The sequence below is a fragment of the Dipodomys spectabilis genome, unplaced genomic scaffold, assembly GCF_019054845.1.
Source record: "Dipodomys spectabilis isolate Male_0828 unplaced genomic scaffold, ASM1905484v1 ptg000039l, whole genome shotgun sequence".
In the NCBI taxonomy this organism is placed as follows: Eukaryota; Metazoa; Chordata; class Mammalia; order Rodentia; family Heteromyidae; genus Dipodomys; species Dipodomys spectabilis.
Genome location: NW_024870716.1, coordinates 4,734,671 through 5,285,000, shown reverse-complemented (window position 1 = coordinate 5,285,000; position 550,330 = coordinate 4,734,671). Strand labels below are relative to the sequence as shown.

At 39.9% G+C, this 550,330-nt stretch overlaps 4 protein-coding genes, 1 long non-coding RNA gene and 1 pseudogene across 6 annotated transcripts; 4 read left to right on the top strand and 2 right to left on the bottom strand.

Annotated features, from left to right (window-relative positions):
• Positions 1–3,397: 3,397 nt before the first annotated feature.
• Positions 3,398–20,995, bottom strand: Pus7l (pseudouridine synthase 7 like). Of its 2 annotated transcripts, XM_042677580.1 has the most exons (9): positions 20,949–20,995; positions 14,995–15,920; positions 14,566–14,725; positions 12,471–12,663; positions 8,930–9,028; positions 6,387–6,468; positions 5,441–5,718; positions 4,324–4,377; positions 3,398–3,730 (listed from the first exon to the last, which is right to left on the bottom strand). In XM_042677580.1, the coding sequence occupies exons 2-9, from the start codon at positions 15,902–15,904 to the stop codon at positions 3,404–3,406; spliced, it is 2,103 nt and encodes a 700-aa protein (XP_042533514.1). In that variant the 5' UTR covers positions 15,905–15,920; positions 20,949–20,995; the 3' UTR covers positions 3,398–3,403. The 2 variants fall into 2 exon arrangements, with proteins under 2 accessions (XP_042533514.1, XP_042533515.1); XM_042677581.1 differs by lacking the exons at positions 4,324–4,377; positions 20,949–20,995 and having other exon boundaries at positions 14,995–16,043.
• A 342-nt stretch (positions 20,996–21,337) lies between these two features.
• On the top strand, positions 21,338–39,368 carry Irak4 (interleukin 1 receptor associated kinase 4). The gene is made up of 12 exons (XM_042677426.1): positions 21,338–21,408; positions 24,623–24,792; positions 25,566–25,711; positions 26,183–26,365; positions 27,217–27,377; positions 28,744–28,808; positions 30,027–30,141; positions 31,127–31,236; positions 33,532–33,715; positions 35,717–35,779; positions 38,580–38,738; positions 39,085–39,368. Exons 2-12 carry the CDS (start codon positions 24,632–24,634, stop codon positions 39,118–39,120), a joined length of 1,383 nt encoding a protein of 460 aa, XP_042533360.1. The 5' UTR covers positions 21,338–21,408; positions 24,623–24,631; the 3' UTR covers positions 39,121–39,368.
• A 330-nt stretch (positions 39,369–39,698) lies between these two features.
• Positions 39,699–40,577, top strand: LOC122106146. Its single transcript, XR_006147130.1, has 2 exons — positions 39,699–39,736; positions 39,824–40,577. It is a non-coding gene; the product is annotated as an uncharacterized LOC122106146 (long non-coding RNA).
• An 11,256-nt stretch (positions 40,578–51,833) lies between these two features.
• Positions 51,834–65,315, bottom strand: Twf1 (twinfilin actin binding protein 1). The gene is made up of 9 exons (XM_042677427.1): positions 65,209–65,315; positions 63,211–63,288; positions 61,014–61,192; positions 59,858–59,953; positions 58,285–58,389; positions 56,568–56,693; positions 55,893–56,043; positions 55,606–55,727; positions 51,834–53,868 (listed from the first exon to the last, which is right to left on the bottom strand). The coding sequence occupies exons 1-9, from the start codon at positions 65,231–65,233 to the stop codon at positions 53,701–53,703; spliced, it is 1,050 nt and encodes a 349-aa protein (XP_042533361.1). The 5' UTR covers positions 65,234–65,315; the 3' UTR covers positions 51,834–53,700.
• A 24,333-nt stretch (positions 65,316–89,648) lies between these two features.
• Tmem117 (transmembrane protein 117) lies at positions 89,649–469,187 on the top strand. Its single transcript, XM_042677617.1, has 8 exons — positions 89,649–89,707; positions 101,702–102,006; positions 151,084–151,216; positions 279,388–279,487; positions 335,859–335,956; positions 382,700–382,859; positions 450,915–451,044; positions 468,131–469,187. Exons 2-8 carry the CDS (start codon positions 101,730–101,732, stop codon positions 468,775–468,777), a joined length of 1,545 nt encoding a protein of 514 aa, XP_042533551.1. The 5' UTR covers positions 89,649–89,707; positions 101,702–101,729; the 3' UTR covers positions 468,778–469,187.
• Positions 469,188–523,528: 54,341 nt separating this feature from the next.
• Positions 523,529–524,318, top strand: LOC122106372 (annotated as a pseudogene).
• The last annotated feature ends 26,012 nt before the right edge of the window (positions 524,319–550,330 follow it).

The window sequence follows — 550,330 nt, the reverse complement described above, 5'->3', positions numbered from 1 at the left end:
AAGTTGCAGGGCTCAGCCATGTGCAAGAAAACTCAAACAAGAGGTCAAGGGCCTGACTTCAAGCCCCAGTACTGGCACATGCACATTCACACACACACACACACACACACACACATTTTTAAACAGTTCAGAAGTACTCACAGAAAAAGTTTTTTCCTATTACCCTACACCTTCCTCCAACCTCTTTTTGATCAGTGTTTGCTGAAGTAGACTCTAGATAGTTCTCAAACTTAAACCCTAACTTAAACCCACTACTAAATTCCCATATTTAGAAACAATTATTTCTCCTTTCGAGGTGTGTGTGTGTCTGTGTGTGTGTGTGTGTGTACGTATGTGTGAACCCTCTAAAATGTAAACTTAATATAAACTTAATCTGGGCACTGTTGGCTCATGCCTGTAATCCTACCTACTCAGAAGGCTGAGATGGCTGAGATCTGAGGATTATGGTTCAAAACCAGCTGTAACTGTAACAGGAAGGTCTATGAAACTCATCTCCAAGTAACCAAGGAAAACTGAAACTGAGGTATGTTTCAAGTTGTAGTGCCAGCCATGGGCAAAAAGGCTAAGGAAGAGTAATAAGGACTTAAGTTCAAGTCCCAGTACAGGCACAAACAATAATAAACCAAAGCACATGCTTATGAATTGATGACATGTCCCACATAAATGGAAAACACAGGTCACCAATTCTATCACAGTATATTAATAAAGTCCCCAGGCTGGGAAAAAATCATGACAAATACTATTATTATATAAACTGATTTTCCACATGAACGGTATCCATAGTGACTTGGAATAAATTTAGTGATCCTTTCTTTATACATGGGTAAACTAGTAAGTAAATAAATATATCTACAATTACAGTGCCATCTACAGGCAAAGAAAGTAAATGTGTGGTAGCATGTAATGCTTTTTGTATTTTCTAATGGCTACTTTACATTTAAAGGCAAACTAAATTTGATCACTTAAAAGTTGTGACTGAAAATCACAAATTAACTGATTATATTTGCAAGACACAATTTAACTTATGAAGTATTGCTAAAACATATTTTATACATTTTATTTTTACTACTACTGAATAAAGCCTCTCTCATTCCACAAATACCTTAAAATTGTGAAGGTAATTTAAAAAAAAAAAACCAATGGTAATACTGTAATATCTCAATGTTAGGTTTTTGAGACTGGTATATTGCTAAAGTATACAATGACCAAAAAAATAAAGTGTGTGCTATATGTGTTTTACATATATATATAATGTAATATATACATATACATATGTATATATAATTCCAAATGTGCTGAGCACCAGTGGCTCACAGCTATAATCTTAGCTCATCAGGAGGCTGAGATCTGAGGATTACATTTCAAAGTCAACCCAGGCAGGAAAGTTTGAGAGGCCCTTATCATCAAAAGACTGAAGTGGAGCTGTGCCTCAAGCGGTAGACTGCTAGCCTTAAACCTAAAAGCTCAAGGACAGCAACTAAACTCTGAGTTCAAGCCCAGGACTAGCTCATATACTAATAGAATTTATCATGATATTACTAGCAATGAGAAGATGCTCAGATCAGATTTTTGCAAGAAGTATATATTGGTCATCTCACCCCACTCTAAATTTAATTGATATAAACTGCTTACGATGGTTTATGATATGGGATAGTTTAACAAACATTTTCCAAATGCGCAAATGTTTCCTTCCTCTAGCAACTTGAGATGTGGATAACCCTACTGTCACTTACTAAGTTGATATTACCTTGATTCTTAAAAAGAATCAATAATATGTCCAAAGTCACAGGAATATATTTAAGATGGAGTCTGAATACAGTTGTGCCTATCTCTAGAAGCTGAGGTTAAGATAACAGCAAAAAGACACCAATGAAAGCAAAAAGACACCAATGAAAGCAAAAAGCCAGGGGATCAACAGACATCAAAATATAAAAAAAATGTATGAAAAAATCTGGTTTCAAGCTTTATCAAAGATTATTTATCAGACGTGGGAAACTTTCTGCTTGTGGGCCCTGCTGTAAGGCACTCAAAATTTGCCACAGATACATAATACTTCTTGTAGGCTGCCCACAACCCGTCTGCCTATATTAGTAATTTTGTCTGGTCATGGGCATTCCTGATGTCTCATAAAGGAGTAATAACTAACTCTTCTGAGATAGCTATCATGAGAAGGAATGGTATTTCCCATGTATATTGCTTTGATCAATTATTTCAAAACTGGGAAAGGATGACAAGAATAATTGGCACACTGTTCATTTCTTTCCCACCAACCATGCGTTTAGGGTCACTCCGTTTCACTTTCTAAGCAAAGGGCGAGAAGATATGAACCAAGGTTGCATCAATTGCCTTACCTTTTACTTTTCATTAGCCTATGTTCCTAGTAGTTTAAAAAGATATGCTGCACACCAGTAGCTCATGTCTGTAAAACTAGCCATGCGAAGAGAGCTGGGGATCAAAGCTCAAAGCCAGGCTGATCAGGAAAGTCCATGAGATTCTTATATATACTTAATCAGCAAAAGGCTAAAAGTGGAGCTGTGGTTCAAGTGGTAAAGGGCCAGTCTTGAGTGAAAAAACTGTGGGAAAGAGCCCAGTATACACACACACACACACACACACACACACACACACACACACACACACACACACACACACACACACACACGTCTAAACGCTATGCTACAGAATGAAAGCCATTGAAAGAACACGAAGTTTGGAGTCATACAGATCTTAAATTCACACCATCAGACTTGCTGCATATCCCTAAAACTTTAAAACATCAAATCCCAATTTATTCGGATGTTATAAAAATTAAAAAGAAGCTGGTGACTCATGTCTGTAATCCTAGCTACTCAGGAAGCTAAGATCTGAGGATTGTGATTCAAAGACAGTAGGACAGGAAAATCCATGAGACTCTTATCTCCAATTAACCACCAGAAAACTGGAAGTGGCTCTATGGCTCAAGTGGTACAGCACTTGCCTTGAGCTGAAGAGCTGAGGGATAGCACCCAGGCCCAGCATTCAAGTCCTACTGCTGACAAAAAAATAAAATAAAATGAGATAATTACAAAGCTCAAGAAATATTAGCTCCTCCTCTGGCCAGGAGTGACACATGTAAGCCAAGTGTCCATGGCTCAGGCCTGTAATCCTAACTATACAGAAGGCTGAGATGTGAGATGCAAAGCCAATCTGGTTAAAAAAGAAGGAAAAAAAATGTCCATGAGACTTGTATCTCCAATCAACCAGCAAAAAGTCAGAAGTAGAGCTGTGGCTCAATAGGTAGAGTGCCAGCCTTGAGCATGAAAGCTACTGGACAGCTTCCACACCCTGAGTTCAAGCCCCAGTACTGGCATACAGGAAAAAAAAAAACCCTGACATGTGTATGATGATACGGAAGGTATCCACTTTAAACATCATGCTTCATTATCTCCCTCAGGCACACTGTAGCATAACATGAAGCATCAAGATCAAAGGAGATGACAAGGGAGAAGTTTGCTGCATGGATGTGAGACCCTTCCAGTTCCTCAGCAGTGTCATGATCTCCAGAAAGCTGGTGTGTTAGCTTGTGAGGCCATTTGAGAATCTGTCGGTAGCATCCTGGTATGTTCAGTTTGAGAGTCGGTACTTTAAAACGACATGTCTGTAGCCCATCTCGGCTAAGTATTTCCTGGTACCACTGCCCTACTTTATTCTTTGGGTATAAAATGTTGTATCCAAGAACTGGCAGAACTACCTGGGAATGAAGAGGGAAAAAAGAAACAATAACAACAATATACATATGAAACAGCCTTCGTTAGAATATATAATTATATGTTACTTCTATGACTGAGACCTAGATCTGTAAAACATCAGTCTCAGGACCTAAACATTATAGGCAGACTAAAATATTCTTTGAATACCACACTATGATACCTTTAACACTGCCTGGTAATGAAAATAGCTAATGGAAATAAAGAACTCAGCTGGACATTGGTGGCTCATAGCTATAATCCTAGCGACTCAGGAGACTGAAATCTGAGGTCCCAAATGGAAGCAACCCGGGAAAAAAAATCTGTGAGACTCTTATCTCCTATTAACAGACAAAAAGCCAGAAGATGGAACTGTGGCTCAAGTGGTAGAGCTCTACTCTAGAGCAAAAAAGCTAAGTTTAAACCCCAGTACCCAAATTTAAAAAAAGAAGAGTTAATAAAAATGTATAGAATTATAAACTGAATGTGTGTGTAAATAAATAAGTTAATTTAGAAATAACTTAAAAGCAGGAAGTGTGTCAGGATTTTATCTTTGGTGGACAATGTTTGTCCTTAGTAATTTATACGAAAAATTTACCTGGTGCATTGCATATGTATTAGCTGATTCCTCTTCCTTAGTCACCAGGTGAACCTAATTTTAAAAAACATGATGAAAATATGAATGGTTGCCAAATGTTTTACACGACTGCAATTTTCCCTAACTCTGCTGGGTATAATTTGATTCTTATACTGAATATGCATATATGAAAACAAGATCTTTTCCTAATAGCCTGTCTCTGGAGACAATTAGCTTCTAATACAAATTAGAACAGTTCTTACTGCCTTATATACTGATTGCTAAAGCTGGAAAACAAAGAGAATGGGAAGCTGCTCTGAGACAATACTGTTATTGCAGACTTTTTTTTTTTGTCACTGGTGTGGGGCTTGAACTCAGGGCCTGGGCTATGTCTAAGCTTTTGTGCTCAAAGCTAGTAAGCTTCACTTCTAGCTTTTGTGGTGGTTAATTGGAGATAAAAGCCTCAGACTTGTCTGTCCAGATTAGCTTCAAACTGTGATCCTCAAATTTCAGCTTCCGGAGTAGCTAGGATGACAGGAGTAAGCCACTGACATTTGGCTTCTTATCTCAGTCTTACCATCTTCTCCTAACCTACAAAGGATTTTTTCCTATTTATTTACGTATTTATTTATTATCTTTTTTTAGTGTGTGTGTGTGCACACACATATGCATGTGTGTGTGCACACACATATGCATGTGTGTGTGTGTGTGTGTGTGTGTGTGTGTGTGTGTGTGTGTGTGTGTGTGTGTGTGTGTGTGTGTGTGTGTGTATGCCAGTTACTGGACCTTGAGTTCAGGGCCTTGATCTCTTGCTTGGCTTTTTTGTTCAGGCCTGGTGTTCTACCACTTAAGCCAAAGCTCTATATCTTTTATATTTTATTTGTAAGAAGGGTGTTTGACGTGTTACTTGTATGATTGTTTTAAGAAGTGTTGTTTTTTTTTTAAAGGAAGCTTTGCTGTCTTTATGTCTTTCATTCTGTAGCATTGACCAATCTGAGCTAAGTTCAATTGTCAGCAGATAAGCATAATAGAAATAAAGAGATAAATTAATAATGTTTTAATGTGTTCCCCAAATTAGAGCTTCTGAAAATGACTGCTCCTCATGCTACCTCCACACCCATGGTCAGATGGTACTTACTTTACTACTGGAGAAATGGTCATCAACGTCTTCCTCCAAACACACCAGATCACCCTCCACTACCTTGCATCCGTAGGTGGCAAGTCTGTAAGATGCTGCCTCATTCCAAATCTTGCTGCTATAGGCATGGACATAAAATATGCGCATGGAGTGGGGAAAAGAGAACCAGGCCTGAGTACATCCCTCCTCTGTCATGCCAAAACGATGTAGGGACTCCAGCAGTGCCCTTTCTCGAACTTTGAACTCGGGCATCAATGACAGTGTACCCTTTGCGTCCTCTGAAATGAAGAGCAAATCAGATCTCAGTCACTCATAAAGGTCTTTCTTTTGCTGACAAAACAAAAGGCAATCATACTAAGAACAAGCTGCTCAGAGCTCAGCAATATCAGTTAAATCTAGTTACACCTCTTAAAACATTTGTGTGTGTATGTGTGCGCATGTGTGTGTGTGTGCACACACGCTTGTACTGGGGCTTAAACTCAGGGTCAGGGTGCTGTCCCTTAGCTTTTAAGCTCCAGGCTGGCACTCTACCACTTGAGCCACAGCTCCACTTCTGGCTTTTTGGTAGTGACTGGAGATAAACATGTCATGGATATTCTGGCCTACGCAGGCTTTGAACCACGATCTTCAGATTTTAACCTCCTGCGTAGCTAGAATCACAGGAATGAGCTACCAATGCTCATGCCTGTGGCAATGGATTTTGACCAAAGAAAACCAAAAAACTATTTCTTTCCTCTCCTCTAATCCCAAGGAGTAATTACAACAGATCAAATTCCCAGAGAGCTGGCAAAAAAAAGTAGCACTATCATGTAATAAAATAATTCAAAATAAAATAATTATTACAATGGATTTCTTTACACACTCTGAGCAATAATGCTTTCCTGCTGTCCTAACATTTAGAGTATGCATCCCTATTGCTATACACGGAGTAGAAAGCTTTACATACCAGTTTGAAGAAAATATTTCTTTGCCTTGTTTACAGGATCATCCAAGTCTTCTGGTGTAAGAAATAATTTTATTGCTTTCATCTTGCAAAACCAAGCAAGCAAACATGTTAAAGAAAACGTTAAATTATATTTGTGTGTGTATGTGTGTATGAGAGAGAGAGCGAGAGATAGAGAGGGAGAGAGAATCCCAGGACTTGAACTCAAGGACTGAGTGCTATCCCTAATTTTTTTTGCTCAAAGTTAGTGTTCTACCACTTGAGCCACAGCTCTGCTTCCACCTTTTGGTGGTTCATTAGTGCCCAGGCTAACTTTAAACTGTGGTCCATAGATCTTAGCCTCCTAAGTAGCTAGGATTAAGAAATGAGCCACTAGCACCCAGCCAAATTACATTACCACCCCCCGCCCCCATCGTTGGGGCTTGAACTCTGGGACTAGGCACTGTCCCTCAGCTCTTCAGCTCAAGGCTAGTGCTCTACCACTTGAGCCACAGCGCCCACTTCTGGCTTTTTCTGTGTATGTGGTGCTGAGGAATCAAACCCAGGGCCTCAAGCATGTGAGGCAAGCACTCTACCACTGAGTTACCTTCCCAGCCCTTCCTTCCTTCCTTCCTTCCTTCCTTCCTTCCTTCCTTCCTTCCTTCCTTCCTTCCTTCCTTCCTTCCTTCCTTCCTTCCTTCCTTCCTTCCTTCCTTCCTTCCTTCCTTCCTTCCTTCCTTCCTTCCTTCCTTCCTTCCTTCCTTCCTTCCTTCCTTCCTTCCTTCCTTTGCCTAAAAGGCTACCTTCAAAGACAAGGCATTCAATTAATGATATATGATGTTTGATCTGCTCTTCAGACTTTCAAGAATTAAACAATATTTCACATAGAAATAAACCTTATGTACAAAATGAATATTTAGTTTTAAAATGTCACAGATGGGTAAAAGTACCTCCTCTCTAACCACTTCTCTGAATGTACTTCCACTATTCTTCAATTGAAACATGAATACAATTGGACTTTCCTCTTGGGGCTAGCTTTCAACTAGGATGCTCAGATCTCAGCCTCTTGAGTAGCAGAGATTATACAACTGAGTCACTCGCACCTGGCTATAATTGTAATTTATAGTATTCAGAGTTGACCAACATGCACAACAAAAAGTAAGAATAGGGCAATGAAACAAACCATTGTTTTCATTTATATTCTCAGATCCCTGAATTCTTTTCTCTTAAAAATTGTTGCTACGTCAGGTGCCGATGGCTCACTCTACTCAGGAGGCTAAGATGTAAGGATCACAGTTCAAAGCCAACCTGGGCAGGAAAGTCTGTGAGACTCTTATTTCCAGTTAATCTCCAAAAAGCTTACGGTGAGGCTGTAGTTTAAGTGATAGAGCGCTAGCCTTGAGCAAAATAGCTCAGGGACAGCTCCTAGGCCCTGAGTTCAAGCCCCTGGACTCACACACACACACACACAGGTGCACACACACTTGCCTGCATGAAAAGTATAAACAGTACTCAGGCCCTGAGTTCAAGCCCCAGTACTGGGACACACAGACACAGACACAGACACAGATACACACACACACACACACACACACACACACACACACACACACATGTATATGGACATATTCACACACAAATACTTTTCTGTGTGTTTGTGTGCCAATTTTGGGGCTTGAGATTTGGGCTTAAGAGCTGTCTCTTAGTCTTCTTCCTCAAGACTAGCACTCTATCACTTGGGCCAGAGCTCTACTTCTGGCTTTTTTGGTAGATAACTGGAGACAAGAGTTAGGAGTCTGCCCAGGCTGGCTTTGAAACTCCATCCTCAAGATCTCAGCCTCCTGAATAGTTAAGATTACAGGTAGGAGCCACTGGTGCCAGGCCACAGACATACTTTTAAATGTAACTTATTTGTGATGTATATTTGTAGCTTCATTTGAGACTAGTCAAATTTTGTTTTCAAATTTGCCACTGCCCTCTAAACTTGGGTTGATTCTATCTCTTATATGATTTAATACCTGATTTCTATAGGATATGCTACCTCCAAGTCTTACATTCAGTTCACAGGGGATTTAGAAAATGTTGATTCAGGGCTGAGAAGGTGGCTCAGTGGTGGAGCGCTTGCCTTACATGCATGAGGCCCTGGGTTTGATTCCTCAGCACCACATAAGCAAAAAGAAAAAAGCCAGAAGTGGCGCTGTGGCTCAAGCAGTAGAGCGCTAGCCTTGAGCTGAAGAGCTGAGGGACAGCGCCCAGGCCTAGAGTTCAGGCCCCACAACTGGACCCCCCCCCCAAAAAAAAAAAAACGTTGATTCATTCTATGTCAAGCTTTCAAGTAAGTATTAAACATGGGGCATGCATATAATCTGCTTTTCTGCACATGATACCAAGATTATAGTTGCTTAATAAATGTTCAATATGTATTTGGGGCATATGCATGTATATGTGTGTGAATATGCATTTATTTGCTTAGGATAAGAGAACTAGGGGCTGGCTTAAATAAGAAGTAAAAATGACTAAAAAGATAAGATTATATCTATAATATACCATTAATTTAAAATCCATACCATTTCACTCTTCAGCAAAGCTAATCCAATTTGATCTGTGTGAACTTTCCTTCCCTTTCCAAATCTCTGTGGTCCATAGTAATTCACAAAGCCTTTACTCTATGAATAGAAAATAATTAAGAAGTCATTAATAAGAATTAAATAAGAGTTTATCTAAATGGTATCAAAAATGTGATTGGGGTTGAAGGCATGGCTCAGGTGGTACAGCACCAGTCAAAAAGCAAAAACATCAGATAATGAATTTGAGTTCTGGTCTTAGATTTAAAAAGAAAAAGGAAAAAAACATCAAATATTTCTCTTCGTATTTCCTACAAAAATTCTTGTAATCAGGCATTTGTACAGAGACCAAATAGTCTGAGAAATACTACATAAACAGAAAAGAACACACAATTAGAAGTTAGCACGTAATTATGCCCATAACCCTGGCTATTCAGGAGGCTAAGATCTGAGGATCAACAGTTGAAAGCCAGCAAGGTAGAAAAGTCCATGAGATTCTTCATATGTAGAAGCTAGATCTAAAATATAACTGGACATGATGACCTATCCAGGACTCTAGACATTCATACACAGACCAAAGAAGGATATACTTGGGGAGAAATCCAAAGGTGTAACTTCTCTACATTTCAAGTACTATCTATGGAAATGAACTCCAGGAAATAGAAACAGGGCCTTTTACTGGTTTTGTTGTTGTTGTTGTTTTAAGTCTACAAGATTCTTACCTCCAACTAACCAGTAAATAGGCTAAAAGTGGAGGTGTAGCTCAAGGGATATCACCATGTCCTGAGTTCAACACAAACACACACACACACACACACACACACACACACACACACACACACACACTGAGTTAGCACATAAAACTATTGAAGAAAGCTTTAAAAACATGTCAACTTTCTATTCACATGACTGAGAAGGTTCCTGGGATATACCAGACAAGTTGTAAACACAGGAAGATTGAGTGGTCTCCCAGTACCTGGATTTGATCTCTGCTCTAAAGTGCTTTCTCATTTTGAGACTCTTCTGCCATCAGGAAATGGGGGGAAAAGAAACAGACTTCTTTTCCAAGTCACTAAAAATCCTGGCTTCTTTATATAGTCATATATTCTTCAGTCTCTCTTGGTTCTTACAGCCTGCATGAAGCTGCAACAGAACTTGCATGCCAGGGCAGCAACTCAGATTTGCCTCTTGATAGAAGTGAATTTTGATGCAAGTATACTTTTTGATACAAGTGATATAAGGGAATTCTAAGGTCATGCTTTGAAACTGCTCTATTTTTCATTCAGAGGAGAGAACGAACTTACTATTGCAACTTGTAAAGAGACTCATGGAAGACAATCTTCTACATGCACATTATGAGAAATGTACACATATCTTTACACAATCATTACTAAACTCCAACCCAAGGACTACTAAATAAAATATGCTAAGACACTATCACAATACAGGACAAAGGGAATTGTATCTTTACAGAAAAATTAGATAGATTTTTGCAGATAGATGAAACACTTTAATTAATTAATTCTCCCATGTATTTTGAGTTATTTCAAATTTAAAATAAAATGTCAGATAACTTAGAATAACTAGAATTTTATCTATCCCTCCAAACTACTTACATATACCAAACGATTCACAACTATTAATGCTATAACTCTAAAGAAAACTCAAAAGACATCTCATTTTCAAAGCTACTTGACTCCCTTCCTTCATCATGGGAATTGAACTAGCTAAAGATTTTTTTTTTTCATTTTTGGTGGTTTTGGGGTTTAAATTCAGGGCCTCTCTTTTGTTACACAGTCCTACCATCATGTAAGTCACACCCCAGCCCTAAGACAAAGATTATCTCTTTTAAGAACTTCTTTAACTATTAAGTAGTAGAACAAGGGGTTTTAACTCAACATGTGTGTGTGTGTGTGTGTGTGTGTGTGTGTATGAGTGTGTGTGCGTGTTTGTGCCAGTCCTGGGAACCATCCCTGAGCTTTTTTTTGCTCAAGGCTAGCATTCTATCACTTGAGCCACAGCTTCATTTCTGGCTTTTTTTGGTATTGGAGGTAAGTCTCACTGACTTTCCTTCCTGGGCTGACTTCAAACCACAATCCTCAGATCTGAGCATCCTGAGTAGCTAGGATTGCAGGCATGAGCCACCAGTACCTAGCAACATAACTACTTTTATAAGTACAATGCATCATGATCAGTGTGTCACCCCTTTTCAGCATTCTCCTCCATATCTCCCAACCCTACCCATCCCCTCAGCTTACCTAGTTCCATGTTCACATACGTACATTGAATATTATGACCAAATAAGCTAAGATTATTTATAATGATCATTTCATAATAGGCAGGTGGAGCCTCATAAATACCGATGCAAAACTGGTAACGAATGCAATCCAAATTCAGAGAAACACACTCCATCTTCAAAGAGATATTATTTTCAGAACCATTTCACAAGAGTGGAGGGTATAAAATTTTTAGATAGATGAGTCATAAAAGAAAGATAAAAGAGTATACAGAGCATATGATTTCAGGCATTGAAATATACATAGGTTAAAATGCTGAATTTAAAAGGTCTTTGGCTGGAAGACAGTTCTTTAACCGTAAGCCACAAAAACGCCCAGCTTTGTTTGTTTTCCTATTAGAGAGGTATAAAATTGGGTAAAAAAGATGGTGTGGTCAGGAACTTGGCTCCGATCCTCTCCACGCTGGCTCCAGGGCAGAATCACTTAGCAAGCTATTTAAAAATAGCCATGCCAAAGCCACAGCCTCAAACGTTCTAAATTGATTTCGAAGGAGAAATTGACTGCCGACATTTTTTAAAAGCTCCTCAAATTGAGAATTACTAGTCTGCATCCGGGTTTGGCAAATGACTCCAGCCCACCAAGTCCTATTTGGCTCAACACTCATTTCTGCAAATAAACTTTTACTGGAACACAGCCCTGCTCATTTATCTGTGTATTGTCTACAGCCATTTTGACACAATGGCAGTTGATTCATTCCAACATAAACCATATGCCAGCAAAACCAAAAATATTTATTATTGGCCCCTTGTAGAAAATCTTGCTGACCCTCTAGTTTAGATGAACAGACTGGGACTATGATTATATAAACACACTTGAATGCTTGGCAGATGTCACTTAGAAACCTAAGTCATCTTTGCGTGTGTGTGCCAGTACTGAGGCTTGAACTCAAGACCTGGGTACGAGCCCTAGCCTTGAGTTTTTTCAAAGGCTGGCACTGTATCAACTTGAACCATAGCTTCATTTCTGGCTTTGTGTGGTTCATTGGAGATAAGAGTTGAATCTCTGAATCTCAGCCTGCTGAGTAGCTAGGATGATAGGCATGAGCCACAATGTATGTTTGGTCTTAATACAAAAGCATGTTAAGAAAAAAAAAACAGAAAATGTCAAATGGCCCTCCTTATTATATTATTATTATTATTATTATACATGCAGATAAAAAGATACAAAAGGAAAAATATTTCCTTTCTTTCCACAATGCAGAGAGGGACTATAAAGATTTTCCTGTAATACTGTATGTATTTTCTTACCTTAACATTTTCTATTGCCTCCAAAATTCTCTCTCTCAAATTTGCAGAATCATTGATTTGATTTTTTAAATCTCTGATGACAATATCAAAGTGATTTCCCTTGAGCTGACCAAGTCTAAGGGCATTGCCTACAGATCGAATATTAAACACATTCATCCTTTTCTTTTCCATTTCTTTCTCCACACTTTTCAACCTAGAAGTGATAAATCACACAGGCTCAATTAAATCTTTCATCTAAAAATTAACACAAGGCTTTAAATGATTTAAATGATAGTTGCCAGGCAGCCCCTCCGATCAAAAATACAATATTTTTAATATTCCAGTCTTAATGTTATTGCAAATATTCACACTTAGACGATTATACTTATTTAAAGAGTTATTTTAAGAACTTGAATAATGTTGTGTGTGTGTGTGTGTGTGTGTGTGTGTGTGTGTGTGTGTAAAGTATACTTATAGGGTCATTATACTTAAAGGGTTAATATAGGGTTATTATAGAATTATAGAGTTGTTTTGGGAACTTGAAAACATATATATTATATAATACACACACACACACACACACACACACACACACACACACACACACACACACACACACACACACCAATGTAGGCCTTCTGGCTTATTAGTTCAAGTGATCCAGAAGTTCTGATCTATCTGTCATAACTCTGCTCCTTGCTGTCTCAGTCAAAAATTGAAAAAATAAAAAGTATTGTTTTTAAAACCCACTGGCACTAGAGAATTTATTCTTATTCAATTTACTCTTATTCGATTTATTTTTCTTATTGGGGGGGAGGGGTAATGGGCCTCGTGCTTGCTAGGCAGGTGCTCTACCACTTGAGACACACTCCAAATCCCTCACTCAAACTTTTAATTTTTCCCCAGCATCTAAGAAGTGAATTTTTCCTTTAGAATGGTAAAAAATATGTTAAACAATTGACTTACCTAAAGGAAGGTTAAATGTGAGTACTTTACATTTATCAGGGGTATATTTTAAATCTAAGAGTCCACAAAAATAAAGGCATAAAAGCATCATAGCAATTAGGAAAAATAACTTACAATACACTTTCCAGAATATAAATGCGTATTAGAATATAGTATAGAGGTTTAGAAACAATTTGGAGAATTTAAAAATCCCCCACTTCTCAGTTTCTATCCTAAAACATCTTCTTTTTTTTTTTTGTCACTCATGGGGCTTGAACTCTGAGCCTGGGGTGCGATCCCTGAGCTCTTCAGCTCAAGGCAAACACTCTACCACTTGAGCCACAGCGCCACTTCTGGTTTTCTGGTGTTTAACTGGAGATAAGAGTCGCACGCACTTTTCTGTCCAGCCTGGCTTTGAATCTCGATTCTCTTAGCTCAGCGTCCTGAGTAGCTAGGATTACAGGTGTGAGCCACAGGCACTAAGCTCCTCATCTCTCCATCTCCCTCTCTCTCTCTGTCTCTCTCTCTCTCTATATATATATATATTTTTTTTTTTTTTTTTTTTTTTTTTTTTTTGGTTGTGGGGCCTGAACTCTGGGCCTGGGCGCTGTCCCTGAGCTCTTCAGCTCAAGGCTAGTGCTCTTGAGCCACAGTGCTACTTCTGGCTTTTTCTGTTTATATGGTATTGAGGAATTGAACCCAGGGCCTCAGGCATGCAAAGCAAGCACTCTACCACTGAGCCACCTTCCCAGCCCATCCTCCTATATCTTTATGTAAATTTAAAACATAAAATTACTTATGAAGAAGACAATCACATTACTAATGTAGAATGTATTGCTTGGTCTATAACCAACTGATTGACAAATTATACTCTCAATATCATTCTGGGTTTTAAATCTATTTATCTGATGCAATATGAAAGTAAACTCACATTTGTAATCCCACCTACTTAGGAGGCCAAGAGTACCACAGTTCAAAGCCTGTGTAGGCAAGAAAAATGGGATTCTTATCTCCAGTAAATCATCAAAAAGCTGGAAGTGGAATGGCTCAAGTAATCGAGCTCCAGCCTTGAGCACAAAAGCCCAGACCTTGAGTTCAAACTACACACACACACACACACACACACACACACACACTTAAACTTCTGTCTTATAAACCAATAACTTATTACCTTTCTGGATTCACTTTTTTAACCACCACTGACTGATAGGTGACAGCTTTCTTATCTTTAAGGCCTGCATAGCTAAAATCCGAAGGAATCACTCCAAGTTTCATGGCTAAAAAACCAAGTGCTTCAAACATTTCCAGGTTTTCCTTTCGTAGAGTAAAAGCTGAAACAAAAGTAATTCTGAATTACAAAAGGGGCAGTTTCCATTTCTAGCACACTAGCAGATTATGATAAAGGATCAAGTCTGTAACTCAAAATATTTGCATCAAACATTTTCATCAAAATACAAATATACAAAATATACAAATATACAAAATACAAAATCACCATTATAGATTTCAACTGTCATTTAAAAAATACTGATAACTCCTTGGAGGCTTCACACTGTTTCTCACATTTATCTAAAGAAATGATAATGATTTATTAAATTACCTGTATATACAACTTTCCTTTCTTGGCCTTGAAGAGGTCTTTTTCCAGGTGTGTGCATCTTCTCCCGAAATCTTACAGTTATCACATTTCCATTATTCCCACTCTTGAAATTTCCTTCAGGAAACGACTTGGTTTCTACCAGATTCCCAAATTTCTTGTTGACAAAATGATGCACAGCTTTTCTGTGATCTTTGTTTGTATCAGGTTTAAACGTGAATTTCGAATTTTCTTTCTTTGCATCCAAGTACTTAAAAAAGTCAAATGCTTCCTCTTCAGACACCAAATGACAGAGTTCTTTACACTCAAGATTAGGTTTTACAACAATCTCACTGTTTTTACCGACAGTGATTAAGAAAGGAAATTTCTGCCTGACAGCACTGTGCACGGCAGCCCTGTGGTTTTTCTCAAGGAATTTGCCCAATGACAATTCAGGAGTTGCTTCCACTGACTCCCCTTTCAAATTCCACTGTTCTTTTATCTCTAGGGCAAATTGACTCAATTGTTCATTAGTTTTCTCATCCAAAAAACAACTTAATAAATCAGTTTTTCCTTCTTCCCAATTGGAAATCCCACCAGTGGTACTGTCTTCTTTTTCTGAATCAGACTGAAGTTTGTGATCACCTTGGGAGCACCTAGCCAAACCAATAACTTCTTGATTATTTCCATCATCAAAGGTTCCATTTTGAAAATCAAGTTTAGGCTTCTTGGCGATATTATCTGGCTCAGGTGGTATTTTACTAACTTCCGGAAAAGGTTCATCAATAGCCTTATTAGCTAACTGCCCCTGTCCATCAATCTCAATGACAATAAAGTCACTTGGTGAGTTCTTTATAGTACCTTGAAATCCAACATGATCATTAATGAAACATAGACTACTAAACCTGATTCTATAATCTGCATCTTCTTCCATTCTTGAGTAAGAAAGCCTACAAAAGAAATAAAGTCATCAGGAAAGTTGTGGATAACCAAAAGGGAATTGCCTCACAAGATTTCTCTGGTCCTGCCTCCTTTTCTATTGTTAAGTCCCATTCAATGACATTAATAACCTATCCTATGACTATATGTAATGTGTACTTGACTCTCCTATAATAAGCAGAGTTTACAAACAATTTCATATTTAACTAATGGTTTTTTTGTTGTTGTTAGTTTTATTTTTTCTGCAGGTCCCATGGCATAAACTCAGAACCTAGGCACTGTCCTTGAGGGTTTTTTTGTTTTTGTTTTTTGCTCGACTAGTGTTCTACCAATTGATCCACAGCTCCACTTGTTTTGTTGTTTTTCTGTGGGGGGGGGGGGATGAGGAGTTGGTGGTTAATTGGAGATGAGGGTCTCACAGCCTTTTTTGCCCAGGCTGGCTTCAAGCCACAGTCCTCAGATCTCAGCCTATTGAATAGCTAGGGTTACAGGTGTGAACCAGTGGCATCCAGCATTACCTACTGTTTTTAACCTTGATTTTTCACTTATTACAGGATTCTGTCTACATCAGCTACATCCCTATACCTGAATATTCTTAGACATCATGAAGTCTTCCAGTTCCTATTTCTTTGTCTAGCCCATAGTTCATTCTCTATGTGGCATTCAGAATATCGTCAAATATTAGGATTAAAATGGGTCAGCTTCAGTGTACCTTTAAAGTAGTATTTGGAAGCTGAGTGCTGGTGGCTCACACAATCCTAGACACTCAAAGGGTTGAGATCTGATGATCAGGGTTCAAAGACAGCTCAAGCAGAAAAGTCTGTGAGACTCTTGTCTTCAGTAAACTGAAGAAAGCCAGAAATGGAGGTGTAGCCAACGCAGTAGAGTACTAGCCTAGAGAAGCGACAGTCAAGAATGCAAGGCCCTGAGTTCAAACCCCAGTGCTGCCATCAAAAATTTGTATGACCTTTATAATAATACTAAAATAAATAAGAAAACAAAAGTAAATAAATAGTCATTGTAGGCCCACAAAGAAAAGTCCAGAACATAGATGTGTTTTACAATGATTTGTCTAATCTCATTCCTACAGCCTAAAATTCCTAGCTAATTCTACAGAGATTATGGTTAGATTTTTATATATTAGACATTCAGACATGAGAAGAACAAGAAGACTAGACGAAAGAGTCGAAATGGATAACGAGAAGTGAAGATCTCCATATCAACTTTAAAGGTAAGCTTAAGTTAGTCTTGGAGCTTCATTAAGCCTTCTGCAAAGCTCCCAGGAGGACAGATTCAATATTCTGAGGCTGATCCAGAGATTTTTCTGCAGCTTCACTGGCATTTGTAGGAGCAACAGACATGTGCAATTCCATGTGGCGCTGTGGGAAAGATGAACTGTTCCTGGAGCCTAAGTGGCTCTCTGTGTGTTATACATGCCGTCCAGCAAATTAGCTATACCTTTTTAGGTTTGGGGATTTTGTTGTTTTGTTTTGTTTTTTTGCCAGTCCAGAGAGCCTGGGCTGTCCCTGAGCTTCTTTTGCTCAAGGCTAGCACTCTACAACTCTAGCCACAGTGTCACTTCAGGCTTTATTCTGTTCGTGTGGTACTAAGGAATTGAACCTGGGCCTTCATGCACGCTAGGCAAGTACTGTACCACTAAGCCACATCATCTCGACCTTTATCTTGTTTCTACTAACCTGAACCAATTTAGAAAATGCCCCTCTCCCCAATCCTTCCCACTGTGCCATATAGAGACTATATACACATTCTGTATGTCCGACTTCTTTAGGAGATATAAAATAACATATTAATTTCCTTTAATTGCTTAAACTCCTACAGTTGCCTCTATTTTCTACCCTAATTGCTTTTTCCAAACTATTTCTTCTTCCTCCTCCTCCTCTTCTTCTTCCTTCTTCTCCTCTGCTTTTCTTCCCTTCTTGTTCTCGTCACCTCCCCCTCTTCCTCCCCTTCCTTCCTTCTCTTTCTTTCTTCCTTTCCTTTCCTTTCTTCTTTTCATCCTTTCCTTTCTTTCTGTTCTTTCCTTAAAAGTCCTGATTCCTTTGGGACTCATGCTACCGGGCTTTATCATCTGCTAGCACTATCTCGCTGTGATTCCTAGATAACTGTTCATTTGCTAATGAGTTCTGGCTCACCATCTTCCTTTCCAACACAATTTATTTTGTAGTCACCCGTGCAGATCATCTGCTTAAGGTCCTGGTCCCTCAATTCCTCACTTTTATCCTTTACTTTCCATCCTCATTTTGGTCATCCACTTTAATGGTTTTAATGTTGACTTTTCCATTATCAAAAATTGCCCTGATCACTCTCATTGTCCTTTTATTGCTACTGTAATCCAAAAACCAGGGGGTGGGGGGATGCGCATCAGGGGAGGGTAATAGAACCCAGGGCCCTGTGCATACCAAACAGACATTATACCACTGAGCTACATTCCTGTACCCGAATATTCTTAGACATCAGAAAGTCTTCTAATACCTGTTTCTAATACCCATGTTCATTCTCCATGTAGCATTCAGAATATTCCTTTAAAAAGTAAACCAAGATGAATGGAAAGGAAGAATAAGCCAATATAGTCATCACATTCGAAGTATATATGTGAAAATAGAAGCCAGTAACTTGATGGAAAGGGTGTGGTTGGAATAAATGAGGGAGAATGATGGAAGGGGTGACCTTGATCGAGTGGCACTGTACTCATAAACTGACAGGATGGACCTGGGCATTGGTGGCTCACACCTGAAATCCTAGTGATTCAGGAAGCTGAGATCTGAGGTTTCTGATTAAAGCCGGATCAGGCAGGAAAGTCTGTGAAACTCTTATCTCCAATCAACCAGCCAGAAATAAATAAAGCTGGAAGTGAAGCTGTGCACTGTGGCTCAAGTGGCAAAGCATTGGCTTTAAGTGAAATAAAAGCTAAAGGAGGGTATCTTGGCCCTGAGTTCAAGCCCCAGTACTGCCATAAATTAATTATCACATAAAAAGTAAACCATCAAGTTTACATTTCTAAACCTTCAAGTTACATTTATAATAAAGCCTCAATTATATACTCTAGCTTCCAAAGACACTTTGATTCTGGACCCTGTCTTTTGCCTTCTGCCTTTATTCTTTTATCCTCTATACTCATCACTCTGACCTTCAAAACCTTCACACCATTTCTGCTGTTCAGTTGCTCCTTCCTTAACCATATGGCTGCACCTCTTAGGATTCACGTTCGCAGAGGTTTCCTCTGTCCAATAACCTGTAAGAATCTCCAAATCATTTCTTCCATAAACCGTCTGATTTTCTGAGTAGCAAATCTAGCTAATGTGTTTCTCATTCATTGTCTATCTCTCCCAACCTAATGTCAACTCCCTGTTAACAGGAAATGTATATTCTTTATTCACTACTGAAAAAGTCACATTTAGAATCATTTCAAACACTTATTAGGTCCATAACCAATACTGTTAAGTAAACAAAACAACCATTACAAAATAAGAGCTCTAAGAGTAGAAGGAGGGGATATTGATCAAGTTGCACTGCACTCATAATCTGACTTGTTGAACTGAAATCCACTTAAAATAATTCTTGTACAACTACTTAAAATAATGAGTGAATGGATAAATAAATAAATAAATAAATACAATAAAGAAAGCCATTGCATCTGGGGGAAAAAAAAGGAAGAATAAACAGAAAGAAAGAAGGGATCGCTTTTGCCTAGAATAATCAGGAAGGCAAGCCAGGGACTAGTGGTTTATGCCTGTAATCCTAGATACTCAGGAGGCCGAGATCTAAGGATGATGTTTTGAAGCTAGGCAGGAAGGTTCATGAAACTCTTACTTTCATTTAACTACAAAAAAGCTGCAAGTGTAGCTGTGGCTCAAGTGGTAGAGCGCCAACCTTGTCCTGAGTTCAAGACTCAGGAAAAAAAAATTAAAAAAAAAAAGAAAATCAGGAAGGCAGATGGCAAGTACCAATCATTTAAGTCCTTGATTCAAGAGAGAGAAAATAGAGGATATCTTAAGTAATTAATGTACAAACAAAATATGCAATGTGGTTTATAAGAATAGAGAGTTCACAGGGCAGTAGGGGTAGGGAATTGGTACAATGATGGAAAACACAGCTGGGTTAAAACGATGAATGGTACCCAATGCCCAGCTAATGACTTCAACCCTGTTTCACTATCAATGGACCACTGGAGGTGTGTGTTTGAGAGAGACACAATCCAAAAAGACAGGTGTTCTAACAAGTCTCTGATGGAATGGTGCAGCTTGCACCTTGCGGGTGATGGAAAACAAAGTAATGGAGGCCCCAGCTGTTTGGCACAGACCTTTGAAGAATAATGGCATTTTCTTTCTGCAAAACCAAAAAGGAGGGGGGTGGCCAAAAGCATTCTCAGCTAATGAAACAAGCATACTTGGGGAGAATGTGTGGATAGGGGAACTTGGCATGGTGTGTGTATGTGTGTGTGTGTGTGTGTGTGTGTAAAGGTTTAGGCTAGCTATTTAGGAGGCTGGCACTGGAGGATCACAGTTCGAAGCCAGCTTCGCATGGTGTGTGTGTGTGTGTGTGTGTGTGTGTGTGTGTGTGTGAAGGGTTAGGCTAGCTGTTTAGGAGGCTGGCACTGGAGGATCATAGTTTGAAGCCAGCTTCGCATGGTGTGTGTGTGTATGTGTGTGTGAAGGGTTAAGCTAGCTGTTTGGGAGGCTGGCACTGGAGGATCACAGTTCGAAGCCGGCTTCGGGCAGGGACCGTCCCTGAGCCTCGACTCTCCACTGATCACCCAAAGGTCGGGCGTGGAGGTGCGGCTCCGGGGGGGGAGTGCCAGCTGCGGGAGGGGGGGGGGACCCCTAGAAGCCTCGGACAGGTGCCCGCGGCTCTCCGCGCCAGCCGCCGCCGCGCCAGCCCACACCCGCGGGCTGCAGATCGAAAGCCTCTTCCCATCCAGAACCGTCCCGACACCAGGCCTCACGCTGCCTCTCCGCCCTCTGACCCCGCGTGTCACCCCTCCCGGTGCGATCGGAGCCCGCACCTGGCGCCCGCCCTACCTCCGGGCCAGGGGAGCGCCTCCGCCAAGCACCACGCCGGCCGCGGGTGTGCGCGCATGTCCGGAAGAAGTAACGATTTTTCTGCCTCCGACTGGGACCTACTTAAAGGGGCAGGCAGGCACAAGGGGAGCTTCTCGAGGTGTGGGGCCGCTGGGGGGCGCGTGTAGTAATCGAATGAGGAGACAGGGAGGGGCCGGGTGGGGCGGGACGGGGGCGTGGCGGGTGAGGAGGGACAAGGGGGAGGGAACAAGGAGGATCTAGAGAGCGATTGGGAGGAGTGGGCGTGGTGGGTGGATCGGGGCGGGGCTAAATGGATCATGAAGCCAATCGGGAGGCGGAACGTGCTAGGGAGGGCGCGGAGAGGCGGGCCTTTCCCGTTGGTTCCGCCCCGCGCTTCCGGGTGTTGGTGTCTTCCGTGGTGGTCTTGGAGCCCGCGGCCCAGGCGGGCTCACGCGCGCAGGTAAGGGGTCCCGAGCGTGTTCATTCCCCGCACCGGCGATCTGCCGAGCCCCAGGCCCCCTCTGCCCCGGGGTCGTCGCGCGACCCCCTGCAGAACGCAGATCGTCCGTCTGAGGGTCCGAGGGAGCGAAGTTAGGACGTGGGTGCGGGGGACTGGGCTCCATCCGCGTCGGTGGGCCGGCCCAGCGGCCTCTCGGGAGGCTGCGCTCGGAGAATCACGGTTCGAAGCCAGCCCTGGCAGGACAGTCCTTGAGCCTCTTCTCTGCAGTTAACCACCCAAAAGCTGCAAGTGGCGCTGTGGCTCGACTGGCAGAGCGCCAAAGAAGCTCAGGGACAGCCACCAGACTTGAGTTCAAGCCCTGGCACCGGCCCACACAGAAACCACCATTGGTGGGACTTGGGGGATGAACCTTAGGCGTGAAGGGGAGTCAGTGGGCCCCACCTGGGGCTCGGGCGGACCTGCCCCTGGGGGGCTCCTCAGCTCCCTGGAGGGGGTATGTTTCTGAAAGGAAAGCACTTTTCTTGAACACCAGAACCTGGGAGCTTGGCAGCCAGAGAGGAGACTGTTGGACCAAAAGCTTGGGAAAGCGAGGAAGCAACTTTAGCCATCTGGAATGGACAACAAATGTGCCCCCCACCCCACACACTCACCCGGATTCTTCTCCCTCGCCAGAAGGAATCTTTGAAGATCTATTTGTTTAAAAAGTTCAACTTTTTTAAAAATCTTAATTCTTTTGTGTTTGCCAGGCGCGGGTGGTTAGCACCTGGTAATCCTAGCTACTCAGGAGGCTGGGATCTGAAGAAGATCGTAGTTCAAAGCCAACCTGAGTAGGGAGGTCCTTGATACTCCCCCCAATTAATAAGCAAAAAGCTGGAAAGGGAGCTATGTAGCTCAAGTGGTAGATAGCCTACCTTGAGTGAAAAAGATAAGGGACCGTGCCCAAGCACCCCGTGTTCAAGTCCCAGTACAGGCACACACACACACACACACACACACACACACACACACACACACACACACACCAAATATTCCTGTACTCCTGTTTTAATGCTAACTCATTGGAAGTTTGCTCTCCTGATTTTCCAGGCTAGAGTTTCTCTTTCCACAGTCTTCATTGATCTAAATACTTAGGAAATCTGTTCATGTTAAAAAGACTTAGTCCCATCTTTCCAGTCTCCACATCAGCACAGAGGATTCTGTTGGCAGTACCTTAGAAAACATCCAATGTCCCAGGACTTTTGCACCTTCTCCCTACTATGCTCTGGTCCAAGCCTCTGGTGCCTCTCACCTGGATTATTAGTGTACCTTTCTAATTAGTCTCTTACTGCTTCTCTTCCTTAGTCTAGCATCCTCTCCAAAGTGTCCTTTTTTTTTCATTCCATTTTGTGTCATATAGCTTGCTCTAGAACTCATTCATTTGGCTATTGCTTGTCTTCCTCTATTAGAATAGAAGCTCCATGAGTTTATATCTTTTTTTCCCCGAATTTTTCTAATGCCTTATGTCTAGGGACCCAGATTACAATTTAGCACAAAGTAGACACCCAGTAATATGGGAGTGAGTGAATGATGTTACATATTTTAGTGTGTTTAGGCATTTTAAAAATTATTTAAAAATTTTAAATATATATTTAATTTATAGCACATCAACACATATACTCACTGAAAAAAGTCTCTGGAAGGTATCAGCTTTTTTACATAAAAAGGATGTTGAGATACTCAAAACCACATATTGATGGTCATCTGGCATATTTTACAGAGAATGAATAGAAATGAGCAATATATTTTAAAAAGTAATATATTTAAAATGTCTTGCTTGACAAAATAAGACTACCAAAAAGTTTATTATATTCTCAGATCTCATTTTGTAACATACTAGTTCTCCAGTATTCTGGAAGCTAAGCTTAAAAATAACTGCACATTTGTTTAAAGAAAAGTCTGCCAGAAAATAATAATTTCAATTTTTGATCACCTATTACATGACAAAATGAGGCTTTATTACACTTGGTGATTTGCTAGCCATGGGTGGCTCACACCTGTTATCTTAGCTACTCAGGAAGCTGAGAACTAAGGATCATGGCTCAAAGCTTGCCTGGGTAAGTAAGGAAAGTTTGTGAGATTCTTAATCTCCAGTTAACCAGCAAAAAAGATAGAAGTGGAGCTGTGGCTCAAGTGGCAGAGTATTAGCCTTGAGCAAAAACAGCTCAGGGGCAGCACCCAGGCCCCAGGAATAACCAAGACAGACAAAAAAAAATGGTCATCTTAATTATTTCAGAATTTTTTTTGGGGGGGGGTTCCGGTCGTGGGGCCTGAACTCTGGGCCTGGGCGCTGTCCCTCAGCTCTTCAGCTCAAGGCTAGCGCTCTACCACTTGAGCCACGGTGCCACTTCTGGCTTTTTTCTTTTTGCTTATGTGGTGCTGAGGAATCAAACCCAGGGCCTCAGGCATGCAAGGCAAGCGCTCTACCACTGAGCCACCTTCCCAGCCCTATTTCAGAATTCTTAGATATTAGAATCACCATTTTTCTCCCCGATCAGAGTGCTAAGGAGGTACAGTCTTAAAGCTTTAGTGATTGTTGTGACCAAAGTATTTTGACCTCTTCTCTGGGGCACCATAGTATGTCTGTTTGAGAAGAGACATATGATTGGGAACTCATTTGGTTTCATAAGCTGACACTGACTTTATTATATTTCTCAATTTCCACCTGAATTATGTTAGGTTGGTTCATGCCTATAATCCTAGCTACCTAGGAGGCTGAGATCTGAGGATCATGGTTTGAAGCCAGCCTGGGCAGGAAAGTCAGTGAGACAGTTATCTCCAATGAACTTCTCAGGAAGCTGGAAGGGAATCAATGGCTCAAGTAGAGTGCTATATAGCCTTGAGGGGGAAAAAAAAAGCTGAAGGACAACACCCAGCCAGAGTTCAAGCCCCTGTCCACCCATACACCAGCATCAGAACAAAGTCCTTCAGTGTGAGTTGATATTTACAGACGAGGAAAGAAAGCAAATTCAGAGGACAATTAGATGAAGTTAAATTTGAATGTCTTAGGAAACCAAGTAGTTGGCTTTGGAGTGTTTGTTGTTGTTGTTGTTGTTGTTGTTTAGGGTATAATGAGTTGCCAGCATTTCATACAATACAGCAAATATTGATCTATCAGTTTGCAGATGTCATCTCTGAAACCACTGTAAAATTTAACAGAGAATTCCTCGTATTTCAGGAGTGGAAGATGAACAAACCCATAACCCCATCAACATATGTGCGGAACTTGAACGTTGGACTAATTAGGAAGCTGTCAGATTTTATGGACCCTCAAGAAGGATGGAAGAAATTAGCAGTTGCCATTAAAAAGCCATCTGGTGATGAAAGATACAATCAGTTTCACATCAGGTAACACTCAACGTTCTTTTTAAAATGTTTACATCATGGGAATGATAAGGTGTAAATAACTGTCTAATATTGAAGTGAAGTCTAAAAACAACCTCTGTATTATGAAGAGACAGTATGAGCCTTTTATGGTTTTCTTTTGGGGATGGTTTCGTTAGTTGGTTGGTTGATTAGTTGGGTGTGTTATGTGTGTGCATGTTGGTCCTCAGGCTAAAACTCAGGGTCTAGAAGCTATCCGTGAGCTTTTTTGCTCAAGACTAGTGCTCTACCACATGAGCCACAGCTCCATTTCCAGATTTTTTTTTCTGGTTAATTGAAAATGAAACCCTTTCCTGCTTGGAATGACTTTGAACCATAATCCTCAGATCTCAGCCTCCTGAGAAGCTAGGTTTATAGGCATGAACCACAGGTACCTGGCCTGGTTTCTATTTTTCTTTGCAGTTTTTGCTCTATTCCCCATGTACGTGTGTGTGTGTGTGTGTGTGTGTGTGTGTGTGTGTGTGTGTGTGTGTTTACTGGGACTTGAACTCAGGGCTCTGCACTCTTGCTTGTCTTTTTCACTCCAGGCTAGTGTTCTGCTATTTGAGTCACACCTCTACTTTCTGTTATTATCTCTGTCTTCTGCTCTTGCCTATCTCCTATCTCGTTAATTCTTGCAGGTTATCTTGCTGTCTCTTTCCTTTAATCCCACGGATGATGCCGTGAGTTAAACTGGAGCAGAGGGGATTAATTCCTGTTTTCATGTGCTAATTTTATTTCTTTTTATTTGTTTTAAGGAGATTCGAGGCATTACTTCAAAGTGGGAAAAGTCCCACATCTGAATTACTGTTTGACTGGGGTACCACAAATTGCACTGTTGGAGAACTTGTGGATCTTTTGGTCCAAAATGAGTTTTTTGCTCCTGCAAGTCTTTTATTGCCAGGTAACTGGGTATGAGCAAGGTATCAATAGAGTAGAAGGATAAAAGCAAGAGTAAAAGCGTGTGTGTGTGTGTGTGTGTGTGTGTGTGTGTGTGTGTGTGTGTGTGTGTGTGTGTGTGAGAGAGAGAGAGAGAGAGAGAGAAGACAGGGAGAAAGTGTATTCTGGGGCTTGAACTCAGGGTCTGGATACTGTCCCTAAGCTGTTCTGCTAAAGGCTGACACTCTACTACCTGAGCTATAACTACACTTTTGGCTTTTGGTGTTTAATTGGAGATAAGACTCTCGCAGACTTTCATGCCAGGGTTGGCTTTGAACTGCGATCCTCAGATCTCAGTCCCTGGGTAGCTGAGCTTACAGATGTGAGCCACCAGCACTCAGCTTGAAACAATTCATGTTCTTACCTTTTCTCTAAACAAACCTGAAACATGAGTCTCTTTCATTCTTTTCAGCTTGCATTTTATTCTATTTTGCAGATGCTATTCCCAAAGCTGATAATATTCTCCATCCTAAAGAAGCAATAACAGTTCCACAGAAACAGATGCCTTTCTATGAAAAAGAAAAAATATCTGTGATACCTTTGCAAAATTTTGAACAAAACTATGTGCCACCGGACTCCACAAATTCAGTGAATGAGAATGTAGAAGTCAGTGACATACGTAAGTAGCATTTTCTTTCTTTCCTTTAAAATTTTCAATATGTTAATTTCCTAATTATCATCCTTACCTGTTTATTCCAAGTAAGTAGCCTTTTTAGTCTTTTCCATGAGTGAATTCGTTATGAACACAAATCACTGCTTTAAAGTAAATCTGTCCTGCTTGTGAAGCAACCAGGGGCATTAACAGGACTGATTTGTGGGGGTTTCCTTCTAATTTATTAAGCACCTTTTTCATTCCATTAATCAGGGAGTTATCTGTGACTACAGGCAGCAGGACATGCAAATATGCTGAGAAAGAAATAAGTAGTTTTAAAAAATGCTAACCGGAAAAAAAAATGCTCACTGGGCACCAGTGGCTGATAACTGTAATTCTAGTTACTCAGGAGGCTGAGATTCTAAGGATCACAGTTCGAAGCCAGCTCAGGAAGAAAAATCCATTGAGACTCCTACCTCTGGTTAATCACCTAAGAGCTGGAAGTGGAACTGTGGCTCAAGTAGTAGAGTGCAAGGCTTGAGCAAAAAAGCTCAGAGATAGCACCTCGTCCATGAGTTCAAGCCCCAGGATTGGTACACATATACACACAAACACAAATGCAATTGTAGAGATTGGACTTTATCCAATTTTATATATGTGTGTGTGTATAATTTGGATATATATGTGTAAATAGTTTGTGAATTTGATATATATATAAACTATCCAAATTTGTGATTTATGTGGATAAAATGTATTATATGTGTGTACGTACATATTGACATATATTTTGTACATGTATCTTCAAATTGAGAAAATACAGAATTGATACCAATTTGATTTTTACGTAAGCCCATTTTTTTGCATTTTTGACATTATAGGTTTTCATAATTTTTCATTTTATGAACTGAAGAGCGTCACAAATGATTTTGATGAACGCCCCATTTCTATGGGTGGCAGTAAAATGGGTGAGGGAGGATTCGGAGTTGTGTATAAAGGTTATGTGAACAACACAGCGGTAGCAGTGAAAAGGCTTGCAGCGGTAAGTTCTATCTTCAGAAGTGAAAGACTGAAGGAAGAGCTGCTTCCTAGGGTTCCATGCAATAAACTTTATATTAACCTTCACAAAGGTTATTAATGAACTTCATGAAGTTTGTTACTGAGGTCTATGTTTTATTTAAATACATGCTCTCTAAACTGGTAGTTCTTAACATTTAAAACTCCGATGATCTTTTGAGACTTACGAACTTCATGCCTGAGAGTAACAGTTGTACACATATACATATGATCACACATTTAATTTAGAAATATTCACTAAATCAAGTGGGAAAGCCCTATTCCATATAGTACTTTATACAGCATCAAGATTGAAATGGTGTTGGGTGCCAGTGGCTCACACTTGTAATCTTCGCTACTCAGGAGTCTGGGATCTGAGGATCATAAAGTCCACGGGAACCTTATCTCCAATTAACCAGCAAAACACCAGAAGTAGAACTATGGTTCAAGTGGTAAGGGACATTACACAGACCCTGAGTCCACACACCAGTATTGTCACACACAAAATAGATTAAATGGTAAAATACTAAAAGTATTTTGTATATATGTATAGATATAGGTACACACACGTACACTTGTTTACATTGATTTTCCCATTTAAAAACAAAGCTTAGAAAATACACATGAAGAAGAAAGTATTGAAAATTTTCTTGTCTATGCCCTTTGTTCTCATTTCTATTGCAGTGTTCACTTTTTATTTAGTTACATGTTATATTTTAAATGTGGGGCTATATCCAGAAAAATCTCAAAAGTTCCATATGGTTATAGTATAGGCACTTGTGTATTACAAATGTTTTTGCAGGTTTTATTTTGTCCTTGCATTCAGATTTGCTTATATTTTCTATTAAACAGTATTTTCAAAGTTTCTATGCAATGTAGTTATAATTCAAAGAGATTTTTTTTCTATTCACTAACAAACTCTGGACCTTGAGCAACTCACTAATACTTCTAGATACCAATTGTTCTATAAAATGAGAAAATAGCCTTGTTTCTGTTGTGTATGTGTCTGTGTGTGTCTCCTGGTACTGAGGCTTGAAGTTCAAGTTCTCATGTTCTCAGTTTTTTCACTCAAGGCTGGTGCTCTACCACTTGAGCTACACTTCTGTTTTCAACTTTTTTACTGGCTAATTAGGAATAAGAGAGTATCAGGGACTTTCCTGCCTGTCTGCCTTCAAACTGTGATCCTCACATCTCAGGCTCCTGAGTAGGACAGATTAAAGTTGTGAGCCACTGGCACCCAGCTTTCTTTACTATTTCAATGAGAACAAATCAGCCAATTATCTCATGAGCCTCCTTTTATCTTTAAGAGCCATGGGGTTATTGCAATGTACTACATTGTATTTTCTTTTCAGATGGTTGACATTAGTACTGAAGAACTGAAACAACAATTTGACCAGGAAATAAAGGTCATGGCAAAGTAAGTGCTAATGTGGCAGTGTGATAGAGAGGAAAAGCACAAAGCAATTATAAAGAACCTGGTTTCTTAACCAAAATATGTCATCAACTGTAGATATTTGCAAATACAGCATAAAAATTACTATATACTGTGCTCTTCAGTTCTATAACCAGATTAAGCCGCAGTCAATATTTTAAATCACAACAAAGTTACCTGGAATTTCAGCTATTCCAACATCCTGGTATTTTGCTCCCAGAATTCATGAGAGACCAATTGTGGAAATACCTTAGAAAGACTCCTGTAATCCTAGCTTCTCAGGAGACTGGAATCTAAGGATTGCACTTTGAAGCCAGCCCAGACATAAAAGTCTGTGAGACTCTTAGCTTCAATTAACCACTGAAAAGCAGGAAGTAGAATTGTGGCTCAAGTGGTAGCACACTAGCTTTGAGCAAAAAAAAGCTAAGGAACAGTGCCCAGGCTCCAAGTTTAAGCCCCAGGACTGGCACCAAAAACAAAAAACCTGTTTATAGAATAAGAGACCCTTAGGTAAGTTAGTATTCATAAAAGAACTGAGGCTTTCTGTTTCTGGTTTGGAATACAAATATTCACTTTGACAGGCAAAGATGTTTAGAAGTATTACAAAGTTTCAACAAGCTTCTTGAAATCTATTTTATGCTGTCATTGAAAGTGGAGCTGAACACAGGTAAGAATCAGCCTACTCTTTAGTCAAACTGTTTCCCATCCTGGTGATCTGGATTATTGACCATTGACCATAAAATAGAGAATCTTGCTTCTAATGTCAATCAGTATTACTGAAAAGAGAACTTAGTTACAGAAAAATATTAGTTTATATTGGGGCTGGGAAGTTGGCTCAGTGGTAGAGCGCTTGCCTTGCATGCCTGAGGCGCTGGGTTCAATTCCTCAGCACCACATAAGAAAAAAGAAAAAAGCCGGAAGTGGCGCTGAGGCTCAAGTGGTAGAGTGCTAGCCTTGAGCTGAAGAGCTGAGGGACAGCGCCCAGGCCCAGAGTTCAGGCCCACAACTGGACCCAAAAAAAAAAAAAAGAAAAGAAAAATATTAGCTTACAATAAACATATACAAACATAAACATGAATTATAAAGAATATGTAACATATTTTCTTTGATCTGATTTTCTGTAAATACTCTCAGTTGAATAACTTCTTCCACTGAATGCATCACTGTCTATTATAATTTTGCATAGAAAACCATTTGTTGCAGGTGTCAGCATGAGAACTTAGTAGAATTGCTTGGATTCTCCAGTGAAGGTGATGACCTCTGCTTGGTATATGTTTACATGCCCAACGGTTCATTGCTAGACAGACTATCATGTTTGGTAAGATATCTATTATTCAAGGTTGCCGGGACTTCTGCTTCTAGTTTGGAATGCAAATATTCACTTTCTGACAGGATCATTTAAGCTATGTTAAACTTAATATTTTTCCTGCTCTGTATAAATATATGTAGTTAAAGCCCAGTGCTGTGGTTTGTGCATGTGATACTAGCTACTCAGGAGATCTGAGGATCATGGTTCTAAGCCAGCCCAGGCAGAGAAATCTAAGAGACTCCTATCTCGAATTAAGTAGCAAAAGGCTAGAAGTAGAGGTGTGGCTCAAGTGGTATAACACCAGCATTGAATAGAAAAAGCAAAGGGAGTACGTAAGGCCTTCCCTTCTAATCCCAGTCCCAACTCACACAAAATAAAATATATGCGTGTATGTGTGTACATATATATATACAAGTATGTATATGCCTACATGTATTTATATATATATATACATACAAATGCATCTATAGTTATGTCAGTTCTTAGATGGTAATTTAAAACAAAATTATCCATCAAGGATAGACATTGAAGATGCCTTTACATGTATTTTATCTTCAAGTAAGAAATGCTAAGCCCCATTTGATCTTATTTAGAGATCATTTTTTAACAACCTAAAAAATTATAATCCTGAATTCTTTTTTTTTTTTTTGTCCATTGTGGGGCTTGAACTCTGGGCCTGGGCGCTGTCCCTCAGCTCTTCAGCTCAAGGAGAGCGCTCCACCGCTTGAGCCACAGCGCCTCTTCCGGTTTCCCAGTGGTTTATTGGAGATAAGAGTCTCACAGACTTTTCCTGCCCACGCTGGCTTTGAACCATGATCCTCAGATCTCAGCCTCCTGAGTAGCTAGGATTACAGGCATGAGCCACTGGTGCCCAGCTATAATCCTGAATTCTTGGTGATACAATTTTCAGTGGCTGCCTAGCAAATTAGTCTTTTGTATATTTCCTACATATGTGTTATTCTCCTTTTTTCAAATTGGTGTGTCTCTTCCTAAGGATGGCACTGCACCACTTTCCTGGCACTTGAGATGCAAGATTGCTCAGGGGGCAGCTAATGGTATCCGTTTTTTACACGACAACCACCACATTCATAGAGATATTAAAAGGTAAACATTAATATGAAAAAGCTTCTGGAAAGCCATCTTTGAAGAATCACTTGCTCTCTTTTTGTTCACTGTTGACATGCAGGTCTCAACCTAGAGGGCTAGGTGATTTTTCCCCCTCACTCCATGAAGGAAGTCTTCCCACTAAACAGTTCTCCTCTCCTTTATGCCAAACCCAGTGGCCTATTTCCAGTATTCACTCTATTTGACATTTTTTTTCTTTTTGTGGAACCATGTCACTCCATTTCTTTTGACCACATTCACCTTATGGAAATTAGATTGACTTCTTGGTTCTAAGATCACTATTCTATTTTTACTCACCTTCGTCCTTCATGAGTATGTTTCTCTTTATTTCTCTTTATAATTATTATCTTTAAGTAGTTGTACAAAGGAGTTGCTACTTAACAAAGCAGTGTATAAATATGTCTGGATCAGTGTCACCGCTTTCAACATTCTCACCCATCCCTCCCCTACCCACCTTTTCCCTCACTCTTCTTAATTTTGTAGGATATGCCTTAGATTCTTGTCTGTGTTTTCCCCACCTCTTCTCCCCTTCATTTTTCTACCCTTGGCCCTCAACTCCCCACTTCTTTCAAATACCTGCTTCCTGATGTTTTATTTTGTTGAACTTTGATTTGGGCTTTGTAAGGATTTACACTACTTGAGATCTCTTTTGAAGCTACTGTATTTCAGTTAATACATTTCATACACTTGAATACCACCCAGTGATATAAAGGAAAACATGGATCCTCTGTCTCTCTGGGCCTGGCTTAACTTCACTTAACATAATTTTTCTCCAAGTCTTTCCATCTCTTTACAGATGGTACAATGTCAGTTCCCTTTATTCTTATGTATTTATCTAGTTAAATATTTTCCTGCTGGGGCCTAGGCACTGCACATGATTTAATTAACGAAAAGTAGCATATGTCAAATTTAGCACTGATCAATCACAAAATCGTAGTCAAATTTTGGTATCTAATGTTGTAGTTAATATAAATATAAAGAAGGTTTCCCAAGAGAGTTATGCCGAGACCAAGAGAGTGTGCAGGAAATAAGGGAGTATATTTGAAGGAAGCTATAGAAAGAAGATGGATGGAAAGAGGAACAGTCCAAGCAGAAGGAACCACATTTGTAAGAATGGTGTCAGGAGAGAGGATGGATGCATAATGAATTAGGGGAAGTGAGGTAAATTCAGTATGACTGCATGAGTAAGACAGATGAGAAAATCAAAAAAGTATGCAAGAAATCAAGTCCTGTGGTTCCTGGTAGACCCAGGCAAACATTTTACTTTGATCATAAGTATAAGGAGATACCATAGAAAATTATAATAAGAATTCAGCATGATGGCCAGGCACCAGCATTACACACCTGTAATGCTTGCTACTCAAGAGGCTAAGATTGAAGGAGGAGCAAAGTTCGGAGCCAGCCCATGCAAGAAAGTCTGTGAGAGTCATATCTCCAGTGAACCAGCAAAATACCAGAAGGGAAGCTGTCATTCAAGTGGTAGGACACCAACCTTAACAAAATAACTAAGGGATAGCACCTAGGCCCTGAGTTCAAGCCCCAGTATCAGCATCAAAAAATGAAAAAGAAAGAAAAAAGATATAGCCTTAATTTTGCCAGGATTTCAGGTAACCTAATACAAACGAATGGCTTCAAGAAATGAATGCTTGCTGTACTTGAGTTTGTAAATGAATGACTGATGTACTTGAATTTGTAAATGAATGATTGATGTACTTGAGTTTGTAAATGAATGATTGATGTACTCTGGTTTGTAAATGAATTGAGAGGTGTTAGGAATGGAATGAGGAAAAATACTTTTTAACTTGTTTCAAACCCAGATACAGAAGGACAGATGTGGCATGTTGTCCCTCACTGGTAGAAAGGTATGAGTTAATCTTATGGAAGAACCTTTGGAAGGGAAGCATGTTTACCTCAGACTAGGAAGAGGGAGGGGAGCAGAATCAGAAAGAAGTTCAATAGGGCACCAAAACAAAGTGGAAGAATTCAGAATCTTCCTCAGGACAGTAGGGTAGGGATACATGACAATAATCTGTTATATATTATCTTCAAAATGACTAAAGATTACAAAATTCCAAGCACATAAAAATGTGCTTAAAGAGGGAAATGCTATTAGCATGCGTGCTAATATATATGTGTGTGTATACATATGTGTATATATGTGTGTGCACAGATATGTATGTTCATTCAGTCATATCTAAACATATGTATCTAAACAACTGTGACTTTCTTGGGAAGAAAAACACTGCTTTCTCCAAATTTGACTATTTTTTCCAGTGCAAATATCTTGCTAGATAAAGACTTTACTGCCAAAATATCTGACTTTGGCCTTGCACGTGCCTCTGAGAAGTTTTCCCAGACAGTCGTGACTAGCAGAATTGTGGGCACAACAGCGTACATGGCACCTGAGGCACTGCGAGGAGAAATAACTCCCAAATCTGACATATACAGCTTCGGTGTGGTAAGTTACACACAAGAATCATTCTTCCACAGCTGTGAAATTGAAAGAGTATTTTAACATGCCTGTCTTGCTTAGTTGGCTTGCATAAAGATATAAACTATGCACATTAACCTGCATCATAGTTGATTTTCTAAATTACTGTGAGAAGTTATTTCCTTGCCATGAATTATGCTGGAGCTTAAATTAAGTCAGTGTGCAAGTCAGTGTCATATAATATGGACTTTCATCTCCCACTTTTTGGCATTGTCTGATCTAATAGTCTGTTCCGTGTGTGTGTGTGTGTGTGTGTGTGTGTGTGTGTGTGTACCAGTACTGAGGTTTGAACTCAGGGCCTGAGCACCCCACCCCCCCACCTCAGCTTTTTCTGTTCAAGGGTAGTGCTCTACACTTGAACCACAGCTCCACTTCTGGGTTTGTGGTGGTTAATTGGAGGAAAGAGTCTCATATTCTTTCTTGCCCAGGCTAGTTTCCACGATCCTCAGATCATGGATGAAATCCTCAGATGTTAGCCTCCTGAATAGCTAGGACTACAGATGTGAGCCAACAATCTCTGGCTTCCTAATAATTTTTAAGACAGAGTAGAGGGTATAGAATGAGTTGTCAGAGAAACTAGGTTGGTCTTTCTTCTGTCTTTTTTGTGTGTGTGTGTGTGAAAATACCATTCAGAGGGGTTACAATTACATGGGCAAGATAATGAGTACATTTCTTATCAAGCATTGTTACCTCCTCCTTTGTTTCCCCTTCCCATCCCTTCCCATCTCCTCCAACCCCCTCACCCTCTCCCCCCTCACCCTCCTGTTCCTAGGCCAAAGTTGTAAAGTTTGTTTTTCGACATAACATCTTGTACATCTCATTGTTGCAATGGGTCCACCTGTATCCCTATTAAACAATTTGTTTTTTCCCTTCCCTTCCGCACATTATACCAACATCAAATACAGTGAAAACGGGTTATACCGTGGGGGAAGGTCATACAAAGCAACAAAGACATATCTTACAAATATGTTAGAAACCATAGCAAGAAAGAAAAAAACATTTGAGTCCTTATCTTGGGGTTCATTTCACCTAACAACAACTTATCTGACCTTTTCTGCTTGACTCAGACATACACTAGATATTGCAAATAAGGGAAACCCTGGGACCTATGTTTCTTTGGGCCTGGCTAACTTCACTTAATATAATTTTTTCCAAGTCTTTCCATTTCCTAACAAATGGGGCAATGATCATTCTTTCTGATGGAGGCATAGAATTCCATTGTGTATATATACCATATTTTCTTGATCCATTCATCTACTGAGGGGCATCTGGGTTGGTTCCATATCTGAGCTATGGTAAATAATGCTGCAATAAACATAGCTGTGCTGGTAGCTTTAGTATGGTCTTATTTGTGATCATCTGTCTTTTTCAAATATATTTCTTAGATGAAAATGTAGCTTCATGGCACTTAAGACATAGGATTGTAAAATAGTCCTAATATTTATAAAGTACTATTCTCCAAAGAAAATGCTTGTGAAGAATCCCCTGACACTCCTGTACTCAAGCTGCTCAGGAGGCCGAGTTCTGAGTATCATGACCCAAAGCCAGTCCAGGCAGGAAAGTCCATGAGACTCTTATCTCCAATTAGCTACCAGAATGCCAGAAGTGAGGTATGGTGGTGTGGCTTAAGTGGTAGGGCACCAACCTTGATGGAAAAAGTTCAAGTACAGAACCCAGGCCTTGAGTTCAAGTCCCAGTACACTCACACACTCACACACACACACAGCCTCTAAAAGAAATGGATAGAAATGGATAGATATGGAAGTTCCCAGACACACGTTTGGTAGAGCTAGTTTTTTTGTTTTTTTTTAACAAGTTGTCAATAGAAAAAAATGGTCATGGCTAACATGGACTCAAAGCATTCATGAAGGAAAAGAGATGAGAAATGCCATGTTCATCAATCAGATCCATATTCCTTCTATTATATTGTCTTCCTGTTATACTAATGGATCTTTTTGGTCTTCATAGGTTTTACTAGAAATAATAACTGGACTTCCAGCTGTGGATGAACATCGCGAACCTCAGTTATTAGTAAGTGATACATTTGTTTTCTTTTCAGTCCTTTCCTCTTTGCATTTATAGTCTAAAATGTATAAAATTATATTTGGCACCTAGAAATTGCATTTTCTATGGGCAGTGTTTTCTCTGGCACTATATAATGGCATAGGGAAAGGATATTAAATATTTCTAGGAAGTGGCGCTGTGGCTCAGGTTGTAGAGTGCTAGCCTTGAGCTGAAGAGCTCAGGGACAGCTCCCAGGCCCAGAATTCAAGTCCCATGACCGACAAAAAAAGATAAAAGTCAATATTTCCAATTGAAGCTCTGCCATGAGTTAGGGGCTGGTGGCTCCTACCTTTAATCCTAGCTTTTCAGAAGGCTGAGATCGGAGGATCATGGTATAAAATGGGCCTAGGCAGGAAAGTCTGTGACACTCTTATCTCCAGTTAGCTACCCAAAAGCCTTTTAAGTGAAGGGATGGCTCAAGTGGTAGAGCACCAGCACTCAGAAGAGAGGTGGAGCTTGAAGGGTGCTATCTACAGGAAGAAATCTCTGCTGGCTGAAGGACTACTTAGAAGTTGTATAGCTGGGCACCCTGGCTCACACCTGTAACCCAAGCTTCTCAGGAGGCTGAGATCTGAGGATCACAATTAGAAGCCAACCCAAGCAGGAGACCCTTATCTCCAACAAACTGCCAAAAAGACAAAGTGGAGCTGTGGCTTACATGTTAGAGTGCTAGCCTTAAGCAAAAAAGCTCAAGGACAACACCCAGACCAGCATAACATAAACAAAAAACAAACATAGGAGTTTGAGGTTGTAGCTCAGTGGTAGAACTTTTGCCTAGTTTGTAGGAGGCCCTGAGTTGGACCCCTAAATCTGCAAAATAAAAACAAAAATAAACGACGCAGGAGAACCAGGAAGAAGATAGCAGAAGTCTCAGAGATGAAGACAAGATGCTACCATTTTGTTTCACCAAGTTGTAGCTTATATTTTTTCAAGACCCACCTGTATAAAGATCTGGATTTTCCGTCCCATTTCCTAAGATAGACATGCCCTTCAGAGTATATGAAAGCCTGAAACTGACTTGAGTAAGGATGAGGTACAAAAAAAAAGAAGCATCTCTCTCCACAGATAATACTCTCATACATTTGAAAGATTTGACTGTGGTATGAGTATAAAGTAATATGGTTTTTAATATAAATAAAGCTAAGATCCTTCAGGACACCTTTATATTACTAGATTGTGCCATGGTCTAAGCACTCTTTAAATTCACCTTTAAATTTCAACTCATAAATAATTGTTTCCATCATTGTATTCGTTTCCTTAAAAAAAAAATAGCTCCCATTAAAAAAAAAAATCCCAAAGTCAAGGCACTGGTGTCTCACGCCTATAACCTTAGCTACTCAGGAGGCTGCGATCTGATGATCACAGTTCAAAGCCAGCCCGGGCAGACAAATCTATCAGACTTTTATCTCCAGTTAAGCCAGCAAAAAGAAACAGAACTGGCATTGTGTTTCAAGTGATAGAGTACTCATTGTGAGTGAGAAAGCCAAGCAAGAATGTGAGGCCCTGAGTTCAATCATCAGCACACACAGAAGATCAGATTGCCATGGAGAATGTGGGTTGAGGTGACCGAAGTGATTCTCTCAAGCTCTGGAGACCAGAAATCTCAAGTTAAGATGCCAGGAAGGCCCATCCCCTATTCAAATCCAGGGGAGAACCCTTCCTTCCCTCCTCTGGATTCTGGTGGTTTTAGGTGGAATTCTTTCTTTTGTGGCCCATCATAACAGTCTCTGCCTTCCTGTCACATGGTCTTCACTGTGTCTTCTTCCTTTTTTTTTTGTCTGATATGAAGACATTTATCCTAGGATTTACAATGCACCTGGATAATCCAGGATGCGTCCATCCCAGGATATGCAGCTATAACTATGAAGATGTTTCCTTCCAGATTAGGTGACATTCGGACATCCCAGTAATTAGGACACAGATATATATTTCTAAAGCCACCATTCAACCCAGTGTACTACCTTCTCCTACCCTTCTCTCCCAATTCATCTTGTCTGTGTGTGTGTGTGTGTGTGTGTGTGTGTGTGTGTATGTGTCAGTGTAGGCCTGGGCACTGTCCCTAAACTCCTTCTTGCTCAAAGCTAGTGCTCTGCTACTTGAGCCATAGTATCACTTCCACCTTTTTTCTGTGATTAATTTGAGATAAGAGTTTCACAGACTTTCCTGCCCAGGCTGGTTTTGAACTGTGGTCCTCAGATCTGAACCTCCTGAGCAGCTAGGATTACAGGCATGAGCGCCAGCACCTAGCTAGTTCATTGCTCTTTTATCCTGCCTTGTCACTTTGTTTCTCCTCTTTTCTTCTTTGAATCAGCAATCTGAGTACTTACAAGGAAACTTTTCAGGTGCAGGGAGGGGATCTGGGTCCAGAAGTTGGAATGGCACCATCAAAAGTACATCAAGAAGCACATCCCTGGGCTAGCAGCCCAGGGAACATCATTCATGTGAGCCGTTAGCTAATGGCATAAATGCAAAAGCCACAAGGCAAATGGTTGAAAAATATAGGGGTATAAACCATATATATGTGTGTGTATAAATATATATGCATATATATGCATATATACATATATACAAATGTATATACATATATGTATGTGTTTCTATAGTAAAATTTGTTTTGTATGTCTTCAATTCTTAATAAGGTAATAAAAAGTAGATAGTGAGAAGGAAATATATCTTATCACAAAGTACTTGAAATAATTAAAATGTATGTCCTGTTCTTTTACTGTCATTTGAAACTCCTAACGAAGTTTTAATGCTCATTTTAAAGCTAGATATTAAGGAAGAAATCGAAGATGAAGAGAAGACAATTGGAGACTATGTTGACACAAAGATGAGTGACACTGACCCCTCTTCCATTGAGACCATGTACACTGCCGCCAGTCTGTGTCTGCATGAAAAGAAAAACAAGAGGCCAGACATTAAGAAGGTTTGAATTTCTTGTAGTTACTGGGTGTGTAGCTCACGTCTGTAATCCTAGCTACTCTGAGGAAACCGGCCTTGACAGGAAGGTCCATGAGACTCTTATCTCTAATTAACCAGAAAAAAAAGCCCAGAAGTAGATCTGTGGCCCAAGTGATAGAGTGCCAACCTTGAGCAAGAAAAAGCCCAACTGAGAGCAGGAAGTCCTGAGTCCCAGCATCAGTGCTGGTACTGGTATGAAAATTAATCAATAAAAACTGAGGGGGGAGGGGCTCATCATTTTTCCCAGGGGTTCATTTTAAGCCCAGTGTATAATGTTCTTTTATTTGTTCTGTTTCTTTCCACAAAAAAAGGTTCAACAACTGCTACAAGAGACGACAGCTTCTTAAAACCATCGGAATAAGCTCTTGGATTTTTTTTTTTTTATGAACAGCACTCTGACCTATTTTTACAACTGTTTTTATTTCCTTAATGTTCTTAGCAAAATGCAGCAATTCTTCAATTGCTCATCCTGCAACATAACCAGTGAAAGAAGCTGTAGCATATAGAGACCTAGGCATGTCCACCTCTGTGCCCACAATAAGGCCTGAAATATCTCCTTCAAACAGCACCAAACACAGTTAGAAAACACAAAGAACACTGGGCTAGAGGAGGGAAAGACCCAAGCTTGAAACCAGGTGGATCCTATTCATCTGCTACAAAGCTTTGATCAGACTCTGCTGCTTTCAGCCTTTAGATTTATTTCCCCCTTTTAGCATTGGACTAATATCTCCTGTACCTCCCTAATGAACAGTCATGAAAACCAAATGATGCAAAATATATACAAGCACTTTGTACATAGTAAAGATACATTGAAAGTTTATGGACCTTGCCAGGCTCTGGTGGCTCATACCTATAATCTTAAGATACTTCAGAGAGTGAGATCTGAGGATCACGGTTAGGAAAATCCATAAGACTCTTAACTCCAATTAACCACCAAAAAAGTATGGAAGCAGAGCAAAAAAGGTAAGGGACAGTATCCTACTTCAAGCTCCAATACCAGCACATACCCCTCAAAAAATTTATGGATGCACTAACGAAATCTTTTTGCAGTCATTTATAGGATCATGTTCACAATATACTAATTTTAATAATCATGTACCACAAGATATCCACAAATGATAAACCCATGGATGGCTATTATTATATCACCTGACAAGAGTGAAAAGATTTTGCACATACAATACGGGCCCTGATCAGCCGACTTTGGGTATCATAATTGAGGAATTCTCTAACCGAAGTTAGAGAACTTGCTCCTATGAGCCCTGAAGAAGTTAGTAGCTGTCGTGAGAGACCTCATTGTCTAAAATGTAAGAACAATCTCTAGAAGGCAAGAGCTGCCATCGAGCCATCAGTCAGCAAATGGGACCATATTTGTACAGCCACAAAGAACTACATTCCACCAAAATCCTGCAAGAACGTGGAAGAGTACTGCAACGTTGAGATAATGTCCCAGCCCTGGTGACACCTAGATTGCTGCTTTGGTAGATCTTCAGGGTGCGGATCCATTAGAGGTGGGGCTGGATATCAAGTTGCATAAAGCTATTGAATTTGTAGTCATTTATCACCACAGTAGAAAATGAATACAGAGGCTCCTGTCATGATTCTCTTGTGCTAATCCCAGCATCTGCTGCCCATGGTCCAGGGTGTGTGGAAATTTTAGACTAATTACACAAGGGGTGTAGTGTGTACTGGTTTTCACTGGATTTCTTATTTCATCAGGCCCCAGTTCTTGTAGTTTATATTATTTGTTTTATTATGGACAGAGTGTCAGTAATAGTTATAAATTTATTTTTTATGACCTTTATCTATTTTTCTTTTTTTTTCTTTTAACCAGTACCAGAGTTTGAACTCAGGACCTTGTGCTTACTTGCTCATCTGGTGCTCTACTATTTGAGTCATGCCACCAGCCCTTAACTCTTTCCTCTATATTTAAAATTCTTACTTGATGTTACTGGAAAATGCATAACTTGGGATGTACAGAAAGAAGGGTTTACTTAAACATAAAAAACTGCCTGGTAGCCAGGCACTGGTGACTTAGGCCTGTAATCCTAGCTACCCAGGAAGCTGAGATCTGAAGCCAGCCTGGGAAGAAAAGTCTGTGAGATTCCTATCTAATTAACCATCAAAATGCCAGACTGGAGGCATGGCTCAAGTGGTAGAGCTTCAGCCTTGAATGCTTGTTACTAGAACAATAACAAAAAAAATTAATTGATCAAAAATGGCTATTCATGGAAGGAATGCCTACTGTCTATAGTTCTTCAGTCACCCAGAATAAGAACACATAAAGTAAACTGTAGCACAGGATGGGCGGCTCCTGTAATATATGGCTTAGCTCTTCCTAAATGCTCTTCTGAGAAACACACAGAATGTCTTTATCAGGACACTTTTACGAATTATGTAAGCAAAAAGAAACATCTGCTAATTGAAAAGTTTTTTTGTTTTTTTTTTGGGGGTCTGGTCATGGGGCCAGAACTCTGGGCCTGGGCGCTGTCCCTCAGCTCTTCAGCTCAAGGCTAGTGCTCTACCACTTGAGCCACAGCGCCACTTCCGGCTTTTTTCTTTTTTTCTTTTTTCTTTTTTTTCTTTCTGCTTATGTGGTGCTGAGGAATCGAACCCAGGGCCTCATGCATGCAAGGCAAGCGCTCTACCACTGAGCCACCTTCCCAGCCCCTTCTTTTTTTCTTATGTGGTACTGAGGAATCGAACCCAGGGCCTCTGGCATGCAAGGCATGCGCTCTACCACTGAGCCACCTTCCCAGGCCCCTAATTGAAAAGTATAAAGGAGAACAAGTAAAATGGCTTAGTCCAAATTATTCACAACAAAAACACATAATTTGAGGCAAAGTATGATTTATAACACTGATAATTATAAATATAACTGATCATTTAATTTTAAATTTGATCATATATTTCTTGAAATAAAATCTTACATGTAAGGAGCCCATAGCTCACACCTATAACCACAGCTACTTTGGAGACTGAGATGTGGGAATTTCAGTTTGAAGCTAGCCTGAGCAGGAAGATTTATAAGACTCTTAATCTCTGATTAAACAACAAAAAGACAGAAGTAGAAATGTAGCTCAACTGGTAGAGCACCAGCCTTAAGCACTTTCAGCTTTTTCATTCAGCTCAAGGCTCATGCTCTACTACTTGAGCCACAGCTCCACTTCCAGCTTTTTGCTGGTTAATTGAAGACCAGAGTCATGTGGACTTGTCTTCCTGAGCTAGATTTGAACCCTGATCCTCAGAACTCAGCCTTTTCAATAAATAGAGTTACAGGTTTGAGCCCAAGCACCTAGGTTGCTCTGTCCATTTTTGACCCTGCAGCCTTATAAAATAGCCATAGAGCTCTGCTAATGATATGAAGTTTGCACTATTCCACTGTAAGAATGGGCTCAGATAAGAAAAGCTTTTTAATAATCTAAATTCTATTCTCAGAAAGTCAGTATGGAAGCAAGAGTAATGAATTTTCAAAACTAATGCTACAATTTCATTCCTGTGTTCATATTAAGAAAAAAAATTAAGCCAGATGCCAGTGGCTCATGCCTATAATCCTAGCTACTCAAGAGGCTGTGTGTATACATGTGTATGTACACACACACACATACACATATATACACATACATACACACACGTCCCCAAGGAAGATATATAAATGACCCACAAGCACCTGAAAAGATACTCAACATTACTAGTTATCAGAGAAAGGCAAATCAAAGCCACAGTGAGATACCACTTTATCACTTTATACCCATTAGAACTACTATAATGAGTTAAAAAACAAAAACTCAAATAGAAAGTATGTCTGTGTGGATATAGAGAAATTAGAGCCCTTATTCCATTGCAGCTGATTTGGAAAACGGTTTGGACGTTCCCTTAAAAAGAAAAAGAGAATTGCCATACGACACAACATCTGAGTGCAGTGCCATATGATACTGTGTTTTGGATAGACACACCTGGAGCTGTACCCAAAACAACTGAAAACTCACACACACACACACACAAATGCTCGTGCAGGCTTGCTCATAGCACCTTCCAAAAGTAGCATATGTTCCCAGGAACATACAGTGGCCCCCAACTGTTGAGTTCATCTCATGATTTCTATGCAGAAAGTCTGTGCTGCTATTTTCCCCTTTTTAATTTTCCTTTTTAATTAGCATATAATTAAATCGCGCATAATACAGGGTTTCCACACAGAAAAGTTTCATGCACAAAAGTATTTTGATCATATTTACCTCCTCTGTTCTTTCCCCACCGCTCACCTTTCCACTTTGCCTTTCCTATTAACCTTCGTGGTAATCCAATTTTATTTTTATGCTCTTGGCTTTTTTATTTTATTTTCCTCTTGCTTCCATAAATGCGGGAAGCCATGTTATACTAGTCTTTGTGAGACTGGCTTACTTCACTTAACATGATGTTTTCCAGTTCCACCCATTTTCCACCCAAGTATAGAATTCTCATCTGCTTAATGGCTGAGTAAAACTCCATTGTGAAGCCAGGCAACAGTGGCTCTCGCTTGTAATCCTAGCTACTCAGGAGGCAGAGATTTGAGGATTCTGGTTCAAGCCAGCCTGAGCAGAAAAGTCTGTGAGAGTCTAGATTTTTACCTTCAATTAATCACCTACAAGCCTCAGCTGTGGCTCAAGCAGTAGAGCACTAATCCTTGAGCTCAAAAGTTCAGGGGCAGCACCCCAAAAAAACTAAAACAAACAAAAAAAAATCATGTATTTATACCTCTTTCTTTATCCATTCACCTTTCAATTGGTATCTAGGCTAACCCACAATTTATGAACAGTGCCATCATCATCTGAGTGTGTAGGTGTCTACACGGTAACTTGATTTAGAGTTGGGGCAGAGAATTATATACCCAGAAGTGGCATGATTAGATCACATAACAGTTCCGTTTTTAATTTTTTGAGGAACCTCCATACGGATTACCAAAGGGACTGAACGAATTTGCATTCCCACCAGCATCTGCAATTATTTAGTTCCTTGTTGATGATCCTAGACCAGCAGTTTGCTAGTTAAGTGGAAATGAAGTCTCAGAGACTTTTTTTGCATGGACTGGTCTTGAACCTCAGCCCTGTAGGTCTCAGCCTTCCAAGTAGGTAGGTGTAAGCTACTAGCACATGGGTTTTTCATGTTCCATTACATTAATATCAACCCTGAGCTTTATTATTTTGTTCTACCTGCCGCTTTGGAGTTTTGATTATCCTTATTTTTCTATGAGCTTGAGGTGCATCATTAAATTGCTTGAGAATGCCTTGATTTTTTAATGTAGATAGTCACAGATATAAAATTCCCCCTTTCATTGTATTTCAGAGATTTTCTGTATATACATACTTTTTTGTTACTTCTTGAATGTTTTTTGTTTGTTGGTTGGTTTGTTTTTGGGTCCGGTCATAGGGCCTGAACTCTGGGCCTGGGCGCTGTCCCTCAGCTCTTCAGCTCAAGGCTAGCGCTCTACCACTTGAGCCACAGCGCCACTTCCGGCTTTTTTCTTTTTTGCTTATGTGGTGCTGAGGAATCGAACCCAGGGCCTCATGCGTGCAAGGCAAGCACTCTACCACTGAGCCACCTTCCCAACCCCTTCTTGAATGTTTTTATTCATTTACCTTGTCCATGAGCCCTGATAATGTGTCTTCTACTTGATCTCATCTGTTTTGAATGTTTCATCTGATTTTTTGCTTATTATATTTCACTTCTAAATTTTGATTTGATTTTTTTCATGATTTCTATATTTTTATTGAATTCTTTAGAATCCCACACTGTTTTTTTTTCTTTTTTAATTCAGCAATTTATTTATATTTGCTTTGAATACATGCCTCTTCAATTTTGTCAATTACTGTTCTAAGAATTTTTGGGGTTTTGTTTTTGGTGGATCCTAGTGCTTGAACTCTGGGCCTGGGCTCTGTCTCTGAGCTTTTTTGCTCAAGGCTAGCCTCTACCACTTTGAATCACAGCACCACTCCCAGTTTTCTGGTGGTTAATTGGAGATAAAAGTCTCATAAACTTTCCTGCCTGGGCTGGCTTTGAACTAGGATCCTCAAATCTCAGCCTCCTGAGTAGCTAGAATTACAGGTTTGAGACACTGGTCCCTGGCTCTAAGAATTCTTTTGGCTTTCGTACACTTCACTATTTTTGGATTCTATTCTATTCTATGGGATTGTTGATTATTTTCAAGAGTTAATGTTGTCTTATACTTTAATATTTCCTTTGTTTCTGTGCTGAGGTTTTCTACATCTAAGAACAGGTCATTGGTTGGATGTGTTAATTACTTACGGTTTTTAGTTGACGTTTTCTTAGTGTTCAGGCAGGACGGGGTAGTGTCAGAGCTGTGCAGTTTCTCCACACTGGACTGGGTACATGGCTCAATGCCAGATTCTCCTATTTACTCAGAGCATTAATCTAACTGGAGTCTGGTTTCCAGTGTATGAGTGTTGTGTGCTGAATGTGCTGAGGGTGGGGTTGGTGAAGGTTCAGGTAATCCACTGCATGGCCACTTTCACGTAGAAGCTTCTCTTTGTGCATTGGTAGCCACTGATGGCTACAAGAGCTTTATAGCAGGTGCGGTGGCTCATGCCTATAATCCTAGCTACTTGAAACACTGAGATAAGAGGATCTTGGTTCAAAGCCAGCCTAGGCAGGAAAGGTCATGAGTGTCTGAGCTAATTAACTACCAAAAAGCTGTAAGTGGCTCAAGTGTTAGAGTGCTAGCCGTGCAAGGAAAAGAAACGCTCAGGGGCAGTGCAAGCCTCATGACACAAAATACACACACACACACACACACACACACACACACACACACATTTTTATAGCCTGTAGGTTGGTTCCCACTTGCTTATAGGACTCCTAGCTTGTATTTGTACAAAGAAAAAGCTCCCAAGCCTACAGATGTCCTGGGGAGAAGCAGAACACTTGGTTCTGAACTGAAAGGGGAGAACCAATGTAGCCCAGCCCTCAACCTGCTGGCCTCAGCTGCTAACCACCCTGTGGGAAGGCAGAGGCTGAGGAAATTGAATGAGCTGCGAGGCAGGAGCCCAGAGCTCTCAGTCCTGGTTGGGAGCAAGGAAGGAGACAGCTCTGGAAGCTCAGTCCTGTTCCTGCAGTGAATCCTCAGGCTTGGGGTCACCCCTTGCTGGAGTTCAGGAGGACTAACCACCGAGCCCTCACTGCCTTGCTCTCTCATAGCTACACTTCTCAGTGAGGCCACATCAGACTCTCCCCTTCCCCTTTTCTTTCATGCCTCCCATCTGGATGCTGGGGCAAGGTGGCCTTATTTTCAGGTCCTCAGAATAGCTCAAGTCTCAACAGGCCTCTTCTCAAGAGGGACCCTGGCTATAACTCTCCAACATACAATGGCTCACTCACTTCTCCAGCATACGATAGCTCGCTTCTTGAACACTAGCCTGCCACCCAGGATGGGTCACAGACTGCCCCAGGCCAAGTCCCTCCATTGAATGTAAGGCCTTCAGGAAGCAGGACCTTATCCTGCAGCTCGGTGCACCAGCCTGATGTCAACAGCTTTGCCTGGCTTGTTTTGGGGAGATGGTGTTGGTCTCCTGGGAAGCCAGTCTGGGAGCTGTGGACTGTTTCCTACTATTTTCTGCGTTGCTCACTTGGTGCTTTTCAGTTGTCCCCTCACCTCTTTTACAGTCCCAAGTGTGCTGCTTCTCTTTGGTATACAGCCTCTCCTTTGTTACTCTGTGTTTTCTTCTCATCCATGGATCACATAGCTAAATGGCTAATCTGCCATTTACCTCCACCTCATTCTCTTTTATTTTATTACTACTGTTGCTCAGATGCCTTCAAACAGAGGTGTTCTCTGGGGGACAATTGATCTGATTGCTCTGTTGTCAAAGAAGCTGAAGACTTGGCTGCCTCTCTTGAAGATTACTTTTTTTTTTAACCTAAGACCAGGACTCAAACTTGATATCCAACACTTTCATTCATTGGCTGGCACTCTACCACCCGGGCCATGCCTCCAACCCCTGAAGATTATTACATTTTTTTTCCTTGGCTCCTGATTTTCCTTCTGCATTTCAATTGCTCAGGTTTGTTTGTTTGTTTAATGTTTATTCCTCCACCCTTTGTATTATGGTTTTACCCTAGGTACTCTTCTTTCTAAACATATCTTGTCCAGTTATAGAAGTTTAAACATCCACAAAAAATTTACTAGGCTTTTCTTCTTATCTTCAACTACCAGGCCCCGGTGTGCTTTCCTCTTAACTGTATCAAACTGGTTGGCATTTCAAGAACTTTTTCCACTTGCAATGCCCTTACCTCCCTTGGCCACCTAGAAAACGCATCATTTCTTTAAGATTTGGTGCACACTCCTATACCACTTATGTCTGATTCCTTGGTTAGAAACAGGCATTTCTCCCATGTTTCCCAGTAGCCTCATATCAATACTAAATAGGCATGTGTATGTAAGCTTTTATGTATTTATTTGTCGGTCATGGGACTTGACTGACCCTGAGCTCAAGGCTAGAACTCGAGCACTTGGAGTGGCACTCGCATACTTTGAGCCACACCTCCATTTCAGGTTTCTGAGTGATTAATTAGAGAGAAGAAATTCACAGGTTTTCTTGGCCTGGCTGACTTCAAACCACGATGTCAGCCTCATAAGTAGCTAGGATGACATGTGTGAACCACTGGCGCCCAGCAAAGCTTATAGTTTTTAAAGCTATTTATTTTATTGTGGTTTTGTGGGAGGGGGGTGCGTGCACACGTGCAAGTATGCATGTGTGCCTGTGCCTGTGCCTGTCCTGGGGCTTGAACTCAGGACCTCGGCCCTGTCCCTGAGCCTTGTTGTTCAAGGCCAGCACTCTACCATTCAAGTCACACCTTGACTTCTGGTTTTCTGGTGGTTAATTGGAGATAAGAGTCTCATGAACTTTGCTACCTGGGCTGGCTTCAACTGGGATCCTCAAATCTCAGCCTCCTGAGTAGCTAGGATTACACACATGAGTCACAAGCACCCTAGTGGCTCATTGTTTTGAATTATGAACACTGTTGAAAGTGCTTTAACTTACTCCTAACAACCTTAAGAATTTGGTGGCATTATCCCATTTCACGAAGAAATTGAAGCAAGTAACTTGCCCAAGATCACACAACAGCTAATTGCCATGCAGAGATTCGCAGGTATCTGACATCCTATAACCTTCACACTACACCAGATTTGTCATTGTATTGATTATCACCTTCTCTGTCTCTACCATGTGTTGAGCGCCTTCTGTGGTTTTATACACATGCATATAAAATGTAAACAATCTATTCTTTTCCTTGTTGAAAAAAATTAGGCATCAACTAATTTACTTCTCTCTCACATTCATTGGGTCAGATTGTAACTTTCCACTATTTCTCTATTTCTGTCCTTTGTAATATGGCTTTGTAATTCTTCCCATTAAGAGATGAAATTTATTTCCCCGGATGTGTTTCAATGGCTCAAGTCTACAATCCTAGCTATTCAGGAAGCTGAGTTCTGAGGATTATGATACAAACCCAGCCAGGGCAGGAAAGTCTGTAAGACTCTTCTTATCTCCAATTAACCACCAGAAAGCTGGAAGTGGGGCTGTAGTTCAAGTGAAGTTGTGGTTCAAGTGGTAGAGTGGTAGTCTTGAGCAAAAACAGCTTAAGGGTAGCACCCAGGCCCTGGGATCAAACTGCAGGACTGACACAAACACAAAAAATATTTCCCTAACCATTAGATCTGGGCTGGCCTTGTAAATGTGCTTTAGTAGAGAGATGGCAGTAAAAGTTATATTTCCATCTCAAGGCTAGGCCTCATTCGTCACCCTCTCCCTCTTTGCTCTCTCCGGCTACTATCATGAACACAAGCCAGGGCTAACATGCTGCCACTGAAAAACCATGGACAACATACTTCTGAGTTGTAGTTACCCTCAATCAACTTGCTGGATCACCATTCCTGCACAAAGAACTAGACTTGTGAGAAATGACACTTATTTCTAAATACATTGGGTGGGTAGTTTGTTATGCATTAGTATGTGCATGGTTGCAATACAGAATTGATTCAGTCATATTTTCACCCACATACATATCCCAAGTTTTTTTATCAATACAGTTTACTAATAGGAAACTAAGAAATTAGCTTTCTTTCATAACTTTGCCTTTTTCCCCATTAAGAATCCAAAGTTCAAGTCAGGTGCCAGTGGCTTGCTACTCAGGAGGCCTAATTCTGAGGATCAAGATTCAAAGCCAGCCCAGGAAGAAAAGTCCATTAACTCTTATCTCCAATTAACTAGCAAAAACCCAGAAGTGGATGTGTGGCTCAAGTGGTAAAGCACCAGAGTTGAGCAGAAAAGCCAGCCAGAACATGAAGCCCTGAGTTCAAGTCCAAGTATCTCACACACACACACACGTTCACTAAGCAACTGTGCTGAGTCCTGGCTGCAGATAGCAGTGTAGTACTGGGCAGGTATGCAGGCTGCCTCTAATCTTGTGTGTGTGTGTGTGTGTGTGTGTGTGTGTGTGTGTGTGTGTGTGTGTGTGTGTGTGTGTGTGTGTGTGTGTGTGTGTGTGTTGTGAGGCTTGAACTCTGGGCTTGGGCACTATCCCTCAGCTCTTCAGCTCAAGGCTAGCACTCTACCACTTGAGCTACAGCGCCACTTCTGGTTTTCTAGTAGTTTATTGAAGAATCTCACAGACTTTCCTGCCCTGGATGGCTTTGAACTGTGATCCTCAGATGTCAGCCTCCTAAGTAGCTAGGATTATAGGGGTGATCCACCGGGTGCTAGGCTTGCCTCTAATCTTTTCGGAACACAGACTTGGTTGAGTGAGAGCCCCCACTAGAAGACATTTGATGCCAGGGAATTGTTTATTCTTGGAATTTTGTGCAGTAGACACCATGGCTTTTCTAGGACAAGAAGCTCTATCAGTGTTGGTGAGGTTTGCTGTGCCCAGAAATGTAGTCATGGAGGCTAGTTACATCCTCTAGTACATCCTCCACTACCGGCTTTGTGTGCATTGTGCAGCTGTTCTTCATGGAAAGGTAAACTTCATCCATTCATTCACTCATGTACAGTGTCCTGTGTCACAGAAATTTCTAGATGCTGAGGATGAAGCAGTAAAATACAATTCCTTTTCTTCATTGAGATAGTACATAGATTATACAATGTCTGTTATGGTTTGGATCTGCAGCATCCTCAAAGCTCATGAATCAAGGGCTTAATCCCTGAGTTATCAGCACCCACAGGGGTGCCTCTGGTAGGTGAGTCGGTCGTGAAAGGTCTTAACTTCATCAATGGATTGTCCCTATTCTTAGGGGGATAGGCTAGTTATATAATAGCTTAGTTAAAAAACTGAACTCTGGCTGGGTGCCGGTGGCTCACGCTTATAATCCTAGCTACTTAAGCTACTCAGGAGGCTGAGATCTGAAGATCTTGGTTCAAGCTAGCCTAGGCAGGAAAGTCTATGAGACTCTTATCTCCAATAAATTACTCAGAAAACCGGAAGTGGCATTGTGGCTTCAACGGTAGAGCACTGGCCTTGAGCTGAAGCGCTAAGGGATAGTGCCCAGGCCTGGAGTCAAGCCCCACGACTGACCCCCCTCCCCCCCCACAAAAAAAAAAAAAAAGAGCTCTGAGCTGGGTGCTGGTGGCTTACACCTGTAGTCCTAGCTATTCAAGAGACTGAAATGAAGATCCTGGTTCAAAGCCAGCAAGGTCAGAGAAGTCTGAGATGCTCATCTCCAATTAAGCACCAAAAAGCCAGAAGCGGTGCTATGGCACTGGTGGTAAAGAGTATGAGCCTTTAATGGAAAAACTCAGGGACAGAGACCAGGCCCTAAGTTCAAGTTCCAGGTCCTACACAAAAACAAAACAAAGCAAAAACCCTGAACTCTGGCTGATGGCAAGTCCCAAGATGAGCAGTGTGGGGCCAACACATGACCTCATGTTCTGCCTCACAAGCCTAGCAGAACCTAGAGATCATGGAGTGAAACCTCCAAAACCATAAGCCCAAGCATTTTTTAAGTTGATTTCTCTCTGGCACTTTGCTACAGTGATGCAAAGCTGTGTTATGAGAAAATAAATTAAGGCAAGAGAGAACCAAAGGGATTGGAAGTTCAGGGAGATAAGACACTTGAGCAGAGCATTGCAGTGAGGAAAACAGACAGCCAATGATGAGTTAGTGATATTCTTGCTGGAAAAGCACACATTTCCCACGGCCATGCTTGGTTGGCTCCAGGGAGAAAGCAGCCAATGAGCCACAGCTAAATGATCAAGGTTGGTAGCAAGCCATGCCCCAAGTGATGGGAGTACATCACAGTAAGGCTAGATTGGGGGAGTGGGGGGGGGGGGGGGGAGAAAAAGGAACTACTCCTAGTCAAGGGTAAACAGGAAACTATTCGTGGAACTGATTCCTAGGTCCACTCACGCATCAAGTGTCTCTGAATGAAGCCCCAAGTATGTGTTTGTTTTCAGTTCTGGAATCTGAACTGTTTGTTTGCTAATAGATGCTCTAATACCGTAGCCATGCCTCCAGCCTCAGGAGCAGCATTTTACACTGCTACCCTTATAATGTATGGCTGAACAAGCAAAGAAAATGGGAGATGTACACTGAACTATCTGTAATGTGTACCTCAGGTTTTAGAGTTCACATTTTTTAAGTTTTAAAAGTTAGTTCTAAGGTACTTTCTCCACCTTTTGTAAAATTGCCATCAAGATCTTTTCTATGTGATATTGAGCTGCATGCAGGTAGGAATGTAGCTAACAATTCTGGAGGGTAAATAGCACCTCTACGAAGTAGGGTCAGACAGTCTGATCACTCACTGTACAGGAATGTTTCTATCACGGTAGGAACTAAGTGACTTGTGGCATTTTTACTATGGCTACAATAGTGGGTAAATTCTTATGTACAATCAGCACTGAACAGTCACAACTGTTCTCTCTTACTGAGGCTTCAAACCTCTTAAAATCCTTTCTGGACTTAGGTAGGCCAATTAACGAATAGATAAATGGAATTTCTAACCCATGAATCACACAATTATCCAAACATTTAAAAAGCTGTACTAGAAATCCAACACAGAATAGAACACAACTTAAAGAGAAAAAATTTTATTGCGATATAAAATGCACTTATAAAATGTCCACAGAAGGCATGTAATTTTTCACTGCTATATAAATTTATTGGGAATGTTATTCACATCTAGTGTCACCTAAAACATCCTGTAAACAATGAGTTATCCTCTAAAACAAATGCAGAAGTGATTCTTCAGAAATCATTGCATTAAATAATAATTAGTAAGATTATATAATCATATCTATATTCTGGAATGTCCATTTACTGTCATGTAGTGTAGAATTTAAGAGTGTAATTGCACATGGAGATACAGAAAAACGTTTACTGCTGACATCCTCTTTATATTCATGACAGGTCCTGTTCTTCCTGACTGCAACGGACCACTTTAACTACAGTCTCAAACAGAACCCCAGGCCTCTCATTGCAATAATTGGTGGGTATGTGTTTCTATTTGTGCACCTAAGGAACTTTATAAAGTATATCTTTAGTAAACAAGTGCAACATCATTGTCAACTATTTTGCAAGTTTAAATATTATACTCTAATTATTTTGTAAACAAGCAAAAACCACACAAATATTCTTAATTCTATTTTTTTAATCTGCCAACCCATAATTATCCTTATATCCTTTACTTGAACACACACTGAATTTCTGAAAGGTATGTCTTCTACCTTAAGTGATAAGGTTTAGCGAAGAATGCTTCATATTTTACACTATGAAATGTGCATTTCTGATACTTTTTATGCATCATGAAGTTTAAGTCAAGAAATCCCAAATTCTGCATACCCACAGTTCCTTTCAAAAGCTTTTCAAGATTATGGCTCTGCTGCAGGTTAACCAATTAAATATGATGTATTCCAGCTCCCTCTATTTCAAGTATCAAAGGCTCAAAATCTCTCTAGGTTCTAAATGAAAATGCAAAAGCTTTAGAAGACAGTTAAATGCATTTTTAAATGAGATATTAACTCAAACAACATTCTTAAGCTAAGTTAGGCTATTCAGTACTAGGACTTTAAACAATTTAAATTTGAGTATTTGTAGCACAAGGATAAAAGAACATGATTTGTCTATAAACCCATGGTTTTGAAAAGGAAAACTTTTTAGTCTTGTTTCCTTTTCAATGATCACTCATTTGAATTTCAGTCTGAACATGAGCACTGTGGGCCTCACTGCACTTACAATGAAATGATTTTCTTGGAAAAACTTTTTTTTTTAAGCACTGGAAAGAGATTCACCAAGGCAGTCTGTCAGAAATCCTTCAGTAGAGTAAGTATCTGGTACCCTATAGTTTCAGAGTGAGCTACTCTGAAATTTTAATGCCATTAAAAAACCAAGAAAGTTAAAATAGAAAAGACTGGTATGATTATTTCTCCAAGATGCAGACACAGTCCAGGTTTGACAGCACAGCTTCTCAGAGTAAGCAACTTTCCACTTCTTCCTAGGCACATACATTTCCAGCTTAGAAAGTAATCTAACCTGGTCCTTAGCATATTCATCAAGGTGAGTATTTCAAAAAAGCAAACAAAAAGAACCTCAGATGTTGCACTAAATAATAGTATTTCCTACTTTAAGACATCAAGACTTTCTGGAAATGGCCCAACTATATAAAATGTTCAGAATTATTTGTGTGAAATCAACACTCAATGAAAAAGGTGTGACAAAAACTAAACAATGCTGTGTTAAAACCTCTCCCAGCTTGAACTCAAAAATAGAAATCATGAGTCTCCCATAACATTTTATAAACACACACAAGTGAAAAGTGCTATTTTTCAAAAAGTACAATTTTCTTCCCTACCGTATATCAACATGGAATGATTTCAGTTCTCCTGTATACTAAAAGTGGACTTTAAAAAATAACTAGTATTGCGATGTTGAACAGACCGATTTTAATCAGTGGCTTCCGTTTCGGCTGGACCCCTAATCAGTCTTCGGATTCCTCTTTTCCCTGCAGGACCTTTCGGTTTTGCAAAGCTTTGCTTATGTGCATGCTGCTTGGGATGCACTTCCTCGTAAAGGAAGTCTGCAGTCAATTCATCTCCATTGTCTATCTCAATCTGTAAAAAAGGAAATTAGTCATGTGATACAATATAAAAAAACGTAATAATCAAAATGCCATGCAAGCAACAAGCCAGTGTTCAGATATGAGTGCTTATGCACACACACACAAGAAAACCAGGGCCGTGTATGTAAACTACTTCAGGTTTTCAAAGCAATGCAAAATAGCTGCCTAAATATATAATCAGCCCTGTTCATTTTCTTTCCTGTTCCCTCTTACTGATCCTAGTTAAGTAATGGTGCTAAGTAAAAGCTCATATTATAATATTGGGTGGTTGTGCTTTTGGTTCATGATCTATTCAAGAAACATATATGGCTCTATTCATTGAGCCACTTAGGATCACTCTGGAACAGATGAGGGCAAACTCAAAACTAAAATCAAGAACAGGTAACACAGAACCTGTGTGACCTGGCAAAGTATAAACTGTGTCTTGATCCACCTTTGCTGTGGAAGGTCCAACCATTCAGGACCTTAAAAAGATCAAAGGAGCCACCTGCCCATTATCCTATCTATTTAGGAGGCTGGGATCTGAGGATCACAATTGGAAGCCAACCCAGACTGGCAAGTCCATGAGATTTAAACTACTCAAAAAAAAAAAAAAGCCAGAAGTGGAGCTGTGGCTCAAATGGTATAGGACTAGCCTTGGGCAAAAAGAAGCTTAGGGACAATACTCAGGCCCCAGGACTGGCACCAAAAAAAAGAAAAAGATCAAAGTATTCAAGACCTAAAACCACACCACTGGTAGCTTATAAAAGACTTATGTTTTAAGAGGTGAAAAGCTAAAACATAAACCAAAACATATCTTTCCTTCTGCTTTATCTGCATTTAAGAAAACAAAGGTAAGAAAATTTGTAGTTGAGTTCCCACAATCCAAATGGGAATTCCATTTTATACCCATTCCCTATTTCCCCAATAACTGGCAATGTGCAATCCTCCCAGGACCCATGGATATAAATGGAGTGTGGTCCTTTTCAGTAAGAAGTCTAGTCACAGTAACAGGATGTAGCTCTAGCAGCACTGTGGGACAGAAGGTGGCAGAGGCCCAGGAAAGCTGCATCTCACAGTACTGTAGCCCTGAGTCAGAGGTGGCTCCTGAGCACTTGAATGTGATTCAGATGACTCAGAAACTAAACGCTGGTGTCTCTCTGTTTCTCCTTGAGAGCACCACACTGTTAAGAGTGTGCTCCTTCCTTTCTGCTTGTCTACTTATTCAATAAAGTCTGCCAAGTCTTCTGGCCAAAAAAACAAAGAACAACTAAACATTAAATTTTATCTAAACATAGCCACATGTGAGCTGTAGCCACCATTTACACAGTGCCGATCAATAGAGAGAGGAGGAATGTGACAGGTCGTTTCTAGGCTTGTAAAGGAGATTCTAAGGACTTAGGAAGAACATAAACAAGTATTTTTCATTTATAAATGTCACATCTTATGGTACATGGAAATGACAAGAAAAATCTGGTGAGAAGTGATGGTTTTAAAACCCACGTCAGCTGGGCAGCAAAGTTCATGCCTGTCTCAGGAGGACAAGCTCTGAGGATAACAGTTCAAAGCCTGCCCAGACAGCAAAGTCCATGTGACTCATGTCCAATTAACCAGCGAAAAGCTGGAAGTGGAGCTGTGGTTCAAGTGGTAGAATGCTAGCCTTGAGTGTAGAAATTATGGGACAGTGCTTAGGCTCTGAGTTCAAGCTCCAGAATGAATGAATGAAAGAATGAGCAGAACCTAAGTCTACCTTTCTGATTACATCCATCTGCAGTTGTCGCTCTACAATTTCTAGTAGAGGGCTCTTGCAGCTTGAGTACAGCATCCGTTCTCTTATACTGCATGTGTATCCAGGCATTGAATAAATAAAAACTGTAAGGTGAAAGAGTACGTACAGTTAGCAGTTCATGAATTAAAGCAAGTATACAAACCTTATAAAACTGCAACTAAGCCCTCTAGGTAAGAAATGCTTCAGTATATGGTACTGAATACCAGCCAGCCAACTGAAAGTGCTGTGAAAAACAATGTACCACATACCTATGGACTCCAAGTAGTCTCCTTCGTGTGAATGTTTATATAGGAAGAAATGGTAGCGTGCCGAATGCTTGGGAATCCTCTTTGGCAAATCTTTCAGTTCTGTACTTGTGGTGTTGGCCAAAATTATAATTTCGTTTTTTATGTCTATTTCCTAGCCAAAAAAAAAAAATACATATATATATATATATATATATATATATATATATATTGGTTAAAACAGTTAGTTACAATTTTATAATAAAAAAATTAGAAGACAAGAAGGGACACCATCCTGGATTAATCTTGACTTTTTTATTTTATAATGACATATACAGCTTTTGTGCTAGTCCTGGGGTTTGAACTCAGGGCCTAGGTGCTGTCACTCGACCTTTTTGCTCAAGGCTAGTGCTCTACCACTTGGGACACACCTCTACTTTTTGCCTTTTGGTAGTTAACTGGAAATAAAGAGGAGTTTCATAGACTTTCTTGCCCTGGCTGGCTTCAAACCTTCATCCTGAGATCTTAGCCTCCTGAGTAGATAGGCATGAGCCACTAATGCCCAGCACATTTGTGATCTTTTAAGAAACGAACAAAATAATTAGAGGCATTTTTAAAAATTTAAAGCCCATGAAAATCAGAATTTATACAAGCTGTAAACCACTGAAGAGAACAGACTTTTCATTCTCCATCTCTTACCAACTGCACATAGTTGAGCTGTCGGTTGCTCAGTTTTTCCAAAGCCTGGAAAGCTTCTTGAGAAATAGGAAAGGCTACTCCTTGTAGTGTTTGATGCTTCGTGTCCACGCCCACGTCAGTCTGTACCTGAGTATGACAGACACAATTTGCTGGTAAAACTTCACATTCACCAATGTCCTATGGTAAAAATAAGAGCACCCATCCTACACCAAAGACCACCATTCAACTGCTTCCCAACCTGTAACTGAGAATTCAAACACTATACACTTAGAGAGCAATTTACTTTGCCTGTTGTGCTGCTAGCACTTTGTTGACATGCAAGGTGCACAATCTATCGTTATGAAAATGCTGGGAGGGATGAAGGAGTGTGCAGATTTAGCAAGGCTCTGGAGGTTCTGTTCAGTTGGTTTGCCACAGTTCCAATGAACTGCACAAACTCTTACAGTGTCATCTATGACCCCTTCAAGTCCTGTACAAAATTTTACTGGACAGAATTTGTGAATAACAAAACACAGTATGTGTAAGAAACTACATTTTTTCGCTTGGACATAAAAATGCAACACAAACACCATGCACTGAGTTGAAAGGAGGACAAACAGTACACAAAGACACAACACAGCTCAACAAATTGTACAACTGCAGAAGTTCCAGACTGAGAGCTTTCTTATACTAAGAACGGAGTGCATGTGGCCCAGAAGAAAGCTTTCAATGCACATCCATGGTTAAAGTCTTTATGCTGATACATGGTAGCTAGTACAGGCGCTCATTTGCAGTGTCACATGGAAAGTCAAATAGAAATTCTACGTTTGTAAATAAAATGAATGGAGATTCTACAGCATGATATTGGATAATGAAAACATCATAAAATATATGCAAGTGCATACCCCAATATGATCCTCTGGGTTCTGATTGCAAGGAATAAAACAAACTATCAAACTTGTAAAAAAAAAAAAAAATCACATCAAAAGCCCTACCAAATAACTTGAGTTAATACGATAGATCCTTGGCTACCAATTTGGTATGAAACATTTTAATCATTTTCCAGACTCTTTCCTATTAGTCTGTTACTGAGGCCAGTGAATAACCATCTCAGCTACTTGTTCTTTTCTGTAAAATAGCAGTAGAAATACCGTAGTTATGCCAACATCCACTAGGATGCGTCAGAAAGCAATATATTAAGAATACAATGAATTATAATTATAATATGGCTGAGATTGACTGACTCAAACTAAGAACACAATGAATTATAATATGGCTGAGATTGACTGACTCAAACCTGCTCAACAAGTCCTCAAATAACAATCCTCTATCCAAGTTCACAGACTTGTACAGAGCTCTTAGAAATACTCAGCTCTCTACAGAATTTAGGCGATTCTCATCAGACATCACTATTCTCCGAAGTAGCACAAAATCTGCTCTAGGCAGCCTTACTAGAAAGAAAACTGCAATAGAGAACACACACTTTCCCATTTCCACAGTATCCAAAGTACAGTGTTTCTAACAAAAAGACTTAAGTGTTCTGACATATATGTTTTGGAGGAAAACTACTAAGACATTGGTAAGAAGTGTACTACTACTTTTTAGCTTTGTCTTTCTGAGAACACACTGAACACAGACAGCCAATGGAACACCTTTATTCCTAGTTACTCCTATTAAGTGAAAATATGGTACTGTCAAATACTTAAAGCATTACAAGCATTTCAAAGTTGTAATTTACCTCGTTAATTTTAATCTGCCTTAATTCTTCCTCAGCTGCAGTCAAGGGCGCTGGGGAAGACTGGGACAGCAGATATTTTTTGTAACCATGTAATGATACATCTTCCTGTAAGCACAGAAATGGACTATTAACTACCTCTACAAAGAAAACAAGTTATTTAGAAAGAAAAAAATGCTAATTTAATTGAAATTTTTTAAATAAAAAAGTAGCATTAGGCCAGACGTCAGTGGCTTACACCTATAATCCTAGCAACTCAGGAGGCTGAGATCTGAAGATCATGCATTGAAGCGACTCGGATCTCCAGATAACCATCAAAATGCCAGCCTTGAACAAAAAAGCTCAGGGACAGCATCCAGGCTCTGAGTTCAAGCCCCAGGACCAGCACACACACAAAGATAGCATTTTGAAAGATTCAGATTGTGTGTACGTGCGTGTGCATGCGCCAGGCCTGGGGCTTGAACTCTGGGGCTTAAACATGATCCCTGAGCTTCCCCCCCTTCCCACCCCACCATAAGCTAGTGCTCTACAATAAGAGCCACAGCTCCACTTCCAGCTTAGTTTCAAACATTTCTATGGGGAATATTTACTCTTAAGTTTTATAATTACTGAAATCTTTGGTACGAGTTCGGTAGTGGTGATGTGAGCCAATAATCAGTCTAGTCATGCTTCAAGTCCACAGGACAACTTTAAGTATTTTCTTGGGGAAAACTGTCTTTCAGTTCTGTAACAATTAACAGTTACATTCTGAATTCTGGATTTAAACTAACACCTAATTTCTCTGTACTTATTCAGAGAACATCATTAGAGTTTGTATATATATAAAAAAAAGACATTTTCTTATCTACTATTTGTGGTTTGGAAGACTGAGACTTAGGGAACGGAGAAAGCAGCCAGCACAGTACACAATTAATGAAGTACAAACTGCACATTTCCCTGTCTGCTAAATTACATTACTTTCTGAAGCAGGAAACCTCTGAACAAGTAAACAAAAGCCTGCTGACAAACATAATTCAATCTTCTCAGTCTGTGTGCATATTCACTAATATATGTAATTACCATGCAAATGGTTTAGAAAGGTAGGAATTTTCCACAGCACATATTCTCATTGTCTAATAAATATACACACAAATGAATTGTTATATATGTACTCAGTGTTAACTTCCATATCTTTTGAAGTATAACAGTACTTTCTCTTTTATTCTTACTTTTTTTTTAAGCTACTGGTTTTTATGTATTGATTTTATTTATTTATTTTTGGGGGGGTCCAGTTGTGGGGCCTAAACTCTGGGCCTGCGCGCTGTCCCTCAGCTCTTTCAGCTCAAGGCTAGCACTCTACCACTTGAGCCACAGTGCCACTTCCGGCTTTTTTCTTTTTGCTTATGTGGTGCTGAGGAATCGAACCCAGGGCCTCATGCATGCAAGGCAAGTGTTCTACCACTGAGCCACCTTCCCAGTCCTGTTCTTACTTTTATAGATTCAACCATCTGAATTCATAACAATTCCCCACCACTGAGTTCTTTAACAATTTTTTCACAACATATTAAATTTACATAAAAATATGAACTTTGAGCACCTTTACTGTTCCAAATACTTCATCTTTAATGTGGCCACCTCCAAATTCTTTTTTCAGAGTTGCTCTTGTTGCTGCATACAACATTTTTTGACGAACCTATTCATTTACCAAAATTTTTGTGTAAGTTTATGGATAAGAATATCATTACAAAAACAGCATATTCTAAATGTATTAAAAAAAATCTTTAAACAAATTAAAACTAGTGATAAAGTTGAAGCTCAGATGCTAAGAATGAGAATAAGCATTATAATGAGCATCTAAGCCAACAATGACTACCAAGGTAGATTACAAATTATGTCACATCTTATCAAGTGGAAAAAAATCACAAAATGTTAACAAAAAAATTCTAAATTTTCAAAGCAAGAGTTCTAAGAATACAAAGTGAGTTAAAAAGTTTTTAAAAGTAAGAGGAGAAAAATGACATGAAATAACTTTGATAGCAGAATCTTCCTCGAAGCTATCTCAGATATTATTAAGAGTCAAATATTCATGGCTTACTGATGGCATATACCATCCTATGTGGTACACAGGGATGACAAAGATCTAACACATACTTCTCCTATTAAAGATCTACTATCTACAGAAAGCTACTAAAAATAATTTCATAATCCTGAACAGTGAAATCCCAAACCTTTTTCCAGAGAGGATGTGGAGAACTAAAGGAGACAGAATAATCTTTTAAGAAGGCCATCTAAATAGCTTTAAAAAAATATTTTTTATAACAAACTTAAAATTTGGATAATATTCACATGTTAATTTTATCTTGTTTCATTTGGTCAATCCACTATCAACCTTCCTAAAATATTTGTACATAAGCCTATAATGTGAATGACAGCCATTAATAATGCATGAATATTAACAAAAATTAAAATTATAAACAATAAGTTCTCAGCAGTATTACAATGATCACTGTCAGGGCAAAGTAGTTAGCTTTATAGTTAATTATAATTACCAGACTTAATAATACTTGTGATTTCAAGGGAGAGTCTTCTGAATCTAAGTGTATTGCTCCTGATTCCACATTATCAGCACAAGGATCTCCCCAATCATCATTCCTTATAGGGTAAATGACCTTTTAATGTTTAGCCTTGAAATATTTTTTAAAAAAATATCTTGAGCATTTACTGTTAAATTTCACTACAAAACAACTACTTACATGAGAATGATCTGGAGACCATGCAATGAATATCCATTCATATCCCTGCGCATTCTGAGAATCTAACCTGAACAACAGGTAGCACGGCTGCTTGTCCTCCAACAGGGGCAAGACAAAGGAATCATAATCCTTTTCCCAGGAATCTTCAGGCTGACTACAAGATCCAACGACAAGTTGCTCTATGAAAAGAAAATTTTAACCTGATATATACATGGTTGGAAATACGAAATGGCAGAATAATGTAGACTAGAAAATATATTTCTTCTCCAATGATCATCACTCACATCAACAAGATGAAAGACAAAAGTCCCAACACATGAAATTATTATGATATGAAACACAGTTAAAAACAGCAATGAACAGCATGCTGTTTTAGATAAATACTTATGTGATACAAGAAATGAAACTGAAAAATGATCACAATCGTTGAGATGAACAACAGGCAGTTAGATTCCATTTTTCAAAAGATCAACGCTGTAAAGTACTAGCAAAATATAAATAATTACACTACCACTCAAAACTATAATTTCTGAAATTAATAAGATTTAGCTCTTAGAAGAGATATTCAGTTGAACCACATTTAGTGCCTACTTGACTATAATGCTATAGATTTAAACATATGCCTACAAACATAAATTACAATGGTCACTTCACAAGTGTAACTTAACAAAATGAAGTGAAATGGTGACACATATGGACAGGGGATGTGTGTGTGTGTCTGTGTGTATCTGTGTGTCTGTGAAAGAGAGAGTTTGACTGAAGCACTTTTCAGGGACAGTAAGAACTGGAAAAAGCCTCAAGTTCCATCATTAAGAAAATGAACAATATGTGGCACAGACAAAAACATTCAAAGTTGTTCAAAAAATATATTGTTATATAAGAAAAACACTAAAATTTCAAAAGGCTTAAAAGCAAATAATGGCTATCAAGGCAAAGTGCATAAATGCTGTCACATTTTTTCAAGTATAAAACCACAATTTTTTTCCTCATTTTTCAAAGTATGAGTTATAGGAAGATCAAGTTATTTCAAAATTACATTTAAAATAGTTTATCATTTACTACTTAAGGAGAGATGCAGGTATTTATTATTTTTCATTCTTTGAAATTTCCTTTTTTAACTTTCTTCCTCTAAATAAACTAGAAAGTGATTTCAAAAATAGTGATGTGCTGCTAGTTAGCGACACTACCTGTTCTATTTTAATTACTTAACTAGTCACTTAGGGGGGCTGGGAAGGTGGCTCAGTGGTAGAGCGCTTGCCTTGCATGCCTGAGGCCCTGGGTTCGATTCCTCAGCACCACATAAGCAAAAAGAAAAAAAGCCAGAAGTGGCGCTGTGGCTCAAGTGGTAAAGCGCTAGCCTTGAGCTGAAGAGCTGAGGGACAGTGCCCAGACTCAGAGTTCAGGCCCCACGACCGGACCCCTCCCTGCCCCCCAAAAAAGAAAAAAAACAAAAAAACAAAAAATAACTAGTCACTTAGGAAGTGATGACACTAAACATTTTAGCTCAATATTGCTAAAACATGCTGCTTTACTGTATCTTTAACTTTATTCTCATTGAATGTTCAAAGTGCTGTCGATTTTAGAAACTATTCTCATTTTTAATACATAAACAGAAAGTGGAGAACAAATTAGATCTACTTCCAATTTATGGAAGAATAATTTATGTTTTCAGAGTAAATAAATATGTCAAGGTATTTAAGATATATGAGGCCAGTAGACTATTTTATATTTTAACACATTCTATGTGTGATCAAGTCAGCCTACCAGCAATTGTTCAAATTCAAATCTGACTTTCAGAATTACTTTTAAAGAGTTAATTTATACCTTGGTTAGATTCTTATAACTTTTTCCAAACTTAGAAAGACCATGTCTGTACTATAGAACGTTGCTGAACTAAATAACTTCTTTTTAATAACCACCTGTTCACTGCTTCCAGAAATGGATGCACTGACATTAGAAGCAGACTGTGTTGCAGTAACCAAGTCACAAATATTAAGAGGAAATACAAACACAAAAAAATCCTGTGCTACAGAATTCAAGAAGAGGAAGGGCTCTTAGAGACGTGATGTGAGCAATCTGTTACTTTAAGGCAAGCTTTGAAGCTTTTTCACATTAATAGTTCAAATTACTGACAACACTTAGCAATTTAATACCCAATAATTTAAGGACATGCGGTATTTTTTAAATGTTAACTAACCATTTTCAATAGATATTTTCAGAAGTCTGTATTTCCCGTTTCTGGCTCTGGCAAAGATCTCTTTAACATCTTCACTTGCTGTGGAAAAAAGATAAGGATAAAGCTCTTTTTTAAAAAAAATTTCTTCTCTATATGGAAAAAATTACAAAACAAAGAAAAATATCTGCATCATATAACATCTTGTTACCAGTATTATAAAACTTAAAAGGCATAAATTAACAGGCATATAAATGTAAGCAAGACATATAGTTATGAATATATTCTTAAAGTAGATGAGCTTCAATGTTTTTAGCTAGGTAATTCTGTAACTGAACACTGGAGTGAATATATCGAAGTAACTCAATCCAGCAAGGAGCAAATTACAATGAAAAATAATAATTAGAATCGTGAAAAACTTTTATTCATATTTGTTAAACAAGAAATGTTGAAAACTTGCTTTCCTCCCCTTCTAATTCAATTTTAGGCTTGTGAAACTGCTTCAAATTATTTTCTGCATTTGTGCATTAAAAACAACAGTATCAGATACTCTCTTCTGATTAAAAAAGATGCCGATAACATACACTAGGATCTTATAAATTCTAGTTTTTTTCTTATTTGTACTTTTCAACAAGCCAGAGTAAACTCGCTGATTATATTCATTTCATATCTGAACTCTGGTGTATCTATTAGAACCTCAATTTCGTTCCTGATCTTATGCTTGGGTTGTTTAGAGTTGCTCATAACTATCACTAATACAAACAGTGCTGCCCATAAGGCTCAATCATCAAATTCCAACTTTATATACTTAAATGTCAAAATCAACTCGGCTATGTAAAACAATAGTTTTAGACCTGAGACTATGTTTGTGTATGGGTGTGCACGCGCATGCACAAGCAGTGAGGGCGTGTGGGATGGTGTCAGAGACCCTTAAAAATAAAACACACGATTAAGTGTTGCTGGGACATTGTTTGACTAACACCAACCAAGTAGGGCTTAAGTTTACTTTGGAACTCGTTCCGTGAGCATGAGTAAACCCCCGGATATGTTATTCCATTTTGATGTGGTGGGGGCTTCCAGGCTGCTTATTTGCAAGCCAGACATAATGGAGGTTAAAGGTCTGGCGCTGGTATCTCTGGGCTACTCAAGAGACGAAGATCTGAGTTCAAAGCCAGCCCGGGCCATGAGACTCGCAGGAGACTCTTATGTCCAATTAACCAGGAAAAACAAAAAAAAAAACAAAAAAAAAAAACTGGAAGTGGTAGAGCGCTAGCCCTGACCAGAACAGACTTAAGGGAAGGGGGCAGCACCCGGGTCCTAAGGTCAAGCCTCAGCCCAGCACGGGCACGCGGCAGGTGGAAGACACCCAGCGCACTCCGGGCACATTCGACTTGCGTGCGCGGGCTGACTGCGTGCCACCGCACACCGATCGGACTTCAGCTCCCCGAAAAAAAGGGAAAAAGCAAAGGTCCCAGCGTGGCTTCGGCCACTCGGGATCTCTCCGAGGCTCGCCTTTCCTTGGGGGAGAGAAAACGCGGCCACGAGTTTGAGGGAACCCCCCCCCCTCACCCCCACGAACGTGAGGACGACCGCGGCGCGCTTCTCATGGAGAACCCCAACTCGGCGATCGGCTCCGCTCGGGTGCAGAGCAGAAGTCACCCCGGGCCGGGACAGCGATCCGCCTTCCACATCCCCACACCCGCCCCCCCCCAAGCTCGGCCCCGGCGGCCCCGAGTCCCGCAGCAGCCGGACGCCGGCCCGGGGCCCCCGCGGGCACGCCCCCCTCGCCCCGGCGGCCCTCCGTTCCACCCCGGGGTGCGGGTCGATCGGTTACGTGGCGGGCGGCGGCCGGGGACGGGGTGGGGGGGTGGACGCAGGCCGGGAGAGCCCGGGGGGTGGGGGGGGGGCGGGAAAGAAATCGAGCCTGGAGGAGCTCGGAGGCCTGCTCGTGCGACGTGCCCCGCGGCCCACCCGGAGCCTCCCGGGGCCCTTTCCCCAGCGGGTGCCCCGGGGCGCCGTTACCTTGGATGCCGGTCTGGTGGGACATGGCGGCGGCCGCGGGCTCCGGCGCCGAGTGCAGCGAGCGGCCCCGGCCGGCGGCTCCAGGAAGTGGCGGCTCCTTCACTGTGGCCTGGCGCGTCATCCGCACGCGACCCGCGGCGGCCCCGCCCCTCCCCGCGAGGCCCGTCGCGTCGCGGGAGCGCCCTGCTGGCCACGCCCCCGCCGCGCTTCCGGCCGAGTTTCAGGGCCACGCCTCCTCCGCTCTCAAGTGCTGCGCGCGGCCCTGGGTCTCTTTCCATCCCACCGGGGAAGAAGTAGCGCAGAGGCCTCTGGGTAGTGATGTGCCTCTGTGTCTGACCTCTAGTGACCCTCCACAGCCTGGCTCAGCAAAGGGTTGCTCAAAACAAAAATGCCCCTTTTCACGAAGACTACCGTGCATCAGCCTGAAAAGTGGGTACACACTCCTGGGTCTCCTTCCTGTCACCCCTACAGTACATACTAAGAAAAGGCAGGAAGGCTCAGATGGCTCCCGCCTGTAATCCTAACTACTCAGGAGGCTGCGATCTGAGACTCAGGGTTCGAAGCCAGACCAGGCAGGATAGTCTGGGAACTTTCAGCCTAAAAGATGAGCACCTGCTTCTTCTTGGGTTTCCTTTCCTTATAAAGAAAAGGTCGCCACACTAGGCTACTACTGCTCACTGCTGGAAGCTGAACTAGCACTCCAGTTCCTGAGTCCGATCCCAGCACTACCTAAAAAGAAAAGCCACACCTGCAGGCCACGCAAACAAACACACAGACAGAAACGTGTAGAGTGATTTCCATCATTTCCTCCCACAATTTAAATCAGCATTTATTTATCTTTCTTAATTAGGGCAAGTTTTAAATATGATCTCTCCCTGTAATCCAATCTGGCCCCAGCCTGACCTCAAATGCGGGATCTTCCTACCTCATCCTCCTTTGGGCTAAAATTACATGCTTTTACCACCGTGCCCAGCTACTTTAAGTCATCTTAAAGTGTTACATTGGGGAATGTGTTTTTTTTCGGGGGGGGGGAGGGTGCGGTAATGGGGCTTGAACTCTGGGCCTGGGCGCTGTCCCTCAGCTTTTCAGCTCAAGGCTAGCATTCGACCACTTGAGCCACAGCACCACTTCCGGCTTTTTTCTTTTTGCTTATGTGGTGCTGAGGAATCGAACCCAGGGCCTCAGGCATGCAAGGCAAGTACTCTACCACTGAGCGACCTTCCCAGCCCCGGGTTATCTTAATAGAGAAAATATTTTCTCTTTGTTCTGTAGAGGCAGCCTTTGTGTGAAAAGATTTAGCTACTTTGAGTATTGTTCTGCGGTCAGTTCTACCATTGAAGCTCTAATAGTACTTTGGTGTAGGTTGGCCTTTTTTTTCAACCAAATACTTATTTATACTTCACTTGAATAAACTGACATGATCAAAGCAGGTATTGGTTAAAATCCTTTTTCATTTTTCTGCTTTGATAAACATGCATTCCAAAAAGTAATTTTGCATTTATCTTTGTACAGATTTCCTACTATGTGTAGATCGAGAGCTAGATATTGATTTGTTTTGTTTTGTTTGGTCTCCAGCAGTAGCAGGAGTTACATGTCATTAAAAACACTTCCATAAGCTACAGAGGGAAGTGGCCATACACAACACAGATTTGTGTGTGTGTGTGTGTGTGTGTGTGTGTGTGTGTGTGTGTGTGTGTGTGTGTGTGTTTGTCCAGATACTGGGACTTAAACTCAGGCCTGGGTGCAGTCCCTGAGCTTTATTGTTCAAGGCTGGTGTTCTAACACTTGAGCTACAGGTCCACTTCCAGCTTTTTGTTGGTTAATTGGGAGATAAGCGTCTCATACTTTCCTGCCCAGGCTGGCTTTAAACTGTGATTCTCAGATCTCAGCCTCCTAAGTAACAAGGATCACAGGCATGATCCTAGCCTTGGCTTGGGTCTTTTGTGTGTGTGTGGGGGGGGGGGGGGATTGAGCCTGATATGGATAAATACACAAAATCACAATCTGCTAACATACAAATCTGAACAGGTTCAGATCCACAGTAAAGTACAAATGAACAAACGCATTCACGATGACAATATGGTTTTAATTATTAGTGATTCTACAGACAAGTGTTTTTCTTCACAAGAACCACAGCAAACAAAATTGCTATATTCTGTTACTTTTTATTTCAACTGTCTCCCAAACAGATCTTCATATTCAGGAAGAGGCAAAATTTTCATGAGTTTGAGAACTCTTGGATTGGGGAATGTGTAGGGAGGTGTTTCATTCTGATGGAGTTATACCTCACCTCATGGTTCATCTTGCTTTACCAGTTTTGCCTGCCCTGTTCAGCACAGGGAAAATTGCAGAGTTCACTGGCTTTTTATTTTTTGGTTGATTCATATCCTGGTGACTAGGAAAATTTTTGCTTAAGGCAGTTGGCAGTGTTTAAAAGTGGTAATAAGAAAAAAATAACATTCCCATAATTCATAGTCCTACTTAGACAGGCCTGCTGCATGCTCAGCCTGAACACGAGGAGAATGCAGTTACAGTGGGACCATCCTAGCATGTTCCAGAAAATGTTTTTAGACTCTTACTTTCTTTCTTTATTTAGCCAATTTAATAGTTTGACTTAAAAGTTACAAGGACCTTGGATGCATTGCTCTGCTGCCACAATAAATAATTTCTGATTTTTTTTTCCTCAACCATTCTGCCTATAGTTATTGAACATTTGCCAGAGCTACTCCAAAAATAATACCTGTATAGGAAAATTTGAGCACCTACATAATACTCTTTGGCAGATAGAAAGAAATAGTACCAAATTTTTATCTGTTAATTTCAAGAGATTTGGAAATGGAGGCATAGACAGAGGAAAGCAGTAGGTTTCAAGTCTAGGACAGGTGTTTATGAGAGACAAACCATTTTCATATAATATATGAAGGGCTCAAGTAGTACAAATTGAGAGACTCTTGAGTTCAAGTCCTGGTCCCAGAAAAAAAAAAAAAGCCTTAAGAAAATGTATGCAAATAAAAAAATGTAAGTGGAATTACAGTGGAATCTCAGGGAAGTTGATGTATTAGTTTCCTCATTCGCTCTCTATCCTCTCTTAATTTCTCTCTCTCTCAATCTCTCTTCCTCTCTTCCTTTCTCCCCTTCTCTCTGTCTCTCAGTCTCTCTCTTCCTTCTTTTTCAATCTCTTCTCTCTTCCCCCGACAAACCTCTCTGCTATTTAGTCAAAATGGCAAAATATGGCCAGCCTATGTATCACAAATGGACAGGCACAACTCAAGCTACATGCAGGATTAAATAGCTTTTATAAGTCCAAGTTCCAAATTCCTCAGGCAAAGCTTATGATTGACTTTGCTTGGTTTAAGCATCAAGTCAGCACTGGCTAAGCTAGTGGCTTTACTCGGGCCTCCTTGCCCATGATTACAAGGCAATGGATTCAGGTACCAGTGGTTCCAAGCCTGTAATCCTAGCTACTCAGGAGGTTGTGATCTGGGGAACTGCAGTTCTGAGCCAACCCAGGCAGAAAAATCCACAAAACTCGTACTCCAATTGGCAAGCAAATAGCCAGAAACAGGAGTATGTCTTAAGTTGTAGAGTGCTAGCCTTGAGCAAGCAAACAAAAATCCTATGAGGAATCATCTATTTTTCTCCTCTCTTCTCTAAATTAAAAACTTATTAGAAGAGAATCATTTCTTCTGTAACTTGTGAAATGATTATATTCTAAAGTGCTACACTGTTTGTTTTAGGGATTTCTATAGAAGAAACCCCAGTATGGAAAGATTAAAAGCCAAAAGTTATATGGTCATAAACGAAGTTATTTAACCTCTCTGAGCTTCATACACCAATACTGCTGTCATATAGTTATCTGGGAATCAAGCACATGCCCAATTTTGCCAGGCTTCATATCCACAAGTAGCATGATGGTCAACGTAATTCATTATAATACAGTATAATTCAACTTCAGTAATGTTTCTTAATGAACAGAAGCAAATCAAGGTAGACTGAATTTCTAAACATCCAGACCAATTATCCAAAGTTGATTTCTTATACAGGTTCACAAAACTACAATATCATTATTAACTGTAGAGTTTTGGGTCACATACACATAGGTTTACAAAGCATCAAATAATCATTTTGTAAAATAGAAAGAAAAACCTTCTTGGAACTTGGGGCCAGTGGTTCAAACCTATAATCAGGAAGATGACACCTGAGGATCATGGTTTTAAGCCAGCCTGGACATGAAAGTCTGTGAGACTTTTTCTTTTTCTTTTTGTCGGTTGTGGGGCTTGAACTTTGGGCCTGGGGCGCTGTCCCTGAGCTCTTCAGCTCAAGGTGAGTGCTCTACCACTTGAGCCACAGTGCCACTTCCAGTTTTTCAGGTGGTTAATTGGAGATAAGAGTTTCATGGACTTTCCTGTCTAGGCTGGCTTTGAACTGCAATCCTCAGATCTCAGCCTTCTGAGTAGCCAAGATTACAGGCCACCAGCACTTGGCAAGTCTGTGAGACGCTTATCTCTAATTAACCAGCAAAAAAGCTGAGCAGTGGAGCTGTGTTTCAAGTGGTAGAGTGCTACCCTTGAACAAAAGAAGCTCAGGGACGGTGGCCAGGCCCTGAGTTCAAGTCCCAGTAAAAAGGAAAAAAATAAAAGCAAGCAAGCAAACAAACAAAAAACTTCCTTGGGTCAAAAAAAATGAATATTAAGCATTTAGCCACATGTCTTGGCTGATATTAACTTTTATTATATGCATGTAATTATAGCCCTGGACAATGCACAATAACACCCTGGCTACACTACTAAAACTTTTAGCAAAATAAAAAATACAATGGAAGATTTCTTCTTTCTAGCTGGACTCTGTGCTGTCTCAGTGAGTCACCCAGGAAACAGAACAAGCACCTTGGTGGAAAGATTGGTTTCAAGCAAATAGTATCTCTTTATTATTCTCCCAAGTGAAAGAATCCAAATAATGATACAATGAAAGAACCAGAGAACATTTTGGTTCAAAGGAGTTGCTGATAATGATTTTTAAAATGCATAGTAGAATCTATGTGAAAGAAAGCACAAAGCAACAGAGTTTCAATGCATGATTGTCCGTGGGATTTTCACTGACTTGGAGAAGTATTGTAGCAACTGCCTCATATCTGATACCTCTCCTGTGGGCTAGGATGGTTAAAAGGGCTAAGAGGAATATTCATACCCCATATGAAGCATCCGATGCTTTGTCTTTGTCTTTCCTGGTGATGCTAATGAACATAGGAGACAAACTCTCCTAAATAGTATATAATGGAGGACCACTTTATTATTTTTTTTTTGCCAGTCCTGGGTCTTGAACTCTGAGCCTAAGCACTGTCCCTGAGCTTTTCTGACTTAAGGCTAGCATCTACTAACTTGAGTGTGAGCCACTGATGCTCAGCTTAAAGTATCACATTTTAATGTCCTTTTCATCATTTTATACTCACAAAAGACGCTGATATTTCCACATTAGAAGAATTTTGGGCTGCAATCTGAAATCTATTTGAGAGACAGTAAAAAAAAAAAAAAAGGATTGTGTGTGTGTGTGTGTGTGTGTGTGTGTGTGTGTGTGTGTGTGTGTGTATCTGTGTCTGCATGTGTGCACATGCAGGTCCTGAGGCTTGAACTCAGGGCCTGAGTACTATCTGTAAGTCTTTTTGACTCAAGGGTAGTGCTCTAACACTTGAGCCACAAATCCAATTCTGGCTTTTTGGTGGTTAATTGGAGATAAGAATCTCATGGACTTTCCTGCCATAGCTGGCTTTGAACCAAGATCCTCAGATCTCAGCTTTCTAAGTAGCTAGGATTAGAGGCACGAGCCACAGGTGTCTAACTTAAGACTTACTTTAATGAGATGTACAAGTCGCTATGTGGAAAAACAAACTTTACAACTTTGGTGGGGGCAGGGAGGAGGATTGTGTGGGAGGACAGGGGGGGAGGATGGGATGGGATGGGAAGGGGAAACAAAGGAGGAGGCTACAATGCTTGATAAGAAATGTACTCATTATCTTGCCCATGTAATTCTAACCCCTCTGTACAGTATTTTCACAATAAAAATAAAATTAAAATTAAAGAAAAGACTTTACATTCAAGAACATAATTTCTATTCTGCCTGAGCCATTATGATAAAATATATTTTGTATGTGACGTATTTTGTTTTATCTAAACTTACATATGAATAATCCTTAACAAACAATTCTCATAGAGTGAGAACTTGCACAATAGGTTTATAAAATGGGAGATGCTGTTTTATACAAATCCATTTACTTCCTGAATTTTAAATTGCAATTCATGAAAATTTGAAAACAGAGACACACATATTGTTTGAAAAGCGAAATTGAAATTAGTTGGTATTCTACATGCAAAGAAGTATCCTCTAACTTTGTTAAACAGAAAAGCAAAGCAGTCTAGATCTGAAAATACTCCTTTGCACAAATGCAGATGTATGAGCATGGCTCACAAGATGTAGAACTTTCTATATATAGAAAGTTGGTATTCAAAGTTGGTGCTTTACCACTTGAACCACAGCTCCATATCTGGCTTTTTACTGGCTAGCTGTAATTGTTTCTCAGACTTTTCTGCCTGGACTGGCTTCCAACCACAATCCTCAGATCTCAGCCTCCTGAGTAGCTAGGGTTATGTTACCTCTTCTTGTTTACTTTCTCTTCTGCTGTAGTTAGTACATTGTACCACAACTCATGTCATCTTGGATTTACTACATCAAGAGGAAAGTCAGAGGTATTTTTATATAATACTGAAAAAAAGAAGTCTAATGCCCAGCTTAAGACTTACTTTACATTCACAAGTTAATCGTTCTTCCTGAAACTTCTCATTTCTGCCTCCTGGTCCCTCATCAGCCATTCCACTAGACAATTCCCATCATTTTTTTATACCAGTTAACTCTGATGCTAAAACTAGGCTGGTTTGAGTTTCTCATTAAGAAGCTGCATCTGCCAGGTACCAGCAGCTCAGACCTATCATGCTAGCTACTCAGGAGTCTGAGATCTGAGGATCATGACTCAAAGCCAGCCTAGCCATAAAAGTCCAAGAGATTCTTATCTCCAAGTATCTCCAATTAACCCAGCAAAAAGCTGGAAGTGGAGATGTGGCTTCAGTGGTAAGATGCCAAATTTGCACAAAAGAACCAAGCAAAAGCATGAGGGGGGGGGGAGGAGGAGGAGGGGGAGGAGGGGGAGGAGGGGGAGGAGGAGGAGGAGGGGGAGGAGGGGGAGGAGGGGGGGGGAGGAGGAGGAGGAGGAGGAGGAGGAGGAGGAGGAGGAGGAGGAGGAGGAGGAGGAGGAGGAGGAGGAGGAGGAGGAGGAGGAGGAGGAGGAGGAGGAGGAGGAGGAGGAGGAGGAGGAGGAGGAGGAGGAAGAGGAAGAAGAAACTATGCCTGCCACACTGATTCCTGACCCACATTTCTACTCGTTCTCACCATGGAGAGAGAGATTCTGTCCATGGTCCCCAGACTCACTAACCGAGTGGTTTACCCCATTTACTCTGAAAGTCATACAATGATCTGCCTTTTCCCTGATGCTTGGTAGTTTTCAGAACTGGTTTTTCCCTCTCCCCCTTCACCTGCTGATTTTCTTTCTTTTCTCTGAGATAACTTTAGCCTTTATTTATCTGGCCCTTTTGACGTGGCCAAACCACATGATTCTAGTCAGTCTGTTTTTCTTTTCAGGGTTCATTAAACACTCCTTTTTAAAGATACTCATTTCAAAGTTCTAACTTACTGGCTATTGTTTCTTCTTGAGGTTTTTTTTTTTTTTTGTCCCAGAACAATAGCTCAGCTCCAGTGAAATCCCAGCTCAAGTTCCCTGGCTCTAGCCAGACATTGCAATCCTCTTTAAACTTGCTCTTACTTGTTGATTGTTTTGTTTTTTGGTTTTTGGTTTGTTTTTTTTTTTTAGCTTCATCCCCTTCCTTTTCCCTCCCAATGGCTTTCCTTCCCTCCTTCCCTCTTTCCCTTCTTCTCTCACTCTTCCCCTCTCTCCTTATGTTCCTCTCTCTCCCTTTCACCCTCCTTTTCTCCTCTGTCAGTGTCCTGATATTTTTCCACTGAACTCTTCCGTCTCACTGACAGAGAAGGAAACAAGTGGGATAAAATCCCCAGTGGATTCTCAGGTGTATTCTTCTTGTCACAGCCTGTCTTAGTTATTTCTAATGGAGATGAAATACAGCTCTTTCTATTGTAGAGCTCAGGCTTGAAATAGAAAAGCATCTGAAATAAATAATGGGTAATGTTCATGAGAAAATACAGCTCCTGATGGGTTAAATTGCACTTTATGAATTTGAGTGTGGGAATGGGAAGCAGTATTTCCTGATGGGAAAAAAAACTAGAAGTCGCTTGGCCTAATCTCACTTCTATGACTGCTTTGTTGTATGATCCTGAATGAAAAAAAAGGCAAAAAGAGAGAGTACGAGGCATCAGAGATGCATACCTGTAACCTTAGCTACTCAGGAGGTTGAGATCTGAGGCTTGAGGTTCAAAGCCAACCACAGGGGAACATAAATCCAAGAGGGTCTTATCTCCAACTAAACAGCAAAAAGCCAGAAGTGACCACATGCTTATGGTTCATGCTTTGTAATCCTAGCTGCTCAGCAGCTGAGAGCCGAGGCTTGTAATTCAAAGCAAACCTGCGCAGGAAGTGCCATGAAATTCTTATCTCCAATTAACCACCAAAAAGCCAGAAGCAGAGCTGTGGCTCAAGTGGTAGAGTACCAGCCTTGAACTGAAAAAAGCTATGTGACAGCATCCAGGCACAGAGTTCAAGCCCCAGGATCAGCAAGCGTGTGCACGTGCATACCCACACCCACAACTCCCCCCCTACACACACATACACACAGGTAAAAAGGAGGAAAAAAGGGATCATAGTTGAAAGACCATCTCTGAGCAACACTTTGTCATCTTGACTAAGTTATTTCTTTCTATTCACCTCACTATTATCCTTCTCACATTATATTATTACATAGCATTTTTGTGATTTTTTCCCCTTTCTTGATTTCTTTGGATTGTATCTCCCCTAGATTGACCTAGATGCTGAGTGATCCGTTTGGGACTCTGCCTTTCTCTCCTGCCAACACAGCCATCCGGGCTTCACTGGTTCAGCAACCCTGCCAGGTAACTCGAAAGCCAATCTGGTAAAGTAATTCACAGAAAGGTACTTGTTCGCCGACTCATCAAACTTTCATTGTGCAACCCAGGTCTTGTACTAGATGTGAACTGTGTCATCAAAGTTCTGATACATTCACAATGTTTCGTGTAGCAATCGTGAGCTTTTGACTTCCAGTGCACTTGAGTTTAAATCCGATCATGTCAGTTGCAAGGTGTGTCACCCAGGATAAAAATTATCCAATCATTAAGAGTCTCCAATTCCTTACTTACAAAATGGCATCAATAGAGAAGAAGCATATGAGTGTTAAGGACACCTTTAGCTACATCCTGGTGGCTCACCCTGTCATTCTAGCCACTCAGGGGGGCTGAGATCTAAGGATTCTGGTTCAAAGCCAGCCCAGACAGGAAAATCCCTGAGACTATATATCCAACTAACCAACAAAAAGCCATGAATAGAGCTGTGGCTCAAGAAGACTTGTGCCAGAAGGCTTGAGTGCAAAAGCTAAGGTACAGTGCCTGAATTTAAGCCTCAGTACGGGCACAAAACCAAAACCAAGCCACCAAGCAACACACATTTTATACAGTAGAGCACTCAACGTTGATGTTAAATACACGGTGTCTATGATTATATTTCTCTTTCCTTTTTCCAAATAGGATTCGTGAGGACCTTTGATGCTGTCGCTTTAGATATAATTTGTCAGGGCTTTAACAATGAAATGTGTGAAATCCTGTGACTGTTTAGAGATATTTAGGGAGCCAGAGGAGATCCTTGTCCTGTCTCTGTTCCCTGCCAGTTGCCTCACTTGTGACCACAGAAGACCCGAGTATCAGCTGTCCAAGGAACTAAAGACAGAGGAGGGGTGTTATAAGGATACACGTAGCTACATTTCCAAATGAGGCAAACTGGCTACGAAATGCCAGGACACAGCCATTGCAGGTCGGAAAGGAAAAAAGTAGGTCACTTGGATTGGAGTTAAGGGTGTCAGATCGCATACAAGGTGAGAGCTCAAAGCCATCAACAGTAACCAACTGTGAAAATTGCTACAATCGACAGAAAGCAAAGGGCTGCCTTTCTACATGTGCTGGGTAGACAGAAGTGCTGGCTGTGCAATCATTTTTCTGCTTCCCTTGAACACACACTGAAAAACAAGCAAACCAAAAAAAAAAGACCCAACCCAACATCCGAAGAGGATGATGAATGGAGAGACTGGACAGCTTGGTTCTGTAAGAGAACAGAAAGGCAGAGTGAGAGAAAGTGGAAATTGAGATATGTTCTCCATTGCTTTTGTCACCTAAGTTTGAGTTGTACTGTTCAAATGTTTATGGATTATTTTTTTTGGTGCAAGTACTAGGGCTTGCACTGGAAGTAAATGTGCTCTCACTTGAGTTTTTCCACTCAATACTGGAAATAAGAGGCTCTGGGACTTTCCTGCCTGGGCTAGATTCAAAGCATGATCCTCAAATCTCAGTCTCCTGAGTAGCTAGGATTACAAGCATGAGTCATCAGCTCAATTTGTTTTTTAGTGTTGCTCATAAGGAAACCATTGAAAATATGATATACAAACAAACTATTTACAAGTGAAAAAAACTTCACTGAAGTAACTAGGAACAAAGCAAATGTATTGTATATTCTTCAAAGTCATTTCCCCAATAACCACTTTTTCCAGCTATGTTTCACCTCTTTTATTTTTTCTTTTTGTGCTGGTCCTGGGGCTTGAATTCAAGGCCTGAGCACTGTCCATGAGCTTTTTTGCTCAAGGCTAGCATTCTACTTCTTAAGCCACAGCTCCAATTCTGGCTCTTTGGCTGATTAGTTGTAGATAAAAGACAGACTTTCTTGCTTGGGCTGGCTTTGAACTTTGATCCTCACATCTCAGCCTCCTGAATAGCAAAGATTGTAGCGTGAGCCCGCTAAGTCCCACTGCATAATTTCCCATTCAGTTTGAGCTAATCAGTAGATTAACCCATTGTGACATTAGAGTCCTTCTGATTTACAGTGCCACCAGGTGGGGACCACGAGCCTTTTTCTGGAAGCAATACTGCCTATTCAAACCATAATATTGTTGAAGTTATTGAAAATAAGCTGCCCGGCATCCAAACCACCATGTGAGCCAAGAATTCATTTGTCTGATATCAGATATTCAATAATTTTATGCAAAATGGTCTGACTTAATTTCACACAAACTAAAGCCCGTGAAGAGTTTAAAATAAGGAGCAGGGAAGAAGGTATAATGGCCTGCAAGTGAGAAAATCCAAGGAGGCATGGTTAAAGGTGACAAAAGAATTTCATTAGTTGGTCTGCAACCCTGTCCTCAGAACTAGGAGCACCTGCAACCTCCAAGGGGGCAAGTTTTGTTTTTTTCCTATTTCTTCCTTCCCACAGGCCTCTTGGCTCCCTACAGGCCTCTCTGCAGACCTCTCCACTCTCCCTGGTCTTCTCTGCTCTCCACGGGGTCTCTCTCCTCTCCACAGGCCTCTGTGCCGGCCTCTGACAGCTCTCTGCAGGCCCCTACACTCTCTACAGGCCTCTGTGCAGGCTTCTTTCCCCTCCACACAGCCTCTCAGCATTCTACAGGCCTCTCTGCTCTTCACCGGCCTCTCCACTTCCCACAGTCCTCTGTGCAGGCCTCTGGGCTCTCTACAGGCCTCTCCACTCTTTATAGGCCTTTCTGCTTTCTCTTTAGAGGCCTTTCTGCAGGCCTCTAGGCTTTTCACAGGTCTCTTGGCCACTCTGCAGGCCACTCAGTTCTGCACAGGTCTCATTGCTGCATAGCCCTCTCCACCGGCATGGGCTTCCTGGGGCATCTCCTCTGGGGCCTCTCCACCTGCCCGGCTCTCCTCAAGCCCCAAGAAGCCCCTCAGTGCTCTGATCTGGGATAGTTCTTTAAAAAGGATTTAAAGTCATAATCAGTCTTGGTTTTTTTTTTTGCTGGTCATGGGGCTTGAACTCTGGGCCTGGGTACCATTCCTCAGCTCTTCAGCTCAAGGCTAGTGCTCTACCACGTGAGCCACAGTGCTACTTCTGGTTTTCTGAGTGGTTTATTGGTGATAAGAGTCTTATGGACTTTTCCAGCCTGGGCTGGCTTTGAACCTCAATCCTCAGATCTCAGCCTCCTGAATAGCTAGGATTACAGGCCTGAGTCACTGGTGCCTAGCCTCATAATCAGTTTTAAAATCTTGAATTGCAATCCCTTTGTACAATTACTTAAAAGAAGGTATAATTAAATTATGTAAGTTGGAGGTGTGGCTTAATAGTGCCACCCTTGAGTGAAAAGCCATGCCCCCCCCCCTGTTGATTTTTTAAAATTTATTTAGGCTCATTAATTGGAGAATCTCATGGAATTCTATCTGGTCTGGGTTGGATTTAAACCATGATTCTCAGATCTCAGTCCCCTGAATAGCTATGGTCACAGCACTAGCACCCAGCTGACGACAGCAACATTGGAATTCATAGCATGGCATGACAGAAAGAAGCTTTGGATTAAACTTGAGGGCAGTTGAGAAGCTCTTCCACTACTGAAAGCAGTAGAGATTATTTAAATATTTTAGAGTCAATGAACAAGAAACTTCATATCTTTTATTTTTCAGATCATAAATTATGTCAGTATATGAACCCAATTATCCTACAGTATTTTTAAAGAGATGTTGTATTAAATTAGCTGATTCAACTTAGCATCAGTGGAGAAAAAGAACAGTGTAATCCTCTTCTAAGCTCAGAATTAGTAAATCCTCTCATCATTCTCTACTTGTATAAAATTTACTGATATCAGCTGTATTAGTGCAAGCATAAAAGCTTTATCCTTTGAGGGGATTAGTTTTGTGAACTAAATTTAGAGCTACATCTCAGTTTGTCTCATGAATGATGATCCTATTTTTTTTAAAAAAAATACAGAAACAAACTGGGCGCCAGTGGTTCACCCCTGTAACTCTAATTACTCAGCTGAGATCTGAGGATTGTGGTTCAAAGCCAGCCTGGGCAGGACAGTCCGTGAGACTCTTATCTCCAGTAAACCACCAAAAAACTGGAAGTGGCACTGTGGCTCAAGTGGTAGAACGCTCATCTTGAGCTGAAGAGTGCAGGGACAGCACCCAAGCCCGGAGTTCAAGCCCCACGATTGACAAAAACAAAAACAAAAAACAAAGTCAAGAAAAGGCTACATGTCTACTTTTGACTGATCTTATTTGAAAATGTGTATTTAGCCTGGCAACAGTGGTAGCTCATGCCTATAAACCTAGCTACTCAAGAGGCTGAGCTGTAAGGATCATGGTTTGAAGCCAGCCAGCCACCTGAACCTGAAACTCTTAACTCCAACTCACCAGCAGAAAGTTGGAACTGGCTGAAGTAGTGAAGTGCCAGCCTTGAGAGAAAAAGCCAAGTAAGAGTACAAGGTCCCAAGTTCAAGCCCCAGTACTGACTCAAAGAGAAAAGAAAATGTCCATTTAGTCATTGTATTTGTATATATGCACACTTATTTGGCAAATAAAAACATGAGATGCATATAAACTGCTTTGTTAAATTGCAAAAAAAAAAATTCAACACACAACCTAAAATTAAGATAAGTAAGGGAAGGGGTGGGTTGGGAGGGGTGGATGAGAATGTTGAAAGGGGTGACATCGATGAAGATTTACTATATTCATAAACTGCTTTGTAGAACTACTTAAAGATAATAAAAATATTCCAAAGAAAGAAAAAACAAAAGCAAAACAAAACATATGGGATGGAAAGTTTCTTTCTCCAAGGTCTTTTTTTTTCTTTCCCATTGTGTGTGTGTGTGTGTGTGTGTGTGTGTGTGTGTGTGTGTGTGTGTGTGTGTGTGTGTGTTTGTGTGTGTGTGTATGCTGGTCCTGGGGTTCGGGGTTTGAACTCAGGACCTGGGCACTGTCTCTGAACTTTTTTTCTTCAAAACTAGTGCTCTACTACTTGAGTCACATTTCTACTTCCAGCCTCTTGCAGGTTAATAGGTGATAAGAGGCAAATGGACTTTCCTGTCCAGGCTAGCTTCTAAACTCAGTCCTCAGATCTTAGCTTCCTGAGTCACGGATTACAGGCATGAGTCACCAGTACTTGGCTCAAGGATGGCTTTCTGATGAATTAGTTCAAATATAAAGTGAACATTCATAGTGTTATTTTTTTTTAAAGGACTTTGCATTCCCCTCTTCCCCTATGTACACTTTAAAATTTTCAAGTAAAGTTATGCAAATAGCTTTTCACTTCTACCCATTTATGTATGATTAGCCCAAAGTGTCTGAGTGAATGAATATTAAAATTTCCTGTGGGAAATTGGAAGTACATAAATGTAAGTGCTGATAGCTTTTGCATTCCATTTTCTGGGAAATAAACGAGCTTTTAAAAACACATTTATAAGGAATTTATATCCATACCCTCATCCCCACTTTCCTTTTTCTATTTTCTTTCTTTCAAATTTTGTATGTTTTCTTAATCCTAGCAGTTTAATGGAGTAAGGAATAGAAATTTTAGTATCAATGATCTTTTAGGGGAATCACCTACCTTCATATTTGGTTTTTAACTTTGTTTTTTTTTTAGGGGGGAGGGAGAGTTTGGGGGGGAGTAACTGGAGACAAGAGTCTCATGGACTTTCCTGCCAGGCCTGGCTTTGAACTTGATACTCAAGATCTCAGCCTCCTGAGTCAATAGGATTACAGTCATGAGTCACCAGTGTTTAGTTCAAGGATGGGTTTCTGATGTAAAGTGAACATTCATAGTATTATTTTTTTAAGGACTTTGAATTTCCCCTCACCCCACCTCTGCCGTACACACTTTAAAATTTGCAGGTAAAGTTATGTAACTAGCTTTTTGTTTCTACCCATTTATGTATGATTAGTCCTAAGTGTCTAAGTGAGTATTAAAATTTCCTGTGGGAAATTGAAAGTACATACATCCAAGTGTGGAAAGCTTTCTCATTTCCTGGGCCAGGGAATGAGCTTTTAAAAACACATTTATAAGGAATCTGTATCCGTAGCTCACTTCCCTTTGTCTATTTTCTTTCTTTTATATTGTATATGTTTTCTTAATCCCAGCAGTTTAATTGAGTAAGAAATAGAAATTATGATATCAATGACATTTTAGGGAAATCACCTATCTTCATGTTTTGTTTCTAACTTTCTGTTTCTTTTTTTAGAGGTGGGAGAGTGTTGGGAGGGGGCTACTAGGAACAAGAGTCTCATGGACTTTCCTGCCAGGGCTGGCTTTGAACTGTGATACTCAGATCTCAGCCTCCTGAGTAACTGGGATGACAGGCGTGAGCTACCAAACCTAACTTTTTGTTTCCACTTTAACATTTGTTCTTTCAAATGGAAGTGACTCAGAGCACCTCATTGCTCTAGCCAGACAAATGTATTTTCTATAATTCTCTGTAATGTGCTCTACAAATTAGGAAGGTGAGATGAGCCAGAAAGTAAAGACAGAATGACAGGAGGAACATAAGCAAACTTACATTGAGATTACAAAGTCACTAAATATGTAGGGGTTGGGGAATTTGTTTGACTTTAGACCTAATAAGCCACTTTCTGTGAAGCCTTATAGACACTCTATGACAAGCTTTCACTTGCTTTCTTGCTTCTTAAAGAGGGGGAATAAAGAATACAAGCCTTAACCTGTATCTGAGTCTGGGTATTTATTGTAGGTTTTTCGGATTTTCAGTTCTAAAGCTTGATCGGTGACTATCTCCACTGTAAGATGAACTTTCCGATCTTGTTTCTCTGGCAGTATTGTGTTTCCCCTTATGATATTTCAGAAGGGTTATGGGTTAGCCAACAGCATTGATTTCCTGTATTATTCTGACTGCTAGGTGACTAAATGGATTACATGTCCTTAAAGCATGTGGTTCTACTGTAGGCTGATGATGAACTCCATGGAAGTGTTGAATCTGGTCCCTTTGATATAGAAAAATAACCTAAACTTAGCCAGGCACCAGTGGCTCACATCTGGAATCCTAGCTACTTGGGAGGCTTAGATCTGATGTTAGTAGTTCAAAGCCAGCCCAGGGAGAAAAAACATCTGTGATATTCTTATCTTTATCTTATCTTTACAGAAAGTGGAAGTGTGACTCAAGAGGTAAGACACTAGACGTGAGTGGAAAAAAATTAAGCAAGAAGCTCTGAGTACGAGCCCTTGTACTGGCACACACGTGAAAAAGATTTTAAGTAGAGTCCACAAGCTACAGAATAAGATGCTATCTCACAAAAGGAGAGAGGAGACACACACACACACATACAGAGAGAGAGAGAGAGACAGAGACAGAGAGAGGAAGAGAGAGAAAGGGACAGGAGACAGACACAGAGATAGAGAGAAAGGTAGATATTAAATAAAAGTCATGATGCAGAAGATCTGGTATTTTTCCATTAAAATTTGCTAAGTATTCATATTAGGCCAGTTCTTCACTGGAAGAAAACTTAAGGATTTATTAGGAAGGCATTAGAAGATGTGCTAGAATATACTAGATGTTTGCTTAATACTATTTCATTTCATCCTTCTTATGGTTCATACAATATATATTAGCAGCCCCAAATTTTAGACAAGACTATCTGTTTCAGAGGTGAAACATGGCCAGATTCACAGCATATGTAGCAAAGTAAGATTTGGATCCATGTCAGACTCCAATTCTAGCTTCTTTTCGTTGTTCTCATATTGACTTAAGGTAAAGATGAGAAAATTCAGGAAATGCCAACTTGTACTGTCTTGGCAGGTGCTGGAGATGGAACTCAGGGCATCAAGTTCTTGCTTAGCTCTTGGAACTCAAGAACACAATTCTGCTTCCTTTAGCAGCACTTCCACTTCAGGCTTTTTGCTGGTTAATTGGAGGTAAGACTCTCAGATTTGTCTGCCCTGGCTGGCTTTGAACCTCAATCCTTAGATCTCATCCCCCTGAGTAGGTAGGGTTACAGGAATGAGCCACTGACACCAAGCAATAACCACTATATTTTAAGTAATTTTGAAAATCATCTTCAAATACAGAGACTGAAATTGTATGAGTAAGATTCTCAAGAAAATTTCAGGTGCCGATAGAGAATTATGAAGTATTTCCCCTGCTAGTTCAAATGATAATTTTAGAAAGGAACTTTTTTTTTTGTCAGTCATGGGGCTTGAACTCTGGACTTGGGTGCTATCCCTTAGCTTTTCAGCTCAAGGCGAGCACTCTACCACTTGAGCCACAGCATCACTTCTGGTTTTTCCAGTGGTTTTATTGGAGATAAGAGACTCATGGACTTTCCTGCTCGGGCTGGCTTTGAACCGTGATCCTCAGATCTCAGCCTCCTGAGTAGCTAGGATTACAGGTGTGAGTCACCAGCGCCTGGCTTAGAAAGAAACTTTTTGTACCAACTTATTTATTTTAAGTGATGAATTGCTTAGGTTAATATACATATCACAAAAATAACAAAAATTATCTGTAAAAGTCTAGCACTTATTATTTTCAAAAAGAATGATGTAAAGCCTGTGGCTCACATCTGTAATCCTAGCTACTCAGGAGGCTGAGATCTGAGGATCAAGGTTTAAAGCCAACCAGGGCAGGAAAGTCTGTGAGACTAAAAGCCAGAAGTAGAGGTGTGGCTCATGTAGTAGAATACTAGTCTTCAGCACAAAAGCCTAAGCCCTGAATTCAAATCCCAGTACCAGCACAAAACAAGACAAAGAACCAAAAATCAAACAAGCAAACAAAAAAGAAGAGTGCATCCATTACTAATGTTTGTTTTGGAAGGGAAACAGAAAAGGCACAAAGAAAATCATGATTTGAGGGGAGGCAAACTTCTCAAATTCCCCTTGCTGAAGGTTGTGTCCATCTAAGTCACAGATTTTACCTGGAGCAGGGAACACCCATAATTCTTTCTACCTATGAATCTCCAACTTATTTATTTAGTCATTCATCCTATCATTCATTCATTCATTTTGTGTATGTGTGCCAGACTAATAAAGTTTGAACTTTATTAGCCTTGTGCTCTCCCTTAGCCTTTTTGCTCAAGGCTGGTGCTCTACCACTTGAGCCACAGCTCCATTTCTGGTTTCTTGCCAGTTAATTAGATTAAGAGTCTCACAGGCTTTTTTTTGTGCTGGGCTGGCTTTTCTTCATGATCCTCAGATCTCAGCCTTCTGAGCAGCTAGGATTCCAGGCATGAGCCACCAGCATCCAACATGAGTCTCCAATTTTAATGTGCATAGAAATCACCCTGTCATTAAAATAAAGATGACTGAATTTTGCCTGAAGGGCTCGTGATTCAGTAGGTGGGATTCTGGAATTTTCCTCCTAAACACCACCTTAGTTTACTGTAACACAGATGGTATGGAGACCACACTTGGAGAAACACTGACTCATAATGAATGCGGTTGGCTGGCACATCTCTTATTTTAGCCCTGGTTGCTTTGCCTGAGTTACGGTTCTATATATCCAATTGCCTGCTGGAAATCACCCTATCTAGCTACCTTGAATTTACTATTGTCTGCATCCAAATTTATCCTTTCCTTCAAAGCCCAAACACAGGCTTTCCATTCTGTTTTACTGAAATGTGTCATCATGTGAGTTGCTCAAGGCAATTCTGCGCTTGAGTTTTGCTGGGTGCACTCAGGGAACTCAGTATGTGACAACAGCGGAGTAGCTGCTTTCATCTCCAAGCCTTGTCGCGTCTACTTTGACTTTCTAACAAACCAGTACCCACAACTGCTTTTTTATTGAGGTTTGCAGTGGGCCAGGCATTGCATTTTTTTTGCACGAATTAATTCCATCTTTTCTTGGATCCTTGATGTAGTTTTTGGCATGTCCCCTGAGGCTAGGTCTGTTCCCCAAGCCTGTCATTGTCAGCCAAGACTTCTGCTTGAAAATACCTGATGGCATCTTATTTCCAAACGGAGACCATCCATACAGGGACCCCTAATCTCTGCTACTGTCTTCTACTTATGATTCCAGGGCTATGTGTGGTTGTCTAGACTCGTATTTGACATGTCTTCTTAGCTATTGTCAATCAACTTGCTGCTACCCTGAAACAATAGTGTGTAAGAGGCAGAAGGGAATTTAGAGATTGTCTCTTCCAATTTCCTTAGAAAGTAAGGCCTTGCCAGGCAACACTGGCTCATGTCTGTGATTCTCGCTACTCAAGAGGCTGAGATTGTGGTTCAAAGCCTGCCCAGGCAGGGAAGTCCAGGAGACTCTTACCTCCAATTAACCACCAAGAAGCCAGAAATGGAGAAAGATCTAAATGATGAAGTGAGTTACCAAGGGTTAGGGCACAGAGAATATTAGAGATGCACACAAAGCTTCTGTTTTCTCTGTAAGTCTAACTTGGGGCTGTGTCACCATCCCAGTGGAGTCACGTGGTACTGAGAGTTTTGTCTCTGTTGATCTTTTCTGCATCTGCCTACATCTAGAATAGTCCTTGAACAAATCAATCATTAATGGATACACCAAGATATGTTTGTTTGTTTTGTGCCATTTCTGGAGCTTGAACTCAGGGCCTAAGCACTGTCCATGAGCTCTTTTGCTCAAGGCTAGTACTCTACAACTTGAGCTACTGCTCCCCTTCTGGCTTTTTGGTGGTTAACTGGAGGTAAGAGTCTTACAGCCCTGGCTGGCTTTCAGTCAGGATCCTCAGATCTCAGCCTCCTCAGTAGCTAGGATTACAGGCATGAGCCACCAGGGCCCCACTTAGGACTGCTGCTTTTAAATGGTATGAGGGAAGTTTTGAGCTAACCTTCCCTTTCCTCCTAGTTTGGTTTCTTCTAAAATAAATGGTCTGTTTTCTGTATAAATTTGTTTCCAACAGCCCTCACACAAACAAGCTTAATAAGATTTAGCCCAAAATCTAATATAAATTTAATTTGAGAGAACATAAAAATCTACTGGCTTTCAAGTGCTCCTCACTTCACAGAATCAAAAGAGCCTGTGGCTCCACATATAATCCTAAAAGGAAAGAAAGGAAAAGAAAAGAAAAGAAAAGAGGGAGATGCTGGGCACTGGGTACAGGTAGCTCATGTCTGTAATCCTAGCCACTCAGGAGGGTGAGATCTGAGGTTCCAGTTCAAAGCCAGCCAAAGCAGAAAAGTCCATGAGACTTTTAACTCCAATTGACTCAGTATCTGCACACATACAAAATAGCAGTCCTCTTTCTATGGATGAGTTCATTCCAGGCAAGCACCTCAGCTGGGAAGGCCAGCACCAGTTGGCTCTTAGGGCCTCTGCATTCAGTGATGACTGTGAGGCAAAGAAGAACGTTCTAGAAGAGGAGGGAAAAGGACCTGATGGGAACAGTCAGCAGAATTACCTCTCTGTGTCATGAAGGGAGGACTCCCTTTCAAAGGATTGCTGCATTTCTTTTGGTGCCGGTACTAGGGCTTAAAATCAGGGTCTGGATGCTGTTCCTTAGCTTTGTTTTTTTCATACTCAAGGCTGGTGCCCTACCACCAAAGTGTGAAATGGTTCTTTAAAGAAACAGTGGGACATAGAGTATGTCAGAAAAGGAAGGGCTCTTTGGGCATTGGCTTCTCATGCCTGTCATCTTTGCTGCTCAAGAGACTGCTATCTGAGGATCATGGTTTGAAGCCTGCCCTGGCAGAAAAATGTGGAAAACGTTTATCTCCAGTGAACTACCAAAAAGTCAAAAGTAGAGCTGTGGTTCAAGTAGACCGCCTAGGCCCTGAGTTCAAGCCCTGGTATACGCACACAGGGAGAGGAAAGAGAGAGAGAGAAAGAGAAGGGAGGAGATGACTAATATTGATCATAACAATAAATACGATTTATGGACAATTTGCAGTGATGAGATTTGAACCCAGGGCCTTGTGTTTGGCAGGCAAGTACTCTATCTCTGAACTATCCTTCCAGCCCTCATGTATGGATAACCTAATATGTATCAGACCAAATTTTAATACCTCTAACAATATTTGAAGCACAGAGTACTCATGTACACAGAAAGTAATTTCATAAATATCATCTGTTTACTATTTGGCAGAAGAAGAATTCCACAGTGCAGGCTCTTGTTTTCCAAGGAGTTGATATGTGCCAAGAATCTTTTCACAAGCACAATTCAGGACAGAGGGCCTAAAATACAGCAGAGTACATGAGACTCAATGAAAATGGATCTTTGAAGGGAGGCCTGTGAAGGAACATTCCTGCTATAAAGCTCAAGACCCTAGCAGGGTGCTGGTGGCTCACACCTGTAATCCTAGCTACTCAGAAGGCTGAGATCTGAGCATCATGCTTCAAAGCCAGCCCAGGCAGGAAAGTCCCCGTGAGACTCTTCTCTCCAATTAACCACCAGAAAACCAAAGTGGCACTGTGGCTCACTTAGTAGAGGGCCTTGAGCTGAAGAGCTCAGGGACAGCATCTAGCCTAGGCCAAGAGTTCAAGCCCCATGACTGACCAAAAAAAAAAAAAAAATCATGACCCTTGATGTATCACAAGTTAATTATGGATCATGTTCAAATTTCTATTCTTGCCTCTTTGCCAAGAAAGAAATTATGCTGTTTATTCAGAGTGTGCAATTAGCATCATCCCAATTGACTTATTGGAGATTAAAGATAGATTTGCTTGGAGTCCATCAAATCATTGACCGAAGTGTCCCTATGTTGAACTGAGGAGGGGACAGATGCTTCCCGCTATGTTTTCCTCTTGCTTTAAAAAGGTCACTTAGGATACAATTTGGTCATCACTGTAGTTTCTACAAATCACTGACATGCATATTGGTCTTGTGTTTTTTTTTTCTTTTTAGGATACAGAATAATCCTAGCTATTCAGGAGGCTGAGATCTGAGGATCACAGTTTAAAGCCACCCTGGGCAGGAAAAGTCCATGAAACTCTTATATGCAATGAACTACCAAAAAAGCTGGAAGTGGAGCTGTGGCTTAAGTGGTAGAATGCTAACCTTGAGTGGAAAAAGCTATGTTAAAAGTATGAGACATAGAGTTCAAGCTCCAGTACAGGCACAAGAAATTAAAAAAAAAAAAAAGAATAAAAAGCAAGCTCTCCCCAAACAACAACAACAGCAATGCAACATAAGTGTAAAATGTACAAAGTGCCTGCATAGGTAAGTAAGTAAAATGTACAAAGTGCCAGCATAGGTAACAACTTATTTCTAGAAAACCTTATGAAGCATCACAAAAGGTAACTTAAGGGTTCCATAAAATGATTACAAACTATGACTACTAGGTAGATATATGTAGGCATCCTCAAAATTTTGCTAGAGAGATGGTGAAGTGGTTTGCAGTTTGGTAGTGACTTTGCTGTGCAGGCTTGCTACACGGCAAACTTGGGACTGGTCCTCTTCATCCCGTCTCAAGATCTGCAGACACCTTAGCTCCCTGTTACATCTCAAGTCTTGCCCCCTCCTTCCTCTCTCCCTCCTTCCTTCCCTCCTTCCTTCCTTCCTTTCTTCCTCTCTTTCTTTTGGTGCTGGTACTGGGATTTGTACTCAGAGTCGCATACGCTTGCTTTGCTTTTTCTCTCAAGACTGGTGCTTTATCGCTTGAGCCACAGCTCCATTTCCAACTTTTTCCTGGTTAAGTGGACATAAAAGTCTCATGGACCTTTCTCTCTGGGTTGGTTGTGAACCTCAGTCCTCAGATCTCAGTCTCCTCAGAAGCTAAGATTACAGACGTGAGCCTTTGGCACTAGGATTCAACTCATTTCTAAATCAGTAGTCCAGGAAAGGGCTGTCCTTCCTGAATTTGCCACTGTTGGCCTGTAAGAATTACTCAATTATTCTATTTGCCATTTCATCAAACAAACTAATTATCATTCCCATGAGCACAGACTATCCATGAAGTATCAACATGGCAGACAATTGTTTTCAGCACATTGCAAGCAACTGCTATGGATGTAGCAGTTGCTGTTGGAGCAACACACATAATTATATAATTACATATTATATAAACAATATATTATGTATACCAATATCTATTGTATAGAACATTAAATATACATCATATATACACACATAATTCAATGATCTATATAATATATACAATTGTACATATAATAAGATTATACTATGTATATATTTATCTATTATGCACAATTATATATAAGTGTATATATAATTATATACAATATACACATGATTATATTATATAATTACACATACAATTGCATATACTACATACACATATATACAATACATACTATTGCACATTATACTATCTTATATACAATTATATTAGTATACCATGTATAATATGTATCCACTCATATAGATAATAGTCTATATATTACATATTGTTTACACAATTATATATACAATATATGTAGTATACAGTATGCTATAATACAATTATATATATATATATATATATGACAGCAATAAAGTCAGATCAGGAAGAAAGGAATTCATCAAACAGCAGTCACAAGTTTTGCCTTGGGGAGCTGTAGAGAATCATGTCAGCACTACAGAATAATACGCCTTCTGGGCTTTAAAAGGGTTAACGATTCAGGGCTTGCGGTGTCTGTGTTTACACAGACATCACATCTGCATAATTCTGTGACTCCAGGTGTTGTGTACTTCTGTATGGTTTTGAACGTGCTTGTGTGACTGTGCTTGTGTAGGTGTGTGTGTGTGTGTGTGTGTGTGTGAGAGAGAGAGAGAGAGAGAGAGAGAGAGAGAGAGAGAGAGAGAGAGAGAGAGAGAGAGGCAGACAGACAGGCGGACAAGCTTGAAAGTAAGTATAAGACTCCTCCAGCGAGCTGCCTCTCTGCCCACCCCTCCCCTCCCCGGCCCCCCATCCTCGGGACCCCAGGACGGGGAAGATGCCCGGTGACCCCCCCCCCCCCCAAGAGGCTGCAGTAGAAAGTTTGCAGCTCTCTGAGGACCCTGGGCTGGGGGGGGGGGGGATCACCTCCCAGGCTCCCCGCGGGGTGGTGGGTGGGTGCTGAACTCTGCAGATTGCGCAGGAGGCCAGGACCCCGGGCTGAGACCCCGGCTCTCCAGGCCCTCCCCCTCCCCGCCCCCGGCCCCGGTACCCCAAGTCGCCCGGGGCCTGCAGCTGCGGCTCTGCAGAGGCGGGCCGGGCCGTGGGCCGTGGGCCCGGGCATCCGCGAGCGCTCGGGGAGGCCAGGCCTCCAGCTGCGGAGGCTGCCGCGCCGCTGGGGCGCGCGGTCACCTGCGCGCCGCCGCCGCCGCCGTCGCCCTTGCGCCGGGGGGCCGCGGGAGGGAGCGGTGCGCGGCGGGACCCGGCGCGGAGGGCGCCCGGCGTAGGCGGCGGCCGTGGGCCGACCCGGTATTTATAGCTCGGTGACAGCAGCAGAGGCAGCGGCGGCAGCGACACCGCCCGGCCCCGGCTCCCAGACAGGCCGCCGGCGCGCCCCGGGCTGCGCCCCCCTCTTCCCTCCCCCCGAGTCTCCGGCGCGCGGTTGGCCCCGAGCCCGCGCGCGCCACCCCCGCTGCGGTGAGTACGCGGACCCCGCGCCCCGCGCGCACCACCACCAGCGCCGCCGCCGGCCCCGGCCGCCCGCGGTCCCGCTGCCTCCCGCGGACGCGGAGCCCCGGCCCGGCCACCCCGTTCCGCAGGTCCCCAGGCGCCCTTCCTCCTTCCCTTCCCGGGGAGGGCATCCCAAGCGAAGGGCGGGCGGGCGGGCGGGGTGGGGGGTGTCGCGGGGCCGGGGGTAGGGGGGGGATCCGGATGCCCAGCCCCAGAGGGGCTCCAAGCCTGGCGCCCCAGACTCCCCAGAAACCCGCAAACTCCTGGGGTTCCAGGGCGGCGAGACTGGCGTGCAGCCTCAGACCTTGAAGTTTCTTCTGCTTCACTGACTCCTAGCCTAGGAGCCCGGAGGCAAAAGCCTTGGGTTTTGGTCTTTGGGTTTGGTTAATAAAATGAACAGGTTGCAGTTCTACGGGGAGTCTTTTAGAAAATAAAATGGTTTGGGACTATAAATAAAACTATGTTTGATAGATAGATAGATAGATTAGATAGATGATAGGTAGATAGATGATAGATACATAGATGATAGATAGAGATAAATAGATAGATGATAGATGATAGGTAGGTAGATAGATATATGATAGGTAGATAGATAGATGTTAGATAGATAGATAGATAGATAGACAGACAGATAGATGAAGATATTTTAAATGCCACAGGCGCACAAAGTGTGTTGGATCCCATGTGGTCACTTTGGGCTGCAATTACTCATTTCTACCCTTTGTGGAACAATGGTGTGTGTGTGTGTGTGTGTGTGTGTGTGTGTGTGTGTGTGTGTGTGTGTGTGTGTTGGGTGTAAACACCACGCGCCTCCTTTGGTATTTAAGCATGGATGTAAACCTCAGAAACCAAAGAGTAAAAAGTATGTGACATGTAAGGATGTACATTCCTTTCTGTCCCTCCCCTCCTCTCTAATGATAAAGTGATGCGGTGTCTGGATGGCCAGGAGGTATTTCTATAAAGCCTTATAGGATTTGATCTTTAGAAATGAGTTCTTTCAATTTATTGAATATGAGTGGAACCCTCGTGAAAAACGATTACTTTTGTAATCCTAGCTACTCAAGAGGCTGAGATCTGAGGATCTCAGTTGGAAGACAGTCTCAGAAGACAGGTGAGTCTCTTACCTCAGAGTCATCGGCAAAAAGCCAGATGTGGAGGTGTGGCTTGTGTGGTAGAGTGCTAGCCTTGAGCCAAGTGAGTGCTTGAGTTTGAGGGTTCAAGCCCCGGTACTGGCACAAAACAAACAGAAGAACTTCTTTTTTGTTGGTGTTATAAGGTATTGATTTTACAATGGATATACTTGTTTTTATTCTTCCAGCCTTTGTGGCTTAAAACCAATCAGGAATTCTTAATTTTCTTTCTCTTTTTTATGCTGTTCCTGGGGCTTGAACTCAGAGCCTGGATGCTGTTGTCCCTTACCTTTTTCACTCAAGCCTCATGCCCTATCGCTTAAGCCACAGCTCCACTTCCAGCTCTTGACATTCTTGACTCAGGCATTTGTTCCATCCTCCTCTCCATCTACTTTTTATGTTCAGAAACCAGTTTTAGGCTGTCCTACTCAGTGCGCTTGGTTAAGCTGCTAACCATTCAGAAATGAGTGCATTTTCTTTCATTCACTTAATGCTATTTTATTGGCGTTGCCTTTGGAGTATGACCCTAGCAGTCCATTCTCTTATATATAAATGCCAGTGAAAGGGAGCTTTATGTATTTTAAAAATAATTTATTTATGCTTTTATTTTTTCAACCTTGTAGCAAGGGACACATTCTGCCCCTTCACTGGAAAACTGATTGTCTGCAGGGCCTCTGGACCTATTGGATTTTGTTTTTAAAACATGTTTTGATTGTGGTTCCAAGGACTGCAGGATCAAAACAAGAAAAGAAAACAACTTAAAGGTTGAAGCAATGTGAAGCAAGAGGAAGTCCAGCGGATGATTTATCGATGTGATCTGCTAAATTAGCTAGGGGGCCATGGTTGCTATTCTGGTAGCCTGGCCAGGCCACTTACATTAGGTGAGTCTATTGATTGACTTAAAAGGTTGCTTTTTATTTCTAAGGCTGTGTGATCTTTTGGATTAGACTAGCAGTAATCATTCTGACTTCTGCAATTATGATTATCTCTATTTTGTACTTGGTTCTCTAAGATAATATGCCGTCATCTCACGTCTGTATTTTTATTTAGCAAGATAATGTACTAAAGCTAACCCTAACCTGAGGGCTAGTCCAGGTAAATATGTATGCATTTAGTTAATCTGCTTTTCTACCATTTCTCCCTGTACAGACTTGGATGTCCCTTTATTTGGAGTCTACTTTCTCTGGAATAGGATCTCAGTGGTTTTCTCTCACTTAAGACTGGTTTGTTAGCCAATCATGGCCCATACATCCATTTATTCATCTATTAGAAAATATTTATTGATAGGTATTAGATTGGAGTGGTCAGCTGCTCATTCCTTCTTTCCCAACGAAACTTATGGTATTTTATAATACTTCATACAGTTGGAAACAGTTGTAATATCTATTCTATCTTTCTTTTTCTTTCTTCCTCTCTCTCTCTCTCTTTCTCTCTCTCTCTCTCTCTCTCTTGCTCGCTTGCTTGCTCTCTCTCTATATTTTGTATCAGTATTGGGGCTGGAACTCAATACTTCAGTCTCACTTGGCTTTTTGCTCAAGACTGACACACTATTACTTGAGCCACATCTCCACTTCCAACTTTTTGCTGGTTCCTTAGGTATTTGAGTCTCATGGTTTTGTCTGCCCAGGTTAGCTTCAAACTGTGATCCTCAGACCTCAGCCCCCTGAGTACCTAGAATTATAGAGGTGAACCACCAGCACCTGACCTTTATTTTATTTTCCTCACTATCTAGATCATTTTTTCTCCAGACATTTGCTTGACTCTGCCCTTCTTTTATGTCTGTTTTCAACTATTCCTTTATAATGAGCCTTTCTCCAATTTCCCTCTCTCTTGACACATCCTGTTTAATATTTTTTGCTTTAATTTTCTTCATTTTCCAAAGTACTCTTTTTGATTAAGAATTTTTTTCTAATGTTTTTGTGCCAGTTCTGGGGCTTGAACTCAGGATCTGGGTGCTGTCCCTGAGCTGCTTTTGCTCAAGGCTAGTGTTCTACCACTTGAGCCTCAGCTCCACTTCTCACTTTTTTAGTAGTTTAGTGGTGACAAGAGTCTCATAGACTTTCCTGCCTAGGCTGGCTTTGAACTGAGATCCTCAGTTCTCGGCCTCCCGAGTACACTAGGATGACAGGCATTAGCCACTAGCACCTGGCTGTATTTGATTTTTGTCCTTTAAATAGTTTATTCCTCTCAAAGGAACTCTTTGTGCATAGAAACAAGGAATTTATTAGTAATCTTGTTATCTACAATCTGCCCTTTCTGGAAGAGACTCTTCAGTGTTTTTCTCTCATCTAAGGTGTGTCTATAACTGACTCATCATCCACATATCTGTTTGTTTTACTTATTCCTCCATCAGCAAATATATATGAGTACCTCAGCTAGGCTACTGCCTAGCAAAAAAGGCAGTTGATAAATATTGAACAAAGGGGTAAATGATGAAATTAAATCTGGATTTCACTGCTTGTTGTTCTCTCTCTCTCTCTTTCTCCTCCCTTCTCTCATGGTCTCTGTCTCTGTCTCTCTGTCTCTCTCTTTGTCTCTCTCTGTCTCTCTGTCTCTGTCTCTGTCTCTCTGTCTCTGTCTGTCTCTCTGTCTGTCTGTCTGTCTCTCTCTCTCTCTGCCAGTCCTGGGGCTTGAACTCAGGGCCTGGGTGCTGTTCCTTAAAGTTTTCCATGTGAAATTAGCACTCTAGCACTTGAGCCCCATTTCTGCTTCTGGTTTTTTTTGTGGTTAATTATAGATAAGAGCCTCATGGACTTACCTGCTTGGGCTAGCTTTGAATCATGATCCTCAGATTTCAGCCTCTAGAGCAGCTATAGACATAGGTCACTGGCACCTGGCTCAGTCTGACTTTTAGCTGACTTGTGGAAGATGGAGTCTAATAGACTTTTCTGACCAGGCACACATGGAAATGAGATTCTCTAAGTCTTAGTCTCCTGAGTAGACAGGATTACAGGCATGAGTCACTGGTACCCAGCCTACCTTTTTTTTTTCTGTTTAGTAGTAGTAGGGTTTGGACATTTGCCTTGTGCTACGCAGACATTTTACCATTTGAACCACTTCCTTTGATTATTTTTGGAATAGGATCTCCTATTTCTGCCCAGGATTCCCTGAATCTCCATCTTCCTATTGAAGCTTCCTGCATAGGTAAGATAACAGGTGTATACTAGAGGCCCAGCCTTTATTGGTTGAGATTGGGTTTCTCCAGCTTTTTACTTACACTGGCCTTGAACTTCAATCCTCTTGAACTCTGCCTTCTGAGTAGTTGTGATTACAGCTGTAAGCTACTACACTTGCCCTGGACTTCACAGTCTTTATGTATTACCATATCTCTCTTCTGATCTGAATCCCTTTATGCTTTCCTGTTCTCCACTTAGTGAAATACAGTCCAATACTGTTGTATAAAGTACTTTAACTGTCTCCAGATTACCCTTAATTCTCATTAGTTACCTCTAGGCACCCTGTGTTCCAGCCATATACAACTACTGATAGGGCCCTATATGGGTCCCAAGGACTTTTTCTGCGCCTTGGCTCATGGGCGGGTCCTTATATTGCTCCCACTTTCACCTTTGTAATTCTTTGAAATACTGGCTTATTAAATTTGTGTCATCCTGAGTATCTAGATTAATATTCATCTGTCTAGAGTTGGAAACTATTATGAAAGGCCAGTTGATCACCATGTCATCATCACAGCCATCATGTGAAAACGTGTAGGCTTCTAAGATACTGATGGTGAGATATATCCAATAATATATCCCCAATGAGAGGAAATGACATGGTGTAAGATGGACTTGAAAGATCACAAAGTGAGCATTAGTGGTGCACTGAGACAAGATGATCAGAAATCAAGTGCCGGGGGTATGGCTCAAGTGATAGAACACTTGACTAGCAAGCAAGAGGTCCTCAGTTCAAATCCCAGTACCTCCAAAAGAGAAACGAGTTTTCTTTTGCTGGGTGCTGGTGGGTCATGCCTACAATCTCAGCTAGTCAGAAGGCTGAGCGCTGACAGGATGGTTCAAAACCAGCCTGTGCAGAAAAATTCACGAGACACTTATCTCCAAGTAACCAGCAGAAAGCCAAAAGTGGAGCTGTGGCTTCAGTGGTATAGTGCTAGTCTTGAGTCTTTAGTGAAGAAGCTAAATGAGAGCACAAAGCTGAGTTTAAGTCCCAGTACACACACACACACACACACACACATACACCTCATTAATATAGAGTCTAGTGTCTAGTAAATACTAGCTTTTAATAACGATGATGATGATGATGATTGTTGCTAGAATGAGAAGAGGATGGATGGGGTAAATTGTTATTTGCCCAGCATTGCTATTGGCTGAGTCATCATTGCAGACTTGGGACTGGCTGTCCCAATCATCCTTTTTCTTCTCTTAATGCAAGGTGAATATCAGGTTGCTTTTATTTTTGTTATCTCATTAACCAATGAGGAGGCTAGTGGTGGTGGGGTGGTTCTCCTCTTAAGTGTACATCCAGTCAGTTCATCCAGTATGTATCTTGATTGTCTGTTATTAATCCAGCATTGTCCTAGCTATGCTCTGGCAGTAAATAGCCCCTTATTATCTCTCCCAGCAGCTAATAATCAAATAGTAAACATATAAGCAGATAATTTCACTCTGATGTAAAAGCACATTGCCAGCTATAGTCACAAGGTAGAATTTTTTTGTTTTGTTTTGTTTTTTGGGTCCAGTCGTGGGGCCTGAACTCTGGGCCTGGGCGCTGTCCCTCAGCTCTTCAGCTCAAGGCTAGTGCTCTACCACTTGAGCCACAGCGCCACTCCCGGCTTTTTTCTTTTTGCTTATGTGGCGCTGAGGAATCGAACCCAGGGCCTCAGGCATGCAAGGCAAAAGCTCTACCACTGATCCACCTTCCCAGCCCGGTATAATTTTTATTTTTAAAACATGAAAAGGTTTGCAAACTATGTGCCTTGTATAATACTGTTCTTTTGGAAACTACCATTCTAGATTATTGATAGGAGAGTCAAAAATGATCATTGTGTGTGTGTGTGTGTGTGTGTGTGTGTGTGTGTGTGTCTGTGCCTGCAAGCCCTGGGGCTTGAACTGAGGACCTCAGCACTGTCCCTGACCTTTTTACTCCAGGCTAGGGCTCTACCACTTGAGCCATAAGTTTACTTCTGGAGTTTTGGTGGTTAATTGGAGACAAGAGTCTCACAGACTTTCCTGCCCATGCTGGCTTTGAACTGCAACCCTCAGATCTCAGTTGCTGGGATTATAGGTGTGAGCGACTGGCTCCTGGCTCCAAATAATCATCTCTATCATAAATATGCTTTATATGGATTACAGAGGTTGAAGCAGTGGTGGTACTCTGGGTAATATCAGTGTATCTGAAGAACTGGAAACAGGGCCACAGAACAAGCTTCTGACAGCCTGTGTATGAAAGTTATCAAGTGGGAAAGCAAAGAGTTCATTCTGATGATTAAGTCTTTGAATTTTTGGTTTTCCCTACAAATGATCACTTCAACTTCTGGAGTATAAAGGAAAAATAAGTGATATTTGTGTGTATCATAAAATAAAATGGTAAGTGGTCAATATGAGGGTCCTGTGTTGATCTTCTGGTACCTAAATCATGAGTTGTTAGAATAGATAATGAACTGTGGCTAAGCGCCGGTGGCTCAGTAATCTTTGCTACACAGGAAGGTGAGATCTGGAGATTATGCTTTGAAGCCAACCCAGGCAGACAAATCCATGAGTCTCTTGTCTCCAGCTGGAGCAAAATGCCAGAAGTGGAATTGTGGCTCAAGTGTTAGAGAACCAGCCTTGATTGAAAAAGCCAAACAAGAATGAGGGTTTTGAGTTCACACTCTAGTACTGACATCAAAAAATAAGTAGATGATAGATATAGACAAAAGTAATGAAATATAAGCATGCAGGAAGTATCTTACCTGAAGAAACACTTTCAGTGGTGTGGTATCTTATAAAGCCTGAGGACTAGATATAGATCTGGATTCAAATTCTGACTTTTTCACTTGCTGGATATGAGAACAAAAGGGGCAAAAATTTATTTGTGGCTTTGTTGGCCAGATCTGTAATGTAGGAATGGGCAGCCACGTGCATAATTTTCCTGTGGAAATCCAATATAATTAATGGACTGGCATAGGCTTGTTGTGCAAGGCTACAGTTCTTTCTCCTGAAATTGCATAATGGCTGGAGAGATGTAGTTGTCTGCAAAACATTCTGAACATTCTCATTTTACTTGGGTGTGTGGATATTATATTGCCCACAAGGTAGGAGTCTGCAGTTAAAAAAAGCAACAAAGTAAGTGTTGGTCAGTTAGTCACAAAGCATTTGTTAAGGAAAGAAGCCAAGAACATCAGAGTTCCATCTTTTCAATCGTGTGTGTGTGTGTGTGTGTGTGTGTGTGTGTGTGTGTGTGTGTGTGTTTATAGCAAGAGGGGAGTTATGGCCTCCACACCAGAATTCTTCACTTGTACAAGAAGCAACCTAGTTACCTATTATGGCATCTTCATAAACTGTGCTAATGCATATGGAAAACTTCTTCAAGATTCTATCTATTTATTCACTCACTCTGTGCTGGTACTGGGACTTGAACTCAGGTCCTTAAGCTTTCCGTTGGCCTTTTCTGCTCAAGGCTGGTGCTCTACCACGTGAGCCCAATCTCAACTTCTGGCTTTTTGCTGGGTTAATTGGAGAGAAGAGCCTCATGGATTTGTCTTCCCAAGGCTGGCTTCAAATTGTGATCCTCAGATCCCAGCTTTCAGAGTGACTAGGATTACAGGCATGAGCTACCAGTGCCTGGCTTAAGGTTCATTGTACATTTCTGTGTGATGGTGGGCTTTGGACACTTTCAGAGATCTTGCATGAAACTGAGCAGACATGAGCGCCATTCCTGCATTCTTTCACATTAAATACTATGAAAACACATAACATTTTTATTTTACTTTTTAGGTCTTTACCAGTTAGACTGTTCCTAGGATTAGAACCACACATATAGGTCTCTTTTAATTTAGTGGGTGATGAGCCTCATGTCCAAAAACAAAAACAAAGAATATGAATCTTGCCAGGTGCAGTCACTCAGGCCTATAATCCTAGCTATTCAGGAGGCTGAGATCTGAGAATCATGGTTCAAAGCCAGTCCAGGCAGGAAAGTTCATGAGACTCTTTTTGGATTTTTTTTTTTTTTGCTAGTCATGGGGCTTGAATGCTGAGCCTGGGCACTATCCGTCAGCTCTTCAGCTCAAGGCTAGCACTATACCACTTGAGCCACTTGCAGTTTTCTGAGTGGTTTATTGGAGATAAGAGTCTCACGGAGTTTCCTGCCTGGGCTAGCTTTGAACTGTGATCCTCAGCCTCCTGAGTAGCTAGGATTATAGGCATGAGACACTGATGCCCAGCTCCTGAGACTCTTATTTCCAGTTAACCACCAGGAAACTGGAAGTGGAGCTGTGTGGCTTAAAGTGGTAGAGTACTAGCCTTGAGTGAAAAAGCTCAAGGACAGTGCCCACACCTTGAGTTCAACACGACCAACAACAACAAAGAGTAAGAATCTTGTGAAAGTTATCATACCTAGACAATCTGGGCTGCAGCTCTTGGGGAAGAGATAATTCAGTGTTGATCAAGTTTATAAGGAACTTGAAATTACCAAGAAGGTTTATGGAACCCAAGCCACAGTAACTATTGTATTTGTTTGGATTTTATTGCTAAGCCTTTTGCATGATAATATTGCTTTGTTAACTAGTTACAACAGAACTTCATTCACTTACACAGGAAATTTAATTGACATTCATCAGCCAAGAGTATTGGATTGGGATTTCTGAGCTGTGGAGAATATGCTCAGGTCTTCCATTGATTTAGAAGCACATCAGGTTTATGTTGCAACCTTCATACTTTGTCAGGTGTGAAATGTTTATCAATAGCCCCAAAGTGTTCAGGATTTGTGCAGTCTTTTCTTTTACTCGTTAATTAATTAATTAAATTATTCGATTGATTGATTTAGTGCCAGTCCTGGGGTCAGGATTTGGGCACTGTCCTTTTTTTTTTTCCACTCAAGGCTGGCACTGTACCATTTGAGCCATAGTTCCACTTCTGGCTTTTTAGGCTTTTTGCCTACCCTGGCTTCAAATCATGTTTTCCACATCTCAGCAGGGATGAAAGGCATGAGTTACTGGCATGTGGCTGAAGCCTTCATTTACTTACATATTTTTGACTATAGAAGTGCATACTAGCAGGGCTCAAATGGCTCAAGCCTGTCATCCTAGCTATTCAAGAAACCAGCCAGGGCAGGAAAGCTGGTAAGACTTTCATTAAACACCCAAAAAGCCAGAAGTGGTGCTGTGGCTCAAGTGGTAGAGTGCTAGCATTGAGCAAAAGAAGCTCAAGGACCGTGCTCAGGCCCTAAGCTCAAGCCCCTGGGACCTAAAAAAATAAAAAATTAAAAATGACATACTGTTGAGATCCAACACATGGCCTGGTATATTACGTGCTATGGGCTTTGCAAGCATCCCTATTGCTTTAGAGACTTCTAAAACAAAAAGTGAGAAAGAAGAAAAATGAATTTGCCGGGGACAGCCCAGTGATTTCCTTTATGATTTTTGTTCAAGATGCAAACAGAACTGGGTATTGGTGGTTCACAACTTGTAATTCCAGCTACCTAGGAGGCCGAGAGCTGAGATTTGCAGCTCAAACACATGTCGGTGAGATGTTTATCTCCAATTCACCAGCAAAAAGCCAGAATTCAAGGTGTTGGCTCAAATGGTAGAGCACCAGCCTTAAGCAGATGGAGATGGTGAAGCCTTGACTTCAAGCCCCAGAGCTGTTACACACACACACACACACACGCGCGCACACACACACACACACACACACACACACACACACACACACTTAGACACTTAGACAGGTATTATTACTGAAAAACTAAAACAGAGGTAGCTCAATCTGGGAGCTGGGTGGGTTCAGAAATGAACTGTAGGATCAGGGCTGGGAGGTGGAGGCAGATCTGGCATGTGGGTGGTGGAGTTTATGGGCTTTCTGCACAGACCATCCCCAAGAGAAAGGAGGGAGGGGCTGAGCAGACTTTGGACCCGCAAATTTTTGTTCAGGTTGGGATTTGCTGTTGTAGGCTTGGGGCACAGTTTGCTGTGTTTGAAATGTGCTTACTTACCACTGTCCAGATGGAACATTCTGGCTTTTTTTTTTTTTACCCTTTCTGGAAAAAGCTTACTTATCACCTTTGATCTGTGAAATCTTCCCCTCTTTTCCTCATCGCCCTAACGCGGAGTCGCTCAGTCTCTTCTGAAGAAAGCTTTCCAGCCATTCCATGAGACGTATTCCATGTTAGAATGGACTGAATATTTAACAGAAGTTCATACACATGTGTATGTATGTCAAGGCCTGTGGAAAAATAAAAAAGGTTTGGAAGTGTAGGCACCAAAGAAAGTGATCACAGATGTAAAGGGAGGAACATAGGTTCACAGGGATGTTTATTTGCTGTTGATATTTTACTGTGGTCAATACGTGTTCAATTTAATTTTCTATCATTTGGATTTATTTATTTATTCTTATGTATTTATTTTTATGGCCATACTAGGACTAGAACTCAGGGTCTTGTAGTCTCAAGTGGCTTCTTTACTCAAGGCTGGCACTTCTAGTACATGAGCCACAGATCTATTTCTGGGTTTTTGCTAGTTCATTGGAGAGAAGAGTCTCTTGGACTTTCCTTCTTGAGCTGGTTTTGAACAGGGGATCCTCAGATCTCAGCTTCCTAAGTACTTAGGATTACAGGTGTGAGTTACCAGCAGCTGGCCCATTTGAAATTTCTAATTCAATATTAGGATTGTGAGAGAATCTAAGAGAGCAAAGGCATTGCATTGGTCTTATACTTTTCCTCCCCTCCTTACATGCCATCAGAGTCAACCCAGTTTTGGATGGTGTTCTCCCCTCCTCTGTCCTCTTACTGGTTTTTTTTTTTTTTTTTGCTGGTCATGAGGCCTGAACTCTGGGCCTGGGCGTTGTCCCTCAGCTCTTCAGCTCAAGGCTAGTGCTCTACCACTTGAGCCACAGCGCCACTTCTGGCTTTTTCTGCTTATGTGGTGCTGAGGAATCGAACCCAGGGCCTCAAGCCAAGCACTCTACCACTGAGCCACCTTCCTAACCATGCTTTTTTTTTTTTTTTTTTTGCCAGTCCTGTGGCTTGAACTCTGGGCCTAGGCACTGTCCTTGAGCTCCTTATGCTCAAGGCTAGTGCTCTACCGCTTGAGCCACAGTGACACTTCTGGCTTTTTCTGTGATTTAATTGGAGATAATAGTCTCACAGACTTTCCTGCCCAGGCTGAGATCAAGTGTGAGCCACAGATGCTTGGCTTCTCTTACTGCTTTATTCTTTCCTAAATCCCCCATGATTGGATGGGCAGGAAAGAGACAATAATAAACCTTCCTCAATCGCAGACGACTTGGTGGCATAGATTAGAACAGGTATTATTATTTTGTTGTTGTCATTATTATTAATTATGTGCTGTTCTTGGGGCACGAACTCAGGACCTAGGTGCTATACCTCAAGGCTGGTGTTCTACCACGTGAGCCACATAGCTCCACTTCTGGCTTTTTTGGTGGTTCATTGGAGATAAGAGTTTCACCAACTTTCCTGCCTGGGCTGGTTTTGAACCACGATCTTCAGATCTCAGTTTCCCAAGTAGCTAGGTTTGCAGGAATGAGCCACCGGTGTCTGACAAGCACGGGCTTTTCCAGATATTTCCTTATGGAGTGGTTATGAATCTGAGCAGGCAGATGGAGGAGAGAGACTGCTCCATTTCCTGGCGTAACCTTGGATATCCTTTCTCCTGCAGGTAGACTCCAGCACTGAAGTTGTGAAGGATGGGTAAAGACTTCCGCTACTATTTCCAGCATCCCTGGTCTCGCATGATCGTGGCTTACTTGGTGATCTTCTTCAACTTCTTAATATTTGCGGAGGATCCTGTTTCTCACAGCCAAACCGAAGCCAATGTAATTGTTGTTGGGAACTGTTTTTCTTTCGTAACAAATAAATACCCTAGAGGAACTGCCTGGAGGATTCTCAAGGTGCTCCTATGGCTTCTTGCCATTCTCATAGGACTCATTGCTGGCAAATTTGTGTTCCATCAACGTTTGTTTGGTAAGTACCCATTGCCCATGGAATGAACTACTGCTAATTGTTGAAATTCTCTTCTCCAAGCAGAGCTTTCTGATTCCTTTTTTTCTTTCCCTTTTTCTTTTATTGCCAAGCTGTAAAGTTCATTTCCAACATAGTGTGCTGTGAATGTCGCCGTTGCATTGGTTTACCCTTTGTCCCTTGACTCACCATTTCTGTGATTTCCCCTTCCCTTCCTCAAATCAGATTAAACTTATATACAGGACAAAGGGTACCACAATCAAAAACATTGACAACAGGGGATAAACCAAAGGAAAAAAAAAAACAACAAGAAGAGAAAAAAGAAATAGCTACAAACAATACACGAAAATCCCCAAACCAAAACACAAAACACAAACCTCCTGTTTCCATATCTTGGAGTTCATTTTGATTAGCCACATTTTGTATGGTCATATGTTCATGAGCTTCCTGATTTCTAAAGGCCTGTTTAGGATATCTTCTAGTTTTTTTTACCACTCTTAATTTGTGATAGCATTGCTGTAACTAAATGCTTCAAGTATTCTTTTGCATGGTATACGTTTTCTACTATCATATGAGGCAAAATTGCAACTAAATTTCACGTGAAAAATGTTTTATTAAAAGCCAGGTACTAGGCTGGACACTGTGGCTCATGCCTCAAACCTAGAGACTCAAGAGGCTGAGATCTGAGAATCTAGGTTCAAAGCTAGCCTGAGCAGACAAGTCTATGAGATTATTATTTCCTATTGGTCACTAAAAAGTCTGAAGTGTAAGTGTGGTAGAATGACAGCCTTTAATGAAAAAGCTGATCAAGACTACAAGGCCCTGAGTTTGAGGATCACAGTTTGAAGACAGCCTGTGCAGGAAAGTCCATTTGACACTTTTTTGAAAAATTTTATTTTAGGGCTGGGAAGGTGGCTCAGTGGTAGAGTGCTTGCCTGGCATGCATGAGGCCCTGGGTTTGATCTCTCAGCACCACATAAACAGAAAAAGCTGGAAGTGGCGCTGTGGCTGAAGTGGTAGAGTGCTCGGTTTGAGCTGAAGAGCTGAGGGACAGCGCCTAGGCCCACAGTTCAGGCCCCACGACAGACCAAAATTTTTTTAATTGTAAAGAAGCTGTACAGAGGGGTTACAATTACACGAGCAAGGTAATGAGTACATTTCTTATCAAGCATTGTTGCCTCCTCCTTTGTTTTTCCCCTACCATCCCTTCCCTCCCACCTCCTCAACTACACTCCCTCCCACCCCCTTGTGCCTAAATCGTAAAGTTCTTTTTTCGACATAACGACATAACGTCTTGTACATCTCATTATTGCAATGGGTTAACTTGTATCACTATTTAAACAATTTGTTTTTTCCCTTCCCCTCCCCCAATTATACCAACATTAAATACAGTGAAAACAGGGGTTACCCGGGTGGGAGGGATATACAAAGCAACCAAGACATCACATGGTACCTTATAAATACGAGTACATTTCTTATCGAGCATTGTTACCCCTTCCTCCCTTATTCCTCCTGCCCCCAGCCTCCGCCAGCCCGTTGGACTCTTATCTCCAATATACAGCAACAAGCCAGAAGTAGAGGGATGGGTCAAGTGATAGCCTTGAGCCAAAAAATCTGAGGGACAGTGCAAGGCCCTGAGTTCAAGCCCCAGTGAAACACACACACACACATACACACACACACACACACACACACACACACACACACACACACACACACACACACACACACACACACCCTTGAATGATAGCGATTTGAATTGGTGAACAGTTTTTTCCACGAGAGAGTTCAGTCACCTGCGTTGAACTTGAGGTGATTCATGTGGTAGGGTACTGCTCAGATTTACTGTATTGATTAAACAAAACAAAGCAAAAAACAAACCAAAACAACCCACTATCGATCTGCTTGCCAGGAGGCTCTGGCTGGCCCTGGACAAAAGATGAGAGAAATAATGATCTGGAATAGTGGAACAAGGAAGGGTCTGAAGACTTAAAGGAAATAAAATTGGTGCATTGTGAATAAGGAAAGGGAAAAGATTGGTGTGTGTGTGTGTGTGTGTGTGTGTGTGTGTGTGTGTGTGTGTGTGTGTGTGTGTGTGTGTGTGTGGTTTATTGCCATATCATAAAAGAAATCCAGTGATTGGTTAATGGTAATTCCTAAGCAAGATGTGGCTGTTGAAGGATGGTGGCTAAGACAGGCCCAATGACCCAGAATATATGTAGGAATGCAGTGTTAGGTGATCTGTGCACCAGATACTGAACAAGCAGAAATCATACAGCTAGAAGTTAAGGATGCTAGGTGGTCGCTGGGAGAGAATCAGTTTCCCAAAATGGGTAAGGAGTGCTGAATTAACAGATATCCAAACAATAGATTCCATTATAATAGATATCCATCACAAGCAATGGTGGCTGGATGTGTTTATAACCCATTTAAAGTAAGAGGAAGATTCTCCGTGTAGCACGCTATGACAAATGGACCACTACTCAGGCTGGAGAAAGGGTATCTGTCCTTATTAAAGATGATTGAAGGAGTAACATTAATGAAAGTGCATTGTACGTTTAAACTAATACATTGAATTGAAACCTCTTTGTATGACTACTTAAGGATAATTTTTAAGATGACTATTGATGTAGGTAAGGTAATGTCATTAATAACAAAGGCTGGTTTCATTTTACTTTTTAAAACTTCCTTATTGTTATTGTAAAAGTGATGTACAGAGAGGTTACATAAGTCAGGAAAAGAGTACATTTCTTTTTGGACAGTGTCATGCCTTATCTCTCTCTCTCTCCCAATTTTTCCTTCCTGTCTCCACCCACAAGTTGCAGTTCATTTTCCACATAATATCTAGTGAGTACCACTGCTGCATTTGTTCACCCTTTATCCCTCCATTTCTGCGTCCCCCTTACCCTCCCAAAGACAGATAAATGAACAAACAAAAGGAAAAGAAAATAAAAACAGCAACCAGGAAAAAAACACTCTTGCTTGCATTTGCTGGAGTTCAGTTTGATAAATATTATTTTATATGGTCAGATGCGCATAGCTATTCTGCCTTTGTGACCCCTCCTAAGATCATCCTGCTTTAGCCTCTTTGTGTGAATGCCTAGAGACATGTGTAATTTATCATGTCCCCAGTGTGTTTTAAGCCAGACCCAAAGAAACATAGGTTGCATGGTTTTCCTCATTTGTGGTTACTAGAATGTGCCTATAAATCTATAAGTAAACACACTGGATGGTAAAAGAAAAAGGCTGGTTTTATTACTGTTATGTTTTGTCAGTTTATTCAGTTGCAAACTCCTACTTCTTATACTAAAAAATCACATTGCAATCATGGTTTGCATTTTAATTCTCCCGCTGGTATAAATGTTAACCTCGAAAAAGTATTGCAGATTTCTTATTTTCAGTACAAATTATTTTATTATCCTCTCTCTATATATAATGTATAACACTGTACATATACAGTCTATACATGTATAGATATGTATAGATATTGTGTGTGTGTGTGTGTGTGTGCACTGATACTGAAGCTTGAACTCAAGACCCATACACTATCTTGGAGTTTTTTCACTCAAGGCTGGTGCTCTACCACTTGAGCCACTTCCAGCTACTTCCGGCTACTTCCAGCTTTTTGGTGGTTAATTGGAGATAAGAGTCTCATGAACTTTCCTGACCAAGATGGCTTGAAACGTTGACCCTCAGATCTCAGCTTCCCGAGTACTAGAATTACAGGTATGAGACACCAGACCCTGGCTCTATTATTTCTCTCTCTCTCTCTCTCTCTCTCTCTCTCTCTCTCTCTCTCTCTCTCTCTCTCTCTCTCTCTCTCCCTCCTTTCCTCCCTCCCCTTTTTGGTTGCCCCTTCTGAGGTTTGAACTCAGGGCCTGGACACTTGAAATTTTCTGCTCAAGCCTAGTGCTCTACCACTTGGCCCATGGCTCAGATTTCCTATATTCATTTTAAATAGGCCTATATTTAAATCCAGTTCATACAAGCCTGTAGTAGGGGATGATGATGATGGTGATGATGGTGGTGATGATGGTGTATGTTTATTGAAAGAAATGTGACCGTCAATTATACTTACAGAGTTTTATGTTGAAACAGTGTTGAGATGGCTTATAAAATAACAAACATGAGTTTATGGCATCAAATAAACTGTTTCATTTTTTTTTTTTGGTGATCCTTCAATAGGATTCCAGTCATCATTATTAAGTAATATGGTACTATCCCTTTCATTTCCTAAACTCTTTAAGCTTTCCCTCATCTATTTGATTCTGTTTTATCTTCTTAATCTGCCAGGTGCAGCATCTGAAAATTCTTCTAAGCATTTTCCTTTTGCACATTTAGCCACGTACAGAAAATAACTGCTCATTGTTGCAGTAATACCTGTGTTTTCAGCTCTGCCTGAAGCCCCACAAGAGAGGAGATTATGATGCTGTTTTTTACCCTTCCACCCCCAGTGCCCCCAAGCGATGCTTGGCACAACAGTGTTCAATAAATTCCAATGAATAAATAAGTGCACATTTCTTTATCTTTTACATGTTGACTTTGCTTGCCTTTTTATTGTCAGCTACAGAAGAGCATTCATTTGTTCATTTATAAAATATGAGGGCAAGGCATTTAAAATCTGATTGAAGAGACAGGATACATAGGCATGAAAAATTAACTACTCTGATAATAGGAGGAAGTGCCTATCTGGTCCAGACCCTTCCTGGCCAGGAAGGTGGGAGGGGTGTTGGGGAGGGCCTTCCATGCTCATGGTAGAAGACACAGAGATTTCATGACAGAGATTGGGGCTCAGCTAGGTGGTGTTAGCAGAGGAGGTGAGGACAGCCCAGCTTTTTTGTTTTTGAGAGAGAGGGAAAGCTGAGGCTTATCTGGACTGAAGCCATGAGAGGTTTGTGTTAAGATAGAGCAGTAGAGAGTGGAAGGGTAGGTTGGATTTTAATTCTTTCACTCATTTGTGACCATCCTAGGGCTTGAAATCAGCTTTGTTTGCTCTCTTAGCATTGTTTGCTCAAGGCCGGCATTCTATCACTTGAGCCACAATTCTACATCCTGCTTTTTGCTGGTTATTTAGTGATAAGCATTTCATGGACTCTTCTGCCTGGCCAGAAGATCCTCATTTCTCAGCTTCTTGAGTTGCTAGGATTACAGGTGTGAGCCATGAGCACCCTGCTTGAATTTTATTTTTAAGCAAAGCTTGTGTGTGTGTGTGTGTGTGTGTGTGTGTGTGTGTGTGTGCACGCACACGTGTGTGTAGAAGGTTAGGAGAGGTAAACTGGAAGACTTGCTGTTCAATATTTTTTATATCATCTATCTATCTATCTATCTATCTATCTATCTATCTATCTATCTATCTGTCTGTCTATCTATCTATCTATCTATCTATCTATCGTTCCCATCCTTAGGCTTGAACTCAGGGTCTGGGTACTGTCCCTGAGCTTTTTAGCTCAAGGTTGGCATTCTAACACTTGAGCCACAGCTCTACTTCCGGCATTTTGGTAGTTAATTGGAGATCACAGACTTTTCTGCCCATGCTGGCTTAGAACTGCGATCCTCAGATCTCAGCCTTCTAAGTAGCTAGGGTGACAGGTGTGAGCCACTAGTACCCAGAGATATTTGGCATCTTGGCAGCGCGCTTTGGCATGTAATGATGAAAGGGAGTAGTAGTGTAGCTCAGTGGCAGAGGGCTTGCTTAGCTGTGAGGCGCAGACTCACACAGTGCAGTGCAGTGCAAACACAAAAACAACGGATTCAACTTGGTAGCCATTTATAAAGGACTTACCCTGTTACTTTAACAGTTATTTTAACAGAGAGGAGAGGAAGACGTGGCTGGAAATCCCCAGTACACAGCCAGGTCCCCACACCTGCGCACACCTGCCCACACCTGCCCATTAGGTGCCCTTATTCGTTGGCAATGTGGTTGTTGCCGTACATCCATTGGCACTAACGGGCCCTAGTGAAGCCCTCATTTTGGTATGATTGTCTGACTGCTATGGCTCCCCTAGGACAGAAGATACAAATACTGTAAGACGATACCTCCAGGCCCTAATAAACTACCTCCAGTTAAAGCCTTATAATTAAGCAATTATTAACTTTTCTAAGTACTTTTTATAGTACTTGATATGGATGAGTCATTCAGGGGCAAAGGGGCCCTTTCTTTTCTAGGCTCAATCATTGCTTCCACTTCCTCTTTTCTTCCTCTCCACCCCCACCCCCACCCCCAGCCTGCAGAATTGTCTGAGGAAGGCGTCTAGCCAGATGGAATTGTAACTGGTGGTTAGTTAGCCCTGCCCCCACCCACCCACCATGTACACAATGCCCAGGAAAGCCACTTCCATTTGCCAGGGCAGAGCTGCCCAGATAGCTGATTTAAACAGTACTTTCTAGAATAAGAAGAGTACTGGCTTCTTTGATCTCTTTAAAACCATGCTGAGTTCGGTGGTGGTGGCTCAGGACTGTAATCCTGGCTTCTCAGCAGGCTGAGAACTGAGGCTCATGGTTGAAAGCCAGCCTAAAAAAAAAGTCCATTAGACCAGTATCTCCAGTGATCACCAAGAAAGCTGGAAGTGGGGGGGGGGGAGATGGGGGGGAGGGTGTGTGTGGTGTGTGGGATCTAGGATAGAACACTAGCTTGAGTGAAAAAAAAAATGAGGCCCTAAGTTTGAATCCTAGTACCAGTACAAAACAAACAAACAAAGCACACTGAACAGGGTGACAGTGGCTCAAGCCTGTAATCCTAGCTACTCAGGGGGCTGAGATCTGAGTATCAAGGTTCAAAGCCAGCCCAGGCAGAAAAGTCCATGAGACTCTTATGTCCAGTTAACCACCAAAATGCCAGAAGTGGAGCTATGGCTCAAGTGATAGAGCACCAGCCTAGAGCAAAAAAAAAAGCTAAATGAGAGCTGGTAGACCAGAGTTCCAGCTCCAGTACTGACACAACAGCAACAATAACAACAATAATAAACATAAAACTGCCCCCTTCCTGCACTCATTGATAGAAGTGTTTATTTATTTGTTCTTTTAATGATAGAATAATTACTTCCAGCTGGAATGGGAGCATCATTTGAGAGGACACTAACATTTTTGTTCGTGCTTTGTTTTCTTCTTCCCTTTTATGAGTCCCTCTGTGGCATCATTTCTTGAAGGCATGAGTGAGAATATTACATTACATTGCATACCAGCAATGGTATGTCTGGGAGATTTTGGTTAGGAGGGTAAACAAACATGGTAGGTGGGAGGAAGTAGGTAAATTGCTGATATATGTTGCTGTTCAGGTTCTGGGAAGAAGAGGACAAAGAAAGACCAGACAAGACTTAGAGTTCTGCAGGGCTTAGATGATCATGAGGGGATTTTTTCACATAGACTCTGTTGCTTCATGGTGTTGGCCTGGCTTATGAGTATTGGTGCAGGAAAAACCGTTGTAGATTTTTTTTGTTGTTTGTTTTGTGCCAGAACTGGGGCTTGAATTCAGGGCCTGGTCACTAAACCTGATCTTTTATGCTCAAAGCTCATGCTCTACCACTTGAACCACACATCCACTTCAGCCTTTAGAGGGTTAATTGGAGGTAAGAGTTTCATGGACTTTACTTCCAGGGCGGGCTTTGAGCTATATAATCTTGAGATCTCTGCTCCCTGAGGAGATAGGATTACAGGCATGGGCCACCCGTGGCAAGCATAGTTGTGGTTGTGTGTGTGTGTGTGTGTGTGTGTGTGTGTATACTTGTCTTCCCCTGGCTGTGACCCAGGGGAAGACATTGTGGATGGGTAGGAGGAGTGTACAGGGTTGATTTGCTTGGCTTACAAGGTCACAAGGACAGCCGGCAGCATAATTAGAACATCAGCGAAGCCTCCCGATTCCCAGATAAGTGCTTTTCACACAGTTCCAGATGGCGGCTGGCAGCCAAGAGCCTCATCTGATTTAGGACTGGATGGGGCTGCGCCGCCCCCTACAGCTTTGTTCCACATTCCCTGTCCAGGGATCTTTCCTGGCATTGCCTCCTGTCTGACCCTAGCCTGTTCTTTGGCTTCAAGAAAGTCATTTAGAGGCTATGCACTCAGGAGCTACTCAGGAAGGATGCTGAGACCTGAGGATCTTAGTTTGAAGCCAGGATGGGCAGAAAAATCTGAGATAGTCTTCTAGAAGTGGAAGTGTGGCTCAAGTGGTAGGGCACCAGACCTGAGTGAAAAACTAAGAGACAGTGTTCAGGCCTGGAGCTCAAGCCCCAGGTCTCATCCTTTGCTCATTGTTCTTTCCGTGGCCTTTAGGACATCATGAAATGGAGAACGCAGCTGAGTTCGTAAGGAAGTGCTCTACACATTCAGGCTTGAGAGCAGGAGCTCCAATGTATTTTTCAGCAATCCAGGAAAGTTATCTTTCCCTTCCTCCATTCCTCCCTCCTTCCCTCCCTCCCTCCCTTCCTTCCTTCCTTCCTTCCTCCCTCCCTCCCTCCCTCCCTCCCTCCCTTCCTTCCTTCCTTCCTTCCTTCCTTCCTTCCTTCCTTCCTTCCTTCCTTCCTTCCTTCCTTCCCTCCCTCCCTCCTTTCCTCCCCCCCTCTCTCATTATCTATTTCTTTCCTGTGCTGGTAATGAGGCTTGAACTCAGGGCCTGGGCACACAGCAATCTTTTTCTAAAATTGGCAACTTAGACTCTCATTTCTCAGTTTGCTGAGAGAAAGAACTGTCCAATTCTGCTTATTCCTGATCCTAGAAACAACTAAGGAACAGGCCGATTTCATTTCTGGGCTTCAGCTGTGAATGTCCAGTGCCACTGCGTTTCTTTGGGGAAGCTTCATGTTGGTCTGATCTCACTCTTTTGGGTCATTCTTGTTGGCATTTCAACCCATTTGTAAAGCACAAGAGCTTCACATTAGATCTTGATGTTCTTCATTCTTTTTTAGTCAGTAAACACACACTAAGCACTTTCTAGGTTCTGGGGATCCAGCAGAGAAGCAAACAAAGCCCTTGCTGTAGTTTAGCTGATATTGTTGTGTGAGAAGACAAGTAATAAAGAAACAATGAACCATTGTTATGTGTTTGTTGGAGGGCAGCTCTGACTAAAATATGCAGGAGTCTAGGGAGGGACACACAGTTGTCCAGATTCCCTCTCTAATAAGATGACATTTGAAGCTGGGCACTGGTGGCTCACACCTGTAATCCTAGCTACTCAGGAGGCTGAGATCTGAGGATTGAAGTTCAAAGCCAGCCCAGTCAGGAAAGTCCAGGAGACTCTTATCTCCAGTTAGCCATCCAAAAGCCAGAAGTGGAGCTGTGTGGCTCAAATGGTAGAACACTATCCTTGAGTGAACAGCTCAGTGTTCAAGCCTTGAGTTCAAGTCCCAGAGCTGGCATAAAAATAGGTGACATTTGAATAAAATCCTAAAGAAGATGAAGGTATAAGCTCCGTATCTTTCTGGAAGAAAACATATGGAGGGGAAAGGCAAGCACAGAAACTCTAAGCAGTGGTGAGGAGCTGTGTACAGTAAGCACTAGAGAGGAGGAGGAGGAGGAGGAAGGGTGAGGTGGGCTGTATTGAAATCTTAAGACTTTTTCTTTTTATATACCTGTGCTAGGGCTTGAACTCAGAGCCTAGGTATTGTCCCTTAGCTTTTTCTCATAAGACTGGAGCTCCACCACTTGAGACCATAGCTCTACTTCCAGGTTTTTGTTGGCTAACTGGAGATGAGAGTCACAGACTTCTTTTGCGGCCAGGCTGGATTTGAACCATGATCCTCAGATCTCAGCCTCCTGAGTAGGTAGGATTACAGGTGTGAACCACCGGCACCCAGCTAATGATTAAACATCTAATGAGTGATTTTTCTTAACTGGTAAAGATGCTCAAAGGTATTTACCTTTGAATATGGCACTTGCTGCTTTAAACAAAAATAGAGTAATGACTAAGGCATCTGAAAGCACTCTGTCTTCAGACCCCCCTGCCGCCTGTCTACCGCAACGGCAGGTTCATCATTTTCCATTTTTGGCTCATTCCCCACACTGATCCAAGGACTGGCTCACAGATAGTATTGGCACAGGCTGTTGTGATGAGCACCGATACCATTCTAAAAATAAGTGAGAATAAGGATTTTTGCTTCTAACCATAGAAAACTTATGACTAAGGCATTGCAAATATTTGGCCCCATGTGGAAGTCAGTGACACAGCAGTTGTTGAAAAGTAGGGAACTGGCCAGGCACTGGTGGCTCATGCCTGTAATTCAAGCCACTCAGGAGGCTGAGATTGAGATTTGATGATTGATGTTTGAGGCCCACCCAGTTAGTTCAAGCCCCCATAGTGGTGAATGTGTGCATGCATGCGCGCGCGCGCACACACACAGAATGGAAAACCCTAAGTCATCAAATGCAATAATATATAAGAAGAGTTGGGCATAATGTTTTGGTAATCTTTCACTTGCCAATGCAAGTTTGAATGTTACTCTCTCCCAATTATTTTGGTTACAATAAAAACAGGCTTCTCAACTCTACCATTAAGTACTGTGTCATGCTTCATGCTATAGAAAAATACAGGTAGTCTTTAAATTTGTGGTGTGTGTGTGTGTGTGTGTGTGTGTGTGTGTGTGTGCTGGTAGTGGAGGCTTGAACTTCGGACCTGTATGCTATCCCTTAACTTTTGTTCAAGGCCGGTGCTCTTTCACTTGAGCCACACTTTCACTTCTGGCTTTTGGGTGGTTAATTAGAAATAAGAATGTGCTGGGCTTTCCTGCCTGGGCTGTCACCAGTGCCTGGCTCAGTGCCTGAATTGTTAATACTGTTAATAGCATTTTAAATGTGAGAGAGAAAAAAATCTAATTTTCCTTCCTTTTGGGTAGGCATCGCACAGTTGGAGCTGTCACATTTTACAAGTGTTTTGAAGTGTAGGGATTATTTAGAAAGATAATTATTTGTTTAAGAATTGACTTTAATAAAAAAAAATCTTTTGGTCTATGAGAGTAGGTTTATATTCTACAAATAATATCTGAAGTTCTGTTAACAGAATTTTTGTGTGATAGAAAAACATCTAGCTCATTAATATTCAGAGACTTGTAGCTCTGATGAAGCTTGTATGTAGTAACTGAAATGTAATACAAGTGTTTAGCTTTTATTACAGGCTCATGCCTATAATCCTAGCTATTTGGTAGGCTGTGATCTGAGGATCATAGTTTGAAGCCAGTCTAGGCAGGAGAATTGGGGAGACTCTTATTGCCAATTAACCACCCCCAAACCAAAAGTGGAGCTGCAGCTCAACTGGAATAGTGTTAGCTTTGAGCAAAAAAAGCTAAGGGGCAAAAGTACTCAAGAGGGATATGTGTGTGTGTGTGTGTGTGTGTGTGTGTGTGTGTGTGTGTGTGTGTGTGTGTGTGTGTGTGTACTGGCACTGGAACTTGACCTTAAGGTCTGGGGCCTGTCCTTCAGCTTTTCTATTCAAAGTTGATGCTTTAGCACTCAAGCCACACTTCACTTCTGGCTTCGTGCTGGTTTCATTGGAGGTAAGAGTCTCAGGACTTTCCAATCTCAGCTGGCTTTGAACCGGGCTCCTCAACTCTCAGCCTCTTGAGTAGCAAGGCTTATAGGCAAGATGACCTTTATAGTCATACATTATTTTATACCAGGTAATAGCGAAACTATTGGGATTTATTGATGTTCTCGGAGGTCATTATCCTCAGAAAGCTGTTGGGAATATGGTCAGCTCACATCTTTTCCTGGCTCACATCAAGTAATAATTTTCCTGTAGAAGAAACAGAGGGTAAAACAGCAACATATATCAATTTTGGAAATTGTTTTCAGAAATAATCCATATGTTTCTACTCGTAAGAAGAAAGAACAACTTTTGTAACAGTTAAAACCATAGAATCAATAAAGCTGGTTATCAGTAGAGTGTAGCTAAATGAGTGCTTTTCTTAACTCATTGATTATGGCCATTTCCACAGACCTTTTGTCTTTCAGAGAGAGAACAGTAGTGAAGGAAAGGGGGAAAATGGCCTTTGTGTGTCTTAGGAATCTGAAAACCTGACAGCACTGTATAGAAATTATTTTAATACAAGCATAGTTAGTAATTTAGTTTGGTAAAGTAAAATCGTCACTTTATTTCACAAGCTAAAGTTGGGCTCTGTACCAGTGGCTCATGCTGCTCATGCTCAAGTGTTAAAGCATCAACCTGGAGTAGAAAAGCTACGAGATAGTGCTCAGGTCTGAGTTCAAGCTCCACACACACACACACACACACACACACACACACACACACACACACACATACACATTGATTATTGCTCATGGGAAAAAAATTCTTGATCATTAAAAGACCTCAAGTAGAAATGGTGACAGAGTGGCTTCATATGGCAGGTGATCAATACGTAAACAGGTACCAGTGAAATATAGGAAATACTTAGTGATGGGAGTTTCAGAAAATCTCCACTGGTTCTTGATTAGTCGATAATAGGTTTGCATTAAATGGCTGATGCTAAACATCAATGCAGATAATTAGTCTGGGCATGGTGGCACATGCCTGTAATCCAGCTGCTGGGGAGGCAGAGGCAAGATCCTGAGTTTGAGGGAGGAGGATTGTGAGCTGAAGGCTAATCCAGTGAGACCCTGTCTCAAAAATAAAAGACAAACCCAAGGTGTGGAGGGTGTGGTGCAAGAGGTAGAAAGCTTGCCTAGCCAAGTTCAAGACTCTGTGTTCAATCCTTGGCGTTGATGGAAAAGAATCAAGGCCATTTCTATAACTTTGTGGTGCAATTTTTTTTTTTTAAATGCCAATCCTGGGGCTTGAACTCAGGGCCTGGGCTCTGTCCTTGAGCTTTTTCACTCAAAGCTAATGTTCTACCACTTGAGTCACAGCTCCCCTTCTGGTTTTCTGGCAGTTGATTGGAGATAAGAGTCTCAAGGACTTTCTTGCTCAGGCTGGTTTTGAACTGTGATCCTTAGATCTCAGCCTCCTGAGTAGTTAGGATTACAGGCGTGAGCCAGTGGTGCCTGGTATGCAAGCCCATTTGAAAATTCAGCTTATCTAACTCAACTCACTGTTAATTTGTCTGGGCTGCAGCTGGAGAAGTCTATCTGCAGGCTTTTCAATGCTATTGTGAATAATTAAAAGCGTGCTGGTACACAGACCCACCATGCTACAGAAGCTGCCCCGCCTCCCCCAGAAAGGCTTCCTTTACCTGGAAACCTCTTGATATTCCTTCGATTGAAAGTGATTCCAGCTGGCAAAAGAATAAAAAATAAAAAGGAAAGGAAAGAGAAGAAAAAGATAATTAAATGAAGGCTGTAATAGACCCTTTGGAAAGAAATTAAAACCAACACCGAAGAATGACTCATGTTTAAAAGCATAAATTGAGACTTCTTTCCAGGCATTACATTGTCTCTAGTATTTTTCACCCAGCATTTGTCCCCTTTCATCAGCTTTTAGTAGGACATGTTCTAAGCCCTCGTTTTCTCATTTATAAAATGAAGTACTAACCTGGGTACTGGTGGCTCTTGCATGTAATCCTAACTACTCAAGGGACTGAGATCTCAGGATGGCCGTTCAAAGCCAGCCCAGGCAGATAAATCAGTGAGATTCTAATCTCCAACTAATCAAGAAAGCCAGAAGGGGAGCGGTGCCTCAAGTGGTAGATTGATGGCAAGAACACAAAGCCCTGGGTTCAAGCCTCAGTACTGGCATGCAGACACACAGATACACAGACACACAGACACACAGACACACAGATACACAGATATACAGACACAGACACAGACACAGACACACACACAGACACACACACACACACACACACACACACGAAAAAATAAAAATAAAATAGGAATTTCTTCTTTTGAGTCCATATATAAATTGGCAAAGAACAAATTGTGGGATATGAAAGTCTTCATGAATTATATATTGGTGATCCATGCTAAGACAGTATTTTTTTTTTTAGTGAGGCTTTTACATTTTTATTACTTTCCAAAGTGTGGCTTTTTGTGGGGTTTCTTTTCTTTGTTTTTTGGTCTTATTTTCACAGCTTCTTGAACTATACGACTGAGCAAAATGACATGAAATCACCACATCCCATGGTTAGAGAACATGTCAAAAGTTTTGTTTCTAGCCAAGAGCCAATGGCTGATGTGTGTAATTCCAGCTACACAAGGGGCTGAGATCTGAGGATTGTGGGTTTGAAGCCAGTCAAGGCGGGGGGAGGAGGAGACTCTTATCTCCAATTAACCAGCAAAATGCAGAAGTAGAGGTGTAACTCAAGTGGTCGTGCATCAGCTGTGAGCAAGAAAAGCTCAGGGACAGTGCAGTACCTACGGCATGAGTTCAAGCCTCAAGACAGGCACGTGTACATGTGCGTGCACGCACACACACACACACACACACACACACACAGTATTGTTTCTATCGAATCTGAGTTGTTTTAGCTCTTAGTTTTCATGTGCAGAAAGGAGTCAGTCTGCCACTAGTGAGTTCATTTACAAAGTTTGCTTGCAAAACTCAATCACTGAGGTTTGCATATGTTTGAAGCAATTTGCTCAGCACCCCTTCATGGTGCCTTGATTCGGAGTGCCAGCGTCCTGAAGGCTCACCCAGGGAACCCAGAGAGATGTCTCTCCTTTGCCATTTTCCGTGGAGCCAGAGTGGTTTGACCTGTGGCCTTTCCAGCTTCTCAGTGTGATCACATTTCACTGATCTCCTAAATACGTCTAGTCAAAGAAACGAGGTTTTCTTTTAAACCTGGACTCCTGCTTGACTAGAAAACCAAAACCCATCCTACTCTGAGGACCTGATACCTTTGTAACAAATCAGTCTTTTCATTTTTGTTAAGGATTTTCTTTTTCTTTCTTAAAAAAAAAAAAAACAATTTGCAACTCCTTTTGTATGTTTGCTTCAAAGTCCAACTATAAACAAATGTAAAAACAATAAGGTCATTTATGGCTTTTTGATTTATGATTCAGAAGGTTTGGATCGAGGTGGTGGGATGATTGTTACAGCCACTTTATTTTTATGCTGATACTGGGACTTGAACCCAAGGCTTGGGCACTGTCCTTGAACATTTTATGCTCAAAGATAGTACTACTTGAGCCACAGCTCCACTTTCAGATTTTTGGTGGTTAATGGGAGAGAAGAGTCTCATGGGCTTTCTTGATCCAGCTGGCTTTGAACAGTGATCCTCAGATCTCAGTTTCCTGAGTAGTTAGGGTTACAGGGGTGAGCCTTGAGCTCTGGCTGATATATCCTCTTTCAGTATGTGTTCATTTTGCTATCACATGATATATACCATCTATGTATCTGTGCATGCAAGAATTCACTATTTTTGGTCTATTATCCTCTTCTCCATATTTTTTGCGTGGCTATCTTAGTAAGACAAGTATTAGTAAACAAGGCCAGGATTTATTTTATTTTATATTTCTAGGCTATTATTGAGTAAAAAGGTTAGTAACCCACTATATTCAAATATTATTGTTTCAACAAGCAAAGTAGTTGCCTTTATATACTATTTAGCTGAAAACATAACTGTGCATTGTCTAAATGTGTGCATTTTGCCATTTCATTGGCAAGCATAATTTTAAAAATTGCATTTTTTACATGTAACTATTATGTGGACCTAAGATATAAACTGACTGTTGGTTTTTGTAATAATAAATTGTTGGTGTGAAATAAGATACATTCAGTGCAGTAGCCATTAGCCAGCTATGTGTTTACTGAGCACTTGAAATGTGCTACAGATTTACAGTGTAGGACAGTGATACAAAGGCATTATAAGAACTGGGAATGTGGCTTAGTGCTAGAGTGTTTGCCTAGCATGCATGAAGCCCTAGATTCATTCCTCAGTACCATATAAACAGAAAAAGCTGGAGGTGGCACTATACCTCAAGTGGTAGAATGCTAGCCTTGAGCAAAAGCAGCTCAGGGACAGTGCCCAGGCCCTGAGTTCAAGGCCCAGGACTGGCCAAAACCAAAAAGACAACAAAGGCATTATAAAGTATTTTATACTTTGCTTGTTGAAACAATAATATTTGAATATAGTGGGTTAGATAAAATGTATTACCAAAACAAAATTTACCTTTTAAAACTTAAAATATAGTTACTAGGAAAGTTAAAATTACAGGTGTAATTTTAATTATACCTGTATTTTAATTGGGTGGCTTACACCTGTAGTCCTAACTGCTCGGGAAGCTGTGATTTGAGGATTGGAGTTTGAAGCTAGCCTCGGCAGAAAAGTCTTTGAGACTCCTATCTCCAATTAACCACCAAAAACCCAGAACTGGAATTGTGGCTCAAGTGATAGAGCTTTAGCCTTAAACAAAAAAGCTTAAGGACAGTGCCAATTCAAGACCCAGGACAGACAGACACACACACACACTCACATACACACACAAATTATGTGTGTATTTTCTTTAGATTTTTTTTTTTTTATTTCTATGGCACAATGCTACTCTAACTGGCTTTGGTGTGTATAGATTCTGGTTATATTTTTTGTACCAAATTACCTAACTTTAGTCTTGATTTTGGAGGCATTGCAAGAAGTTCTGCATTTCCTGGAAGCATTGGTTTTCACTGTCTCACATTTAGTAAATTAGAATCGCTTTAGAGTTTGTTCATCTGCCTAACAGATTTTAGAACAAGGTTTTGTATGTAGTTCAGATCAGCCTGCACATTGTGTATTCTAGCTGTCTGTGAGGAGGTTGTCTTCCTGGGGAAAGTGTGCCCTCTTGTGGAAGATACTGAACATTGCAGATCATTCAATGCTCAGCTGCAGATTTTTAAGATCCTGGAATCAATTCGCAAATAATGTACTTCTAAGGTTTTGAGGAACAATCACCTAAGACTAATGATAAAGCTATGCAATTCTCTATAGGGTCTTCAAAAACTAAGTTTAACCCAGTTCTGGGGCTTATTTTCTCAGTTCAGCAATGCTGAAGTAAGAGCCAGATGACTGAACGTTCTGGAATGTTCTGCAAAAATGCAAAGCTTCCCTATAAGCTTTTTACCTTTCCTCTGAAAGTTCCCAACTGAGATTTCTTTTATCTGTTATTGAAGAAGAATTCTGTAGTTTTATGCTTTTCTTCTATGAAACCTGAGAGTATTTAATACATACCAGTAAGCTTCATTGAAGCTTTTTAACTAATGTCAGTTATTTTGGAGACACACATTTTTTATAAAAGGAAACATAGCTGAAGAGCTCTGAATCATGAATTTATTGTTTCTTATATTTTTCTCGATATATATTGATATACATATTAAGACTGATTCGATCTCTCTTTCTCTGTGTCTCTTTTCCTCTCTCGTTGTGTGTGCTAATACTGGTGCTCAAGCTTAGGTAGGGCCTTGTGCTCTGCCTTGGCTTTTCCCCTCAAGGCTGGCACTCTGCTGCTTGAACCACAGCTCTACTCCTTGATTTTTGTTGGTTAATTGGAGATAAGCATCTCAGTGATTTCCATGATCCTCAGATCTCAGACTCCTGAGTAGCTAAGATTACAAGTGTAAGCCACGGGCACCTGGCTCAATTCAAATATTTTATTTTGTCATCACCTCTCATATTCAAAGATTGCTCAAAGCAACTATTGAACTACTGATACTGTAATACTGAGAGCAAAGTAGATTTCCCACGATTCAAAATTACATTAAGCCAGTTATTCAGAAAAATTAAGATCTGAGTCAACAACAAACCAGTCAGATCACTACAATTTTTACAAAGTATTTATTAACTTTATAGGCAGAGATAAGAAAAATAGGAGTAGTTACAAAGAAATGGATCGGTTAGATTTCATTTTAAGGAGGAAACCCTGGTCAACTCTCTTTAGAGCCCAACAAAAACATGAAGGAGCATGCTGATGATGAAAATATAGCCAGGCACTGGTGGCTCACGCCTGTAATCCTAGTTATATCAGGAGGCTGAGATCTGAGGATCATGACTCAAAAGCCAGCCTACACAGGAAAGTCTGTGAGATTCTTCTCTCTAATGATCCACCAAAAAGCCAGAAGTGGAGCTGTGGCTCAAGTGGTAGAACACCAGCCTTGAGCAAAAAATACTCAGGGACAGTGCCCTGGCCGAGTTCAAGCCCCAATATTGGCCACACACACACACACACACACACACACACACACACACACACACACACACACGTTTCATTTTTCTGAAAATATCATCATTGCTTACTAATTGAAATGCTTTTTATGAGTTTCTATGTGGTAATGGCCTTTTCGATTGGTGTGTTTGTACTGCATACTATCATTTTTTGTTATTTTTTTCAATGAAAGAAAAAAAAACATTCTAGTCTGCTTCTCCCATCACCCCCTGCTGAGATTTATAGTATTGGTGTTTGGCAACAATGGCTGTTTAAATTCTCTTGAGCATTTTCAGAAATGTATGCTTGGTGAATTCTAGTAGAATTTTGTAGCTGGGCACTGGTAGCTCATGCTAGCTACTCAGGTGGCTAAGATCTGAGGACCACAGTTCAAAGCCAGCCAGGGCAAGAAAGTCTGTGACATTCTTTCTCTCCAGTTAACCACCAAAAAGCTGAAAGAGGAGCTGTGGCTCAAGTGGTAGGGTGCTAGCTTCAAGAGAAAAAAAAGTTCAGACCCTGCCCCAGGACTGGCACCACATAGAGAGAGAGAGAGAGAGAGAGAGAGAGAGAGAGAGAGAGAGAGAGAGAGAGAGAGAGAGAGAGATTTGTAATGAGGGTTTAGACATTATCCTGCCCCCAAACAAGACAAAACAAAAGACAGCTAGATATTGTTTTGGTAGAGAAGCAGCCATTCAGGTGGAATCTTCCATCTTGACCATCTCCCATATTGCTATTCTACTCTCACTCTTTTTATTTTTTCCATTTGTGAAAGGGAGGCAGTGGGCCAAGACCCAAACCCAAACCAGAAAACAGCTCATGGATTAGTAGCTGTTGGTCTCTTGAGAGCCCGGTAGCCACCTGGCCTGCTTTCAGGAGAACAAGCGAGCTCTGTGTGTAGGGCCTTTGTGTGAGCTCCAGTGCCCCTGGCCTGGGAGAGGTGAGCCAGCGACACCTGACCCTTCACAAAGCCTAGGACCCAGTTCTCCTCCTGACGAGAATGGTAGAGATTTGGGCCTCGTCTGTTTTCAATGAGAGGTTAGGTTTCCAGTATCTGTTTCATTCTTTCCCAATGCAAGAAGCAGGTCAGCCTACTGCGTGAGACAGAGAGTCCAGTACTCAAGGCTTCCTAGGCGAAAATGATTGACATCTTGCACAGAGCTCTTTGCTGGAGAATTAGGATGAATGCTAGCCAGCAATAAAGAATGTACTTTTTCTCTCTGCTCTTTCCCCTCCGTGCATACAAATGGATGAAAACAAACGATCGCAGGCTGTTGAAACAGCATCATGAAAAATTAATCAGTAAGATGTCAACCTTTGTGGCAAATACAGGGATGTTCACAAGAAAGGAAACTCAGGATGCTTTTTTTTGGGGGCGGGGGAAGCAGTGCTGGCTGGTCCTGAGGCTTGAACTCAGAACCTGGGTGCTGTCCCTGAGCTTTTGTATTCAAGGCTTGTGTACTACCATGTAAGCCACAGCTCCACTTCTGGCCTTTTGATGCTTTATTGAAGAGTTTCATGGAGTTTCCAGTCCAGGCTGGCTTTAGACTGTGATCCTCAGATCTCAGCCTTCTGAGTAACTAGGATTACAGAGATCAGCCAGCAGTGTTCTGATCCATGACATGGTCTATAATATGTAATTCATATAAAAAGGAAATAACAATGAATGCAGAAATAAGAATTTATTTGCAGTGTTCTGTGTATGTGTGTGTGTATGAGAGAGAGAGAGAGAGGAGAGAGAGAGAGAGAGAGAGAGAGAGAGAGAGAGAGAGAGAGAGAGAGAGATGTCCTGGGGCTTGAACTCAAGGACTGGGCACTGTCCCTGAGCTTTTGTGTTTTTTTTTTTTTTTTTGGTTGGTCGTGGAGCCTGAACTCTGGGCCTGGGTGCTGTCCCTCAGCTCTTCAGCTCAAGGCTAGTGGTCTCACACTTGAGCCGCATGCCACTTCTGGCTTTTGCTGCTTATGTGGTGCTGCGGAATTGAACCCAGGGCCTCATGCATGCAAGGCAAGCACTCTACCACTGAGCCACCTTCCCAGCCCCTCCCTGAGCTTTTGTGCTTAAGCACTCTACCACTTTGAGGCACAGCTCAGTGTCTGACTTTTTTGGTGCTTCATTGGAGATAGTAGTCTTATCGACTTTCTTCCCTGAGATGGCTTTGAACCATGGTCCTTGGATTCTCTGGTTGGCAAGGTTCTGTTTTGAAGTAGTTATTGTTTTTTTTAATTGAAGTTTCATTCACTGTTTTCCTTTCGGATGTTAACAATTCCTTTTAGAATTTTTTATAGGAAGTTGGCTGTTTTCTGTACTTAGGTCTGGGCTCTTAATTTTGCCAGTGAAATTCCACCAACAGATCTTACCCCTGGCATTGTTAAAGTACCTTTGCTCTCCCAGTGCACAGAAAAAGAAAGTGAATCAGAAGATGTGACATTGCCCCAAAAGAGAGAAATGTACTCATTACTTGAATTGTACCTCATTCATTTAGGAAGTGTTTATTGAGCATCCACAATGCATCAGGGATGTAGTGGGAATGAGGGATACAATGATGACCCAAATAGATGGTCTCCTTGTCTTGAGATTTGATCTGTAAGAGAAAACAGACTTTCCAGAGAGAAACAAGTGATCATCAACTATGAAATAGCATGATGCAGGGTAAAATGGGGAAGAAAGACCAAAGTGGGGAGAGGTAGGGGTAGGGGAAGTCCTTTAGATGCAGTCTCCAGAAACGGCTTGTCTGAAGACAGACTAAAACAGTGGGAGAGGGTGGGCACCTGTGGCTCCTGCCTATAATCCCAGCTACTTAGGAGGCTGAGCTCTGAGGCTCACGGTTTGAAGTCAACCGGGGCAGAATTGTCTGTAAGATTCTGATCTCAGAAGAACCAACAAAGAGCTAGAAGTAGAGGTGTGGCTAACATGGCACTAAGCTACACAAGGCCCTGAGTTCAAGCCCCAGGACCAGCAAAAGAAAACACTTAGTACTTGCTTACCTCTAGCATTTATTTTCTACTCCAGATTTTCCATGAAAAAAAAAATTTCCTCTCTGCCATTTTGGAGGGACAGGTTTGAATTCAGACTTGTTAGATAGCCGTTCTATCACTTGAACAATACCATAGATGTTTCTTTTTCGCTTTGTTATTTTTTCAGATGGATCTCATATTTACGTCTCAGCTGGCCTGAATAGTGATTCTCTTTTTTATGCTTCCTGCAAAGCTGGGGAAACAGGTACATGCCAGACCATTGCCTAACTTTTTATTGGTTGAGATGGGGTCTGGTTAATTTTATACCCAGGCTGAGCATGAACTGGATTCTTTCCCATCTTACATCTTCCCATCTTACATTAGCTCAGATTACAGGCGTGAACCACTGTGCTTGGCCTTGTTAGCCATTTTATTTATTTATTCATTTATTTATTTAGCTAATCTAATGTTACACATTTTTCCAAACCTCCTTTTCTTGAATCCTTTCCTATTTTCTTCTTTGAAATTAACTTTCCTTAGCTATTGATGAATCTAAACTTAATGGGTTAAAATAACTGTGGTACATTGTTCATGGTTTTGTGGGTCAGAGATTCAGGAAGGGCTCAGCATTACAGTTCATCTGAGGTGTCGTGACCGGAAGTAACTGGGTCTGGAAGATCTCTTTTCAAGATGGCTTGGTCACTCCCAAGCTTGGCACCACAGAGCTTCATGGCTTTTCTCCTCCCCCACCTGGCACCAAATCCCTTCGGGGGATTTGGTTTCTCTTGGTATGACTGCCTCTTTTATTGAGGCCAAGGCTGCTAAGAGAGTAACTGGAAGCTACTGGTGGTCCTCCTAAAAATTCAGACTGGCCAAGAGCCAGTGGCTCACGCCTGTAATCCTAGCTATTTCGGAGACTGAGATCTGAGGGTTTAAAGCCATCTGGGGTAAGAAAACCTGTGAGAATCTTATCTCTAATTAAGTAGCAAAAAGCCAGAAGTGGAGGTGTGGCTCAAGTGGAAGAATGCCTTGAACGAAAAAGCTAAGGGACAGTGTTCAGGCCTGAAGTTCAAGCCCCAGGACTGGCACACACACTAATCAGCCTGGAACTGGTCTCCCATCATTTCCATGGTATTCTCTATGATATTAGTCACTGAAATCCAAGGAGTGGGGCTTTGCTCCTTGACAAGAGATTAGCATGGACACACAGGGAGGAGGAAGGCACCATTTTGGAGACAGTTCTCATACAATGCTACTTTATTAAATTTTCACTTTTTGTAAGTTTTACCTCCCTCCCTCCCTCCCTCCCTCCCTCCTTCTCTCTCTCTCTCTCTCCCTTCCTTCCTTCTTTCCTTCCTTTCTTCCTTCCTTTCTTCCTTCCTTCCTTCCTCCCGTGTATGTGTGTGTATATGTGTGTGTGTGAACTCAGGGCCTGGGCTCTATCCTTTACCTTTTTTTGCTCGAGAGTGGTGCTCTACCACTTGAGCCGCAGCTCACTTTCAGCCTTTGGTTGGTTACTTGGAGATAAGAGTCAAACTGACTTTCCTGCCCAGCTGGCTTTGAATTTCGGTCCTTAGAGCTCAGCCTCCTGAGGGACCAGTGTTACAGGGGTGAGTCACCAGCCTCCAGCTACTCAAATGATTTTGAACACTAGGTGAATTCTAATGGTCACTTCCAGGCGTCCTGGAAATAAATGCACGTTTGAAGGTTTGCCCTTCCCCCGCGGTGTTGAACTCTGCCTCAGCCTATGGTGTTTGCTGAGGGCCTTGATGACTGGGACTGCACCACACCCCTGCTGCAGGTGATTGGATAGGAAGATGCACCTGACCCAGCCATGCTGAACCAACTCATTGATCCACAGTGTCTCAGCTTCTCAGACTGTGTGTGACTATGTGAGTATGTGTATATGTGTGTGTGAATGGACACATACACTCACTTCCCCTCGCCACCATAGCTTTGACTTCTAACTTTCCTGGTTTATTTATTGACATCTGAAATTTAACAGGTAAAAATGGAATTCATCATCTCATCCCCACTACCCTTCCCTCAGTGAAGTTTATATAGATGCTGGATAAATGTTGCATATGTTTACTTAAAATATAATTTTATTACTAAGGTGTTGTACTGAGGGGTTACCATTTCGTAAGTCGGGTAATTGACTACATTTCTTTCCTTCACTTTCCCCCAGTTTCCCCTTTCCATCCCTGCCCACAAGTTGTTTGGGTGAATTCTTAAGTATTTATTCTTAATCCTATGTATCTGAGTTATTGAGACCTTTTTACTTTCTGTTAATAATATAATTTTTTCCTTAAAATATAATTACACAATTTGCTGGGTGCTAGTGGCTCATACCTGTAATCCTACTCAGGAGGCTGAGACATGAGAATTGCAGTTCAAAGCCAACCTGGGCAAGAAAGTTCATGGGACTCTTATCTCTAATAAACTACCAAAAAGACTGGAAGTGGAGCTGTAGTTCAAGTGGTAGAGCTCTAGTTCTGAGCAAAAGAAGCTCAGGGACAGAGCCCAGGCTGTAAATTTAAGCCCTTAGGCCTACCACAAAACAAACCAACCAACCAACCGACCTTTATTATATATTTCAGATACACTTTCTGGTATTTTCAATGTCAGTCTGGACTTTCAGATTGTATTATCATTAGTGATTAGTAATTGGGCATATCGGGGTAGCAATGAATATTACTAATGAATATAATGATAATGAATAAAAAGTAATGAATATAATTAAGTAGAGTCTATTTAGACTATATGTTTATGTCAGACCCAGATCTCGATGGGAGAGGCAAAGCTACTTTCTTCTTAGCTGTAATCCATTTTAGATATATGAGATACAGGGAAAAAAAAACAACTTTTTTTTAAAGTACCTTCTAGAGTCCCAGGAGTGAGATGATCTCATGGACCTAGAACAGTATCTAGCTCTTAAACCCGTTTCCATGGAGACAAGCACCGTGTGATGCTGGTGTTAAGTGACTTACTTCACCACGTCTCTACAGTAGTCAGTTGTACTCTAATACAGTGCTTCTCTTACATTCCGCTTTCCTTGAAATTCAACTCCTGAAGTGACTTGGTAACATTTCCAAGAGGGTCAGACCTGAAGGAGCTCAACACAAAGCAGGACTTGGCTTCACAGCGGTTGCCCAGGTAACCTGACTGAGGTGAGACCTTCCAGACCTCCGTCACTTTCATTGGATGGAGCTGCTGTCAATCAAGTATTGCTCCAATAGAGATGACGAACCTTCCTCTCCGCCCGCCCCCCCTCCCCCGCCCCCAGTCGCAAGGCCTGGGTGCCATCCCTGAGCTAGTTTTGCTCTACCATTTGAGCCACAGCGCCCAAACTTGCCGTTTTCTGGGTATTAATTGGAGATGAGCATCACAAAGCCTGTCCCAGCTGGCCTCACACTGCGATCCTCAGATCTCAGCCGCCTGAGTAGCTAGGATGACAGGCGTGAGCACCAGTGCCTGATTTTGACCAACCACTGTGGCATGATTAAAAAGATCTTGACAATGCCTTCGCCAAAAAAGCTGCCTTTTGTACTGTAGTAACCCGTGGGGTCCCCGATCACCAGCGTGGCCGCGTGGCCCGGCCTGCTGCAGGGGGCCGGGCATCGAGAGGCGAGCCTCACCGCTCCAGGGATAGAGCAGGGCTTTGAGAGGCTGACGTCACCGCCCACGGGGCGGGGCGCTGCGGGAGGGGCGGGGCATGCCGCTGAAAGGGCGTGGTGTGCCGCTGAAAGGGGCGTGGCGTGCTCCTGGAGGGGGTGGAGCGTCGAGCCCGACATGGTGAGCTGTCAGGAAGTGATTGGGCCCAGTGGGCAGCTTGGGGGAGGAGCATACATGGAAGTTGGAAAACCATGAGAAGGACCTTTAGGAAAACACCATTATGAGTGCGGAGTTAGCGTGGAGGGCCGGGAGGAGTAGGAGTGGAGGAGGGAGGGCGGGAGGGGGAAAGCCTACCCGAGCAGAGCAGGCCTGTGGAGGACAGGGCAGGCCTCGGGAGGACATTTGGGGCCTCCTCTGGAGGTCATTTGGGGCCTCCCCTGGAGGTCATTTGGGGCCTTCTCCAGAGGTCATTCGGGCCTCCTCTGGAGGTCATTTGGGGCCTTCTCCAGAGGTCATTCTGGGCCTCCCCTGAAGGTCATTTGGGGCCTTCTCCAGAGGTCATTCGGGGCCTCCTCGAGGGGCCATTTGGGGCCTTCCTCTAGAGAGGCCTGTAGAGGAGGAGGAAGGGAAGGAAGAGAAAAGCCTTCCCTTTGGAGCTCTGGAGGTCTGAGTTTGGAGGTTTGCAGACCAACTAATAAAGGTCAGGGGCTCAGGATTGCCTATTGGAGCCTTGGAGGTTTGGTGGTCAAGGCTGCTCTTGGTTGTGGGTATCTAACCCAGGACAAGGTAGTCTCAAGTCCCCTTTCTGGTGTAAAGAGTGTAAATAAACTTCTTTTGTCCACCTTTCACTGTCTGTGCCTCGATGGATTGTCTCGCTCTCCAGAGGTCATAAGTGTACCATTAAGAATGCAGCGCATGAATCCTCAATCCTGCTATAGCAAGTTTGGTTCTGAAGATGTTTAATTAGAAAACCCCAAATATTTCCCTTAGCTCCAAAGGTAGATATCCTTCAAATAATGAGCTTTGTAAGGTAGTCATTGTTGAATTATCTCGAGTTCAGTTCACTGAGTATCTTTTCTTTTTGTGCTTGTTCTGGGACTGGAACTCAGGGCCTAGGCTTTGTCACTTAAGCCTTTGCACTCACGCTGGTCCTCTGTCACCCGAGCCACAGCTCTACTTCTGGCTTTCGGCTGGTTAATTGAAGAATCTCATGGATTTTCCTGCCCTGGTTGCCTTCGAAACTCGATCCTCAGATCTCAGCCTTCGGAGTAGCTAGGGTTACAGCCATGCACCACCAGCATGTGTCTTAGGTCTTGAGAAAGAGTCAGATATGACAGTATTACCCTCACTGGAACAGAGCAGGCTTGGAGCTCTGGAAGTTAGAAGTGGACATTCCCTTGAGTTGGGGGAGGTTGGAGAATTGGATCCAGTGTGGAGAAAGGTTATAATTATAGATACTGGGGTGGGGGTGGGGGGTGAGGAAGCCATCTTGGAAGGTACCTTTTGGTATCCCGAGAGGTGATCAAATGGCTTTATCCGGACCCAGGCCCAGAGAGGAATGAGGTGAGACATAGTTACCACATCTACAGGATCAAATGGGACTTGGTTTCAAGAATCAGAGGAGAGAGGATGTCATTAAGACTTTGCCAAAGTGTCTGTTTACAAAGGCGGGCCCATTGCTAGGCTGACTTGATATCTAGGTCGCTAAAGTTCCAGTTTCCTGAGACTGGCTGAGATAAGACAGAAAACCATGGAAGCTGAAGGAGGGAGAGAAGGTGGGAGCCAAGAGGGCTCTGGTCTGAGGCAGATTGTGTTGGAATCACCCAAAGGTGACTATGAATGATTTAGAAGAAAGATGTATAGTAACTCAAAAGAGATAGCCCTAGATTTTCTTGCATGAGATCCCCAGGTTAGAGAACACCAAATGAAATGTTAAAGCAGTTGCCTGTAAACTAGGAAATAATACTTGAACATTATCTTAAAATCTGGGTCAGTGATGAAGAAACCCAAGTAGTTGCGCAAGGACCAAAGTATGACAGTAGTTTAAAATGGGGAAGAAGAAAAGAAAAATAGAGACAATCCCCAAATTCAACTAGTAAATTGTTTTGTCTAAATGATAGACCCAAACCTTGAAGAACCTTTATTATCTGCTGGATACCCTTCTCCTCTCCTTCCCTGCCCCCCTCCCACGCTGGGGGTGGGTTGGAGCCATGAGATGGGATGGAATTTTTTTTTTTTTTTTTTTGGTCCAGTCGTGGGGCCTGAACTCTGGGCCTGGGCGCTGTCCCTCAACTCTTCAGCTCAAGGCTAGCGCTCTACCACTTGAGCCACAGCGCCACTTCTGGCTTTTTTCCTTTTGCTTATGTGGTGCTGAGGAATCGAACCCAGGGCCTCAGGCATGCAAGGCAAGCACTCTACCACTGAGCCACGTTCCCAGCCCTGGGATGGAATTTTTAAACTGTGACATTAGTAACTTCATTCCTGCCAGTTTTAAGGACTCCTGAAATTTGATTTTTCTGGAGTCCAGTTACATTTAGAAAAATAATAAAATATTTAACAAACCACTTGGTGCTACTTGGTAGGTAATTTTCAAAGTTTCTTTCTCTCTCTGGCTTCCTTTCTCTTCCTCCCTCTCTCCCTCCCTCCCTCCCTCCCTCCCTCCCTCCCTCCCTCCCTTCCTTCCTTCCTTCCTTCCTTCCTTCCTTCCTTCCTTCCTTCCTTCCTTCCTTCCTTCCTTCCTTCCCTTCTCTCCCTCCTTTCTTCTTTTTTCTCTTCCTCTTCCTCTTTTTTCTTCTTACCTCTTCTTCCTTTTCCTTCTCTCCTTTCTCACCCTCCCTCTCTCCCCCCCCCCCCCCTCTGAAAGTGAATCCAATGAAATTGTGAAATGGAAAATCTGATCTCTCCAGTGCTGGGAATTACTCAATGGCTAGATGTCATTGGACCTTTTTTATTTTTTAAGAAATAGAGCATTGAGGATTGAAGGTCAATTGAACACAAGAGGAAATTACTGAATAGAGAATAAAGAGAAGGGGAAATTAGCTGAAATAAGGCCGAGTCATCCCATGCTTCTTATCCGAAAATATCATTGCACTGGAAAAAGTTAGATTTCCCCTGCATTGCATTAATACGCTGCATTCAGTTTCCTGTAAAATTGATTATAATGTCTGAAAAAAAGGCATCTACCTAACTTGGCTAGTGTTGTTTTCGATAAGGACAAGATGGAGGGTAGGTAAGAGGGAATATTTTGTAGTCTAAAATGAAGGCTGTGGGGGAACTCTTTATTAAAAAATGTGAAAACATTGTATCTGTCTGTCTGCCTGTGTGTGTGTGGAGAGAGAGAGAGACAGAGACAGAGACAGAGAGACAGAGACAGAAAGACAGAGAGGCAGAGAGGGGAGAGGGGAGGGGGAGGAGGGGGAGAGGGGGAGAGGGAGAAAGGAAAAGAGAGGGAGATTTATCTTCCTTTCTTGCCAGCAGGCTCTTTTTCTTGGGAATTATTGGAGCCAGAGAATATTTTTCCCTGCCGCTCAGCTCAGTCTGGACCCCTTCCAGGCCTGGCTATAGTCATCTGGTTACTTGACCTCTTGGCCCAGGAAGGCTGCCTGTTCTGGTCCTCCTCTCATTAAGAGTGGGCAGCAGGTGTCTGTCTGGGTCTCAGTGACTCTTTTAAGTTCTCAAATGCCATCGTTCTATTGGTTTCACCTTTCCTTTCCTTGATCTGAAACAAAGTCCAATTCTTTCCCTAGCCTTGCTATTGCTGGGGGTGATCACACCGTGAGAGGGTTGTGTGGGAATAGGAATCTGTGGGCCTTATGGCAAATGGGGTCATTTTGTGAAAACATTTGCGTTTTTCTAAGGTCAGAAGTCATCATCAGTGGGCATCTTTTTTTGTGTGTGTCAGTGGTGAAGCTTTAACTCTGGGTCTGGGCGCTGTCCCTGAGCTCTTCAGCTCAAGGTGAACGCCACTTCAGTTAGCATCTTCACAGTTGAAAAGAAATGGCTTTATTTCCTTGAATCCTGTAATAAAACTGTCTCCTTCCAGAGTGCATGAAAAGAAAGTCTATTTCTTCCCAGACAACTTTTGTATCTTTGCAATTCTTTTATGATATTCCCATCCTGAATTATGTTTTCATCTTTTGGAATGTCTAAGTGTAACCTGCATTAGGTGCCAATATTTTATAAAATACAATTCACCTTCCCTCCCTTTTTTTTTTGGTGCCAGTACTGGGGCTTGAATTCAGGGCCTCATCTTCTTGCTTGGCTTTTCACTTAAGGCTGGTACTTGATCACTTGAACCACACCTCACTTTTTTTCCTTTTTGCTGGTTAATTGGTGGTGAGCCTGATAGACTTTCCTGCTCAGGCTGGCTTTGAACTGCAGTCCTCCTATCTCAGCCTCCTGAGTAGCTAGGATTATAGATGTGAACTCCCAGCGACTGGCTTGCCTACTTTTTTTTTCCTCTCAATTTAGTTTTCTCTTTTTCTTCTTTCTTTCTTTTTTTTTTGGGAGGGGGGTCCAGTTGTGGGGTCTGAACTCTGGGCCTGGGCGCTGTCCCTCAGCTCTTCAGCTCAAGGCTAGTGCTCTACCACTTGAGCCACAGCGCCACTTCCGGCTTTTTTCTTATGTGCTGCTGAGGAATCAAACCCAGGGCCTCATGCCTGCAAGGCAAGCATTCTACCACTGAGCCACCTTCCCAGCCCCTTTAGTTTTTTTTTTTGTACATTATCTTTAAGTACTTGTACAAAGGTTTTTAAATTCAACATATGGGGTTATAAGTACAATACATCTTGATCAGTGTCAGCCCTTTTATCATTGCTCCCTAGCTTGGCTACTTGTGAACGACTGAGAAGTTGTTCATTTGACATCTGAATGGAAGAAACGTTGAAATCAGTGTGAAAACCCCGTGAATAAACAGTTTGTGTTTCTAAGTCCAAATGGCAACGCCAACTGTGCATGCAAGAGTGGCCTATAGATGTGATCTGGTCATTAGGTGACCAATGTCTTATCACCTGACAAAAGTCCCTTCCACTTCAGGCAAGTTACACATCTCTTAGCCTCCTTGTGTTAAACTACCCTGAGAATACTGGGGGGCTTATGATATAAACATTAGCACTGATTTTATTATTCACAGCCCTTGACTTCTCTCCAAGTCCTGTCACAAGGGAATTGCTTCCTAGATTCTAGTTCTCTCTCCCTCTCTCTCTCTCTCTCTCTCTCTCTCTCCCTCCCTCTCCCTCTCTCTCTCCTCTCTCCTCTGTGTGCCAATCCTGAGATTTGAACTCAGGACCTGGACACTGTCCCTGAGTTTCCTTGGCTCAAGGCTAGTGCTCTGCCCCTTGAGCCACAATTCCACTCCTGGCCTTTTTGGTGATTAATGGAGATAAGAGTCTCATAGACTTTCTTGCCTGGGCTGGCTTTGAATCATGCTCCTCCAATCGCAGCCTCCTGAGTCGCTAGGATTTACAGGCATGAGCCACTGGCTCTGACCAACTCTTTTGTATCAGTTGCTTGTTTTCCATAACCATGCCTTCCCAGGGTTCCTGCCTGCCTTCTCCCTCATCTTCAACCTATCAGAAGAAGAAGAAAAAGAACTATCCAACTCTGCTCCCAAGGGAACACCTTGACTGTTATACCAAGCAGTTTAATTCCTTTGTTCTTCCAGTTTTTTTTTCCCCAAATCCAAAGTAACATCTGCTCCAATGTTTGTGTATCAAATGTCTATTTTAGATGAGGACGGGTGGGCAAATATACTCATACTATTTAATGTAGACAGGTGGAAATGGAACCAGGTGACTTGAGGAAAGGGGTGGGGTTGGGGGAGATGGATGGAAGGGGCGACATCCATCAAAATGCGCTGTATTCACAAACTGACATGTTGAATTGAAATCCCCTTGTATTTGAGCAATATGTGTGAGATGAATTGGTAAACAGATGCCGAATGGAAGCCTTGTGGGGATAGAGATCTTTGTTGTGTTATCTACTACATCCTCAGCTTGGGTACGAGTTCCTGGTACATGCTAGCTACTTAGAAAACATCTGTACAGTGAATCAAAGAATGTGATTGCTTCACCCTTTGGTTAGTATCTATAAATAATTGATACTTTCATTGGCACTTTGTCATGTAATTTTCAATTCATGTATAGCCTTTACTTTCTACCCTCTAATAAAATGTATCCTCATTTTATATTCGCATCAATTCTTAACAGATTCTGTACAAGTTACTTCTCCGTCCATGCTTTTGGGTGATTTTAAAAGTCAGAGCCCTTCTCCAGAAAAAAATTGTTATTGGTGAGATTGTTTTGTCAGGTACTAGTGACTCACACCTGCCATCCTAGCTACTCAGGAAGTTGAGATCTGAGAATTATAGTTTGAAGCCAGACAAGTCTGTGAGGCCCTTATCTCCAATTAACGATCAAAAAGCTCTAAGTGGAAGTATGGCTCAAGTGGTACAGTACCACCTTGAGTGAAAAAGCTAAGGCACAATACCCAGGTCCTCTTCCTTCATATGCGTCCTCTGACAGGAATTGCAATGATCCTATGAAGTTAATGATTCTACCTTAGTGTTCTATGAGGAGCCAGAGGTCAGGTGAAGTTATGGAAGTGGCTCTTTGTCATCCTGATGGGTAAACCAGATGATTGAGTCTCAGTTTTCTCTGAGTTCTCATTCTTATGCATTATGAATAATAGAGTAATTTATGATTATCAAAGTATAATAGATTATTGTTTGCAAACTTCTTGGGTAAAATAAAATTGAGGTGCTTATCATGTTTACCTGGAGTTTTAAGGCAGTTATTTTCTTTAGATCTAATTTTTGATTTCTTTTGAAACATTTCTTTTTGTGTATGTGTATGTGTGCATGCCAGTACTGGAGTGCCACATCCAGTTTTCTGGTGGACTTTCCCGCCTGGACTGGCTTTGAACTGCAATCCTCTTATTTCAGCCTCCTGAGTAGTTAGGATGACAGGCATGAGCCACTCTTGAGATGTTTGCTGACACTATTGTATACATGATTCAGTAGGGCTGGCTGCAAAGAGCTGTGGTTATGGCTGTTCTAAGGGGACATTTTTTTTCTGTTCTTACCTGGAACATTTATTTTTTCTATATACACAGTGACAGTGCCCTTTTTCTGCATATTGGCACCATCTGGTCTTGTCCGATTAAAGTTGATGGTTATTTTTATGTTGTCAGCAACCATAATTTTGGTTCCATTTTTAGAACAGCTCTTGCAGAGATTTTTGAAGACTTTTTTTTTACCCTTTTCTTCTTGAACTTGTTAGGAAGTTCTTACCAAGGTTAACAGCCATGCTTCTCAGTGCCAACCTCATCCAAGAATTAATCACTGCCTTAAAGAAAAGATTGTTTCACCATGATAATCTTCTTGGACATCTTGGAATTGCTTGTAGCTGATTAGCTAATTAGAGGCTACTTTTGGTTTATTTTTTTTAAATAATAATGCTTTTATGACCTTAGAGTTTTTGTTGCTCCCTTCTCTTCCATGAAAGAATTCTTCTTTTATTTCTGGCATAGTTTACTTAGCATCTGTCTTCAAAGTTCTCTAATGTCATTCATGATACAGACCTACTTCCCTTCCCTGCCCTGCCCTGCCCTGCCCTGCCTTCCCTCCATTCCCTTCCCTCCCTCCCTCCCTCCCTCCCTTCCTCTCTTCCTTCTCTCCTTCCTTCCTTCCTTCCTTCCTTCTTTCTTTCTGTTCCTCTTCCTCCTCCTTCTTTTTCTTCTTCCTCTTCTTTCTTCCCTCTTCTTTCTTGTTTACTGTCGGTACTGGAGCTTGAACTCAAAGTCTGGGTATATCTCTCAGCATTGGTGCTGTACCACTTGAGCCATATCTCCACTTCCATATTTTTGCTGATTAATCAGGTACTGAATCTCACAGACTTTGAACCACATGTGATCTTCCAGGTCTCGGGCTCCTGAGTAGCTATAATTACAGATGTGAGCCACTATGGTCCAGGTTTAAATTTGCCTTTTAGTGTGTAATTCTGGGAGTAGCTCTTCTGTGCTTGGGATCCGTTGTTCTTTCTGTGAAAAGTTGAGTAAAACAACTCAGCCATATACTTGAGGTCTTGGCCAAGTGGACCATGGCCTGTCTCACCATCTCTTAGCCTAAGGCCCGTTTCTTAATTTTTTGTGCTGGTACTGGAGCTTGAACCCAGAACCTCACTGGCTAGTACTCTACCACTTGAGTCATACTTCCACTTTCTCCTTGTTGGTGATTAATTGGCAATAACCTCACAGACTTTTCTGGGTTGGCTTTGAATCATAGTTTTCAGATCTCAGCCTCCTGCACAGCTAAGAATACAGGCATGAGCCAATGGTTTTTAAAAACTTTATCATAGCTTCAGATTGATTCTCTTTAAATGTGGTGATCTTTCCTCATTTGTACTCTACTGTATTTCCTATTTTTCCCTCTGTGGCTCTGAATTGTTTCTATTTATTTATTTGTTTCTTGCTATGTCTAACCTGGAGCTTCAAAAGTGTCAATAAGACATTTACCAATAACCTTGGTAAGAAGGAATAGGTAAATAAAAGTTTTATTTTTCCTCCATCTCTTTCTTCTCTCTTTATTCCTTTCTTTCTGTATTCTTATACATTCTACGGGCCCTAACCAACAGTGGTCATATAATCATATTTGTTAGATTTATTTTTTATTATCTGTAAGTAGTTGTTCAAAGGGGTTTCAATTCTACATGTCAATTTATGAACACAATGCATCTTGAATTTGTCACCTCTTCCATTCTTCTCCTCCATCTCCCCCTCCCCCACCTCTTCCCTCAAGTCACTGGGTTCCATTTTCATTGAGTTTTTTTTTTTTTTGGGGGGGGGGGTCCGGTCGTAGGGCCTGAACTCTGGGCCTGGGCGCTGTCCCTCAGCTCTTCAGCTCAAGGCTAGTGCTCTACCACTTGAGCCACAGCGCCACTTCCGGCTTTTTTCTTTTTGCTTATGTGGTGCTGAGGAATGGAACCCAGGGCCTCAGGCATGCCAGGCAAGCGCTCTACCACTGAGCCACCTTCCCAGCCCCTTCATTGAGTTTTATGTCTGCATCCACCCACCCTTCATTTCTCCATTCCTTCACTGCCCTTCCCTTATACTCTACCCACTCCCAGACCAAACAGGGTTTAGCTTCCTGAGACATGTTAAACATTGTTCAACATTCTAAGTTGTCCATTAATTGTCCAAAGGAGTTCTTTGGACAGCTTGCAGATATCAGACTTAGTTGATTGGCATGTAGATCTGTATATGTTTCCATACATTTTTGTAATTTGGATCTAATTCCCATACTTAAGAGAAAACATGTAAACTTTGTTTCTCAGAGCCTGACTTACTTCACCCAATATGTTTTCATATTTATCAATTTCTTTGCAAATGATATAATATCATTCTTCCTGATGGATGAATAAATTTTTTTCTCTATCTCCTATCTCTATTGTCTATTATCTATCCTATCTATCCAATCTATCTATCTATCTATCTATCTATCTAACATTCACCTAATCTATTCATCTTTTGTAGGTCATGTGGGCTGTTTCTATAACTTGGCTGTGATAAATAGTGCAGCAATGAACATGAGTGTGTGTAATTACATTTTGTTTTAGTGTTATTGGCCTTTTTGTTTCTGTGAATATCACTTCCCCAACAAAATGTCAAGTTCCCAGAGGGGAGGAATGTTTTTGATATTTATTAGTGCAGTTAACCGTAGTCTTCACATAGACTCACTCCACATGCACGGAATCTATGCTGAGCCATCATTCTTTTTGTTCACCGACTCTCCATGTTCATTTGTTACTACTCCATCCCCCCTCTGTTTAGTGGCTTTCCTCTTGTTTGGGCCTAGATGTCTACTCAGGTGATCTTTCTTCCCAAAGTCTACTTGTAATCCTAAATGTTTTTTTTTCTCCAAATGAACTCTCCATGCAAATAGACCACCTGTTTGTAGGCAGGACTAGTAAATATGACAACAGGAAAATCTGTTCTGTTGGCTTTAACCAATGAGTTGACTATATTTCATAGCATTCTCTCTAGCATTCTCTCTCTGTCTCTCTCTCACACACACACTCACGCTCTCTCTCTGTATGTGTTATTAGAAGGGAAATGTATACAATAGGTTCCTGTTATAGGAAGAAATAAAAAAAATTGTAAAAGTTGATTCTTATCATTGTTTTCTTTTTGCTTCAACTTAGACATAATAAAAAACAAGACAGACATGATAATGGCCTCTTGAGAGTGGAAGCAAGGAGGAAATGCTATGGGAACTGGAATTAGCATATAGGCAAATCTAACCGTGTGTGTGTGTGTGTGTGTGTGTGTGTGTCTGCATGTGCACCAAAAGTGGTGTTGTGGGTCAAGTGGTAGGATGCTTGCCTTGAGCAAAAGAAGCTCAGAGACAGTTCCCAGGCCCTGAATTCAAGCCCTGTGACTGGCAAAAAAAGAAAAAAGAAAAAAAAAAGAATACTATTATGTCATTATCAGGGAAGTAGATGTACCCAAAACAAATCATGCTAAGTGAGGTAAGCCAAGCTCAGAGAGACAAACAGTGCATGTTTTCTCTAATGTGAGGAATATAGATCTAAAATACACAGGACATGATAAATTATATAGGACTTTTAGTCATTCACATACAATGAGACCAAAGAAGAATACACTTAGGGGAGGAACATAAAGGCACAATGTCTCTGTGACTCTGATCATGCAAAATAATATTTACCTAAAAGAACTCCAGCAAATGGGAAGAAGAGTTTTATTCCTTTGTTGTTATTTTTCCTTTCTTTTCTTTTTGGTCTTGTTTGTCCATTTGGGAGGGTTAAGAAGGGCGCAGAAATGGAAGGACAAAGGGTGAACAAATCCAGCAGTGGTGCTCACTAGACACGGTGAAAAATGAACTATACAACTTGTGGATGGGGACAGGAGGGAAAACCTAGGAGAGAGCGAGGGAAAGGGTGACATTGCTCAAAAAGACAGTACTCATTACCTGATTTATATAACTGTAACCCCACTGTATACCACCTTTATAATAACAGTAAAATATTTACAAAAATGATTTTTATGTAGTAGACATACAAGCTCCAAGGTTCCTGGTCGGGAGTTGAAGATTTCATAAATATGACACTTATCTTACTGTGTGTGTGTGTGTGTGTTTGTTTTTGTTTTTGGTCTGGTCATGGGGCCTGAACTCTGGGCCTGAGCGCTGTCCCTCAGCTCTTCAGCTCAAGACTAGCGCTCTACCACTTGAGCCACAGCACCACTTCCGGCTTTTTCTGCTTATGTGGTGCTGAGGAATCAAACCCAGGGCCTCAGGCATGCAAGGCGAGCACTGTACCGCTGATCCAACTTCCCAGCTCCTGTGTGTGTGTGTGTGTGTGTGTGTGTGTGTATGAACTGTGGTTATCATAGTTTGTCTTACATACTAATGATAAACGACAGAAATATCTAATCTGTTATAGTAGCAATATTCTTCACTACAAACTCATCCGAAATTATTTCCTGTAGGCACAGACAGATGATCATTTCTAAAGCTTATCAGATATGAGTTCAAATTAGCTTCTATTAGGAAAATTTTTCTGACTAATCTCTCTGAAGTTAGAGGTTTGCATAGTTTATTAAGGAAAGAATACCTGGTAAGATAATTTTCTGCCATAATGTCAATGGAATGGACTATAACATAAACCCATTTCATGTGGTATGGTTGTGTAGCAGCATTAAAGAAAGATGGTTCTTGGCCTTGAAAATATTGAGGGTTTTTCATGTCCTCATATACACAGAAAAAGAGATAAATGTCAGTATTATTCAAAAACATTTACTTCACAGAGATATTTGTGAAGTTCAGGAGATATTTGTGAAGTTTAATTCACAATACATAAATATTAAGTAATAACTACCAAATTTTAGAATCATATCTAAATAAATTGTTAAATAAATTAAATTAAGTAAGTTCTTTATTTCATAAAAAGCTAACCTTGGAACACAGTATCACTATATACATGTCCATTAAGTAAGAAGGAAATAAGGTAGGAGATTTGGAAGAAATAAGATTTCAAGCAAAAAACAGGGCTGGGAAGGTGGCTCAGTGGTAGAGTGCTTGCCTGGCATGCATGAGGCCCTGGGTTCGATTCCTCAGCACCACATAAGCAAAAAGAAAAAAGCTAGAAGTGGCGCTGTGGCTCAAGTGGTAGAGCGCTAGCCTTGAGCTGAAGAGCTGAGGGACAGTGCCCAGGCCCAGAGTTCAGGCTCCATGACTGGACCCAAAAAAAAAAAACATTTCAAGCAAAAAATGGTATTGGGATTCTTAGTATTTTAAAATTTTACTTCTGTCTTTTATAAGCTAGCTTCTTAAAAATATATTTTTATTGTAAAGATACTGTACAGAGGGGGTTACAGTTACATGAGTAAGGCAATGAGTACATTTCCTATGGAGCGTTATTACCCTCTCCTTGGTTTTTCCCCTACCATCCCTTCCCTCACAACCTCCCCAACTCCTCCCTCCTCCCTTCCCCCAAGTTGTAAGGTTTTCAACATACTGTCTTGTACATCTCATTGTTACAATGGGTCATCCTGTATCCTTACTCAGCATTTTCTTATTTCCCTTCCCCTCCCTAAATCAGAAAAATGTATATACAAGATGCAAGGCACTGGAATCAAATACAGTGACAACAGGGGTTATACCGTGGGGGAAGAACATATAAAAGAAACAAAAACAATCACATAGTATATTATGAGTACATTAAAAACAACAGCAATGAAGATAAAACCTCTTGTGTCCCTATCTTGGGGTTCATTTCGCTTAGCATCATCTTACATGGTCATATAGCTTTTGACCTTTTCTGCTTATCCTAGACATATACTAGTTATTGCAGATAAGAGAAACCATGGGACCTATGTTTCTTTGAGTCTGGCTTACTTCACTTAATATAATTTTTCCAAGTCTTTCCATTTCCTAAGAAAGATGTCATTCTTTCTGATGGAGGCACAGAATTCGATTTTGTATATATATATACATATATATATCATATTTTCTTGATCCATTCATCTACTGAGGGGCATCTGGGTTGGTTCCATATCTTAGCTATGGTAAATAATGCTGTGATAAATATAGTTGTGCTGGTAGCTTTAGTATGGCCTTGTTTGTGATCATTTGGGTAAATGCCCAGAAGTGGGATTCCTGGGTCATAGGGGAGCTCTATGTGGAGTCTTTTGAGGAACCTCCATTCTGCTTTCCACAGTGGTTGAACAAGTTTACACTCCCACCAACAGTGCAGTAGGGTTCCCTATTGGCCACATCCCCTCCAGCATCTGTTGTTATTAGAGTTCTTGATTATAGTCATTCTAACTGGGGTGAGATGGAATCTCAATGTTGTTTTGATTTGCATTTCTTTTATGGCTAGAGAAGTTGAGCATTTCTTCATGTGTCTATTGGCCATTCTTATTTCCTCTTTAGGGAAGTCTCTCTTTAAGTCTTTAGGCCACTTATTTATCGGACAGTTGTTTCTTTGAGGATTTGTTGTTGGGAGATTTAATTTTTTGAGTTCTAAGTATATTTTAGATATGAGACCCTTGTCCATGATATGGCTAGTGAAGATTTCCCAATCTGCGGGCTCTCTATGGATCTTGCTAGCTATGTCCTTTGCCATGCAGAAGCTCTGCAACTTCATGCAATCCCATTTGTCCAACCTTTCTTTGAGTTGCTGTGTTTCTGGGTCTTTATAAAGAAAATTTCGGCCTGTGCCAAGGAGCTCTAGAGTTTCTCCTATTCCTTTCTGTATGTCTTCAGGGTGTCTGCTTTTACTTTGAGGTCTTTGATCCATTTGGAGTTGATTCTGGTGCAGGGTGATATATAAGGATCTAGCTTTAGTTTTCTACAGGTGTTTAACCAATTTTGCCAGCACCATTTACTGAAGAGGCTCTCTTTCTTCTATTCTATTTTTTTAGCTCCCTTACCAAAGATTAGGTGGCTATAGGTCTGTGGGTTCATTTCTGGGTCTTCAGTTCTATTCCATTGGTTCTCGGGTCTGTTCTGTTCCAGTACTAAGCTATTTTGATTACTATGGCTTTGTAGTAGAGTTTGAAGTCTGGCTTGTTATTCCTCCTGCACTGTTGTTTCTGCTAAGGATTGTTTTTGCTATTCGGGGTCTTTTATTGTTCCATATGAATGTTTGGATTGCTTCTTCTATTTCCTGGAAGAATGAGGTTGTGATATTGATAGGTCTCACATTGAATTTGTAGATATCCTTTGGCAGTATTGCCATTTCCATGATGTTAATCCTCCCAATCCAGGAGCATGGGAGGTTTTTCCACTTCCTTAGTTCTGCTTTAATTTCCTTTTTCAGGTTTTTAAAGTTTTCACTTCTGTCTTGTAAATACTATTTGCTAGTTATTCACAGCATTGTATGTTTCCTTAAGTTGTTTTGCTTGTTTATTCTCTTTTTATATAAGACAAGTTACAAATCCCAAGAGCATAAGCCATAGCATTAAGCCATGTGCCAGTGGCTCATAATCCTAGCTATTCAGGAAAGTGAAGATCTGAGGATCAAGACTTGAAGCCAGCCTAGGCAGACAAATCTTTTTTTAATACAATTTTATTTTATTTTTTAACTTTATTATCAAGGTCGTGTGCAGAGGGGTTATAGTTACATAATAAGGTAATGAGCGTGTTTCTGTTGAATATTGTTACCACCCTCTCATTTTTCTCACCTTCTCCCCCCTCCCGCCATCAAGTTGTACAGATCATTTCCAACATATTGTCTTGTGAGTATCTCTGTTGCATTGGTTCACCTTTGTTTTTTGTCTCACCATTTTGTTGTTTCCCTTCCCTTCCGCAAATAAGATAAACATATATACAAGATACAGGGTACCAAAATAGAATACACAGTCAACAGGGGATAAAAGAAAGGGTTGGGGGAAGAAATCAAAGAAAAAAATGTGGTATATATACACAATGGAATTCTGTGCTTCCATCAGACAGAATGACATCGCCCCCTTCGTAAGAAAATGGAAAGACTTGGAAAAAAATCATATTAAGTGAAGTAAGCCAGACTGAAAGAAACATAGGCTCTATGGTTGCCTTCATTTGGAATAATTAGTATATGCTTAGGATAATCATAGCAAAGGCTCACAATAGCTCAATAGCTATGTACATATGACCATATAAGATGATGCTAATCAAAATGAACTCCAAGATATGGAAACTAGGCAGACAAATCTAAGAGACTCTTATCTCCAATTAACCAGCAAATATCTGACGGGGAGGAATCAAATGGTAAAACCCCAACCTTGAATGCAAAAGCTGAGCCAGGACAAGAAGCCCTGAGTTCCAGGCCAGTGGTGGCACAAAAATCATAGTTGAGTATTGGAAGCAATACTGCTTGAATGTTTAAAGCTGAAATAACACTAAGTGTTCAATTGTCATGCTGTGTATTTTTATTGAATTTGCAAAGAAACCTATCATGTAAAATATCTCCTGGGTCTATTATTTTACTGTTAATACAGGCATCACCATTCTGCCTAAAAGAGTATAGAGTCTGATAAGAAACCACAACATATTCTGGGAATTGCAGTAGAGATAAAAAGATGTCATTAGTGACATTTATTACAGAAAAGTCGACCTTTGCAATTATTTAATTATTTCAAGGCTTCCATGCTTTGAAGGTTATTTTCATTAAAGTTCTATGGCTCTGTCATCATAATGTCAAACATTCTTTTACGGTAAAATAATCATTCACCACAATGAAATTTAGGCTCTTACTTTTAGTTTGTGGTCTTTGAATTCTCTTCATAAATACTCTGAATCTTACCTGGGTGCCAGTGGCTCACACCTGTAATCCTAGCTACTCAGGAGGCTGAGATTTGAGGATCATGGTTCAAAGACAGCCCTGGTAGGAAAGTCCGTGAGACTCTTATCTTCAAATAACCACCAGAAAATTGGAAGTGGCGCTGTGGCTCAAGTGGTAGAGCGCTAGCCTTGAGCTGAAGAGCTGATGGACAGCGCCCAGGCCCAGAGTTCAGGCCCCACGACTGGACCCAAAAAAAAATAAAAATAAATTAAAAAAAACAACTTGCCTTAAAAAAATAAAAATCTCCTATGAAGATGTTGTCCCTGTAATCAGCCTGGGTAGGCCCAGAATTTTTTTTGCTTTATTTTATTTTGTGCCAGTCCTGGGGCTTGAACTCAGGGCCGGGGCGCTGTCTCTTAGGTTTTGTTTTTGTGGGTTTTTTCTTTTTCGCTCTGCTTTGGTTTTGCTCAAGGCTGATGCTTTACCACTTGAATCACAGCTCTGCTTTCACTTTTTTGCTCATTAATTGGAGATAAGTGCCACCTCGATGTTCTGCTCACGCTGGCTTTGAACTGTGATCCTCAGATCTCAGCCTTTTGAGAAGCTGGGATTACAGGCGTGAGCCTTTGAGTTATTTTCTTACTTTCCTTCTCCCTCCCCCCCCCCCCCCCCCCCCCCCCCCGCCATACCATATTTGGTCCTATATGTCATTGCATATGGAGCCTTGGGTTTCAGTTTTTTTTTTTTTTTGTATCTGGCTTAGTACACTATCTCAAAACCTGGACCATGTTTTTGTTTTGTTTTGTTTTTCCCATATGGTCTCTACGTAACAGTGAACCCCAGCAAAGCTCTTAAGGGGGAAAAAGCTGTATGTACTAAGTGGGGCTCATCTCTATGCATTTCCTTTATATTGAAGACTTTGGTGTTTCATGTCTTGGCTGCTTCTCCATGCTTTCAAGCAGCTGTTTTCATGACAGTGGATAATTCTGCTAGGTTTGCAGTTCTAGGCTGATGGTAATTTCCTGTCAGCGCTTTGAAGCACTGTCCTGTGACAACCATTATTACTGCTGGGAAGACTTTTATCAACCTAATTATTGTCCCTTCCACTGTCTGATTTTAAGATCTTTTCTTTGTCATTTAAGATAAGTGAGCCTGGTAATTACTGTCCTTTGGAGAGAGTAGCCTGGCTTCCATAGAGGCGGGGTGAGGAATCAGGCAGAATGGGGGCGGGGCCCAGCTGAAGAAACTGAGGTCTGTGGGGCAAGTTAAGAACATTGAGATCCCCCTCACCCCAGTCAGAATGGCTATAATCGAGAACTCTAATAACAACAGATGCTGGAGGGGATGTGGACAGAAGGGAATCCTACTGCATTGTTGGTGGGAGTGTAAACTTGTTCAACCACTTTGGAAAGTAGTTTGGAGGTTCCTCAAAAGACTCCACATAGAGTTCCCCTATGACCTAGCAATCCTACTTTTGGGCATTTACCCAAATGTTTACAAACAAGACCACACTAAAGCTACCAGCACAACTATGTTTATTACAGCATTATTTACCATAGCTAAGATATGGAACCAACCTAGATGCTCCTCAGTAGATGAACAGATCAAGAAAATGTGGTATATCTACACAATGGAATTCTATGCCTCCATCAGAAAGAATGACATTGCCCCATTTGTTAGGAAATGGAAAGACTTGGGAAAAATTATATTAAGTGAAGTAAGCCAAGCCCAAAGAAACATAGGTCCCATGGTTTCCCTTATTTGCAGTAACTAGTATATGTCTGAGACAAGCAGAAAAGGTCAGATAAGTTGATGTTAGGTGAAATGAACCCCAAGATAAGTATTCAAATGTTTTTTCTTTCTTGCGATTGTTTCTAACATATTTATAAGATGATTTCTTTGTTGCTTTGTATGTCCCTCCCCCATGGTATAACCCCTACTTTCATTTTTCATTGTAGTTGATGTTGGTATAATTTGTGGAGGGAAAAAACAAATCATTTAAATAGAGATTCAGGTGGACCCATTGCAACAATGAGATGTACAAGACGTTATGTCGAAAAACGAACTTTACAACTTGGGGGGGGGAGGGGGAGAGGGGAGGCGGGGAGGGGGGACCGCGGGTTGTGTGTTAGGAGGTGGGGGTGGGAGATGGGAAGGTGCAACAATGAGATGTACAAGTCTTTATGTCAAAAAACGAACTTTACAACTTTGGGGGGGGATAGAAGGTGGGGGGGGGGTGGGGGGGTGGCAGATGGGAAGGGATGGGAAGGGGAAAGAGAGGAGGCAACAATGCTTGATAAGAAGTGTACTCATTACCTTGCCCATGTAATTGTAACCCCTCTGTTCAATATTTTCACAAAAAAAAAAAAAAAGAAAAGTAGAACTTGGTAGGGAAGAATAGCAGAGTGGAGAGAATAGCACAACAATAAAACCCAGAAATCTGCAGCTTTTACTGTGTGTGTGCACGTGCACACATACACACACGCATGCCAGTACTGAGGCTTGAACTCAGGACTTGCATGCTGTCCCTGAGCTTTTTCTTTTCTTTCTTTTTTTTTTTTTTTGGGTCCGGTCATGGGGTCTGAACTCTGGGCCTGGGCGCTGTCCCTCAGCTCTTCAGCTCAAGGCTAGCACTCTACCACTGAGCAACAACGCCACTTCTGGCTTTTTTCTTTTTTTGCTTTTGTGGTGCTGAGGAATCGAACCCAGGGCCTCATGCATGCAAGGCAAGCGCTCTACCACTGAGCCACCTTCCCAGCCCCACCCTAAGCTTTTTAACTCAAGACTAGTGCACTACACTTGAGTCACAGCTCTGCTTCTGGAGTTTTGCTGGTTAATTGGAGATAAGAGCCTCATGGATTTTCCCGCCCAGGTTGGCTTTGAATTTAGGGTCCTCAGATCGCAGCCATCTGAGTAGCTAGGATTACAGGCGTGACCCACTAGTGCTCACTTGCAGCTTTCCCTCGCATCTTCAACGGAATTATGATCAGCACAGGTATGTCAGAAACCACCAAAGATTAGATAAAGAGCCTCTCCAAAGCAGCACCAAGAAAACCCTTGGAGTTCACCCAGGACAAAAGATCGTGTTCCTCCAGACAGAAAAGCCAAAACGTTCTGGTATAATAGAGTGGTCAGAAAGATGATAGTGGGACAAAATTGACCATGCTCCCATTTTCTTTTCTATCTGGAACATCTTTTGAATTCAGATTGTCAAAATATTTGTAGTATTATATGAAATTATATTTTAGCACTCACTGTTCTGAGTTTTCTGTTAAATTCAGTGACTAAAAATCATGTTATGAGTAAGCTCTGACTCCTATTTAGGAGTGATGACTATGCCCATCTTTAAAAAATTCTCTTTGCACAGTGAGATAAAAGTTTTTGATATTTGGTATTAATTGTAATGGAACAGAAGCAGAAATTTTATGATCTTATACCCATTACATAAAGCTATCTTTGTCTATCTAGAGCATCTTCCTTCTTAATGATATACTGGTTGTATTTGTTAAATCATTTTCTTTGTTAACATCCAAACTGTAGGATCATCTCTATTGAATTTACTTTTCTTTTCCTTCCTTCCTTCCTTCCTTCCTTCCTTCCTTCCTTCCTTCCTTCCTTCCTTCCTTCCTTCCTTCCTTCCTTCCTTCCTTCCTTCCTTCCTTTCTTTCTTTCTTTCTTTCTTTCTTTCTTTCTTTCTTTCTTTCTTTCTTTCTTTCTTTCTGCATGTATGCTGGTAATTGAACCTATGGCCTTTTGTACATTAAGAAAAGGTTCTAATGTGGCTTAGTGGTTGAGTGCTTGCCTAGCATGCATGGAGCCCTGGGTTTGATTCCTCTGTACCACATAAACAGAAAACGCCAGAAGTAGTGCTGTGGCTCAAGTGGTAGAGTACTAGCCTTGAGCAAAAAAAGCTCAGGGAAAGTGCTCAGGCTCTGAGGAGTTCAAGCCAGGACTGGCAAAGAAAGAAAGAAAAGAAAGAAAGAAAGAAAGAAAGAAAGAAAGAAAGAAAGGAAGGAAGGAAGGAAGGAAGGAAGGAAGGAAGGAAGGAAGGAAGAGGGAAGGAAAGGAGGGAAGAGAGAAAGGGAAGGAGGGATGGAGGGAGAGAGGGAGTGATGGAGGAAGGGAGGGAAAGAAGGAAGGAAAGAGAGACAGAAAAGAAGAAAGAAAGGAAGGAAGAAAGGAAGAAAGAAAGGGGAAAGAATAGGTTCTCCCACTGAATCAACATCCCTCATTCCACTTCTCTTACTTTTCTTATTTTTACTATGTCTTTATATTTCAATTAGCAAACTTTAGATGGATAAAATGTTTCTGTTATGGTGTTAAAACTATAAATGTGCACAATTTGTGAAGATGTCATCCATTTGTTTTAGTTAGGTTGGAAATGAATTTCAATTAATCTTCAAGTGCTGTGATCCAATTCCATTTTCTCTATTACATTCTTAGTCCAGCCATAGAGATAAGGCTTATATTTATTTAAGTTCTGATTTTTAAAAATGTTAAATATAGGCTGGCACTGGTAGCTCATACCTGTTATCCTAGCTATTTGGGGAACGGAGATATGAGGATAGTAGTTCGAAGCCAACTTAGGCAGGAAAATTTGTGAGACTCTTACCTTCAGTGTACCACCAAGAAGCCAAAAGGGGAGCTGTGGCTCAAGTGCTAGAGCTCCAGACTTGAGCAATAAAGCTGAGGGACAGCACCCAAGCCCTGAATACAAGCCCCAGTACTGGCACACGCGCAAAAGAAGGGGGTCACAACTGCTCCAAGGTTGCCTTCCAAGGCAGAAATGCTGTGTTTTCTCCCCGCATTTTCCTGGTAGCTCCCTGGTTCTTGGTTTGTCAGAGTTGTCAGTTAATGACAGCGCTCTTACACGCATTCTTACATCAGATGGGGTCACACATTGACTTAACCCTGAAGCAGCTTATGGGAAATATTAATCGTGTGATTTGACTCAACAGCTGGGTCATGCCCATACATTGCAGCCTCTTTATTGTGCTTTTCCAGTGAATTTCAAGCCATGTTAACCTGCCATTGTGTTCTGTTGACTCTAATGGCTGAGATTAGTGCCAGACAAGAAGTTTGGCCATGACAGCACAAATGGTGCTGTCACATTTCTCTTTTGTACTCACGTTGCATTCTTTCAGCCAGTGCACAATTAATCCACAGTGCTTTGTTTGCAAAGCACTTAAGCCGTTAGCATTAATATTGGATGCTTATTATTATTATGTTTATATTGACAAAATGCATTTTCAAATATTAAAAAATTGACAGTTCCTGTGGTACTTAGGAACCCTGAATTAAATACATCTTGCATTTAACTCATCTCTTGAATTAAATACATCTGAATTAAATATATATCATAACTAAATGGAACCTGAACAGATATCAAGATTTATTTATTTATTTTTGTCAATGTGGGACCTGAACTCTGGGCCTGGTTGCTGTCCCTCAGCTCTTCAGCTCAAGGCCCTACTGCTTATGCCACAGTGCCACTTCTGGCTTTTTCTGCTTGTGTGGTGCTGAGGAATCGAACCCAGGGCCTCATGCATGCGAGGCATGCACTCTACCACTGAGCTACCTTCCCAGCCCATATATCAAGAATTTAAAGTCCTTGAGTCTAAACTAAGGTCATATTTCCATTAAATACTCAAATATGGCTGACTCTGCCTCATCTACTGTTTGCTTGTGGCTGTGTCTTTGAAACCTATAACCTTCTCCTAGGTATATAATAGGAATACATGAATTTTTAAAATATTTATATTAAAACTATTTAACATTTATGTATGTATTATTGATTGTGGGACTTGAACTCAGAGTCTGGCTGCTGTCTCCAAGGCTAGGGCTCTACAAGCCACAGCTCTACTTCCTGTTTTCTGGTGATTCATTGGAGATATAAGTCTCCCAGTGTTTCCTGCCCAGGCTGGCTTTGAACCATGATCCTCAGAGCTGCGCCTCCAGAGTAGCTAGGATTACAGGCGTGAGCCACCGGCACTCGACTTTAGATTTATTTAATGAATACATAATCTTTATAGTTTGCTTTAAGGGTATTTATGTCCTATACTTAGAAGCATTCTGTAGTTCATATCTATTTAGTCTGATGTTACAGTTAATGTGTTATGTGAGGCTTGAAAATCCCTGGCTTGCCAGAATTATTGAATCAGCCAGTAGGTTCTCTAGTCTTGGCATTTTCCACACTAGTGTAATTTGTTTCAGTCACGTTTTCCACGTTTTCCTTTCAGTGAGGTGGCCATATTGCCTTGACTTTTATATTTACCATTTTAGACAATCCAGAAAACTGGGTGATGGAATATAGTCCACCATTTGATTTTTGCTCCATCTAACACTTTAGCTAATGTGGTATTTCTGTTAGCGTGGTACCAGTTCACATCTAAGGTGCTATTTTAGTAAGTGAGATAGAAGGAAAATTCTAGTTGTTAAATATTTTAAATTGTTATTATAAATGTGATGTACAGAGGGGTCACAGTTACATAAGTCAGGTAATGAGTACATTTCTTTTTGTACAGTGTTACTCCTTACTTGCTCTCTCTAGTTGTTACGTCTTAAAAATTTCTTTCTTTCTGTGCTTTGTAAACTATGTGAGAAATTCTGCCTGTCTGGAAGACAGATAATTTGAGGTTGGAAATAATATCTAATTCATAATGTCCATATGTTTTTTAAGAAAAGAATATCTTGCTGGGCACCAGTGGCTCACGCCTGTAATCCTAGCTACTCAGGAGGCTGAGATCTAAAGATCGCCATTCAAAGCCAGCCCCGGCAGGAAAGTCCGTGAGACTCTTATCTCCAATTAAACACCAGAAAACCAGAAATGGCACTGTGGCTCAAGTGGTTGAGTGCTTGCCTTGAGCTGAAGAGTTGAGGGACAGACAGCTCCCAGGCCCAGAGTTCAAACTCCATGACCAACCATCCCCCACCAAAAAAAGAATATCTCCTCTAATGAGATATTTTATAAGATTTCAGGTTTACCTTATTTGCTTGTGGCTTTTAAGTCTATATCATCTCCCTCACCATTATTTAAATATGCTTTTTCTGGAATAGACATGAGTAAAGTAGAGGAAATAGATCTTAGAAGAGGCTAAAGCTATCTGTCTTTACCATTTTCTGCTTTGTGTGTGTGTGTGTGTGTGTGTGCATGTGAGCCCACATGCATGCTGGTTCTGAGGTTGAACTCAGGGTTTTGTGTTCTTGCTTAACTTTTTCATTCAAGTCTGGTACTCTACCACTTGAATCATATTTTCACTCCTGGCGCTTTTCTGGTTAATTAGAGATAGGAGTCTCACAGACTTTCTTTTGCCTGGGCTGGCTTGGAGCTGTGATCCTCAGATCTCAGCTTCCTGAGTAGCTAGGATTATAGGCCTGAGTTACTGGCATCTAGTTTGTTGTTGTTAACCTTTGCTTTTCAAAATTCTAATGTCCATAAACCCAAACATTTCTCTGGATTAATTTGAATAGTGGTAAGCTGTACTTTTGGTGCTCATTCTATTTAATATTGAGTGACAGTCTCTCATGGCATTTGTTTGGGCCTTAGGGATTGGGATGAAGAGTGGAACTGTTTTGGGAGCCCCACACCAAGTTCCAAAGGCACACCAGACCCCTTCCCTCCTCTCAGTCTTTGTGCCCATGGTGATTTTAGCTATGCATAGGTGAATGCATGCCATCTGTGTGCTACATAACAGAAACTTGAGTTTTTCTCCCCATATCTTCAGTAACATAGGCAATTACTTCTTCTTTTAAGTGAAGTTGGCCTTGGTTTTCATCATCCACCTAGTATTAAAAATGGATGTCAAGGGGAGGGGGCAGACAAATGGAAAGAGGAAGGGGGGGGCTGCATGGAATCATAATATTCAATGTTCATATATGTGAAAATGAACCACATGTCTTTTTTTTTTTTTGGGTCCAGTCGTGGGGCCAAAACTCTGGGCCTGGGTGCTGTCCCTCAGCTCTTCAGCTCAAGGCTAGCGCTCTACCACTGGAGCCGCAGCGCCACTTCCGGCTTTTTTCTTTTTGCTTATGTGGTGCTGAGGAATTGAACCCAGGGCCTCAGGCATGCAAGGCAAATGCTCTACCACTGAGCCACCTTCCCAGCCCATGGAACCACATGTCTTGAGGGGAGAAGTGGGGTTCAGAGGGATTGGGGGGGAGAAAGACAAAAGGGGGTGACATGGATCAAGATGCATTGTGCTCACAAACTGACATATTGATTTGAAACCCCTTTGTTCAACTACTTAAAGATAATAAAATAGAAATTTGAAAATGGAATCCTAGCAGCAAAGACTCTATAAGGACTTTGTGCAGCTTTTTTTAGTACTTGCTTTGAGTAAGTTCAGTGTGAATGAAAAATACATTTAGAAGTAGATCATAAAAAGGCTGTCTTCTAATTCATGTTTCTTTCATGCCTTCATAATGAACCATTTGTTGGACATCAAACTTGTTCATCATTCCTATTTTCTCTAGGATAAGCTGTGATCTGAAAGTTGTCTTAAATTTTATTTATGATCATATATTTGCAAAAGAATTTATTTACAAAATGCAGTAAATAATGGTTTCACCCATCAGGCAGCCCTATGGTCATGACTTCGGAATAACAGTGCAGCAAATATAAATTGGCTGAAATGAAGCATGTTGTATAGGAATTTTGATTTGCTGTGTACATTGATTTCTCATATTATTTCTATTTCAGGTCAGCTGCTCAGGTTGAAAATGTTTCGAGAGGATCATGGGTCGTGGATGACAATGTTCTTCAGTACGATTCTCTTTCTGTTCATATTCTCTCATGTTTACAACACAATTCTTCTGATGGATGGCAGCATGGGGTAGGTCGCCTTTCCTTTGTCTGCGGTGTTTGTGTGCCATGTTTGGATGCCTTGGAATTTAACAAAAACTCCTTCGGTTTGTACTAGATTAAATCTCCTTTGCAAATATGCTACCCTAAAGAGGGATACATTTTTTTGTAGTTAATTCATTTAGAATCTTTTTAATTTCAAGGCATACGTGTTGTTATTTTTAACATGAAAAATTGTCTTTCTCTCTCTTTTCTCTTCTCTCTTTCTTTTTCTCTCTCTCTATCTGGACAGGATAAGTTATACAGCTCTCTAGACATTCACACAGTGAGACCAAAGGAGGATATTCATAGGAACAGATCACAAAGGCTCAATAGCTATGGGCATATGATCATATAAAATAATATCTTTTGAAATGAATTCCAAGAAATGGAAACAAGAGATAAAAAAAGAAAAGGAGGGGCTGGGAAGGTGGCTCAGTGGTAGAGCGCTTGCCTTGCATGCATGAGGTCCTGGGTTCAATTCCTCAGCACCACATAAGCAAAAAGAAAAAAGCCTGAAGTGGCGCTGTGGCTCAAGTGGTAGAGCGCTGAAGAGCTGAGGGACAGCGCCCAGGCTCAGAATTCAGGCCCCACGACTGGACCCAAAAAAAAAAAAAAAAAAGAAAAAGAGTCTCACAGACTTTTCTGCCCAAGCTGGCTTGGAATTAGACTCTTTAGAGCTCAGCCTCCTGAATAGCTAGGGTCATAGGCATGAGCCAGTGGTGCCTGACTGTTTCTTATTTTTAAATACTTTACTATGGGATAGCTTGAAGACTGGTACTAAATTATTATAATGATACAGGGTAGGACAACCAGAAAACTCACTAACTTGATTATATTCGTCTAATTTGTAGGGCAGAGCTATGATGAAGGTCTTCAGGTTTGCAATTTCATTGTTCAGTAACAGGTTAAATACAGGTGTTTGGTATTAGTAACCTTTATGCTTCTCTCTGGCTTTTGGAGGCAGGATCTTCCTATGTTACCAGGACTGGCCTTGACCTGAAGACACTCCATCCTCCTGCCTCAATTGCTTGGTTGACAGAGACATCTTCATTATAAACGAGTCACTAAAAATAACTGATTAAGAATTTTTCTTTTTTTGTCAGTCATGGGACTTGAACTCTGGGCCTGGGCGTTGTCCCTCAGCTCTTCAGCTCAAGGCTAGCACTCTACCACTGGAGCCACAGCACCACTTCTGAGAATTTTATTTATTTTTAAACTTATCTTTAATAATGGTACAAAGGGGTTTCAATTCAACACTTCAATGCTTGATTTACAATGCATCTTAATCAATGACACCTCTTGCATCATTGTTCTTAACTAGGTCATTTTAGTAGTCAGACATCCTGAATTCAATGCAGGATTATCTTTTATACTTATCAATTTACCATAGCACAAAGGTCATTATTAATAAAAACATGAAGGTGGGTCTTTTAGTATAGTTTCCCTTTAGTTTGTCTTCTGGAAGTTTTAAGGGAAGTATATTGGAAATCAGCTTAGTGTACGACATTAAGAAATAGAGCAGGAGCCTGGCACTGGTGGCTCATGCCTATAATCCTAGCTACTCAAGAGGCTGAGGTCTGAGGATCATGGTTCATAGTCAGCCCAGGCAGGAAAGGCCGAGAGACTCTTATCTCCAATAAACAACTCAGAAAACTGGAGGTGGCAGTGTGGCTCATGTGGTAGAGTGCTTGCCTTGAGCTGAAAAGCTGAAGGACAGCGCCCAGGCCCAGAGTTCAAGCCCCACAACCGACAAAAAAAAAAAGAAAGAATGAATGAAAGAAAGAAAGAGAGAAAGAAAGAATAAAAGAAGGAAAGAGAGAAAGAAATAAATCAGGGAACAATGATAAACCACCTTAGATATGTCATGTGTACTGCAACAGTTGCTAAGATTAGAAAAGATTAGAAAGCTAGATAAGATCCTTTTCTTTAACTATTAAGCTGGCTGAGATTGCCATCAGTTCTGTGGTATGCAATTGTTTTGATGTCATGTATAGATTCTGGCTGCGCCTACATCTTGATGTAGAGTGAAACCCATTTAAAATTGTGTGTTCTCCTCCACTAAAGGAGATGGATGGTAAAGGAAAAGCAGACATTTCACACGGCTTATACTTTAGTTTATATTAGCAAATACTAAAGACAAGAATGTGATTTGAGAACAAATGTTCAGGCTTTAGAAAGTTACTAAAACGCATTGTCTATAAGCATTTCTTGTACTCAAAATGATGTCATGAATTCTCAGTCTATCTTTATTTTATTTTATTTTACTTTATTTTTTGGTCGGTCATGGGCCTTGAACTCTGGGACTGAGCTCCGTCTTTCAGCTCTTCAGCTCAAGGCCAGCGCTCTACCACTTGAGCTACAGCTTATTTTATTTTTGGGTCTGCTTGCATTGGGGTTTGAACTCAGGGCCTGGGCACTGTCTCTTAGCTTTTTCACTCAAAGATGGTGAACCACAGCTCCACATCTGGCTTTTCTCTGTGTTACTAGAGATAAAAGTTTCATGGACTTGCTGCCTATGGCTTTGTATCGCAATCCTCAGCTCTCAGCTTCCTGAGTAGCTAGGAGCCACCTGTGCCTGGCCTGCCTCTTCTTTTTTAAAGGATGAGGTGAGGGATTTGATTTGGGGGCTTTGGGGACAGATCCTCAGCCACAGAGCAGGTGAGAAGGGACTGGGGAATGCCTGAAATCACTTAACAGAGTGAAAGGCCTCACTGGAAGATTTTGTACTCTCATAACACTGGGCAGAGCCAAGTATGGTGGTACAAGCCTGTAACCCTAGCCCTCAGGAAGTTGAGACAGGTGGATCATGACTTCCAGGCTAGAATGGGCTACACAGTGAGTTCCTACCACACACACACACAATTAAAAAGACAAATTGAGGCACGTGTTGGGTCCAGAAAGGGAGAGCTGACAGGATGGTTGCATTGTTTTGGTACCATTGAGCAAGATGCAGATCTACTCAAAAGATAACATGTTGAATTCACACTTCTTGGTTCCACTATGTAAATAGTAAAAGAAAAAGGGGGGAAAAAAAGAATGCTAGGTCAAAAAATGAAGTGGTTTTTGTTTATTTTCCTTTCATCCTACTGTCTGCTTACATTTTTTCTCTTGGGAGAGAGAAAAGGGGAGAAGGGCAAAGCCATGATCAGAATTAGAACGTTATGATGCATCCACCATTAAGCATTGGCTAGAAGAATGCCATACATGCAGGACTGAAGCTTTGAAAACGTAAGATGCTGATAAGAAAGCGCTATGAAACTACTTTCCTCCGTAGCAATTGCATTCGACTTGTTTAAAAACGATCCTAGGAAGGTGTTCACGCTTGTCTCAAGAGGCTGAGATCTGAGGATAACTGAATGCAGCACAAGCAGACAAACACACGAGACTCAGCAGCAAAAAGCTGGAAGCAGAGCTGTGGCTCAAATGGTAGAGTGCTCACCTTGAGTGAAAATAGCCAAGGGAGAGTGCCCAGGTATTCGAATCTCAGTACTGGCACATACAAAAAAGAATGATCCTAAATGAATTTTCTGATGCTTCCTGTGTTCAACTAGTAACTTGAAAGCCAGTCTATTTCGAAATTCTCTATTTGGTACAACGGAAGAAAGAGATGTTCCAGAGTCCAGGATGAAGCCTTTGCTGACTAGGAACGAAGCAGATCAGCTAAGTCTGGGAAGGGCTTCTACTTTTTGGATACTTCAAACACTTTTTGAAGTTGTCTTTCTGAAGACTCTCTGAGTGATGTAATTTTTATGGTATCCATAATATAAAGCTTTAATTTAATTTTACGTTTCTTGGTCTTCCCCTCCCTCCCTCCACACATGCCTCCCAACCCCAAAAGAAGAATACGTGCATAATGTAAGGGAATGAAAACTTGGGCAAATCCAAGCCAGTCCACTGTGGCTGCTGCTCCTAGGAAAACTCTGAAAACAGCCACTTGATGGCAGCAAAGGCAGGTTTTTCAGCTCTGTCTCGGTGACACACATTTTCTTTTTTAAGGATATTTTTTTTATTGTAAAGATGCTGTACAGAGGGGTTACAGTTACATGAGTAAGGTAGTGAATACATTTCCTCTTGAGCATTGTTACCTCCTCCTTTGTTTTTCCTTCCCTTCCCTCCCAGCCTCCCCACTTTCTCCTCCCCCTCCCCCCACCAAAGGCACTCTGATTTTTAACATAGTGTCTTGTACATCTCATCGTTACAGTGGGTCAGCCTGCATCCTTGTTTCAGCATTCCCTTGTCAAAAGCCCGTCTGGATACAAACAAGCCACAAAGAAGCAGACTATGGCAAGGCATACAAGGTTTTTATCAGGAATAGGCTTAGAAGGCTATGTAGAGACTCAAGCTCCCCCAAACAAGCTGAAAAACTCACTCTTTAGCTTTTTTTAAGGTTTTTTTTTTTTTTTAACGTTTGATTGTTGTTTGTTTCTTAGTGTTATTTTTTGGTTGTGTTCTTAGGATCTGCTCTTTTACTTAAATCTTCTATTTTTTCATTATTATTTAGTCCTTTCTTCCACTTTTCAATTTCCTAATTTTGTTTATTTTTCTTTTTTCCTCTCACTCCTTCCTCTTTGTTTCTCTCCACATTGTACTACTACTCCATCAGAGCTAACCTGTTTAGTTCTCTATACAAAATAAAGGCCTTCTATGTATGTAAACATAATAATTTCAGGAATTAGATTAATCAACTTTCCAATACTCTTTCAATAAAACCTTTTCTAATATCAGCAATTCTCCCAAATATACACACACATATATATAATTTCTTATTTTCATCTAGATTTTTAAGCTATTCCTTACATAATCTTTCTTCAAATTCTTTTCTACTTCTTATACTCTGAAACAAAGTCTCTATTCTCTTCCTTCTACACATACCTCTCTTCTTACCCCTCTACCATCATTATATCCAGTTTTTCTTCTTAAGTTAAACTTGTATCTCTTCAGTCTTAACCCTTCTCCTCTCCATTTTCTTCAGTCCATTGATCCACAACATTTTCTTTTGGTTAATTGTCCCTCTTCAGAGTGTCTGATGCTTGGTGTTGAAATACTTGTCTGTTTTGTTGATGATGAACTTTTGAGAGAAAGCCACACCGTAAACTGTATAATAAGCACTTTGGGTGGGGGAGGGGGGCCTTCTTTCTTCCCTTTTCTCTTCTTTCTTCCTCTCTTTTTCCTCTTCCTCTTCTCCTTCCCCTTCCATTCCCTTCCCTTGCCCTCCCTTTCCTTTCCCTCCCCCCTCTTCTCCCCTCCCCTTCTCTTTCATGCCAATACTGGGGCTTCAATTCAGGGCCCGAGCACTGTCCCTTAGCTTTATTTTTCAAGACTAATGCTCTACCACTTGAGCCCACAGCTCTCCTTCCAATGTTTGATGGTAAATTGGAGTTAAGAGTCTCTGGCTTTTCTGCTTGGGTTGACTTCAAACCTTGATCCTCAGATCTCAGCCTCCTGAGTAGCTAGGATGATAGTTGTGAGCCATCTGTGTCCAGCTCTCTTTTTGCATTTTTAAAATTTATTTTAGGAAATGAAAAGGCAATGATAAATGGTTCTGTAATACTGTTAAGCTATAAACTTTCTGTGTGGTCCAAACGGATATACTTGAAGTATAATATAATTATATTAAGTTAGTTCAATTATATTAAGGGTAAATAGACACACGGTTACTGGGGATCTGGGGCTCCCAACTGTCATCCTAGCTACTCCAGAGGCTGAAATCTGAGGGTCATGATTCAAAGGCAGCCTGTGCAGGAAAGTCCAGGAAACCCTTATCTCCAGTCAATCACCAAAAAAGCCAGAAGTGGAGGAGTGGCTCAAGTGGTAGATCACTAGCCTTGAGTTTAAGCTAAGAGACAGAGCCCAGGCCCTGAGTGTGAACTCCAGTACTAGAATTAAACAAACAAACATAAAAGCACACTATTATTTCCAAAGGTAAATAAGCCACTGCTTTCAGGTTGTACGAAGGCAGAGAGGGGTCCGGGGCTGGGTTCAGGAGCTGCTGTGTGGGGACTTTAGCCGTAAGCTGTCGTGAAGTCTGGAGGAACTCCACTTGGTGGCTAAAAAGCTTCATTGGGCTGTTAATATAAGGCTGAATGCAAATTGGGCTAGAGTGGTGCTTTAAATAATTTGTTGGCTTCACTCTTAATTAGGCTAAACATTGACTTGCTTGTACAACTAATTCACAATAATAGCGCCATTAATTACTGAGGCTTGCAGCAAGGGGCAAAGCAGGCTGCTGAGAAGGGGCTGATGGGAATGGGAAAGCAGTGGTTGGCTCCATGGGGTCAAGAGGCTGACACAATGGCCTGTAGGGACAGGGAGGGGAGGAGGGGAAGCGGGAAAGGGAGGAACAGGAGGGAGAGGGGGAGGAGGAGGAGGTCTGAGAAGGAGGAGGGAGAGGGAAGATGGTAATTGTGACTTAATTAGCCAGAGAAATTAGCAGTAGATTACATTTTGCTGTTTGCATCGGTTGGAAATTAGTTGGTTTTGAGAACATACAGGTCAAATAGCACAGCATATTAAAATGATCCCACCCACAATGCAGTATAAATGAATGAAGTTTTAACATATTGAGCCCGGCACCAGAGACTCTTTGTAATCCTATTATCCTAGCTACTCAGGGGGCTGAGATCTGAGGACCACCATTCTCAGTCAGTCCTGGAAGACAAATCTGAGAGATTCTTCTTATCTCTGATTAACCAGCCAAAAACTGGAAGCAGAACTGTGGCTCAAGCAGTAGAAAGCCAGCTTTGAGAAAAAAAAAAATAAAGCCAAGGAAAGAGCGTGAGGCCCTGCCTTCAAGCCATTACTGAGCCAAAAATAAAATAAAACATAATCAATGCTGTATCCTTGTAATTTTCTGAGGATGTGTGATTACCTGTCCAGAATCAGCGCTGATTTGACAAATATTTGATTAAATATTTTGTCGGCTAGTTACAACATTACGGATTCCCATCTAGGAAACAATACCTGGCTAATCACCTCATCTTACCTCTTCAACTGAGAGAAAATAACATGGAGCGATCAGACAGTTTCCTCGGCATTTTAGCAAAGTGTTGTTGTTCTAGCATTGTCATTCACTCATATCATTATTCTCCACCTTATCATTGGTATTAGTCTGCAGGAAATGCCTGCTTCTGAGATGGACAAGTTCAATTTAAGATTGCTAATTTTCTTTTTTAAAAAGTCTCAGTTCCCTCTAGCTTTGTTCTGGGTGGGAGGCAGGTGTAGAAGACAGCAGAATTCTTTCTCCTGATGTCCTTTAACTCCCTGAGCCTCAGTTTTCTCAAGTACACAGTGGCATATTTAGAAGCCGCCTTATGGCTGTGGTCACAATCCAAGAAGACGATGTCTGCAGAGCAATTGTGATGACTCCTGGCCAACCAGGAGCTCCTGGAAAATGCCAGTGGCCTTAGTTCCTTAAGTACTTTACTTCCCAATCCATGTCAGTTGCTGGCCAGGCACTTGTGGCCCACACCTGTAATTTTAGCTCCTCAGGAGACTAAGATCTCAGGATCGTGCTTCAAAGCCAGCCCTGGCAGGAAAGTCAGTGAGACGTTCATCGCCAATGAAACACCAAATAAGTTAGAAGTGGAGCTGTGGCTCAAGTGGTGGAGCACTGGCCTTAAGCATAAAAGCTCAGGGACAGTTCCCAGGTCTTGAGTTCAAGCCCCAGGACCAGCATGAATAAGAAAGCTAGCTGCTGTAATAATAAGTACTTTCTCATAGGTGCATGATCTATAACATGTAATATCATCTGTCTACCTATGTATCTATCTGTTTGGGGTGTTGGCAAGCTGCACAAATGCCCTACCACTGAATTGCATTCCCAGCCTGGAATAATTAAACACAACAAAATATTACTGTATTATTATTATTATGCAATTACAACATTTTTCTGAATTTCACACCAAAATACCCAAATAAATACTTGACACAAATAGGTCTCCAGCAATATGAGTTTCCTAAATCACAATGTATAATACTATAGGTATAAACATACTTGACTTTATAACATGAAGTTAGCATGATATATGTGAATCTGGCTTAAATGCTATTAGAGTTCATCATTATAAATGTGCATATATATTTCCTTATATTATTATTATTATTGTGCCAGTACTGGAACTTTAACTCAGGCCCTGTGCTTTTTCCTAGATTTTCCACTCAAGGCTGGTACTCTACCACTTGAGCCACAGCTCCACTTCCAGCTTTTTGCTGGTTAATTGGAATCAGAGTTTCTAGGACTTTACTGCCCTGGCTAGCTTAAAAATTAATTTTTAAGTAAAATTTAAGTAATTGTTCAAAGGGGTTTCAATTCAACATGTCAATTTATGAATTTATGAGTAGTGTCATCCTTCCATTGTTCCTCTCACCATTCAGTTTATTTATTTATTTTTTTGGTCGGTCGTGGGGACTGAACTCTGGGCCTGGGCGCTGTCCCTCAGCTCTTCAGCTCATGGCTAGTGCTCTACCACTTCGACCACAGTACCTCTTCCGGCTTTTGCTGCTTATGTGGTGCTGAGGAATCAAACCCAGGGCCTCATGCATGCGAGGCACGTGCTCTACCACTGAGCCACCTTCCCATCCCCCCATTCAGTTTATTTTTGATTAATGAAAAGAAAATACAGAATTCTAACAATAGTTCATTAAAGTGCAGGAGAGGAGATCTTATATTAAGTTTCTAAATAACTATTTGAAAGCTTTAGTGTTGAATGGAACAGGAAAATATAATGGAATTATGGATAGTACCCTTTTCATTAATTGCCAGGCAGTCTTTGCATGTATACAAGTATGTGTGTTTATTATCTGTGTGTGTGTGTGTTTGCCGGTATTGGAGTTTGAAACCAGGACTTCACTCTCTCATGTGACTTCAAAGGGGAAGCTCTTTCACTTGAGCCAATTCTGTGGCTGGCGTTCTGCTCTTCCATTTCTGACTTTTTTCTTGGTATTTTTTTTTTTTTATTGTACAAATACTGTACAGAGGGGTTACAATTGCATGAGCAAGGTAATGAGTACATTTCCTCTGGAGTATTGTTGCCTCTTCCTTTGTTTTTCCCCTACCATCCCTTCCCTCCCACCTCCACAAGTACCTGCCCCCAAGTTGTAAAGTTTGTTTTCAACATAGTGTTTGTACATTTCTTTGTTACAATGTATCCTTAGTTAAGCATTTTGTTTTTTTCCCTTCCCATCTCCGAATTAGAGTAGTGTATATACAAGATGCAGGGCACTGACATCAAATACAGTGAAAACATAACCCGTGGGAGAGGAACATACAAAGAAACAAAAAAAATCACATGGTACATTATAAATATCTTAGAAACAATAGCAAGAAAGAAACAAGATCTTTGTGTCCCTCTCTTGGGGTTCATTTCACTTAACACCATCTTATATGGTCCTATGTACATAGCTTTTCACCTTTTCTGCTTGTCCTACACATATACTAGTTATTACAAATAAGGGAGACCATGAGACCTATGTTTCTTTGGGCCTGGCTTGCTTAGCCAGCCTTTGAGAGCTGGAGGTGTGGCTCAAGTGGAAGAGTGGCTTCCTAGCAAGCATTTCTGACTTTTTGTTTTTTGGTTTTGTTTTGTTTTTTTGTTTTTTGTTTTTTTTTTTTTTTTGGTTCAGTCATGGGGCCTGAACTCTGGGCCTGGGCGCTGTCCCTCAGCTCTTCAGCTCAAGGCTAGTGCTTTGCCACTTGAGCCACAGTGCCACTTCAGGCTTTTTTTTTTTGTTTATGTGGTGCTGAAGAATCGAACCCAGGGCCTCATGCATGCAAGGCAAGCACTCTACCACTGAGCCACCTTCCCAGCTCACATTTCTGACTTTTTGCTAGTTAATTGGAGGTCAGTCTCACGGACTTTTCTGCTTGGGAAAGCTCTGAACAGCAGTCCCAATCCAGATCTCAGCCTCCCAGCTAGCAGCTAGCATTAAAGGTATGAATCACCAGCACCCAACAAACTGTCCACACTCCATATAATAATGAATATCTTAAAGTTCCATCTCAATTCCAACTTCCTAGAGAGAAGTGAGCAGGAAATGATTGCTTCTCAGATCTGGGAAATGGATGCACACTGTATATTTTGAGTTTCAAACCTTTCCAATAGCTATATAGTCTCAATTTAGCAAAATTAATAAGAAACAGCCTAGTACTGTCTGATAAAATGACATTTCTGTGACGAGTTATCACATTTGTGCTATATTAAGCAGATAGTTATTCATGAGAGAGGGTGGCAAAACAATGGAGCGTTGTATTGACAAAATACTTCATTATTCAGCTATTTTCTTGCTAGACTGACACATGATGCAGCACAGTTCTCACACTATTGTAACTCACACTATTGTAAGGAAGAATATCTTTTATACTTTGCTAGCAGGTCAGAAAGGAGATGGTGCATTTATCAAGGAGAGATTAAGTAAGCAACCCATTTCTTCCTAAGGAGAGACACAGAGTATTTGTTTCTTTCATTTTGCTCACTTTAGTCTCCTGGCAAGTAACTGCCAAGGACAAACAGACCCTCCATTGTGTGTGTGTGTGTGTGTGTGTGTGTGTGTGTGTGTGTGTGTTGGTACTGGGGGCTTGAACTCAAGGCTTGAGTACAGTCATTTAGCTTTTCTGCTCAAGGCTGGTGCTCTACCACTTGAGCCACACCTTCACTTCTGGCTTTTTTTTGGTAGTCAATTGAAGCTGTAAGAGTCTCATGGACTTTTCAATCCAAACTGGCTTTGAACTGTGATGCTCAGATCTCAGCCTCCTTAGTAGCTAGGATTAGAGACATGAGCCATCAATTCCTGGCTGACATTCTACTTTTAATTTGAGTCAGTTAATTGAATAAGTTAACATCAAAAGCCATGGAATTGCAAGACTTGCTAGAGTAAGATATTTGTAGTATTGATGTTATTTAGAACTGGAACACTGTAAGAGCTCATTTAATGAACATAGTAAATGAATACTCTTACCTAATTTTTAACCCACTGCTTTTCTTAACAATAAAAAAATCATTAAAATAAAAACAAATCATGAGAAATGTTGTATGTTTTGTGGCCTACAAAGCTCCACTTTTTCTCTCTAAAATACATGTTTTTAAAGATTTGGAGGCTGAACCAAGTACTGGTGATAATCCTAGCTACTCAGGAAGCTGAGAACTGAGGATTGTGGTTCAAAGCCAGCTTGGACAGAGAAATCTACAAGTTGTAGTTAGTCCTGTATATGTTATAAAGTTATATGTAGTTCTATATATTATATAAAGTTTTAAATATATACATATACGTATATATCATGTCTACTTAAAGTATACATATATTTAAAGTTATATATACATGTATATCTACATCTACATGTGTATATATAAAACTTTAAAGTGAACAGAATTTTATAGGATAGTTTGTAAAGGCCAGTAGACGTGATGTATCTCTTGGGATCATTTCAAGATAATATAGGGTTCAGCAGAAAGAAGAGATGAGTTAGAAAAATGTAGCTTCCTTTATAGTTTAAGTGTTTGGGGGAGATGGCTTTGATTACCATTTCATTATCTTATTTGAAAGTGAGGCAGCAGTAGGATTGGTGAAAATTCAATGACCTAAATTATAAACTAGTAAAGGACCTGGATATCTGCAGCTATTTGGTAAATTGTTTAACCCAGATCCTTTGAGCTTTGGAAAGGTCCTTACCAATCCACACTAACCATTTCTTCTTAAAAAGTGAGAACTGTTGACACTCAACCGTGTCCGCTTATGTCCAGGCTCCAGCTCACTGAAGAAGACAAAAGCATCTTTCAGATATGTGCCCTGGGCCCCAAACACCAAATAGAGCTTGAGGACAGATCTTTCTGAAGTCAAACTAGCATGTATCCAGAGCTGGCTCAAGAGGAAGGGAATGGTGCTATAGTCTCGTAGCTGGATGGTAAGTGGTTAAGGGATAATAGGTTTAAAGCAATGTTATCTGGGTGCTGGTGGCTCACACTTGTAATCCGATCTACTCTGAGATAGGAGGATCTGAGGATCACAGCTTGAAATCGGCCCAGGCAGGAAAATCCAAGGGACTCATCTCCAATTAACCATTAAAAAGCCACCGATGAGTGAATAAAGCCAGCTTTGAGTGAATAAAGCTTAGGGATAGCTCCCAGGTCTTGAATTCAAGCCCCAGTACACACACACACACACACACACACACACACACACACACACACACACACACACACACACCACACACACACACACACACACACACACACACACACACACACACACATACACACGGAGAGACTAGGAAAAATCCCAGGTTGTGGTTCAGGACTTAACTCCTGTCATTTGGGAATTAGCAACAAGATTGTGGGAAAGGTTTTCTTGGAGTGAATGAATGCATATTCTCATCCTTCCTCCTCAGTCTCCTAACAACATGAAGACATTTGCATTAAAAGCCATAGAATAAAGCAAAGAAAGGGATGACATTGTCCAAATTAAATAAAAAAAAATGTACCTGACTTACGAACTGGTGACCCCTCTGTACAACACCTTACTTATCACAATAAAATATTGGAAAACAATATTGGAAAAAGCCACAGAATGAGTGCCTCCTAGGTAGAGCATATAGAAAGAGTTGCATTAACAAAATCTTTCATGAATCAGCTATTTTTCTTGCTAGGCTACCATCAGCTGCTGAGCAATTCTGTGCCCTCTTCTCATTGTTGAATAAGGAATGAATTTTGGAAACCCTCATAATGTAGTCTAAAAAATAGGGGCTGGGAAGGTGGCTCAGTGGTAGAGTGCTTGCCTTGCATGCCTGAGGCCCTGGGTTCGATTCCCTAGAACCACATAAGCAAAAAGAAAAAAGCCGGAAGTGGTGCTGTGGCTCAAGTGGTAGAGTGCTAGCCTTGAGCTGAAGAGCTGAGGGACAGTGCCCAGGCCCAGAGTTCAGGCCCTACGACTGGACCAAAAAAAAAAAAATAATAATATGTACCAGTCAGGATGGGTTAGATTACACCTCAGTACAAATAATTGCAAAATTTCCAATGGATTACAGTATCAGTATCAAGGCTCATTCTGCATCTACTACATATCCATTACATCTTAATCATTGTGACACCTCTGCTTTGTGGGAGGAAAGCGTGGTGTTCAGGTTAATTAGACAATGGATTGATGTCCAATTCTTACTTATATCTTACTGTATCTACTATATCTACTTATATATCATATTGTATCTACTACATGTTCCTTCCTTCTCCTCCTTCTTTTCCTCCTCCTCATTCTCTTTTTCTCATTCTCTGTCTGTCTGTCTGTCTGTTTCGCTCTCTTTTATGTGGGTATTGGGGCTTGAACTCAGAGCCTTGAGCTGAGTTCACCTGATTGGTGATTTTGTTCAAGGCTGGTGCTCTACCACTTGACCTACCCCTCTAATTCCAGTTTTTTGCTGGTATATTAGAAATAAGAGTCTCTCAGATTTATCTGCCTGGGCTGGCATCAAATTGTGATCCTCAGATGTCAGCCTCCTGAGTGGTTAGGATTACAGGCGTGAACCACTGGCACCTGGTTCCTATGCATTGTGATTTGGTGCATACATCCACTCTAATTTGTTCTAAATTACTTTGAGTACCATTTTCATGTGCATGTGTTTTGCCACATGAGAAAAATCTCCAATTAGTTGTACAAAGGGGTACAATACAACATGTCCGTTTATGAGGACAATACATCTTGATCAATGTCACGCCTTCCATCCTTCTCTCCCAAAATAAATGAACTGAGTGAACTCAAGGAAGTGGTTCTGGCCAGGGTGAACTTTCTGAAGTTAGAGGGGAAAAAAGCGTGTATCTATCATAACTCAGAGGGATTATAAAATGCTTTGCCTTCTTATGTGTCTAAAAGTGAAATGAGTCTGGAACAGGGGGATTTTGATCACTTAGGATGGAAGATCCTGCCAAGGTTGAATTTATGCTATGCTCCCCCCGCGCCCCCCCCCCCCCCCCCGCACCCCCCCCCCTACCCCCGGTTGCCATGGCAACAGAGCTCCTTCCAGCCTAGTGATCTTTGGATATGAGTGGGATTACGAGTAAGGGTAGAGAAATCTGTGTGCAAGTTGCCTCTCTACCTCTGGGGGAGGTGAAGGTAAAGCATGAGATTAGGAAGGGAAGACTAGGTTTCTTTCTTTCTTTTTTTTTTTAAATCATTACAGGAAAAGCATGAAACTGACTATGAACTTGAAAGCTTCTGGCCATAGTACACAGCAGGTATGCTGTGGTTTTCCTGGTTTTGGCTGATGTCAGGGCAGGTAGGACATTAGAGCATTGCAGCTTGCATAGCCCCAAGGACTCTTCATTCACAGCCCAGGGGGAAAAATACAGGACTTGAAACTCAGGGCCTGTGTATATTGGCTTGTGTTGGGAGCCACTTGCTCTGTCTGAGAAGCCCTCACCTGCCCACAAGGGCTGAGGAGAGAGTCAGAACAGACTGGTCCATACTTTTTCTGTGAAACTGGTTGACTTTGTCTTTTTAAAAAATTATTATTATTTTGTGCCAGTTGGGGTTGGACCCAGAGCCTGAGGACTATCCCTTGAGTCACAGCTGCGCTTCTGGCTTTTTTTGGTGGTTCATGTACACAGGACCAGAGGAGAGAATGTTAAGTGAAATCAGCCCTAAGATAGGGATACAAGTGTTTTTTTTTCTTTCTTGCTATTGTTTCTAACGCATATACAATGTACCATGTGATTTTTTTTTTTGTTGCTTTGTATGTTCCTCCCCCACAGTATAAGCCCTGTTTTCACTGTATTTGATCTCTTTATATATACTTCTCTAATTTGGGGAGGGGAAGGGTAAAAACAAAATGTTTAAATAGGGATACAGGTTGACCCATTGTAACAATGAAATGTACAAGATACTATGTTGAAAACAAACTTTACAATTTAGGCGGGGGGGGGGGGGGGGGGGGGGGGGGGGGGGGGGGGGGGAGGGGGGTTGTAGTTGTGGAGGTGGGAGGGAAGGGAGGGTAGGGGAAAACCAAGGAAGAGGCAACAATGCTTGATAGGAAATGGACTCATTACCTTGCTCATGTAACTGTAACCCCTCAGTACAGTATTTTTACAATAAAAAAAAACTTTTTAAAAAAGAATCTCATGGACTTTTCTGCCTGCTTCCTGTTGATCACAGCTTCCAACTGTGATCCTCAGATCTCAGCCTCCTTAAGCTAGAATTATAGTGTGAGCCGCTGGTACAGGGCCAATGACTTTGTCTTTTGGTTTGTTTATTTTCTTGTTGCACTGGGATGTCTAACCCAGTGGCTTGCTCATGATAGGCAAGAGATTTTTTATCACTGAGCTACATCCCTAGACCATTATTTTTTCCTTTTGTGCTCTCATGAAACATATTTTGTGTTTGTAAACATCTGTTCAGATTATGTTCAATCTTCTGAGTTGTTTCTGCTTTTAATTAAATATATATTGAAGGCACATCACTGCTTGAAGGACTAAGATGCGGTGAAGAATCAGCACTTTAAGATTGCAATTTCTTTTTTTTTAAATATATTTTATTGTTATTATAGAGGCGATGTACAAAGTGAATACAGTTACATAAGTCAGGTAATGAGTGCACTTTCTTTTGAACAATGTTACCCATTCCCTCACTGTCTCCCAGTTTTTCCTTCCCATCCCCACCCCCAAGTTGTATAGTTCATTTTCCACATAGTGTCCAGTGAATACCATGGTTGTATTTGTTTACCATTTGTCCCTCCATTTCTGTGCTCCCCTCTCAAAGACAAAAGGAAAAGAAAACAAACAAAACATAAGGAAAAGAACCAAAACATCAGCAGCAACAACAAAACATCTCATTTCCATTTCTTGGAGTTCATTCCGTAAAATACTATTTTATGTGGTCATATGCACATAGCTATTGAGCCTTTGTGATCCACTCCTATGAATACCTTCCTTTGGTCTCAGTGTGTGAATGTCTCGTGACATGTACAATTGATCACGTCCCGATGTATTATTTTTAAACCATCCAATGTGTTTATTTGTAGATTTATAGGCACTATTTTCTCCTTTGCTCAATACTTCTCACTAGAAAAACAAGAGAAAAGATCATCCCTCCCCTACCTTCCATAGCTCATAAGCAAATCCTAATAAGACATGAAACATAATTAGAGAAAAAACACAACATACGTTACTGAAAACTAGGAGAGCTCTATGATTTATCATTCAAAGCAGGATGCTTTTGGAAAGGTAAAGCAATGTTGATAATGATAAAGTCATAGAAATTCAAGGATAGTCAGGTCTAAGTTAAAAGTGTGGTTCACACCTGTAATTCTAGCTACTCAGGAGACTAGGAGACTCTTATCTTCAATTAACCACCAAAAAGCAGAAGTGAAAGTGTGGCTCAAATAGCAGAGTACTAGTTGAGTGAAAAAGCTCAGAGACAACTCCCAGGTCCGGAGTTCAAGCTTCAGGATTGGCATACGTACAAACACACACCTCTGAAGGAGAGAATACAGATGAGGAAGGAAAACAGGTTACTTTGGAATGCCCTAGAAGGAAATCTTGGCATTGATGCACATTGAATATCTGTATGCTAAATATCCTCTAAATTATTTGAAATGAACTTTAGTTCTACTAGAAACCATTGGAGTGAATTTATTTTAGGATGAAAGAGTTGTTTCCAAGAAATAATTGGTATCATGCTAAACACGTAGGAAGGAAATGAGTTACGAGGCCAAAAATAATGTCACAGAAATCTATTTGTAGCGAAACCTCAGAAAACTACTTGGTGATTGACAGAAGAATTGTTAATTAAGGATGAACTGACCAATTTGACTGCAGTTTTCTGGGCCTATGACTCTAGGAAGCACATGAAAATGAGTCCTGTTTTGCTTAAGGCGCAAACCTATCAGTTCCCATATTTATATGTGTGTGTGTGTGTGTGTGTGTGTGTGTGTGTGTGTGTGTGTGTGTGTGTTTTTCATTCCAGATCTCACTAGAAGTGAAGACAGGTCCTGGAAATAAGCAAGGACCTACGCAGGAGCAGTCTCTGAGCTCTGAGGTAGCCCTGTAGAACTCCATTCCTGACTTCCCTGTGTAGCTTGAACCTAGATGCCCTCTTCCAAAGAGTAAATTTGAAGGCTGGGCACCAGTGGCTCGTGCCTATCATCCTAGCTATTCAGGAGGCTGAGATATGAAGATCCCAGTTTAAAGCCAGCAGGGCAAGAAAGTCCATGAGACTCTTATCTCCAATGAACTACTCAGACAAGCTGTAAGTGGGGCTGTGTCTCAAGTGGTAGAGTGCTAGCCTTCAGCAAAAGAAGCTCAGGAACAGCACCCAGACCCAGAGTTCCAGCCCAAGGACTGGCAAAAAAAAAAAAAAGAAAAGAAAAAAAGAGTAGCTTTGATAGCATTAACAGCTATCCTGAGCTTTGACTGGCTTTGAGTTTGATTGCACTTTTTCATTTTCTCTCTTTTTCTCTGTGACTGTCTCTTTCTCCTTCTGTCCCTCTCCTTCTATAGCAAGAGTTCTGTCTCTTTTTTCTGTCTCTGTTTCCTCTATCTCTCTGTCCTCTTTCCTCCTCTCTCTAGCTCTCTCTTCCTCTCTCCACGTCCTGCTCTCTCCCTGTCTCTGTCTCTGTATCTCTACCTCTCTCTATCGCTCTCCCCTTCTCTGCTTTTCTTTGTGTCTTTGTCTCCCTTTTCATCTGTTTCTCATTGTTTCTCTCTCTTCCTCTGATTCCCTCTCACCCTGTGTGCCTGTCTTTCTCTCTGTTTCTCTTTCTGCTTTTCCCTCCCTCTCTCTGTCTGCCTCTGTCTCTCTTTGTGCCTCTGTCTCTCTCTCCTTCGATCTGTCTCTGTCTCTATCTCTGCCCTAACTCTGGAGAAAGCCAGCAAGCACACGGGGCCGGCCTACAGAGAGGCATGAGGCCTCCCAGCTGTGTAAACAAGCGTGAACACACATCTTCCACACACCTTGGCCTGACCATAGCCTGACCCACCGGGTCATTGTGGATCACCATGTGTTAGACTCTGATACAGAGAACCCAGAGGAAAGCATGCTCAGATTCCTGACCCACACACACTGTGGGGTAATAAGCGTGTGCTCTTTTTAAACTGCTCTAGCATGATGAAACTGTGCAGATCACACACACACCTTTTCCACTGCTCCATTCTCTGCTCTAATTTTGCTCTCTGATCTGTGTTTCTCTGGATATCTTTTTCCATAATGATGTTGGGAAAGCTTCAAAGAAGTCTTATCAAACCAAAGCAAATAACTGACTGAAAATGGCATGGCAGGCAGACCTTGCAAACCAGCTTGATTCTTTTCAACAATATCAGGCATCATGACAAAGCAATTTGTCAAATTTCTTCCACAGAAGATTGTGTTTGGGGATGGATTCAAGCTCTATTTTCAATAAAGGGAAAAGTAATTGAGATATCACATATTAACTCTATGTGTGTGTGTGTGTGTGTGTGTGTGTGTGTGTGTGTGTTTGTGCACACGCACGCATGCACGCTTGTACTGGTCCTTCACTCAGAACCAGGGCACTGAAAATTCCTCCCTTAACTCTTTTCACTGAAGGCTGGCACTCTACCACTTGAGCCTAACCTCCACGTTTAGTTATGGGCTATTTAATTGGAGACAAGAAGTCTCATGGATTTTGCTGCTTGGTCTGGCTTTGAACTCAAATTTTCAGATTTTGCCCCCCTAAACAGCTAAGACTGTAGTCGTGAACCACTGGTTCTTTTTAATATAGCTGTATAATTCAGTCATTAGTTGCTATATCTATCTATTTATAGATCTCAATCTCAATATCTGTATTTATATATATATATATATATTTAGCGTTTGTTACAAAAAAATAAATATTTCAGCTTGAAAAATGGCAGAATTTGTTGTAAGGTTAAGTCCAGGCTCCTTCTCAGATTATTCTGACTGGGGCAGGTAACACCCTTTGTAGATAATTTTTATGACTGATTGATTGATTAATTGTGCCAGTCCTGGGGCTTGAACTCCAGGCCTGGGCACTGTCCCTGAGCTTTTTCCACTCAGGGTTGGTGCTTTATCACTTGAATCATGCTTCCTTCCACCTTTGACTTTTTGGTGGCTAATTGGAGATAGAAGTCTCCTAGACTTTGCTGCTCAGGCTGGCTTTGAACCCTGATTCCCAGATCTCAGCCTCCTGAGAAACTAGGATTACAGGTATGAGCCATGGCCACTCAGCCAATACAATGCATTTTTAAATTTAATTTTAATTAATTATTTAATTGTTCTATTTAGTTATTTATTTTTGTCAGTCCTAGGGCTTGACCGCAGGGCCTGGGTACTGCCCCTGGCCTTCTTTAGCTAAAAGGCTAGCACTCTACCACTTGAGACACAGCTCCATTTCTGGCTTTTTTGGTCTTTTATTAGAAATAGTCACATTCACATAGACTTTCCTGCCCAGGCTGGCTTTGAACCGTGATCCTCAAATCTTAGCCTCCTGAGTAGCTAGAATTATAGGCATGAGTCACTGGTGCTCAGCTCATACAATGCAATTGTTTGGAGTCATGAGCTTATAGGTGGTATATTACTTTAAATTAGGAATGCTGGTGTAATGGGCTTTCAGTTAGGCATGAGAAAGTACCTGCATTTAAAACTATTTTTGGACTTGGCAGTTTTTACTGCAATCTGCACATAGACAATAATTCGAAGGAGAATTATTTAACACTCTCTCATGAGTTTTGTTTGACACACAGAGATTTATATGTATCCTTTTAGTAGGAAATGAGTTGGAATTTTACTTCGGGAAGTAAGAATTATATTGCATGCGGAAATTTAAAAGGTACAATAAAACTATTTTAGTTGGCAGTGTCACAGCAGGACTAATCAAAGCAAGCACAGCAGAGACACACGGAGATCTTCTTTACTGTGCAGAATAAAGACAAAAATGCCCTTTGTTTTCAAGAGAAACAGAGACACTACTCTGTACAAATACAGATTAAAAAGTAAAAGAAAATATAGAAGAAAAATCTCATTGTGTAAGATGTCTATTGGTGTGCAGTGCAGATTTATCATTTCTTTAAAAATTAATTTAAAACTTACATCCCATCCTTATGTAATAATGCTTTGGAATTTCAGGCACTGGTGGCTTGTGCCTTTAAATCCTAGCTACTTGGGAGGCTGAAAATTGAGGGGTATACTTTGAAGCCAGCCCAGGCAGAAAATTCCTGATATTCTAATCTCCAGTTAGCCAGCAAAAAACACAAGTGGAGATGTGGTTCAAATGGTAGAGCACCAGCCTTGAATGTTAATCTAAGAGAGCATGCAAAGCCCTTGAGTTTAAGCCACAGTACTGGCAAACACACACACACACACACACACACACACACACACACACACACACACACACACACACACAAATCTGCTTTAGAAGTTTCCAGAACTCAATATGTTCGGTTGTCCAGAAGTTTTCTGTGTTCCTTCTCTCTCACTAAGAGTTCTTTGTTGTGCATCTTGCCCATGGCTTCTTTGTCAGGCTATGCAGGGAATACTTCACAATCTTTAGACTACTTGACCTATCCCTTTGCCACATAATACGTAGCACCATTTATTTTTTGTTTGTCTATTTACTTATCTTTAGTACAGAGTTTGAACTTTGGGCCTTGAGGTCTCTTAGCTTGTTTACTCAGCTGGGACTCTACCCACTTGAGCCATGACTCCAGTTCAGTGTTTTATTGGTCAATTAGAAATGGAGTCTTTTGGATAGTTCTGCCTAGGCTGGCTTTGAAACATGATCCTCCAAGTCTTGTCCTGCTGAGTAATTAGGATTACAGGTCTGAGTCACCAGTGCATGGCTTTATCACCATTCACATATTTCTTTTCTTTTTGTGTTTACCATTGAACATTTTATTAGCATACATAACTGTACAAAAGGGTTTCATTGTGATATTTACAAGTTACATAGAATGCACTTTCATCATATTTTCCCATCAGTGTTACCCTTTCCTAACTACCTTTCCTCGTCTCCACTTCTTTATTATTTTGTGTGCTGGTCCTGGGGCTTGAACTCAGGGCCTGGACACTCTCCCTGGGTGTTCGTGCTCAAGACTTGTGCTTTACCACTTGAGCCACAGCTCCACTTCTGCCCTTTTGATTCTTTATTGATGATAAAAGTCTCATGGCTTCCCTGCCTGAGCTGGCTTTGAACTGTAATCCTCAGATCTCAGTCTCCTGAGTAGTTAGGATTACAGGTGTGAGCTACAGATGCCTGCCATTTTTTTTGGGGGGGGGGGGTCCAATTGTGGAGCCTGAACTCTGGGCCTGGACGCTGTCCCTCAGCTCTTCAGCTCAAGGCTAGCGCTCTACCACTTGAGCCACAGCGCCACTTCTGGCTTTTTTTTTCTTTTTGCTTATGTGGTGCTGAGGAATTGAACCCAAGGCCTCATGCATGCAATGCAAGCGCTCTACCACTGAGCCACCTTCCCAGCCCCAACCTGCCATTTTTTTAAAATGAGGTTTTGGTGGGTTTCATTATACTGTTTTAACACACACATACATAGTCAATAAATATTCATATATACATATATATATATATGAATATTTATAATAGTCAACCCCTACCATCTATCCTTTTCCCCTCTCTCCACCCACATATAAATGAAAACATAGAAACTTTGTCATATCATCATTCTTGGCTTCTGGAAATGCTTGACTTCTTTGGCTCCTAGCTCCGTATGTTCTATCAACTCTCTGTATTCTGTCCTTTCAAGGTGCTCATTTTTGGTTTTCTTAAGGCCCTCATCAAACAAGCCTGTGTTTCCTTCTCTTACTCATCTCTCTCTTCCCCACCTATCCTGGACCTGGTATGGAAAATCACTATCATCTACTATTATCTCTATTGTCTACCCAAGGACTTTCATTCTGTCTCATTCTCCTTTCTTCCAAGCTTGCAGAAGATCACAAGGGCTCATTTGTTCTCTCTATTCCAGTGTCTCTTCATCCCATCTTCTTAAGCCTGTCTTTACTGCCGGTCATCTCTTCCCTGGATTGCTGCGAGCAGGTATCCTGCCTCACTAATTCTCTCCACACGGTGGCGCTTCTCAAACACTGCCATCCCTGCTTCCAGCTCTGTGGGGTGGGAATGTTCATGCACACTTTTCATGACAAAGTCCAAGTCCTTCTCATGTGAGAACAACCTTTCTCCCAGTGTGAGGTGCAACCTCACGGTGGTTCTCAGTTACATTTCCCCTAGAAGGCTTTACATAATATGAGCACAGGTTATTTAACACATTAATCATCATAATCATTAACCATTACGAATTCATTATGTCTGTGTAAAAAATGAAGGTCTGCCAGGCACCAGTGGCTCAGGCCTGTAATCCTAACTACTCAGGAGGCTGAGATTTAAGGATCATGGTTCGAAGCCAGCCTGGGCAGGAAAGTCCAGAAGACACTTATCTCCAAATAACCACCAAAAAAACCAGAATTGGAGTTGTGACTCAAGTGGTAGAGTGCAGCCTTGAGCAAAACAGCTGAGAGAAAATGCTGGGGCCCTGAGTTCAAGTCCCAGGAAGAGCATACACAACAATAATAACAACAACAACCGCCTAAGTTTTATGCAAAGTTTTGTCACTAGGAGGTTCTTTTAGTTTTATCAGTAAGACATTCTTTTCCTTACTTCTGAGCTCCTCTGATCTCAGCTCTCTTTACTGCTAACATGTCCACAAGCTCCCTTTCATTATTTAAGTCTTTTCTTGGAAATCAATTCCTCTGGGAAAAGAGTTCTAACAGTTTTAGGTTATGTCAAATGTTTCTTCTATGGGTTACCATAGCATTGTGTCTCACTCACCAACTGGTATGTGTTTGTTTGTGTGCAGGGTATAAGTTTAGGGCCTTTTACATGCTAAGTAAGCAGACTGCTATTGAAACATATCTCCAGTTCCCCCAATATTCTTTTTGATAAAAAAAATTTAAATTCTTATTATAAAGGTGATATACAGAGGGATTATAATGATATAAGTCAGGTAATGAGAACATTTCTTTTCTTTTTTTCTCTTTTATTTGTTGGTCAGGGGGCTTGGATTCAAGGCTTGGGCGCTGTCCTTAAGCTCTTTTGCTCAAGGCGAGTGCTCTACCACTTTGAACCACAACGCCACTTCTGGTTTTCTGGGGGTTAATTGGAGATAAGAGTCTCCTTCCCAGGCTGGCTTTGAACCATAATCCACAGATCTCAGCCTCCTGAGTAGCTAGAATTACAGGCATGAGCCATGGGTGCCTGGCTTGAACATTTCTTTTTGGACAATTTCTTCTTCCCTTCCTTCAGATTCTCCCAGTTCCTAACTGTTAAAAAATTGTTTTTGCTAGTACTGGGACTTGAACTCAAGACCTCACATTTGCTTGGTTTGCATACTGGGCTGGTGCTCTATCACTTGAGCTATGACTCCAACTGGTATACAGTATCACATGCATTTTCCTCCTGGCTCATTCTTCCAGGTCTCAGCCTCCTGAGCAGCCAGGATTACTGTCATGGGCTGCTGGCACCCAGCTTTCCCTAATACTATTTTGATGGAACCTATTTTTCATTGGAGTAAGAATATTTAACACAAGATCTGTCCACTTACACATATTAAATGGCCAGGTTGAATAATCATAGGTGCAGTATTATACAGCAGATCTCTGGAATTTGTGCATCTGTGTAACTTATACCCATTGATTTTTTAATTCTTATTTCCATCATACTCGCTTCAGCATGTTCAAATATTTAGACTCGTCGTGTGAGTGGAATCATGCTGTATTGTTCTTTGTATGACCAATTTATTTCTCTCAGCATAAATCTTTAATTGCACATCCTGTTGTCTTGTATGGAAGGATGTCCTCCCTCCCTCCCTCCCCTCCCTTTCTCCCTCCCTCCATCCTTCCCTCCCTTTCTCCTTCCTTTCTTCCTTCCTTCCTTCCCTCCTTCCCTCCCTCCTTCCTTCCCTCCTTCCTTCTTTCCTTCCCTCCTTCCTCTCTCTCTCTCTCTCATACTTGCTTGTTTCTTTTTCTTTTTGTGCCAGGCAGAGCTTAACTTTGGGATCTGAACACTACTTTTGAACTCTTTTGCTTAAGGCTGGCACTCCATCATATAAGCCTTAGCTCTTCTTAGGCCTTTTTGGTGGTTAATTGTAGATAAGAGTCTTATGAATTTTTCTTCTTGGGTTGGCTTTGAACTTCAATCCTCAGATTTCAGCCTCCTGAGTAGTTAGGATTACAGGTGTGGGTAGTTCCTGGCTCCATTTTCTTTTTAAGATTTAATAATTGTGCACTGTTTTTCTCCCCATTCATGTGTTGAAGTGGGTACTTACATTGTTTACATTTTTAATTTTTTAGCTCTGGTGAATGGTGCTACAATATAAGTACAGGTCTATTTTCTTTAAGTTGCAGATTGTTTTTCTTTTTTTATTATTTTTTATTTATTTTTATTGTGAAAATACTGTACAGAGGGGTTACAATTACATGGGCAAGATAATGAGTACATTTCTTATCAAGCATTGTAGCCTCCTCCTTTGTTTTCCCCTTCCCATCCCTTCCCATCCTCCCCCTCTCAGCCCCCAATCCTCCCCCCCCCCCCAACTGCTTTCACTGTATTTGATGTCGGTATAATTTGTGGAGGGGAAGGGAAAAACAAATCGTTTAAATAGGGATACAGGTGGACCCATTGCAACAATGAGATGTACAAGTCATTATGTTTTTCCTTCCATTATACGTATATAAGAATGAACAGTGTTGAAATCTTCTTCCTACCCCAAAAAATGAACAGAGTCAACATACTTCTTCTCATCATATCAGTGGCCATTTTACATTAAAAAAATTCCAAAGTTCCTATAGATTCACAATGACTCTGAGTAGCCAAAAACAATTTTGAGAAATATAGAAGCTGAAGGAATCACACTTCTGGATTTCAACACATATAACAAAGCTATCATAATTTTAAATATATATATTGCTGGCATTAAAATAAGCACATAAGCCAATGAAACAGAGCAAAGAGTCCAGAAAACTATGTTGAGCCACTGGCCCCAGCTGGAAAGTATGTTTGTAAAAGACTTATTCTATTTCTGAGTCCTTATTTCTCTAACATATTTAAAGAGTGCTTATAGCTGGGTGCAATTGGCCCATACTTGTAATTCTAGCTACTTAGGAGACAGATTTAAGATCACAGTTTGAAACAAGCTTAGGTAAGAAAGTCTGTGAAAACTTTGATTTCCAGTTATCTTCAATTTCTAGTAAAAGGTAGGAAATGGAGCTGTGGCTCAAGTGGTAGAGCACTACCCTTGAGCAAAAAATCTAAGGGGCAGTGCTTAGGCCCTATGTTCAAGCCTCAGTACAAGATAAAAAGTGCTTGTAATTAAGTACTTTTTAGATTGGTTGTTTCTCTTTAACATCTTATTTAATAGCAAAGGTGAAATGTAATTTATGAACATTGCTTTATCTTTTTTTTTTTTTGGTCGGTTGTGGGGCCTGAACTCTGGGCCTGGGCGCTGTCCCTCAGTTCTTCAGCTGAAGGCTAGCGTTCTACCACTTGACCCTCAGCTCCACTTTCGTTTTTTTCTGCTTATGTGGTGCTGAGGAATCGAACCCAGGGCCTCATGCGTGCAAGGCAAGCACTCTACCACTGAGCCACCTTCCCAGCCCCCCCATTGCTTTATCTTACCTGGCTCCAGATGTACATTTTCATTTTCTTCTGCTGCTATTATGTTGTGTTTAATGTAACCTGCTCAAATTTGTATGTCAAAACTAGTACTTTTTAGTAAAAGTCATAAAGATGACAATATGCCTTCTCCTATGTTTATGTTCTTACTAGATTTTTATGTATATTTATGTATATTTTTATGTAGATATTTATGTAGATATTCTATCTATTAGTGATACATAGAGCCATGGAGTATCTTCCACGTGTTAATCTTTACTTATGAAAATGGAATGAAATAGAATGCAATGAAGATGGAATGGGCCCAAAGGTCAGGGGGGAGCCTGATGCCAGTGGCTCACACCTGCAATCCTACTCAAGAGGCTGAGATCTGAGGATCATGGTTCAAAGCCAGACCTGGTAGATAAATCCAAGAGACACTTATGTCAAATTAAGCCACAAAAAGCCAGAAGTAACGTAGCTCAAATGGTAGAGTACCAGCCTTGATTTTTAAAAGCTAGGCAAGAGCACACGATCCAGAGTTCAAGCCTCAGTATTGTCACAAAAGAAGCAGCCAAATCCTCGACAAAGTGTTGGCTTTCAAATACTTTATAGCCAATAAATGTATGTCTAGCTCATGAATATCTTACCTTGAGGTACTCTTGTTCAACCTTGTAACTCATGTTTCTGTGACCCAGCTCTTTCTCAGCCTGGTTTTTGTCTTTAAGTTGTTGCCATGAAATCTATAACTGTGCTATGTTTTCTGTTACATTGTTCCTTTTATTAGTCTCAAAATCCTATTTTTTTTTATTGTATCAAAGGGTATGGTCAGGAAGATAAATTGGATTTGCTGTAGGAAAAAGTAGAATTAGTTCTCTGTGCCCTTGACTCTGTGTGTGTGTGTGTGTGTGTGTGTGTGTGTGTGTGTGTGTGTGTGTACTGGCTTTGTGGTCAGACTGCTTCCAATCCTGACTTGGCTGCTTTCTCAACTCTCTTGTCTTCAGCTATAATAATGGCAGGCAACACTCACCGGGACCTTCCAATTTGTGAGGTACTGCCTGACATGATTTATAGCTATCATTTTATTTCATGTTCACAGCATTCTCAGCAGGAGAGACTGGCCAGGCACAGAAGTTAAGTCATTTACACACACCTGTGCGTGAGCTGTGTGCCTCTCAGCAGAGGCAGAATTCAAATCCAGCTTTTCTGGCTCCAAAAAATCTACAGGCTCAGCCATGTGGAGATTTTTCCAGCTACAAAGTAAAAATAGTAGCCTGGGTACCAATAACTACCAAAAGCCAGAAGTGGTAGTGTTCCAGCCTTGAACAAAAGAGCTCAGGGAGATCACCCAGGTCCTAAGTTCAAGCCACAAGACTGGCACAATAAAAATAAAGGTCTACCAGAAAAAAATATAGCTCAGCTGTCACTTAACTTGAATGCATGAACCAGAAATGTTCAGAGTTGGGAGCTTCGGAGAATTTTCAATAGAACAGATTTGCATACAAACTTGCTGATGGAGCATCACTAACTTGAAAATATAAAATCTGAATTACTCCAAAACATGAAATCTTTGTGCAGTCCTTGTGCTTTAAAAGCTTTGCATTTTGGAATATATCAAAAAGCGGATTTTCAGATTAGAGACACCCAACCTGTGCAGTTTTTCCTAAGAATAGAGCTTGGTTTGGTAAAGTTTGGGAAGTTGTGCATTTGTTGTTTTTGTTGTTGTTCTTCTTCTTATTTTGGTGCCAGTCCTGGGACTTGAACTCAGGGCCTGGGTGCTGTCCCTGAGCCTCTTCACTCAAGGCTAAGCTTTGGAAGTCTGAACCATTTGGAATCACCAGTGTGGCATAAGTGTTAATAAAGAATTAATGTAATCATCAGTAGCATGGTTTTCCAAAATAACTTATTAGTACTCCACAATATCAGGACATTTTGACCAGAACTCAGCACATATTCTTCAGTGGCCATTGGCCATCTGTTCATTTGGAGGCTAGTCCATCCTGGTAATGACTTTCTTGACAATTTTATTTGAGGAACTAATAACCCTGAGGTTTCGCCTGGGAAACATCACTGTTTGTAAATAGCTGAAGAGCTATCCAGTGCAACTTGCAAGGGGTGAATTAGTGGTGGTGGTGGTGGTGTAGGCAGTCTGTGTGGCTGAATAATCCTCCATTGTGTATTTACACCACATTGCATAGCTTGGTTATTGTGAATTGTAGTGTGATAAATATGGCTCTGCTCCTATCTCTGTTGTAAAGACTCTCATTCCTTTGAATATAAGCCCAGGAGTGGTATAGCAAAAACTAATGATGGCTTTTTTTTTTTTTTTAAAGAAACTTCATACTAGTTTCCATAATGGGTACATTAATTTACAATTCCACCAACAGTGTTTCTTCCCCCTTCCCCCAACTTCTTGTTAGCTGTGCATTCTTCCAGCTATAGTTGAACATGCTTTAAAATGGCCTTATTCACTTTTGTCTATTGGTTCTGGCTTATTGACTGGACTCCACATTTCTTCCGCACACGGTGACACCATTCCAAAAGTATGGAGAGTTTCTTTCACTAAGAGGGCAAGCCCTAAGACATTAAGACACAAGCTTTGGCTTGTGTTCTGTTTGCTGATATCCCATTGGTCAGAGAAAGTCACATGGCCAAACCCACCATCCAGCAGGAGGACCAAGTGGAATGTTGGATTTGGGAAACTGTGATATATTAGGGCTTATTACCATAACCATCAATCACAGTTTGTACATAACTTTTACATATCTAATGCATTTGATTTTTTTGTTTTGGTTAAGAGAACATGAGGATTGACTCTATATGAAGAAAAAAAAAAGAGTGGTGTAGACCAGAAGGAATAGTATACACTGATAGCTTGTGATGTGTCAAGAATTTCACATATGTTATAATTATCTAACAATTTTATTTCCTTTTGTTGCATTCTTGCTTGGCTTTTTTTTTTCTCAAGGTTGTGCTCTACCACTGAGCCACACACAACTCCACTTCTGGCTTTTTTGGTAATTAGTTGGAGATAAGAATCTCATGGAATTTTCTGACCAGGTTGGCTTTGAATCACAATCCTCAGATCTCAGCTTCCAGAGTAGCTAGGATTATAGGTGTAAGTCACTGGCATCCTGCTTCTCAAATATATTTTTTTAAATGAAACACTACCATTGTTAACATTTTTTAAAAAAAAGTTATTTGTTATAATGCCTTCATTAGGAATAAGTATCCGAATAGAATGTAACAAAGAACTTAGTCACTTAGACTTTCAGTGTTTCTTCAGGGTAAGCTATGCTTCTTAAAAAAATGATATTGCTTATTTTTGTCCAAATATTACCTTCCTATAAACATAAAGCTTTCACTTTGTAATTTTCAATGTTTCATTGCAATTTTACTAGCACTTGGGCTTTAGTAGAATTCTGCTGTTTTTCTTGCAACAGAATGACTTTAAAATAACTTTGTAGCCCACACTTGTGAACACAGAAGATGATGGCTTAAAAAAAAAATCTGTAATATATAATACGCTCCTGAGAATTTCAAGCAACGATTTGAATTCTTTGCAGGCAATTTCTGGACATTTTTCCTCCATTGTTTTCTATCAAATGATTCCCAGTTTATTGATTTCTGATTCTTACTCATGTTGGGTAAGTATTAAAAATTTAATCTCCAAGGGCAAAGTTTCAAATAAAGCCATCATCCTACAACTTATTTGAGCTCCACACAAATTTGCTTTGGAAATGTGCCTGTTTTTGTTGATGTCTCCTTAAAAGTGTCTTTCTTCTCCAGCATTTAATGGAATACTTTCATTGCGCAAATAAAAGAAGACGTTTCGGTTGGTGAGCTGATTTTTAAAATGAGCATTCCATCTTGCATGATTGAAGAGAAATGAGATTACCAAAGAAAGAGTAATAGATTAGGACAGAATACTCTGCTTCTAACCTCCTCTGACACCAAATCAGAGTAACAAATGCTTTGATTTAAGCTCAGGGCATTACATCCAAACGATTGCTGACATCTCTTGGGCTCTTTATTGGTTTCTAAAAGGATCTGTCAATAAGGAAAATTTATGTTCTAATTTTATGGACCTTAGAATTCAAATCTTTCCCTAAGGTCATGATTTTCTTCCAGTTGCAAAGAAATGTTAGTAGATGCTGATAGGAAGAGATTTACTGCAGTGGGAAAGGTCAGGAGCTTGTTACCTGATTAAAACTCAGTGTAAGAGAGTACTCAAGGTGTATCTTTCAGAAAATCAGGAAAGGATTGGTGTACTTTCAGTGCCCTCTGGTGGTTTTTTGTTTGTTTGTTTCTGTTTATGCTGATCTTGGGCTTTGATCTCTGGGCCTAAGTACTCTCCCTAAGCTCCTTTTGCTCAAAGCTAGTGCTCTACCACTTGAGCCACAGCGCCACTTCTGGCTTTTTTGAGCTTTTTTTTTTTATAAGTTTTTTTTTTTTTTTATTGTGAAGGGGTTACAATTACATGAGCAAGGTAATGAGTACATTTCTTATTAAGAATATTGTGGCCTCCTCCTTTGTTTTTCCCCTACCATCCCTGCCCTCCTCCCATCTCCACAACTACACTTTCCACACACACCTCCTGCCTTGCGCCTAAATTGTAAAGGTTGTTTTTATACCGTGGGGGAGGGACATACAAAGCAACAACAAAATCACGTGGTACCTTGTAACTATGTTAGAAGCAATAGCAATGAAGAGAAAAACCACTTGTGTCTTTATCTTGGGGCTCATTTCACTTAACATCATTTTATCTGACCTTTTCTGCTTGTCTCAGACATATACTAGTTATTGCAAATAAGGGAAACCATGGGACCTATGTTTCTTTGGGCCTGGCTTACTTCACTTAATATAATTTTTTCCAAGTCTTTCCATTTCCTAACAAATGGGGCAATGTCATTCTTTCTGATGGAGGCATAGAGTTCCATTGTGTATATATACCACATTTTCTTGATCCATTCATCTACTGAGGGGCATCTGGGTTGCTTCCATATCTTAGCTGTGGTAAATAATGCTGCAATAAACATAGCTGTGCCGGTAGCTTTAGTGTGGTCTTGTTTGTGATCATTTGGGTAAATGCCCAAAAGTGGGATTGCTGGGTCATAGGGGAGCTCTATGTGGAGTCTTTTGAGGAACCTCCATACTAGTTTCCAAAGTGGTTGAACAAGTTTACACTCCCACCAACAATGCAGTAGGATTCCCTTCTGTCCACATCCCCTCCAGCATCTGTTGTTATTAGAGTTCTTGATTATAGCCATTCTAACTGGGGTGAGGTGGTATCTCAATGTTGTTTTGATTTGCATTTTTTTATGGCTGGAGAGGTTGAGCATGTCTTCATGTGTCTATTGGCCATCCTTCTTTCCTCTTCAGAGAAGTTTCTCTTTAACTCTTTACCCACTTATTTATCGGGCAGTTATTTCTTTGAGGATTTGTTGTTGGGGAATTTAATTTTTTTTTAAATTAGAGTCTCATAGACTTTTCTGTCCAGACTGGCTTCAAACTGTGATCCTCAGATCTCAGCTTCCTGAGCAGCTAGGATGGCAGGCGTGAGCCATGGGTGCCTAGCGTCCCCCTGGTTTTGACCACTCTGCTTTTATGTGTTCATGACAGGCCATTAGGAAGAATTCTCTTTTGTATAGTAATCTAACACACAAAACCAAATATAGTCTATAAAATGATCTATCTTTAATATGAACCATTATTGATATAAGCTATTCCTTTCCTCCTCCTCCTCTCCCTCCTCCTCCTCCTTCTCCTTCCTTCCTCTTCTTCTATTTTCTGAGTTCCATAGACCGCAGTGTGACTTGCTAACAGATATTAGATAAATGACTTACCCTTCCTACATCTCAGTGTCTTCTCTGAGTTTATAAGATTATTAGAAAACCAGGTGCTTGTAGTTCATGCCTGTAATCCTCACCACTCTGAAGGCAGATTGGGCAGAAAAATTTGTGAAACTCTATCTTTAATTAACCAGCAGAAAGCCAAAAGTGCAGGTGTGGTTCGAATGACAGAGCACCACCTTTTAGTGAACAATCAAAGAGTGAAATCATGGCCATGAGTTCAAGCCCAGTACCAGCACACACACACACACACACACACACACACACGCACGCACACACACACACACACACACACACACACACGAAGGAACAAAGCCCAACCAACTTATATTTTGTTGAGTAAGAGTCCACATTATTCATTACTTAAGTCTGCTTTATCTGCAAGTTATGTTTTTCTTGGCCTTTTCTGGGAAGCCCAAATCAGTATTATTCTGTATTTGTCAGAAAACATTTGAGTGTTTGAAGAAAGGGGAGAATGTTGTTTTCTACTGTATATTTAATACCTGCAGTTAATCATTCAAAACCACCCATTTCAATTTGTTAGGGCCATTGTAACAATATTCTAATTTCATATCAACTAAAATAATATATTCCTTTTGTGCTGAAGCACCTTCAGACTCTTAGCGTCAGTTTTAGGAAAGATGTTAATTTTTACAAAAAATAGGAAAACTGGAAATATTCTAATACAAACGCTTCCATTAGAGTGGGTGCCAGCCAGTGGCTCACGTCTGTAATCCTAGCTAAATGAGAAGCTGATCTGAGGCTTGCCCAGGCAAATAACTCCACAAAACTCTATCTCCAAAATAAGCAGCAAAAAGCCAGGTTGGAGATGTGATGAAAGCAGTAGAGAGAGTTAGAGGCTTGGAATTCAAACCTGGTACTTGAAAAGAAAAAAAGATGCTGCATGCCAATACATCTCTACAGAAGAGACATCTAAAGCTGGAGGCTGATGACTCATGCCTGTAATCCTTGCTATTTGGGAGACAGAGATCTGAGGATTGAGGTACAAAGCCAGCTTAGGCAGGAATGTCCATGATACTCTTCTCTCCAATTAACCACCAGAAAACCAGAAGTGACGCTGTGGCTCAAATGATAGAGTGCTGGCCTTGAGCAAAAAAGCTTAGGGACAACACCCAGGACCTGAGTTCAAGCCCCAGGACCAGCATACACATACAAGAAAAGGATAAAACTTTATTCCTCCTGACTTTATAGTCAGGGTTTCAGAGTGTAATCTGGGGCATATGCTGATATTATTCATGGCATGCTAGTCACAGTGCTTACTTCCAACCTCTTTGGATAGGAAGCTGGTTGACTGGCAGTTCTGAGCCTCAGCATTCTCTTCGTTTGTAGTTGGAATGTCATTCTGGTTTCAAAAGTATACGACCTCAAATTTCTCTTCTGCTACATTTCTTTTAACTGCACTTTAATTCTACCTTCTAGAGTTTATTCTTACCTCTGGCTGTTTCTTACCCCTAAGTTGAGACTGGGTAACATTTGAAAGCAGGTGTAGCATTTGGGTGCCGGAGATTTCAGTTCTGACATGCAAGACTAAATGGATGACTTCTTCTCATTTGAACACAGTTAATTTTTTTTTCTAGCAAATTCTCCTTTCTATTAGAGGATTCTGTACATACTTGTTTCTAGACTTTCGAAGATCTTGTTAGGGATATTAGCTCTGTAGAGCCTAACTTTCTATTCCCTCCAAATAATTTTAATGACTATTTTTATTTTATGAATTCCTGTTACCATTTTTTTGAAGACTTTATAGTCAAAATGATAATGTAGAATATCTAACTGGGGCCACACTTTCATTTATGGCTTTTTATTTGAATTTATCTGCCTGGCTTGTCTTTGAACCTCTGTCCTTAGATCTCAGCTTCCTGAGTAGCTAGGATCACAGGCGTGAGCCACTAGTGTTAGGTATTAGAAATAGATTTTGTAAAATTTCTAAGTCACTTTTACATACCTAAAATGAAACGTATTTGACAAAGTTAATGGCCATATTATATTCCAGCTCTTGTATAGCATTTCAGCCCTATTTCCACAATAAGAACATGCCCCATCATAGGTAGGATTTTAACCAGTACATAAATCAAGGCCAACACTTCCTAGTGTTAAAGTTGGTCTGCCTTAGTAAATGTTAATTATTAGAGAATTGATTATATATTTTAGGCTTGAACTCAGGACCTGGGTGCTCTCCCTTAGCTTTATTTACTCAAGGCTGCTGCTCTATCACTTGAGCCACAGCTCCATTTTTGCTGGTTTATTGGAGATGAGTCTCACAGACTTACCTGCTCAGACTGGCTCTGAACCATGATCCTCAGATCTCAGCCTCCTGAGTAGCTAGGATTGCAGGCATGAGCCAGGGGTGTTCAGCTTTTCCACATTTTTTTTTTCTTTTAAAATGCCACCGTGGGGCTTCTGCTTTCAATAAAATCGAGCTTGATCTAAAAGGAGTGAACATTGAGAAAGTCATCTTGTATTGAAATATTTTCATACCTCACTCCATAACATCTTTTGAATAGCTTATGATATCATAGTCTGCCCCTCTGCAGTGTATATATTGAATAGGATTCTGTGCCTCTTTAATTCATTAAGATTAATGAGGATTTAATGTACTGACTATTTCATCCAAAGATCTCAAAGCATCTCATTGGTCTCCATTAGCTCCTTATATTTTCGCAGTGTCCCTGTGAGGTAGTCGGTAAGGATTATTCCTTATTTTATAAATGAGGCACAAATGAAGCTGAGAGAGGCTTAAAAGACTGGCTCCAAATCCCAGAGCACATTAATGACAGAAAAGCAATAAAAGCATAGTCCCCCGATTGGAAAAGTGTTCAACCATGTCTCAGAATATACCCCGAATTCCATTTGAAGATACTACATTGTCCGTGATAATTAGAATGAGATTATACGACAGTGTGTTAGAAAATTAAAGTGGGCCTGGGAAAAATGTAATACAGTATCTTTCTCTCTGTTACACTTGGCTGGGGTTTGAGGGAAAGTGGGTGCCTTTACTCTATTTGAGTAGGAACTTCCTTTTTCCATGGTGGGCCTCGCCTCAGCACCAGGAGCCGCAAAAAGAGCATACAGTTTTGCCACTTGATGAAGGCTGGTGAGGATTTGTTTCTTTGCTTGTTGGGAATCTTCTCAAGCTCAAAGGTTTTGCTAACAAGTCTCAGAATCTGCCTCCTTCCTTCCTTCCTTCCTTCCTTCCTTCCTTCCTTCCTTCCTTCCTTCCTTCCTTCCTTCCTTCCTTCCTTCCTTCCTTCCTTCCTTCCTTCCTTTCTTTCTTTCCTTACTTATTTTGTGTGCCAGTCCCAGGGCTTGCACTCAAGGCCTAGGCACTGTCCCTTAGCCTTTTGCTCAAGGCTAGCACTTTACCACTTGAGCCACAGCTCCATTTCTGGCTTATGTGGGTGGTGGTGGGGGGGCTGGGCTGGGGGGGAGGGAGGGGTTAGTTAATTGGAGACTACAGTCTTAGGGTCCATTCTGTCCAGGCTGACTTTGAATCACCATCCTCAGATCTCAGCCTTCCGAGTCAATAGGATTGAAGGCATGCAATCTCAATTGGCTTTTAAAGTTTGAAGCCAGCCTCTGCAGGAAAGTCTGTGAGATTTTTATCTCCAGTTAACCACTTAAAAAAAAAAAAAAAAAAGGAAATGGAAGTGTGGCTCAAGTGGTAGAGTTCCAGTCTTAAGAGGAAAAGCCAAGGAATGGCCCTCAGGCACCGAGTTCAAACCTTTGTGTTAACGCACTCACACACATACACAGACACACACAAACACAAGGTATTATATCCCATTCAGTCCCACCATTGAGTACTTCTTTTTTACCTTGAGGTAAATCACCAAGATGTAGTAAAGCAGATACACACTTGTATTTCCTGGCTGCTATTATGTATTTTAACTTAATGGTGTGCTTTTTATGTTGACAGTTTTTTTTCCTGCTCGCTCTCATTTTCTTTGTTCTCCTTTCTCTGATCTTTTCCTCGCAACCTCTGCTTGATGTATTTTGATTCCTCACCACCACCCCCAGATTCTGTGAAATGCTGTGATAACTATGTGAAAATAATATGACTCAATTAAGCTCAAGGCAAATTACCTTGTGTCTAGTCTGGGAACTGCAAACAATCCACCATAATTTTATTATTAGACTTGCTTTGGAGGAATTATTTGTTCAGAGGCATTTGACAAACTGTACCAACTTGGTTCAGAATAAAAAAGTTGAGTGAATATAATATATATATATATATATATATATATATATAATATGAATTGAGATTTCCAATATAAATGAAGTTACTATGGAAAACCTTTTTTTGCTTTGGTTGTTATGAATTAATAGCTGCAAGAAGAGCACATTGAATAAAAGAGAAGAAGATGCAATAAAAAAAATTCAAGGGCTGGGAAAGTGGCTCAGTGGTAGAGTGCTTGACTTGCATACATGAGACCCTGGGTTCGATTCCTCAGCACCACATAAAGCAGAAAAAGCCACAAGTGGTCATGTGGATCTAGTTGTAGAGTGCTACTCTTGAGCTGAAAGAGCTGAGGGACAGTGCCCAGGCCCAGAGTTCAGGCTCCACAACTGGCAAAAATAAATAAATAAATACATAAATAAATAAATAAAAAATCAAAGTTTAAAAAAGATTATCTTGTCAGGTGTTGGTGGTTTTCCTCAGGAGAGTGAGATCTGAGGGTTGTGGTAAGCCAGCCCAGGCAGGACATTCTAGAAAACCAGTCAACCATCAAAAAGCCAGAAGTGAAGCTGTGGCTCCAATGGTTTAGAATTTTTGTTCAAGAGCACCAACCTTGAGCAAAAACCTGAGATGAGAGTGAGGATCTAAGTTCCAGAGCCAGTACCAGCACAAAAGAAATAAATAAAAATGAAAGACTATCTTAATACGTTAATGATTGCATCCACTCTAATGTCTTAGTTATAGATTTAAAAATGATTTAAGGGCTCACCTTTTATTGATTCCTCAAACAACATATTTCTATTATGTCATGGTTAAACAATTATTCATATTTCTTAGTATCAGGTAAAAGATTCTTGGTTCTATGATTTAGAGGCTCTTAAATAAATGCATATACTTACCTTATACAGTAATTGGGGGGAAAATAGCTTCTGCTTAGAGAATCTGTATTGAAATAAGAGTTCAAACCACCAGAGGGCACTGTAGACAAACTTTTGTAACAAGGATATTAAAAAATACAGATAGGAGGTAGAACTTGCCAGAGTTTAGTTGTACAGGAGTTTGTAATTACTTATAAGTGCCGATCCAAAAATTTGTTACTGCTTCATGACTTAGAATTTTTATAAGAGCAATAAAATAACCAGTATTTTCGTAAATCCCTAAGTTCTCAATCACTAATAGTCTGGTAAACATGAATTATAGTTGATTGTAGATGGCTTACATCTCTAATCCTAACTACTCAGGAGGCTGTGATCTGAGAATCATGATTTGAAGTCAACCTGGGCAGAAAACACAATGAGACTCTTATCTCCAATTTACCAGGAAAACCCCAGAAGTAGAAATGTTGCTCCAGCTTTGAGCAAAAAAGCCAATCAAAAGTTTGAGGCCCTGAGTTCAAGTCCCAGTAATGGAACAAAAATGAAACAAACACATGCATTATAACTTAGGTCTTTTTGTTTGCTGTATAAAAGTAAGCAACAGAGCTGGGAAGGTGGCTCAGTGGTAGAGTGCTTGCCTTGCATGCATGAGGCCCTGAGTTCGATTCTTCAGCACCACATAAGCAGAAAAAGCCAGAAGTGGCACTGTGGCTCAAGCTGAAGAGCTGAGGGACAGCACCCAGGCCCAGAGTTCAGGCCCCACGACTGACCAAAAAAAAAGTAAGCAATAATAGATACAACAAAATCTGTAATAAAACTATATAATCTATTCAGCGGCAAACTAGAATTAAAATATAAATATGCAGATTTGGTTCTGTTTTTAGTGGGCGACAGCAGGTTTAATCAGGGGTTCACAGGGCTGTCTCCCTCTAGAACACCTCATTTGCCTGACTGCATTCCTCCCTCCCTCCCTGTCTTCCTCTCTTTCTTTTACCCTCCCTCCCTCCCTCCCTTCCTCCTTTCTTTCCTCCTTTCCTTTCTCCTTTCCTCCCTAACTTCTTTTATGCCAGGACTGAAGCTTGAGCTCAGGGCTTCACATGCTCATTGTCTTTTTTCCTGAAGGACGGTGCTCTATCACTTAAGCCACGCCTTCAATTCAGCTTGTTGGTAGTTAATTGGACATACGGGTCTCATGGACTTTCCTGAATAGCACATCTTAGACCACATCCTTGGGGAATCAGCTGTGGCTGTTGTCTGGTCCACACTGTGGGGAATGACCCCAGGGTCCTTCATCTGCAAGGCTTCCCAGTGAACGTGTTGTGATTTCCCTGTTATCTTTCTTTTTTCCTTACAAGTTTGTGTTTTAAAGCAGCAACTCTGTCACATCACCAAGGAGATGGAAGAGGTATTATTAGTTGCTTTTGTTTTGGTGAGGGTATGAAAACTAATGTTTAGTAAAGATAGATTCGGATTTGTTCCTCTCACTAAGTACCACACACATGCTGTGTCCAGCTGAGCTTTTCACAGAAGGAGAGCACACATACAGGAAGCTGTGTGTGTGTGTGGGTGTGTGTGTGTGTTATTAACTTGGATAATAAATAATTGAAAGTAAAGGCTGGTATCATGATGCCATATCAAACTCTTCTCTTTTTTTTTTTTAGGGTAATGAGAAGACAGATGGTACTTTGTGTGTGTGTGTGTGTGTGTGTGTGTGTGTGTGTGTGTGTGTGTGTAGATGCCAAAAAAAAACCAAAGCAAATCTTATATAATTTCCAAAATCAAGGTTCAGATTCCATTGGCATTTCTTCTTAGCTCCCTTCTCTGGAGAGATGATTTGCATATTCTGAGTTTTTGTCATTAGATTTGCTGACGGCAGAGGGTGTTCAGTTGAAACCCGATCCTTCTGAGTAGGCCGTGAATGAGCATGTCAGAAGCCCGGAGCAAACCTGTCCAGTCCATTAGTAGTAAGAAATCAAATACACTGCTGTGTAACTGGGTAGTAGAAGCCACCTTCTTATTTATTTATTCATTTATTTATGTATTAGGCCAGTACAGGAACTTGAACTCAAAGCCAGAGAACTCTCCCATGGCTCTTTTGCTCTAGGTTGGTGTTTTCCTACCTGAGTCACAGCTCTGCTTCTGGCTTTTTGGTGATTCATTGTAGATAAGAGTCTCACTTTCTTCCCTAGGCTGGAGTGTGAACTGAGATCCTCAGATCTCAGCCTCCTGAGTAGCTTGGATTATAGGTGTGAACCACCAGCGTTTAACTTGAAAATACATTGCTATACACTTACATTAGTGTATCGTTTTAGGTAACATTATTAAAACAGAATGGGAAGCTCAATTTTAGGATGATAAAACAAGTTTTTTTTTCATGGTGTGTTTTGGCTAGACAAATGATAGCTAAAAAAAAAAAGAACAAAAAGCCCAAATTACAACTCTGACACATCATTTTTTAAACAGATCATTGAAACGAGGGGGTTTTGCTTTTTGAAGGTTCTTTTTTTAGCATCTGACAAGCACTTCTACCTACATAAGTCACATACTAATTAGTAATTAACGACTGTTATTTAATTAGACCCTCTAGTTGGTGCCACATGCATTAATCCCTGCTAATTTGTTATGTGAAGGCTGCTTTTGGAGACAAGGTTCTTCTGCTGGGTATCTTCCAGCTGTGTTGCAGCCAGGCTCAGGTTCAATCTTTTTCTGCTTTCTCTTGAATTTGGACAAGAATCGCAAACATGTAGAGGAAGGCGGTAGTCCTGGTTAGACAGCTAGATTTCTAACATAGTTACAAACTGTAGAAGTTAATTGCTCCTGACTGAATAAAGTAGGGCATTTATTTATTTATGTGTTTGTTTGTTTGTATCAGTGCTAGGGCTTGAACTCAGGGCCTTATATTTGGCTTTTTTTACTCAAGGCTGATGCTCTACCACTTGAGCCACATCTCCACTTTGGGCTTGTGCTAATTCATTGGAAATAAGAGTCTCACAGATTTTTCTACCTGAGCTGGCTTCAAACTATGGCCCTCAGACCTTCACTTCATAAGAATCCAGGTCTTCTTCTTCCCAGCGCTTTTATAAAACCTTTTAGTGAAATACATATAGTGGTTATATTAGGTGAAATACAGTAGTTGAGAGAATTTTAATTCAAAATGGCCACACGAATATAGAGATAGCTAACAATAAAATGTTACTTTTTTTAAAAGTTAGAAAATGAATTTGATGCACTATTTATTTCATTAGTTTTACATCTATGGGGCTTGCTACTATGAACCCCTCAGGCTGAGTTTTCAATCAAGAATAACAACTCCCAGGACCTCATAGACCATTTTATGGAGAGAGTACTCTCAATATTGAACTGGCCTCTCCAAGTAGCCCTTAGCGAGTAGGTTTCCTTGAAGCTCTAGGCAGAGGTCAGTAAGGAGATTTATATATCCAAATTGTCTGTGGAGTGTTTTGCTTGGTTGTGTTTTTTGTATGGTTGTTGCATGGATAGCAGCCTTTTCTTTTTTTGATTTCTTCTTTTGTTTACTGGGGCTTGAACTTAGTGCCTGAGTGCTGTCCCTTAGCTTTTTTGCTCAAGGCTGTTATTCTACCACTTGAGCCACAGCTCTACTTCTGACTTGCTGGTGGTTAATTGGGGATAAGAGTTTCTTAGACTTTCCTGCCCAGGCTGGATTACAGGTGTGAGCCACCAGCGCCAAGGCCAATGACTGGGTTTGGTCTTTGCTCGAGTCTGTGGTAGTCTTGGATTTTCAGTCTGGGCTTCCTTTCAGTATATATTTCTCCTCTCTCTTCCTCTTCTTTTTCATCTCCTTGACAAAAGAGGAAAAGTTTAATTTAAATGCTGACTTTCTTTCAGGTTTTATTTAGTGTCTGGCACTAGCAGCTCAGGCTTGTTATCCTAGCTACTCAAGAGGCTGAGATATGGGGATCACAGTTCAAAGCCAGCCCAGGCAGACAAATTTGTGAGCCTCTTACCTCCAATTAACCAGCAAAAAGCCAGAAGTGTGGCTCAAGTGGAAGAGTGTCAGTTTCGAGAGAAAAAGCCAAGTGAGAGAATGCACAGCTCTGAGCTTGAGCCTAGCACACATACACACACACACACACACACACACACACACACACACACGTCTCATGCTGTGTTTTATTACATGACAAAATTCCTGATTAATTTTCTTTCCTTTTATATTTACAAGTGCATTCATCAGTGCACATATGTGTAGATGTTAAACTATACAGTTAATGCCTTTTATACAACATACATGAGTGGAGGGTTTCCCTTGACATTCATAGCTAGTAACAGATGGAATTCTGTCTCTAGAAAGCTTTGGAAACATTTTATTAAAGGCTTTAAGAAGATGATTAATGCATTTTTCCAAATGTCTTTGATTTTTTTTTTCTCCTCATTGAGCATATGACAATCTCCAACTTCAGAAAATCCTCCTTTTTTTTCTTTTTTTGCTGAATGACAGGTGTGGTTGATGCTTTGTAATGAAATCTAGTTGCTGAAAGTATTCAGCAATACAAATTCTTCCTCTCAACTACCATTATGTAGTTCAGAGAATGTTTTAGCCAACTAAATGACATTCCTGATAATATTAAAAATGAAGGATATTAAAAATAAATGAAAGCCGGGCTCAAGTTGCTCATATCTGTAATCCTGGCTACTTAGGAGACTGAGATCTGAGGATCTCAACTCTAATCCAGCCCAGACAGAAAAGCCTGTGAGACTTTTACCTCCAGTGAACCAGCAGAAAGCCAAAAGTGGAGTTGTAGTTCAAGTAGTAGAGCTCTAGCTTTGAGTAAAAAAAGCTAAGAGAGAGTTCTCTGGCCCAGAGTTCAAGCCCCAGTACTGGTACAAATGAATGAATTAAAATAAAAACTTCCAGTATTAGATGCAATGAAAGAATTCTAGGTCTGTTTGGTCTAATGCAATAATCAATATATAATATTTGATAAAAGATTTGACTTAACTCTTTCTTTTTTTATTTTTTATTGTAAAGATACTATACAGAGGGTTACAGTTACATGAGTAAGGTAATGAGTATACTTCCTATTGAGCATTGTTACCCCCTCCTTTGTTTTCCCCCTACCATCCCCTCCCTACCTTCCCTGAGGTTCTTTTTTTTTTTTTAATTGTGATTAAGTGATTACATAATTTCCCGAATTTCACAGTATTGTGGAATAATGATGCTCATTTAAAGTCACAAGTTCATTCTAACTTTCCTGGAGCAAATTGCCTATCATAGTCTATAACATATAATGGTGTACACATATACACCATATATGTGATCAGCAGCATGGGGATATTTAGTAGTGGTTCGACTAGATGAGTGGGAGTTCTTTGTTTCTTAAGTCCTGTTAGTTTTGCAGCATCACCTAACATTTTGGATTTAGCATCCACTTATCAGGGAGACCATGTACCGTTTGTCTCTTTGCTCTTGGCTTACCTCACTCAACATGATTCCTTCTAGCTCCATCCATTTCCCTGCAAATGCCATTATTTTGTCGTTTCTAATGGACTTAACTCTTTCAATGAGAATAATTGGGTTCTCTGTTAGCAGTGTTGAAATACTATCATTTATAAAGTTGCTTTATGTCTTTATATAATCTTCTATAAATAAACATTCTTTTTTTGAGTTTCTTTTTTTAACTTTTAATTTTATTGTCAAGGTGATGTACAGAGGGGATACAGTTACATAAGGAAGGTAGTGAGCACATTTTTTGTCGAACTCCAAAAAAACAACAAACAAAAAAACCATGCAGAGGTGTTAAGATGCCTTTAGTACACTTGCAATTTTTTTTCTCTTGGCCAACTGCACAAAATATATAAAGCAGTAGCATGATATAGTAGAATGAAAAAATTCTTTTTTTTTTTTCTCTTTTGCACCTGTACTAGGGCTTGTACTTGGGGCCTGGGCTCTGTCCCTGAGTTTTTTGCTCAAGGCTAGTGCTCTACCACTTGAGCTGCAGTTCCACATCTGCCCTTTTGTTGGAAGTAAAAATCTTACAGACTTTCCTGACAATCTGGCTTTGAAATTTGGTCATCATATCTCAGCCTCCTGAGCAGCTAGGATTACAGGCGTGAGCCATGGACGATGCCCAGCAACCATTTTGAAATGAGAGAATTGTGAAATGTTCAGAAGGAATAATGCTTTAGAAGGAAGTTCCCTCACTAATCAAAATAATCCTCATGACTCCTGTAGATGGTTCTCTTCACATAGAAACTACAATTTTCATATACTCAAACTATAAACCTAGAATTCACCTACAGACATAGGGTCACCCTTCTAGTTCTAAATAATGGATTGCATTAATAAGGTCTGGCAATTAATAAAAAAAAAACTCTAGAGATAAAGTTGATTAATGATCACACTATAATTCAGTGGCTTCACCGTGATCACACATGTGTTTATTCATGTTTGACGGCAGAATACAGTTGTCCTATCAGCAAAACAAAAAGACTTTCTTCTTCCAGCTGTTGGCTGGAGGATGGAAGCCCTTTCCTGAACACTTGTTTGATGCAATGGGATCAGAACAGACAATGGACAGCTGTGGTTTTTTCCGTGTGCATCAGTGCATCAAGTGTAGTCAGCAGGGGAAGCATCAGCGCTGAGCACTGGTGGCTCACGCCTGTAATCCTAGCTTCTCAGGAGGCTGAGATCTGAGGACTGAGATTTGAGGCCACCAAGGGGAAGGAAAGTCTATGATACTCTTATCTCCAATTTACCAGCAAAAATCCAAAGTGGAGTTGTGGCTCAACTGGTAGAACACCAGCCTTGAGCACTGCTTAGGCCCTGCCTTCCAGCCCCAGCATTGGAACAATATTGAGAGGAGAGAGAAAGAGACAGAGAGAGACACACAGAGAGAATTGGCCTGGATCATTAGAAAGTGGCACCAGAGCCAATGCTGTTCAAATAAAGAGAACTCATTTGATATATCAATTTAGAGTCTATGTTGAATCACCGAAATGCATTTGATGAAGAAAGAAGTCAAATAAAAAATAAGGTGAGGGGGTGGGAAGGTGGCTCAGTGGTAGAGTACTTGCCCCGCATGCATGAGTCCCTGGGTTCTATTACTCAGCACCATGTAAACAGAAAAAGCCAGAAGTGGCGCTGTGACACTAGTATAGAGCATTAGCCTTGAGCTGAAGAGCTCAGGGACAGTGCCCAGGCCTAGAGTTCAAGACACATGACCGACAAAAAACAAACAAACAAAAAATAAAACAAAAAAAAAATAAGGTGACCTGGACAATATAGGGAATAAAAATCTGGTTGCTGTATGGACAGATGTGAAAGGTATTATTACCAGTATTCATTTCTGTGATGACAGCTCCAGAGCATGTCCAAGGATGAGAACATATCATTCAGAAACAACAGCAAAGGAAGTATTTAGGGCCTCTTAGTATGCTATAGATACTGTATTACACACTTTTGGGGAGGGAAGCAGTATATAAGTAAAGGAAGGAGGAAGAAAGAAGAGAGGAGACGGGGAAGAAAGGATAAAAACAAAAGCAAAGTCAAGGTAATGGTTACAATGACTGACAGTCAAATTTATCCAAATATTTTGTACTCTTTAAAAAATATTGTACCCTTGAATATATATTAACTATGTATGTTTAGGGCAGATATTTGCCCTTTATCTAATTTTTTTTTTTTTTTGTCAGTCATGGGGCTTGAACTCTGGGCCTGGGCGCTGCCCCTCAGCTCTTCAGCTCATGGCAAGTGCTCTACCACTTGAGCCACAGCGCCACTTCCAGTTGTCTGAGTGGATAAGAGTCTCATGGAGTTTCCTATCCAGGCTGGCTTTGATCCTCAGATCTCAGCCTCCTGAGTAGCTAGGAGTAGCCACCAATGCCCAGCTCTTCTCTAATCTTTTTAAAACTTTGTTTTTTATTATTATCTTTAAGTAGTTATACAAAGGGGTTTCAATTCAACATGTCAGCTCATGAACACAATACATCTCAATCATCATTCTTCCTCATACCTCTCAACCCCACCCCTCCCCTCAAGTTACCTGGTTCCATTTAAATAAACATATTATATATATATAATATATTGAATATTATGACTGCATTCACCTACTCTTCTGGTCTCCATTTATTGGTCTCCCTCCTCCTCCCTCCCCCAACACATTTCAGCTTCCTGGTATTCATTTTGTGAAACTGTAAATTCATTGCTCAAAAGAGTTATACAGTGTTGGAATCCTCTCCTGTGTACATTATACTTGGGTCAATTTGTTTGTGCATAGAGGCATGGGATCCTGTGCATGCTTATAATTTAGATCTAACTTCCGTAGATGAGAGAAAACATGCGTCCTCTGTCTCTTTGAGCCTGACTTACTTCACTGAACATCATTTTGCTTGGACTGGAAGCTAGATTTCCAGTTATAATGAAGGCAAGTAACCTAACTCTCTCTCTTTCTCTTTCTCTCATATACAGAAAGGAACGGTGAGTGTGGTACCTGACTTTTTAGTGAGTAAATTGGCTTCACAAGTCCTTAGTTTCTTCTTGTCTTGGATGGAGATAATAATTGTCTGGTTAGCACAGGAAATGAATGAAGTAGTGCCTTGAAAATGTTGATGTAAATTAAAGACTCAATTTTGCACAATCATAATAAGACAAGGAGACAGACATGAACAAATACAAGGGACTGCTGACCACTTGCCCAAGGCATCTACCACTGATTAAATTTTGTGCAGTACTGATTTCTATTTAAAAAGAAGTTACATAAATCCTAGATTCCCTTGCCTTTTAATAAAATTCATCATAATCAGGTTTTTTTTTCTAATGTGGAAGTATACAATGTTTAGTCTCAATTCATTTGGAATTTTAGGGAAATAAACTAGGTTGGGATATGCAGGATATGGAAAAAATGACTAAATGATACAATCTAATTTATCTCCCGTAACAATAGAAAACAAGAACTCAGAGAAAAATTCCTCTCACTTATGGCTGTATCCATGGGGGTTGTATGAATATTTAGGAACAGATAGTAATGAGATATCAGGACAATTTGTGAATTCAGATGTATTTTAGGGGAAAAAAATGTTACTAGCAGTCTGTTGGAATATCTTTAAAAAAAAAATCTGCTAAACTTGTATTAAAGAATCTCCTTCCTTGAGAGGAACATTTCTAGAGAAAATGTCTGTGGTTTCAATATACCAGATGGTATTTCAAGCCTTGTCAATTACGTATGTGATAAAATTCCAAATTTAGATTCATGACACAGCCATCACTGGTGACAAAGAGTTTGTGACATTCCGGTGCCATCCAGGGGCTGCTTCCTGGAAGGAACCCCTGGAGAAAATTTCAGGTAGCTCGAGTCACAGCCCTTTCCTTTCAAACATAGGTGGCCCTTGAGTGGTTAATACGAATTGATGAGGATCAGAGGGCTTTTTTTTTTTTTTTTTTTAAACCCTGTGAACAATAAAGCTTTCTGCCTGCTCTGTGTCTCTAGCTAGTGACCCTGTGATTATGTAGGTTACTACTTCTTGGGGTGTGATTCTTCTCACTCCAGGCAAACTAGACACTTCCTTGTGTGGCCTCGGCTAGTTCTTGGTAGTGGGTTTTTTCTAGCTGTGCAGCTGTGGAGGTATTATCTTGTTTGAACTATGTCCAGATGTCCAACGTAATTCCATCACCTATCCTGATTTTGTAGTCCTCATCCTCTGGTAGTTTGCTGTCATATCTCCCCCCCCCCCCCCCGACTATTCCCTGTAAAATTAGACTCTAATTAAAAGAAACCCAAACAAACCTGGGGACCCACATCGTGACCCAACCATAGGGTTTCCCACATGCCTTTGTGGCTTTTCTCTGGGTTTCCATGAGCTTCTGCTTCTGTGTCCTCAGGGAGAATGTCCCTTGACCTTTAGCTAACTGACTCCAACTAAAGCCTCTCCACTTGCTTCCGTTTTGTCTTATTTTAAAGCACTATGAGTTTTGTTTTAAAAAAATGTGTGTGTGTGTGTGTGTGTGTGTGTGTGTGTGTGTGTGCATGCGCGCGCCTGCATGCTGCTCCAATGATTTGAACTCAGGGCCTTGGCACTGTCCCTGAGCTTTTTCTGCTTAAGGCTAGTGCTCTACCACTTGAGCCACAACTCCACTTCTGCCTGCCTGCCTGCCTCCTTCCCTCCCGACCTTCCTTTCCTTCCTTCCTTCCTTCCTTCCTTGCTTCTATCCTTCCTTCCTTCCTTCCTTTTTCTTTTTTTAAAAAATCTTTATTCAGAAGGTGATGAGCAGGGGGGTTACAGTTACAAAGGTAAGGTAATGAGTACATTTGTTTTTTAAATACTGTTAACCCATCCCTCATTCTCTCCTGCTCACCCCTTCCTCCTCCCCTCTACCTCCCAAGTTGTAATGTTCATATACAACATAATATCAAGCTAGTAGCAATGTTGCATTAGTTCATCCTCTGTCCTGCTGTTTCTGTGATTTCCTTTCCCTTCCACAGATCCAGTAATCTTATATATAAGACACAAGGTACAGAAAACTAAGAGAGACAAAAAACAAAACCAAAACCCAAACCAAAACTACATACAGAACATAATAAGACCTTGTCTCCATATCTTGGAGTTCATGTTGATACACTTCATTATTATGATCCTATGCACTAAGCAATTGGATTATTGAAATCCCCTGTTAAGAATATCATAGACATATTCTAGTTCTTACAAATGAGGGCAACTATGGGACCTATGATTCTTTGGGTCTGGCTTACTTCACTTAATATAATTTTTTCAAGTCTTTCCATTTCCTTACAAAGGGGGCGGTGTCACTTCTGGCTTTTTGATGATTAATTTCAGATCAGAGTCTCATGGACTTACCTGCCCAGGCTGACCATGATCCTCAGATCTTATCCTCCTGAGTAGCTAGGATTATGGGCGTGAATCACAGGTACCAGGTATCTTTTTGGCAAACTCATTACAATTTACAACTACTTGTTATTCATTTCACTTGTTTCTCTATTTGTCTCTCTGTTATTGACATAAAATACCTTTACATTCCCAGATTTCTGAGTGGCAAATATATGTGTGTGTGTGTGTGTGTGTGTGTGTATTCAGTTATTTTCTTAACCTTTTGTGTGATCTAATTTAAAACTCAAAGGAAAGTTGTAAAAATAATATGGAGACTTCTCAATAGCTATACTTAGCAATGAATAACATTTAAATATCATATCTGTAAGCTGGCCACCAATGGCTCATGTCTGTCATCCTAACTATTCAGGAAGCTGAGATATGATGATGGAGGTTCAAAGCCAGCTTGCTCAGGAAAGTCCTTGAGACTTTTATCTGAAAAAAAAAGACTTTATCACCACAAAAGCCAGAAATAGAGGTATTTTTCAAATGACAGAGCACCAACCTTGAGTAAAAAAGGTTAATGGATAGAACCCAGGCCCTAAATTCAAGCCCTAGTACTGGCAAAAAGAAAAAAAAACATATTTGCAGTATTATTTTCTCTTTAATGTGTATATTCATCAATTATGTTTATACCCTTAAGTACTTGAGCTATGGTTTCTAAAAACAAAGAATATTCTTGTTCATAAACACCGGTACAAAGGTCAAGACACTTAACACTGATGCAGTATTCAATAGTCTACACATAAATTTTGATGATGATTGCATGAATTCTCATATCTGCCGCTGGATGCAATCTAGGACAGCATGTTACATTCAGTAATTTCATCTCTTCAGTCTCTTTTAACACACACACACACACACACACACACACACACACACACACACACACACACACACGAGGTATTCTTAGTGTGTGCTGATACTTGGGCTTAAACTCTGGGCCTCCTACTCTCTCTTAGTTTTTGCTCAAGGCAGTGCCCTACCTCTTTAATCACACCTCCACTTATGGCAATTTTGGTGCTTAATTAAAGGTAAAGTCTTACAGATTTTCCTGTCCAGGCTGGCTTAGCATCTCGATCCTCAGATCTCAGTCTCCTGAGTAGCTAGAATTACAGGCGTGAGCAACTGGTGCTAGGTCAGGAAAGATGTTTACATCTTAAAAAATTCTTCTACCACAAACATCTGGAAATGTTAAAGAAGCTACAAGTATCATGTTACCTTAGTGGCAGAAATAATGAAATACATACATACATATATGCACATAGAATAAATAAGTTCAGAATGTCCCACCTATGAGAGATTGAAAACAGAGCAGGGAGAAGCTCTCCTTGGATTTAATGGCTTCTCAGGGAAACCAGTAATGAGGCACAACTTCACATGGTGTATAACATTGTTAATATGTATCTATATATAAAATGTAATTGATAGAAAAGTATAAGTTAAATTAACCCAGATAGATTCAAACTAGTGCAAACTGACATAGAATGCAATTGAATCTATGATGCTTACTCTTCGAAGTCATGATAGAATTTTGCCAGGGCCTTTGTTTTTTGGTAGCTATGGTGAAATCATTCTTAGGACTCATTTCACTCAGAAAAATCCAACTGAAATCACAGTTCCCAGAAACCTAATATTCAAAAATGAGTGACTGTAATAGACAAATGAAGAAATGTTCAACATCTCTGGCCATAAAAGAAATGCGAATCAAAACTACATTGAGAATCCACCTCACCTCAGTTAGAATAGCCATTATCAAGAAATCTAATTACAACAAATACTGGTAAGGATGTGGCCAAAAGGGACTGATAACTATGCTGTTGGTGGGAATGTAAACTCGTTCAACCACTCTGGAAGGCAGTATGGAGGTTCTTCAAAAGACTACATAGAACTACCCTACGATCTAGCAATCCCATTCCTGGGCATTTAGCCAAATGAACACAAACAAGGCCACACTAAAGCCACTAGCACAACTATGTTCATTGCAGAATTATTTACTTTAGCTAAGATATGGAACCAACTCAGATGACCCTCAGTAGATGAATGGATCAAGAAAATGTGATATATGTGTGTGTGTGTGTTGGAGTTCTATGCTTCCATCAAAAAGAATGACATTGCCCCATTTGTAAGGAAATGGAGAGACTTGGAAAAAAAATCATTATTAAGTGAAGTAAGCCAGACCCAAAGCAACATAGACTCCATGGTTTCCCTTATTTTTAATAATTAGTATATGTCTTGGATAGCCCTAGCAGAGGATCACAATAGCTCAAAAGCTATGTACATATGACCATATAAAATGATGCTAATTGAAATGAACTCCAAGATATGGAAGCAAGAGATTTTTCTTTGTTGTTGTTGTTTTCTGTGTACTGTGTGAAGTGATTTCTTTCTTTTTTCTTCTTCTTTTTTTCCTCCTTTGGTTTACCCCCTATTGTTACTGTTTGTGATTGGTACCCTGTGTCTTGTATATACATTTATCTGATTTGGGAAAAGGAAGGGGAATGACAAAATGATGAGACAAAGGACAAGGGGTGAACCAATGCAACAAGCGATACTCACAAGACACTTGTTGGAAATGAATTTTACAACTTGGGAGAGGTGGTAGTTGGGGAGAGGGAAAGTGGGAGAAAATCGAGGGGGGGGTAACACTGTTCAGCAAGAAATGCTCTCATTATCTTATGTATGTAACTGTAACTACTCTGTTCATCACCTTGACAATAAAACTAAAGTAAAAAAAAAAATAAGTGGCTGTTTTACATTCTTAAAGGCCTTTCCTCTGAAGCTAGGTAATGCCGCGGGGTGGATCTTTTGGGGTTAGCTTCACTTGTTAGGTGCTCTGGTAAAACACGAATTGTGGGTGTGGCTGGGAGACACCGTGTTTCTAGTTGAGATTAGCATTTGAATCCATGGATTTAAGAAAGCAGATTGCCCTCTCTTGAGTGAGTGAGAGGTCTTTACCTTGAGTTGGTGGAAGTCTCAGAGATAATAAAAAGCAGATAAAGGAGGAATTTGTGTATCACTGTTTTTAATTAAATTAAATTAATTACAAAATGTTTAGGTGTGGGGCTTGAACTCAAGGCTTCACACTTTCACTTGTCTTTTCCCCTCCAAACTGGTACTCTACTATTTGAGCCACAGCTCCACTTCTGGCGTGTGTGTGTGTGTGTGTGTGTGTGTGTGTGTGTGTGTGTGTGTGTGTGTGTGTGTTTGCTTGTTTGATTATTGTATCAGCAATGGAAACTGTGGCCTTTGCATACTAGGTAATTCCTCCATCAGGGAGCTACCTCTCAGCTTTTGTGATGGTTAGTGCGAGATAAAAATCTAACCTGTTTCTGCCCAGGCTGGATTTGAACTTCTATCTTCAGATCTGTCCTGTCATCTCAGCTAGGATGAGAGGCAAGAGCCACCAGTACCCAGCTCATCATTGCTCTGTGTGTGTGTGTGTGTGTGTGGTGGTACTGGGATTTGAACTCAGGGCCTAGGTACTGTCCCTTAGCCTTTTGGCTCAAAGCTGGTGCTCTACCACTTGAGTCACAGCTCCATTTTCTGACTTTTGCTGATGAATTGGAGGAAAAAAAAGTCTTATGGACTTTCCTGCTCTGTCTGACTTCAAACTGGAATCCTCAGATCTCAGCTTTCTGCATAGCTAGGTGTGAGCCACTGGTGCCCTGCTCCTCATGGCTTTTTGCTTTGAGCTGTGACTGGGCTTGGTACCATCAGCTTCGCTGGGTCTTGGATCTTTGGACTTAAATTGAATTACAGTACTGGCTGACCTGGTCTCTAGTTCACAGATAGCAGTGTGGGAATTCTCAGCCTCTGTAATCTTGCAGACCAGTTCCTGAAATAAATCAGTGTGTGTGTATGTGTGTGTGTGTGCCCTATTGCTTCAATTTCGGTTGAGTTCCCTGACTAGTATAACAAGGATCACAAGGATACAACTAAGGAAACAATAAACTGTTTAACTATTTTGAGAAATCTGATGGTCTTATTTTTCTTATCTGTGAAGGAGTTGGCTATATGTATATTTACCAATAAATGTATTCACAGATTGTCTTTAGCCATTTACTATTATTGAGTGCTTACTGTATGCCTAATACTTGGCATTTGAAGATGATCATAGTTTCTGTGCATAAGAAAGTTAAGGTCTAGTGAGAGAAACAGTATTTCAAAAAACATAAAAACAAAAAGGCAGTAGTGGCTCACACTTATAAATCCTAGCTACTCAGGAGGCTGAGAACTGGGGATCGTAGTTCAAAGCCAGCAAGCGCTGGAAAGTCTGTGAGACTCATCTCCAATTCATCAGCAAAAGTCTGGAAATGGAGGTGTGGCTCAGTGGTAGAATAGTATCCTAGTATCTAAGGAACAACAAATACCCAAGCTCGTAGGTAAGTCTCAGTACCAACACACACACACACACACACACACACACACACACACACACACACACACACACACACACACAGAGAGAGCAAATAAAACACAGTATGATAGCCAACTCAATGTTTATGCAGAATGAGCTGAGAAGAAACGGGGAGTCTACCATACCATACTGATGTTAGTCTGTGGAATTCTTCCTGTCTAGTTTACCTTAAAACTTCTACTCACAACCAGATGCTCACACCTGTAATCGTAGATATTCAGGGGGCTGAGATCTGAGGATCATAATTTGAAGCCAGCCCTGGCAGAAAAGTTTGTAAGACTTTTATATGCAACTAACCTCCTAACAGCCAGAAGTGGTTGTGTGGGTCAAATGCTGGAGCTTCAGGCTTGAGGGGAAAGTGTAAGGAACAATGCTCAGGCCCTGAGTTCAAGCCCCAGCACTGGCACAATGAAAATAAATTACTCATTGGTATTTATCTTTATCTATTCTTAGAGTGAACTCTCTGCTTTCTTTCTTTAAAGTCTGTATGTTTTACTACTACCTGCCTTAGATTTTAGATAATCCTTTTTCATTAACCAGGCTAAAGCATTGAGGTCTCACACTTAAACTAGATAGTCTGTGCTAGATTAAAAAATTTGAGGCTGGGAATGTGGTTTAGTGCTAGTATGCCTAGCATGCATGAAACCCTAGGTTCAATTCGTCAGTACTACATAAAAAGGAAAAGCCTGAAGTGGCCCTGTGGCTCAAGTAGTAGAGTGCTAGCCTTGAGCAAAAGAAGCTTAGGGACAGTGCCCAGGCCCTGAGTTCAAACCCCAGGACTGTCAAAAAAAAATTATGCAAGTACACTCACCAGAAAGAGGGTGAGACCTTACATTTCCTGTTTCTGTCAATTAATTCTTGAAGGAAGGAGCTCCAATCTGGAGGGGAGAGGAAGGCAAATAGGAGACTGTGGAGGGATCTGATTTTCTTCATGTCTTTTTGGCAAATGGGAGGTATGGCAGGTGTTTTATGATGTGTCATAACCCATTTTCTCCCACGGAGTGTTTTCTAGCGCTTTCCTTTTTTGCGGTTTAGCTCTGTGCTGTTCCTCACAGGCGTTGGGACTCTAATAATAGAGTGGGAAGTTTCTAGATCATAGAGATCATAACAGCTCACAGGGTTTGTCATCTATCATTGCGGTAAGGAAGAGATCTCCTTGGCCAGAGCTGTTGTATACAACATCCTTTCTAAAATCAGTATGGGGATTATGAAATGTATCAGCCATAGAGAGTGGCATATGCAATATTTACTACCTTCTGCTTTCTCTTCTATTTTCATCACTTCTGGGTATATTTTAATTGCTATGTTATTTTTGCATTTTTGGAGCTTTATATAAATTGAACCATATTCACATTTGCACAGCTTTAAACCTTTTCTGAAACTTTCAGTGTTGCTCTTTGCTTTGATTCTTTTCTTTTTTTGGGGGGGGGGTGCTGCTTCTGAGATTTGAACTCAGGACCTGGCTGCTGTCCATTAGGTTTTTGGTTGTTGCTGTTGTTGATAATTTTTTAACTCAAGAATGGCACTCTACCACTTGAGCCACAACTCTATTTCTGGCTTTTTGCTGGTTAATTGAAAATAAGAGTCTCACAACTTTTCCTGTTTGGGCTGGCTTTGAACTGTGATTCTCAGATCTCAGCCTCCTAAGTAGCTAGGATTACAGGCATGAGCCACCTACCTATGCCTGTCTGCATGTATCTTCTGTGTAGTTGTACAAATTTGCACCCTGACTGTAGGCCACTTTCTTCTTTATTCATCTAATTTTGAAACCTTAAAAATTGTTACCAGACTTTTTAACATGATATCTCTCTGATATTTGTTTTTATGTTCCTGATTACAAAGGAAGTTGAATATCTTTTCATGTGTTTAATCTCAATCTTTTATATTCCTCTTCTGTAGAAAACATATGCAGAAGGGCTGGGAAGATGGCTCAGTGGTAGAGCGCTTGCCTTGCATGCATGAAGCCCTGGGTTCGATCCCTCGGCCCCACATAAGAAAAAAGAAAAAAGCCGGAAGTGACGCTGTGGCTCAAGTGGTAGAGTGCTAGCCTTGAGCTGAAGAGCTGAGGGACAGCACCCAGGCCCAGAGTTCAGGTCTCACGACTGGGACCACCCCCCCCCCCCAAAAAAAAGAAAAGAATACCAAAGAAAACATATGCAGGTCTATGGGTCATTTCCTTTTTTAATGAGCTCTTTTTTGTTGTTTCTTATGAAAATTTTAGGTGTTCCTTAAAAGCCATGGTTATTATTCTTCCCCCCCCCCAATTATGTGTGTTGTGAACATTTTCTCCAAATGGGCAGACATTTCAAACACACAAAAGTAGAGAAAACAATGTAATGAGTTCCATATCTGTCACCTCCTTCTCTGGCTGTCTTTTTATACTGTACTAACAACTCAGTACCTCTTACCCACACAAATGCCACCTGTGCCTTTAATAAGGCTGCTTTCCATCTGAAGGATTTTTCTTTGGATGAACAAATCTATCTGTCTGTCTGTCTATCGATCTATCCATCTCATTATTTTTGCTGGTCCCAGGGCTTAAACTTAGGGCCTGGGTGCTATCCCTAAGCTTTTTTTTTTTTGCTCAAGGTTGGTGCTTTACCTCTTGAGCCACTGCTTCACTTTTGGCTTTTCAGTGATAATTGGAGGTAAGAGTTCTATGGACTTTCCTGCCTGGGCTGGCTTTGAACTGAGATCCTTAGATGTTCGCCTCCTGAGTAGCTAGAATTACAGGTGTGAGTTACCAGTGGCTGGTGAAAAAAAATTTTGAAAAAAAATGTAGTTCAACTGAGATTTCATGGAAGTGCAAACTCGTAACTAGATAAGAGAGAAAACTGACCAAAAGTAAATGTGAAAGGGCTTTGCATTAAAAAAATATTTAGTTCAATTCATTCTTTAACCTAAGATCATGATGATATTGTTCTGGGTTTCCTTCTAAATGTGTTAAAGCTCTCTTTAGACACTAAATTTATTACTACCTTTCCCTTTCTGGAATATTTTAATTTTGCCACCTAGTGTTTAATGCAATGTTACCTAATGTTTCTTCTTCACACAAGGTGAGTGTGCACCATTCCAATTGGTGCACCAATAAATGGGTAATTTTTCCCATAAGGTTTCATAGATGCACTTTTTGGTAGATTTAGTTTTGGGATCACTGGTGTGCCAGCAAATGTTTAGCAATCATCTCTCTAATGGAATGGGAGAGGATTAATGATTTGTAGAGTTTGGGAATTTACATAAATTCTTCTATCAAGGCAAATTTCCAGTCAGTAATGTAACATCACTGAAGGTGGCACTAGGAAAAGGAAATATTGAATAGCTTCCTGTTGTATGTCTTCTCATTAAGTGGAGACATTAGTCACCAATGATCATGATTTCAGCCCTTATGTTGGGAAGAGTTTTGGAAAAGTTTGTTGTCATTGGAAAGGAACAAACAAGCAGTCATGCCTGGCAGATGGAGACTCAATTGTTCCTTAGGGTAGTTTCTGTCCCTTGTCATAAAGACGTTATTGATCAGGTCTGTCCTTCGCAGATTCCAAGGGCAATTCAAAATAATTGTGGAGAGAATGGCTTTGAGCAGAGGCACGTGCAGAGTAGATGCCAAAATTTCTTCCTATTTTTAGTTAATTTGTGAGTTCAGCTGAAGCAGTTTTTTTTTTTTAAGCACCTCTTGCAGAATTCACTTTACATTTCACCACCTTGCAAAAGAAACGCTTCCCCAGAGCATGATTTAATGATCAAGGCTCAGAGAGAGGGCTGTTTTATTTTATTTGACAATTTTACGGAAAAGTTAACTACAGTCAATATTTGGCCAGTGATGGGGACTGAGGGACAAATAAGGCAAAAACAATGAATAATTCACAGTTGGATGGAGATGTGTGAGGTGTGGGATTGGAAAGAAGGCAAGAATTTGGTTGACCATGAGATGGTTGGATAGCAAAGAATCAGATCTTGGTCTTCATGTGCCAGGCTGGTTTTTCTCCCTTCCCTCCCATCCCCTCCTCTTCCCTCCCTCCCTCCCTCCCTCCCTCTCTTCCTTCCCTTTCTTCCTTCCTTCCTGCCTGCCTGCCTGCCTGCCTGCCTGCCTGCCTGCCTGCCTGCCTTCCTTCCTTCCTTCCTTCCTTCTTATACTGGAGCTTAAACTCAGGACCTAGCTTTTTCTACTCTAGGCTGGAACTCTATCACTCAAGCCATACCTCTACTTCTGGCTTTTTAACCCGAGACAAGAGTCTCACAGACTTTTTTCCCTGAGCTGACTTTGAACTCTGAGCTTCAAATCTCAGTCTTGTGAATAGCTAGGATTACAGATGTGAGCTACTGGCACCTGGTTCAGACTGACTTTCAAAATAACAGAGTTTCTCCACATTAGAACTTTGAAGATAGTGGACAATGTCTAGGAGATAAGAAGTTTGTCTCTAGATGAGCTTCTTCCCTGATAAAATTCTCAACTTTGTTGTAGTATTCTCTCTCTCTCCATATGTTTGGGAGGGCGGCTAACATTGATGAGGAAAGCATATTTTGTGGCATTGTGCTTGCTAGTATATAATCTCAAAGAAAATTCCAGTGTGATGAATAAATCATTAGCTAGATGCTCTATTGGTAATGTAGTTCTATGGAGTGAGGTCTTAAATCATTTTTATCTGTTCCTTTTTTGTATGTGTGTCAATATTGGGACTTGAACTCAGGGCTCGAGTGCTGTCATTTAGCTTTTGTTTGTTTGTTTAAGGCTGGCACTCTATTATTTGAGCCACAGCTCTACTTCCAGCTTTTTGAACTTAATTGGAGATAAGAGTCCCAAGGGCCTTCCTGCCCCGGCTGCTTTCAGGTCACAATCCTCAGATCTCAGCCTTCTGAGTACATAGAATTATACAAGTGAGTCACCTGTGCACAGGTTATCTGTAACCTTTTTCCTCCCACAAAGAATGTCTTTTGTAGCAATAGAAACTGAAGATTTAATCTTGCTGACATCCCTGAAGTCTTTCAAGGACAGTCTCACTAGTGTCCTGGGAAGTTTAGAAGAGCGATGGAATGAATTCAGAACATTCAGATTGCAGTTCCCTTCTAAATGGAAATTTATGATTTCATTATTTCTAAGACTTCATTTATAATGGTCCTTGGGATTTGAGATAATTGAAGACAACAATAATAATCCTTTTATGTCTTACATTCTGTGGAGTCATTCATTTTAAAGAATCCTCAAGTGGGTCTGCATGTAAAACTCAGTGCGTTGTGTTTGGGAGTGGAGAAAGTATATACTCTGATGATCAAGATACAGATTCAAAACGTGTCAAATCCTACAGGGTGACAGAGGTGTTGGGAACCCTCCCCAGCGCATAGTTATGGTGACACTTGGTTCTAGATGGAGAGTAATAATAATAATGACAATAATGGTAACAGATACTATCTACATCTGTTCTAATGAGCAACAGAACCAAAGGCTGTGCTATGCCTCTTTATGAGACCTGTCAGACTGCTTTTCATTTCTCAAGAATAAATGAATAATAAAATATACTTGAAGCCTGGAGGTATATAATTAAAAATTATTGTAAAAGTAGGCTCTCACAGTAGTAACGCTGTAAGAGAAAAAATTTGCATTATGTGTTCCATCACTAAATATTTCCCCTCCTGTCAAGTGGAAAGTCGGGTGGCCATGTAAAGGCCTCTCTTTAGATGGGCCGCCATCAAGGTGGATAGCAAAGGAAATTATATCATTTTTGAAAAGTAGGTGAAGCCAGGTGCCGGTGGCTCACGCCTGTAATCCTAGCTACTCAGGAGGCTGAGATCTGAGGATCATGGTTCAAAGCCAGACTGGGAAGAAAGTCTGTGAGACTCTTATCTCCAATAAACCACTAGAAAAACGGAAGTGGTGTGGTAGCTCAAGTGGTAGAGCACTTGCCTTGAGCTGAAGAGTGCAGGGACAGCGCCCAAGCCCCATGACCGATCAAAAAAAAAAAAAAAAAAAGAAGAAAAGAAAAGAGGTTGAGCTAACAGGGAAGTCACTGTCTCGGGTCAGGGGCGCTGATTGAAAATGTAAAGCTGAATCCTTTGAAATGTGTGGAGCTGATGTACCTCATGTTCAGAATTACCACAGAAGCAAATACAATTGAGTATAGAATAGCAGCTTCAAAATGAATCACATGGGCTTAATCATCATTCTATCATTCATCGCTGTTTTGTTTTGTTTTCCTTTGGTGCTGATGCTGGGTATTAAACTCAGGATCTTGGCACTGTCCTTGACCTTCTTTTTTGCTCTGCCACTTTGACCACAGCTTGATGTCCAGCTCTCTGCTGGTTAATTAAAAATGTGAATCTCTCAGATTGCCTGGGTTGGCTTTGAACCTCCATCTTCAGATCTTAGTCTCCTGAATAGCTAGGATTATAGGTGTGAGTCAACAGAGCCAGTTGTCAACATGGCATTTCCTGTTTCCTATGGACAAGTCCCCATGAGCATGAATTAAGGGCACCATCTCTGCTCAGTGAGACCCATAGTCAAATACCAGCTCTACTGTGCTCCTCTGTCATGCGTGGTATGGATACGTGATTTCAATTTTCGAAAGCTTCTAATTCCTTACCAAATTCAAAAGTAATGATACTCATATGCATAGTGCATAGGGTTATCAAGGAGATAAACATGTGTTGCACATAATATAACTTAACAAGAACCAGCAATGTTGGCAAGTTCTAGGGAGCTAATTGTGTCTCTGAGTGATCATACTTCTTCAAAGATTCTAACTATGGTTGGGAGTTAGTTAGCAAGAGTATTTTTGCTTTTAAAACATGTATTTTTAACTTATCTTTTCAGTAGTCATAGGAATTTCCATTCAGCATGTCGATTTGAGCCCAGTGCATCTTGATCCATGTCATCTCTTCCATCTCTCCTGACTGCCCCCACCGCATCCTGTCTCTATTCCTTGACTAAATGAAAAGCAGATGCTAGGCTAACACTGAGTAGCACCCTCTGTGTAGGGCCAGCTTGCTCTGCATTCTGATGCCCTTGTATTCAGCACCGGGAACTGGATGTGGTATGCCTGCTACCTATCCATACAGACTCTTGCTCAGTCAGGATCACACCAGAGTTTCCAGTTTAATTTACCTGAGATGATTGTGTGTGCATGTGCATGCACGCACCAGTGCGCACCAATACTGCTACTTGAACTCAGGGCCTAGGTTCTGTCCCTTGCCTTTACCACGTGAGCCTCTACTTCTGGCTTTTTTTTAATTTTTAGTGATTAATTGGAGTTAAGCATCTCACAGACTTTCCTGCCCAGGTTGGCTTCGAACCACAATCCTCAGATCTCAGCCTACTGAGTAGCTAGGCATTCCTGAGGCACTTGGCTTCGCTGAGAGGATTCTATGTAATAGCAAATATGTTATTGCTAAAACATCTTTCTACCACAGTTTTGTTCATGAATAGCTATTTGGGAGCTGCTCTGTTTTATTTATTTCTATTCAATATTTAATTTGGAGAAAACCAACCATCTAGAGATATAGAGATAGAGATTTTTTTTTTCTTGAGTCATCATCCATATTATTGACTTTAGAAGCTAGGCAATTTCACCTGCTCACAAGAACACATTCTCCAAGTATCACAACAGCTAGTCAGTGTTCTAAGACTATGAGACATAGTCAAATCACCGTGACAAAATTGTAAACCTATATTTTATGGTACATGATCTTTCTATATCACAGGCAAAAGCCATTTCCCCAGGAATTCTCCAGAAAGGCCTCGGTAGGTAATATTAGTTGGGTCCGTTCTATGTCATGAATACCAATGCAATCATATTTTCCCTCTCAGATTTTTTTTGTATCTTTTTTTCTGCAAATGCCAATTCAAAGATCAACCAAACACGACTTGTTTTACAATATGTCTTCCTTCCACTCTTCCCAGCAGTTTACAAATTTCTTACAGTAGCCCAGCAAATATTGTCACGGTGATTTGAAGAAGTTACACAGGTATCTGAAAGGGGCTTTTGTCATTGGGAAAGGAAGGAGTTTCTGTAACCTGCATCTAATTATTGGGACACATTGTGGGCTAGGTATGAACCAGATCACATCTGAGCTCCATAAACTCCAGTGGATTCTACAGCTAAACTTCCTGCAGCATTTTCACTGTTGCCAGAGCATTTTGTTTATTATCCTCTGCAAACTGCAGACCATCGAACAAAAGGAAGAAGTAATATATCTTTAAATTTATTCCAAGGGCCTATGACCTTGAAATAAATTAGAGTAGCAAAGTAGGTTTGGAAATAGAGCCGTGGCTCAAGTGGTAAAGCACTAGCCTTGAGTGAAAAAGCTAAAGGACAGTACCCAGACATTGAGTTCAAGCTCCAGTACACACACACACACACACACACACACACACACACACACACACACACACAGTAGCTTACATACACCTACTTCCTTGCAACTTCATTCAAAGCAAACTCTAAGGGTTGGGGAACCTTTTTTTTTTTTTGTTGTTCAAATCCCAAGGGCCATTTCGATATTTGTGACATCATCTATGGGCCATATAAAATGATCAGTGCAGGCAAATGGGCTGTGGGCAGTGGATAAGAAGCAAATGAGAAAGTGTGTGCATCTGTTCTGTTAGGTATCAAATGATTTCATTGGTTTTATACAACTCTCAGGGCTGGATGTTTCTCATCTCTGCAAGACAAAGGCATTACATGGCAGCATTATATGCTGCTGATTTATAAATACAGTTTTTAGTTGTTGTTCAGGTGCTGAGACTTGGGTATTGTGCTTTAGTTTTTTTGCTCAAGCCTAGCACTCTTATCACTAGAGGCACGGCTCCACTTCTATCCAGCATTCTAGTGGTTAATTGGAGACTAGAGTCTTAGGGATTTGTCTGCTCAGGCTGGGTTTGAACTGTGGTTCTCAGATCTCAGCCCCTTGAGTAGTTAGGGTTATAGACATGAGCCACCAGCACCTGCTTATAGATTCTTCTTATTATCATATATTCATCATGCAAAGCAAGGAGTTTCATGTGTATTTCTATACATACTTATAATATACATTGATCAGTTCTCTTCTTCTGTTTCCTCTGTTTTATGTTCTTTCCTCCCTCCTCCTCTTCTCTTTCCCTTCCATTTCCCCAGGGTCCTCCGGGTTCTTTCATGACCTTGTTTGTTTTTGTTGTTGATTGCTGTTGTTTTCCTCTAGCTGTCATACATAAGAGGAAATATGCACTATTGGTCTTTATGAGGACTACCTTATTTCACTTAACATGATTATCTCCAGTTCCACCCATTGTTTTAGAAAATGGCACAACTTCATTCTTTTTAATGGCTGAGCAAAACTCCATTGTGTATATATACTACAATTTCTTTGTCTATCTATCCATTGATGGACACCTAAGCTGATAACATAATTTGGCTATTGTGAATAGTGCCATGATAAATTCTGATGCTCGGGAATTTCTATAACCTGATCTTGGACAGCATGTGCTTTATGATCATTAATTTTTACTATCCATCGTTATCCGGAGAAAAAGCACAATTCTGCCAACATTCCTACTGGCAAATATATTTTCATAGTTCAAGAGTAGGTGAGAACGTGACTTATTCTTTCCATTTGAGAAGGTCTTTGCTTTCAAATGTGTAAATGGATGATGAGATTCATTTTGTGAGTCATTTGCAAAGGCTTGCACCATTTTACCTTGTGTTGGTGTTGGAGAAATATGGTATGATTTTTGCTGTGTCAGCAAATCCCTCGATGACAGGCAAGAGCCCATACAGTGTATACAACCCCCTCCTCAATGGCATGCGGGTCCCACATGAGAATGTATAGTGAACTCATTAAAATTACATCAACAGGAAAGACAGAAGGCACCATGTATTTGACTATGACACTTCTATGTATTTCTTCTTGACCTGCCTATGGGCATGTCACTGTAAATTGTCCATGAGCATTGTAGTGACAGCTTTATGGACTAATGTGAGAGACCCAGCCTCTCAGTTGGCTAAATTGTGACAGCTTAAATGAGAAAAAAATCTAGAGAAAATAGCTTAGGAATAGCTGTATGACAAATTCTAGGCACAATTTATCCCAGATATCTTGAGAATGTGGAATAAAGAGAAGAAGAAGAAGAAGAAATGTATGATCATTGGATAATGTCCAAATAGGGGGAAATTCAAAGATCTTTAACCCTGGAGCTATTAAACATGCAGAGGTAATCTCCCTCTTCCAGAGCCTGGTGAACACAGGGGAAAGCAAGGCTGAGTCCAGCGACCAGTAACTGAGAGACCTCATCCGTTCAGAAAGCTTCCATCTCTTCTAGCTCTGTCCTTGTGGCCTTCCTATCAGACCATCTGAGGCATGTGAGAGCAGGAAGAAATGTGACCTCAAGCATGCCCTTTGGAGGGACACGTGTGGCAACAGAAGGAGAATTCCGGAAGAAGTGGCTGTTGTCTAACTTTTGATGGGATGCTTAAAGTTGGGGAAAGAGGGACTTGTGAGAGCAAAGGCTTTGTATCAGGGCTTACTAGGTCTTTCTAAGGTGTAATGGGAGGTGACTAAGATTTCAGAAGTCTCTCACCTGATAGTCTCAGTTGCCTTCAGACTTCATTCTATTCATTGAAAGAAGGTGGCTTGAAGTATGTGTGTGTGTGTGTGTGTGTGTGTGTGTGTGTGTGTGTGTGTGCGCGCGTGCGCGTGCTGGCTCTGAGGCTTGAACTCAGGGGCTGTTCCTTATCTTATTCAGCTCAAGGCTAGCCCTCTACCACTTAAGCCCCAGCTCCCCTTCCAGTTTATTTGGGGCTTAATTGGAGACAAGAATCTTGTGAAATCGTTGTTGTTGCTGTTGTCCTGGCTAGCTTCAAGCTCGGTTCTTCAAATTTCAGCCTCCTGAATAGCTAGGGTTACAGGTGTGAGCCATCAGTATCTGGTTGAGAAGGTTTTTGCGTTATTGGACTTACTAGAATAATGGTAGTATTCGTAGAGAAAAGTAAAATCTGGAGAGAAGCAAATTTCGGAGATAGGGATATTAATTTTAATTAATTAAATTTTGATGTCTGGAGATTGTAAGTGATGAGGAAGTCTGGAAGGCAGAGGAGTGAGGTTAGGGATGTGGGTTTATGTATTGAGGTCACTGACTTGCTGAGTTTTCTGAGAAGACAGGCAGAGACAGACATATCCACACCGAAATGGAGAGAAGTGGGGAAGGGGGAAGAAAAGGAAAAGGAGAAAGAGGAGAACGAAATCTAAAGACTTGATCAACATTGACATAAGCTCGTATTTAGCAGATAGGAGGAGGCAAAATGACTGAAACACATAATAAAGGAATGGTTAATAGGAGAAAGGAGATAATAAAACAGATTACCACATTTGATGATGGTGGCAGGGAACTTGGTCTTTTCCTACCAAGTTTGGTCACTGTACAGTACGTGTGTGTGTGTGTGTGTGTGTGTGTGTGCGCGTGCTGATTTTGGGGCTTGCACTCAAGGTCTTGTACTCTCACTTGTCTTTTTCATTCAAGGTTGGTGCTCTACCAACTGAACCATAGCTTTCTGGTGATTAACTGGAGATAAGAGTCTCATAGACTTTCCCACTTGAGCTGGCTTTGAACTTTGATCTTCAGCACTCAGCCTCCTGAGTAGCTAGGATGATAGATGTGAGCCACCGGTGCCCAGTTGGAAGGATGGGATTTTAAAGTCATTTATTAGAAGTGACTCTGTCAGTCCTAAGGAGATTCTCACCATATGTGTTCACCAAGGTAAAGTTAAGGACTTCCATTTGGAAGACTGTGTGTGGTCCCATTGAAAGGGCGACTGAGAAGCAATTTCCCAGAGGGACCTACATCTGGCTAGATGGGGAAAGAAAACCACGGAGAAAGGGAAGATTCCCTAAAAGCAGACATGTTGAAAAAAGTTAATTCTGGAGTCAAGTGTAAAGTTATGTAGGTCGATGCCAGAAGAAGTTTCTCCACAGCACTGTCAGAAGAGTGAGTCAGTTGACAGGATTTGTGATTTGTTTGAAAAAGTTTAAAGAGCATCTGCTTAAATATTCAAGTTTAAGTTAATTTGAACTAGCTATGTGCATTATTTATACATTACATACATATAGTGTTTTAAATGAGAAAATGGTTTGGAAGCTCGTGCTAATTTATTATTTCAATAAGGCTAGGGGATGTAATTAATTTGATTTAATTAAAAACAAATCTGTCATTCTGCCACTGACTTCTGCTAAAGTTTTTTTTTTTAATTGGGGGAGTATTTATTTATTTATTTTATTATCTTTAAGTAGTTGTACAAAAGGGGGTTTCAATGTCAACATTCCAATTTATAAGTATAATGCATCTTGATCAATGTCATCTGAAAGGGGCATTTAAAAGTGATTCTTGCCTCATGTTGATGATTCACACCCTTAATCCTAGCTGCTCAGGAGACTGAAATCTGAGGATCAAGGTTCAAAGCCAGCATGGGATAAAAATGTCCATGAGATTCTTATATCCAATTAACCACCAAAAAAGTTGGAAGTAGAGGTGTGACCAAAGTGGTAGAGTGCCAGCTTTGAGTGCAAGAGCTAAGAGACAGAACCTAGGCCCTGAGTTCAAACCCCAGAATGGCCTCCCCAACTCCCTCCAAAAAAGTGTTTTTTTGTTTGAAGCACTCCTGCTCTCTAAGTAGGCTGATAATGGCACTGATGGTATGATATTATTGGTGTTATCATTGCCACAGTATGATGGCATATGTCATCAGTATAATGACTCAAGTGATACATTTCATGAGAATTCTTTTTTTTTTAACAAAAGGTTTTCTCTCTGGAATCATGTAATTATCAATGTGCTATGCTGAACTACATTTTCTCTACTTGGTTTTAAGCACCAGGAAGCATATGCTTAATTTAATTCTCAGTGATAGTAGATCTTTTCTGGGAAGTTGTGGGTCAGAGAAAAAGGAGTCATAGACACACATGATGAACAACCATGAGATTCAATGTACAACACCAGGCCCATAATGAATTGTGTTATCTTGTATTCAGCAGCGTTAGAGTGAAATTTTACCTGGTAAACCACAGAAACCAGGGTTATAACCCAGAAATCCCAATTCTGGGCATTTACCCAAATGATTACAAACCAGCCCCCACAAAAGCCACCAGCACTAACCATGTTCATTGCTGTACTGTCTACCATAGCTAAGAATCAGCCCAGGTGCCCCTCAGTGGATGAATGGATCAAGAAAATGTGGTATATACACACAATGGAATTCTATGCTTCCATCAGAAAGAATGACATTGCCCCATTTGTAAGGAAATGGAAAGACTTGGAAAAAAATTATATTAAGCAATGTAAGCTAGAACCAAAGACATATAGGCTGCATGGTTTCTCTCATTTGTAATAATTAGAATGTGCCAGTCTGTGAGAAAACCTAATGGATAGTAAAAGGCAAATAATCACACTTGGACATGATTAATTAGGCAGCACCAAGTGAGAACACACAGTGAGAGCAAAGGAGGATATTCTTAGGAGAGGATCACAAGGGCTCAACAACTATGTGCATATGGTCATATAAAGTGATGCTTACTGAAATGATCTCCAAGAAATGGAAATAAGAGGTTTTATAATTGTACTTTTTGCAGTTATTTTTTTTCTTCCAGTTTATTCCCTTTTGTCACTGTTTTTTTATTTCTGTACCCTTTGTCTTGTAGATGAGTTTATCTGATTTAGGGAGGGGAAGGGAAAGCACAGAAACAGTAGGACAAAGAGTGATCCAATTCAGCAGTGATACTTACTAGAGGTTATGTTGGAAATTAACTATACAACTTGTGGAGGAGAGGGGTCAGTAGGGGAAAAAACTGGGAGAGAATGAGGGAGGGGTGACATTATTCAAAAAGAAATGTACTCATTACCTGACTTATGTAACTGTACCACTCTATATATCACCTGTACAATAAAATATCAATAAAGAACAGGGTTAGTCATTATGTGACGTGGTAGATATGCTCAGTTATCTGGTTCTAGTAGCTATTTCCTTATGTTTATCAAAACATCCTTTAGTTTGCTTAAACACATAACATTATAAACAATTGCCCTTTTATTGTGATTCTAGTAAAGGAACCTAATGAAAATTAGGATGTTCGTAAGCCAGCAGCAGTGGTGGCTCACTCCTGTAATCCCAGGTACTCAGGAGGTTGAGATCTGAGGATCATGGTTCAAAGCTAGCTTGGACAGGAATGTCCATGAGACGGTTATCTCCAATGAACCACCAAAAAGCCAGAAGTGGAGCTCAAGTGGTAGAATGTTAGGCTTGCGGGTGGGGATTCAGGGACAGTGTCCAGGCCCTGAGTTTAAGCCCTAGTACTTGAAAAGTATTCTTATATACTAGTAAACTATAACTTCAGGAAAGAGAAGTTGGGCCTATGTTTACCATTACCCTTAGCATCTACTATAGTTTCTGGAACACGTTTATAGTGTAACAAGTATTTCTTGGAAAAATTGGGAAAACAGTTCACAGACATATATGTGATTGTTGGTTGAGATTGTGTGTGGGTGCATGCACATGCATGTGCATGTGTGTGTGCTAGGGGCTTGAACTTATGGTCTTACCCTTCCCCTTGGCATTTTTACTCAAGGCTAGCACTCTATGACTTGAGTCATACCTTTACTTCTGGCTTTTTGCTTGACAATTGGATGTAAGAGTCTTTTTTGAATTTGTCTGCCTGGGCTGGCTTCAAACCTTAATCCTCAGGACTTATCCTCCCAAGTACTAGGCTCGGTTGAGATTTAAAAAAAAAGATTTCATATAAATTTGTTGTACAAGTGGGGTAGTTAGTTCATGGGGACATTCCATATATACAAATATCCCCCCATCATTCTCTTTTACCCCTGTCCTTTTATGTTCTTTTCTTTTCTTTTCTTTTTTCTTCTTCTTCTTCTTCTTCTTTTTTTTTTTTAAAGTGCTCATTCTGGCATGTAAACTCAGTGTCTGGGTGCTGTCCCTCAGCTTTTGTGCTTAGAGCTAGCAGCAAGTCTTTTGAGGCTTAGAATTTTTATTTGGCAAAAACAAAGCCTTACCAAATTACAAATTTTATGTTGTAGAAACCCATATAAATCAGTTGTGGGAGAGGCCTTTATAAAAGAAAATACTGAACTGATAAGCAGGAAAGGGCAAAGTCAATGTGGCCAGCAGCAGTGATGACACAGGAAAGAAATCCTACTGTGTGCAATTAGAACCAAGGTAGATGTCATGCAGCCAGGAGAGACAGATGTCTGCAGAGTTACCTTGCTCTGGGGCCCCTCTCTCCTCATTCATGAGGCTCTGGGACAAGATCACTGTGTCATCACGAATGAAGGAAGCCGTGAACAAGCTTTGATTTCCATTGTGTCTTGGAGACAGACCACGTGTGGAATCTGGCATGGTCTTGAGGAATGTGGAAAGGAGGTTTAAGGACCAGCCTTGGCTTTAGACAGGAAAGTGAGTGTGCAAGGTGTTCTCTGGAATGCTTGGAGAGTTGTTGACTTGCCTTATGTCTCAGGAAGACCGAATCACCAAGGGTAAATGTTTGGGGTTCTTGCTGACAGAGGCCAGTATTTGCTTGAAGAAGCCCTCATGCCCTTGGAGAATGCAGACTTTAGTTGGTTTACTAATTCACTGGGCTATTTGATGAACATTTTCTCCTTTGGGTCTCATAATGGCCCTTTGGGGGAGATCAGGAAGGAATGGGTAGTTAGTTCTGTTTTAGAAAAGAGAAAGTCGAGAACCCAAGGGGACATGACTGTCTCAGAGATATCTTAATAACAGGGCAGAGACGAGAACAGAATACCGCTAACTCATCCTTCATATCATGGCCCCAGCTTCAGAATCCCGTTGAATATCTGGGCTCTCTCTTGGGCAGAGTCATTACTACTTGCCATAAAGCAGAGGCTGGTGGAGATTTCCAGACAGGGATGACCTTGTGGCTTACTCTGGCCCCTAAGCTGAGCTACCCAGAGCTCATACAGAAAAGCCAAACAATGAGGAAACATGGGATTGGAGAGAAGAGACAGATTCATCCTTCAGCCTAGAGCACAGTGGAAGAGTTGCTAAAACTTTTCAGATAGAACATGATTATCTTAATTATCTACCTATCTTTTCTTTTTTTTTCTTTTCTTTTGTGTCAATCCATGATTATCTTAATTATCTATCTATCTTTTCTTTTTTTTTTCTTTTCTTTTGTGTCAATCCTGGGGCTTGAATTCAGGACCCTGGATTCCGTCCCCGAGCTTTTTATTTTTTTATGATATATTGTACAGTAAGTATATTTTCTTTAAAAAAATTATTGTCAAGGTGATGTACATAGGGGTTACAGTTACATAAGTAAGGTAGTGATTACATTTCTTGTCTAACTTTTTACCCCTTCCTTCATTTTTCTCCCTCTTTCCCTCCCCCCAACCCCTTCCCCAAGTTGTGCAGATCATTTCCAACATATTGTCTTGTGAGTATCACTGCTGTATAGGTTCCCCCTTTGTCCTTTGTCTCATTCCCTGAGCTTTTTAGCTACAGGCTGGCACTCTACCACTTGAGCCACAGTTCTACTTCTGGCTTACTTGCTGGTTAATTGGTGATCTTCCAGACTTTTCTGCCCACTTTTCAAATCTTGATCCTCACCTTGCAGCCTCTTGAGGAGCTGGGATTATAGGCATGAGTCACTGGTCCCTAGCATGAATGATTTAAAAAATATATATTTTGCACAAACAACGAAGACTCATCAGAAGATCTGGTTGACCGAAGAAAGTTTTCATTATCTGCTTTATAAATTGCACAGTGCTCAGGATAACAATAGCCTTTTGTCTAATCGTGTGGTTTTATATGTAAGTTGTGCTTAAAGCTGGATGCCCAAGTAATATGGAGAAGCAGAACAGCTGTGGTGGGTGCCAGCTGGGTGTTTTTCTGGTTTTTGTTTTCTCCTGTCTGCGTGCGCGCAGCTGGGGAGGTCTGCGCTGTTTTGTAGATCCATCTTCTGTCCAGGTGTGCACTCTCCCTTCCCTAGCACATGACGGATGCAGTTTTATCCCAGAGACCTTGGGACTACAATAATTAATGACCCCAGGCTCCTACTTGCCTTTGAAAACTGGTAATGCCTGAGGTTCAGACATAAAAAAAGCAAAGTGCAGAAAAAAAATGACAAGGAATAGAATTTTAGAATATTTGGGATGTGGAAATGCAAAGCACATTTAATCCTTACAACAGCATGTGGGAGATGTTTGCATTTCTGTTTTACAGATAGAGATATTGAAATTTAGGGACATGATTATATCACTTTTAATTTTTTGTGTGTGTGCCAGTACTGAGGCTTGAACTTAGGACGTCACTCTCTCTACCTTAGCCTTTTCTACATCTGGCTTTTTTACTGGCTAATTGTAGAGAAGAGCCTCATGAACTTTACTGCCCCGTTGACCTGGAAGTGTGATCCTCAGATCTCAGCCTCCTGAGTAGCTAGGGTTAGAAATATGAACCATTGATGCTTGGCCAAGAACTCCTAATTATAATCAGGAACCAATCACAAACTGAGATTTAAATATGTCTTTTACTTTCCCTCCTGTGAATGGCTGTGTCTTGCATATTCCAAGTTCTGGCAGAACTCTAAGGAAAGTCAGGGGGTGGGGCGGTGGGTAGTAAGTTTCTAGGAATCTGGCCTCAGGACTAAATTCACAGACACACTGTGTACATGTGGGATTTGTTATGGTCTGCCTCAAGTCAGTGGCTGCTTCTCAAAGTTGTATGTATTTAAAAGTCATTACAGAAATTGGGAGCTGGGGCTCATGCCTATTAATTCTAACTACTCAGGAGGCTGAGATCTGAGGACCAAGGTTCAAAGCCAGCTCTAATTAATAACCAAAAAGCCAGAGGCGGAACTGTGGCTCAAGCCACAGAACTTCAATCTTAAACAAAAAAGCTAAGGGACAGGGTGTAGGCCCCAAGTTTAAGCCCCAATTCTGGCACACAAGCACACACACACATCTACCAAAAAAAATCATGTAAGGAATGTCTTTTAAATTGTAGGTTCTTTGGCTTGGGTAAGATATTCTGTTTAAGCAGAGCTAGGGAAGAGTCTGGAAATCTATATTTTAGGAAGTACCCACCCACACTTTAATACAAATTTTCTGCTAATGCTTTGTTGTTGTTGTTGTTTTTTAAGATACATTACTGAGAATTGAAATGTAAGAGCCAGAACCACAGCAAGGATTTGAGAGGCTTCTGGCTTCACGTGCAGATGCTGGCAGGAGGCAGACAAAGCCTCCCCTCTCAATGGGGCTGGACTGGTGGTCGGCCAAGAAGACTTTTCCTGTTTATTACAACCCCACACTGAGCACTTAGAGACAATGCTGAAGAAGCAGAGCAACATCTTTCTAAATAATGATACAGAATTTTAAAAAAAGCAGAAAGTGGCCAGGCACCGGTGGTTAAGCTATCCTAGCTACACAAATGGCTGAGATCTGAGGTTCAAAGCCTGCCCTTGTAGGAAAGTCCATGTCGGAAGTGGAACATTGACTCAAAGAGTAAAGCACAGCCTTGAGCAGAGGAAGTGCAGGCCCTGAGGTCAAGCCCTAGGACTGGTACACCACACACACACACACACACACACACACACACACACACACACACACACACACACACACACACACACACACACACACACACACACACAGAATGGGAGGCACACTGCATGCTTTTTTTCCTTCTCCTCTTAACTTTGATCTATATATTTTCATTTCCTTCATCCAGCCAGCTAAACTACAAGTGATTCTCAGAGAATGCTAAAAATATCATCACTGGCACTGCAAACTTCCTATTCCCACAGCTCTCCTTCTTCCCAAATCCCCAGCACACACAGCTTTTGCCTTTTTCTGAGGTTCTGAGGGTCTGAGCCCTTTTAGTGATAGGTTCTTGCCTCTCTGGCCAAGTCCTTGAAACTCACCATGAGGTGACCATGAGGTCAAGCATTTCTGTCACGTCAAGGTCATTTGACCCTATGGGAACTCAGGCTGTACAGGGCTGCCTGTACGTGCTGGAATCTGAACCCAGGGCCTACCATTGAAGGGCGTCACCCCGCCCCCCAGCCTCCAAAGGATTTTGTGTCCAATAGGGTGCTCAACCGAATACAAAAAGAATAAAACATAAATATGTATAATTCCAATCTAACTTTCACATATGAGAGAAAATGTGTTCTCTCCCTCTCTAAGCCTGGCTTATTTCGCTTAACATCATTTTCCCCCAGGTCCATCCATTTCCTTGTAAAGGACATATTATTTTTCCTGACAAATGAATAAAATTTCATTGTATATATATATCATAAATATATGTATATATATTATACATATCTGTATAGGTACAGATGAATAAAATTTCATTGTATATATACATTTATATATAACTTGATATATATGTGTATATATATATCTATAGATATGGGTCTCTCTCTTTATATATATTTATATATATATATAATATCATAGTTCGTTTCATCTGTTCATCCATTGTAGGGCATTTGAGTTGTTTCCTTAACTTGGCTATGGTGAATAGGGAAGCAATGAACTTGGATGTGCAAATGTCTTTACTGTATCTTGACTTGTGATGCTATGGGTAGATGCCCAAGAATGGTATGGCAAGATCTGCATAGGCTAGTTCTCTGTTCAGTTTTTTAAGGACCCCCCCTCCCCCCACTAAACTACCTTCCACAGTGATTGTCCCGTATATGCAGGGGAAGATTCCAATGGTGGTCACTCTCTGAACAGCTAACTCACAGTTTAACAGCATGAGCATCAGGTAGCTGGAGCTTGTGTTGTGGCGGTGAGAGAGTGTTTAAGGGAGGGAAGCCAGACAGAGAGAGGAGGGGTGGGAGAATGCATTCATAATACTCAATGTGCATCTGTGAAAATGGAACCTGGTGACTTGAGGGGAGGGGTGGGTGGGAAGGTATGGGGAGAATGATGGGAGGGGTGACATGGGTCAGGACGCACTGTACTCCAGCTGACATGTGGCATTGAAACCCTTTTGTACAACTACCTAAAGACAATGCAAGTAAGTAAATACAAAAAGAAAAAAAAAAGAACAAAATAAAATCAACCACACCAAATATCTTTGTGGTCTGAATAGAAATACTTTCCTCTGAAAGTGAGCTCTGGCCCAAAGCCTCCGGAGTTCCAGAGCAACTGTACTTAGATGTCCATCCCAACATTTCAGCACAAGAGAATGGCGGGAAAGAAAACCATGGAGTCAGACTTGACCCCGAGATTGTCTTTGGGCATATTGTGTGAGTTTGGGGAAGAACTGGGGGTGCAGGGTGAGAGACATGGGTGAGGAGCAGGTCCCAGGGAAGGTGTGTCCCTGTCACTTATATCTGTGGTGGTTCTGGTCATGGTAAAAGGGAAGGATTGTTGGTCTGAGGGCCAGTTTTGCCAATTGTCACGAAGGATTTACTCATTGATTCTGTCTTTTCTGAACTCCCAAGGTGATTGGATGGGGAGAGTCTCACCAAAAAAGAAATGTTAAAAATATCAGAGATGGACAACATGGAGTTTTTTTAAGCCATCGTCTAGTGATCCGCTTTACTTCTTATCAGTGTTTATTGAGTGGCTATTGCTTGCCTGATGTTTTCTTGGCAGATAAAATAATTCAGCATTCAGGGAATTTATTTAGAAAACCACATTTACCCTCCAATCTCAGCCATTGGGAGGCCAAGATCAGAAGGAACACAGCTTGAGGTCAGCCAAAGCCAAAGTATTAGGAAGACCCTCCTCAACAAACAAGCTGAGCATGCAGACTTGCCTCTATAATCCCATCCCCACAAGAGGCACAGGTAGGAAGATGATCACAGGAACTTTTTTTTTCTGCTTGGGCAAAAAATGTGAGACCCTACCTGAAAAATAGCTATAGCCAAAAGAGCTGTATCAATTGATAGAGCACCTGCCTAGCAGTAGGAGGCCATGAGTTCAACCTTGAACACCACAGAAAGGTGTGTGTGTGTGTGTGTGTGTGTGTGTGTGTGTGTGTCCATGCGTGTGTGCACATGAAATAGAGATAGATAGATAGAAAGAGAATGCACAGAAATATAAATTTCTTTGGTTTCCATGGAAAACTTGTAAATTTGTTTCCTCATTCTGTAGGATAAGCTTTCAAAGGATATTAATCATAAAGAAATCATGTCTGAACATTCCCATGCCTGGAGAAAGCTGTGCATATCTAGATTCTACTAAAAAACAAATACCAGGGTGTTTGTTTTCACACTTACTGGGAGCTAGATGAAAGGCTGAAGAGGGAGAAGATGATGCTGTTATGATACTACAGAGGAGATGGGACTATCAATGGAGGTCTGCTTTGGAGGCTGAACCAGCCTGAGGTGGGGAAAGGAAAAAACAGAAAGATAGAGTGGGTAAATATGGCAGACATACATAATAATATAGATGGATGAAGACAGGAAAGACTGACTACCTACTGCTGAAAAGAAGGTACAGAGTGTCAAGAACAATAGGTTGGGAACCGGGCACTGGTGGCTGATGCCTGTAATCCTAGCTACTCAGAAGGCTGAGATCTGAGGATCACAGTTCAAAGTCAGCCTGGGCAGGAAAGTCTGTGGGACTCTTACCTCCAATTAATTTGCATTTATTTTATGGCCAGAGAGGTTGAGCATTTCTTCATGTGTCTATTGGCCATTCTTATTTCCTCTTCAGAGAAGTTTCTCTTTAAGTCTTTAGCCCACTTATTAATCAGGTGGTTGTTTCTTTGAGGATTTGTTGTTGGGGGATTTAATTATTTGAGTTCTAAGTGTATTTTAGTTATAAGACCCTTGTCGGTTGTATGGCTAGTGAAATCTTCTCCCAGTCTGTGGGCTTTCTATTGATCTTGCTAGCTATGTCCTTTGCCTTGCCGAAGCTCTGCAGTTTCAATTAACCACCTGAAAACTGGAAGTGTTGCTGTGGCTCAAGTGGTAGAGCACTAGCCTTGAGCTGAAGAGCTGAAGGTCAGTGCCCAGGCCCAGAGTTCAAACCCCAAGACTGACCAAAGAAAAAGAAAAGAAAAAAAAAGAGCAATAGGGAAGGTAAATGTGATCAAAGTACATTTTATGCAAATAAGAAAATATCACAATCAGTCACACTAGTGAGACTTTTTTGTTTTTAAAGCATGTATTCGCTATGTCAGTTATACCAAATTAAACCTGTAAAAAAAAACCCAACAAAAAATTACCATAGTTTAAAGAGCATGGCCATGCATGTCAACCCAACCATGGACAAGTTTTTATTAATCTGTGAACTTAGGACCTCCCCCTCCTCCTGCCACACACACACACTCTGTGCCAGACCCAGGGCTTGAACTCAGGCTCTGAGTACTCTGCTCAAGACTAGTGCTCTGTCACTTTGAACCACAACTTTATTTCTGGCTTTTTTTAAAAATTGGAGATAATATAGTCTCACAGACTTTCTTGTTTGGGCTGGCTTAGAACTACAATCCTCAAATCTCAGCCTTCTGAGGAGCTAGGAATACAGGCATGAGCCACTGGCCTCTCTTTTTTTTTTTATGATACACAGGTATACTTTTATTGCTGGTGTGTGTGTGTGTGTGTGTGTGTGTGTGTGTGATTAAGATAAAAGTCTCCTAGTCTCCTGAGTTTTCCTGCATGAGTTGGCTTTAAACTATGACCATAAGATCTCAGTTTTCCAAGTCAATAGGATTATAGGTGTGAGCCTCCCACTCCTGATTATTTCACTATCTTATTGCTTGCAGTTTATTATACTAGTACTGGGACTTGAACTCAGGACTTGGACTTTCTCTCTCTCTCTCTCTCCTTTTTCTTGAATCGCAATGTCTCTTCTGGCTTTTTTGCTGGTTGCAAATAAAGAGTCTCACAGATTTTTCTCTCCAGGCAGACTTCAAACCTCCATCCTCAGATCTCAGCCTCCCAAGTAGCTAGGATTACAGGCCTGAGCCATCAGTGCCTGCTTTAACACTATTTCCCAAGATTGAGTGAAGAATGTAATGCATCTGGCACACATTTAGTAACGGATAAAATTCAATTCGGATTATGACAGAGATTTTCCAACTGCCCTTGAGTTGGTGCAGACACAAATACGTCTTCATTTCAAAGCGGGGCGGGGCCGGGGTGGGGGGTGGGGGATGAGGTGCATGTCCATTCAGTCAGCAACAAGATGCTGGAGGCTAGAGCAGGGAAAGAGTGGGCTGGAGCTCTGCAGGGCCGGCCCTAACCGTGCTGCAGCAGGCATGGGTGTGTGTCCTTGCTGTCTTCTCATGCTGGCCCGCAGAGGCCCTCTTCCCTATTTTGAGGTGCAAAACAGATTGAGATCCCAAAACACAAATGGCTGAAGAAAAAAAGTAAACATTTCTTCATGTGTTTATTGGCCATTTTTACTAATGAGTTCCATTGCCCATTTATTGACTCTTTGTTGGGGGGGGATTAGTTATTGACTACTTAAATATTCGGAATATTAGGCCTTTGCCAGATGTTTAGTTGGCAAAGATCTCCTGTTTGGTAGGCTGAAGGCTGCTTTATTGCTTGCTTTCTTTCTTTCTTTCTTTCTTTCTTTCTTTCTTTCTTTCTTTCTTTCTTTCTTTCTTTCTTTCTTTCTTTCTTTCTTTCTTTCTTTCTTTCTTCTTTCCCTTCCTTCCTTCCTTCCTTCCTTCCTTGCTTCCTTCCTTCCTTCCTTCCTCCCTTCCTTCCTTCCTTCCTTCCTTCCTCCTCCTCCTCTTCTTCTTCTTCGTCACTATGTTTTTGCTGTGCAGAGATGTTTTAGCAGGATACAATCCCATTTATACATATAGATGAAAATAGGTACCGAGTTCTATGCAGATATGCACAAACAATTTGATGAAAGCATGATATGCATAAAGGAAGACTCCAGTGTTATAATTCTCATGAATGACTAATTTACAGTTTTAACAAAATGAGCACCAGGAAGCTGGAAGGTGTGTTGTCTGGAGAGGCGGAACAGACGAATGGACAGAGGAAGGGTGGGCAAATGCAATCACAATACTCAACTTACATATGTTAAAAAAGAGCTCAGTAACTTGAGGGGAGGGGTGCGGTTGGGGGAGATGGGGGAGAATGATGGGAGGGGTGACATGGATCAAGATGCATTGTGTTCATGAACTGACATGTTGAGTTGAAACACCTTTGTACAACCCCTTAAAGATTATAAGAAAAGAAAAAAGGGTAGATGGATAGTTTTGAAATGAAAAACTAAAGGCTGTATGATACTTCTCTCTTTTTTGTGTGCCAGTCCTGGAGCTTGAGCTCAGAGCCTGTGTACTGTTCCTGACCTTTTATGCTCAAGGTTACTGCTCTACCACTTGAGTCACAGCTCCACTCCACCTTTTTTGGGGTTTCATTGGAGATAACGAGCCTCAGAGGCTTTCCTGCCTGGGCTGGCTTTGAACCACAATCCCCAAGATAGGGTGCTTAAAGTCCTTGAGCCATTTTGGGAAGGAAAGTGAATCATAAATAATAGTGGCAGAGACTTTGAGTATTTAACTTCTGCAGATGTCATGTGCCTAATAGGGCTCAGGGGAAGTAAGTGTTAATGACATCTTTGTGAGCAGATAAGCACAATTCCTCTGTTGTCCATTTGATTTGGCAAAACCACCACCAATTAAATAAAAATTGGACCAAACCTCAGCTTATGTGGGATAGAGGGACCAATAACGTAGGAAATTATGTCAGCTTCACCTCAGACAAGACAATCATAACCTTTATCTTCCAAAATAGGAAACTTTTGAGAGTCAAAGAGCACTCCTTATTAGCAAAGGGACCAGGTGTCTCTTGCCTTGTACTGGCATATGGACGGTATGAGCAAACCTGATTATAGGTGTGTGTGTGTGTGTGTGTGTGTGTGTGTGTGTGTGTGTGTGTGTATGTGTGTGTGTGTGTGTGTGTGTGTGTGTTTCAGACTGATCCTTAAACTCAGGGTATTACACTTAGTAATTTCTCTCAAGACTGATGTTCAACCACTTGAGCCACAACTCCACTTTCAGCTTTTTTTTTTGCTGGAAGATTGATTTTTGAATTGGAGATAAGAGTCTCATGGACTTTCCTATTCAGGACTGGCTTTGAACTGTGATCCTCAGATCTCAGTCTCCTGAGTAGCTAGGATTACAGACATGAGCCACCAGTGCCATCATTTTATTGGTTAATATTAGAAAGGAATTCACAGCTCTTGCAAGACAATAAGCTTGCAAAAGCTTAGCTAGACCAATTCTTATAGCTAGACCAATTCTTAATGAAAAGTTAAAGTATTAAATTAAAAGGAAGAAATGAAGATTAATGTTTATTGACTGCTTGTTTAGTAGGAATTATAACTCTCAATCAGAGAGAGAAAGCTCAGACAGAGAGAGATGTAAATTCCTCAAGCATTCATTGCCAGTAAATAATAGAGAAAAATGAAGCTTTATTTCCCAATCTATCTGACTGGGGACTTAAGGAGGATAATTGTTGACAGTTTTGGCTAAAAAAGAAAGATGCCTAATAAATACGTTTAAGTAAAAATTACAACTATTGGAAAAAATTCAGAGTCTCAGAAACAGTAAGAACGCTGGGCTGGAGCTCAAGCATGAGGCCCTGTGTTCAAACCCCAGTACCCCTAAAGGAGTGAATGGACGAATTACAGAATAGAAACAGCAAGGGCATTTCAGAGGGAGGAATATATTTTTCAGCAGATGAGGTGAGTTTCAGAGGGAGAGGGAATGTGGAGAGGATGTATATGGGACTTTTCTGGAAGGTTGTGATCCCTTTTTCTTTTTTTTTTAAATTTTATTTTATTTTATTTGAGAACATACTGTACAGAGGGGTTACAATTACATGGGCAGGATAATGCATACATTTCTTACCAAGCATTGCAACCTCCTCCTTTGTTTACCCTTCACCTCCCTTCCCAGCCTCCCCACTCCCCCCCACCCAATTCTTCCCCCCCCCCCACACCGACATTGTAAAGCTGGTTTTGACATGACATTTTGTACTTCTCATTGTTGCAACAGGTCCACCTGAATCCTTAAACGACTTGTTTGTCCCCGTCTCCTCCACATGTTATACTGACATCAAATATAGTGAAAGCGGGGGTTACACTGTGGGGGAGGGACATACAAAGCAACAAAGAAATAATCTTATAAATGCGTTAGAAACACATGCATGAAAGAAACAAAAACATTAAAATACATATTTGAGGGTTCATTTTCCTAACATCACACTATCTGACTTTTTCCGCTTGACTCATACCTACACTAGATATTGCAAATAAGGGAAACCATGGGACCTACGTTTCTTTGGGCCTGGCTTACTTCACTTAATATAATTTTTTCCAAGCCTTTCCATTTCCTAACAAATGGGGAAATGTCATTCTTTCTGATGGAGGCATAGACTTCCATTGTGTATATATACCACATTTTCTTGATCCATTCATCTACTGAGGGGCATCTGGGTTGGTTCCATATCTTAGCTATGGTAAATAATGCTGCAATAAACATAGTTGTGCTGGTAGCTTTAGTGTGGTCTTGTTTGTAAACATTTGGGTAAATGCCCAAAAGTGGGATTGCTGGGTCATAGGGGAGTTCTATGTGAAGTCTTTTGAGGAACCTCCATACTGCTTTCCAAAGTGGTTGAACAAGTTTACATTCCCACCAATAATGAAGTAAGGTTCCTTTCTGTCCACATCCCCTCCAGCATCTGTTGTTGTAAGAGTTCTTGATTTTTGCTGTTCTAACTGGAGTGAGGTGATATCTCAATGTTGTTTTGATTTGCATTTCTTTTATGGCTAGGGATGTTGAACATTTCTTCATGTGTCTATTGGCCATCCTTCTTTCTTCTTCAGAGAAGCTTCTCTTTAAGTCTTTCGCCCACTTACTTATTGGGCAGTTGTTTCTTTGAGGATTTGTTGTTGGGTGGTTTAATTTTTTGAGTTCCAAGTATATTTTAGATATGAGACCCTTGTCCATTGTATGACTAGTAAAGATCTTCTCCCAATCCGTGGGCTTTCTATTGATCTTGCTAGCTATGTCATTTGCCCTGCAGAAGCTCTGCAACCTTATGCAATCCCATTCAATACCAAATTTCAAACTCTACTATAAAGCCATAGTAATCAAAACAGCTTGGTATTGGCATAAGAACAGACCTCAGGACCAATGGAATAGAATTGAAAACCCAGAAATGAACCTACAGACCTATAGCCATCTAATCTTCGATAAGGGAGCTAAAACAATAGCGTGGAAGACAGACAGCCTCTTCAGTAAATGGTGCTGGCAAAACTGGTTAACTACATGTAGAAAACTAAAGCTAGATCCTTATATATCACCCTGCACCAGAATCAACTCCAAATGGATCAAAGACCTTGAAGTCAAAGCAGACACTCTGAAAACATTACAGGATGGAATAGGAGAAACCCTGGGTCTCCTTGGCTCAGGCCGAAATTTTCTGAATAGAGACCCGGAAACACAACAAATCAAAGAAAGGTGATCCCTTTTTCTAGAATGCTTACAAACAGCAGTGTCCCTGACTGGAGATGTTTTAAGACAAATTTAGAAAGGGATAAAAGTAACATGCCTGCATGGAATGCATTGTATTTCCTAGTTCTTCACTTCAACATTCCAGGATCTAGTCCATTTTCTCAAAAGTTGAAGGTGTGTGTGTGTGTGTGTGTGTGTGTGTGTGTGTGTGTGTGTGTGTGTGTGTGTGTGTGTTGGTACTAGGGCTTGAACTCATGACCTGAATGCTGTCCTTCAGTGTTTTCACTCAAGGCTGGTGCTCTACTACTTGAGCCATGCCTTTATATCTGGCTTGTTTTTTTCTGATTAACTGGATATAAGAGTCTCAGGGATTTTCTTACCCAAGCTGGCTTTGAACTCAGCCTTCTGAGTAGCTAGGATTACAGGCATGAGTATAATCCACAGTATCAGTGTAGAGAACTTTTATTTAATGAGTATGTTTAGGAGACAATAGCTAGGGTGAAGGCAGCCTTGTTGTGGAAATGTGGTCTGATATGATGGGATGAAGAAGGCAAAGAGGATTTCTCTGGATTGACTTAGCAGGTCTGAGTTTTGGTGCCACAGTGTTGGTGAGAGCATAGCCCAGTGTTTGGACACCAACTGGGTGCAAGACCAGTTGATGGCAGTGGTAACGTTTCATCTTAGACACTCCCCTCTCCTCTCCTCTCCTCTCCTCTCTTCTGCTCCATCAGTGAGCCACCCCCCCCCCCAGGCCTACCTTTTGGGTTTTGAAGGATTTTAGGAGCCAAGATGCAAATGTAAACACTACCACTATCACCACCATCCTAATCAGACTTTACAGTAGAAAGAAAAGAAAGAAAAGGGCATATGCCAGCTGCATGGTTCCTCAGGCTCCAGATTTAGTGAGCATTCCCCTGCATTTATTGTTAAATAATTGGAATGGATGTTATGAGCAGTTTTTGGGGTACTTTAAAAGCCACTGAGGAAAGACTGAGTGCTGGTGGTTTGTGTCTGTAATCCTAGCTACCCAGGAGGTTGAGATCTGAGGATCCTGGTTCCAAGCCAGCCCAGGCACAAAAATCTGAGAGACTTTTATCTCCAATTAACTAGCAAAAGCTAGGAGTGGAGCTGTGGCTCAAGCAGTTGAGTGCCATCCATGAGTGGAAGAGCTAGGAAGAAAAGGACATCAGAGAAATATGCATTGTTGATAGAAATATTAAGACCTGTCTTGTAGTCAGATGATGTGGCTGATGATCTCAAAGCTACCTTGATGTATGGGTCTCTTTTTCTTTTTAAAAAAAATTATTGAAGAGAAGAGATGGGTTTCAGTTCTCTGTAAGAAAAATAGCAAGGAAGCAAATCTTAACTTGAACACCAAGGGAAAGAGGAACGCAATCTTTAATTAAAATGTTGGAATTCTTCTCTTTACAGCAACCATAGCAGTGTATTACTGCGTTGTTAGATTTTCATTTCTTGCTTACACTCAGCTCATGAAGTTGAAAGCTATTCAGTATGGAAGTGTGCTAGTCTGTTCGTGGTCCTACATTGATGTAGCACATTTAATAAGGCGAGCAAATCAGCATGTTTTTCCAATTAGCAAATACAGTTACATATTTGAATAATGACTGCCCACCAGAATATGTTAATTTGTGGTTTTGCATGGGTGAAATAGTTGTCTCTTTAGTAGTTGAACTTTGGTGTAATAGACACAGATGTTTGTGAGCAGTGACAGGTAAAGAATTCATCATGAAGCCCAGAGGTAGTGGCTCATACCTGCAATTCTAGCTATTCAGGAGGCCAAGATGTGAGTATCTTGGTTTGAAGCAAGAAAAGCCTAAGACTCTTCTCTCCAATTAATCAGTCAAAATCTGGAAGTGGAAATGTGGCTCAAGTGGTAGAGTGGCAGCCTTGAGTGAAAAAGCCAAGCAAAACTGCAAAGTCCTGAGTTCAAGTCCAACTACACCTCCCCACCCCATCTTCCCCGCCCCCCCCCCCCCCCCCCCCCCCCCCCGTCTCACATCAAACCACACCAAAACCAAAACTTATGGTGGGTTTACTGTAGCCTGTTGTAAGATGACTACCCCCAAAAGAGACAGGAAAAACAAACAAAACACTTAACTTACTCCAGGAACAGAAAAGACAGGTGTTCACCATTGATTTGACATTTAGTGCAATTAAAAAGAAAAGGCAAGCTAAAAAGCAGGTCATTCAGTCTGTCAAACCTGCCATGGAGAAGAAAGATGCCACTGAACAAGGACTTTGCCCAGGTGTTTTTATTCCTATCAGCTGGCACCTGAGGAACATGGCACTGTCTTACACACAGAGAGAAGCATATTACAACAAGCTCTCGGGACACGGGGTGGTGGCGGGTGGTGGGGGGGGGGGCTAACAAATACACGTGATCTGGGCTTGCTCAGCAGGGATGAAGCTTTAACATTTGGAACCTGCTGACTGCTGAAGGCAGGGAAAGGCTTCATTAGAACAGTTGTTCCAACATTTACATGGCCTTCCTAGCCTGTGTTTCCTGATGATGCTAATGTGAGGCTAGTCTTTCTGTGGGTTCGGCTTACTGCAATCAAGCCAAGAACATTGTTTTGAAGTTTTGCAGAATTGTAGAAAGACATTTCCCTTCCCTTCCCTTCCCTTCCCTTCCCTTCCCTTCCCTTCCCTTCCCTCCCCTCCCCTCCCCTCCCCTCCCCTCCCCTCCCCTCCCCTCCCTTCCCTTCCCTTCCCTTCCCCTCTCTTCCCTTCCCTTCCCCTCTCTTCCCTTCCCTTCCCTTCCCCTCCCTTCCTCTCCCTTCCCTTCCCTATCTTCAGAAAGACACTACTGAAAAATAAATTCACATAGGTTTATTGAGGTCTGATGATTCTTCAAGTGCCATCTCAAAATCTGTAACACTGTATTGCAAACACAAACCGCCTTTTTCATGCCATGAAAGCCCTCCCCTCTTTTTTGAGAAAAGTATTCTTTCTAAAAGACACTAATTGTATGTTATAAGCTAGGGTTTAAAAATTATAGTATGTAGCCCCAAACCCTCCTCTCATGTATTTTGGTGTAGTCCACGAGATAAAAGCAATTTCAACATTTTTAACCATGTAAGATTGAAATAAATCAGAAAAAGAATAACAACTCATGTGCTCATGAAAATTACAGACAGCTTATATTTTATGTAACTGAAATTTATGTAATGATATAATTGGCATACTATATTATCAATTATATAATTAAATGAAATTTTATATGAATGAAATTTCATGTATATAAAATTTATTGAATCATAGACACCTCATTTATTCATCTAATGTCTATTTTCTGTTATATATAGTTGTGCACAATGGCCATGCAAAGCCAAAAAATATTTATTATCTTGTCCTTTACAAGAATAAATGGCCAACTTCTTAAAAAATGTTATTTTCTATTCATACCAGTGTTGGTACTTGAACCCAGAGATTCATGCTCTCACTTGGCCTTTTTACTCAAGGCTGGCACTTTGACACTTGAGCCACAGTTCTACTTCAGGCTTTTTGTTGGTTCATTGGAGATAAGAGTCTCATACACCTGCCTGCCCAGGCTGATTTGGAACCACAACCCTCATATCTCAGTCTCCTGAGTAGCTAGAATTTAGCTGTGAGCCATCAGAGCCTGGTCTATGACTTTCTTTAGGCTTTTTAAAATCTAAATTCATCCTTCCTTCCTTCCTTCCTTCCTTCCTTCCTTCCTTCCTTCCTTCCTTCCTTCCTTCCTTCCTTCCTTCCTTCCTTCCTTCCTTCCTTCCTGCCTTCCTGCCTTCCTGCCTGCCTGCCTGCCTTCCTGCCTTCCTTTCCCTCTTTCCTTCTTTGGAACAGAGTCTCACTAATAGCTCAGGCTGGCTTTGAACTTGCAACTGTCCTGCTTCTGCCTCTCCAGTGTGGGAATTGCAGGCATGTGCTACATGCCTAGCTACATTTTTCTGACTTTCTTTTTTTTTTAATTGTGAAAATACCGTATAGAGGGGTTACAATTACACGGGCAAGGTTATGAGTACATTTCTTTTTCTTTTTTTGGGGGGTCCAGTCATGGGGCCTGAACTCTGGGCCTGGGCGCTGTCCCTCAGCTCTTCAGCTCAAGGCTAGCGCACTACCACTTGAGCCACAGCACCACTTCCGGCCTTTTTTTCTTTTTGCTTATGTGGTGCTGAGGAATCGAACCCAGGGCCTCAGGCATGCAAGGCAAGCGCTCTACCACTGAGCCACCTTCCCAGCCCATGAGTACATTTCTTATCAAGCATTGTTGCCTCCTCCTGTACAATTGTTTAAGAAAAATGTGATCTGACTTTTAGATGTGATGGTATAAGAAAAATGTGATCTCTGGTTAAAGGGAACTTTGTTTAATTTACTTCAGGACTGGTCTTACGAACACATCAGCTTCATTTTTAATTGACATAAGCATGAAATTACTATTCCCCTCCCCTTAAATATTTTTTGAATGAATGAATGAATAAATTTACAAAGTTGCAAAACATTAGTCTAAAGGAAGAATCTATGTTAACCAGGTTCTTTTGTTTACAGTTTAGTCTCATCTGTAGTTTTGAAGATCTTGTTTAATTGGGAATATTTGTCATGTTTCTGAAATAATCCATTACTAGAACTTTGAAGATGATACATTTGTGGGATCACACACTGTATTTGTGCATGATTTAACTCAGCCAGTAACAATCCTAATGAGGCCTGGGGTGTGCTCAATTTTCCCATTCCCAACCCATTCTTTATGGCTGCTCTGTGTCATGTGGTATTAAAAACACATGCAAATCTCTGAGATTATTCACGCTGACTGACAGGAGCACTTGTGATCTGTACTCATCCGTTTATACATACAGAAATTGATTTGTAGAGAATCAATAATGAGTTTGCCTTGGGAGGTAAATCTGAAATTCCTGCTGTAGAATGGCTGTTTTATGTTTCCTGTACACTCTTAAGTGTGAGGATTACATGACTACTAATTATAAATTTTTTTAAGGTTAATGATTCCCTGGGGGTTTCTTTTGAGGAGAGAAAAATGCTCCACATGTAAAATTTTTAAGTGAGTAAACAAATAAATCCCTAATCTTATCAAGCAGCTTTTTTTCCTTCTTTTTACCGGATCCCTTGTAAATTAGGAACATGATATCTCACTACGCAATTAATGAAATCACACTATCAGCATAATTTAATATCACACATACAATGATATGGGTCAGAGCCAGAATCACTACAAGAAAAAGTTGTATATGATTATTATCATGATTAACTAATATTATCATTAACTAATATTCTTAAATATTATTATTAACTACTAATGATAATAATAATTATTATTTTGGCTGATATTGGGGCTTACACTCACAACCTGAGTGTTGTCTCTTAGCTTTTTTACTCAAGAATGGTGCTCTACCATTGAGACACACCTCTGCTTTTGTCTTTTTGCTGGTTAATTGGAGATGAGAGTCTCATGGACTTTCCAGCTTGGCTGCCCTCGAAGCTTGATCCTCAGATTGCCAGAGTAGCTTGGATTATAGGTGTGAGCCACCAGTGCCTGTTTAAACATACATTTACCACATACTAAGATTGTAATTTCTCACTCAAAGAAACCAGTGCTTCAAAGAAAAATGGCAGATTTCAAGCTTAGGGCCAAACATGTGTAGGACAGTCCTGGAACATAGCCATTCCAGTTACCAAGGAAGCTGGCCAAGATCACCAGGGCTCATGTCAAAAATACTCAGGGGTCATACAGAAGGGGCTCCCTCCAGCCAAAGAAGAATTGAGCTTCAACAGAGTAGTAATTGCCATTGACTGAAATCCATCAGATATAAAATTCATGGGTTTTTGGTGGTGTTTTAAAGAACTAATGGGTCACGGTTATTATTACTAAGGATGATAATAGAAAACCAGTTCATTATCTTGAAAATTGATGTGTAAAAGAAGAGAATAATTTATCCTGCTTTTCCCATTTATTCTTCATCACTAGGGTATGGGGGGAGAGAGCGTCCTCTATAATAGGAAGAGTAGAATATGAGAATGTGAAGGGAATATATTTCAGTGAATAAATAGAAAATAGCTGGGCGCTGGTGGCTCACGCCTGTAATCCTAGCTACTCAGGAGCTGAGATCTCAGGATGGTGGTTTGAAACCAGCTCTAGCAGGAAAGTCTGTGAGACTCTTATCTCCAATAAACTACTCAGAAAAAAGCTGGAATTGGGGCTGTGGCTCAGGTGGTAGAGCGCCAGCCTTAAGCAAAAAGAAGCTCAGGGACAAGGCCCAGGCCCTGAGTTCAAGTCCCAGGACAAGCAAAAAAATAAAAGAAAAAAAGAAAAGATATGATAGATTAGAATATTCCAATTTAATACTTTAAAATAAGTAGACAGAACTCATTGACCACCAACATCTTTTAGAGAGAGGGGCGGGGAGACAGAGAGAGAATCCTTTAGAGAGTTCTCTCGATGAAACAAAACAATTCTACATTTATAATAAATGCTACTTATAATAAAAAGGTAGCTGGGATTTTGGGAGGCTTGCTATCTGTTTGTTTTTGACCTTGGCTATGAGTTTTAAGAGTTTCAACTTTTTTATGGGGGGGGGGCGGTCATGGGGCCTGAACTCTGGGCCTGGGTGCTGTCTCTCAGCTCTTCAGCTCAAGGCTAGCGCTCTACCACCTGAGCCACAGCGCCACTTCTGGCTTTTTTCTTTTTGCTTATGTGGTGCTGAGGAATCGAACCAAGGGCCTCAGGCATGCAAGGCAAGCACTCTAACACTGAGCCATCTTCCCAGCCCTTCAACTTTTAATAAACTGATAAAAGCTAAAAAAATACAACATAAAACAAGAAACATTTATCTCAGGTAGGTGCATCAGAAAATGCCACTGTCCTAGGTAAAGGGTATTTGAACCACAGTAAATTTTCAAAGAAATTTTCAGCTGTATCATTGAGATGTAAAGTAATTTCAACAAAATGACTGTATTGTCCATCTATAAAATAGAATAATTCTATTAAAATAATTTTAATGCCATATTAATATTTATAATTCTTGATATAAAACAAAAATGTATCTGTGTTACTTCTATGAATAGATTCTATGGTGGCATAAAAATTTGATTAAGTCAGAAAAAGCTTATAAAAGCATTTTAAGGGTCTATAACATAGTCCAAATTCAAGATTTTTATTTGAAATTAGAGGTATGTAAGACAATTAACAATGTAGACCATTTCAAGTGATCACTATGTGTGCATGCATGAATATTCTTTTCTTTTAAGTTTTTGCAGTACTGTAGCTTGAACTCAGGGTCTGGGCTCTGTCCCTGAGCCTCTCTATACTCAAGGCTAGCATTCTACCACTTGAGCCACAGTGCCACTTCTGGTTTTTTTTTTCTGTTTATGTGGTACTGAAGAATCAAACCCAGGACTTCATGCATGCTAGGCAAGCACCCTACCACTAAGCCATATTTTCAGCCCAATCTCTATATTCTTTACATATTGGATGTAGATATTATTTTCTCTATGTGTGTGTGTGTGTGTGTGTGTGTGTGTGTGTGTACACACATGCACACATGTAAGCTCGTTCTGGGGCTTAACCTCTGGGCCTGAGTGCTGTTCTTGAGCTTTTTTACTCAAGGTTAGCACTATCACTTGAACCACAGCTCCACTTTTGGCTTTTTTTTTTTGGTGGGTGATTAATTGGAGAGAAGAGTCTCATCCTGGCTGGCTTTGAACTGCAGTCTCCTGCCTTCTGAACAGCTGGAATTATAAACATGAGCTACTTCTGCCCAATTAGATATATTCTTCAATATTTTTTATAAACAAGATAGTAAATGCCACATTAGCTTTCCTTTTATTTTGGCAGCACTAGGATTAGAGCTCAGGGTCTTGTACTTTCTAGATTAAGCACTTCTGCTTCTTGAGCCACACCCAATCTGTGTTGCAAAATTCTTTTTATTTTATTTTATTTTATTTGAGAACATACTGTACAGAGGGGTTACAATTACATGGGCAGGATAATGCATACATTTCTTTTTTTTTTTTTTTAATTTTATTTTATTTTATTTGAGAACATACTGTACAGAGGGGTTACAATTACATGGGCAGGATAATGCATACATTTCTTACCAAGCATTGCAGCCTCCTCCTTTGTTTACCCTTCACCTCCCTTCCCAGCCTCCCCCCTCCCCCCCACCCAATCATACCCCCCCCCCCCACACCGACATTGTAAAGCTGGTTTTGACATGACATTTTGTACTTCTCATTGTTGCAACAGGTCCACCTGAATCCTTAAACGACTTGTTTGTCCCCATCTCCTCCACATGTTATACTGACATCAAATATAGTGAAAGCGGGGGTTACACTGTGGGGGAGGGACATACAAAGCAACAAAGAAATAATCTTATAAATGCGTTAGAAACACATGCATGAAAGAAACAAAAACATTAAAATACATATTTGAGGGTTCGTTTTCCTAACATCACATTCTCTGACTTTTTCCGCTTGACTCATACCTATACTAGATATTGCAAATAAGGGAAACCATGGGACCTATGTTTCTTTGGGCCTGGCTTACTTCACTTAATAAAATTTTTTCCAAGCCTTTCCATTTCCTAACAAATGGGGCAATGTCATTCTTTCTGATGGAGGCATAGAATTCCATTGTGTATATATACCACATTTTCTTGATCCATTCATCTACTGAGGGGCATCTGGGTTGGTTCCATATCTTAGCTATGGTAAATAATGCTGCAATAAACATAGTTGTGCTGGTAGCTTTAGTGTGGTCTTTTTTGTAAACATTAGGGTAAATGCCCAAAAGTGGGATTGCTGGGTCATAGGGGAGTTCTATGTGAAGTCTTTTGAGGAACCTCCATACTGCTTTCCAAAGTGGTTGAACAAGTTTACATTCCCACCAACAATGAAGTAAGGTTCCTTTCTGTCCACATCCCCTCCAGCATCTGTTGTTGTAAGAGTTCTTGATTTTTGCTGTTCTAACTGGAGTGAGGTGATATCTCAATGTTGTTTTGATTTGCATTTCTTTTATGGCTAGGGATGTGGAACATTTCTTCATGTGTCTATTGGCCATCCTTCTTTCTTCTTCAGAGAAGCTTCTCTTTAAGTCTTTCGCCCACTTACTTATTGGGCAGTTGTTTCTTTGAGGATTTGTTGTTGGGTGGTTTAATTTTTTGAGTTCCAAGTATATTTTAGATATGAGACCCTTGTCCGTTGTATGGCTAGTAAAGATCTTCTCCCAATCCATGGGCTTTCTATTGATCTTGCTAGCTATGTCATTTGCCCTGCAGAAGCTCTGCAACCTTATGCAATCCCATTTGTCCAACCTTTCTTTGATTTGTTGTGTTTCCGGGTCTCTATTCAGAAAATTTCGGCCTGAGCCAAGGAGACCCAGGGTTTCTCCTATTCCATCCTGTAATGTTTTCAGAGTGTCTGCTTTGACTTCAAGGTCTTTGATCCATTTGGAGTTGATTCTGGTGCAGGGTGATATATAAGGATCTAGCTTTAGTTTTCTACATGTAGTTAACCAGTTTTGCCAGCACCATTTACTGAAGAGGCTGTCTGTCTTCCATGCTATTGTTTTAGCTCCCTTATCAAAGATTAGATGGCTATAGGTCTGTAGGTTCATTTCTGGGTTTTCAATTCTATTCCATTGGTCCTGAGGTCTGTTCTTATGCCAATACCAAGCTGTTTTGATTACTATGGCTTTATAGTAGAGTTTGAAATTTGGTATTGATATTCCTCCAGCAGTGTTCTTTCCGTTGAGGAGCGTTTTTGCTATTCGGGGTCTTTTATTGTTCCATAACGCAATACCTATCAAAATTCCACCCTCATTCTGTGTTGCAAAATTCTCAAATGATAATTAAAATAAAAATGGGAAAAAGAAGAGACATGAAAATACTTTCTAGGAAGTAAAAGAAAAAAATCACAAATAATTATAGCCATAATAATTGTATCATGTCATTTTATGTATAAATTATTAAAGACATTGAAATAACCAGTTTAATTGGATATGGTTGAATGTGCCTATAATCCCAACACTTGAGAGGCTGGGTACCGTAGATGGAGAGTTGGAGGCCAGCCTGGGCTACATAGCCATACCCCATCTCAGTGAAAACCCACAAGAAGCTAGGCACTAGTCACTTATGCCCATAATCTTAGCTTCTCAGGAGGCTGAGATCCAAGAGGATGGTGATTTGGATCAGCCTACGCAGAGGAGCCTGCTAGACTCCATCTCAAAAGTAACCAGCAAAGCAGGGTTGGAGATATGGCTGATGTGGTAGGGCACCAACCTTGAGCAAGTATGTATGAGATCCTGAGTTCAAATTTCAGTACCACCCACAAACAAACAAGTAAATGTACTAGTTTATAAATCGAGTTTCACATCACAAATATTTTCCTGGTCCCGTATAGTATATAATAAATGGTAATGTCTACGTTTGTGTAAGTACAATTTGTGATGGATTTACCTAACACATCCTTGTTGTGCAGTAACACATGACGGTAAAAATTATTTAATGTGACACACCGGCAAATTATACAGAACAGCAAAATGATGACCAGTTCTGTCCAAAGTATGAGACAGAGGACGGCTTGTCAGCCTGCATTTCTACAGAGAAATAAATTAGTTTGATTTTTCAAAAGATATTTTCCCACTTCCGGGTACCATTGGCTCGTGCCTGTCATGCTAGCTACTCAGGAGGCTGAGATCTGAGGATTATGGTTCAAAGCCAGCCCAGGCAGGAGAGTCCATGAGATGCTTAATTAACTCCAATTAACTACCCAAAAGTAAGGTGTGGCTCAAGTCATAGAGTGCTAACCTTGAGCCAAAAAGATCCTGAGTTCAAGTTCCAGGACACCCCCATCCCCTACCTACACACAGGACTCTGGGTAGTCATAGGAATAAACATATCACAAACCCATAATTCTGTACACAGTTTTTCTAGACTCTTATAAGAGGCATGGTTGGCATAAACGTTCTGGAAATGAGCCACCTCGTCAGGTGTCACTGCCTAACTGAACACACTTAGCCTTTCTTAGGCTGAGTGGTGCCCCAAGCTAGACTGAAATAGCCAACAGCCCAGAGCAAAAATATCAAAAACCATTTGCCTGGGGGCTGGCCCTAGCATCTTTATCTCTGTGGAGGACCAAACTTTTTGTACTGTCTTTAAGCTTTAACCTTTGGGTATATCAAAATGACAGCACCTGTACTCCCTGTAAATCAAACGGGACAGGGTCTGAGTCCTTTCTTCAAATATTAAACATGAAGGAAATCTGGATCACACGCATAAGGGACACAGGTCTATGCTGGATAAGAGACTATAAATAACAGTGTTAAATGTTCTTTGAAATGAATGAAAAGGAAGGCTGAACTTAGAGAAGTGATATAAAAAACTCTGCAGTGATCTTTGCTTGACAGTGAACTGATCTAGTTGGATCAAACGACCATTTTATTAGAGTTAAAAATGGCAATATTTTTGTAAATTATGCCTTTTGTAGTTTATGTGTGTGCTGGTATTGGGACTTGAACCTGGGGCCACAGGCTTTTGCTTGGCTATTTTGCTCAAGGCTGGTGCTCTACCACTTGAGCCACAGCTCTGCTTCCAGGTGTGTGTATGTGTGTATGTGTGTGTGTGTGTGTGTGTGTGTGTGTGTGTGTGAGTGTGTGTGTGTTGTGTGTGTACACAGGTTAACTGGAGATAAGAGTCTCACATACTCTCCTGTCTAAGCTGGCTTTGAACTGCGATTCTCAGATCTCAGGCTTTTGAGAAGCTATTTACAGGCGTGAACCACTAGCGCTATGAAAAGTCATACATCCACTTCTGGCTTTTTGCTGTTAATTATAGATAAGTGTCTTACAGATTTGTTTGTGTAATGGCTGGCTTCAAAACAGGGATGCTCAGATCTCAGCCTCTTGAGTAGTGAGGATTAAAGGCATGAGCTACTGGTACCCAGTTACAAATAGTTCCTAATAATTACTTACAAGGAACTGTAGTTTTCCAACCTTATTCTAAAACATCGATTTTGATTAGCTATTTTCACCAATGCAATTGTAATTGACCATATTTACCATGTCATGACTTCTTTTCTTTTCTTTTTTTCATGTTTTAATCTGGTACTTCTGCGTGTAAGCTTCCTAAAGACAGTGTTGACGTTGTTTATATCCTGCATGTCAGTTTGGCTACACTAAGCAAGGCATGTATTTAGGCTTTCAAATATTCATGATCGACTTAAGCACTTTCTAAAGACAAGAAAAATACTGGATGCCTCTTTTCTTTTTTTGTTGGCCTTTCTGTTTATGCACTCATTCTTTTTTTTTTTTTCTTTTTTTTTTTAATTTTATTTTATTTTATTTGAGAACATACTGTACAGAGGGGTTACAATTACATGGGCAGAAAAATTATGCACTCATTCTTGATGTTGTGTTTATGTGCAGGGTTTTTATTTTGCTGAGTGCAGGCATCAGCTCATGCTGAGATCGTGTATTAGTTCTCTAGGTTAAGGTATTTATTAAAACAGATCAGGATAAATGCCTAATCTAAGTTTATCCTGGGCGAAAAATCTGATGAGTTATTTTGTTGACAGGATGATTATTGAGGCCTCCTTCTTAGCCTGTCAAGCTAGCACTCATTTCTTAAGAGCAGAGAACCATAGGTTGGCCTTCTGATAAAAAGCCTGCTGAGTTTCCCCTCCATTTAATAAAATAGAGTACACAGTGTAATTTGTACAACGTCAAACTTCAGAGAACAATTTATAATGATAATGATTCTGTTTGCAGCATGCCACTGAGGAACCGATGATAAAATGTCAGGTTTGACAATGTCTCCTGATCGACAGTAAGGTCAGAGAGGGGGCCTATTTCTTTTCTTGGCATCGCACAGTCAGTAGATACAATAGGAAGCAGAATGCAATCAACTTTGTATTCTTTTTAAAATTCAAAGCTTAGGAAAGGACAGTAGTCTAGATGTCATATTTATTCAGGAGAAGCTGAACTATCAAAACAGATACAATTGGAAATTGCCTGTTTGCGGCTTATTTTTCTGGAAGCCTGGAAGAAAAGTCTGATAAATGTAGTTGAGTCATCAGGTTTTATTTATGCTCTCTTGTAACCATCTATTTAGATATGTTAGCTCCTCGCTACAAATATTGCATCCATATCTTCTGGCGACATAGATGGGGATGAAGAGCATTAATTACAAGCTAGGAGATTTATAGAATTGATGACAGTGTGTTGGGGATGGGGAGGGAGAAGTCTTCAAAATAGGCATCAGTATGTGTTCACTGTAGCAAAGAATAGTTCTACCAATCTTAGTGAAGAATCTGACGTGTGCTGGTGACTTTCCTTTATATGAAACAACACAGAGCTAACTATAGAAGTAAGTCATTCTTTTAGCAGGGTGTGGGATGAAATGCTGAGCTTTGTGTAAGCATCTATTACACTCTGGATTCTTCATAAAGAAGAAGGTCAGGGAGTTTCTGAAAGTATATTTTTTCACCCACACCCTTCTGACAAAGTGTTGCTTTCAAAAAATAAAAGAAGCAAAGCAGAGAGCAGATGAACTCAGCACAGTGGTCTAAGCATGCAGCAGTGCTTTCCTAAGTGATGTACAGTGAGACTACACTTTGTTCAGGAGACACTTGGTGAAATGTGCTAGTACAGGCTTAGGTAGATGGCATCGTCTTAATTGCTGTTTAGGAAACAACCACAACATTTGAAATAGTGTCATCTCTTGTTTGTTTTGTGTGTGGTTAATTGGACATAATTATCTCATGAACTTTCCTGCCTGGACTGGCTTTGAACCACAGTCCTCAGATGTCAGCCTCCTGAGTAGCTAGGATTACAGGTATTAGTCACCAGTACTTGGCCTTCATATCTTTTAATCATTATCATTAACTCCTTTTTTTCCTTGAGTAGAGACCATCAGCTAAGGGGCAAAAAAGAGACAAAATTAGTCATTTTAATGCGGACTGAGCAACCATATAGATTCCTTTTAGCTACAGTTTTCTTATAGTACAAGAATAAATTCAGACTGGGTGCCAGTGGCTCATGTCTATAATCCTAGCTACTTAGGAAGCTGAGATTTAAGGATCGAGGTTTGAAGTCAGCCTGGGCAGGGAAGTCCATGAGACTCTTTTCTCTAATTAATCACAGAAAAAACCAGAAGTGATACTGTAGTTCAAGTGGTAGAGTACCAGCCTTGAGAGAAAGAAGCTCGGGGACTGTGTCCAGGCCCTGAGTTCAAGTCCCAGGACTAGCCAAAAAAAAAAAAAATGAAGTTGGAGGAAGTATAAACTGGTTTGCATATCTTGGTGCATGATTTACGAATTCTATGGTAAGTAGAGGAGTGATTTAGTAATGTTAATTTACCAACAGAGTCTATTAATCTATACACAGTGGCATTTAAAAAGCTTGTGAATGAGGAAAAAGAAAATCAAGCAAAATGAAAAGCCAAGCACTGGGAGCATCTAGTTTAGTGGTGACACTTATGATATATGATGGCCCTGGCTTGATACATGACTGTAATAAAGCATTGCCATTCAATTAGAGTAAGTTAACTTTCAAATTAATATTGTGCCTGCGCTTGATTCCATTTAAAGGGCGGCAGAGAGAGGAGAGGGTTTTGAGCCATTCACTATGCATTAGCTCGAATGACAGAGTATAAATCATCGTAAGTCGTGGGCTTCTACCCAGTTCTGATCTCTGTGTGGTGCTTGTCAATGTCAAACTTTAAAAATGTGCACCTCAATAAGAACAGCATGCATTTGGTAATTGGACAGAAGTGAGTAGAATGGATTGGTGGTTAAAGTCTAGCCCTTCGGAAATGTCTGGACACTTTTACCCACGAGTCTGCATTTATTAATAGTAATGATTCCTAAATTTTTATTTTGGCTGACTTTCTAATTATATAGAAAGTCCCAGAAGGAATGATGAAGGAAAGGCATCAGGGAAAAGTTTTTTTTTTAAATTGTCTTCGACATTTTCAGCACAAAGATCAAGACCAGATGGCTGATGAAAGAGCATAACTCAATCAATCAAAATATCCACTTTAATCTTTTCTTTCATGTCCAATATATTTAATTCTTCCCAGTTCTGGGAAGAAGATTCATTAGGAATTCCATTATTATTAAGCAAACCCACCTCAGTGGATATCTATGTCGATTTTTTTCTTCAAAATCCGTTCATTATTAATGAAGAAATAAAGCCAACTAGGGACATAACATCTGCATATTTGTATATAAATACAGGTGGAGAGAAAGAGTACCCAACTAAAAACTTATAAAAAAGAAAAAAGAATTAAAATTTTATCTCTGTTGTGTGCCAAGGACTCTGTTAGTAAATATTGTTTCTTAGAAAGAATTTCGTGGATTCTTCTAAGTTGGCTTTGACCCTTGGTCCTCAGATCTTAGTCTCATGAGTAGCTAGGATTACAGATGTGAGCCACCCATATTTGTTTTTTTTTTTTTTTTTTGCTATATTTCAAAAGAATAATGGATAAGCATAGTGGTTCATGACTATAATCCTAGCTACTCTAAATGTAGAGGAAAGAGAATTGCATGTTTGAGGCTAGGCTAAGCAAAGTTAACAAGACTTTAGATTAGGTAGTGAAATGCTTGCCTAGCAATCACAAAAGGTCTTTGGTTTAATGCCTAGTACTGCAAAAAAGGGGGAAAATCCTAGAATATTGGAGTTCTAATGAGGCAAACCCCAAATAATAAGGAATTGGATATGCTAACTACCCTGATTTGATGACTACACATTATACACACACACATTGAAATATCCCACTGTACCAAATAAAACTTTTGTCTAAATTTTATTTATTCCATCCTACTAAAAACACGCAGATCAAAGTTTAAAGAGATGGAAATGTTGACTACCCTGATTCAATCATTATGATACATTATATTAATTATTAATATATGTATTAGATAGTCACATTGTACCCCCATAATATATACCCCCATATATACAACTAAAGTAATACAAATTAACAGAAAAATGAAACAAATTAAAATTAAATGTGATTACTAGGAAATAAGGTAAAAACCTTACAGGTGTGTGAGCTACTACTGTGTTTGCATGGTGTGTGCATCTAGTTTAGTGGTGACCCTTATGATATATGATGGCCCGGCTTGATACACACCAGTCCTGGAGATTGAACTCAGGTGCTGTCCCTGAGCTTTTGTGCTCAAGGTTAGGCTTTTCCACTTGAGCCACAGCTCTACTTTCAGCGTTTTGGTGGTTAAATTGGAGACGAGAGTTTCATGGACTTTCCTGCCCAGGCTGGTTTCAAACTGTGATCCTCAGATCTCAGCCTCCTGAGTGGCTAGCATTACAGACATGAACCACTGGCTCCCAGCATTGCATAGCATTTTTAAGGAATTGAATCATCTATTTTTTTTCTGAGTCTGTGCTAACCCATTATAATTTAGAAACCCAAAAGTCTGTTTATTGTGAAAGAAGACTCTATTCAAACAAATATGGGGACTTGGGTTAGATGTGATGTTTATGTCTCTGTTTAAATATGGCCCTTTACAATGAGTTTTTTTTATTGTGAAAATATTGTACAGAGGGGTTACAATTACATGGGCAAGATAATGAGTACATTTCGTATCAAGCATTGTAGCCTCCTCCTTTGTTTCCCTTTCCCATCCCTTCCCAGCCTCCCCCACCCCACTCCCACCCTACAGTGAGTTTTAAACTCACTCTCCTGTGAGTTTATCTCTAAGGAATGAATCCTTTCTCAGTCTGCTGCCAAAGCCAAGCTTTTGAGTCATGAAGGCAAGGGTCAGATTTTGTGCTATCATGTCTCTTGAGTCTCTTGAGAAAAGGCAAGATGGACTCATTGATGCCAGAGATCTCTGAGCTATAGTTTTGTCTGTAGATGAATGAATTAAGAAAACGTGTGATATATATACATATATGAATTCTATGCTTCCATCAGAAAGAATGACACTACTCCAAATTAGAAAGACTTGGAAAATAATCATATTAAGTGAAGTAAGCCAGACCTAAAGAAATATAGATCCTATGGTTTCCCTTATAATGCAATAATTAGTATATGTCTAGGATAATCTTATAAGATGAGCAGAAAAGCTCAAAAGCTACGTACATATGACCAGATAAGATGGTGCTAAGCAAAATGAACCCGAAGATATGAACACAAAAGGTTTTTCTTTGTTGTTGTTTTTTCAATGCACTATGTGGTTTTCTTTTGTTTCTTTTGTATGTTCTTCCCCCTATTGTACATCCCCTGCTATCACTGTATTTGATTTTGGTACCCTGAATCTTTTTTTTGTTGTTGTTGTTGGTGGTGGTTGTGGAGCCTGAACTCTGGGCCTGGCGTTGTCTCTCAGCTCTTCAGCTCAAGGCTAGTGCTCTACCACTTAAGCCACAGCGCCACTTCTAGCTTTTTTCTGTGTCTGTGGTACTGAGGAATTGAACCCAGGTTCCCATACATGCAAGGCAAAGCACTCTACCACTGAGCCAATTTCCCAGCCCCTGTACCCTGCTTCTTGTATATACATTTATCTAATTTGGGGAGGGGAAGGTGAATAACAAAATGCTGAAACAAGGACGCAGGATGACCCATTGCTCACAAGACACTATGGTGGAAATGAACTTTACAACTTGGGGAGGGGGGAAGTGGGGGTGGCAGGGGAAGGAAGGGATAATGGGAGAACAGCAAAGAAGGGGGTAACAATGCTTGACAAGAAATGTACTCAATACCTTACTTATGTAACTGTAACCCCTCTGTATAGCATCTTTACAATATAATAAAAAAATAAATAAAAAAGATTTCTGGGGAAATAAGTCTTTGTCTGAAATACTGACCATGGAGAGATCTGACTCTTAAATCTGTGATTGAACAGGCATGTTTTTCCTTTTTGTTCTTCTAGTGGTTCTTTGTTTTACTCTCTGATCTCACCTTATGGCAGACAGCACCTGCCTCAGGTGTGGCTAGGAAAGCGTCAGTCTGTTATCTTACTGAAACCTTTCAAACTGTTCAGGGCACAGTCTTAAGATGTGTTCATTTGCTTTGAACATATGGCTCTAGTCCATCTGCTTGGAAATCCGTTGTGATGATTTGATAACTGGCAAAGATAACCTCGAGCTATCTAGCTACCTACTCATCGTGTGTGTGTGTGTGTGTGTGTGTGTGTGTGTGTGTGTGCATGCGTGTGCGCATGCATGCATATACACCAGTACTACTGAGCTTGAACTCAGGGCCTGGGCACTGCTCCTTAGCTTTTTCATCCAAGGCTGGCATTCTACCACTTGGGTCCGTTTCTGGATTTGGGGTGGTTAATTGGATATAGGAGCCTTACAGCTTTTGAACAGCAATCCTTAAATATCAGCTTCTTGAGTAGCTAAAATGATAAGCATGGGTCATTGCTACTTGGAATCAGGCTGTTGTAAAAAAGAAAAAAAAGAAAAACAAACTAAAGTTACTGCCTTTTTCTAGAGCTTTTTGAAAGCTTTTTATAAAGCTTTCCTAAAGAGCTCTTAAGTAGAACAACAGCTAATGAACAAAACCAGTCTTTTCCTGGTCAGCACTTTTCTTCTTCTTTTTCTTTTTTTGAAAACCCTTTAGCACAAAATATTTAAATAGATTTCTGGCTAGTGAGGAGTAAGCTAATTTATTTTTTACCATCGTGGACTTAGAGATTTGCATAACTTTATATTATTTATTTATTGCCAGTGCTGGGGCTTGAACTCAGGGCCTGAGCAATGTCCCTGAGCTGCTTTTGCTCAAGAGGTAGCACTCTACCACTTGAGCCATTGTACCACTTTTAGCTTTTTCTGTGTGTGTGGTTCTGAGGAATCAAGCCCAGGGCTTCATGCATGCTAGGCAAGCACTCTACCACTGAGCCATATTCCAAGCCCCTACTATATATTTTATATCTACCTGTATGTCTGTTAACAAAATACTTGTGATGGCTTGGGTAACTTGAGCTCACTTTCTTGAAGGTTCAAGCGCATGATGCTGGCATCTGTTCATCCCTGGCAAGGGCCCTGTTGGGTGGCATAGTGGTGGGAGTGCAGGTGAACGGGAGACATTACATGGTGTCTTAGTAAACCAGAAAACAGGGAGGATGGATGGATGGATGGATGGATGGATGGATGGATGGATGGATGGATGGTGAGCACTTAGGTTCACTCTGCAACATTCTTCTCCAAGGGCCACACTCAGGACACCATGAGAGCTCTCTTCTTGGGCTATCTGGTGCCCTAAACAGCCCAGTCACCTTGTACTAGGCTCCAGATTACACAAAAGTCTTGTAACCTCAGCACCGCCCCACTGGGAGCCAAACTCCTATGATGTGAGCAACTCTTTAGGGGAAAACTACACCCAGATGGTAGCATCATCCACATGACGCATCACAGGCATCAGAGGGAAGGTCATAGAATGAATGCTTTTTCTTAGAATGGCAGAGATACATGGGAATATGACTGGCTATTTTTCCCTTTCCTTTTCCTTTATATTATTATTATTATTTATAGTAGTACTGGTCATCCTAGGGCCTGAGCTCAGGGCCTGTATGCTGTCTCTGAGCTTTTGTGCTCCAAGCTAGAGTTGTACTTATGGTGCCACAGTCCCACATCTTTTTGGTGGTTCGCTGGAGTTAAGAGTATTTTTTTTTTTTTTTTTTTGTCAGTCGTGGGGCTTGAACTCTGGGCCTGGGTGCTGTCCCTCAGCTCTTCAGCAGAAGGCGAGTGCTCTATCACTTGAGCTACAGCGCCACTTCCGGTTTTCTGGTGGTTTATTGGAGATAGGAGTCTCACGGTCTTTCCTGCCCCGGCTGGCTTTGAACCGCGATCCTCAGATCTCAGCCTCCTGAGTAGCTAGGATTACAGGCATGAGCCACCAGCGCCTGGCTGGAGTTAAGAGTCTTACAGACATTCCTGCCCAGGCAGGCTTTGAGTCGCAGACTCCTGAGTAGCTAGGATTACAGGCATGAGCCACTAGTGCCCAGCCTGATGGGTTTTCACCCATAAAAATATAATGCTAGATAAAACTTTCCTTACTTGCTTATGTTTAGAACATTGTCCAAAGCAAAATCCCTTCAGTGCCTCTTAAATTTCCCTCAAGTTATTGCCTTTTCTCATGCCCCCTAATCCCATAGAACTTTGAAGCAGAATAGTTCCTCTTTCTCTGCACTGACTTAGTTCAGTGCAGTTTTTCCTCTGTGCCTTTTCTAGGAAGAAGCTACTATACCCACACTTTTTCCCTCTGAAGTTTCTGTCCTATCTTTGCATTCCACTGTCCAGTTTTGGGTTTGGTGCTTGTCTTAGTTCATTGGAGATACTTTTTGTATGTGTATGTGTCCTGGGGCTTGAATTCAGGGCCTGGACGCTGTCCTTGAGCTTTTTTGCTCAAAGTTAGTGCTTTACTACTTGAGCCAAAGCTTCCCTTCTGGCTTTTTGGTGGTTAATTGGAGGTAAGAGTCTCACACACTTTCCTGCCTAGGCTGGCTTCGAACCTTGATCTCCAGATCTCAGCCTCCCTGGTAGCTAGCATGATAGGCATGGCACACAGGCACTTGGTGTATTTTATTTCAATCTCTTTTATGAACTATTCTCCTCCTATCCATGAATATTCCCCAAATGTGTGTCCAAACCTTTTTTTTCCCTAAAGTTTTGCCTTATTTGGGGACTCATTATCTCTTGCCTAGTTCACTGCAAGAGAAATCGACTATCCTTACAGATTTTTATTTATTTTGCAGAAACTTCTCCCACCTGCTCTAGTTTACATTCTTACTGTGGTTGAAACAGTCAATATCTCATTTAAACAAGTCTGGCCCTGCACTGAGTTGTCTAAAAAGTCTACCCTCCCGATTGATACAACTAAGAGATCATTACCACGGCACGTAGCCCATCGGTGCAGCTGTATCCTGTGTACTTGTTTATTTATTGCTGAAGCTTGAACGCAAGACCTGGGTCCTGTCCCTGAGCCTTTTTTTTTTTTTTTGGGTCCAGTCGTGGGGCCTGAACTCTGGACCTAGGCACTGTCCCTCAGCTCTTATCTCAAGGCTAGCACTCTACCACTTGAGCCACAGCGCCACTTCCGGCTTTTTTCTTTTTGCTTATGTGGTGCTAAGGAATCGAACCCAGGGCCTCATGCATGCTAGGTAAGCACTCTACCACTGAGCCACCTTCCCAGCCCCTCCCTGAGCCTTTTTTTTCTTTTTCTTACTCTGCTGCTTGAGCCACACTTCCACTTTGGTAGTTTGCTGACTAATTGGAGATAAGAAAGCTCAGATTTTCCTATCTGGATTGGCTTTGAAGCTCAATCCTCAGACCTGAACCTCTTGAGTAGTTGGGATTACAGGCGTGAGCTACTGGTGCCTAGCTCCAGCTCCATCTTCTGTTCCTACCTCACATCCTTCCAGTCTCCTCCCTCTTGCAGACCAACTGGCTGCCCTTGAGTTCATTTTCTTGCCAATGCATCTATTTTCCCCCCTCCTTTTCGGGTCGTACCAAAGGTGTTTAATCCCTTGGTATGTGTTCCTCATTTATCTGATCACTGAACGAAGGGGTGATGGTGATGGAGGAAATCAGGCTGGGGTAACTGCTTGATTTCCTACAAGCACCTAAGATGATCTATGCATATTCATATGCTTCTTGTTATTAGATAGCTCTCAGGTGGGCTTTGGGGCGGGAATGGCAGAGAATGCTCAGGAAACCAATAAAGATAATTAAAAGTTTAGAAAATTAGAATCACGAAGAGCCAGAGAAAGAGCAATTATTCAGCCAAGAAAAGAAAAGGCCCTGAGGGGAGATATAAAAAAGAAAAATTATCTCCTGGAGGATAGACTTAGGCCATCCTCCATTAATATTGAGGAGACAATACTACAAAGCATGTAGGATTTATATTTGCCTGAAGGAACATTTCTTCCATAAGGGATTTGGCTATCTCAGATGGTTTTATTCATGCATTTCCCCAAATTTGTTTATCTAGAAAAATTTCTAAAAGATATATTTCTCTTCGGTCTAACCAGCTGAGGTATGACAAAGGCCTGTAGAGAAATGCATTGGGTAGCTTCTTTCATTCCTTTATTCCTTCACTAAGTCATTCTATTATTCTCTGACCCTCTTTGCCTCTATCCATCTTACTTAACCTCTCGCTTTCTCTCTCTCTCTGGTTGGTCTCTGTGTATATTTTTCTTTCTCTCCTTTCTAGCTCTCAGTATCTATCAATTCTCCTCTATTTGACTACTTAACCTGCCTTATCAACTATATATCCTAAACAACAAATTTTTCAGAAAGGGCCTTAATTAACACTGCTATCTCACCTTTGTTTGGTCCCAAGTTCCTTGTGTGTTTTAATTAGGGGTTAGAAAAATATTTCTGTGTGTGTGTGTGTGTGTGTGTGTGTGTGTGTGTGTGTGTGTACATGCATGTCTATATTGGGGCTTGAGCTAGGGCCTCAAACTCTCCCTTGGCTGATTTTCTCAAGCCTGAGCCACACCTTCACTTCTATGCAAAAGGGTTTAAACCACAGGCCTTGTGTTTTTGGGGCAGGTGTTCTTATCCCTGGAGCCATGATTCCAGCTCTTTTGATTCATAGTTATTACTGTTTATTTTTTGTCGGTCATGGGGCTTGAACTCTGGGCCTGGGCGCTGTCCCTCAGCTCTTTAGCTCAAGGCTAGTGCTCTACCACTTAAGCCACAATGCCACTTCCACTATTGGTTTTTGTGTGGGTGTGTGAAAATACTGTACAGAGGGGTTACAATTACATGGGCAAAGTAATGAGTACATTTCTTATCAAGCATTGTTGCCTCCTCCTTTGTTTCCCCTTACTATCCCCCCCTTCCCCCCGCCCCCCCGCGCCAAAATTGTAAAGTTTGTTTTTGAACACAACATCTTGTACATCTCATTGTTGCAATGGGTCCACCTGGCCCTCCACAAATTATACCTACATCAAATACAGTAAAAACAGGGGTTATACTGTGGGGGAGGGACATACAAAGCAACAAAGAAATCATCTCATAAATATGTTAGAAACAATTGCATGAAAGCAAAAACATTTGAATACTTATCTTGGGGTTCATTTCACCTAACATCAACTTATCTGACCTTTTCTGCTTGACTCAGACATATACTAGTTATTGCAAATAAGGGAAACCATGGGACCTATGTTTCTTTGGGCCTGGCTTACTTCACTTAATATAATTTTTTCCAAGTCTTTCCATGTCCTAACAAATGTGGCAATGTCATTCTTTCTGATGGAGGCAGAGAATTCCACTATATATATACATATATCTGTACATATATATATATATATATTTATCACATTTTCTTTTCATCTACTGAGGAGCATCTGGGTTGGTTACATATCTTAACTATGGTAAATAATGCTGCAATAAACATAGTCATACTGGTAGCTTTAGTGTGGTCTTGTTTGTAAACATTTGGGTTAATGCCCCAAAGTAGGATTTCTGGGTCATAGGGGAGCTCTATGTGGAGTCTTTTGAGGAACCTCCATACTACTTTCCAAAGTGGTTGAAAAAGTTTACACTCCCACCAACAATGCAGTAAGGTTCCCTTCTGTCTACATCCTCTCCAGCATCTGTTGTTATGAGAGTTCTTGATTATAGCCATTCTAACTGGGGTGAGGTGGTATCTCAATGTTGTTTTGATTTGCATTTCTTTTATGTCTGGAGAGATTGAGCATTTCTTCATGTGTATATTTGCCATCCTTCTTTCCTCTTCAGAGAAGTTTCTCTTTAAGTCTTTAGTCCACTTACTTATTGGGAAGTTGTTTCTTTGAGGATTTGTTTTTGGGGGATTTAATTTTTTGAGTTCCAGGTATATTTTAGATATGAGTCCCTTGTCCGTTGTATGGCTAGTGAAATCTTCTCCCAATCCATGGGCTTTCTATTGATCTTGCTAGCTATGTCCTTTGCCATGCAGAAGCTCTGCAACTTCATACAATCCCATTTGTCCAACCTTTCTTTGATCTGTTGTGTTTCTGGGTCTCTATTAAGAAAATTTCGGCCTGCACCAACGAGACCTAGGTTTTCTCCTCTTCCATCCTGTAATGTTTTCAGAGTATCTGCTTTGATCCACTTGGAGTTGATTCTGGTGCAGGGTGATATATAAGGATCTAGCTTTAGTTTTCTACAAGTGATTAACCAATTTTGCCGGGACCATTTACTGAAGAGGCTGTCTTTCTTCCATTCTAGTTTTTTAGCTCCCTTATCGAAAATTAGATGGCTACAGGTCTGTGGGTTCATTTCTGGGATTTCAATTCTATTCCATTGGTCCTGAGGTCTGTTCTTGTGCCAGTAACAAGCTGTTTTAATTACTATGGCTTTTTGAGTTTGAAATTTGGCATTGATATTCCTCCAGCATTGTTCTTTCTGTTAAGGATCATTTTTGCTATTCGGGGTCTTTTATTGTTCCATATGAATTTTTGGATTGCCTCTTCTATTTCCTTGAAGAATGAAGTTGCAATATTGATAGGTTCACATTGAATTTATAGATAGCTTTGGGAAGTATTGCCATTTTTATGATGTTGATCCTTCCAATCCAGGAGCATGGGAGGTTTTTCCACTATTGTTTTTTTAAAAATAAGGTATCACACTTGTGCCTAGAGCCAGGCTTAGACCTTGATCTACCTTCTGAACAGATGCAAGCCATTACTGCTGGCTGAGGTGGTCCTGGCTTCACCTGGCTGTCAGGATGAATGACTATTTGGCTGCCTATCAGTAGAGTAGATGATTATATTAATTAGAAAAAAAGATTTAAGAACAATAGCATTTATTGGGCACTTACCAGTGATCAGGCACAATGTTAAGTATTTTCTTTGAAAAGATTTCATTCATCCTCAGAATACTTATGTACAAACTCTTACCAAATTTCTATTGATAAAAACAGGAAAAAGTGAAAAATTGAAGTCCTGAAATGCTAATTTCCCCTATTTCTCACGGATGGTAAAGGTGGGTGACCAGGATTTGAACCTGGGCTTTCCTGACCTCAGGGCTCATAGTGTTCAAACACTGTAGGGACATTAGTCCACTAACATGTGTTCTTTTTTAATAATCATTGGTTTGTGACTAACACCTAAAGGAGGGGAAAGAATTTTCCGTATATTTACTTTGTCTATTTGTATAGAAAGGAAGTAAAAATTCTAAGACCAACCTCCTCTTTATTTTGGAGTGGTTAGAGTAGTGCCACAATTAATGAAGACTCATATATCATACCACTCTATTTTAACATGAATTGGTATGGTGATAAAAATATCAAGATAATTTTGATATTAAAAATTAGTGTATTGTAAACAATAAACAGTAATATAGACTAAGTTTTCCTAATAATGCTAATGATGAGTATTTCTCTGCCATTGTGAATATCTATATTATTTCCTTCATATATATTCAGTTTTATCCAGGTGCTGGTGGCTCACCCTAGCCTCTCAGAAAGCTGAGATCTGAGGGTCGCCATTCAAAGTTACCTTAGGCAGGAAGTCCATGAGATTCTATTTTCTAATTAACCAGCAAAATGCCATAGGTAGAGCTGTGGTTCAAGTGGTAAAGCACCAGCCTTGAGCAGAAAAAGTTGAGAGAGAGCACAAGGCCTTGAGTTTAAGCTCAGTACCGGTTTGCATCCATACACACACACACACACACACACACACACACACACACACACACACACACACACACACACACACATACACGAAAACCCCACTATTTTGTTTTGTTCTTTCCAGAATAAGACAGTTCTCAAACAATTTTTCCTACATGCAATCTTGTTTTCTTTATGGATAGATGGGCAGAAATTATATCCACAAATGTTTGTTCTTCATATTTTAAAAATTACATATAGCTCATATGCGATCATTATAGGACAGGTTTGCTCATCTCCTGCACCGAACCAATTTAATACCATAGATAAGAAAAATATCAATGTCTTGCCTAATAAACATAAATAAAAAATAAGTATTTAGCTGGGTACCCCTGGTTCACACCTGTAATCCTTGCTATTCTGCAGGCTGAGATCTGAGAACTGAGGTCTGAGGCTAGAAAGTGCGTGAGACTCATCTCCAATTAAGCACTGAAAAGCTGGAAATGGAGCTGTAGATCAAATGGTAGAGCTAGTTGTGAGCAAAAAATGATCAAGGACAGTGCCCAAGCCCTGAGTTTAAGCCACGGGACTGGAACCAAAATAAATGAAGGAAGGAATAAAATAAATGTTCACTTGGATCTCCACTATTATTTTTTAATTCTGATGTTATATAGTAAAATGTATAAAATCTTCTCAAGAATTTCAGTCAAACCTTCTTTCACAAATACACTGTGCATCATCCACTAACCAGAACTTAAAATGGGTAGTTTATCTCTTTATTTCTTCCACAGGTCAAACAGGTCAATCGGAGCAAAGTTTAACAAGTTTAAATTTTAGTTTTAAGACAAATGGAAGCTTTTTCCTCCTCAGCGTTCTTTGTAGAGCTGCTTTAATGTCGGCATGGAATGGGGTAGTTGCTGATATCTAAGAATGGTTGTAAGACGAAAGTTCTTTATAGCTAGACTACACAACACTTAGTGATTCATTATGGCATTTAAGGCCGTATTTTACTTTAGGATTACACAACAATCGATCTCATGGGTACTAAACCCATACTTCTAGAGAACCTTTCTCTGGGAGGCCCTGCAACAGTTGAATAAATGATCCAGTCAGGTCTTCTATGTTTGTCAGCTCTCTGCCACTGTAAAAAAAAATACTCAAGGTAAAACAACTTAATAAGCAAAAAGGTTTATTGAGGCTCATGATTCAGCATGTAGTACAGTGAGCTGCCCTGCTCATGGAGGAGAGAGAGAAATGGGGAAGGAGAGAGAGAAGGACAAGGGCCTTACTATCTCCTATGAGGAAACATCTCTCATGATCTAACTTTTCTTCCCCTAGATTCTACTTCTTAAAGTCTCTACCACCTTCCAGTATTCTCACAGGATGACAGCCAAGCCATTGGAACATGGGCCTATGGGCAATAGTCCCAAGCCATAGCATCTTCCATCTGCTTGACCAAACAAATGAGATTTTAATATACATTTCCTGCCTGCTCTGTAATGCAGTTCTTCCTGTGCTTTTATGCACTTTCCCACCTAGTCAATACCACCGATTATATGTACTTCCCGTCTTCGTTACGGCAGTCTGCTGTGACTGGTGAATGGATGTGCCAGAAAAATCACGGATACTGAAAAGTAAAAGAGGGAAACTTTGTCCTGCTGTTTATTCAGGTAATAAACCAGAATACTACCCTTTCCTGTAAAAAAAAAAATGCTACCCCTCTCCAATTCCTATATGTGGGGATTTTATATTCTAGGCATTGCAGTTTGATTTTTATAAAAAGAAAATCTGAGATAAGCCATGGATAAAAGCTTTATCCAGATTCAAATCTGATTCACTGTAGAATTTTTTTTAAAGCAACCTTTATTTTGATTAAATTTTTAGAAAAGATCTATCTACTTAAAAAAATTTTTTTTTCTGGTCCTGGAGCTTAAACTCAGTCTTGGGTGCTGTACCTGAGCTGTTTTTGCTCAAGGCTAGTGGTTTAGCACTTGAGATACAGCTCCACTTCTAGCTTTTTGGTGATTATTTGGAGATAAAAGTCTCATGGTGTTTTTTGCCTGGGCTGGCTTGAAATCATGATCCTTAGATCCTAGCCTCCTGAGTAGCTAGGATTAGAGATGTGAACCACTGGTGCCTGGCTATGTATACATACATACATATAATTTTATTTGGGTTCTATACTTAGATCATGCACCACCTGTTTTCCTTTTGTACACATCATGACAGACATTACTGAGCTATTAAAAGCCTCTACTGCGCTGAGTAAAGATAGAATCTCAGAATTATGGCTGGGTACTGGTGGCTCGTGCCCATAATCCTAGCTACTCAGGCGGCTGAGATCTGAGGATTCAGTTCTAAGACAGCCCAGACTGACAAATCCATGAGTCTCTCATCTCCAGTTAACCAGAAAGGTCAGAAGTGGAGCTCTGGCTCAAGTGGTAGAACATCAGCCTTGAGCAAAGCCCAAGGGAGAATAAGAGACCATGGGTTAAGGCCCTAGTACCAGAACAAAATAATAATAATAATAATGCTTTCTCATTGCTTAAAGCCTGTGTCATCTAAATATTGATGTGTTTTCTGAGACCTTTGCAGTCAAGTTTAACGTTAAAATAAATACCTACACTCAGATCTGCAGTTCTGTCACTCCTTCTATGACCCAATCTACTGTTCTCTCCCATTTGCTTCTTTTCAGCCACCAAAATGTCTTCTTGCTGGGGCTAACAATGCTCTAAGTTAAATTTGACAGATAGATTTCCAGTCCTATTTTTGTAACTTCATTTAAGCATTTCATACTGTCAATTCTCTTTTGAATTTCTGACTATGTTCCTACTTTCTTACTTTTGATCTCATTACAATACCCTCCTAGGCTGTCTTCCTGTCACAGAAGCAGCCTTCTCTTTATCCAGTGTGGGTTCTTTGTTCCTTTTCTAATGCCTTTGAGATTGATGACCTCAATTCCCTTTCCTTTTCCCTTTAGATTTTACTCACTGTTATAACTACAAACTGCAAAGTCTACCTGTAGCTGGGTTACTCTTCTCTCTTTCTGCCTTAGTGCAGAATAGCGTTTCTGCTACTTCCTCGGCATATCTCTAAACTATTCCAAAGTGTGTCTCCTCTCTTCAGATCTGCTCTTCTTCCTCTGTCTCTGAATTTGGTGAATGACCCTACTTCTGGTGCTTCGCCATTTTCTGACATTGTAACAGCTTCTCAGAACTCCAACCCTTTTCCTTTTTCTTGCCACTCTCATTGTTTTGGTGGGTAGAATTCTATTGGTTCTTATCCTTTGACAAGATGATTTTATCCTTCTTTTTTGTTCTGCTGCTAGTGTTGGGGCTTGAACTCAGGGCCTTGTGCCTCATGTTGTCTGTTTTGCTCAAGGCTGGCTGCCTGCCTACCACTCAAGCCACAGCTCTACTTCTCGATTTAGTTAGTCTGGTTATCCTGAGATAAAAGTCTAATAAATGTCTTGCCTGGCTTGGCTTTGAACTGTGATCTTCAGATCTCGGCCTCCTGAGTAGCCAGGGTTATAGGTGTGAGTTACCAGCACCTAGAAGGATCCTTATTTCTTTCGACTGTATCTGTTTTTCCTCATTTATACAGTTAAAGCCTTGGTCATTGGCTCTTTCTTTAAATTTAACATCGTCATTTTTCCCAACCCATAGCATATTTGCTGCCATAGAATTTATGTTGTTAATTTGTAGCATCTTTTCGGTAGAGTAGTACAAGGATTCCCTTCTCTTTGTCTCAGTATCTGTCATTGTTTATATTGGATCAATTGTGTCATGATTGGTTCTGTTTCCAAGGTTTACTCAATCTATCCTGGGCTCCTACACAACCTTCTGGTACACTTCTTCTGCTGAGGTTTGTCAGTGCTCTGGCTAGTGGCAAATACTATGCAATAGTTTGATCTAAAGTCAACTAAAGAGGATGAGAGAATGAAGGGAACACTTGAACAACTTCTCATTGTTTTAAAATTTTCTATGCTAGACATAGAAATAGGCTATCAACCAACTGTAGAAAGTGGAATTTCTCTCTCTCTCTCTCTCTCTCTCTCTCTCTCTTTAAAACTGTGCTGGTACTGGGGCTCGAACTCGACTTCATACTCTCACTTGGCATTTTTTCTCAAATCTGGTGCTTGCTCTACCACTTGAACTATAGTACCACTTCTAGGTTTTTGTTGGATAATTGGAGATAAGGACCTCATTCCTGCCCAGGCTTGTTTCAAACAACAGTCTTCGGATCTCAGTCTCCTGAGTAGCTAGGATTACAGGTGTGAGTCACTAGTGCCTGGTTACCTTCTCTTTTGATTTAACCACTATTCACTGAATATCTTCCACCTCATGCACTGTGTAAGATTCTTCTAGCTGCATTCATAGAATATCCCCAAACTATTAGGATTCCAGAAATGACTCCTGATCTTCAAGGTTGTGGCTGCTAGCGATTTCCTATATTATTAAACTTCCTACAGCATTTCTCACAGGCTGATGACTGCTGAAAAAGTGCCCTAGGTGTAGTAAATGATTCTGTTCAAGAAAAAGCCACTATTTTGGGGGGGGAAAATAGGCCATTTGTAAAAATACCTAACCTAAGCATGACCTCTATGTTCAAGAAGAATTAAAAGTGGATGTCTTCAGATTTCAAAGGAATGCTTTTTAAGTTGGACAAGAAAGGTGAGCAATTTACCTGGAAACATGGAGCTCAGATGTGAGCAGAAAGCTGATGCTTCCCAGCACAAATAATCCTAGTGTAAGTAAAAGCTTCAGATGGGAATTGGTTGAAGGAAAAAGAGCTACATGTCTTATGTTGAAGCAGAATGAAATGCACTATTATTTTTATTTATTTTTTGTGGCTATCCTGGGGCTTAAACTCAGGGTCTGGGCGCTGTCCCCGAGCTTTTGCACTCCAGGCTTGTGCTCTACCACTTGAGCCACAGCTCCACTATCAGATTTTTGATGGTTAATTGGAGATAAGAGTCTCATGGACTTTCCTACCCCTGCTGGATCTGAACCACAGTCCTCAAATTTTAGCTTCCTGAATAGCCATTCTTACAGGCCTGAGCCACTGGCACTGGCTGAAATGCAGTATTAATTAAAGCATTGGTATAAACTCACGGAAATCGACTTACAGTTTCAGAAGTGTTGTCAAATCTCAAAGTTTGAATTATAAAATAACAAGTGATGGTTTAACGAATGTTGAATTCTTAGAGAAACTATCTATCTTCTATCTATGCATCATATACTATATCTGCATGTATGTATGTATGCGTGTATGTATGTATATATGCGTGTATATGTATGTATATATGCGTGTATATATGGGTGTATGTATGTATATGTGTATCTATTTCTCTCTCATCTATCTTTGATTCAACTGCCATCTATTTCTTCTATCTGTCTATCATCTCTTTGCTGCCTTCTGTCACCCATTCATCCATTTATCAATTAATTTATCTATTTAGTATCTGTCCATCTATCTTCTATAATCTATCTACTATCTGTTATCTATCCCCACCCCCTCTCTGTCACATTCATTATTACTGCATGGCTTTCTTTCTCTGAAAGACCCTGACTGAGAATTTCCTAAATGGAAAGCATTTGAAAAGAACTAAATAGATAATATCCAGGTAGTGTGAGAGGAGAGGGGGACTAGACTTGCCACGCTCTCATTTTGCGAGTGTTTTCATAAGTAGGCCTGACAGTGCAGAGCTTGCCCAGTGTGGCTTTTTCTTCCTGTCTCACTGGACAGCACACTGGAGCTGCCTTTGCTGTTCCCAGGTGCAGATTCTTGGCCTGAGGTCCTTTTTGTCCTTGGATGTCTGTTTCTTTCTCCTTTATACACCTTTGTCCTCCTCTTGAGGCCCTTTCTGCTTCCTTCTCTTCCCCTTAAGACTGGAAGAATTAGGTGCTTGCTTTTCATCCTTGCCTTCCTTCCCACGTATACAGGAGTTTCCCCTAGGGCTCATGGGGTTGTAGGGAAGTCTTCTCTCATTGATGTGAAAAATAAATATGGTAATGATGACATCTCATTCATCTTGGTTTTCTCAGCACCTGACATTGCTCCTGGCACATAGGAAGTGTTCAATCAGTATAGATATAAAAATGCATAAATATCTAGCTTTCTCCTTTAGGAATAAGCAGCTGCCTTTGTGTGAAGTTGAGCTGGCTCAGGGGAATGCCCTAAGTGACCAGTCCTTCATAGCTGCATCTGAATCAAAGCTATTTGTTCCTGAGTTCCTTAAAGAGAAATCCCCCAGACAGACCTTTAATTACTTCCCAAATCCTCTGCTGACATGCATGCCAAGCAGATTGCTGCTGATGGTGCAGACAACTCTGGTATTATCTGTCAGTGGAAGAGATGCTTTGGAAAATAATTGTGTGTGTGTGTGTGTGGTGTGTGTGTGTGTGTGTGTGTGTGTGTGTGTGTGTGCAGGACTGAAGCTGGAACTCAGGGCCTGGGTACTATCCCCGAGCTTCTTCATTTTAAAACTGGTACATTTGATACATACCTCCACCTCTTTGCTATTTAATTGGAGATAAGAGTCTCACAGACTTTCTTGCCCAGGTTGGCTTTGAATCCTTATCATCAGACCTCCGTCTTCTGAATAGCTAGTATTACAGGTCTGAGGCACCAGTCCCTGGATCCCACGTGATTTTTTTTTTGGTTTGGTCATGGGGCTTGAACTCAGATCCTGGGCACTGTCCCTGAGCTCTTTTGACCAAGGCTAGTACTCTACCACTTGGAGCTACACCTCCACTTCTGGTTTTCGGGTGGTTAATTGAAGATAAGAGTTTCACGGACTTTCCTTCGTAGGCTGGCATTGAACCTTGATTCTGAGCTCTTGGGCTCCTAAATAGCTAGGATTACAGGTGTGAGCCACTAGCATCTGGCCAAAGTAATTCTTTATGAAGCTTTATACCTTCATGCAGCTTTATATTCTTTATGTCCTCTTGAAGGGGACTTCTTCCTTCACCCCCTGAAAGAAATAAAGCGGACATAAAATTTTATGGCTCTATCAAGTGTCACTTGACTTCTCTGGCTTATCAGGTATTAATGCATGTGAAAATGCTAGCCTTATATGCAACTGTGACATCGCCTTTCTGTTCAGAGATCCTCAGAAACAGGATTGGTTACAAAAGCAGAAAGCTATTAAAAATGCAGTTCTCCGTAATCCAATTTCCACATATGAGCTATCCACAGGATATAAGCAGAGACTAAATTACATCACAGGGAGTCAATACCCTTTGTTAATTTTCAGCCTCTTTTTAAAAATTTCCTTCACCTAGTCCATGTGTAAGCTGGGATTTGTCACTAATTGTACTGCCCTAGCAGGCAGAGGCTGGATCAACATCAGGAATCTTCCATAATGCCTCTACTTCTCATGTGGCACTTTCCAATCCAAACTAAAAGTATTTCTTTTTACCCAAAGCCATGTTGATCTTATACTACCCCAGTGTTCCCATCATAAAATGACAGCAATAAGTTTTATTCCAGTAGCTTACACTAATCGTCGCTCTTGTTTCTGCTAGTACCCCCATTTGAACCCAGGGCCTCACACTTGCTAAGCTTGCTTCATTAGCTGATGCTTCTCCCTCTCGAGCCAGGTTTTTTTTTTTTCTCCAGCTCACGTTTTTGTGGGTTATTTTAGAGATGGAATCACCTAGATTCTTTTTCCCTGGGTTGTCTTTGAATCTTGATTCTCCAGATCTCAATGTCCTAAGTAGTTAGGATTGCAGTTAGAGCCATAGATTTTAAGTTTTGTTTCCAAGTAAAAAGAACATCAGACCTGCATAAATGTGCATCAAATACCTATACACAGTTTAATTATGGCGAAGTGAGTTATCATAACGTGTGGTATTATTGACTATTACGTTAAATGAAAAACTAGTGACCACATTCCAGAAAGCTTCTGGCTGAATTTTCTGATAATAAAACTCTCCTCCTTCTAAACTAACCACTGGCTTCATTTTTCTGTTGGTTTCATCATTTTTTTATCACTTAAAATAATAACATCTCTAACATAGCTCAATTTTGCCTCTGTCTTTCTGTTGTGTTTCTGAAATCCATCAGGATGTGTATGGTGGTAATTTGTTCCATTCTCATTTTGAATCGTCTCCATTGTATGGCTATGCCATAATATCTTTATCCATTCTTCTGTGAATAGATATTTGGATCATTTCCAGTCTCAGGCTGTTATAAATAACAATACTACAAATGTCCCTGAGCTTTTCTCTTGGTGCCTATGTGCACACCTGGCCTTGAATTTTCCTGGTGGGCAGCTTTCTAATTATACACAAAATTTTGTGAAGAGTTGCAGATCTATTTTTAATTTTTAAAAATTCCATTGTACATTTTGCTAAGTTGAAGCTTTTCTAGAAATGTGCCAATTTCATGTAATGGTTTATTTTTTTATTAGATATGAGATGTCTTTCTTTCTTTTATTTTTTTGTCAGTTGTGGAGTCTGAACTCTAGGCCTGGGCAGTGTGCCTAAGCTCTTCAGCTCAAGGCTAGTGCTCTACCACTTGAGCCATAACACCACTTCTGGCTTTTTCTGCTTATGTGGTGCTGAGGAATCAAACTCAGGGCCTCATGCATGCAAAGCAAGCACTCTACCACTGAGCCACCTTCCCAGCTCCAGGTATGAAATTTCTTAATATGTATACTTAGCCTATTTAATCTCTGCAGGATCTACAACAATGCCCCTCTTTCATGTTTCCAGTAGTGAGCTTGAACTTGGGGCCTGGGTGCTGTCCCTTAGCTTTCTCTGCTCAAGGCTAGCACTCTACTATTTGAGCCAGAGCTTCACTTCCACCATTTTGTAGTTTATTGGAGATAAGAGTCTTACCAACTTTCCTGCTTCGGCTGGCTTTGAACCTCAATCCTCAGGTTTCAGTCTCCTGAGTAGCTAGGATTATAGATGTGAGTCACCAATGGCCAGCCCTTTTTCATTTCTGATTCTTATTTATACCTTCTTTTCCTATTTTCTTTCTTCTTGAGGGATCAATGTTATAGCTTTTCATAGAAACACCTGTATTCATGAAATACATGTATATACATCATATGTGTGTGTGTGTATTTATATCTACCCAGTAGGTAGAGTTTGTTAATCTTCTTAATTAAATCCCCTATGCTCTTACTTTTGTTTCTGTTTGTTATGTTGACTGTTAAATATATATCTTACACTAACATGTGAATTAATCTTCTTTCCTTATTTTTAATTTAATTATGTATTTGGAGAGGAAATTGTCTCCTCTTCATGAATTAAAACTTTTTATTAAGAGAGGTCCCTCTTCATCCACAATACTATTTGTCTTTAAAAATTAACATCAATATAGTGACCCACTTTCTCTTTGCTATTATTTGTATTCTACTCTTTTCTACAATCTTACTATAATTCCTTATGTAGTCTTTATTTTGGACACTTAAAAAATAGATGACATGTAACTGAATTTCAGCTTTGCAGGTCTGAAAAGTATCATTATCTTTTCATGTTTTGTTTGATTGATTTCAATAGTCTTTTTCCTTTGAGGTCCTTGGTTTCTTTCCTCTGAGTTTCTTGGTTTTGTCTAGTTTTAAGTACCTTATCCTCTTATTTGTGATTTTCATTAAACACACTGAAACATCTGAAGTCTGTTTGTATTTAAGAGTGGACAATGAAAACATACTTGAGAAACCTCTGACCATGGATAGATTTGTTGGTGGGTGAAAAACAGGAGAGATATGCTTATGGAATCCTGTACTGCAAACTATTGAATTATTAAGTAAACCTTTGGTCAATTTTCAAGTGAATGTATTTTACTTTATAGAATGGATAGTTTGTTTTCTGATTAAAAAGTTAATTACTGCATTTATGTACCACTATTACAACTACACTTCTTCTACTGACATATATCCACTAAAATTAACTTGCAGCCAGGTGCTGGTGGATGACTCCTATAATCCTAGCTACTTAAGAGGCTGAGATCTGAGGCTCAAGGTCCTAAGCCAGACTGTACTAGAAATTCCTTGAGACTCATATTTTCAATTAACCATCACAAAAGCTAGAATAGGAGGTGTGACTCAAGAGGTAGAGCACCAGCCTTGAGAAAACGTCTAAGGGACAGTACTCAGGCACTGAGTTCAAGCCTCAGTACACACACACACACACACACACACACACACACACACACACACACACACACACACACAAACTTGCTTTTTGTCATACTTTGAGCAGCATTAAAAATTTAGCAACATTGGACAAATGCTGGTGGCTCACGCTTTTAATCCTAGCTACTCACGAAGCTGAGATCTGAGGATTGCAGTTCAAAGCCAGTCCTGGCAGGAAAGCCCGTGAGACTCTCATTTCCAATTAATCGCCAAAAAGCTGTAAATGGAGCTGTGCCTCAACTAGTAGATATAAGCCTTGAGTACAAAAGCTCAGGGACAATGCCCAGATCCTGAGTTCAAACCCCAGGACCAGCACAAAACAAAGAAACAAATGAAACCTCCCAATAAACAACCTGACAACATTTCAAACTTATATTATAATATTCTAAATTGTTTAGAAGTAAGTATCAGTATATAGGCCAAATTAATTGATGCTTTTCTGGCTTAGCTTGTAATTCCTGTGTACAATGATAAAAATGGATGTGCTTATTATATATACTTAGTTGACTAGTTCTGAGCACCTTGAGTGTTATTTAACATGAAAATGTGATTAGATATAAAATTAACAGCTATAAAATTACATTCAAGTTGTTGTGACTCTGTCGAGTGCTTTGGAGATTTACTGAGGTTTTCCTAGCAATAAGCTCAGAATTATGAGAGTTTACCCTTTATTTTTCTAATCACTTTATGAAAAATATGTGAAGGGTCTTGGTTGTATTTGTTTAATTCACTGGAAGTAAAAGGGTGATTTTAAGCATCAAGTTAGATTGTGAGATGTACCGTAAAAGAGTTAAACAGACAGGAAAACTGTGTTAACAAAAAAAACTCTGTAGCATTAAAATTATTCTTGAGTCTATATTATTTTCAGTCTTATAAGCCTTTAAATTTTACTTTTAAAATATAAAGAACAAATGTAGCCTGCCACTATCCATTTGAATGGAAGTCAAGTATAATTTCTTTTTTTTTTTGCAAATTTATTTTTATTGTAAAGGTGATGTACAGAAGGTTTACAATTACATAGGTCAGGTAATAAGTACATTTCTTTTTGAAAAATGTCACCCTTTCCCTGGTTTTCTCCCAATTTTTTCCCTCCAGAAGCCCCTCCACCCCCAAGTTGTACAGTTCATTTTCAGCATGGTGCCTAGTGAATATCACTCCTGAATTGGTTCACCCTTGGTCCCACCATTTATATGCTCCCTCTTACCCTCCCCCGACAGATAAACTTACAGACAAGACAAAAAGTACACAAATCAAAAACAGCAACAAAATGGGGAAAACATATATCACAAAAAGTAAAATTAAAAAAAAAAACCTCTTGTTTCCATTGCCAGTGTTCATTTGAATGGAAGTCAAGTATGATTTTTTTTTTTATTCAAATGGAAAAACAAGTGTATGTTAGTATATAATTCTTTTTGTGTATGTGCTGTTATTGGGGTTTGAGCTCAGGGCCTAGGTCTGTCCTTTAGCTTTTTTCACAACAAGCTGGTATAATCCATTGGGGCCACAGCTCCACTTCCAGCTTTTTGGTGGTTAATTGGAGATAAAAGTTGTTGGGATTCTTCAGAAAAGTTTCTCTTTACGTCTTTAGCCCACTTATTTATTGGGCAGATGTTTCTTTGAGGATTTGTTGTTGGGGGATTTAATTTTTTGAGTTCCAGGTATATTTTAGATATGAGACCCTTGTCTGTTGTATGGCTAGTGAAGATCTTCTCCCAATCTGTGGGCTTTCTATTGATCTTGCTAGCTATGTCCTTTGCCCTGCAGAAGCTCTGCAATTTCCCATTTGTCCAACCTTTCTTTGATTTGTTGTGTTTCCGGATCTCTATTAAGAAAACTTCGGCCTGCGCCAAGGAGACCTAGGGTTTCTCCTATTCCATCCTGTAATGTTTTCAGAGTGTCTGCTTTGACTCTGAGGTCTTTGATCCATTTGGAGTTGATTCTGGTGCAGGGTGATATATAAGGATCTAGCTTTAGTTTTCTACAAGTAGTTAACCAATTTTGCCAGCACCATTTACTGAAGAGGCTCTCTTTCTTCCATTCTATTTTTTTTTTTTTTTTGGGTCCAGTTGTGGGCCTGACCTCTGGGCCTGCGAGCTGTCCCTCAGCTCTTCAGCTCAAGGCTAGCGCTCTACCACTTGAACCACAGCGCCACTTCCGGCTTTTTTCATTTTGCTTATGTGGTGCTGAGGAATCGAACCTCAGGCATGCAAGGCAAGCGCTCTACCACTGAGCTACCTTCCCAGCCCCTCTTCCATTCTATTTATGGCCAATAGACACATGAAGAAATGCTCATCCTCCCTAGCCATAAAAGAAATGCAAATCAAAACAACATTAAGATACCACCTCACTCCAGTTAGAATGGCAAAAATCAAGAACTCTAATAACAACAGATGCTGGAGGGGATGTGGACAGAAGGGAACCTTACTTCATTGTTCGTGGGAGTGTAAACTTGTTCAACCACTTTGGAAACTAGTATGGAGGTTCCTCAAAAGACTCCACATAGAGCTCCCCTATGACCCAGCAATCCCACTTTTGGGCATTTATCCAAATGTTTACAAACAAGACCACACTAAAGCTACCAGCACAACTATGTTTATTGCAGCATTATTTACTATAGCTAAGATATGGAACCAACCCAGATGCCCCTCAGTAGATGAATGGATCAAGAAAATGTGGTATATATACACAATGGAATTCTATGCCTCCATCAGAAAGAATGGCATTGCCCCATTTGTTAGGAAATGGAAAGACTTGGAAAAAATTATATTAAGTGAAGTAAGCCAGGCCCAAAGAAACATAGGTCCAATGGTTTCCTTTACTTGCAATATCTAGTATATGTCTGAGTCAAGCAGAAAAGGTCAGATAAGGTGATGTTAGGAAAATGAACCCTAAGATATGTATTTAAATGTTTTTTTTCTTTCATGCGTTTGTTTCTAAAGCATTTATAAAATTATTTCTTAGTTGCTTTGTATGTCCCTCCCCCACAGTATAACCTCTGTTTTCACTATATTTGATGTTGGTATAATTTGTGGAGGGGAAGGGGAAAAACAAGTCGTTTAAATAAGGATACAGGTGGACCCATTGCAACAATGAGAAGTACAAGTTGTCATGTCGAAAATGAACTTTACAACTTTGGTGTGGGGAGGGGGGAGGACTGGGTGGGGGGAGGGAGTCTTGGAAGGGATGGGAAGGGGAAACAAAGGAGGAGGCTACAATGCTTGATAAGAAATGTACTCATTATCTTGCCCATGTAATTGTAACCCCTCTGTATAATATTTTCACAATTAAAAAAAAAAGTTGTTGGGATTTACCTGCCTGGGCTGGCTTCAAATTGCGATCCTCAGATCTTAGCCTCCTGAGTAGCAACAACTTTGGCAGAGTGGGGGGGGGGGTGTGGAGGTGGGGGAGGTAGGGGGGTGTGGGGATGGGGGGGTGGAGAGAGGAAGGGATGGTCTGGGGAAACAAAGGAGGAGGCTACAATGCTTGATGAGAAATGTACTCATTATCTTGCCCATGTAATTGTAACCCCTCTGTATGATATTTTCACAATAATAATAATAATATATATATATATATAAAATAAAAAAATAATAAAAAAAGAATTACAGGCCTGAGCCACTGGCATCCAGCTAATATATAGTTCTAATATAGTTTGTATCAGCAAGTTTAAAGTAGTGTTACAAGAAATAAAGCATGTAAAATTTTGGCACAATTCTTCTATCATAGGCAAACAATGGTAAACCAGGAGCCTAGTTGTTTCCAGTTTCTAAAGTAATGTGGAAGTTTTCATGTTGTCACAATGAGTAACAAGGAGCCATCCCAAGCAGCCATCTTCTTTTCTAGAGTCATACCCTGTCACATTTCGTTTCATAGCCCTCCTTCAGGATCTCCTCCCTACTGGGAAATGAGTTCTGTCAACATTCTACCATTCAGTAACACACCCAATCATCACTGCATACATCTGCTCTTAAGTCAGAGTGCCAGCCTGTATTCCAGCCTGAGATTTCCAACTCGGCCTGTCTCTAGAGAAATTGCCCATTCCTTCCAAAAGCAACCCCTTATGGATTCTGTTATTACTTGGACTATATATAAACAACACTTGGGCATTTAAATCACATTGTCATATTGTCCCTGATTCCCACAATACTTAACTCATCAAAGATTAAGAACATATTTTATTCACTGAAGTAGGTGATGTTTTATTTTCCCTAGAATCTGTCTTTTAGGAATGTGATAGATAAATACATACATAAATGAGTCAAGCATTTATGTAAGATTGAAATAAGAATTATAAAGTCACTTAAATCACTTGATACCGCAGTAAATGAGAAAGTGCATAAAACCTCTAATGGTAAAAATAAGGATTGTAGTATAAGATAAAATGAAAGAAAACATCAGTAGAACAAAACCATCACATCATATTTATTACTTATTTTAGAAGAAAAAGTTAGAAGCAAGAATCTAGCTAAACCAAAATGAAGAACATAGCCCTCACTTTCTGCAATCACACTGCAAATGTATTTAGTTGGAATATGTTATTTGAGCAATAATACAGAAATAAAATATCATAAACCTAATAAATCAAATCTTGTGTGTGTGTGTGTGTGTGTGTGTGTGTAGTGCCAGTCCTGAGGCATAAACTCAGGGTCAGGGCGCTGTTCCTGAGCTCTTCAGCTCAAGGCTAGCACTCTACCACTTGAGCCACAGCTACACTTCCAATTTTTTGGCGCTTAATTGAAGATAAGAGTCTCAGAGACCTTCCTGCTTGGATTGGTTTCAAATCATGATCCTTAAGTCTCAGCCTCCTGAGTAGCTAGGATTATAGGTGTGAGTCATCAGCACCTAGTTGAATCATAGATTTAATTATCTAGTCTTTTTTTTTTTTTTTTGGTGAAAATGCTGTATAGAGGGGTTACATTTACATGGGCAAGATAATGAGTGCATCTTTTTTTTGTGTGTGTGAAAATACCATATAGAGGGGTTACAGACATTGCCCCATTTGTTAGGAAATAGAATGACTTGGAAAAAATTATATTAAGTGAAGTAAGCCAGGCCCAATGAGTACATTTCTTATCAAACATTGTTGCCTCCTCCTTTGTTTCCCCTTCCCGTATCCCCCCAACTCCATCCCCTCACCCCCTTACCCCGCACCAAAGATGGAAAGTTCGTTTTTTGACATAACATCTTGTACATCTCATTGTTGCAATGGGTCCAACTGTATCCCTATTTAAACAATTTGTTTTTTCCCTTCCCCTCTACAAATTATACCAACATCAAATACAGTGAAAACAGGGGTTATACCATGGGGGAGGAACATACAAAGCAACAAAGAAATATCTTATAAGTCTGTTAGACACAATAGCAAGAAAGAAAAAACATTTGAGTCCTTGACTTGCGGTTCATTTCACTTAACATCAACTTATCTGACCATTTCTGCTTGTCTCAGACATATACTAGTTACTGCAAATAAGGGTAACCATGGGACCTATGTTTCTTTGGGCCTGGCTTACTTCACTTAGTATAATTTTTGCCAAGTCTTTCCATTTTTTTCCCATCTCCACCCCGCCCTGTCCCCCCCCCCCCCAATTATCTAGTCTTAACAAATTTTCTGAAGAATTAAGAATTAGATTGCAAAATAATTTCACATACATTCCGTTAATTTCAATGATTACTTACTAATTCAATGAGTAAATTCAATAAATTAATTAAATTAAGAATTAAGAATCTTTAGCTATACATTTAAATCATCCCATGATAATGGGTTAGTAGATCAATTGTGGTTAAATCAAAATACTTATACGTATATGTGTATATATAGCACATACATATCTATCTATCTATCTATCTATCTATCTATCTATCTATCTATCTATCTATCTTCCCACACAAATGCCATATGAGAGATTATTAAGGCATCATTTTTTCCAGGTCATGAGGGCATGGGCTGGGCTGCTGGGTTAATCATCCTTCCATCACTGTAACAAATAGACCTGTGCTGACCATCTTAAGAAGAGAAAGGTCAATGTACATTTTGTAAAATATGAGCTATGTACAGTAACTTGAAAGTAGGGACAGGAGGAGGAAAATGGTGAACCAAGGAAGAGGTGACATTGACCAAGAAGCACTGGAACTCACAATCTGACTTATGGAATTGTAACTGCTTTGTACAACTACGTAATGCTAATAATAACTTCTAAAAAAAAGAGAGAAAAAAGTTTACTTTTGTGCACCGTTTTAAAGGATTCAGTTCCTGATCCGTTTGGCCCATTTGCTTTAGAGACTGTGGAGAAAGCATCAAATCAGGGCAGGGATGTGTGTTGGAACTCCATGGCTCAACCGGAGCAGCTGAAAGAAGATGAAGAGACTGGGGTTCCACTGTCTCCTTCAAAGGAATTTCCTCTAACACCTAAAGACCTCCCACTGGGAGACCTTAACTGTTCCTCCACCTCTGCCTAGCACCACAGCCTGAGACCAAGCTTTTCATACGTAGGCCTTTGAGAGGCATTCCAGATCTTATAGCACTTTGAAACCTGGCACTTTCTGGTCCCACGACTCCTACTTCTCCAGCTTATTAACAAGAAAGAATCCCCAGTAAGGGAGAACACTCACAGGAAAACAGGAAGCTGTTTCATTTTAGATTAAATATGGTCGTAGACAACCAATGTGTTGGTAGTGGTGGATGATGGAAAAATAATATCGACTTGAGAGTTTTTTTCAGAAATAATTTCAGTGGTTTAGAAGTAATCTCAATGGTTAATCAAATGTGGAGGGTTAAAGAAAGGGAGAAATGGATGCTATATTAAGGCTTTGGTCTTTAGCACCAATGAACTGAACAGAATTGGCTGAAACAAGGTAAGGGATGGGAGGAAGAATTGATGTGTGGTGGATATGTTCACAAAATGGGTTTGAACAATGGAAATTCTATCCACAGTCTTATATATGTCTTCCTTTATGTAGAAGGAATGAGTGAAGAAAACTAGAAATGTGAGCTAGTATTTTATCAGTGAGGATTGGTAGGTCCAGATGCAATTTGAATCATTTCAGGCTACCTTTTCCAGTTATTAGGACCAGTTTTGACCCCACTATAGATATTTCCCATAGTCCCCTACACTAGACTTTTGTCTGGAGGGTATTCAATTTTTATTGTATTATTATTATTATTGTGTTGGTCATGGGGCTTGAACTCTGGGCCTGGGTGCTGTCCCTCAGCTCTTCAGCTCAAGGCTAGCACCCTACCACTTGAGCCACAACATCACTTCTGGTTTTCTGGATGGTTTCCTGGAGATAAGAGTCTCACAGACTTTCCTGCCCAGGCTTTGAATGGTGATCCTCAGATCTCAGCCTCCTGAGTAGCTAGGATTACAGGTGTGAGCCACCGGCACCTGGCTTTTTATTGTTATTATAAAGGGGGTGTACAGAAGGGTGACAGTTACATAAGTCAGATAAATGGTACATTTCTTTTTGGAAAATGTCATCCCTTTCATTTCTTTCTCTGGAGGATTTTTAGATATGTAATGAACTCCATCAAAGTTGTTTACAAGATATTTTAAGCCAAGTTACATTTTATTTACTTGCTCATTTTGGTGCTGGTGGGCTTAAACTCAGGGCCTGGGTGCTGTCCCTTGTGTTTTTTTTGCTCAGGACTAGCACTGTACCACTCAAGCCACAGCTCCATCTGGCTCTTTGGTGTTTAATTGTAGGTAAGAGGGCCATAGACGTTCCTGCTTATACTGGCTTCCAATCATAGTCTTCAGATCTCAGCCTCCTGAATAGTTAGGATTACAGCTGTGAAATACCAGAGTCTGGTTAAAATGCGAGGTGGAAAATGGTGGACTCGGTGATTAAAGACTCTTTAACCATTTCCTTATAAACACAAAGATTGGAGAAAGGTTAGTGTAATAAATACTAGTTTACTTCTGGGTATTTTGCAGTGAAACAATTTTATTATCTCAATGCATTGAAAATACTTGGAGGTTTTGTGTGAGTTAGAGTATGTCTGATTAATGTAGGTCTGTGCTCATGTAAGTCAGCTCCTTCCTCGTGACTTTCATGTGTATGAAGCCGACATATTGCTTATGTTGCTCTGGCATGGCTGGTTGAGACATTTGTGACAATCTGAGTTCACTTGGCCAAAGATGGAATCTTTAGTGAAGCAGGAATCCATATGGGTTTGATGATCTATGTGAACTGCCTTCTATTAAATTTTCAAAGACTCAATGCCTAAGTTAGCTCGCCCTGACTACATCTATTTCAATTTAAGCAGTAGATGTCAGTGCACTGGAATTTTTTATTGTTAGTGTCCATGACTCTCACCTGTAAGACTGATTAGTTCAGTGGTAGTCTTATCATTCATTTTGTGTGTTTCGGCTCGGTGTAGTCATTTAGCTCATAGCTTTCAAGAGGTATGATAGTCTTAGTTGCTCATGTAGTTAAGCTGGTCTGATAACTGTTAATTTATGCCAGATATTATATATTAGAATTTCTACTCATTTGTTATGGACTTGACAGTTAAGCTTGAAATCTCCAGAAAACAATAAAAAAGAACATTAGATTCTAAAAAGAGATTAGTTTAGGATCTTTAAAGACTCGATCAATGATAGACTTACCCTGAAAGGCTAGAGTATTGGCAAGATTTTTTAGAGCCACAAATAGTGAAAATAACAACTAAAATGCAAATGAAAACAAAACTAACATATATAAAATTTTGAAATAACCAAATACCAAGCCAAACTAAAATTTTACTTTATTTTGTTTGTCCTGGGGCTTGAACTCAGGGCCTCTTTGTGTTCAATGCTAGCCACTCTACCACTTGAACCGCTGTACCACTTCTGGCTTTTTCTGAGTAGTTTATTGGAGACAAGAATCTCATGGACTTTTCTGCCTGGGCTGGCTTTTGAAACATGATCCTCATATCTCACCTACTAAATTGCTGGGATTACAGGTGTGAGCCACCTGTTACCAGCTTGAAATTAAAATTTTAAATAGTGCTTCTTAGCAAAACATAAATTTGAATCATTTCTCCCAACACTAGGTATATGAAACTTCACAATTTCATTTTTTAGAATGATATTCAAATTGGCTAAAATTGCTGATAAAACTATGTGCATACTCTGTCTTTGGCAATGTTGAAAAATTTTATGATAAGTCTGCATATTTATACCTCTTTCTGATATTTGTTCAGAGCAGCAAAAAATATGAATAACAAGTAGCCTTTATGTATCACTATTCACTTTTAAAGATAGCAGCTTTTTCATAAATTATGTGCTGTCTCTTTTGCATTGTTACAACAAGTCATACTTACCATGTGCCTGTAAACACAGGGAAGAAAAAAGTTATTTTGTGCTGATATTTCATTCTAGGGGAATTAGAACAGCTATCTTGTGGTCATGGAGCTAGAAAAGTAGTTGGAGAAAATAAAGGGAATAAACCAAACAATTTAGTAATGTTTTTAGTGTCTTCTTGTCTCATTTTATTGATGTTACTAAGGTTTGATGTTCACAGGTCTACCCATCCCATATGGAAATATAAATGAATCATTTGATCATTCCATCATTTTCTAAGTTTATCCCATGTTTACTCATCAATTACTGTATGTAGCAAGTATTCTGAGTACTGAAGAATATAGCCCAAAGATTACTCTGTCATCCTAGAACTTATTTTCTTCTTTTAGGTTATTTTTTTCTCTTGTTTTTCAGTGATATGGTCTTATCTCTTGACATCCTAGTGACTCTTGAATAGTGGATAGATGCCATATGTAAAAATGTATACAGGATCTAGATATCTAGAAGATATTTTATTTTTTATAGCAAAGGCTTATTCTTTTATCTACTAGGGAGAAAGAATAAAAAACAGAACCATGAAATACGTGTATAAAATATGGTTTACATTCTTCAAGGATCCATTCATCTGTGCTTTGTGCTTTGGTCTACCTATCCCATATTTTCTCAGACCATACTCTGTAGCAAAATTTGAACTCCAGGGACCCCCTCCTGACACTGCCAACCTACAAAATGCTCTTGTGAGACTTAGTTTTGTGGCCTCCTCCCCCAGTAAGTTCAGAATTTGTTCAGTGTCTGAGAAGGCCAGTCACATGTGTGTCATGGTCTCGTTTGGATTTTTCCTTTCTCTCTTGAATCTTGCCTCCCTAAATTTCCAATATTATCTCTCTAGTACAGATTCCTATCCTCTTGCTTTTCAGGTGAAGCCAGAAAATGTCCTCTGAGAAATGACAGTTAGCCTTTCACTGACTCTGACCTTTGCATAATTCTTTCCACCACCCTATCTTTTTACTTTCTGGTTTTCATGTCAGCTCTGTAATGCCTTTAAGATATTTCTTAATGTTATCTAGATGAATTCTTTTTCCTAAAGTATAGTTTTATTATTCTTAGGAAGTTGTACAAAGGATGTGCCATTCAACAAAGCAGTTTATGAATACAAGGAGCTTTGATCAATGCCACCTCTTTTATCATTCTCCTCCATCCCTCCCAACTCCACCCTTTCCTCAATTTTCTTCCTTTTGTAGGTTTGCTTTGAATTTTATGACCTGCATTCTCCCCTGCTTTTTCTCTTCACTCTTCTCTCCCCCTCTCCTTGATCCCCATTTTCCCTTTTGAGTACTTACTTGTTTCCTGGTGTTTATTTTGTTGCACTATGAGTTAGTCTTTCTAAGGAATTACACCATTTAAGTTCTCTCCTGAATCTATCATAATTCAGTTATTACATTTGTGTATACTTGCTTACTACCTTAAAATGTTTGTTTATATCTTTACAAATTAATTTGAGATTCTGCATGAAAGAAAAATGGATCTTAAGGGCCTGACTGAATTCATTTAGCATGATTTTTTTTCAAGGTCTTTCTATTTTTTTATTTTTTTTTAGGAGGAAAGTTTTGTATTTTATTTAGATTAATTTTAGTCATTCTTGGCTGGATCATTTATTTGTTATAAGTGTATCCAGGCATCTATATTTTTAGATACTGAGGTACTAGAATGTTGCCTTCTCCGATACATCTCTGCATAGCCACAAATAATGTACACTGACATCTTCATCCTACCCTAATGTATTTTAGAACTCATTGGCAAACCCAACAAGTAGGAAAATGATATTGAGCGTATTCTTCATAATAGATGTTTTTAAAGAGCTGGGCAATTATCGGAGCAAATACTCTAGAATACATGGAATTCAGTGCTTGGCAGCTGTCCAATGATGGTAGTGCTGAATGAAGTCACCCTTGTTATCCACCATATCTTGGGAGTGTTCAAATAAAATCTATTTCCATTGGTGAGAACCCAATTCATGGTGGTTCTGAGGAGCCAAAGTTTCTCCATGCTGCTGTTGACTTATTATAACCTGTCTTTAAAGGTATTAATGTGTTGATCTACAATGTCTACCGAAATACATGGGGGAAAGTAGATCTGTGTTATTACATCTTCACAAATACATAAAGTGTAGCATAATGACTAAATGTATGTATTTGAGGGTCAATACAGTTGGAATTTAAATGTTGACTATTTACCAGATGCTTACTTTAAGCAAGTTGCAAAAATTCTGAAAGTTAATCTTATGTCCATAAAATGGTAATAAGAATACATTTTGTTATGCCTACATGGAGGAGACACTGTACTTAAGATGAACATTGTAAGCAATCAGTTATGATAGTTACAAGTCTTTAGCTGCTATGAAAATTCATGGAATTAGGTATTACAATTTTGTGGTGAAAACTCAACATATTTACATAGACCTTCTAAAATAAGTGAACAAAATGTGTGGAAAATTAACTATTTTATGACTTTAAGTTTGCTTTTGTTGTTAGATGAAACAACTTAAGTATCTGCTTTTTTGGAGGTAACAAAACCACTTAAAATAACTGCAGAAAGAAAGACTGAATTGGTATGTTGTATCTCTCAGTGACTTACAAACATATTTTTTCCTAATATTAGTAGATAACAAACATGATTGAATGTAAAACTAATTTGGAAGAATCAAATTTAACTAGCATTTCAAATTGTACAGGTATTATCATGTTTTAAAAAGGAACAAAATTAAAAAAAAGAAGAAAAAAAGTCTATTGTCAAGAGCTCATGTCTATAATTCTAGCTACTCAGGAGGCTAAGATCTGAGGATCACAGTTTGAAGTCAGCCTAGGCCACGAGACTCTTATCTACACTTAGCTACCAAAAATGCCAAAGGTGGAGCTATGTCTCAAGTGGCAAAGTGTTAGCCTTGGCGGGAGGGGGTGGGGGGGAGAGCTCAGGGACCGTACAATGCCCAGGCCTTGAGTTTAAGCTCCATGACCAGGACAAAAAAATGAAAATAAATGAATAAATAAAATCCCAAGAGTTAAAAAACTGAAAGAAAGCTAATTCCTAATAACCATTTATTAGTTATGTGTTATTGATTGAGCCTGCTGGCCATTCCCTGAATCTCTCTCAGTTTTCTCAGAGAAATTGTAAAAGGGGAAAAACAATAATTAGTAACAAAAATTATGGGAAAATAAAATGTTAATATAGGGCACATAGGATATTTAACAATTGGCCATGTCTTTGATGAATCTCTGAGTTGTGAAGGATCTGATCTGTTCGTATCAGAAGCAAATCAGAATTTGCTGTACAAAAACAAAACAATAAGATTGAATATTCCAGGTATTGTTATATCAGTAGAAATTTCAATCACACACATCCAGACCAAATTTCACATCGCTTGACTCTGCAGAAAATATTCTTAAAACAACACTATTCAAGTGTGATATTATATCTGAAGCCTAGCTTAACCCCCTTTTTCAGTAATTCTGATTTTGACAGAACTGGAGTCTGGTTAGTTCTTCTCTCCCCTTTCAAGTTCTGAGATTCAAGAATTGTTTTTTGCTCTGCTCAGCCTTGGGTGAGCATGAAATGCTGTCATGACTGAGCCATTTCTGTGTTAGTTTTCAGAAACGGTTGTCATTCTTGCAGCTCAGATGTAAAATGCATAGGGTAATTGCTAGAGTCACAACCCAGCCTTGCGGTGGAGTTTTAAACCCACCCCCATATCTTCAAACTCTTCCCTGCCTTTCGAATGTATCAACAGTGTGGGGAGAGACAAATGTTAAGGGGAGAAAGTTTATCCAGAGGGAAAAAGTCCTTCAGGATGGCTGAAGCAGGAAGTTTGGACTGACTAGCTCACTGAGTCTGGGCAATGTCTTGTTGTTTGTTTCCACAGAGCGTATATCATTACAGACTATATGGGCATCCGCAATGAGAGTTTCATGAAATTAGCTGCAGTAGGGACCTGGATGGGAGACTTTGTCACAGCTTGGATGGTAAGAAAACTTTAACTTCTCTCATTTTCAAACCTATCTCACATGGAAGAAACGTTTATAATGTTGGAAAGATTCTGATTTGGATGGTTTGGGATGTAGTCATTACTTTTCTTTTGAGTAGAACAAATTTATAAATACCGATAAGACCAGAGATTTTATGCAATATCTATGAAACCTCGGAAAGAAATTTATCAGATTATCTATCTATCTATCTATCTATCTATCTATCTATCTATCTATCTATCTATCTATCTATCTACTATCATCAATCAATCATCAACATATGGATCTATCTTTCCATGTATGCATGTAATCAATGTATCTATGTACCTATATATCTGTGTTTCTACCTATCATCTATGAATCCACCTATCATCCATGAATTTTATCGATGTATCTAAATTCATGTATATATGTATCATTTACGTATCTATACATATGTATGTATCTATCATATAGGAATGTATCTACCAATTAACCATCTATGTATCTTTTTACGTATCTAGCTACATCTCTATTTATCAGTCTACCTATCTACCTACCTACCTATCTAGAAATAAACAAATGTGTATATTTGAGCTTACAGGCATATAAAGACTTCTTAGCAAAAAATGTTCTCCTGTGCAATTCTGAATAATCTTGTCAAGACTGATTTTTTGACACAATTTCCAGGTAAGGAATGTGAAAGAGGAGGATCCCACACATCCATCCCAGGGCACCACACAGAGGCAGGCAGGCACAGGGAGAAAAATTATTGTAAGGTTTATTAGAGGAGCCATATTTCCCCCACGAGGGAGCACATGGCCTCTGTCCCCATCAAGTAGCAGGAGGGTCTTGAGGGATAGAAAGTGAGGTAGATGAGCATTCAGGTGGGTCTGGGCGGAGAGAGGGAGGGAGGGGCCAGCTGTAAGGAGGGAATTCCAGGAATGGAATGGGAGGGGCCCAGGTGTGGGTGGAGCTGAGGACCAAAGGTGAGCAGAATACTAACAGAATGGTAGTCTTGCCTGTCTTAGAAGACCATAGGAAAAATTCTTTCAGGATTTTAAAAATAGATCACCTCTCTGGGAATTTTTTTTCCACCTTGACTATATGAACTTAATGATAACAGAATTTTAGGAATTCTTTTCATCTGTTGTACATGACTAACATTTTATTATTATAAGCCTGCAACTAATAAACAACCCGTATTTCATGCTGAGCTCATCTGTTAAGAGAATAATTTCTGTTTTGAACCATTAGATTAGTTAACTTTAAAGATATCAGGTTGCTGATGGTCTCTATGTATCATCTATTTGCAAAAGAATCAGAGTGAAATTCTCATAAAGATAGAATGCTTCACTGACACCTTTCACGACTGTAGTTAATTTGCTTTGCTAGGCCATTCACTGGAAAATGAGAAGACCTAACAAAGAAAGGTATACCAGACTCCAATGAGATTGGACTGGGCATATTTTTACAGTTATGTCCAACTTTCATTGGTACACAGTCACAGCAGAGGCCCTGCTATCTTTATTCATCTCTTTGCTTTTTACCCAGAACAGATGTTTTCAAGGACCAAGGAGCAGTTCTTACTTAGCCACGGATTATCTTTCAACAGGGTTAAGTAGAGCACTGCATAATGAGACTTAGGTAAACATTGACAGTCTAGACAATGGCACTGTAGCTATGTTTCTAGGTTTCTATGTTCATATTCATGATAACAAAATCAACCAAGGACACATCTCTCAATACATGTAGTCTGGTGTTGAGTGGAGTGTGACTGTTGAAGCCAAAGGTTTTGTGCATCTTTTCCTGTCCCTTTGATTTTTCAGATGCTAACAGAATAGATAACCAGGTGTATCACATTTTATTAACACTCAGATGGAAACTTCAAAAATGATTTATTTATTATCACCAGAAATAGCCATTAGAATAGAGTAGCCATGGAGATCAGGCTGCCTTGTTTCAAAATGTCCATTTCCACTGGGAAAAGCTGCTTAGAAGTAGACACAGGTGGGCTACGATGTGTCATTCCTGTAATCCTAGTTTGTATCTCAAGAGGCTGAGATCTCAGGATCGTGGCTCAAAGTTATTCTGGCCTAGAAAGTCTGTGACACTTTTAATCTCTGTTTAACCACCAACAAGCCAAAAGTAGAGCTGTGGTTCAAGTGGTAGGGTGTCAGCCTTGAGCAAAATAGCTAAGGGACAGCTCCTAGGCCCTGAGTTCAAGCCCCAGTATACACACACACACACACACACACACACACACACATACACACACAACAAAGAGAGACACAGAAGTTGAAAAATATAGTATCTTTAAAATTTGGGAAGATGTTTTAGAAATTTTCAATCTTTTTTCCTAAATTAACTATGATTGTAATTTTGACTTTACAGTGAGTCTGCTCAATAAAATGGAAAAGAAGGCTAGATCAAGAATTCAGAAATTACCAATAGCACTAGCTCACATTTGTAACCCTAGCTACTAAAGAGGCTAAGAGCTGAGGGTCTTGAATTGAAGCCAGCCCCAGGGAAGAAAATCTGTCGGACTCTTATCTCCAACTAACCACCAAAAGGCCAGATGTAGAGCTGTGGGTCAAGTGGTAGAGCACCAGCCTTGAGCAAAAGAAGCTAAGGGACAGTGCCCAGGCCCTGAGTTCAAGCCCCAGGACAAACACATACACAGAAGATGAGTTCAGAAATCATTATTGGGGGCTGGGAAGTTGGCTCAGTGGTAAAGCGCTTGCCTTGCATGCCTGAGGCCCTGGGTTCCATTCCTCAGCACCACATAAGCAAAAAGAAAAAAGCCAGAAGTGGTGCTGTGGCTCAAGTGGTAGAGTGCTGGCCTTGAGCTGAAGAGCTGAGGGACAGCGCCCAGACCCAGAGTGCAGGCCCCACGACCGGACCCCCCCCCAAAAAAATCATTATTGGACGGTAACCAGTGGCTAATGTCTGTAATCCTAGCTACTCAGGAGGCTGAGATCTGAGGATCAAAGTTTAAAGCCAGCCCAGGAAGGAACATCCATGAGACTCTTATCTCCAATAAACCACTAGGAAAAAAAACCCTGGAAGTGGCACTGTGGATCAAGTGGTAGAGTGCTAGCCTTGAGCTGAAGCACTCAGGGACAGCACCCAGGCTCAGAGTTCAAAACCCACAACTGACCAAAACATAAAACAATTAAAAAAAAAAAAAGGAATTATTCACTGAACCTGTCACCTTCCAGAAATCCCATACTGTCTTCAAAGGCCAAGTTCACCCAGTTTGTAAATGGGTTAATAGTTCATATCTGTGTGTAAAGATGGCATGTGTGGCACTGTGATAGAGCTTAACATGCTGAAATATAAATAGATAGAAGTGCTGCTGGCCAGCCCTGTCCCTTGAAATGGTGGTGAAGACAGGTCATTTATCAAACCTCATTTGCCTGGGCTTCTCGTGTCCTAGCTGGTGACCCAGGAGAGTGGCCATCCCACACTGTTCCAGGGGAAGTTTCCTCCCAGCCAACCAATGCTGAAGTCAACTGAACTGGAGAAGTGTATTGCTTTCTAGATTAGCTCCAACCTTAAACCTGAATCTACAAAATCAGGCTTACAAAATCATTGTATAATTTGTTGGCTATGCCAGCAATGGATACCGAAGCCATTTATTTTCTTTTGATTCTTTTGTGACTTTATTTCTTCTTCCTCTTTTCCTTTTCTCCTCCTCCTCCTCCTTCCATTCCCCTCCTCTCCTATTTTTCCTCCTTTCCTATTTTTCCTCCTCTCCCTCCTCCTCTTCTTCTTCTTCTTTCTTTTCTCCTTCCTCCTCCTCTTTCTACCTCTTCCTCTCTTCTTCCTCCTCTCCTATTTTTCTTCCTCTTCCTCTTCTCCTCCTCTTCTTCTTCTTGCAGGAACCGGGTCTTGAACCCAGCCTGTGTGTGTTATTCCTTAGTTTTTTCATTTAAGGCTGCTTCTACCCACCGAGCCACACCTCCACTTCTGGATTTTGGCTAGTTAAATGGAGATAAAAGTCTCATAGACTTTTTTGCCTAGATTGGCTTCCACTGAAGTCCTCAGATCTCAGCCTCCTGAGTAGCTAGGATTTTTTTAAACAAAAGGTAGATTCTATTTGAATCCTTTCTGGGTAACTTTCCTGCCACACTTGTCTGTTCTCTCTGTGGTTAAGCTCATGATCTTGATCTCTTTCCAATACAGTTTCTCCTATCATTACTGTTTTAATGCCTTGTATTTCTTTCTTTTTTTTTTTTTTGGGTCCGGTAGTGGGGCCTGAACTCTGGGCTTGGGCACTGTTCCTCAGCTCTTCAGCTCAAGGCTAGCGCTCTACCACTTGAGCCACAGCACCACTTCCGGCTTTTTTCTTTTTGCTTATGTGGTGCTGAGGAATCGAACCCAGGGCCTCGAGCATGCAAGGCAAGCACTCTACCACTGAGCCACCTTCCCAGCCCTGCCTTGTATTTCTATCAGCAAACCTGATAATTTTTTTTCTGATAACAAGATTGTTACTTTAATTGGAAGTATGGCTAAAATGGTAGAGTACTAGCCTTGAGCAGAAAAACCTAAAGGACAGCACCAAGGCCCTAAGTTCAAGGCCCACTACTGGCACACACACACACACACACAAACACACAGAGATTACTCCTTTATTAAACAAAAACAAACAAAGAAAGAAACAACCAAACCTGGGACTGAGCCAGTCACTGGTGGCTCACCTATAATCCTAGCTACTTGGGAGGCTGAGATCTGAAGATTGAAGTTCATAGCCAGCCAGTGCAGGAAAGCCCAGGAGATTCTTATCTCCAATTAATCACCAAAAAGCCAGAAGTGGAGCTGTGGCCCAAGTGGTAGCACATTGGCCTTGAACAAAAAGCTCAGGGACAGCACCCAGACCCTGGGTTTAAGCTCCAGGACCAGGATAAAAAAAGCAACAAAAACAAAATCTAAGACTGAATTGAGAGTCAAGATAATCATGTTGGTATAGGTTTAACCATACCACATTATTTTTTGGCATATATTTTAGAATCATTTCCCCCCCCCCCCCCACTTCTTCTCTCCACCCTCCCCCGCCCCCCCCCCCCCCCCAGTTAGACTCAGGGATTGAAATAGCAGAGGAAATTCTGAGCTCTCCTGCTTTGAGAGTGCAGTCACGCAGCAAGTGTTCCCAAAGCACATTGTTTCAGTCCTCACTTCTATCCACTAGAGGGGCAGGAAATGTCCACATCAATATTTATACGTCTACATATGTGGGCATTGATAACATTTTTAAAAATAATATTTTTCCTCATGAGAGGCGCCTCAGGAAGCTTTGACCTTCGTGTACGAAGGAATTCTTCGTCTGAACTGAATAGCAATGATGGGAATGACTTGCCAGGGGAAAACAATGACTGTCCCCATTAATAATCAAGGCGTGCTTCTCAATGTATTTATGAAATGGAGGATTGTTTTCTTTTATGAAATAATAAATTTTTTTCCCATAGTTTGAAACAATATCTGGACTGATGTGAGCCCCCTAAAACAAGACTGATATCAACCAATCTGAGAACGATTGGTGGGGGCTTTTACACTATTGAATATCAAGCACTAGCAGGTACAGTTTTGCTTGTGTAGCCCTGAGAGGTGCTCAGCCTTCAGGAGACCTTATGCAAACACAAAAATGTATCCTACCAGGTGAAGGTCACTATTTTTTGTTGTTGCTGTTGTTAAATAAATTCTTACGATTGAAATAAAAGCGCTGAGGACTCATGCCTAGAATCCTAGCTTACTCAGGAAGCTGAGAACTGAGGACCACAGTTCAAAGCCAGCCCAGACATGAAAGAATATGAGACTTTGTACCTCCAATTAACCACCCAAGAGCCAGAAGTGGAGCTAGGGCCCAAGTGTTAGAGAGCCTGCCTTGAGTGAAAAAGCTAACAGAGAGCACCCAAGTCCTGAGTTCAAGCCTGAGTACCAGCTCTTCTCGTTTATCTATGGGTAACGGTCCCCTCTCCCTAGCTTTTGCTACATTGTATTGTCTTGCTCTTAATGGTGCCAAGTAGAATGAGTCATGACGGTGACATGGCTCAAGATTTTCTGAGGCCATACACAACCTATCTCCTCCTGATTTTCACAGAACATTGCATGGGTTTGTCATAATATTAGTAGTGTTTGTTTGTGGATTGAAAGCTTCTACCATGAAATGATGTCACAGTCACGTGACACAATTGAGCCCTTTATCAGGTAACTTTACCTGCTTTTTGGTGACTAATTGGAGATAAGGGACTTTCCTGCTTGAGCTGGCTTTGATCCATGATTCTCAGATTTCAGCCTCTTTAGTAGCTGGGATGACAGGTATGAGACACTGGTGCCCGGCTTGTCACTTTGTTTTAATTTGAGGTGATTATTATAACCGTTTATAAACTTGTACATAACTTTAATATTGTTTTCTTGAAATTTGGCAAGCACAATCCACTAACACCTAAGGGTGCTTGTTGTACTGTAACTATTTTACTATCAAATAATTATATTATTATCAAATATTATATTATCATGTGATAAATGTCCACATTTGTCATTTGAATGACAACTTTTTGCTTTAGTTTCTTACACATATTCTATTTCTTCAGAAATATTTTATAATGAATAATTTCTATTGCCATCATCTTTGTGTCATTCATTGTGAACTTTCCTTCTCTCCTTGAATGGAAGCTGGGGATATCCAACTATGTTCACAGTTATGTTCCGAGCACTCATTTTGGAAAAAGGAATAAAAATAGATGCTCAAGAAATGTTTTTCGAAAGGACCGATAGGCCATAAACACACACACACAGATGCACCGTTTCATTTCTGCTTTTCCGATTTCAATTTTGTGATTGCACCAGATGGGTGTTCTAGAATGCCAGGACTGTAGAGAAAAGAGAGCTATAGTGTTTGAAGCATGTCAGTTTTAATGTACTTTTTCCTTCTTCAGCCCACTTCCTCAGGCTGTGAACTTACTTGTGCTAGATTTCTTTCTAGAACCATGAAACACATGCTTGTGTACAGCCTTGAAGGGAGATTTTCCAGAATGGCTATAGAACCCTTCTACATAAAGGGTAGGAGAATAAAGTGAAGGCTGAGCCTGGCAAACCTTCCAGTCATTGCTAGAAGTGTCAAGTCCTAGATTTAACTGCAAGGGAAAAAAGAACCTGTGTTGAAGTAAAGGATGGAGGAAGAGAGGAAGGAAGGAGGGAAGAAAGAGAGGGAGAGAGGGAGAAAGGAAGGAAGGAAAGAATTACCTGTATTATTTTTATTTCTCAGAATTAAAAACAGTTTATTTGGTTAAAATTTTCTAGCATATAAACATATCAGTATATTTTAGACTATTCTGCAAATGCTAAGTTTATCAATGAATAGTAACCTGAAAAATAACCAAATCAATTGTAGCTTGTTATTCTGTCTAGAAGTGAACTAGACAATTTTTATTATGATCAATGCCAGTTTTCTAATTATTTCTCTTCCACGAATATTTCAAAGTGACAGAATAAAAAAAAAGCCTAATTGAATTTGATTTAGTGTTGGAAATTAAGTAGCAATAATAGCTTTACTGAACTTTAAAACAGAAAAGAATTTAAACTGTAAAACATGGGTTTGAAAGACAGGGTTATCAAATTCAATCTGCATGTGAATGGATATTCACACAGACAGGTTCAAATCAGGCATTCAACATCTGGAGATGGACCCCCAAACCTGAACATTATTCTGTTTTTCTCTCTTTTCTCCTTTGGGGTTCTAATATTTAGTGAAACTCACCCGACATCTGAAAAATGTATATGGTGCATTTCATTGTTTTATACAGTGAAAGTAGAATCTACATTAAACCTTTAATTTAGTATTTTATTATCTTTTCATAAAGATTCTATTTAAGCCAGGCTCCAGTGGCTCACACCTATAATCCTAGCTACTAGGGAGGCTGAGATCTTGAGGATCAGTTTGAAGTCAGCCTAGGAAGGAAAGTCCATGAAACTTTTAACCACCAAAAAGCCCAAAGTGGAACTGTGGTTCAAACCTTGAAAAGCTCAGGGACAGTGTTCAGGCTCTGAGTTCAAAACCCAGGACTGGTACACACGCATACAAAAATTCTTTTGAAGAGTTTTCTTAGGAAAAACCATACATCAGTTATGCAGAGCATTTGATTTGTTAAGTAAATGCTTTTCAGGGAAACTGGACGGGGATGGAGAGAAACAGGAACAAGAAAGGAAGGCAGGCAGGCAAAGATGTGTCACGTGACGTTAGGTAGTGTACACTCTTGATCCGGGCCACGGGGCACAGGTTAGCCTATTGAGAACAATGGAGGATGCAAGTTAGCAATCTGTTTTCTGGACAAAGCAGCAACATGATTTGCCTCCTAGACAAAACCAAGGACAGTAGACTTAATGGTACCTACATTTGCCAGAAAAAAAAAAAAACAAGAACCAAAATCAAAAGAACCCACTGCCTGTTTATTTGATCATTTGATTGAAACAAAAACATAAAAGAACAAGAAAGGAATTGTACATTTTTTCTTTCTATTTATTAAGCAACACAGAGAACTAAAAGTGGTCATTTTGCTTTTTCAGGTATAAATATTTTAAAGTTTCTATAAATATTTTAGATATGTGCGTTATGTTCCATCAAAATAAGTTCTCACTGAAAAATTAATAAGACAGGAGGGGCTTAACTGCTATATTCGGATTGTATCACAAATGGTAATGGGGGAGATCTTCTAATTTTCAAGACTGTTGGATTTTAAATAGTGTACATGGAATGTGATGTACAATGAATTTTAAAAAAAAGTAAAAAAGCGCAACCTTGTGTATAGCTACTTATGAATAGAAGCACAAATTCTAGCTTTTGCTGTCTCCCAACTGGAATTTCTCTCAGAAATATAGAGAAGAATTCCATCATATGTTAATACATATAGTGTATATAATTTATATTCATTTATTAAAAATTTATGGAATATGTTATGGTAAGTGTGTGAAAAGCACTTAAGAAGAGGTGTTGAAGTACATTAAAATACGGAAGACACTGAGGATATTTCTTATTGGAAGCCATTCCCCATAGAGGCAAAGGATAGTCATTATTTTTTTTTCTTTCCATTCCTCACTTAGGGCTTCTTTCAGGCACATTATACTGTATTTCCATTACTCCCTTTATATATCCTCAAGGCAGGCATCTCCTTTGTCCATACATCCTTTGTGATTTTCCTAACAATATGCCCCAGAACTATTAAAATTTCATTTATCCACCATTTACCTGAAGAAGTTTGAGCAAATGTCTGGAGACATTGATATTTGATTATTCTTTTTCCTCCTCTGAAGTCAATGATACAATGCAATAAGGGCTGGTGTGTTAATACTCGCTCAGATCAGAATTCTTAAAAAGAAGCTATGAGTCCCTTCTAGAGTTCTTTTGAAGTGGTTGGGTTAGTCTCTTTTGCTTCTTTTATCTTTCACAGTTTATCACTTTGTGTAGGCTAAGCACTATTCTAAGTATATTAATCAATCTTCTATTACTTAATTTTATATTAATTCACTATCTTACATTGATTTATATTCTTATGTTCTAATATATAGTATACAATACATATTATATTTTACTATATTACATATAGATTGATATTATGTGTCAATAACATATTGTATTATATACACTATAATATACTTCTGTCCTATTATCTTGTATTGTCTTGCATTGTGTTATTGTATTATACATTACACTATATTACACTCAATTCTATTCTATCATCTACAAATATTATATTTTTGTATTATATCTATTCATTTATTTGTGGGTTTTTTTTTTTGTTTTGGTGCTAGGCCTTGAACTCAGGGCCTGGGTGCAGTCTCTGAGATTCTTTAGTTCAAGGCTAGTGCTCTACCACTTGAGCCACATTTCTACTTCTGGCTTTTTGGTAGTTTATTGGAGATAGGAGTCTCATGGGTTGGCTTTGAATCATGATTCTCAAATCTGTCTCCTGAGTAGCTAGAATTACTGGTATGAGCCACCAGGGCCTAGCTTAAACTATATTTAGAGTAGTGTTTATATATAAATGTATTCTCTTTTTATGTAATATAATTCTATCCATGTATGTTCAAAACAATGCTTCTATATAAATACATAGAGAATATATATATAGAATATATGCACAATGTAATTTAGAATAATGCTTATACACAAATGTACCATATTTATACTAATAAAATTATATGCCACCTATATTCAACAATGGTTAAGTATTATAAACACACATGTACAATGCTTACAAGTACTTGGCTTACCTGAGATTCTAAATTAAAGGTAAAAAAAATGATAAGAGTAATGCACCTCTAAAAGAAGGACATAGCTACTTTCAAATGAAGTTCTAATCTTAGGTAATATTGATTAGATAATATTGATTAGGTAATATTAATAACTGGTGCTTATTACATTACACTGCTGACTCTTAACTTCCAAATGTATAAACTCTTTTCCTCAGAGCCCTAGAACAAGTATAGATACCAAAGCAAGGGAGGTTAAAAGTTTTGTCCTTGCACAAGGTCACGTGACTAATGCAGAAATGAGATTGAGACCCAGGCTAAATCTCCTTCCTTCTCTCTGTCCCTCCCTTTCTCTCTTTTATTTTATGCAAGTACTGGGGCTTGAACTCAGGGCCTGGGTACTGCTCTTTAGCTCTTTCACTAGCGGCTAGCTCTGTACCCCTATGTAGCAGCTCTACTTCTGGCTTTTTGGTGGTTAATTGAAGATAAGTATATCACAGATGTATCTGCCTGGGCTGGCTTTGAACTTTGATCCTCACATCTCAGATTCCTGATTAGCTAGGATTATGGATGTAACTGGTAATTGATTCTGAATCTCACATATGAATCTTTGACCTACTATACTATCCTACCAAGCTAAATAATTTTCATGGGACCATTTAATGGTAGATCTCAATATGACATGGAATGTTCATTGGACTGATTTTTTCTCTTAGTTGGTCAATTGAATTTGCTGAATTTTATTATCAACTAAAAAGAATGGCGTATATTTCTTTTTGCATACCAACTATACTTCCATTCTATCCAGCCAGACTATTAGTTCTGAGGTGTATAAAATTCAGCTGTTTATTCTGGTTCCCTTTTGACAAATGCAGGTTGTAGGAAAGCATACTACTTCCAGAACTAAAAGAAAGTTCAAGAACAAGTTTTATACTATTGTGGTTTGAGATAGATATTGCAATTCTTGGTCATTTAAGTGCTAAGTGTTCTGTTTATGTGAAATTGCCATCTTTTAGAAGTTGTTGGCCTCAAGGATTTTGAGAGTACTAAACAGTTTTATATTTGTGGACTATGTAGCATTTGTAGTTAAATGTTCCATAAACATCAAAAGGAAATTTATAGCAATGAAGTACCTTGTACTTAGGTTTTGTTGTTATTGCTTTATAAAAGCTATTATATCGTGTTTCAAGTAAATGAAGTATTGGAGTGAATAAAAGGGATATTTTGATAAGAAATTGTTGAGTCTTTTTCTCCTCTTTTCTTGCTTTCCTTCTTTCTTCCCTTCCTCCCTCCCTCCCTCCCTCCCTCTCTCCCTCCCTCCCTCCCTCCCTCCCTCCCTCCCTTCCTTCCTTCCTTCCTTCCTTCCTTCCTTCCTTCCTTCCTTCCTTCCTTCCTTCCTTCCTTCCTTCCTCCCTCCCTTCCTCCCTCCCTTCCTTCCTTCCTTCCTCCCTTCCTCCTACCTACCTCTCACTTTTTTGAACATAAGAGTGTACAAGGAGAGGAGTTAATTAAGTATGCAGTTGTAATTAGTTACTACCCAGGAATGATTTCCAAAGATATCAAATAAAACAGCAATGTCAGGATAGTTAAGCTGTCTAAAGTTCTGAATTCAGACCTCAGAGTCTTCTGGTGGGTTCAAATCCTATTTGCTTGGCCTGGTGGCTCATGATTATAATCCTATATACTCAGGAAGTTGGGAGCTGAGGATCAAGCTCAAAGCTAGCTTGAATTGGAAAATTAATGAGACTTTTGTTTCTAATTACCCAGAAAAAAGCTGGAAGTGGAAGTATGGCCCAAATAGTAGATTACCAGCCTTGAGCAAAAAAAGCCAACTGAGACCTTAAAGCCTAGTACCAGTACCCAGCCTCCCCCCAAAAAACCCCCAAAATCCAGAAGATAAATTCTACACAAAATATATTTTTGATTCTATAGACCAGCATCACAGGGTAGCACATGTGCCAATTTAAAAATGCAAATTGTTCTTGCCTTGACTCCTAACCAAAGGATGTAAGAAAGTATTGCCTAAAATGACTTGGGTACTTGAGATGAAATAAGAAACCATCATTTTCATTGAGTAGAACATTATGTCTTTTTTTTAGGGGGATGGGTCTGGTTGTGGGGCCTGAACTCTGGGTCTAGGCACTGTCCCTCAGCTCTTCAGCTCAAGGTTAGCACTCTACCACTTGAGCCACCTTCCCAGCCCACACTATGTCTTTTAAAGATTTAAAAATACACCATAGGGGCTGGGAAGGTAGCTCAGTGATAGAGTACTTGCTTTGCATACATGAGGCCCTGGGTTCGATTCCTCAGCACCACATAAGAAAAAGAAAAAAGCCGGAAGTGGCGCTGTGGTTCAAGTGGTAGAGCGCTAGCCTTGAGCTGAAGAGCTGAGGGACAGTGCCCAGGCCCAGAGTTCAGGCCCCACGACCGGACCCAATAAATAAATAAATAAATAAAAATAAAAATACGCCATAAAAGATACTGTGAACCTGAAGAAAAAAAATTAAAGCTAACAATTTTCAAGATCTCAGTATTTTTTTCCTTTGGCTTATGTTACAATTATCCTAATTTCTATTTGGCATTTTCAATTGCAACTGGAGATGATGGAAGGTTTCTCTTTGGCAGGTTTTTTTCCCCTCCAAACAATGCATTTTATTTTGCTTAAATAAAAAAAATTAGGAAAATGAACTGCTTTTCAGCCCATCCAGATGGTAGATATCTAAAAATAGTCCTTTGTTTTGATCATCTGATCACTTTCAAAAAGGAGAACAAATTTTCCTGGTGCCTCTTTGCATCCGTTGCCTTCTGAGGTCTTTAAGTCTCTATTGTTACACCATTGATGTCTTCCTGAAATTGTGCTTTTAAAAATCATTTTAGGGGGGCTCTGCTGGGGCTTGAACTCAGGGCTTTGTGCTCTTGCTTAGCTCTTTTGCTCAAAGGTGGCACTTTACCAGTGGAGCCACACCTCCACTTCCAGCTGTTTGCTGGTTAATTGGAAATTAGAGTCTCTCAGATTCGTCTGCTTGGGTTGATTGTGTAGCTCTAGCTTCAGATCTCAGCCTTCCGAGTAGCTAGGATTATAGGTATGAGCCATTGCTGCTCCAGCCTTCCAAAATACTTTTATGTGCTGTGCTGTACCTTATCGAATAAGTTGTTTCTGTGCGTCATTTTAAAATATTTTATCTAATTTTCATCCTGCAAAAATAAGGGACCTTTAGTATTCTCTGCTTGGGGCCTGATTTGTTTATTCCTTACTTGATTCCTTTAGCAAATATACAGTAAGAATAGGAGCTAGTGGGTGGATCAGTAAGCATGGCATTATGTTAAGTGTGGCAATGATGCCCAGATAATGACACCCACACAAGACTTGCTGATTGTCTCTGTATAGGATTTCTTGGTCCTGTAACTATTGTTGTTTGATTCCAATCTTCCCAACCTTCGTTCAGGGATCCGAAATCATCAACTAGTGAATCTCAGTGAATGATAGTGGTTTTGCATGCTAAACTTGTATGACTAATAAACGCCAGAATTGTAAACACCACTATCCTCAAAGCAGATGCGTCTGATTTAGTACAAGTGCGAACCATTTGATCGGAGAGAAAAGGGTGAATACAGGAGTGGGAGAGGACAAGGGCTGGGTTGAATCGGAGGAGAGATTCCTTGCAAAGAGACATTGAAATTCATTGAAATACCATCGATGAAAAAAAAAATCACTAATGCTAAGGACGATGTGACTAGAACATAAATTCTGGCCACCAGCCACTTAATAGGGACTCCTGTTTTATGTTATTTACATATTTGTTTTCTGGCTACACATATAATATAAATTTAAAACAACTTCACTGGGGGAGCAAACCCTGTCCAGCACTGAATCCTGAATCCAAATTTCAGTACGGACCCAGTCTCAGCCTCAGTTTGCTTCTTTCTTTTTCTTTTCTTGTTTTATTTATACATACTAGCTTCAAAGCTTGGACTCATGGCCTTGTGCTCTCACTTTGCTTTCTCATGGTTGGTGCTCTACCAGTGGAGCCATGCCTCCAGTCCAGCATTTTGATAGTCCATCAGAGATGGAGCCTTGAAGACTTTTCTGCCTGGGCTGGCTTTGAACCACAATTCTGTGGGTCTTAGCCCCCTGGGTAGTTAAGATTACAGGTGTGTGTGTGAGAGCTCCTGTTGCTTGGCTTCCAGCCTCAATTTTCTTCTTGGCACCAGGGGTACAGCGCTGTGTAGATGCCTCCATTGACTCACCCTGCTGTGCAACATGCAGGTCCCTCATTTCCCAGACTGATTGGTGGAGGCCTGCCTGGGGGGATGGCTGTGGCTCAGGGAGGCAGACAGGAGCTCAGGCTACTGGGGGAAGGGCCTCACAGAGATACTGGAGAAGGTACCACAAGGAATGTGTCTCCAGGCACACTGCTCATTTTGCCTCAAGACTCAACAGACAACATCTTGCTCAAGGCAGGAAAACTGGGTGTGTTCTATGGTCTTTGCGCCAGTTCCAGGAGCCTTGTGTATGGAAACCCTTTTCCAGTGCCCACTGCCCCTTCCTTAAAATAACAATCTGCTTTCTTCTTCTTGGGCACCAAGACTGCGCCAGCTGCAAGGTCTCAGACCAAGCCTGGCAAGAAAAGGACATGCCAGCGTTATGCTTTTCCAACAAGCAGGGCTACTGCTGGGCACCAGTGGTCACATCTATAATCCTAGCTACTCTGAAGGCTGAGATCTGAGACTCTTATCTCCAGTTAACCAGCAAAGAGCCAGAAGTGGAACTGTGACTCAAGTGGCAGAGTGCCAGGCTTGAACAAAAAAAAAATCTAAGGGACAACGCCCTATCCTGAGTTCAAGGCCCAGTACTGGCACAAAACCAGTCAGTCAATCAAACAGGGCTCATTAACCTACAAACTTGATATGTGATAGCAGTGTTGAGAGAATGGTGTGTGGCGCAAATGTGGGCCATGCTCCTCATTGGAACATCTGTATCAGACCATATAAACTTAATTATCCCCAGATGGGCCCCAGTGCCCTGTTGTGTCATGGCTGCTAATATTCAAGGAAGATGAGAGCTCCCTGTATCCTAGACCTCGCTGATGAGGACAACCAGAATCCTTGTACCAATTAACACTTATTCCACCCAAACATTTAAGGCTCAAGTGGGCAACAAAGAACATTTTCATCATAACACTTACTGAAGTGTTAACGAAATGCATGTGATTGTGGTCAGGTCGGCATTCGCAGCAGGAGTATCAGAGAGACCTTTGAGCTCACGCTGTATTTGTTGACTGATTTGTTGGCTTTGGTTTATCATCAGAATAGAGTGTGTAGCTGGGTTCTTAATGAATATGCTTTGTGAAGATCTTAAATGAATGCAACTATGATTAAGATGTCAGTACTTATAAAGCTGTTATGCAGTTACTGTGTGTGTGTGTGTGTGTGTGTGTGTGTGTGTGTGTGTGTGTGTGTGTGTGTGTGTGTGTGTGTGTGTGTGTGTGTGTGTGCCAGGCCTGGGGCTTGCACTCAGAGCCTGGGCATTTTCCTTTACCTTGTTCTGTTCAAAGCTGGTGTTCTACCACTTACACCTCACCTCCACTTCCTGCCTTTTGATGGCTAATCAGATACGAGTCTTTGGAATTTTTCTGCTGGGACTGGCTTTGGACTATGATCTTGAGATCTCAGCCTCCTGAGTAGTTAGGATTACAGGTGTAAGCCACTGCTTCCAGGCTTGCTGGTTCCTTTGACACAACTGATTTCCCTCCAACTATGCCAGGCTTCATGAGCACTGGCAAGAACATTTTGGGTTAAATCATTCAAAATATATTGTCACTCCAGTTATCAAGATAAGAACACCATTCTCCATCTCATCCAGCTCATAATCTAGAGAAACCATTTTGTAATTTTGGCTGTAATCCCACCAGCAAATGGTGTTAGTGTTCCTATCATTCATCCAAGGGGCGGCTTACTTCTAGTAATTAGTACTTAGAGAATATGGCTGTGAACTCCTGAGAGATCAATGATAAAGCACATGGACTTATGTTTATTAACACTGATAGTGTTTCTTTTCAAAAAGAAATGATAGATTTTAAAAAATTATAAGCCAGGCGCCAGTGGCTAATACCTGTAATCCTTGCTACTCAGGAGGCTGAGATCTGAGGATTGCAGTTCAAAGCCAGCCCGGGCAGGAAAGTCCGTGAGACTCTTACCTCCAATAAACCACTCGAAAACCGGGAGTGCCACTGTGGCTCAAGTGGTAGAGAACTTGCCTTGAGCTGAAGAGCTCAGAAACAGTGCCCAGGCCCAGAGTTCAAGCCCCATGACCGAAAAAAAATTATACTTAAGCTTGTTGGAAAGCTTATCTTGCAGATGATAAGTTCTATCTTGAAGGCCTTCCTTTAGATAAAAACTTGAGTTTGTATTTCCCAGGGGTCATTTCACAGGTGTATGATCTTAATTTTTTCCTTACTCCCTTCCCTGTACCTCATCATCTATGTATAAAGTGAGTTCTTACCACACTGTTGTAAAGACTAAGGGAGACAATGCATCTAATAAGGCATGCATTTGAATTAAACAATGTTTAGGGATGGTCTCATGAGACTCTTAACTCCAATTAACCACCAGAAAACCAGAAGTGGTGCTGTGGCTCAAGTGGTAGAGTGCTAGCCTTGAGCTGAAGAGCTCAGAAACAGTGGCCAGGCCCAGAGAAAACTGGGTGAGGAAAGGGTTGACATTGTTCAAAAAGAAGCATACTCTTCACCTGACTGATAGAATAACCTCTCTATATAACACCTTTATAATAATGATAAAAAATTAAAAGAAATGTCTTTGGAAAAAATTATACTTAAGTATGTGCTCAAAGGGGCTTCAATTCAACATTTTAGTTTGTGACTATAGTGTGTCTTGATCAATATCAACCTTTACTTCTTTGTTCTCTTTCATCTCTCTCAAGTGTGTGTGTGTGTGTGTGTGTGTGTGTGTGTGTGTGTGTGATTTCACTGTTTCATAAGGGAGAGCATTTAAAATTTTAGTGCACAATTGGCATTTTCTGAATGAAGGTATTTTTGCTAATTTTAATATCTCCATAAAATATTTCCACCATAACTCGGCGGAACCTGAACAGATACCAAGATTGTATAATCATTATTTCACATAGCAAGCTCTTTTTTTTTTTAGTTCAAATGAGGTCAGCATTAAGTAGGTCACACTAAATTATAAATGTACCTGATGTTAGCATTATGTCATTTGCCAGAAACTTCTGTGGTTGTAGGAATTAGATATGAATTATATGAATTATGTAGAGTGATAAAAATTCATGATGAAAAGCTTATATTCTCTAAGGAATACTCTCTCTCAGGTATGCTTTTCAGAAGATGAGAAGAGTCTTGCGTGGGGAGAATCAGAGTCCCTACTTAGGAAAGTAAATGACTAAAAAGTAGTCACTTTGAAACATGAAGAATTTTTAAAATACAATCTTGGCACAAAGTAGATAACTTGAAGTTTTAACTGCCATAAAACTTTCTGCCATCTAATTTTCCATCCTGATGGGCTCTGGATTAAAAATAAAATTTGCATTTGAGGTAGAAATGAGGGGTTTACTCACATAGCTCTGTTTCAGTAGAGTTCAAGTAGAAGATTTTATTAAGATACTAAGTTCAACTAGGTGCTGCTGGCTAATGCCTGTAATTCTAGCTACTCAGGAGTCTGAGATGTAAGGATGGAGGGTCAAAGCCAATCTGGGCCAGAAAATCCATGAGCCTTTATCTCCAAGTAACCACCAAAATACTGGAAGTGGAACTACTTTATCAAATGATAGAGCCCAGCTTTAAGCGAAAATATCAAGTGATAGAGCAAGGCCTTGAGTTCAAGTCCAAGTATCAGCATGTCACTGCCTACTCCCTCACCCCAAATACTAATTTCCTCTCCTTTAAAATAGATAATACAGAAAAGTGCAGAGGCAAAGAAATTTGGGTCAGCTATGCTATGTGGGAAGCAAACCTGGAGATCAGATGTATGAAGATGGTATTTTCCTAGTCGATGACAATCCATCAGGGACTCCCTACCTGATTTTCCTGTTATTTGTGTTTCCACAACACTTCCTTGAGTTGTCTATAGAAGTGAAGTTCGGGGTCAATGAAGAGGTGGCCACAAAGGAATTCCAAACAAACCCCAGGAGAATTGTAAAGGTAAAGGAAGAGTGGATTTTAATTGGAAACTTTTGAGCAAACAGCTGTGCCAGAACAACAACTTTTGATGGGAAGTGGATTTTGACAGAAGCTCAGATCCCTCATAGTTCAACACTGTTCATTTGTCAACATAAAGGCAAGACAAAATCTTAGGGGATTAAGCAAACTCCAAGGCTAAAAATACAGTTTGACATTTCTTGAATGCACTTGACAAGACTCTACACAAATATTATATTCATATTCCTTCCAAGGAAGGGGAGAATTTTAAGGGAGGCCGAGTTCTTGTATTTAAATTCCTATGTAATCTTTGGTTGCCATAGCAGCTCAAAGAATTTAGTCATATATAGTTTGGCTTTCCATGTTGAGTATACAGTTTTGTGTTATCTGTGTGTGGATTGGAAAAAAGTAAAGTTTAAAAATATTATTTCAGATATTAACTTGTATTTGGGAACCAAATAAAAAAATTAGTAAATCCTGAAAAGGTCAGTTACTCAGATTCTGAACCATAGGAATGCAACACAATAGGCTATTGATTATTGATCTCATGTGCGTGTGTGTGTGTGTGTGTGTGTGTGTGTGTGTGTGTGTGTGTGTTGATACTAGAACTTGTACTCAGGACCTGGGCACTGTCCTGAGTTTTTTCACTCAAGACTGGTGCTCTACCGATTGACCCACAACTTCTCTTTTGTCTTCTTGCTGGGTAAGTGGCGATAAGAGTCTGTCAACTCTCCTGCCCAGGCTGGCTTTAAACCATGATCCTCATACCTCAGCCTCCTGAGTAGCTAGGATTACAGGCGTGAGCCACCAGTGCTTGGACAACCATGTTGTTAATTAACATCTGCTTGGGTCTGCTTTGTTCTTTGCCATCTTACTATCCATTAGGTTGTAGCTAATGCACACATGGAGAAGAAAGATGGTGAGAGAAAGGTGCAAATGCCAGCAGTGTCTGAGACTGGGCTGGTGTGCATGGGATGGCTAATGCTGGTTGGGAGACGTCTCTGCAGGGAGATGCTATGATGGTAAGCTGATTGATTGGCTTGAATGAACAATTTTAATGGGGAGGAAACTGGAAAACTATCATCCAGATTCTGGAATAATTCTTCTGCAGCGGGAGCCATGAGTGACAATCAATAGTCAGCAAATATTGTAAGCATGGCAGGACCCTGTACAGCTTCAAAGATGTTTGGTTCTTCTCTTCAGATGCTATGTGTGCTATGTGTTCATCCCCTACTTTCTTGCCCTTTTCTCTCTCTTTTTTTTTTTTTTGGTCAGCTGTGGGGCTTGAACTCTGGGCCTGGGCGCTGTCCCTCAGCTCTTCAGCTCAAGGTGAGCGCTCTACCACTTGAGCTACAGCGCCACTTCCAGTTTTCTGGTGGTTTATTGGAGATAAGAGTCTCACAGTCTTTCCTACCCGGGCTGGCTTTGAACCGCGATCCTCAGATCTCAGCCTCCTGAGTAGCTAGGACTACAGGTGTGAGCCACCAGCGCCCGGCGCCCTTTTCTCTTTTACCTTGAAGCTGTTACTTGCCAGCTTGCTGGACTCTAGCTCTTGCTCTGTTTAATGGTCAGATAAACAGACTGCCATGTCCAATAGCATTATTTATTCTCTAAAGGGTTTCTCCTTAAAAAAATCCAAAACTGGCTGGGCGCAGTGGCTCCCACTTATAATCCTCACTCCGCAGAAGACTTGAGATCTGAGGATCTCAGTTTGAAACCAGCCACAGTAAGAAAATTTGTGAGACTCCAGTTAACCACCAAAGCAACTGGAAGTGGAGCTCAAGCGGTTAGAGCGCTGGTCTTGAATACAAAAGCCTCAGGGGCAGCACCCAGGTCCTGAGTTCAAGCACCTAAACCAACATACATATACACACATATGCACGCATGCACATGCACATACTCACACACAAACAAAAACCTCCCAAACTGCATATGGTTAATTAGGGAGAAACAGTTGCAGACCTGTGCTTAAGTAGTTGTACAAAGGGGTTTTCAGTCAACAGATCAGTTTCTGAGTGCAATGCACCTTGATCAGTGTCACCCCCTCCTTCTCCCTCATTCCCCATCTCTCCCAACCCCACCCCTCCCCTCCGGTTACCTGGTTCCATTTTCACCTATGTATATTGGATATTATAACCGCATTCTTCTACTTTTCCTCTCTCCATCTGTCTGCCCTCCCTCTCCTTGACCTCCATCCCCTACCTCTCAAATTCTACCTTCCTGGTATTCATTTTAATAGAGTGAAAGTTAGTTGTTCAAATGAGTTACACCATTAGAATCCTCTTTGCACATACCATACTGTAGTTAATGCATTTGTGTATGTATGCATATGAATCTGTATATATTTCTATATATTTATAATTTAGGTCTAACTTTCAGGTAGAAGAGGAAATGTGCCCTTTGTCTCTCTGAGCCAAACGTACTTCATGACATAGGTAGCTCCAGGCCTCTCTATTTCTCTGCAAATTATGTCATATTCTTCCTGATGAATGAGTAAAATTTCGTGTGTGTGTGTGTGTGTGTGTGTGTGTGTTTGCGCATGTGTGACATTTTCTTCTGACTCATTCACCCACTGTAGGGCATCAGAGAAGTTTCCATAACTTAGCTATGGTGAATAGTGCAGCAATGAATCTGGGTGTGCAAATGCTTTACTTTATCCTGGCTTGCGATCTTTGGATAAATGCCCAAGAATTGTGCTTTTGAAAGCAGAGCTGTGGTTTTGAAAGCTTACCAAATGTTAACCTCCCTTTGGAGGTTAGTATTTTTTTCCCTCAAACAGTGGGACAATAATTTCTAATGAAAGCTTCGCCATTCATGCTTGAAATTCATGAGTATAATGTGTAGCCAGGTAATTACAAGATTTGGCGTCCAACTGTGAAGCGTATAATTTCTTCATGCCTATAAATTAATACTTATACCCTAACACACAAGCATATTTACTAGTCTTCCCAAACCTGCTATTACGAGTAAAAGTGAACTGATAAAATTGTTATTAATTACTTTGCAACTTAGTAGAAAATATCCAAAGTGAACTTAACAGAGTTGTTAGTTTAAAAAGTAATCTTAAAACAAAAAGGAGGGGATATCTCAAATAGTGAAGTTCCGTAGAAAGATGGAATCAAAGTTTAGCAAAATAATAATAATAATAATAATAATAATAATAATAATAATCTGAATTTATCCTAGTGGGAATTTTTCAAAAGGATAGTACCTCTACAAATCTCATCGGCATATATACAAATAATACATGTTATCCAATTTTAATTTTGGTTTGTTTGTTCTTTTTCCATGAATGGCAATAAAAAGATTTTTGAGAGAAAAATATAATCTAACTAAAGTTCTCACAGTTGAGAGTTCACCTATGAGAAACTTGGGATTTCCTAGCCAGTGTAGTAAGAAAGGGATATTTTCACACAGATGGGAAAATTGGCACTTTATGGTTTATCAAAAAAATGGTCCTCTCGCTCAAGTGGTAGAGCATTCGCCTTGAGCTGAAGAGCTGAGGGACAGCACCCAGGCCCAGAGTTCAAGCCCCATGGCCAACAAAAAAAGAAAAAGAAAAAAAGAAAGAAAGAAAGGAAGGAAAGAAGGAAGGAAGGAAGAAAGAAAGAAAGGGGAAAAATGGTTCTCTCTTTGTTAATGATGGGGGAAATACACCCTGAATAAGTTTAATAGAAACATTCTTGAGGCAGATTACTGTTGTTGCTCAAAATCTGTAGGATCTGGGTGATCACATGCAGCAGTGATACTCACTAGACACTATGTTGGGAATGAACTATGTGGATGGGGATGAGAGGGATCTGGGAGAGGATGAGGAAAGAGGTGACATTGTCCAAAAAGAATCTGCTCATTACATAACTTGTGTAACTGTAGCCCCTCTGTACCTCATCTTTAAAATAACAATTTAAAAAAACCACACTAGGAAGCAAAAGAGGTGAGGGGACGCTCAGAGGGAAAGGGGTAGAGGAATAAAGAGAGAAGAAGGGGAGAAGACAGCCAAGAATTCAATATATGCCCTACAAAGTTAAGAAGAGTGACGGAGGAGGCTGAGAATGTTCAAAGAGGTGACATCGATCCAGATATATTCAATTTATAAACCGCTTTGTTAAATGGCAATTCCTTTGTACAACTACTTAAGATCATAATTTAACAAATTTTTAAAGAAAAGGATCCAGACTACCAGATGCCTGGAGAGAAGCAAAGTATGAACAGCAGAGAGGGCACAGAAGTAAATGTAGGTAATTTGGAATAATGCTCATCTACAGCAAGGTTCTTGCTTTCAGATCAGAGCAGATGGAAGCAGAAAATCTGTGGCCAAAGGAAGGCTGAGAGAATTGGCAGGTTGTAAATTAGCAGGACCCTGATACTAACCTGCAAAGCAACATGACATTTCCTGAAGGCGTTCCAAGGATAAAAATAAAGAATGAGAATGAGGAAGTAGGTTTTATGCCTTTCCTGGAGGAAGATTTATGCATTAGTAAGCAGCACAAGGTGTTTTAGCTCTGCCAACTCAAATCAGATAAATAGATGGATAGACAGATTTAAGATAGCAAATAGGTAGGTGATTGATGATAGTAGATAGATGATAGAGAGAGGGAAGATAGAAAATAGTGAAAAGTCAATTTGGGGGTCTGGGAAGGTGGCTCGGTGGTAGAGTGCTTGCCTTGCATGCACTGGGTTGGATTCCTCAGTACCACATAAGCAGAAAAAGCTGAAAGTGGTGCTATGGCTAAAGTGGTAGAGTTCTATCCTTGAGCTGAAGGGCTGAGGGACAGCACACAGGCCCAGAGTTCAGGCCCCACAAGAGACAAAAAAAATAAGTCAATTGGGAATTCATTCTTGAATTTTTCTTTTCTAAAGAGCTCTTCTATTTATACATGCCTAAAGTCTTTAAGAATGTAGGATAGCTATCTGCATAAAACTGATTATGTTTTGCTATAGTTTGCAGATGAAAATTAATTAGAAAATATGCTAAAAATAGTCAGAGAAGATAGATGATAGATGATGATAGGTAGATAGATGTGGGAATGGATGAGAAGATAGGTAAATTTCTGTGTGGGGGAATGGGTCCACATGTGCATGTGCGTACTGGGATTTGAACTCAGATGCTGGGCACTGTCCTTTAGCTTTTCTCTTATTCTGAGTCTCTATCTTGTGAACCATAGCTCCACTTCTGGCCTTTTCCTGATCCGTTGGAGATGAGAGTCCCATGGATTTGTCTGTCCCAGCTGGCTTCAAACTACTGTCATCATATCTCAGCCTTCTAGATTGCTCATATTACAAGTGTGAGCTACAAATGCCCAGGCGATTCAGTACTTTTTATTCAGTAATTTTATTAAGCTTTTCAGTAAAAGTTAATTTTTATGCAATTTTATTGAGCATCTAAATGACTGTTTACTCATAAGTCATGCCCATCTATATACAGAAAAGATACTGACAAACATATACAAAGTTCTGCTCTTTTGACTTTTTTTGTAAAAAAAAAAATCTTAAAAATAAGTGATAAAAGTAAACAATTAAAGCTGGGTGCTGGTGGCTCACATCCGTAATCCTAGCTATTCAGGAGGCTTAGATCATAGTGGTAGAGTGCTAGCCTTGAGCTAAAATACTCAGAGACAGGGCCCAGGCCCCACAACTGGCACACACACACACACACACACACACACACACACACACACACACACAAAGTATATGATTTTATTATAATAAATTTACCAATTAAATTTATTTTCACAGACAATGCTATTTGGTATATTAAAATTGTACATAATATTTCACTGTTGTTTGATGTTAAGTTTCTTATACTCCATGAAATTAACCTACTTGTGCCTTGATTCACTCTCGTGATTTAGAATGAATTATTGTACCTGCTATATAAAACAAAATGTGAAATTTATTGAGCCCAGTATGCGACATCTCTTCTAAATATTTTAAATCTATTATATGTTAAATTTTTTTTATTGTGAAAATACTGTACAGAGGGGTTACAATTACATGGGCAAGATAATGAGTACATTTCTTATCAAGCATTGTAGCCTCCTCCTTTGTTTCCCCTTCCCATCCCTTCCCATCCTCCGCCCATCCCCCCACCCAATCCTCCCCGCTCCCCGCCCCCACCAAAGTTATAAAGTTCGTTTTCGACATAACGACTTGTACATCTCATTGTTGCAATGGATCCACCTGTATCCCTATTTAAACGATTTGTTTTTTCCCCTTCCACTCCACAAATTATACTGACATTATATGTTAAATTTATTGCTTTTAAGTATAATGTTTATTCTAACTATTTTACAATAAGAGCACGTATATACAAGTGTTGTTAAAGTTGTATAGTTAATAAATAGCTATAATTAAGTAGTTTCAAGAGCTATAAGCAGTGAGATTATTTAAATATTAAATAGCACTTAATAATAGATTATTTTCACTCAAAATTTAACATAAATGCAATTTAATCCCTGGAAGTTTGTGATTATAATTATGTTTTTAAGTGAAATGTATCTGAAGATCATTTAATAAGTGGAAATTGATTTTTAAAAACACAATTTTTTTTTGTTGGTGTTAGTCCTGGGGCTTGAACTCAGGGCCTGAGTAGTCTCTGAACTTTTTAGCTTGAGGCTAGCATTCTACCACTTGAGCCACACCTTCATTTCTAGCTTTTTGGTGGCTAATTGGAGATAAGACTCTCACAAGCTTTCCTGGCCAGGCTTGGCCTTCTTTCTGATGGTAGCATAGAACTCCATTGTGTACATATACCACATCTTCTTGAACCATTCATCTCAGTGGCATCTGGGTTGGTTCCATATCTTAGGCTATGGTAACTAATGCTGCAGTGAATACGGTTGTGCTGGTAGCTTTAGTGTGGCCTTGTTTGTGGTCATTTGGGTAAATGCCCAGGAGTCATAAGGGATTTTTATGTTTAGTCTTTTGAGGAAACGCTGTACTGCTTTCCAGAGTGGTTGAACAAGTTTACACTCCTACCAACAGTGCAGTAGCATTTCCTTTTGGCCACATGCCTGCCAGCATCTGTTGTTATTAGATTTCTTGATAATGGCCATTCTAACTGGGGTGAAGTTTTGATTTGCATTTCTTTTATGGCCAGAGATGTTGAGCATTTCTTCATATGTCTATTGGTCATTCTTATTTCTTCCTCAGAGAAGTTAAGTCTTTAGCCCACTTACTAATGGGGTGGTTGTTTCTTTGAGGATTTGTTTTTGGGGGATTTAATTTTTTGAGGTCTAAGTATATTTTAGATATGAGACCCTTGTCTATTTTATTGGTCATTAAGATTTTCTCCCAATCTGTGGCCCTTCTGTTTATCTTGCTCACTAAGTCTTTTGCCATGCAGAAGCTCTGCAGTTTAATGTAATCCCATTCAACCAACCTTTACTTGATTTGTTATTTTTATGTTCTGTTTGCTCTTATTTCTATTTTTTTCTGTGTTAGTTTTCTGTACCCTTTGTCTTGTATATAAGTTTATCTGATCTGTGGAAGGGAAAGGGAATCACAGAAACAGCAGGACAAAGGATGAACTAATGCAACAATGATTATCACTAGACACTACATTGGAAATGAATTTTACAACTTGGTGGGGGGAGGGGGGAGGTATAAGCAGGAGAAAATAAGGGACGGGGTAACTGTGTTCAAAAAGAAAGGTATTCATTACCTTACTTATGTAACTGTAACCCCTGTTGATCACATGCACAATAATATATTTAAAAATAAAATGTTAAAAATAAGGAAATAAATGAATGCCACTCACAATTTCAAAATATCATTGGAGAATTTGAATTTGAACAAATACAAGATAAGTTTTCACAGCAATTGATGAAGTATCCGGTGTCCGTGGAATAGGTTCCTCTGACCTATTACCCCCAAAGAAAATCTGTCATTCTAATCACTTACTTTCATATTCAATCACATAATGTTATCTACCTTAGAAATAGGTAGCTTAATAGAATAATTGATTTAAGCATAAAAAATTCATGTTATCTTTTCTATTAGAGCTACTTTTTTTCTCTGTCACTTGAGGAAATTAGCAAATGTCACATACTGATTTCCAGCCAGGACTTAGATACTTGGGCTTTCACAAGAAGTTTGTATCAGCAATACCTTATTACATTCACAAGGAGCTATAATAGCTCATCCTTTTTCTCTGTCTTTCATCCAGATGCTTTCTGTAGTGTTAACAGGCAATGAATGAGCCAGGTACAAGCTTATGCTTGTAATCCTAGCTTCTTAGGAGGCTGAGATCTGAAAACCACAGTTCAAAGTCACCTAGGCAGGAAAGTTGGTAAGACTCATCTCCACTTAATGAGACTCTTATCTCCAAGTGATGAGACTCTTATTTCCAATTACTCAGCAAAAAGTGGGAAATGGAAGTGTGGCTCAAGTGGTAGAGTACCAGTCTTGAATAAAAACGTTGAGGGACAGCACCCAGGCCTTGAGTTCAAGTTCTAGTACCAGTACACATCCACAGAAAGGAACAATTTAGCAAGTGCATGATGTTTTTACGTTTGCAGAAATGTAGGCATTTAAGAAATAAGATTAAAAATTTTTTCAGTAATGAGTGCATCATTTTTAAACTGCTCACAAAAGCTTTACACACCTTGATATTTTCTGGCTACAAACTAATTTCATGAAATACCATCTAGGATATGGAAGGCTTATAAATGCTGACACTTTTTTTTTGCTGTTAGAATGAACTTCAGATTTATTTAGAAATAGTATTGAATTTGTATCTTTAGTGGTCTGCGTTTCTGAGATGATCTTTCACTAGAGATAGACACAAAATAATAGAAAAAGTAAATAAATTTGTCCCTGTGCCTACTTTGCCTTGGAGGCGATTGGTAAATGGGTGATGCTTTTGAAAACATTGTGGTAAAGGTTTTGCTCATCATTGTTTTTCTTTACTGGAATTTAAAACATGAGAACATGAACATAGGAAAAAAGGGAGCTTTTTTCTCTTCCCCTCCTCAAATTATACCAACATCAAATACAGTGAAAACAGAGGTTATACCGTGGGGGAGGGACATACAAAGCAACAACAACAAAAATCACATGGTACCTTATAAATACATTAGAAAGCATAGCAAGCAAGAAAAAAAACACTTGTGTCCCTATCTTAGGTTGAACCATTGCAACAATGAGTTGTACAAGACACTATGTTGAAAAATGAACTTTGGTGGGGGTGGGGGAGGGATGGGGGTGGGGGAGAGGGTATAGGTGTGAAGGAAGGGATGTAGGGGGATGGTAAGGGAAAAACAAAGGAGGAGGCAACAATGCTGGATAGGAAATGTACTCATTACGTTGCTCATGTAACTGTAACCCTTCTGTACAGTATTTTCACAATAAAAAAACTTACTAAAATGATATATTAAAATATTAATAAATGTTTTGTGAATTTAAACAAAATAATATAATAATGCAAGCCTTTAAAAAAAAAGAAAAAATGGACCTTGTTCTGTTTAAGATGATTGAAAAAATACGTCACTGATTTCTTCTGGAGTAAAAGGATGACTGTCACCAATATGAACTAATTTTAATAATGTTAGTGAGTTGCCTTTGATTGGCCATTGTTCTAAAATGTGACTTCTAAAATGTGACATTTTAGACATCATTCTGGTTAATTTTTATTTCTCTCTTCTCTCCCTCCATCCCCTCTTCCTTCCCCCTCTCTTTCTCTCTTCCTTCCTTCCTTCCTTCCTTGCTTGCTTCCTTCCTTCCCTCCCTCCTTCCTTCCTTCCTTCCTTCCTTCCTTCCTTCCTTCCTTCCTTCCTTCCTTCCTTCCTTCCTTCCTTCCTTCCTTTCCTTCTTCCTTCCTTCCTTCCCTCCTTCCTTCCTTTCCTTCTTCCTTCCTTCCTTTCCTCCTTCCTTCTTTCCTTCTTTTCTTTCTTGTTCTGAAGCTTGAACTCAGGATCTGGGTATTCTCCCTGAACTTTTATGCTCAAGACTAGTTCTCTACCACTTGAGAGTTACAGCTCCATTTCTGGCTTTTTATTATAGTAAGTTGGGTACAAGAGTCTCACAGACTTTTTCCTGTCCAGGCTGGCTTTGAAGTGTGTAGCTAGGATTACAGACACAAGTATCCTAGTGCCTGGCTGGTTTTTCTATATTAAGATAAAGATATTTTATCTCCTAATGCCATGTAGACTGATTGTAGCCGCCTATCCTCATGTACCAAGTCAACTTGATTTTCCTCATCCTCTAGTTTTCATCTAGCATTAAGCTTTATATGGAAATGGCTTTTTATTCATTTTTCTCAGATAAAAGGGTCCTGAGGCATGAAGCACTAGGGCAGGAAGAAGAGTGGGATTGGACATAGTACCACCTCCATTCTCATTGGTCCGGGAATTCATAGATCATAAATTAATGGAGTAAGTGAGCCTTAGGATAGTGCCTTGGATATAAAACAGAAACCAGGGTCGAAGATCCATAGCAATGTGTCTGGAAAAACCTTTTGTTAAAACAAAACAAAAATAGCAACAAAAAACCCACACCAAGCTGGAAATACAGAAACAAGAAATTTGAAATGAAGGTTATGGTCTAAAACAATCCCTAAATGCTGGTGTCAGTAGCTCTCTTCTGGTATCCCACCTACGCAGGAGGCTGAGATCTGAAGATCACAATTCGGAGCAGCAGGGACAGGAAAATCTGAGAATCTGATTTCCGAATTAACCAACAAAAAGCTGGAACTGCAAGGGTGGTTCGAATTGTAGAGCACCATCTATGAGTGAGTGGGCAAGGGAGACTGTGAGTCCCTGAGTTCAAACCCCAGTACCTGTGCCCCCCTCCCCCAAAGAATCCTTAAAGCCTGAAGCACAATGAGAGAATTTCTGGGGGTTGAAGGTGTGGCTCAAGTGATAGAGTGCCAGCCAATGAGCAAAAAGTATCATATACCTAGGTGGACTCCCAGTCTTGTACAGAAAAAAAAAGAGAGAGAGGAATTTCTGAATTGGAAGACTAGCCATTGTAAGCTTGGTTGCAAAACAAGTGAACATAGTAAGTCTGACAGAGTCTGATAATCCCCTAGACCTTGATATGAATGATACAATTTATCCTCATTTGGGGTTAGGACCACTCATATATTTCCTGAAAGCCAGTGTCTCATACCTCTAAACCTAGCTTCACGGGAGGCTGAGAGGTGAGGATTGAGATTTGAAGCCAGCCAGGGAAGAAAGGTCCATGAGACTCTTGCGCCCACTTAAACATCAAAAAGCGAGAAGTGGAGCTGTGGCTCAAGTGGAAGAATGCCAGCCTTGACCAGAAAAGCTAATGGACAGTGCCTAGGCCCTGCGTTTAAGTCTCAGTAGTGACTGGAACAGAAAAAAGAAAAGAAAAGACATTCTGTAAATAAATTCTTACCTTTGCATTCTTTGTCTCAGAGGTCACAGCTAAATATGTGACTCTTGCAAATACTAAGGTAAACGCTGATTAAAAACCAAACAAGAAATTAATAGAGATGGATTTGTTTGCAGTATTACTATTCTTCCTGGGGAAGAAAATGAAGTTTCACATCATGTTTAGACCAAAGATGAGAAAGGTAACTTGAATCTCCTTAATAAAAGCCTGTAAGAGATAAAACCAGACAAAAAATGAAAACATTTGCAGTTTGGCTATTAATTCCAGTTTTATAGAGTGAAATTACACAAGACTAGTTAAGTGAGCAGCTAAAAAAAAATCTAAAATAAACAAGTTTTACTACTAAAGTGTTCATGCTGTGACAAAGGTTCAAGTAAAAAGATTATATTGATTAGACTTTAGCCAAACTTTTATGCTCACACAAATAGCATTCTGTAAAATCTCTTTGCTTATGGAATGGTTAGGGACAATTTCAGCACAGAATTTAAAATTCTTTTTCAAGTACTTTTGTCTTCAACATTGACCTCCCTAGAAAATTTAGAAGATTTCTTATCAAGTAGGGAAACAAAGATAAAATAAATTACACTGTCCAAATTAAAAACCTATATTCTTTGTTCCATATATGTTTTATTTCCAACCCAGTTTAATTGTTTAATAAATGACTAAACAAGTTAGCTTTTCAAGAATTCATCTTATAAAGATGGCCATATTTTCCTGTCTGGGTTGGCTTTGAACTGTGATCCTCTGATCTCAGGCTCCTGAACATATAGGATTACAAGTGTAAGCCACTGATAAACTGCAGCATTCCATAATGTTAACCCATCATTTAGTCTAACTCTAAGGACTTACCCATTGCTATAAAGACTTTATTTATTTATTTTTTTTGTGGTACAGGGGCAAGATCCCAAAGCCTTTCACTCTAATGCTGAGCTACAGCACCAGAGCCCCTCTTCCCACTATTTTTTTGTTCTGGTAATGGGACTTTAAATCCTTCCTTCCTTCCTTCCTTCCTTCCTTCCTTTCTTGTCTGGTACTGAGGCTTAAACTCGCGTCTTAGTGGTTTTTGTTCACTTGAGCCACAACTCTACTTCCAGCTTTTTGATGGTTAATTGGACTTTTCTGCCCAGGCTGGCCTTGAACCATGATCCTCAAATCTCAGCCTCCTGAGTAGCTAGGTTTACAGGCATGATCCACCAGCATCAAGTTTCTTTCCTGGATGTACCAAAGCTTTTATTGCTCTAGCTCATTTAAAGCTCAATACAAAATGAACAATTTCTTTTTGGTCTCTCCACCTAAATCTTATAAACAATCTACTCTTTCTACAAACAAAATCACAAGCCTGGACTGTGGTGGGAATATTTACTTATTTATAGCTTATTTGTGTTCTACATTTGCCTGTGGCTGTTTCTCTGCGGGTGGAGCAAAGCAGATTGTTGCCGATTTAATTAATGATGGTGTGCTGAGTGTATTCAGCTTGAGACCCTTCAGGTTTTTTTTTCCTTTTTCTTAGTTCTTGGCCTCACCTGATTTACTATGCCCTTAAGGAAAGTTATTAATAATTTAATCTTTACAGCTTACAAAGTAGGGAATGATCCGGTTATGAACTGATTAAAATTTACCATTGCAAATCATTCACTTAATTATATTTTGTCAGTTTGGGGAGAGAATGGAATGACTGTCTTGTTCATTCACTGATCTTAGCAGTATTCTATATAAGACCCTTGACAGTGCCTTGTCTAAACTAGGCTTGGATGCCTTCAGGAATGGTGCTCTTATTACCAATGAGGCTCTTGATGAGTCTGTGTTAAAGTTTTTTCGTATGGTAATTCCAGATCGCTCTTCTTGAGCTTCTGCCATTATTGTTTCAATTGTTAAAGCATTAACAAAACTTCCTCCCTCTTAGGATACATTTGTATATATTAAGAATACATACTATAATTCATTTTTAAGTTTTTTTCTTTTTCGTTTTCTTTTCCCCTCTGGCAAGTCTGCAACTTAGGCTCTTTTCAATTGACTTGACTTCAAGATATATATATATATATATATATAGAGAGAGAGAGAGAGATACATATATACACACATACATATGTATATATACATATATATGTATATATACACATACATACATATATATATATACATATGTATGTGTATATATGTATATATATGTATACATATATATATGTTTTTTGTTGTTTTGTTCTTGCTTTTGTTTTTTGTCCCAGTACTGGGGCTTTAACTCAAGGCCTTGCTCTCTCACTTAGCTTTTTCATTAAGGCTGGTTAAGGTCGGTGCTTTACCACTTGAGCCATACCTTCACTTACATGTCTTTTTCTTAATTGGAGATAAGAATCTCATGCATTTTCCTGCCCCGATCCAAATTCGATCCTCAGATTTCAGCCTCCTGAGTAGCTAGGATTATAGGCGTGAGCCATTCGTGCTTGGCAATGTCTTCTTTCTTTTAACACATACTTTGATATTTCCCATCTAGTCAACTGCTCTCTGACCTTGCAGATTTGGTACATTGCATTGCACAGTACATCTTCATCTACTTCATGGATTGATACATTAAACCTTAGCGTTCCCTCCAGGTGAATATCGCTTCATTAATCAAGCTCTTTGGATAAGGTCATTCCCCAAGTTTAAAAGCTGTAAATATCACCCCACAGTCATGAACACAGATTGAAAAGTCAGACAGAGAGCCTAGACATGATTGCTGAGGTTACTATGGGAAATATAATGTTTTCATTCTCCTTAATATATTATGCAAATCTTTCATGTGATACTTTGTATACTTTTCCCAAGGGACTTATCCATTTTGCAGATTCTGGGAAATCCTTAAATCAGATTGTATGCATAAATTCCTCAGTATAATGTCTGCCGCATGATAAGTAATCAGCTAATCAAGCAATATATATATATATATATATATATATATATTTTTTTTTTTTTTTTTTCTGTAGGCACTGGGATTTGAACTCAGGGAGGTCTCCTGCTTGCTAGACCTATTATACTCTACCACTGAGCCATACTTCTAACCCAAATGTTAGTGATTTCTTTTTGTTTTTGTGCTGATCCCTGGCTTGGACTCAGGGCCTACACACTGTTCCTGAGGTTTTTGTTGTTTTTTGTTTGTTTATTTTTGCTCAAGGCTAGTACTCAAACATTGGAGCCACAGCTTCACTTTGGGCCTTTTATTTTAGTAATTAATTGGAAATAAGAGTCTCAGGACTTTTCCTGCCTTATTCTGCTTCAAACCACAATCCTTAGATCTCAGCCTTTGAGTAGCTAGGATTTATAGGCATCAGTCACTAGTTCTTGGTGATTTAAAAAAGATTTTTTTAAGTCTCTGTGCTTTGCACAAAGCAGGGTTTGGTCACTAACTCTGTGGTGGTTTGTTATAGGATTCATAGAAAACCATTCCAATGGCAGTCATTTTATGCATCACTTCTGTGCCAGAACTCATCCTGGTGCTTGTAGGCTCCTCTCTGACTAACCTGTTTTTTTCTCCGTCTATCTTGAGGTAATCCTTACTTGGCCTTTGACATAGCTGAGTCACCTCTCTCCGGAAGTTTCTCTTGTATTCCAGTGTGATTGTGATTCCCTGGCTCTATTGGTACAAAGTCATCTGTCTCTGCTTTGATTGTTTCACTGGTAGTCATTGACTTGCTTGTCTGTTTTCTCTTCTGCCTTAAATACCGTTTGGAAAGTGTTTATCTCTTGCCTGGATTTATACCATCAACAACTGTGCAGGTAGCTGGCACTGGAAGCATGCACAGCACAGCTGCTGAATCGGAAGGAGCGCTGGTTCTCAGCTTAAACTCAATGACTGGGACTCAAATTCTGAGTCCCAACAATTAGATAGCGACCTGGTTTGTTTTATTTCTCAAAACACAATGACAGTGATGAAAAAAAAAATCTTCCATTTTAAGCTTTCCTTATAAGATGTATTTCAGACTTGGGCCACCTGCTGCATGTGCTTGGCTACTTGGGAGAGATGATTTGTCAAAGAAGGGGGAAAAAGTAAGTTGTTAACAACAGAAAAATAAAGCAAATCCTTTAGTGGGATGAAAATGAATCCAAAAAGAAAGGCCTTTGTTGGCTTTAATAAACTAGTCTTTCTGGTTGTGAATTTTTATTATAGATATCATATATATATATCTTAATTGCATGTTGCTAGTTTGGAAAATTTTTCTTCATTTATATAATATGAATACCCCCATATTGAGTTGATCATAGGCTGTAAGTAGCACAAACTTTTGTAATCTCTGAATCAGTCAGATGGTTCCTACTGTACAAAATCAGAGATTTGGGGCTATTTATTCAATGGTTTACTCATTTCTGTTTAACATGATATACAGCAAAAACAATGGGGTTCATATTTGCTAAAGAAGATGTTCATATAGTTATCTACTCTTTCTCAGCTCTACCAAAAATTACCAATGCAAATTCCTATTTAGTTAAAATTATATATGCAAATGCACCTCCTTTTTGCAGTATTAATGTCTTTCTCCCTTTCCTATTTGCCATATGCTACTCCTCTTCTGACACAAAGCAGCACTTTGTAAATAGGTTGCCAGCAGGTTCTGTAGCAATGGGAGACAAGAAGGAATGCATAGCCAACAGAAATTGCTATGGACACTTCAGCAGATGGATGCTCAAGCATGGGCAGATGATTTGGCTAAGATCTTTGTCCAAATCTCCATGTTTGTGGAAAGGGCCTTTGAGGGTGCAGTTAACAGGGTTGTGGTTAAGATTCTGACATCTGCTCTTAGAAAGATGATGAGAAATCCTTCCAGACCAACTCCGATAGCTGAGTCAAAGAGCCCCTGTTGAACTTCTTTCTCAATGCACCATATTTATGCCACATCCGAGCCAGGTTCTCCAGAAAGGATGGTATCCTTCATTTTGCAACCGTGTTCGTTTAATTGGTAGGCAAATTTGCAAGTTCTCTTTGAGCTGTTGAGTGCATATTAGAAAATTCAGAGAGGGAGTCAAGCATGTGTGGATTGTTCATTGCCAAACCCGTCCATATGTTGTGTCACACGTAGCCAGTTTTCCAGTGGAAGGCTGTGAGTGAATTACTATATATATATATATATATATATATATATATATATATATATATATGAGAGTGAATTACTATAGCCGATCTTTGTAAGGAGCATATGTTTCTTTTTTTGTGTGTTTTTGTTTGTTTGTTTGTTTTTGATTTTTTTTTTTTGTAAAAATCTAGTAACAGTCTTCACTCTGTTCAGTGTCAAAGAAATTAGTGTTCCCACACTGGGTATCCTGTAAGATTAATTTTACCCTGCCTGATAGAAGGGTGGGTTGAATATTCTTTACGTTCTGATTTTCCTATGAAAAATACCCTTTACTTTCTGATTTCCCGTATGTTCTGTTATGAATTTCTTCTTAAAAAAGAATTCAATGTCAGGCACTGGTGGCTCGCTCCTGTCATCCTAGCTACTTAGGAGGCTGAGATCTGAGGATCTTGATCCAAAGCCATCCTAGGAAGAAAAGTCCATGAGAATTGCCCAGTCCTTGAGTAGAAGACTCACTACTCTCTCTCTCTCTCTCATACACACACACACACACACACACAAACAGAGTTAGATACAAAGGCACTCAAAAAACAAATTGAATTTCTTCTCAAGTGTTCCAAAGCATTGTTGCTTTGTGCATTGGAAGCACATTGAATTTTCAGTTCATGGAAATACCATTGTGTCTTTATTTCCTGGTGGACTGGGGTTATTAGCCTTGCTTTAAACAAGCTGAATCTGTCCTTGGAGGTCTGAATAATAGGAGAATTCAAGACTGTATTAAACAATCTTAGAGGAAGCTAGTGACAATTTTATATTTAGGCATCCATATTGATTTTCAAGGCAGATAAGATTTCTTGCACATATTAGCTAATTTTTTATTTTACACTATGAGCCCTCATGTGGGAGGCTTCTTAAAACGATTTAACCTATATATGGTTTTTAATTGAATACACATCTATATTTGCATGTTTATTTTCCCTGTACCTCATCTGCTCCAAATGGACAAACCATATAATTGGGGAAAAAGACTAGTCATTATGATCTTTAATATTGTCACTTGTGGTTCATTCCCCTAACATTCAAATGTTTTTTTTCTTTCATGCAGTTGTTTCTAACATATTTATAAGATGATTTCTATGTTGCTTTGTATATCCCTCCCCCATGGTATAATCCCTGCTTTCACTGTATTTGACGTTGGTATAATTTGTGGAGGGGAAGGGCAAAAAAAATAATTTTACTAGGGATACAGGTGGATCCATTATAACAATGAGATGTACAAGTCGAAAAACAAACTTTACAACTTTGGTCGGGGGGGGGGATGAATCGGGTGGGGGGAGGTAGGGGAGTATGGGAAGGGATGGGAAGGGGAAACAAAGAGGAGGCAACAATGCTTGATAAGAAATGTACTCGTTATCTTGCCCATGTAATTGTAACTCCTCTGTAGGGTATTTTCACAATAAAAAAATATTGTCACTTGTTTCTATGACTTATATGTTTACCAAAATCAAATTCTCATTTTCTCCTTATTTTGTACAGGGACTCAAACTGAGGGCCTCACACTCTAACTTGCCTGTTTGTCTGAATGCTGGCTCACTACTACTTAAGCCCAGATTCACTTTTGACTTTTTGATGGTTAATTGGAGAAAAGAGTCTCTTAGATTTTTCTTCCTGGACTGGCTTTGACTAGGATCTTTGGGTCTCATTTTCCTGGATAGCTAATATTACAGATGTGAGCTACCATCACCTGGCTTAATTTTACTTGTTTTTTTAAAATATTAATTTTTTTGCATGCCCAGGGCTTGAACTCAGTGCCTGGACACTGTCCCTAAGCTTTTGTGCTCAAGGCTAGAACTGTACTACTTTGAGCCACGGCTCCATGTCCAGTATTGTTCATTGGAATTAAATGGACTTTCCTGCCTGGGATGACTTTGAGCCATGATCCTCAGGTCTCAGCCTCCTGAGTAGCTAGGATTGCAGGAATGAATCAACGGAGCCTGGCAAATATTTTATATTATATACTAGGAGACCAGGCCTGACCATGTGAAGTTGTTCATACAATGCCCTTTAGCACTAATAGTTTTAGTCTGATATTACTTTGTTAATATAATCATTGATCAAATATTTGAAAGTCCCTGGAGGGCTACAACCACGTATTTTTAATGCCTTGATTCAGTAATGTTTTTTGACTTAATCTAGTGTATCAAAGAAAGCATGAGAAATTCAGATCGAATGTAACTGGATCTCTAACCTAGAAGAACTGACGTCTTAATGAAGATGAATGTCTCCTTTGTGTCGACTCTTTATTTCCTTTTTCTGTGCTGGTAGTGAGCTTTAACTCAGGGCCTGCACTCTATCCCTTAGCTGTTTGTTCAACACTAGTTCTCTACCACTTAAGCCACAGCTCCACTTTGGCCTTTTGGTAGTTCATTGGAGATAAGAGTCTCATGGACTTTCCTGTCCAGACAGGCTTCAAATGGTGATCCTCGGATTTCAGCCTCTTAAGTAGCTAGGATTGCAGGCATTAAAGGCACCTAGCCCCTGTGCTTATTTTATGTCCTAAGTAAAAGTAAATCAGACAGAAAAAGCAGACCCTTTGCAGGCAGTAAGCTCTGTCCTTATGTTTGACATAAGTCACGTGATCCGTGTTTGTTTTCTTACAGGGCTGCTCTTGGTAAGGGGCCCAGTCTGCAAATCCTCTGTAATATTCTAACTGACTCATGGAGTTCTTGCCAGTGATTCACTTAGCATTGATCTGTCTAGCCACTACCTGTAAAAGAGAATCGATATGGCTAGCATTCTATTTCAAGAGGCAGTTGATGAAATTAAATCCTCTTTCAGGTGAATCTGAGAATGAATTAAGAGAACCTAGTCTGGTATGTGGAGAGACACGAGGTACATAAATGTTTCTTCCAGGCCATAAATAAAGAAGGGGGCATAAAATACTTGGGAACACCTTAATGAGGAAGGAAGCCACAAGCACAATCACATCAGATCAGTTGCTTACTGTTCCCTATCTGAATTTTGTTATTCATAATTTAGGCTTCTCTTTGGGCCTGGTGTGTGTGTGTGTGTGTGTGTGTGTGTGTGTGTGTGTGTGTGTGTGTGTGTGTGTGTGTGTGTGTGTGTCTTCATTGAGTTTGGTCACCTTGCATTTATTTGAAAGTTCCATAAATGACTCTAAGTTTATTTTTCTGCGTCTCTTTTGTGAATAATCCAAAAAAATTTTTTTTTTGTCTGTCATGGGGCTTGAACTCTGAGCCTGGGTGCTGTCCCTCAGTTCTTCAGCTCAAGGCGAGCACTCTACCACGTGAGCTACAGCGCCACTCCTGGTTTTCTGGTGGTTTATTGGAGATAAGAGTTTCACTGCCTTTCCTGCTTGGGCTGGCTTTGAACTATGATCCTCAGATCTCAGTTAGTAGCTAGGATTACAGGTGTGAGCCACTGACACCTGGCCAATGTTGTTGTTGTTTTTTTTAATTGTATTCCCAGTACTGGTTTCTGTCTTTCTGAATTTCTTTGCTCAGTTGCTTGCTCCTTCTCCTCCCCTTTCTCTTCCTCCTCCCATCCCCCCTTTTTTTTTTATAAGTTATAAGTAAGGACCTCAGGTCTGCTAGGCAGACACTTTATTACTGAAGCTATCTACCCACAGCATTCTTTAGGTATTTTTTCAGCTATGCTCTCATGATTTGTGCTCAGGCCAGCCTAGACTATGATCTTCCCACTTCACATAGCTGGGGTTATCGGAGCATGCTAACCTGCCAAACACTTTTTTTTTTGTTTGTTTGTTGAAATGAGGGTCTCAAATCTTTTTTCTTTCTTTTTCTTTACCTTTTTTGCCAGTCCTGGGCTTGAACTCAGGACCTGGGCACTGCCCCAGTGCTTCTTTTGCTCAAGGCTAGCACTCTACCTCTTGAGCCACAGTGCCACTTCCAGCTTGTTCTGTTTTATGTGGTACTGAGGAATCAAACTCAGTGCTTCACGTACACTAGGCAAGGACTCTACCACTAAGCCACATTCCCGGTCAAATCTTAATCCTCTCAATCTCCCCTTCCAGAGTAGCTAGGATTAAAGACGTGAGCCGCCACGATTCTAAGCCTCCAGTCAGGGCATCTAAAGCAGGTTGGCTCTAAAGACGTTATTTCTGGGAGCGAGAGGGCCAAGAAGCCCCATCGGGTAGCAGCTGCTCCTTGCTTCTTGTTTTCAGAGGTGTTGATTAGAGAAACCAATACTAACAAGCTTCCTTGTTCCTAACAGTCTGCATTTTACACACAGCCTACTGTCCATTATGCCCACACATCAGATTCTCAGTGGAACTCGCCCTTACCATAGAAACACAACTGTAATGACAACTTTCCTGACACACTCCTCTCCGTCTTACTACATTTGATCTTTTTTTCTTTTTATTTCTGTCACTTATGGACATAAAGCTTATTTATTATGTTGATTATCTAGGTTTGATTCTCCTGTGAGAAGGTAAACCCTGTCATTTCTCTATTGTTTCCATTTATGGAACTCAAGAATCTAGAAGAATTTAATGCCATGTAGATGGTTCATTTTTTATTCTGTTTCTTCGTGTCAGTATTGGGGCTTGAACTCAACCATTCAGCCATACCTCTCCTTCTGGCTTTTGCTAGTTAACTGGAGATAAAAAGTTTCATGGGCTTTCCTGCCCAGGCTAAGCTTCAAACCTCAATCCTCAGGTCTCAGCCTCCTTGAGCAGCTAGGATTGCAGATGTGAACTCTAGCACCGGCCCTCTATCTGTCACAAGAAGAGTGCTTTGAATATTATTGCCTATTTTTATGTATTAGTTTTATGCATGGAGTCAACATTTTTCAAAAAAATTCTAAAAAGAAATTAGTACGTCTGAAAAATGAATGATTACCTCCCAGGTGTCCACCAGATAGAGATGTTTTAAGGATGGATTCCTTCATGTATATCCCCCAGAGAAAAATGCATGCTTAGTTTTGTGAGAGGCCTAAGGAAACTTCTAACTCAGGATTACTTCAAAATAAATCCTAAGAGTGGAGAGGTATTTTTTTTTTTAAGCCTGCAGGTAGAGAAATTTGAATCTTCTTCTTCCCCCTGGAGAAACTGTTGATTGTTATAAATTCTCAGGGGGACTTTGGTTTCTGCAGGGCAACTAGGTTTCCAAGCCATCTTCCTGCTTAGGGTACTTTTCCTAGTCAATGTTTTCAGGGATCCGGGCTTTGTATTGACTGGTTGTGATTTGCCACATACATTCTGGCCCCTTGGTTTTGTTTACTTCCCCTCATAAAAAGGTCAAAATGAGACTTTTCTGTCACTAGGGTTGCTAGAGACCATTAATTCTGTTGCTTTCCCCACTTTCTTCAAAGCTGGCATTAGTGGCTCATGTCTGTAATCCTAGCTACTCTCAGGAGGCTGAGAGCTGAGGATCGTGGTTTGAGGCCAGCCTGGACAGGAAAGCATGAGACTCGTATCTACAATTTACCACCAAAACAAAATAAAACAAAAACAAACAAACAAAAAACAAACAGCTGCCCATGGAACTGGGGATCAAGTGAAACCTATTTCCTCTTTAGGAAAATAGTTGTTCTTTTTGTATTCCACAAACTCCTTGGTGGATATTGGTTTCCTCTGTTTACATTTCTGAAAGTACCTTTTATTTATCTTATTTATTTCATTTACCTTCCTATTATTTCTCCATTATGTTATACAGTTGCATACTCATCATCTTATGGGCTGTTTTGTATGTTTAATTGTTCTAGAAATAATCAGCTGCCAATATTAATGATACAGGTCAGGTGTGCATAGTGAAAGACATTCATTCATTTAGGCAAAAACCAAAATATAAATGTCCAACCATGTAATACTGAGCTACTTTAAAAAATATGTATAGATGTTCAGCTAGGGGAACAAGCATGTCAGAAGGGAGTCCAAATATTTTCTTGGGCTGGCTTCTTGCTCAGCAAAACAGTCATCATCCTCATTTTTTCCTATTTATTCAAAATTGTAATTCAATGTGGTGGAAAGAAAATTGTACTGGGGTACCTCCTATTTATTTTATGTTTGTTAACACATTATTTGAAACTCTGCAGATCTTACCTGGGAAAGTTACTTTTTTTTTCTTTTTTTTGATTGTGTATATTTCTGTATTCTGGCGACTCAGGTATCTTTCTCTAAAGGATTCTATATTCTGAGACATGCCTGATTTCCTTACTTAATAATAAAACAGGGCATGACTCATTGTGAATCAGTAGGGAATCCAGCAATAAGGTGCAATATATCACAAAAGCAGTGTGGGCTATCATTGGAGATAATAAGCAGGTGCATTAATATTCATGCCTTCCGAAATCCCGGTTGTGCTGCTGAAAAGCTGCAGAATACATTCAGCGGGTTTAATGTTCACCAGTCAATGTTTGCAGATATTTTCTTGTAGTAACTCACTGAAGGTATCCTTCAATCATTTAAAAAACTTTCCCTCATGGTTTCCATTTACTTAATGGTGTACTCAGTTAATTTTCCTCAGTGAGTATGCATAATCTGTTCTTAGACTTGCTTGAGTCTTTCTTTGTCTCAGCTGGAAGTGCTGTTGTGTAAGACTGATTATGTGCATGTGTGTGTGGGGGGGGGGGGTTGGAGTGAAAGGAAGGCAGGAAAAGAATAGGGAGAAACTACATGCATTGTTCCATAGTATGTAATATGTCTCAAGTCTCCAGGAAATGCAATTTAGGTTTCCGTTCTCCTCTGGAATGGTCTCAATGCATCAGAAATGAGATGAGTGATAAGAAATGATAGCTGTGCTATCATGAAGGCGAAGTCACCAACAAAGCAGTCACCAGAATGTCCATACTGAGCATCCCACAGTGGGGCCCGCGGTCCTCTATGTCCCAGTGTCCCTTTCCCCTCCCATTAACCCAGGTAGGGCATACTGATAGTGCACTGATAGTTCAGAATCTCTCCACCGAGCGTGCTGATGTTGGCTTTGTTATTGCTGTGTTCACTCCCCACAAACAGGATGGACCCATGTCCAATATTTGTTGCGATATTTGTTGAGACTAATAATGCCGATTTGACACTGAGAAGATAGGAGGTGGTCTCATCCCTGGTGTGATTAGTAAAAGCTTTTGTTGAGTGAAGCATCTACAAGTAATTCACAGTAAAGCAGACATATCGTATGCTTAGATAATATGCACAATTTCATACGTTAGGATGAATGTCTCCTATTTGAGGTCGTATTTGTTTGCCTTATTCTTTCAGTTGACAAAGACTGTTAAATTCTTTTAGAATTTTTTTTCTTTTATGCCAGTTCTGGGGCTTGAACTCAGGGCCTGGTTACGATTCCTCAGCTGCTGCTGCTCCTTCCCCTTCTCCTCCTTCTTCCCCCTTCTCCTTCCCTTCCTCTTTCCCTCTTTATGCCTCCTCTCCCTCTCACCTTCTCCTCCTCCTTCTCCTCCTTCTCCTTCTCCTCCTTCTCCTTTTCTCCCCTTCCCTCTCCCTCTCCTCCTCCCCCACCTTCTTTCCCCTCTCCCACCTTCTTCCCTTCCTTCTACCCCTTTCCTTCTCCTCCCTCTTCTTTTCTCCCTCCCTCACCCCTCCCCCTTCTCTCCCCCTCTTCCCCCCTCCCTCCATTCCTTTCTGCTTCTCCTTCTCCTCCTCATCTGCTTCCTTCTCCTTTTCCTCCTCTTCCTCTTTCTTCCTAATGTTGTACCCTTTGAGCTCCATTTACCACTCTTACTACAACAGCAGCTCTGCTTACATCTTTCAGGATCTTAACTACACATGTCCTGTATTTTCTCAGCCTTTCAGGAAGTATAGGGATAGGGTCAGGGGGAAATGGATGCTTTACCATGCATGCCTTCCTATCACTGTAATAACCACTTCTACCACCTCTGTTAGGCTAGTGATGAGGATGGATTATGAACAAAGCAGGTGAGATCCTAGCCAATCACAAGCCTTAGATTCTGGTGGTGAGTGCATTGTCAGGGTTAATCCCACCAGTTTAGAACTCACCTGTAGCATAGGTTTCCATTTTATGTTCCTAGTTAGCTAGGATCAGAATCTTTAGCCTTTTAAAAATTTACACGAGTGACTCGAATAACATCAGCTCTTGATGCATGGATCTAGCATTTCAAGAATACATTGAAATTACCATAACAGAAACAGAGACATCTCAATTCATGAGAGACCTGTTTGATGATGCAAACATCTTCACATCAGATGATGCCACTATGTCAAAATAATGCTGAGGATCCCAAATAAGACAGAATAAAAGCCATAAGTAAGCAAAACAGCAGTGGCTCAATGCCTAGAATCCGAGCTACTTAGGAGGCTGAGATCTGAGGATCACAGTTCTGCCTGGGCAGAAAAGTCTGGGAGACTATTATCTCCCTTTAATTAGCTGTCGTTCCCCTCCCCCCCCCCCCCCGCACCCCCCCCCCCCCCCCCCCCGCCCCGAAAAAAAAGCTGAAATTGAAGTTGTGGCTCAAGTGGCTTGCGCACACATGGTTTTAACGTTCTGTTAGTACTAAAATACGGAGTCTCAATGTTGCCTTATCAGCTTTCCCAGAGGTGGGAAGAGTAAATAAATATATAATGGGATTTAAAAGTCATAGCTATCAAAAGTTTCCTATAGCTAGGCAGTAGCTCACGCCTGTGGTTCTAGCTACTCTGAGGATCACCATTCAAAGCCAGCCCAAGCAGGAAAGTCCCTTATCTCCAATTAATCACTCAAAACCCGGAAGTGGAGCTGTGGCTCAAAGTGGTAGAGCACTAGTCATGAGCAAAACTACTTAGGGACTGTACCCAGGCTCTGAGTTCAAGCCCCACAACTGACAAAAAAAAAAAAAAAACAACAAAAATAACTTTTCCCCCAGATGAAATCATCTCCCATGCTGGAGCAGTTGGGAATGATTTGAGGATCAGTAGCTCCAACGTAAATAGATTTGATGCAAGGAAATAAAATAATCAATTTAGTAAAAAAAAAAAAAAATACAGGAGCCTTGCCTCTCCACATCAACTCCACGTCAAGTTACATGCCGATACTCCCTTGTTAATAACCAATAACTCATAACTCAGTGATCATGCTTGTATTAATGAGTAGCTGTCTGTCCTATCCTCTTAGCCAGGGTATATGTATATACTCTCATTTGGCTGTTAGGTTGGGCTGTGTTAAATCAGCATTTCCTGAGCTATATTTTTGGACAGCAAAAGTCCTCATACATGAAGCTTGTGGGATTTTTTTTTTTTTTTGGAGGGGAGTTGTTGTTGTTGTTTTTTAACAAATGAAAGGAAATTCCATCACCTTCCATCTTGTCCCAGTTTTCACAGCCATTGAGAATTTGAAAGCATACACCAAAACATGGGTTTCCTTGATACTGAAAGTTAGACACTGACTCTTTTTTGTGCTTAGTGGTTAACCAATACGAGCTTGTAATTTCTTCTAAAATGGATATGTACCTATTTATGACCACAGCTTCAGAGAATTCTGAATAAAATCGTCAGTAACCAAAGTAGGAAAATGATAACTTCAGTAGCAGTGGAAGAATAAGTAATTATCTCAGTTAACTTTCCAAGTAGAGAGGAAAATGTTTTTAAATGGCCTTAGTAACAATACTTGATACCCCCACATCAACCAAGTATTTAAAAGACAATAGTAGAAACTAGTAAATATCACCTGTCACTGGTGACATTATTTGTTGTATTTTCAAAAGATGGGAAGGTCTACTAAGTCGAGACAATACTACTTAAGAGAAGAGATGAAAACTGTAACTACTAAGTGCCATTATAGAATACTTACCATTCCACTCATTAAATAGTTTGTTTTTTTGGGGGGGTCTGGTTGTGGGGCTTGAACTCTGGGCCTAGGCACTATCCCTCAGCTCTTCAGCTCAAGGCTAGTGCTCTACCACTTGAGCCACAGCACCACTTCCGGCTTTTTTCTTTTTGCATATGTGGTGCTGAGGAATCGAACCCAGGGCGTCATGCATGCAAAGCAAGCGCTCTACCACTGAGCCACCTTCCCAGCCCTCATTAAATAGTTTTAATGATTCATTCATGTCATAAGGTTGGTAACTCATAAACCTAAAATTGAGCCTTTCTTTAAAATGATTTCTCAGGAAAGCTAAAACCACCCAGCATGCAAATCCTTACAAATCTCATAGTACCTTTAGTTCTTTTATGTTGAATAAAGTTGTGAATGAGGAAGAGCTTATGCAAAAACATTGCTAACTTGGAGCCAGCTTTGAGTGTGAAGTAGGTCATCTGCTGGATATTATTTTCCAAAAAGAGCACACAGGAATATCAAGATGACATTGCAGTTTTTGGGGGGTGGGAGGTGATAGAGTCTTAAAATTGCCAAAAGCATGCGCTCTTATAAATAAGCCATTACTTGATCACTTTTGAATAGCCCTGCAGAATTTTCATCTTAAAATAGAGAGGCTTTGGCATTTAACCAAAAGAACAGAGAGAATAAGAATCAAAGATTCTATGTGTATCGTATAAGCAAGACTAAATGATGTCCCTCACTCTGAGACACTGCCATGATGGGAGGGTGCTAAATGCAAGGACCATCGCCAATTTCATGAGGATGCGGAAAGGTTGGGATATGTTGGTTGTTGGCCACCAGTAAAGCTGGCTTAGGACAATCCTGTAAGGTAGATAATATACCCTGAAAGGCCCGGGTCAGTGAGGGTGAAGTGGGTCCTGTCACACCGTTACACAAACCTCTGCATCCAGTGTTCATCCAGGAAAAACAGCATTCTATTGGTGATCAGTCTCAAAAGAACCAAAAGAGGCATTTTGCTTTTAAAACGACTTGGAGCGGCTGGGTGTCAGTGGCTCACGCCTGTAATCCTAGCTACTTAGGAGGCTGAGATCTGAGGATCATGATTCAAAGCCAGCCCAGGCAGGAAAGTCCATGAGACTCTTAGCTCCAACTAACTACCAGAAAACTGGAAATAGAGCGCTCAGGCCCAGAGTACAAGCCCCTTGACCAACAAAACAAACTAACAAACAAAATGACATGAAGATAGCAGCAGGAAAATTCAAGAGAAGCTGAAGAATGTTCCATGAGAAAAATATTAACAAGGACCAGATGAATCCAGTGACCAAAAATAGCCTAGTGAATTAGAAAAATATTCATGAAATAGTTGCCCTTAAAAAAATAAGTTTCAGCTAGGCACCGGTGGATCACACCTATAATCTTAGCTACTCAGGAGGCTGAGATCTGAGCCTGTGGTTCAGAGCCAGCCCAGGCAGGAAAGTCTATGAGACTCATCTCCAATTAACTACCAGAAAACTGGAAATGGCTCTGTGGCTCAAGTGGTAGAGTGCTTGCCTTGTACTGAAGAGCTGAGGGACAGCACCTAGGCCCAGAGTTCAAGCCCCATGACCAACACAAAAAAAAAAAAAAAAAAGAAAGAAAGAAAAGAAAGAAAAGAGATTTTGAAGTCAAGTGATGGAGCCTCATGCCTGTAATCCTAGCTACCCAGGAGGCTTGAGATCTGAGGATTGAGGTATCAAGCCAGCCTGGGCAGAGAAGTCTGTGAGACTCTTAACTCCACTGAACCACCACAACAGTCAAGATGTGAAGGTGTTGCTCAAGGTACCAGCTTTGAGTGATGTAGGGGAAGAATTCAGAACCTGAGTTCAAGCCCCAGGACAGGCAAACAAAACAACAACACACAAAACAACAAACACAAACAGTTTTCAAAATAATGGGCCAAGAATTCAGAGATAATGATGTACATGATGGAAAGAAATGTGAAAGCGAGAAATCTGGAGAAATAAAAATCTGCAAAGATTAATCCACACTCCAGCAATATCCATAGGATGGGTTTGAACCCAGTGAGCAAACTAGAAGTTAGAAAGGAATATTGATGTTGAAGAGAAAAAGAAAAAGAAAAAACAGCACATGGGTAGTTGTGACCCTAAAGAAACAGAGCTAAAATAATGGAAAAAGAGAAGCAGAATTAAGACAGAATTTCAAAAAGAGCTAGGCACTGGTGGCTCAAGCCTGTAATCCTAGCTACTCAGGAGGCTGAGATCTGAGGATTGCAGTTCAAAGCCAGCCTGGGCAGGAAAGTCTGTGAGACTCTTATCTCCAATAAACCACTAGAAAACTGGAAGTAGTGCTGTGGCTCAAGTGGTAGAGCACTCGCCTTGAGCTGAAGAGCGCAGGGACAGTGCCCAGGCCCAGAGTTCAAGCCCCACGACCGACAAAAAAAAAAAAAAAGAATTTTAAAAAGACTTAGTTAAGGTAGAATTTCAAAAAGACTTAATAAGATAGTTGACTCTTAGGTTGAAAGTAAGATTATGCCTAAGGAAAAAATTATAGAGAACAATCAACAAACAACAGAACACTGCACTCAAAGTAAGAAATAAAATAGAATAACCCCCCCCCCTCCTTGAGCAATAGAACAAATTCCTTAGCAAAGATGGAAAAGATTTCCAATTTCTAGTTTTCTTCTGGTCTTACTCAACAGTACCAAAACATTGAAGCAATACATTCAGTTTCTAAGGCATAAAAGCATAACCCAATAATTTGACACTAGCCTATTACTGATTGACCTACTTTAAAGAAAACAAACAAGCCAAGGCACCAGTGGCTTATATATGTAATCTTAGCTACTTAGAAAGTTGAGATCTGAGGATCCAGGTTCAAAGCTATCCAGGCAGACAAACCTGAGAAACATTTATCTCCCATTAACTGGCAATTCCCTGGATATGGAACTGTATCTCAAGAGATAGAGTACCCGCTTTCAGCATGAAACCGAAGCATGAAAGCAAGGCCCTGTGTTCAAGCCCCAGTACTGGCACAAACAAAAACTAACAAAGTCCCAAATCCCAGAAAATGAACAATTTGGCTTATGCAACATTTTTCTTATTCATCTGTCATGAAAAAAACGATAATGAAATAAAGTTCAGGGACTGAAAGTAAAATATTGTAAAAATGCTTGAGTCAATCTAATTATAGGGTCAGTGTTATAAAGAAATAAACCCAGCATTGGTGGCTGGCTCTCATCTGCCTAGCTAAGGAGGCTGAGATCTGAGGATCATGTTTTAAAGCCAGCCCAGGCAGGACAGTCTGTGAGACTCTTATTATTTCTAGTTAACTAAACCTGAAACAAAGAACAACAACAAACACCCAAAACCTGAAAATGAAGCTGTGACTCAAGTGGTAGAGGGCTAGACTTGTGCTAAAATGTTCAAAGATAGCACCAAGAACCTGAATTCCAGGACGGGCACAAAAATGAGAGGGGAAGGGGAGAAGGAAAGGAAGGAAGGAATATAGAAATATTTCTAAACTAGACCAACATATAAATGACCTATACTATAACAAAGTAGAATATTTCTATTTTCTCGTCTCTTATAGATGAAGAAGATAAAATCCACAGATGATAAACTAACAGAGATATAAATATTTAAAGAGTCAAAATGTTAATAGAAAAATAATATAATAAAAGAGAAGTGGTAGAAAGGAAGAAGACAGAAGCAGAAGTAGAACTTATATAAGTATGTACTGTGTGCTCATAGATGATGATGATGATGAATAGGAAATTAAATCGCAGAGAGGTGAATTGATTTGCCTTAAACCAAAAAAACTAGTATGAGACATAGAAGCTAACTTCTCTCTGTTTAGGCAAAGTGAACAATAATGGTAGCTTATTTATTTGTTTGCTTGTTTATGCAGGTACTGGAACTTGAACTCAGGGCCTTGTGCTCTTAGTTTTTTTTTTTTTTTTTTTTCTCAAGGCTTGATCACTGGAACCACAGCTTCATTTCTGGCTTTTAGTGTGGTTTATTGGAGATAACAGTCTATCTGCTTTGGTTACACAGGCTGGTTTTGAACCATAATGATCAGATCTCAGCCGCCTCATTAGGTAGTATTACAGATGTGAACCATTGTACTTGGTGAAATAAGTTACTTTAACCATCATTCGCCTTTTAAGCCTTAAAATGCATTTTCTTGCCCAGCTTTCAGCAACACACCCACTCCTAAGACTGATCATATTCTATTGAAAAAGACCAGCTTGTAAAGCATAATACGATAGTGTCATACTGGGGTTCTACATTCTGTGAAGAGATCTAGTAGGCAGGAAATGGAAAGGGGAAGGTTGTGGGATTTAAAGAGTTAAGTAGATCTCTTCCAGCAATAGAACTGCAATTTCACATCCTCACATCTTCATCTTCCTGTGAGAAAAACATCAACAGGTTTTATATTGTATTTATATTGCTTAGCAGTGATTAACAGCCTCCCAGGCTTCCCTTTCCTGCCTCTTTCTCCCACAAAGATTGTCCTTGACCAACACCAGAAATGAGTTTGATTTCTCTAATGTAGAGGTAATTAGATTTTTCTTTATTGAAGACATCCCTTTAATGACAGTCGCTGCACCTGTCAATTTAGCCGCAAGTGACCTGACATTGATCTGGTGATACGACTTAAAAGAAAGAGCCGGAACAGAGCTGGAAAAGATCAGTTGCCTGGCATCCGAAAGAATATTTCTTGCCATGTCACTGAGAGAAAAAATATATTTTATTCCTGAATGTCATTTTTACAAAACATGCTGCTGTCAGCCTATTACTTCCTTCTAGAAACTATTAGTATTTCCCAGAAAAGTACCCTGGAGAGAAGCATTAAAAATGGAATAAAAATTGATCCAGTAATCATTTTTTGTTTCTTGGAAAACATTTATTATCACAGAGATTCTTTCAGAATGGGATAAATATTGCTGAACAGAATTAACTCAATGTTTTTAAAAAAAAAAAAACCAGTCAAACATGAAACATTTATTATGCATTTGTTTCCTTAACCTTGAGGTTTTGTGGAAATATTTGTCCCCCAAATCATTTATCCGAGAAGGAAATGAAGCTGCTTGGTGCTCGGGACTCCCACCTGTGAGCCTACGTACTCAGGAGGCTGAGATCTGAGGACTGAGATTTGAAGTCAGCTCGGGCAGGAAAGTACATGAGACTCTTATCTCCAATTAGTCAGCAAAAAGCCAGAAGTAGTGGAGTGCTAGTCTTGAGCAAAACATCTCAAGTGCCTAGGTCTTGAGTTCAAACCTTAGGCCTGGCACAAGGGAAAAACAAAGAAGCATATGAAGGAGAAGTGGCTGAAACTGTCTTGTTTAGAAGAATGGCAATCATTTTCTTCTGGGAAGTTAAGATAAAGACTTTTATGTGCAAGAATATATGGCATTTATATTTCTATATTTCTCTACTTTTTAGTAACAAATTAATTCATTTGATTTAAAGTTCATTTTTATTGTTATCTTCCCTTGGCTCATTTTGAGAAACAGCAAGAATTATTCTTTCTTTCTTTCTTTTTTATTTATTTTTTGTAGGTTGTGGGGCTGAAACTCTGGGCCTGGGCACTGTCCCTCAGCTCTTTAGCTCAAGGCTAGTGCTCTACCACTTGAGCCATAGTGCCACTTCCGGTTTTCTGAGTGGTTTATTGAAGATAAGAGTCTCATGTATTTCCCTGCCAGGGCTGGCTTTGAACCATGATTCTCAGATCTCAGCCTCCTGAGTTGCTAGGATTACAGGTGTGAGCCACCAGCACCCAGCCAAGAATTATTCTTGAAGGAAAATATAACCCATGGTCATTCGTCTGAGAATATACAGTCCTATGATTTGAAGGATCAAAAACAAAATAAATAGATGGAAAAAAATCCTCAGACAGCTATCTCTCTTTTAAAAACAAGGAAAATAGAACTTTCCCCAGTGCTGGGGCTTGAACTCAGGGCCTTTGCTCTCACTTGGCTCCTTCACAAAAAGCTTGCGCTCTACCAGGAGTTACCCCTCCACTTCCAGCTTTTTGGTAGTTAATTTGGTTAATTGTAGATAAGAGGCTCATGGACTTTCTGCCTGGGCTGGCTTCAAACCAAAACCTTAGATCTCAGCCTCCTGAGTAGCTAGAATGACAGATGTGAGCCAACAGCATTTAGCTTGAATTCGTTATATTAATTGCATTCACATTCATCAACATGATTGACAACTTTTTGATGAAATCAACTCTGATTTTGATTTTAAAACCACTCAGGGTTGTTGAAATTGAATAGGGAAGCTACATCCTGGAAAATTATTGTAGGCCTAAGTGACACAGCACTGGCATACATCTGCCAGGGTTTCTCAGAGCAGGGCCAGGGAAGTAACTTTACTTCTCATCAACCCAGAGCATCTTGAGAATTATGTTCCCAGAAATGACATTGCGACAGAATATAAATAAGGATCAAGCTGAAATCTTTCCTGAAACCTGAACTCTAAGGAGCCCACAATTCTGATCAGCTCTTGGGTGATCATCAGAAACATTGGTATGCTAGTGGTTGTTTCTAACGACCAGATCCTGGACGCTGAATGACATGATAGAATGGGCTTGCTTGAGATGCCATTGGAATCCCAGTACTACTGAAGTGACAGAAACACCCCCATAGAGTGCTGTCATGAATCATTAAACCTTTTTCAAGTTGTGTGTGTGTGTGCACCATAGAGTGCTGTCATGAATCATTAAACCTTTTTCAAGTTGTGTGTGTGTGTGCACGCGCGCACACATGTGCGTGCATGCTGGTCCTGGGACTTAAATCCCCAGCTTGAACACTGTCCCTGAGCTTTTTTGCTCAAGGGAAGCACACTTCCACTTCTGGCTTTTTTTGGGTGGTTAATTGAAGATCAGAGTCCTATGGACTTTGCTGCCTAGGATGGCTTTAAACCCTTATCTTCTGATATCACCCTCCTGAGTAGCTAGGATTGCAGGTGTGAGCCACTGGCATCTGGTGACAATGTATCTTGATCAGTGTCATTCCTTCCACCTCTCCCAAATCCATTCATCTCCTGAAGTTAACTGGCCCCGTTTTTACATTTGTGTGTTGACTATGGTGACTGTTTTAGCTACTCTTCTTCTTACCATTCATCTGTCCCCTCTTCTCTTTACCTTGCCCACCTCTGAGGACACAATTACAGCTTCCTGGCATTTGTTTTGCTAATCTATAATTAAGTTACTAATAAGAGTTCTACCTTTGTACCCCACACCTGCATATACCATACTTCAGTCACTTTATTTGTGTATAACTGCATATGTCCCTGTATATATTTTCATATTTATATTTATTAATTTAGATCTAACTTCTACATATCAGAGAAAACATGCATCCTTTGTCTGAGTCTGGCTTACTTCACTTAAATGGAATGCTAAAGCTTTAAGAGTAAAAGAAAAGTATATATTTAGTAGGTAATATTAAAAGTATATATATATATATAGGTAATAAAAATTTCCCCTCAATGTAGTCTACCTCATTCTATATAGGTTTGCTTAATTTTGAATCTGCTTTGTGGGTCTGAATTTGAACATTATTAATTAAGGTCATAATGATTTGAATAATATTTTCTACTTTTAAAGGGCAGGTGGATTTCCTGGAAACAGAATGTGTGTGTGTGTGTGTGTGTGTGTGTGTGTGTGTGTGTGTGTGCATGCACACACATGCATCAACATGTCCTCCTTTTTTGGAAAAAGAAGGAAATTTATTTAATTTTTTCTTATCCCATATGACTTTTTTTTGAGGCTTGGTATTGAGACCATTAATTCATGACACAGCTAACAGGCAATTCACTTTGTTAATGGGTCTGTAAAATTGAGAGTTTGCATCCTAATTCATTTCATCATTTGTTAGAGTATATTTTTTGTCTACCATTTAAAAGATCCATAGATATTAGAATGGATACACGAATAAATCTTCATCCTCAGGGACATCAAAACCTGTTAGGAAATAAAATAGCAAATAAAGTAGTAGAGCAGTAAATAAAATAGAAGACAGAAACTGATACATGACAGGAGAAAGATAGGTCGTTCACTAGCAGAAAGAACAGTGGAGATATCACAATGGCGACCGTGCTTACGCTTCAGAAAATAGGCAGAGCCTGAGCATGCAGAGCCAGCAGGACAGGATATCTTTGGAAGAAGACACAGGATGTGGAATGGGAGGATGATGCCAGGAAGGTACTCTACTGCTTGAGTCACACAAGCAGCCCTCCCAGATGACAACTCCTGAGAATATATGCACCGAGACACTGGATGTTAAGTGCTGTGCAACAGTTCAGTTTTGTAAGAGAGGTGGAGAAAGAGAGAGAAAAAGAGCAAATAACCCTGTAATGTGCATCATATAGACATGGGAGGAGCACAGAGAAACTCAACATCAAGGGGACTGATAGAGGGCTGGGGGCTAAGGGAAACAGACTCTGGGTAGGTATGGAAACGCGGGAGGGGGGTGTGCCTGGAAGGGTGAATACTGTCCAAATAGATTATTTGCAACTATGAAAATTGAACAATAAAACCTATTAAGGATGATATTTTTTTAGAAGAAAGGATGCAAGGAGTATGCCAGAGGGGGCAAATCGTAAACATATGTGGAGCTGTAACAATGTAACAATGAGCTTCCTTCCCCATAACTGGTACAACTCAGAAAGTAGAGAGGTTTACAAGGAGCTGTGGCTTAAGTGGTAGGGCACTAGCCTTGAACACAAAGAGTTTCAGAGACAGTGCCCAGGCCCTGAGTTCAAGCTCCAGGACTGACAAAAAATAGTGTGAGGAATAAGTAAATAAAAATCTCAGTGTGTCTGCTTAAAAATAAAGACGTTTTGTCAGACATTGGGGATCACAATTCATGTAAGCTCAGGAAGATAAATCCATTTAGCTCCAATTAATCACCAAAAAGCTAGAAGTAGAGCTGTGGCTCAATTATAGCACTCTGTTCATTAGAACAAAATGCTTAGGGAGCTTTAAGTACAGCCTTGTTTGTGATCGTTTGGGTAAATGCCCAAAAGTGGGATTGCTAGGTCATAGGGGAGCTCTATGTGGAATCTTTTGAGGAAAGTCCAAAGTGGTTGAACAAATTTGCATTCCCACCAACAATGCAGTAGGGTTCCCTTTTGGCCACATCCCCTCCAGCATCTGTTGTTATTAGAGTTCTTGATTATAGCCATTCTAACTGGGGTGAGGTGGTATCTCAATGTTGTTTTGATTTGCATTTCTTTTATGGCTAGAGAAGTTGAGCATTTTTTCATGTGTCTATTGGCTATTGTTAATTCCTTTTCAGAGAAGTTTCTATTTTTCTAATTTGGGGAGGGGAAGGGAAATACAGTGCTTAAATAAGGATACAGGTTGACCTATTGTAACAATGAGATGTACAAGACACTATGTTGAAAACAAATGTTACAACTTGGTGGAGTGGGTGGGGGGGGCGGTTGGGGAAGTGGGGAAGGAAAGGATGGTAGGGGAAAAACAAAGGAGGAGGGAACAATGCTCCATAGGAAATGTACTCGTTACCTTACTCATGTAACTGTAACCCCTCTGTACAGTATCTTTACAATAAAAAATATATACAAAAACAAAAAAAGCTTAGGGACAACATCCAGGCCAGGAGTTCAAGTTCCGGGACTGGCACGTGTGTGCATGCATATGCACACACACATACAGAGTTTTGTTTGTACACTGGTATACTACTTGACCAAAGATAAGTAGACTTTTGACAACAAAAAACACATATAGTTGAATGAAAACAGGAAGAGTAAAAGGAAAGGTTAAGACTAGATTCAACCTAGACACACCAGAAATTAGCTGGATTTGGAATTTCTGATTTAGGCAATCTGAAAAAGAATCTGATATATTACTTTGTTAAGTATGTCTGTTTCTAAGGAGATAGTCATTTTTCAAGGTGTCTTGTTACAAAATTGAATCTTGATTAATATTTTAATAATAGTCTTAGCCTGGCACTCGTGGCTCACGCCTGTAATCCTAGACACTCAAGAGACTGAGATCTGAGGCTTGCAATTCGAAACCAGCCTGAGGAAGGAAAGTTGATAAGACTGTTTTTGTTTTTTTTTTTTTTTATAACTAATCAGCAGAGATGAAAGTGGAGATGTGGCTCAAGTGATAGAGTACCAGCCTTCAGCCAGAAAACTAAAGGGCAGTGCCCAGGCCCTGAGTTCAAGACCCAGTACTGGCACACATGCGAAAAAGTTAGTCTCACTCTGAAAACATTACAGGATGGAATAGGAGAAACCCTAGGTCTCCTTGGCACAGGCCAAAATTTTCTTAATAGAGACCCAGAAACACAACAAATCAAATGGGATTGCATGAAATTGCAGAGCTTCTGCATGGCAAAAGACATAGCTATCAAGGTCAATAAAAAGCCCACAGATTGGGAGAAGATCTTCACTAGCCATACAACGGACAAGGGTCTCATATCTAAAATATACATGGAACTCAAAAAATTCAATCCCCCAACAACAAGTCTTCAAAGAAGCAACTGCCCAATAAGTAAGTGGGCTAAAGACTTAAAGAGAAACTTCTCTGAAGAGGAAAGAAGGATGGCCAATAGACACATGAAGAAATGCTCAACATCCCTAGCCATAAAAGAAATGCAAATCAAAGCAACATTGAGATACCACCTCACTCCAGTTAGAATGGCTATAATCAAGAACTCTAATAACAACAGATGCTGGAGGGGATGTGGCCAGAAGGGAACCTTACTGCATTGTTGGTGGGAGTGTAAACTTGTTCAACCACTTTGGAAAGTAGTATGGAGGTTCCTCAAAAGACTCCACATAGAGCTCCCCTATGACCTAGCAATCCCACTTTTGGGCATTTACCCAAATGTTCACAAACAAGACCATACTAAAGCTACCAGCACAACTATGTTTATTGCAGCATTATTTACCATAGCTAAGATATGAAACCAACCCAGATGCCCCTCAGTAGATGAATGGATCAAGCAAATGTGGTATATCTACACAATGGAATTCTATGCCTCCATCAGAAAGAATGACATTGCCCCATTTGTTAGGAAATGGAAAGACTTGGAAAAAATTATATTAAGCCAGGCCCAAAGAAACATAGGTCCCATGGTTTCCCTTATTTGCAATAACTAGTATATGTCTGAAACAAACAGAAACTGTCAGACAAGTTGATGTTAAGTGAAATGAACCTCAAGATAAGGATTCAAATGTTTTTTTCTTTCTTGCGATTGTTTCGAACATGTTTATAAGATGATTTCTTTGTTGCTTTGTATGTACCTCCCTCAGGGTATAACCCCTGCTTTCACTGTATTTGATGTTGGTATAATTTGTGGAGGGGAAGGGAAAAAACAAACTGTTTAAATAGGGTTACACGTGGACCCATTACAACAATGAGATGTACAAGACGTTATGTCGAAAAACAAACTTTACAACTTTGGTGGGAGGGGGGGGGCGTGGAGAGGGATTGGAGAGGAGAAGGGATGGTATGGGGAAACAAAGGAGGAGGCAACAATGCTTGATAAGAAATGTACTCATTACCTTGCCCATGTAATTTTAACCCCTCTGTATGGTATTTTCACACACACATTAAAAAAGTTAGTTTCAGTATCTGACACACTGAGTGACCTCCAATGTGCTCCTTCAATATGAAGTTTTTAATTGAATAAAGTATATTCTAATTTTAATCTAATATTAAAATATGCATATATTCTGCTCAGAAGGTCAATTACAAGGGAATATTTAAATCTAAATTTAATATATCCAAAGTACTAAATAAGTTTCTCTCATTACTACAGGTCACTGATATGATGCTGCAGGATAAACCCTATCCTGACTGGGGAAAATCTGCAAGAGCTTTCTGGAAGAAAGGAAATGTTAGGATCACTTTATTCTGGTAGGAAATCATTTCATTCACTCATGCACTTAATTCTGCTTTGTCTCATTCCCTTAAAAATTGGAGTTGGATGCGATTTTCTTCAGACATCTAGACTTTTATTGAGAGAGGCAATTGTGTAACATTAAAATCTTTCTCTAAGTTATTTGTGAATTAAGCTCTACTTTCGTATTTTTATCACATATACACTTAGAAGTTTTGCTAGTACAGTGAGGAGCAGATAGAGTCAGGTTTTTAATTCAGCAAAGACAAAAACAAACAAAAATCCCAAAAAGTGATGAATTGCAGTTTTTAATCACTGAAACATGATTTATGAAAGTGACCCTTTCCTGGATGTCTGTGGATAATGGCTGTGATCCTGTCTCCTCAGGAGGCTGAGACCTGAGAACTGGGGTTCAAAATCAGCCTAGGCAGACAAATCTGTAAGGTTCTTATCTCCAGTTAATCAGTAAAAATGTCAGAGCTGAAGGGTGGCTCAAGTGATAAAGGACCCCTGGAGAGAAAAAGCCAAGCAAGAACACAAAGCCCTGAGTTCAAGCCCCAGAACTGGCACAAACACTAAAAGTGTCCCTTGTATGTGTGTGTACATATGTATATGTGCATATGTATGTATACTCATATACACATACATGCTCAGTGTCGCATTAATTTATACATAGTAATAGTTTTTATTATGACTTGTACCCAAACATGTAAGGTACTTTGATTCTATTTTCTCCTCTATTAGTTATTAGCTCCCCCTTTTTCTCTGTCTTTCCTTCCCTGTCACCTTCCTCTTTTAAGTTCATGATTTGGTTGTTTTGCTCAGAAGGTTGTGATTTTGCTCTGAGGAGGATATGCTGACAAGGAACCTCTTTGTGCACCCCATGTTTCACTGGCATTGCTTCTTTGCATAGATTCTTTCTCTGTGTCAATGCCATTATGCGATAAATAGCATATGTACCTGGCACTTTGGTTCTCACAGATAGGTAAGAAGTTATGTCCAGGAATACTCAGTACTGCTTTTAATTGTGAAAGCTTGTCCTGGAAAATCCTAGCCTATTCACTTGCCTTGTTTGTTTTTTGGTTTGAGTTTGTGCCTGTTCTGGGACCTGAGCTCAGGGCCTGGGTGCTGTCTCTTAGCTTTTTTGCTCAAGGCTGGAGCCACACCTCCACTTTCAGCTTCTCTCTGGTTAATGAGAGAGAAAAACCTCATGGATTTTGCTGTCCAGGCTGGCTTCAAATGTCCATATTTGGGTCTCAGCCTCCTGAGGAGCTGGAATTACAGATGCGAGTCCCCAGTTTCACTTACCTTTTGAAATGAAAGAAAAACCTGATTACTCTAAAACTTACTTGTTTCTTTTTTATGTGAAAATTTTGCAAAATAACATTCTTTGTGTGAATAAACACTCTTATTACCTTTTGTGCTTTAGCCCTGTCATTAAATGCTGCCTAAGATACATAACATTTTGAACTCAATTCTTAGCAGGTAAACAGAAGCAGATTTTTCAGTAATGTGAAAATGAATTTCACTTTTGCAGATTTTGTCTGGACCTTGTCTCTGTGAATCTAGTGTGGCTTTCTTTGTTTTCTTTTTAATTTCTTTTCTGAACTCAAGGCCTGGGATCTGTCCCTGAATGGTTTTGTTCAAGTTTAGCACTCTACCATGCAAACCACTCTTCCACTTTTACATGGACTTTTCCGCCCAGGCTGGGTTTGAACCAGTCTTTAGCTTTCAGCCTCATGAGTAGCTAGGATTATAGGTGTGAGCCACCAGTACTTGGATAAATATGACCTATTTTATGGTGTTCCTTACCTTAAAATAGTATGTTTATATATACAATATACACATATACATGTTTATGCATGCATATACATACATACACATAAACACACATATAAGTACAATATGGAGCAAATATTTACTGATGGACTATTTTGCTCTAGGCACTGGGTTAAGGACTTGACGGTCTATATATTTACTTAGTTAATCTGGACAGCCTTTTGAGGTTGATGCTATTATTTTAGGCATAGATCTCCAAGACCATTAACCGTGAGAAGAGAATAGTTCTTTGAAAATAAAAGATACATTATATGTGCAAATAGTCAAACTATTATCTCGATTTCTTCTTTGGCTTATTGTGTTATGTAAGCCAGTTCTAAGAATCCCCCTGCTCCAAGGATTCTTTACAGGTTTGGAAAGAGCTAGACTTTAATATCAAAAGGGTTTAGAGATCACTTCTATTGTATATGTCCATATACAGAGTTTTGTATTGGTTAATGTATTGTCACAGTCAGTTCATTGCTGAGTCAAGGTTAAGTTTTTGCCAACGTGAGCCATGTGTACAAAATCTGAAGGTTCCTCTGAGCACTATTAGTTCTTGCTAATCACGGTGGCTGTTGGAGAAGAGAGAAATGCATGCTAGTTTTTCTCCTGAAGTATCTTCATGGATTTCCTTTACTCCTTAGCCCTCAGACCCCTATATTATCAAATTCCTTTATGCAAGTAGGTTTATTTTTGGTGTTTGTCACAACAAACATCCAATGAGTAATCATAATTTCAGTGTTTCAAAAGTAATCATTGAACTGGGCACTGGTGGCTCCTGCTTATGATGTGTGTGTGTGTGTGTGTGTGTGTGTGTGTGTGTGTGTGTGTATGTGTGCGCATGCTAGTCTTTAGGCTTAAACTCAAGGTCTGAGCACTGTCACTTAGCCATTTCACTTGAAATGTAGTGGCCCTCCACTACTTGAGCAATACTTCCACTTTCAAGTGTGTGTGTGTGTGTGTGTGTGTGTGTGTGTGTGCGTGTGCATGCGTGCGTGTGTGTGCATGCGCACGGATGCACGCCAGTTCGGGGGCTTGAACTTAAGGCCTGGATGTTGTCCTTGAGCATTGATGCTCAAGTTTAACATTCTAGCACTTGAGCCACACCTCTACTTCCAGCCTTTTTTTTTCTGGTTAATTGGAAATAAGAGACTTGTGGATTTTTCTACCCTTCTGACTTGACCTGGGATCCTAAGATCTCAGCTTCCTTGAGTAGCTGAAACAATACCATGATTTTAAAAGATAAAGTGATTTTAAAAAGAGAAAATGCTTATCTAAGAAGTTAAATTGCAGAAGTTAGTGAAAAGCAATCTCTTTTTGTTTCTACTTTTCAAATAGAAAAGATTTAGCAAATATATAGGTCATTTGTTTTCATTTTCATCTCTGGAAATAAAAGTGTGCAAATCATTGGCAAAGTTTAAAATTAAATAAAAGAGAATAGTTACTGAATATATACTATCCACTGGAAAAATCAGTGTGTTCTTTCAATGATGCTCTAGTTAGGAAAGCGATTTGTGGGGGAAAGAATCTGAGCTGGAGAAGGAGTGTTGCAGAGAAAATCTTTTATGAGTTGCAGGCTGATTGCATCCAGCAGTTTGAACAGCACTGTAGCTTGCACAAGGAGCAATATGTTCTAGCAGATTTATCTCCTGCTTCTATGTAGCTGCTGTAAACTCAGGATGCCTGGCAGAAATGATATCATTTGCAAGGGAGTAGCTTCCATGACCTCAACTCTTAGTGAAAGGCATCTTCTCCATAAAGCCATTGGTAATTGTACAAAGATGAGGTTGCTGGGGCATTTAGGTTTTCATACTGGAGATGAGACTGAATTATGGCAGTATTTGAAAATATAGCAATAGAGCAATTTCCCCAGACCTTTTGGTAATTAAAGAGAATAAATGTCTTAAGACTCTAAATCCTTTGTAGCTGCCTTACATGCTTCTAACTAGGACCATTTTTATGGATTGGGTCTGATGTAAAAGAATAGACCCCAAAAAACAAATATTATGATATGTGGTATTCACATTTGCCTTCTGGCTTCCTGTTTTATTTTACTCACCTGAGTTGCAGTTGGAATGTTTTAGTGGGAAGTAGCCTGTATGATACTTCCAAAACTCTTATTTTTTTCCAAATAAGGAGGGACTCTTAGCCTTAGCTGTGATTTGCAAAACAGAAGAAACTGGAAGGGTTAGCTTACCAGATGCAAGAGAGAATTCTTCTCTCTCTCTCTCTTTCTCTCTCTCTCTCTCTCTCTCTCTTTCTGCTGGTATTGGGGCTTGAACTCAGGTCTCTTACTCTTGCCTTGCTTTTCTGCTGGTATTGGGGCTTGAACTCAGGTCTCTTACTCTTGCCTTGCTTTTTTCACTTAAGGCTACTACTGCTCTACCACTTGAGCCATAGCTCTACTTACTTTTTTTGTTTTTCATTTTGCTGGTAATTGGAGATAAGAGTCTCATGGATTTCTGTCTTGGGCTGGCTTTGAACCTTGATCCTCAGATCTCAGCCTCCTGAAAAGGTAGGGCCAAAGATTTGAGCCACCACAAGTGGTAGAGTGCTAGCCTTGAGCTGAAGAGCTGAGGGACAGCGCCCAGGTCCAGAGTTCAGGCCCCACGACTGGACCCCCCACCCCCATAAAAAGATTTGAGCCACCAATACCAGGGAATTCCACTCACCTGTTTCTTGTGATTATGTGACTACTTTTGACCAAAGAAAATGTGGCATGTCTACATAGAAGCATTTAATATTCACTGGTGGCATTGTAGAAACCTGAAACTACCTGAGGAAGATATGGAATAAACCAAACATTCCTAACAACTCAGAGGGCATACCTTGTGCGCATGCATTAAAATCCTGAGATTCAGGGATTGTTTAATACTGTAACATAACCTCACCCATCTTGAAGCATGCAGACACCCAGCTCCAGTAATGGCATTCTTCTTTAACAGAAAACTGCTTTTGGTGCTTTATGGGTTGGGCAGCAAATGGCAAGGAAACTAATAATAGAGATTATCCAGCAGGCTTTCCAGGCAGGATGGTGGCAGTGCATCTGGTTAAAAACTGTGGTCTGTGTTACTTAGAAAATCCAAGTAACTGGAAAGAAAAATAGTAGCAGTGTGTTGTCACAAAGATCCATGAGTAAGTATGATTTGTCCACTTTCATTCTTCTATTCAGTCATCAAGAGGATAATCTTTTATTTTGCCTATTATTTTGAAGGAGTGTCTTGTATTTAAAAATATAAGGACTTTTCATAGCAATAAAATGATTTGGGAGACCATCTTTTAGTCCTTCTGAAAATTTTATTTATTTACTTTGTACATATGTATGAGTGTGTATTTGTATATGTGTATGGATGTATGAATTGATTTAGTAATTTAATTTCTTTATGGTGCTGAGGTTTGAACTCAATGCTTTGCTTCATGCATGCTAGGCAAATGCCCTATCACTGAGCTACGTGCCTTATTATCTGTCTTGATCACCTTCATTTTCTTCTTTTATTTTTGCCAACTTTGGCCTTGAACTCAGTCTTAACTGAAAATCAAATGTAGCTACTGCTATTGTTTACATTGAGTATCACAGTTGTTAGAAACAAGAAGAAAAGGATTTGGTAAGGAAGGCAGAAAAGAAGACACAGAAACACACAAATACACACACAGACAAACAGAGACAGAGAGACAGAAAGAGAAAGCAAGACAGAGAGACAGAAACAGAGCGAGAGCAGAGGGATAAAAACCAAAAAGCATGTGTTGGAGTAAGTCTAAGTTGTAATAAGTGTAAGTCAACTAAGGCAGGAATTGATAGCAGCCATATATTTTTATTAATGTGTCATAACAAATAACAATTAGATGCTGAATACAATGTACAATTGTAGTCTGGAGCATAGCCTCTGAGCGAGCCACCTGCTGGCTTTCAGTCTTGCACTCATTACTACTTATTGTGTGCTGGTTATGTGATCTTGTTATTCCTCATTGTTGCCAGCATTGAGCTCTGTCCAGGGTGCTGAAAACACAATTTTGAAAGATAAAGTAAGAATGAAGAGCCTGTAATTTTCAGTAGAGTGAAAAATGCCAGGTGAGGATAAGAGAGACAACAGGAGTGGGCGTGGGTGATGGGATGCAGTGGTAAAGGAGCTCCAGGTATGATTTTTTTTTTAAAGGAGCTAGAATTGAAATTCCATCCTGAGTGAGCTGGAGACAGGCAAAGGGAGATGCAGTGATTGGTTTGTGAAGGGAGGTGCTGTAATTGGTTAGTGAGAGAGATGCGGTGATTGGTTAGTGAAGGGAGATGTGGTGATTGGTTAGTGAGAGGAGATGCAGTGATTGGTTAGGTATAGGGAGTGGGAAGAGGAACAAATCGAGGAGTGTTTGGGCAGGAGCAACTCAGTGGGTGATTACTGTATTCTCAGAGAGAGGAGATGCTACTGGTGAAACAGTCTTAACTGAGGGATAATGAGTCCAGTCTTACACCTGATAAGCTTGAGCTGTTTATAGAAATAACCCATAAACTTATCTTTATGTAATGCTAGCTGCTCTAGTCAATAAAAGCCAAGTGAGTGAGTCCTGAGTTCAAACCCCAGTACTGGCACACACACACAAAAAAAGTTTAAGCAAATTCATGATAGTGAAAATATACCTCTTTACTTATTTCCACCTTTCACATTATTTGAATGCAAGAATAACATTTTACTGGGCATGTTTGCAGGACTTAGCACAGTGCCTGGCACCTAGTAAACATTACATAAAAATTTTAAAAATTGTTATTATGAAGCTGATGTACAGAGGGGTTGCAGTTACACGAGTCAGGTAAAGAATACACTTCTTTTTGGACAATGTCACTCCTTCCCTTATTCTCTCACCATTTTTCCCTCCACAAATTGTATGGTTCCTTTTCATTACATACATTCTTGTCAAGTTAATTATTTTGGTGAAGATGTCCAAATCTACTATAGTCAATATCTACTATAGTCTACAATTTATTTCACATGCAAGACTTCATTGAAAATAGTGAAAGAATAAGTATTTTAACGTTGTCATTGATATGGGATGAGTTATAAAGTGTATTTAATTTCCATGTTCCTAAAAATGCAGAAATATTTCCATTCCATATTTGAAAAACCATTCTTGACTTAAATAATGGGATTTACTTATAATTAGCAAGTTTATTAGAACACCAAAATGTTTATCACTGTGCTGGCATGTTACCTCTTTGCTGATAAGGAAAATTTGTGTCCTAGAGATTTTTTTCTTCATTCCCTGAATGTTGTAGTGAACTTAAAGGAAAGAAATTAAATAAATGTGTCTTAAATTGCATAAATAAGTACTCTACCTCTAGGCCTTCATTTCCATTGAAAAAGCCTGAAACGGCAATATTAAGTTCAACAACAATCCCTGGATTTATGAATTTTTGAAAGAAAGCAGACTTTAATAAAGGTTTGGAGAGAGTGCCATTTTTCTCCACGTCACAGCAGCAATTGGGCAATATAGCTACCCCTCTTTAATTTTAAGTTTGCTGGCTGAATAAAGTACTCCTCTGACAATTGAGACCTAAGCCGTACTTCTTACTACATTTCTAAGGTATGGGTGATGTTTTCAAAGGTCCCTGAATTCACATGTCATATATTTAAAATAGAAGCCATAAATTGTAGAAGAGAGAAAGCAATATTCAACTAAATTTAGCAGCTTGATCCCTTTCAACAGTGTAGGAAATAGCTGCCTACCTTTTTATTCAAATTCCCACCAACTTTATTATATATGTCTGAGTCAAGCAGAAAAGGTCAGATAAGTTGATGTTAGGGAAATGAACCCTAAGATATGTATTCAAATGTTTTTTTCTCTCATGCGATTGTTTCTAACACATTTATAAGATGATTTCTTTGTTGCTTTGTATGTCCCTCCCCCACAGTATGACCCCTGCTTACACTGTATTTGATGTCGGTATAAAAATACCAGTTCTTGCACTAGCAAATCTCCATAGATGACTAAAGCTTGACCTGTGTGTGTGTGTGTGTGTGTGTGTGTGTGTGTGTGTGTGTGTGTACTGTTTGAAGAGAATACCTTAGTGCCTTAGGCTCTCACTTCTTTTTTCTCTTATAGCTGGCTCTCGACTACTTGAGCCACATCTCCATCTCACGTTTTTCTGCTGATTGATAAGAGATGAGTCCCACCAATATTTCTGACTGGGCTGACTTTAAACAGCGATCCTCATCTCTCATCTCTCATATGACTGTGTAGCTAGGATTACAAGTATGAGCCAGTGTGCCAAAGTAGGATATTTTCACTCTTGCTAGTTATTTGCACCTTTCAGTGGTCCTTCATGGAATCCTTTAGGTACTAATTATTTTGCAAATATTTACAGAGAAACCATTAACACAAGTGTCTCATTGACGAAAATGCCACTCCAGAATGTTTTTTTCCTGGCATGGAAATCCACCTTTAACAAACGTTTAGTCTTGTAGGCATTGGTCAACATGTGCCTGCTAAATGAAGATTTCCTGTTAGAGGATGGTTATCTGAGAAAGGCTGTCATTCAGTGTTTCGATCATCTGGATCATTGTCATCAGCTTCTTGCAGATTGACAGGGAGAGCAACAAAGTCTTAGCATCATTACAGTACAGCTGGTTGCTTAGTGCCTGGGGGTCACTATGGTTCAGATCTGGTTCCGAGATTGGTAATCCATAAACTCTACTTTGTGCTACATTAGTCAGACTGGTTTTCAAATCAAGATTTTTAGGGGCAAATACTCTCATGTCCTCAATAGGAAAGCTCATTTACCACGATCAAGTACACATGAAACAGCGTTTGCTTTGTGATCTTAGATCAAAACTAAGGAATATATTATGTATGCCAGGTGCTGGTGGCTCATACCTGTAATTCTAGATACGCAGGAGGCTGAGATCTGAGGATCACAGCCAGGCAGCCCAGGCAGGAAAGTTCATGAGACTCTTATCTTCAATGAACCAGCAAAAGGATGGAAGTGGAGCTGTGGCTTAGGGGATAGAGTGCTAGCTTTGAGCAAAAAAGCTAAGGGCCAAATTCAAGCTGCTCTACCAGCCCTCCCTTGAAAAATGATTCTATTGAAAACAAATAAATGAAAGTTTATATACCATTACCACACAGACTTTATCTTTGGGAAATAAGAATGGCTCAACATGGGATTGCAGAACATTAACATTAACAGAATAGAGTTAACAACACACGGTGATCTCAATAGTTGTAAAAAAAATAATCTGACAGAATTCAACACATTTTTGTTTAAAAAGAATCTCTTGACAAACTGTATAAAACGCATACATGTTACATAATATATTTCATATATATTATGAATAAATAGATAAATATATGTATGTATGAATATATATATATATATATATATATATATATATAAACTCCACATCCAATTCCATATTTGACAGCAAATGGCTGCCATTTTCTTCTAAACAAGGCAAGAATGCTGACTTGTTTACTTCTGCTCAACATAAGTCTTGGCAGTCCACACCAGCATAACTAAGCAAGAAAAGGAAGCAAGCATTGTTGCATTTAATGACAGGCATTCAACTTTCAGTTGGATGTTTATACATACATCAGACATATTACCTATCAGTTTGGACTTCTCTAGGATTTATCCTGGGCCTCAGTGCTGTCTCAGATGATGATGATGATGATGATGATGATGATGATGACGATGATGGCGATGATGATGATGATGATTGTTTTATCACTGGGGTCTTGAACTCATGCCTCTTTGCTTGCTAGGCAAGTGCTCTAACACTTGTCCTATACCTCCAGTCCCTACGTGAGATTTTTTGGTCAAGGCTGGCACTCTACCACTTGAGTCACAGCTCTGCTTATGGCTTTTTGGCGATAAGAATCTCACAGACTTTTCTGCCTGGACTGGTTTCAAACAGCTCCCAATACTGCCCTACCTCTCTACAAGGTATTTGTGTCATTATCAGCTTTATTTTAATGGGCAAAACCTGTGACTTTTTGCGGGGGAGGGGGGTAGGCACAGTTATTGAACAGTAATGCTGCGATCTGAGAGCAGGTGGGCTAATTTCAAAGCCTGCAAAATAAGGAACAGATTAGCTTCATTAAACACATTTAGTTATAATTAGTCGTATTTTTAACATATGCATTTACTATGACCTCTTCTTTCTCCTTGAAAGTAGATTTGAATTAACTAAAAAACAAAAAAGACCTAAAAATCCAAGAAGCCTTCGAGTTTGTCTGCTTATGGTCTAAAATCCTTGTATTATTGACATGTAAACTGTCAATAATTTAAGGTGACTTGCCCAAGGTCACAAAATGAATCTCTGGGTGGCAGTAAATACTCAGAAGCACTGAATTCTGCTGCAATAGGCTTTTCATTGTACTACCTTTCTTCTCTGCATTCTTTTTGTTTTGTTCTTGCTTTAAAAAAATCTTGACAAAATTCAAGTGGAAAGAATTTAATAATGACTAGATATGTTGAGGTAACAGTTCTTGTGAGATAATACTAACCATTCTGTGATCTTTAATTTAAATTGTATACTATTTTCTCTCAAATATGTACAATGTGTCATTAAATATGTTGTTAAACCACTGTGTAGTCCCAGAAATGTCATGTAAGTTCCTATATATATACAGATATATTTGAATATACATTATATATTGGTATATATATGTAAAGATATAGATTTGTATATTTGTATACATATTTTATATATAACAATATACATTTGTATATATCTATCTATATCTATCTGTATCTGTCAATATATATGTTGTACATGTATCTACATATATGTATATATAGAGAGATATATGGACATGTGTATAGTGATCTATATGTGTGCATATATATACGCAATGGAACTCATCCATCAGGAAGTATATTATGTAATGTTAGATCATTTGCAGGGAAGTGGGAAAACCTGGAAAAATTATGTTATGTGAAGTAAGTCAGGCTCAGAGGGCCAAACAGCACTGTTTTCTCTCATATGTGGATGTTAGATCTACAGTATAAACATATATGGGAATGCACATAGGGATGTATGCATATATGCATAAATAGACTATTGTATACACAAGGGAGGATTAACTTACAGATTAACCAAACGAATATCAGGAAGAGTAAACATATATTTCTTGAGGAGGGTGAAAGTCAAGGCATGGGAGGACAGATGAGTGGAGAGCGGAAGGGTGAGAGAATGCAGTCAACATGTCCAATGTACATATGTGAAAATGTAAGCAGGTGACTTAAGGGAGGGGTGGGGTTGGGAGAGATGGAGGAGAAGGATGGAAGGGGTGACATAGATAAAGATGCACTGTGCTCATAAATTGACATGTGGAATTGAAACCCCTTTGCACAACTACTTACAGATAATAGAAAAGTATACAAAAAAAGAGAGAAGGTATTCCAGTCTCCTTAGATGTGCATGCTTTATTTGTACATGTCATGAGGAAGAACCACGAAATGCTGCATTTTCTTTGTATTCTCATGCATCTTCACAGAGCCATAATTTGGACTGGGGAAAAGAACCAAGATTGCATGTGGAGGGAAAATCCTTCTCTCTCAATCGGAGACAATCTAGAGAGGCCACTCTACTGTCAAGTTTCCCCTCACCCTCTACAATACAGCTGGCTAGGATTCTCTTGTGAAAGAGCACAGAGTAACACAGTACTTAATGTAATGAAATTTGACGATCACAGAGAGGAAATGACAGGCCAAAAAACTGCCACGAAACCACATTATAACGTCCTTGGCATACATTGGAATTACCCTAGTTGCGTTGCAAAAAATAGCATCATGAGAGAGTTTCTGGAATAAAAAGAACAGAGCATTGCCAAGGTTGAAACTCTCAAAGGCAATTCACTATGATTTTTTTCCTCTATGAATAAATGAGCTGACTTTTTTTTTACTTTTAGTATAACATACACATATATAATCATATAATCTTTCACTGAGTTCTAATTTTATACCTACATTATATGAAGGCACTCATCATTTGCTTCTACTAAAGTATCTGTGTGTGTGTGTGTGTGTGTGTGTGTGTGTGTGTGTGTGTGTGTGTGTGTGTTTTAGACAAACCTGAAAATCTTTTACTACCAATTAACCAGCAAATTGCTGGAAATGGAGGTATGACTCAAATAATGAAGCTCCAACCTTAAGCTAAGCAAAAACACAAGTCTCAAGTGGTAGAGTGCTGGCCTTTAGCAAAAGAAGCTCAGGGTCAGTATCCAGGCGCTGAATTGAAGTCCCAGGACTGGCAAAAAAAATGCAGTCATGCTATTCAGTATACATGATGTGGAAAATGAACTAACTATGCAACTTGTGGGAAAGGAAGAGGGGTGAAAATTGGGGAAAAGCAAAGGAAGGAAGAAGTGACATTCTTCCCCCCAAAATAGAATGTGCTTATTACCTCACTTATGAAATGGTAACCTCTCTATATAACACCTTAGTAATAGCAATAAAATTATTTCTTTTAAAATGTGACAGATATATGAACAAAGCTCATATCATGACATGGAGATAAGATCAAAAAGTCAAGGAGTGTAACCTCAGAAGAAAATAACCCTGCCATTATTTTAATCTCGAATTTGTAGCTTCTAGAATTAAGATAAAATAGATTTCTGTTGTGCAAAAAAGCCTTTTAGTATTTAGTATATTGTTATGGTAGCTCTAGTAAACTAATAGTGGTAGATAAAAAAATACAATAAAACTTGTACCAATTAACTTTAACTCCTAAGCAATTAATGTTGTTTTTTCAAATAAAGAGTCAAATAATATAAAACATCTTCATGCCATAGATTTTTACAAAGGCAATTTCTAGCGTTTCATTACACTCCTGCCTAATCACCTACTTATTCTGTATTTGTGTTACAGGATCACAGCAATAAGTATGATTTGCAGAAATATGACCTCAGGGCCTTTATTATTTTCTGTCATGAAAGGGAAGATTGTATCATGTTTAGTCTACTACACTTTGGAAAGCAGGAAACAGACCATTAGACTTGTAGATATATATGTAAGTTAGAATAAAATAGGTTTAGGAGTTGGCTATAAGTTTCATTTACTCAAAGAATGCTTTTAACCTCATCATGTGTTAAGGCTGAACACTTACTTAAAAGGAATACACATACTTTTACATGCAAGCAATAATACCATTTGACTCATAATTTCAAGGAAGCATCAACTCACCAGGCTTTGATCATGGTCTAGGATACTCTTCCTTTCTTCTTTTCTTTTCCTTTTCTTCTTTTTTTCTTATTTTATTTCATGCTGACATGCTATTAAGATGGCATCTCATTGGGCACTGGTGGCTCACACCTGTAATCCTAGTTACTGCAGAGGCTAAGATCTGAGGATCAGGGTTTGAAGCCAGGTAGGGCAGGAAATTCGATGGAGTCTCTTATCTCCAATTACACAGCAAAAAGCCAGAAGTGTAACTGTGGCTCAAGTGGTAGAGTGCTAGCCTTGAGCTAAAAAACTAAGGGACAGTATCCAGGAACTGAGTTCACGCCCTAGTACCTGCACACACGATGATGATGATGATGATGATGATGATGATGATGATGATGATGATGATGATGATGATGATGATGATGATAAAGATAAAGTAAACCAAACCTCAAGCCCTGAGTTTATGAGCCAGTAGGGCCCCAGCACCATGAATTCCCATTGGCTATGGGAGAGTCACATATCCTAATGTGCCTGCTACACTGAAACTCTGCTCCTGGGGTCCAGGTGAACAGACCAGGCTATAGGAACACGCTCACACATGTATGTGCATGCTCATGTGCATCACTCAGCCATTTTGAAGCAAAACTCATGTCTAGATTTTTCTCCCCTTCCTTTCTCCCAATGGCTCACTTTTCTAGAAAGCATTCCTGGGAGGATTTCCTTCACATGTACCTCTTTGTTTGGTAAAACTGTCCATAATATGCAATTCCCTGCTATAAAGTATCCATTCAGGGCAGTAACTAATCTGTAACACTTAACAAGTGCTAGCTTTAAAGAAAAATTTCTTGCAGATTACATATGCATGGTTTTGGGGGAAATGTTAGGTTGTGTGTGTGTGTGTGTGCACACACATGTGCATGTGTGTGTGTGCGTGCACGCACACATGTGAGCCAGTATTGAGGGCTTGAGCACTGACTCGTATTCCTTAGCTTTTTCACTCAAAGCTGGTACTCTACCACTTGGCCCCCACCTTCACATCTAGTTCATTGGTGACTAATTGGAGATAAGTGTCTCATGGCTTTTTTTTTTTCTCCAAGCTGGTCTTGAACCATAATCCTCAGATCTTACCCTCCTACCCAGCTAGAATTGCAGGCATGAGCTACCTGCACCTGATTTTAAAATGTTACTGTTATTCCCATCCTTGTAATATGAACTCACACTCGCCACAACAAATCAGTGGAAATATTTGCTTGTAAAACAACACAAACCTAATATATGGTATCGTTACACAGTCTTCCTCTGTTTATTTCTGTGAGCTACTTACCTGCCCCCAGTCATGTTTGTGATAAATGTGGATGTAAGCTAATGGCAAGCTTGCCCATTAGTTGCCCCAAAGCCCGCTACAAACCTCATTTCATCATCTGATTCCTATAGGGAGACCCCAGTATAACTCAATCAACATGCTTTTATTCCAATTCTTCCTTTCCTATTTGGATACCATTTACTTCTTTATATTTCCTTATTTATGGAAAATAATTTAGGCAACAACTAAGAAGTATTTCTGAGAGCTCTATTTAGTAGATAACAGACTTTAAAAAAAGAATACTTTCAAAAGATGTTACAATAATTGATAGCCAATTAATTAATTAATAGCATCATAAAACAGAACTCCATCTAAGATTAGTTTATATTTTTAGAAGTGTCCATTCAAAATAAATATGTAACATAGACCACAAGTACAGCATTCATGAAATTTCATGTTTGCGCAGATGAATACAAAATGTTATTTATATACATAAGTTTAGACTTCTCACCTAATCAAAATGAGGACCCAGGTTGATCACAATCTATATAAGTAAAAAAGGAATTGAGTAAATGTTAGAATTATGTGCTCAGTTTCTCAACGTGAGTTAAAAATGATGAGTATTCCTTATGTATCTCTTGTCTTCATGAACTATGTATAAAGATCTGAGTTTTTATTTTGCAAGTAAGGCAATGCATATGTGAACATTTTAGGTCTGTTTGTAAAACATCTTTAGAAACAGTTAGCTATCTCTCTCAAGTAGAACTGTCAAGAAATGATATTCTGAGCTTTAGGTTTCTATGTTAGAATTCAAGAAAATTGTATGTTTGCTTATAATAAATATGTTCACTACAAAACCTGGCTGTTGCCAGAATAAGGTATTATGTCTACCAGTGTTTATTTGCTCTTTAAATAAGGATATTTTTTAATTGTAAAAACTTCTTTAAGTGTTTAGCTTGCTACACACAATGTTTTCAAAAAGCCAGTGAGACATTTAGTATCATCCTTTAAGTGGGCCATCCTTCCCTACTACATGGAATTTAAGTGACATCAATATATAGTTTGAACATTTTTTTTTGAAAACACACTTTTTCTTTCAACCTATACACAAACTCAGTTAGTGTTCAGTCAGTAAGTAGAAGGCATTTCCACAGTCAATCATTTTGGGTTACGGAGGAGACACCCTGAAAGCTCACTAATGGAATGGAAGCAATGCTGGAACTTCTACAAGCAGTAACGGCCTCAAAGGAGCAATTAAATATGTATGAAGAATGTTTGCTGAGAAGTTCAAATGCATCAACCTGGGGTTTATGTTTTGGGTTTAATGTATTCAGCACCTTCCAGTGAACTGATGCCTGGTGGCTTAAAAACATTTTGGGGCCTTGTGTCTGTTACATCCTTTATAGAGCTCTGACTGACACTGTACATCTATGTTCTGTGTGTGTGTGTGTGTGTGTGTGTGTGTGTGTGTGTGTGTGTGTGTGTATTTGTTGGTACTAGCACTTGAACACAGGGCCTGGAAGCTGTCCCTCAGCTTTTTTTTGCTCAAGGATGGCACTCTGGGTGGTTAATTGGAGATAAGAGGCTCTCCAATTTGTCTGCCCCACTTCTGGCATTTTGCTGGTCAGTTGGCCCAGCCCAGGCTGCTTTTTGAATTGTGATCCTTGGATCTCAGCCTGCTGAGTAGGTTATAATATGGCTCCCAGTGGGTTTTTTTTAAAATCATCTCAAAAAATATAGGCAGAGGAGGGGGAATGGGAGTTTGGGATTAGTATTCAGCAACAGAACCTCATTAATAAGTCTGGCAATATTAAGTGTATGTCAGTCAATCTTCAGCCCATTTAATAGCAAGTATCAGCATTAGCTCAGCTGCCATTTCTGCTCATACTACTGCTATTTAGGCCTTGCAATTACTACTCACTTGTGTTATTGCTCTAATCCATATTTCAGATCATTGCTTTTCTCTGTCACAGAAAAGAAATCTGTAAGTTAGGGACTAGCTTCACTTTACATCATTAGTGAGTAATGAAACTATTATAATATTACTGATTAAATCAACCGTGAAAGATTTTTGGTCAAAAGCAGCAAGATGAGAAGGTGGTATTTTCTTATAGAGTCTACATCCTTTTTTAAAATAGCGAAAAGTAAAAATATTGAATGTAGAGAAGTACTGGAGGTTGTTATTTCTTTTTCTGGGGATTACATTATATTCATTTTGTATTCCACTAACATATTCTGTCTCTGTCTCCCCCTCTCTGTTTCTCTTTTGTGCCGGTAGTGAGGTTTGACTCTCTCTCTCTCCCCCCCCCTCTCTTTCACCAGTGGTGAGGCTTGAACTCTGGGCCTGGATGCTGTCCATTAGCTTTTTCACTCAAGGCTAGTGCTCTACCACTTGATCCACATCTCCACTTCAGTTTTTTTCCAGATTAAGTAGAGATAAGAGTCTTACTTACCTTACTTGCCTGCACTGGCTTTGAACTATGATCCTCAGATCTCAAACTCCTGAGTAGCTAGGAATATAAGTGTGATCCACTGGTACCAAGCTCTAATAATCTTTCACTGGCGAAGCTTACTCACATCTTACTTTAAGGTGAAGTCTGCAGGAAGTAGAATTAGCAAGCAACTAGAATGCATAGCATGGACAAACAAGTCCACCTATGATCAGGATTTAGAAAGGGCTCTCAAGGACATTCCTGTTCTGTGCCATGTCCCTACATTTCTCCCTTGCTTCCATCTTAGGAGGGGCATAAGGTGACTTGTGAATGAATGAATGACATCTCCGACAGACGTCCTACAAAGCCAAAGCATTCATCTCTGAAATAAATTTACAGCATTATTAAAAGAAAAGGCTAGCAGAGCACCGGTGGCTTCCATCAATAATCCTAGCCACACGAGAGGCTGAGATCTGAGAATTGTGGTTCAAAGTAAACCTGGGCAAGAGAGTCCATGCAACTCTTACCTCCAATTAATCACCAAAAAGCTGGAGTAGGGCTGTGGCTCAAGTGGTAGAGTGCTAGTCTTGAGCAAAAAAAGCTCAAGGACAGCACCCAGGCTCTGAGTTCAAGCACCAGAATGGGCCAAAAAAAAGAAAAAAAAAAGAAAAAGTTAAGGCATTATCATAATTTCACTGTAGCTATAATGAAAATAGGTCTTCTCAAATAAAAACCTGAAGTCTCAGAGAGACATTTAAAAAGTGGTTACTGACAAGACTGTCATGGCCTATTTATGAGCTGTAAAAGATCAATGCTTTCAACGCCTGTTTCAGGACACTGGCATTTCAGGTCTCCAAGGCCCTCTGTTGAATGGTTTTCTTCTACTCAGGGAGTCATGGGGTGGTTGTAAGATGATAAGTTTAGCTCCCTTGAGAGCCCATACTTAATCATCTGTGGTACCCACATGAGTCCAAGTGGCATTTCACCACTTCCTAGATTACCCAGGATACATTTTACAGCTTATTCTTTTATGGGTAAAGTAGATATTAAAAACTAAGCACTGAATTAATTTATAGCCCAGGCCACAGAATAATTAGCGACACCAAATCATCTTACTAGCTAGCATTGAATTGGCAGCAGTCTGTAATAGTTTTAGCCAATGCTGCTGTATACATTCAGTAGTGAAAGATTATTTCAAATCCTTTGCTTCTACAAAGTCAAACACAAACTTCAGAGACCAACTAGTAGGTAACAAACTCAAAAATATCCAGCATTAGCTTCTGCTTTATAATGGAGGAAAGGTATTACTGGGAGTAAATTCAGGACTCAACCCCAGAAATAGCTTCTTATTTATTTGCTGGTCTTGGGGTTTAAACTTAAGACTAGGCACTATCTCTGAACTTTTTTTTATCTCAAGGTTAGGGCTCTACCATATGAGCCACAGCTCTACTTTTGGCGCATGCTCTCTCTCTCTGTCTCTCTCTGTCTCTCTCTCTCTTTGTGTCCCTGTGCATGTGTGTGTGTGTGTGTGTGTGTGTGTGTGTGTGTGTGTGTGTGTGTGTGATTAATTGGAGATAAGAGTCTCATGGACTTAACTTCCCATGCTGGCTTCAAACTGCAATCCTCAGATCTCAGCCTCCTGAGGGGCTAGGATTATAGTCATGAGCCACTGGCACCCAGGTAAAAATAGCTTTTTAAAAATAGGGATTAGATTGGATCACTGTCTTGAGTCATTGTTCTCTGAGTGCTAATTCTCTGCTTAGCGATGACCCACCCCAACTTCACTGGAGGCCTCCAGTCTCATTAATAATAAAAATTAACAAGTACCAACCTAAAGGCATTGTAGCTTAATATTCAATATGCTTATAGTATCAAGTGCTTCCTTTATTTTGGACCTTTATTATCTGTCGATATACCTATATTTCATGAACCCATGATCTATGAAGGAAAGGAGAGAGGAAGGCAGGCAGGCAGGCAGAAAGGAAAGAAGGAAGGAAGGAAGGGAAGTAGGGAGGAAGGGAGGGAGGTAGGGAGGTAGGAAGGAGTGAGGAAGGAAGTTGATTTTGGACTATGGCTTTAGATGGTTAAAAATCCAACATTACTTTCCTATTTCTTATGTAATCACCTACTAAAAACACAGAAAAAAGAATAAACAAATGAGAATTTACAAAATTTGTTAACCAATGTTAATAAATAAGATGACTATGCATAGGATGAAGGACATAGGATAACCCATTGAAACAATGATACTCACAAGACACTCTGTTGGAAATGAACTTTACAACTTGGGAAGGTGGAGGAGGGGAGGGATAGTAGGAGAAAACAAAGGAGGGGGTAACAATGCTTAACAAGAAATGTACTCATTGCCTTACTCATGTAACTGTAACCCCTCTGTACAACATCTTTACAATAAAATAACATTTTAAAAAATTATTGCAGCCAGGCTTAAGAATCAAAAGGTAGGACAAATCATGCTTAAATTTTATTACCATCTTTGGAAGGAATGGTCAGAATGTTCCTCTTACAGTGTGACCTGTTATGAGTATATACCTATACAAAACTATTCATACACATAAATGTATATGGACACGACATAGGTACACCTATAACCAAAGAAAGATTTACATACAACTTATATATACATAAACATTTTATATTGGGATACAGAGCATGTAAAATAATGCACAAGTTTTGAGAGGAACAGGACTCTTGTGCATTTTTAAAAATTGCATTCCTGCATTTCTGGACTGCTGAGGATTGAACCTAATGCCTTCATGCATGCTAGGCAGGTACTCTGCCACTGAGCTGCACACCGGCCTACATTTCTGCATTTTAAAAATTGTGTTCCCATTGGTCAGATATGCTTACTATATTGTATGTGGACCCAAAATGTCATAATCTAACCTTTTAAGTAGGAGGAAGAGAAGAAATTTGCAATAATAACACAGTTCAATAATGCTAAATTCCATTTTGGGCTTCACCTCATTATTTATGATTTGATCAGAATCACAAGATGAAATTACTCTCATAAATAATACATGTGTACTTCATGTGAATTTTGATGTGGATTTATACAATGTAGAATTTTACTGCCTTGGATTTTATACCCCAAATTATAAATGGTAGTAATATCATGCATTAGAATTCAGGGTGATGTCAAAATCGTCCCGAAGAATTTATAAATATGATTAGAAGGAATTGTGTAATACAAGCACTTTTTACTTGTTTTCTCTTTCTGTGAATAACATTTGATATAATTAAAAGGCACTTTAAAAATTCAGTGCATTCAAACATCATCATATTTTTAAAAACTTGTTCTTATATTATAAAGGTGATGTACAGAGGGGTTACAGTTACAAAAGCCAGGTAAAGAGCACATTTGTTTTTGGACAGTGTCACCATCATCATTTTTTTCCATATATTTTTATGTAAAAATACTGTACAGCGGGGTTACATTTACATGAGTAAGGTAATGAGTACATTTCCTATCAAACATTGTTACCTTTTCCTTTGTTTTTCCTCTACCAACCTCCACAACTCCTCCCTCCCCCACCCAAATTGTAAAGTTTGTTTTCAACATAGTGTCTTGTACATCTCATTGTTCCAATGAGATGTTTCAGCATTTTGTTATTTCCCTTCCCCACCCCAAATTAGAAAAATGTACACACACACACACACACACACACACACACACAAGGTGCAGTGCACGGGAATCAAATACAGTGAAAACAGGGGTTATACCATGGGGGAAGACCATATGAAAGAAACAACCAAAAAAAAAAAAACATGGTACATTATAAACACATTAAAAACTACAGCAGGAAGGATAAAAACCTCTTGTGTCCCTATCTTGGGGTTCATTTCTCTTAGAATCATACCATCATTATTTTTAAATGCTCAATTGTTTCCATGTATTATTGACTGAATCTGTCTTAGTAGGTGAGGATAGCTTGTATTTTGTGACTTGATGACTATTTTATACATAGAGCCCTCATTCTGCCATCACTGCCTTCTCCCTCTTGCCCTTGACAAATGACCTTCGTCCCTGCTAGGTAACCTTCCTTCACAAAAAAGAAGAGGTGATTTATGCAGTATTGTCTCTATACCAATGCTAATGTTACTTCCTTGAGTCCTCAAATAGGGTCTCCAAAGAGACCTTATTAATCAGGAAAAGAAAAGAGATTGAAAGAAAGGGCACAGACATAGAAGAATATTCTTTTCATGGTGACTGAGATGCAGTCCTGGTGCTCCTTGCCCAATATCACATAATTGAGCTGAGCCTAGCTCATCTGCACACCTATCCCTTGCTAACCCTTCCTTCTTGTTGCCATGGTGACCCACATCCTATACAAAGATGTCTACTCTCATTTCATGATTGTCTTTCCTCTTCTGTTGTCTTGGCTCCAGATCCCCACTAATGGTGGGATCCTGCCTGTCATATTCTAAACTGCTGGTTAAGGTTGTGTCACCAAAGGATTTATAAGCTTGGAAGGATAATTGTTATTTGTATATGATTTCAAGTTTCTCCTTACATAAAACCTTTTCTCCTGTATTGATAGCTGAACAAACTACCATACAGATTTCATTATTAAATACTTTCTTGGGCGTTCTAGGACCACACCAGCTGCTCCGAATTCAGCCTCACTTGACACTCCTATTTCTGGCTCTCTATCCTCAAAGGAAACATATTGTGCATGAAATGTTTATTGCCTATTTTCTTTGCAGAACATCAAAATATAGAATATGCAGTAGAGCTGGGTGCCAGTGGCTCAGGCCTGTAATCCTAGCTACTTAGGGAGGCTGAGATCTGAGGATCACAGTTCAAAATCAGCTCCAGCAGAAAGTCTGTGAGACTCTTAACTCCACTTAACCACCAAAAAAAAAAAAAGCTTGGAGTAGATCTGTGGCTCAAGTGGTAGAACATTAGCCTTGAGCAAAAAAGCTCAGGGACAGTGTCCAGGCCTTGAGTTCCAGCTCCAGCACTGACACAAAAATAAAAATAGGCATTAGAGGATGTTCATTCATGAGAAAAAATGTTTTTTTCTGTTTAAATTATATATATATATATATATGTATATATATATATATACATATATATATATATATATATATAAATGTATGTTGTTTGAGTTGATCCAGAATTCTTTCACCCACAATCTTTCTGAACTCATCATAGTAAGGTAATTGAGTTAATTTTCAGTCTTCTTTAGAATAATTTGAATCTAATAACTTTGAAATGAACAATTTGGGAGAACCTGTAGATTACTGGAATTTCCTGCCTTTTGAGAAGGATTATACATAGGAATTTACCTATGTATAAGAGACAATTTACCTATGAAAGAGACAATTACTTTTCTCCACTTATGACCTCCGGAGAGCGACAATCCATCCAGGCACAGTGAAAAATGAACAAAAGAAGTTTATTTGCATTATTTACACCAGAAAGGGGTCCTGGGTTAAACACCCAGAACCAAGAGCAGCCTCAACCACCAAACCTCCAAACCTCCAACAGGCAGCCCTAACCCTCTGACCTTTATTAGTTGGTCTGCAAACCAATTAGTCCATCTGCAAACTTCCAAACCTCAAAGCTCCAAAGCTCTAAACCTCCAAAGGGGAAGGCTTTTCCCTGTCTTCCCTTCCTCCTCCTCTGCAGGCCTCTCCACTCTGCACAGGCCTGCCCTGCTCTGCTCCCGGAGGTGCTTCTCCACAGGCCTCTCTAGAGGAAGGCCCCAAATGGCCCCTGGAAGAAGCCCCAAATGGCCTCTCCAGGCTTCCCTGCCCTCCACAGGCCTGCCCTGCTCCAGCAGGCTTTCCTCTCCTGCCTTCTCTCCCTCTCCACTCCTACAGCTCTCCCAGGGGCTCTCCCTTCCTCTCTCAGGACTGTTTTCCCCTAACCTTCTCCCTGCCTGGGAGCATGCAGCCTATATATATATACCCAGATAGGCTGCACCCCTCCCCGTCTAATGGTTGCAACTGCCATTCATGCTCCTCCCCCAAGGTGCCCCCTCTGCAATCCCAACAGGCAGCTCTCCCAGTGGGGCTCAACGCCCCACCGCCTCCAGTAGCATGCCTTGCCCCCTTTCAGCGGCATGCCCCGCCCCTTTCGGCGGCATGGCACGCCCCTCCAGTGGCTCTGCCAGGTGGGGTGGTGACCTTAGCTCTCAAAGCCCTGCTCTGTCTGGTGGCTCAGTCTGTGGAGCAGTGAGGCTCTCCTCTTGATGCCCCACCCCCTCCAGCTGGCCAGACCACAGGGCCACACTGACTATTGGGGCCCCATGGGTTATTACACTCAGAGGAATTTTTACTCCTTGACTTGGCTTTGAATTCGATTCTACAGGAACCAAAAATAATACACTTACTTTAACAATTTTGCTGTGAACATAAAATTTGATGCTAGACACTGCCAGGCCTTCCAAAGCTTAAAAGAACCTCCTTCCATGATGTCTTTACATGTTTGTGTTTATGTGTATTCTTTTGTTTTGGCATGAATTCTTGTTATCTGTGGCAATTGCTATCCATACTGTATGAATACAGGCGGTCTTACTGCACATTGGCCATTTTTTGTTTCAGGAGTTAGAATATTTGTAGCTCATATGGCTGATTGTGATGTTTCCTCCACTTAATACAAAAAAAAAATTATTTTTTCCTTTCCCTTTGTGGCATATGGTATAGATTCCGGGGACATATTTCATAACATGAAAGCATCAGCAGAGAAAAGGAGATTGGAGTGTTTCGACATTTCTTTTATTTAAACTTTTACAGGAGAATAAAATCAACCTTGTTAGCTGAAATAATCTATATTTATTCAAACTCATTTGAAGAAACATTGGAGATGAGTTCAAAACATCTGTAATTATGCTTTTATCTTGGGAAGCTATTCACAATTCAATAGTCAGTGTTTTGTGTGAGATTTGGCAGTGGGTAAGATAGATTTCCTTCAGAATCACCTATACAATTTAGACAATGAGTACAGATGTGTGTTTGTGGCTCTGCCCAGAGCCTTCTGGAATACTGAGGTGGTTATTGATAAGTTCAACTCACTCAACCAGATGCCGCATGGATCTACATCTCTTAATGCAGGAGCCTCTACCTCTGTGTGGTTACTGGGCCTCTGAAGTGTGTGTGTGTCTGATAAGTGCAGAAAGGGTTAAACAAGTTCACATTCAGGAATTCATCAAAAAAGTAAAATGTCAAATTTACAACCTACTGATTACATATTATAGTGATAATAGTTTAGATATATTGGATTAAAGTGTAATTAGAATTCATGTTATGTTTTTCTTTGAGCGCCTACCTGTGTGTGTGCATGCATTCACATGCATTCCTGCACACACACACACATGCTTGTGGTTTGTGCCTGTGTGGTAGTACTGGGGTTTGAAATCAGTGTCTGATTCTTTTTTTGGGGGGGAGGGTCCGGTCGTGAGGCCTGAACTCTGGGCGTGGGCGCTGTCCCTCAGCTCTTCAGCTCAAGGCTAGCGCTCTACCACTTGAGCCACAGCGCCACTTCCAGCTTTTTTCTTTTTGCTTATGTGGTGCTGAGAAATCGAACCCAGGGCCTCTGGCATGCAAGGCAAGTGCTCTACCACTGAGCCACCTTCCCAGCCCCAGTGTCTGACTCTTGCTCAGTGTTTTTTTTCTTTCTCAAGGCTGATGCTCTATCACTTAAGCTATACTCCACTTTGGGTTTTTTAGTAGTTAATTGAAAATAAGAATCTCACAGACTTTTCTACTCAGATTGGCTTCAAACCAAAATTCTCAGTCTCCTGAGTAGCTATGATCACAAATGTGAGCCACCACTGTCTGACTAGCTCATCTCGATCAAAGTCTTCCTTTCTATTATTTTCCCTGTTAGGAGTACAACTTGATAGCCATTGTTTCCTCTCTGTGCCATTTTTCTTTCATTGTCTGAAGGCATTCCAGAAAATCTATTTAAGACACTGATTTCTTTCTACGAGTCTTTAAAGCCTACTAATTATTTTATTTATTCATTTATTGATTTTTGGTGCCAAGTACTAGGGCTTGAACTCAGGGCCTGGGTACTATCCCTTAGCCTTTTTGCTCAAGGCTGAGACTCTACCATTTGTGCTAAAACTCCACTTCTGACTTTTTGGTGATTAATTGTTGGAGATAAGAGTCTCACAGACTTTCCTGCCTAAGCTGGCTTCAAACTGGGATCTTCAGAACTCAGCCTCTTGGATAGATAGAATTATACACATAAATTATTGGCACCCACTAAGCCTGTTGATCTGTAAATTTGAGATGATGACCAGGATGATTGTTAGTAACAGGTACATAAGACTTCTTAGCCTAAGATACAGTGCAATTAGTGGCCAAAAGGGAACCCTACCGCATTGTTGGTGGGAGTGTAAACTTGTTCAACCACTTTAGAAAGCAGTATGGAGGTTCCTCAAAAGACTACACATAGAGTTCCCCTATGACTCAGCAAACCCACTTTTGAGCATTTACCCAAACAATGACAAACAAGGCCATACTAAAGCTACCAGCACAACTAGGTTTATCCCAGCATTATTTACCATAGCTAAGATATGGAACCAACCCAGATGCCCCTCAGTAGATGAATGGAGCAAGAAAATGTGAGATATATATAGATATAGATATAATGGAATTCTATGCTTCCATCAGAAAGAATCACACCGCCCCATTTGTTAGGAAATGGAAAGAGTTGGAAAAAATATATTAAGTGAAGTAAGCCAGGCCCAAAGAAACATAGGTCCCATGGCTTCCCTTATTTGCAATAACTAGTATATGTCTGGGACAAGCAGAAAAGGTCTAAAGTTATGTGCATATGACCAGATAGGATAATGCTAAGAGAAATGAACCCCAAGATATGGACACAAAAGGTTTTATCTTTGTTGCTGTTGTTTTTAATGCACTTATAATATACTATGTGATTTATTTTGTTTCTTTTGTATGTTCTTCCCCTATGGTATAACCCTTGTTGTCACTGTATTTGATTCCGGTGCCCTGTATCTTCTGTATACATTTTTCTAATTTGGGGAGGGGAAGGGAAATAACAAAATGCTGAAACAAGGATACAGGTTGACCCATTGTAACTATGAGATGTACAAGACACTATGTTGACAACGAACTTTACAACTTGGGTGGGGGAGGGAGGAGTTGGGGAGGTGGGGAGGGAAGAGATGGTAGGGGAAAAACAAAGGAGGAGGTAACAATGCTGGAGAAGAAATGTACTCATTAGCTTACTCATGTAACTGTAACCCCTCTGCACAGTATCTTTACAATAAAATATATATATTAAAAAAGATACAGTGCAATTAGCAATACAACTAAAGATGTTCTGTAAGGAATGATAATCATGACATTCACTGAAGTGAAGCTTATCTCTAAATATTTCTACACACACTTACTATTGCAGTGTTAATAGCAACCACATAAAAAATAAGATTACCAGTTTAAAATTGAATTCATTTATTTGAGGCAGGCAAAAAAGGCTTTTGGAATGAAATGTTACTAAATATTCATTATTAAATTGCTTGTAGGTCGACCCATATTTAACACTGCTAATTTCTCTGATCAATTGAAGCTTGTAGCACATGAATTGATGGAATCTTTTTTGTTAAGTGACAAAGCAGATATAAACAGAGATAAAGTAGATCACTGAGGGAAATGATAGGCTTTGAGTAGGTAGGTTATTGTTAGAAACAGGTAGTTATTTCTTTAAAAGAAATAAGCAAATGCAATGGAAGTTTTAAGGAAGTTTATGATGTCTGAGGCCATTTATCACTCAGGGTGCCTTCTTTTCCAGCAGTCTGGGGGATCTTCCTTATTGCTCCCAGGATGAGGAAGGAACGGAGGGCGTAGAGGGTCTTTTCATGGAACATGGCTCTTGGGTTTGCTGCTCTTCCATTGAGAAGTGCTGCCTTCGCCACCAAGTTCCACAGGTGTCTGTAGGTCAGAGAAAAACACAGACACAGGCCTCATTAGCAACCTATAGCCACTGAGTACATACAGGTCATTCCCTGAACTTGTGCCTTGAAGATCCTATTGTCCTTTTCCTCGTTTGCCTTTGGGTCAGGTAGACCCCATATTTCCCCTCAGATCCTGTGCCAGGGAGCAAGTTACATGAGTGGAGCCTCGTTGCATCTAAGATGAGGAGAGTGACTTCAAATGAAATTGTATTGAAAGGATATTGTGTCTCCTACCTACAAAAAAGGGAGTCATCGAGAATAAAAGGCTTTCCAATCTTTAGACATTTTTTTAAAATAAGTTCCATGTTTCATCTATTGGTGATGTTATCTGTGATCTACTTCATGCAATACAAAAAAATGTGTGTAGCATTTATTACTTGGTGTAGTGGTCAACGTTTGTTTGCTCTTTCGGAGATTAAATTATTTTTAAGTTAGGTCCTTGTTTGATCATGATTTGTTCTGACAAAGTGTACTTCAGGCTATCTGTGTAGATATGTATCAGGTAAAAAGGTAGGTATCTTTTCAGGCAGTCTGATCCCTCCCTAGTTTGACAGTTGGAAATCATTTGTAGCACTGAATTTTTGCAAGGAGAGATAAGGTAGATGGTCACACATCTTCAGTTAAACATTTTAATCAGGATTATCTCTCCATAAGTAGAATAGAGTCAAACTATCCAATGCACAATGGAACCAGTACTTGAGAGGATAATTAGAATTGGGAGAGAAGAGGCAGAATGATCGAAGGGGTGACATCGATCAAGATCAATTCATAGATTGATTGAAATCCCTTTGTACAAATATTTAAAGTGAATGAAAAGAAAACAAAAACAACAAAAAAGCATCTTAATCAAACTCTGTAACTAAAAAGACAAGGTAATAATTTAAGAAGATACTTTTATAGTATACTAGCTCATTGTTTCATGACAAATTAAGGCTCTGTATTATATTTCTTCTTCTCCTAGTATCTCTGGTAATTGAAAAATCACATCCTTCAAAATTTGCCTTCCATTTTTATATGGTTTTGAATAGTAAGAATATGCTGGTTCCAAAACACAGATTACATGTTTGGTCTGTCTTAAAATATATTTTTTTAAACCAATACAAAAACCAAATGTATTAATCTAATAAAGACAATATATGCAACCACTTTTATGTAATAGGTGCTTTCCACGATTTCTTCAATAAATAATGGAGGGAGAGAAACTGTCTCTACCTCACAGATGATTAACTGAAGTTGCAAGGCACACTAATGACTGGCTTATCTCTACATCACAGAATATAGGAGAGTTGACATTCAAACACAAGCCTTTCTCAAACAATTTTTTGTCAAACAATTTTTTTCTATTTAATCCAAACTGTCACACTATGATGTGAAAAATGCCAAAAAAAAAATCCTAAAAGTTTTGTCCATTATGAGATCAAAAGGATTTCTAGTATAATAGACAGGTATATTATCGAAAGTTCACCCTGATTTTTCATTGTATTTACTTAAAGATTTGCATGAAAAGTCACTGGTGTTGGGATGATATTTGATGGCATTGGTGAGAAATTTTATTTTAAATATAACTTAATAAAGTAGCCTACCTTATATAATAAGAAAATATATATGGGAAGGGGAAACAAAGGAGGAGGCTACAATGCTTGATAAGAAATGTACTCATTATCTTGCCCATGTAATTGTAACCCTTCTGTACAGTATTTTCACAATAAAAAATAAGAAAATATATGGAGAAATCTCTTCCATAATTCTGCTGTTGCTATTAAAACATTAGAGTTGTGCAAAATTTTATTCATTTATATTTATTTTATTTTATTTTGTGCCCATAATGGGGCTGGAACTCAAGGTCTAGTGCTGTCCTTTAGCATTTTTACTCAAGGCTGGTGCTCTACCACTTGAACTACGGCTCTATTCTGGCTTTTTGGTTGTTAATTAGAGATAGGAATCTCATGGGCTTTCTTGATCTGGCTGGCTTTGAACTTGAATCCTCAGGTCCTAGCCTTCGGAGTAACTAGGAATTCAGGCATGAGTCACTAGCACCTGGCCTGATCTGTGTTTTGTATGATGTGTGTATTGGCTATTCGTGCTTCCTCTAGGAAGTTTCTATCTCCTTTGTCCATTTATTAATTGAGTTAGTGATTTGCAGGAGGAAGAGTGGAGTTTCTTGAGCTCCTTGTAGATTCTGAGTATTAGCCTCTTGTCAGATGGGTAGCTGGTAAAAATCTTCTCCCATTCTGTCTGTCCTTAGCAGTGCTGTCCCATTTGTTGATGCTCTTTCCAGTTTGCTGAGTCCCTCTAACTCTGCTCAGAAAGATCTTGGTTATGCAAATATGTTCTAATATTTCTCTTGCTCTTTCATTGTAGTATTTTCAACATTTCTGGTCTGATGTGAAAGTCGTAGCTCTATCTTGCAGATACTAGTGAAAGGTGACAGACAGATTTCCCATGTATAAGTATACAAGTTTGTCTCTGGATCTTCCAGTCTATTCCATTGGTCTTTGGGCCTGTTTTTGTGGTAATACCAAAATGTTTTTGTTATCATAACTCTTGAATAAAGTTTGATGTCTGCACCTGTGATGTCTCCAGCATTTTTTTTTCTTTTTCTTTTGGTCCCGATTTGTTTTGATGATTTGAGGCCATTTGTGGTTCCATATGAATTGTTGAACTGTTTTCTTTAGCGTGGTGAAGAATGACATTTGGATTTTGATGGACATTGATGGGATTTGATGAATGTGTAGATTGCCTTTGACAGCGTGGTCATTTTCACAATATTAATTCTGCCAATCCATGAACCTGGAAGGGCTTGTCATTTCATGGTGTCTTCATTATTTCTTTCTTCCAAGTTTTATAGATTCCACTGCAGAGGAATTACTTCAGACAGGAACACGGAAGAAGATTTCGTGTGTGGGTAGCAGAAGAGGAAGACCTACAGCTGCTACTTGTCTCTTTTCCACTTCTTTTACTCATCTTCCACTATGAAAACAGAATTCTTTAACAATTTCATTTATTGGAACTGGCTTCTAGTCTGCCTTTCCTACCTATGTTAGATTTGCCAACGAATAGAGATTATTGCTGTATGTAGATAATAATATCCATTTTATGGAGGGCACGTGGGTAAGACTTGTCTTCTCCTTTGCTTTTTGTCTATTTAAACCAGGATGGGTTTTTCCCTTATTTTGTTGCTCTATAACCAACACACATACGTGGTAAGAATAAATACAAAACTCAAGCAGCATCCAAAAGCACAAAGTTAAATGCAAACCACTACTATTCCCATACCCCAAAATAAGGCATTCAGAACTCTTCTAGTATTTGTTTCCTTCTATTTTTCATAATCCTAAGTCATTTGATTGCTCTAGTATTTAATGATTGACTGGTTTCCTTTCAGTGGCATGGGAGTTTGAACTCTAGGTCTCACACTTACTAGGTAGATGCTCTACCACTTGAACCCTGTTTCTGCTCTGATTCTTTTTTTCCATCTGGCCTGGATTCCCCCTATTTACACATCCTGCTTTGGCTAAGATGATAGGCTTGCCCTACCTCGCAAGCCCAGATTTTTATTGGTTTAGATAGCTTTTATCAGCTTCAAACTGCTGTACTCTGGGTATCTCCCAATTAACAAGGATTATAGGCATGAGCACCATAGTTGGCTTACTCTAATTCTGTATTTGTCAACATCAGAGAGTTATTATTAGGAACATGCGATCACAGATGAGAAATTTACTGTCATGTACTATTCTTCAATGCCCTTCTGAGACTAATCTTTGCAAAGGTTTTTCATTAGTTCTTAGCTTTAGTTCTTTTATTTCTTATCTTCAAACAGTGATATCATGCATCTCTCTACCTCTTTCCCTTTCTTCATCTTCTAAGCATCTATCAGCAATATTGTTTCTTACACTATGCAAGTTAATTACACATTCTGTCCTTGGAACTGTAATTGCCTTCCAGTTTGTCTATTGATTCAGTCTAACATTTGTAAATCCATTAATGATTTTTAAATTATATGTTGTATTTTTAATTCAATTCACAGAATAATCAAATAATGTGATTGTCAATGTAATTAAAATGATGACATAAATCTTTTCAAGTTGAACACAAAGATAACCAGTGCCAAGGGCAGATGGTGTGTCTGCACTCATACACAATCAGTTGTCTTGAATCCTGGACAGTTAGTAAGAGAAGAGAGCAGAGGACAGTAAGGACAGGAGTCTAGACATGGCTTATATGGAGAAACATAACATAGAATAATGACATGGAAAGAGAAAGACTCTTTCTCTCTCTTTCCCTCTCTTTCTAGATGCATATTTTGGGAGCAAGAGTCCTACTGTATTTAGTGTTAAGTTTATAAGCTAAATCTAGTAGATACAAGAGAGCCGAATTGTGTAATTCCTTAGAAAGGCAAAGTCTAAGTTCAACAAAACAAACACCAAGAAGCCAGTATTTGAAAGGGGTAGGGTTGGGTCTAGGGGAAAAGGGATAGATGAATGAATAGGAGAAGAGGGGGAGGATACAGTCAAGAATCCAAAGCATGCCCTACAAAATTAAGAAGAGTGAGGGCAGGGTGGGTTGGAGAGGGATGGATGACAGTGTTGAAAGGGGTGATATTGATCAAGGTGCATTGCATTCATAAACTCCTTCAGTAAATGGCAATTCCTTTGTACTTAAAGATAATTTTAAAAAATGAATTAGAAAATAAAAAGAACCCTAAGGTGTGGGAATAAAAGAAGTTTTAAAGCAACTTTATTGCACTTTTTTTCTCTCTCTCTCTCTCTTCTCTCTTTCTCTCTCTTCTATCATTTTCTCTTCTGCATCACATGGCTTCCATAGTTGAGTTTCAATGGTATTTCAGCTCCTTCCAGGATACCCCACTACCCACCACACATCACTTTCCCCAACTGGGACCCTTCTGAGCATCAACCTCAGAAACAATGTCAGAGGAGTCCCCACCAATCAGAGGGCTGGCTGCCAGGGCACTTATCCCTTCCCAGGAGCAGGGGACACTGTGGTCACATTTCCAGCTGCTAATGGTGCACTGTAGGAGAAGGTGATCAGTGTGTTACAAACACATCCTGAGTTGACAATACACAGTGTGTACTGGCTATCAAAGCATCATCTAATACATTACAAATACATACAACTTTATTTGCCCATCAATCATAAGAAATAAGAATAAAAAAATTATAGCAAGAATTCCTAGGAGCCATGACTTGTTCCCAAGTCTTCTCTTTTTGACACATTTTGGTGTTTTTTTTTAAATTTATGAGTCATTTTTCTCATGAAGTTGATCCTGAGAAATTAATCTACTAGGTCTACTAGAAATTAATCTACTTAAGTTACATTTAACTAAGAGAAATCACAAGTAGGTTTTTTGGTTGAAATTAATATACCTAGAAGCCTTTCGAAGGTAATATTCTTTCTTGTTAGATTGTAAGACAAGACGTGGATTCAGCCTTGCCTAAACAATTATTCGTGTACTTGAAAATAAGTAGCTAGACCAAACTCCTTTCAAGACTGATTTTGGTTTTCTTATGTAGTGTGTATTTTCCTATGACTAAAAGTTGCACTTTAATCAGGTTTTTTTTTTAATTGTTGGTTTTTTTTTTTTTTGGTTGGTCATGGGGCTTGAACTCTGGGCTTGGGCGCTATCCCTCAGCTCTTCTGCTCAAGGTGAGTGCTCTACTGCTTGAGCCACAGCGCCACTTCTGGTTTTCTAGTGGTTTATTGGAGATGCGAGTCTCATGGACTTTCCTGCCTGTGCTGGTTTTGAACCTTGATCCTCAGATCTCAGCCTCCTGAGTAGCTAGAATTACAGGCGTGAGCCACTGGTGCCCAGCATGTTTTTGTTTTACAAAATTAGGCAGGTAATCATTCTTAGCTGAATTTAATTATCTTAGAATTCGACATCTAAGCAGTTTTTCTGTATTTAGTAGTGAATGTATTTCTAGATCCTAGGAATTCTAAATTCTAGAGTTGTATTCGCTTTAAAAAATCATGTTTTAGTGTTCAAAACTAATTTTTTTCTTACTGTGTGTACTCTTTTTCTTAAAATAAGTTTTTAATTTGAAAATACTGTACAGAGGGGTTACAGTTACATGAGCAAGGTAATGAGTACATTTCTTATCGAACATTGTTGCCTCCTCCTTTGTTTCTCCCCTACCATCCCTTTTGTTAGCATGAAAACGTTTTTTGTTCTTTTTACAAATGCAGTCATGGTAGGTCAAATAATTACTTCCATATTTCCACTGAACTTCTCATCCTATCTCAGCTTATCTACCATGTCTACTATTCTGCCTTTGTCTACCTGTTGAACTCCCCAGTCTAATAGTTGTGAAACACAATTCTTAACAAATGAAGAGAAATTTGATCTCTTAAAACAATCATTTATTGGGCTGGGAAGGTGGCTCCGTGGTAGAGCGCTTGCCTTGCATGCATGAGGCCCTGGGTTCGATTCCTCAGCACCACATAAGCAAAAAGAAAAAAGCCAGAAGTGGCGTTGTAACTCAAGTGGTAGAGCGCTAGCCTTGAGCTGAAGAGCTGAGGGACAGCGCCCAGGCCCAGAGTTCAGACCCCATGACCGGACCGTCCCCCCACCCCAAATCATTTATTATGTCACAATTGTACAATTTAGAAATGTGTCCAGCTGTGCTTTGGCTTCTTCCTGCACAGGCCAAAGTCAGGTTTATCTTGTTCCATTCTTTCTGTTTTGTTTGTTTGTTTATTTGTGCCAGGGCTTGCACTCTGGGCCTGGGAGCTGTTGTTAAGCTTCCTTTCCTCAAGGCAAGTGCTCTACCACTTTGAGCCGTGAATCTCCACTTCCAGCTTCTTTGATGGTAAATTGGAGATAAGAGTCTTGTGGACTTTCCTCCACCAGCTGGCTGGCTTCAAACCACAATCCTCAGATCTCACCCTCCGGAGTAGCTAGGATGACAGGCATAAGCCTCAGTGCTGGGCTGGATTCCTTCTTAACGGAAACTTTTGATTCTTTTCCAAGTTTGATTTGTGGTGTTGGCAGAATTCAGTATCTTGTGGTTAGAGACTGACGTTCCTATTACTTTACTGTCTGGGCTTGGCTACCCTCAACTAAGGTGATATGGTATCTGAAATCCTGATTCCTTCCATCTAAATAACAGACAGCCTCCCTCTGACGCTGTCAATTTCTCCGTCTACTGCTACAAGCCAGAGAAAACTCTCTAGTTTTACAGAGTTTACGAGATCAGGCAAGGTCCACACAGATCATCTCTTTTTCCATGAATCCAAGGTCAATTATTAGTAACTTTAATTACATCTGCAGAAACCCCTCTGTCATCTGGGGTGACATCACCTCACAACTCGCATTCCATCACAGATAGACTCTACTCAGAGTCCAGGAGAGAAGCTGTGTAAGGCCATTGGAATTCCTACTACAAAGATGAGGGAATCTGGGGCACATATCTGAGTATGGGTTTGGGTCATCTTCGCGTCTCAACTTGCCCGTCCCATTAATGGCATCTAAGTTTAGTATTTTGTTCCATTACATTTTCTTTCAAAATAATTTTGTATTTTTTGTTTGTATCCTTGCAATTAAGTTGCAAGCATTCTATATTCATATTACCAAAACAGTCTATGTTCTATTATTCCTCAATCTGAGCTTTCCCTTCCAAGACTGAATTATGCTTCTTAAAAATCAATCAATAGGAACTCCTTAATTTACAGCACTGAATCAGCTTTCTTTGGACTTCTAAACCCATCTGAAATATGATTGTACCCATAAATATCCAAACTTACTTTGCTTTCCACACTAGTCCATATCCTGCTCTACCTTTGTCTGTAGGCAGATTTATACTTCCATATAGCGTGTGTATAATATCTATAAATTTTATTCCTTTAGTTGGCATGATCCTTGTTTTCTCTTTTTAAAGTTACTGTATAATGCGTTTGTCTCTTTCAGACTTTCTTTTACTCATTTATTGTTAGGTATCTGCTTTTTCTAATTAGATTGTGTCCATTTCCTTAATTCTGTTATAAAGCACTCATGCGTAGGATTTGTGCTGCTAGCTAGCTGCCTCTCAAAATGTGTACATACTAATTATTGTCTCTGAATAAATTAGGAAATGATTAATTTAAAGTCAAAATCTGTTTCTTTTTTTGAAAGTGAAGCCATTTTTGTTTTTTGTAATTTTTAATTCTCTTTAAGTAGTTGTACAGGGGACTTTCAATTCAATATGTCCGCTAATGAATATAAATGCATCTTTTTAGTTTTGTCTTTAGTTTTATCTTGTGTTGCTTTACTTATTTATTTTTCACTATCTATAAGTTATTATACAAAGGGGTTTCAAATTAGTGGGTTGGTTTATGAGTACAATACATCTTGATTAATGTCACTCCTCAAAAATCTATTTCTGAGAAATCCACTTCTATGAATGCAATGACTTGAAGTGGTTTTTCATTATTCCTGAATATAATGAGAAAGGCATTTCTGTCTTTGAAGCATGTGATCATCTGATCTCAACCTCCTGAGTGGCTAGGATTACAGGTATGAGACTCTGGTACCCCGCTAACCCTATACACTTTTTATAACTTGGGAATTTTCATTCTTCACAATGAATTTAACAATTGCTTCTATTTGGAAGATGCAGAATATGGGTTCTGACCTTTTCTTGGCCCAAATTCCTGTCTCCAGCTGATTGCTGTTTATTCTTTTGTAACTGTCTGGCCTGCTCCTTAAATTCAACAGTGAGTGCTAGAGCACATTGGTAATATTTCCTTTCTGCTTCCTTTCCTGCTTTCCCTTTTCGTTAGTGGCTCCATAACCATGTTAGTCACACAATTCAGAAACATTGGAAATATTGCCCTCTCCTCCCCAGGTTTCTTTCCTTACCCACCTCCAACAATTCCTCTACCTCCTTTCATATTTACCTTTCTACCATTCTACTATTGAAATCTTTGTGTCTTTTAAGACTACTCTTACAACTAACTTCCCAGTCACCTTTCAGACAGGAACAAAGATACATCAGATGTTCTAGAAAATGGCACAGCATCATAATTATCTGTTTAGACAAATTGACATTCTTTTTTTTGGGGGGGGGGTCAGTTGTGAGGTTTGAACTCAGGTACTAGGTGCCGTCCCTGAGCTCTTTTGTTCAAGGCTAGCACTCTACCACTTTGAGCCACAGCACTACTTCTGGTTTTTTGATGGTTAATTGGAAGTAAGAGTCTCATGGATTTTCCTGCCCAAGCTGGCTTTGAACTATGAGCCTCAGATCTCAGGCTCTTCAATAGCTAGGATTACAGTCATGAACCACCAGTGCCTGGCAAAATTGACATTCTTCAACTGGTAGTAAACCTTTAAAGGCCAGGATTAAGCTGGGCAGTGGTGGCTCAAGCCTATAATCCTAGGTACTCAGGAGGCTGAGACCTGAGGATCACAGTTCAAAGCCAGCTTGGGCAGGATAGTCTGTAAGACTCTTATCTCCAGTTAACCACCAGAAAACTGGAAGTAGCACTGTGGCTCAAGTGGTAGAGTGCTTGCCTTGAGCTGAAGAGCTCAGGGTCAGTGCCCAGGCCAGAGTTCAAGACCCATGACTGGCAAAAAAAAAAAAAAAAAAAGGCCAGGATTATTCCTGTGTGCCTCCATCCAGGTCTGTGTGTTTGGAGGGAATGAATGTTTAAATGAACATTTCTTTTATTCTCTTGTAGTTTGGGATGTATGTTAGAATAATTTCAACTTTCAACAAAACAATCCGATCGTTTACATTACCTGACATCACATTTTCTAAATATTGATGAAATTACACTTCTTCCATAGCTTCAGAATTCTCCAGTGGATTCATCAGATGAGGTGGATAATCTGCCTGTAAAATGAGAGCAATCAATTCTTAATTAAATCACACTGTGGGAATGTCCTCTGAAGTGCTTTCCTGTTCTTCCCTGCCTTTGAGTGAAGTCGTGTTTACTCTTTTCAGGTTTGTCCTGAATTAGTCTTAAATAAATCAGTCTTCATAAGTTCCCAAGAGAAATAAATTATGAAATTTTAGAGCTTTTAAATTTTTCCCATAGACTTATACTAGATATAATATAGATAAAATGTAGATAATCTATAACAGTGAAATATCTTTTATAAATCCTAATACATTTTTGTTTTCCAGTCATGGGACTTTAACTCTGGGCCTGGGCACTGTCCCTCAGCTCTTCAGCTCAAGGCGAGCCCTCTACCACTTGAGGCACAGTGCCATTTCCGGTTTTCTAGTGGTTTATTGGAGATAAGAGTCTCACAGACTTTCCTGCCCAGGCTGGGTTTGAACCGTGATCCTCAGCTCTCAGCCTCCTGCATAGCTAGGATTACAGGCCACCAGAGCCTGGCAAATATGAATACTTTTTGATCTTTCTGATCTTTTTTGATCTATTTTAAAACATTTTTGTATAATTTTAAGGGAATTTTCTGTTGTATATTTTAAAGTCTTCATCCATACCAAGATACTTTATGTTTATAATATCTATATCCCTGTGCCATGGAAAAGATTTGTCTCTGCCTAGGATACTTATGGGTAAATATAAAGATATTTTTCTTGCAGGAAAATTTCCTGAAGCTATATCATCTTCAAAAGATGTTTGGATAAAACTGAAAACATACTCTGGCCATTGGTTTTTTATTTATGTAGACATCTTAGTTTTCATCAACAGCACAAAATATATGAGAATCCTTTTCCTAGATCAATGTAAAAATCCATTTTTGTTGTTGTTGGTGGTGGTGGTGGTCATAGGGCCTGAATTCTGGGCCTGGGCACTGTCCTTCAGCTCTTCAGCTCAAGGCTAGCACTCTACCACTAGAGCCACAGTGCCACTTCAGGATTTTTCTGCTTATATGGTGCTGAGGAATCGAACCCAGGGCCTCATGCATGCGAGGCAAGCACTCTACCACTGAGCCAACTTCCCAGCCCTAAAAATCCATTTTTAAAAATTCCTATTTTTATCAGATAAAATACACTTTAACTTTTCCCCTTCCTTCCTTCCTTCCCTCCTTCCCTTCCTTCCTTCCTTCCTTCCTTCCTTCCTTCCTTCCTTCCTTCCTTCCTTCCTTCCTTCCTTCCTTCCTTCCTTCCTTCCTTCCTTCCTTTCTTCCTCTCTCTTTTTCCTTCCTTTCTTCCTCTCCCCCCCCTTCTTGCTAATACTAGGGCTCAAACTCAGAGCTTTGTGTTCTTGCTTAGTCTTTTCACTCAAAGCTGGTGCTCTACCACTTGTGGGATACCTCCACTTTTTGCTTTTTGCTGGTTAGTTGTAGATAAGGGTCTTTTAGATTTCTCTCCCTGGCTGGCTTTGAACTGGGGTCCTCAGGTCTCAGACTCCTGAGTGACTAAGATTATAAGTGTGAGCCACCAAGGCACATCTCCTTTCCTTCCCTTTTTCCCTTCCTTTTCCCTTCTTCCCTTCTCTTCCCTTCCCTTCCCTTCCCTTCCCTTCCCTTCCCTTTCTATTCCCTTTTCTTCCCTTCCCTTCCCTTTTTCCCTTCCATTCTCTTCCCTTCCTCTCCATTCCTTCTCTTTCCTTATTTATCATATTATAGCTAAAATTTAAGCACAGGAAAAAGATGCAACCTGATATGTTTGATTTAAACTTTCTATTTTCTTTCTTGCTTTTTTTTCTTTGTTGGTTGTGGGGCTTGAACTCTGGGCTTGGGCGCTGTCCTTGTGCTCTTCAGCTGAAGGCGAGCACTCTATAGCTTGAGCCACAGCTCCACTTCTGATTTTCCTAGTGGTTTATTGGAGATGAGTCTTACGGACTTTCTTCCTGAGCTGGCTTTGAACTACAATCCTCAGATCTCAGTCTCCTGAGTAGCTAGGATTACAGGTGTGAGCCACCAGCTCCTGGCTCATATTTCCTATTTTTTAAAGTCAAAAATATGTCTGAAATGTTGTAGCTATCATTTTATTTTCATCAAATCAGCAATAATGTAGTTACTTCTGCTAGATCTGTAGTCATGGTTGATATTTACAACCTTATCTTCATTACTCCTATTATTTCTGAACTTGGAGTAATATTTTACTCCTAGGATTAAAGATTAAAAGAGTCTGTCTCATTGTTTTTCCGTGCTGGATTGGTTATTCAGTATATACAAGGTACCTCACCAGGAAGAAACATTGGGCAGATGAGTTTGCTAAAACATATAGAATTAGCATGCCTATTTCAGCCATCTAACTTAACTTTGCATTGTATGGATCTGTTCTTCAGTACACATTGGAGAAAGTATCATAAATTCCAGTAGCTTCTCTGTAAACTTCTCTGGTGGAGAGTTAAGAGATAAGAATTTCAAATAAATATAATTCTTTAGAAAGATTAAGTCAAAACTCAACAAAATAAGTACCAGGAAATTGGTACTTACTTGGGAGGACAAAGGGGGAGGGGTAGACCAACAGAGGGGGGAAGACGGGAGAATGAAGTCAAGAATTCATTGTATATACCACTGATTTGAAAATAAGGGAAGAGGCAAATCAAAGGGGGGGGGGATGTTAAAGGGATGACACAGATCAAGGTCCCTTTAATTCATACCCTGCTTTGTTAAATGGCAGAAAAAAAAATACATACCCTAAACATTAAGAAAAGTGAGGGAAAGGATGGGCTGGCAGGCATGGGTGAGAATGTTGGAAGGGTGACATGGATCAAAATGCACTGTATTTCTAAAGTGCTTTGCTGAATGGCAACTACTTTGTCCAACTACTTAAAGACAACAAAATACGATTTAAAAAGAGTTTTCTACTCCAGATTGCATAGATGAATCTATTCATTTAAACTGTGAAGAGCTGGGCACTGGTGGCTCACACCTGTTATGTTAGCTACTCAGGAGTCTAAAATAGGAGGACAGAGGTTTGGAGCCAGCCTAGGCACAGCAATTTATGAGATGCTCTTGTTAACTAGCAAAAAGCCAGAAGTGGAGGTATGGTTCATGTGGTAGAGCATAAGCCTTGAGCAGAAAAGCCAAGCAACAGCACAAGACTCTGAGTTCAAGCCCCAGTATCGTTTCTTTCACATACATATACACACATACACACACACACACAATTTCACACATACAAACTATTTGTAGAGCACTAATAACATGCCCATCATGCTAATTCCACATTTAAAATATGAAACCCAGCCAGGAGCCAGTGGCTCATACCTGTAATCCCAGCTACTCAGGAGGATTGCATCAAAGCCAGTCATAAAAGGAAGTTGGGTGAGACTCTTCTCCTCAACCAGCAAAAAGCCATAAGTAGAAATGTGGCTGGAGTGATAGAGCACCAGCCTTGGATGAAAAAGCTAAGAGACAGAGCCATGCCTTAAGTTCAAGCTGTGCTACTGGCACAAAACAACAAAAACCTATGAAACCCAAAGAAACCAACATGGTCCTTTTTGACCAAGACTACCTGTTCTCTATCTCTATCAATGACACTTAACTGCCTTTCAGTAAACAACTGACAGCCCTCAGACACAGGTAGGAAAGGTCTAGCTACTATAAGAAATATGGTTACTAGCCTGGGGCCAATGGCTCACGCCTGTAATCCTAGCCACTCAGGAGGCTGAGGTCTGAGAATCTTGGCTCAAAGCCAGCCCAGGCAGGAAAGTCCATGAAACTCTTATCTCCAATAAACTGCTAGAAAACAGGAAGTGGGGCTGTGGCTCAAGTGGTAGAGTGCTAGCCTTGAGCTGAAGAGCTGAGGGACAGCACCCAGGCCCAGAGTTCAAGCCCTACAACCGACATATATATATATATATATATATATATATATATATATATATATATATGTATAATTTATATATACATGGTTATTTCATTGAGCACCTCTGTATCAAGTTTCTCTGTATCAAGGTCAGGTTGTGGCTTCCTTGAGAAGGTTGGGCACTGCACAACTTGGGCTGGTAGGATACAAGAATGCTGTTCACATAAATGTGTGTGTGTGTGTGTGTGTGTGTGTGTGTGTGTGTGTGTGTGTGTGTAACTTTTCATCCACTTCTCATATCCTTTTGAGAACTAAGAGCTATCAAGCGATTTCTTCATTTCCATTTGTCCAGTACTTCTTGAGCTCCTACTGTGTCCGGGGCACCTCTCTTGATGAAGAAATAGAGAGATATAAAGATAAATAATGTATAAATGTATAGTTTAATAGACAACATTAGAGTCTAATAATTTCCTTTATAGACTGTGGATCCCAATGGAGCCACAAACAAGATGAGTTCATAACTACAGTTCCTTTCTCCGGGATCCTATCTTAACAAATGTGCTCAGGATGGCCAATAACTGGCCACAGCATTTATTTAAATGAAGGCCAGATGGCGAAGCTGTGTTCTTTCATGAGGTCATTTGGCAGATGTTACCTCCGTGCCTGTGGGTTACTTGCTGTTCTCAAGAGCAGGGGAGAGGTAATTGCTCTCTCCAAGTGGCAACCTGGACTTCATCATTTGGGCTTTGGGTCCAAATGAGCTCTATCTATCAGGATGCACTGGCTGGAGGACCCGGATGGGCACTGTTTGTTTGTTTTTTTCTTACAGATGCAACAATTGATAATGCAAACAAGCCAGCCCCAAAGCATTGGCATTCTTACATGACCATCTGTGATTTCAGGGTTCCAGGGGGAATTGTATATTTGCATGAGGCTCCTTGGTACAGTAGTAAAAAGTGAAGGGAAATGCTCTCTCTTTGCCTGCCTGTTTTATTGATTTGTTTTTCTAATCAACAGCATGTTTAAATTTTATGGGATTAGCCAAGTGCCAGTGGCTCTTACTTGGAATCCTAGCTACTCAGGAGATTGAGAGCTGAGGATTCTGGTTCAAAGCCAGCTCAAGCAGAAAAGCCCCATATCTCCAGTGACAAGTAAAAAACCTAGAAGTGGAGCTGTGGCTCAAGTAGTACAGCACCAATCTTGAGGAAAAAAAAAAAAGCTTAGTGCCCAGGTCCCATGTTCAAGTCCCAAGACCAGCACACATACACAAAAAGGTATGTTATTAAATCATTATAAATTCCATTATCATGCCACATTTTATGTATTTAGCACTTCCAAATGTAAGATTATCTCTCAGTTCATGCATTCTCTTATTGTATTGATACAACCTTAAACTTTTTACTTTGAAGAGGATTCCTGGATTTTTTTTTTAACTTTTCACTAAGAAACCGTGAAACATGATTTGACTTGTTTTGGTTGACTTCTCACATTTTAACCAGAGGATTGTAGAAGAGCGAAATGGTCTTGTTTTCTCCAAGACTATAAAAATTGTGTAGCACCATGGAAAAGGAGTAGGATATTCTTGACTGGAATCAAAGCTTATCAACATTTCAGAGCATGAATAAGGGCTCACATTAAAACACATAGAAGTATTTGTGACATTGGAACACACGGAATTGTTTTTAATAAAATGAAAAGTGATCAAATATCAACAGGTTATTTTTGGTGGTTTGAACTTGCTAGCAGGTACTCTACCACTTGAACCATGTCCCCAATATCCCCTTATTTGCTTTAGTTTTATTTTTTTCAGGTTTTTCCCAGAACCAGCTTCAGATTGTGTTCCTCCTCCATATGATTTCCCACTTAACTAAATTACATACGTTCTCCACTATGACAAGTTTATTAAGATGGGTCTTGCTAACTTCTTTCCTGACTGGTCTGGAACAATCTTCCTGTTCTCTGCCTTGTGAATAGCTAGGATTTCATGCATGAGCTGCTGCACTGTGCAGACATTTTGTTTGCATTATATTAGTTCACTGATTCTGCGCAATTCTGCTATGTGGTATAATAAAAATGAAATCACCTGATAGTTAAGCCTAATTGAGTGAGCTCTTCATGGCTGATTCAAACTAAGTCTTCTGTCTCTTGATTTAATGCCTGCCTTCAGGATATTTGACTACCCAATAAATGTATCTTAAGTTGTTTATAAATGAAACCAAACAATATCAATCAATTTTGATAGCTAAAATAGAAGTTTTTTTTTCTTTTATGCCAGAACTGAAGTTTAGACTTGGGCTCTGGATGCCATTCCTTAGCTTTTCCACTCAAGGCTGGTCTTCTCCCATTTGAATCACACCTCTACTTCTGGCTTTTTGGTGGTTAATTGGAGATAAGAGTCTCACAGACTTTCCCATCTGGGCTGCCTTCGAGTCTCAATCCTCAGATCTTAGACTCCTGAGAGCTAGGATTACAGGCATGAGCCACAGGTGCCACCTGAATTTCCCCTTCTTTAGCATCAACTGGGTGGACATTGGGACCATTGGACTAGAAAAGCTGCATTCATTATCCGTGGCTTCACATTCTTAGTAATAGAAGAGGTATTAACAACCATTGAGGCAAAGAACACAGTTAAACGGGAACTTTGAAGCCATGAAAGTAAAGAATATTCTCCCTCAATCTGATAATTATGAATGGATCCTTTGCATTTGACTGGAGTAAGAGAAAGCAGAACTGATAAGCAAATATGATGCTGTGGCACCAGCTTCAGTCTGAAAGGCAAATAATCCAGATAATTGTTTAATTGGATGCTACTTAAAAAAGACAAGCTGGAGGGGCTGGGAAGGTGGCTCAGTGGTAGAGCGCTTGCCTTGTATGCCTGAGGCCCTGGGTTTGATTCCTCAGCACCACATAAGCAAAAAAGAAAAAAGCTGGAAGTGGCACTGTGACTCAAGTGGTAGAGCGCTAGCCTTGAGCTGAAGAGCTGAGGGACAGTGCCCAGGCCCAGAGTTCAGGCCCTACGACCGGACCCCCCCCAAAAAAAAAGACAAGCTGAAACTCCCCAAAACTCAGGGTCCTTCCACTCCCAAGTTATTCAAGCTGATCCAAAACTTTGGCAAAGTAGCAGGGTATAAAATTAACCCTCAAAATCAATGGCTGGGGCGGGGGGAGGGGGGGAAGGGAGGAGTTGGGGAGGTGGAGAGGAAAGGGATGGTAGGGGTAAAATAAAGGAGGGGGTAACAATGCTCCATAGGAAATGGACTCATTACCTTGCTCATGTAACGGTAATCCCTCTGTACTGTATCTTTTCAATAAAAGTATATAAAAAAAAGAAAAAAATCTCAGGGTCCCGGGCTCACATCTTGCTTTTCAGCCCTACTGAGTAAACAAAAACTCAAAGAAGCCGGGCAAAGGTGGCTCATGACTGTAATCCTAGCTACTTAAGAGGCTGAGGTCTGAGCATCACAGTTTGAAGCCAGCCAGGCAAGAAAATTTATGACATTCTCATTTCCAGTTAACCACCAAAAAGCTGAAGTGGAGCTGTATGGTCAAGTGGTAGAGTACCATCCTTGAGTGAAAAAGCTCAGGGACAGTACCCAGCCCCTAAGTTCAAGCCCCAGGGTTGGCATAACAACTATAAAAGGTAACATGGATGGGTAGAATTCATGCATGTTCTTGAGATTTATTCCATTTAACTATTTCTTCTCAGAACCTGTCAGTCTCTCCAATTTTACTTTTCAATGTGGAGTGCTTTTGGACAATTTTCCTCAGTTAAGATGCAAAAGAAAAGAGATCAAATTCTGGATTTAAATATAATTATATTCAAATCCAATACCTTGCAATAAATACAGTACAACCTGTTTCAGGTCAGCCTGGGCTGGAGCCTTTTTTTTTTCAGTACTGGTGCTTGAACTCAGGGCCTCCAACTCTCACTTGGCTTTTTCCTCTTAAAACTGATGCTCAGCCAGACGTCGGTGGCTCACACCTGTAATCCTAGCTACTCAGGAGGCTGAGATCTGAGGATTGCAGTTCAAAGCCAGCCCGGGCAGAAAAAGCCATGAAACTTTTATCTCCGAAAAACCAGAAGTGGCGCTGTGGCTCAAGTAGTAGAGCGCCCACCTTGAGCTGAAGAGCTGAGGGACAGTGCCCAGGCCCAGAGTTCAAGCCCCCCACCTGACAAAAAAAAGACTGTTGCTCTACTGCTTGAGTTACATCTCTACTTCTGGCTTCTTGTTAGTTAATTTGACATACGCATGGTCTTGAACTTGTGCTCCTCTGGGCTCATCTTCCTCTTTCATTACTGGTGCATGCCATCTTTTCACACTGAGCAATCTATGTCACTGCTCCCTTGAAGTTTATATAACTTTGGGAAATCTTTGGACTATTTACGTGCCCCATGCTTCAGTTTCTCTTCTTGTAATATAGGGATGATGATGATGATAGAATAGTGGTACAGATTATGTATATGCATATCTAATTCAGCATGACTTTGGAGATAGTATGCACAATGAATGTGTCTGTGTGTGTATATATATATATATATACATATATATATATACATATACATATATATATATATATATAATTCAGCATGATTTTAGAGATGATACGACAAATAAATACATCTTGATCTTCTTCCCCCTTCCCCTCCCCATTCTCTTGGGACTTTGTTTTTAAGCCTCTTATTTTGAGCTCTGTGCATTCATATTTAATGATTGTCATTTTTATTCCTTTTCTGTAACATTAAATATTAATATCAGGCAGAATACCTCCTCTAATTTCCCTTTGGAGTAATAAAATGTTACCGGTGACTGTTTCTTGAAATCTGTAGCCACAGCCATTGTCAAAACAGAAGTACATCCAAAAGGCGAGCAAACACTTGCTAAGAAGTCTGGAGAGTATTACATAGTGAGAAAATGAAATATATCCAACAGAGTGATCAGCTGAGAGGTGAACAGGTGCTGAGTTGATCTCAGGAAGTTGATCACACGAAAAAATGGTGGTAAATTCTAAGTGTCAAGGTGCTCATTAAATTTTGACAAAAATATAATGACAAATTTAAATGACTTCATTACTAATGAGATGATTTCAGCATGACTTAGAATAACTCCTTTACCCAGCTGAAGTCTAATTGATAAGTAAACAAAAAAAAATTGTACACATTCAGCTAGATGCTGGTAGCTCACACCTGTAATCCAGCTATTTAGGAGGCTGAGATCTGAGGTTCTAGGTCTGAAACGTCCCAGGCAGGAAAATCCAAGTGATTCTTACCTCCGATTAACCTCTAAGATGCTGGAAGTGGAGCTGAGACTTGAATGGTACAGTACCAGCCTTGAGGAAAAAAAAAATTGAGAATAAGAGGCTCTGAATTTGAGTCCTAGACTCAGTAGAAAAACAATGTATCTTTACTATTCATATGTACAAAGAAGATGATCTCACCACATCTGTTCTATGAAAGTATACCCTGCTCCAAACAAGAAGTGTTTAAAAACAAAATCAAGTTTTTGTTAGAAATATGCACTCTGTACCACCAAAAAGAAACTTCCAGAAAAATTCATAGTATTCTTTTCCAAGGTATAAACTATTACAACAGTAGTTTTGTCATTTCCAGACATTTATGGGTTTTTCTTATGGTTTTATTCTACAACCATATTATTCTTTAATTCCTTTTTTTCTTTTACTTACTGCTTTCTGATTAAAGTCATTTTGACATAACTATTCTGGCCTTTTAACTTTTCAAAACAATATCTAGATACAAATAGATCCCTAAAAATGGAGGCTCATCAACATTCAGCACAATGATCTGACAGATCTAATTCAACCACGCACTTTTCACACCTCCTTTCAATGTTAATAATGAAGACTAATTTGGCCATTTGTGTGTGTGTGTGTGTGTGTGCCAGTCCTGGTACTTGAACTCAGGACCCAAACACTGTCCCTTAACTATTTTTTACTCAAAGGCTAGCCCTCTCCCACTTGAACCACAGCCTCCATGTCGCCCTATTTTTTAGAGATAAGAAGAGTCTTTCCTGCCTGGACTGGCTTTGAACTACAATCCTCCGATCTCAGCCACCTGAGTAGTTATGATTTTAAGTATGGACTACTGGCGTTCACATGAGACTCTTATCTCTAATGATCACTAAAACAAAAAACCAGAAAGTGTAGGTGTGGCTCAAGTATTAAGAGGGTTAACGTTGAGCAATAATGCTCAGGCCCTGAGTTCAAGTCCCAGAACCAGCACAAACAACAACAACTAATACAGAGATTTTACAAGGCTTTGATTTCAAGAAGTGCTTCTCAAATTCAGTCTGAGTGAGACAGCCTTGGTGTAGATGTGCAGTGACCATACTGACCATACTGCACTGATGACCTGTGCAGTCCTGAGCATTAGCACCTCTCTCTGCTATAATGAGTGTCTTTCTTTTGCAGGACGGTCCTTTTTACTCTTACTTCCGTCGTTGTTCTAGTCATTACTACTGACTGGATAAGCTGGGACAAGCTTAATCGAGGATTTTTGCCCAGTGATGAAGTTTCCAGAGCATTCCTTGCTTCTTTCATCTTGGTCTTTGACCTTCTAATTGTGATGCAGGTAAGTCTTTGTTTTCCTCTCTGCTCCCTGAAGTTTGTCTATGCTTTGTTCTGAGAATGAAAACAAAACAAAACAAAAGGACACTAATAGGTGACAGGTGCAGAAAGCTAGTAACTATACAGCTTACAGCTGCAATGACTAATGATCTGATTTTCATAAGTTTTACTGGGAGGGAGAGGAGACACCAGAAATTCATTTTATCAACATGGCAAGGTAGGTGCCTAAAAAGAATGCAGCAGGGTAATATTTTTAGAGATGGTTTCAAAGGGAGAGAAAAAAAGGCAAAACAAAACAAAAGTCCAGAAAGCTGTCATTTAGTAACTGGGAAACAGGAAAACTTGAGGATGTGAGCAAGCCAGCAAAGCAGGGTTTTATAGCAATTGAAATGGAGTGATGTTAACATTTTTTAAAAAGGCTTTTTCTCTGGTTTATGGAAATGATCACTTTCAGTATTCACCAGAGATCATCCCATTTTCATGTAACCAATATATCTTCCTTGCTTAGCAACAGATTTTTTTTTTTTTTTGCAGGGGGTACAATGGTGTCACACTAACAAGTGAGATTCTTGTAATCTTCTGGTGTGAATGTTTGGGTTTTAGAAATATTCTCTTCAGTGGGGTAGAAAGAGACTTTATCTATATCTTAGTGTTTTATCTTGCTCATTAAATGTCCACCACCCACTTGCTAGACACTTGCTTACTGTTTTCATAAGACAATTTAGCTTTCTTCACCTCCAGAGACACTATAAATTACCCGAACAAAGGCTACTATTGTCAGAGAGAAAGGAAGAGCCATTGTATTGTGAATTTATGTGAGAATTTTGCAGGATACTAGATTGCTTTTCTTATTTCTAGAGGCAAGGAGGCTTTATGTGAGCTATTCTGTGTTGCCTCAGTAAGAACAATAGTGTGTTGGGTTTTGTTTTGTTTTGTACTATAATACATAATGGGCATTAAGTTCAAGAAGGCACTAAGAATGTACTGCTGCTTGTAATGGGTGCTATTTTCAAATTCATTTTAGCTTTAAATGACTGAATTCATGAAATTGGTAGGTTATGTCTCATCTTTTTTTGGGGGGGGGGTCCATTCATGGGGCCTGAACTCTGGGCCTGGACGCTGTCCCTCAGCTCTTCAGCTCAAGGCTAGCGCTCTACCACTTGAGCCACAGCACCACTTCCAGCTTTTTTCTTTTCGCTTATGTGGTGCTGAGGAATTGAACCCAGGGCCTCAGGCATACAAGGCAAGCACTCTACCACTGAGCCACCTTCCCAGCCCCATGTCTCATCTTAAAATAGAGGTATTTCTTTATCCCTCCCTGTGAAATAGCTTAGACTAGTGTAGAAGGCCAGACACTTGGTGTGCATTGGTGAGCTCCAGATTGGTCTCTTGGCAGTCACATGATCTTACCTGGAGAGCTTCACATCTATCATCTATCTATCTATCTAATTAATTTGCTTTATTTTTTGATACCAGTGCTGAGTCTTGAACTCAGGGCCTCGCACTCAAACTTGGCTTCTTCACTCAGGGCTGGAGCTCCACCATTTGAGCCTGACCTCTCCTCCTGACTTTTTGCTGGTTAATGGGAGATAAGAGGTTTTCAGCTTTGCCTAGATCTGAACCTCTTCAGTAGCTAGGATTAAAGGCATGAAGCACCAGTGCTGGCTCTAAATTAAATTGATAGAACTTATTTGCCACTGTATCCTCATTACTTGTTTAAAGGCTGGTTTTTATCTTTTCCATCTCCTCATAAATTCACTTCACAACAGTAGAATGTCTATTTTGGCTCAGTGGTCCAATGAGATCTCTTTGAAACTATCTAAAACACAAAGGCCAAGAACTATCTTCTTGAATTTGCTTAAAATTTATATATGTGAGAACATACCTTCCCTGACTGGCTGTTACTATTTCCTAGCATGTACCTTCTTTGTGTACATTTTATTAGCCTTCTAACTGTCACTAAAACCAAGATCTTCAAGTGGAAAAAAATAGAGTATTACCATTTATAGAAATCATGTGTTTATTCAAAACAGCACTTACTGAACATGGAAAGAGGAGCAGAAGAGCAGAAATCAGGATTTGTACAGGCTTGGAAAGAGAAAGACATTATAGAGTAGGGAAAAACAGAAAATAAGGAGTCAGTAAATTTGCTGAAGTGTTCAGAGAGTAGCCTGAGACAGACTGATGATGAGGAGTTAGTTCATGCAAAGGAATGCACTCATTGGAACCATTTGGGCTGCAAGTAATGCTAATCCCAATCAAAGGGAGAGTGTCTGTATACCATAGAGAAACGCCCGGGCTATTTCAAGAGCGAGAAGGTAGTCACCATTAGAGACACTGGAAAGCAGAGACTTGCCTCCATCCCTCATCTTCCCTGGATCCTTTCTGCTTTCCGTTTTGCCTTTCCCTGAAAACCAGCTTCTGCTAGTTTATATGGAAGGGAAAAGTTACTGCCAAACATCCCAGAGGGGACAATCATTCGAATGGTCAGTCCCAACTTCAGATTTCCTGGGAAGAGATTGTCCTGTGCCTATTCTTGAACTGAGTGAGGCAGTATGGGAAGCTGGAGACTGGGCAGTGCCAAAGCAGAAGGGGAGACCTGGGCTCTCAAATACCACATCACAAGATATATCAAGCTATGTTATTAATCATATAATTAGCCATAGGTAATGATTAGGAATAAGTATGTTACTTTATGATCATACGAAGGGGAGTTGAAAAGGACTTCCCAAAGCTAGTTCTCTGTCCCTTCGTCTTACAAGCTGGCCAGTGAAGCATACTGACTCATCTTTTTCTATCTCTTGTACCCCAATACTTCTCTCTCCTTTCTTTTTTTCCTGTCAGCAGTCTAGTCCAGACACTGCTTTGCCCTGACGCTGTCTGCCTCTAGCTCTCCCCTTTCTTCCATGCGCTAGGCAGTTTGCTCTCAGCACCTGGTGGCTCACCCCTGTAATTCTAGTGACTCCAGAGGCTGAAATGGGGGAAGGCTGTGGTTTGAAGCCAGCTTGGGCTAAACAGTTAGAGAGATCCCATATCAATCCATAGCCAAGCAAAGCAGGTGTCATCTGCTTGTCATCTGAGCTATATGGGAGGCTGAGACTACAAGGATGGAACTTTCAGGCAAAAAAAAAAATTCTCAAGACACCCTTCTTTTCAGCAGAAAAAGCTAGGTGTGATGAGAACAGCCACAGCAGGGAATATAAATAGGGGGATTGCAATCCAAGTTAGCTCAGGCAAGAAAAAAAAAAAAGACCTTTCCTCAAAAAAAGGACCAAAGCAAAAGGATTTTGAGGTGTGGCTGAAGTAGTGAAGCATCTGCCCAGCAAGTATGAGGCCTTGAGTTCAAAAAAAAAGATTTATTTGATTCGGGTGCCCTGCATCTTGTATGTACATTTTTCTAATTTGGGAGGGGAAGGGAAATAACAAAACGCTGAAATAAGGATGCATTGGCCCATTGTAACAATGAGATGTACAAGACACTGTGTTGAAAATGAACTTTACAACTTTGGGGCGGGGGCGGGGGAAGGAGGGAGGAGTTGGGGAGGTGGGGAGGGAAGGGATGGTAGGGAGAAAAACAAAGGAGAAGGCAACAATGCTCAATAGGAAATATACTCATTACCTTGCTCATGTAACTGTAACCCTTCTGTGCAGTATCTTTACAATAAAAATACTTTTTAAAAAAAGATTAAAAAATCTATACTGTATATATCACTTCTCCACCTCCAAATGGATTCTTATGGCTCAAAATAAATTCCAAGAGCTCTTCCTCAGTCTTTTCTGCCTTCTGGCCCTGGATTCGTTTTTCTTCTGTGTCTCTTGGATCCAGCTCCAACCTAAGCTGCTCTGCATTGTACTACAGGTAGCTTTTCACTCCCAAGATGTCTGCGAGCCTCTTCTTCCTCCCCAGATTGTGTCTTGACTGCTCTACTCATAGAATCCAGGCATTGAAACCATTTCAACACCCCCTGCCTTGAAGCCCCTGAGCCTTTCTTGTCAGCATCTCTGTGCCATCTTTGCCAGGCACTGCACATCCACACATCCCCATCATCCTTATTCCTGGGCATCCCTGGAACCTCCCCTACCGGGCAGTTCCTTGCATGGGGTAGGAGCAGGCTACAGTCATATCAGCTTGATGAGGCTGCAGAATGGAAAGGTCAGCCTGGAGCTCAAGCCAAATATGATTCCCTCTGTGAGCAGCAATCAGATGATCTGGAAATAGTACCCATACACCAGTGGTCGGGAGTTAAAGAGACACAGCCCCAGAAACCTTACGTATTAAAGATGTCTGATAAGTCATCGGACAAATATCCTAAGACACCCATAACCAGCTGAACTGTGATCCAATTCATCCCACATCCACATGTTTCTGGTTAAAAGAAAAATAGACTAGTAGTAAAAATTAGTGGAACTAAGCCCAGCGCCAGTAACTCAAGCCTGTAATCCTAGCTACTCAGGAGGCTGAGATTTGAGAATCAAGGTTCAAAGGCAGACCAGGGCAAAAAAAAAAAAAGTCTGTAAGACTCTTATCTTCAGTTAATCAGCAAACATATTCAGCAGTGGATGCATGGTTCAAGTGGTAGAGTTCTAACACTGAGCACAAAAAAGCTAAAGAATGGTACCTAGGACCTGAGTTCAAGCCCCAGTACTAGCATACATGCGCACACTTACATATACACATCCCACAGACAAGTAGTAAAATTAGTGCAATTGAACAGAGAAATTTGAATTTATAGGGCCATCCTCATTAGATTTCTTTAAATGGTTTTAACACAATTTATCCTGGGATTTTCCCATGAGAGAAAACTCCACTTAAACTATAAAAAATACTGTTTGATTAATTTTTTATTAAAAAATAGAAGATAACATTAGAATGGTTTTTTGTGATACAGGAACTGAGGCTAGAACCTTTTACTCATAAAACACACTCTCGGACACTGAGCTACAACCTAGCCCTAAGAATAGGATACTATTTCTGTAAATATTTTAATTCTACTAGAATTAGCAAGCCAATTATAAATGCTTTTAGAGAAGGTACAATTATTTGGGCAGGTGTTTATGAAATAGGATTTCTATGACTTTCTTAATAAAACTATTGGTAATGCATTTTTCTAATTTTTTATTGTTGTTATAAAAGTGATGTTCAGAGGGGTTACAGTTACATAAGTCATGTAATGAGTACAGTTTTGGGGGGATAATGCCACCTCTTCCTTTGTCATATTTTTCTGTGATTTTAGTATAATCTCCAAACACTAGATAGTAAAATATAATGTGACGCATACAGACCAGTGCAATTTGGAAAGAAAAAAATCTAAAGAAAATGTCCATGTGGGGTGTGTGTGTGTGTGTGTGTGTGTGTGTGTGTGTGTGTGTGTGTGTGTGTGCCAGCATGTGGAGGGCTAATGTTCTACCACTTGAACCATACCTCTACTTCCAACACTTCACTAGTTATTTGGGATGGATCATCTCACAGATTTATCTTCCTTGGTTATGGTGCTTTGACAAGTTGGAATATATTTTTCAGGCTAAGTTCTTACAACTCATTTTGCATATAGCTCTTTACAAAGAAAGGTTTCTTTCTGTCTCTGTCCATTCTAAGCTAGGCTTTGGGATTTTTTTTATCATTTCTTCAACATAGGTGTTTTATATTTTCACATTTCTTACTTGAAGGCTTTGAAAACTCAGTAATGGTGATTTATATAAGAGGTCTTATGTGATTTTATATAGGGCTTATCATTTAAGTCATTCCTGGATTCCTGGTAAAAGCCTATACTCTCCATGGTACTTCCTAAGGGTGAAGGGTCTACCTTATAAACAGTCAGCATTTTTTTTTGAACATCACTGCTGGTTGAATGAAGCAGCAGATATTTGAAATGATTGTATTTATTATTTTATTTTATTTTGATGGTTCTAGGGCTTGAACTCAGAGCCTAGGCACCGTCACTCAGCCTCTTTGAGCTCAAGACTAGCACTCTACCACTTGAGCCACAGTGCTATTTCTGAATCGTTTATTGGAGATAAGGGTCTCACAAACTTTTCAGCCCCAGCTGGCTTTGAACTGCAGTCCTCAGATCTCAGCCTCCTGATTAGGATTACAGATGTGAGCCACCCGTGCCTGACAAATTGGTGGTTTTCATGAGGTGCCTAGGTGGATGTCTTGAGTGATGGCCAATGATACCAGGAATTTAGAAGAGGGTAATGGAGATCTAGAAAAATTGGAGCTTTCAGTTAAAACCAAACCAAAACAATCCAATAACATAGGCTCTAAATCACAAATACCAGAGTGAAAACCCATTCACTTGAAATTGCTAATCTAGTTGGCCTATAATATAGATCATGGTTGTAAAACAGGCATTAAGATCTGTAAGGGATTATTGTGAGCAAGAAAGATCACTTAGGTCTTTTTGTTTAATGTAGGAAGAATATAGCTTGGAGGAATTGTAAGATTTGGTTAAGTAAGTGGAAAATAGAGACATTCAAGTTTCATTCCAATTTAAAACAAAATACTTCAGTCCCTGAGGCATTTTCTTAGAAGAGAACTAAAGCATGATTTAAAAAGTGGAAAGTTAGGCCAGGTGCCAATGGCTCATGCCTGTAATCCAGCCTACTCAAGAGGCTGAATTCTGAAGACCCAGGTTCGAAGCCAGCCCTGACAGGAAAGTCCATGAAACTCTTATCTCAAATTAACTACCAAAAAAAGCCAGACTTTTTTGGGGTAGATTTTTATATATTTGTTTATTTATTATTTATTAAACTGTGGCTCAAGAGGTAGAATGTTAGCCTTGAGCAAAGAAACTCACAGGCAGCTCTCAGGTTCTGAGTTCAAGCCACAGGAGCTACACACACACATATATTCTCACTAACAAAACTGGAAAGTTATAAATTTTGTACATAAATTCTGCACATAGGCAGTCATTTCTTTTCCCCCAAAGATTCACTGAGGCACCCAGATTAACACCTTCAAATTTGTATTTTTACAGTATATATGTCTTGTCTTTGTTTGCCAGTATTGGGGGTTTGACTTCAGGGCCAGGGTGCTGTCCTTTAGAGTTTTAGCTCCAAGCTGAGATACAGCTCCACTTTGAGCTTTTTGATGGTCCTTAGAGGTAAGAGTCTCATGGACTTTTTTGCTGGGCCATCTTCAAACTGAGATCCTCAGATCTCAGCCTCTTACGTAGATAGGATGACAGAAATGAGCTGTCAGCACCTGGTAAAGCATGCATTTTCAATTAGTGCAATGATGGTTCTGAAAACTTGCTCTTCTCAGATAACAGGTGGTAACTGAGTGTTCACTGTTACATGGTGAATCAGATGGAAATGTATGGGAACCCCAGGAAGATTCTCAACTGCCAGATGGCATTCTGAATTTATTGTGTTTGATGGAGTTTGAGGAATTTTTCAGAATTCTTCACATTTCTCCTCTAAACCTGTCGCTCCTGTGGTGCATATAGTGAGAAACTAAAGAAATAAAAATGAAATATATGCATGGCTTTTCCTCTAATTTTTTCTGAAAATTCATTTTATAAATATCCCTTTGCTGAAATGATATTTATGCTTGCAATGCTTACCATTTATTTAATCTTGGTTTGATTTCAATAGCTGTGTATATTTATCTGGCAAGTTGAATGAGACCTAAAGTATAGGAATGGCATGAAATAAAAGGATATAGATCTTAGTTTTGTAACAAAATAAGTCAACATACAAAAATGTATGTCTAAAATGAAAACATATTGGGGTTAGGACAATGGGGTGGGTCACACAAATGGAAGAAAGAAGAGCAAACAAATACAGTCACTATATTCAATGTACACTGTGTTATAATTAAGCTATGTAACTTAAGGGTAGAGATGGGGGGGTTAACAGGGAGAGAATAGTGGGAAGAGTGACATTGATCAAGATGCATTGTACTGGGCTGGGAAGTTGGCTCAGTGGTAGAGCACTTGCCTTGCATGCTCGAGTCTCTGGGTTCAATTCCTCAGCACCACATAAGCAGAAAGAAAAAAGCTGGAAGTGGCACTGTGGCTCAAGTGGTAGAGCACTAGCCTTAAGCTGAAGAGCTGAGGGACAGCGCCCAGGCCCAGAGTTCAGGCCCCACGACCGGACCAAAAAAAAAAAAAAAAAAAAGATGCATTGTACTAAATAACCTGACTTATAGAATTGTAACCTCTTTGTACAACTACTTAATAATAATACTACATATCATTAATAATCTTATTAATAATACTAATAATTATATGTATAGTCAGTCAGAGCCTGGACATTGTCCTGGAGTTTGTTTGTTTGTTTGTTTTCCACTCAAAGCTAATGCTCTCTTACTTTGAGCCACAGTGACACTTCTGGTTTTCTGGTGGTTTCTTGGAGCTAAAGAGTCTCACAGACTTTCCTGTCCAGGCTGGCTTCGAACTATAATTCTCAGATCTCAGCCTCCTGAATAGCTAGAATTATCAGTGTGAGCCACTGGCACTGGCTAATAATTTTTTTTAATGTGAGTCTGTGAAAAAAAAAAAACAGAAAAATGGTTGTTTATAGTTTTTTCCTCCATTTTTGGCCTTTCAAAAGTCGGTAAATAGTAAGAAGAGGCTTTGTTGTAATAGATAGCATGGTGGATGTTGGTGCAAAATGGCAAAGGTAGGGGCTGAAAGGGTCCTTTGTGTATGGAACAAGATGGTAGGGCTGAAATTGGAAATTGGTAGCGAAAAAAGAGAAGATAGGAAGACAGCAGTTGCCACAGCTAATGAATCTTGGAAGAATAAGGACCTTTAGAAACGTTTTACTGTGTCATATGCAATGTTATATCTTTCTTCTCAAAATATTTAGCAAAAAATGATATCTATATCTATTTCTGTGTTGTATATGACTATGTCTATGTAGGGTATGTAACTATTCCATGTGTATGCACCTATGATAATATATGCATATGCTGGATATGTGTATGCTGTATATGAATATGATCTCTATGTCTCTATATCATATTATATATATGCAAATGATATGTATGCATATGATGGATATGTGTATATGTATGGATGTGTAATGTATATTATGTATATACACATTTTTTTTCTTCATATAGGTTTTCTCTGATTCTTTTGGTGTTATTTTTCTCCATCCACAATCCCTTTTTCAGATTCAGGATGGGAAGAATCAGGAGAAAGAGTTATAAAGGCCAAGGTAGACCCTGGTTATAAAAGTGAAAATTAGAGGGTGATACACTAATAAATGAATACAAAAATAAGGTCTGTAATACATTCATTCTCTCTCTTAGGACTCTCTCTTTTTTTTCTTTTGTGTCAGTACTGGAGTTTGAATGAACTCAGGGCCTGAACACTGTTCCTAAGCTTCTTTTGCTCAAGTCTAGTGTTCTACCACTTGAGCCACAGCTCTACTTCTTGCTTTTTTGCTGGTCAATTGGAGATAAGATACACACAGACTTTCCTGTCTAGGCTGGCTTTGAACCATGATCCTCATAGCTTAGCCTTCTGAGTTGTTATAGGGCTCTCTTAATTCAGTACTTGAAAAAAAGTTATCTTCTTTGGGTTTCATTCAACCACTTCTATTTTTTCCCCTCAAAACTAAACTCCATGTCTCTATTCTTTTTTATTTTTTGTCAGTCATGGGGCCTGAACTCTGGGCCTGAGCACTGTCCCTGAGCTTTTCAGCTCAAGGCTAGCGCTCTTCCAGTTGAGCCATAGTGCCACTTTCTGCTTTTTCTGCTTATGTGGTGCTGAGGAATGGAACCCAGGGCCTCATGCATGCAAGGCAAGCGCTCTACCACTGAGCCATCTTCCCAGACCCGTGTCTCTATTGTTATCATTCCAATTTATCAAATCCCCTTCCTTTCTCTACTCTTTTTAAAATTGTTATTGTAAAGGCGATATATACAGAGAAGTTACAGTTATATGAGCAAGGTAATGAGTACATTTCCTATCGAGCATTGTTACCTCCTCCTTTGTTTTTCCCCTACCATCCCTTCCTTACCCAGCTCCCCAACTTCTCCCTCCCCTGCCCCGAAGCCGTAAAAAGTTCATTTTCAACATAGTGTCTTGTACATCTCATTGTTACAATGGGTCAACCTGTATCCTTATTTCATGATTTTGTTATTACCCTTCCCCTCCCCAAATTAGAAAAATGTGACGTCGGTGCCCTGCATCTGATTTGAGTCTTTTAAAAATATTTGGATACTTTTAATTTTTTTGTCTTAGTTCAGCATATGCTTATAGTACATTCTTTTTCTAAAAACATATTTGTACTTTAGTACATATGAATAATTGTAGACCTCAAAAAGCATAGACTTCATGGTTTCTCTCATTTATTGTGACTAGAATGTACCTCTAAATCTACAAATAAACACAATGGATGGTAAAAGAGAAAAAAATTACACTTAAACATAGACAATTATAGAGGACTCTAACGTGAGACCAAAGAAGGATATTCTTAGGACAGGATCACAAGGGCTCAATCACTGTGTGCATCTTATCATATAAAATGATGTTTATCGACATGAACTCTCGCTACTCTTTAGATGTCTGCATCTTTGGAAGTTTGGTCCTGGGCTCCTTTATTGTCTCATCCCAGTTATTGTCCTATAATAATTCTATCCACTGCTACGACTGCAAGTCCTGCTCTTAGGCTTATCTTTCTCAATTCTCACTCAAGTCTCCATCCTTCTGCTGAATTAAATAACTGAACATCTGACTACCCAGTGGCAATATTCACCTAAATGCTTCCTCCCTGGCTCATCGTGTCTAGCGCTGGCCTATCATCAGTTCTTCCAGCTGTCATCAGTGAAGCCAAAAATCCTGGGAAATACCCAAGATTTCACTTTCCTACTCGCGTTCTAGCCAAATGCCATGTCTGTTCCATCGTCCATTTTCCTTTATAAAATGTCTCTGCTGCTCCATCTCTGCCTTTATAAAGTGACACCACTTCCTCATTTGGAATCTTTTCTGTGGCTTTTGTCACTTTTGTCACCGATAGAGAAGTCTGTATTTATGGAGGTCTTTCACAATCCAACTGTCTTCTGGCAACTTTCATTCTAATGACAAATGCTTATCCCTGGTTTGCCAAAATGAATGGTTTGATATTTGCCCAAAACTTAAAAAGGTTGTTCCCCCTTCTCAAATTTCAGGTTCCCCAGTGCTTCTACCTGCTCCAGCTTCTTCCCACTAGCTAAAGTTGTAGAATTCATTTTCCACATAGTGTCCACAAAGTTTCACAGGCCCATTTGTTCACCCTTTGGCCCACCACCGGGACAAAGTCACTAGAAATAAGTTTCTCTCCAGAATGCTATCAATATGACCTGCCCAGAAAACTAGTCACTGAAAACCCAATGATGTGTTTGTATATACATTTACATATACATATATGTATATATTTCATGCTAAAGTTCTAGGGGCTCACGCTTGTCATCCTAACCACTCAGGAGGCTGAGATCTAAGAATCTCAGTTTGAAGGGGACCAGGGCAGACAAAGTTGAAAGAAGTCTTATCTCCAAGTTACCAGTAAAAAGCTAGAAACCAAGGTGTGGCTTAAATGATAGAAGACCAGACCTGAGTGAAAAAGCTATGTAATAGCTTGAAACCCTGAGTTCAAGCCTCAGTACTGGCACCAAGAAAGAAACCATGAAAATTTAATGGGAAAGATTAGTGAATACTTGAAAATTAGAGAGGGGGTCACAACCATGTATTTCACATTTTAGTGGTTATTAAACTTCAAGTGAATTTGTAGTACATTCAGAGATAAAACTACCCTCAGTAACATACAGTGTTTGGGAAGATAAATATAAGGAAAGAATTAAACTTGTTTGAGCTGAATAGAGGAATAAGTAAGATTGTGTTCTGAATTCAAATGCATATTTTTTATCAAAATGATTAAGTGGAAGATGTTTATGCTTCCACTGAGAATCTGATTGGTGTTAAACAGTATGTTAACTGAAAGACACATTCATTTCTCCTTGCTTAGGAATGGTCCTAATGTTCAATAAAGAAAGTGTCTGCATGTTTTTGCATAACAAAAGTGAATGTGCATAGCTAATCACTAAATGTCTAGGGATAATGAGCATGTTATGTATTTTAGCATCTGTTATATTTATATTTCATTGTGACCATTAAAGTATAATTTTCTCTTCCACTCTCTAAAAGAAGACCTTTTTTCCCCTTATTGTTACACAGCAATTTGAAGTATGAGTTGTAGTTTTTTCTTAGCAGCAAATTACTCAAGTAATTTGCATTTGGACTCAGGCCTTTGCGGATAATAGTATGCTATATAACAGCCCAAGTTCCCAGGCAGTAAAAACTCCAGAACAACCAAGGTTAGAAGCCCTCAGTATTTTAATTCCACATCTCCACAATACCCAGAACTGGCTGGTAAGATGTCCTAAATGCCCATTAAAGAAAATGCATCCTGCCATATTGTACATAGCAAGTTAAATGGCTGGACTTAAGCCTGAATTTATGCGACAGATCACTTAGAGATAGATAGATAGATCTGTGATATATATATATATATGTGTGTGTGTGTGTGTGTGTGTATTATATATGTGTATATATATATGTATATATATACATATATATATATATATATATTTTTTTTTTCCTCCCTGGAGCAGTGAGCCAGCAAAGTAATTTGTAAATAGTAGACTTGTCATTGAAATGTGATTTGACCATTATCTCTATGCGATCAAAATCCTTAGCTTTTTCTCTGGGTGATTAATAACGCTTTCATTCTTTCACTATGGAACATCTTCCCCAGTCCTGGGGCTTAAACTCAAGGTGTGAGCACTGTCCTTAAGCTTCTTTTGCTCAAGGCTAGTACTCTACCACTTGAGCCATAGCACCACTTCTGGCTTTTTCTGTTTATGTGGTACTGAGGAATCGAACTCAGGGCTTCATGCATGCTAGGCACTAAGCCACATTTCCAGCATCACTACAGAACACCCTAAAAGTTTATATTAATTGCATACAGCTGATGTCCTTTGGAAGTTTGAAAATAGTGCCTAGCCTACTGGACTATGAGCTGTGGGAAGGCATAAGTCATTGTATGTATGTAGCTCATTATCTCCACCCTGTAGCCAGTTCGTCATTTTAAGAGGATCATCCATAAATGTACACAGGCTCCAATTGAATTGAATTAACTTCATTCGCCATGGATTATTAAAACTACCAAGGATTTCTACACTATTAATTTGCTCCATTCTATTTAGTTTTTGAAACTTTGCACCAAGAGTGTTGCTTTAGTTTACCAGTAAATAAATAACTCAATGAGAAAACGCTTTGCTCTTATAGTCATTCATTCATTCATTCAGCTACTTTTGGAAAATAAGTGTTAGTCACAGCACTCAGTTCTGACAAGACAAAAACAGATGGTACAACCAATGCTATGACTTATAACTAAGTTATCTTTGGTCACTATTTAGATCTCTTTCCTTATTGTCCTCTTGCAATTGTTTTCTATCTTTTCAATGTTAGTAGAGAATTCTGAAATCTTCTTGTAGCAAGAAGATCTCATTACCAGAGAGGTCAGGAGTTTCTAAACAACACAGCCAAATGCTGGTGGCTCACTCCTGTAATCCTGGCTATTCAAGAGGATAAGATCAAAGGACTGAGGTTTGAAGCCAATCCAGGCAGGAAAGTATGTAAGACTCTTATCTCCAATTAATCACCAAAAAGCCAGAAATAGAGCTATATCTCATGTGGTAGAGGGCTAGCCATGAGTAAAAGAGTTAAGGGATAGCTACCAGGCCCTGGGTTCAAGCCCTAGTACTCACACACACACACACACACACACACACACACACACACACACACACACACACGTAATAAGGTAAAGGGATAGTTGGTAATAGTTATTAAAAACAAATGATATAAGATGTATCATGCTACATCAATGATATCTTAGATCAAGAACTTTTTTCTTTTTAGTATTAAGTAGTTGAACAAAGGAGTTGCCATTTAACAAAGTCATTTATGAATACAATATATCCTGATCAGTGTCACCCCTTTCAACCTTCTCACCCATTCTTCCCCTACCCACCCCTTCTCTCACTCTTCTTAATTTTGTAGGATTATTTGTTGAATTCTTGACTACGTTCTTCCTAAGAACTCCTGCATTAAAAGAACTTCAGGAGTCTGATACAAGGCTAGAAATAGGGAAACATATTCTGATCATTCAAGACATGAATTGCATCTCTCAGAGCCCTCTTCTTCCACAGAGAGGCTGCAGGAGCCACAAAAGGGGCCAGCAAAAGCTACAAAGGGCACAAGGACTTATCTTGGCTGAATCAGAACAACTTCAATTTTATTGCAGATTCCTCTAAAATAACCTTCTCTGGGGATCTTAGGGGAGGATGTTTGGAACACCACAGCTTTACCACAATGCCCCCCAATGAATATGAATGCACAACACAGGAAAAGAGGATTCTGAAAATCAGACTGCATACAGAGAACTGAGGCTTTGTAGCAATTGGCATGAAAACTTCTTGTTGATCAGCGTGAAGCAATATCATACCACACTTTGCCTGTCAACAAAAATAGAAAGAAAAGAAAAGAAAAAGGAAGAAAACATTCTAATAAAAACCTGGGATGTACTGAAAGAAATGTGGGGTGGGGTGTGGGTAGTGATGCAGCACTGTGGGAGAGCTCTTGCCTAACAAACATACTATACATCGCCTTGGACTTGATACCTGGCACTGAAGATTTAAAGGCAGAAAGGAAGAGGGAGGGGATGGGAAAAGAGGGGGAAGGAGAGACTGGTCCAGATACCTACATGAAGAGACTGGGCCAAGACCTCTATAATCTCAGCCGTGTAGAAAGCACAGATCAAGGCCAGCCCTGGCCAAAATCTCAGGACCCTACCTAAAACATAACTAAAGCAGAGACAGAGAGAAAGAGAAAGAGAAGAGAGAGGAAAGAGAGGCTGGTTTAAGATGTGGATCAAGAGATAAAGAGTCTGCCTAGCAAGCAGGAAGTCCTGAGCTCAAATATCACACACACACTACAAACAAGATCGGAGAATATTAAATTTTAAATTTAGGAAATAATAACTCAGCACTAATGTTAACTGATGAACTCCAGTCATCCAGACTGTGCTCATAAAGATATGTATATTACAAATATTATATGTGATATATCATATTGAATGTACAATATATTATACATATAATACATAATATATATGATATACACACCTCCTTTATGTGATATATAAAATATCATTATATGCTATCCATAATACATATGCTATATGCTATATAATATATAATGCATTATAAGTGTTATATAATATGTATTGTGCATTATATATCCATATCTCTATATATGCATTTGTCTATATTCATGCATTACTGGAATATTTTTAGGAGAAAATGCTTTTATCAAAGAACATACGATAATCATTTCTGATGGTGCTAGAGATTGAATCCATGGTCTTTTGCATGCTAAGTGCTTAGACTACCACTGAACTACACAGCACCAGCTCTCAAAAATAATTTTCTTAACATACTAAAAAGTTAATATAAGCTTCAAAGAACTTTTTCCTCATCAGGAGATGGAAACTAAGTTTTGAATATAGCCCATGAACAAAAAGAGGAGACAACTCATGATAAGTAGGCTTTGTAATGCTTTTAATTGTCTTAACATATGCACATCATAAAATGTACTATTTTAAAGTTTATAATTCATTCACTAACATGTACTGTGCCTGCACCTTGCTGTACAATTCATACAGCTTCTCTCATCAATGAAGTTGAGTTTCATGGGGTATGGTGATACACACTGGTAATCTTTCCAGGAGAGCAAAGCAGCAAGACTCAGAGTTCAAGGTCGGCCTGGGTCACCTAGCAAGACTCTGTCTCAGAAAAAGAAGAACAAAAAGAAATTGGAAGCAGGCTTTTCTAAACTCTCTTTCCATCCAGATCTCAGGCTTGGGCCTTGTCCTCACGCCTGCCTTCCCCAATTACACAACCATCCTGCTGCTCACTGTAGAAGCAGCCTGAGATGTGGCATCCCCTGGCCCCTCATCCCGGGCCATCTCCACACATCTTAGGGATTCCCAGCTGCAGACCCCAGCTGTTTCTTGGCTAAAAACCCCCGGCCACCTCGATGGTATCCCAAGTAAGCTCAATCCTTCCTCCTGTTCTGACAATCTAAACAATTTTGACAGCTCTGAGTCGGGCCTTAAACAACTTTAACAGCTCTGAGTCGGGCCTTCCCTGCAATTTCACTCAAATCAGAAGACTATTTTTCTTTAATTCAACGATCACATCAACTTTCATCTCTACAATTTTCTTAGCCTGTAGCTCTGGAACTTTATTTTTTAATGTTTGTTTTGTTGTTAAGATGTTGTATGTATTGGGCGCTCCAGTGACGCAATCGGTTAGCTTGCGGTACTTATAAGATGTTGTATGGAGGGGTTACAGCTACATGAGAAAGGCAATGAGTACGTTACTTGTCGATCATGGTTACCCCTTCCCTTCCTTGTGGTTCCACTGTCCCCTCCCTCCCCCAGCTTGCACACTCCTATCCCCCCTCCCCGCTCACTGCCCAAAGTTGTAAAGTCCTTTTCCGATACACTGTCCAGTAGGTATCTTCGTTGCAATGGGTCATCCTGTGTCCTTGTTTCAGCGTTTTGTTATTCCCCTTCCTCTTCCCGGATTAGACATATGTATATACAAGATGCAGGGCACCAAAATCAAGTACAGTGACAACAGGGGATATGACATAGGGGAGAGAACATACAAAGGAAACAAACAAAAAAAAAACTAATAAAACCACATGGTACATTTGAAACAGTAATGATTAAGACAGACCTCTTGTGTCCATATCTTGGGGTTCATTTCACTTAGCATCAACTTATATGATCATTTGTACATGGTTTTTGAGCTTTTCAGCTTATCTGGTAAGATTATCCTATTTGGATACTAATTATTGCAAATAAGGGAAACCATGGGACCTATGTTTCTTTGGGACTGGGTAACTTCACATAATATGATTTTTTCCAAGTGTTTCCATTTCCTAACAAATTGGATGGTGTTGTTCTTTCTGAGGGAAGCATAGAATTCCATTGTATATATGTACCACATTTTCTTGATCCACTCATCTACTGAGGGGCATCTGGGTTAGTCCTTAGCCTACTTATTAATGGGGTGGTTGTTTCTTTGAGAATTTGTTTTGGGGTGGCTTAATTTTTTGAGTTCTAAGTATACTTTAGATATGACGCCCTTGTCTGTTGATTAGCTAGTGAAGATCTTCTCCCAGTCTGTGGGCTTCCTATTGATCTTGCTAGCTATGTCCTTTGCCATGCAGAAGCTCTGGAAACTCAGGAACTTTTAATCAAACAATAACTCCTCTCATGTCGCCTCCATTCTATTTCTAGTCTTTATGAACTTTATACAAATGGAACCATATGGTATTTGTCTTGTTTTTGTTATTTTGTTGTTGTTGGTTTTTTGTTTTGGGTGCCGGTCCTAGGGCTTGAACTCAGGACCTGGACACTGCCCTTGAGCTTTTGTGCTCAAGACTACTGCTACTATTGCTCTACCATTTTAGCCTCAGCTCCACTTCTCACTTTTGTTTTAGTAGTTAATTGGAGATAAGAGTCACACAGGCTTTCCTGCCTGGGCTGACTTTGAACCGTGACCCTCAGATTTGTCCTGATTTCATGTAGCTTAGATAGTCTCTCATGTTCACCCAAACCATGTATGTGGCAGAATGTCCTTCCTTGTTAAGGCTAAATAATATTCTATTGTATCTAGACATCACATTTCATTTATTCATTCTACCTCCCATGTACATTTAAAATCGATACCATCTTATGGGTAATGTATGGTTAGAAACAATGACTTGCTAATGTCTGCTCAATTCTCTGCTTTCCATTATTTTAATAAATCTCCTCAGCAGTATAAATAATTGCTGGACTATCTGGAAATTCAATTTCTAATTTCTTGAGGCATTACTATGTGATTTTTCACAGTGGCTGCACCATTATTTATTCTTAGCATCAGTGTTGAAATATTCCCATTTTCTTACATCCTTCTTAACACTATTATTTTCAAAATTATTATCTTTAAGTAGTGGTACGAAGAGGTTGCAGCTCAATATCTCAGTTCATGAAGACAATGTGTCTTGATTAATGTCGCCCCTTCCATCCTTCTTCCCCAACTCTCCCAATCCCACCCCTCCCTTCAAGTTACTGTTTCCATTTTCACATATGCATGTTGAATATTATGACTATAGTCCTCCACTCTTCTTTTCTCCACTGGTCTGCCTCCCCAGCTCCCATTAAGTTCCACCCCCTCAGACAAAACATGTTTCAGCTTCCTTGTATTCATTCTGGTAAACTGTTACTTCTCCAAAGGAGTTCCCCATTGGAATTCTCCTTTGTGTAAACAATACTGTGGTCAGTTTATTTGAGTATATATACACGTGACTGTGTATGTTCTCACATATGCTTATAATTTGGATCTAACCTCCACATGTGAGGGAAAAAATGTGCCCTTCATCTCTCTCTTGAGCCTGGTTTACTTCACTTTGCATTCTTTTTTTCCATACTTTTTTTTCCATCCATTTCTCTGCAAATGAAATAGTATTAAGCTTGAGTTTTTAAAAAAAATAATACCTGAGCTTTTTTGTTCCCAGGTAATGCTCTGCCACTTGAACCACAGCTCCACTTCCAGCTTTTTTTTGGTGATTAATTGGAAATAAGAGTCTCACAGACTTTCCTATCCAGGCTGGCGATGAGCTACGATCCTCAGATCTCAGCCTCCTGAATAGCTAGGATGACAGGCATGAGACACCAGTGTTTGGCTTAAATAATCATCTTAATGGGAATTAAGCAGTATGCCATTGTAGTTTTGATTTGTATTCTCTAATGATAAACCATGCTTGATCTTCTTTAAAATTCTGAGCTTTTCATATTTGTTTAAAAACAGCTCTTGAAGCTGGGCATTTGTGGCTCACACCTATAATCCTTGCTACTCAGGAGGTTGAGATCTGAGGATCATGGTTCAAAGCCAGCCCAGACAGGAAACTCTATGAGACTCTTATCTCCAATAGACTACTTAAAAAAACCTGCAAGTGGTGCTGTGGCTCAACTTATAGAGTGCAGGCCTTGAGCAAAAGAAGCTCAGGAATAGCTCTTAGGCCCAGAGTTCAAGCTCCCAGCCTTCCCTCCCCCAAATTCTCTTCATTATTTGAAACTGGATTTCAAAAAAAAAAAAAAACGGGGGGAAAAACCTAGAAACCCTAAACCTCCAAAGTTTCTATACTCTTAAGATCGTCATGTACAAAAGAAATGTAATGTGGACCACAGATGTATCATGCACATTTGGGGAGAGGAGCCACTTTTCTGTGACAGACAGGAAAACTTAGTTGCACAGGAGAAAGCCATTCTCTTGGCTATTTCACTCACCAACTTTGGCTGTGCTATGGAGTCTCTCCAGAATGCAGTTTCCCTTTTTGGATGAAATGCAGGAATGAAAGTCAGGGTTCCCATAAGAAGTGTTAGGGAATGCACTCTCATTTGACTTGCTTACTCCTTGTGTGGTACTCTATCCCTTGAGCCACACCACCAGACCAGAGTTTTCTGCTTTTTCTTTTGTTTGTTTTGTTGAGGTGGCGTCTTACATACTGCTCTCCCCAGTCTGGTCTTGAACTGTTAGTCTCGGATCTCACCCTCAGTTATGGCTAAGATTACAGGAATAAGTCACCTGTGCCCAGGTGTAGCATTTTAATACCATTTCTTCTTTCTCCTCCTCCTTCTGTTCTTCCTCCTCCTCATCCTTTTTTCTTCTTCCCCTTCCTCCTCCTCTTCCTCCTCTTCCTCCTCCTCCTTGTCCTTGTCCTCTTTCTCCTCCTTGTCCTCCTTCTGCTCCTCTTCCTCTGCTTCTCTTCCTCTTCTTCTTCTTCCTCCTACTCTTCCCTTCCTCTTCCTCCTTCTCCTCTTTTTCTTCTCCTCAATCATGGGGCTTGAACTCAGGGCCTGAGCTCTGTCCCTAGGCCTCTTTGCTCAATGCTAGTGTTTCACCATTTTGAGCCATACCTCCCCTTCTGGTTGTTGGTTTTTTTTTTTTTCTGAATTAGAGATAAGACATAAGAGTCTCAGACTTTCCTGCTGAGGCTGTGATTCTCAGATCTCAGCCTCCTGAGTATCTAGAATTATAGGCCTGAGCCAGCAGTGCCTGCCTCTTCTCATCATTTTGTAGCAGAGTTTGTACAGAGCATTTCAGCTCTTACCAGAAAGCGAAACAATATCTCCTGACATAAAATAATGAAACTTGTCTTTGGGTTGTACTGGAAAAAGAACTGGGCCAAATGAAAAAAACTAAATGAGCTTATTTTGAGACTATCTTTGAATATTTCATAATGGCACTGATAGAATTGTTCTAGTACGCTGTCCTACTCTAAGTCCAATGTTATAACCACATAATTAATGTCTAAATTCTCACGCACTAGGAAAACAATCCTATGGCATTTTGTTAAGCAGAGACAGCTCCTAGCTAGGGGATTGTGACAAACAAATTAAAATCAGTACACATACAAGGAATGCACATGTGTGCATATGTGTGTGTGCATGCACACATGCACATACACACACAGGAGCATAAATGCCTGCCTAGGGATATAAATATCCCACAATTGAATACCAGTATTGCCATAGCACAAATATACAATTATTTATCTTTATGTCTGTGTACATAATTATAACTAGATAATCAAAGACTGAGCATTTATCTGTGACTCTGAAATACCTTTTACTTTGAAATACTCACATTGGCTCAAGTGGTAGAGTGCTTGCCTTGAGCTGAAGAGCTGAGGGACAGTGCCCACTCCCAGAGTTCAGGCCCCATGGCCAACAATAAATAAATAAAATAATCACATATAATAGTTATGAACATCTCTAGCAACTTATACCAAGAGATTTAAAATATCTTGGTAATCTGCAATTTCTTACCATATTCCCTGTTTTATTATAATTTGGTTAGAAATGAAAGATCACTACAGAATGTTTCACTTGCTTGGGTGCATCTTGCATGTGTGTGTATGTGTGTGTGTATGTGTGTGTGTGCTTATGTATATGAGTATATATGTGTGTGTGTGTGTTTGAACTTTTGAGATAGGCTCTTGCTGTGTAGCTTAGTCTGCCTTTGAACATTTGATATTCTTGCTTTTATTCTCATGAGTGCTGTGATTACAGGTGTGTGCCATTATGCCTGACAGGGGAATGTTTCTTAATACTTCAAAATTGATAAACAATTGTGCTGTCAAAACTTCCCAGATAATTTGCACACCTCTCACCAGTTTGAGACTGCATTGTTCTTACAGGAAATGTCATAGCTCAACTTCTCCCAAAGGTCTTGTTTTAGAATGATGATGTGTCATTTACTTTGATAAGGAAATATTAAATGCTAAGAATTTGACATATAGGGTGGCAGATAGGCCAGGTCTGGTGGCTTATGCCTATAATCCCAGCAACCCAGAAGGCTGAGATTTAAGAATCACAGCTTGAAGCTAGCCCAGGCAGGAAAGTCCATGAGGCTCTGATCTCCAATTTAAAAACCCAGATGCTGGAAGTGGGGCAGTAGCTTCACTAACCTTTAGCAAAGAAAAGCTCAGGCACAGCACCCAGACCCTGAGTTCAAGCTGCAACACTGGCCAAAAAAAATGTGGCAGATAAAAAATGGTGAGAGTGAGGGAAATGTACTCTTTACCTGACTTGTGTCACTGTAACAGCTCTGTACATCATCCTCATAATAACAATTAAATTTTTTACAGTAAAGCAAAAATAAGCATAAAGAAAAAAAATGTCACCACCAATTTGGACCTGGAATCTGATGGCAGAAACAAATATAAATTCAGTAACTTATAGAAATAGATACAAAAGAACAAGCCCTGATGATTTTTGTTATTGTAAAGTATAGAGAAATCAAAGAACACTAAATTGGGCACTGGTGTCTCACACCTACAGTCTAAGCTTACTCAGGAGGCTGATAGCTGAGGATCAAGGGTTTGAAGCCAACCCTGGACAGGAAAGTCTATGAGACTGTTCAATTTACCACCAAGAAGCTGGAAGTAGAGGTGTGCTTCAAGTGGTTTGACACCCAACTTGAGCAATAAAGCGAAGAGGCAATGTTCAGAACCTGAGTTCAAGCCCCAGTACTGGCGCAGACACAGACACACAGATACGCAGATACACAGACACACACACACACAGACACACACACACACACACACACACAACCATGGAAAAGGGAGGAGCAGGCAGGGATAGGGGAACTTGGTAAGGTCAACTCAGTCTAAGCAACAAGTAAGCAAGACAGCAGCTGGAAATAAGATGGAGTTTTGAGGAATATGGCCTTGAGTTGTAAATGTCTGCTCTATTCTGTGGTACAGTCAACCTTTCTTTTTTATGTGGTTTTTTTTTTACTCTTTTTAAAAGACTATTGTATTTACATCAGAACTCCTGAAGAAGATGAAACAAATTTGTAGGTGCCTGGCATATAATTTACATTTAGTACCTCACAGGATCCTTTCTCTCCTTCGTTCCATTGGTGACAAACTTTTTTTCATTATGTCTAACAAAAGTTGTATTCTCCTTCCTAAGTATAATTCCAAATCCTATGCAGGTCAAAGACAGTCAAGGCAAGTAATTATAATGCAAAATTGTGTCTGCTGTGGAAATACTGAGATCCAATTTAAGGCATGTTCTTTGAAGTCAAATGTTAGACTGGTAATGTAATTAAGGGAATGAATTCATTGACTTTAGGAAAATAGCATCCGTCATGCATAATATTAACTCAACTGTATGGAGTCATGTGACTGAGTGCAAATATTCCTGAACAAGGAGCTAGGAAGTTTTGGTTATCACTGGGGCTCCTCAATAGGCCTGCTGCACCTGTAATGTTGATTCAGCTCAATCAGCCTGGATCTCCAAGGGGTGAGGTTAGTGAGCATCTCACCTCATTGATCATTCTCCCACCCCCCATATTTTATTACAACAATTAGTTGTACAGGGGAGAGTAGTTTTTTAGTTATATTATTATTATTTATTAAAAATGATGAAATTAATTAAGAAGTAGGATATTACAAATAAAAAACTGTTTTCTTATTTATAGATCATATTGTATATTCATTTATTGTTTACAAATTATAAATTCATTCTTAATTTTGTTATTTTATTCTTATTTATTTAAGATTTATTTTATTATTTTTTAATATTACTTATTAAATCATCAGGGCACTGTCCCTGATGATTTGGTGCTCAAGGCTAGCCCTCTACCACTTGAACTCTACTTCTAGCATTTTGATGGTAATTGGCGATAAGTTTCATGGACTTTCTTGTCCAGGCTGGCTTTGAGCTTCGATCCTCAGTCCTTAGCCTCCTGAGTCGCTAGGATTATGGGAATGAGCCACCAGCACCAAGTGATAACTTTGGATTTTGTGATAATTTTGGATTTTTGAAGACAGAATGAGAATTCATTGGGTAAATAACACCATGGGAGCTTCACAGGGAGATTTGGAATTGGGGTGTTGATGGATTTGAAAAAAGTAGCAGCATCCATGGGGCTGGGCATAGAAAACAGACATGCACATGGAACTTAAAGACATGGAATGGAGTAGCTTAATGCCCAGAGGCGTGTCAGTTACATGGAGTCAGAACTATGGGATCATTGGAGTTTTTTAACATACCCTGATATCCATTCATTTTAAATATTTAGAATAGATGAATAGGAAATCAACCAAGGAAATAAATGCTGAACAACGTCACTTAAAAAGAATAGCATGATTTCTTAGAAAGGCAAAAATCAAAGTTCAGCAAAATAAAACACTAGAAAGCAGGTATCCAAAAGATGAATAGACGAATAAAGAGGAGAAGAGGAGAGAATGCAGTCAAGAATCAATACATTTACACAATGGGAGTAAATGAGGATATTCTTAGGAGAGGATCACAAGGGTTCAATAGCTCTGTGCAGATGATAATACAAAATGATGCTCATTGAAATGAGCTCCAAGAAATGGAAGTAGGAGGCTTTTTTTAATTATACTGTTTGCATTCCTTTTCTTTCTTTTCTTTTCTCTTTGGGTTATTCCCTTCTGTTGCTGTTTTTGATTGCTGTGCCCTTTGTCTTGTATATAAGTTTATCAGATTTGGGGAGGAGAAGGGAAAGCACGGAAATAGTAGGACAAAGGGTGAGCCAATTTAGCAGTAAAACCCACTAGAAACTATGTTGGAAATGAACTATACAACTTTGAGGGGAGGGAAGCCAGGAGGGGAAAACTGGGGAAAAAATGAGAGAGGAGTTAACACTGTTCAAAAGGAAATGCACTCATTACCTGACTCATGTAACAGTGACCTCTCTGTACATCACATTTACAATAATTTTTTAGAAGGATGATTTAAAAATATCCAATGCGTATCCTACAAAATTAAGAAGAGTGAGAGAATATTGAAAGGGGTGACATTGATCGAGATACATTGTATTCATGAAGTGCTTTGTTAAATGGCAACTCCTTTGTACAACTACTTAAGGGTAATAATAATAAAAATAATAGTATTTGGGCTGGAATGTGGCTTAGCGGTAGAGTCCTGGCCTAGCATGCATGAAGACTTGATTAGACTCCTTAGTACTACTTAAAAAATAAATAAATTAAAAGGGAAAAATTCTTAAAATAATAGTATTTTAGTAAAAAGATAATTTATAGTTCTGCTAACAGAAGAACATGGCAGATTATTATTATATTATAATATTAAGTACTAATAATATTTTAGGAGCTGGAAGTCAGTGGCTCATATCTGTAATCCTAGCTTCATCGGAGGCTTACATATGAAGGTCATGGTTCAAAGCAAGCCAGGGCAGAAAAGATCATGAGATTTTTATCTCTAATAAACAAGCAAAAAACTAGTAGTTAAGGTACGGCTCAAGTGATAGAGAGCCAGTCTTGCGCAAAAAAACTAAGGGACAGCATCCAAGATCTGGATACCACCACAAGGAAAAAATTACTTCAGGACTACTGATATGGCTCAAGTGACAGCCTGTTTGCCTTCCCAGCTTAAAGCCCTGAATTTAAACCATAGCACCACCAACAATAATAGTAGCCATAGTAATACATTATATTTAACAACTGTATCAAAATCTCGGCTCCCTTTCACTTCCTGTACTTAATGATTGTCATAGCAGTTCTATTATGTAAGGCACTATTTTGTGTGTCTCTTTTATATAGAAGAGGAGGGACATGTCTGTAGAGGCTACAAGGATTGTTTGAGGTCATCAAGTTAATTAGTGGCAGAGTAAGGGCTGGAAGAAAAGCATGTTGAATTTTAAATATCTATCATTAAAATGCAAATTTATGAAATGGTAAGAATATAGTTCACATTTTCATATGTATTGTCTAATAACCTTCATATATAGTCTTGGCAAAAATGATGGGGGATTTTTGTTCATGAGGTTTTGTCCTTTTAGATTAAAAATGCATGCATATATGTAAGCCAACACTACAGCATTGATGAGAAAAGTAGGCAACTTCTTAATGGAACAACCTAAATTTGTATTAGTTATGGATCATAATAGTCAGACAACAATATGTATTTGATGAGCTTATACACCAGAAATCAGAAACCAAATTTTACCAATAAAAGGAGAGATGAAACAAAGCTGGGCATAGTTACATACCCTTGTAATTCCAACACTCAGGAAGCTGAGCCAAGTGGATCAGGAGTTTAAAGTCTGATGAGAAAGGCAGAGAGTCAGAGAGAGGGATAAGAAGAGAAAGGGATGGGATTGCATAAAATTGTAGAGCTTCTGCATGGCAAAGGACATAGATAACAAAATCAATAGAAAGTCCACAGATTGGGAGAAGCTCTTCACTAGCCATACAATAGACAAGGGTCTCATATCTAAAATATATTTGGAACTCAAAAAATTCAACCCCCCCAACAACAAATCTTCGAAGAAACAACTGCCCAATAAATAAGTGGGCTAGAGACTTAAAGAGAAACTTCTCTGAAGAGGAAAGAAGGATGGCCAATAGACACATGAAGAAATGCTCAACCTCTCTAGCCATAAAAGAAATGCAAATCAAAACAACATTGAGATACCACCTCACCCCAGTTAGAATGGCTAGAATTAAGAACTCTAATAATAACAGATGCTGGAGGGGATGTGGACAAAAGGGAACCTTATTGCATTGTTGATGGGAGTGTAAACTTGTTCAACCTCTTTGGAAAGCAGTATGGAGGTTCCTCCAAAGACTCCATATAGAGCTCCCCTATGACCCAGCAATCCCACTTTTGGGCATTTACCCAAATGATCACAAACAAGACCACATTAAAGCTACCAGTATGACCATGCTTATTGCAGCATTATTTACCATAGCTAAGATATGGAACCAACCCAGATGCCTCTCTGTAGATGAATAGATCAAGAAAATGTGGTAAATAAACAGAATGGAATTCTCTGCCTCTATCAGAAAGGATGACATTGCCCCATTTGTTAGGAAATGGAAAGACTTGGAAAAAATTATACTAAGTGAAGTAAGCCAGGCCCGAAGAAACATAGGTCCCATGGTTTCCCTTATTTGCAATAACTAGTATATGTCTGAGACAAGCAGAAAAGGTCAGATAAGTTGATGTTAGGGAAATGAACCCCAAGATAAGGCTTCAAATGTTTTTTTTTCTTTCATGCCAATGTTTCTAACATATTTATAAGATGATTTCTTTGTTGCTTTGTATGTCCTTCCACCACAGTATAACCCCTGCGTTCACTGTATTTGATGTTGGTATAATTTGTGGAGGGGAAGGGAAAAAACAAACCAGTTAAATAGGGATACAGTTGGACCCATTGCAACAATGAGATGCACAAGTCGTTATGTTGAGAAAGAACTTTACAACTTTGGGAGGAGGAGGATTGGGTAGGGTGGGGCGGGAGTGGGGTGGGGATGGGAAGGGGAAACAAAGGAGGAGGCTGCAATGCTTGATAAGAAATGTACTCATTATCTTGCCCATGTAATTGTAACCCCTCTGTACAGTATTTTCACAATAAAAAAAAGAAGAGAAAGGGAGTGAGAAAGAAAGAAAAGGAAGGAAAAAAGAAGGGAGGGAGGGAGGGAGGGAGGGAGGTTATGGAGAGGAAGGAAGGAAGTCAGGGAGGGAGGGAGGGAGAAAGGAAGGATGTAAGGAAGGGAGGGAGAAAAGCAAGAATGTGAGAGAGGGAAGGAGGGCTAGAGGTAGGAAGGAAAGGAGGGATGGAGGAAGGCTAGTCATTCTGTGGAGAAAACATGGTTTTATTCTTTAAATAGATCAAATTTAGCACATAGCAATCAACATGTTTAACTTCAATTTCATTGCTTCAGACTCTTGAATCTTGTGATATATCTGATCATTTGTTGGGAATGCTCTGAAGAGAAGCTGTGTTCATACTGTGTTTAAAAATTCTAGAGTCAGATTTACTGAGGTACAGATCCTGGTCCCTGCATTTACTATGCACTATTATGCAAATTACCCTCTGGGTGAGTCTCATTGTCATTAAGACAATATTTCAGTATATTTCTGTGTACAATTGCTTTTCAAATAGGGAAAGAATGAATAAAGGAATCGATAACAAAGGATAAAAAGTTTGCAAGCCAGCAAACCCACCCTTGTGCATCAATTTCATACATGGGTGCATGTACACATATATTGCTTATTTGCCATGAATTTCTAATTTGTATTCTAAAGCACGTATAATCCATTCAATTTTGTATCCCTTTGCTACTCGAGTGTCAGTCTTAGATTTGTAGGAGAATGGAAAGCAGACTTTTATGACATTTTACTGATTCTTAGTGATCTGCAATGATTAATGAAGCTTTATGGGAAACCAGAAACAAATAATTTCTGGATTCCTGGTTTTATGCTTTAGAGCAATCCATTAGGCATTGGAATAATGCCTCAAGGTTGCATTTTAAAGCCTTTTAAAACATGGCTTTCTGCTTCTATAAAAAAGCTATATATGTAAAATATGGTATCAGTCACAGAGTAAGCACTTAAGAAAAGATTCAATCTAGAATTTTCATCTGTGCCCTTCTTCTGTTTCTGGGCTGCATTCATTCTACATCTGCCACAAAATTGTTGGTTCACCATTATTTGAATAAACTTCATCAACTGAACCCACTGTCAGTGATAAGTCCCTAAAATGCATATATAATGAATCAGGCACTAGTGGCTCACACCTCTAATCCTAGCCACTAAGGAGGCTGAGATCTCAGGATCCTGGTTCAAAGCTATCCTGGACAGAAAAGTCTATAGCACTCTTATCACTCATTAACCACCAAAAAGCAGAAATAGTGCCTGGCTCAAGTGGTAGAGCACAAGTCTTAAGTGATAAAGCCAAGGGTCAGCATTCAAGTCCTGAGTTCAAGTCCCAGAACTGGCACCAAATCAATAAGTTAAACAAAATTTTAACAAATTAAACAAAGCCTCAGACAATTTGTTAAAAGAAAACTAAAGGCCTAGAGATCAAGCTGTGTTATTTTAGAGGCTACTATAATCCTTGCTGATACTAAATATTCGTAAGGATACTCAGATATTTTAAAAGACACCAGAAATAGTTCTGTGTAATAAAACTTACAACAAGTTACCTCCTTTTTTTAAGTGCAATCCCAGTGTACTGGCTATTTAAAACAGAGCCAGCAAATCATCTGCCATGTCTAAAGCCCAGAGGACTACTTTTAATTCCTTTTCGGTTGGGCTTTGCTTCCTGCTCCTTGCTAAAGGTTAGTTAGCTCTCCCACTTCTCAGCATCCAGTACAAATCTGAGGAATCAGTTCCTCTCTTCTGAGCCAGCTTCCCACCAGTGGCTTCCATGTGATGCTGCGCGGAGAGCAGAGGCAGGCTTGACCTCAGAGCAAAGTGAGAGCAACTTCTTTTTCCTTATAGACGGAGACATCCTGAAAGTGATGGTTTAAACTCCTGGGAGGATTTTTGGCCTCTGTTCCAACCAATTATTGAATTAATCTAAATTACACAAACACAGACCATTTATCAAGGTCAGCCTGCAATGATTTGCAAAACTAGGTGCAATTTTCCCAATACAAAGGATGAATTGAGGATAAGAAAACAGAATTAGAGCACATCTGTAATCCCAGCTACTTAGGAGGCTGAGGTCTGAGAATCAAGGGTTGAAATCAGCCCAGACAGGAAAGTCCAAGTGACTCTTATCTCCAGTTAATCACCAAAAAACTGGAAGTAGAACTGTGGTTCAAATGGTAGAACTCCAGGCTTGAGAGAAAAAACTGCTGGACAATACCCAGGCTTAGAATTCAAGCCTCAGCACTCTCACAAAAGAAAGAAAAGAGGGAAGGGAGGAAGGAAGGAAAAAGGAAAGAAGGAAGGAAGAAGGAAGGAAGGAAGGAAGGAAGGAAGGAAGGAAGGAAGGAAGGAAGGAAGGAAGGAAGGAAGGAAGGGAGGGAGGGAGGGAGAGAGGGAGGGAGGGAGGGAGGGAGGGAGGGAGGGAGGGAGGAGAGGGAGGGAGGGAGGAGAGGGAGGGAGGGAGGGAGGAGAGGGAGGGAGGGAGGGAGGGAGGAGAGGGATGGAGGGAGAGAAGGATTAGGAGCTGATTACTCAAAAAATATAGTGGGAAAGTAAGAGTTTGCAAGTTGAGTAATATAAATGATATTTGTTTTATTCATATGCTACATAAAGACATCTTTCTTCTTTTGTGATAGTATAAGAAATAGACCAACTTGCAAATTTAAATTGAGATATTTGACTTCAGAGTCTCAAATCTCAGCCTCCTGAGTAGCTAGGATTACAGGCATCAGCCACTGGCACTTGGTTTCCAGTCCTTTTTTGCTTTAGTTATTTTTCAAATAACTCTGAACCATTCTGAACCACAGTTCTTTTATTTCCACTTCCTTTATAGCTAGAATGACAAGCACGGATGACCACACACAGCTTTTTTTTTTTATTGGTTGAGGTGGGATCTGATGAACTTTTTGTCCCAGCTTTCCTCAGACAGTGATCCTCCTCTCTGCTTCCTGAGTAGTTAAGATTATAGGCATAAGCCACTGTATGTACTTGGATTTTTTTTAAATGTTCTTGGCAAGAAAAAATAGAGGAAGAGACACTTGACATGGGGAAGTTTGTCATAGATAGAATATTTACAATTCAAGAACTAGATCTAACGCTCAGACCATATTTCCTGAAACTTACTGGTTGCCTGAAAATCATCCCTGAAGACTTTCTTCCATTTCTTCCACACTCACTGGGAAGGGTGACATCAAAGACTTACACCAAATAAGCCAGTTTCAGAAAGATAATGGTGCTTGACTCCACGTGTTAGCTTTCTGTCACTATGACAAAATGCTTGGGAGAATCAACTTCTAAGTAGGGAAGATTTACTTTGACTCACAGTTTGAGCTAAAGTAAATGAGCTGTGATTGGCTGACAGTGCTGCTTTGGGGTAGGACACCATAGCAGAATCATATGGCCAATGAGTCCTGTTTGCCTCATGATGACTGCAGTAGTAACTGAGAAACAAGAAGGGCTTGACTTCTGCCATCCCCTTCACTGCAAGCCCCCAGTGACCTAAATTTCTCCCACCTTATAAAGTTGCTACTGCCTTCCAGTCACACTGAGCTGGGAACCAAACCTTTGATACCTGAGCTTTTAGGGGACATTGCTCTTATAGTCAAATTCATGAAGACAGTAGAAAGAATGGTAGTTGGCAGGGGCAGGGGCAGGGGAGGGCTGCCTAGGGAAAATCAAATGGAGAATTGTTTAATGGGTATAGGAAGGCAAAAACGTGTTCTGGAGGTGGAGGAGGGAGAAGTGGACCAGAATAGAAACGCACTTGACGCTGTTGAAGTGTACACATAGATAATTAGAATGATCCATGTTATGTTATGTATAGGTTATCACAAACCAAAGTAAAAAAAAAATTAAAACAAGATTCTGAGAGTTGCGGTTCAAAGCCAGCCTGGGCAGGAAAGTCTTCTCTCCAATTCATTGCCAGCAGTAGAGCTGTAGAGATTTGGCTTAAGTAGTAGAGCAGTAGCTTTGAGAGGAAAAAAGAAGAAAATACCCTCAGGCACAGTGCCCAGGTCCTGAGCTCAAGTCCCCAGGACTCACAAACACACACACACTCACAATCACACTCACACATACACACACACATTAAAACAACAAATTATATTCATAGTCTCCTCTAGAATAATATGGGGTACAGAGAACGTGGCTGTGGGCTGATTATCTTAGCCTTCTGTGCCATTGGTTGGCACTGAAGTGGAATGTAGTGTCAGAGCCAAGCCTAAACTCATGAATAAAAAGGCTGGGTCCAGTTAGACAGGTAAGCCCAGCACTCATACTAGTAGGCTGTTTGGCCTGTTCAGTCAATGCTGGGCTCCACTGTGATGAGGAATTCATAGACCCAATGCCTGGAAAAGAAGTATAAACAAACAGGATTGTATAGAGACCCACAACTATAACAACAACCAAGAAAACAGAGGTGACCTAGAGAAATACCTGAGAACTCTCAAATATAGCAACAGAAAGAGATGCCCACTGCTTTACATATTTTGAATAATGCTCTTATGATTTTCACATCCTCTATGGAAAGCCAACCAGGAGTATGGTCCTCACCAAATAAAGACTGACGGAGCACCCTGTTTAGCTTTGTAGTGGTCAGACCTGTGCGCACAGAGATTCATACACCCAAGGGTTCTGGCCTGCGGTTCAGTGCTCTTGTGTTTAACCCATCTGACCCTACCCTATTCTCTTGGAATTTGTAATGCCTGTTGAGTTAAGGACCTCTCATTTCAGTAGTGGTCTGAGTTATGTTAACCAGGTCCACTGGCACCGAGGAGAACATTAAACTCCCACCCAGGATAAAGTAACATGGTATATTAAGAAGTGACTAGGTAAAGCTAAGTTGGACAGTAACTAAGTATTAATAGGTAGGGCCTGGGAAGCCAGGTGCCAGTGGCTCATGCCTATATTCTTAGCTACTCAAGGGTCTGAGATCTGAGGATTTTGGTTCGAAGGAAGCCCAGGCAGGAAAGTCTGTGAGACTCTTATCTCCATTTAACCAGCCAAAAGTTAGAAGTGGAGGTAGGGCTCAAGCAGTAGAACTCCAGCCTTGAGTGAAAAAGCTAATGGACAGCAAGTACCTGCCCCAGAACCTGCATACACATTTGGGGGGTGGGGGGGAGAGAGACAGAGAGACGGAGACAGAGAAACACACACACAACACACACACATGCAGAATTAGACCAGAAACTCCAACCATCTGGAGAATGGGGCAGGGAATTGGAATGGAGAGGAAAGATTGGCCCAGAGGGAGGCAGTAGGAGTCCTTGTGTGGGATGATATGATGGAAAGAGAGCTTAATTCAGGACAACTGGACACACCCTGAGAAAGACTGTGTGTGTAAAGAGGACTCTGAGCTGGGATGTCTGGAGGGAATTGCATGACCTCTGAGTTTCTGGTCATTTTACCAGCTCCTATTTCTTCTGTCCATGTTCCCTCTCAAGTGCTTGCTCCTGAGGGCTAATGGAAAGAACATTTCTTTCTGAACCAGACACAATGCCTGCAGCAGGACCTGGGTGGATGGGAGTGTAACCTCTCTGAGACAAATTTTCATTTTTTCCTTTTAAAAATCAGATAAAACACACATGCATAATATTACTCTGAAGATTAAATAAGATAAAACGTGTCAAATGTGGAACACAAAACAGATCCCAAATGACTTGTATCTATTATTAATATAATGAGCGGTGTAATTATTACTCAGATAGTGAAGGAGTAAAGTTATAATAAATAGACTGGTACAAAAATCTGTAGGGATTATGGTGAATGGAAAGCTAATTGCTCTTCATTCACATAGTCAATGGAACCTTTTTTATTTTAAAATCATGATTACTGTTCTGTATTGCAGATGTATTAATTCCTTTTCTCAGTGTTTGTGTGTGGGGGTTGGGGGGTGTGGGTGCACACACGCATGTTCATATGCTTTTGCACACAAGTACAGTGTTGGGGCTTAAACTCAGGGCCTGGGCACTGTCTCTTGGTTATTTTGCTCAAGCCTGGAGCTTTACCACTTAAACCACACTTCTGCTTTTGATTCTTGCTGCTTACTTGTAGATAAGAGTCTGGCTGGCTTCAAATCTTGATCCTCAGATCTCACTTTTTTGAGTAGCTAGGATTGCAGGCATGAGCCACCAGCACTGTGATGTACTAATTTTATATTTTAAAATTGAAATATTTCAGAAGAGTGATCCCTGATTCGGTTAAAAGTTCTTGTTTATGTATCTGAAAAATAATAAAATTAGAGACAGTGTGATGTCTTATTCTCCACCATAGTTGTTTGTTTCATATCTACAGACAGACACAGAATATTACAGCTCTTCAGGAGAGTTTATATATCATCTAAGAAGGTTTCCTCTTTTAATAAATGTAGTAACTGAGATCTGTGAAGCTGTCTGCTAAAATAGTATTTTCCCTTAAAATTCTATTGATTCAATAAAACTAAAATCAAGTAATGTGTTTCTTTTTAAGTGAGCCAACGTAAATCATTCCAGCTTTCATCTTAGCTGGGGAAAAATGCTTCTATTATTTGATTTTACTTTTGTCCTTTTATTTATGCTCTTGAAATGATTAGTTTAAATAAAATTCTCAGCAGTATACTTAATTTCAAAATGGCATGTTGTTTTAAAAATGCTGCATATCTCTTACAATATCCTACAAAGGTAGATTTGGATTAATTTTACTTTGTATGATGACATCTTGTTCCTGAATAGTGATGCCTGTATATGTGTGTGTGTGTGTGTGTGTGTGTGTGCACGCATCTGAGTGTATATACATGTGCATGTATGTGTCCCAGTACTTGTGCTTAAACACAGGACTTGGGTGCTGACTTTTGGTACTTTTGCTGAAGACTTCCACTACCCCTGAGCCACAGTTACATTTCCAGCTTTTTTTTTTTGGTGATTAATTGGAGATAAATCTCACCATAGATCTTCTTGCCCGGGCTATATTTGAAAACAAAATCCTCAGATCTCAACTTCCCAAGTAGCTAGGATTATAAGCACAAGCCACTAGCTCCCTGCATGACTGCTTAGTCTGTATCAGTCATTTATGAGATGGGTAAATGTGGTTATCTTTCAGCCTGCTCATAAATACATAGCTATGCAACAGATCTCATGCAAAAGCTACCACAAAGAGTCTCTTGTAGCTCTGGTTCTTCCTCCATTCTTGTATTCCAGGAAGCAAAGAGCTCAGGGAATTTATTTGTCTCTTGGCCTCTCCCACGCACACGATGCTAGGGCACAGTGCCGGGCAGCAGGACATGCTTTGTTCCCTGTTTCCTGGTCTGTGTCACTTCAGCAGATGTTGCTGAGTTGTTTCTCATTGCTTCAGACGTAGCCTGATCAATTCCCCTTAGAATATAATTTGAATCGGTAGAGTGATTTCAGAGCTGGCTGCCTAGTCTGTGGTTGACACTCTGTGTGGATTTTAACTGATGGTTTCTCCAACACAGGGGAAAAGATGCCATAGGCTAAAATATAAGTAAAATCCCCAGCTCACTGAAGGAGCATAATGGCTGTTCCTTGGCAAATAGCTATATTAAATAAGCATATTATTGGGAATTACATTCAAGTGAGGGTTGCTATGTATAGAGTTTCTTTTCTGGGCCAATGAATTTAGTTTTAGTGGATTTTTTTTCCTGTAAAGGACATTGATTTGACATTTGTTTAGACCATTGACTATGATTTATTGGTAAAATTCCACCATGAGTTTTATTCCATCTGTATATTCATATATACAGAGGTTGATACAGAGACAGAGACTCAGAGATACAGAGACAGAGAAACAGAGACAGAAAAATAGGTGACAGATAAACAGAAACAGAGAGAGAAAATAAGTTAAAAGTAGCCTTTCTACATTGTCTAATCTTCCAATTAAATCAATTTTGCCCTTCCATTCTGTGGCAAATAGTCTTCTCAATTCAAAGTTTGGAATACTTCCCACAGGTAATAGATTCTGGAAGGACTTCAAAAACCCATGCATTTGAAACTTCTACTTAGGCTTCAAAGATGTCGAGATAAATTGGAACTCCATAAAATTCACAGCTGCTGACAGAATCATACAAATGTGTTCCCAAGAATCCCCTGGGAGTGAAGGACACTTCCATTTTAAGTGTTTGCAGAGACCAAGGTGTTAGTTCTGCTGAGTGATTACTGTCTGTCGATATTATCTCACAGTATCAAAGGTATATATGTGTTTTGGATGTAAGAAATAGCCTCCCATTATAAACCCCAAATCCTCTTTCAACAAGCATAGGAGATCTCAGGAAAGAAATTCATCACGATGATTAACTTCCTTAACTTGGCACAGTATCCAAAATAATTTAAGGTGGTGACGATCTCAAGTAAGTTGTACCTCTATCTGGGGAAAACCATTTTGCTTGGTAGCAGAGTTTACTTTCCTCACAAATGTTAGCACTCAAGGGATCATACAGAAAGAACTGGGGATTATTTATGAAATTAAAGAAATCATCAAAGACCATAAGCTGTACCTGATAGTCGGGATTTTTTTCTTCCATTCATTGGTTTTTTTTTTTTTGGTCCGGTCATGGGGCCTGAACTCTGGGCCTGGGCGCTGTCCCTCAGCTCTTCAGCTCAAGGCTAGTGCTCTACCACTTGAGCCACAGCGCCACTTCCGGCTTTTTTCTTTTTTGCTTATGTGGTGCTGAGGAATCGAACCCAGGGCCTCATGCATGCAAGGCAAGCGCTCTACCACTGAGCCACCTTCCCAGCTTTTCTTCCATTCTTAATGGCAATGGTTTCAAATCTGGCTGCACATCATACTTTCAGGACTTTTAAAATAATGCAGCTGAGTATCACAGCACATTCATGTAATTATCGCTGTGAAGTTAGCAGAGGCAAAGAATCATGAGATCATAACCAGTCCAGGCAAAGTTGAGATCATATTTCAAAAGTAAAACATCAAGAAGCCAGGCACTAGTGGCTCACGCCTGTAATCCTAGATACTCAGGCAGGTTAGTCCCTGAGACTCTTACCTCCAATTAAAAACTGAAAAGCTGGAAGTGGAGCTGTTTGGCTCAAGTGGTAGAGTGCCAGCCTTGAGTGAAAAACCAGCACCTAGGCCTTGAGTTAAAAAAAAATCACAGAATGGATAATTAGAGAAGTGACTTGTCAGGGAATTTTGTTTTCAATTTACATGCTTCTTATTGAAAATGTATGATTATATAATATTTTCTTAAATGCCCTCAAAGTTCATTGCTAGCAACACTGTTTAGAAATAGTTCATTGTTGGCAATTGCCTATCTTGATCAATAACTCACCCAAGATACTTTTTATTCACTCAAGGACTATATAAATTCTGATGCTGAGACCAAAATCTACAAAATACCTACAAAATTTTCATTGCTTTTTACTTGAAGATTTGTGTGTGTGTGTGTGTGTGTGAGAGAGAGAGAGAGAGAGAGAGAGAGAGTAGGCACTAGTACTGGAACCTTAACCTTGCGCCTTGGCTTTCTTATGCAAATGGTACTCTACCATTTGAGCCATACTTTTACTTCTGGCTTTTTGTGGGTTAATTGGAGATAAGAATCTCATCGACTTTCCTGCTTAGACTGGCTTCGAACCACGATCCTCAGATCTCAGCCTCCTGAATAGCTAGGATTGTAGGCATGAGCCACTGGCACCCAGCTATAAGATAATTTTTAAAATCCAAACTAATTGAAAAACTCAACCTAAGTTGCATTTGTCTAAATCCAAGTGAGTTACAACAATCTGAAAATAACTCATAATATTTTTGACAGTTCATTCAGAGGGATTTCTGTAGACTGAACTCTTTATACGAAAAGTGCCTGATCTCTACACAGCGCTGGCATTGGTCAATACATCACCTTGGCATTAAAAAATAACCTGAAATTGCATTTCTCAACAATTGCCCTCAGTACAGTCTTTTCTGCCTTGAGGTCAGATAGGAGGCTGGCAAACAAATTCATCTTCTTTTCATTTATATTCACCTTTCTTGCTTTTACCTCTTCTGTTTCTTCATTAGACAGAGCTAACATGCATGGTTATTAAAAATTGTAAAAGGAGCATTTCACGGAAAAGAAAGTCAAGTACTCCTCATTTGGGAAACAATTTTAGTATTACTAAGCTATAAGGAGAATTAGTCATTAAAGGAAATTTTATGTCTTCTCATTTCTTTTAAAAATTCTATCCAGAACCATAATCACTGGGATAAAGCATGCCATTAGAATTAATCAGATCACCCTACTCATAGTATATAACTTTTTATTAGCATTAAAAATAATAAAGTCAGCAGACCTACCACAGTCAGTGGATATACAGTGCTATGTTTTTATTATTATTTCCAAGGCTGAGGTAACTAAACTTTCATGCATGATATTGTAAAAACTAAATGATGCACAACAATTATAAAAATGGATTTTCCTGTACAAGTTGGCCTTGTTAGCTCTGATTTCTATTTAGAAATCTATCCATCTTCTGGGGTGATTATTGCTTTAGACTAATCAAATTTATGCTTGAGTTTGCTTCGAGATTGCGTTTCAAGTTTCTTACCATAGACATCTGAGATACCAATTTAGTTCTTTTTTGTACAACACTTCCTTTTCACTGGACCCTTGGAAGTCCCATGAACTCAATCTTGGTTAATTTACCTAAGACATGTGGAATTTACACAATCACCCAATCTGTACTTACCTTGGGTTGGATATGATCAGATACACCTGGAGAATGAGTGCTACCTGACTGGTCTGACAGAGCCCATTCACATAATAGATTAAAAAGTCTGTGAGCTGGTAGCTCATGCCTGTACCCTATGGTCAGGAGTCTGAAATCTGAAGATCTTGTTTTCAAAGCCAACCCAGGCAGAAATATCCCTGAGACTCTTATCTCCAGTTAACCAGCAAAAAGCACAAGGTGGAACTGTGGCTCGAGTGATAAAGCACTAGCTTTGAGCAAAAAAGCTGAGGGACTGGGACAACCCCAAGGAAGGGAAGGGATAACAATGATGGACAAGTAATGTACTCACTGCCTTACTCGTGTAACTGTAACCCCTCTGTACAGCATCTTTACAATAAAAAAGCTAGGCACACACACTCATGAAATAAAAATTCTCTGGGAAAATAAACTGTCCTATGGGGAACATCAACATAGAGAAGCCTGATGCAAATTCCAGTATTCTGGAATAGAAGGGGTTTCATACAGTGCATTCTGCCACCCTCCCAAATGTTTGCTTGATTCCTACGAGAAAACGTGCTGATGAAAAGCCAGGAAAGCATCCTTCCCAAAATGTGAAGAGATTTTAGAACACCAAAGAGTTCTTCTTTGCAGAGCTTCTATAGCACCAGAAGGAGGAGAACACAGGACAAGCAAATGCATCAGGAGGCTCTCTCAGCCTAGTGTTTGACACAGGGAAGAGGCAGGACTGGAAATACCTTTGGGAGAGGCAAAACCAGCACACTAACAAGGAAGGGGGAAAGCTTGCCAAAGTCTGCTTCCTCATGCCAAGCTTTCTGCCATCTTCTCAGCAGGTTCGTGGACATTGTCTCCTATGGTGGCTTCTGCTGGGAGTCAGGAGAAAAATGGGAAAGCCAGTGCTTAGTGATAGGGTAAACTGGGTTTATATGCAATTATGACACCTATGAGTAACTTCTTGGAGATTGGGGAGAAGCAACAACTTGTGTGTGTGTGTGTGTGTGTGTGTGTGTGTGCGTGCGTGCGCATGTCCATGTGCACGCACACATGTGTGCATGCAACTGAATACATGTGCTTGAACTCAGGGCCTAGATATTGTTCCTTAGTTTTTTCACTAAGGGCTAGCATTCTACCACTTGCACCATAGCTGCACATCTGGCTATTTGCTGGTTAATTCGAGGCAAGAGTCTCATATGCTTTTTGTACTCAGGCTGGCTTTGAATTGGGATCTCAGTCTACTGTGTAGCTAGGATTATAGGTGTGATCCATTGATGCCTAGCATTTTTTTTTTAAGTAAGTGATCCTGAAAATTTTGTTGGATTTCTTCACAAGAGTAGGTTGGGGCAAATAGATTCTGTTGTTAAGGAAAATGTGATAAATTATAAGATTATATTAAAAATAAGAGACAAATAAAAGAAAACTACTCAGTGAAACAATAATATTAACAGAAATGCATGTTTTCTAATTAAATTTAATTGTTATGATCATTAAATAGTTGTACAAAAGGGTTTCAATTTCAACATATAAATTTATGAGTATTGCACAAGTGTTCTTTAGTTACTTAAATGCAGCTAGATAGGTGATTCATGTGTCCAATAGTGGACAAATGATCTTGAATTCAGTTCAAAATTTGTGTTACTCTTTGTAAGTCACAAATTCTAGGGTTTTATGATTTTCTGTAATCAGTCATCTTTGCTTTGTCCCCCAGCTGTATGTGTTTATTTCCCATAAATTGATTGGAAATGCACCCAGTTGTATCTAAAGGAGAAGAGAGACAGAGACAGAGACAGAGCAAACCAAGAAAATACACATTTACAAATTTATTTTAAACATTATTTAAACATATGACAATCCAAATATTCTGTTTTTATTTTTTTATTTTTTGGTGGGGGGGGGTTCGGTCGTGGGGCCTGAACTCTGGGCCTGGGCGCTCGCTGTCCCTCAGCTCTTCAGCTCAAGGCTAGCTCTCTACCACTTGAGCCACAGCGCCACTTCTGGCTTTTTTCTTTTTGCTTATGTGGTGCTGAGGAATCGAACCCAGGGCCTCAGGCATGCAAGGCAAGCGCTCTACCACTGAGCCACCTTCCCAGCCCAATATTCTGTTTTTAACAGAGCAAGAATTTTTTACACAAGAGTGGAGAATTACATGGTTGTATCAGTCAGTCAATAAGTTTAGGCAGAGAGAAGCAACTTCTGCCTTGAAATCCTGGGGGTTTGATATTAAGGACTACTGCCCAGTCTACACTTGGCGTTAGTCTAAGTCTGTCGGGGCTAAATTGTAGCTCTCATATCTCTGTGGGTTTTATAATAACATAAATAATGATAATGCATTGCTTTTTATATCGCACCTTTCTTTAAGGAGCAGAAGGTGCCGAGTGGACAGTCCCGCATTAATTCTCACAGCACTCTGGGGACATAGAGGGAAGGAAGGTGGTATTATATTCACTTTGAATCTAGAGCTGAAAAGGAATTCCTTCAGCCAAAAGTAAATAACAGCAAGATTGAATAAAAACAAGATATATAAGAGGATACAGAAAGGGTAGAGTTTAATAAAAGATATTGACTAGGTTAAAATTAAAGAGATTTAAAATTAAAAAAGACAGAACAAAGAAATTAATGTGGAAAACAAGAAAGTTCTGGAGAGTATATAATATGTGTGCCCCACATTAAAATGATATGTAAACAATAGAAATCTGAAAAAAGACCTTTTTAAACTGTCCAAAATTTTACTCTACAAAACAACTAATTTGATATATTATCTTGGTGTCTTTTGTTTTTATTTTTTACTGTACACCTGAAAGTTTTTACTTAAAAATTTACTTAAAATTATAGCATGTAGTCAATTTTCTATCATGTGCCAACACATTAATTCCTAGTATCTGTCTAAATGTCTATGGAATGACATACTATATTTTTTATATATTTTTTTTTATTGCAAAGATACTGTACAGAGGGGTTACAGTTACATGAATAAGGTAATGAGTACATTTCCTATTGAGCATTGTTACCGCCTCCTTTGTTTTTCCCTTACCATCCCTTCCCTCCCCACCTCCCCAAATACTCCCTCCCCCACGAAGTTGTAAGTTCATTCAAAATAGTATCTTGTACATATTTAATGTCACTTTTTTCTATCATAAGACTATTTCTACTTGTTTACCATAATAAATACACTAGATTTTAAAAGTCTATCTTTACACATATGAATGATAGAATTTTTATTGTAAAAATTATTTCCCCAACAGAAAAACTTTTTAGAAATAGAGCTAGCAGATTAATATGAGTGTTTCAGTGTTTCAATACATTAAAAGATGACATACTGGGCACTGGTGGCTCATGCCTGTAATCCTAGCTACTCAGGAAACTGAAATCTAGGATCATGGTTCAAAACCACCCTGGGAGGGAAGTAAGTCCATGAGAATCTTATTGTCAATCAACCACTCAAAAGCCAAAAGTAAACCGTGCAACCTATGTTTCTTTGGGTCTGGCTTACTTTGCTTAATATAGTTGTTTCCAAGTCTTTCCATACCCTTGCAAATAGTATAATATCATTTTTCTAATGGATGAGTAGAATTCTATTATGGGTATATACCACATTTTCTTGATTCCATTGGTCCACTGAGGGGCATCTGGGTTGATTGCATATCTTGGTTATGGTAAATAATGCTGCAATGAATGTGGTTGTGGCCTTGCTTGTGTTCTATTGGATAAATGCCCAGGATAAATACTGGGTTGGTTATAAGAAAGCTCTATGTTTAGTCTTTTGAGAAACGTCCATACTGCTTTCCAGAAAGGTTGAACAAGTTTACATTCCAACCAACAGTGTAAGTGAGGTAAGCCAGACCCAAAGAAATATAAAGTGCATGTTTTCCCTCATCTGTGATAACTAGAATGTGCCTACAAATATACAAGTAAACACACTGTATGGTAAAAGAAAAAATACACTAGGACATGATAAATTATACAGGTCTCTAGGCATTCACACATAGTGAAACCAAAGGGGATATTCTTAAGAGGGGATTGCAAAGGAGCAATAGCTATGTGCATATGATCATACAAAATAATATCAAAATGAACTCCAGGAAATGGAATCGAGGGTTTTTTTTCTTTGTAACTGTTTTGGTTTTCTTTTCACTTTGTCTTGTTTGTTCATTTATCTGTCTTTGGGAGATCAAGGGGGTGGGCACAGAAATAGAGTGACAAAGGGTGAACAAATGTTTCAACTATGTTGAAAATGAACTATACAACTTGTGGATGGGGATAGGAGGGTCAATCTAGGAAAGAGTCAGGAAGGTGGTAATATTTACCTGAGTTATGTAACTATAACCCCTCTGTACATACCTTTACAATAACAATAACAAAATTTAAAAACAAAAAGAAAAGTGAGGGAAGGTGTAGCTTAGGAGGGATTGGTTAGAATGTTGAAAGAGGTGACATTGATCAAGATGCATTGTATTCATAAACTTTGCTGAGTGGCAACTCTTTTGTAAACTACTTAAAGATAGTACAATATTTTTAAAAGAAGTAGAGCCATAGTAGAAATGGTAGAGCAACAGACTTAATTGAAAAAGCTGAGTTCAAGCTCCAATACTGACACACAAAAAATGACTGACTAAACATATTCCCAAATAAACATGGCAAAAAAAAAAGTAAGAAGGGAAAAAAACTCATAGGAAGAAATTAACTCTAAATACAACTGTTTACAAGTTGGCAGTATGTCCAATTACAGGTGAAAATACCAATGATGTTTTTAAATTTTATTTTGTTGTAAAGATGCTGTACAAAGGGGTTACAATTACATAAGTGAGGTAATGGGTACATTTCTTATCAAACATTGTTACCGACTCCTTTGGGTTTTTTTTCCCTACTATCCCTTCCCTCCCCCCAGGTGATTTTTTTTTTGCCTGTGTAGAAAAAGTAGGTTAATTTTACTTTGTATTTCCATTTTATTCAATGATTTTGGTAGTGCAGAGCCAAACAACAAAAGAGCAGCATCTCATAGAAGTCATGAATTTTTACAGCATGTAAAAAATAGGACAGAAGAGGAAATGTCTCACCTTCCTAATTTTAAGTTATATGATATAATGTTTATGAAAATAATGAGAAAGGAGGGTGTGTGTGTGTGTGTGTGTGTGTGTGTGTGTGTGGTTAAAGTTCAATATCAAAGAGGCAAATAACTTTGCACATTTTTCTTCCTAATTATAGAGGCACTGGGGAAAATGGTAATCGCATAACTGGTCAGTGATAGGTTGTTATATGGTTATCTGATTTATGCCATAGTTATTTAACAAAGTAATTACCTCTGCAGTCAAGGATAAAAATATTGGCTTTGGTTTAGATAAACATTAAACATATATTGATGATGTGTTGTAAATACAATGTTAGTCCAAATGGCAATCAATCTGAATGATGAAAGCAAAGTACAGTCAATACCAGCTTAAACAGGAAGAAGAAATGGAAACATATCCATGGGCCCATCATATTCTTGATATTGTTTTTGCTGATATAATGTCACATGTACATTTTTATCTGCTTTATAGTTGAATGAAATGTTAGAGATTGACTCAGGGCAATGTGGGACACCAGAAATGCTTCTCCTTGCTCACAGAAATAACGCAAGTGATTCCTGCTTTTATTGCTTTAGCAATGGTGTTCAAATGATACACATTTAGCATTGTGGCAGTTCTAGAGATGGTGTTTTTTATTTTAGTACATAGTCAAATCAGCAGAGTCTATGTTTGGGTGGAGGAAAGGAAAGGTCTTAAGTCAAAATTTTGCAAGTAAACAAGGTCTGTGAATAAATGATCTTTTAGATAAGCTGATGTTGGTTTAAACCAAAGATAGCCACTGGGAAAGTTTGTACATTCTGTGCTTAAAGCTAGTCACACAAACCAGGAGCAGGTGGCCCACGCCTGTCACCCTAGCTACTCAGGAGGCTAGGATCTGATGATCCTGGTTTGAAGCCAGCCCAGGCAGGAAAGTCCATGAGACGCAGAACTCCAATAAACTACTCCAAAAAAAAAAAAAAAAAGGCAGAAATGAAGCTATGGCTTGAGTGGCAACGTACTAGCCTTGAGCAAAAGAGGCTTAGGGACAGGACCCCAGGACCTGAGTTCAATCTCTAGGAACAGTGAACGCATGCACACACACACACACACACACACACACACACACACAAATTATAGCAAAGATGAGTGGTTTATACTTCTACATCCTGCTCCTAAATCTTCACAATGATCTGCGTTCTCTCAGCATCTTATAGAAACTGTGAAAGTGGGAGCTAGAAAATGATTAAACATTCTCTTCATAGCTTGAATAAGGGATGCTTTCTTTCTACTGGGCCCACAGGGAACCTGTATCAAGCCTCCATTACAAAACCTCTGTACCATTCCTTCAGTACTGTTTAACTGTTTTGTCTTCTATTAAAGGGTAGACTTTCTTGAAGACAGAAATTTTGATGTGTATCTTTGGCACTCTGGTTCCTGGTTATAATTTCTGGCATATAATAAGACTTAGGAGATTAATATCTCCTAAACGATTGCAGTTGTATGGTTCTATAGTTCCTATAGTGTATTTAACATTGCTGGAAAGGTCGACAAAAATGCATAAAATTGTTCTTTCAATAAACTGTTGGTCCTGCGTATCTTTGGATTCTATGTACCTGGATTTAACCTACGATGGAAGGGAAAATATTCAGAAACAAATTGTCTCTGTACTGAAAATGTAGACATTTTATTCTCACTATTTCCTAAACAGCATAGAATAATCAATCTTTTCACATAATTTCCATTGTATTAGGTTACTGCTGTTAATCAAGATATGACATAAAGTTTATACTACTTTTTTGTTTATAGAAAGGAACTGAACCTCCATGGATTTTGCTATCCACAGAGGTTTTAGAACCATGATTACCAAGAGACAAGTTCATCATAGGTAAATTTGGGACATTAACACAACACAGAGTTGTTGATCATTGAATTTTAACAAAAGATGTTCTGATCCTGTTACTGAGGAAAATAAGGAGGAATCATTACATACATTAAAAATTATGGCATTATAGATTTTTAAGTTATTTATGAGGGACATGGCAATACAAGTAAAGTAAGAAAAAACTCAGGTCTCTTATCATTATTTGATGAATGTTCAACTCTCTTATTAGACTACATGTTTTAGGAAGTCAAGATTGACATAGGATTTTGTTCAACATCTCATCCCTCATATGGCAGAGTATACTTAACATAGTGTAGGTAATTAAGCACACCCTTTTCTCAACATTCTTTTTTTTTGGTGGGGGGGGGTCCAGTGGTGGGGCTTGAACTCTGGGCCTGGGTGCTCTCCCTCAGCTCTTCAGCTCAAGGCTAGCTCTCTACCACTTGAGCCACAGCGTCACTTCTGGCTTTTTTCTTTTTGCTTATGTGGTGCTGAGGAATCGAACCCAGGGCCTCATGCATGCAAGGCAAGCGCTCTACCACTGAGCCACTTCCCAGCCCCATATTCTTTCTTTTTATACAACTAGATCATTCTCAGCCTCAGTTCTCAACCCAGAAGTCATCACTAATTTGATGCTGTCCAAGTGCTTTCTGTGTTATTTATTTTTCTTTTTTCTTTTTCTTTCATGCCAGTTTGGAGCTTAAACTCAGGGCCTGGCCACTGACTCTGAGCTTTTTTTTTTTTTTTTTTAACTTACTTGTTTTTATTTGTTCTTTTTTCTTTTTTTTTTGTTTTGATTTTTGTTTTGGTCAGTCATGGAGCCTGAACTCTGGGCCTGGGTGCTGTCCCTCAGCAATTCAGCTCAAGGCTAGCGCTCTACCACTTGAGCCACTGAACCACTTCTGGCTTTTTCTGCTTATGTGGTATGAGGAATTGAACCCAGGGCCTCATGCATGCAAGGCAAACACTCTTCTGCTGAGCCACCTTCCCAGACCTGACTCTGAGCTTTACTGCTCAAGGCTAGCACTCTACCACTTGAAACACAGCTCCACTTGCAGCTTTTTGGTAGTTTATTGGAGATAAGACTCTCACAGTCTTTCTGGCCCAAGCTGCTTTCAAACCACAATCCTCAGATCTCAGCATCCTGACTAACTAGGGTGAGAAACTTGAGCCACAGTGCCTGGAAAGACATATTTTCGATACATTAAGAGTGACCATGGGCAAAATAAGCAGCAGCAAAACAAAGGGATGTGAAGACTTTCTTTATACAATGGAGGGAAATATTTGTACATAGTTCAGTAGTTTTACTCAATGAGAGACAAAAGGAACAATTATTAAACCAAGGCAGAAATGTAAGGCTATTACAACAGAACAAGACCTAATTTACCTTTATCAAGAGAACATGAAAGCACCCATATAGAACTTGACAGACCTAGGGTTGACTCTTGTTTTTCTACTTGCTAGCTATATTAGAGTGGCCAAATCAGCCACCTTGCCTGGACCTCACAGTTTTAAAATAGGAAAAATAAAATCTCCCCTTCAGAATTGTTTCAAACACAAAAACAAACAAACATGGAAATCTGAACCTGGCACACATGGCTTATGCTTTTAATCCTAGCTAATCAGGAGGCTGAGATCTGAGGATCAGGGATTCAAAGCTAGATCAGGCAGACAAATCAGAAAATCTCTTTTTTCCAATCAGCCACAAAAAGAGTAGTAAAATACCAGCCTTGATAGAGAAAGCCAAATCAGAGTGCAAGGCACTGAGTTCAAATCACATACACACATACACCACCACCACCAACAACAACAACAACAAGGAAATCTGTGTAAAGAGCTTTGCCAGTAGATACTCAGTGTTGGAGCTTCCTATAACCTCCCACAATTACAGTATGTAGCTGGAGCTGTGGCAAGCAGCACACTTAGTATTAGAAAATGGAAACTTAGCCGGGCGCCGGTGGCTCACACCTGTAATGCTAGCTACTCAGGAGGCTGAGATCTGAGGATCGCGGTTCAAAGCCACCTGGGCAGGAAAGTCCATGAGACTCTTATCTCCAATGAACCACTAGAAAACTGCAAGTGGCACTGTGGCACAAGTGGTAGAGTGCTCGCCTTGCGCTGAAGAGCTGAGGGACAGCGCCCAGGCCCAGAGTTCAAGCCCCACAACCAAAAAAAAGAAAGAAAAGAAAATGGAAACTTATTTTCTTTCATTCAAACAGCCTTAGAGAATATCTCTATTTTTGAGTGGAGATGGGTGGGCAATCTATTGATTAGACTATGATATTGTCCTTAGAGCATTCTAAATCACAAACCAGTGACTGGCAAAAAGAGAAATAGAAAGTGATAATATTACTGTGCTAATAATATTTGTTCTTTCACATTGTGTGCAGTTGGGGCTTGGGAAATACAATTGAAAATTGATCTTTTGTTGATTGGGAGTTAATTAAAATATCTTGCAGGTGTTTAAAACAAACAACTAATCATTCTGCTTATGTATTGTTCCCAAAGAAGAAATTTGAAGAAGTCTCCATTTCTGAAAAAGGCTAATTAAGAGGTAGATGATACCTGATTTGTAGAAGAATTTGATTCGTATTTGTAGTTGTTGGAGTGGATTTATTATTGAAAGATAAACACAGTAGTAAACATCTAGGGATCTCTGGTTTGAGAATTAAGGGTCAGGGCTTGTCAGTAAATCTTGTATTTGTCAATGTATTTGAAACTTTCTTCATATAAATAATGTCTAAATATAATCTATCACCTGGACAGTTTCATAATGATGTTGATTTGCCAACTTGTCCTCTAGTGAGAAGCAATGAATCAAGTGTAGATTTATGCAGGAAAAATTAACAAATGAATTGATTTATGTATATAACATTTCAGATATCTATGAAGGAAAACCCATGGAAACGTGCAAATACATGTGTGATTTCACATTTACCTATGTCTCATCAAGTACAATTCAATGCTTGAAGGCAAAATTTTGTTTTATGCTTTGTTCTTATTATTGCTTTCATAAAGCTTTTCAGTGCATTAAAAGTCAATTTTCAAAAACATAGACATACCAATTTTCACGAGTAAAAATTTCATGCAATATTATCCTGAGGTAGTAGAAAATTATTGCCTGATAATATTTACCACCTTCCAAAATTCATTGTTACCCAGTTTCTACATATGCCTAAGGATATTGGTTGCAATATTCCTAACTATGACACATTCCATTATAAATCTGATATACTGTGCAGAAAAATGATATGAAATTTCAACCTCATAATAACATTACAGTTGTCCTATTTTTAACAATGGTCATGCTGATAATTTTATTTTTAAAAATATCCTATGTAAGAAAGGATATTGGAGCTAGGTATAGTGGTGAATGACTGTAACCCTATCATTGCAGAAGAATCATGAATTCCTGGACCAGCCTAGCAAAACCCTGTCTCAAAATATCACAGACAAGAAGAGGGACATTGAATGAAATGATTTGTAACTTTATATTTGTGAACTTTGTGTCATCTTTGGGCCATAATTTATAAACAAGAGGAACTAATCTTTTAAGTGCATGGCTCCTTACAACCCAGTAACTAAAGGACTCCATCTAAACACACAACAACGAAGACCTTAAGATAAAATATTGTGTGAATTGTTATGCAGGGTTTGTGTGTGTGAATATGTGTGAGTGTGTGCCATCACAGATCTTTTTGTGTATTTTGGCTCCGCTCAGCTCAGGCATATAATAGAGAAGTGTTAATACATAGCCACATATGAGGCGTGCGTTAGTGAGACCATCTGTCAATTAATACTCTACAGGCGGCATTTATTTGTGATTCCAGCTACATAGGAAGCATAGGTTGAACGCTTGCATTCTGAGGTACACCCCAGGCACAAAGCTTATCAAAAAAGTAACTAGAGCCCAAAGGGGCTGATGGTATAGTTCACTGGTATTGTAACAGCCTAACAAACATGAGGCTTCGAGTTCAAACCCCAGTACCGCCAGTGAAAGAAAATTTTATGCTGGGCACCGGAGGCTTACGCCTGTAATCCTAGCTACTCAGGGGGGTTGAGATCTGAGGATCGCCGTTCAAAGCCAGCCCGGGGCAGGAAAGTCTGTGAGACTCTTATCTCCAATAAACTACTCAGAAAACCAGAAGTGGGTGCTGTGGCTCAAGTGGTAGTGCGCTAGCCTTGTGCTGAAGAGCTGAGGGATAGCGCCCAGACCCAGAGTTCAAGCCCCACAACCGACAAAAAAAAGAAAAAGAAAATTTTACTACTTAATAATGTGCACAACCACACTATAAGCACAAATATGACCATTTTATAAGTTTTGTTAGACTTTAATACATATATAATATTTATATATAATAGATATATCTATATTTATAGAGTCTATAAACAAAGGCTACTGTATAACTAAATTATATGACTTTATATATAATTGATATATATCTCTATAATCTCTATATAAAGACTATATATAACTTGAAAGCATACATAATATAACTAAATTATATGTAACTTTATATATAATGGATATATATTTCTGTGCTTTCTATATAAAGACTATAACTAGAAATTAGGTATAACTAAATTATATATAATATGACTTTATATCTACTTATAAGTAGATATAAAGTATATATAAAGAGATATTCTTCATATATAGATCTAGATATAGATAGATCATTATATAAAGTATATATAAGTATATATATATAAAGTTAAATATACTATATAATTTCTATATGATTTTTTATATATAAAGTCTATTTATGGTTGGCACCAGTGGCTCACATCTGCAACCCTAGCTAATCAGGAGGCTGAGATCTGAGGACTATGATTTAAAGTCAATTCAGGCAGGAAAGTCTGTGATATTCCTTGGAGAACACATTATTTTTAAAGTGAACTACACCACACCATTTTCATTTCAGATGTAATTTAGCTTCAGGCAGAGAAAAAATGTTGGTGAAAAGATAATTTCAACCTGTAGATGGTGGAAATGTGAGAAAGTTGATAGATGAACCAAAAATATCTTTGCTTTTAGCCCACATTGGAGAAATCCATTTGCTATGGATTGTACAGCAATGGGCAAACAACCTGATGGCTTCATGAGCCTCAGTTTGCTGCTCTATGAGGAAAAAATGTACTATCATATATATTTGAATGTGGTTTAGTAGGATAAATATTGTATCTCTGTGGCACAGAACAAGTTCAGAATAGAAATTTGTTTTCGTATACTAAAGAGAACACAAAAATATAGTCAAAGTCCTACATGGCAGTTGGAGGAAGAATTTTTAGCAAAACTACTGGGAATATAATAGAATATAGTTTGAGGACTATTAACTGAATTCCATCTGTCTTCCCTATCGGAGATCTATTGGGTTATTTGGGACAGTTTCTATAATATCATTGACCATCATTGTTCATTATTAAGAACTTCATTCATTCATTCATTTATGCCTGTCCTTGGCATTAATTTAGTGCCTGGGCACTTTTCATTAACTTTTCCAAATGCCAAGGCTAGTGCTACACCACATGAGCCATCCTTGAACTTGTTGGCTTTTTGCTGGTTAACTGGAAATAAGTTTCATGGACTTTCCTACTTGGGCTGGCTTCAAACTAGGATTCTCAGACCTATGTCTTCTGAATAGATAGGATTACAGGCATGAGCTACCAGCACCCAGCACTTCAGTTATTTCTTTGTGTATTGGTACTATTTTATTTAAAATACATGCTTTCATATCAACTGAGCATTTAATAACTATTGATTGATTTAATAATAATTTCTTTGTCTGTCGTAGGGCTTGAACTCTGGGCCTGGGCACTATGCCTGAGCTCTTCAGCTCAAGGTGAGTGCTCTACCTCTTGAGCCACAGTGCCACTTCCAGTTTACTGGTGGTTAATTGGACATAAGAGTCTCATGGACTTTTCTGCCCTGGCTGGTTTTGAGCCATGATCCTCAGATCTCAGCCTCCCGAGTAGCTAGCATTACAGTGGTGAGCCACCAGTGCCTGGCTTATTTAATAATTATTGAATCTGTGGAATTTGATAACTGTTGTGATACCTTCCTGTGGAAGTATATATTGGGGGATGTCTTTGAGAACTGTAGACCTTACCTTCACTCGATTAGGACCATATAGAATTTGTAAACCAAGTCCAGTATCTCCACATCAAGTTTTGCTGAATGAGCTGTGCTGCTACAAAGATAATGCAGCTGTTATCATGCATGTTCAAGTTTTACCCTCACCATGGAGACTTTTTATTTTCAGACTCTTAGTCTTCCATAACACCCTTTCCATAGGTATGTAACAGTCGTACAAGGTATGTTTGACTTCTCTTGGCCATTGACTTCTAGACTTACAATAGTTTCAGAAATCTCTTTCTATTCACTGAGGGTGTAATTCCAAAACAACAAAATGTATTCTGTTCTTCCCATCCCTCTAACCTGCCCCAATATATCTTGCTTCCTCTCTCTTTGTTATCTTACTTGAGATACATAATTTTTCTCTAGAGCTCAGTGGATGAGCACTCTTGACCTAAAATTCATTGAAGACAGACTTGGAAAGTGGAATAGTTCAAATCCATTGCTCTAAAGGTTTTACTATCTGTTACACATTATCATTGGACGGGGCATGGGGTCAGAAGGGGATGCGGTGGTGTTTTCAGACACTGAAGACTTTACTAAGAAAGATGGAAAAAACAGAACAAAGCAAGAAAGAACAGCCTATTTTTTCTAACAGCTTGTTTCATTCATTTGATTTTTCCCCCAGAAAACAGCCATTTTTCACCCCAAAGAGTGATACAGTATTTAACCAGTGACCAGCAAGAATGGACTCTCTCTAATCAGAATGAATACCAGCTGTGCACAACCAGTGTATGTGTACTGGTGAAATCCAGCTTTAAATTTTTTTTGAACATTTTATTATCTTTAACTATTTGTACAAGGGAGTTGCCATTCACTGAAACAGTTTATGAATACAGTGATCAATGTAACCCCTTTCAACATTCTCATCCACCCCTCCCTACCCACTCCTTCCCTTATTTATCTTAATTTTAGGTTATGTATTGATTTTTTTTGCAATTTAACAAATCTGTACCATGTATCTTGATCTGTGTCACCACTTCAATATCTTCACCTCCCATCACCCCCCACCCTTCAATTATATTTCTCAATTCTGTGGTATGTACAGTGAATTCTTGCCTGCATTCTGTCCCCTTCACCCTTCATTCTTCTACCTCTCTCCTTTTGTCCCCACCCTTCCCTCTTACAAATGCCCATTTCTTGGCACTTACTTTGTTGGGCTTTGACTTGTCTTTTTAAAGAATTATACTATGAACCCTCCATAGAATCTATTACACTTTAGTTAGGTCATTTGTAACCCCATCCAGTGCTGGTAGGAATGTAAGTTTGTTCACTTTGGAAAACAATATGGAGATTCCTCCCACCCCCAAGAAATAGAGCTTTCCTATGAAGCAGTTCCACTCCTGGTATTTATCCAATAGAACACAAACAAAGCCACACTAAACCTACCAGCACAACCATGTTAATTGCAACATTATTTGCCATAGCCAAGATATGAAATCAACATTCAGTGATGCTTCTTAATGGATGAATGGAGCAAGAAAATGTGATACACACACACACACACACACACACACACACACACACACACAAAATGGAATTCTATGCATCCATCAGAAAGAATGATACTGTACCACTCATAAGGAAATGGAAAAAACTTAGAAAAAATTATATTAAGTGAAGTCAGCTGGACCCAAAGAAACATAGTTGCATGGTTTCCCTCATTTGTGGTAGCTAGAAAGTGCCTATAAATCTATAAGAAAGGCAGTTTTTCACATCACTCATTGCAAATCCTACTGAAAACAGAAAAAGAAAATCACAGATCATAGAGTCCCAAGTCAAAACAAATAAAATTCATTTTTTTAGTTCTTTTTCATTGTAAAGATGATATACAGAGGGATTACAATCACATAAATCAGGTATTGAGTACATTTCCTTTTGAACAGTGTCACTTCTTCCCTCATTTTCTCCCAGTTTTTTCCCTCCTCTCCCCTCTCCCCAACAAGTTATATAGTTCATTTTCAATATAGTGTCTAGTGAGAATCACTGCTGAATTAGTTTATGCTTTGTCCCATTGTCTCTGTGCTTTCCCTTCCCCTCCCCAAATCAGATAAACTTACATACAAGACAAAATGTACAGAAGTCAAAAGTAGCAACAAAAGGGGTAAAACAAAAAAACACACACAAAAAGTAGAATTAAAAAAAAACCTCTTGTTGGAAGTTGCACTGTGATTCAAGTGGTGCTTGCCTTGAGCTGAAGAGCCGAGGAACAGTGCCCTAGCCCAGAGTTCAAGATCCACGACTGACCAAATAAAAACCCCAAAACCTCTTGTTTCCATTTCTTGGAGTTCATTTCAAAAAGTATCATTTTATATGATCACATGCACATGGCTATTGAGTCCTTGTGATCCTCTGCTAAGAATGTCCTCCTTTGGTCTCACAGAAAATACTCTAACTTGTGGAGACTGAACATCACATTGTTGAATGGTAATTGAAGAGATCAGAATGGAAATTCAAACATTTATGGAATTTAACAAAAATGAACACACAAAATACCAGCTCTTCTGGGACACAGCAAGCACTGTACTCAGAGGAAAATGTAGAAAGAGCTCTGAGTGCCTATATGAACAAATTGGAGAAATCTCAAATCAACAATTTAATGATGCACCTTTTAAATTACTTGAAAAAGAGGGACAAGCCAAACCCCAAACCAGCAGACAAAAACAAGTGGTCAAAATTAAATCAGAAATAAAAGAACTAGAGACTTTTAAAAAAATATAAAGAATCATCAAAACAAAGAGTTGGTTCTCTGAAAAACTTAACAAAATTGACAGACCCTAAGCAAACCTGACCAAAAAAAGGAAAAGAACACACCCTAATAAATAAAATTAGACAGAAACAAAAAAAGTATTGAACAGTATAAGGGAATACTTTGCAAACCTTTATGCTAACAAATTGTAGAATCTGGAAGAAATAGAAGAATTCCTAGTGAATATTGAAATACCCAAACTAAACCAAGAAGATTTAGTCCAACTAAATAGACCTCTAATGGCAACAAAAGACCTCTCATCCAAGAAATGCCCAGGACTAGATGGATTCACAGCCGAATTCTAAAATTCAATTTAACTCATGCTAACACAGTTATTTGAAACTAATCAAATCATGGTTTCTTTCCAGTCACTGCCCCTTTAATCCTGTTCCTACAAACAGCAACTCATGACAGATCTATCTGGATTGTATCTACTTTTGACATATTCATTAATTTTATTTTTAAATCAAAATTATTTTAGTGGATAGATTTAAAACAAAAATTGGTAGTATTTTAATATTTAAACACACATTTATATTGTATACTCAGGTTAAAGTTTATTCTTCTTAAGAAGTGCTTAGTAGATTAATTCATTTGGTAACTCATGGGAAACTGTCTAAAATAACCTATTATTATTTTCTTTAAACTTTGTAATAACTTTATTTATCGTCAAGTCTTCTTAGCCAGTGCTTTGCCCCACTCCCCTAACCCCACCTCCGGTTTCAGTGAGCGTATTTTAAGATGTGAAGCATTCTTTCCTTGTGTACTGGTGAACTGTTTTGCCCTAGTGAGAGGTATTGATTTTCCATTATTCCTAGATGCCACATGATGCATTTCCATCAGTTGTAAACACTTACCAGACTGAGTTTTATTTTGTCCTTCATCGCATCAGTCTGCCAGGGCAGGATGTTGGTAAATGAGCCCCAGTGCATTTTATCAGACTTGCTGTTTGTTTACATCATGACAGGTACAGGAATAATGGTTTCAAGGTGTCCAGATGTAATGAAGCTTGTTCTTGAAAACCCACTATCTTCCCAGAGCCTTAAGGCAAGCTCTCTTTAAAGTAATAGACTATACTTACTTTTTAGATCTGTCCTGGGCTTGACATTTGTTTTTGCTGTTGGCTTTATTTATTTATTTTTACTGTAGGTTCTAAACAAATACTTATATCTCAATGATATAGGGTGTCTTCGGATTTAGCTGGGAAAATTCATATTGGCTTTTGAAAATAAGAAAAATAATATTGGTGAAGAAAAGATGTTAAACAAAATACAAAATAGACATAAAAATTCGAATTGGGAAGCAACAATAATAGTTTTCCCAGGTATTTTCTTTTGCATCATAGAATACATAGAAAAACAGAGTCAAGGTCTTGAAAGCATTTCATGTAAAGGGTTTACAATATGGCTTGGATTTGTTTTGGTGTTGAATGGAGTATGCTATCTCTACCACTACTTGACAAAAATCCTATTTCAACATTGACTAAGTCACCATATTCATAAAATGCTTTGTTGAGTGGCAACTCCTTTGTACAATTACTTAAAGAAAATAAATTTTTAGAAGATCCTCTTTCAACTAGAAAGCCAATGTTTTCCTCCTCTGGGAGGTTTTTAATCATTTGAATAGCATGTGTGCTTGAAAGAAAAAATTCCATGAGGTTATAGATATATTTGTGCTTGGGGCAGGGTGGGGGGAATGGCCGTGAATATTAAGAGAAAATTAAAGTATAACATATGAGATATGATCTCCTGCTTTCTCTTATGTAAACATCCTTCATGTTTTCCCCACATTATCATGACTATCAATTAGTTTTACAAGGAATTTTATTTTGACTTGTCCATATATACATAAATGTCCCTCAATCAGATTCATTCTCTCTATCACTCTGTATTATCTCTCTTCTTCCCTTTCCAACCCAATCTTGATGAGCTTCAATGTTTGATTTGCATATGTGTATACTAAGTATTTGACCATATTCACTCTCCTTTACCCTCTCCATTTATCTCCCCATCCCCATCCACTAATGCCCACATCCCTGACATTTCTGCCCCTTCATTTGTTTATTTTTTTAGTTTGTGCTAATTTGTCAAAGTGGTTTCACTGGCATATTCTACACATACAAATAGCTTTTTAAATCAAATTTACCCCTCACTCTCATTTTTCTTCCCTCTTCTATCCCCTATTATTCAACAGATCTCAGTGAATTTAGACTCCCTTCCTTCAAAGATACAATCCATTTCAGGATTGTTCACCCTTCATCATTATCTTGTCCACCCTCACAATCGCCACAACTACACAGAGGGAGAAATGCAAATGCTATCTATGTCTGTGTCTGTGTGTGTCTGATCCTGTTTGTGTTTACCTATGCCCTCATCCTTTATGTTTACCATGGACATCTGATCTTCTGCCTTGCCTAATCCTCCCACTGTTGCCAGGCTCTGTAGAATCTGATCCCTCCACTCTCTCATTCTCACTTCTTGTTTTCTAACATCCCATGAGCTTGCACTTAACATGGTGACTAAAAAGGTCTCATGGACCACCCCCCAACATCCCCAACATGAGTGTGTGTGTGTTGGTCCTGAGGTTTGAACTCAGGGCCTATGTGCTGTCCCTGAGCTTCTTTGGCTCTGGGCAGGCACTCTACCACCTCAGCCAGAGCTCTAATTCAGGCTTTTTTGAGTAGTTTATTGGAAATAAGAGTATAACAAACTTTCTGCCATGGCTGGCTTTGAACCACAGTCCTCAGATCTCAACTTCCAGAATAGTAGGATTACAAATATAAGCCACCAACACCTGGTTCCAATACATATTTTCAACCAACTCCCCAAACATTGTCTCATCTCACAACATTTATACTCAACCTCCATTCTCTCTAATTATCCACTTTCTCCTTTTCTTTGTAATTTCTGAAAAATATTTTTTCAATTATTTTCTATATTTTCCTGATGTTTTACTTTTAATATGTTGTCCTTAAGTAGTTGTGTAAAGAAGTTGCATTCAACAGAGCAGTTTATGAATACAGTATATATTAATCAATGTCACTCCTTTCAACATTCTCACCCACTCTTCCCATAACACCCCTTCCCTCATTTTTCTTAATTTTATAAGATACATATTGAATTTTTTTTGCATTTAACATTTAACATTTTCATTTAACAAATCCGTTTATGTATACAATGCATCTTGATCTGTGATCTACTTCTCTGTCCCAGTAATTCCACTCCTGATTATTTATCCAACAAACCATAAACAGGGCTATAGTAAAGCCACCAGCACAACCATGTTCATTGCAGCACTATTCACCATTGCCAAGATAGGGAATCAGCCCAGATGCTCTTCAATAGACAAATGGGTCAAGAAAATGTATGTATACACAATGGAATTCTACTCATCCATCAGAAAGAATGATATTGTACTATTTATAAGGAAATGGAAAAACTTGGAAAAAATATATTAAGTGAAGCCAAACCCAGAGAAACAAAGGTTGCATGGTTTTCTTCATTTATCAAAACTAGATTGTTCCTAAAAAATCTATAAGTAAACACATTGGGTGGTACGCAAAGGGTTACAAATGAATCAACGGAACATCGACGGAAGTTCTAATAGATTCTATGGAGAGCTCAAACAGTATAATTCTTTAGAAAGACTAAGTGAAAGCCCATCAAAGTAAGTACCCAGGAAATGGGTACTTTTAAGAGCAGGGGTGGGGCCTAGAGGAGAGGAATAGAAGAATGAAGGCGGGGAGGGAGATTGCAGTCAATAATTCATTGTATATACCACAAAAGTAAGAAAAATAGGGAAGGAGTGCGTTGAAGGCAGTTGAACACATTGAAAGATCTTTGTATGATCTCAGTGTCATTTGTTAATGAGGAGAAAAATAACATAGAGTTTTCATAATAATTTATCATAGTGGTGAGTACCCTCTAATTACCCAAACAGTGGTTGTCTTTGGTTCTGTTTAAATATATCTTGTGTTCCACTTCCATGAAAATTTAAACAGGACAGTTGTATAGCTTTAACTTTCAGAGTGCTTCATTCACCAGTGCAACAAATATTTGAGCTCTTAACTATATGTTGAATCTTTTTTTCAGGTATGAGGAATGCATGGATGAACCAAACAGGAAAAATAAAGACTATAAGCTTCCCAGAGCTTACATTTCAGCAGGGATGAGGGGTGGAGGGAGAGACAGGCAACAACTAAATAAAGCAAAATCTACTATATGTCAAGGTTGGCAAGGATTAATTCAGCCAAGTGATGCTATGACAACTTTGCCAATTAGGAGAAGCACAATGTTGTGGGGGGAAAAAAACCAGCGTCTCTAGTTTCTCAATAAGAAACAAAAATATCACCCAAAGAATAAGTACAATTCTTCAGGCCACCACTGCTCACTGTCATAAAAGAAAATCTTGTTGCTAGGACACAACTAAACATGGAAAAGCTAAGGACACTAAGCTGTGAAAATTTGGGATAGAATAATATTGTGTTATTCATGAACCTAAATTCACTTGTGAAATATGGATGCATAGAGATTGACAAAGGAAGAAAGACATATATCCATTAAGATGACTTTTGAGATCATTTGAGGCTTAAAAATCTAGTACCTATAAACATGAGATATGTAAATTATTATATAAAAATTGACGTTTTATATCCACATTTGAGAATTGATTGTCAATTCTACTCTAAAAGGTTATCAATTATCTTTTCATTTCCTTAAAAAACAGGGTTAATCATAAACTCAGAAAAATACAATTTTTCCCCTCTGATATGAAGGCTTTAGTTTTTGCAGGGTAGCATAATAAGTGTTATTTCATTTTTATCCTCTAATGCTTTCCTAAACAAAAATGAGTTCTCTTCATTTGATTTGGTAAATTGAATGCTAGTTGAGGAGTCCCAAATAGTCTTGGTTTCAAGCTTGACTTCTTCTGAATGGTATGCCAAATTCTTTTCCTTTACCCCAAGGCACGAGTCTCAATGGGAAAGCATCAGAGAGTGAGGACCCAGAAGGTCTTGAGACTAAACAGAGTCCATGAGGAATGGGAATTAGTACCAGATTTTTATTCTTCCAGGCAGAAGCAGGCTAAAGTACATTAAGAAGTAAGATTAGGTATATTTATCATGACACTGTTCATTTATTTTTATATGAGAAATAGGCCTATCTGAATGAAAATTAACTGTGTCTCACGAAGAGAAGACGTAAAACTGGAAATCTGTTCACATCATCAACAACAGATGAAACTGGAATCCCATAATATCACATGCCTACATAATTCTCACATCACTGATCCACAAATTGGACAGACCTTTGCTGGATTTCATAGCAGAGACCAGTAACAAAGCTCTGAATTACTGAACACTGATAATGCTTCATAAATAACAAAGTAACTGACTGTTTCATTATATACAATTCTTAGATGAGCCTATTTACACTGGGCTTACGTAGCTGTATATACCTTGTTTTGTCACTCACTTTAAATAAATATTTTTATCCTCATTATATATGACTCTTAGATGAGCCTATGTATGCTGGGCTTACATAGCTGTACGTACCTTATTTTTATCTGGTGTGCAAAATGTAACTTTTACATTTATGCATCAGGAAAGAAAGTCATGTGTCATAATACCTACGTACAATCTGAATAGGAAATGGGCTATTCATCCACACTCTGGTGGTCAAAACAACCTCAGTGTTTGTTATCAATCAATCAAATCTCACTCATCAGACTTTGATGAGAGGCCAGTGATTCATCATGAAAATAAACGTAGAGGTGGCTGTTCTTTTTTTTTTTTTAATTTTATTTTATTTTATTTGAGAACATACTGTACAGAGGGGTTACAATTACATGGGCAGGATAATGCATACATTTCTTACCAAGCATTGCAGCCTCTCCTTTGTTTACCCTTCACCTCCCTTCCAAGCCTCCCCCCTCCCCCCCACCCAATCATACCCCCCTTCCCCCCCCCCCACACCGACATTGTAAAGCTGGTTTTGACATGACATTTTGTACTTCTCATTGTTGCAACAGGTCCACCTGAATCCTTAAACGACTTGTTTGTCCCCATCTCCTCCACATGTTATACTGACATCAAATATAGTGAAAGTGGGGGTTATACTGTGGGGGAGGGACATACAAAGCAACAAAGAAATAATCTTATAAATGCATTAGAAACACATGCATGAAAGAAACAAAAACATTAAAATACATATTTGAGGGTTCGTTTTCCTAACATCACATTATCTGACTTTTTCCGCTTGACTCATACCTATACTAGATATTGCAAATAAGGGAAACCATGGGACCTATGTTTCTTTGGGCCTGGCTTACTTCACTTAATATAATTTTTTCCAAGCCTTTCCATTTCCTAACAAATGGGGAAATGTCATTCTTTCTGATGGAGGCATAGAATTCCATTCTGTATATATACCACATTTTCTTGATCCATTCATCTACTGAGGGGCATCTGGGTTGGTTCCATATCTTAGCTATGGTAAATAATGCTGCAATAAACATAGTTGTGCTGGTAGCTTTTGTGTGGTCTTGTTTGTAAACATTAGGGTAAATGCCCAAAAGTGGGATTGCTGGGTCATAGGGGAGTTCTATGTGAAGTCTTTTGAGGAACCTCCATACTGCTTTCCAAAGTGGTTGAACAAGTTTACATTCCCACCAATAATGAAGTAAGGTTCCTTTCTGTCCACATCCCCTCCAGCATCTGTTGTTGTTAGAGTTCTTGATTTTTGCTGTTCTAACTGGAGTGAGGTGATATCTCAATGTTGTTTTGATTTGCATTTCTTTTATGGCTAGGGATGTTGAACATTTCTTCATGTGTCTATTGGCCATCCTTCTTTCTTCTTCAGAGAAGCTTCTCTTTAAGTCTTTCGCCCACTTACTTATTGGGCAATTGTTTCTTTGAGGATTTGTTGTTGGGTGGTTTAATTTTTTGAGTTCCAAGTATATTTTAGATATGAGACCCTTGTCCGTTGTATGGCTAGTAAAGATCTTCTCCCAATCCGTGGGCTTTCTATTGATCTTGCTAGCTATGTCATTTGCCCTGCAGAAGCTCTGCAACCTTATGCAATCCCATTTGTCCAACCTTTCTTTGATTTGTTGTGTTTCCGGGTCTCTATTCAGAAAATTTCGGCCTGAGCCAAGGAGACCCAGGGTTTCTCCTATTCCATCCTGTAATGTTTTCAGAGTGTCTGCTTTGAGTTCAAGGTCTTTGATCCATTTGGAGTTGATTCTGGTGCAGGGTGATATATAAGGATCTAGCTTTAGTTTTCTGCATGTAGTTAACCAGTTTTGCCAGCACCATTTACTGAAGAGGCTGTCTGTCTTCCATTCTATTGTTTTAGCTCCCTTATCGAAGATTAGATGGCTATAGGTCTGTAGGTTCATTTCTGGGTTTTCAATTCTATTCCATTGGTCCTGAGGTCTGTTCTTATGCCAATACCAAGCTGTTTTGATTACTATGGCTTTATAGTAGAGTTTGAAATTTGGTATTGATATTCCTTCAGCAGTGTTCTTTCCGTTGAGGAGCGTTTTTGCTATTCGGGGTCTTTTCTTGTTCCATATGAATTTTTGGATTGCCTCTTCTATTTCCTTGAAGAATGAGGGTGGAATTTTGATAGGTATTGCGTTGAATTTGTAGATAGCCTTGGGAAGTATTGCCATTTTCACAATGTTAATCTTTCCAATCCAGGAGCATGGGAGGTTTTGCCATTTTTTAAGTTCTGTGTTGATTTCCTTTTTCAAGATTTTAAAGTTTTCATCATAGAGGTCCTTCACTTCTTTAGTTAAGTTAATTCCTAGGTATTTTATTTTTTGTGGGGCTATTACAAATGGAGTTGCTTTCCTAATTTCAGCCACACTTTTCTCATTGTTGGCATACAGAAAAGCCATTGATTTTGGGGGGTTAATTTTATAACCTGCTACTTTGCCAAAGTTTTGAATCAGCTTGAGTAATTTGGGAGTGGAGTCTATGGGATTCTTTAAATACAAGATCATGTCATCTGCAAAGAGGGAGAGTTTTATTTCTTCGTTCCCTATTTGGATCCCCTTTATGTCTGTATCTTATCTTATTGCTGTAGCTAGGCATTCTAATACTAAATTGAAGAGAAGTGGAGAGAGTGGGCATCCTTGTCTTGTTCCTGAGTTAAGAGGAAATGGCTTTAGTTTTTCACCATTGAGTATAATGCTGGCTGTAGGTTTGTCATATACAGCCTTTATTGTATTGAGGAATGTTCCATGGATTCCTAATTTTTCCAAAACCTTCATCATAAAGGGGTGTTGGATCTTGTCGAATGCTTTTTCTGCGTCTATTGAGATAACCATGTGGTTCTTATTCTTGCTCCTGTTGATGTGATGAATAATATTAATTGATTTGCATATATTGAACCAGCTTTGCATCCCTGAAATGAATCCTGTTTGATTGTGGTGTATGATTTTTTGGATGAATTGTTGAAGTCGGTTGGCCAAAATTTTGTTGAGAAGTTTTGCATCAATGTTCATCAAAGACATGGGTCTGTAGTTCTCTTTCTTTGATGAGTCCCTGCCTGGTTTTGGGATGAGGGTTATGATGGCTTCATAGAATGTGTTCGGTAGTGAGCTTTCTCTTTCAATTTCATTGAAGAGTTGGAGGAGAATTGGTATGAGCTCTGCTTTGAAGGCCTTGTAAAATTCCGCTGTAAAACCATCTGGTCCTGGACTTTTCTTAGCTGGGAGGTCTCTTATTGCTGTTTCTATTTCAGTGCTTGATATGGGCCTGTTAAGATAGTTTAACTCATCTTGGTTTAGTTTTGGCATCTCAATATTTGCTAGGAAGAGGTCCATTTCTGTCAAGTTCTCAAACTTATTAGCATAAAGTTTTGAGAAGTATTCCCTTATAATGTTCTGAATCTTGGTTGTTTCCGTGGTGATGTTTCCATTCTCATCTCCGAGTTTATTAATTTGGGTGTGTTCTCTTCTTTTTCTGATAAGATTTGCTAAGGGTCTGTCAATTTTGTTAAGTTTTTCGAAGAACCAACTCTTTGTTTTGTTGATTCTTTTTATAGTTTTTTTGGATTCTAATTCATTTAATTCTGATTTAATTTTGATTATTTCTTTCCGTCTACTGGATTGGCGTTTATCTTGCTGCTCTTTTTCAAGGAGGTTTAGATGTGTCATTAAATTGCTAGTTTCAGATCTCTCCAATTTGTTGATGTAGGAGCTCAGAGCTATAAACTTGCCTCTGAGTACTGCCTTTGCTCTGTCCCAGAGGAGCTGGTAATTTGTGTGTTCATTTTTGTTGAATAGCATAAACATTTGAATTTCCTTTCTAATCTCTTCCATGACCCACTCATGATTCAGCAGTGTGTTGTTCAGCCTCCATGTGATACTGGACTTTCTTTGGTGGCTTTTGGTGTTGAGTTCTAATTTTATTCCCTTGTGGTCAGAGAGAATGCAAGGTATAACTTCAATGTTTCTGAATTTAGACAAGTTTGCTTTGTGGCCTAAAATGTGGTCTATTTTAGAAAATGTTCCATGTGCTGCTGAGAAAAACGTATATTCTGATGCTGCTGGGTGAAATGTTTGGTAGATGTCTGTTAAGTCTAGTTGATCTATGCAGCTGTTTAGATCTGCGATTTCTCTGTTGAATTTTTGCCGAGTTGATCTATCTAGTGGGGAGAGTGGTGTGTTAAAATCCCCAACAATTAATGTCTTTGGATCTATATGGGATTTGAGGGAAAGTAGTGTTTCTTTGATAAATTTGGGTGCTCCATTGTTTGGCGAATAGATATTTAGAATTGTAATATCCTCCTGAAAGAGAGATCCTTTAATTAGTATGTAGCGACCTTCTTTATCTCTTCTCACGAATTTTAATTTGAAGTCTATTTTATCTGATATTAGGATTGCAACTCCCGCCTGTTTATGGGGTCCTTTTGCTTGGTAGATTTTGTTCCAGCCTTTAACATTGAAAATGTGTTTGTTTTTACGGGCAAGATGTGACTCCTGCAGGCAGCAGATAGAAGGGTCTTGTTTTTTAATCCAACTAGACAGTCTATGTCGCTTAATTGGAGAGTTCAGTCCGTTAACGTTAAGAGATAGGACTGAGAGGTATTTGGGAGTTCCTGCCATGTTATCTACCTTCTTGGGGGCTGCGAAAACTGGGTTCTTCCTATGGTTCTTGGATTCTCAGTTTGGGTGCAGTTTCTTGGCCTTTATTGCGGTCTTGTTGGTTTTCTATGTGTAGGACATCTTTAAGAATCTTTTGTAGGGCTGGTTTGGTGGAGATGTATTGTTTCAATTTTTCTTTGCTATGGAAGGTTTTTATTTGGCCTTCAGTTATGAAGGAGAGTTTAGCTGGGTACAGTATTCTTGGTTGATAGTTGTTTGTTTTTAGGGCATGGCATACATCATTCCAGGCTCTTCTTGCTTTGATTGTGTCTGCTGAGAAATCTGAGGTGATTCTAATTGGTTTCCCTTTATAGGTGATTACCCTTTTCTCCTTGATAGCTTTAAGGATCTTTTCCTTGTTCTGAGTTGATCCTGTGTGGATTATAATGTGACGGTGGGATGTCCTATTCTGGTCTGGTCTATTTGGGGTTCTAAAGGCTTCTTGTATCTGAACAGGCCTATCTTTTTGCATGTTTGGGAAGTTCTCTGCTAGGATCCTTTTAAACAAATTTCCTAGACCATTAACTTCTGTTTCTAGGTGCTGAGTTGGCTGTTCTTATGAGTCAGATGAATCAAATAAATAGTTCTGCAGAAGGACATATATAAACTACTTTTTTTTGTATGTGTGCAGGTCAGTCCTGGGGCTTGAACTTGGGGTCTGAAGGCCATCCCTACAAAAATGGTAGCCATTGCAATTATTATCATTCCGCTCCAAGTCCTTGTATGCCAGAAATGTATGCTGACTCAAGAATCGATAAAGTCTGGAGCTGGGGTTGGGTACCTGTGACCCACACCTTTAATTCTAGATAATCAGGAGACTAATATCTAGAAGATTTGCAGTTTGAAGCCAGCTACGGAAGAAAAGTCTGTGGAAATCCATTTCCAAAATAATCTGTAAAAAACAGGGCTGGGGTCATTATTCACAGGGTAGTGTACCTGCTAAGGAAGGGCTAGGCCTTCAGTTCTAACCTCAGTATCATAAAAAAAATGAGTTGAAAGATGTTGGAAATGAAGTGAAAAAATTTAAATAGCAAAGAGATTGAAGACAAGAAGTTAGGAGATTAAGTAAAAGAATTGTGTGTGGGGGAGGCGGGTAAAGCATAATTGTAAAACATGAAATAGAAGGCCTGGATTTGGAAGATTTCATGAATGAAGATCATCTATTTTGTTCATCTTTTTTTTATCCCAGTCCTGAGTCTTGAACTCAGGACCTAGGCACTGTCCCTGAGCTCCACTTCAGGTTTTTTTTTGCTCATTTGTTTGTTTTTGCTGTTAATTAAGAGTACAGACTTTCCTGCTTCAAACTACCATCCTCAAATTTCAGCCTCCTTGGTAGCTAGGATTACAGGTAGAAGCCACCAGTTCCCAACCGTTTACCCTCTTTTATAAAAATGTCTTACTAGGTGCCAGCTACTTCTTTCTTATACATCACTGCTTACCGCCCTCCCCCACCACAATACTCACAACTCCCTTCCTTATACCTTCTTAAAAATAAAAAGCAACTGTGTTGAGAATGAACTATACAACTTGAGGGTGGGGATGGGAGGGAAAAACTGAGAGAGAAGGTAAAAAAGAGGTGACATTGTTCAAAAAGTGATATACTTTTTACCTGAGATAAAATGGTGATCCCTCTGTATATCACCTTTATAATAACAAAAAACAAAAAGCAAAGCAAACCAACAACCAGAGTAAAGTCATTTTCCAGATAAGGATCAAGATGTTCCCTTCCCTCTAGCTTTCTTCCTCTCCCCATTTCCTTAGTTTATCTTGCTCTCTTCAAGATGAAATGGGAAGTGATTGAGAGACTATATTTTAGTGAATGGGGTTTTGATCACAATCCCCAAGAAATCTCCAGGGATGGCTTTTCAAACTAAAACCAATTTCACACCCAGTAGAAAACTCTACGTTTATGGAAGGGAAACCTAAATGAAAGCCTTCTAAAAAAAAAAGTCTTCCTAAAAAATGAGCTGGTTCTAAATACAGTGGCCCAATTGCTATCAAGGCCTCTTCTCTACCTTACAGCAAGAAATAAAAACAGGCTAGCTTTCTTGATAATACGTGTGTTATTTATCCAGAGCAACAATAGATACTCTGGCAGACATAAGTTTTCCTTTGTAACAACGTGTCTAATCCCACTGTGAATCTTAGTGCATGCTTATTTACTGCTAAAGTTTGAAAGACCAGGAGAGGTGAGAGTTGAGTAGTAACATGAGGTTTATACACACCCAGAGTAAGGATAATTCCATTTGTCTTTGTATATCTTTTTCTTATTAGCCGTTGGAGGTGATTCTTGGATCAGGAAACTAAGAGTCAAGGCTTCCCTGGTTAATACAGATGTATATTCTCTTTTCATCAAGGCCTGTTGGAAATACTTATGGGGAGTGCTCAGCAGAGAGAGCAGTGAACTTTATATGCCAAGACCCCCCGAAAGTTTACACACTGGATTACTAGCACCACCTCTCAGAAACCTTAGATTAATTTAAACTGGTTTTTTAAAAAAAATATTATCTTTAAGTAGCTGTACAAAGTAACTGCCCTTCTACAAAGTAGTTTATGAATATGACACATCTTGATCAGTGTCATCCCTTTCAACATTCTTACCCATCCCCTCCCAACCCACCCTTTACCTTACTTTTATTATTGCCATTTAACAAAGCAGTTTATGTAGGCAATGTATCTTGATCTGTGTCATCCCTTCAAAGTCTTTATGGAGTTTCTTCCTGGGTTTGAAATCTCGTGTTAACATTACATTCATGCCCTTCTTGCTTTGAATTTGATTAAAAGTACTAACTTAAAATGATAGCTAGGCTCACGCCTGTAATCTTAGCTATTGCTCAGGAGGCTAAGCTGTAAGAATCTCTGTTTGAAGCCAGCCCTGGCAGAAAAGTCCATGAGACTCTTATCTGAAATAAACCACCAAGAAGCCAGAAGTGGAGTTGTGGCTCAAGTGGTAGGACATCCTCCTTGAGTGAAAAAGTTAAAGGAGAGTGGCCAGGTAGGTCCTGAGTTCAAGACCCAGTACTGCACCCCCCCCCCCCCCCCAACACACACAAAACTGATGGGACTGGTCATTTAGTGATTAATGGTGCAATTGTTTATAGTAACATATGTGGATCCATCTCCAGTGTTTTTTCAAATCTAGTATTTTCTTTCTTCACTGATATTATGTACCTTATTTTGGTGCTTCTATCTGAACACCATGAACAGGCCCACAACTCTCCTCATTGACAGCAGTCATATTTCTTACTGAGAGAGAGGGTCACCCTATCTCACTTGACAATTAAGAAATAGCTAATGGCTGGACTGGGAAGGTGGCTCAGTGGTAGAGTGCTTGCCTTGCATGCCTGAGGCCCTGGGTTCAATTCCTCAGCACCATATAAGAAAAAAGAAAAAAGCCAGAAGTGGCGCTGTGGCTCAAGTGTAGAGCACTAGCCTTGAGCTGAAGAGCTGAGGGACAGGGCCCAGGCCCACAGTTCAGGCCCACAACCGGACCCCAAAAAAAATAGCTAATGGCAACTTGAGAAGTTGTTCAGTGCTGGTCTCTCATGTTACTGTGTCAGATTATTATTCATCTTTTTCTTAAAGTTCGTGCTAGAAAGTAGGACCAAATTCTTTAGTGTCTGCACAGTCGGTTTGAGGTGAAGCACTTAGCTAAGTGATTCAGATACTCTTTTCTTTGTCTTCTTATGCTAAAGGGCATTCAGATATTTGAAAGTGGCAAGGCAAAAAAAATGGGCCAAATTTACTTCAAATACATTCAATACTGATAAGATCTTTCTGTAAAAATTTAAAGATTATTTCTGTAGCTCTTGACTGTAATCCTAGCTACTCGGGAGCCTGAGAATAGAGGATTGAAATTTGAAGCCATCCTGCCCAAACAAATTGGAGAGATTATTATTTATAATTAGCCAGCAAACAGACAGAAGTGAAGGTGTTGCACAAGTTGTAGAGCACCAACCTTGAACAAAAAAGCTAAGGGACAGTGCCTAGGTGCTGAGTTCAAGTCCTGGTATCAGCATGCGCACACGCGCACGCACGCACGCACACACACACACACACACAATTAGTTCTCCCAAATGGAAGAAATAAACATGTATGGATGCAAATCACTCCTGTGTTAGTTTCTTACTACCTCATCAATGATATAAAAAAAAACCTAAGGATCTAAGTGATGACTTAATTTTGATTTTTTTGAATGCATGCCACCTACTATCCATAAAATAACCATCAGAAAAGGAAACCAATGTAGCTAACATCTGTCTGCATTTAAATGATTTTAAAATAAGTGCTTATATGAAAAATCATCATTTCTTGGTGTTGGGGCTGCTTAGGAACTAAGCAGATCACAAATAAGCTTCTTGCATTGATTTTCTGTGACAGGACTGGGAATTCCCACACTTCATGGGCGCCGTGGACGTGAACCTCCCCGGGCTGCACACTCCTCACATGCAGTTCAAGATCCCTTTCTTCCAGAAGATCTTCAAGGAAGAGTACCGTATTCACATAACAGGTCTGTTCTAGAACTCTTAATGCCATCTGATAATCTCCTGCCTAGGGTTTGCTGTCAGAATCAAACCGTGCTATTGGAGAAGTATGAGTTTAATTCTATCACTCACTTAGCGATGCAAGGTGCATCTTGGTTGACTGGGGACCTGGTGCTACCAGTCTGGGCTTCTAGCATCTTTGACAATCACAGGATTTCCACCCAGCAGGAAAATGGGAATAAGTCAGGCCCAGAGACACAGAGGATGAGTGTTTTCCTGTATATGTGAACGCTTGATTTAGCTTATGAAGTCATAAGTAAATACAATGGGTGGTGTGCAAGTGTATACATTTGTATTGACTCAAGTATGGTAAATTAGAGGGAGATCTCAAATAGTACAATTCCTTAGAAAGTCAAAATCAAAGTTCAGCAAAATAAAACACCAGGAATCAAGTACTTGAAAGGAGTAAGGTGGAGTTTGAGGAGAAAAGGGTAGATGAATGAAAAGGAGAAGAGGGGGAAAATGCAGACAGGAATCCAATGTATATCCTACAAATTAAGAAGAGTAATGGAAGGGGTGGGGTGGGGAGGAATGGCTGAGAATGTGGAAAGGGATGACATTGATCAAGATATATTGTATTTATAAACTGATTAACTCCTTTGTATAACTACTTAAGACAATAATTTTTTGCAAATAAGGGAAACCATGGGGTCTGGATTACTTCACTTAATATAATTTTTTTCCCAGTCTTTCCATTTCCTAGCAAATGGGTCAATGTCATTCTTTCTGATGGAGGCATAGAATTCCATTGTGTGTTTATATATATATATATATATGTAAAATATATATATGGAAAGAGAGAGGGACAAAGAGAGAGAGAGAGAGCACATTTTCTTGATCCATTCACATACTAAGGGGCATCTGGGTTGGTTCCATATCTTAGCTATGGTGAATAATGCTGTGATAAACACAGTTGTGCTAATAGCTTTAGTATGGCCTTGTTTGTGATTGTTTGAGTAAATGCCCAGAAGTGGGATTTATGGGTCACAGTGTAGCTCTACGTGTAGTCTTTTGAGGAACCTCCATACTGCTTTCCAAAGTGGTTGAACAAGTTTACACTCCCACCAACAATGAAGTAAGGTTCCTTTCTGTCCACATCCCCTCCAGCATCTATTGTTCTTAGGTTTCTTGATTATAGCCATTCTAACTAAGATAAGGTAGAATCGCACTGTTGTCTTGATTTGCATTTCTTTTATGGCCGAGAAGTTGAGCATTTCTTCATGCTATTGATCATTCTTATTTCCTATTCAGAGAAGTCTCTCTTTAAGTCTTTAGACCACTTATTAATAGGTGGTTGTTTCTTTGAGGATTTGTTGTTGGGGGGTTTAATTTTTTGAGTTCTAAGTATATTTTAGATATGAGAGCCTTTTCCAGACAAGCAGAAAGGTCAAAAGCTATGTACATATGACCATATAAAATGATGCTAACTAAAATGAATCCCAAGATAGGGACACAGAGGGTTTTTTCTTTGTCGCTGTTGTTTTTAATGTACTATGTGATTCTTTTGGATTCTTCTGTATGTTGTTTTCCTATGGTATAACCTCTGTTGTCACTGTATTTGATTCTGGTGCCCTGCATCTTGTATATACATTTTTCTAATTTGGGGAGGGGAAGGGAAATAACAAAATGCTGAAACAAGGATAGAGGTTGGCCCATTGTAACAATGGGACATACAAGACACTATGTTGACAACGAACTTTACAACTGTGGGGGAGGGAAGGGAGGAGTATGGGAGGTGGGGAGGGAAGAGATGGTAGGGGAAAAACAATGGAGGGGATAACAATGCTTGATAGGAAATATACTCACTACCTTACTCATGTAACTGTAACCCTTCTGACCAGTATCTTTACAATACTTTTTAAGACAATAATTTTAATTGAAAACAGGGAATGAAGAAGCCAAGCCCCAGTGGTTCAGGCTTGTAATCTTAGCTACTCATGAGGCTGAGGATCATAATTGGAAGCTAGCTTGAGCAGACAAATCAGAAACAGTCATCTCCAATAAACCAGAAAAAAAAAAAAAGCCAGAAGTGGAAGTGTGGCTGAAGAGAGAGTCAACCTTGAATGTAAAAGTCAAGTGAGATTGCAAAGCTCTGAATTCAATACTGTTACCAGCACATGCACAAAATAAAAGAGAATGGAGGAGAGATTAGAAATGAGTAGCAAGGATCCTCTGTTTCTTTTCTTTTTTTAGATAAACAGATTGAATTTATTTGAAAGATAGTAGCAAGACTACCCATCTGGAGAGGGTTCCAAAGAATAGTCCAGTAGAGTCCGCTCAGAGGGTGGTTATGATAAGATAGGGCTCCCTCATTTCTTTTCTGCTAGGCTCTGCACTGATAGATTGGTGGCTTGTCCATGCCCCACCTCTCTGGCTCTTTTTATTGGTTGAGTGGGCACCCAGGGCATTATGGGAAGAAGCATTTGAGCAGGAGCCTGGAGCACTATGGGAACAAGAAGTATCATCTTAGGCCACATGTTACCTATCCCATGTGAAGGACACCACTTTTTATCTCTGTCTATCTCACATCTTCACTTTCTGGCTTATCTGTGTCTTAACCACCTCGGCTGGACAAGAAACATGTCCAGTGTACTCATCTTCTGTTGGCAGCGTTGTAGATTACTCTACTTGGAGTGGATTTGTAGTTATTCCTGCTATATTCCATGGAGCACTCATCTTTGATCTTGCTTCTTGGGGCTTCTTTTCCATACCATATGTATATATTTTCACCATTAATACACTGTCGGCTTTATTGACTTGCTGCTGATATGAAAACAATGGTTATTTTCATGCTATATCCAGTCCACATAATGTAGGCAGTTAGAGCAGTTACCATTTGACTTCATAAAACCCACTTCTTTCTCTCATCCCAGGTGTGTCTCTCATGATTATTTGTAGATCTCCAGATTATTTTATTTTCAGGTACGTGCTGTTTTCAAAGTGACTAATGTATGATTTATTAAAATATTCTTTCATGGCACCAGTCACTCTCAGCTAAAAAAGAAATGATTACACTGCTTGTAGTTATGTCTTAGGTCTTTTCCTCCCTCCTTTCTAACCAGGAACAGACAGCTGGGTGATCACGGATAAAGGGTGGCATTCATTCCCAAGCTATTCGCTGTCTGCTGTAAGGAATAAGAGTGTGTGTGTTGTGTGTGTGTGTGTGTGTGAAGGACAATGGTTTCAGATTCCACACCTGCTATAATAAAAACTGCCAGAGAAATCTGTGCTTACACTACCGTCTGTGCAGCCTTATAAAAATAGCCTCAGCACAGAAAATATTAACATCTCAGTACTGAAAAACACACACACACACCACTTTGCTTCCCAGCTAGGAGGGCTGATTTTCTCTCTTCTTTTTCTTTCTTTCTTCCTCTCTCTTTCTTTTCCTTCTTTCGTTCTTTCTTTCTTTCCTCCTTCCTTCCTTCCTTCCTTCCTTTCTCTTTTTTTCTGAGCATGAGACAACCTTTCTAAATGAGAGAATGAGCTCATGAATAGGGAAGATGTGGCAGCAGCAAGTTTTCTCTCCCTTTTCCAAATGAACCGAGGCCCATCTATTAAATTCACTGGGTAAATCAATTCATTTGAGTTCAGGTCACATCGTGTGGTTTCCGAGCCCCCACTTAGTCTCCACAGCATGCGACCCCCTCGGCCTTCCAAAGCAGCAGCCACACACTCACGCTATTATCACGTCCCTTTGGGTGGGCCTTGCCTGGGCCATCTGTTCCTGCTACCAGTGATTGTCCCCAATCACCCCTGCACTAATATTGTCTCTGACTACCAGAATGCATGTCAGAAATGCGCTGTATAAGTGCAGAATGTTGAGGGAAGAATCAAAAGAAAGAAAGCAAAAAGATTGGAGGGCATCTTGATGAAAGAAATGTGGAGCCATCAGATATAGCCAATGTAGGGCTGTTTCCCATGGCTTGGTTATAAACACTATTATTTATAGAAGGGACAGAGCCCAGTTTGCAATGTCGAATGTTTTCCCAATTTGGAAGGCTTTATTTAAAAAAAAAAAAAACAAGGATGCATAAAAATCACATCTGAAATTATAGACAGGGCCTTGGAAGGAGGCCATGCATTCAGGACTCTCAGAATTGGCATTATTATTAGAACTGGGGTAAAAAAAAAATGTTACTTTCCACTCAGATAAAAGTAAATATATGGCTGAAAACTCTGGTTCCATCAACTATTACTTTCTAGAAACTGAAAAAAGAAGGCCAACTGCCAGTGGCTCATACCTATAATCCTAGTTACTTAGGGGGCTAAAATCTGAGGATTGTGGTTCAAGGCCAGAACTGGAAGAAAAGTCCATGAGATTTTCATCTCCGACTAACCAGCCAAAAGCCAGCAGTGGAGGTGTTGCTCAGATAGTAGAGTACCAGCTTTGAGCAAAAAAAAAAAAAATCAAGAACACAAAGCCTTGATTTCAAGTCCCTGTACCAGCACACACATGCACAAAAGAAAGATTAGATAAGGTATTTTTTATATGTAGTCTGCACATAAAGTTTTCCAGAAGGTAGTAATATAGTGTAATTAATATGGTAATAATATTGTTAAATGATACTGATTGCCAAGTCATTAGAAGAACTTGATAAAAAGATGGATTGTTGGGCCCCATCTAATGGTTCTTTTTATTATTATTATTGTGAAAATACCATACAGAGGGGTTACAATGACATGGGCAAGGTAATGAGTACATTTCTTATAAAGCATTGTTGCCTCCTCCTTTGTTTCCTCTTACCATCCATCCCTTCCCATCTCCCCTTCTCAAGCCCCCCACCCCCCACCCCCACGCCAAAGTTATAAAGTTCATTTTCGACATAACATCTTGTACATTTAATTGGTGCAATGGGTCCACCTGTATCCCTATTTAAACAATTTGTTGCTTTCCTTCCCCTCCACAAATTATACCGACATCAAATACAGTGAAAACAGAGGTTATACTGTGAGGGAGGGACATACAAAGCAAAAAGAAATCTCTTATAAATATGTTAGAAACAATAGCAAGAAAGAAAAACATTTGAGTCCTTAACTTGGGGTTCATTTCGCTTAACATGAACTTATCTGACCATTTCTGCTTGTCTCAGACATATACTAGTTATTGCAAATAAGGGAAACCATGGGACCTATGTTTCTTTGGGCCTGGCTTACTTCACTTAATATAATTTTTTCCAAGCCTTTCCATTTCCTAACAAATGGGGCAATGCCATTCTTTCTGATGGAGGCATAGAATTCCAGTGTGTATATATACCACATTTTCTTGCTCCATTCATCTACTGAGGGTCATCTGGGTTGGTTCCATACCTTAGCTATGGTAAATAATGCTGCAATAAACATAGTTGTGCTGGTAGCTTTAGTGTGGTCTTGTTTGTGATCATTTGGGTAAATACCCAAAAGTGGCATTTCTGGGACCTAGACAAAATTTTGAAAATGCTGTACTTTGTGATATATAGTTATTATTTTCCATAGTGAATAGCCTGCAAATCTCCAAAGTAATCCTAAGTACTAATGGGTTGACCAGTTCCTCCGAGGTCTGTATCTCAAGCAGGAGACTTTAGGTGCTTTGCTTTCTTTCAGAAACAAATCTGATCTTACCACTGGAGTAGTAAGATTAAAGGTAAAATCCTTCTATATCCATTCATGGATCCCAAAGGGGTGTGTGTGTGTGTGTGTGTGTGTGTGTTAGAATCACCTGGAAATCTTTGTCAAAAAAAATGAAAAAACAAAACAAATTCACCATTCTGACTCTATTTCCTGGAGTATATGGCTCTGTACCTGGGACCAATCTCCTCTCAACCTTCTCTCAATCTTCCCACATGTGATGCCTGGACAAGTAGCTAGGGGACCACTCTCAGAGACACATAATTGATGACAGTTTCTGTGGGTCGAATTTCTCCCATCTCCCTTATATGTAAAGATCTCCTGAAGCTCAACAAGAACTATAACAACAGGAAAATAAAACCTGATACAAAGAACTTAAAGGAGCCGGAAATCAATGGCACAAGTAGCTAGCTACTCAGGAGACTGAGATCTGAGAATCAGGGTTCAAAGCCAACCTGGGCAAAAAAAATCCCTGAAATTCTTATCTCCAATGAATCACCAAAAAGCCCAAAGTGAAGCTGTGGCTCAAGTGGTAGAGCATTATCCTAAAGAAAAAAAAAAGCTAAGGTACCAGAGTGTATGTAGCCAAGAAGATAGGTACATGGTAGAGTCCTTCCAGGAGCCAGAAAGTTCAGGGTAGAAAGGGTCTCAAAGTAAGTTCAATTAGGGGAAAATGGCTCATCTGGATGACCACAGAGAAAGCTGGAGCTAGGGATGATAAAGGCCCCTTCAGACCCCAAGATGCCTTCCTCTGTTAATTTATCTGCCAGACGTATACACCTAAAGGTCTCCCAGGTTCAAAAGTAGCTCCACCCTGGCCCTGGCTACCATATTTCTTTGCGCTTGAGAATTGATGGAGAATTAAGCCATGGGGACTCAAGGTTTGATGTGGGGGCTCTTGCTCTGTCTTCACTGGAGCTGTAGTTCTCATCAAAGCCTTTAAGTCTGGGAGGCTCAGTGTCCTATCTGTTCAGCAGGGACAGTGATGGTGCTCATCCCATAGGATTGTGGTGCTCATTCAATTAATAGGTATGTGTGAGAACTTAAAACCATCCTCTGCCTAGATGTAGTAAACAATCCTTAAGCTTTCACTACTTCCTGCCTTTGTTTTTTGTTTTTGTCGGTCATGGAGCTTGAACTCTGGGCCTGGGCGCTTTCCCTCAGCTCTTCAGCTCAAGGCTAGAGCTCTACCACTTGAGCCACAGTGCCACTTCCAGTTTTCTGGTGGTCTATTGGAGGTAAGAGTCTCATAGGCTTTCCTGCCCTGGCTGGCTTTGAACCTCCATCCTCAGCCTCTTGAGTAGCTAGGATTACAGGCGTGAGCCACCAGCACCTGGCTCTTCTTTTCTTTTCTTTTCTTTCTTTTTTTTTTTATTTAAAGCTTTTCCTTTCATTTGCCCAGTTTCTGTTTCCTATTTAATTCCAAACCACTGAGTCACCTGCAAGAGTTCTCTTTCCTTTCTTCTGAGTTCTAGGCAATCCCCCACTGCCTGAAGAGCTCAGGAAGAATAATGCCCTGAATGGAAAATGTTGTCTCTCAATGAAATACTCCAGAGAGAGAGTGAGAAAGAGAGGTTGGGAGACACTGATGAGTTCTCACTGACTTAAATGTATTTAAGATTGGAGTATTTTTTAATCCTGATTCCAAGCTAGCTTTATTTATGCATGTCAGGAATAACCTGAATTGTTGCATCTGTTTAGCTCATCTGGGCCCCTTGACAGATGGCTTGCTGCAGCATGTATGAGCTTTCATTTTATAAGCTGGGCTACAGCTTATAAAAATAAATCATCTTTATCCAAGGGTGTGTTAAAATAGATTTTTTTTTCTTGGAATTTTGACCCCAGTAACAAAAGGAGATGGTGGCTTATGATTAAGTCACCTTGGTAACTTTTAGTCTTAAGTTGGTTATTTATTTTTTTTCTTTTAAATAAATACTAGAAGCAACTGTCAAATTATCTCCCTGGACCTTTACCCCTCCCCTTTTTTTCAGCCTATAAGGTGAATGTATACATGGAGTAAAAAAAAAATGTGATTCACTAAGTCTCTGGAGGGAGAGTGAAGAATAGCTTCTCAATTCAGGCACGGAAACTCCTCTGAGTCCTATTAGCGCCAATCCCAGTGGAAACTCTGCCATCTGTCATCCTTGCCAGACAAAGGAAGTGTCCCATTGGTGGCCATCATCTGAGTAAATTAGGAAGGGTTGGGGGAAAGGCCAGAAGGAAGGCCAGTATGGCCGGGAGAAGAGAATTCACGCTGTTGGCACAATGATACCCAGGGGAACCCTTTGGGCAAAAAAAAAATGGAAAATACGGAATAAACAATCTCCCCAGCGTCCGTCTCTTTCAGTTTCCCAAGCAAGGAGAGGGCACAGGTGCTTCAAGATAGTAAGAAGAATGCAAAAATTAATGAGTAAAAACCTTTTGTTTCTATTTCTTTAGGTGTGCGATTTCTCCCCAAATGACTTTCCAGTGATTGTTTTCTAAAGGAGATTTCCTGTGTCAATCAGATAACAGAAAGGGCGGGACCAAGCCCTTCTGCCCAGCAGGAGATTGCTGCCTGACCACATTACCAAGAGACTTGTTATAGAGAAACACAAAGCCACTTTTTGCACAATGACAATTCCTGAAGTTCAGAGATTCATCCCAAGTGCATAAAGACCCCTTGCTAGTCTCTCAGTTGAGGATTCTTCCAGATCCCTCCTGAAACAATTTCCATTTTTCTTTTTGTGCAGGTCTGATAGTTAACTAAATTTACTTCCATATACAGCAGCCATTTCTTCTATTCATTCACAGCTCATCTTCTTCAGGGCCCTGGTTGCTTGGCCCCAGAGCCTATCAATCTGTGTCATGCCTGAGCTTAAACTTGTATGAGCATTTTGGTCATCAAACTCGCCCTCCTTTCAAGAACTATCCTCAGTGCTTAAGGAAGGACCTAGAATATATAATGAATCACCATGTTCAAGATATAGCTATTTTCCTTTTTTAATTTTACAGATTCTATCCAATTTTAGCAGTAGTCTCGGATCCCTTCTGTAACTGAGACACAGCCATTTGATTTACAGCACTAAAAGCTCATTCTTGGTATTATTTTTCTGAGCAGAATAATTGTCTTAGAATAGACATTTTGATTCAGAACCTAAGCTAGGATCCAGAGAAGGTTCTAGAAATGAATAAGACTAGATCCTAGATGGTCCTCTAATTCCATACTACGGAATTGGATCTTCTTTGCCTGCTGTTATCACAAAGGGATTTGCCAGGCACGCCCTGTCCTTGTCATGCTGGATTACATCCTAGATGGTCTCCCATCTTGAAGTAGCAATGACAAAGAGAGACACTTTAAATGCATATATATGCCAATTTGTTTTTAATATTTAAGAAATTATTAAATCACATAATTATCATTCATTTATAAATTAGTAAATATGTATCTCTCAGTTACTCAGTGGTCTCATGATTCAAGCATCTAATGTGGCTCTACCTATCCCTAACTTATCTAAGGAGAGATTTTTCTTAGGATTTTAGGCCAAGTGTTTAATTTTATTTTTCGTAATTATCACTAAGCAATTATAAAAGGGGATTCAGTTCACCCTGTCAGTGCCTGAGTACAGTGGCTCTTGATCATTGTCAGCTCTTCCTTCATTCTCCCTCCTCTCTCCCACCTCTACTCTCCCTCACCTCCCGTCATCATATTCAGTGTACGTATATAAAAATGGAACCAAGTCAACAAAGGAAAGATTTCATGAGTTGCTCACTTACCAAGTTCCATTTCATTAGTCTACCTAAAAAATTAAAAAATAAGGCTTTGAATTTAACCGAGAAGAATGGTGAAATAAGATTCATTTCTTTTCTTTGTCCCAAATTCATCTTCTTCAAGGGCACTGTTTTCTTCTATCTCATGATAGATGCTCAATGTCTGGGTGGAACATGACGTGTTCACCTGCACTATGTACCTGGCCTGCAGGGATCCCTGCCCTCCACCATCTTGGTAGAAAGATGCCCACAGCACAGCTCAATCACCGTGTTTACTTGCACCTTCACGGAGTAAAGAATTAAACAAATTATAGTTTCATACTGGGATCACAAAATATTCATTATGTGGTGGAACTCGCAACACTTGATGTTTTCTTTCTTTAGTTGAAAAAATAATACTTTCCCCCAAATTGTTGTCATTTGCTGTGTTCAATGAGGGTGATATTTAATGAAGAACTCTTTGAAATTAGCTATACCAGGATTCTATAAACTCCCGCGAAGTAAAAAGATAAAATTTCCATTAGAATATCATTTTTTTTGACAATCAGGAAGATTCATTAAGAGTATGAAATGCAAGAAAGCGGTAATCCTAGCCACACCATGCAGTGATTTCTCATTAGAGGAAACAGTGAAATATTTCAACAAGGAGATAAATAGAAAGAACGTATAGACCCTTACCCTCCCTCCTGGCTGATTTACATTATGTAATGCAGTTGAACAACAGGGGAGTTGCAAAGTCTCTCATATGATTAATCCTGAAATACCAAGCCTCTTGCTTCTATGGATCATTCATTCACAACAACGCACTTGGGAAAATGGCTACAGAACACATTCTGTTTTTTTCGTCTCTGTGTGTGTATGTTTGTGTGTGTGTTTGCGTGTGTGTATGTGTATGTCTTTGTGGGATCATTTTCTTTTTTTTTTTTTTTTATTGTGAAAATACCATACAGAGGAGTTACAATTACATGGGCAAGGTAATGAGTACATTTCTTATCAAGCATTGTTGCTTCCTCCTTTATTTCCCCTTCCCATCCCTTCCCATCTCCCCCCCCCCCACCCCCCACCTCACCCTCTCACCAAAGTTGTAAAGTTCGTTTTTCGACATGCCCTTCAGTAGATGAATGGATCAAGAAAATGTGGTATATACACACAATGGAATTCTATGCCTCCATCAGAAAGAATCACATTGCCCCATTTGTTAGGAAATGGAAAGACTTGGAAAAAATTATGTTAAGTGAAGTAAGCCAGGCCCAAAGAAACATAGGTCCCATGGTTTCCCTTATTTGCAATAACTAGTATATGACTGAGTCAAGCAGAAAAGGTCAGGTAAGTTGATGTTAGGGAAATGAGCCCTAAGATATGGACTCATTTTTTTTTTCTTTCTTGCAATTGTTTCTAACACATTTATAAGATATTTCTTTGTTGCTTTGTATGTCCCTCCCCCACGGTATTACCCCTGCTTTCACTGTATTTGATGTTGGTATAATTTGTGGAGGCGAAGGGAAAAAAACAAGTCATTTAAATAGGGATACAGGTGGACCCATTGCAACAATGAGATGTGGGATCCTTTTCATGTGGGTCATTTCAGGGACTCCGATGTATTTGTTTTGTGGTAAATAGTATTTCTCAAAATATATAATCTCCATCTGAACACTATGGATGCTATTTGTTCTAATAGGTAGATTTTCTAGCCCATCATAAAACATTAAGGTTAGTGGATGTTTATTTCCCATACTCATCAAAGTGACTTTTGGGAACTAGGAAGAAATTTTGAGGTTCAGCTCTCTCATGTTACAGACAAGAACACAGGGAGGCCTGGTTTGGCTTTGGGGTTTTGCCACACCTCACAAGACAAAAGAATGTTTTCTTTGGGTTTTTACATTTTTATTTTTTTAATTATATTTAAGTAGTTGTTCAAAGGGGTTTCAAGAGCCCAGATACTGGTATCTCACCCCTGTCATCCTAGCTACTCAGGAGGCTGAGATCAGAGGATTATGGTTCAAAGCCAGTCCAGGCAGGAAAGCCTGTGACACAAGCCAGAAGTGGAGATATGGCTCAAGTGGTAGAGCACTAGCCTTGAGCAAAAAAGTTTAGGGACAGTGCCCAGGCTCTGGAAAAACAATAAAGAACAAAAGAATTACAGAGGTAACAAAATACTTTGTCAATAGAAGAGAAAGATAGATGGTAGATGGAAAGAAGAATATCTCTGTACAATTGGATAAATAGGCCAGGGGCCATATCATGTGGCTAGAAACTAACAACAACAATAAAAAAAAAAAAAAGGAAGGCCTACATTTTCTATTATCGTAGCAACCTCAGGTTTTGGCTGAGTGGCCATGACTATTGGGGAAAGACACTGTTACCTCCACATGAACGTGAGAGTTGGTGTCAATTGGAGTCAGAACAGGACACTAGTGGCTCACTGTAATCCCACCTTGTCAGGAGGCTAGGAATTGAGGACCTTAGTTTGATGCCAGCCCACACAGCAAAGTCCATGAATCAAAAAGCCAGAAGTGAAGCCAGGCACCTGTGGCTCACCCCTGTAATCCTAGAAGTACTAGGCTCAGGACCAGCACTCATGCAAACAGATTATAAAAGTATCAGCTGCTAAGGATTTTTACATGCTCATTATGCTAACTCACAAAGCATATTTGCATATAGATACACACTAGATTTTCTTGGGGATCTAGTCCCATGTATTTTACCTGCTCAGTAATCCATTCTAGTTTATCTAAACTGAAATTTCTCCATCACTAATATAATAGATATAGTTTTGCTATGACCCTTACATACTTTCCTTTTCCTCCATTCTAGCACCAAGATCCTGCATTACTGAAACTGACAATAGGGGAAAGAAATTGGAGAAATAATATCAGCTTATGCTTTTGGCAAACCTAATATATTTCAGAGAACTTTCAAATATAACCTTTCATTTTATCACACACACACACACACACACACACACACACACACACATACACACACACTAGTTGCACTAGTTTTAGTCTTCATGGCACAGAATAAAAATTGAATTCTATCAACAGCTAATAATTAAAAGGATTTAGGGGAAGGGAATCAGAATCCTCATATTGTAAGTTCATTTCCCTCCACGTGCCAATGTAATAATTTTGAGAGACTAAATAAGCTGCCCTAACATCATAGCCTTTAAATATAGTGTTAGGATGAGACTTCCTTCTGCTGATTTCCAGCCTGTAACTTTTGTTCCATTGTACTTATTCCTTCTCACAGATAGGCAAAGTGGTATTGGAGTCAGGGGATGATGTTCATTTGCTGATGTTAGGCAACTCCTTTTTTTTGGACTTACTGCCTCATCTAAATATTCCGACTTCAGGCCTCATGAAAATATACAGAGAGCAATCTTTGATGTGAACATCTCTTGGTCAGACTGACCCAATACAGTTCAACCTGTAGAAAAGTAATTTGGAAGTATAGAAAAAAAAATCTTCCCTTGATCTCAATGTTCTTTCTTTGTTTGGTGTCCATTTGCTTTACTTTCATTGTATGGGGTTTATTCCATTACCCTTAACACACACCTGGCATCTTCTCTCTATTAGAAAATCATCCTTCACCAAGCCAGCTCTACAAACATCATTCTTTCTCCTCTCTGATTGTCCTGTTCTGGGATATCTTGTCAATCCTACAAAGAGTCCTTCATGAGAACTTCCTTGTTATTTATTTTATTTTACTCTATGGTATTGTGTATTGTTACTATTATTATCATCTTTAAGTAATTGTACAAAGAGGATTCTATTCAACCAATCTCTTTATACCACGAGTCTTGATTGATGTATGATTTTATTTCTTAAAAGAATTTACACATTTCTCCAAGGAAGAGTCCAAGAAGAACACAACCAGCATCAATTCTTCACACCTATAATCCTAGCTATTCAGGAGACTTAGACCTGAGGATTGTGGCTTGAAGCTAGTTTGGGTAGAAAAGTCCATGAGACTATTCCATTAACCAGGGAAAGAGCCACAAGTGGAGCTATGACTGAAGTTGGTGAAGTGCCAGTCTTGAGAGAAAAGGCTAAAGGGACAGGGATCAAACCTTGAGTTCAAGTCCCAGGACCAGAAAAAAGAAAGAAAGAAAGAAAGAAAGAAAGAAAGAAAGAGAAGAAAGAAAGAAAGAAAGAAAGAAAGAAAGAAAGAAAGAAAGAAAGAAAGAAAGAAAGAAAGGAAGGAAGGAAGAAAGGAAGAAAGGAAGGAAGGAAGGAAGGAAGGAAGGAAGGAAGGAAGGAAGGAAGGAAGGAAGGAAGGAAGAAAGAGAAGGAAGGAAGGAAGGAAGGAAGGAAGGAAGAAAGAAAGAAAGAAAGAAAGAAAGAAAGAAAGAAAGAAAGAAAGAAAGAGAAGGAAGGAAGGAAGGAAGGAAGGAAGGAAGGAAGGAAGGAAGAAAGAAAGAAAGAAAGAAAGAAAGAAAGAAAGAGAAGGAAGGAAGGAAGGAAGGAAGAAAGGAAGGAAGGAAGGAAGTTAGTTAACAGCCATACAAATTCAATTCAAGGCACCTCTATTATCTGGTGTTTGTAACCATGTCTTCGTTTTACAGCAAGAGAGTAAGTATGACTCTCCTACAGCAGGGAAGTCCATTACTATCTCTGTCCAGCTTCCCATCTCTAACACATTGGTCAGTTCCTTCTGCAATGCACAAGTGAAAGTCTTCTCCATTGACCAATGTGTCCTGCGCAGTTAATGTTCACAATAAATTATTTAGTAACATCCATCACTTTTGTATTTCATTTTTGGTTTTGCACATATTTGTGGGCTTCTACAATCTAGAAAATCATTTGGAACACTGGGGATGTAGTTTTCTGACATTGCAAAACATTGATACTGTTGGAAGCAATGTTCTCTTCATAGATTTTGACATTACAATAGGTTCATGGTAAGAATAAGTCATAAAACAAAATAAGAAAAGTCAAGCTGGAGAAATTTAACTACCTAGTGTGAGAATCACTACTTCATTTATGTAAAATTTCTTGGCGAGGGAAAATTGCATCTTCTCAGGCACATGAAGAAATCACCACTGTTTAGAGTAGGTTTCATTAGAATATAATCAATCCCCATTAACCATTACTGATTCCTTATTTTCTATGCACCATCTTAGTATCTAATAACCTTGCAAAATGCTAACATTTAGTAAATACTATTATTTTCACCCTGTAAAGAAAATTGACTGGGAATTTAAACAACTGATTAAAATCACAGGGCATGTACATTTTTGAGTCATGGTTTTCTTTCTTTCTTTTTTGTTTTTTGGTTGTTGTTCTGGTACTTGAGTTTGAACTTAGAGCCTTGTATTCTCCCATGGCTTTTTCACTCAAGGTTGATGCTTTACCAGTTGTACCATGTTTCTAATTTTGTCTTTTTTGATGGCTAATTAGAGATCAGTGTCTCATGGCCTTTCCTACTTAGGTTGGCTTCAGACTTCGATCCTCGAATCTCAGCCTTCTGAGATTTACTATGTGGCATGAATCATGTAATAAAGAATGATTTAATACCTTTCAACTTCACATGTAAAGGAGCGTAGAAGTAGTTTACAGTGATAACAAAATACTTTTCCAAGCTCTTCATAGTTATGTCAATTTTATTTTCAAATAATGAAAAAAGAATTTTCATATAATACATACATTTATAACAAAAGCTATCGCTTCTCAGCCTTTTTGGCTAAGATCAAGTGTAATACATACATTTATAACAAAAGCTACTAAAACTTATTACCTATGTCACCTAATTTGCTTCAATAAACTCATGGGATAAAAGGTACTATATTACTATACTATAGTTTGTACTATAATAAGTTGTAGTATCTAATTATAATACCTTAATGCTATGAATATTCTAAACATAAATATAATAAATACTGTAACATATAATAAATATCTAAAACAAGCTCATGTCCCTTGGAATATTTCTTTTTTCCATTAGCAGATGTAAAGGTATCACTCAATAATAAATTATTAAATAAATGGCATTTATATATAAGATTTTAGGAATTGGCACTGTGGCTCAAGTGGTAGAGCGCTAGCTTTAAGCTGAAGCCAGGCCCAAAGAAACATAGGTCCCATGATATCTCTTTTTTTTCCATGATAACTCTTATTTGCAATAACAAGTATATGTCTGGGACAAGTAGAAAAGGTCAAAAGCTATGTACATATGACCAGATAAGATGAAGTTAAGCGAAATGAATCCCAAGATAGGGACACAAGTGGTTTTTTCTTTCTTGCTATTGTTTCTAAGGTATTTATAAGGTACATGAGATTTTTTTCATTGCTTTGTATGTTCCTCCCCCGGGTATAACCCCTGTTCTCACTGTATTTGATGTTGCTCCAATTTGTGGAGGGGAAGGGAAAAAACAAAATGTTTAAATAGGGATACAGGTGGACCCATTGTAACAATGAGATGTACAAGACACTATGTTGAAAAATGAACTTTACAATTTAGGCGGGGGGGGGGGGGGGAGGGGGAAGGGGGAAGAGGGAGTGTAGTTGAGGAGATGGGAGGGAAGGGATGGTAGAGGAAAAACAAAGGAGGAGGCCACAATGCTTGATAGGAAATGTACTCATTACCTTGCTCATGTAACTGTAACCCCTTTGTATAGCATTTTCACAATTAAAAAATATATTTAAAAAAATGAAATAAAAGAAAAAAAGATTTTAAACACTACAAGAAAATCATAATTGTTACAATTTCTCCAAATAATGTCTTTTAAAGCTGTTCACTTGCACCAGGCTCTAGTGGCTTACTCCTGTACTCCTAGCTATGATCCAGGGGTTGTGGTTTGAAGCCAGCCCAGGCAGGAAAAGTCCAGGAGACTCATATCTCCAATAAACAACCACCCCCCCCCCACACACACACATCTAAAAAAAAGACTGGAAATGTAGCTCTAACTCAAGTGGTAGAGTGCTAGCTGTGAGCAAAAGAAGTTCAGGGACAGCATCAGGCTCTGAGTTTAAGCCCCAGGACCAGCACACACACACACACACACACACACACACACACACACACACACACACACACACACACACACACACACACCAAAAACAAAAAGGCTGTTCGCTAGCTTTGATTATAGTTGTGTAACCATATTGTGTTTGATGAGAATTTGATGCAATTAATTTCTTGTATCTTGAATGCTCAGGGATTATTGATCTGAATCACACACCAACTAATGGTTTAATCAGCAGGTCACCTACAAACATCAATGGGAATTCAATGGATATACTACGGTGCTTTGCATTGTGAAATGATTTATTTCTTCCCCAGGCCTAATTATAAAACTGTAAGAGCTACTCAATCATATATTGGACTTCCCTTAGGATTTTATTAGAATCTTGTTTTCCAACATTAATTGAAATTTTCTAGAGAAAAACCTACAAGGAATCAAATTTGAGGATATCTGTGGTACAAATAAAACAGGCGTAATCTTGTTACTGTGAATATCATACATTACTGACATCTACAGTTACCTTTTCATATGCCTAGAATATATTGCACATTTCCTTTGTTAATTCACTTTAGAGCAGTGTAGCACTTTCATCAAAAATTAATTGCTAACAGATCTTAAACATTCACCATTTATACTACTACTATACAATTATCTAAATTTTGTTGGAGAAAGCCCTGTTACAGTTTCCTGTGCCCTTGATTAATCCCTATTTCTTTTTTCTTTCAATGCAGGTAAATGGTTTAACTATGGAATTATCTTCCTCGTCTTGATTTTGGATCTTAATATGTGGAAAAATCAAATATTTTATAAACCTCATGAATACGGGCAGTATATTGGCCCAGGGCAGAAGATATACACAGTGAAAGACCCAGAAAGTTTAAAGGATTTAAACCGAACAAAGCTGTCTTGGGAATGGAGGTCTAATCACACCAACCCTCAGACAAATAAGACCTACGTGGAAGGAGACATGTTTTTACACAGCAGGTTCATTGGGGCTAGCCTGGATGTGAAATGTCTGGCTTTTGTCCCAAGTTTGATCGCTTTTGTATGGTTTGGCTTTTTCATCTGGTTCTTTGGACGGTTCCTGAAGAATGAGCAAGGCATGGAAAATCAAGACAAAACTTACACTCGCATGAAAAGGAAATCCCCTTCAGAACATAGCAAGGATATGGGGATCACTCGAGAGAACACAGAGGCTTCCGTGGAAGAGCCATTGCACGACCCTCCACTGGTTTCCATCGGGTCCGACTTCAATGAGATCATCTACAAATCTTCCCACCTGACTTCGGAGAACTTGAGCTCCCACTTGAATGAATCTACCATTGTGACAGAAACTGATCTAGACCCGACCACTTCTAAAAGTACCCCTACGAACTAGAGTCACTCACATGGAGATAGCACATTAAAAAAAAAAAAAAAAGCAACATTAAGTGTAACTAAAACAAAAAGTTAGTCTTTCTTTTTTGTAAATGTCGGGTTTACGTAGTGTTAGGTAAGGAAATATAAACAATGCCACAACGGTGCTCAACATGCTTTTTTCTAGGACTCATTGTTTTGTATTTGTCTTATAATCCACGTGCCTACTCTACACGTAACGGTCCTCTAGAGATTGCTTTTCACAATTGCACAAGCTCCTTACTGACTTTCCAGCATAGTAGATCAGCCAATTAATTACCCATGTATCTGATACTCAACCTTAGAGGTGCCTTGAGACATTAAAACTGTTTCTAACTGTACCAGAAAAGAAGTGCGGAACAGTTCTCTAATGTTATTTTATGTGTTTTTCTTAAGTACAATTATTTTGATTTACACTTGATGCTTGAGCAAGACACAGAGACAGCTAAACTGGGGTTTCAGGAGGATCTTGGTTTTCTATTCAGCTTCAGATTTGTTAGGTTTAACACTAGATTTCAGGGAAGTATAGTGGTGACCTTTTTTTAAATTTTGTTTTTATATTTATGTGGGTGCCAGTCTTGGGGCTTGAACTCAGAACCTGGACGCTGTCCATTGGCATTTTTTTACTCTCTTGAGCCACAGCTCCACTTCTGGCTCCTTGGTGGTTAATTGGAGATAAAATTTCACAGACTTTTCTGCCTGGGCTAGCTCTGAACTTTGGTTCTCATATCTCAGTCTCCTGAATAGCTAGTACTATAGGTGTGATCCACCAGCCCCAGACTCAGTGACAGATTACTTTTTTAATTGACTGGCTTATTGCCAAACACAAATACAGATGTGAAATTCAGGAAGAGGAGAATTGTAATCGAACACGGGTCACTGCTTATGAAATGTGACTTTCTCCAACCAGTAATTGCAATTAGGTGATAATGCCTAATTATGTTTTCCTAATTAAAGATAAATTGCTACTTGATTAAAAAATCCTGCCCTCTACCTTTGGGAACAAAGGTTAAGAGGCACAGTTGGGTGAACTCTCAAATTTATTGGCATTTATACAAAGCCCCAGACAACTAAGGAAGTGAATTTGTAATCATGTGAAGATTGCATTGCCTACCATCTACAATATTTGTGCATTTTTCTGGAAATATGGTTCTGGACAGTGAATATGGAGAAAAAAACATATGCCATCCCTGAACAAGATAATTCTTCTAAAATAAAAAACATGTAGCAGGACCTTATGTGCTGGAAAAAGCTGTACAAGAGTCTCCTTTGTGTGTGCATCTTACATTTTTTGGTTTTTTATTTTTTAAAGAATTAATCATCGCATATTAATAAATAAGAATTCTACATTAGTAATTATGTGATGTAGTTTTTTTGTATGTGTGGGTGTGCATAAGGGACAAAGTGGTACCTTAACTAGAGCTGATTTAAACAGGTTTTCGAAAGCTTAATGCAAGAAATGGAGCACTCTTAACTTGCTGTTAATTTGCTTCCCTAGGTTATGGTTCCGTCTATCTTGAGTTGCTGAGGGGAGGATCTTTCTTAAGGAAAAATTACTTTCCTGTCACATTCTGACATTGTAACATTTTGTCTTTATGATTTTTTAAAATCCCTCCTGTTTTGATCTATCTGCTTTTAAGCTTGTAAATGTGCTGAATTTAGCATACATAATAGAACCATGCATTTATCTGTCACTTGAGAGCAGGCTTTAATAAACATCTTTCCACAATTGTTTACTAAGCAGTTGGAACCATGCCCCTACTGTTGCTTTTACCTTTAATAGCCATGCACAATGTACTTAGAATCATAAACATGTCTGGAACTGACAATGCAGAGGGTAAGCTCACTATAATTATTGCTGACCATACTGGATAAAGGAAAATATTATCTGTGACGTATGCTCACACTGACATAGCCTTAAACATGGAACTTTTTGCTCTGGGATAAGGAAATGATACCACCTTGGAACATATTCAGAAAGTCATTTTTTTCTTGTAGAAAAAACAAGGGGAGCTGATTTAGAAAGTAAGTGCTTAATATCAATATATGTATTCTTTACAGAACTATTATTAGAGAATTTCATGTCAGTATTAAAGAAAAAGATTAATGAGGAAATCTCATTAGCAGGGTCCAGATAGACCTTACTAAGCATTATGCTTATGTGTTTGTAGAAACTGGCTAGAGGAACTGTCATCTGATATGAAAATATGTAAAGTCTCTATACATTTAGAACAAAGTGAAATAGTTTCCATGGATAATATTTTAATTGTCAAACAAGATTTAAACCTCCTAAAGATTATCAAATCAAATCAAAGTGAAAATTAAATCCATCTGTATTTAGTGTTACATTCTGAGTCATTCCAATAGTCTTAGGCTATGACCCTACAAGATTGCTGAGTACCAACCTTTTAGCTCAAGTAGAGCATTAAAAAAAAATAAAAGGACATGTAGCAAGCTCAGAATTTGAAGTTAAAAATAAAAGATTAAAAAGTCATAACCCAAAGATTCTAAAAGCTTAACAAATGTGATGTCTTAATTGTGATAGTGCTTAAGGACTATAAACAATTATATTTCTACTGTTCCATAATTACAGTACTCTTCTTCATGCAGGGAAGAATTTATACTAATTTGAGACAATTTTAGTCTTTTACTTTGATAGAATACTTCATTGTTAGTTTAAATGGAAAATTAAACAAACGCGATGAATTTATGCCTGGCAATATATACTTAGAGATAAATCTCATCACCACATGCCCATATCCAAAACTGCTTATTCCATTTCCTCCCGACAGGGTGGCTACTTATTATGTATCTTTGTTTGTTAGCATAAACTAAGATCACCAGAGACTCTTATTAGGAATAGTAAGACTTCTTCCTTCTCCATTTAACCTAAGAATCAATCAGAAGTGATCATAGTAGTGCATGCCTGTAATTCCAGTATTCGAGGAGACAGAGGCAGGAGGATCCTGAGTTCCAGGGCAGCCTGGGTTAAACAACAAACAAAATCTGTCTCAAAGAAGAAAATGAAAAGCCAATTAGGACACAAAGTCTCCGCATATTGTAATGTCCAGGAGCCAACCTACCATATGTCCCCCTGTGGCCCCATAAGCAATTTACTTATATAATTTCACCACCCTAGGAGTCACTGACACAACTCAATATGAAATATGAAAAAGATAATGGCAACAAATCACACTTAGCCTTTTCTATTACTGATAGCTCATACCACGTGGATCATCTGACATTCGGCCAGGACCTTAGAACCCTACCTTTGATGACCACCTGTTGGAGTTTCTCCCTTTTTTAAAACTATCTCTTAATTCTTAGTATTGTACTCATATCAGTGTTTCCTTCTGAGAGACCTTGACTTGGTTTACTTCTCTATCCAGACTGACTTCTTCTAACTTTGTTTCTCAGACCGTAATTCGGCTGCATTAGGCAGTCCTACTCTTACAAGACCATAAGCTACTCAAACTCTGCTGTTGATAAACTGACACTTTTTCTCATTTTGTCCTATCTCATCATTTTGTATCACCACCATACATGTTAGTGTAAAGGGTTATGATGAAGGAAATCAAGGCAGATACAAGAATGAAGCTGGAAAACATACAACTGTTATAGAGACAACACTAGCTCTGCAGTATGATTTGAGTCCCTGGAGAAGTTCAGATGTAGTGTTTGCAATTTACAACTCACTCTTCATAGAAAAAGAGGTAGTGATTTATTATGGAAAGAGAAGGTAAGGGCAGATGGGAAAGCAACTGGATATTACAGGGTTCAAGGGGCTCATGCATGTCATCCTAGGTTCTCAGGAGGCTGAGATCTCTAATACTTTGTAATGGAAATTATAAAAAGTGTTAGTGAGACTCCATTGAAAAGTTTTATTGCTAATTTAGTTTGTGTAGAATACTACAGATTGTGTGTGTGTGTGTGTGTGTGTGTGTGTGTGTGTGTATGTGTATCAGTACTTGGGTTTGAACTCAGTGCCAAGACACTCTCCCTTAGCTTTTTTGCTCAAAATTGGCATTCTACAACCTGAGAAACACCTCCGTTTGTGGCTTTTTGCTGGTTAATTGGAAATAGAGAGTCTCACAGACTGTTCTGCCTGGGCTGACTTTGGACCTCAATCCTCAGATCTCAGCCTCTTGAGTAGCTAGGATTACAGTTGAGAGCTACCAGCGCCTGGCTGATAAATTTTTAATTGTAATATAGAACCTGTGATTTCATTTTAATGGACATAAATCTGAATAATATGTTTCATAGGTTTATTTCTTATTATTTTTCCATGAGGCCTTAGGTTGCTTAACAACAATTATACGACAGGGCTTATAAATGGTACTACTATAATACATAATACAGAATTACTGTAATAAAACTAAAAATACAGACAATATCCTTTATCTTAATCAATGTATTGCTCTTATCAGATCTCTGCTCAATCCCTAAGACTAATAGCATACTACCATTCTGCAGATACCCTATGTGCAAACAAATTACCCTACTTAATCCTCAAATTAACCATTGATGGTAAATATGGCTCCTTTAATGCTCAGAGATGTTTATTGGCATGCTCAAGCTCTCAAAGCTGGGCAAAGGCAGAGTTAAGACTTGAGCTGGATTTCTTTGATCCTCAAAACCTCTACGATCATTCATAAACAGTCATCTGAACTAGAATATTGTGTCAAATAAGCTCTTTGATGGATGACCAAGGCAACCACAGTAGAAAACTGACATGTTTGATTTTTAGCAATCCTTATCTCCCAAGAACCTAAATTAAATGTTTTGAAATAAATTTCTACAGCTGCCTGTATTCCATTTACAAGTTCAATCATATGATGGAAACAGAGGAGTTGAAATCAAACGTCAGAAGCAGTCAGTTCATGGCCAGGTGTTTTTGATTTAAGCTACAAAAACCACGACATGGATTGGTCCTAACGCAAATTCTAGCCTTAGGATTGTGTTCTTTTATGATTCTGATTTTTCCCAGAGAAAAGGAAACAGATGACACCCTGAATGTTTTCAAAAGAGCCCCTGCTAAGTGAATGACAGAGGAGGGAAAAAGAGCTATGGATGCTCAAATAAGAAAAAGAAGTCAAATTAGCTAATGGCCACCTTCAGGAAGCATAATTCCAATTGGGATATTACAATCCAATTTACTATTTTATAAAACCTTGGTGAAGAGTAAGTTATACTTTGATAAGACTAGCACTGGCTTTGAAGATGTGCCTTAAGTGCTCTGACCACTGTTCTCACAATAGAAATCTCTCACAAGGATTTGTGTGTGTGTGTGTGTGTGTGCATACATGTGTGTGCACTGTACTAAGCTTTGACCTCAGGACCTGGGTGCTATCCTAGCTTTTTTTGTTCGGGGTTAATTGGAGATCAAATTCCCCTGGACGTTGCTGCTCAGGTTGGCTTCGAACCATGACCCTCAAGTCTCAGCTTCCTGAGTAGCTAGGATTGCAAGCATGAGCCACAGGGTGAGATCCATCCTCTTGCTTGAAGATCAAGTGAGATGCTGAGTGTGAAGGCCTTCTGTGAGCTGCTCGGAGTCATGCAAGGCTAAATGAACATCCGAGTGAGCTGCCTTGCTCTCCACTGCCCGGCTTTCCACAGAGCCCTCTCCAGTTTACTTTCCCCAGCACCTTCAAGTTGAGGCAGCCATTGGACAATTTTCTCTCTTTCAGTCACTGTTTTTCACACTACAAGTTACAGGAGAATCCCTTTTTACTTACCAAAAAACTTCCTAATTTTCTTGTCTTGATGTAGTTGTACAAAGGGTTTCAATTCAACATGTCATTTTATGAGTACAATGCATCTAGATCCATGTCATCCCTTCCATCATTCTCCTCCATCTCTCCTCAATTTTCCCACCCAGGCTCCCAATTATTTTAATTTCCTTTTGCCATAGGTGCATTGAATACTATGACTGCATTCTCCTGCCCTTCCTCTCTTCATTTCTTCGATGTTTCACTTTATGATTTCTTTTTACTACCTTTAAGTAGTTGTATAAAAAGGAGTTCCAATACAACATGTCAGTTTATGAGCACAATACACCTTGATCAGCATTGCCCCCTTCCAAAATCCTCCTTCCTTCCTTCGCTCTTCCCTCTTTTCACTTTGTTACAGAAGTTGGAATCACTCAGTTAAAGCAAGTGGATGCGTTGTCTGAAATCAATGGCTATAATCCCTTGTTGCTGCTGGGCCAAATGTATTCTCCAGTGTTTTCTAAGGCTCTAGTGTCCTAAGTTGGTTCCTTCCTGCAATGATTGCTTTACTGGCTTCTTTTAGGAGCACTTTCTCATCATGTTAGTAATCCACCACCTTTCAAAAATTCTGAGGTGAAAGCACTCATCTGTCTTCAGCACTTGGAAAAAGCTGACATACACCTGCGCCCTGGCCATTGTGTCTGGATTGCAGCTGAGGCAGCTATTTCTGAATCTCAACATTACTCCAGCTTTGCTGGTGTAGAAAGAACTCACCTCAGTTTCCCATAGGAGTAAGGCAACACTTTGGACAAGAATAACCCTATAAAATGCCATCGTGGTTTTGCTTATAGATTTACTGGCTTGAACACATCATTTTATCTTTATTAGTCCAGCTAGCTACAACATAACCATAGTGGAAATGATCTACAGTTTAAAATAAGTGTGTGTGTGTGTGTGTGTGTGTGTGTGTGTGTGTGTGTGTGTGTGTGGTATGACAGAACTGGAGCTTGAAATCAGGAACTAAGCCCTGTCTCTAAACAGTTTTGCTCAAAGATGGCACTCTAACACTTCAGCCACAGCTTCACTTTTGGCTTTTTGGCAGTTAATTGGAAATAAGAGTCTCATAGACTTTCCTGCCTAGGCTGGCTTCAACTCTCTCAATTCTCATATCTCAGCCTTCTGCGTAGCTAGGATTAGAGGCATGAGCCATTGACACCCAGCTAAAAATAGGGGTTACTGACTTTAAAAAAAAAAAAAGGTGTATGTTTGAGGAAAAGAACAATAGCCAAATTAGGAAACATAACTCTGACAAGTTTGGTTCAGATTTGATAGCTATAAATTATTATAAAATTAGCTCTACAAAAGCCATAATGATTTTTAAATTTGAGGAGCCAATTTAGAGCTTCAAAAATACTAGAAACCTGAGAGTGTCTACTATTCACATTTCTAGCTGCTCTCCAGAATGAGTAGATTTTATTTAATGCTTCTCATTATGGGTCTACCCTCATCTTCTCCATCTATCAGCATGTCCTATAGAGATCCCACTGGCCTTTCCTAGGATAACTGCAACTGGTCTTAACTGTTCTACCCAACTCCTTTGTTACAAAGCCATTCCCTACAATTATACCAGAACAATCTATCATCTGAGCATGAAAGATGATTTTTAAAAATAAGCTGTATTGCGAGGTGCTGAGGGCTCATATACTTATCGTCCAGAAGCCATCAAAAAGCTGGAAGTGGAGGTAGAGTTCAAGTGGTAGATCAGAAAAGCCAAGTGAGCATGAGACCTTGAGTTCAAATCCTAGTCCCAGAAGAAAAATAAGATAAAACAATCAATAAGTACAACTGAGCTACCTAATCAGAAGCACAAGTTTGGAGACCACTGGTTCATTTTCCCACACAGGGCATCGATAGTTTCACCTATATTTAGTTCCTTCTGCTTCAGGTCTGCATGATGGAGTGGACTGTGGCCAATTGGGTAAGCACTTACCTGATAACTGATGTCAATCATGTTGTAAGGGAACAGTCTATTAGAAGAAAGGAAATCCGCTGTCCCCATTCTACCTAACTTTGTCAGCAGTTCATCATCCTGTGAGTGCAGATCTATTCAAAGCAATGGTAAAACCATAGGCAAGCAAGATAGGACGGAGAGATGCGCCGAAGACTACAACAAATCTGCAGCTTTTGCTTGTTATGTCCCCCAAAAAGCTAACATGGAAAAATAAATACCACGCAGAAGCTCTGAAACCCAAATGAACAGATTCCAGCTGCCATCTTCTAACTGGTGACTCGGAAATTCTTATAAACCTATTTACATGTTAGAAACATCCATTATCCTTCCTGCTGGAAATGCACAGTTCATCTAGTCTATTGCACTGAGTCAATGGTGAGAATTATTCATGAAAGAGTTATATTTTAATGGCATTTGATCAGCACTTGCAGCAGCAGTCATTAATTTGATTAGTTTGGTCTGGGCTGGAGGAGAAATCTGGCACACAGCCCTCAGCAAATCAATAGCCCTGGGTCTCTGTGTTGGTGGCTAACTCAGCTGACCAGCCTCAGGTCCCGCCTAGAATACTGACCACCGACAACAGCACAACCCCAGAGATGATGACGTCTCCGGCCTTCCCTTTCTGGCTCTTTGGTATTGTATCATCAAGTCTGAAAATCGGCAGCTTTCCTACTTCTCTCACACCTCGTGCCTGCTCCTATCATCTCTGCTGAGCAGTGAGCAGAGCCAAGAAGATTTTTGTTTGAGACTTGAGGGCTTAAAGATGTCTCATAGTCCTAACTTGTGAACAGGGAAATAAATCTGAACATTGGGGAAAACAGGAACCCGAGCCAAAGGCCTAATTTTCCTGCAAAGTGCATCCACTTGAAAGGATTACATTGTGACTGGCCAAGAACAGCAAACAAGCGTTTTCTTTTCTTAATTTGAGGGGGGGAGGGGGAAATGGGCCTTGAATTCAAAACCTTGCACTGTCCCTTTGCTTTTTCACTCAAGAAGAGTGCTCTACTGTGTGAGTGCCATTTCTACTTCTGGCTTTTTGCTGGCTAATTGGAGAAAAGAGACTCATAAATTTGTTTTGTCTGGGCTGGCTTCGGATTGTGATCCTCAGATCTCAGCCTCCTAAGCAACCAGGATTCCAGGCATGAGCCATTGGCACATGCCCTCCCTTATAGGGTTCTGAGGGATCCTGCAAAGGAGGAAGTGTTGGAGTGGGCACTGAGCAAACTACCACAGTTTCATCATGGATCCAGAGAAATCTGTCCAGCTTTCAGCAGGAAACATCCTTGCTAGGCTGGCAAAGAAACATAGGACTCTGGGACCCAAAGGACTGACCTGTTTTTGTTTTATGATAAGACAAGTCACTGGGCCTCCACTCAAATGGTGTTAGGCTCAGGAGAGCTCATTGGTGGAACTGCAGTATAGACAAGAGCAAGCTACATTCCCATCCTTGTCACCAGACGTGGCAGATGGGGGAAGGAAACACTTCGGTGCCAGCCCCACCTCCAGACAGGAGATGCTGGCTGGTAAGAGCAGACCTCACTGCTCAGGGCAGGGCCCCTAGAAAATTAACAGAGTTAGGTAGAAGTGCCCAAAGATAGCTGAATCCACTGAAATAGTGCCAAAATATGACTAAGGCAGGAAAAATCTATCTTTTCATAATAATCCACAAAAGAAAAAAGCGAGAGACAGAAGAAAGAAAGAAAGAAAGAAAGAAAGAAAGAAAGAAAGAAAGAAAGAAAGAAAGAAAGAAAGAAAGAGAGAGAGAGAGAGAGAGAAAGGGAGAGAGAAATGGAGGGAGGGAAGGAGAAAGGGAGGGAAGGAGGGAGGGAAGGAAGGAGGAAAGGAGGAAGGGAGGAAGGAAAGAAGGGAGGAAAGAAGGGAGGGAGGAAGGAAGGGAGGGAGGAAGGAAGGGGGAAAGGAAGGGGGGAGGGAGGGAGGGATTATTTTGGCTGATGATTTAGGAAATTCTAACCCAAGATCAGACAAATCCTTTTTTGCTTTAGGTCTCAGATGGTAGTGAATAACACAAGCATCCAGCAGAGCAAACTGCTCAATCCAGGGCCTGGAAGTAAAAGAGAAATAATTCTTCAAGGTCAGCCATGCCTCCAATGACCTAAAGACCTACCATTGGGCTTTTCCTCATTAAGGCCCCTGCATTTCCCAATAGTGCCACATTGGGAACCATGCCTTTAATACATGGGTTGTTCAGAACATTCCATATCCAAACAACATTTCCAAAGATAACAATTGAATTGATTCTCTAGTGCTGACATCAGATTGTGCTTGGTACTCACTGACCAAGTAGAGGAATTTTTTTTTTTTGAGGATGATGGCAAATGACAAGGAAATTTTAAGTCAGAAATGGTTTCCTGGGCTGGGAAGTTGGCTCAGTGGTAGAGCGCTTGCCTTGCATGCCTGAGGCCCTGGGTTCGATTCCTCAGCACCACATAAGCAAAAAAGAAAAAAGCCGGAAGTGGCGCTGTGGCTCAAGTGGTAGAGCGCTAGCCTTGAGCTGAAGAGCTGAGGGACAGCGCCCAGGCCCAGAGTTCAGGCCCCACGACGGGACCAAAAAAAAAAAAAAAAGAAAGAAAAGAAATGATTTCCTTTAATAGCATATTTGAGAAGTTACTCTGACACAGAATGAGTGTCAAAACTCAATCAGTACAATAAAATAATTTCATCAATTTAGTGTTGGCTTCAGTGTTTTAGACTCTTCCTCTACATTTGGAGACAATTATTCACCATCAGCCTATGTGAAAATAGCAGACAGACTGGCTCCTTCTTAACTGGGATTCTAACGAAGTATACTCACCACAGGCAGCAGGGACTTAGTGACAGATAATTGGGACTCCAAGTTAAAGACCAGGTCTTTCAAGGACTAAAGGATTACTTATCTTCAAAGACCTCAACTAGTTTAACAAAGGGAAATATGTACTGCTGTTCAAAACATTAATAGAAACCTACATATAGGCAGCCGTGTCTAGATTTCTGTATATAAATAATAGGCAAAAGTAGAAAGGTCCAAACAGTGGCTCAATTCTAACTATCACCTGTTTTAGTTGTTTTTTTTTGGCAGTACTAAGGTTTGACGTAAGAGCCCACACATGCTAAGCAGAGACTCTACCACTTGAGCCACATCCTTTTTGCTTTAGTTAATTTTTAGACAAAGGTCTATACATAAGCATGAGCATGGATGTAATCTTTTTTATGTTTCTAGAATAGCTGGAATCACAGGTGTGTGTTAGGAGGGCTTGGGGGCATGGTTCCAGAAGTCAAGCACTGGCTTAAAAAAATAATAGGCCCCTAGTTTAAATCCCATATACTGAATAGGAGCTATGGCTCAAGTGGTAGTACCCCATCCTTAGCAAAAGAGCTAAGTGAAAGCATGAGGCCCTGGGTTCAACCCTGTGCTCAGACATGCCTGTACGTGCATGTGTGTGTGTGTGTGCGCGTGTGCACACACACACACACACACACACACATGTGAAAGCCCAAAAAGCTGAGCTGTGAGATCCAAAAGGAATGGAGTCTAGAGGGCCATTCTTCCAACATAAACTCAGCATTCTGAGAGTTTCCTAGAGAGGTCCATCAGTTCTGATTTAACAGGAATTCAGATTTCTATCCAGCCCTAAACTGTCTGGGCGTCCTGAAGTAGACTAAGGCTTATGCAAATTGTAAGTTGTTTTACTGTTTACCTCCAGTTCAGGAGATAAGGAAGTCATTTATCACTTGTATACAAAATATTGTCACACCTTACTTCCCTATGCAAAATGCAATAAAAACCTTGGTGAATGGAACCTTGGGATCTGGAGCTGGCAGAAGGCTTCAGCATCTCTGGTACCCCCAAACTCCAATTCCACGGTCCCATCTCCATTACTGCCTTGCTCCTGGTTGCAGTTGTGGCAAGTTACAACATCGGATGTCCAACATGGGACACAAAAGAAGATGGTAGGTTGTGTGTGTGTGGGGTGTGTGTGTGTGTGTGTAGTATCTCCACCAAAAAGAAATCAGGATCATGTGGACAGATTATAGAATTTCACCACTTCACCAATCATATTATTGTTTTGAGAGGAAATCAGCAAGAGATAGCTTCCATATGAAAAGCCTTGGATTCCATAGTTTAGGAAAATTCATGGTCCTGACATATTAATAATTTGTTTGTGTGTGTATATGTGTGTGTGTGCCAACAGTAATGCTTAAACTCTGGGCCTCGGTGCTTTTTCTTAGTTTTTTCAATTGCAGATGGTACCTTACCACTTGAGCTAAACCTACAGTATAGCCTTTTGTTGACTAATTGGAGATAAGAGTCTCAAGGATTTGTCTGCCTGGACTGACTTCAAACCATGACCCTCAGCTTTCAGCCTGCTGCTTAGCTAGGATTATAGATGCGAGGGTCCCCCACCTCCCCCCACCCCCGTGCTTGGTGAACATGAGTAACGTTTTTAAGGGTTCGGTGGTGAGGAAATGCTGAAACATCTCCCAGGTAAATGTTCTTACATCTCCTTGCATACACACAGAAGCATAGAAGTGCACTTTACATCCGGAAGTACCGCTCCAGTCAGTAAAGCAGGCAATGAAAAGGGATTCTGGATTTAAGTGAGTTGAACTCTAGAAAAGTAGGTTCTATGGCTAATCCCAAATTGTAGAGGAAGAAATTCTACCTTTACTTGGGCCATGAGATCAGCAGACGTAACAATGTTGGAGATCCCATTGGTGAGTCTCTGGAGAAAGCCCATAGTATGTACAGCAGAGGATCATCTACTTCTTAAAAAAAATCATGAACATGAGACTGGTCCTTCGTAGTGATGTAGCACCTTACCATGACATACCACACAACCACATAGCTCAATAGCTCATCATATCACATACAGTCACAAGGATGGGCAGGGCCAGCAATGGCTTATTGAAAATAGAAGTGGTATATTTAGTAGCAAGCACAAGGAGGACCAGAAAACACAAGCAAGCTGCACGAGCAGATGAATCAAACCCCTTCTGGTATCCACCTCTCTTATTACAGCCTACCTTCTTTACCCTCACCCACATCTACGCACATGTATGTCCTGACTCCTAAATGACTAATAGAAAGGAAAAGCACTCTAAGCTTGGTTTACAGATGGCTTGATGTGATACACGTTGTCAACTGGAAATGGATAGCCAATATACCATAGTTCAGTCGGGTATGGCCTGAGTAACACTGCACAAACATTTTCTACCTAAAGCCCAGTGCTTTTCTTAATTTTTAAAATTACCTTTAAGTAGTTGCTTGAAGGGGTTTCAGTTCAACAAGCCAGTTGATGAGTAAAGGCCACGTGGTCAATGTCAACCTTTGTATCCTTCTGCTCCATCTCTCCCAACCCCATCCATCCCCTCAAACACCCTAGCTACATTTTCACACATGTACATCTTTGGTTGACTTCCTTGTTCATATTCTTTGTGTGGGATGAAAAGTAACCATAATAAATATTCACAGGTAGGAAAAGTGGCCTAGCTACTTAGTTAACAAATCTGAAAGGACATAAATGAGCCATCAGGAAACATAAACATCTTTGTAGCATATATTCAATCCCATACACAAAAGCAGTCACTATGAAAGAATTAGGTACTAATTATACAACCAATACGCAAACTATCCCAGCAGCCATGTCAGCTTCTTGTCTAGGACTCCACAGGTGAAACATAGGCATGCCTGAGCTGACTTCAAACAGTGACTCTCAGAGTGTCTTCATTTTCTAAACACTGGTACTGACATCTTCAGTAAAATGATGAGTCTAAATCATTGTGATGAATCAAAACTATAAATAAACTAGAATCATCAAACTAGATTGTCAGCCTCTACATAAGAAATCAGAGTAGCCAAAGAAAACATGTCACATTGTAAAAGATGTATTTCTTCTTTGGTCGTTGTTACAGTCTGTTTTTTGTTGTTTTTTGTTGTTGTCATTGTTGTTGTCAGAACTGGAGCTTGAACACAGGGTCTGGGCACTATTTCTTAGTCTTTTCTTCACTCCAGGCTGATGCTCTACCACTTGAACCACACCTCCATTCTGGCTTTTTGGTGGTCAATTGGAGATTGGAGTTTTACAGTCTTTCCTGCCCAGGCTGACTTCAAACCATGATCCTCAGATCTCAGCTTCTTAGTAGCTAGGATTACAGGAGTGAGCCACCAGCCCCTAGAGTATGAGAGGTTTTATAAGTCATGATCCGGAGTTGTTGTTGTTGTTTGTTTTCTTTTGGCAGCAAAATCATTACTCTGTGCTCATTAAGAGAGCCAAAACAAAGTGTCAACCTGACCCTCTCCACCATCTTGCTGGGAGCCTTGGGGCCACCCCTGCCATAAGCTATGGGAGGTCTGGCTATCTGACAGCTGGTTAGAATACCACAGGCAGATGCAGCTGTGAATATGAATTTTTAAATGAGCGCACTGAGCCCTTCCCTTATTCTGTCTAGGTGTTCAAAGAACTTCTAAAGGCACTGGGATGCTTTTACAAAGATTACGGTAATTCAGGGCTGTTGGCTAAAGCATCTACCTGCATCCAAAGAGCAAGTTTATTCTAGTATTGTGGGAACAGAAAGCAAAATATCAAAGATTATGAGTAGAACATACCTAGCAGCTCTACAGGTGCAGTGGGTCCTAGCTTTACGGCGCTGTTAATAACATTGCTTTTCTTGAACAGATGCAGCAATACTTGATAATCCATGACAGGTGGAGAGTCATTTATTCCAGAATCCTAAAGACTGGAATTGGCGGTGAGCATTTATTACTTGCTGTCCTCATCAGTACCCCTGCTGGTGTGGTCCATTTGTCTCTGTCCTCAGAAGCAAAGGGCATCATCAGTGTTTCCCTGGGAGTTAATCTGCTCTTCTGTTGTCTGTATTGGCGGATGAGAGAGAACCCATCCGAGCTTGCTTTCTGTGATCTTCTTCTCCAAGTGGTGTGCTTGGGAGGGGAGTCTTTGCTTCACTTTGTTTTGCAAAACAAGCAGCCACATCAAACAGCAGTTACTACAGTAAATCTAGGCAATGACTGGCGTTATGGACTTTACAGAAATCTGTAAACACCAACACTTGGACATACGGGCAGTAAAACAGTTTGTGACGTGGGACACCAAAGCCTTGCTTTAGAAAGCTCGGGAAACTGCTCCGTTAACGAGCACAAATGTGAAGCAGGCAGAAATAAGAACCTACCCAACTGGATAGAGGGATTAATACAATGTCAGCCATGTGGTAACTGTGTTCAACATGTGGTCTTGCTACTTTTATTTTCCTAACGAAAACTTTGAAATTTGCCTGCCCAAATTACTTAGGATTCAGTAGCCTCTCTCTGAGATGTTTCAACTGTTAATCCTGAGGCCAGCCCTGGGCCTCCACCTGCTCCTAAGAGAAATGGTAAGTCTGTCTAGTTTGTTACTATGCATTTGTTCATGGAGAAACCTGGTTACTGTTAGAATCCCTTTCAATTGCTTGGGTGGTTCCACTCCATTGAAATGACACCCTTAAAGGAGTTTAACCCTCAAGAGGAGTACCTCATTTATACTCTTGAAAAAAACTCCTCTCCCCCCTAAAAAAAATCCTACACTTGAGTTCTTTAGTTCTCACGCTCCAAGTTTTTGTTGTTGTTGTTGTTGTTATTGTCTTGGCAGTAATAAGATTTGAACTCAGCGCCTTGATGCTTGCTAGGCTGATGCTCTACCATCAGAGCCATTGTTGCCAGATAGTCAGGAACTCTTTATAGAGTAAAAAGCATCATGCAGTGGATAGGGTACTGGGTACTGAGATCTTTCTAGCCTTATTCTCATAATGAATGAAACCATTCTTTTTCTCTGAGCCTATGGGAATATTTTCCTTCTATACAGTGCATGATCCTTTGATATACTTTGCTATTTTTTTAATAAAATGCCTAATCTTCATCTGGGTACTGGTGGCTCACTGCAGTAATCCTAGCTACTCAGGAAATTGAGATTTGAGGATTTCCATTCAAAGCTCACCCAAGCGGGAAAGTCTGTGAGACTCTTACTTCTAATTAACAACGAAAAAGCAAGAAGTGGAGCTATGGGTCAAATGGTAGAGCATTATAGCTTTGAGTGAAAAAGCTAAGGAAAAGAACATAGGCCCTGAGCCCAAGCCCTAGTACTGGTAAATAAAAAGAAAGAAATAAAATAAAAATAATTAACTAATCTTCATTGACTTGTAGTGTTCATAGTGGAGATTCCAAACCTCTAAAGTAGTTCCATAGTTTTCTTTTCCTCCTCCCAGGAGGCTTCTTGGCTCTATAAGCCAATTTACTCTCCACCATATATTGAAGGGTGTTGAGAGGGACTTTGGTTAATAGGTTATTGAATATTCTGCCTCTTCATCCTTACGGGAAATCAGCCAGATCTTTACACAACCAACCAATGCAACCCAGCTGACTTACTTGAATGCTGAACACCTGGTTCAAGGTAAACAGATGGGCCCATCCAACAGAGAAATCACAGAAACCAGTTCCTCTGCAAAATGGACTTCGATTTCTGGTTGACTCAGCGATGCACTTCATTGGAACAAGTTAGCATATGGACAACTTTCCTATGTGCCCACCCTCTGTAAAACACTCCTCATGCACTGGCTTATTTCATCAGCACATAATTTCTTTTTCTTTTGGACATTTTTTTGTTGTAAAAATGCTGTACAGAGGGGTTACAGTTACGTGAGCAAGGTAATGAGTACATTTCCTATTGAGCATTATTGCCTCCTCCTTTGTTTTCCCTGTACCTTGACAGAAACACCTCTCTCTTTTCCTCCTTCTGTGTGTGTGTGTGGGGGGGTGTATATCTGTGTGCAGGCGTGCACGTGCGTGTGCGCGCACACACACGTACACACACAGATAGTGGGGTTTAAACTCAGGGCCTCATGCTCGCACTTGCTTTTTTCGCTCAGGTCTGGTACTCTACTACTTGAGCCAAACATTCAGGTTGAGCTTTTTGCTGGTTAATTGGAGACTAAGATTTTTTTTTCTGGTTGAGCTAACTTTGAACTGTGATCCCCAGAACTGTTCCTGCTGAGTAGTCAGGATGATAAGCATGAACTACCACTGCCCAGCCACACACACTTTCCATCTTCCCTGTACAAACAAGGAAGCAGGCCATTGTCCAAGGTCATGTGCAATGCTGTAGAATTAATATGGAGGTAAAGCCAGATTCAAATGGAGAGCATATAACCCACATCACAGCACTGCCCTGAGCTATTTGTCTATACTTTAAATGTGAGGCTTGAAGACCAGATTGCAGAAGGCATGGGAGGGAGAGATCAGAACAGGCTCCCAGTGCAAGCTGGCTCATTCTGTCATTTCAACATTGTGATCCTCTCAGAACAGAATTAATTATTTATGCTTTTGTGATATCATCTCATAGAATTCAACCTTAGGAAATATCAGCATCACCAAATTACATTGACATGTAGACATACTTCATGCTTTTATTTTTTCAGCATTCTGTGAGAATTAACACAATTAAAATTCGTACATGTGGGCATATCTCATTTCTTCCTCTTTTGGGGTAAGAATTGGGACTTGAACTCAAAACCAGATGCCAACTCAGGTATTTTTGCTCCCAGTTGACACTTTATCACTTTCTCCATGCCTCCAGACATCCTTTATCTTGGTTATTTGGGAGAAGGAATCTTATAGATGTTTCTTCTGAAACTGGCCTCTCAGCCTCTTGAGTAGCTATATTACAGGTAAGAGCCCCAGTGCCCAGCAGAAGAGGTCATTTCCCAGTCAGCCTCTGACATGCTCTTACTTTTCTACTCATTGCAAAACTAATTTGCTCAAATGCAGACCACAGCACTGGCAGAAATCTGCTTTTAGCTTTTTTCTTAGATGCTCCTTTTGGAAGAGGATTTTTGTATGAGTGAGCTGTTAAAGAACTAGTAGATTTGCAAAGAAATTGATTTTAGTGGCCACACATCCTCCTGTTTTTGTAGAATGTCAGGATTTACATAAGCAGAATATTTTCCTTTTGTCCAAGCCATTGCTTTACTCATATCCCTGATCTGAGCTGAGAGTTACTACATGTGAAATTTACTTTAAAGTATTGTACTGCACCATAGACAAAGTTATGTAAATATATAGATGCTTGTTCAAAGTACATGCTAGGCCAGTCTCTTTATACTAATAGGGACCCATCCCTTGGAGAGTTACCTATCATGAAGGCCACATTCCAATGTACCTCCAAAGTACCAGGTATGTTGAACCCTGATTTAATGTCCCTCTCAGTATAACAAGTGTCAGAAACAAACTCTCCTTGGTGAAATTAGCAATAGGCGAGCTTCTAGGAGAGTTGAATAATGCTTTCCATACTTGTATGAGCCCAAAGCAGAAATTCCAAAAAGCTCCCTGGCTTATTCCCTAAGAGAAGGTCTTTAAGGTCTTCAGAAGGCTTTCTGAGTCTTGTCTCCAAATCAAAGCATCCTTCTTTCCTGATAGTTACTATAAAAGTAAGTGACTTCTGTCTCTCAAACACTGTCTAGTCATCCTTAAAAGAATCATTCATATAAGCATCAGCCAGTCATCCGACATGGCAGATAAGATGCCAGATAATATACAAAACAGGCTTTGTAGTTGGTTGCTGGTGGCTTATGCCTGTAATGCTAGCTACTCAGGAGGCTGAGAACTATAGAGGTAGGTTCAAAGTCAGATCCAGCAAAATAAAAAAAAAAGTCCATGAAAAAAACTCTTACTGCCAATTAACCACCAAAAAGCCAGATAGGGAGGTATAGTTCACATGATAGAGCCTTGAGTGAGAAACAGGAAAAAGTGCAAGAGCACAAATTTCTGCCGCTTGAATGCAGGGCCTTCAGGTCTTACTTAGCTTTTTCACTGAAGCATACTACACTACCACTTGAGTCACATCTCTGATTCCAGCATTTTTGCTGGATAATTTGATATCAGAGTCTCACATACTTTTCTGTGTGGGCTGACTTAGAACGGTAATTCTCAGATCGCAGCCTTCTGAGTAGGTAGGTAAGTCACTAATACTAATAAGTAATACTAATACTAATAACACTAATAAGTCTTTTATGTCCTAGATTTCACAAAGGTGTTCATGTAACTCACTGCTCATGAGGTGATAGTAATACCTCCTCCTCTCTTATATGGAATAAGGCAGAATTGCTTAACTTGGAACTCAAGGACAGTCAGAGTCCAGCATCCATTTACTTTCTGGCCTTCCCCTCTTCTACAGTTACCAGTCATCAACAAGGTGATTGCTATTGCACTGCGCCTTCCCCAACCTGGGATGCACCTTCCCTCCTCTATTCCTCAAAGTTTAATGTAGGTGTCACCTCCTTCACGAAATTTTCCTGCTCCTCTAATATAGAAGTGAACCTTCTTACTCCTATTACCCCATGTATCTAAGCTTGGTGAGTGATAGGATTAGGCATTTTATCTTGTGTCCTCTAACAAAGTGTGTTCTGAAGCTTTGGATGACATTTACTTTATTTTGTGTTCCTTATGGGACATAAATTGTCTATACATTTATATTCATTTTTATCTAGTGGTAGGTTTTTGACTGTTTCATGTAAGAGCAGGAGTGCTTAAGCTCGAGTGGATGGAAGAATGTTGTTGTTGTTGTTGGTGGTGGTGGTGGTGGTAGTGGTAGTGGTGGTGGTGGTGATGATGGTGGTGGTGGTAGTAGTGATGGAGATGGTAGTAGTGGTGGTAGTGATGATGATAGTGGTGATATTGGTGATATTGGTGGAACAGAAGCAAGAAGGAGTTAGATTCATGTGCCCTAATCCTAAGATTCTGACTCAGTATCCAGGAAGTAAACTTTGAAGGGTACAGCTTTGGTAATCCTGAAGCAGATGTTTTGAGGTTCACATCTGGTCTCAGAGTCAGTATCAGAGCTCAAGCAAGGAACCACTCATGTAAATCAGCGGAGAAGAATTTGTCAACACTGGGAAGAGAAGTTAGTAAGCAAATTAGAATGGCCATCTCTCTGGGATCTCTGCCATAGAATCATGACCATCCACCCCAAGTTAGTGACCTATAATTCTACCAGCATGCAAACTGATCTACAATGTATGTTCTCTTATCTTAGCTCTTTGGGAGGATGAAAATTGGAGACTCATGCTTCCAGAACAGCTCAAGCAGAAAAGTTTGTAAGACGTGCCTTCTCCACCGATAGTTGGACACAGTGGCATGCACCTGTCACTCTTGGTATATAGGAGGCTGGGAACAGAAGATTCATAGTTCCCTGTCAACCCTGGCAGAAAAGTCCATAAAATTCTATTTTGACACAAGAAACCAGGCATGGTGCTGCATCATTCCAGCAACAATGGGAAGCAAAAAAAGAAAGAAAAGAAAAAAGAAAAAGAAAAGAAAACAGGTGATTATGGTCCAGCAATGCATGTTAGCAGGAATTAAGTCCCTATCTCAAAAATAATCAACACAACCTGGGCACCTGTGGCTCACACCTATAATCCTTGTATTTAGGAGACTAAGATATGTTCAAAGCCAGTCCAAGTAGGAAAATCCATGGGTCTTTTATCTCCAATTAACCACTAAAAATCCAGGAATGTAGCTGTGGCTCAAGTGGTAGAGCATTATCCTTGAGCCAAAAAGCTCAGGGACAGTGCCCAGGCCCTGAATTCAAGCCATAGGATCACACACACACACACACACACACACACACACACACACACACACACACACACACACACACACACATCAACACAATGTTGAGACCAAGTATCTCACACTGTAATTCTACCTAGTCAGGAATTGGAGATCTAGAGAATTGCAATTCCAACCTAGCCAGGGGAGAAAATTCCAAGACAGTCTATCTCCAAAATAATTAGTGAAAAAGTAGGCTGAGGTTTAGTTCAAATGGTAAAGTACAAGATGAGCATGCAAGCTAAGCAACTTCAAGGCCATGAATTGAAACACTAGTAACACACACACACAAAAAATACACACTGGAATCTGTTAGTGTTGAGTATTACCTTCCTTTGAACACAAGATGCTAGAAGTTGTCTAACAGAATTTAGTATGTCTGTTTGGAAGTGGGGAGTAATGTGAAGGAAGCTTAATGGAGTCCTGTCTCAGCCAGTTGAAACAATTCCTAGCCAATCAGGAATAGACCTTCCATTGTTAGTAATTCAAGAAAAGAAATACAATTGTTTCATAGCAAATTAAGGAGAAGCTGATCATCTCACTGAGCAAGTAAAATATTTGGAGTTTCAACTATAATCCATGCCCAAAGCTTAGATGTAATCACTCTTATTCTTTAAATAAGACAAAAACTGAACATACTGAAAATCAACTTTCCTCAAGACTCCTAGAAAATTGAGGTCAGGGGAAAAGCTCTAGCCTGAAATTTGGAAAGACAAATGGATACAGAGAATTACAGCCAAACACGGAGCATCACTGTGGAGATAAGCCTATCTGGCTCAGAAACTACAAGAGCCATAAATTGGTAGGAAGCTAAAGTGATAATTTTGATGAATTGTTGGAGGCTGCGTGTGAATTAACTTGATAGTGAGAAAACAATTGGGTGTTGGGTCTTAGGGCATTCCCATACTCTCTTGGGATTTATCTCCAGTAATTCCTCAGTTCTCAGTATAAAATGGGCAAGACAACAAAATAAAATGAAGCAGACCTCTTAATTTTGGCAGGAAGAGGAGAGAATAAATCATTTTGAGAGAGCAGCAGAATCTTCTCCACCTCTGCCTTATCTTTGAGAGGAATGACTTTAGTAAATCTTTATTCCAACTGAGAGGAGAAAACAGTTATGCAATGCTAGTCCCAACTCTAGCTGACTTAAAGCAACAAAGGAAAAATAACTTGATAATTACTTGTGGAAGTTATAGCCTAGGAATTCAGATCCACTGAAAGACTGAGGTGTCATTAAAAAAAATCAACGATCACTTCTTCTCCCCACATCTTACCACTACATCATTGGGGCTTCCTGCATAATAAACATGGATTATAGCCAAAATGATTGCAAGACACAGACTCTACTTAGTGAGTATTTCTTGGGGAAACCAAAAGATGAGAGGAAAACACACAAAGAAAATAAAGGAAACTGATACAATTAACAATAAATACTGCCCATCTCAGCCATATTTGCATAAAACCTCACCCAAAAAGTCTATTGTCCTATTTTCTAATACAGGTCTATATTTCAAGAAAATATTATAAGACATACTAAAAGGAAAATAAACAACAGTTTGTGGGAACAAAGCAAGTTAAGCAGAATCCAATAAGCCATAGTTTTTTTTTAATTATCACAAAGGAATTTAAAATACTAATATGAATATACTGAGAATCTAATTGGAAAAGTACATAGCATGAAGAACATGTAAGTTCTGTAATCAGAAAGAGAGAAATTCTAATAAAGAATAAACTAGTAGAGCTCTAGCCTTGAACAAAAAAGCACAGGGACAGAGCTCAGGCTCTGGGGTCAAGTCCCATGACCAACCAAAAACTAAAAAGAAAACCAGGAATAAATTAAGCTGGGTCCAGTGGCTCACAACTGTAATCCTATCTAGAAGAGAAGTGGAGATCAGGAAGATCCAAGAATAAAATTCACAAGACTCCATGATAGCCAAGAAGAACTAGGCATGGAGATTCAAGCTTCTCATCTGAGCTACAAAGGATGAGTATTATAAGAGGCTTGTGGTCCAGGCTGGTCTGGGTATCAAAAGGAGACCCTATTAAAAAAATCTAAAGTAGGGGCTGGGAAGGTGGCTCAGTGTAGAGTGCTTGCCTCACCTGCATGAGGTTCTGGGTTCGATTCCTCAGCACCACATAAACAGAAAAAGCCAGAAGGGGCATTGTGGCTTAAGTGGTAGAGAGCTAGCCTTGAGCTGAAGAGCTGAGGACAGCAGCCAGGCCCAGAGTTCAAACCCCATGACCAACAAAAACAAAAACAAAAACCCTAAAGCAGAAAAAGCCAATGACATGGTCCAAGTAGTAAGGCAGGTTAATCTAGCACATAGAAGTCACTAAGCTCACATCCTACATGCAAAAACAAAATAAAACAAAAATTGAATAGCAAATGTTAGAAGTCAAATGGACTTATCAATAGACTGGACATGGATAAGAAAAAAAATTAACGTTATTTGAAGATGAGCAATAACATTTTCTATACAGAATACTAAGAACAGGAGTCAAAGCAAACACTCTGAAAATATAACAGGACAGAATAGGAGAAACCCTTGGCACAGGCCAAAATTTTCTTAATAGAGACCCAGAAACACAACAAATCAAAGAAAGGTTGGACAAATGGGATTGCATGAAATTGCAGAGCTTCTGCATGGCAAAGGACATCGCTAGCAAGATCAATAGAAAGCCCACAGATTGGGAGAAAATCTTCACTAGCCATACAACAGACAAAGGTCTCATATCTAAAATATACCTGGAACTCAAAAAATTCAATCCCCCAACAACAAATCCTCAAAGAAACAACTGTCCAATAAATAAATGGGCTGAAAACTTACAGAGAAACTTCTCTGAAGTGGAAAGAAGGATGGCCAATAGACACATGAAGAAATGCTCAACCTCCCTAGCCATAAGGGAAATGCAAATCAAAACAACACTGAGATACCACCTCATCCCAGTTAGAACGGCTATAATCAAGAAATCTAATAACAACAGATGCTGGAGGGGATGTGGACAGAAGGGAACCTTATTGCATTGTTGGTGGGAGTGTAAACTTGTTCAACCACTTTGGAAGTAGTATGGAGGTTCCTCAAAAGACTCCACATAGAGCTCCCCTATGACCCAGCAATCCCACTTTTGGGCATTTCCCCAAATGATCACAAACAAGACCACACTAAAGCTACCAGCATGACTATGTTTATTGCAACATTATTTACTATAGCTAAGATATGGAACTAACCCAGATGCCCCTCAGTAGATGAATGGATCAAGAAAATGTGGTACATATACACAATGGAATTCTATGCCTTCATCAGAAAGAATCACATTACCGCATTTGTTAGGAAATGGAAAGGCTTGGAAAAAATTATATTAAGTGAAGTAAGCCAGGCCCAAAGAAACATAGGTCCCATGGTTTCCCTTATTTGCAATAACTAGTATATGTCTGAGACAAGCAGAAACTGTCAGATAAGTTGTTGTTAGGTGAAATGAACCCCAAAATAAGGACTCAAATGTTTTTTTTCTTTCTTGCTATTGTTTCTAACATATTTATAAGCTATTTCTTTGTTGCTTTGTATGTCCCTCCCCCACGGTATAACCCCTGTTTTCACTGTATTTGATGTTGGTATAATTTGTGGAGGAGAAGGGAAAAAGTTGTTTAAATAGGAATACAGGTGAACTCATTGCAACAATGAGATATACAAGACATTATGTCAAAAAACGAACTTTACAACTTTGGTGTGGGGGTGGGGGACAGGGATGGGAGTGGGGGGGGGAGAGATGAGCAGAGATGGTAAGGGGAAACAAAGGGGGAGGCAACAATGCTTGATAAGAAATGTACTCATTACTTTGCTCATGTAATTGTAACCCCTCTGTACAATATTTTCATACACACACAAAAAAGAATACTAAGAACAAAGGACTAAAATAAAATAAAAAGGAAATTTTAAAAATCGGGAAGCTACCATATTTTTTGGATCCACTCATTTACAGTGAAGTATCTGGCCTGTTTCCATATCTTGGCTATTGGGAATAGTGTGGCAAAAAAAAATGGCAATTTGAAAAGCTGCAACATTTGTGTATTTGCAATCCCAAAAGGAGAAGAAGCAGAGAACAAAAAGGTAGACATACTGAAAGTAATAAATGTCTGAGACTTTCACAAATGGATGATAGCCACCTAACTACAAGTAAGATGGCTTAGAAACCATCAAGCAGGGTAAATACCAATTATCAACACTTAGGCACATCATATTCAAATTAAAGAAAGCCTAAGAAAATATTGAAAGCAGCCAGAGGACAAAGCTCTTAAAAGCTTATCTGCAGAGGAATAAACATGAGAATTGCATTAGAGTTCTTAGGAGAAAGCAGGCAAGCAAGAAGAAAATGTAATGCAATACCAAAAAAGACAAAACAGAAAAACACCTACAACTTTAGATCCAGCACAATTATCATCCACAAAAATAATTGTATTTCCTAAAAATATGATTGATATACTAAGACTGGGGCATAATGAAATTGTATTAACTCTTCAACCCAGACCAGCCAAGGATACAATAAAGAGAAATTGATTTTTTTGAAGGGCCAACAAATATAAAACAGTTGCAACATGGTAGATATTAAGAGAATCATATCACTTTGTAGATCTACTTGGATTTCTGTAAAAGAAATAGCAAAGATTAGACAACTTAGAGAGCAGCACTGAACTTTCTCTTTTTTGTATATATTTTTATTGTAAAGATACTGTACAGAGGGGTTACAGTTACATGAGTAAGGTAATGAGTACATTTCCTATCGAGCATTGTTACCCTTTCCTTTGCCTTTCCCCTACCATTCCTTCCTTCCCCACCTCCCTGACTCCTCCCTCCCACCCCCTCACCCTGGAAATTGTAAAGCATTGGAGTCAAACACAGTGAAAACAGAGGTTATACCATGGGGGAAGAACATAAAAAAGAAACCAAAAAAAAAATCACATAGTACATTATAAATACATTAAAAACAACAGCAAGAAAGATAAACCCACTTGTGTCCCTACCTTGGGCTTTATTTTGCTTAGCATCATCTTATATGGTCATATGTACACAGCTTTTGACCTTTTCTGCTTGTCCTAGACATATACTAGTTATTGCAAATAAGGGAAACCATGAGACCTATGTTTCTTTGGGCCTGGCTTACTTCACTTAATATAATTTTTTTCCAAGTGAACTTTCTCATAGAGATCTGTTGGCTTTATGTCCAAGATCAAGGTTCTACCCAGGTCAATTTCTGGAACAGGTTCTCTTCCTGGGCAGTAGAGAGCCATCTCCAAGCCATGTCCTCCCATGACCTTTCCAGAGTCTGTTTGTGTACAGCGGTGCAGTGGGAAGCATGCAAAAGAGGGAAAGGTGTTAGACTCAAAAAGGCATGGAACACAGACAAAAAGATAGCTCGGCTGGTAGAGTGCCAGCCTTGAGTAAAAAAGCTAAGTGAGAATACAGACCCTGAGTTCAAGCTCTAATACAGGCACAAATTCAGAACAACAACAACAACAACAACAACAAATGTTGGTGAAGATGCTGGCTAGGGGTGGGGATGAAAACCCATATTTATTGTTTATGAGCAAGTAAATTCATGCAATCGCTATGGAAATCTGTTTGGACAGTCCTCAAAAGCATGAAAAATACAGCTAATGTCTGATCCATTTTTAACATTTCTGAGTATCTACCCAAAGGAATGCATTAACTTCCTTTTATTATCCAGCTGTTCATATGAATTTCCTCCCAAGTCATTGACTAATTTTTAGGTAGATGTTGGAATTCTTTGTCCAGCATTTCAGCCATTTGAGTTTATCTTCAGTTACTGAAGAGCTATGAGCTTTTGGATGAGTTACAGTGCTTTGGTCTCACATTGCTTGTGTTTCTTGGTTATGATCAGCCTATCTGTTGGAATGGACATCTCTTCCCACTTTATTTGGGTGATGTGTTAATGATCAGCCTTCTCGTAAGAGATCAATCTCCACTACCACTCAGACAAGACAAAATAAAAGGCCATGACATCAACAACTGTGCCAAACTAGATGTGTATGTGTGAAGATCATTTGTTGGTGTCTAAGCTGAGGTATCTTTAGTAACTTCCCTTATTTTATACTGGCACTGCCATTGGCTCCAAAAAGCTTTGCTGCAGTTTGTCCATCCAGGGTTAGCAAATGTCCTAACCTTGAGGTTTTCTAGAATGTCTCAGAGAGTGGGGGAAACAGTCTTGAGATTTGTACTTGAGAGAGGGAAACAATTGACCTTCATACTAGTTTAGTGTTTTCTGTGCCTGTCCTTGTGCAGGGCAGAATCTGGGGAAACAGAGACACTGCTGAGCCTGAGCTCTGAGTTTTGTGTTCCATGCAAATGCAACCACACTCAGCAGGGCGGCAAATCCAACTTCCAGGAGTGAATCTGTCCCTTCCTGCAGTGACAAATTCACCACATAGCCACCAGCCATTGCTGACCCGCACTCCTTATACAACCAGAACTCCTAGCTACCCAGAAATCTCAACGGGGCGGGGGGGAGGGGGGGCGCTGAATCTAAGTCTCCTCTTTCCCATTCCTACTTCTCAATAAGACACTGGGGAGGGGAGACAAATGAAGAGAAGGGGACTGAAAATGCCATCAATGTGACATATAGAGAAAAAGTTGTCAAAACCTTCTGTTTCTTCTTGTAAGGCTTACCTCCTCTCAGTGTTCAACAAACCTTCTTAATTAAACAATGCGGGACTTGGAAAGTATGGTACTTTCTGAAAACTCGCTTATTACACGTAAGATCTTTGTTGATCATTTGGTAAGAAGCAAACAGAGTGGAGAGGTAACATTTAAAAGACTTTGGCACAGCTAGGGAAGGGGTGACATTGTCCAAAAAGAAATGTACTCTTTACCTGACTTAGGTAACTAGAACCCCTCTGTACATCACATTTATAATAACAATAAAAATGTAAAAAAAATTATTTCTGAAAATGTGTACAGTAAAAAAATAAATAAAATGCCAGAAAGGAAAAACATTCAGGTATGAGGATGATGTGGCTCTTTCTAGGTTTCTTTTTATTCTTTCACGTTAATAAGTTTCTATTTGTCTCCCATATGCTTCAAAGAGAGCAGTGGAGAGTGGAGGGAGAGGAGGAACTTCAGGAAAGAAGGAGGGGACTTTGAGGTTTGGTTTATCAGGGAGGGCAGGGACCTGCAAGGAACCACATTTGCATAACTCACCCAGTGGCTTCCTAACCAAAGTCCTTTTGCTGGGCTTCTCTGGAGAGCTGTGTGTCTTCTTTCTACCCTGCAGGTCCTGAACTGAATTTAAGGATCTCCTGGGAAGGTACAGAGGACACACCAGCGGCTACAGCAGCACGGAGTCGCAGTCTTAAATTATTCCTGAGGCAACCGAGAACAAATTCAAATCATGTTTTCTCTGGAAACCACAAGGCCATGTGGTCAGTGTACTGTGCTTTCTCCCTGAGGGTCAGAAGCCATCTTGAGAAAAGGCATAACCCTGGACCCAGGGAGAATAGGACTAGCCTTTTTCATGTTCATAATGAATGGCCTCAATTTCAGAGTTTTATAATGTGTGTGACTGTGTGTGTGTGTGCTGTTACTGAGGCTTGAAAAACATTGCTTGGCTTTTTTGCACAAGGCCACACCTCTACTTCTCTGGCTTTTGCTGTTTCATTGGAGCTAAAAGTCCCACGGATTTGTCTGGTGGCACTGGCTTTAAACCATGGTTGTCTGATCTCAGCCTCCTGATGTGTTAGAATTACAGGCATGAGAACTAGCACACCTAGTGAGACTATAGGTTGTTGTTGATGTATACAGACTATGCCAATCTGTACTCCAAGTCCATCCATGCTAGCTGTAACACAGTGGGAATATTACATCACCTGGCCAAATTTTAACTTCCTATCTGTAATATGGAGATGTGGTAATAGCAACCTTGGAGCTGTTAAGAAGATGCTAATAGTCCTGACAGAGTCAAGCTGGCTTCAAACTATGATCCTCAGGTCTCAGCCTCCTGAGACCCCAGCTCTCAACTACATTCTTCTTGATGATTTCATACCTTTGTCTTCTCTTGGAACACTAGAAATGCTGTCTACCTATACTTCTCCTTCATCTAGCTATGCTATCTAGCATTCCTCACCTGGAAATCAGTTATACATTCACAACTAACCTTCTCCATTGTCTAAACGATTTCAAGATGAACACAGAGAACTTGAAAACAATTTGTTCATGTCCATCACTTTACCTTCTAACATGAGTGCTGTCATTTCCTGATGAGAATTTCTTCCTACATTACCCTTATAGAACCTCATGGTAATTTGTTCTCATTTGTGTGTATGTGCACGTGTGTGTACACATGTGTGTGTGTGTGTGTGTGTGTGTGTCATTATTGAGGCATGAACTCAGGGCCTAGGTACTGTCTCTGAGCTTCTTTAGTTCAAAGCTAGTGTTCTACACCTTGAGCTACAGTTCCACTTCTGGCTTTTGGTGGTTAATTGGAGATAAGCCTCTCATACACAACTGTGCTGGCTTTGAACAGTGATCCTCAGATCTCAGTCTCCTGAATAGCTAGGATTATAGGTGTGAGCCACCGACACTCAGCTGCATTTTGATTTTTGAGTTTTTGAAAGTATATCCATGTTTACCCTCACATGTCAGGAGGACAACTCTTCATCAATTGCTTCCTGATCTCTGTCATCTATTGCTTCTAGCTACCAATTAGACACATAAATACATCTAATTTCAATTTTGGTGCTAGACAAAAACACAAAATATGACTCATTGAAGGCAAAAATGAGAAAAAAAAAGCAATCGGCCTGGAACAATAGATCCCCACATTTCTACTGAAACATGGAATGTGAAAGAGGTTTTTTGTGTTTTTTTTTTTTATTTTTGGTTTTTGGTTTTTGGTTGTGGGACTTGAACTTTGGGCTTGGGCACTGTACCTGAGCTCTTCAGATCAAGGCTAGCACTCTATCACTTGAGCTACAGCTCCACTTCCAGTTTTCTGTTGGTTAATTGGAGATCAGAGTCTCATGGACTTTCCTTGCCCAGGTTGGCTTTGAACTGTGGTCCTCAGATCTCAACCTCCTAAGTAACTAGGAATACAGGTGTGATCGATCCACCAGTGCCTGGCTGAAGGAGATTCTTAAATCCAACCTGTTGAATTCTGAGTTACCTCTGACATCAACAACGCTGTCACCTCCTACCCAAACCTTGTCTGCCTGCTCCCCAGAAGCCAACAGAAATGAGCTGGTTTTTGTTTTTTCCTCTGTGGGGGGAAAAATGTGATTTTCTCATTTCAACAAGCATCTACTGTTACAATTATTTCTCTACATATCCTTCTTCTCACCTCATCCTCCAAACTGAGTGTGATGCATTATGCTTTTGGAAATTACATTATCCTTGTGGCTCAAGCACTGAACACAGCACAGTTCCATATGCTAATTGCTCTATAAAGCTCCATATGCATCTCCAAGTTCCCGTGCCCCCTACCAAACTGAATAACCTTCCTTTCCAAGGGCCTCTCAGAGTGAGTAAGAGAAAGAGAGAGAGAGAAGAGAAGCTATCCATTAGACAGAACATTTGCTGACATTTAACTGACACCACTTTAACCAAACATAACTAGACGTCTGTCACCTCTGCTGCCTCCTTGATGATGCTTGAGGTGAAGAGAACACAGCTCTGTAGACCTTGTCCTGGATGAAGGAAAGCAGGAAATTGCTTACCAAGGTACAGCCATTCAAGCTTATGCAAAAAAAAAAAAAAAAAAAAAAAACCACACTTCATCTACTACTGTTCAGGAAGAAAAGGTTTCTGATGAATTTCCACTGCCCAATTCATTCCCAGAGAAATAAAGAACAGCAGCCAGTATAATTAACAAACACTTCCTCCAGCTCCAGGATTTACACCTGGATATAAACATGTGCTTGGTGGTTGGGAAGAACATTTGCTCAGGAAAATGCTTTTGAGGGAAAAAAATTGTAAAGCTAATGATCTTGCACTGACAGCATAACCTTGAGCTTATTACTAAGTAGAACGCCAAGTGTAAATACTTCATAGACAAAAAACAAGCAACAGTGATAGTTCTACGTGTAGCCTCCGGAGCTGTGGCTCTGAGTGCTTTGGAGGGTAGCAGCCATACTTTCCCACTTGCTAACCATCAGTAGGCAGTTTTATGTGTTTTATGATCTGACTTGCTATGGATCAGCAACATTTCATCAATCAGAGCAAGATACAATTATGGCTTCTCGGCCTCCAATTTCTTATCCCCAGAGGGGGAAAAAATCAGTCCTAGACTCTAGTCATTATTCTGAAAATATTGGCAAAGGCCATAGGTAAAATGATTAAAACTAACTCAGGGATTAGACACATTTGTGAACATTATCATATAGGGACAGGGCCAGGGCTGGGAATGTAGCCATGTGATGAATTCACCATAAATTTCCCACCGTTTAAGATTCCAGAAGCAAAACCCCTCTGTTAACTGAGAAATGGCCTAGGGAGACAAAATCAAGACACAGAGGGAAAAATACTCGAATATGAATCCTCAAACAAGATAAATAATCATTCTGGTGACTCATGCCTATAATCATAGCTACTCAGGAAGCTGAGGTCTGAGGATCGTGTTTCAAAGCCAGCCTATGTAGAAAAGTCCATGAGACTCTTATCTCCAAGTAACCACCAAAAAGCCAGAAGAGGAGTTGTGGCTCAAGCAATAGAGCATAAACCTTGAGCAAAAAGCCAAGCAAGAGCACAAGTACCACACACACACTAATAATAATCACTCAAAGCATTTCATTGCCTTATCTCAAAAAATTATAATTTAGGGTTATAGGAGTGTTACGAAAATAAAATGGGGTCATATATTTGAAACTAACTTACCCAGTTTCTGGAACAAGGTGGTCAAGATCAATACTATTATAAACCTGAAATAGTCGGCAGCATTCAAACTATGATGTAGATTAGATGGGGGAGAGCCACCTGCTGTAGATCAGATGATGTTTTACATTTTTTTTTTTTTTTGGTCGGTCGTGGGGCTTGAACTCTGGGCCTGGGTGCTGTCTCTCAGCTCTTCAGCTCAAGGTGAGCGCTCTACCACTTGAGCTACAGCGCCACTTCTGGTTTTCTGGTGGTTTATTGGAGATAGGAGTCTCATGGTCTCTCCTGCCCAGGCTGGTTTTGAACTGCGATCCTCAGATCTCAGCCTCCTGAGTAGCTAGGATTACAGGCGTGAGCCACCAGCGCCCGGCTTGATGTTTTACATTTTTGATAGATCTTAATAGAAGAAACATTGTATTAGCTAAACAATATATTGGATTGAGATGAAATGAGATGTAAGTCGGCCAACTATTATAGTCAGCCAACTATTCTTCTTAAACAACTGAGAAGAATCTGGCCAGTGTGGAAGAAGTCATTTAAAGAGAAGAGACCTGGGAGAGGACCATGAGAGAAACACTGTACAGAGGCCAGACAGAAGCAAGGCCAGCCAAGAATCCCCGGTAAAGATTCCTTGGGGGACCCAAAGGCAGGGCCAGGGACAGAAGAAGGTTGTGCACTGTCCAGCTAACTTCATCTAACTGTCTTCAACCTTGTTTCTGTGTGTCTACATCTGGGCTTCATTTTCCTTTTCTTCATGCATTTTTATTGTTATTGGAAAGGTGATGCACAGAGGGGTTACGGTTACATAAGTCAGGTAAAGAGTACATTTCTTTTTTTAAAAAAATTCCACCTTTCTCTCATTCTTTCCTAGTTTTTCCCTCCTGTTCCCACCCATGAGTCATATAGTTCACTTTCCACATAGTGTTCAGTACCACTGCTGCACTTGTTTACCCTTTGTCCCCCTATTTCTGGGCTCTCCCTTGCACTCCTGATGATAGGTAAACAACAAACTAGACAAAAAGTAAGCCAGGCCCAAAGAAACATAGGCCCCATGGTTTCCCTTATTTGCAATAACTAGTACATGACTAGGACAACCAAGAAAAGGTCAAAAGCTATGTACATATGACCATAGAAGATGATGTTAAGCGAAATGAGCCCCAAGACAAGGACACAAGTGGTTCTTTCTTGCTATTGTTTTTAACATACTTATAATGCACTATGTGATTCTTCTGTTTCTTTTGTATGTTCTCCCCCACGGTATAACTCCTGTTGTCACTGTATTTGATGTCGATGCCGTACATCTTGTATATACATTTTTATAACTTGTGGAGGGGAAGGGATATAACAAAATGCTTAAATAAGGATACAGGTTGACCCACTGTAACAATGAGATGTGCAAGTTTGTTTGAAAACAAACTTTACAATTTCAAGGAGGGGGAGGGAGGAGTTGGGGAGGTGGGGAGGGAAGAGATGGCAGGGGAAAAACAAAGGAGGAGTTAACAATGCTTGATAGGAAATGTTCTCATGACCCTACTGTAACCCCTCCATACAGTATTTTTACAATAAAAAATGTATATGGGAAAAAAAACCCGAAAACAGTCACAAGGAAAACAAAACACCTCGTTTCTATTCCCTGGACTTTGATCAATATTATTTTATATGGTCAGATGCACATAGGCATTGCTCCTTTGAGTTTCTCCCCTGGGCATGTCCTCCTCTGGTTGCACTGTGTGTGGAAGCCTGGAGACATGACGTCGTATTAGAGGAGGTACATCCACAAAGTGCCAGGTGGCATCTTTCCGCAGTATCCACCTGCCATTTGGAAACCTGTACCCCGCTGTGTCTCCCAGCACCGTCTGTGGCTCTCCTCTTCTACTGAAGTTTGCTCAGGCCACCAATCTACTTTAGGCTCCTCCACAAAAAAATAAATCAAACCAGCAGTTCATTAACCCAACCCTAGGTGATATTTTTCAGCTCTCCCAAGAATGCCATTATGGTGTTCTTTTGGAAAGCTTCAAGACCCATAATTCTTCAAACCTTACCATTCCTAACTGGGGAATCAAATGTCTGTCTGTGTAAGTCCCCCTACCCAACATCAATGGGAAGGTCTTCTAAGTGATCCTTCCTGGACTTGGAATGGAGGAAAAGGTGGTCCAAAGGAAACAAAAGAAAACATCACACAAACCATCCTCTCCGTGAGTCTGTACCCCATTCTTAAATTGCCTCAAAGAGACTGGAACGTTTGCCGAACCTCAGTTGACACAGACTAGTTCTTTTTTCCATAAGGCATATTGCCATGAATGCCTGAGTAACTCTTTTTGTACTCTAGAGCCATCACTACTGAGTGTCTTCAAAAAGCCCAAGTGTGGGCCTGCTTCTCACTACCCACGCAGGTTCTGAGATTTGCAACCAGATCTACACCCGTAAGCGGGGAAGGCTGAGAGCTGAGGATTACAGTTCAAAGCCAGTCCAGGCACATAAATACAACAGAGTCTTATCTCCATTTAACCAGTAAAAAGTCAAAAGTGGAGGTGTGACTCAAGTGGCCTTGCACCAAAAGCTAAGGGAGAGAAAGCAGAAAGCCCTAAATTCAAGCCTCAGTACTGCCACATTAAAAGAAGAAGGATGAAGAGGAGGCAACAACAACAATGATGACAATGGAGAAGATGAAAAAGAGAAAGAGGAAGAAGAAAGAAAAAGAAGGAGGAAAGAAAAGGCAGGTAATATGAAACTTTCCTGAAGCTGTAATAGACTCTTACTCAGTCCTCCTGGGTGCTGTGGAGCTGAGAAATTCCTTCTGAGTTGTTGCAGATTAGACTTGAACCTACAAGAAAAAGATAATCTTGGGAGATAGGGGAAGTGATCATTTTATGAATTACTAGTCATTTTTAATAAAGAACTTTCATGCCATGCACATGCTTTTATTCTGGACTTGCCTTTTTCAGTGGTAGTCTGTCCTGCTATTTTACCTAAGTTTTTTTTTTCTTTTTTACTGATGATAAGAAAAAAAAATACAATCCTAGGTGAAGGTCAAATTTCCTCAAATCTCAGTGCTAAAATAGATTATATTCTCAAAAAGGGCTATCAAACCCAGTGGGGACCATTAGTTAAAATCATGTCTTCCATATTAGTAGAAACATCATTCAGTCTGTAGCAACCAAGAAGTTCATTCCCCTCAACCCATCCCATGGGCTTTGAATTTACTACCTGTTTCCTCTAATTAGACCTTTGGAGACCTAGAAAATAGCACAACTGATTGGAAGTTGGAGGGGAAACAAGCTCTTGAAGTGTAGTATAGTATTTTCTGTCAAGATTTGCTCATGACTCTTAGTTAAAGAGATCAACACTCTATTTACAATGTCTGGAAGCATCACCAAAGTGTCATGCATTTAATACAGAATCATTTAAAGGAGCACATGTACTCAAGGATTTCTGGTAGTAGTGCCGTATAACTAAGATGTCTTCAAGTCTTGGAAATGGCATCTTAGATTTATCTTGAGAGTTTGAGTGATTCTTTTCTTTTCATTGTCTCAATACCTCCTCTACAGAAGCACGGGGCAGGAAGAGTCCAGAGGAAGAATATCTCTTAGATATAAGAGCAGGGTTTTTTTTATTTTCTCCATGAGGATGAAGCGCACGGAAGAAACAAATACAAAATCACTGAACATTCTAATGTATGATACAATGAATCGTATGATTTTCTCAAAGAAAGCACAAGGTAGATGACATAGGTATTCTCAAACTGAGGAATAGACTAGAGCTCTTGGTAGTAGTATTTAAATAGAGATTATTACACTCCCTTCAAGGAGATATTTGCTCCATCTATTTGATAAGGAGCCCACACATGAGCATTTTGTGTTATGTGTGTGCTGGTACATGGGCTTGAATTTAGCACTTGAGTGTTGTCCCATAGCTTTTTTAAAATATGATTTTTTTCATTTTTATAAGTTGTTATACAGAGGGGCAATGAAGTAATGAGTATAATTCTTTTTGAACAATGTCACTCCTTCCTTCACTGAGCTTTTGCTCAGGGTTGGTGTTCTTGAGCCACAGCTCAACTTCAGGCTTTTTTCTGGCTAATTGTAGATAAGAGTCTAATAGACTTTTCTGCCTAGACTAGCTTCAAATCTTGATACTCAGTAGCTAGGATCACAGGCTTGAGCTAACAGCACCCAACCATACACAATCATTCTTAACAAATACTCAGGCAAAGAGTAGCAAACGGCTCCCATTTATGTACTCAGAAGCACAGACAAGGGGGTAATCATAGCAACCATGTTTCCTTCCCCAATTTGCTGGTCACTGTCACGTGGGCTGTGGACAGTGGTAGCCATGGGCCTCAGTTTTACTATGCCGCACTTGACATTAAAAGAAGTTTTCTTTGAAGGATTGTATTGAGAAGAAGGAAGGGTATTCTGTAAGCAACTGTTAGTGAAAGCTTATGCCTGCATGTCTGAAATGGAGTTTAAAAGCGAAGTATGGCAAAAGTGAATCAACTCTGGAAATTTTAGGTGAAGAAAGGGTAGCAAGGTGACATTAATGTAAAGGTGAGAGTGAGAAGTAAAGAACCAAGCTGTGATTTTCCCTTATATTTTCTTATTCCAAACAGCAGTGTTTATTTAAATGACATTTCAGATCATACATATGTCCATTATTACTCCATGGGAGTCAAAATCTACAATAGAGATGCAGCCTACTGATAAGCAATATAAAAATATAAGACATTTTCCAGATGCCTTATAATCCTAACTACTCAAGAGGCTGAGATCTGAAGACCATGGTTCAAAACCAACCCATGCAGGAAAGTCCAAAAGACTCTTATCTCTAAGTAACTAGCAAATTGCTAGAGGTGAAGTTGTGGTTCAAGCAGTCAAGCGCCAGCCTGTGTGGTAAATGTTAAGGGACAGTACCTAAGCCCTAAGTTCAATACCAGCATACCCAATAAATACATTCATTCATTTATATATAACAAAACACAATCATCCTCACTTTTTATTATACCTTTTGGCCTCTAAGAGATAATTAATGACTTTCTTCCAGCTCCTTCACGTATATGAAGCACAATGAAGAGTAGAATTGAACTTGGAAGGAAAGGGTGGTTATAGATACTCTTACAACACACTCAGGAAGACTTTAAAGAGCTGCTGTGATAGAGCTAACCTCGGGAAGTTCTGCAAAACTGTCAATTGCTGCTTGTAAACTGTGCAGCTTGAAATAGGAAGAAAAAAACCCAATAAACCCACAACAGTCATGTATTTCCTTGTCAGGAGGATGCAAAGCTTGGCTGATGCTTTTCTGGGCTTATCCATTTCGCTGATGTTAAAAATGAGCTATTGATTTTCCTCACACCATACAATCTGCTGAGGAAAAACAGCGCAGGTATTCTTTCCTGTGAGAAGTAGGCCAAGGTTATTATGCTATATAAAAAAAATGAAATGTTGGGAAAGTTTCTGACAATGTGCAGAACTAATTAGAAGTCACGACAAAGAACACGAAGTAAGTTTTTTCCATTATGGGAAACATTTTTTAAAGCATGTATCCAAAAATCTCATCTCAGGTTCTTCTGTCATTAAATGCAATGCTGGACTTGCATGCTAACGATGAATACTGATATTTTTGCAAATGTATTCTTCCAGAAAAATCACTACAGACAGCTGGGTCATTTAAGAGGCACTGAACTGTTGCTCGCTAGAAGGAAACAATATCACAATGACCAATAAAAGGTAGGGGGGGAGAAATTTTTGTGTCCTGAAAATGTCACATTAAAAATCTATGTATGACTGAGCACTGGTGGCTCATGCCTGTAATCCTAGCTACTCAGGAGGCTGAGATCTGAGGATCACAGTTTGAAACCAACCTGAGCAAGAAAGTTTGTGAGTCTCCTATCTCCTATTAACTAGCAAAAAGCCAGAAAGGGAGTTGTGGTTCAAGTAGTAAAATTCCAGCTCTGGATTCAAGCCTCAGTACAGTTATATACACACAAAAAAGATACTTACTGAAAGATGTGTAGTTTTATTTTGCTGTTGATTTGTTAGATATTATAACAGTGCATATGTTGGCTGCTATGCAAATAGGTATGTATTATTAATCAGCATGAATTAATTGGCTTAGAGAAAAATGGACCAAACAACTTGTAGAAGAAAATATTTAAATTCCAGGAGAGAAATCATGACACCGCTTAGTGTTTTTCTCATGAATCACTCATTGAGTTGATCTGAAAAAGGCCTTTATTGTGCTACCAAAACCTAAAATGTGGCCAGGCACCAGTGGCTCACACCTGTAATCCTAGCTGAGATCTAAGGATCGAGGTATGAAGCCAGCCCAAACAGGAAAGTCCATGAGACTCTTATCTCTAATTAACCACTCAAAAACCAGAAGTGGAACTGTGGCTCAAAATGATAGAGTGCTAGCTTCGAGCAAAAGTGTTCAGGAGGCCTGGAAAATCACTTTAAAGGATGAAAGAGTTGTTTTGGCTCATAGAGCCATAGGTTCCCATCCTTGATTACTTGGTTGGACTGTGATGAGGCTGAGAACTATAGTAAAGTTCATGTGACAGGATATAGCTGCTCATTCATGGTGGACAAGAAACAGAGACAGGAAGAGAGAGATATCCTTCAAAGGCATGCTTCTCCTCCATTTCCCCCAGCGACCTACCACCTTTTACCCATTCATCAATGAAGTCATCAAGAGACTTACCCATTGATGAGGTTAGGGTCCTATGGATAAGCAACCCTTCAAGGCCTTGCTTCTGAACTCTGCTGTGCTGGAGAATCCAACACAGGAGCCTTGGGGAAAAACATCTCACATCCTACATGCTCACTGCAATAACTCATAGACGATCATGTCAGCCAGCTGTGCCTCTGTTTCCCCACTTATAAAGTGAGCTTAATAGTATCAGTGTTGTAAGGAATGATTTATTTATTTAGTGACCTTACTTTGTATGCACGAAACCCTTAGAACGCAGAACAAAGCTAAGCTCTGATAGCTCATGCCTATAATCTTCACTTCTTAGGAGGCCGAGATCTGAGGGTCATGGTTCAAAGCCAGCCAAAGCAAGAAAAGCTATAAGATTCTTATATTCAATTAACTACCCTCCCCCAATTAAAAAAACTGGAAGTGGAGCTATGGCTCAAATGGTAGAGTACTAGCTTTGAACAGCAAAGCTCAGGGACAGTGTCCCAGGCCCTTGTTTCAAACCCCAGGACAGGCACAAGGAAAAATAAAGTAGAGCAAGGTTAGTACTATCGAAATGTTGACTTTTGTAATGATTTGTGGTTTATTTCAAAAAGTAAAAAAATGAACATTCCACTCATGAATGTAAAATAGATAAGAGGAAAGAAAATCTAACTGTAATATGTTAACTCATGACCCATTGGGTTTCCCTTTTATCAATCTTAAAATCTCTGAAAATTATTTGGGGAAAGGGCTTCTTCTGAATAAAGCATTACTCTATTTCAGAATGCTCATTCTACACAAGCATGGTTGTCAGGCCTTTTGGGTCATTTGCATCTGACTTTATCAACAGTTGTTTGTTCTAATGGATTTTAGTCCCATCCCGATTGATCATAACCTGAAGGGGCAGTGACAAAAGCATGAGACCCTGTCTTAAAACAAACTAAAGCTATAAAGGCCTGGGCGCATGGCTGAAGCGATCGAGCACAAACCTAGCAAGTGCAAGGTCTTCAATTCAACCCCCAGGACCTCTGCATGAAGACATGAAAGGGGAAGGACAGAGGTGGGCACTTGCACGTCAGGTACAGCAGCTCCAGCAGAGCCATGGAACTCTGCCAGAAAACTGCTCTTGTGTTTTCTACTTTCCAGAAAGGTGAGGAATACATTTCTGATGCTGAAACTGTCCATTTTTTTTTTGGTATTTTGATGACTGCCCAAGCTGACTAAATTAATTTCCTATACAATATGTTTCACCATCTGGATGGATCTTTTTCTTGTTGTTGTTATTTTCTTAGGTTTATCTCCATCAGGACTAGGACTCTGTCATCTTGTTTAAGGCTTCAGCCAAGAATCCGGAGCCCTGATTGACATGTACCCAGTCAATACTCTCGTTTTCAAATAAATGAAAATAAGGGATGTCCAGAGGTGATAACTTTTTTTTTCCAGATGTGCTACTTTTTCTTTAACCATCATCCATGTCAGCTGAAATGCTATAGTTTTGGTAGAAATGAATGAAGCTTGCAATGCACCACCAAGGGAATCAGAACCAGTCTAACATCATCACTCAAAAGAGAAATGATATTAATAATAATAGCCTTGGTCTAGTAGGTCTTCTCAGCTCAGTCTCCTCTCTTAGTTTGGGTCCTCAGCCCCTGTAGCCACACAAAACTTTCAGCCCCCTGCCCCTGCACTGTACTGAACTTGGTCACATTTCTACCATGTATACCTTAAAAAACCCCTCAGCCTCTAAGGGCACTCTCTCTACTCTGTGGAACAAGGTTCTTTTCAGCTGAGCTACAGTGCCCTGACCTTGAGATCAAGCCTCAGTACTACATGTACACACACACACACACACACACACACACACACACACACTATTTTAATCATTAAAATAAACATTTTAAATTTTTTCTTAATGGACAGTAAGGGGTGAAAATTATATGGTTATGTATCCAAGGAGGATTTATAACACCTAAAGTCATAATTTTCTACATAGTCTATTAGGACCTAGAAAAATTAAAGATCCAAACTGCACTAGTGAGAAATAAGTTGTGAAAATAGGCTTCCATCTCCAGAATTATTTTCCTCAAGAATGTCTGGTCAACTTCAGAACGCAAAGTAGACTTTTAATTATATTATGGGATAGTCAGTTTGGCTCTTCTTTTGCAATGAATATCAATATTAAGCTTTAAGTTGCTCCTCTCTGAAATTGGCATATTTTTGTTAAAGAAACATCAGAACATTTGCTCTCTCTCTCTCTCTCGCTCTCTCGCTCTCTCACACACACACACACACACACACACACACACACACACACACACATGCGCACATACACACACTCATACACACACATGCTGGAGAGTACTGTGGCTTAAACTCAGACCCATATGTTTTTGTTTGACTTTCTTGCTCATAGCTGGTGCTCTATCACTGGACCCCAGCCTCCAGCCCAGCTTTTTTGCTAATTAATTGGGAATGAAGTCTCACAGATTTTTCTCTCGGAGCTGTCTTTTAACTGCGATCCTCTAGATCTGAGTCTCCTGAGGAACTAGGTTTGCAAATATGAGCCACCAGTGCTCAGTACTGACTTTCATTTCTACTAATCTAGACGTACAACTACATTTCTGCAGCACAGAATTCCATCTATAGTCCAATCTATGTCTTTTGTTGACAGTCTTGGGTGCCTAAACAACTCTGATATGCCCCAGACTTAAGTCTACATTCATAGGATCTAAGAAACTACCTAGAAAAGAATTCATTTAGAGAGACGGAACCAGACATGTCACATTTATAAATAAAACTTTTATCAATGAAAGAGAATGAGGAATTTAAAGGTGGCACTCAAATACATCGCCACCTGAACATATGCCTAGAAAGGAAGAAAATTAAAAAAAAAACGGAAGGTGATCTGGGTGCTGGTAGCTCACACCTGTATTCCTAGCTACTCAGGCGGCCAAGATCTGAGAATCACAGCTCAAAGCCAGCTCAGGCATCAAAGTCACCTTAAGACTCTTATTTCCAATTTACCACTCAAAAATGGGAAGCAGTGCTGTGGTTCAAGTGGTAGAGTGCTAGCCTTGAGCAAAAAGAGTTCAGGGACAGTGTTCAGGTCCTGAATTCAAGCCCCACAACCAACATAAGTAAATAAACAAACAAAAAATAAATAAAACTAAAGGTGTAGATTCCCACAAAGTATTGAAAGTGGTATACAAATAAGTGAGGCTTAGGGACCCATGTGATGAATTATAACACAGGGAAGAGAGGCATTGTACTGCCCACTTACCTACTCTGGTAGTGTGAGCTTTGGCTCTGAGGGCTGGGAGAGCAGCAGCAGCAGAGGTACTAGAAGATGACAATGCCCAGAGCAATAATGATCAAACTGGGGGAAAAATAGAAAAACTATCATATCAGTTTCACTCAAAACACCTTGTCTTTTGCTACTCTGTGATGAAATAAATCAACATTCATTTTGTATGATTTACTTAAGAAGTGAGGCAGTCAGAGTGTTTTAGATACGCACACTTGTTATATATGGGTGTAATATAATCACACACACAAAATTAGTATTTCTCATATACACAAAGTTAGTACTTCAGCTTGCATGCAAATGTTTAGATATATATTCCGAGAAGTAGGTTGGGTCCATAGGTCCTGTTTCCAGTATCAGCCCTTCAATAGTGACTGTATTTTATTTTATTTTATTTTGCTTATTTTTTTCTTTTTCATTCACTTGTTATTGTTATTATAAATGTGATGTACAGAGGGGTTACCGTTAGATAAGTCAGGTACAGAGTACATTTCTTTTTGGACAGTATCACCCCTTCTCTCGCTCTCTCTCCCCCTCCTGTCCCCACCACAAATTGTATAGTTCATTTTCCATATAGTGAGTACCACTGCTGCATTTGTTCACATGTTGTTCCTCTATTTACGTGCCTCTTACCCTCCCAAAGACAGATAGATGAGCAAACAATACAAAGAGAAAAGAAAACAAGGATGGCAACAAAGAAAAAGCGTCTTGCTTCTATTTCCTGGAGTTCACTTTGATAAATATTACTTTATATGATGAGATGCACATAGGCATCTCCTAAGAGTCTCACTGTGTGTGGATGCCTAGAATCCTGTATAATTTTTGAACCATCAGTGTGCTTACTTGTAGATTTATAGACACATTCTAGCTACCACAAATGAGGGAAACCATACAACCTATGTTTCTCTGAATGGCTTATGCTGATACTTGAATTCAGGATCTAGGCTCTTTCCCGCAGTTCTTTTGCTTAAGGCCAGTGCTCTACCACTTGAGCCACAGCTCCACTATTTGGTGGTTATCTGGAGATGAAAGTCTCGGACTAGGCTGGACACATTGGACTGCAATCCTCAAATCTCAGCTTCCTGAGTAGCTGGGATTACAGTCATGAGTTTCTGGTACCAGTTCAATAGTGGCTGCATTTAATTCTTCGTAAGTATTCTCATGAAATGTTGTGGTTGAGTTTGGAGAAGTTTTGTTGTTTCTATTGTTATTTTAAGTAGAGGACATGTCATCCTACTTAGGATGAGTTTTTCAATCCACCAATACATCTAGGCAGGACATTTTTAACATTTTTCAGAAAGGTTATAAGAAGAGACATAGAGATCATGTGCATGTTAAAGAAAATTGCTTTGGATGTTTTGAAGATAAAAATGCTTAGCCCTGACCATTTACACAAGTGCAAATGTAAAATTATATTGAACAAAGTGACATGCGTTCAACATAGGTGCATTAGCCAAAATTACAAGTCAAAGTTGCATCCAAATTGTAGGACCTTCCTTTGGATTTCATGAGAAAAGCAATAAATGAGACCCAGTTCTCATCTGATGAGCGATATAAAAACATAGTCTTGATATGAGCTGAAACGAATCATCTGAAGGCAAAAATTAAATGTGGAAATGCAGCTTAAATATTTTGAATTGTTCATGTTGGGTTTTAAGACTGTCTGGGGAGCAGAATTGGTAGAGGTCTAAGTCATGAAGAAAGGTTAGTATTCTTTTAGCTTCTGAAGGAAGGGAAAAAATCCAGTGCCAGTAGTTCATGACTGCAATGTTAACTCAGAAAGGTGAGATCTAGAGAATCACAGTTCAAAGCCAATCTAGGCAGAAAAGTCTGATAGACTCCACATTTAAAATAACGAACAATTACTTGGGCCAGAGAGATGGCTGAAGTGGTAAAATGTCACTCTAGCAAGTGCAAGGCCCTGAGTTCAAACTCCAATACCAGGGGAAAAAATGGGAAAAGAATCCAGCTAGAAATGGAAAGAGAGTATTTCTGACTTATGCCTGTGTGGGGTGTAGTCATGAAGCCTTTTATAGATTGAACCATGTCACGTTGTGATACATGAAAATGGTTACCATCCGTGTGTGGTAATAGCAGCAATTATTTCTTTACTTAATAATTGTTAATCTTCATTTTTCTTTTCATTATTTTGTGCTGGTACTTGGTCTTGAATTCAAGACTTCATGATTTTGCTCATCTTTTTTTTTGCGGGGGGGGGGGGGGGGGGCCTGGTCGTGGGGCCTGAGCTCTGGGCCTGGGCGCTGTCCCTCAAATCTTCAGCTCAAGGCTGGCACTCTACCCCTTGAGCCACAGCGCCACTTCTGGCTTTTTTTCTTTTTCTGCTTATGTGGTGCTGAGGAACCAAACCCAGGTTCTCATGCATGCAAGGCAAGCGCTCTACCACTGAGCCGCCTTCCCAGCCCTTTGCTCATCTTTTCTACTTAAGGCTGGCACTGTATCACGTGAGCCACAGCTCCACTTCTGGCTCTTTGCTGGTTAATTAGAGATGAGTCTCATGAACTTACCTGCCCAAGCTGGCTTGAAACTCTGATCCTCAGATCTCACTTCCTGAGTAGCTAGGATTATAGGCCTGAGCCCCCAACACCCAGCTTATAATTTGCTTTTCTGAGTCTTGTTTCCATCTGTTAAATGAGGAAAGAAAAAAAAAAGAACAGTTGCTTCTAAAATTCTTAAGAGAACTATGAAGAGTAAAGAAGATCATGTTAGCCATGAATATCTCTATGATTCTAGCTCTGTGGGAGGCTTGATCGGAGGATTGCAGTTCCAAGACAACCCAGGTCAAAGTTAACAAGATCCTGTCAAAACAAGCCAGGTGCCTGTCAATCCCATGTACTCCAGGGTGGAAGGATTAGCAGCCAAGTCCAAAGTTAGCATGGGCAAAAGTACAAGACTCTATGTGAAAAGAAACAAAAAGCAAACAGGTTGTGGATGTGTTTCAAGGGGCAAAGTGAGCCCTGAGCCCTGAGTTCAATACCTGGTAACTCTCTTTGTATACATTCAGTATCCTTGATAAAATCATAATTAACCAAGACTTGATTAGTGTGTCCTCACCCACAAATATAAATGTCAAGGACCAATCTGCAAAGTTACAGTAAAGAAAGAAGAGGGAGAGATGGAGAGAAAGACAATAGAAAGGAAAGAAAAGAAAAGGAATGACTATGACTGTTCCCTCTTCAGGTCAAAATATTTGATAGGCTTCTACTAGAACAACTCAACCAAATAAAACACAGAAAATACCATTGACTTACCACACACTTAGAATTTGGGAAAGGCTGTTTGGAATTGTTTTATTCTCTGTGAATGTCACCATGTCAAGAAGATTAATAATACAGTGGTTAATAAAACAATAATTACTAAATAAGGTTATAGGTAGAAAGAAAGTTTGAACCATTCAAGAATAAACTTTTTGATATGCCCTTGGGTCCTCTAACAATATCATTTACATATAAATAATTGACACCCAATTATAAATCATCTCGATCTGTTCATTAAACAAGTCTCAAAGGGCTGCTGGTACGCAGTGCTTTGTTTGACTAGTTCCAATTATTGTATTAATTAAAATTTAGTAGAACAAGCAAGCTCAGTTTCAATTAATTAATTAATTAATGTTATAGTCAAAACAGTGCAATTTTACAATTAAGACTGCCAATATCAGCCAGGCACTGGTGACTCAATACCTGTAATCCTAGCTGCTCAGGAGGCTTAGATGTGAGGATCCCAGTTCCAGGCCAGACCAGGGAAAGAAAGTCCATGAGACTCTTACTGTAAATTAACCAGCAAAAGGCTGGAAGGGGATCTGTGGCTCAAGCATCAGAGCAAAAAGCTCAGGGACAGCACTCAGACCCCAAGTTTAAACCGCAGAACTGGCAACAAAAAATAAGACCTATAATAGCAGACTAGCTCCTCCAAGAATATGAATTATTGTAGTATTAATAATTGTTATAATTAATAATTATTGTTGTATTTATTTTCCTATTTTTGGTTCATCTCAATTCTCTCCCATGTCTGACCCTTGGAGTTTTGATTCCCCAACTGTCAAATTGTAATATTTATATGGTTTGTCTTTAGCTCCAATATCCAAGCTCAAGGTAGGATTATTCAGCCAGCTTATTGGTAAGTATCTGAACTTCACAGAGATATGTTGCTGTGGTTGGGTGATTTCCCATGGAGAACAAGAGGATGAACAAACGTCCTGGTCATAGGTCTCGTTTCAAGACATAAGAGAAACCAATTTGCCGGGCGCTGGTGGCTCACGCCTGTAATCCTAGCTACTCAGGAGGCTGAGATCGGAGGATCGTGGTTCAAAGCCAGCCGGGGCAGGAGAGACCGTGAGACTCTTATCTCCAATAAACCACCAGAAAACCGGAAGTGGCGCTGTGGCTCCAGTGGTAGAGCGCTCGCCTTGAGCTGAAGAGCTGAGGGACAGCGCCCAGGCCCAGAGTTCAAGCCCCACGACCGACAAAAAAAAACAAAACAAAACAAAAAAAAAGAGAAACCAATTTGAAGTACTTGATACACTTCCATAGCGTTTCATGTCTGTTTAATTTTCTCATTCTCCTTCATAAGTGCTCATCCTAGCAGCTGCATTTTTAAGATGCTAGGAATTCTGGGTAAAGACCTAGGAACTATGTAAGTTTACTGCATTTGAACGTGGCAAGATCTTTTCATCTTTAAATAAAGCTTCTTATCTATTTAAAAAAATGGTAAAAGCCACACATCTGATCCTAGCTATTCAGAAATCTGAGACCTGGAGGATCAAGATTCAAAGACAGTTTAGGGGAATAAAAGCCTTTGAGATTCTATCTCCAATAAACCAATAAAAAGCCAGGCTAGAGGTATGACTCAAGTGATAGAGAATCAGCCCTGAGCTAGCAAGCCAATGTGAATGTGGGGCCTTGAGTTCAAGCCCTGGTATAGCACCAAAAAAAAAGTGTGAATAGTGTGTGTCTTTCCCTGTGGCTTCATTCCAGGCAGCCATTTATTCCTTTGAGCAAACTGAAATTTTCTTGGTCATAATTAGATGACAGAGGAGGTAGTAGAAAGGCATTCTCATCCAGGAGTGGATTCTCCCTAGACAGGAAAAATCCAGAAGGGAAAGGTGGAACTTGGGGCGACTGTGCACCTGTTTCCTGTCTGACCCAATTTCTGGCAACACCAACTGTGCTCACACAACCAGACCTCCTCCCTTCCTTCACTCCTCCCAGTGCCATCAGCAGCTGCTTGCCTCTTGTGGCCCAATTCTTGGGCCCATTTTTGATATTTGGGCAATAGAATAAACAAAAGACTCTTGGTGGGAAGGTTTTTCAAGCAATCGTGGCGTAGTTGATAGGAGCCACAACTTTGGTTTTCAGATTTTGCTTTACTTGTCCAGCATCTGTCACCATATCTAGCATATGGTGGGGTTCTCTTAAATGTTTGGATATCTAGTGAGAAAGAAATAATACTAAAGTCGCCAGAGGAAAGAACTCTGTATTGACATCTGACTTTGCCAGGCCTCCTTGTTTCATTTCTCTCTTTTCTCTTTTCACAAGTCCTGTTGTTTTGATAAATAGACACTCACAGAAACAATTCCAGTTACAACTATGTTAATTCTTGGACTTTATGGTAACTAAGATTAAAGTAAGGTTTCTAAGGGAATTAAGAGCAACTTGAAACAGATACCAGTAATTCATGCCTGTAATCTTAGCTACCCAGCTGAGACCTGAGCGTCACAGTTCAAAGCCAGCCCCGACAAGAAAGTCTATGAGACTCTTAGCTCCAATTAATCAACAAAACGCTGGAAGTGGAGCTGTGGCTCAATTGGTAGAGTGCCAGCCTTGAGCAAAAATGCTAAGGGACAAGCTCCCAGGCCTCAAGTTCAATCCCAGTACTGGAACAAAAAACGCGATCACAACAACAAAAAAGACCAATTTACGTGGAAGATTAAATGTAGTTGGCATCCATTTGAAGTAGAAGAGGCAACTTGCTGAACTCTGGAGATGCAGAATCTAGTATTACATTCACATTTCCTGGTAGCTTTCACAATGTTACCAATCATTCTGGCACCAGTGCACAATTCCTGCTATGCCCAATTTAAGATCCGCCAAACCCAATGGTCGTCCTTGAAGTTAGAAATGTGCCCTGTCAGTTAAACATTGTGATTTTCAAGATGTCGCCATTGTGTAATAATGGGTGAGGTAATTGGAACCCATTTCATCTCTGTGACCTGCTAGAAATGCTGGGCAACTGATTACAATTACTTGCCTGAAGGCATTCAAGAGATGAGAAAATAATGAGAAATATCAGTCCAAGATTGGAAAGACAAAGAGTTCCTAACCTAGCGAGGTCTGTCCATTGCATGGGGCTGGCTTTGCCCTTGGGACACTTGAACCTAATCAGCTACTAAGACACCACAGACTTTTTGGAACCTAAAGGCACAAGGGCTGAGCTGGCCACAAGTCATTCATGCCCACAATCCTGGTTCTTTTTCTTTTCTTTCTTTGGTAGTTTATTAAAGAGTCTCATGGATTTTCTTGCTCAGCCTCAGATCTCAGCCTCCTAAGTAGCTAGGATTACAGGTGTGAGCCACTGGTGCCAGGCAAGTTAAGGTATTTCTTTTTTTTTCTTTCTTTCTTTTTTTTTATTGCGAAAATACTGTACAGGGGGGTTACAATTACATGGGCAAGATAGTGAGTACATTTCTTATCAAGCATTGTAGTCTCCTCCCTTGTTTCCCCTTCCCATCCCTTCCCGTCCTCCTCCTGCCCCCCACCCAATCCTCCTTCCCCCCACCAAAGTTGTAAAGTTTGTTTTCGACATAACAACTTGTACATCTCATTGTTGCAATGGATCCACCTGTATCCCTATTTAAACAATTTGTTTTTTCCCTTCCCCTCCACAAATTATAGCAACCTCAAATACAGTGAAAGCAGGGGTTATACCATGGGGGAGGGACATACAAAGCAACAAAGAAATAATCTAATAAATGTGTTAGAAACAATAAGTTAAGGTATTTCTTTTTGGGGGGGGAGGGAGGGTCCAGTCGAGGGGCCTGAACTCTGGGCCTGGGCACTGTCCCTTAGCTCTTCAGCTCAAGGCTAGCGCTCTACCACTTGAGCCACAGCACCACTTCCGGCTTTTTTTTTTCTGCTTATGTGGTGCTGAGGAATCGAACCCAGGGCCTCAGGCATGCAAGGCAAGCACTCTACCACTGAGCCACCTTCCCAGCCCAATTTAAGGTATTCCTAATAAACAGCCTTTGAGATCTGCAAAAAGTGGGGAGAGAGCCGGGCAAGAATTGGAAGATGAGCAGAGCTCTGGCCCCAGAAGCTAAACTAGGCATGAGTGGGGCTCCCTTTTGTGTCAGAAAGACCAAGAAGGAAGCTATACAGCCACCATGCATTAACTAGAGAGGAGAGTTTTAGCAGATAAAAGTCAGAAAGCATGGAGGTAGATGGGAGGTAATGGAGTGTGATGAGGAGAAATACAGTTGTTAACACTTGACTCTTTTTCCCTGGAATTGCACTTGAGAAGTTTTGTCTATACAAAGCTGACCACAACACACTCAATCAAGGACAAGGTATATATTGCCTGCTCTTAGAATGGCCAAGGAGACATGCCCCACCTCCAGTTTTATCAATCAACGGTGTACACACCCAAAGAAAGGAGGGATCTGATGATGGGCCCAATCCCCCCCAGTGAAAAGGAGCCATTTCCACATTGCTGGGTGTGTGGACAGGGCTTCTCTATCTATGTCAGGCCTGGGTTTCTCACCTTGGCAGCATGATGAATTACTGTAAAGGACTCAGCTTCATTCTTCCTTCTTTGCTACACCTATTTCCAATAGCATTGAATGTCTTAGAGTCAGGAAACTTTACCAAGTGAGAGGTAGAGAAGATACTTTCAAACTTCTTATGAGTCAAACCAGCAAGACAGATGATTGAATATTTACATAATTAGGAAGCATGGGCAGAATTTAAATAAATCATTATAGGTACTGTCTCCATGAAAATCCCTAACTAATCTCACACTTAACTCCAAATGAATGCAAAGGAAAGATCATCACCATATTACATACTGAACTTGAGCTATAATAATTATTCAGACCTCTGTTCAATAACCTGGGCAATTTGAAATTAGAGAGAAACTATAGATGTCCAGGTATCCATAGCTATCATTTGATTAACATTTAAAAACAGAAAAATGACTCTTCATAAGTCTCTAAGGTGAGGCATGAATATTTTATTTTTCCCTCGTTAGAGGAAGAATCATTTGCAAGTCACTTTAAAGATTATTTTTAAAAAGTATACCACACACACACACACACATATATATATAAGATAGAAAATTGGACTTGGTTCCATTGCTTGGGTTGAAAGGACAATACTTATTTCCAACTTCCTGGAGGCTTGAATACTGGCCATCTTGAGCAGGCTGACAAATCTTATCTAAATTGCCATTTTTCAAAAGCTTGCTGAAAAATGCAGTAGAGAAAAATTGTCCCCCCTTCCTCCCACTCTTATATAAATAGACCATTTCCTCATTAGAGTTTCATTTCAAATTCATTGGAAAGGACTAAAGTTTCACTTCTGGAGTTTCTATCAAACCCAGTAAAAAAAAATAAATACCAATTGAGGAATAGAAAATATTTTTGAAAGGAGAAAGAAAAAAAAAGTCACTAACCACTGCTTCTGTGTAGGTGATATTCAGATGGGCTTTCCTTTTTCCTTTCTGAGGAACAAAAATGGAAGGCAGGTGGTTTAAATCTGGCTAGGGCCGTTGTGCCTTTCTTGGCAGAAGGCAGGATGACAGATTTCACCAGGGTTTGAATCCAATGGTTATAGAGCCAAGGAAGGACTTTTGGTTGGTCTAGTTCAAACTCTTCTTTAAGAATTAATACCTAGGGCTGGGAAGGTGGCTCAGTGGTAGAGCGCTTGCCTTGCATGCTTGAGACCCTGGGTTCGATTCCTCAGCACCACATAAGCAGAAAAAGCCGGAAGTGGCGCTGTGGCTCAAGTGGTAGAGTGCTAGCCTTGAGCTGAAGAGCTGAGGGACAGTGCCCAGGCCCAGAGTTCAGGCCCCACAACCGGACCCCCCTTCTCCCCCAAAAAAGAATTAATACATAGCCGGGCACTGGTGGCTCACACCTGTAATCCTAGCTACTAAGGAGGCTGAGATCTGAGGATTATGGTTCAAAGCCAGCCCAAGGCAGGGAAGTCCATGAGACTCTTATCTCCAATAAACCACCAGAAAACCAGAAGTGGTACTGTAGCTCAAGTGAGATAGAGCACTTGCCTTGAACTGAAGAGACCAGGGACAGTGCAGAGACCCAGAGTTCAAGCCCTGAGACAAAAAATAACAAAAACAAACAAACAACAACAACAAAAAAAAACAATAAGTAGTAGTACCTCAGTAATCCTAGCTACTCAGGAGACTGAAATCTGAAGATCAAGGCTTGAAGCTAGCCTAGGCAGGAAAGTCTTTGAGATTTCTTATCTCCATTAAAACTAACAACAACAACAACCAACAACGTAGCTGGAAGTGGAGCTGTAGCTCAAGTGATAGAGCAAAAGCCTTGAGCAAAAGCTCAGGGACAGCACTCAGGTCCAGAGTTCAAGCCCTAGATTTGCCACAAAAGAAAAAGAAAAAAGAATCGACCATGTCCACGGTCTGCAACTGGAATCAACCCAGATGCCCCTCAGTAGATGAATGGAGCAAGAAAATGTGGTATATGTATGCAATGGAATTGTATGCTTCCATCAGAAAGAATGACATTGCCCCATTTGATAGGAAATGGAAAGGCTTGGAAAAAATTATATTAAGTGAAGCAAGCCAGGCCCCAAGAAGCATAGATCCCATGCTTTCCCTTATTTGCAATATCTAGTATATGTCTAAGACAAGCAGAAAAGGTCAAAAGCTATGTACATATGACCATATAAGATGATGTTAAGCAAAATGAACCCCAAGATAGGGACACAAGTGTTTTTTTCTTGCTTGCTATTGTTTTTAACGGATTTATAATGTACTATGTGATTTTTTTTGTTTTTTGGGTATGTTCTTACCCCACAGTATAACCCCTGTTTTCACTGTATTTGATTCTGGTGCCCTGCATCTCGTATGTACATTTTTCTAATTTGGGGATGAGAAGGAAATAACAAAATTCTTAAATAAGGATACAGGTTGACCCATTGTAACAATGAGATGTACAAGACACTATGTTGAAAATGAACTTCACAACATCAGTGGGGGTGAAGAGTTGAGGGGGGTATGGGAGGAGTTGGGGAGGTAGGGAGGGAAGGGATGGTAGGGGAAAAACAAAGGAAGAGGTAACAATGCTCCATAGGAAATGTACTCATTACCTTAATCATGTAACTGTAACCTTTCTGTACAATATTTTTACAATAAAATAATATAAAAAAAGAACCAAAGTCTTAACAACTTACGTTAGATGACAGAGTAAAAAGTGTTCCCCTGCTATTCAATATGAGTTTGAAGTCATTTTTTTAAATAAAAGCTTTTAGAGAGAATTAAGTAAATGCCAGTTCCCATTTATCCTGGCTTGTTACGGTATCAGGGTTTCATAAGCTAGGAAAACAATCCCTCTGAGAGATCATTGATGAAGTGTGTCTGGTATGTATATGTTTAGTAAATGTTAGCTATTATTATGCAAAAATAGTTTGTAGATGTCTGCAAATATCAGACAGCTCTTTTATAACTGTACTGTGTGTGTGTATGATTGTGTGTGTGTGTGTGTGTGTGTGTGTGTGTGTGTGTGTGTTTGTGTGTTTGTGTGCAGGTGCCAGTACTGGGGTTTAAACTCAAGGCCTCATACTCTTATTTGGCTTTTCCATTCACAGTTGTTACCACTTTTGGATTTTTGCTAGTTAATAAGAGTCTTGTGGACTTTTCTGCCCAGGCTGGCTTTGAACCCACAATGCTCAGATCTCAGCCTTCTAGCAGCTAGGATTACAGATGTGAAGCAAGTGTCTGGATATGCCTGTATCTGTATGATATTAACAATCTTCCATGGCCAGGTGCCAAAGATTTACACAGGTAATCCTAGCTACTCTGGAAGCTGAGATCTGAGGATCGCCATTTGAAGCCATCCAGTGCAGAAAAGTCCACAAGATTCTTATCTCCAATAAAGTACTCATAAAATGCTGGAAGTTGTGCTGTGGCTCAAGTGGTAGAGCACTAGCCTTGATTGAGCACCAAGAGCCCTGAGTTCAAGCTCCAGGACTAGAAGAACAAAAACAACCAACAACATTCCAGAGCTCAGTCCCTCCACACAACAACTGCTCCCCTGTGAAGCCACAAGATGTGAGGGCGTAGGCAATGTGCGGTGACTGTGCTTAACTGATGTGAACACAGGGCGTCTGCCATCTCAGCCATTGTTTCCTGGCCTATTTAAAACAATCTGAGTTTCTGAATACGAATACATTGCCAGGAGCTTCCCTGAAAGATCAGTGAATCTCAAAGTGACTAAGCATGTGCTCGCTCAACAGGAGCACGGGGAGGGGAGAAGGGTGCAAAGCCTCGCTGTTTTCTGGAGAATTTGACCTGCAGCTGAGCCTGCTCTATGCATGAAACCATCCTATCCTGCTCTCCAAACCTTGCCCAATTACGCCAGGTGAGTCTCCCCAGTGAAGGAAGGAAATTGGAGAAAGAAAAGGAAGAAGATTTCTGTGCCCAGACTTTCTTCCTTTTAACTCATTGAATTCTGCATGGACCCAGTATGGGGGCTCATGCCTGTAACCTTAGCTACTCAGGAGGCTGAGATCCACAGAACTCAGTTCAAATACAACTTGGACAGATAAATCAGAGAAGCTCTTCTACCTGATTAACCAGCAAAAAGATGGAAGTGGAGCTGTGGCACAAGTAGTAGAGCACCAGCCTTTGAGTAAAAATCCTAACGGACAGTACCCAGACCCTGAGTTCAAGCCCCAATACTGGCGAACACACACACACACACACACACACACACACACATCTGCTTATCAGTTTATCTTAGCATATCACACAAAGGTTAGTTAGCAACTTATTTAACTCTACAAGGTTGTATGTGATTTTTAATCTTGATTGTCAATTGGATTGAGAAAGTTCTAGGGGATTAGTAAAACACATTGTTGGATGTATGATGAGAATGTTTTCATAAAGACTTAACTAAATGTGTACCTACCCAGCTTCTGAATACATAGTCTCAGGGCTAGGACAAAATAAAAGTGGAAAGAACTTGTTAGCACAGGCATCTATTTTCTCTCTTTCTCCCCCACCCCTCTCATTTATTATCTTCCTCCTCCTTCCCTCTTTCCTCTTCCCTTCTCCTCCTCCTTCCTTCTCTCTCTCTTTCCCTCTTTTCCCTCCCTTCCCTCCCCTTCTTTTTCCTCTATTCTCCTATCTCTCTCAAACTCTCTCCCCCTTCCTCTTCCTTCTCTTCATTTTCCTTCTTCCTCCTCTCCCTCTCCTGTCTCATTCTCCTTCCTCTTTTTCCCTCCCTTCTCTATGTCCATGTCTACCTTCTTTCTCTCTTGCCATCTCTCACCCTCTCCCTCCATCATTCCTTCTCCTCCCCCTCCTCCTCCTTCACCCCCATTTCTCTCTTCTCCCCCACTCTCTGCAATAATAATGTAAAAAAATGTGCTCCAGCACCCCCTGTCCACTTCTGTAATGATAAGCAATATAAATATTTCCTCCTTTAAATTGATTTCCTAGGTATTTTGTCATAAATTTAAAAAAAATCTAACAGAGAAACTATAAATTCAGTAAGAATGAGAACCATGGGTTGGCTTAACTGATATTTCTCAGTGCCTAGCTTAGTGCCTTGCATATAGCAAGCACTGAGAATATGCCATCAGATAAATGACCACACTCATGTCTTCCTTCTGAAAACCACCTCAGCCTCCAAGCCTCCCTTGGCAGAGAAGGAATGGAGGCTAAAGGGGGAGACTGAGCGATGTTCATCCATCCAGCATCCCTTTGCGCTGTGCAGTTTCGCAGGTGACTCTGGGAAAGTTCTGAATGAGCTCAAGAAGAACAGGCAGAAAGCACAGGCCAGCTGCTACCTGCCTGGAACAGCCACGTGCATCCCAGTTGGAATCATTGAACTTGTTCCCTGCTTCTTTTCCCTATTGTTCATCTGGGAGCATTCAAACCTGGAGTCCTTTAAGTTAAGCACTAATTAACCAATTAGCAACTGTCAACTGTTGTTGTTGTTTTAAACTCCCAAGGATTTGTCATTTCTTTTCTATGTGGGATGGCTGTCTAGGAAAAGGCTTATCTTTGTGGAAGTGCTATTTCTGTAAATGGAATTTAAGTGAAAAGTAATCCACCTCGTTTCTTCTACAAAAGCTCCAGCAAGTTCAAGGGCTTGAACGTTTTGTCTTTCAATAGAAAGCAAGAATAGGGAGACCCCAGTGGCTTTGGCTAGTCCAAGCAGCAGCTTGGGTAGGCGTGCTTGCTGCCCAGAGGGCTGCAGAGAGCTGACATATGGGCGTGGATCCACCCAGCTGACATGTCTCTGGTCACAGAAACCTTCCCCCCAATTGCAGCTACAGAACTTTGGCCAGAAAATGCTACATCCTATCAGCAACTGAAAGGAGAATAAATTTTGCTTTCTGACAATGCAGTTTCCAGTGTCTCTTGCCATACAGGATTTTTTTTCTCTCTCTCTCAGATATATCATCTGCCTATAAAAGTGGTTTATAGGGCACATTTAGAATATATGTCTCCAAACAGGTGGGAAATCAGGTAATATCCGGACTGGGTCCAGTAGTCCAACTCGTAAAAGCTAAAGGTCATTGTCTTAGTGATCGACTGGATAAAGTCCAAAAGAAGCAGAAATGGAAGCTGACTTGGAACTAGTCAACAATGTGCAGGTGGCTGTGGAGTTGCAGTGGTGGGCTGAAGTTCCTGTTGGGGAGGTGAACAAATTCTAGGCATGGATCTCCTTACTCTTGGCCTCTGACTCATGTTTTGGCCTATCAGAAGCCATCTCACCAAGGTGAGATGAAAGCAATTGGATAGGGTAAAGCTAGTAGTCCTAGAATAGGTCAAGGTCAAATAGACGATGGAGATCGGTTCTACCAAGCTGTTTCTCAAAGACTGGAAACATAACCGTATTTATTCAATAAGCAATCTGCTGAACTTGATGTGTCAATATTTGGCCTTTTATATGCCATTGCTACCATTCAGCTGACCAATGGTGAACTTTCTGAGAAGGGGAAAAATTATAGCAACCTCCTTGTTTCTGTAGAACTGAGCAGCACTATTTTGAAGATTGTGATCAAGGCAGTTTGTCTTAGAATTATATTTCAATATAGTTTCTTAAATAATAACTACTGTTTGTGTTGGTCCTGGGGTTACATTCAGGGTCTGGGTGCTGTCTTTGTTTTTGTTTTTGTTTTGTTTTTAAATTTATTTTATATTTTTGCTCAAGGCTAACACTCTACCTCTTGATCTACAGCCCCACTTCTGCAGTTTTTTGGTAGTTAATTGGAGGTAAGAATCTCATGGACTTTTCCTTCCCCGGGCTGACTTCAAATTGTAATCCTCAGTTCTAAGCCTCCTAAGTTGCTAGCATTACAGATGTGAGCTTCCAGTGCTCATCTTTCAATCTGATCTTTTAAGAAACATTTTCCACATGTGTATAATGGGGCTGAAAATCCCAGAGCTCATACTGATCATCTGTTGTAGTAAGCTTTCTCCTGTGTGTTGAGGCATGAGAATTAGCCTGAAGAGGTGGCTGTTCACAAGCCAATTCGAGTGACCTGGAATCTGACTCATTAGCTGTGGTAAGGAGCTTACATTTCTTTTCTTTTTTTCCAGTTACTTCCTATTATTTTATTCTTTTTCTTTCTTAAAAATTCTTCATGTATTAGCTCCTTTTTCTCTCTCTTCCAACATTTTTATTTTTTCTCTCTTTTTTATTGTCAAGGTGATGTACAGAGGTATTACAGTTACATATATAAATCAGGTAATAAGTACATTTCTTGTCAAATTTGTTACCTCTCCCTTCATTGTTCTCCTACTTTCCCTCTCCCCAATCCCCCACCACAAGTTGTACAGATCATTTCCAACATATTGGTTGTTGTTTTGGTTTGGTTTTTTTTTTTTGTCAGTCGTGGGGCCTGAACTCTGGGCCTGGGCACTGTCCCTCAGCTCTTCAGCTCAAGGCTAGCACTCTACCACTTGAGCCACAGCGCGACTTCCGGCTTTTTTCTTTTTGCTTATGTGGTGCTGAGGAATCGAACCCAGGGCCTCATGCATGCAAGGCAAGCACTCTACCACTGAGCCACCTTCCCAGCCCCCAAATACTGTCTTGTGTATATCAGTGTTGCATTGTTCCCCCCTTGTCATTTATCACACCATTCCATTGTTTCCCCTTCCCTTCCCTAGTTCAAATACATGTACATACAATGCCAGGGTACCAAAGCCAAATACAGTGACAACAGGGAATATACCATAGGGGAACAACACACAAAAGAAACAAAAAAAAAATCACATAGTACATTAAAAACAACAGCAACAAAGAAAAACCTCTTGTATCCATGTCTTGGAGTTCATTTAGCTTTAGCATCAGCTCAAATGGTCATATGTACGTAGCTATTGAGCTATTCTGCTCATCTGCTAAGATGATCTTAGACATAAACTGGAAACTATGGAACCTATGTTTCTTTATTTAATCTGATTTTTTCCAAGTCCTTCCATTTCCTTACAAATAGGGTGGTATCATTCTTTCTGATGGAGGCATAGCATTCCAGTGTGTGTGTGTGTGTGTGTGTGTGTGTATGTGTGTGTGTGTGTGTGTGTGTGTGTGTGTGTGTGTGTGACATTTTCTTGATCCATTCATCTACTGAGGGGCATTTGGGTTGGTTCTATATCTTAGCTATGGCCAATAATGTTGTGATAAACACAGTTGTACTGGTAGCTCTAGTATGGCCTTGTTTGTGATCATTTGGGTAAATGCCCAGACATGGGATTGCTGGGTCATAGGAGAGCTCTAGAGCTTTCCAGAGTTGCTGAACAAGTTTACACTCCCACCTACAGTGCAGTAGTGTTGCCTTTTGTCTACATCCCCTCCAGCATCTGTTGTTATTAGAGTTCTTGATTATGGCCATTCTAACTGGGGTGGAATCTCAGAGCTGGGGCTTACATTTCTGTACTTGCAAATTCACTGGAATTATCATTCTTATTCTCACTTCTACCATTCATTCTTTCAAGTTATCATTCAATAATGAAAAAAATTACTTAATCAACCATCGGCATCCTGAACTATAAAGCAACGGCTTTAATATAAATAAGATAAAAAAGAAATGAATGAATATAAAAACTATATTTTCCCTAAGGACAAGTATGACACCAAAGAGGCTCTATTCTATCTTCTGCAGAAGTGTGACACATTTTACCTCTCTCTCACCTGGCATTTCTCTCTTCTCAATTCTTGCCTGTTTCTATGAATTTAGTGCTATCTTATCTCTGGCTACATTTGCTGATAATTTTGTCAGTCTTATGTCTTAGACAAAAATCCCCACATTTTATATATATATATATAAATATACATATTTATATATATATCCCACATATACCTCTATTATAGTATATACTGACTCAATTAGTGTTCAATTTAAATTGTTCAATTTAAATCATTTATCTCAGATCACAGCAAAGAACTGGACTTTGAATACAGGGCCTCAAGCTCTTGCTTGGCTTTTTTTTATTCAAGGCTAGCTGTCTACCACTTGAGCCACACCTCCATTTATAGCTTTTTGCTTTTTACCAGATAATTCAAAAAAAGTGTCACATGAACTTTTCTGCTCAGACTGGCTTTGAATCGGGATTCTGAGATCTCAGCCTCCTGAATAGTTAGGATTACAGGATTGACTCACAAGCACTTGGCTTCGATTTTGACAAGACATTTTCTGGTTGAATTTAGGAGAGAAGCCATTGATTTAAAACATCAAATACATTGTCACCAATAAGAGGCACCAGGCTAGGGGTGAGGCACAGGAGTAGGGACAAAATATGCTTTTTTGTTTAACAAGATGATGTGGTGCCATGGACAGATCTCAACAAAAAGGTGGATGGTAACATGGCTTCTCTATTTAACTGAATTCTCAAGGCAAGAACCAAACTTGGCAAACATTGAAGAAAAATGGAAGGTAGGACTTATTAAACACAGTAAATCGCCATGGAAGACATTTAAAAAGAGTGATTTCAGTGGGTTTAAGCTGTCTGTAAAATGTAACTCTCCTAAATCAGGTGACATGAATTCTGAACACACTTCCTTATTCCCCAAACTCCAGATTAGAGTTTGACATCATGTTTAGCTTTAATTGTTTGAACTTCAATTTACTGGCTTGCAAAAAAAATGACATGTGTATTTTTTTCTTTTGACAAGGAATAATTAAGGTGTCATAATTTTGAGTTGTATATGGACTGATTTTTTTTTCTCTGAATTCCAAAAAGGTTCTATAACTTAACCCATCCATGTAAGTAAGTGTCTAGTGCTTTTGGATCAAGTCACCCCTTCCACCATTCTCCTCCTATCTGACCTGTTCCCTCCCCCAGACTCATTTCACATTTTCCACTTCCTTGATCACATATGGACGTGGAACATTCTAATAGTATTTGTCCCTGATTCTCTTTTTCATTCATCCACCTCTCCCACTAGCTACCCCCCCCCTTTACAATCTCATCTCATCTTCATGATACTTATTTTTATGAAACGCTCTATCAAAAGGTTTACTCCATGGAGTTTTATTTTTGCATATACTCTATTTTAGTCAACTAAATTACTGCCCCAGTTTCCTAATTTTATTGGCAAGTCTCAGCATAGAGAACCAACATGCTTGGGAGCATATTTAGTTCATAGCAAAAATGAGAATAAAAGCCGGAACTCTAGATTTGCCATTTTAGGACCATTTTATTATAACACAGCTGCCTTCTTAATTGACTACAAAATCATAAAAGGTCATTTTTGAAATAAAACTTTGAGTAAAAAGTTCTTTAATACGTCTCAGATGTTTAACTATAATGGTGATAAATACTAGTCTGGACTCTGGGCTTTGTCATTTAGGACATTTAAGAAAGTTTTAGCAGGAGTCAGTGTTCTACTTGAGTGGCAAGCAATGTGTCAAGCAATGTTAAGCCAGCAACATGCTAGCATACATTAGTGTAAACTCTCCAACTACACATATTTTCTGAGCATTCCTGTTGGCAAAGCAAATCACTCCTGTTCATTGTTCCCATGGAAGATGGCTCAGAAGTTGGAAAGTTTGTTGTTGTTGTTTTTAAAGTAAAGAACATGTTTTCATATTTCAATCAAACCTTCAGTTGAGAAGTATGGAAAAACACCCATGAGTAATACACCTCTCTGACTGATTTTTCTACTATTATTTCATTTTAAAATATAGTAAGAGAGGAAACTATTCTTAACTTTCTTCTCTCTTCCACTACCACATCCTATCCCAAGTATAAATAAGTAGCTAAGTCTTAATAACAGCATCAGAATCTGATCACCTCTTCCATCTATACTGTTTAACAGTAAGGAGTCAATTTTGGGAGACGTGTGTGTGTGTGTGTGTGTGTGTGTGTGTGTGTGTGTATGTGTATTTAAAATACAATCTCCCCTGGTTTCAGCCTCCCAAATTGCTAGGATCACAGTCTTTTTTTTAAATTTTTTTTTATTGTGAAAATACTGTACAGAGGGGTTACAATTACATGGGCAAGATAATGAGCACATTTCTTTATCAAGCATTGTAGCCTCCTCCTTTGTTTCCCTTTCCCCTCCCTTCCATTCCCATCCTCCCCCTACCCCCCATCCTCCCCACTCCCCCTGCCCCCCCCCCACCAAGGTTGTAAAGTTTGTTTTCGACATAACGATTTGTACATCTCATAGTTGCAATGAGTCCACCTGTATCCCTATTTAAACGATTTGTTTTTCCCCTTCCCCTCCACTAATTATACCGACATCAAATACAGTGAAAGCAGGGGTTATACAGTGGGGGAGGGACATACAAAGCAACAAAGAAATCATCTTATAAATGTGTTAGAAACAATCACATGAAAGAAAAACATTTGAATACACATCTTAGGGTTCATTTCCCTAACATCAACTTATCTGACCTTTTCTGCTTGACTCAGACATATACTAGATATTGCAAATAAGGGAAACCATGGGACCTATGTTTCTTTGGGCCTGGCTTACTTCACTTAATATAATTTTTCCAAGTCTTTCCATTTCCTAACAAATGGGGCAATGCCATTCTTTCTGATGGAGGCATAGAATTCCATTGTGTATATATACCACATTTTCTTGATCCATTCATCTACTGAGGGGCATCTGGGTTGGTTCCATATCTTAGCTATAGTAAATAGTGCTGCAATAAACATAGTCATGCTGGTAGCTTTAGTGTGGTCTTGTTTGTAAACATTTGGGTAAATGCCCAAAAGTGGGATTGCTGGGTCATAGGGGAGCTCTATGTGGGGTCTTTTGAGGAACCTCCATACTACTTTCCAAAGTGGTTGAACAAGTTTATATTCCCACCAACCATGCAGTAAAGTTCCCTTCTGTCCACATCCCCTTCAGCATCTGTTATTTTAGAGTTCTTTATTTTAGCCATTCTAACTGGAGTGAGGTGGTATCTCAATGTTGTTTTGATTTGCATTTCTTTTATGGCTAGGGAGGTTGAGCATTTCTTCATGTGTCTATTGCCCATCCTCCTTTCCTCTACAGAAAAGTTTCTCTTTAAGTCTTTAGCCCACTTATTTATTGGGCAGTTGTTTCTTTGAGAATTTGTTGTTGGAGGATTTAATTTTTTGAGTTCCAGGTATATTTTAGATATGAGACCCTTGTCCGTTGTATGGCTAGTGAAGATCTTCTCCCAATCCGTGGGCTTTCTATTGATCTTGCTAGCTATGTCCTTTGCCATGCAGAAGCTCTGTAACTTCATGTAATCCCATTTGTCCAACCTTTCTTTGAGTTGTTGTGTTTCTGGGTCTCTATTAAGAAAATTTCAGCCTGTGCCAAGGAGACCTATTCCATCCTGTAATGTTTTCAGAGTGTCTGCTTTGACTCCATGGTCTTTGATCCATTTGGAGTTGATGCTGGTGCAGGGTGATATATAAGGATCTAGCCTTAGTTTTCTACAAGTGATTAACCAATTTTGCCAGCACCATTTACTGAAGAGGCTGTCTTTCTTCCATTCTATTGTTTTAGCTCCCTTATCGAAGATTAGATGGCTATAGGTCTGTCATTTCTGGGTTTTCAATTCTATTCCATTGGTCCTGAGGTCTGTTCTTGTGCCAGTACCAAGCTGTTTTGATTACTATGGCTTTATAGTAGAGTTTGAAATTTGGTATTGATATTCCTCCAGCAGTTTCTTTCTGTTGAGGACCATTTTTGCTATTCGGGGTCTTTTCTTGTTCCATATGAATTTTTGGATTGCCTCTTTTATTTCCTTGAAGAATGAGGTTGGAATTTTGATAGGTATCGCATTGAATTTGTAGATAGCCTTGGGAAGTATTGCCATTTTCACGATGTTGATCTTTCCAATCCAGGAGCATGGGAGTTTTTGCCACTTTCTAAGTTCTGTTTTGATTTCCTTTTTCAAGTTTTTAAAGTTTTCATCATAGAGGTCCTTCACTTCTTCTAGGTATTTTATTTTTTGTGGGGCTATTACAAATGGAGTTGCTTTCCTAATTTCAGGCCCACTTTTCTCATTGTTGGCATACAGAAAAGCCATTGATTTTTGAGGGTTAATTTTATACCCTGCTACTTTGCCAAAGTTTTGAATCAGCTTGAGTAATTTGGGAGTGGAGTCGGATCAGTCTTGAGTCACTGTTTCCTGCTTCTTTCTACGTTTTTTGATCTCTCAGCTTTAACTTTTCTTTCACTCTTGTTTATTCAGAATAGAAGCCAACACCATCACTGTCATCCAAAAAACTGTGTGTGTGTGTGTGTGTGTGTGTGTGTGTGTGTGTGTGCGCGTGCGTGCGCACGCATGCTGGAGTTTCAACCTCACTCTGGTTTTTTGTTTTTTTCTTTTTTCACTCACAGCTGATGCTATACCCCATGAGCCACACCTCTGCCTTCCTACTTTTCATTGGTCAATTGGAGACAGGGGCCTTTGGGGTTTTCTTCCCCAGTGGTTTTGAATCACTAATTTCAGATCTCAGCCTCCTGGGCAGCTCATCTTCTGCCTCTGTGACATCATCGCCTACCCTCTTATCCCTCTCTCTGTCTTTGTTTTTAAAAGCAGTTCTCCCATCCAGCCCATATGGCCTCCTGGTCCTTGTTTCTGAAGCACCCAAAACACACTCTTTCTCCTCTGTTTTCTGTTGGCCTTCTGGTCCTTTGCTATTTTTTCAGGAATCTTAGTGTGGTTTTTTTTGCTCTTTTTTTTTTCATGTTTCTGCTCACAGTTTATTTTTTTCAATGACACCTTCTCAAACTACCCACATAAAAAGGGTTTGAGTCCTTCATTGGTTGACATTCACAGTCTCACTGTGCTTGCTTTATTCTTTCTTCAGAATATTGATCTCCACTGACCATATTATACATTCTCTTTTCATGTGTTTATCTCTTGGTTCCAACTGGATGTTGAACTCCCACAGATCTAGACCTTTTTTTGTTCATTGCTATAAATCAATACTTAACTTATCAATTCCTGGCATAAAGGATGCCCTTAATTAAAATTTGTTAACACACACGCACGCGCATGCACACATACACACACAGAGGAATCCATCATTTTAAAAGATACTTGCTTAGCAACTAGTTCATGAATCCCCCCCTCTTTTCTCTATAAACCCAAAGATATATGAAAACTAGATCAATCATCTTTTCTGTTTTCTATCCCCAGTGTCTATTTCCCCTTAGATAAACAGATAAGAAGCGCTACACAGAATTAAAAAGGACCTTGCATTTTGAGGCCAGGCCAGGCATAACACTTCTCAAGTCTCTATCTCAACCAGTGTCTGTGTATAATGGTATGTGCCTGCTATCCCAGCAACAAAGAGGAGCAGAAATAGGAAGATCGCAGTCCAGGTCATCCTAGTCATAAATATGAGGCCCTATCTTGAAAAGAACCTTCCCAAGAAAGAAGTAGCAGAGTGTGTCCAGTGGTAGGCGGCCTGCTTAGCAAGCAGGAAGTTTCTGAGAAATTTCCTGATTGTATGCTGGGCATAACGTTTGCTATCAACAAATTTCAGCTGGCCCCTTGTTCCTGCCAGGAAAATAAAACTCCATCTTGAACCAGCTTATGTGGCTAGACTCATAATCAAGTAGGTAGAAAGGGGCAAATACCCAACTTGTGACCACTTTAGTTTCATATGAAACATAGTGATAATTAAACAGAAACATGGCTCTCCATACAATTTTCTGAATTCTTCTATTTTTGGAGGGTCTGTAGATTTCTGCACTGCCATTTTTTTTTTTAGGCAGAGGGCTTGCCAGACTCTCTTTGGGGAGCTGCTGGTAGTCTTAGCTTTTAGTTCTATTGGGTTGACTCAGCATGGCACCTCTTTAAAAACAGTGAGTGCTTACAATTCCTATCCCCTCCAAAGAGATCCCATTTACTGGACATAAGTGGAGAATGTAAAAATCAGAGTCCACGCCGAGCTAGCCAGCTCCTATGGAAAGCTGCAGGAGGCAAAGTCTCAAAGTAACTTCATGGTTTTTACATTTTCATCTCTCTATCTTCTTTGTTGTTGTGAAATCCTAATTTAAAAAGTAGGATCCAAACTCCACTTAAATGCAGAGCCTGAGTCTATGTAATGCCCTAACTCTCTGGACCTGTGGAGATCTAATATGATTTCATTTTAGCCTTGCAGTGGTTCAGGCACTTAAAATGAAGTAGAATCTGACGTTTCTCTCACCTAGCATTTGGGTGACTGAATTTGATTTCTTTTTTTTTTTTAAAGACTTTATCTTTGCCTTTATTTTTACCTCTAAGACCTTTAACATCTCATGCCTGGAATACTTCTGTTTGTACCATCTATTGCATGGTTTAGCAACTGAAGTCGGAATATGAAGAAGCTGGCCTTTGGCAGAGTAGAACTTGTTTGAAAGCAAGGATGATATTATTGTGTAAGTTCTTCCAGAATCTTGAACTGTATCCTTCTAAGGGACCACAAATCTAATGGTCTAGGGATCGCATAAAATCTTTGCTACCAGGTATAACAGCCTCAGGTGTCTTTCCCATGACAAATAGAAATAAAAAAAACACAAAAATAAAACCAAAACCAAAACAACCAGTTCACCAAGTATCTTGAGTCAGTGCCCAGGTATCAATCAACTGACATTAAAGGGGCGGGGAAGATCAGGAGCCACCAAGAGTAAGATTGTCATGTCTCATCTTTGAATCTGGGTCTAATAAATGTTGCTGGTGAGTGGGAGTTAATAGTATGTTCTCTATCAAAAGTGATAATTGGCTCTTTCGCGTATTTGTGGATTTGTATTAATCTCTTGGTGAATTACTATTTTTTCCTAATGGGATACCTCTTTTAATCTCAAAAAGTTTTTCTTTCCTCGGAGTTTTTCATCATTTAATAGTGATGCTTATCATTTTAAAAATTGCTTGTGTTTAGTCTCATCCTTCATGCTGATTTCCTCTAGATGGCATATATCTACTTTTTGTTGTTGCTGTTGTTGTAGTGGTGGTGGTTTAGGTGTTGGGGCTTGAAATTGGGACCTAAGCACTGACCTTTAGCTTGGACAAGGTTGATGCTTTACCACTTGAGTCACAGCTCTACTTCTGGAGTTTTTGTTGGTTTATTGGAAATAAGGATTTCAGAGGCAGACCTCAGCTTCCTGAGTAGCTAGGATTACATGCATGAACCACCAGCACCTGACCACATACATCTACTTTAACCCTGAGTTTTCACTTCTATGGAGTTGCAGTGTCCAGCATACATGATTGGTTAAATATCCAAGATATTTTACTTCTCAGTATCTGCTTGGCTCTGGAGATGAGAAAAAATACATCAGGAGGTTATATGTTGAGAATACCCTTCGTCTGCCTCCTCCATACCACCTGACTGAATGCTCACCCACACCACCACAAGGGATCTATTCATGTCTCAGTAGATCTGAGTGCCACCTGAGGACCACACTGGAAGTGAACTGAACATGCAAGTGCTCTGAGTCCAGTGTGAAGCCAATTCATGCCTCTGGAAACGTCTTCCTTCCTCCACATACTGGGATAGTTCGTTCTTCATGTAATGCCTCCGCATGCACAAAGCGCAAGTGCTGCCCCAGACAGCCCTCCAGACCAATTTGAGAACTGTAGCAGCAGCAACTCTAATAATGTTTATATCAATAACTGATCGCTCGCTTTGTACCACCAAGAGAAAAGACAATATTGTCATTTACCCTCAACTTTTGGCCAGTCTAACGATCTTCTTCTCTTTTAAAAATTTTTTTTGTCGGTTGTGGAGCTTGATTTCAGGGCCTGGGTGCTGTCCCTGATCTTTTGTGCTCAAGCCTAGCGCTCTATACCACTTTGAGTCACACGCTCTGATAGCAATACCTATTATACCATTCAGATAAAACATATTTCAAAAGTTATTATTTGCTGGGTGCCAGTGGCTCATGCCTGTAATTTTAGTAACTCAAGAGACTGAGATCTGAGGATTGAGGTTCAAAGACAGCCCGGGCAGGAATGTCCCTGAGACTCTTATCTCCAATTAACCACCAAAAAGCCAGAAGTGGACCTGTGACTCCAGTGGGCAGAGCACTAACCTTAAGAAAAAGAGAGGGGGGGGGGGAAAAGGACAGGACCACAGTGTCCAGGCCATGAGTTCAAGTCCCCCTACTGGCACACACAAAAATTCTGATTAAACAGTTTGAAACCAAGTCATACTTGTATCATTCACTTTCCTGAACCTGATTCTACTCTGAATCAGAAAGTGAAATGCTCTTCAGCTTGGGCAATTGTTCACTGTGCAATGCCAAAGTGAAAAAAAAAAAAAAAACCCTCTCTTCTGTGCTTTGCTCTATATTGGCAATTTGATGACTGAATTTTCCCCGCCCCAAGAGTTTGCCTCAGTTCATTTCTCAGGATATTGCAACGCAATGTCCAATTTGGTCCTTGAAATGTAATCTTTTTTTTTGTTTGTTTGTTTGGAGGCCAAGGACAGTTTAGCATCATTCCAAAGAAAAGAGAAAGTCCTCATTTTGAAAAGGAAAAAATTGTTCTTTTTTTCCTCTCTTTTTTTTCTTCTTTCTTTTTTATGTGTTGGTGGAGTTTGAACTCAGGGCTTTGCACTTATGAGACAGGCACTGTACTACTTGAGTCATACAGCTTTTTGTTCTGCTTAGAAGCACTTGCTTCTTGCCTGGGTATGAACTTGAGCAAAGATCCAACTAGTTTAGGCTTCCCATAGTCGCTGAGCTCACAGGCATGTACCACTGTGCCCAACTGTCCTCTGTGGAGATAGGGTCTCACAGACTTTTCTTTTTCAGCTGGCCTGCATAGCTTGAGATAGCAAGCATGCAGCAATGTACCTGGTTATGGATTGAGAAGGAGTCTTGCAAACTTTCTTTCTTGAACTTCAATCCTCCCAATAGCAGCTCCCAAGTAGCTAGGATGATAAGTTTTAGTCGCCAGCCCTTGGCTAGAAAAGTCGTATTCATGATTTAGAAGTTATTTGTAGGATTCTATGAGGTTATTCTTGTCTTGTACTAGGCCTTTCTACTCAGACAAACCACTTGGGATTAGGGATTAGGAAGAAGCTTCCCAATGTGAATTTTGAATAATAGTTTAGGTTGGGAAGCAGCACAAATCTGTGTAACAATGAGATTTTCTGTCTTGCTTCAAATTTATAGCATGGAAATGGAATAAAAATAGCATGACTTTGGCACTTAAAAAATTATGGTTTATGGAAATTAATTCATAGAGTTTTACCATTGATGTCATGGTATCTTGTGTGTCCACTACACATTTTCAATTCTGCAGGAAGAGCTGATTTTCAAAGCTATTTACAACTGATAATGGTGATCAAATACAGTGATTGAATACAATTTTCCTTGTTAAAAAGTGTAACTAATAATGTATAAGGCCATGAGAAATAATGAAGTTCATTGTTGACATTTTGGGCTCAATAACACATGACCAATCAAATATTTTCTGAAAAATAATTATTGATAAGCAAACACCTTATTTTTCATCATCTCTGTTATTTTGCCAAATAAACTTTTAAAATTAATATTGTATGTGAGTGAGTATGCGTGCATGCGTGTGTGTGTGTGTGTGTGTGTGTGTGTGTGTGTGTGTGTGTGTGTGTGTGTGTGCATATGCTAGAACTGGGGCTGGAACCAAGACCAGTTATTTTATAGATTTTTTTCACTAAGGCTAGCACTCTACCACTTGAGTCATATTTCCACTTTTTGGCCTTTTGCTGGCCAATAAGAGATGAGAGGTTTGGGTATTTTTCTTCCTAGAGTGTTTCAAATTATGATCCTCAAATATCAGTACCAAACTTCAAACTCTACTACAAAGCCATAGTGATCAAAACAGCTCTGTACAGGCACAAGAACAGACTTGACGGCCAATGGAATAGAACTGAAGACCCAGAAATGAACCCACAGACCTATAGCCACCTAATCTTCAATAAGGGAGCTAAAAAATGGAATGGAAGAAAGATAGCTTCTTCAGCTGGCAAAATTGGTTAAACACCTGCAGAAAACTAAAACCAGATCTTTATATATCACCCTGCACCAGAATCAACTCTGAATGGATCAAAGACCTCAATAGCAAAGCAGACACCCTGAAAACATTACAGGAAGGAATAGAAGAAGCTCTATGGCTCCTTGGCACTGGTGCCCAGCTAATAAGACTTTAACAGGTGAGTGTGTGTGTGTGTGTGTGTGTGTGTGTGTGTGCACATGCATGCACCTACATGTGTCTGTTATTGGAGTTTGAACTTAAGCTCAAAACCTACCACTCTTGCTTGGCTTTATTGCTCAGGCTGGTGCTCTGCCACTTGAGCTATACCTCTATCTCCTCTTAACACTTTTCTTAAGCTATCAGTTGTAGTAGCAGATTCTACTTCAGGTTGTACTAAATTAATATTTTTTTCAATTTTTTTTTGAAATTGTGCTCACTTATACTTGTCCCACGAAGATAAGTCATTAAATTCAAATTCCAGGTTAACTGGAGAGAAACAATACAGTGAGAGTAAATGTAGGTATATGTGTGTGTGTGTGTGTGTGTGTGTGTATGTGTGTACTGTATATATAAGTATATACATATATACATGCACGTATACATTCTTCAAGAGTGAAGAAAAACCACTCAAAAGCATTAGTCATATTTTTGTTGTTGTTGTTGTGTGTTGTTATTATTTCCAAAATCCTTAACTCTTTTAACAAACTGTTTTCATCAATATGTTGGTAGTCTAAGATGTTTTTCTCTGGATGCATTGCTTTGGCTCCTGCAATAGCCAAAGTTTAATTAACTCAGAATCAGTTAATGGCTTCTTCTGTGTGCCTAACAAAGAAGCTACTTGAACTTTGGTTCCAGCTTCATTTTAACCTTTATAAAAAAACAAAAACATATTTTAGCTATGGTGAATAATGTTGTGATAAACATAGTTGTACTGGTAGCTTTAGTATGGCCTTGTTTAATGTCCCTCAGTAGATGAATCAAGAAAATGTGGTATACACACACACACACACACACACACACACACACACACACACACACACAGTGGAATTCTACGCCTCCACAGAAAGAATGACACTGCCCTATTTGTTAGGAAATGGAAAGACTTGGAAAAAATTATATTAAGTGAAGTAAGCCAGGCCCAAAGAAACACAGGTCCCATGGTTTCCCTTATTTGCAATAACTAGTATATGTCTAGGATAATACTACCTGACAAGCAGAAAAGGTCAAAACTATGTACATATGTTCATATAAGATGATGCTAAATGAAACGAACCCCAAGATAGGGACACAAGTGGTTTTTTTCTTTGTTGCTGTTGTTTTTAATGTACGATGTGATTTTTTGTTTCTTTGTATGTTTTCCCCCCTATGGTATAAACCCTGTTGTCACTGTATTTGATTCTGGTGCCCTGAATCTTGTATATGCATTTTTCTAATTTGGGGAGGGGAAAGGAAATAACAAAATGCTGAAACAAGGATACAGGCTGACCCATTGTAACAATGAGACATATAAGACACTATGTTGTAAACAAACTTTACAACTTCAGGGGCAGGGAGGAGTTGGGGAGGTGGGGAGGGAAGGGATGGTAGGGGAAAAACAAAGGTGGGGGTAGCAATGCTCAATATGAAATGCACTCATTACCTTGCTCAGGTAACTGTAACCCCTCTGTACAGTATTTTCACAATAAAAAACTTATTTAAAAAAGAATGTAATACGTATTATGTTTGTTTTCCTGTTAGCTGGGAATAGTAGGACAAGTGCTTAATTTGAAATATCAATGTAGATGACGATAGCTTTCTATCACTGACAAATTACCATGAAGTTTGAGATGTAAACACAAATTTGGCTCAGTGCTGGTCATTCAGGCCTACAATCTTAACTATTCAGGAGGCTGAGATCTGAGGATCTGGGCTTGAAGTCAGCCAGGGCAGACAAGTTCAAGAGAATCCTTTAAAAAAATATTTTATTGTGAAGATACTGTACAGAGGGGTTACAGTTACATGAGTAAGACAATGAGTACATTTCTGTCAAGCATTGTTACCCCTTCCCTTGTTGTATTCCCACTATCCCTTCCCTCCCCAACCTCCCTCACTCCTCCCTCCCCACAAAGTTGTAAAGTTCATTTCCAATATACTGTCTTGTGGGTATTGTTGCAATGGGCTATCCTGTGTACTTGTTTTAGTGTTTTGTTATTTCTCTTCCCCTCCCCAAATTAGATAAATGTATGTACAAGATGCAGGGTACCAAAATCAAATACAGTGACAACAGCGATAGACCATAGAGGAAAGAACAAACAAAGGAAATTTTTTAAAAAATCACATAGTACATTAAAAGAAATAACAACAAAGAAAGACCTCTTGTGCCCATAGCTTGGGGTTCATTTCACGTAACATCATCTTATATGGTCATATGTACATAGCTTTTGAGCTTTTCTGCTCATTTGATAAAATTATCTTAGACATACTAATGATTGCAAATGAGGGAAACCAAGGAACCTATATTTCTTTGGGTCTGGCTTACTTCACTTATTATTATTTTTCCCAAGAGAATTATTTTTTTTGGAGGGGGGGGTCCGGTTGTGGCTCCTGAACTCTGGGTCTGGGCGCTGTCCCTCAGCTCTTCAGCTCAAGGCTAGCACTCTACCACTTGAGCCATAGTGCCACTTCCGGCTTTTTTCTTTTTGCTTATGTGGTGTTGAGGAATCGAACCCAGGGCCTCAGGCATGCAAGGCAAGCGCTCTACCACTGAGCCACCTTCCCAGCCCCCAAGAGAATTCTTATCTCCAATTAAATAGCAAAACGCCAGAAGTGGAGACATGGCTTAAGTACCACCATCCTTGAAGGAATAAGCCAAGTAAAAGCATGGGGCCTGGAGCTCCAGCTCCAGTACTGGCACAAAATCCAAAAGCAGTAACAACAACAAAGACACACAAATTTGTTCTGTAGCTCTGGAGACTAGAAATCCAAATTTATCAGTTGATTAGAAACCCAAGCATTGACTGGACTTCTGGGATAAGATGACTTGTGGGATAAGATGAAGGATCTTTGCAATAATCTCCTGGGTCTGTGGAAGATCTGCAGTCTTTGAGGTAGTATGTGTCTCGCAGTTCTCAGATTCTAGAGAATTCCTGAATTCCTTAGCCATGGCTCCCAGACAGCAATGAAATTACTTTGACATTTCCTTCCCATTTTTTCATTTCATGTTTTACTTCCTTTTCGTATGAACTCTTTTGGTGACATTGGGACCACTAGTTTAATCTGACCATTTCACGATTCCTTAATCACATGTGAAAAAAAGCTCTTTTCTAAAAATCTAAAATGACAAGTCATGCTTTCCAGAGACTATAATGTGGGTACCTCTTGGAGGTTATTTTGTCTTTTTTAATGTATAATATCATTACAGAATAACAACATTCTACCATTTTCATTGGATAAAATAACCCACACTCTTGCTTTACCTTAAAAACATGAATCTTTTGAAGTCTACTTTTCATTTCTTCTTTTGACGTATGGAGTGTTCAGAGAATGAAAGAATCATAAAATACAATGAGATGTCATGATAAACCCAGCTTCAACCTCACAATGCAGCCAGAGTTATAAGTACATCTCCGTAATGTGTGTGCATTGTCAGCTGAGTATAGCGAAGATACCACTACATACTTCTCCATGGAAACCACACAGCTCTTCCAATGTATTGGAAAAGGAGCTATGTCGATAGACAAAGGTGAGTATGGACTTGTTCTGGTGAAATCTTGCCATGCAGAGGATGTGGGGGGAGAGGGATGAGGGGAGCCAATGGAAGTGGTGACATTGATCGAGATGCATTGCACTCACAGCTTGCTATGTTGAACTCAAATCCCATTGTACAATGACATAAGGATAATTTTTTTAAAGGAACAAGTCATAGGCACTTTTGCATGTCTTGAAATATTACTCCTGGTTTTTCTTAGAATAATCTATGCTTGTAGACTATAGGCAGTGAGTTCATCATGGGTTATAGTTTTCTGGTATCATTCTTCTAGGTATCAAAATACCCCCACTAGGCTGTGCCTAGAATTACAATATTTTACTTCTCCCATTCCATAAGCTATGTAAGCCAACCAAGTGACTTCTCAAAATTACAAAGAATGCTGGGCACTAGAGGTTCATGCCTGTAATCCTAGCTACACAGGAGGCTGAGATCTGAGGATCACAGTTCAAAGCTAGCCTGGGCAGGCTTATCTCCAATTAACCACTAGAAAACTAGAATTGGCACTGTGGCTCAAAGTGGTAGAGCACTAGCCTTGAGCTGAAGAACTCAGGGACAGAGTTAAGCCCCACAACTGACAAAAAAAAAAAAAACTGCAAAGAAGAGTAGGGAATGTAATATTTCTGTGTCTACGTATAGGAAGCTAGACACTGATGAAGAAAAGCTTTTCTACATAAGCTGCTCTTTTTTGTGACTGAATTTATTTTTTAATACCCCATACAAGTTAAGTACAGTCTCTTCTAAAGTCCAGCTCAAAGTCTACAACTTCAAGATGATGTGAGATGTGTATGTGATATCAGCAATAGTTTTTCATCATCCTATGACTTAGGAAGTCAGCATCTGGTTCAAAGCCAGCCCAGGCAGGAAAATCCATGAGACTCATATCTCCAATGATCCAGCAAGAAAGTTGGAAGTGGAGCTGTGGCTCCAATGGTAGAGCACTAACCTTGAGTGAAAAGTTAAGCCCTGAGTTCAAACCCTAGTCTTAGCACAACAGAAAGAAAGAAAGAAAAGAGACAAGGAAAGAAACCCCAGGAGGCAGGGAGGCACCTCTTGGTCTTAGCTGTAGCCCAGACTGGCTGAGAAAGAGCAGTAGGCACCGATACACTCTCCCTTTAGCTGGCCAGGAGCTGGGGGGAGCTTCAGCTTCATCGGTGGGAATCTTCCTCACACTTTGTATTGAACATCGCCTTCATTGTAACTTTGGGAACTGGTTTATAACTCAAGGTCTCTTTTGTTTTTAGAGCTTATAAAATTATGACTATCAGGGTTTCTGTATATGTTGCTCTATGTTGAGCTTCCTTTGGATTTATTTTCCCACTTAAAACCACTAGACTTAGACACAAAATAAATATAATTAAATAAATGAAATACTGTAATATCCTTGACAATCTTATATACTAGCTAGTATTGTTAATAAAACATGGGCCATATACATATCAGGCCATATACATATTTCTTTAGAAAATGAGGCTCACCAAAATTAAATTATTAAATAGCAGAGCAGGAATGTGGAGTATATATTTAATATACATAAATTATATATGCATTATATGAAATATATATTCATTTATATATGTATACATGTACATATGTGTGTGTATGTATATATATATATATCAACTTTCAAAAATTCTTGCAGAATATTTAGGGAAACTTTGGATAATGTCATTAAATCTTCACAAAAGCCTTGGAAGGCAATATTATTAATTCCAAGTGGTGTGTTTTGGTACTGAAGCTTTAATTCTGGGCTCCATGCCCTTGCTTACCTTTTTGGCTAAAGGATAGCATTCTACCATTTGATCCACATCTCTGCTTCTGTCTTTTTGCTGGTTACTTATGATTAAGAGTCTCTGATTTGTCTGCCCAGGCTGGTTTGAACCAGGATATTCAGATCTCAGCTTCCTGAGTAGCAAGGAATGAGCTACTAGTGCTCATCATTAACTCCATTTTATAGGTGAGCATCAACTCCCAGGCCTATGAAAGATACCTGAGTCTAGCTTCCTGGATTAGAGTGGGTAGCCACTCTGCACAGCCCCAGTCCATGGGTTAGGTTTAGAATACTCAGTAATTTGTGTGGCCCAAGAAGGAAAGGAAATCTTGGAAGCCCAGTTCAATTGATCATATCATTTACCAGGTGCCTGGAAAATCCTGATCAGTTCCTGAAGGTCTGTAGCCTTAAACATCTGAACCAAAAAAATCTGTATAGATTCTTGTAAAGTACTGTCATAGATGCTCAGCTTTCATTGTTTGGGGCAGAAAAGCAGAAAACTAGGTGCTAATGAGAAAGGAAGGCAAGATTTACTGGTAATATGGGTACATTTATGGCACTTTGGCTACATTTGGACTTATGGTCTGAAATGTACACATTTCACTCTCAATTGCTAAAATATTTTCCAGAGCTCAAGAATGAGTTTTCTCTATATTTATCTATAAGAAGTGGAAAAAATAGCTGGGTGCTGGTAGCTCAAGCTTGTAATCCCAGAAGGAATCTGAAGCCAGCCTGGGCAAGAAACTCTTTGAGACTCTTGTCTCCAAATAACCACCAAAAAGCAGAAAGTAGAGCTGTGGTTCAAGTAGTAGAACACTAGTTTTTGAGTGGAAAAAGGTCAGGCACAGTGCCCAGGCCATAAGTTCAAGGCCTTGAACTGGCACACACACACACACACACACACACACACACACACACACACACACACACACACACACACACACACACACACAAGAATCGGAATATTTAATTTGCTCCCCAGTAGTCAATAGGCATAGTTATTTCTATTCCACATTCCCCCATAGTATTTTCAGCTTAGAGTCATGGACCATAAAATGAGGTGCCATCTGTTTTTGTAAACTAAACCAATCAGAACACAGACACTCAAAGTCATAGCTTTGGCTTCAACCCCACTTTGGGTCAATTCATTGGATCCTTTAGGTGAGCTAGAACTATTTTTTAATCATTTGAGGAAAGGATGGGCCAGAAGACAGCTAAGAGGCATTCACAATTTGTATTACTTTCTCACTCACGCTCATCATTACTGTACTTTCTTTTTGTTCTAACATCTCTAAATTGGAGCAGTCATCTTCTCTCTTGAAATAATGACAAGATGGAGACTCTAGAACAATCAGTGGAAAGTTAGAGTAAGACGTTAGAAATGGCTGCTTGAAATGCCTTCATGAAGGGACAACAATAAAATAGTTCATGTTCCATCAAAGTCTTCAAGGGCTGAGAGAACCAAGATGAAACCAGAATGGTTCATATGGCACACAGAGAATAATAAAGAATAAGTTCTATGGAACATGTGTGAAATGTGCAGAGGCAGAAATCCCATCTGCCTGGTTAATCAATACTTGGAGAATTATTTTCTTAAAGTCCTATGCAGCTCTAGAATTCAACCGAAGTTACACAATTCCATTTCTATTGACTCTGCTGTGCAGATCAAATACTTCAAATTGCTAAAATAAAAATCAACTGTTTTATGCATAGAAAGGCAAAGATAAATTCCTTTGCCATGTCTGTTAGAAATGATGAAATAACATTCAAAGACCTGTGCTGATAAATATATTTACTACAGATGAAAAACTCAAGTGACTAGAAAAAATTCAATTTGAAGTAGAAAATACATGCTATTGGATTCTTCATGCTATTGGATTCTTTACAGAATAGTAATGTACCACCAGTAGAATGTGATTGTACACAACAGTGAATATGTGCTTAGAAAGATTTAATAAACACACTTGGGGGTTATAATTTGAATATGAATATACTCTTATTTAGCATTTCACTGATTTTATGAATTTTAAATGCATCAGAAGAGATCACTTGGTGAACTGGAAAAAAACACACTATTTTTCTTCCTTGTGAGAGATGTCCAGTAAACAAGTCCCAATTTACAGCCTGAATCTCAACCAGGTATGTTCTTTGACTAAAGAGATAACTCTTGAATACAGATCCTGGATCTGCAAGGGATAACACAGACATGTCACCAACTAGAAAACATCTGGAAAGGAACAACTGGGCCCTTTTGTGAAAACAAGCTGAATGAATAAGAGAAATTTAATGCTGGAAGAAAAGGGTTCTAAGGCTGGAAATGTGGCTTAGTGGCAGAGTGCTTGCCTAGCACACATAAAGCCCTGCGTTTGATTGCTTAAGTGCCACATAAACAGAAAAGGTTGGAAGTAGCACTGTGGCTCAAGTGGTAGAGTGGTAGCCTTGAGCCCAAGAAGCTCAGGGTCAGTGTCCAGCCCTGAGTTCAAGCCTGAAGACTCATGAAAGAAAGAGAGGGGGAAGAAAGGAAAGAAAGAGAGAAAGAGAAAGAGAAAGGAAGGAAGGAAGAAAGGAAAGAGGGAGGGAGGGAGGGAAGGAAGGAAGGAAGAGAGGAAGGAGGGAGGGAGGGAGGGAGGGAAGGAAGGAAGGAAGGAAGGAGGGAGGGAGGGCGGGCAGAAGGAAGGAGGGAGGGAAGGAGGAGGAAAGAGTTCTATAAGGACCTGTAGAAATGAGTTTGTCACTATGTGCTAAGGAGTAGAATTAGGGCCGGTGTTCTATAAATTGAGTTGACACTTAAGGAAAGTAGATTTCAGGGAGTTGTGTGGAAAAACTAAAGCAGAAGACTCCAAAGATGAAAAGGGTAATTTCCCACTTGTGGGTTGTGCATGGCAGTTATTTGTGAGACAGGAATCTGAATGTTTAAGAAATGAGAGGTAATGAAATCATTAAATTTGCCTCTAATAAAAATGAAAACAAAATGCTGATCAAGATATAGTGTAGTCATAAACAGCTTTGTTAAATGGAAGCTACTTTATACATCTAAAGATAATAAAAATATATACGAAAAAGAAATTAAAATAAAATTAAAATGGAAGGAAATGCATTTCAAAGGATATCTAAAAATGGTGCCTGAGTTTCTCTTTCTGGCATAAAACAATGAGCTGTAAACCCAGCACATTATTGAAAGAAACTAAAATTAAAGCAGAAATATTATATACCTATAAAATAAATGTGTGTTCACATATAATGCATATTTATAGATGTATAGCACATACAGATACATAGTGGATATATAAATATATAGTGCATGTGTATATGCACACACATGCATTTGTGTGTGATTATTTATCATATATTCATGATACATATTCATATACATACCTCTATATATGCATAGATGTGTACATATACATATGTTCTCATACATATGAGTGTATAGCTCCTTTACATATATCCATATAAGTCTTCTACTGGATATGTGTGTACATATGTACATATACATCTATATCTCTTTTTTATTCCTTCAACAGTAACTGTTTGGCTTCCTATAGCTTTACAACTTGTTGATATATGGTAGAACCGGCTCCATTTATTGTGCTCCAGTATAACATTCCTTTAATAAAAAACTTAGTTAGATTCTTGGTCATTGATTTTTCTAAAATAAGAGTCACCTTTAAGGAACTCTCTCTCTCTTTTCTTATTAGAACTACTGAGGAACGCTGACATTTGGGTGATATTTAGTCTTGTTATCCATTTCTTCATTTAATTGGATCTTCTTTAATGTGAAACCCTTGTGGTTCTCCCGTGCTGTTGCCACCCTAGCCGAAACTACTAGCATCATGTCTGAAATTCCAGGGTGTGAATGCACTTCCCGTTCCTTACCACTTCCCTGGCCCAGTATTGCACCTCTTTTTCACATGGTAGTGGTGGAGTAAGTCAGAAAATGGCACAGAGCTCTGTTCAGAACCAACAATTCTCATGTAATTAAGAATTTAAAACGTGGCCTTTGGTGAATGGAACTTGCCTACCAGGCCCTGTTCCGACTCTGTCTTTTATATGCAAATGATCTAACGGCTGAGTCTACTCACACACACACACACACACGTATGAGCATGTTCCTACCGAGAACCACGCACAGTTCCTCTGTGATAATGCTCACTGTCCAGGTGTGCAGATAGCCCATTCCATCCTCTCCTTCATATATTTCCACTTCTTTGTCTTAGAGAGGACTTTCTTCCATATCCAATGATCACTTCTGCCTATGTCTTCATAGCACTTCTTATCATCTGACTGAGTATCTTGTTGTTAACCTCCTCTTCCTCTGGTTGGAGTGTGTACCTGTGAGAATGGTAGTGAGTGCTAATCGCTGTGCACACCTTGTTCATTGGGGTCCCTGACACGCCCCCCCCTCTGCTGCCCTGAAGCTGGTACACTGAGTGAGTGTCTCCGTACCTGTCTGCAAGTGCCCTGGCATACAGGAGATTCCCCAAAGGACTTATTGAATGTGGACTTATATTTCTTCCTAAGGTCATATGTCATGTTGTACGTATGTTCAGATGCTTTAATTTCTTTCAATACAAGATTTTTGAGTTGTAGAATTGTTTTCTATTTAAGCCTAGGAGCTATTTAAGGATAGAAAATTACTCTAAAGTAAACAACATCATTCCTAATGTTTACGTAGTTACATTCTTATTTCAGACTTCCTATTTTTTGGTAGCACGCAGGGTCTTGCCCTTGCTGGGCTGGCACTCTACTGCTGAGCCACACCTCCAGCCCTTATTTGTACCGGTAATATATTTATATTCTTTATTCTCAAGCTTGGGATTGAACTCAGGGCCTTTGAATTCTCACTTGGCTTTCTTGCTTATAATGCTCTACCACTTGAGTCATGCCTCCAGTTCAGTATTTTGCTGGTTCTATGGACATAGAGTCTCAGGTACTTTTCTGCCTGAGCTGTCTTTGAACTGTGGTTCTCAGATCTCATCCTCTTAAGGAGCAAGGATTGCAGTTGTGAGCCACCAGAGCCTGGCTTACACTGGTAATTTTGAGACAGAATCTTTGCTTCCTGCCTGGACATTTACCTGGACTGCAATTCACCTATTTTAGGCATTTTACTGTAGCTAGGATGACAGATGTGCTCACACCCAACTTCTTCCATTGAGATGAAGTCTCAAACCTCCCAATCTCAGCTGCTTGTGAAGCTAGGATACCAGGAATGTGCTGCTAGTAGGCCTAGCTATGGGTTGAGAAAAGGTCTTGTGAAATTTTTCTGCAGACTTTTAGCCTTAGATCTTGGCCTCCTAAGTAGCTAGGATTATAGGTGTGAGCCAATGGATCTAGCATCAGAAATTTTTTTGTGTGTGTGCCCATCCTGGGGATTGATCTCTTGGCCTGGGCACTGTACCTGAGTCTCTTTTTGCTCTAGGCTAATGCTCTACCACTTGAGCCACAGCAACACTTCCAGCTTTCTCTATGATTAATTGGAGATCAGAGAGTCTCATGAACTTTCCTGCCTGGGGTGGCTTCAAACTGTGATCTTCAGATCTCAGTCACTTGGGCAGTTAGGATTATAGGCATGAACCACTGGCTTCCAGCTCCGACAGTTTTTTATTTTGTTTGTTTTTTAGTTCCTTAAAGCACTGAATACTGGAGATGAACAGGGGAATACATTTCAAATGCACATGGATAGTGACAGTCACACATTTTGTTGTCTGCCATTCACAATAATAATTTCAGAATCTGTCATGCAAAAAAATCTCTATGAAAAATAATTAAATCCCAGTATACAGAAATAAGACTTGGCTTCCTAGCAAATAGAAGGAATAGGAGAATCTACAAATCAGATTATCTTATTCCAACCCCTGCAATGGTTTTAGTCTTTGCCAATTTATTGTCAGCCCTAGTCCAGAGCCAGTTATAGTCCAAGGCACTCTGGCCTTTCTAACTGTACTTCTATTAAGGAAAGGAAATGACTGCAAAGAAGTGACCATTCTTTCATGGAAGAGAGTGGGTTCTAAGGTAGAAAACAAGACATCAATAATGAAAAAGTCAGTAAGAACACAACAAGCCAACTACAGGCTTTGCAGAGAAGAGCTTCTGGGTACCACCACAAATATAGTATGTGTGGAACCTAAGCATTCTCTTACTGCCTTTAAGGATGCGTTCAGCATGGATCACTTGGAAATAAATTTATCATGGTATCACAAATATTTTACACCTATAAAGCAAACAAACTTGCTTTAAAAAAGCACATAGTAATTGGTATTTCCAATGCTTAAGCACTAGATTGAAGGACTGGGCCCACACAGGTCTATGGGACCTACTGAGCTTCAGAAGTCCTAAATCCTCAGCAACATGGAGTTTTGATAGATTAGGGACTGCTTAGTGGCTTGAGGCTCATCTTTTATTCAGAACATGCAACCGCAGCTTTGTTCAACTAACTTCTGTGCTCCAACATTCAAGAGTTTTGACATCGACTGCCAGTTTACAGTGCTAATATAGCATTCATTTTGCAAAGGCAATTACACATCATCTCACCCTGGCTATGGGTGACTATGGATAGCTATTGGGAGGATTAAAGTTCTAGGATGCTGCAGTATAATTAAACAAATCCATAACGCTCTTTGCCAGAGTGTAAAATAAAGCAAAAAAGCAACGTAGTTTTGCAAAAATGGATTTTGGCAAGATAATTTACTATATGTTACTTCCTAAAAGATTGTATTTAACTCTTCTGTGTTTTGGTATTTTTTTTTTGAAAAAAGAGAATTCAGCCAAGAGCCAGTGGTTCATGCCTATAATCCTAGCAACTCAGGAGGCTGAGATCTGAGGGCAGAGTTTCAAACCAGACCAGTCAGGAAAGACTGTGAGAGTCTTATCTCCAATTAACTAGCAAATAGCTGGAACTGGAGCTGTGGCTCAAGTGGTAGAGCAGTAGCCTTGAGCATAAAAGGGCTCAAGGACAGTGCCTAGGCTCTGAGTTCAAGCCCCAGGATCTGTCTTCCCCCACCCCCCTTCACTCACCCCCCCTCCCCCAGCTCCCCAACAAACACACATACTCACACACAAGGATGTAAAAAAATTTAGTAAGGATGATTTCTATCAGCCCTTAAAGGAGCCAAGAACCTTGAAGTTAAATTCCTATTTCTTGATTTCCCATAATGTAGAAACAATTCAGCCATGATATTTCTCCCAATTATCATCCAAGGAGAAACAAAACACTACTTCTTCTTCAAGGGACAACAATCTTAAGGAAATAATTGATAATTCCTTGCAGAGGTGTAGAGATACATTGGTTTCCCAGGAATCCTTACTCATTGAGTAAATCTTGCAATGGCGATAATTCAAAATGGAAGATTCACGGACCTAATGGCTTAGGATGAAGATATTCATGCTCCCTCTTCTCAGCACTGTAAGTTTTTTCCCTTTGATTTGATGGTTTATGAACAGGAGGGGTTTACATGCCCCTTTCTTATATCTACCAGGATGTAAGAAGGATTTAGAGCAGGAAATTCAACAAATTTAAGCCTTGCCCTTCCTTCCATGAGTAACGAGTTTATACCCATGCAAATTTTCATGTCCTTACTCTCTTGAGAGAAAGAATTCAATATGAAATTTCAAACATACATAAATTTTTAAAATCATGTGGAAAGGAAAACTTCAAATAACAGAAACCCTCTTGGACATTATGTGTGTGTGTGTGTGTGTGTGTGTGTGTGTGTGTGTGTGTGTGTGTGTGTGTGTGTGTGTGTGTAGGTAGGTACTTGGGCTTGAACTCAGGACCTAGGTACTGTCCCTGAGCCTTTTCCACTCAAGGCTGAAGCTCTACCACTTGAGCCACGGCTGTACTTCAGGCTTCTTGGTGATTAATTACAGATAAGAGTCTCACAGATTTGTCTACCTGGACTGGCTTAGAACCATGATCCTCAGATCTCAGCATCCTGAGTACCTAGGATTACAGGTATGAGCCAGGGGCATTGGGTTCTATATTGTTTCTTTAAAGAAAAATGTCTCCATATAACTGACAATTCAACAATGCTACTTGTATTTCTTTTTTAGCTTAGCAACAAAACAAGCATGGAGTATGCGGAGTGAACTTCCCGCAGTGGCTGTCAACCTGTTTACGTTTCCTTTTTTCTC

Bases quoted from the DNA above. Each gene is read 5' to 3' on its own strand.
- Pus7l (XM_042677580.1), bottom strand. From the start codon at position 15,904: ATGGAAGAAGATGCAGATTATAGAATCAGGTTTAGTAGTCTATGTTTC. The intron at 9,029-12,470 runs GTAAGAAAATAC...TTCTATTCATAG, and splicing joins AGGCAATAGAAAATGTTAAG to AGTAAAGGCTTTGTGAATTA. The intron at 5,719-6,386 runs GTATGTAAAGCT...TCTTCATTTCAG, and splicing joins GAAATATTTTCTTCAAACTG to AGGACGCAAAGGGTACACTG.
- Irak4 (XM_042677426.1), top strand. From the start codon at position 24,632: ATGAACAAACCCATAACCCCATCAACATATGTGCGGAACTTGAACGTT. The intron at 26,366-27,216 runs GTAAGTAGCATT...TTGACATTATAG, and splicing joins TGTAGAAGTCAGTGACATAC to GTTTTCATAATTTTTCATTT. The intron at 38,739-39,084 runs GTTTGAATTTCT...CCACAAAAAAAG, and splicing joins AGAGGCCAGACATTAAGAAG to GTTCAACAACTGCTACAAGA.
- Twf1 (XM_042677427.1), bottom strand. From the start codon at position 65,233: ATGTCCCACCAGACCGGCATCCAAG. The intron at 61,193-63,210 runs GTTAGTTAACAT...TTCTTTTCATAG, and splicing joins GAAAATATCTATTGAAAATG to AGCAACTTGTCGTTGGATCT. The intron at 55,728-55,892 runs GTATGTGGTACA...TTCACCTTACAG, and splicing joins AGACTACTTGGAGTCCATAG to TTTTTATTTATTCAATGCCT.
- Tmem117 (XM_042677617.1), top strand. From the start codon at position 101,730: ATGGGTAAAGACTTCCGCTACTATTTCCAGCATCCCTGGTCTCGCATG. The intron at 335,957-382,699 runs GTAGGAAATCAT...TTTCTTTTGCAG, and splicing joins GTTAGGATCACTTTATTCTG to GACGGTCCTTTTTACTCTTA. The intron at 382,860-450,914 runs GTAAGTCTTTGT...TTTCTGTGACAG, and splicing joins ACCTTCTAATTGTGATGCAG to GACTGGGAATTCCCACACTT.